Raw genomic sequence first — 576,716 nt, forward strand, 5'->3', positions numbered from 1 at the left:
AAGGTTGTGGATTGACTCCCAGACAGGCAGGCAAGGAACCTAGGTTGCCAGTTGGGCGCGTACGGGAAGGTAACTGATTGATGCTCCTATCTCAAATTGATGTTTCTCTCTCTCCCTTCCCTTATCTCGAAAATTAATAAGTATGTTCTCGGGATTAGGGGGAAAAATGCAAAATTTGACACTTTTTCCATAAGGATTCAGTAGGTATTTAATTATTGGGACCGACTTAAGACTGGAGGAACTGAGTTAAGGGACAATCTAGCAAGGGATAGAAATATAGGCAGAAGGGTCTTTAATTGTTCTTCATGTGTTTAACAGTTTGGAAATTTTTCCTTGATACTAAGCTTTCCTCTTTTTTAGTTATTTTTGGCATGTGTAGTTTCTGACTTCAGTGTGTTGCCCACGCTTACTAAGACTGGCTCTTTCTTGAACCACTGTGAGCTGTTGCTCCTAAATCATCAAAACCTTCTACCCTATGGCGAAACCTTTGGATTGTTCATCCAGTATATGAATAGCAAAATTTCTTCTTTTCTCTTGGTTTTGAGGAACCCAGCTTTCTTCATAAAATCTCTAAACTTGGTCTTCACAACTGACCAGCCAGATCTCTGAACTGGTGCCCCTGAACCTTGAGGAGTTACTTCCAACATCAATGCCATGTCAGAAGGTGGTTTTGTCAGGTTTTCTCAACTTAAAAAAATTAAAATTTTTGATTTGTTCAAATTTTTCTACACATACAGACAGTACGGTAATTATTTTTTCATCAGGTTGCCATGGTATAGCTTTTTCAAGAGCAGATCACTTCTCAGATACCCATCTGAAAAAGGGGTAGGACAGTAACTGGTACCTATGGCTACGCAGGATTCTTGAGTATTAGGCAAGCAAATGCACTTAAAATGCTTAGCATACTGCCCTGCACATAAAGTGCTTAGCAGATGTTAGCAACAATGTACCCAAACCTCAATTCTCGAAAGTCTCCCATCTCGAACAATTAGCTTCTCAACCTGACAGCCCCTTTCATGCTGATAGCTGTATTGTTAGACACAAGTCTCTCAAGTGACAAAGGAGAGAATGTGTGCATATGAGTCAGTTTACCACTGTTAAAATCTCAGGATATTGTGCTGTGAATATTTTTTCTTTTCTTTTTTTTTGCTGCTTATTATTGTTTTCTTTTTTTAAAAAAAAATATTTTTAGGGGAGAGGGTGTTAGAGATCAACCCAAGGACTTGTATGCACGCATATTTGCATAACCAATGGACACAGACACTGGGGCGGTGGGGACTTGTCCTGGGGGGTGGGAGTAGTTGGGGAGGGGGGTCCAATCAGGGAAAAAGGAGACATACTTTAAACAATAAAACAAAAGAAAAAAACAATGTCACAGCTCTGAAAAAAAATTTTCTTGATTTCAGAGAGGAAGGGAGAGAGAGAACCATCAATGAGAGAATCATTGATGGGCTGCCTCCCACAAACCTGGGCATGTGCCCTTGACTGGAATCAAACCCCGGGACCCCTTAGTCTGCAGGCTGACACTCTATCCATTGAACCAAACCAGCTTGGCAATTTTCATTTTTTATTGTGCATTTCCTTTCTTTTTTGTTAAATTTTCATTTATATTTCATGTCCTTTTTTTTTAAAGTGTTTATTTATAGACAGTACATTAGACATGTACTATATATAAGAAAGGTTAAAACAGGATCATTTGGGGGTCTGGAATGTATTAATTCAGTTTATATTGTTGCTAATGGGAAAAAATGATTTAGTTTTCAAATAGCCTTCTGGAATGAATTAAGTTTGTAAAACGAGGTTCCATTGTAATTGCTTGTGATCGTTCCATTCTATAAATGAGCAAATGGACTACAAGTGATATAATAACCCAAGTCACAAAGAGAAGGCAAAGCTGAAATTAGTTCATGCCTATACTGAGGTGTCTCTGTGCCATTCTACAGTGTGGGGGATCAGGAAATGAAGTAACACTCCCCCCCACACACACTCCACTTGCTCCCAGTTGTAGGCTTGGGAAGGGCAGCAAAGGCTCTATGAGACCCAGAGCAATACACAAAGGGCCAGTTCTCCAAAGGGCCAAAGACCAGGGTGTGGTGGTTGCCCACAGCACTCAGAAGTCTGAGCCATCTCATGGGCATGACCACACACACAGTAACATTTCTAAGAACTTGAAGACTCCTCTTCAAATAAAAAGGTGACCTCAGACCTGAGATCTGGAGGTTAAGCAACTTGTGCAAGATCACAGAACTAATAAATGGTGGAGGAAGAATTTGAACTTGGATAGCTGAACTTCCTTCCATCTTTTACTGTGTATGAACATACAAGATTGCTTAACTTACCAAGAACCTAGAACATATGGATTATGTATCACTGATTTATATGAAGGTATATGGGAGGCTTTAAGAGATGGTCTTCAGAATTTACCTTCAAGGGCTTCTTAGAAAAGATGCCTTAAAAAAAAAACAAACCCCTAAGATTAATGGATGAGTCTCTAACACTTCAAAGACTGTACTGTCCAGCTACTGAGGTGAAGAGTCAAACTTAGACTTATTCCCAGGAACAAAGACCAAAAGACTGCCTTTATAGCTCTAAACCTCGTCAATTACTTCGGGTTTAACTCCAGAGAGGACTGGAGGATTAATGCCTATAAAGCTGGAAACAAAGACACATACACTTCCAGGTGTGGACTTTTATTTTCACAAAAAGACAACATTGCCTTCGCACATACAAGTATTTACAAAACCCAACTGATTCACCCATCTAGAACCTGGGTTTTTTCCACTTCTCAACATGGTTGGGAACATGGAAACATTAATACCCACATAATTCCCAGAGTTGGAATTTATCCATCAAACAGTACAGATTACCTAAAAGTGCACTTACCTGCACAACTCATTCTAAGAACCTCAGTGATACAAACCTCATAGCCAAGGTTTCATTAATCTATTTGGTCTCATACCATGCAAACCTGAACAAGTATGTTGCTATACTAAACTGAAACTCGGTTCTCAGGTTCTCCTTTACAATTAAAAAGGTTCTCAACGCTTTAGCAACTATACAGAATATGAAGGTTTATTTCAAAAAGAGTACATTCTTTAAAACCAGGATACACAGATGTACTTCATGTAACAGTACCTTCTGCAAAAAATAGGTTACATAATACTCAGAAATGCAAGGAACAATCGTATTCTCTAAAAATTAGACGCAGACCTTTTCAGCTTATACAGCCTTCAAAATGGAGGCTAAAAATGCTTGGTGACATGTAACTCTATAGCCTGATACCAGAGCCAGGCTGCAAATGAAACTACCACCACTCAGCTGCAAACTACCCTTTCTATTCACACAGTATTAAACAAAATGGTTTTGATTCCAATCTTTTCCAATGTGTCTTGGTGCTACAAGAAAAAAAAGTTGAATGATACACAAAACTATTAAAAGTTACAACAGAACTATTTAAACAACTTCTCAAAAATTGAGAAAAGCAATCATGGTAAATTTTAAAAAAGGAGAATAAAGAAAAGTCTGACAGAACTCTCAAGCAAGTCAGAGGTCCTCTTTGTAAGTAGTCAAATAAAGTTTTCTGGAGATTTCAATAAATTATTTTGAAACCACGGCAGAGAGCTAATTTTCAGAATCGTCGTGGAGGCCCGCCTTTAAATGGCTTAAATCCAGAGCCACTTCCTCTTGGTATGGAATTGCCACTGATTTGCACAATTCTATTAATTGGGGAGGCATTACTGAAAAAGGTATAAAGAAAAAAAAAAAAGTCAGAGAACAAAAGGACAAATAATTACAGTTAATACCTACAAAGTGCTTATAATTTACCAGGCACTATTCTTTGTACTTTACCCAATTAAGTAAGTTCTGTTTTCAATAGTCCTATGAGGTTAAGTACCATTCCTCATCCCACTTTACTGATGAAGAAACTGACATCTGGAGGCTAAGTAACTTGTGCAAGAGCATAGAGCTAATAAATGGCGGAGGGAAAATTTGAATTTGGGTAGTTGAACTTGCCTCATAAAAAGCCATTTAAGGGTATACACATCAGTGGTTCCCAAAGTGTGGTCACCAAATCAGCATCAACATAGGAAGTTGAAACTCTGACATAGAGAACATTATATATATATATATGAAAAAGACCCACCAAAAACCCCTAAATTTTGGGAGATAAAAACCCACAGTGAAATGGGTTTTATTAAGTAGAATAAAACCTGTTTATAGAAAGGTCTGACTGCCAGGCTGAGGAAATCTGGATTAGCTCCTGTGACCTAGAGAAGCTGTTTGTGATTCTAAAGCAAGTAAATGGTATAATAAAACAGTTCCAGCCTGGCAGGCATAGATCAGCGGTTGAGCATCAACCCATGAACCAGGAGGTCATGGGTTCGATTCCCAGTTGGGGCATATGCCCAGATTACCGATTTGATCCCCAGCAGGGGGCATGCAGGAGGCAGCCTATTAATGATTCTCTCTCATTATTAATATTTCTATCTCTCTCTCTCTCTTCCTCTCTATGAAATTAAAAAAGAAAAAACACACACCATATATTTAAAAAAAGTTCCAGTGGTTAAATTTAGAAAGTGTGAATAATGGAGCAGAAAAAAGACTAATTTGGGAATATCAAATAGAAGCTGAAATGAGGAAGAAAGCCTAGCTGTTACAAATGTTTTTTAAAAACGGAACCATACTTAGAAATTTATACTAGGAATGAAGACAGACAAAGATGAGGCCCATGGTTTTCCAGTCTGGGTGAATGAGAGCTTAGTGGCACTGGCAAATTTAAAAAAACTAGAGGCAATAACTGGGACATGAAGGTTTGAAACAGGAGAGGAATGAGTTGGATGTGACCTTGAATTTATGGAGACAGCAGGCCATTTACATGGAGATCACAATATAGAACTCCATTTGAAGACGCCAGCAAAATGGATCAAAAAGGTAGAAAGGAAATTATGATGCATTAGAAAGTGTTTTAAAAACACACACACACAAAAAAAAAGCAGTAGTGAGAAATAGTGCCCAAGACCCAAGATAATAAATAAGGGACTCTATATTTATTAAGAAACGAAGGCATTGGTGACCTTCAAAAACCAAAGACAGAATGAGTGATGAGGCTGTGCAGGCACAAACATAAATAAACATTTACATTTGATGGTAGATGCACCCAATAGAATAGTGGTAACTTGGGTTAGTAAGCCAACCCAATATGTCTTCTAAGACTGGTCAATGGGAAAGAAAGAAGAGCATGCAAGAGAGGAAGAGGCCAAAGACTTGCCTGCTGAAGGGCCCTATGGGTGTTGGTGTGAAAAGAAAATAAAGCTTGCCTCTTAGCCTATGAACAGGCTGTGGGTTAAATGTCCACCAGTTTTGCTAGAGTTACTTGAAAAGGGAGGAAGCAGAACAGACTTTCAGTTTTCTTCTTCCTTTCTAGGAATTTTAGGAATGACATGTAGTGAACAAGATGGTCCCAACTTGAAATTAATGTTATCTATCAGATTCTGACATACATTCAGGTGTGTATCTAGATCAATATGCCAGAATGCCAATCAATTAACTTACTATGAGGAATATAAATGCAAAAATTAACATCAGTTGCCCTTCATAAAATCTCCTGGAGATTTTGGGTTAATATGGGGAAATATTTGGGCAGATTTAGGGGTGTTGCTATCCAATCTCTCAGAAGCTATCATGACCTTTAAGGAAAGGATAAAGATATGGTTGTGTGCTGGCAGAAAATTCTTAACTAATTACCTACTTACCTTGTATGTTGGGTTATCATGTTTGCCCCTGACCGGCCATCACCCATTCGCCTTGCATCATGATAGCCAGGCCCCTGAGAAGGTGGGCCATGCCACTCTTTTCTTGGTCCGCTTGCATCCCGTCCATGGCGTTCAACCACACGTCGTTCTTCAGGGTAGTGCTAAAGAAGACCATATTAAGAGAGAAGTCATGACACCCTCAGCCTCACACCAATTTGCTTGTGCTAGTATGCTTTTATTTATTTACTTATTTTTAATTTTTATTATTGATTTGAGAGAGAGAGAGAGAGAAACATCGGTTTGTTGTTCCACTTATTTATGTATTTACTGGATGCTTCTTGTTATGTGCCTGACCAGGGATCAAACCTGCAACCTTGGTGTATTGGGATGATGTTCTAGCCCAGTGGTCGGCAAACTCATTAGTCAACAGAGCGGCAAACCGCGGCTCGCGAGCCGCAGTTTGCCGACCACTGCTCTAGCCAACTGAGCTACGCGGCCAGGATACTAGTGTGCTTTTAATGTCAGAAGCAAATTAGTAAGATGTCTGGGAAGAGAAAAGAATTAATAATAATACAACAACAAATATAAAGGGTTTCCATCTATTTTGCATTGAGAAGCTACTTAGGGTAGGGTAGGGGGAAATGATGCAGCACTGTAATTTCCATCTCTATGCTTTCTAGCACGCAGGTACTTTGTGAATGCTGAGTATTTTTGGATCTCTATATAATGCCTGGATCTCTATATATGTAAGAAAGCATAGTGAGAGACAAATTAGGGTATATGATCAATATGTGAACAGCACATAAAAATAGGAGTTGTCATCTTATTTTATAGAGTACTAGTTAGTGCTATGGCTCTGACAATGTCTTATATCCCTGACTATGAAAAAACAGAATACTGAACACAAAGAAACAAAAGCCACAGAACCTAGGAACTGAGGAAAGAAGAGTCAAACTTTATGATACTTAGCTTACAGAAAAATAGAGCTATTTTAAAGAAACCCTAAAGGGAACACTGGTCACTGGTCGAACAACTTATTGATGAAAAATAGAATTTTCCAGGGAGGAATAGGATCTCCCCCAGGACATCTTTCCTAAATGAATATCTGAATGCAGAGGGCTATTCTATGATACTGCCTTAGTTTCACTCTAAATACAGCAGGATATCTGATTATATACCCTGTCTTAAGGTTTACAGGTAAACAGCTCAATGAACTGATCTACTGAATATTTCCACTTATTAGAAACAGTAAAGCTTATAATGCCACCAGGCCCAAATTTATGTCATAAATGCTCTAAATAAAACAGAAAGTATAAAGTGGTGTTAGCAAGAATGCCAAGGGATTACATTTTTTTCTAGTAAAAAAAAGCCCTGGCCTGTTTGCTCAGTGGTTAGAGTGTTGGCCTGAGGACTGAAGGGTTGTGGGTTCGATTCCTGATCAAGGGCACATACCTCATTGGGTGCCTGCAGGCCTATACTCCAAGTGTGGCACCATAGTGTCTACGATGAGTGGTTTGCATTTCGGAGCACAACTACCTAGAAGTGCCAAAGTGCCCTCAAGGGCAGCCAGGGAAATACTGTTGTTTGATATCTGGGGCTTGACTTTGTCAAACAGCTCTTTGTTGCACCTACCTTTGCTTTGTCAAATGTAAATCAGATAATAAACATGAGTATCTTCTTAAATTTAAAAAAAAAAAAAAAAAAAAGGCACATACCTCAGTTGCCCAGTAGGGGTTCGTATGGGAGGCAACCAATCAATGTGTCTCTCTCATACAGATGTTTCTCTCCCCACCCTTCACTTCCACTCTCTCTAAAAATTAACAGAAAAAATATCCTCAGGGGAGGATTAATAATAACAACAAAATGAACAAGAATTTCAGGGTTAATATCCAACTTCTTTGAATTCCTGATGTTCAACTACTGAAAATATGAAAAATGATTTTTTACAGGAAACTGGTCTCCCAGTCATTCTAATCAACCAGTCTAGGTCACATCAAAATGGTAAGTCCTCTAAAGTGATTTCTGAAGAGTTGAGCATAAACCTTCATAAACACTTACCTGTGCTCCACTTCCCCGGTCTGTAATGACCCTTTCTCCTTCTCTGCTGCCATAGCTGGAAGCATTACTGCGACTCCCGGGTGGGGCCCCTCTTACACTGTGTCCTGACACTTCTCTCCCAGATCGCTCTGGCCTTTCAACTCTGTTAAACAAAATCCCAAAAGGTATGCGATCAAAATTCTATTATAACCTTCTTTTAACCCAAACGCAGTATGTACCACCATAGAGGCATTAGAAACTACACGGATACCTTGCTTCCCGTTTGTCACTAGACATGCCTCCTTCACTTTTCCAGGTGGAGGTCCTAGAGGGAGTGGGCCCTGCTTCTCGAGGATGTCTCGGGTGAGTGATATCAGGCCTGTCGTGAATGATCACAGTTCTCCTCTCTTCTCGCTCCCCTCGTACTTCACGCCTGTCTGTTTCTCTAAGTTCATTTCTTGGTGGTGGAGGCTCATTTCTTCTGGAATCACTGAAATTTTTGGGATACCTTTCAAAACCTGGATCTTCTCTTCGTGCAGTAGGACGTGTTTTTTTCCCGTCACTTTGACCAACAAAGCGTTCTCGCCTATTGTTTATCCAAAACAAAGAACATAGGTCCTCAGAAGTACTTACTTGGCTTTATTCTTCTAAACTTTATTTACATAACCTACAATAATTACATCTTCTGTAAAATTAACTTAAGGCAAAGCCACCAAAATATTCAATATTATTGATTACTAGGGGCCTGGTACACGGATTCGTGCACGGATGGGGTCCCTCAGCCTGGCCCACGCCCTCTTGCAATCCTGGACCCCTCGGGGGATGTTGGACTGCCAGGTTTCGGCCAGAGGGATGTAGCAGTGCCAAAGTGGCAGGTGGCCGGAGAGGAGCCCCAGCCGGGGCTGGGCACAGCTCCACCACTGCTCATCCCAGACCTGCTGTGCCTGCCGCCACCACCTGGTAGCACTGCCACAGAGGCAGGAGAGGCTCCTGCCACCGCAGCTGTGCTTACCAGCCGAGAGCCTGGCTTCTGGATGAGCTGCGCTCCCGCTGTGGGAGCCCACTGACCACCAGGGGGCAGCTCCTGCATTGAGCGCCTGCCCCCTGGTGGTCAGTAAACATCATAGCGACTGGTCGTTCCAGTTGTTCGGTTGTAACGGTCACTTAGGCTTTTATATAGATAACAACTCATAATCTTTTAAACTGAGGTAAATGTCTGGCATGAAGGTTGGTTTTTTAGCATCAAGGAGGGATTACATCAAACATTTCAGGCACTACCAACCTGAAGGATGTTTCACTGCTCTTAACAACTGAGGCACATCCAAAGCTAACAGTACTCCCACTTAGCTTTAAAGGTTAAGAAGATAAAGCCAACCCTTCCGGTCGTGATGACCTCCCCACGACAATATGCCTTTCGCTAAGGATCTCCTCCATCCCTCTCCAGAAGAGAAGAGGAAACACAAGAAGAAACACCTGGTGCAGAGCCCTAATTCCTACTTCCTGGATATAAAATGCCCAGCCTGCTCTAGAATCACCACTGTCTTTAGCCATGTGGGTTGGTTGCTCCACTGTTCCCTGTCAGCCCACAGGAGAAAAGCAAGGCTGACAGAAGGGTGCTCCTTCAGAAGGAAGCAGCACTGAGAGCACCTCAAATCAAGACGAGTGGGAAACCATGCCAATAAACACATTTTAGATTAAAAAAAAACAAACAAGAAGATAAAGCCAACCTACTTAATCTTGTTATGGTGGCCTATCAAACAAATTTTCAATACTGAATCATATTCCCAGGAACAAAACTGAACATGCGAAAAGAGAACAGAAGAAATTGCTGTGCTGTGTGCTGGGAGCTGGAGAGTTTTGCCAAGATAGTCTGGGCCTACATAAGATTTGGGAGTTATTTGTCTGAGATAAGCCCAGAAAACAGTAACTCAGACCAGAAAAAATGTTCTGTTCACCACTATCCCCCAAAGGAGACTTAAATCCAACAAGTGGTATATGAAAATGAATCTCCTGTCTCTATTTTCCTAAAGCCTTTTTATATTTTCTAAATTAATGAGTGCTAAATACAGTTACTCAGTTTTAATTGCCACCACTAGGGGAAAGAGAAATGAGTGATGAAATAATTGTTTAATATATTTGCAGCTATGGTAGAAGAAATAAATCTAGTGTATTAATTCATATACTAGTAAAGTCATCTAGTATAAGTTGTGATGTTACATTGAAGTTTCATCATGTTATCCAAGATACAAATTTATTCCTTGTTTAAATCTGGGTTATTATGGCAATTTTTAGTTGATTAGTTGTTTTTCCTAGGCTACCTCTTAATTTTCTTCATATTACAATCCTCTTTAGCTGTCCCTTGTAAATTCTGTATTAAAAAACATGAGCAATTTGAATGACTGAGATAAGTTACTGCCATTCACAGGCATTATTTGGACAGTTCACAGAACTCATGAATAAAATGGGGGCATTTTGTGTTTGTGGGTGTGACTGGGATCGAGCCTGCAACCCAGACATGTGCCCTGACTAGGAATCAAAACGGCGATCTTTTAGTGCATAGAACTATACGCAACTGAGCCTGCCTGGTTTAAGGTTTTTAAATTTCTATTTTTGTTCTATTTTATTATTTACTAGATGCCTGATGCATGAAGATTCGTGCAGAATGGGCCTTCCTTACCCTGGCTGCCGGCACATCCTTTGCTCTGGCCCAGAGCCACCTTTCCACCTTCTCACGCTGCCCAGAGGCCCAGAGTTCCTGGGGTGGTGTGAAACACCTGCGTCCCGCCCTCAGCCACTGGGCGCCTGGGTATGCAAATTAACCCGGCATCTTTGTTGGGTTAACTTGCATACTCACACTCCTGATTGGCTGGTGGGCATCGTGAAGGTACGGTCAATTTGCATATTTCCCTTTTATTAGTGTACACTAGAAGCCCAGTGCATGAAAATTCATGCACTGGAGGGGGGGTTCCCTCAGCCTGGCCTGCCCCCTCTCATAGTCCAGTAGCCCTCAGGGGCGGGAGGCGACACGGCAACCAGGGAAAGGCAACACCCCATCACACCTCTGCAGCTGCCACTACCAGCAGTGCAAGCCTCAGCTGGCCCTGGTACCTGAGCCTTGGGTGGCCCTGGGCAGCTGCCATCTGAGGCTTGCCTATGCCTCGGGCCAGCCCTGGGCGGCTGGGGAGCTGAGGGGACTGGGGGACTCCAGAGGCAGGCATGCAGAGAAGCCGAGCCTGCCGCCCTGGCGGGGCTGAGGGGACTGGGTGCCGCCATCTTTGAGGGTGTGATAGTCAATTAGCATATCCCTCCTTATTGGCTGTGGGCACTGCCATCTTCGAGGGTGGGACAGTCGATTAGCATATTCCCTCCTTATTGGCTGTGGGCATCACCATATTTGAGGATGGGATGGTCAATTAGCATACTCCCTCCTTATTGGCTGTGGGTGCCGCCATCTTTGTTGGCGTGCGGGTCAATTAGCCTATTCTCTATTTATTAGATAGGATTTTGCTGCATTTTTATATTTGGAAAGGCAAACACAGAGCAAAACATAAGATAAAGGAAAACAAAGGTATGCAACTGGATTGATGACTTTTCCATGGAGTATGATAACTGCTATGCAAATTATTTTAGTAAATTCAACATTTGAAGGGAAGACTTCTTATATCAGCAAAAGTATCAAACATATTTTCGAAGCCTAGAACTTATTTAAATTAAAAAAATGTTGGTCTAAAATCATTATAAAGAAAGCATGGACATAGGTCTACCAGTTGAACTGTCCATTAGAGCAAATCCTGACTGGACAAGTTAGTTGTGGTTGACCCCTGTGTGGCAGTACAATGTCTTTTCTTTTACTGCAAAAGGACAAAAGCTGCTAGAAAGTTTAGGTTCTAAAAATAAATAGGCTGGTTAGTCTTTGAGGGCTTCTTGAAGTGTAGAAAGTCATCATGTAAACACTACATGTCTAATCATTTTAGAGTGGTGGCTGTTATCTCTTCAGGAGTTGGTGCACAAAGTCAATTTCAATGATTCATGTTTTCCATGGTCGTTTCTGAGTATCTTTCCCACGAGAGAAAGGGAAAGAAGACCTACACCTCGTGTGTGTGGATTTGGGACCTGTTGGCCAACGGGAATGTCACTCCATGGAAATACAGGTTCAGTTTGTTCGCTCTTGTTACTGTGTAGCTTCTAAGCTTGGTTCTTAGATCTGTTTCTTTTTTTAAACTAGTTCCATTTCACAGTTCTAATTTATTCAAACCAATTTTTACAGCCTCCTGGGTAGGTCATTGTGACTCTTGAATTATAATATTTTGAGATGTTTTCACACCAAAATGTATCAAAAAGTGCAGAGTGAAGGCAATTTACAGCAAACAAAACAAAACAAATACATAGTTTATTTCATCTGAAAACCAAAAACCAAACATACGATTTGTTTTGAACACTCAGTTCTGACCTATATACTTTAAGACCTACTGATTTTAAGAGAACCAAACTTACCACTAGCAAGGCTCATATACTAAATACAACTATTTTCAACATAATCTATGTACCTTTCAAAAGATGAAGACTGTACTGATGAACTCTCAGGAAACCTGCCCCTCTCTCGGTGATCAAAGTCATTAAATCTGTTCTGTTGGCGAGAGTAGTCAGATCCATGGCCAAATCGTGCATCAGTATCTAGAGACAATTTTTTATTCTCGCTCCAGTAAGGATCATCTCGCCTTGAAGAGAAATATTTGCTAATTTATATAAATTAGTATTACAATAACCAAACAACACTTACTTGGAGTCATACATACCACAAGCTAGGAACTGTGGATACAGAGGTCTAATAAACTCAAAACACAGAACGTTTTGTTACAAGAACAAGCTAGCAACAAATTATTAAATTATGTAAAGTCATATAGTGTTAGAGGAATTTCACAGGAGAGAAAATAGTTGAAAAAGTGTAATTCTTTTTTTTTTAATGTTTCTTGTTTTGTTAATATATTTTAATTTATTTCAGAGAGGAAGGAAGAGGGAAAGAAAGATGGAAACATCAATGATGAGAGAGAATCATTGATTGGCTGCCTCCTGCATGCCCCCTACTGGAGAAGCCCGCAACCCGGGCATGTGCCCTTGACCAGAATCGAGCCCAGGACCCTTCAGTCTGCAGGCCAACGCTCTATCCACTAAGCCAAACGAGATAGGGTTAGTAGTAAAATTCTAACCAGCAGTATACAAACTTTTCAGCTATACTTAATTTTAGAAAGGTTAGAGGGATTAAGTCCCAAGCATAATTCATTCATTACACCTATTTCTCAATACAATCCATTAAATCTCATAGATTTCATATTAAAATTAAATGATTATATTATAATTTTGAAATCTATTGTGAATCATGAACACAGACACACAACAGAATCTATATTTTAGCCTTTCCAAGTTTATGGCATCCATTTTTGTTACCCTGTAAGAGTTTTGAAAATGGCTCTGAGTACCACCACTGAAACCTACTATAACCATGTATTTCTATCATACTGGACAAACATTTGGCATTAGGAAGGAAAGAGAAAGGAGAGACTTTTCCTACTTGATAATGTGCTATGTCCACTCCATTACTGCAATCATTCCCATCTCTGTGGATCATGACCTCTTTATTCCAGGGATGGCTGCCTATACTTTCTAGTTCTCTAGATTGTTTTAGCTTAAAAGGAGTAAGACAGCAAGTGTAACTGTAAAAGAAAAAAACATCTACCTATGATCTACATCACGTGGGCGTTTCAAAGAATTCCTTTTTTCTTGTTCATAACGAAGCTGCTGCTGTTGCCTTCTCAGTTCCTCTCGTTCTCTAGCAATACGTTCAGCTTCCTTACGACGTTCCTTCAGACAACACAGAAGGAAGGACCAACCAATGCAAAATGAAAACATAAGGTAAGTATATATGCAACCTTGTTTTAATCCTGTCATTAAGAAACCATCATAGACAATCACTAGGCAAAACACTTGGGGCAAATACATAAACAAATATGACTCTAGGAATCAGTAATCTAGGCTATAGTTACTATTCTGCAACATTAAAAATAACAGAGATTGATTGGGTGGTAAAAGCTGGCAAGTAATTGGGAAGGTCAGATTTAGTTTAATCATTTGATTCAAAGAAAAGCACCCATAGGGAATTAGAAATAGAGTTCTTAAAACATATGGACACTAAGGGACTTAAAACCCTGGATGCAATTCTGCAGAGAGAGGCATTATTTCCTTCCAGCCTTGGGAAATCATTCCCACTATAATATGTAAGGAAATAGTTATTTTCTAAGATTGGGATAGTGACAGAGCCTGGATTACAACTACTCTGGACTCATAGTCCTATGCTCAGACTATTAGGCTGCCATGATATTGCAGAGCTTGAGTTATTACCAATTGGCTAGAACAAAGTCACAACTAAAAGTATTTTTAACTAACACCTAATTCATTGTTATCTTTCAGGGGCACTTAATAAATGCTCATTAGCTGAACTCATTCTATACAAGCTTTACCAAAGTAAAGCAATTTTCAGGGCAAAAATCACAGGGTTTGGAAAAGGTCAGTTATTTAAGATGAAAAGATTTTCTGACTGCACCTGTTCAATACGAATGCGTTCCCTTTCCAAGCGTTCGCGTTCCATTCTCTCTCTCTCTAGTTTTTGCCTTTCAATTTCTAGGCGCTCTCTCTCTCTGAGTAAGCGTTCCCGTTCTTCCCGTTCACGAATTATTCTAATGCGTTCTCGCTCTCGACGCTCTCTTTCTGCAATCTCTCTTCGTCTAACAAAAATCAGTATTTAGAAATACTTAAATTATGCTAGCACTGTGTGAAAGAGAATAGTTTTTTAATTTGAAATTTTTATCGAGATTGGCAATTTTAAACTTCAACTTAATCTAAGTAGTTTTAATATAATTGGAAAGAAAACTCAAAATAAGAAAACTTTAAACAGACCCCAACACTGTCACTTATTTATTAAGATTGTCAACTGAGCAGCTGAATTTTATACAGTAGTTGCCTTAGATGATTTCTGCTTAAATAAAAATCCCACTATAATAATAGCCCATTAATCAATTTACATTTTAAAAAGGAAATATTCTACATATATAAATTTACAAAACTACAACTTACATTGTTTCTGACAAAAATTTCTATAGTATACAGACTGTCCTTAAACAAGGTTTACCTTATTTTGATGACTTGGGGGTCATACTCATCAACATGAATTACAGCAAATGTTGTATGTAATAAAATGGAGACCCTTAAGGGCTTTTTTGGAGTATTCATTAGCCCATAATAGATGGCTCCAGGTAAATGCATTTCTGAGTCAGGAGATAGCTCAAATGTTTGCTGAACTGGATTAACTTATTATATCAGACTTTTAATAGTTTTTGTCATTTCCTCACTCTAAGGAACTCAGTGTACTTTGTCTCTCAGTATGTCTTCCTCCAACAGCCTAATAGTTCTCAAGGCCCCATGGAAATCTGAGGGGCATTTTTAATCATTACAATGACCATGGAGCTGCTACCAGCACTTACTGAGTAGGGACCAAGGATTCTATCTTATGATGCATAGGATAGTCCTACACAACAAAAAACTGTCCAATATTCCTAATATCTTTCAAATGACATAATGGACATCTATGTCATCAAAACAAAAAAAATCACCTTAAAAAATCCGAGCCTAGAACTTATTTTTAATAAATGCTAGGTTGGTTTGTTTGCTTTGACATGGTTTAATGTTCACTACAATTTCCAGAAATGCAACTCCCTGTAAAAAAAAAAAGGGGGAGGGAGATTATACTCTCTTGAGAACTTCACCAAGAGTTGTTCACCACTTCAGAAACCACGTCATGATGTCAACACCACTCCTGGTCTTTGACTCACCAACACGACATACCAATATCAGTCTGTATTTGTAGCTGTCACATTCTCATTGAGTCTAAAGAGGGGTACAAACATCTGACTACTTCATTAGGTCTTCTGGAGAGGCATGCCTAAACATTCACATCTGGAATACATGCTTCATTATAAATTACTTTATTTCTCCTTTAAATTCGAGTTAAGGCATCATTATTGATTTTCTGGGAAATTATTTGTATAGGTAGGTACATTATATATCAATTTTATTTCAGAACAGTAAACAGGGTACTGCAACTTTTTTGTTACATATAAAAGGGTTATGAGTCAGATAGTTTGAGAAATGCTGCTCTAGTAGCCACTACTCTTTTTTCTCAACTTGTCATCTAAATAGGAAGCTCAGCATATTGGGACTTCATAAAAAAAGGGAAAAAGGTTCTGAGTAATGCAAGAATTATTTCCTTTTAGTAAAGTGTGTGGCAATAACAGTATTATTTAAGTTGATAAAAATATCTCTGGTAGTTCCTAACACTCTTGTGAATGAATAGGTGAAATCCCATAAGTTATCTCTCAATTAGGTTAATTTTTGAAATTTATATTATAAAACACTTTAACAAGAATATTTTAAGTGATATCCAAAAATTAACATACAAAAAAAGCAAATTGGCACTCATGGTGAACAGCTGAGATACTGCCACCAAAAATAGAAATGTTTTTTGTTCTCAGTTGGTTTGAGAGATAGCGCTTGAACAAAATAAGGTTTACAGGGCAAATCTTCCTTCACTGGGGCTCTAGTCCAAAGTATAATACATTTTTTCTAAAATGTCAACATACTATTTGAATACTATAGCTTATATTGAGACTATGTTATCTCAAAAATCAAATTTTCCTTTAAAAAACGTGTCTTTTATGGCAGCAACTTTGGAGAGGAAAGAGCATTGGACTTGGAGTCAGAAGACTTGGGTCTGAGTCCCGACTCTGCCACTCATTAGCAATGTGGCATTGGAAGAGTCATTTAGCCTCTCTGGGCCTCTTTTTATTTTTCAATTATATAATGGGCATAACTAACCTTATAGGACTGTTGAGACAGAGACAATAGAAGGAAAGGTAACTTTATAAATTGTAAAATGTCATGCAAACTTGAGAAATAATTAGGTTTTACTCTATTTCTTAAAAGTGGCAAATAGCTTTCTGTGGGAATACAATTCTAATAGTATTAAATATGTACTTATAGTTAAAGACAGGTGTAATACAGACTGTTTCTACCTTCGAAGTTCCATTGCTTGTCGCAATCTTTCAAAACGAACTAAATGTTCTCTTAGTCTTTGTTCCTTCATCTTTTCAAAAGGCAAGATGTCTTTCCTTCTGTAGTCTTTGTCCCTTCTTTTATCTAGGCTAGCTCTCTCCTTTTCCTTGCTTCTTCCATGAATCTGTAGAAAAAAAATTATAAAAGGACTAGATGTTAAAATAATTTTGGACTGTATCCCACGTTCAGCTGGTCATTTAAAAACTTTGAGTAATGGCATTCTGTTTTTCTTAGATTTTCTAGCATGGAATTATTACAGAGCTAATTAAAGAGGAAGGTTACAGAGATTCTGAATTATCTTTTTTTTGCAAACAGTAAAATTATATACAACATCCCTTTCAAAGACTTACTTTCTCATATCTTCCTCTTCTTGATGGCCTACAATGATCTCCTTTAGTTTGGTCTAGTATTACCATACGTCCAGGGCTCTTTGAACCTAAGAGAGAATAAAGTATTAGATAAACATTAGATAAATGTCTAAAAATTATTTCATTTAAGAAATATAATGTGAAAATGCTAAATTCTTAGACAACTAGATATTCACAAACCAATACATGAAATTAAAAAACCTACTTATTTTATGGGAACATAAATGCAAAGTTTTTAGAACTAGTTCAATCTGCTAATGCAAATATTTTCAGTGATACCAAAAGATCCCAACTCAACTACAGTTGTCAATCTATGATAATATAAAGTCAGCCCAGATTTAATAGCAAGGAGGCTCAGTGCGACAAACACATTTGTTTTCTAGGAGTAAAAAATAAGACAATTAGTCCTATTAGACCTCCTTTTCTAAAACAGTAACACCTAACAATGAAGTTTAAATATTTATCTAGTTTTAATTTCAAGTTTTCCCTTCCACTGTAAAAGTTAAGTTGTAGAATAAATTAGAAAGAGACTGAGAAGAGAGATACATAGCATACTTATTCGCTTCTTTTCTTCACTTTTTTTAATGAATTCAGAAGTTTGGCCACTTGATCCATTATCATTCTTCTCATCTTTACCTTCCATTTTCTTAGTATCCTTGCTTTCTTTTTTTTCAGATTTCTCAGACAATCTTTTCTCTTCTTTTTTGACAGAGGTTTGTGTCCTGACCACAGCAACCCACACAAGAACACAACAGAATGAGAACTAGTGCATCAGTGTACCAAAAAAGTCAATGTATTTATCAAAAAATAAATCCTTACTTGCTACTTCTATCACTCATGTTTTTTTTGTCCCCAGAATTTCTTGAACTGCTCTTTTCATCATTTTCTTTCTTTAATTCTTTCTTAGATGGATCACCTTTAACCTGAAAGGTTCAAACAGAAAAAAAATCTTTATGTTTTCAAGTTATATTTTTATGATTACAAAAAGTATGTTGATGGTCGAAAATTTGAAAAATATAAAAGCTATAAAAATGAATGCATAAAAATCATTCTTAATTTTACTCCCTACTAGTGTAACACTTTTAAATTGAGAATTACTAGTCCTCAAAGTAACCCTTTATAAAAAGGTAAGCTTACTTTTTCAACAGAAATTAACTGTCCATGCAGCTCGGTGCGATGAAGATGTGCGATACATCTGGACACCTCTGTGCTTGAAGACATAGTTACTATGCCATAGCACTTGGCCCCAGGACTTCGAGCATTTGTAACTACCTTTGCACTCAGAACCTGTAAAATAAGATTATACTTTAGAAAGTTTTACTTCACAACTACAAAAATTCTGAACAGATGAAACTTCAGAACTGAGACTATTCAAGTTAAACGATCTATTTAGGTACATAAATTCATGATAAAGGATAGATTTGCATACATATATGTTTCATATACTTTTGATCACCATCTACCTTGCCTATAAATACTTAGTAAAGATTCAAGGGAACAATTTAAAGCATCAAAAAGCGATTTATAATGAACTCATGTATGTATGTGCATAACCCATGGACATAGATGGTAGAGTGGTGGGGGCTTGGGGGAGGCAGGGGGGTTGCAGAGGGCAATGGGGGGGGGGAGGGATATATGTAATACTTTCAACAATAAAAATTTATTTTTTTTAAAAAAGCAATTTATCTTTTTAGTTTTTCTTTTTATATTTTTCAAATATACAGCCAAAACATAGTCACATCAATTAAGTAATGCAGTGGTCGGCAAACCGCGGCTCGCAAGCCACGTGCGGCTCTTTGGCCCCTTGAGTGTTCTAACGCCACTTCTTCAAAATAGACTCACCCAGGCCGAAAACCAACTTCTGCGCATGGGCCACGAAGTTTCAATCGCACTGCACGTGCGGGCACGTGGTATTTTGTGGAAGAGCCACACTCAAGGGGCTAAAGAGCCGCATTTGGCTCGTGAGCGGCGGTTTGCCGACCACTGAAGTAATGGTACACTTAATGAAAGCAAATAACATTCTCAATTAGATTTGGGCCAAAATTTCCATTACAGGACCCCTTGAATCTCTTAAAGAAAAAAAAAAGATTAAGTGTCACTCAGCCAGTGCAGTGGTTGAGCATTGAACCAGGAGGTCACAGTTCAATTCCTGGTCAGGGTCATGCCAGGGTTGTGGACTTGGTCCCCAGTGAGGGGACATGCAGGAGGCAGCTGATCAATGATTCTCTCTCATCATTGATGTTTCTATCTCTCTCTCCTTCTGCCTTCCTCTCTGAAATCAACAACAACAAAGTATCTAGAAAGTTACTAAGTGAGTTTTAACATTATTCTATCCTATGAGTTATTATAAGAAGCTTTAAAAATAATCAGCCATATATAAAAAAGCAGCTTTAAAAATGCATTCTAAAAATTGTACTTTAAAAAGACACTTTCCATTTATGGACTTTTAAAATGTCTACCAATATAAAATTAACAAATAATCTCAGCTCTATAAAATGCATAGTTAGGAAATATAAGGAAGAGATGGGTGAGCGAGAAGAAAAGTGAGAGAACAATCTAGGGTGAACAAATAGGAACACAGACACAATGCCAGGAAGACGTAAACAGGGGATTTAGGTTTTATGGTGTAGGTGGTTAGAAATTTAGCTTTTAGCTTTAACTCTGGGAAAGGCCAACTTGCCCAACAGCAATTTTATCAAGTGTGTGGTATCTTTATATAGGTTTAGTCCTAATAAATGCCATCATTAAAATAGTGTTTATTATCTCTAACAATAAATTACTGAAAATAAAACAAAAAGTATACCATAGCTGCCCTGGTCAGTGGTTAGAGCGTCATCCCACACACTGAAAGGTCACAGGTTGGATTCTTGGCCACAGTCAGGGCACAAGTCAGAGGCAACCAGTGCAGGAGGCAACCAATCAGTGTGTCTTTTTCACATTGATGTTTCTCTCTCTCTCCCTCCTCCTCTCCCACTCTCTCTAAAAAATCAATGAAAAAAAAAATATCCTCATGCCCTAGCTGGTTTGACTCAGTGGATAGAGCTTTTGGCCTGTAGATTAAAGGGTCTTGGGTTCAATGCCAATCAAGGGCACATGCCGGGTTGCAGGCTTGATCACCAGTAGGGGACGTGCAAGAGGCAGCAAATCAATAATTCTCTCTCATCATTGATGTTTCTATCTCTCTCTCCCTCTCCCTTTCTCTCTGAATTCAATAAATATATATTTAAAAAGAAAAAATATCCGCGGGTGAAGATTAACAAAAACAAAACAATAAATTATTGAAAATAAAACAGAAAGTATATCACAGCTGCCCTGGCCAGTGCCTCAGTTGATTGAGCATCATCCTGTACACCAGGAGGTGGCCAGTTCAATTCCCGGTCAAGAGCACATGCTGTTTACAGCTCCATTCCCGGTAGGGGATGTGCAGGAGGTAGCCATCGATGTTGCACTCTCACATCAATGTTTCTCTCCCACTCTCCCTTCCTTTCTCTCTAAAAATCAACAAATGGCTCTTTAAAAAAAAAAAAGTATACCACAGCTGATCTCAGGACTATAATTCTCAGTGTTCTGTATCTGATTCCTATAAAAACTCTCTAATTAAATTAGAAGACAAACAAAAAAGCCCATCAACTCCTAAAATCAGGAAAATAGATTTGTATAATATTCACTAGAGGCCAGGTGCACAAAAATTTGTGCACTGGGGGGGCGCGGGGGGGTCCCTCAGCCCAGCCTGAACCCTCTTGCAGTGCGGAACCCCTAAGGGGATGTCCAACTGATGACTTAGGCCTGCTCCTCGGTGGATTGGGCCTAAGCTAGCAGTCAGACATCCCTCTGGCAACTCGGGAACTTAAGCGGGGAGCGGGCCTAAGCCATCCGTCGGACATCCTTAGCACTGCCACGGAGGCGGGAGAGGCTCCCCACCACCGCTGCACTGGCCAGCCATGAGCTGGCTTCTGGATGAGCAGTGCTCCCCCTGTGGAAGTTCACTGACCACCAGGGGGCAGCTCCTGCGTTGAGTGTCTGCCTCCTGATGGTCAATGCGCGTCATAGCGACTGGTCATAGTGACCGGTCATTCTGCCATTAGGATCAATTTGCATATTACCCTTTTATTATATAGGATTAATGGCTATTTACCAATATCAATTTAATAAATATTTGAAAGCCTATCATGTGCATACACAGCAGATAAGGCCCCTGTATCAATTAGCTTACACTGGAGTAGGTTAACATATGATGTATTTTAAAATTTAAGTAGAAAGTAATGAGTGTTCTAAGGGTTACAGATCAATTGCAATTCAAATCAACGACTATTAATTAAAAATTCAATTCATTTTTTGACTATTTTTCTCTTCCGTTAGTTTTTCCTTGTCAGAGAAACTTTTCCTAGTGAACCAAATCACAGTAGAGCCTCCCCTTTTGCTCTCTCTGCACCATGTACCCCTCCAGCACAGCACATATCACTTTATCTGAGTATTATTTTTACCAGTTTCACATTTTTCTTCAGCACTGGACTGTTTTGTTTTTTCCAATTCTATATCTCATTGCCTAATATTAGTCTACCTATATTTTCCAGATGACCAGATCTGCCTCAGCAATCCTAGGTCCTAGAAAAATCAGGATGAATGTGATGAATAAAACTCAGTTCTTGGCTTAAGTGGGCTCAAAATATGAGCTCTCAATACAAAGATCCCCAGGGCTCAGAGTGAGATAATATGATGAAACTCACCAATACCATAGAACTCAATAATTATGCCTAATATCAGACCTAAGAGAAATAAGAACTTAGAAGATTTTATATACAGTTTTGACTAAATCCTTGTTTCAAATAAAGATACTAGAAAGAGGAATAAAAAGGTAAAAAGGATGTACCTTTCCATATTTGCCAAAGAGGTTCTTCAAATCAGCAGCTTTGGTATTAGAAGAAAGTCCACTAACCCAGATATTTTTAGTTGAGCTCCCACTGCTCCCACTAGTACTACTTGTACTTCCTAGAATAGATTCAATTATCAGATGGTTAAGTCTCTCAATTAGATTTTTTAAAATAAAATTATTAGGACCACATTCTTTCAAAATTACAAAAACCTCTCATTTAATTTTGACAGTATAACTTACTATATCAAAACCAACCACAACAACAGGCAAAACAACCACAGTGAGGAGACAAGTCTGAATACTGCATTCTTTCTACTACATGAGTTTTAAGTGGACAAAAACATCAACCACATGGTCTTGGACTTTTGCTGTTAAGTGTAATAATTTATACTCTACCACTGCACTACATAAATACAGGCAACCAAGAAACAGTTATCTAGGAATGAAAGACTGCTTAATTACCTATATTTATTATGGGCTTTAGATTCTGAAAAGTTGGGGGTGCAAGAGGGAAATGTCAAAGCAAGAATTTAAACGTTTAATAACAAAGGCTAACCAACCATCTCATTTTCATTATTAATTAGAGAAAGAGTAAGAGAAAGTGGAAATTATATGCAGATGGATAACTCTAGACTTAACCAAAGAAAATCTTCTAAAACAAATTAATTAAAAGAATAAAGACAGAAACCTTAACATTCTTTAGCTAGGTTAATGGTTATATGAATGATTTCTGTATTCTTTCCATACACAAATTACAGTTTCACACATACAAATGCCAGTTCTTAGACTACAGGTATAGTCACCCTTCAGTGCATTTCTTCAAATGTGCTGTTATTGAAGGGGAATTTTCATTCACTTGACTTTATTTGGAAACTAATTCTTACCCACTATAAGAGAAATAGTATATAAACAATTAAAAGTAAGAATTTTAATACCTTCAAGTTAATGTATGTAGAAAGAGTTAAAATTTTCAATATTTTTAAAGACTATGTGCCACAAGTTTTAATTGAAGAATTAGTCAGTGTAGACTTATGAAAAGACAACATATGCCGAAACCGGTTTGGCTCAGTGGATAGAGCGTTGGCCTGCGGACTAAGGGGTCCCAGGTTCGATTCCGGTCAAGGGCATGTACCTTGGTTGCGGGCACATCCCCAGTAGGGGGTGTGCAAGAGGCAGCTGACCGATGTTTCTCTCTCATCGATGTTTCTAACTCTCTATCCCTCTCTCTTCCTCTCTGTAAAAAATCAATAAAATATATTTTTAAAAAAGAAAAGAAAAGACAACATACACCTACCTGACTTGAATATTTTAAATAGGAATGGTTGCTGCATTCCTATTCTTAAGGAACACATTTATCAAAAGGATCTGTTTATCTTTGAAATGTCAACCAGTTTGTGTATCTTTTTTGTAACCAGTAACATCTGGGCCCACATGTTTTTCTAATTACAGATTTAAACATTTTTAATAGGAGAAAGTTAACATTTAACCAAGATTACTCCTCCTGAATTTAAAGGATAACAATAAATTTATTATATTTTACCTATTAACCAAAACTGTAAGGGACATTGGTATTGCAACTAATTGTAAATTAATGAATCAATCATAAAATTCCTAACTATTAAAATATGCCAAGAAAATACATGAAATAAACCATATAGGACATATGCCACTCCTTTTTGGGGGGCACTAAAAGAGGTATTTTAGGATTTTGTATTACCTGAATGATGTTGTTTTAAAAAACAGAAATATTTTTCATGTATACAGCATATATACAAGATGAAACTATAGCTTATGGCCTTGAGATAACCAGAGACTTCCCAATAACAGAAAGCAATCAAATATTGTACCTTTAAGCTTACAAGAATTTAAAATAAAACTATTTTCCTATATAAGATTCCAAATAAGTCAAATTAGGAAGTAAACTATGAAGAATTAAAATATACTACATACTGGCTATGTTACTAGAAGTGTGCCCTGATTTGACAAATGAAAAACATAAAATCAAGGGAGGGTGGGGGTTAGGGGGAGAGACCAACCAAAGGACTTGTATGCATGCATATAAGCATAACCAATGGACACAGACACCAGGGGGGTGAGGGCATGGGGCATGAGTATGTGTGTGGGGGAAGACAATGACACATATGTAATACCTTAATCAATAAAGAAACGGGGGGGGACCTCAAATATTAAAGACTGATTTGTAGGGGTTATAAATGATTGCAACTAGAAATAAAATACTTCTGAAATCATAATGTAAAAACTAGAATATCTATCATATTAATATTCAATACAGTTACTTGAAAACAATGTTAAAAACACATTCCAAAGGGATTTTTAGCATACTCAAATTAGTTTACAAATTAACTAAAAAGTAATGCTTCAATCACACCAAGAGTATGCTGTAGTCTGACTCCACAGTTTACACAAAGGCCATCCAAAATTTTTAGTACGTCAATTTTAAGGACCAACTGTCAAAGGAAACCAGATGCAATTATTCCTTTTTTAATGAAAATATACAATTTACCACTGAGAAAAATAGAAAAAAAATCCATTACCTTTGTCATCTTTGGATGATGTCTTGCTGTCTTTAGATTCCTTTGAAGAGCTAAAGAAGCAAATCACCAGAAAAAAAAAATTGAAAACAAAAAACAAAGAAACAAAAATCGAACAGCTTGATATTGACTGTATTTCAAACTGATACTATTCATACAAATTAACAATTCGAAAGGCCTAGATTAGGTTATTTGAACAAATGAGTCCCTGAGGATTCTTGCACTGATTTTCCCCAAGATGCCTGAAGATCTAGATTTTCTGACAATTCTATTCAGTGGATATATGGCCATCTTCTCCAGATTTCAGGACTGGGACTTGACTTCATTTGTGTTGTTAGGACTGATAGTTGTTCATTAACCATCATCACAAGGATTTTTAAAAATAAAACACAAAAAAATTGTCAATTTGAAAAAACAAAAAACAACAAAAAAAACAAATATATGCTGACAATTCGACAATGCAATCAGTAGAACACACTGCATATTACGAAGATCTTGAAAAAAAATGTTTAAGTAACTTATGACGGTCAAAAATATTATAGGCAGGATCATAAGTACTAATTACGGTCTTGAAGCCACCCCCTTAATGTAGAGTGATCTTATTGAATGCTGGAATTCAGTATCGTAAAGAACTGACATAGAAAAACAAACCTCTTTGCTTGACCAGAGGCCCCAGTAGACGAGGGCCCTTTCTTCAAAGTATCCTTTTCTTTGTCTCCAGATTCTGCTTTCTTAGTACTTTCTCTGGCTTCCTTCTCGACAGGATCACCCTTCACGAAGTCTTCCTTCTTACCATCTTTTCGGTTGGCATTCATCTCATAATCCTTGCTTTCCTTCTCCGGGCTCTGTGCAATGGCGTCCTGCCCATCTTTTGGCTTACTTGCTTCAGAATCTGTAATTTTCACATTTTTACCTGTTTCTAGGAGGTCATCACCATCAAAATCCAGAGTGATGGCATCTTCAGCCTGGATTGTGACCGAGATGTTGTCATCCTCAGCTTCTTTCACAGTCGCATTAGCTTCCATCTCTTCGTGAGCTGTGTGATCAGCCTCAGCTAGGCTCCCTTCTGAAGGAAGAGGTTTAGATACTTCTTGTGTACCATCACCAGAACCTGCTATATCTAAGAGGATTTAACAGGAATAAATATGGCAAAACAAGAAGTTTAAACAATTTCATATTCATAAGCTAGAATAGGACCTAGAAAATATAAAGCCAGTTATTAGCACTGATGGAAGGTTAGGAAAAAAAACACAAGGGTATTAACTAATATAACAATCCTTTACCCAGGATTACTTATTCTTCATGGGGAAAAAATGATCTCTATATATAGATACCAAACAACAAAACTGAGAAAATGGTTTCATCCTGAGGATACCAGCTCTTCATTTCTGGTTTTAAGTTAATGGCATATGGAAGATTTTTTCCCCCTCCAGGAGATAGTGATGAATGTGAAGATTTGTTATTCAATGTTCGAATCGTAGTCCTTGTGACCTTCAGAACTCCCATGGTGACGTCTTGAAAGGTCACAGCCTTAGGATATCAGTCAGTCTTCAAATTATTTCGGGCCCCATCTTTTTCGTTCTTCTTATTTAATTCTTGGGTAGTCCAGAATCATATGGAAAACTGCTACAGAAAGCTCCAAAGATGGCCTGCTCCATTATGTTCAGGAAATTGGTTTTTTCCAGTCTTCATCCTGTCCAGTCAGTCCCATAGGTACCATTTTCAAAGATGTCTTGCATTCCCCCAAAGAGAAAGACTTCAGGCATGAGATTTTCAGTCAGTAACTTTACTTCATCATTGCTTCTAGGCTTTTTATTTTGTCTTGCTTAGAACCCTGTTCCATGTCCTTTCTAGTCCAAAGTAGGATCCCTTGACCTCTGTCCAAGAACTCTTCCATAATCTTGTACTGACCACATGTATTGCTACAATGTCCCTGTAATTGTAATGGGTGAGACAGCTCTCCTAAACTACTAAAACTGTCAGAAGACTGTATGAAAGTTTGTTTAAGCAACAAACAAAAGGTCAGTCTCCTGGTCACCCACCATTTTTAGGAACAGTTGCATGCTATAACTCTCATAAGCACATATGTGTTACTGCAGTGTCAGTCTTATGGATATAATAAACAAACGGCATTGTCCACTACAGTAACTAATATGTACCGTTAAGTTATAACATATTTTAAGTGTGAAAAGAAAATTAAAACCAATTGAAAAATAAAATCAAAATATTAACTTAATTTACTAAATTGATAAATTTGAAAATAAATGTATTTAAAAATAGTATTTTAAATAAGAAATGCTTAATTTTCATATAATTTACTGTTTTTCTAAATATCAGTAATTTTGAAACTCTACTCATCACACATACCTTTCTCATTTTCTTCTTCCTCACCATCCTGAAATTCAAAGAATAATTAAATGTAAAATGAAGTCACTTAAAACTGGATTTCAGTAATAGTATAAAATCAGTCAACTTAAATTGGTATATAATTTAACAATATTAATTAGGGATACCTATCACTAACAGATGTAGAATATTCCAATAAAAATCAAGAGCCCATTTAAGGAAATGGGGCACATGCCTGATATATGATTTTAGATAAGAAAACAGGCAAATCCATCAAAAATTAGATCAATAATGCACTGGATAATTTTTCAGTATTCAAAGCTAGTTTATATAACCCAAATCTTACTCATATTAAGAGCTGCCAATAAAAAGAACAAACTGATTTTTTATGTAACTCAGTTCATTCTTAAGGCACACTGTTCAAAACAGTACAAGAAAATATAACCTCAAGACATACACTTTCATGAGGTTAAATGTATATTAACAGACAAAATAAACAAAAAACACACTCCCCTTTTAGGCATCTCAGAATAGAAGGAGGAAGACTACAAAACTAGTTAGTTTCAAATTATTCATTCCTTCTTATCTGTTAAAAATGAATTCATAGCGCTAGTTGGTTTGGCTCAGAGAAAAGTGTCGGCCTGCAGGTTTGATTCCGGTCAAGGCACGTACCTCGGCTGCAGGCTCGAATTCTGGCCCTGGTCTGGGCGCATTCGGGAGGCAACCAATTGGTAAGTTTCTCTCACATCGATGTTTTCTCTTTGTCTCTCCCCCTTTCTTTCACTCTCTCTAAAAATCAATGGGAAAATATCCTCAGGTGAGGCTTAACAAACAAACAAAAAAAGAATTCATAGTCGTCACATTGACAATGCCCAACCACTTTAATAATTTATAGTTAATAATTAAATAAGTTAATATTTGTGCTATAGGTAATCAAAACAAGGGAACCCTTTTTTTTAAATTAGTGATTTTAAAATATGTGATATTCACCTAATATAAAATTAAGCATGTGTTAGCTTGAAATAGGAATACCACAAAGGAAAAATCTTATTCACACCAAGCAAATACAGCAAAAATCTCTGAAGTAATCACACGAAGATAGAACCTACATTTCCCCAAGTTAAATATCATAACGAATAAGCAAAGTAATATGCATAATAGTTCCAATAATAAAAAAAATTAAGGGAAGTTTAAATTTACAACTTTAAAAAATAAAACCTGCGTAGAAGTAGGTCACTTTCAGTCAAAGCAATGTGAATTTACCACATACAAAGCCTTAGGGTAGTGATTCTCAAACCTGGAGTCTGTACCAGTATCTGTAGGGGCTTATTAAAACATTGCTGAGTACCAACCCCAGAGTGTCTGATTCAGGTCTGGAGTGGGGCTTGAGAATTAGCATCTCTAACAAGTTTTCAGGTGATGCTGATGCCGTTGGTTCAGGGACTACAATTTAAGAATCACTCACATGCTTTAGAGTGACAGCCTAGCAGTAAAAGAAGACTCACAGCAACATTTAACTGTAAACAAAACTTTAAATGGCATATTTATCTTACAACACAATTTCAGATTCATATAAAAGCATGTATTCCTTAAAATAGCAAATATTTTACCATATGCTCAAAATTACATTTGGATAACTACCATATTTCTAAGAAAGCATTTAAATAAATTTTTTACTTTAAGTTAACCCACAAGTGCCCAATGAAGGAATGACCAATTCTTTTACACACTAAAGTAATATGACGAAAACTAAAAACACCAAACCAACTAAGCCACAAGCTTAGAAAGTAAAATAGTCCAAAATAAGTTGATTATTCATAATATTGTAAACCCTATTATTACATTATGTTCTAGTAATCTCAACTGTTGTATTTGAACAAATTGTTGTATTGGAAATAGCTGTAATCATTACATTTCTAATCTGCAACATTTGGAAAGGAAAAAAAATACTTTAACTTGGGTGGAGCAGTAGGCCATATCAGCAAAGGGTAAGTTATGCTAAAATTATTGATACATCTTTTTCTTACAAACTCTCTTTGACTTTAGTAATTTATCTTGGAGGGATAAGTGAACTAGAATACCTTAACTTTTACTTCAAAGCAGAACAAATGAACCTAAGGAAGGCAACTTGCCTTTCCTTTATCTACTTCTGATGCCAACAGCACACCACTTGCAAGTTAATCTTTTAAAGATCAATATTGATAGATTCAAAAAAAAAATGGCCAAATTATTTGCTATTCTGAAAAATAAAATTCAAATACTGTAATGTAAAAAAAAAAAAAGAAAAAACCCTTTCTGCAATGGTTCCCACCAATTGGAAATCTTACTTCTAGCTGCTAAACTAACTAGAAAGGTTTGCCTTATTTGGCTGCCAAAGTTTTAGATATCTATCCTAATTATTCAACATGCTTTCTGAAGTATTTCATAACTTCAGTTTCTCAAAATAATGCTTTGCTACATATGCTTAAGTGTCCCTAGGAGAAGCCTCTCACCCAGCTTCTAGAACATAAAACCGATTACCATGGGGGTGAAGCACAAAAGCAACTAGGGTTAATAAAAAAGATGAGCCACCCATCAGTGCACATTTATTTTAGAGAAGTTATGTGCAGTAAGCATTACACTACTCAAGTTAAACCAAAAGTCAAAAATAAGCGTAAAGCCCTAGCCGGTTTGGCTCAGTGGATAGAATGTTGGCCTGTGAACTGAAGGGTCCCAGATTCAATTCTGGTCAAGGGCATTTGCCCGGGTTGTGGGCTCAATCCCCAGTAGGGGGCGTGCAGAAGGCAGCCAATCAACGATTCTCTTTCATCATTGATGTTTTTCTCTCTCTCCCTCTCCCTTCCTCTCTGAAATCAATAAAAATGTATTTTTTAAAAAGCCTAAAAATCCTTGAAATAAAGGATCAAATCATGAAATACAAGAAAGATAATGGGAAAATTTTCCTGTCTAAATGATATATATGCACAGACTTGATACAAACCCAAAGCTTCTCTATTTCTTTTATCCTAGGACAGTGATGGTGAACCTATGACACGTGTGTCAGCACTGACACACGTAGCCATTTCTGATGACACTCGGCCGCTGAGGCGGCCGCATGCCGAGGATGAAACCTTTGCTGCTCCTGAGGATGAAACATTTGCGAAATAATGTTTTTTCCTCAAAGTGACACACTACCCGAGTTATGCTCAGTTTTTTGGCGAAGTTTGACACACTAAGCTCAAAAGGTTGCCCATCACTGTCCTAGGAGAAGCAATGATTACTAAGAGACAAAAACAAGGCTAAGACTTATTTTTCAGTTAACAAAGTGGTTGCTATTTACCCATTCTGTTACCTTCCCCTAGGTTAATCTTATGACATGTACATTTCGTGTGCTAAGTAAGAAGACTGCTCTGGAAGGCCTTCTTTCCCCTGACTTGTATGTAAACACTGTATTCAGCTTGGCTGATTTAAAATAAACCTTCAAAATAATCCTATCCATCTGGCAATATGCTAAAGATCATAGGAAGTATAAAATACCTGGCACATAATACACACTCAATAAATAGCCATTGAATGAATTTACTGAATAAATATAGTGGAGACATTGCTATTTTTAGGTGGAGGGACTGAACTGATGGCTCCTTTTATACATGTAAAGAATTTAGCCCTAGCTAGTTTGGCTCAATGGATAGAGCGTCAAGTTAGCCTGTGGCTGAAGGGTCCCATGTTCGATTCCGGCCAAGGACACATGCCTGGGTTGCAGGCTCGATCCCCAGTGGGGGGCGTGCAAGAGGCAGCCGATCAATGATTCTGTCTCATCATTGATGTTTCTATCTCTCTCTTCCTCTCCCTTCCTCTCTAAAATCAATAAAATATATATATTTTTAAAAAAGAGTTTAACTGCTGCACTGTGCCAGTACCACATAACTCACAGAACATTTACTAGTGTGGAGTTATTTAGTGAAAAGATTAGGCATCATGAGACCTGGATATTTATCTTGTATCTTGTCTTTACCACTGAAACAGTTTTACTCTGTGGTACTGTCATCTATCTAGATGAATTTCACCTTTAACATAGAGTAAAGCATTAGAAAAAGCTTTGAGGAAATGGAGATAAATCTGCCTTTCAGAGGTATATAGACTTCATATGACAAAAAAGGGGCAAAGGCAAACAAAGAAAGGAATACAGGGTGTCCCCAAAAAATGTATATACACTTTAACAGCCTGGTAGCATAATTTTGAAAAGGAAATGTATTTTAATAAACACTGTCTTTATAATTAATTATTCAAAGTGTGTGTATACAGTTTTTTGGGGACACCCTATATACATGGTGTGATCATAGAAAACAGAAGATTGAGACTAGAGGAAACTTTGAAGAATTAAAGCATTAGCAAATATAAACATTTTTGAGAAAAATTTCCAGAAAATTCTAAAGTAACTGTATCTTAAAGTTAGTAATACAAGCCCTGGCTGGTGTATTTCAGCTGGTTACAGCATCATCCTGTGCACCACAGGATTGCGGGTTTGATTCCAGGTCAGGACACATATCCAGGTTTTAAGTTCAATCCCCTATGTGTATGGAAGGCAACCTATTGATGTTTCTCTCTCCCTCCCCCTCTCACTCTAAAATCAATAAAAACTCATCCTGGGGTGAGGATTAATAGACATATAGATTAGTACCAAATATACACACACACACACACACACACACACACACACACACACACACCCCAAATTCTATCTAGTATGAAAAACTGCTTAGAGGCTAATACCTAAACGATAAAGATTTAAGCTTCAAGTAAAAACCAGAAGATTGGCTTTAAATAAATAAATCTCTATACAAATATATTGCCTAATTACTTATACTTCTTTTGTTGTGGTTTATCCTCACCGGAGGATACTTTTCCACTGATTTTTAAAGGGAGGGGAAGAGACATAGAGAAACATCACTGTGAGAGAGACACATCGATTGGTTGCCTCCCGCACATACCAGGACCAGGGCCAGGGATTGAGCCTGCAACCAAGGTATGTATCCTTGACTGAAATCGAACCAGGGACCTGTCCGCAGGCCAACGCTCTACCCACTGAGAAAACTGGCTAGGGTGTTAAAAGCAAATAATAATCATGACTTTAAAGTTTAGCAATAAGGGGGCTTTTTAGAATATATCTTGTCTTATAGCTTTTACTTTGGATAATTTTAAAATAAGATTAAATTTTTAAAAAAGCAATACCTAAATACTGAAAAGAAAATAAAACAAGTCAACCTAATCATGTATTAGCTGGTGTATAATAATATAGAGCACAACTGTACAAAAAAAAAACAAAAAACAGTAAGCTGTTCATTCTTACAGGGGTACAAACTTAGAAGAGACCTAACTGGAGGGAACAAAAACCTTAAATTATTTTCAATAATCATATTGGTGTTGGTATTATCATCCTAAGATTGTTGTGGTTGTGCTGTGAAATAAATGAAGTCATTAACTGAGAAATATCCCCTTTGAACTCAAAACCTATTTTATCTTAAAAGTAAAACAAATAAAAAACACATTCTCTTGCATTGTACATTGAAAAGGCAATGGATAACCCTCCCCCTGAGACTGCTGTCTTAAAATAGCTTTTACCAGTCAAAGAAAAAAATGGCTGATTTTAGGTCTAGAGCAGGAACTAGAACATTATTATATACCATAAAGCAAGGAGGCAATCAGACTATTAGTGTCATGTTGAAAGAACACAAGAGCCAACTTGTAGAGATATGTATATGCTTTCAACATATGCCTCCCCCACCCCCAGTTACAGATGGGACAATTTGATCATTAATAATAATACAATTAACTGAAATACATTAAATGTATTTAAATGCATGAATTCAAAATGAAACTAAGGGAGAAAAAAGGAAAAATAAAAAACTCAGTCACTGTTGGGAGATGCTAGTGAACCAGCTCATTATTCTGAAAACTAGTAAATGAAAAGAAAAGAATCAAACATATATCCTGGCTTTCCTGTGTAAACTGTACCACTGAGAAACCAAATAGTAGATAAGAAGCTTCTCTTTCTAAAAGCATTCTAGGTATTAAATAAGGAAAAAAAAGACAGAATTAGAACATCACCATTTTAATCAATGGGGTGGGGAACAACAATGACTGGCACCATCACCAGAAAGATACTACCAGACATTATGTGCATCCAAATGGAAGAATACACTACCTACGAAGTAGTTGTGTGTTGGAGGGAGGGGAGAGAGGGAGGGGACACCCTGAATTGGATAGCAAGCCTCTTGATCCTATAACCAAATAACCAATTTACAGGAAATGCAGTAGACAGAGGAATATGTGGAATGACTGTACAAGAATGTAATCAGCCACAGTCAGTTTGGCTCAGTGGATAGAGTGTCAGCCTGAGGACTAATGGGTCCCAAATTTGATTCCAGTCAAGGGCACATGCCCATGTTGCAGAAGGCAGCCGATCAATGATTATCTCTTATCATGATGTTTCTATCTCTCCCTCTCTCTAAAATCAATAAAAATATGTTTTGAAAAATGCAATCAGCAAAATCTACAGGGGTTGGCAAACTACACTAGATGCCTCATTAGTAATATTTTTTATTGAAACAGCTATGTCCATTCATTTATACAGTCTAAGGTGCTCTCACACAACAGAGTTGAAAAGGTGTAACAAACATATGACCTACAATGGCTAAAGTATTTTCTACCCGGCCCTTTAAAAAAAACTTCGACAACTCTTACTCTACAGGATAAACTCAATTTCTTCAACAAATAAAAGTGGGGGGATGGCAGATGGAAGGAAAAACCTAAAGATTAAAAGATCTGAAGTTATTTTTTTCCTTTTTTTAAAAAAATTTCACAGTTCATGTTTTCTTTATTATTTTTTAACAATTCTTTATTGTGGAAAGTATTACATATGTCTCCTTTTTCCCCCCATTGATCCCCTCCAGCATACCCCCACTCCCCCACCCCCACCTCAGGACCTCACTTCCCCATTGTCTGTGTCCATGGACCATGGGCCATACATATTGAATAGTTATTTTAATTAATCACAATGTGTAGATCTTATTTGCATCTGGATTCAAACAAAATCTAATTTTTAAAAAACTACAGACAAGCATTTGGATACTAACTATATTTGATGAAATTAAAATCTTACATTAGGAGCGATAATATAAAAAAATAAAATAGTTCTCTTCTAGAGATACATACTGAAAATTTTCAAGCAAAATATGAAGTGTGGGATTTGTTTCAATAATACAGAAAGGGAAAGTAAATGAAGCTATAGATGAAACAATGCCCATGAGTTGGTAATAGCTGAAGCTGGGTGATGGTTCCACTCTACGTAGTATTCCTTAATGCACACAGCAAGACAATAATCATGAATTCATTAAGCATGTCATGATGGAATCCAGAAACATTTATGTTTCTAGATGTTTTACTATACATTGTTTATAAAAATTTTAAAAAAGTCATTTTACTTCAAGAAAACTCTGAAGAAGTAACTACCCTATCTTTTTTTAAAAAAATATATATTTTATTGATTTTTTTACAGAGAGGAAGGGAGAGGGATAGAGAGTTAGAAACATCGATGAGAAAGAAACATCGATCAGCTGTCTCCTGCACACCCCCTACCGGGGATGTTCCCGCAACCAAGATACATGCCCTTGACCGGAATCGAACCTGGGACCCCTGAGTCCACAGGCCCACGCTCTATCCACTGAGCCAAACCGGTTTCGGCAACTACCCTATCTTTTTATACAGTAAAGGAAAACTTGCCCCCTGATGAGAAATAAACAGGTTTTTTTCATTATCAGGATGGAATGGGAGCAAGGGCATCTCTAGCCCATAAAAATTTGTGAAGTTAGAAAAAGGCACCCTCTATGATATAATAAATACATAAGCTAGTATGTGAATGGGAACCCTTAGACATGATGCCTTCACACAACACACAACCTGCACAACTGTAGGACTGGCCCTTGATGGAAATTTTAAAAGTATACGAAGTATACTTTGGTTGCTAAAGTATAGGAAGAATTCAACTCCACCTTTTTGCAAATTAGTAACCTAGAAAAGGCACTCTCCCCATATCTTCCTCATCTACTCTTTATCACTCAGAAATGAACGTATTTGGAAACAGTGTGGGGGACAAGTCTATACACTTTCACAGGCCTAATACTTCCTTCTTGAATTATCTAAATTATCAGAAACATCCTTCTAGAAATGTGGTTTCTCCCCATTGCAATAAACATAGCCTCACCAGCATTTCAAAGGCAAGAAAACTGCAGGAAAGAAGGCATGACCAGAGGCAATCAGCTAAGCCGTCCATGACCATAAGCCCCACTTCTAGTAGGTATTATAGTAAGAAAAAAAACAGGATTGATCACTATTTTCCCTAAATCCAGTAGAGAGGAACCCCTATCACTATTTGAAAGTATACTATTTAAAGAGGAGATTATCAACAAGGGGTTCTTGAGTACAGATATGACAAAGGATAATTTAAAAAACAAAGGATAATTTAAAAGACAAAGGATAATTTAAAAAACAACAACACTGCAGACAATAACCTATAAATGTCTATTTACAGGTTCTATGAGTCATGCTTTAAAGTGTATACTATGTATATCACTTACAGGTTCTGTGAGTCATGCTTTAAAATGTATACTATGTATATCACATATGCCAAAAACATACTTTAACACACAATAGAAAAGCAGTCATTTTCAACACACACATAGACACCCCAAGTACATGTTTAGATTTTTATTATTTTTATATTAGCCCTATCACAGGAGTTTTAAAATTAACAAAAATGTAACTAAAACTTTAAGAGGGATTAGTACTTTTAAATTATTTATTTTATATCAAAAAATCAAGCAGAGTGTGGACTTCTCACAAGACTGGTAATCAGAGTTATGTTTTCTAGAAAGGATGGACAGTTTTTATGTTTATCCTGAAAATAGTAGAAACCTTATGATAACTTCTAAATATCTTTATAGCAACAGAAATTTCAGCTGTCAGCTTTGAGTATCTTTTATATACCACATAAATAACTTAATATTAAATTTAAGGCAATTTTATGAGTTAGAGAATTACAAAGTCAAAATAAGATTCCTTCCAAGCCCTTCCACCCACAATATCAAATTCATAGGACTAGATGTAAACTTACTTGGGCTGTTAGAAAGGTATCATCTTCACCTTCTTGAGCTTCAATTTCCTAAGTAAAAGGGTATACAATAGCTGCTTTACAAGATATCTAGGTAACACGAGAATGCTTTTATGCTATACCCAATTATCACTGGTCTTATTTCCTCACAATGTCTATGATACTGTGGATGCAAAGTTAATGCTTCACAATTCAGACTACATTTTTTATGCCAAAATAAAAACCATCACACTGATAAAGATTTAGAAAAATCTCTTTCTTGAGGCCTTCATTTATTAGGCGAGGTAGAACATCAGTGTTTTAAGTGTGACTAAGCACTAACAGCATTGACTCACTAATCCACTGATTTACTTAAGACCGTGGTCGGCAAACTGCTGGTCACGAGCCACATGCGGCTCTTTGGCCCCTTGAGTGTGGCTCTTCCACCAAATACCACGGCCTGGGCAAGTCTATTTTGAAGAAGTGGCGTTAGAAGAAGTTTAAGTTTAAAAAATTGGGCTCTCAAAAGAAATTTCAATCGTTGTACTGTTGATATTTGGCTCTGTTGACTAATGAGTTTGCCGACCACTGACTTAAGACATACCACTAGCACCAGCACACTTCAAAGCAAAACAAACGGTCTGTTTCATTCAAGAAAAATATTTTAAAAATTATATGCTTTTAAATTATACTTTTATAAGTAACCTCCCCATCCTTGATAGTACCCAAGGAAATGCAAATTAATATTTTATATCTACTAAAGTAGCAAAAAAAATGATCATCAGGTAATGGTGGCAAGGTCAGAGCAAAATTAGTACACTCATTTACAGTGGGGTAAAAAACAACTTAAATGTCCCAAGTTAAGGGAGTGGCTATTAGACACATAGAAAGCAGTTTAATAAATTATGGTATAAAACACAGATTATAAAGTCCTTATGTGGAAATATTATATAGAATAAATAGCAATTATTTAGAACATTATATAGAATAAATAACTACTAAGTAAAATATATACATGTGTTGAAAATAAGTAAAATTAAAAAGGTCTTTTAAGGCAGGATTCTGGGTGATTTATAAATAACTTTAAAAACATATTTTTTGAAAATTCTGGGATTTCCACATTGAACTAGAAAAAAAATACTTATTATTTAATTCATCTGAGTCATGTTTTAAAAAAACTGGCTAAAGACCTGACTTTCGATGTCCTCTTTCTCTATATCTTCAATTGCTTCTGCCTCTATTAATTCACAAGTTCTCTTGTTTTCTTCTATGGAAAGTAACTCCTTCAAATGCACAGTCTCCTCTTCATTTTCACCAAACTCTTCAGAATCCTTTAGTTCATCATTTCCATCTTGTTCATGTGCCTCTTGATTCTCCAATTCACAGTCCTTTTAATGGTAAGAAAATTTGGTACAACTAGAGGCAAAGTAGTGTAGGCTAGCCACCAAATGTTTTTGGTAATTGATATAGCTACATGTTTTAAATTTTACCATATGTTGACATTATTTCCAAAGTCACAGTTCAGTCATTTTACCTTATACATTAACTATGTCTTTAAAAATAGGGGGTGGGGAGGAGGGAGTCTAATACCAAAGTCATTAAACCACATTCTGAGTTCCCAAATCTCTCATACGGAACTACACATACACTGGATTGCTACTAGAGATGCTCTCAAATTCCAGTTACTTAATATTTACCAACTCACATCCTAGGGCTATTGGAGAAAATATGGCTTCAAAGAAAAGACTTGGCCCTGACCAGTTTGGCTCAGTGGACAGAGTGTTGGCCTGCGGACTGAAGGGTCCCAGGTTCAATTCTGGTCAAGGGCATATACCTTGGTTGCGGGCACATACCCAGTAGGGGGTGTGCAGGAGGCAGCTGATCAATGTTTTTCTCTCATCGATGTTTCTGGCTCTCTATCCCTCTCCCTTCCTCTCTATAAAAAAATCAATAAAATATATATTTTTTAAAAAGAAATTACTTGATTTCTCCAGGTGCCATAGTTTAGTTTAACTTCAAAGACCCTGGAAGTCATATACTATAGCTAATGTTTATTTCTAATTAATAATAAGGAATCTCAATTGTTAAACAAATGTCTGTTCTTGAAAAATATTCAAATGATTAACAATGTATTTTTCTTGAAATCTATCACTATGCCACAATGCTAATTAGGCAGGGGAACACTGGCTGGGATTATCTCTGAGGCTATGTCTATTTGTCTTTCAAAGTTTATAGGTACACGATCCTTCAGTACAAACAAAGAAAAGCCACCATCTGTTTAGTTTCCTCTTTAACTGCAGAAAGAGTTGAAAGCAGTGAACATTCCTTCCTCCTTTCCTATTCTTACAGTAAACCTAGCAGATTTAAGAAAAGGTTTCTGGGTTAAAGAAGAAAATGGCAGGGGCATGACTATTAATCATTCATAACTGAAACTGCAGTGAGGGAACAGAAATTTCTGAGGGGCGCAGGCAAAAAGAAGAAATATGATTGTTTCGGGATGTGGAGTTCTTGGGGAACAGGGAATTTCCAGGACAGGGTTTGACCAACCTCGTCACATGAGTAGAGGAACATTGGGGACTGAAAGCAGAGTAAGCAGTTAAATGACAATATAAAAATAAGTGCAAATAAGTAAAAAGCAAGGTGAGTCACTGAGGGAACGTCATCTATTTTAAAGTGCCAACTTTGATCAGTCTCCTCACTTAAAAATGGAAGCAATGCCTGTATTACTCATATATCTAGGCAACAGGGGATACTGACCCACCACTACTATAAATTCCAAAATGACAAACTCTGGAAGAAAGGAAAGTATATTACCTTAATTTCTACAAAATACATCATATATTATGATACTTCCAAAGTGAAAAGGGAATATAAAAAAGAAACTGAACATATATTTAAATAGGATTGTTTTTGTTTAAAAAAAAAAGGGGGGGGGAAGCTCTTTTGGCCCTAGCTGGTTTGGCTCAGTGGATAGAGCATTGGCCTATAGACTGAAGGGTCCTGGGTTTGATTCCGGTCAAGGGCACAGGCCTGGGTTGTGGGCTCCATCCCCAGTAGGGGGCGTGCAAGAGGCAGCCAATCAAAGATTCTCTCTCATCATTAATGTTTCTATCTTTCCCTCTCCCTTCCTCTCTGAAATCAATAAAGATATATATTTTTTTTAAAAAAAAGCTCTTTTGTTCTGACATTATAACCAGGTTCATTTAATAAAAACACGAAGATATCCTTTGCAGCACATATAGAAACAATACTATTATGCTGAATAGAAGTATGTATCTCCTTGCAACATTTCAAATGACTATAAATTATCTATGAACTGAAGAACTGCAAGTTGGACATTTAAAAATTAAAAGGTTTTTTACTCAGTCTTAATGTTCTTCCAGTTTATAGATACTTTTTGCTTAAGCATATACTCACTAGTGAAGACAACCTGAGAAAATAAGAACAAGGGGACAAACCTAAAGGAAGACATACCACAATGAAAACAATAGAGACACTGAAGAGCTCTTAAGGGCTCAAAGAAAAGCTAATTACAGGCACTCGATCTTCCATTTTAATGGATCCCTGGGCAAATATTGCCTAAAATTATCTAATTTCAAGGTTAACTCCTCAACAAAAGAATTTTTTTTCTTTCTATGACTGCTCTTAAAAGTGCAAGATACAAAGTGTGAGGTGTGTGGTCTGTGTGTAACATGGGAAAGGTAGAGAACTGGATAGGAGATGGCAGGTGAATGGACATAAGCTTTCTTCATGGTGGAGCACACAGACATTCGGAGTAACAATATGGACTAACTCTACACAGCAAACAAAATGTATGGGGATATGAATGTATACCATTTAAGAGGAACTATGCTCAGTAAATAATTCCTGCTAATGCCACACTACTTAGGACCTAATGATCAGTAAGTATCAGATCATGTTTCACTCAACTGAAAACAAAACCTTAACTACAATTAAAAAAACTGGCACAATGCCGATTAAAATTACATACATTATTTTTCTAGCTGGTTTATTTCAAATACATTATTTTTAAACCAAAAGATCTGTCTTATTTATCTTTAAATCACAAAACAAATTTCTTAATTTTATCTTTACAAAGTAGCAACACAACAAATTTTCTATTTTAAGGACTACATTAATCTAGGTTCTGTATATTATATAAAAGCTAAATGCAACAGGCAGATTAAAAATAAATTATTGCCCTGGCAGTATGGGTTGGTTGGAGCACCGACTTGTACACAGAAAGGCCACAGGTTCGATTCCTGATCAGAACATACACCCAGGCTGCAGGTTCAATCCCCAATCCAGGCAAGTGCTGGAGGCAACCAATCGATGTCTCACTCTCACATCGATGTTTCTCTCTCTCAACTCAATAAAAGCGTGTTCTCAGGTGAGGATTAAAAAAGAGAAATAAATTATCACCCTGGCCGGTGTGGCTCATTTGGTTGAGCATCATCCAGTGCACTGAAAGGTCAGTGGTTCAGTTCTGGTCAGGGCACATACCCAGGTTTTGAGTTCAATCCCCAAAGTGCATACAGAAGGCAACCAATCAATGTTTCTCTCTCACATTAGTGTTTCTCTCTCTCTCCCCCACCTCCCTTCCCCTCTCTCTAAAATCAATAAAACATATTTAAAGAAGAAAAAAAAAAGTCCTAGCTGGTTTGGCTCAGTGGATAGAGCATTGGCCTGCGGACTAAAGGGCCCGGGTTCGATTCTGGTCAAGGGCACTTGCTCGGGGTGCAGGCTTGATCCCCAGTAGGGGGCGTGCAGGAGGCAACCGATCAATGATTCTCATCATTGATGTTTCTCCCTCTCCCTTCCTCTCTGAAATCAATAAAAAATAATAATAGCCGAAACTGGTTTGGTTCAGTGGATAGAGCGTCAGCCTACGGACTGAAGGGTCCCGGGTTCGATTCCGGTCAAGGGCATGTACCTTGGTTGCGGGCACATCCCCAGTGGGGGGAGGGGGGGGAATGCAGGAGGCAGCTGATCGATGTTTCTAACTCTCTATCCCTCTCCCTTCCTCTCTATGAAAAATCAGTAAAATATATTTTCAAAAATAAAAATAAAATAATAGCCCTAGCTGGTTTAGCTCAGTGGATAGAGCGTCAGCCTGTGGACTGAAAGGTCCAGGGTTCGATTCCCGTCAAGGGCACATGCCTGGGTTGCAGGCTCGATCCCCAGTGGGGGGCGTGCAGGAGGCAGCCGGTCATTGACTCTCTCTCATCATTGATGTTTCCATCTCTCTCTCCCTCTCCTTTCCTCCCTGAAATCAACAAAAATATATTTAAAATAATAATAAAAAAATAAAGTAAAATAAATTATCAATATCCTTCATTGTAGTACCTCGTCAAGGAACTAACATATCAATTGTCCTATAACTGTTCCTCTGGCCCCTTTGTCTCAGATTTCTACTTAAAAACTCACACAAACATTATTTTTAGCTTTATTCTCATTTAACTAAACATTACTTACTATATTTTTCAACTATGAGAATTAATGAGATTGACAAGATTACATCAGTCTGAATTTAACCTACATACTTCAGTATCGTTCAAGTAAAATGCATGAGTTCATCATGCAACATGCTAACATCTTAACCTGGTAATTAACACTTTACCTTGACAAAAGCATCATCTTCCACAGAAGCATCTCCACTCAACTCATCTGCTTCCTGTTTTTTACCTGCGAAAGAAGGAAAATGGGCTAACAACCAATACTTTATTACTTTAAGAGTAAAAATCATCCAGAGATGTTTACCCCACAGTACTACTCTCTACTCCCAATCATCTAAGCCAATGCCAACTGCTTCTAAACCATCTGCTCAAAGCTACCCAAACAAAAAAGCTTTAACAATGTCAGGCTGTTGCACTAAAATAAACTGCAAATAATTAATCCTACATATGAACCCATCATCTTAACTGACGTGATACATCTGATACATTTTTCTTTACCCCACTCAAACTGTCCAGCTTCAATTCTCCCAGAAGCAGCAGAACCTTTTAATGATACTCTATTTATAAACTCAGATATAACCAGATGTCTGATAGCTAAGCTCAACACTCATATCCCCCAGCAAAGCCTTCCCTACGTCTCTTCTTCAATAAGCTTTCTCTGAAATAAAATTCTCAAACTTAATCTACACCTTACAATCCATGAGTTGATTACATATTAATTTCCTTACACTCTCAAGTACATCTTGCTTCACCACTACAGAAGAAATTCCTTAAGTACAGTGACTGCCCTTAGACTGATTTTGTAGTTCTCAAAGGCCTACATATAAGTAGTGCAGAGCACTTAATGTAATGACCAATTAAACTGATTAGGCAAGTAGACATTACTTCAGAATGAGAACTGCTAGTAGCTTCCAGAGAGACTACAGGCCTTCCAACGCAGCCCTCATCTTCAAAACGTTAAGCTGGTGGTGGAAACTAGAAAATGTTCTCCACACCAAAAAGCAAACAAAAAAAGTTTCCCACAGAGCCAATGCTAAAAAAGTTTGTTTTCGTATTTGTAGGAAGCGGTTATAGGGTTAAGCCTCTGACTGACCTGTGGCAGGGTCACAAATAAGTTCGTTTGGAGGGCAGACCCCTCCCAGCATAATTAAGCCTAATCCTGTAACTGATCCCTAGATCTTTCCTGGGTAGCTAGTGGGCTGTGGGAAGGGCAGCAAGTGCTGCCAAAACAAGTGAAACTTACAAGAACATTGTTAATTGCCTTGTTTGTCCCTGATTATAAATAAAGCCTCAGCTTTGCAGTCTGGATCTGTTCTGTGGCCTCAGCCAGGCACAGAAAGATCCACCCAGCTCCCAGCTTCATGAATCTATTTCTGCGTCTTGTTTTCTTTATTTCTAATATTTCTCAATCCCTGGCCGCCTCCATTTAGAACCAGTTCGTTCATCTCTCTTTCTGCGCAGGACGCGGAAAAGGGAGATCCCCGCCATGTCTGGCCCCCGCCGCATCAGGCCCCTGCACATATTAGTTCACAAAACCTACTTCATAACCCATGATGAAGAAGAAATGCTGTTAAAAACACAGCTGCAGGGACCTCAGCATTAAAATTTTTTTAAAATTCATTTATTTTGAAATGTGAATGAATATTCTTTCCCAAGGTCAACTAGTCAACTTTCCCCTTTGCCTAAAACAGAAACTGCCATGTATCTATTTTCAAGCTTCTGTGACCCCAGGGTAGCCAGTTTAGCTGTGAGGTAACTATTTAAAAAAATTAGGACACTTCCCTTTCCGTAGCCTCCTCACAAGCCCCTGTTTTCCATCTGCTCCCAATTCGAATGAATGATAAAAAGGGAAACAAGGTACAGGTCCTTCCAGGTATATGAACAAGATTAAAAGTGCAGATTTTTCTTTTACCCTCAGAGGTAAAAGAGGGCTTGTCCCTGCCCCTGAGGATTTGTGTGGAAAAACAAAGTGTGGAGCTCAGTGTTCCATTCCTATTTGGAATGCTGTTTGTAGTTTAGGGAAAATATAAATTAGAAATTACTACAAGGGTAATGACTAAAAAAGCCTATTCATCAGAAAGTCTTTATAAGCTATTTAAAAAATTAAATAAAGATGTTCCTTCCCCAAAAACAAAAGAAAGGAGAAAAACAGTATAGGAGAGAAAGAGTGCATTAAAATCCCATCACATTTAGAGAGAGGAAGTTCCAAATAAAAAACCTTAAAGATAAGAGATCAATCAAAGGACTTGTATGCATGCATATAAACATAACCAATGGACGCAAAACTCTGGGGGGTGAGGGCATGTATGGGAGTGGGGTGGGGGGGGGGGGGGCAATGGTAAGATATGTACACATATAATACCTTAATAAAAAATATTGAAAAGAAGAAAAAAAACCTTAAAGATGTTATCTTGTAGGAGAAATGAGCTTTTTAATAATGTAGGAAGAGTGAAGAAAAGTTCTCTGGGGGAAAAATAAATGGAAATTGTACTTCAAAAAAATAGTAATATAGGATCCTTTCTCTACCCACTCAAACCCCAACACACACCACCAAATAATCTATAGAGTAGGGCTTTGGGGGGACTCCTTCAGATCATTTACAAATACCATTTACTCTTTACAATTATAAACTACTTTACAATTTGCAAAGCACTTAAAAAAAGTTCAACTGAGACCTAGCTGGTTTGGCTCAGTGAATAGAGCATCGGCCTGTGGACTGAAGGGTCCCAGGTTCGATTCCGGTCAAGGGCACATGCCTGGGTTGCAAGCTCAATCCCCAGTAGGGGGCGTGCAGGAGGCGGCCAATCGATTATTCTCTCTCATCATTGATGTTTCTCTCTCCCTCTCTAAAATCAATAAAAATATATATTAAAAAAAAAAAGTTCAATTTTGTAAGCACCCTATGCTACATGGGCAGGTATTCACAATTATACAAAAGAGAAAACGGGCCTGAGAGGTTAAGTAGCTTGCCCAAAGCTATTAAGTGGCATTCTCAGCACTGGGAGCCAAAGCTTCTCATTTCCAGTCCTAAATTCCTTCCACTACATCTTACTATGACCTACTTAAAAGACATTATTCTAGTAAGGAGTAGTTAATTAACTCAATTTAAAGATATTGTCTTAGAAATGGCAGCTCTCAGCAAGACAAACTGCATATATGATGCACACTCCACGGTGAATTTCACTTGCTTTAGTTTAAAGGAAAATCAAATTATGCTATAACAAAAACACCAGCAGCAGTCACTACCTCTGCTTAAAGTGGCTTCCTCAGTCTAGGCCAGTGATGGCAAACCTATGACACGCGTGTCAGCACTGACACGCGTAGCCATTTCTGATGACACTCGGCCGCTGAGGCGGCCGCATGCCGAGGATGAAACATTTGCTGCTCCTGAGGATGAAACATTTGCGAAATAATGTTTTTTCCTCAAAGTGACACACTACCCAAGTTATGCTCGGTTTTTTGGCAAAGTTTGACACACCAAGCTCAAAAGGTTGCCCATCACTGGTCTAGGCAATAGGATAAATGCTATATACACATTATTTTATCCTCAAAACTACTCTGAAACTATATCCCAATTTTACAAAAGAGGCAACTAATGCTAAAAAGTTAATCAGATTACAAAACTAGTAAAGGCAGTGCTCCGATTTAAACCTAGCCCTCAAGCCCAGCCGATTTGGCTCAGTCAATAGAGCGTTGGCCTGAGGACTGAAGGATCCCAGGTTCAATTCCAATCAAGGGCACATGCCCCAATTGGGGGTCCATTCCCCAATAGGGATCATGCAGGAGGCAGCCAATCAATGATTCTCTCTCATCATTGATGTTTCTGTCTCCCTCTCCCTTCCTCTCTGAAATCAATAAAAATATAAACCTAGCCCTTAAAACCCACAAAACATTAGATTTTTGAGTAACTACAGTATGCCAGTTGTTAAAATATTATCTTTTAGTGTACACAGAGGTCCGTCCCATAAGCCACATCTATAAAATTTTTAAATGCGAGACTCACTGAGATTACTAACTTGCCCCATGACAAACAGGCAATAAGAGGCGGAGGTACACAAAAGGGTCCAACTTCACCAGCCCTTACTGTTTCAACAGCTGAACCACAGGAATGCACTGGACATCTAATGTGTCATCAGCTTGCAAACATAAAAGTCACGAGGACAAGATTTTCACGCATACAGTGATGAGACTGTGGCTATAACCTGATAGGTACATTGAACCTACTATAAGAGTACATAGTCTTTTAAAAAAATTGCAATTTTACCCTTTAGTTGTGACTGCTTTCATAAATCTATAACTGTGGGCTTGTTTTACACATGTTGAGTTAGAAACTATATTTTAACTACTTCCTTTATGAAAAAGTAGCAATCTTCCCCCCCCCCCCCAAAAAAAAAAAATAACTCATATTTTAAAAAGCTAGGACATTCACCATCCAACTCAGAACCTAGCATGATACTATATAATGAGCATATACTCAAGCATTCTGTATCTCCTGACTGGTAATGGAGTTAAGGCCTAGGTTGGATGCTAGTAGCAAACAAGGTCTGGGTTTCAGTTCAGCCCTCAATAGAACAAAGAGGTGACATGCCAGTCAAACCAGCACAGTGAGCAGACCCTCCTGTCAGTAAAGACTGTACAAAGCACATCTCTAGAGTCCTTTCTCTTACAATGTCACAGATGAGAACTGAAAAGAAAGCCCAAGTCTCCCTTAAGTTCCAACAAGCAACACCATGTTAGGAACATTTGTGTATAGTGAATAACCATTTTTATCCCTATCTCCCATTGAAGTTTACACTATCAAAGCTCCTATGGCAACCTAACCAAATAATCTTTTGTCCTTCAAGGAATCTGTCATGTGCCATAAAAATGTGAACTGGTCGAAAGGACAGTAGCATGACCGGGATGAGGGAGCTAACTGAAAGTTTCACATAGGCTGAAGCCTAACTTTAAGGCTTGAGGAACAAAACTAGAAAACAAAATTGAGCAATCAAGATATGCCAAGAAAAAAAAAAAGAAAAAAAAAGGAAGCAAATGAACTTATCACACCTTATTACAGCAGTAACATATAGCTATTCTAAAATTACATATAATACACTGCAATGTTCTTTGTGTGGTTCTCTACAAACTAAAATAAGATGGCAAAGTAAAAATGTATATACATCAAAAAAGAATGACACTAGGAACATCTCATTTATGAACATAAATTTGTACAGGTCCACAAATCCTTAAGGAAACTGTTTGGACTAGACATGTTTCAGAATAAAGAATTTTCAGGTTTTAAAAGAGTACAATGGTGTGTGTGTGTGTGACATGTTTCAGAATAAAGAATTTTCAGGTTTTAAAAGAGTACAATGGTGTGTGTGTGTGTGACATGTTTCAGAATAAAGAATTTTCAGGTTTTAAAAGAGTACAATGGTGTGTGTGTGTGTATGTATCATTACTTATTTAAACTTCCCAGTGGCTTCTGAAAGTATCTCTCAATCACAGAACTATTTGTGCAATGAAATATATCCATATTCACACCAAATGGGATAAATCAAGACTATAACTAGCCTTACTTTTGCCACCAACCTTAATATAAAACTTAGTTTTCAGAGCTTTTGTATTTCAGAATTATGAAAAAAGGATTCTGGATTATAAATTGGTTTTCTCCTCCAAAGGCAAATTGGTCCTTACAAAGCTTGCCATTTTCCTTTGCAAGTTCAGAAATAACTCCAAAACAAAAAGAAGAAAAACCCACTTAATTAATAAAATTTTGCCAAAAACCTGTGGCTTGAGTAACTTTTCCCCTTTTTTTAAAAAAAAATATATATATTTCATTGATTTCTTTACAGAGAGGAAGGGAGAGAGATAGTTAGAAACATCGATGAGAGAGAAACATCGACCAGCTGCCTCCTGCACGCCAACCAAGGTATGTGCCCCTGACCGGAATCGAACCTGGGACCCTTCAGTCCGCAGGCTGACGCTCTATCCACTGAGCCAAACCGGTTTCGGCGTAACTTTTCCCCTTAAACAGTTACAGAAACTATGAAATATAGAAAATATTTAGTCATAAAATTCCTGTTTGGAGAAGTGGGGAAAGATTTAGAGTTTAAGCCAAACTGAATAACATTTAATGTTTCCAGGAACAACTTCTTCCTAACTGCATGCAGTATCTTAAAATAATCATAGACTGTGCCTTGTGTTAATTGTTTACATATGTGTTTTGGCCTCTTTTATTAAACCAATATTTTACTAATGAAATCATTTTTCTAAAAGGCCTTGTACATCATCTTAAACACAGCATTCACCCAATAGCTCATTTTATTATTATTTTTTAATCTACAGATAATTCACACTCAATATAATAAATCTGAAAAACAACAAAAGTATATTTTTAAAAATTTCTAATTTTGTCATCTAAAGATAACTAAACTAAACACACACATACATAATACATAACATGTGCACATGAGCACCCAGGATATTTTAAAAGGCAGCTAAAATTGTACTTTCTATTCTTATCAATAAAAAGAAAATATTACTGCCGAAACCGGTTTGGCTCAGTGGATAGAGCGTCGGTCTGTGGACTGGAAGGTCCCAGGTTCGATTCCTGTCAAGGGCATGTACATTGGTTGTGGGCACATCCCCCGGTCGGGGGTGTGCAGGAGGCAGCTGGTCGATGTCTCTCTCTCATAGATGTTTCTAGCTCTCTATCCCTCTCCCTTCCTCTCTGTGAAAAATCAATAAAATATATTTTTTAAAAAAAGAAAATATTATTGCTTAACAGCACTATTGCAAGAATCAAATAAATGTGAAAAGTTTTTGAAAACTGTAAAGCATATAAAATAATTTGCAAACTTCCAGGCAGATATGAATGAAAATGATGCTGAATTTCAAGCTCTAGTCTAGAGTCAGTGGTTCTTAACTCTAGCTGCATGAGAATCACGTGGAAAACTTTTAGGAAAAAAACAGAGCAACTAAAATCAAATCTCTGGGGGGCAGGAGCCTGGTATCTGTATTTTTAAAAACTCAAATGATACCATTATTAATTAACAGAAAAGGAGCAGGGGGAAGTACAAATATTACAGACACGCATCTATACTGCATCTTCCTGGCAAAGCTATACAAATGTCACGCCCATAATATTTGGCCTTCCCTCTGCTCTAAAGGATAGCTCACTTTCTCCAATAACAAAATGATTCTAAGGTAGAACAGACTGAGAACCATGACTGAGCATAAATAATTGAAGAAGTTAGAATGAGAAGAACATAAGAGGAAAGTTGTTGCAGATTCTCCAGACTAGAGAAAATTTAAATTCTACCTTTAACAAAACACCATATAGGTGTGAACCAATTTAGTTAAAAAGAAAAAAAAAAAAAAGATCCTTAAACATAAACCTATAGGACATGCACATATACATACACACTAAAATGTTAGCTGTAACAAATTCATAATGGTGAATTATGAGCAACTTTCACTTTTTTGTATTTTTCCATATTATCTAATTTTAAAAAAGAAAAACATTTCACTTTTATAATCTGGAAAACAATACTGTAAAACCATAATGAAAACTACTATTCCAGGGTAGGACTGCCATGTAAGGCTAACTTCTGGAATTGTACAATATTGAGTCTCTCTTACTGTATAATGTGAGAACTATAGTATAGTTGATTAAATAAATCAGTCAAGTCCACCATTAAACCCTAAGCCATTGTTCAACCTCTTCATTAAAGTCATTTCTGATGCCATTAACTAATGATAATGATTTCTTTATACTCTAATTCCTGGACAATTTGTACTTTATTTTACATAAAGTCTTCATGAAGTCCTCTGCTTCTAATTCTGAATGCCTAGAAGTTGACTGACTTGGAAGAAGCACAATGTCTTAAAGTACTAAAAATTTTTACCTAAAAAGAAAAAGAAAAAAAAAACACCCACAAACAAAAATAAGCAAAAAAAATTACCTACCTTAATACACAACATATTTGATATAATAGCTTAATAAGTACAAAAGTGCATTGATGATAAATGTAATTCACCATATACAACTGTACAAGGCAAATGTGGTTTTAATGGCTGAGGTAAAAGGGTCTGATTTGGGGAAATAAAAATGACACACACAATCTCTAAGGCTGAACAATATTCCAACAAATTATGACAAATTATGAAGCTTTCCATTGCAACAAGAACTTGGTGAGGAATAAAAGAATGTAGCAATGATTTACATGTCCTAACAGTATACTTTACATAACAATGTTTAAGGAGAAGCCATTAGTGCTGTTAAGAGGATAGTAAAGACTATTAATCTCGGCATACAGGCTTCCCACAAAGAAATATGCAATTACAATGCACAAAGAGTTTTTAAAGGTTTTTTTATTGATTGATTGAGAGAGAGAGAGAAACATCGATGTGAGAGCAACATCAATCAGCTGCTTCAGCTTGCCTCCTATGGGCCAAGGATTGAACCCGCAACCCCAGCATGTGCCCTGACCGGGAAAACGCAACCCTTCAGTGCACAGAATGATGCCCAACCAACTGAACCACACCAGCCAGGGCCAAGAGTTATTTTGAAAAGCAGTTGTTAAGAAGCTCATCATATGGCCCTCAATCATTCATTACAGATACTAATGTAAATAAAAAGACAATGTCCTTATCTTCACACAAAGCTTCTAGCCTAGTGGGTACCCAAAAAATATCTGACAATTCTGACCCCAAAGCCCTTCTCAATGTCAGTTTTCATTAAATTTCCCTTAACATACAAACTTATTGCAGTTAAAAATAAATAAATAAATAAATAAATAAAAGGCAAGAGTTACAGTACACTATGATAATGTATTATATTAAATGCATTTTATGCGGTTGATTATATTCTTATTTGGCATAAATTTTAGAAAGCTTTACATAGTACACATGTAATTATAATTACATTGCCTGTGGTGTTGTCCACACAAATTAGACATCAGATGTTCAGATAAACCTAAAACCCCAAATTATATTTTTAAATAGGGGGGAAAAATTCAGATTTTATATAGCAATTTGAGTCTTTTTTAAGCCTGCATGTATTGCAAATGAGTGTCAACACCAGTAAGTACTGCATAATATATAATTTTGAATAATATACTGATTAACCACATAAAATAACTTTGGCTAAAGTGTAGAGGTGACTCTGAAGATTGAAAATCCACAAGAATATGATGTGCCACTGTCAGGTGAACCAAAAGAAACTTTAAATCTATAATCTCTAAACAAGCTAATGAGTTAGCTCTACCTGTTTAACCGCTTTCTTAACACACACCCAAATAATATGACAGTAAATCTCACTGGTGAAGCTTTCTTCTAGGTTACTTATTAAAAGTTCATAGCAAAGAGAGTGTAAGACTCCGAAGGGAGACCCAGAGCATTTAAGATCTTACTCCCTGGCTCTGTCGTCAGTTTGGCTCAAATAAACTCTTACTTTAAAAAAATTACAAACTGTTTTGCCAAATTAAATATATGCTAACAGATTTTATAATGTTGGTCACAAATATGAGAACCCACTGCATTATCAACTTCATAAGTTTGTGCTTATAAAACTGCATTTTAAAAATAATCTACAATATACTAAAGAATGCAGATTCTATTTCCTCTAATCTGTCCAAACATAATCATTTAAACACAAAATTTTTAAAAGTAGTGCTTTTTCCAGATCCATGAAGCTTCTCTCTTGCTTTCTTAACACCATTTAACTTTTATCAAAAGATTTCTTTTCCTGACAAAATATTTATGTCTTGATGACGTCTACATGGCTGACTCTAAGTAATTAATCCCTTTCTTTACTCTTTTCCTTTTCTAGTAATCTGTCCTAAAGAATATTTATATTAGTTGAGGGCCTATGAGCTTTCCAGTTCTTTCCTTATACCTGATTTAGCTAAACACAAAGCACTTTTCTTCTGACTCTTAGCTATATATAATCATTAAATTTCAGAACTAAAAGACCCTTACAGATAATTTTAAAAAAAGAAAGAAAACAAACCCAATTGAAGGAAAAAAGTGGTATGACCAAGATAACATGTTCAAGGTAGATATTGCTAAGCGAAATCAGATTTGGCAAAAAGAACTTAATGCAGTAATTCAGCAACGAGACTGAAAACCTAACATCACATTAAAATAATACTTAATTTTTTGAATCCTTGGTTTTAAAAATCCATTAATCATTGATATTTAAAAGTTTCCCTATTCAAATTTGATTTCTAAAAGTTATTTTTAAACTTCTTAAAGCTGAAAATTATCTATAATAATAAAAGCATAATATGCTAATTAGACCGGACGACCTTCCAGATGAAGCAGGGCTGTGAGGGAAGCCTGGGTCCCAGGTGCCTACAGGCGGCCGAAGGGAAGCCCTGGGTCCCAGGTGCCAGAGGGAAGCCAGTGCCAGTAGCTGGGGGAAGGAAGGCCTATTCTTGCACAAATTTTGTGCATCAGGCCTCTAGTCCTACCTAATAAAACAGTAATATGCAAATTGACCGCACCTTTGCCACGCCCACCAGCCAAAGCACGCCCACCAGCCAATCAGGGTGAGTATGCAAATTACCCAACAAAGATGGCGGTTAATTTGCATATGCTGAGGGAGGGAGGAGTTAAGACTGAAGACAACTTAGAAGGAAGAGGGAGGAAAAGCGGAAAGCAAGGTGGCTGCCAGAGGGAAAGCCCGGGCAGGGCGGGGCGGGCGGCAGCAGCGCGCCGGTGCAGGCCTGCTGGCCGCAATGGCAGCAGCAGCGCACACGGCCACAGGGGCCACTTGCAGGATTCTTCCTGCAAATGGGCTACTAGTCTATATAATAAAAGCCTAAGCGACCATTACAGTGGAATGACCAGAATGACTGGTCGCTATATTGCGCACTGACCACCAGGGGGCAGATGCTCAACGCAGGAGCTGACCCCGGTGGTCAGTGCACTCCCACAGGGGGAGCACTGCTCAGTCAGAAGCCAGGCTCACGACTGGCTAGTGCAGCAGCAGTGGTGGGAGCCTCTCCCGCATCCGCGGCCGCACTAAGGAGCAGCGAGCAGGCAGGTGGTAAGGAGCGAGGGGTCCTGGACTATGAGAGGGTGCAGGCCAGGCTGAGGAACATCTCCCTCTTCCCCCCCACCCCAAGTGCACAAATTTCATGCACCGGGCCTCTAGTTTTACTTATAAGCATCTTAATTGTAAATTAACTCAAACTAGGTTCTTAGTTTGGGATTTATATTATACTCTTTGCAATTCATAGGATTTTCACAACAATGATAAATGGAATTCAATGAGACAAAGGCTATTTATTATACATGTCCCAGAATGAATCTCAGGAAGTACTCAGTAGTAGCCTGCCAGAGACAACAATGATTGAATGTTACAACTTTTAACTAAAGACCACAAGACACCTTAACATCACGGAGTTATGGAAAAAATAGGATCCTATAATCCATATAAAAGAAAAAAGTTAACATATTGATTTTAGATCTATACTGAAAATCTTAAAATTTTATGTTGCTGAAATTATTTCTAAGGGTAAGATACTGAAAAAGGGCTACACAGAGAAATTAAAAGTAGTTGAGCTCTAGCCGGTTTGGCTCAGTGAATAGAGCGTCCGCCTGCAGACTGAAGGGTCCCAGGTTCAGTTCCGGTCAAGGGCACATCCCCAGTAGGGAGTTTGCAGGAGGCAGCTGATCAATATTTCTCTCTCATCGATGTTTCTAACTCTCTATCCCTCTCCCTCTCTCTCTGTAAAAAAATCAATAAAATATATTTTTAAAAGTAGTTGAGAATTAATAAATCAAAGGAGGTTGATTTTAGATACTAAAATCAATAATCAGCTCAAACAATTTGGGGCTATGATTAATACATAGCATCTGTCAAACTATCACAATGCACTACATAAATGACAAATCAAAATCACTATAAGAAATTAGTTCCTGATGTACTTATATCCCAATTTTTGTGCTTCCTCATTTTGTAAATAGCCTCTGGCTTCTCAGCAGAGGCTTCTCAGACAAGCTTCTCTGAACGAAGGGAAATGAGCATCTCTCAAGTGCTACATGGAGTCAGAGTTATATTAAAAGGCACAGATCTTCAAGATAAGTTACTCTTTTGAACTCTACTTCCGCCTCTGCCATTCCCATGCCACCCAGAAAATGCTTCTTAGCCCTTTTAAATTTCCTCTGGCACAAATAGGGGACTCTTGCAAACCTATGAAGACCCAAATAGTGAGAGGGCATCAAGATCACCCTGGTCCTAATGCCCACACAGATTACATAAAAATCAAACTTAAATATTTCCTTCTTTTCAAGGTAAATCCATTCAATCATTTTACTCGGTTTACAATCAATCTGGTCTATGGCAGATTGAACCACTTAAAGCAGTAAATAAAGTTAGATTTTTAAGTTCCATGACACACTAAGCATGGAACTTATAGGTAGGTAGGTACCAGGATGCAGACACGCACATCATGTTCACCCTCTGCTACTGTCCTTGTGGGAGGGAGGTAAAAAAGCTGTAATTATGTATTCAAGTAAAAGAGTTCACTTACCAGAATCTTTTTAAAATATCTAAGTCCCATTTATATTGTCAAAATGTTAATTTAAAACCACTTTTATCTATTCACTAAATCACCATATCCTGGAAATATATTCTGGCCTAGTTTAAAAGCTATAAAATCAAAATCTTTAAGATATCCATATAATTTAAAACTTTTTTAAAAGCTAACTAATCGTAGATTTTCCCTACTTTGTTAGTATGATTGGTGAGATCTTTTTGAATTTCACTGAAGATTAGATTGTATAATGTAATGGCATAAACGCAAATTAAGTTTACCAAGTCAAACAAAATACTAAACATAAAGGTTATAGAATTGTAATATGCTAGAGAAAACAGCAAGGAGCCAAGGTGAAAGATTTGGTAGGAATTCCATCAATACTCTGCCAATTGTGGGGCAAGGTAGATATGTATTATACTGTATTTTATTCTTCAGGTCTTCACAGTATAAAGGAAGAAACATTATGAAACTTGACATGGTAATTTTTTCGGAAGCAATAAAGAACTGGTCTCACTTTCAGGACAGTGTCAGCCAAATCTTAAGGGCTACAAGTCACCCAGAGCCTGGCAACAGTAACTTTTCTTCCTTGACCCATGAAGGCAGAGTGCCAGAGGGAAATAGCAAAGAGTAGCACTATATAAACAGGGCAAGTGGCACAAGAGCAGAGGCAAGTTATATAACCAAAATATATTTTAAAATATGTTCATAACTCGTAACAACCTTTGCCTTTGGTTGGTTTCTTGTTTGCAGTATCAGTTGAAACAGTTAATTCAATATTATCTGGATCGCCTCCTTCCTCTTCAATAGCCTACATTAGAAAGAGAAGTTAATATGCTACACAATCTACCTAAACTTATTTTATAAAAACGAAACGGGGAAAAAAAAATCAGCAAACCTCAAGCCTCAAAACATTAGAATTGCCCGTCATTTCATAAACCGGCTGCAAAAACAGCAATTACACTACACGGCTGAGAGGCACTTTCAGGGGGAAATATCATTAGGTATCAAAATCACATGGAGTTTTAAATTCCACCGAGTCGAGATAATTAAATGAGTATCATACTGAACAAAAGTCTAAACATTCTCAATTGCAGAAAAGTTGCTTGCTGCGTTAGTAAATAACTAAATGAAAACTTATTTCTCCTCTACTACAATTTCAACGCTCACTCCAATAAACCAGGAAGATGATCAGGGATGAAAAAGCAGGTTACTGAGCTGATGCAAAAACTGAAATTCCAGCGGAAAACAAACCCTTTCTCTAACCCACCCATCAACTTCCACTATCAATCCCGCCCCCCGCCCCCGGCCCCAAGATGGGGAGGAAACGGTTGGGCTCAATTAAACGGTAACTTCGCAGAAGTCACCAAAGTAACCAGTCCCCTCCGAGGTCAAGAAATGCACGCGCTCACCATCGCTCAGGGCTGGGGACCGAGCGCCTCCCGGGTCTCCACGATCGCCCTTGGGAGGCCGCGCCGGCCGGCCGCAGCCCTCGCAGCCCGGCGAGGACGTCCCGGAGGAGGCAGGGGCGCACTCGGCTGCGGCGGCGAATCCCGGGCGGCTCCCAGGCAGGTCGCAGGCCTTAACCGGCGCGCGAGGGCGGGGGCGCCGCGGGAGGGTCCTCATCCACCCCGCAAGCGCGGGCGCCGCCCGGGGCCTCCCCACGGCGCTGCCCCGCGAGCCCGGACGGCTGCGGACCGCCGGGGATGGTGGCGCAAGGTGGGCTCCAAAGCGCGGCCTAAGCTCCCCTTCCGGGACCTCGCCGGGCCTCACCTGCTTGAGTCGGGAGACGAGCACAGTCTTGACTCCGGTGATGTCTAAGTTCCGCCGCTTCAGCTCGGACTTCAGATCGATGACCCGCAGATCGGTGATCTTCTTCCCTTCAGCCTGACCCGAGGCAGGCGAGGCTGCCACCGCACCGGTAGCGGCAGCCATCTTGGGAGAGCAGCGCGCTGCTGAGGCAGCAAGTGAGCTGCAGGGCGGCGGCAGCAGCACCAGCGCCGACCCAGGCCGCGGCGCCGCGGGATCCGCGAAGGGCTGTGCACAATGAGCCGCCGGCTCCGCCCCGTCCGCCGCCTCAGCGCAACCTGCACCCGCAGCCGGCACCCGGATGACGGGCGCGCATGCGCACTGGCGCGGGGCGCCGAGCAGGCGCTCGCCTGGTTCCGCCTTGCCGGCCGCGGCCACCTGGGCGGTACGTCCCCCTGTGTGTGGGGGGGCGTCAGGCTAGTCCGACCGCACCTACGCCCGCTTCGCCTCGGTTCCCCCGCAGCTGCCTTAGCCATTATCTGGCACCGTCTCCAATCTTGAGCAACAGCAGTGAGTTGGGCACTGCGCGGCATAGATAGTTCGCGCGTTACTCAACACAGACCCAGGGGCGCGCCCAGTCTCTTCCAGGGAAATAGACTTTATCAGTTCTGCTGAATAATGGGAAAAATGTGCCCTGGCCGGTTGCTCAGTGGTCAGAGAGTCCCCCCAGGGGACGAACCCAAGGGTGGCGCATTCGAGTCCTGGTCTAGGGCACGTAGGATCCCAGGGCGCGTGGGGGAGGTAACTAACCAAGCCACCGTGTGTCACTTCACATCGATGCTTCTCTCTCTCTCTCTCTCTCTCTCTCTCTCTCTCCTTCTCTCCTTTCTCTTCTCTCTCCTTTCTCTTCTCTCCCACCCCCTTCCACTCTTTCTAAAAATAAAAAAAAATGTGGCTGGTGTGCACTAATGAACTAGGTTCCCCAGTTCCAAAAGGCTGGAAAGAAACCCTAGGGTGGTTATCTATAATAATAAAAACTTAATATGCAAATAGACCTAAGGGCACAACCACTCTATGACATGCACTGGTACCAGGCCAGCCAACCAGCCAAGGCGGGTATATGAGGTTGGTCGCCCGCCATGGCCCAATGATGGACCTGCAGAGAGAGGCCCAGGCCACTGGCCAGCAGGGTGATCAATGCAGGGGTTGGGGAGGAGCGTGGGGGGGGGAGGGCTGGCAGCCTGTGGCGGGTGGGCAGGGCCTCCCTCTTCCGAGTGGGGGGGATCGATGGCGGGGCTTGGGACTGTGAGAGGGCACAGGCTGGGCTGAGGGACCTCCCCCCTCCCCCCCAGTGCACGAATTGTCATGCACTGGGCCTCTAGTCTACACTAATAAAAGAGAAAGATGCAAATTGACCATACCTTCCCAACGCCCACCAGCCAATCAGGAGTGAGTATGCAAATTAACCCAACAAAGATGGCGGGTTACTTTGCATACACAGCTGCTGAGCGGCCAGGGGCAGGACGCTTGCCATGGCGATGACGCAGGTGTTCCACACCGCCCTAGCCACTCCGGGCCTCTGGGCAGTGTGGGAAGGCAGAAAGGCGGCTCCCGGCCAGAGCAAAGGCGGTGCCAGCAGCCAGGGGAAGGAAGGCATCGGGCCTCTAGTAAGAATATAAAAAGCATAAAAGGGTTATAAGACTATTAAGGGCTGGCTGGTGTGAATTGCCCCACCAGCTGTCTCAGGGGAATAAATGCCTTCACCCCAAGGAGGCATAGTTTATTCTATAGCTGCCCTGCTCACTGAAGAACAGGACAACTTTCCTGTGCACTGGCTCAGTTTGCCATACTCTCTGGCAGACCTGATGGCTCAAAACGAAGTCCATCACTGAATGAGGAAGTTATCATTCATGTGTGCTGTGTTCACTGTTTTGCCCTCCCAAAGTCTGGGATCCCAAGAACAACCACCATCTTCTTACAGGCCACTGGCCTGTGCAAGTGAGTACTTATTTGTAACTTTAGCCAGTATTATTAATCACCAAAGCATAAGCATTTATAGAATGAAACTAGAAATCCCATAAACTGAGTATGACACACAATGAACTATACTGGCACTTTCCTGGTTTTATAAAATTTAAGTTGCTGTGTCTCACTTTAGGATGCTTTTTCTGATTGACTAATTAGATCAAAATAATAGAAACTGGACATTATAACCTAACATTCAGGTAGTTTTTTGAGGTTTATGCTGCACTTTGACATACAACTCACTTAATCCTTCCGGACTCTGTGAGGTCAAGTTCTGTGAGGCTTAGTGAGATTAAATAGCTTGTTCACGTAGCTGGTATGTAGCCAAACTGGTGCTCAAATCCAGGTCTCTTGATTGCAAATCTAGCTCTGTCTCTACTACAACATTATTCACAGTCACAGAATTTTAGAATTCAAAGGATCTTCAGAAATTTTCTGACCCAATCCTCCCTTTTTAAAATTAATTAATTAATTAATTAATTAAGATTTTAATAAATTAATCTAGGGACCCACAACTTGTCACTAAACCTCATACCATTTATCTCATTTCAGTGTCTTTCCCACTGAGCCATTGTCCCACCACCTGTGGAGCTTGTAAAGCAGGGTTATAAAAAGCTAATGTTGCCCTAGCTGGTTTTGCTCAGTGGATAGAGTGTTGAAGCATCCCAGGTTTGATTCCGGTCAAGGGCATATGATTCTCTCTCATCATTGATGTTTCTATTTCTCTTTCTCCCCCTTCCTCTCTGGAATCAATAAAAATATATATTTTTTAAAAAGCTAATGTTATATTTGAAGTGAATGAGTCTTTCTCTAAAAATAATCTACTAATGGAATTACATCAAAATGGAGATCTGTGCCTTCTGATCTGGTGTACTGGAAAAGAACTCATCACCTACCAAAAATGCCAAGAATGTTTACCCTGAATCTCATGAGCAAATAGTTAGACAAATCCAATCGTAGAACATTCTACAAAATAACTGCTCTGGATTCTTAAAAAAAAAAAAAAAAAGTGAAAAAAAAGTGTTAAAGAATAAAAATTCAATCAAGTAATTGAAGATCTGATTGGCTTTATTGAGCGATCACAAATCTGGCAGCATCCCATCTAGCATGTAGTGAGGTGCTCTGAGAAACTGTGCAAATGGAAGGATTTTATAGGCAGAAACAGGGTGAGACTAGAAAGCTATTCGAAGAAGAAAAGAAAGGATTGTTTCCAGAAGGTTGCCTTCCCCAAAGGTGGTTTTATCAAACAGATTACCTCAGCTTCCTTGGAGGGATGAAAAGGGCCCATATGACAGATTACCTCATTGCTACTGAGCAGAAAATCCAGATTTACCAATTAAGATTACATTCCTGGAGAAGGTTGAAACTGCAATTAGGTCAGGTATTAAGTCTAGGTTTGCACTTTAGCATAAGTGACTCCATTTTGGACCTGGGTTTTGCAGACTTAAGTCATTTTTCTTGGACAAATGCCCAGGAGTGTGAATGCTTTGTGAAAAACAAAAGTTTAATATCCCTAATATAAAAAGAGGGATATTAAATACAGAAGGAAAAGTCATGTGGTATGTATATTTTATTTTTTAATAAACTGCCAAACTTTTCCAGTGTGGCTGTACCATTTTATATTCCCAGTAGCAATTTCTAAGCTATCTAGCTTTGCTACATTCTAACCAGCGTTTGGTATTGTCTCTTTTTAAAATTTCAGCTGTCTTAATAGGTATGTTATGGTGTCTCATCAAAAGTTGTGCTTTTTTTGTTTTTTTGTTTTTTGAGAGAGAAAGGGAGAGGGAGGGAGGGAGAGAGAGATGGGGAGAGAGAGAGAGAGAGAGAGAGATGGATGCAAAAGAGAAACATGGGTCTGCTGCTTCCTCTACTGAGGATCGAAACCTGGGTATGTGCCCTGACAGGGAATTGAACCAGCGACCTTTTGGTGCACAGAAGAATGCTCAACCAACTAAGCCATACTGGCCAGCTCAAGGATTTTTTTAAAAAAATGTATTTTTATTGCTTTCAGAGAGGATGGGAGAAGGAGAAAGAGATAAAAACATCAATGATGAGAATCATTGATTGGCTTCCTCCTGCACACCTTCTACTGGGATTGAGGCACAACCTGGGCATGTGCCCTGACCAGGAATCAAACCGGGAACCTTTTGGTCCATGGGTGGAGGCTCAACCACTGAACCACTCCAGCTGGGCAAGGATTTTTTAATCTATGTTTATAGGGTATTAATTTTTAATTTTTAAAAAATGTATTTTTATTGATTTCAGAGAGGAAGGGAGAGAGAGAGATAGAAACATCATGCCCCCTACTGGGGATCAAGCCCGAAACCCAGGCATGTGCCCTTGATCGGAATCGAACCTGGCACCCTTCAGTCTGCAGGCCATCGCTCTATCCACTGAGCCAAATGGGCTAGGGCTAATTTTTCTTTACTTGTAGTATTTTTATCTGATTTTGGTGTCAGAGTAATGCTGCTCCCATAAAAGGATTTGGGAAGTGTTCCTTTCACTTCTGTTTTTGTTAATATATATATATATATATATATATATATATATATATATATATATATATAATATCATTTTTTTCCTTATATGATAGGCAGAGTTCATCATTGAAGCCCTCAAAATCTAGAATATTCGTTGTGGGAAGTTTTTGAGTCAAATCAATTTCTTCACTAGATATATGGCTCCTTAGGTAGCTTATTTCTACTTGAATGAGCTTTGGTAATTTGTTTTTCAAGGAATTTGTCCCTTTCATCTAAGTTATCAAAAATATTGGCATAAGGTTGTTCCAGGTAAAAATAAATTTTTTGTTTTTCTAAGAGACAAATGAACAGTTATAGTGAAGTGCCTTTTTCCCCCATAACATTTTAGGTTGGCATGAAGCTAAAAGTTTGTTCACTTGCATTTCCAAAAGAGTGTTGTCAATATATCCTCATACATTGCTGATTGGAGTATAAACTAACCACTATAGAGATCAATTTGAAAATATGTAACAAAATTACAATGCACAGACCCTTTGGCCCAGAAATTCTACTCATAAGTAATAATATACTAGTATTCTTGTAGGTAATAATATACTTATGGGAAATAGCATATGTACCAAGATATTTATTGCAACATTAACCCCCAAATTCATCAACAGTACAGTAACATAGCAGAATGCTCTGCACATATTAATAAGACTGATGATCAATATATATACTGCTATAGAAAGTTCTATAAGATCTATTTAAAAAATGAAACAGAGCTAGACACCAGAGGATTGTGTGAATGGCATGCTGTTATTTGCAAGGGAAAAATAATATGTGTGATTACATATCTAAATATATAAACACTGGAGGCCCAGTGCATGATATTCATGCATGGGAGGAGGGGTCGTCCCTCAGCCCGGCCTACGCCCTCTCACAATCCAGGACCCCTCAGGGGATGTCCGACTGCCATTTGAGGCCCGATCCCTGCAGAATAGGGCCTAAACCGGCAGTCGGACATCCCTCTCGCAATCTGGGACCTTTGGCTCCTAACCGCTCGCCTGTCTGCCTCCCTGATCGCCCCTAACCACTTTGCCTGCCTGCCTGATCGCCCTAATCGCTTGCCTGCTTGCCTGATCGCCCCTAACTGCCTGATCGCCCCTAACCACTCTGCCTGCCTGCCTGATTGCCCCTAACTGCCTCTGCCTTGGCCCACGCTGCCATGGCTTCATCCAGAAGGTTGTCCAGAAGGATGTCCGGAATGATGTCCGGAAGGTCGTTTGGCTGCCTGGTCTAATTAGCATATTACGCTTTTATTATTATAAATATCTGGAAGAATGCACAAAAACTTAATATTGGTTGTTTCATTGAGATATAATTTAGTCTTAGTCTGTTCAGGCTGCTATAACAAAACACCATATACTAAGTGGTTTATAGACAACAAAACTTACTGCTCACAGTTTTGGAGACTCAGAAGTCCAAGATCAGGGCACCAGCAGATTCAATGTTTTGTGAGAGTGGAAGGAACTGGGCGCTCTCTGGAGCCTCTTTTATAATGGCATCAATCCCATTCTTGAGGGCTCTGCCCTCATGAGCTAATCATTCTCAAAGGCCACGTCTCCAAATGCCTAAGGTTAGGTTTCAACATATGAATTTGGGGGGACATAAACATTCAATCTATGGCAAATTTACATAACGTTTTTAATAAATTTACAAAGTTTGTGCAACCATCCTCACACTCCAGTCTTAGAATATTTCTATCACACCAAAATGATTCCTTGTGCCCATTTAAATTAGCCCTTTTTCCCCACCTCCAACCCTTATTATCTATAATAATTTTGTTTCTATAGATTTGCATTTTCTGGATATTCTATATAATAAAAGCCTAATATGCAAATAGACCAAACAGCAGAACGACCTGTTGCTATGACATGCACTGACCAGCAGGAGGCAGACACTCAACGCAGGAGCTGCCCCCAGCCCACAGGTCCCAGGCCGGCCAAGGCGCATGCTAGCGGGGACCCTCGATTGCCCCACCGGTCGCCCCACAGATTGGCCCTGATTGCTGGCCAGGCCTAGAGACCCTACCCATACACGCATTTCATGCATTGGGCCTCTAATCTATATATATATAAAAGGCTAATATGCTAAGTGTCCCTCCTACTGTCCAAACCATCGCTATGATGTGCACTGACCACCAGGGAGCAGACGCTCAACGCAGGAGCTGCTGAGCTGCAGTGACTTGGCAGTGGCAGTTCTTGGGTAATGCACCCCGAAACCAGAGAGGAGGGAGCCCGATTCCTCACTTCGGCCGTGGGTTGTGTTGTTGCTGGGGCACTGTTGGCCCCGAATCTGGTTTACTGCACACTTGTGTTTGCTCTTCCACACCCTGTACAACAGCAACTTTGCAGAGTGCCCTCTCACACTCTGGGACCCCATGGGGGATGTCAGAGAGCTGGTTTCAGCCCGATCCCCACAGGCCAGGCCGAGGGTCCCCACCTGCCAGATGGACCCCGCTCACTCTGCAGAAGCTGGGGAAGGATGCGGGAGGTTGTTTCCAGGGCGTGTCTGGCCCATCTTGCCCAGTCCCACCCTGCCGGCCACCTTCTAATTAATTTCCTTTCAATGTGCACGAATCCGTGCACCGGGTCACTGGTTTTATATAAATGGAATTATACAATATGTGTTATACATCTGGCTTCTTTGAGGTTTATTAACTTTGTTGCCTGTATCAGTTGTTTCTTTATATTGCTGACAGTATTCCATTATATAGATACACCACATTGTGTTTGTCCCTTCACTAGTTGATAGACATTTGGATTATTTCTTTCTGGCTGTTATAAACAATACAAGTCTTTGTGTGGACATATGTTTTCATTTTCTTGGATAGATTGTATATTTATGTTTAACTTTTTTAGAGAAGTTCTTCATTTTTATACTCAATGCATAATGAATTAACAGGGTGGGTTCAGACTAGCCAGGCCCAGCGACAACACACAGGGAAATGGGTGAGAGAGTGGGGAGGGGGTGGGGAGGTGGTTAATAAATTTGAACTTGGATGGGGTAGAAAAATGATGATCCTTAGGGCTTGGGATGAGGATCAGCAGGAAGAAAGCTGTCTGAGGGGGGCCTGGGTGGGCCCAAAGGGGTGGGCTGCTACCCCTGGGGCTCAAAGTTGAGAGGGAAGAAAAATGAGGCCCTTCCCCTGAGGACAAGGCACTTGGCTCAGTCTCCTCTTGCCCCACCCCATCCTTGGAAGAGATAGGGCACTCATCCCCTCGCTCCTCTCACTGGCCAGAGGCTGTTCCAGGTTGAGCCTCATTTATGCATTCATTGATTGATTCTCCTATGTGCCCTGACTGGGGATCAAACCCACAACCTTGAGGTATTGGACAGCTCTAACCAACTGAGCTACCAGCCAGTGAAGTGGTTTTTTTTTATAGTTTTAGTTTTTATTTCTCTAATGACAAATAATGTTTATCTCCCCATGTGCTTATTCCAGCCATTCATATATCTTCTTTTGTAAAACATCTATTCAAATTTTTGCCCATTTACAAATGTATTGTTTTGGGGTTCCTTTTAAATTTCTATTACTACTTTTCTATTTCTGGAATTTCTAATTGGTATATTTTATATCATCTACTTTTGTTTATTTCTGTCTGTTTTATAATTTCTTGTTATTTTTCGTATATGTTACTTCATTGATCTCATTGAGGATCTTCAACACAATTATATATTTTTTAGTTTTTTATTATAAAAAATTGCACCAGAGAATACTATGCAGCAGTAAAAAAGAAGGATCTCTTACACCTTGAGACAGCATGGAGGGACCTGGAGAGCATTATGCTAAGAGAAATAAGCCAGTCAGAAAAAGACAAGTATTACATGATCTCATTCATATATGGAATTTAATGAACAAAATAAACTGTTGAACAAAATAGATCCAGAGACATAGAAGCATGAACAGACTACCAAATCTCAGAGGGAAGGTGTGGGGGTGGGGAGGAGCGGGATCAACCACAGAACTTGTATGCATACATGAATAATCCAAGGACAAAGACAATAGGGTTGTGGAGGCCTGGGGTGAGGGGCAGAGGCGGGCTATATGGGGTAAATGGGAGGAAAAAGGGGGACATATATAATACATTCAACAATAAAGATTTTAAAAAAAGAAAAAGAAAATTGCACACATAGACAAATGTGGTAAAAAGAGTGTAGTGAACACAGCTTAATATGTCTCCCATGTCTTTTAAGATTGATGCTCTTGCCCTGGCCCAGTGGTCGGCAAACTGCGGTTGGAGAGCCACATGCGGCTCTTTGGCCCCTTGAGTGTGGCTCTTCCACAAAATACCACGTGCAGGAGGTGGCTCCGTTGCCCAATGGATAGCGCATTGGACTTCTAAAATACCATGTGCAGGTGTGCACGTACAGTGCGATTGAAACTTCGTGGCCCATGGGCAGAAGTCGGTTTTCGGCTCTCAAAAAAATTTCAATCGTTGTACTGTTGATATTTGGCTCTATTGACTAATGAGTTTGCCGACCACTGCCCTGGCCGGTTTGGCTCAGTGGATAGAGCGTCGGCCTGCAGACTGAGGGTTCCAGGTTCCATTCCAGTCAAGGGCATGTACCTTGGTGGCGAGCACATCCCCAGTGGGAGGTATGCAGGAGACAGCTGATCGATGTTTCTCTTTCATCAATGTTTCTAACTATCCCTCTCCCTTTCTCTCTGTAAAAAATAAATAAAATATATTTTTTTTAAAAAAGATTGATGCTCTTACCCTAGCTGGTTTGACTCAGTGGATAGAGTGTAGACCTGAGGACTAAAGGGTCCCAGGTTTGATTCCAGTCAAGGGCACATGCTGGTGTTGTGGGCTTGATCCCCAGTAGGGGGTGTGTGGGAGGCAGCCAATCAATGATTCTTTCTCATCATTGATGTTTCTCTCTCTCTCTCTCTCTCTCTCTCTCTCTCTCTCTCTCTCTCTCTCTCTCCCTCTCTCCCTCTCTGAAATAAACAAATAAATAAATATATGCTAGAGGCCCGGTGCACAAAATTCATGCATTGGGGGGGGTCCCCTCAGCCCAGCCTGCACCCTCTCCAATCCAGGACCCCTTGGGGGACATCCCTCTCACAATTCTGGACCACTGGCTCCTAATCGCTCACCTGCCTGCCTGCCTGGTCGCCCCTAACTGCCCCGCCCTGCCGACCTGATCACCCCTCACTGCCTCTGCGTGCCAGCCTGATTGACCCTAACTGCACCCCCCCCCCCCGCCAGCCTGGTTGCCCCTAGCTGCCTCCCGCTGCCAGCCAGGTCACCCCAAACTGCCCCCCCTTGCCAGCCTGGTCACTGCTCACGGCCTGCCTGGTTGCCTCATGCAGCCTGCTGTTCAGTCGTTTGGTCATCCCTCACTAACCCCCCTGCCGGCCTGGTCAACCCACGCAGCCTGCTTGTTCAGTTGTTTGGTCGTCCCTCACTAACCCCCCTGCCAGCCTGGTAGTAGGCAGTCATCTTGTGAGGGCGTGAGGGTTAATTTGCATATTACCTATTTATTATATAGAATATTTTAAAAAAGATTGATGCTCTTAAAAACCTTGTCCTAGGCTACTCAAGACATATCTATTGAAATCCTTTCCACATATAACAAGTTTCTCCTTGTAGATGGCAATGTTGAAATACTAGTGCTTGTGTATATTATGCAACAACTGTTCTCTTTATACTAGTAGTACTATGTTCTAAAATCTTTGTCTTACCTAGCTTTTGGACTTCAGATAAACTATACATAAGAGCAGGAGATGATATGCAGGATATTTTACCTATAGAAGAATACTCTTACAAAACTCTTGTTTCATTTTGGTGAGAAAGCAGAGGGCCTTAAACTTCCTAGACAGTTTTTGTAGGAAGAGATTATGAGAGAGTTTATTATCAGACTCACACTTTGGCTTCTATATCAGCCTCCCTCTCATACTTTTAATTGGGCTTACCTCCTTTTTTAAAAAATATTTTTATTGATTTCAGAGAGGAAGGAAGAGGGAGAGAGAGAGAGAGAGAGAGAGAGAGAGAGAGAGAGAGAGAGAGAGAGACAAGGAGAGAGAGAGAGAGAGAGAGAGAGAGAGAGAGAGAGAGAGAGAGATGGAGAGAGAGAGAGAGAGAGAGAAACATCAATGATCAGAATCATTGATCAACTGCCTCCTGCACGCCCCCTACTGGGAATCGAGCCCACAACCCAGGAATGTACCCTTGCCTAGAATAGAACCCAGGACCCTTCAGTCTATCCACTGAGCCAAACCAGCTAGGGCCTTACCTCATTTCTTAAAGAGTTACAGAAAGATCTCACTATGGTATAGGCCTCATCAGCTTCCTCCCCTTCATGAAACTCACCATGATAATTACTGTAGGAATATTATTAAGAATGCCATTTACTGATACACATTATCTCTTTAATAATAATATTTCTTTTAGATCTCAGTGTAATGAAATTTCTGTGACATAGTTCCTTATTGAGACTTGTGAATCTGATTGCATTTCTCTGTTGGCTTTGGCTGAAAGGAATCTAAAGCTAAATTTGTGGCTAATGTCTAGAAATTGTCCAGGATTCCATGGTATGTATTTCTGTATCATAATTACCTCTAAATGAATTCTGCTATTCTCACTTATTTTCCATTGTTTTTATAAAAGTCTTAATCCACTTAGGTTGTGATCATGTAAGCTATCACAAGTACTGTTAGAGGATAGGTTGGGTATGCTTGCACACATAAGTAAATATAATAAAAGACCGGCTTGGCTCAGTGGATAGAGCACTGGCCTGTGGACTGAGGGGTTGTCGGTTTGATTCCAGTCAAGGGCATATGCCTGGGTTTCGGGCTCGATCCCCAATAGGGGGTGTGCAGGAAGCAGCTGATCAATGATTCTCTCTCATCATTGATGTTTCTATCTCTCTCTCTCCCTCTCCCTTCCTCTTTAAAATCAATAAAAATATATTTTAAAAAACAAGTAAATATAATAAAAGATGCTTCACTTAAAGTGGCACTTGAAGCAAGGAATTGGTGAATACTTCACATTTTAAAGTACAGTCATAGTTTCAGATTTTTAGATTGTATATCTAAGCTCATTTTCTCAATGCTTTGCTTTACATAAACCAAAAGTGAAGCCATGGGAAATAGTCTTTCTTTAACAACAAAAATATTTTTAATATGAAACTTCTTCTGTTTGTATACTCCTTGTTTTAACACTTACTATGACCATATGCAAGTATATTGAAACTTTCTCAGCTATAATTTTCTTATTTACAATGTAAATAAAGCCTACTTCACTTAACAATCAGTTCAAGGAGACAGTACTTCTTAGATGAAAATACATGGTTGATTATTTCTATTAACTTGCTATGAGATATTGGACAAGTTACTTGATCTCTCTAGAGTTCCTTTCCTCTAGTGGAAAATAGGATGACTGAACTACGTTCTTGAGACACTATACAATGTTTAACTGAGTTATTCAATAAGTATTCATACAAAGATGAGTAAAGCAAAGGACTTGTCCTTTAGAAAAATCACTGTAGAGTAAGGAACAGGAGGGTAAGTGTATTAACTAAATAAAATATATGTGCTCCAATAGAGGTTATAAACATAATTTTATTGATACAGAGGAGAGAAATGGGCTTTAATTGCAAACCCAGGGGAAGATTCAGAGGTGAAGAAATTAACTTTCTTTGTTTCTTGTTTTAGGGGAAAAGGCATTTGTCTTTCACTAACTACTGGGCGGAGGGCTGGGGGGCTGGGGGGGTGAGGGGGCAGGGGCAGACTAGAAGGGATCAATGGGGAATTAAAGGAGACATATGTAATACTCTCAATAATAAAGATTTTTAAAAACAGTATGATGTTAGCTGTAGGTGTTTTATAGATGCTTTTTTTTAGATTGAGGAAGGTGGGTGTTTTTTTTCCCCATTCTTAGTTTACTGTGAGTTATCATGAGTGGATGCTGAATTTTGTCAAATGATTTCTTTTCTGAATCTATTGAGATAATCTTATAATTTTTTCTTTTTTAATATAATAATATGGTAAATTACATTGACTACTTGTTTGTTTGTTTTTGTTGCTCCTCATCTGAGGATATTTTTTCCATTGCTTTTCAGAGAGTGGAAGGGAGGGAGGGAGGGTAAAAGAGAGAGAGGGAGAAACTTTGATGTGAGAGAGACACAATGATTGGTTGCCTCCCGCACTGGGGGTGGGGAGTGGGGGTGGGGAGTGAACCGACCACCCAAGTATGTGCCCTTGACCAGGAATTGAATCCGAGAGCCTTAGGTGCTTAGTCCCATGCTCCAATCACTGAGCCACACCAACCAGGGCAACTACTTTTGATTATTAGCTCAACCACGTATTCCTGTGATAAAACACACCTGGTCATGATGTATTATACATCTTTTTTTAATTTCTTTATTGATTAAGGTGTCACATATTTGTCCTCATCCCCCCATTCCCATCCCCCACCCCTCCCCACGGATGCCCCCACCCCCCTGTTGTCCTTAACCATTGGTTAGGCTTGTATGTATACACACAAGTCCTTTGGTTGATCTCTCCCCCCTATCCCCACCCTTCCCTACCCTCCCTCTGAGGCCCGACAGTCCGATCGATGCCTCCTTGTTTCTGGGTCTGTTCTTGTTCATCAGTCTATGTTGTTCATCATTTCCCCTAGATGAGTGAGATCATGTGTTACTAGAAATATACTTATAAGAACCGAATGTGAGACGAGTAATAATAGTTATGCTGACAGGCAAATGAATCAGTCTGTAGTAAGTTTCTTTCTGGACCAACAGTTCTTTTGAGACCCAATTTCAATGTCCACCAGTTCCTTATGTGTACATGTCAGCACTGACTTTTCAGCTCTGGATGGTGGACAAATGGTGGTAATGCAGGTCCGACTCCCTCTGGTTTGGTCTCGGCCGGACTCAGGGGTGCGCGTCCTCACCCGGACCTGAGACCCAGCATCACCCAGGCCCCGGGGCCCGTGGCCTCACCCGGACCCAGGTGTGCGCGGCCTCACCCGGTCCCGGGATCCAGCCTCACCCGGACCCAGGGGCTATACATCTTTATATATCACTATATTTGATTTACTAAAATTTTGCTAAAGGTAGTTGCATCTATGTTCATGAGGAATATTGGTCCATATTTTCTTTCCCCCCCCCAGGGGGCCCTCTACACAGTGGAAGAGATTAAATCCTTTGGTCCATATTTTCTTTTAATTTCTTTGGTTTTGGTTTTACTGAGAGGAAGAGAGGGATAGAAACATCAATGATGAGAATCATTGATTGGCTGCCTCATGCACACCTCCTACTGGGGATGAAACTCGAAACCCAGGCCTTTACCGGGAATCAAACCTGGGACCTCTTGGTTCATAGGTCGATGTTCAATCCCTGAGCCACACAGGGCAAGAGTTCCTTCTTCTTTATAGCCACATAGTATTCCATTGTGTAAATGTACCATGGGTTTTTTATCCACTCATCTGCTGATGGGTACTTGGATTGTTTCCAAATCTTTACTATTATAAATAATGCTACTGTAAGCATAGGAATGCATATATTCTTTCTGATTAGTGTTTCTGAATTCTTAGGATATATCCCAGAAGTGGGATTACTGGGTCAAAAGGCAGTTCCATTTTTAATTTTTTGAGGAGACTCCATACTTTTTTCCACAGTGGCTGTACCAGTCTGCATTCCCACCAACAGTGCACAAAAATAAATTTATCGACTTTTAGAGAGAAAGACACAGAGACAGAGAGAAGCATCGATTTGTTGTTCTAATTATTCATGCATTCATTGGTTGCTTCCTTTATGTGCTCTGATTGGGGATTGAAACAACAACCTTGACCTAATAGAACGATGCTCTAACCAGCTGAACTCACTGGCCAAAGCCAGGAACACAATTTTTAAAATTGACATATAACATTTTATTCGTTTCAGGAGTACTTTTGTCCTAGGTATGTATGTCAAATCTTTTAACATATATATGCTTTTATTGATTTCAGAGAAGAAGGGAGAGGGAGAGAGAGATAGAAACATCAATGATGAGAGAGAATCATTGATTGGCTGCCTCCTGCACAACCCACACTGGGAATCAAGCTCATAACCTGGGCACGTGCCTGGCCGGGAATTGAACCATGACCTCCTGGTTCATAGGCCAATGCTCAAACACTGAGCCACACCAGCCAGGCTCAATAAATATTTTTAAATGATCCTATCTAATAAAAGAGTAATATGCAAATTAACCATCATTCCACTACACCCACAAGCCACGCCCACAAGCCAATCAGGAGCAAATATGCAAATAAACCCAACCAAGATGGCTACGGCCACAGAGAGCAGGAGGGAGGCTTGGGTTTCCCCAGCAATGGAGGAAGCCAAGCTTTCCGCCTGCCCTTGCCAGCCTAGGCCTCCACTCAAGGCTACAAAGTTTCAATGATAGAAGATACATAAATCCAAACAGAAATGGCTGCCGCCATGGAGCAAGCAGAAGGCTTGGCTCCACTCCAGTCTACAAAGTTTCAATTGTAGAAGATAAATAAACCCCAGATACCAGGGCCTCCGCTTGGGTCGCCAGGGGGCGTGGCCGGACTGCAAACCACCACAGGCCCCTCACCCAGGCCGCCCCATGCCCCAAGGGAACCCCCACCCTGATCCAGGACATCCTTCAGGGCAAACCAGCTGGCCCCCACCTGTGCACCAGGCCTCTATCCTATCTAATAAAAGAGTAATATGCAGATTGACCATCACTCCAACACACAAGATGGCTGCCCCCATGTGGTCAAAGATCCTGCCCCCATGTGGACACAAGATGGCCACCACAAGATGGCCATCAGGGGAGGGCAGTTGGGAGGGACCAGGCCTGCAGGGGAGGGCAGTTAGGGGCAAACAGGCTGGCAGGGGAGCAGTTAGGCATCAATCAGGCTGGCAAGGGAATGGTTAGGGGGTGATCAGGCTGGCCGGCAGAAGCTGTTAGGGGCAATCAGGAAGGCAGGCAGGTGAGCAGTTGGGAGCCAGCAGTCCTGGATTGTGAGAGGGATGTCCGACTGGCAGTTGGGCATCGCTAGAGGGGTCCCAGATTGGAGAGGGTGCAGGCTGGGCTGAGAGACACCCCCACCCCCGTGCACAAATTTCATGCACCGGGCCTCTAGTGTAGTATAAAACTAAATGTAAAGTCTGTGTAAAAGGGTTTAGGCAGGTGGAGCCTATAAGTATCCAAATATGAAATATTTAGTGTAGGTTGTCACACCAGCTGCTCTAGTCTGGAAAACTAGTTCAAAGTTTCTTTTCAGAACTTCCTGGCCTTGTTTGTAGCCCAGGACTTCAAAGCCTATTTGTCATATATTCTTTATGTGCTGAAGACAGGTATGTAGAGGTTTGACCATGCCACATATAGACTTCCAGTTGCACGAATCTCTACCTTTTTTATTTATTTTTTTTTAATTTATTGTCTAAAGTTTATTTTTTTAATATATTTTATTGATTTTTTTACAGAGAGGAAGGGAGAGGGATAGAAAGCTAGAAACATCGATGAAAGAGAAACATCGATCAGCTGCCTCCTGCACACCCCCTACTGGGGATGTGCCTGCAACCAAGGTACATGCCCTTGACCGGAATCAAACCTGGGACCTTTCAGTCCGAAGGCCGACGCTCTATCCACTGAGCCAAACCGGTTTTGGCTTCCTTTTTTATTTCTACACTAGAGGCCTGGTGCACGAAATTTGTACATGGGAGGGTCCCCTCAGCTCAGCCTGCACCCTTTCCAATCCGGGACCCTTCAGGGGATGTCCTAAACCGGCAGTCGGACATCCCTCTCACAATCCTGGACCGCTGGCTCCTAATCGCTCACCTGCCTGCCTGCCTGGTTGCCCCTAACTGCCCCACCTGCCAGCCTGATTTCCCCTTACTGCCTCTGTGTGCCAACCTGATCGCCCCCAACTGCCCTCCTCTGCTGGCCTGGTCGCCCCCAACTGCCCCTCCCCCACCAGCCTAGTCTCCCCTCACTGCCCCCCTGCCAGCCTAATCTCCCCCAACTGCCCCCCTGCCAGCCTGGTTGCCCCCAATGCACTCCCCCCCCACTGGCCTGGTCGCCCCTAACTGCCCCCCCTGCTGGCCTGGTTGCCCCTCACGGCACCCCCCACCCCCGCTGGCCTGGTCACCCCATGTAACCTGCTGTTCAGTCGTTTGGTAGTCCCTCACTAACCCCCCTGTCAGCCTGGTCGTAGGCAGCCATCTTTTTTTTTTTTTTTTTTTTTTTCTGAAAACAGAAGAGGGAGGGAGGGCCCAGGGAGGCAGCCATCTTTTGAGGGTGTGATTGTCAATTTGCATATTACCTTTTTATTATATAGGATTTTTTTCTTGGCCTCCCTTGTCTTTGGTCCAAGTTCCTAGACTTTGGGGCATATTCTGTAAGGCCTATGGGCTCCTTCATTGGTGCAGCCCTTTTGGTAGTATTTTTTTTTTTTACTCTGCAACAGCAATCACTAGTTCTCTATCTGATTTCTATCTTTCAGATATTTGGTGGAATAACTCCCTTGTTGATTTCATCTCATTTTCTTATTGTTTTGAGTTCGTACCTTTCTGATTCTTTTATCATTTGTTGGGGTGACTTTGGGATGATAAACACATATGACCAGACTGCTATCTTCTCCCAGATGGGAACATTTACTTGAATACTTTTTAAAGAATATTAAATGTGCATCTTTGAAAAAATAATGCTAGAACTTTAGATGTTCTGAAACACTAACCTAATGTTGAGAGGTTTAAGTAATTTTGATTCAGTAGGTGGCACTCTTTCCTAGTTTAACTCAGTCCTAAATTAGTGTTTGATGGGTTCACAGTAGAAAGATTTTATTTATTCATATAACCCAAATAAATAAGGTTTCAGAGTTTGGTCATCATCAGCTTTGACCTATTTATATTTTTAGTACTTAAAAATTTGCCCTGGTTGGTTAGAGCATCATCCTGATACATCAAGTTGTGGGTTCGATCTCCAGTCAGGGCACATATGAAAAGGAAGTAATTACTGCATCTACAAGTGGCACAACAACTCAATGTTTCCCTCTCTCTCTCTCATTCTCTTTTTCTCTCTCACTTCCTCTGTCTCTCTCTCAAATCAATATATAGAAAATTAAAAAACCAAAATTTGAGCATATTTTAAAATAAATATATTAAATTAAAATCTCTAAATAATCTCTACAAATTTCTGAAACAGTAATACAATAATGACTTATGCTCTCTCAAAAGTTAAAAATAATTAAAGTTTTATCAGAAGCCTGAGTACAAAAAGCATTCATAGTTGAGTTATTAAATATTTTAAAAATATCCTTTTATCTCATGGGCAATTTCATTTCATTCCTTTCTTTCTTCTTCTATATTCTTACATCTAAATATTCCCCAAATATATCAGTATTTTATTTATTAAAATATTTTTATTGATTTCAGAGAGAGGAAGGGAGAAGCGAGAGATAGAAACACCAATGATGAGAGAGAATCATCGATCAGCTGCCTCCTGCATGCCCCCTACTGGGGATTGAGCCCACAACCGGGGCATGTGCCCTTGACTGGAATCGAACCTGGGACCATTCAATCCACAGGCCAACGCTCTATCCATTGAGCCAAACCAGCTAGGGCTCAGTACTTTAAATGTACTTTGAAATCTATAAACTAAACAAAGCACAGTATGTTTGCAACTCTGTAACCCAAAATTATAATCAAGATACATTTTAGGCAATTAGAGAAATACTAATATAATTTAGAGAAACAATTAATGTTTTGGCAAACTTTACATGATTTATAAATAACAAACAAGTACATAGAAATCCCTCTACTTCGTGTTATGAATTTGCAAATAATTTACCAATATGTAAATCACACTTAAAATTGTAATATTCACAAGGTTTGCATATAAATCTTATTAGGTCTGAATCAAACCATGAAATATTAGAGATCTAAGGAACTTTGGAGATTATATAGCCCAACTTTTTAATGATCAGAAACTTGTGAATTTTTTTATTGCTAACAGAATCAAACCCTATAGAAATCATGGATTTTAAAAACACCATTGCAAAAGCATTCCAAAAAGAGTCAAAACAACTTACTGTAAAAGTTCAGGGGTAAGCCTATGACCAACTTTGACCAAGTGTATAAAAATAGTGGTAATTAACAGATTAAACTATTTCTGAGAATATTTTTCAATCAATCCAGACACCTCAGTTGTGACACTAGACTTACATTAACATAATGGATGGTGGCTTTCTCTTTAATTTTTCTCCAGTTTTATTTTAAAAACTAGTGACCTGGTGCACGAAATTCGTGCACATTAAAAGGGGATTAATTAGAGGAAATAAATTAATATTTTATTTGCCCTTTCTCTATAATAGAAGTGTCAGAGATGAAAGAAAATTAGTAAAATGTGTATGAAAACCTTCCTCCTGTCAGAGTCTGGGGCTCATCATGGGACCCAGAGTCAAGTCCCTGCCCACCCACATGCGCCTCAAAATCACGTGAGACCCAGACCCGCTGCCCCCACCCATTGGGCTAGATCCAGACCCGCCAGTTCCACCCTTGTCAAGCTCCACCAGGCAGGGGGTGTAGCCTCAGGTCCCCTGGCCCGGCACCAGGACGGGGAGCGTGGCCTGAGGTCCCCCAGATGGGGCGGGAGGCGTGCCTTGAGGTCCCCTGTCAAGCCCCGCCAGGTGGGGGACACGGCCTGAGATCTCCTGACAAGCCCCGCTGGGTGGGGGGCATGGCCTGAGGTCCCCCGTCCAGCCCTGCCAGGCGGGGGGCACAGCCTCAAGTCCCCCAGCCCAGCACTGGAGGGCGGAATAGCCTCAGGTCCCCCATCAAGCCCCACTGGGTGGGGGGCGTGGCCTGAGTTCCTCTGTGAAGCCCTGCCAGGCAGGGGGGCGCTGCCTCAGGTCCCCTGGCCTGGAGCTGGGGTGCGGCCTGAGGTCCCCTGGCCTGGTGCCAAGGCAGGAGGCGCGGCCTGAGGTCCCCCAGCCTAATGCCAGGGCGGGGGGCATGGCCTGAGGTCCCCTGTGAAGCCCTGCCGGGTGGGGGGTGCAGCCTGAGGTCCCCTGTCAAGCCCCATGGGGGCGGGGGAGGGCATAGCCTCAGGTCCCTGCTGATTGCTCATTAAGGCTCCTTAAGGGAACTTAGCCTCAGCTGTGGGTGCAGCCATCTTTGTGATGGAGTGATGGTCAATTAGCATATTCCCTCTTTATTAGATAGGACTAGAGGCCCAGTGCATGAAGTCATGCATGGGTGGGATCCAGCCAGCCCGCCCCTATCGGGCCTGATCAGGGCCAAGTTGGCTGGGGGGGAGGGGCCATGGGCGATTGGCTGATGGGCCTCGCCCCTGATTGGAGTGGGGGTGCAATCAGGGGCGGGCTGACTGAGAGGAGGGACTTCAGGAAGTTGGCCAGATGGCCCCGCACACTATTGGGATGTGGGGTGATCAGGGGTGGGGCTGGGTGGGGGGAGGAGCTGCAGGCCAATCAGGGTGGTGGGGGCCCATCGGGAGTGGGGCCAGCTGGGGGGAGGGGCTGCAGGAAGTTGGCCAGCCAGCCCTGTTCCTATTGGGGTTGGCCAGCCAGCCCTATTCCTGATCAGGGGCAGGCTGGCTAGGGGGATGGGCCACGGGGGTGGGGGGGTTTGGCCTGCTGTCCCACCCTTGATCGGAGTGGGAGAGGCCAATCAGGCAGTTCGCTGGCCACAGTGGGCATCATAGCGACCAGTTGTTCTGGTCATTATGGCGTTCTAGTCGCTGGCTTTTTATATATATAGATATACTTTCACAAGACCAGATAGTCTCAAACATGCCCAGAATTTGGCCAGATAGTCAGAAATATTTCAGGATATTTCTGAATGCTTGTCTACAAAATTCAAAGCATTCTATGTCTCCTTGTTAGTCCATAATTTGTTACCTTAGTTTTTTCAGAAATCTGAGCTATACTGATAGTATTAGTCCATATGCCCTGACCAGGAATGGAACCATGACTTCTTGGTTCCTGGTTTGATGGGCAACCACTGAACCACACCAGCCGGGCTATTGAAGGATTTTAAACAATTTAGTGTCTCCATCAGTTTCTGCTATATTCTTCTTCTTTAAAAAATGTATATTTTATTGATTTCAGAGAAGAAGGGAGAGGGGGAGAGAGGGAGATAGAGGGAGAGAAATATCAACGATGAGAGAGAATCAATGAGCTGCCTCCTGCAAGTCTCATACTGGGGATTGAGCCTGCAACCCAGGCATGTACCCTGACCAGGAATTAAACCTTGACCTCTCAGTTCATAGGCACAACCGCTGAGCCACACCAGTGAGGCCTCTGCTATATTCTTTTTTTTTTTTTTTTAATATATTTTATTGATTTTTTACAGAGAGGAAGAGAGAGTGATAGAGAGCTAGAAACATCGATGAGAGAGAAACATTGATCAACTGCCTCTTGCACACCCCCTACTGGGGATGTGCCCGCAACCAAGGTACATGCCCTTGACCGGAATCGAACCTGGGACCCTTGAGTCCACAGGCCAACGCTCTATCCACTGAGCCAAACCGGTTTTGGCCTCTGCTATATTCTGATAGTGGTTTAAGGTTGATTTTGTGCGGGGGCCTGATGCGGCGGGGATCTCCCTTTTCCGTGGCCAGCACGGAGAGAGATGAAACTGGTTCTTGATAGAGGCGTCCGGGGATTGAGAAATAAAGAAATAAAGAGACACAGAAGTAGATGCAAGCTGGGTCCCGGGTGGGTCGCTGACCTCTTCTGCTGGAGAGACAGACGACTGCCCTGAGCCACGCAGCACATTTATTTATACTCCCATATACAAGGGGGGTTCACCGGAAAATTTAAGATTAAAGGAGCTTGGGAGGGCCCAGGTCTATTTCATTTCCTCTTTTCCGGTGCTAGACTGGTTCCACATCTCAAAGCCCTCTTCCGGAACCTAGACAAAGGTAAGCCAGGAACTGACAACACCTACGCACTCCTGGGGCGGGGTGCAACTGACATAACTCTGTCAAATATCTTGGGCTTATTCAACAGCAATCTAAAGAATGTCCATGTGTCTTCCCAGGGGGCCCTCTACATCAAGTCTTATACTGGGGATTGAGCCTGAAACCCAAGCATGTACCCTGACCAGGAATTAAACCTTGACCTCTCGGTTCATAGGCACAACCGCTGAGCCACACCAGTGAGGCCTCTGCTATATTCTGATAGTGGTTTAAGGTTGATTTTGGGGTGGTCTGGTGATAGTGTTGGGAGCAGAAGCATAGAAATCAGGAAACTATTGTATGTAACTCAGGTGAAAGGTATCTCCCAGCTGAATAATCTATCGTTGTTCCCCTAAATGCAACCTTGTGGCACCTGTTCTCTCAGTCTCACGCCTTTTCTGCTCTGGGCTTCCTGCCTTTGATTTGTTGCCCATCTAATATCCACCCTGCCATCATGTTAGTGACTGTTCTGATTTTTTTTTTCATTCCCTCTCTTCTAATTACTCTCCAACCAGCCCTGTCAAAAACCAATATCTTAGTCGATGGCCTTACCTCATGCTTCACAGAGAAATCAAGGTCATTGATTTAGCAAGGCCTCAATATTCCCTCTGAAGCTAATAAAGTTAATTCATTTGTACAATCACTTCCAAGTCAGCATCACCTGTTTCAGTGAAAGGACTATTCCTTCTATCCAAGGCTAATTCTTCCATCTGAGCTTTGAATCCCATTCCCTCTGCCTCCATTGAGCACCCCTTTATTTCCACTATCGTTCACCTCTTTCTTTTTCTGCTAGCTCCTTTCCCTTCAGCATAACTTGTTTGACTCCATAGCCTTCTAGATATGTGTCTATCTTTCTTTTTACATTTACTACCAGTTTCATGAAAAAAACAAACAAACTGTTTTTCTAATCTAATTTCACTGTTCATTCCTTTCTAAACCAGATTCCTCAATTGGAATGTTATTGGCATTTTGGACCCGACTATTCTTTCTTGTGGGGGGCTGTTCTGTTCACTGTCGAATGGTTAGCAGCATCTCTGGCCTTTATCCACTAGATGCCAGTAGCATCTTCCCAGTTGTAACAACACAAAATACCTCCAGACATTGTCAAATAACCCCCTGGGTCAAAATCGACCCCAGATAAGAGCCTCTGTTCTAAAATATAGGGCAGTTGCTAAAGCTGCTCTTATTCACAGATCTTATTGCCAAACTAACGGACATTTCATATTCTTGATTACCCACTTTGATACTGAAACGTTTTCTTACTTGTCCTGTTACCTACCTCTCTAGTTTCCTTTTCCCCTTTGCTCTGGCCCATCAGTATCTTTTTGGAACTTTGTTTCATTCTTCAACTCTTAAAATATCAGACATCCCCAGTTGTCTGTCTCTTCTCACTTATACTCTGGGTGAACTCATTCAAAATTTTTGTGTCAGCTATCACATATAAGTTAAGGAGTCCAAATCTCTGCCTTCAGTCCAGACCTCTCTTCTGAGCTCCAGACCCATATATCCAACAGTTTACTGAAATCTCCACTTTGGGTAAATGCTAGACACCTCAAACGCAACTTGCCCAATAAAAAAGTAATCATTTCCTTTCTTTCAACTTCCTCCCTCATATTGCCCTAACCAAAAGTCCCAAACCCAAAAAGTTGGGTTTTGCAAACTATGTTTCTTTCTTGAATGGCACCAACACTCCCTATATCCAGTTAGTTATTCGATTTTCTTATCTCTGGAATCCACCCCTTCTCATTCTCATTTCTGCTTTTGCTCCTCTCCATTCCACCCTCCGTTTTGCTTATACAATGGGATCTCTAATAATCAAATCTGATTTTTAGTCCTCTGATTGGTTTCCTTTAATGGCTTCAGTATAAAATAGGCCAAACTCCTTATCCTAGCAAAAGCAACCTTACTTACTGAATCCTGTCTACTTTTCTTCCCTTGTCTCTTGATAATTTCCCTGCACATATTCAGTAGCTTCCAGTAGAGTTTGCTTCATGCTGTTTCAAGTACAGGATTCCGTACCTTAGCATGTGCTGATATTACTGCCTGGAATGCCCTCTCCTTTTGCTTTATTTAACTGTGTTTGTTAATGTTGCTAAATTTAGTTTAAATATCACCTACTCTTGGCTTGACTACAGTTGTTCCATCTTTGTGTTCTCAGCACACTAGTACACCATCCTATCCCTTCCACATTATAGAGTAAATAATGAATTTGCTTTCTTCGTCTTGTAAAGCACTGCCAGTAAGGCAATGATTATGTATTTAGTACTCACAGTGCCCAACACAACATCTAGCACATTGTAACTATTTGATAAGTGTTTGTTAAACAAATGAATACTAAAGACACTTGAGATATTTGAGATTTTCAATATTTTAGATATTTCAGAGACTTATAGATTGATTAGAGGTAGGGAATGAGGAAGAGGGAGTAGTCAAAGATGACCTTTAGGTTTCTAGTTAGATAACATGGTCCTATTGACTGAGGCAGGAAAGACTGAGATGAATTGGGTGTAAATACAATCCTTCCTCCCTTCCTTCCTTCCTTCCTTCCTTCCTTCCTTCCTTCCTTCCTTCCTTCCTTCCGGACATTATGGGTTAGAGATGCCTGGCGGGATTAAAGTGGAAGTGACATATCCAGTATAGTTAGCCAATAGGTCTGGATTAGTAAGTGGTCCAATAGATATAGAATGTGAGCTACAAATGTAATTTCTAGTAGCCATATATAAGTATATATTTTGTTTATTTACTTTTTTATTTTTGTTAATCCTCACATGAGGCTTTTTTTTTTTCTATTGCTTTTCAGAGATAGTGGAAGGGAAGGAGGAGAGAGAGAAACTTCATGTGAGAGAGACACATGTGGTTGCCTCCTTCACACACCCCGACTAGGGGAGGGAGCAAACCTGAAACTTGTAATAGAACTGTGTGTGTATGTGTGTGGGGAGGGGGGGGAACTAACCACTGAAAACACTGGTCAAGGCTCTACTGGCCATATTTTAAAAAGTAAAAGAAATAGTTGAAATTAATTTTAATAGTATATTTAACATTTAACCTCGAGCTTTCTCAACTGTATTATTAATATTTGGGGCTGGGCAATACTTTGTTGTGTTGTGGAGGGCTATCATGTGCATTGTAAGATGTTTAGCAACATACTTGGCCTCTTTGTTAGTAAATGCCGGTAGCCACACACACCCTGACTCAAATTGTGACAACCAAAATATCTCTAGATATTGCTGAATGTCCTGAGGCAGGGGGATGGGGAAGCAAAATCATCCCTGCTTGAGAACCACTGATTTAACTCAATATAGCCAAGATATTATTTCCACATCTAATCAATATTAAAAATTATTGAGATTTTTGACAATTTTTTGTATTGTATCTTTGAAATTGAGTGTACATTTTTCACTTACAGCATTTTTGTTTTTCTTTTTTTAAAGAATTTTAAATTTATTTTTGAGAGAGAGCAGAAGGGAGTGTGAGAGAAACATCAATTGACTGTATCCTGCGTGTCCCCCACTGGGGATGGAGCCTGCAACCAGGGCATATGCCCTGACCAGAATCGAACTTGTTTCCTTTAGGTGCATGGGACAATGTTCAACCAACTGAGCCACAGTGGCCAGGGCTTCAGTTATAGTATTTTTCATTTTACTAGTTACATTTCAAGCACTCAACAGCTACATGTAGCTAGTGCCTAAATGATTAAGGAGGACTGGTCAAGAGCTTTTGAAAAAAGGTTATGTCTAAAAATATAGAAAATGTAAGTCTGGAAATACATGACTTAGAAAATTATGAGCAGATAACAGTTAAACCATGGCAGTAGATAAGACAGTCCGGGCAGAACTTTGTATTCAGAGGGAGAAAGGAGAATTGAGGAAAAATCCTAGTCCAATGCTCTTCCAGTTTCCCCATATGATCTGATACTCATTTTATTTATTTATTTTTAAAAACATATCTTTATTGATTTCAGAGAGGAAGGGAGAGGGAGAGAGAGATAGAAACATCAATGATGAGACTCATTGATCGGCTGCCTACTGCACGCCCGGTACTGGGGATCAAGCCTGCAACCTGGGCATGTGCCCTTGACTGGAATCGAACCTGGGACCCTTCAGTCTGCAGGCCAAAGGTCTCTCCACTGAGCCAAACTTCATCTTATTATTTTTAAATATTTTCTTTACTGAACAAAAAAGAGAGTATGAAAGGGAATTGAGGAAAATTTGATGACATAGGGAAGGGATTAATGTTTATTGAACACTTCATTGGTAAATAATGTTCAAAACATTATATAAACTGTCTTATTTAATCTCACAAAGAACCTTTTGAGATAAATAATGTTATGTCTACTTATTGGGAAGGACACAGATTTTTTGTTGTTCTAGATATGCTTTTATTTTAAAAACTGAGGTATAATCGACATTTTATTTATTTTAAAGATATTTATAAAAGTCTAATACATCAGACAGCTAGTTGGCATCACTGGGATTTGGAAAGAAGTTTGATTCTGATGCCTACATCCTCCTAATATACATAATGAATCATTTGCTATCTACTGATTTTTAGAAAATAACTATAAAGGCGTGTGTGATTGTACAGCCAGCTCCCAGGATATCTACGACTACTTCTGATCTGATCTGGAAGCAAATTCGTCTTAATAGTGAGGTGCCACGAGCTTTGTCATTAGCGAGTGTAACTTGGGTATCATTTGTTGTGAAAGACACTAAACCCTATTTTTTCATTGTGCCGTAAATATGGTCAATAATTCCGTGGTCAGTTGTAATTTTTAGGTACGAAAAATTAGCTAAGATGTAGTCAGTATTTTGCTTAAATAGTGCACAAGCACCAAGGAAAATGAAATACTGTAAGGAGCTTCCGGACAGCGTTCGGCTTTAGGGACAGACCGGTAAAGCGAGTACAAAGGGGAGGGCCGGGGAAGCAGGGGCGGGACAATGAGAACCAAGACTCTGAGCAAGCGCAGAAACAAACAGATGTTACTAGAGGCGTGAAGGCTACAGCGATCTCACTTTCCGAACTGTCGTAAAGCCGCGGAGTGTCGTGCTCGTGGGGTAGAGGAGGGATTGGTAAGGCGGCGGCGGCGGCGGCGGCAGCAGCAGCGGCGGCGGCAGCAGCAGCAGCACAGCAGCAGTGGCGGCGACGGTGGCGAGGTGTTAGGTCGGTGCAGCACAGAAACGCCCACAGCTTGTGAGAAGGAGTTCCCGTGGGCCCACATTAGGCACTCTGAACCCAAACCGGGCGAGCTGGGCCGAACCAGGCGCTGCCGCTCGTACAGTTTTGGTGGCGGTGACAGACGCTGCTCCTGACCATAGGGGCCTATCAGGCCGAGATCTGAATCGCAGACCACTGGCTCTCGACGTAGCCTCTTCCAGCCTTGTATCTCCCGTCTTCCTTCCTGGGCCGGCGATTCCAGGACCCTGGGAAGAGGGTGGCTAATGACTAAGGTGAGGGGGCCAGGGGGGAGGGGATCGACTGGAGGCCGCGCGTGCGCGCAACGGGGGAGGGGCCGGCCTGGAGGGGAGAAAGAGGAAGGGCTGCGGCCGCGGAAGGCTGGGGTCGGCGACCGGCCGGCGGTGGCTGGCTGGCTGCGTCGTGACTTGGGGTCTGGGTCTCCGTGGATTTGTGTTTGAGCGAAGCGTTCGCCTGCAGACACACCCACACCCCGCACAGCAAGGAAGTGTGGGTGAGGGGGTTTCTCTTTTGACTCTCCCCGGAGTCTTAGGATGGGGGCTGCGGACCGAGGCGTGGGAGTGCGATTTGACAATGGAGTGATGAAGGTAACCCGCACCCGGGGTGTTGGAGGGCGCGGAGCCGGCCCTGGCGGTTGGGGAGTTGCCTTCTTCTGGATCAAGGAAACGTCGTCCGCGGAACCGCAGAAATACAGACGCGTCCGATTTTGTATAGAGGTGGCTTGCTCATGAAAAAAAGAAGCTTGATATTGTTGTTGTCCTTAGATAATTTGTCAGTGGCAGTGCCGTAGTGGAAATAGCTGTTCTCTGCTGCAGAAATGGAGGGTTTTCACAATAGTCGTTAAGTAGGTTACGGTAAATCTTGACGGATACTTTCTAACGCAAGTCTAAGTTTTAACGTTTAAAAAAAATACCAGGAAGTGTAGGGTATTCATTTAATGTGTTCATGTTCGTAAGGTGGAGTGACTTAGTTGTATTTTATGCTTTCCTGTTTCTTGATTTATATGCAGTATGAATTTAGGACCCTGAAGGGGTAAGATGCCAGCTGACATAGACTTTATAGTTCCGATCCTTTATGAACCTGTCAATCCAAACTTTATTCCATTTGGTATTTTTTGTTTAATTTTCTTGTGTTAGGGACCTCTGGAACCAAAAAGAATAGACTGGGGAAAATAGTTTCATTTCCTTTCCCATTTTTGTTTGTCATTGCTTTCAAATAATAGAAGGTAATGTCATTATTACATAGAAGTCCTATAATAATGGTTTTACTTAGCTTTATTAGGGTGAAGATCTATATTTTGATAGTTTGTTACTGTATTTTTTAGAAAAAATTTTCATATAATTATAAACCATGTTGTTTTTCATACTAAACAGTAGTCGTTGGTTGTTTTTGTTGGAAAAAAACAGATAGGATGAGAAAGGAGCCCTTTTACTCTAAAAATAATTAAAAAAAATTTTTTTAAGCCTTGAATTATTTTACTTTAGTCTGTCTCTTGTCATTTAACCTTGGACAAATGACATCTTTCTACTGCTTGTTTTGTTTGTTGCCTAAGATTTAATAGTTTTTAAAAAACTAGTGAGGGTATTTATGAATTGGTCTGATAAGTATTGTATGAAAAACTAGTAGTCTCTTCCTGTTCATCAGAGCTGATCTATCTTATGTGTGTGGATTCTCCTATCACTTTTTTCCTTTTGTTTGGTGTCTTTTGGTCACTTTCATGTTAGCTCTTTCACTAGAGCTGGTTTTTAAATATATAATCAAAATTCCATTTTGGTGAAAAATACATTATAGTGGAGCTTACATCTTGACAGATTTCACTCAGTACTTTATTTCTACGGGTAATTGAAAAATACCTATAAAGGTGTTTAAAATAAGTGAACAGCAATTTTACATGTCTAAAGCAAGGAATAATCAATAAATATTCCTAAATAGTTATTTTTACTTTAAAATGTGGAATAAAAAATCATTGAATTAAACCAGTTGGATTTTTAAATTTATTTTATTTAAAAAATATATTTTATTGATTTTTTTACAGAGAGGGAGAGAGAGGGTTAGAGAGTTAGAAACATCGATGAGAGAGAAACATCTATCAGCTGCCTCCTGCACACCCCCTACTGGAGATGTACCCGCCACCTAGGTACATGCCCTTGACCTGAATTGAACCTGGGACCCTTCAGTCCGCAGGCTGACGCTCTATCCACTGAGCCAAACCCGGTCAGGGCCCAGTTGGATTTTTTTAGATGTTTCTTTTATTATTTTGCCAAAGAAGGGTTTCTGTAACATGCTTCACTTAGAGAATAATTATATGTGCCCATGACATTTCCCCCCTATGAGCCAGGACTTCAATAGGGGGGGAAATGACAGTACTAAAAATGATAGTAATTAAAGTATGTTATAACACAACATTAACATTCTATGCGGGAACATTATCTTATGAAAGAATGCTGGGCTAGACACCGGAGATCTGGATTTAAGATCTAGCTTTGCTTGCTATTCATTAGATCTGTGACTTTATTGATAACCACCCTAGACTTCAGATCTCTCAACTGTTAAAGGACTAGTGTGGGATAGATAACCCTAGTTTTGTCTAGGTCCCAAATTTAATGGTTTTTGGTATTCATTGTTATATTCATTATAATCCAGTCTCCAGAAAGAATGCTATACTGAAACTATGAATTCATTCATGTTACATACTGGTACTGTATATTAGGAAAAAAACCGGTGCTGAAGCCATGTTTATTTTTCTAGGTAATGCTTCTGTCACATTGTAGCTATTTCTCATGATTTAATAGCTCTCATGTGATACTAAAAAATGAAACTTTGTTTTAAATCCTGGTAATGCTTTTGAAATCATCCTGAATAATTTTTCTTTCAGGGAACTGTGATCACAGTTCAGTAAAAGTCCAGTATTAAAATGGCATACACCTCTGTTCTTTCTTTCCTGTATGCCACAGATTCTTGGTAACAGCTGGCGCAGGTTTCTACAGATACTCGATTTAAACCATTACATGAGGAGTGAGCAACTAATGTTTAAAAACAAATACTACTGAGCTTACATTTTAAATAGAGGTACTGCCTTATTACTTAGTCATTTGGTAAGTATTTATTGAATGCCTCATGTTTTTGGTATTGTTCTTGGTCTTCAGTGAAGAAGGCACTTTGCTCTCATGAGGTTGACAATCTATGGGGGAAACATCTAATAAACAGAATAGTTTTAGGTATTGTGAGTGCCGTAAAAAAAATAGGACCATGTAATGGAGAATGAATGGAAGTGGAGCTCTACTATGGGTTGAGTGGTTAGAGAGGGCCTCTTTTTATTTGATTTGTGATCAGTGACTGACTGGAAAGAATCAGCCATAGTGACAATCTGGAGGAAGAGTACTTACTGTAGAGAAAGGGAACAGCAAATGCATTAAATTGGGTTTGATTCTGGAGAATCTACAAGTGAAAACTGGTTTGTCTGTTAGGCTTTTTCATAATTGCTGAAAGACAATTTAAAAAAGAAGGTTGGAAATATTTTATGTGTAGCAACTAAATGTAATGTGTTGACCTTGTTTAAATCCTGACTCAAATCAAAAGTATTTTTAAAACACTTTGAAAGAAACCTGAATGGGAATGAGTACTAGATGATATCAAGGAACTGTTAATTTTGTTAGGGATCATAATGGTATTATGTTTATGTAAGAATATGCCCATATTTTTCAGAAATGGAAACTGAAGAATGAGGAGGACAAATAAGATGTCTGGTATTTGTTTAAAAATATTTCCAAGCTCATCTGGCGTTGCTCAGTGTCAGTTGAGCTTAGATCTATGAACCAGGAGGTCATGGTTCCATTCCCGGTCAGGGCACATGCCTGGTTTGTTGGCTTGATCCCCAGTAGGGGGCATGCAGGAGGCAGCCCATCAATGATTCTCTCTCATCATTGATGTTTCTCTCTCCCTTCCTCTCTGAAATCAATAAAAATATATTTAAAAAAATACTTCCAAGCAGAAAAGGGGAGACAAGGGGAAGAGAAGAGCTAAATGAAGCAAGTGTGGGGTAATCTTGACAATTGTTGGGTTGGAGTGTGATAGGTATGTGGGTATTAATAGTATCCTCTGCTTTTGTGAGTTTTGAAAATGTCCATGTTTAGCAATGTATTTAAAATAATTTATACCAGCATTTATTCAACAAATATGACTGCTATATTTCAGACACTGTCAGTGCTTGAGTTAAAACAAAGAGCCAGGACCTTTAGGCCTGCCTATGAGGAGCTTCTGGTTTGCTGGAGGAAAGAAAAACCCCTCAGTGTGTACTGTGTTAGCATGAAATCATAGATTTTTGTGGAGGTATACAGGATCAGCATATTAGTGTTTATGTGGTTCCTTGAAAAGTCTTTCTCTTTATTTAGAGAATTAAAAATTTAAGAAATTCTATATGGAGCTAGCTATATGCCAGTCTGAGTCACTGTTGTACTCATTTCCCTTATTCGTATGTACTATATAGGACATCAGAATAAATTACTTCCTTTCACCATCTCTTCATATCCCAATTTGCCTTTATTAAATTTTTTTATTTTGAAATAATTTCAAAAGTACAGAAAAATATAAAATAGTACTGAAAACTCTTAAATACCCTATACTCAGATTTACCAATTTTTAACACTTGTCACATTTGCTTTCTAATTCTCTTTTCTGCCCATTTATCTCTAAACTAGAGGTCTGGTGCATGAAAATTAATGCACTGGAAGGGGAGGTCCCTCAGCCCGGCCTGCCCCCTCTCACAGTCCGGGAGCCCTCAGGGGCAGGAGGCGACCCGGCGATCAGGGGAAGGTGATGCCCCATCACACCTCTGCTGCTGCCACTGCTGGCTGCGCAAGCCTTGGCCGGCCCTGGTTACCTGAGCCTTGGGCGGCCCTGGGGGGCTGGGCAGCTGCCATCTGAGGCTTGCCTGCACCTCGGGCTGGCCCTGGGTGGCTGGGGGGCTTAGGAGATTGGGGGGCTCTGGAGGTAGGCCTTGCCACATGTCTGCTGCCCCGGCGGGGCTGAGCGCTGCCATCTTGTGGCTGTGGGCTCCGCCATCTTTGAGGGTGGGGCAGTCAATTAGCATATTCCCTCTTTATTAGATAGGACTAGTGGCCCAGTGCACAAAATTGGTGCACTCGGGCGGGGGGGAGGTTCCCTCAGCCCAGCCTGCGCCCTCTTGCAGTATGGGAGCCCTTGGGGGATGTTTGACTGACGGCTAGCGGGCCTAAGCCGTCAGTCAGACATCCTAGGTGCTGCCGCAGAAGCGGGAGTTGCGCTTGGCTGCTGTGAGCCTGGCTTCTGGCGCACTGACCACCAGGGGGCAGCTCCTGTGTTGAGCATCGGCCCCCTGGTGGTCAGTGCATGTTATAGCCACCAGTCGTTCCACGGTTGGGTCAATTTGCATATTAGCCTTTTATTATATAGGAATAATCACTGTATGTTGCATCCTCTTGCATTATCACAGTACAGTTACTAAATTCAGGAAATTTAACATTGATAATATAAAATCTTTATCTAATCTATAGACCCTTTTCCAGTTTTGTCAATTTGTCCCAATAATAGAATTTGTTTCTTTATAGCATTTTCCCCATAGGATCCAGTGTGGATTGCAAATTGCATTTAGTTGTCATAACTTAGTTGCTTTTAATTTGAAATAGTGCTTTAGCTTTTCTCTTTCATTACATTAACATTTTTGAAGAATATAGGCTATATATTTTATAGAATATTCTTCAATTTGGATTTGTCTGATGTTTCCTCATAATTAGATTCAGCTTAAACATCCTCAGGGGTTTTATATCCTTTTCAGGTATGATACAGAAGCACATGTCATTGGTGTGCTGATGTTAATTTTTATTTGCCTGGTGATGATATCTCGTTTCTTTATAGTATAGTTATATTCTTTCTTCTTGCACTTAATAAACAATCTGTGGGAATAACTTTGAGATAGTTCAGATACCCTGCTTCTAATTAGACCTTCTATATCCTCATGAATTTGCCTCCTGGATTTAGCATATATTAATTATTATTGCCTGTACTTCTCTTTACTTTGATGGTTGCAAAATGGTTATTTTTCTAATCCCTCCATCTTCTCTACCTTATCAGTAGTCATGCTGTTGTAGGAAGAAGCATCCTTTTATCTATTATCAATATGGACATGTGGGTTACAGTCCATTATTGCCTTTATTTTTATTTTTTTATGCTCAAGTTGTCCCAGATCTGTACAGTGGGAACCTCTTTGTTCTGGTTCCTGTGTCTGTTTGACATAATCTCTTAATTTTTCTTTAGTATTTCCTTTCTTTTTGGCACATCAAGATGTTTGAAGCTTATCTTGATCCTTTCTGTCTCAATCCTGGAATCAGCCATTTTCCAAGGAGCCCGGGTGCCATTTTGTGGGGAATCCAACTTGCTTTTGAGTTACCTATTTATTCATAGTAATAATCTATTCTTTCCTGGATCAGGACATCCTATGGGAAAAAATTAACATTACATTTTGATAGTGGGTTTATATTTCTATAAAGATTTTGTTTATGAAGTAGTAATTACATTGGAGTTAGCAGTTTATTATATTTACCCCCCAAAAAACACCCCAACTTTTTTTTTAACTTTTTAATTGAATTTGTTGGGTGACGTTGGTTAATAAAATTATATAGGTTTCAGCCGAAACCGGTTTGGCTCAGTGGATAGAGCGTTGGCCTGCGGACTCAAGGGTCCCAGGTTCGATTCCGGTCAGGGGCATGTACCTTGGTTGCGGGCACATCCCCAGTGGGAGGTGTGCAGGAGGCAGCTGATTGATGTTTCTCTCTCATAGATGTTTCTAACTCTCTATCCCTCTCTCTTCCTCTCTGTAAAAAATCAATAAAATATATTTAAAAAAAATTATATAGGTTTCAGGTATACAATTCTGTAATACATCATCTGTATATTGTATTGTTGTGTTCACCACCCCAAGTCAAGTCTCTTTCAGAAAGCAACTATTTTATTATTCTTTTCAAGTAAGTGATTGATTTGATCTTAATTGTGATAAAATGAAATAGAAGGAATAAAATAAAAGGTTATCTTTACTTTGTGTATGTGTGGAGGTGTGTGTATAGGAGAGGGTTTAAACACTTAACTTAAAAAAAAAGACTTAAGATTTATCAGAGGGAGGGTAGAGGAGGGTGGGGGTAGTGGGGAGAGATCAACCAAAGGACTTGTGTGCATGCATACGAGCCTAACCAATGGTTAAGGACAACAGGGGGGTCGGGGCATCCGTGGGGAGGGGTGTGGGATGGGAATGGGGGGATGAGGACATATATGTGACACCTTAATCAATAAAGAAATTAAAAAAAAAGATTTATATACTTAAAACTGTTTTTAAGTTATAAGACCTTCTGGTCTGAGGGCAATTGTTGCTTTTTAATGAAAATGTTTATTGTAATCCTATATAATAAAAGGCTAATATACAAATTGTCCCCTCCACCGGGATTTTGACCAGGGGGTGGGGCTGGCTGGCCAACTGCTTGTGGCCCCTCCCCCAGCCAGCTCCTCCCCCAGTTGGTCCCTCCAATTGGGGGCTGGGTCGGCCGGCCAACCACCTGCAGCCCTTCACCCCGGCCAGCCCTGCCCCCGATTGGCCCCTACCACCCTGATCCAGGGGCGGGCCAGCTGGCCAACCACCTGTGGCCCCTCCTCCTGGCTGGCCCCACTCCCAATAGGCCCCCATACCCCGATTGGGGGCAGGGCCAGCCCTCCAACCACCTGTGGCCCCTCCCTCAGGCTGGCCTGGTCCGATTGGCCCCAATCGGGGCAGGCCGGCCAGACCCCACCTGTGCACGAATTAGTGCACTGGGTCTCTAGTATAGAATAATCCTATGTAATAAAAGCCTTATATGCTAAGTGTCCGGTTGTCCGTTCAACCAATCAAAGCGTAATATGCTAATGATACGCTAAGGCCACTCAACTGTTTTCTATGATGTGCACTGACCACCAGGGGGCAGACGGTCGACTGGTCACTATGACGTGCACTGACCACCAGGGGGCAGATGCTCAATGCAGGAGGTGCCCCCTGGTGGTCAGTGCGCTCCCACAGGGGGAGCACCGCTCAGCCAGAAGCCAGGCTCACAGCTGGTGAGTGCAGTGGCAGTGGCGGGAGTCTCTCCCGCCTCTGGCAGTGCTAAGGACCCCTCGGTGGATGTCTGACTGCTGGCTTAGACCCACGGGGAGCAGGCCTAAGCCAGCAGTTGGACATCCCCCGAGGGGTCCTGGAATGCAAGAGGGCGCAGGCCAGGCTGAGGCACCCTCCCCTCCTCCCCCAGTGCACTAATGTCATGCACTGGGCCTTTAGTATTTCTATATTAGTGAAATCTCACAAGCACATTATTTCCTGCAGTTATTTTTTTTTTTTTAAATATATTTTATTGACCTTCCACAGAGAGGAAGGGAGAGGGATAGAGAGCCAGAAACATCGATGAGAGAGAAACATCGACCAGCTGCCTCCCGCACACCCCCCACTGGGGATGTGCCCGCAACCAATGTACATGCCCTTGACCGGAATCGAACCCCGGACCCTTCAGTCCGCAGGCCGACGCTCTATCCACTGAGCCAAACCGGCCCCGGCTCCTGCAGTTATTTTTACACTAGAGGCCCAGTGCACGAATTCGTGCACAGGTGGGGTCTGGCCGGCCTGCCCCGATTGGGGCAAGTTGGGCCAGGCCAGCCTGGGGGAGGGGCCACAGGTGATTGGTTGGCTGGCCTTCTCCTGGATCAGGGTGGTGGGGGCCAATTGGGGGCAGGGCTGGCCGGGGTGAGGGGCTGCAGGTGATTGGCCAGGGTATGGGGGCTGATCGGGGGTGGGGCCAGCCAGGAGGAGGAGCCACAGGTGGTTGGCCAGCTGGCCCACCCCTGGATCAGGGTGGTGGGGGCCAATCTGGGGCAGGGCTGGCCAGGGTGAGGGGCTGCAGGTGGTTGGCCAGCCAGCCCCGCCCCCTGGTCAAAATCCCGGTTGAGGGGACAATTTGCATATTAGCCTTTTATTATACAGGATTTTGTCATATTTCACAGACATTCTCTCCTCTATGCATGAGTATGTCCTTGGTTTATTTATCTTTTAAATCTAACATATGTGTTTTTCCAGATAATATTTTGAATGATTTTTATTTTTGAACCAGTTAATCTGCACATGGTTTAAAAAGTTGATTCCAAAAGGCTTATACTGAAAAACAGCAGTCCTACTTCATTATCCCCTAGTTCAGTTATGGCGAACCTATGACATGCGGGTCAGCACTGACACGCATAGCCATTTCTGATGACACGCGGCCGCATGCCAAGGATGAAACATTTGCTGCTCCTGAGGATGAAACATTTGCGACTAGAGTCTTGGAGTTAGTTTTTTCCTCAAAGTGACACACTACCCGAGTTATGCTCAGTTTTTTGGCGAAGTTTGACACACCAAGCTCAAAAGGTTGGCCATCACTGCCCTAGTTCCACTTCCTAAGCAGAAACATTCAGCTCTTAAAAAATTTTTTTCTGGTATTTACTTCCATATTTCTGAGTAGTATGTTTATATGTCTTTGTAGCCACTTTTGATGTTTTTGTTTTTTAAAAATTATTTACTTTTTTTAAAGACAAAAGTAATACATGCAAACATTACCAAGTTGAGAAGGCATAAAGGGTGTACAAGGAAAAATAAGTAGTCTTGCTATCCCTGTCTTTCTACTATCCAGTCCTTTTTCTTGGAGATATATCTTCTTTTACAATTTTATATGTACAGCAGTTTTCAGTGTGTTGTCTGTATTCTTAAGGGGGGTCTTCAAATGTTTCAGAAGGTGTGCTAGGTTGAAACTACTTAATAATACAGTAATACTAAGTTCTTCTTTGCTACTTCACTATGTTGACATTTGCATTGATGGTGCAAATACAGTGGTGGGTAAAACTGCTGGCCTGCAGTGCATATCAGGACAGTGGTAAAATTGTACTAATAATCATTATATTCTTCACCTCCACACATTTACAGGGGGGGAAAAAGGTTTCATTTAAGAATGACCTTTATGAAGCAGTAAAACTTGTTAATTTTATTAATCTTGGTACTTTAATACATGTCTTTTTAATATTTCATGTGACAAAATAGGAAGAATGTTATAAAGTGCTATGGCTGCATACCAAAGTATGATGCTTGTCTCGAAGAAAAATACTTGTGTGATTGACTTGCGAGCTGGGCTAGCAAACTAGTTGCTTTTTCATGAAACACTATTTTTACTTGAAAGAATGATAACTATAGTTATTTAAACGGGTATTTGTACATATTTTCTCAAAAACAAATGAAGTGAGCCTGTCACTTCAGGGAAAACAACTGACAATTTATTGCCAAGATAAAATTCAGGCTTTCAAGCAAAAATTAGAATTTTGGAAAACATATCTGCCACTATGAGCTTGGCAGCTTCTCAGCACCTTTCTGATGATCATGATGGTGATATTAACAAATGAGATTTTTCTTTTTTTGCTATTGTATAATGAAATGTGTCCGTGTTTGGAAAGATGTGTATAACTTGGTGGGCCCACTTTTTTCAAATGACCAATGTATGATATTACAAAGTTATGCTGTGGGTGAAAGGAAGATCTACTTAAGTAAATAGATTTTTAATGAATGGTATGAAAAGTTTCATGGATATAGTTTCCGATTCCACATTTACAGAATTACACTTTGTTAAGATTTGACATAGTGTCAAAGAAGAGTAATATCCACACTTATCTGAAAAGGTTATTAAAAATATTCCTTCCCTTTTCAACTACATGTTCGTATGGAGCTGGGTTTCCTTATTAGATTGAATACAGAAGCAGATATAAGAATCCAGCTTTCTTTTTGTAAGCCAGACAATAAAGAGTAAAAATTTATAGCAGTGCCATGTTCTCAATTTTGGGGGAAAATATATTCATAAATGTTACTTATATTAACATGTTTGGTTTACTGTTGCTGTTTTTAAATAATACATTTTTAAACACTTATCAACTTTTTTTCTAATATTGTATCCATAGCTATAACCCATAAAATAAAAGCTGTTTAGGTTTCTCAATTAATCTCAATTTTAAAGTGTATAAAGAGGTTCACAAGTCAAAAAGCTTGAGACTGTATTATGTTTTGACTGCTTATGGAAAAGGAGTTCACACTTCTCCCTTCGCCCTTTCTCCCAGTATAGTTATATCACAATTTTAGAATATTTTAAGTAGTAATTCAGCATATATTTATTGAATGCCAACTATGTGTTCTAAGTTCTGGGACCACATAGTAGTGATTAAAACAAAGGCGTGGCTCTAGTGAGAAAATAAGTAAATTTTACAAATGATGATTATGAACTAAGCTGGAAAAAGAAGTTACGGGATGTGATAGCTTTTTAATTATATGTAAGGTGGTCAGGAATGGTCTCATGAGCATTTGAGCATAGACCTAAAGGAAGTGAGTGAGAGTCTTGTGGATATCTGGGAGACAAGCATTCTGGGCAGATTGAATAGTAATAGCATATTTTGCCTGCTCAAGGAATAGCCAACAACTAGCTGGAGTGGAGTGGATGAGTAGTCAGTTTAGTGGAGATTGTAAGGAAATTTGAGATAAGGGTATGTGTATAATTTACCATGTTTAAACAAGAGACGACTTTTGCTTTTGATAAATATAACAGTTTTACCAGGAACAAGTTATGTTATTGATATGGAACTGGGCTCTCTTCCTAATTTTTAATGGTAAAATCATATTTAAATATGTACACTTATATATGCGGTGAATAGGTTCACTTTATAAATTCTAAGTTTTATTAAGAAAATCACGCCATACAACATTTTTAGTACAGAACATCTACAGAATGTGATTTATAATCATGGATTAGATTGTATTTTCTATGAAGTCACATTTCTTTAAAGAACTACATATAGTACTGGATAAAACTTGCCATTTTATTTTCATAACCGTTGTCCTGCCTGTCATTCCTCTGATAGGCCTTTATTGTTTATTTTTTAAAATTCTTTATTGTTGAAAGTTTTACATCTGTCTCCTTTTTCTGCCTGCTTCCGCCCCTGCCCCCTAGCACATGCCCCCAAACCCCCTACTGTCTATGTCCATTGGTCATGCTGATATGCCTTTATTCTTTTTTTTGCCTTTATTCTTAATCTCACTTTTAAGCACTAACTTAAAACTTCTGTGAGGTTTCTTCTCCATAATCAATAGTTCTTCTGTTTTCTCATGGTATTTGGTTCTTATCTTGTTGTAGTTATTACATTTTATTAGAACTTGAGCATTCTCCCACTGTGGAGGTTAAGTTCTGAAAATTTCTATGGTAAATAGAAGAAATTGTTTTTTGAATAATGTAGAAATTTTATGTAAAAAATAAGATCATGGGAACTGAAGTCATGACTGAACAGATGAACAGTCATCATCATGCTGATGACATTAGCATACAGGATAATAAATCCTTGACTTCCCCAAACCAATATCCTAAAATTGTTTAATAGCTTTGCTGTTTTTGTTTCTTGCCACAAAGATTTTAACTTTGCTGTCTGAATACACAGATCTACAGAAGATAAAAATATTATCATTTAGTCAGAATAATCTTGGAAGTTTCTAAAGTTGCCCATAAAATATAAAATATAGACATACTATCTCTCAAAGTCCAACACACTGTTGTTCCTTTAGTATTGTAAGAAATCACATTTTATTGTTAAACACCAGATGAAGTAGTAGTCTATGTTTATGGTCCATGTTGTGGGAAAAATAAATGGCTCTAACCATTTGAATCTGACAGCACAGCAAGATGCTCATATCATGAGAGGTACATGGAAAGTGAGACCAACTACAGAACAGTAAAATTTTATCATTTTGTGTTCATTCTGGGCATATAATCATTGAGCAGAATAGCAAGCGTAATCTGTCTGGTTTAACTTTTTTTTAAAAATATATTTTACTGATTTTTTTACAAAGAGGAAGGGAGAGGGATAGAGAGTTAGAAACATCGATGAGAGAGAAACATTGATTCAGCTGCCTGCTGCACACTCTCTACTGGGGATGTGCCCGCAACCAAGGTACATGCCCTTGACCGGAATCGAACCTGGGACCCTTGAGTCCGCAGGCCGACGCTCTATCCACTGAGCCAAACCGGTTTCGGCAGGATGGTGATGTTTTATTTGGATGGCGTGATTAGGGGGAGGGGGTCATAATTTCTCTGTGTATTCCAGATTTTCTATAGTGAACATATTTTAAAAAGCAATTTAATTGAGTTATAATTTATATACAATTGAAGCCACACATTTTACTGTACAGTTAAATGAGTTTGGGCAAAAGCATATATCCATGTAGCTAATACCCCAATCAGGACATGAAAATTGCACACCCTAGAAAGTTCTTTCTTGCTCTTTTGCTGCAAGTTGCCCCATCTCCTGCCCCAGGCAAACACTGATCTGATTTTTAACATTATGGATTAGTTTTGTTTGTTCTAGAACTTCGTATAAATAGAATTATATAGCATCATTCTTTTGTGTACAGCTTCCTCTGGTCTGCAAATGTTTTCCCTCTAGCATTTTAATTTTTATTTAGTATTAAAGTATTGTTGGAAGCTGCCCATTGCCTTCACTAGCAGAAAGGGGTGGACAAGGAGTCCGAAAGGCTGGTCAACCTTGAGGCTCTGGCAAGGGTCAGAGTCATACACCCACTATCAAGTTGAGACAAAAGGAGCTGAAGCAACTTCCACCTTTTAGTCTTCTGTAAATCCTTGCTGATAGGCTATCAGCAGGCTATTACTGGAATTGCCTGCCTAAGGGCTATGGGTGTATCCCAAACCTGAATAAAAGAGATGGCAACACCAGAGCAAAGCAGAGTCCTCCCTTGGGCTTCTTCCTGGCCCCCAATTCCCAAATTAGCTTTTCTTGTCTTGTCTCGTTCATTTGCTTGCCGCCTCCTCCAGACCTGAACCCTGAACCTGAACCTGAACCTGAACCCTGAACCACGCGGGATGTGGGACACTCGAAAAGTATAGTTGGCATACAATAGTATATTATTAGTTTCAGGTGTAAGACATAGTGATTCTAAATTTATATATCTTATGATGTGATCTCTAGCATTTTACTGTGAAAAAAATCTCAAACATATAAAAGTTGAACGAATTGCACAGTGAACACTCATCTCCCTAGCACCTAGATTCTGCAATTAACAATTTGCTATTTTTGCTTGATCACATATCTCTTCATATATTTGTTCCTTTAACTATCCATCAGTCAAGCTTATTGGTGTTTTTGTTTGCATTTTATTTATTTATTTTAAATTATTTATTGTTTAAGGTATTAAATATGTCTCCTTTCCCCCCATTGACCTCTCCCTGGCCACCCCACCCTCCAGCACATGCCATCACCCCCCTAGTGTCTGTGTTTTGGTTATGCTTATATGCATGCATACAAGTCTTTCCGTTGATCTCTTATCCTCCCCCCACCCTCACCTGCCTTCCCACTGAAGTTTGACAGTCTGTTTGATGCTTCTCTGTCTCTATATCTATTTTTGTTCATCAGTTTATGTTGTTCATTATATTACACAAATGAGTGAGGTCATGTGATATTTATCTTTCTCAGACTGACTTATTTTGCTTAGCATAGTGCTCTTTGACTTGATTCTTGGAATCCTCTAGTCTGCTATTGTATCTCTGTATATTATTCTTTATTTCAGTCAGTGTATGCTTAATTTCTAATTGGTCCTTTTTTATATCCTTGAAGGTCTTACTAAGTTCCTCGGAGGTTTCTAGAAGATTCTTGAGTAACCTTATAATCGTGATTTTTGAACTCTATATCCAGTAGCTTGCTTTCCTCCATTTCTTTCATTTGTGACCTGTTTCTTTGTCTCCGCATTTTGGCTGCTTCCCTGTGTTAATAGAGTGGCTTTGTGTGCTAGGTGTCCTATAGGGCCCAGTGGCTCAGCCTCCCTAATTACCTGAGGTGGACACTTTTGGTGCATCCCTTTGTGGGCTATGTGCACAGTTTTGTTGTAGTTAAGCCTTGATTGCTGTTGGTATCACTAGGAGGAATTGACCTCCAGACCAATTGGCTGTGAGGACCAATTGTGTCTGCAATGGGAGAACCTCTGTGCTGGAAACACCCTTATAGGGCAGGACTTGCTTCAGTGGGGTTTTGGTGCTCACTGAGTCTGCCCCCTGAGTGTGTCTCTTATGGATCTGAAGAGTTGTAATCTGGTATGGTCTCACTCTGACCACTGGGTACACTGGCTCTTGGATCTCCAAGGAGGTGCAAAGTCAGCCACTGCCTGAGGCCACCCAGCAGGAGCTACAGAGAGATCTGCAGATTCCTCTTCTTTGTTTGAGGTTTGGAGGTGCCCAGATGAGGCCCAGCTGTGAAGCAATGCAGGCGCTGACGAGCCTTAGGCCTTCTTTTGGAAGCTCTTGGGCTCTTTGACCCAGCTGCAGTTTGTTAGGTTTTAGATTGCAAAGGGCCACGCCATTCATATGCAAAAGCCTCTTGTAAATTGGGTGGGGCAGGGTCTCGGAATCACGGGGTGGAGCAAACAGCAATGGTTGCCTGTCAGCCCCGCCCTGGGGAGGGCCCCGTGCAGGAACAATGATTGCTGTGAGCAACTCTGAGAGAAGCTGCCCTCGTGTTTTGGCCCGATGCCAGACAGTCCAGTTTCTCCCCGTGTGAGTCTGGGTCCCCAGAGTCTTGCCCGGAACTGGAGTTCAGAGCAGTTTGGAGCTTGTATCTCCCTCCCGATTGAAAAAGACCACAGCATACCTAGTTGCCAGCCCGTCTCGTGTGCCTCCGTACCTCCGCTCTTCCGCACCTTCTACCATTTTCGATGCACTTTTCTCTTTCCCTTTTGTTGTCGAACTTCTACTCAGCCAGCCTTCCCATGGTTCTGGATGATATCCATTTTGTCTTTTAGTTGTAGTTTTGATGTGGTTGTGCGAGTCAGCAAGTTCAGGTGTTTACCTATGCCGCCATCTTGGTTCCTCCTCTTGAGTTTATTTTTTGTGTATGGTGTAAGTTGGTGGTCTAGTTTCATATTTTTGCATGTATCTGTCCAATTTTCCCAACACCATTTATTGAAGACACTGTCTTGACTCCGTTGTATGCTTTTGCCTCCTTTGTCAAATATTAATTGAGTATAATGGCTTGGGTTAATTTCTGGGTTCTCTGTTTTGTTACATTAGTCTAATTGTCGGTTCTTGTGCCAGTACCAGGCAGTTTTGAAAACAGTGGCTTTGTAATAAAGCTTGATATCTGGCATTGTGATCCCTCCAACTTCGTTCTTCTTAAGATTGCTGTGGCTATTCGGGGTCTTTTTCATTCCATATGAATTTTTGGAGAGTTTGTTCTAGGTCTGTGAAATATGCCGTTGGTATTTTAATGGGGATTGTATTAAATATATAGATTACTTTGGGTAGTATGGACATTTTAATGATGTTAATTCTATCGATACATGAACACGGTATATTCTTCCATTTATATCTTCCTCTATCTCTTTTTTCAACGTTCTGTAGTTTTCTGAGTGTAGGTCTTTTACCTCCTTAGTTAACCTTTTGCACTCGGATGTTGAGTGTGACTCGACATGGTGAGCATCAGTAGCAGCTCGTATGTCGAATTGTATTGAATGTATCAATAATTTGAAATATAAAAAAATCCAAATAAATAAGTTTGTATGAAAAGAAACTTCAGTTTTTTATTCTACTGCCGCGCTTTGTAAAATCTGGGGTATTTAAAAAATTAAATCCCGAGTAGAATAAAGGAATCGAGAAAAAAGCAAGCTAGTGCAAAGGGTTTATTCCTAGGTATCTTAATTATTTTTGGTGCAGTGGTAAATGGGATATTTTTGTTTGTTTGTTTCTCTTTCTGTGAGTGTTTTTGCATTTTAAAGTAGGTTGCAAACATCAGTGCATTTACCCCTAAACAAATTTAGATTCCACATCATTAAGTAGAGTTGAATATTTGCTGATAGTTCTTTGATTCTTTTTAAAAATATTCAGCCTATCATTCAAATAAAGTTTTTAAAGTAGAATTTACATTATAATGAAATGCACAAATCTTATATCTGCTACGTAAGTTTTGCCAAATGTATACATTTGTGCAGTCCAAATCCTTCTGAAGAAATAGAACATTACCATCAGCTCAGAAAGCTCCCACTGGTACCTCCTATTCAGTATTTTCTCCTATTCTTTGTACAACACAACTACTGTTTCTATTTTCTTTTGCACTTTAGGCTAGGTTTGCCTGTTCTAGAACTTCATATCAATGGAATCATAGATACTTTGTATTGAATTTCTTTTCTTTAGCAGGATGTTTTTGAGATTCATCCATAATGTTGCAGTACTTGTACAAGTAGTTCCTTCTTTGTTGTTGCTGTTTGGTGTCTTGTTATATTTTTGTATCATAATATCTGTTTGTTGGAGATTTGTTTTTCTCATATTTTGATTATTATAAGTAAAGCTCTGAGTGTTCACATACATATCTTTTTGTTTACCCATATTTTCAAACCTAGGAATGGTTTGAAATTCCTAATATGGGATTGCTGGATCATAGCTTATATGTACGTATGACTTTATGAGAAACTGTCAAAGAATTGTGTGTGGAGTTCGGCTACATCCTTATAACATTTGGTGTTTTGGTCTTTTAAGTTTTAGCTTTTTATTGGGTATGTAGTTGTATCTCATTGTGGTTTTAATTTGCATTTCCCCATGACTAAAGATATTGAGTATTTGACATGTACTTATTGGCCATTTATATATGTTTTGAGATCATTTGCCTATAATTTGAGTTCTATGTTTGTATTTATATAGACATATAAATTAAGTACATATATAATTTTGTCTTTATCTTGTTAGCTTACCTCTTTGTTTTCTTAGTGGTACTTCTGAAGAGCAGTTTTTCATTTTGATAAAGACCAGCTCATCACGTTTTTAAAAATGGTTAGTAATTTTTGTTTTACAAAATCTTTGCCCATGGGATGATCACATAAATTTTGTGCTACATTAAAAAAAAATATATTTTTTATTGATTTTTAGAGAGAGAGGAAAGGAGAGGGAGCAAGAGAAATATCAATGTGAGAGTTAAACGTCCATCGGCTGCTTCCTGCATGCCCCTCCACCAGGGATCGAGCCTACAACCTAGGCAAGTGCCATGACCTGGAATAGAACCAGCAACCCTTTGGTGCACAGGATTCCGCCCACCTATGAAGCCACACTGGCCAGGGTTGTGCTACATTTCTTTTAGACGTTTAATAGTTTTAGTTTTTAGGCTTAAGTCTGTGATGTTTTTAATTAATATTTTTGATTTTAGAGAGAGAGGAAGGACAAAGGGGGAGAGGGAGGGGGAAGGGGAGAGGGAGAGGGAGGGAGGGAGGGGGAGAAAGAGAGAGAGAGAGAGAGAGAGAGAGAGAGAGAGAGAGAAAGAAAGGATGTATGAGAGAAATATCGATCAATTGCCTCCCATTTGGGATCGAACTCAAAACCTGGGTATGTGCCCTGACCGGGAACCAAACCAGTGACCTTTTGGTGCACAGGACGGTGCTTAACTAACTGAGTCACATGGACCAGGGCTGTGATCCTTGAGTTAATTTTTGTGTCTGGTGGGAGACAGGTGTTGAGATTTTTCCATATGGCTCACCAGTTGTTCTACCAGCATTTGTTGAAAAGACTATTTCTTCCCATTATTTGGGACTTGTTGAAAATAATTTTATGATATGTGTGCTTCTATTTCTGGACTCTTCAGTCTATTTTTATGCCAATAGTACCTGTTTTGATATGGTTGAGGTTGTTTTTTTAAAAAAATGTATTTTATTGATTTTTTTACAGAGAGGAAGGGAGAGGGATAGCGAGTTAGAAACATTGATGAGAGAGAAACATCGATCATCTGCCTCCTGCACACCCCCTACTGGGGATGTGCCCACAACCAAGGTACATGGCCTTTACTGGAATCGAACCTGGGACCCTTCAGTCGGCAGGCCGACGCTCTATCCACTAAGCCAAACTGGTTAGGGCGATATGGTTGAGTTTTAATCTGTCACCTTGCTGTTTGCTTTCTATTTTCCCATCTGTTCCATCTGTTCTGTTCCTTTTTTGTTTTGTTTTTTTGTTTTCTTCTCTCTTCAGGTTTGCATTTGTTTTTTTTTGGTGGGGAGGGGGTTGCATTACATTTTATTTCTACTGTTGGCTTATTAACTATACTTACATGTTTTACTTTTTATTTTTTGTGCTTATTCTAGGGTTTACACTATGTAGCTTTAACTTTTCACAGTCTGCCTTCATGGAAATAATAAATTAAACCTATTCATGTATAAAAAATGTAAAATAATCTACTTCTGATTGTTCCCCTCCTGTGCTTTGTGTCATTTTTTTGTTATTTAGTTAGTTATTTTTAGATTTTCATTTATATACTAGAAGCCCGATGCATGAAGAATTGTGCTAGAATGGGCTTTCTTTTCCCTGGCTGCCGGCACCACCTTTCCACTCCGGCCCAGCCTTCCCACTTTCCCTATAGGCCCTGAGAGACTGGGGGTGGGGTAGAACGCCCCTGTCACTTGGCGCCTGTGTATGCAAATTAACCACTATTTTTGTTGGATTAATTTGCATACCACTCCTGATTGGCTGGCGGCTTAGTGGAGGTACGGTCAATTTACATGTTTGTCTATTATTAGGTAAGATTTATTTATTTATTTATTTATCTATCTATCTATCTATCTTTTTTTTTCCTGAAAGCCTTTCTTTCAACAGCTTATTTTATTTTATTTATTTATTTTTTTATATATTTTATTGATTTTTCACAGAGAGGAAGGGAGAGGGATAGAGAGCTGGAAACATCGATGAGAGAGAAACATCGACCAGCTGCCTCCTGCACGCCCCCTACCGGGGATGTGCCCGCAACCAATGTACATGCCCTTGACCGAAATCGAACCTGGGACCTTCCAGTCCGCAGACCGACGCTCTATCCACTGAGCCAAACTGGTTTCGGCTTATTTTATTTTTTTAATAATAAATCTTTATTGTTCAGATTATTACAGGTGTTCCTCTTTCCCCCCCCCCCCCCATAGCTCCCGTCCACCTGATTCCCCACCCCACCCCATGCCCTTACCCCCCAAACAACTGTCTTCATCCATAGGTGTAAGATTTTTGTCCAATCTCTTCCTGTACCCCTCATACCCCCTTCCCCCTGAGAATTGTCTGTCCCCTCCCTTTCTATGTCCCTGATTCTATTATATTCACCAGTCCATTCTGTTCTTCAGATTTTTTATTCACTTGATTTTTAGGATCACTTGTTGGTAGGTAGGTATTTGATGTCTTTTTGTTGTTCATAATTCTTAACTTATCTTCTTCCTCTTCTTAAAGAATACCCTTCAGCATTTCATGTAATCCTGGTTTGGTGGTGATGAACTCCTTTAGCTTTTTCTTGTCTGCGAAGCTCTTCGTCTGACCTTCAATTCTCAATGATAGCTTTGCTGGGTAGAGTAATCTTGGTTGTAGGTTTTTGCTGTTCATCACTTTGAATATTTCTTGCCACTCCCTTCTGGCCTGAATAGTTTCTGTTGAGAAATCAGCTGACAGTCGTATGGGTACTCCTTTGTATGTAACTAATTGTTTTTCTCTTGCTGCTTTCAAGATTCTCTCTTTGTCTTTTGCCCTTGGCATTTTAATTATGATGTGTCTTGGTGTGGTCCTCTTTGGATTCCTTTTGTTTGGGGTTCTGTGCACTTCCTGAACTTGTAAGTCTATTTCTCTCACCAGTGGGGGAAGTTTTCTGTCATTATTTCTTCAAATAGGTGTTCAGTATCTTGCGCGCTCTCTTCTTCTGTCAACCCAAAAATTCGGACGTTGGTACACTTAAAGCCGTCCCAGAGGCTCCTTACGCTATAATCACACTTTTGGATTCTTCTTTCTTTCGACCTCTCTGGTTGGGTGTTTTTTGCTTCCTAATATTCCAGATCTTTGGTTTGACTCTTGCGGTATGGTGATCTACAGTTGAGTTTCTGTATATTCTTTATTTCAGACAGTGTATGCTTAATTTCTGACTGGTCCTTTTCCATTTTTTTGGCATTCTCATTAAGGTCCTTGAAGGTCTCACTAAGTTCCTCGGAGGTCTCTTCAAGTTTCTCAGCGGTTTTTAGAAGATTCTTGAGTAACCTTATAAATGTGGTTCTGAATACTGTGTCGTCCAGTAGTTTACTTTCCTCCATCTCCTATTCGTGACATGCTTCGGTGTCTCCACATTTTGGCTGCCTCCCTGTGTTGATGGAGTGGCTTTGTGTGGTCAGTGACCTATAGGGGCAGGTAGCTCAGCTTCCCCAATCACCCTAGGTGGTCACTCTTGGTACACCCCTTTGTGGGCTGAGTGCAAAGTCTTGGTGTAGTTAAAAGCCTTGATTGCTGTTGGTACACTGGGAGGAATTGACCTCCAGGCCAATTGGCTGTGAGGACCCGCTGTGTCTATAATGGAAGCACTGCTGTGCTGGACACATGCTTATGGTATAGGACTTGTTTCAGTGGGCCTTTGATGCTTACTGAGTCTGCCTCCCAAATGTGTCACTTATGGATGTGAGGTGTTGAAATCTGGTGTCTCACACTGACCACTAGGTATACTGGCTTCTAGATCTCCAATGGGGTGCAGTTCAGCTACTGTCTGAGGCCACCCTGCAGGAGCTACAGCGAGAACTGCCATCCTCTCCTCCCTGCTTGGAGCTTGGAGGCTTTGGAGCTGTCTGAACTGGGTTGCAAGTTTACTAGCTTAAACTGCAATAGAGAAGGCCATTCATATGCAAAAGCCGCTGCTAGGAGCTTGGGTGTGTTTGTAGATTGTGCGGGGTGGAGTCTCAGGGCGTCACTAGGCTAGGGCGTGGCAAACAGTGATGACTGGCAGTGAGCTGCCTCCAACCAGTCTCGCGCCCCAGCACAGCCAACAATTGTACCTCCACGCAGCTCTGCTAGCAAGCCACCCTCACTCTCTGACCCGATGGCAGACAGCCCAGTCTCTCCCCAGAAACTGGATTTCAGAGAGATTGGGAGCTTGTCTCTCTTCGGATTGAAGAAAGCAACACCTGCCGCCAGCTGGGTTCTGCCGCCAGCCCACATAGCGTGCGCGCGCTCCCCTGTACCTCAGTTTTCAGCAGTTGTGCCCTGCTTGCTCCCCTCTCTTTTGGTCTAGTTGTAGAGCTTCTGCTCAGCCAGCTTTCCCGTGGTTCTGGGTGATAGATGTTCTGTCTTTTAGTTGTAGTTTTGGAAATGGTTGTGGACGGCAGCAGCCCAGATGTTTACCTACGCCGCCATCTTGGATCTCACCAAGCCTTGTCCCAATTAAAATTCCCTACTCTCCTATGGTCCCCGTCGTGGCCCTGATTTATTTAAACATTTTTTATTGTTGATAGTATTACTGCTTTGTGTTATCATTGTCATACATGTTACTTTTCATGTTACTAATTTGGGAGGGACTTCTTTGTTCAAATTTTAGGTTTATAGCTAGAGAATAATCCTTGTAAGGCTGAGATCTCTGTGAGGGAAGGTGCTAGTAAAACTCAATTTATTCCATTCTATTTTTACACAAGTGACCAGACAAGTGATGATTTATGAAAAAGTCTTTAAATTTTTATAAATTCAGACCAAAAAAAGAAAACTTTGATATTTGGATCTGAAAAAAAAGATGGTTGCCGAAACCGGTTTGGCTCAGTGGATAGAGCGTCGGCCTGTGGACTGAAAGGTCCCAGGTTCGATTCCGGTCAAGGGCATGTACCTTGGTTGCGGGCACATCCCCGGTAGGGGGTGTGCAGGAGGCAGCTGATCGATGTTTCTTCCTCATCGATGTTTCTAACTCTCTATCCCTCTCCCTTCCTCTCTGTAAAAAATCAATAATAAATATAACCATCTTTATATATATATACATATATATATATATATATACATGTATATATATATATATATATATATATATATATATAAAGGTGGTTATATTTATTATATACTCTCTTATAGAATTAGATCAGAATTATAATTTGAAACATTTGTGAGTGAATGTTTATGAATATTTCCCAGATATGGACTTTAGGTAGATTATTTAATGAAAACCATTTTAAAAATTCCTCCCCTATGTCTTTATCTGGATATAAGATAAACTTAATTGTAGTGCTTTATATATATATCAAAGTTTTTATTTTTAAATGATTTTGCTCATCATTCTAAGCTTTTATATTTAGGTCCTAATTTTGTTATTCAGTTTATATGTAATCCCTTTTCAGCTTTGGGTCATTCGAGAATGTGGTGAACATTCTGTATACACCTTCATATGAAAGCATGGCTAAAAATCAGATTTTGGAATGTATATTGTAGGCTAATTTTTAATTATATAACCTGTTTTATATTACTGATTATACATTTCTAGACAAGTTTGGTGGTTGATCTTTATTCTTTTTTAACTTTTAAGTATATTATAGCTTACAGTTCTTCTCTGGCCATTGAAGGGTAATGAAGTTGAAACTTTGCTGCCTGATTTGAGAGGTGCGTGTTTGCTGAATATTAAGGGAAAACTTAGAGCTTTAATTCTTGTAATTTAGATTCCTCTCTCTATTATTAAATTGAAATGAGTTCTGGGGGGATTTTGTAATTCTGTGGAGCTTTGTGTAGCCTTTTATATACTGAAAAGTATCCTAAGAAGTCATCTTATTTCCTTTTTTTGTTCCTAACAATAATTCTAGACAAATAGTTGTTTGAAGTAGATTGGCACCTTTGGAGATTATATGTTTTCTCTCAGAAGATCATGTGTTGTCTTTCAGTCTTTCAGATAACTGATTTTAGACATTTGTAGGTATACTTCATCAGTAAATATGTAGTTCAAAGAACCTCTGCCATGGATAATAGGATAATTAAGTCTCATTTCTTCCCATTTCACTTGTTCCTTTTATTCTTCCTGTAAAACCTTCCCTGGTACACATTCCCCTTCAGAATTAAATTAAGTTCTAGTCCAATTTGTTTCAGTGCTTGCTTCTTCTTTTTCTTCTTTTAAAATATATTTTATTGGCCGAAACCGGTTTGGCTCAGTGGATGGAGCGTCGGCCTGCGGACTCAAGGGTCCCAGGTTCGATTCCGGTCAGGGGCATGTGCCTTGGTTGCGGGCGCATCCCCAGTAGGGGGTGTGCAGGAGGCGGCTGATCGATGTTTCTCTCTCATCGATGTTCCTGACTCTCTGTCCCTCTCCCTTCCTCTCTGTGGAAAATCAATAAAATATATTAAAAAATATATATATTTTATTGATTTTTTTACAGAGAGGAAGGGAGAAGGATAGAGAATTAGAAACATCAATGAGAGAGAAACTTCGATCAGCTGCCTCCTTCACACCCTCTACCGGGGATGTACCCGCAACCAAGGTACATGCCCTTGACCGGAATCGAACCTGGGACCCCTCAGTCCGCAGGCCGACGCTCTATCCACTGAGCCAAACCAGCTAGGGCTCAGTGCATACTTGTATCAGTAACACTTATTTGTATTTTATTTACCTACTGATATATTTTCCTAACTGCTAGACTATAAATTCTTAAGGACAGGTCTGTATCTTATTCATTTTTGTATTTACACTTTTGTAATTACACTTTTTGTAGTTATAATATTTGGGACAGTCTATCACTTTTTTTGTTGTTAATCCACCCCTCATTCCTTCACCCCACAATTACCACACTGTTGTCCATGCCCATGAGTTCTCTCTCTTTTTTTTTTTTTCTCAATCTGTCCATCCCCCAACTGAATATGTTTTAAAATTGACTTTAGAGAGAGAGGAAGTGAGAGAGAAACATTGATTGGTTGCCTCCCACAGGCGCCCCAACTGGGGATCAAACCAGCAACCTGGGTATGTGCCCTGACTGGGGATGGAACCCGCCAGCCTTCAGGACACTACTCCAACCAACCAAGCCCTAACCAAGCCCCAACCAAGCCACACTAGCTTGGACCCCATTGTCTTTTCTTTGGAAGGAAGTCACTAAAAGGAGGTTGAGTCTTTAAGCTCTACCTCCTAGAGGGGTGTATCCACAGAAATTATTTGTATTTCTTCTATAAGGAAGATTTGTTTATTCTCTCCCACTTATTTATTCGTTTATTTATATCAGATGGATATTTATTTTATAATTTGAGGGATTAGATTCCAATACTATTACTTATTTTGTTGCTACAATTGTCTAGCTTTGGCCATTGGGAGCTCTTTCACGTTGGCTCCAGTGTCCCTGTGACATGTCCCTATCCTTTTTTGAAAAAATATATTTCTTTATTAATTTCAGAGAGGAAGGGAGAAGGAGAGAGTGATAGAAACATCAATGATGAGAGAGAATCATTGATGGGCTGCCTCCTGCACACCCCCCACTGGGGATCAAGCCCGCAACCCGGGCATATGCCCTCGCCTGGAATCGAACCTGGGTCCCTTCGGTCCTCAGGCTGACGCTCTATCCACTGAGCAAAGCCAGCTAGGGCCCTATCCTTTTTTTTTTTTTTTTGGCACTGTAAGATGTTCTAGGCTAATCTTGTATTTTCCTTGAAACAGCCATTTCTCCAAGGAGCCCTGGTTCCTTTTACTGGCAAATGGTATTAAAAATCAGAATCGGCATGCTGGGTCCTTTTTACTTGACTCTTCAGTTTCTATGTAAAATGGCTGGAAAGTCTGAACCTGGATATTTGGATGAATGGTGAAGGGTTTTAGCATCTCACATTTGTATCACGATACTTGGTAGTATCTATGTGTGGAGTCATGAGCAGCAGCTTTTTTTTTTTTTTTAATATATTTTATTGATATTTTACAGAGAGGAAGGGAGAGGGATAGAGAGTTAGAAACATCGATGAGAGAGAAACATTTATCAGCTGCCTCCTGCACACCTCCTACTGGGGATGTGCCCGCAACCAAGGTACATGCCCTTGACCGGAATCGAACCTGGGACCTTTCAGTCCGCAGGCCGACGCTCTATCCACTGAGCCAAACTGGTTAGGGTGAGCAGCAGCTTTTTATTTTATTTAAAAAAAAAATTTATTGATTTCAGAGAGGAAAGGAGAAAGAGAGAGATAGAAACAGCAATGATGAGAATCATTGATCAGCTGCCTCCTGCATGGGGATCAAGCCCACAACCTGGGCATGTGCCCTTGACTGGAATAGAACCCAGGACCTTTCAGTCCACAGGCCAACATTCTATCCGCTGAACCAAACCAGCTAGGGCTTTAAAAGATAATATTTTTAAAAAATATATTTTTATTGATTTCATAGAGGAAGCGAGAGAGAGATAGAGATAGAAATATCAATGATGAGAGAGAATCATTGATCGGCTGCCTCTTGCATGCTTCTCACTGGGGATCAAGCCCACAACCCAGGCATGTGCCCTGACCGGAATCGAACTGTGACCTCTTGGTTCATAGGTTGATGCTCATACACTCAACTGCTGAGCCATGCCGGCCAGGCTTTTGTGTTGTTTAAAATCATAGAAGTCACTTAAAAATGATTTATAGACTTCCAGTGCAGGTAAAGGGTACGAGAAGTTAGAGCCTCTTTGGCTGGAGACTGGTTTCAAGTAATGGAAATTACAGCTTTTTAATGTATTTTTGACTTGAAATTTTAGAAAACATTTTAGACAACAAACGAACCTGGATCTAGGAAAGATTTATTGCTGAATTCTCTTGCAAAACTTGATATAAAATATTAACAACAGTGCTACAAGTGGTTTTAGTAGAACATCAGAGTTTGTCCTTGTCACAGCAGATGAAGGAAGAGCCAATGATACTAACAAGGTTTTCAGAACTTAACAATTTCATATCTTTTACAAATTCTATAGCTCAGCCTTTGTCCTACTTTTATTTAGCCTTACGTTTTGGGATTGGGAACCACTAGGGACCAAAGTTTTTAAATAACAAACTGAAACCTTTTTTTCCTGTTTCATTATTTTACTTTTTAAGTTTCTCAAAAAGAAAATAAAGGATAAAAATAAATTAAACATTATAGAGCTCTGTCCGGGTAGCTCAGTTGGTTGGAATGTCATCCTGACCAGGGTTGTGGGTTTGATCCCTGGTCAGGTCACATGCAAGTATTAACCAATAAACGCATAAGAAAATGGAACCCCGAATCCATCTCCTCTCTCTTCCCCTCCTTCCCTCTCTCTCTCCCTTCCTCTCTCTCTCTAAAATCAATTTAGAAAAACATAGATAAGATAGATCTCATCTATGTTTTCCTCTCTATCAGTTTGAAGAAGATCTTGGCATATTAGGAACATCCTATCTAATAAAGAGGGAATATGCTAATGGACCATCACTCCGTCACAAAGATGGCTGCACACACAGCTGAGGCCAAGTTCCCATAAGGAGCCTTAACGAGCAATCAGCAGGGACCTGAGGCTACGCCCTCCCCTGCCCCCGTGGGGCTTGACAGGGGACCTCAGGCCTTGTTCCCCACCCAGCAGGGCTTGACAGGGGATTTCAGGCCGCATGCCCCACCTGGTAGGGCTTGACAGGGGACCTCAAGGTGCGTTTCCCGTCCTGGTGCTGGGCTAGGGGACCTCAGGCTGCTCCCCCCACCCCAACGCCAGGCCGGGGGACCTCAGGCCGCGCCCCCAACCAGGTGGGGCTTGACAGGGGACTTCAGGCCGTGCCCCCCACCCCGTCACCAGGCTGGGGGACCTCAGACTGCATCCCCCCGCCCGGGTAGGGCTTGACAGGGGACCTCGGACCGCACCCCCACCGCCTGGGTAGGGCTTGACGGGGACCTCAGGCCTTGCCCCCTGCCTTGGCGCCAGGCCGGGGGACCTCAGGCCATGCCCCCTGCCTGGCGGGGCTTGACGGGGTACCTCAAGGTGCGCTTCCCGTCCTGGTGCTGGGCTAGGGGACCTCAGGCTGCTTCCCCCGCCCCAGTGCCAGGCCAGGGGACCTTAGGCCTCGCCCCTGACCCTGGCACCCGGCCGGGGACCTCAGGCCGCACCCCCGGCCCCAGCACCGGGCCAGGGGACCTGAGGCTGTGCCCCTCTGCCTGGCTGGGCTTGACAGGGGACCTCAGGCCATGCCCCCCCCACAGCGGGGCTTGATGAGGGAACTCAAGGTGCACCCCTCAGTGCTGGGTTGGGGGAACTCAGGCTGTGCTCCCGCCTAGCGGGGCTTGACGGGGGACCTGAGGCTGTGTCCCCCTGCCAGTGGGGCTTTATGGGGGACCTGAGGCTGCACCCCCCTCCCGGTGCTGGGCCAGGGGACCTGAGGCTGCACCCCTTCCCCCCCCTCCCCCCCCGCCTGGCAGGGCTTGATGGGGGAACCTCAGGCCATGCCCCCCACCCAGCGGGGCTTGACAGGATCTCAGGCCGTGTCCCCCACCTGGCGGGGCTTGACGGAGGACCTCAAGGCATGCGCCCCCCCCCCCCTGGTCTGGGCTGGGGGACCTCAGGCCATGCCTCCTGTCCTGGCGCTGGGCCAGGGGACCTAAGGCTTTGCCCACTGCCCGGCAGGGCTTGACAAGGGTGGGACTGGTCGGGTGTAGATCTAGCCCAATGCAGGGGGGGTGGGGGGCCAGCCGGATCCGGGTCTCATGCGATTTTGAGGTGCATGTGGGTGGGCGGGGACTTGACTCTGGGTCCCGTGGTGAGCCCCAGACTCTGACAGGAGGAAGGTTTTCATATACATTTTACTAATTTTCTTTCATCTCTGACATTTCTATTATAGAGAAAGGGCAAATAGCAATATTAAATTATTTCCTCTAATCCCCTTTTAATGTGCACGAATTTCGTGCACCGGGTCCCTAGTAGATTCATATTTTGCAGTATCTGTATAGTATTTAAAATTTTTTCTTTTACAGTTTTTTAAGAATTTAAATTCAGTTTTCTTGTACTATTGAAATTTTTGTTTTATTTTGTACATTTTCAGTGAAAACATAATATTGTTTTCACAACTGGCATGTTACCATTTTAAGCTGGTAAGCAACTAAAAATTATTAACCATATGTTACATGCCTAAACATGCTATATTCATGTTTTTGTTGTGGTGTTTTTTTTTTTTTTTTCCTGAGAACAGTCTGTTTTCTGGATGTCTCAGAATTACGATTCTGAACATAAGCTTTAATTCTGTGCTATATTACAGTGTTGCCCTTAGAATCTGTTCATGTAAATTATGGTATTTAATCTAGATAAATTGTTGACTTTTTAGTAATTGGGACAAGTGCCTTAGTTCTTTCTCTTAATTGTTAAGTGCTGTCTGTTGTGCCTAGAATCCAGACAACTAAACTTACTAGAATTACATATAAAATAAAATAGTCTCTGAGTATTGAACTGCGTGTGGCCTTTCTGACAATTATTTTGACCTTCAGAGAATCATTTTCCTTTAGGCTGTGTTCCCAAGAGTTGAAGTTGCTGGAAATCTGACTTCCAAATAAACGGAGTATTTATTACTGCCTTACAGAAGGAGAAAATGGGAGTTATTTGAACATGATAAGACCGAAGAATACTTTATGTGAGGAAATTAGAAGTAACTGAATTATGAAAGATACCATATTTTAACATGAATATTTGCTTGGGTGGGAGTATGAGGTTTAAGTCCAAGGATGGTAACAGCAAAAAAAAACCCAGCATTCGTTCCAAAATAACACAATTCTGTAATGTTCTGCAGTTTGTAGTTCTAGCTTACTTGTTGAGGGTTGCCCTGAAAAAATGTTGAAGACTTGAAGGTCATATTTTGGTATTTTGGCTTGTTTGGTCAGTTCTAGGGATGCAGACCTTGATTTAGTAAATCAGCCTGCTTCCCCTCCCTTCTTCCCTCTCATGTTGGGAGACTATGAAATTTATGTCAATCTACTCAATAGCAGATTGTTGTTGGTTTTGGTTTGGCTGCTTTCACAGTCTAAAGTTGCCAGTTTGAGTTCTTTTTTGAGTACAGGGACCCTTTTCTCTAACATCTTATTCAGAGTGGCATATTTGATAAGGGTGAATCCTGATATAAATGGAAAAGTTAGTGATTGGGTAAAGAGAAGGAAGATGTTGGGGTTTATTCTTGATAGCCTGTATTTTCTTTGACGTCAGAGGCAGAGTTAGTCATTTACTTAAAATGAGGGGATGTAAAAAGATGTAGAGGGCTTGAAGAAATAAAAAAAATATTTGGGTCCTGTACTATGAGGAATGGGCAAATAGATATAAGAAAGAATTGCCATGTAGTTATTATTGGCCTAGTTGAGGTTAAAGAAAAAAATCTTTCAATAAATATTTGGCACTGGTCAGATGACTTAAAGAGCATAGCAGTGGCCTAAAAGAAAAGGCAGGTGGTTTGATTGGTATAAAGTTATTTATTGTTTGAAAGAGTACAGAAGAAAGTGATGAGGAATTGAGAGCAGAACTGTTCAGCTAGTGTACCTTGATTGGGTTGCAGGTATGTGGAGATAATGAGCCCCTCATTCCCGAAGGATCAAGGGAGAGTTCTGGGGTAGCTAGAGCAGCCCCAGGGCTATGCCAGCTTAGAGCCACTTTACCCTAAATGCACAACCAAATATAATATTCTATGTGTATCATGATACCAAAATTGTTGGGAAGCACTTATTCATTGAGCTGGTAAGAGTAGTACTGAAGGGTTTTACTGGTTAGTCAAAATATGACAAAAGGTGGGAGAATGGCTTCCAGGACTTTGCCTTCTCAGATTTTCTCCTCTCAGACTTTGTTACTGTTTCCTAGTGTTTTTTTTTTCTTCTTTCTTTCTTATTGTGTTACTTATGGTCAATATCCTCCAATATGCTTTTAGCTATTTATTCTCTATATTCAGAACTTCACTTTGATGAAAGTAGATAATTTATTGACTCTAGTGATTTTATTTTTCTCTAAGTAGATAACGCTAAAATCTATCGTTTAAAACCTGATATTATAGGCATATTTCCATCTGTTTGTCTTAATATTATTTCAAAATCAAAATATCCAAAACTGAAAGTCTGCATTCTCTCTTTTTTTTTAAAATATATATTTTTAAATTTTTATTGATTTCAGAGAGGAAGGGAGAGGGAGAGAGAGAGAAATACCAATGATGAGAGAGAACCTTGAATCGGTTGCCTTCTGCACGCCCCCTACTGGGGATAGAGCCCGAAACCCGGGCATGTGCCCTTGACTGGAATGGAACCTGGGACCCTTCAGTCTGCAGGCTGATGCTCTATCCACTGAGCCAGACCAGCTAGGGCTGCATTCTCTTTTTGATTAACCTTATTTCTGACAAGTGACTTCGTTTATTTTCAGATACCCAATCAAGAGGCCTCAGAATAGTCATTGGCTTTTTTTCTTCATTCCTGTTTTTGTCTTATTTCTTTCTCTTAAATGACTCACAAATTTGCTTATCCTGCCTCATACTTTGCTCCATCCTTCATCCTTAAAACTCCCCTTTGCCTCCACCCCACCCCCCATCACTGCAAAGCTTTCCTCACAGTCAAAGGTTTCTCTGACTGTCCCTCCAGTCTATTCCTGTCAATAGCTGCTCAGTTAAGTCTTTCTAAACTGTGTTAAGCAGAAACATGTAACTCCTCACTTCTTGTTTGACTCCAGCTTATTTTCTTTCACTAAAAAAAAATAAAGACAAAAACCCCATACTCAAAACATGAGTCTTCCATTTCTTTTTTTTTTCCTTTGAAAATATGTTTTTATTGAATTTTTTAGAGAGGGGAAGAGAGAGAGAGAGAGAAACATCACCATTGTTTGGGTGCCTCCTGCATGCCCCCTGCTGGGGATTGAGCCTGAAACCTGTGCATGTGCTCTGATTTGGGAATCCAACAGGCGACCTCCTGGTGCAGTGGTCGGCAAACTCATTAGTCAACAGAGCCAAATATCAACAGTACAATGATTGAAATTTCTTTTGAGAGCCAAATTTTTTAAACTTAAACTTCTTCTAACGCCACTTCTTCAAAACAGACTCGCCCAGGTCGTGGTATTTTGTGGAAGAGCCACACTCAAGGGGCCAAAGAGCTGCATGTGGCTCGCGAGCCGCAGTTTGCCGACCACTGTCCTGGTGCATGGGTCAGTGCTCAACCATTGAACCACACCAGCTAAGCAAGTCTGCCATTTCTTTTTTCTTTTTTTTTTTTTTTACTTTTATTTTTTTTTTAATTTCTTTATTGATTAAGGTGTCACATATTATTTCTTGACGTTTCATCGTTTGAAGTGAAGGGTGTGGTTTTTTTGCCTACCATCACGTGCATCCTTCTTTGTTTGACTTGAATGTTCACCTTCTCTATGAAGCCTTTACCAGAGACACCAATTGCTTTATCCTGTCATTATAATGATTAGCTTCTTGTAGAATAGGATCCTGTATCTTATTTGTCTCTGCTCACAGATCCAGCATACAAATAGTTATTTTGTAATTATTTGAATAACGTGGCATATACCATATCAATCAAAATTTGTCATTTGACTTTGCCCATCATAATTTGATTCCACTCTACTTATTTCAAATAGTATTTCCTGCTTTATATGCTCATTAAAGTGATTCTCTTCAACGAGTCTTGTGTAAGCCACAATATTTTTTATTTTTGTATTTTTGATTTTGATTTCTCCTTTAGCATCATCCAACATATCTGAGTGCTTATTCAGAAGAAAAAGACCAAGTTATTTAAAATTATTGACAAAAATTAGTTCAAAATGTGAATTGTGCTGCTGTAAAGACTTAAGATGGTTTAATTCTACATTAAGCTTGTGCAAATTATTAAATTTTAATAACATAATGGACATGTTAAAGCAGATACCTTTCCCAATTTAAAAATATTAATCATGTTTAAGTTGGCTTCTATCACTTTAAAAAAAAGAGAACTCAATTCATGGAGTTCCAATTTCCAAGGAAACATGGAGACTTCTTGAAGCTCAGTTTTGGAAACTGGATGTTTAAACAACAATCTCTAAGACTAATTTGTAAACTTGAAGCCTTGAAAGTTGGCAGATTAATTGCTTGAAGGAGTATCAACTGTGAAAGATTGTGGAGGTTTGTTTACCTTGCACATTATTTTTTTGCTTATTGACACTTTTTAGTTAACCCAACAATACTTACTATACTTTTTAAAAATCATTAAAAATTTTTCATTTATAGTTGTCATACATTATTAATTTCAGGTGTATCACCCCAGTGATTAGATATTACATAACTTACTAAGTGATCATCTCTATAAATCCCACACTCATTTGATATCATATAAAGTTATTCAGATATTGACTATTCCCAATGCTGTACTTTACATCCCATGACTATTCTATAAAATATTTGTACTACTAAAGTAATTTGGAAAAAAAAAAGAAAAAAAAGATTTACTACTTAATCCTGTCACCTTTTTCACCCATCCCCTAACCTCCCTTCCATCTGTGTCTGTTTCTGTTCTGCTTGTTAGTAACATGTACACTCTCCTATTGTAGTTGAGCATTGATTGCTGTTGGCACATCAATGGGAGGGATTTACCCCCCAGGCTGATCAGCTGTGACATGGACCTCCAGACCTCTGACAACTGTGGAGGATCAGCTGTGCAGGGGCCTATTGCACAGAGCAGGACTTACTTCAAAGGGGCTCTGTTACCTGTTGAATCCACTCCTTGAATGTGTTGCTTGTGTAGTGGTGCTTTGACATGGTCTGAAGCTGTCCACTGGATGCACTGGCTCTGGGGCCTCCCAGGAGGTTTAGGCAAAGTTCAGCCACCGCCTGCTGTTCCACCCAGCCTGAACTATAAAGCAGTCTGCAGTGACTGCTACTTGTGCTGGGCTTGGAGGTGCCCAGGAGAGGCCAAGCTGCAAAGCAAGGCTGACTGCTGCTAGTGGGGGTCCTGGGACCACTTAGCGAGAGGTACAGGGCCTAGCAAAGGTCAGATGCTGCTTGTTTGAGAGATTTTAGGAAAATCTGAAGCAGGAGCTAAGACAGGCCATTCATATGGAAAACCCCCTGGAAATTACTTGGTTGGGCCCCAATGTTGGCTGGGGCGGGGCCTCAGAATCACCAGGGTGGGGCAAACAGTGTAAACCAGGTTGATGGAATCTCAGATATGTTGCCTGCTAGCCGGCTCTGTGGGGGAAGGGCTCATCTTTATTAATTCTGTCTGGGGGAAAGCTGCTCCCCCTAGCTCTCTCCTTGATGTCAAGTAACTTAGTCCTTCCCATATGTCTCTGATGCCTTTCAAGCTGCTGCCCCAGTTCTGGAGCACAGAGCAAGTGAGCCCAAGTAAATTTGTGTGTGGGCCCTTTAAGAGGAATACCTGGGACTCTAGCAGGCCTCCACCTCACTCAGCCACAATCCCTGCTGGTTTTTTACAGCCAGAAGTTAAGGGGACTTCTCTTCTTGGCACAGGAACCCTGGGCTTGTATGGGGCTGGGATCATTCTTTCCTCAGGGGTGATGTCTGCAACAGAGATACACCTCCCTATTTTTATCTGCCACAGGTGGGTGTGGAATCAGCCCAAGGGTCTCCACACCTACCAGGCTCCAAGTAGCTTCTTTAATTCCCTAGTTGTAGGACTTCCATTCAGTCAGATTGCTGAATGATGGTTGTTCTATAGTTTAGTTGTAATTTTGATGTCTAATTACTATACTTTAATGATGAAAGATTTTGTGAAATAGTTTGGTGATAAATTATTACTTTTCAAGCATTAAAATTTTTTCATAAAAGTTCAGAAACAACGTGCCTTGCTCTATAGACTAGAATCAATAACTAAAAACCATAATCAACTTTCACCTTTGACAACTCCATTCAAATTTGATAACAATCAGATGCCATTTTTTAGTTCTGTCCTATCATTAAGCTTTCCAGGATTGGTGGTCATTTCTAGTTACTAAGGAGGAACTTTATCCCTAGTCAAGATTTCCATAAAAATCATAGGCATATATTTGATTTTTTTGTTGTTATTGTTGTTAATTCTCACTGGACGACATTTTCTCCATTGATTTTTTTTTTTTTTTTTTTTTTTTAGAGAAAATGGAAGGCAGGGAGGGAGGGAGGAAAGGAGAGAAGGGAAGGAGAGAGAGAAACAATAATGTGTCTAGAGACACATCATTTGGTTGCCTTCCGCATGGGCCTCAACCGGGGCCAGGAATCAAACCTGCAATTCAAGTACATGCCCTTGACTGGAAATTTAACCCATGACCCTTCAGTGTACGAGCCAGCACTCTAACTACTGAGCCAGGGCCATGAATTTGCTTTTTATTGCAGTCTGCTTTTAACAAAGTTATGTCCTCCTCCAGTGAAAATAAAATATATTATCTTCTAATAATTTATTTCTTTAAAAATCCTTGTAGCCGAAACTGGTTTGGCTCAGTGGATAGAGCGTCAGCCTGCGGACTGAAAGGTCCCAGGTTCGATTCCGGTCAGGGGCATGTACCTTGGTTGCGGGCACATCCCCAGTAGGGGGTGTGCAAGAGGCAGCTGGTCGATGGTTCTCTCTCATCGATGTTTCTAACTCTCTATCCCTCTCTCTTCCTCACTGTAATAAAATCAATAAAATATATATTTTAAAAAAATCCTTGTACTTTGATTTCAGAAGTGGTAAATAATTAGTTTATAAAATACTCAAACCATACAGAAATTCTTAATACAAAGAAAGCTGCTAATCCAGTGCTATAAATCTCCACACATATACTAGTGGCCCGGTGCACGAAATTTGTGCACATTAAAAGGGAATTAATTAGAGGAAATATTTTAATATTGCTATTTGCCCTTTCTCTATTTAAAAAAAATACATTTTATTGATCTTTTTACAGAGAGGAAGGGAGAGGGATAGAGAGTTAGAAACATTAATGAGAGAGAAAGATCGATGAGCTGCCTCCTGCACACTCCCTACTGGGTATGTGCCTGCAACCAAGGTACATGCCCTTGATTGGAATCAAACCTGGGACCCTTGAGTCTGCAGGCCAACGCTCTATCCACTGAGCCAAACCAGTTAGGGCAGCCCTTTCTCTATAATAGAAGTATCAGAAGTAAAATGTATATGAAAATCTTCTGTCAGAGTCTGGGGTGTGCCGCGGGACCTAGAGTCAAGTCCCCAACCACCACCCACACGAGCTTCGAAAACGCAGGAGACCCAGACCCGGCCGGCCCCACCCCTGTCAAGCCCCGCCGGGCGGGGGGTGCAGCCTGAGGTCTCTGTCAAGCCCTGCCGGGACGGGACCGGGTGGTGGGGGGAGTGCGGCCTGAGGTCCCTCGCCCCGGCCAGGCGACATGCAGCCTCAGGTCCCTGCTGTTTGGTTGTGATGTTATGGTGTCCTGGCTAATTTGCATATTCCTCTATTTTTTTATATGTATATTTTAAATTTTTTATTGATTTCAGAGAGGAAGGGAGAGGGGAGAGAGATAGAAACATCAATGATGAGAATCATTGATCGGCTACCTCCTGCACAATTCCTACTGGGAGTTGAGCCTGTAACCTGGGCATATGCCCTTGACTGAAATCGAACCCAGGACCCTTCAGTCCTCAGGCCGATGCTCTATCTACTGAGCCAAACCAGCTAGGGCCTAAGTGTATATTTTTCTGTATTTTCCCCATGAATATATAAACATATTGTTTTAGACTGGCCGGCATGGCTCAGTAGTTGAGCATTGACTTGTGAACCAAGTTACCATTCTATTCCCGGTCAGGGTGCATGCCCAGGATTTGGGCTCAATCCCCAGTGGGAGCGTGCTGGAGGCAGCCAATTGGTTTTCTCTCATCATTGATGTCTCCCTCCCCTCCCCCTTCCCCTCCCCTCCCCCTTCCCCTCCCCTCCCCCTTCCCCTCCCCTTCCCCCTCCCCTCCCCTTCCCCCTCCCCCTCCCCCTCCCCCTCATCAATAAAAATATATTAAAAACAAAACATAAGTTGTTTTATAAAAAAGGATCATTATACCACCTTATTTGCAACCTGCTTACAAAAACAATTATCTAGCCCTGGCCGGTTTTCTCAGTGGGTAGAGTGTTGGCCCATGGACCAAAAGGTCTCGGGTTTGATTCCCCGTCAAGGGCATGTACCTCGGTTGCAGTTTCAATCCCCAGCTGGGCACTAGTGGGAGGCAACCAATCGATGTGTCTCTGAGCACATAAATATTCTCTCTCTCTCTCTTAGCCTTCTCCTTCTACCCCATCCCTTCCACTCTCTCTAAACATCAGTGGCAAAATATCCTCACTCCTTGGGTAAGTTTAAAAACAAACAAACACAAAACAATTATTTGTACTTTATATATCAGTTTGTGCAGAGCCTACCTTATTTTAAAAGGCTGCTTAAAACTTTATGGATATACCCTAATTTTATCTTAGTTGTAAAAATTGAAGCTTGATGAAGAAATGGAATAAAAACACTTGAGTTCCATTTTAGTTATATATATAACTGTACAGTTGTTATTTTTAAATTAAATGTTCACTTTGAAAGTTCCAATGAACAAAATGCTGAGAAACTAAGTGCAATCAATATGAATTTATTTTTAGGTTTATGTATTTTGACTATTAAAAATAAATACAATGTTTTTAAAGACCTAACCATGTCCATGGTGATGTTATTTATGTTTATATTTTTAAAAAGGATGGCTTTCTTCTAGTTTTTAATCAGAGTCAATTTGGAGTCTTTGCTTATTCAGAAATGAGGTGTCTTTTTAAAAAATTCTCATCTGAGGATATGTTTTCACTGATTTTATTTATTTATTTATTTATTTATTTATTTATTTATTTAAAATATATTTTATTGATTTTTTACAGAGAGGAAGAGAGAGGGATAGAGAGTTAGAAACATCGATGAGAGAGAAACATTGATCAGCTGCCTCTTGCACACCCACTACTGGGGATGTGCCCGCAACCAAGGTACATGCCCTTGACTGGAATCGAACCTGGGACCCTTGAGTCCGCAGGCCGATGCTCTATCCACTGAGCCAAACCGGTTTCAGCTGTTTTCACTGATTTTAGAGAGAGGAAGGGAGAGAGAGACAGAGTGACATTGATCGGTTGCCTCTCATATGTGCCCCAACTGGGGATCAAACCCACATGTGCTTTGACTGGGAATTGAATCCACCACCCTTTGTTGTATGGGTCGATGCTCCAATCAACTGAGCTACTCGGCCAGGGCACAAATGAAGTGTCTTTTAATGTATGAGGATTGTACAGTTTTATAGTTTTTGCATGTGGGTCTTTTTTTGTTGATTCTTTTAGATTTTCTTGATAGACTGTATTTTATATGATAGATAATTAGCAATATCTTTACATCTCATATTTCACGTTGCAGTATACATTTCAGAGTCCAGGTTTTCATACCAGAAATATTAGACATTTTTAGGACTGTCTTCCTAACTAGTTGAAACTGACTCCCAGTTACTCTTCAGGCTTGCCAGGATAGATACACCCTTCATTTTGCTACTGGCCCTGATAATAACAAACATGGCCAGAGCAGTACACCGTGTAATAAATTGAACTCCACCCAGTTTGTACTGATTGGAGACCTAAATAGATGTTAGATATGCTTTTCTTTGATGACTAATACTTAGTAGGAACTTTAAAATACTTTAAACAAGATAATAATTAAGTTCATTGAGCAATAAAACCTGTTATTTGAGATATATTTATCTTTTTCTAAAAGTAGACTGTCTAGTATTAGAAATTAAGGAGCTGAAACATTTACCTTCTCAAACTTGAATCCTCCATAGTAGAAGAGAATCTGTAAGAATGATTTGCTTTCACGGGTTTTATGCCAAAGAAACTTAGCCCTTTATTTCTGTACTTTAAGGTTTGGTAGGAGCAGTGAATTTTATGCCCTTCTTTGACTCTAAGGATTTCATTTATTACTAGATATAAGGGAAGATCTTAAACATTATATGTTTTACATATGTAACTGCTCCTCTAGAAAAGACATTAATAATAGCCATTTTGCTAGGTACTCTCATTTATCCCTTTAAGCAATTGTACAAGGTAGATACTATTATTATCCCAATTTTATAGATGAGAAATAGTTATTAGAGACTTTATTTATTTTAATTTTTATTTATTTATTTATTTATTTATTTATTTATTTATTAGAGACTTTAAGTACTCTGCCCAAGGTTATACACAGCTAGTCAGGGGCAGAGTTAAGACTTGAACCCAGATCTTTTTAGTGTACAAATGAATGGCACTTATCTTTTTTTTTTTTTTTAAATATATTTTATTGATTTTTTACAGAGAGGAAGAGAGAGGGATAGAGAGTTAGAAACATCGATGAGAGAGAAACATCGATCAGCTGCCTCTTGCACACCCCCTACTGGGGATGTGCCCGCAACCAAGGTACATGCCCTTGACCGGAATCAAACCTGGGACCCGACTCTCTATCCACTGAGCCAAACCGGTTTCGGCGAATGGCACTTAATCTTTGCTTGACTATTTTTACTCCTTTTTGTCAGTGATCCTACTTGAACATGGAAAATCACCTTCCCTGTTTATGATGCAATATCCTTTGACTGTTTCATTTTCCATAATGTTTTCCCATAGTTCTTAGATTTGCTTTAGCCATTTTTGGTTCATTTCTTCTAGCTTCCTAGAATATTTTGATTATCTTATAAGATTTCTTGGGCTTTAAATCTCCCTCTTGGTTTGGTTAATCAGCTAGTTTTCTACCCTAAGTCATTTGAGGTCAAATTTGTAGGCATGCCGGACAAAAACTCTTATTTGCAGAGTACCAGGTATACCGGTTAATAATGTGGATTTTTTTCAATAGATGGAGTTACACATGTGTTGATACACATGCGATTTGATATGTATGCTGTTTTGTTGTATTGACAGCAAGCTTCAAAACTTCATATGTCAAATTTGCTGAAGGTGTTAACATCATAGATTTTTTTACGCTTAAAAATGTCAAATTTCGTGCCAAAAAAAGAGCATTTGCGGGAAGTTTTAATTTATTACTTTATTTTGAAGAAAAGTGCTGCTGAAAGTTATGGTATAGTTTGGGAAGCTTATGGTGAACATGCCCCATCTCAAGATACTTGTGAACGCTGGTTTAAACACTTCAAAAGTGATGATTTTGTTGTTAAAGACAAAGAACGTCTAGGTCAACCGAAAAAGTTTTAAGACCAACAATTACAAGCATTATTGGATGAAGATGCGTGTCAAACTCAAAAACAACTTGCAGAAAGATTAAACGTTGCTCAGCAAACAATTTCCAATTGTTTACGAGCAATGGGAAAGATTTTAAAGGAAGGAAAATGGATGCCACATCAACTGAAAGAAAGACAAATGGAAAACCAAAAAGTCATAAGTAAAATGTTGCTTCAACGGCACGAAAGAAAGTCTTTTGTTTGCATCGAACTGTGACTGGCGATGAAAAGTGAATTTATTTTGAGAATCCCAAACGCACAAAATCATGGGTTGATCCAGGTCAACCATCAACATTGACTGCAAGGCCAAATGGATTCGGAAAGAAGACAATGCTCTGCATTTGGTGGGATCAGGAAGGTGTGGTGTATTACGAGCGTCTAAAACCAGGGGAAACCGTTAATACTGATCACTACTGAAGCAAATAATCAATTTGAACCACGCTTTGATCATAAAACGACCAGAATGTGACAGAAGACACGGCAAAGTAATTTTGCTTCATGATGATGTACCATCACACACTTTAAAAACCAGTTAAGGACACGTTAGAAGATCTTACCTGGGAAGTATTAACCTACCTGCAGTATTCACTAGACCTTGCTCCTTCAGATTACCACTTGATTTTTGATCCGATCGATGGCACACACACTTTCTGAGCAGCAATTCAAAATGTACAAAGTGGAAAATTGGGTCTCTGAATGGTTTGTCTCAAAACAAGGAAAGTTCTATTGGGACGGTATCCACAAATTATCTGAAAGATGGGGGAAATGTGTAGCTACCGATGGACATTACTTTGAATAAAGCACTTTTGATGTTTCTCTTGAAATTACTGTGTTTTCTTTGATTACAAAATCCGCATTATTACCCGGTACACCTGGTAAGCCTTAGCTGAGGATAGTCAACCCATGTGAAAGTCTCAGAATGTAAACATGGTCCTCTCTATGCTCTTCAGTTCTCCTTTATCTTCTCAGAGAAGATAATGATCCTGGCCAGACCTCTCGTAAGGCAACTTTTAGAGTCTGACAGTTTTAAGCTCTATTGAACTATATACCATTATTCCTTTTAATACTATAAGCAATAATATCCAGAGCAATGTGGAATAGAGGATGTCCCCCAAAATGTGGATATATCATGTCTACTTCCTTTCAAGTCATTGTCTTTTTGGATATCTGTTTAGGTTAAGGAGTAGAATGAACATCTTTGGGTTTAGGTCTCTTAATTTCTTTGCTCTCCATATAAATCATTCTTCATTCAGTTACTTTTATTTATTTATTTCAATATATATTTTTATTTTTGACAATGTTACAGATGTCCCCCATTTCTCATTCCCCTCCCCCATCCCTGCCTCCACCCAGCCCCTACTTTCCACCTCTGTAACATTTTTTTTTTTTAGCATATGTGTTGCTGAAGCAAGCACACCACCTCAGTAACTTAAAGGTAACCATAAGACTGACCTCATGACTCTAGCAAATAATAGGATATTCACCATTATATCAGCATAGAACCCTCCAGTGAGACTCCCTGTCCTTCCTCCTTTCTATGCAAAAGGGTATCAAGATTTTATCTTGGTTCTAAGAAAAGTAAAGGAAATTCTGAGCTATTTAATATAGAAAGAACTATAGTGTTCTGGGGGACTGGATGGCAGAGAATCTTTGAAGGTGAAGAGAACTAGAATATTAGTTTCTTATTTTATAACTGAAAAATTTTCTGGTATTTTGGGGTCACATTAAATTTCTCATTAATCTTTGCATAATTGAGATAATGTTTTTAAGTCTGTACATCTTGTTAAATTTGATATGCAATCGATGTTTCACTCTCACATCAATGTTTTTGTTTTTCTCTCTTTCTCTCCCTGCCTCTCTCTCTCTAAAAATTAATCTTTTCACCCCTATTGTGAGTGGCATGTTTTTTGTTATTCCGTAATATTTTCTAACTAGGTACTGTTTATTTAAAGGAAAATCATTGGTTTTGGAGTATGATCGTGGTAAACGTCTATATAACTGGCATGTCTTACTGTTTCCATTGGTTTTTTTTGTTGATCTCATCTGCAAATAATAACAAAAATATTACCGTCTTTTTTTTTTCTTTTAATATTTGTGATTTTCCAAATATTTTTGTTAATCTTCATCTGAGGATATTTTTCCCATTGATTTAAAAAAAAATATTTAATCAATTTTTTTACAGAGACGAAGGGAGAAGGATAGAGAGTCAGAAACAATGAGAGAGAAACATTGATCAGCTGCCTCCTGCACATCCCCTACTGGGGATGTGCCCGCAACCATGGTACATACCCTTGACTGTAATTGAACCTGGGACCCTTCAGTCCGCAGGCTGACACACTATCCACCAAGCCAAACCGGTTAGGGCTCCCATTGATTTTTAAAAAGAATGAAAGAAAGGAGGGAAGGCGAGAGACAGAGACAGAGACAGAGAAAGAGACAGACATTGATGTGAGAGAGATCCAGATGTGAGAGAGAGACACTGATTGGTTGCCTCCTGCATGCGTCTGGACTGGGGCTGGGGTCAAACCTGTAACCCAGGTATGTGCCCTTGACTGGTAATCGAACCTGTGACCCTTCGGTGCATGGACCGACGCTCTAACCATTGAACACACTGGCCAGGGTGATATCACCTTCTTAATATTTATGTTTATCCTCTTGTTTGAATGACTTGACTAGTCTTCCCATAACAACTTTTATTAATTTTTGCATAATTGATATAATGTTGTTTTTAAGTCTGTACATCTCGTTAAATTTGATATGCAATCGATGTTTCACTCTCATATCAATGTTTTTCTTTTCCTCTTTCTCTCCCTGCCCCCCTCTCTCTAAAAATTAATCTTTTCACCCCTATTGTGAGTGGCATGTTTTTTTAAATTCTGTAATATTTTCTAACTAGGTACTGTTTTAATATTTGTGATTTTCCAGATATTTTTGTTAATCCTCATCCAAGAATATTTTTCCCATTATATGTTGATAAAATTTTTTGGTATTTATTTTAATGAGGATGCCTAAAGTGTTTCACCATTAACCATCAGGTTTTTTTTGGGATAGGATTTTTGGTTGTTTTTTTCACCCTGAATTGTTCAGTACAAATAAAATGTGTATATGAGCAAGAATCAGTCAATGTTTTTCACTTGAAGATTTATTTTTTAACCTTGGACCTTGATGTCTTCAGAGACATGAAAAGTGGTCTCTGTAGATTTTCTATATAACAGCTATGTATCAAGAAGTGGCCTGTAGCCCTGGCTGGTGGGGGCATGCAGGAGGCAGCCAGTTGATGTTTCACACTCATATTTATATTTTTTTCCTCTCTCCCTGTTCCTTCCTCTCTCTCTAAAAATTAATAAATGATGTAAGAAGAAATCAAGTGATTATTGCGGGAAAAGAAGAAGAAGAAGAAGAAGAAGAAGAAGAAGAAAAGTAGACTGTAGATCAGGTTCCAGTTTTATAGAGGAGAAAATCTCTTGGTTTCCTACTGTTCTCTTTTTGATTAGTTTTTCTATTTTAAGAGCTTGATGAATCCCCAAATATAAGATACAAGTCTTCTGTGATTCTACAGCTCCTGCAACAGAAAATTGGGCCATGGTAAATGTTCAAGAAGAAGTCTTAGACATTATTATTACACTAGAGGCCTGGTGCACAAAATTCTAGGCTTGGCCGGTGATCAGGGCCGATGTGGGCCTTTCAGCTGCTGGCCAGGGCCTCCCTTCCCCGGCTGCCAGCTGGGGCCTTCTTTCATTCCATGCTGTCCTCTGGTGGTCAGCACACATCATAGCAAGCGATCGAATTCCCGGTCTCCCAGTTGAACTCCTAAGGGGACACTTTGCATATTAGCCTTCTATATATAGAGACAAGAGGCCCGGTGCACAAAATTAGTGCACTGGAGCGTGTGGTGGTGGGGGAAGCCCTCAGCCCTGCCTGTGCAAAATATTAGTGTACTGGAGCATGCACGGCGGAGGGGGAAGCCCTCAGCCCAGCCTGTGCCCTCTTGCAGTCTGGGTCCCCCCAGGTGATTGGGCCTAAGCCTGCAGTCAGACATCCTTCTCGCAGTCCGGGGCTCTCACAGGGACCCCTCGCTCCTTACCACCAGCCTGCAGCGGAGGCGGGAGAGGCTCCTGCTACTGCCACTGCACTTGCTAGCCGTGAGCCCGGCTTCTGGCTGCTCCTTAGTGCTGCTGTGGAGGGGCTTCTGGCTGAGTGGCGCTCCCCCTGTGGGAGTGCACTGACCACCAGGGGGCAGCTCCTGCATTGAGCGTCTGCCCCCTGGTTGTCAGCACGCATCATAGCGACCAGTTGTTCTGCCGGTTGTTCCACCATTTGGTCGATTTGCATATTAGGGTATTATTATATAGGATCATTTTGTTATAACTATTCTCATTCTTCATATTTTCCTCTTTCCTTTCTTAGTGATTGGCGTCACCATATTTTTAGTTACCTAAGCTAGAAATACAGCAGTCAGTTTTTACTTTTATCAGTTCATTCTTTTAGTGATTAATGCAATTAAAAATACTCATTCTGTGCCTACTGTGTGCCAACTAACTGTTTTAGTTGCTGGAGCAGAGGCAGTGAATAAGGGAAACTGCTTTCTTGGAACTTGCACTCTAATGAGGGAACCTGTACAATATACAATATATAGGCTAATAAGATCATTATAGTTATTGGCAAATTAAGTACTTTAAAAAATCAAGTTGTAATATTGAATGATGGGGGGAAATGGTTGATTTTTTAAATGGAGTGTGTGTTAGTACATGTCCTTTGAGAAACAGATTAAATGTACAAAGATTTTGGGGTGGGGTGGTAAAATATATACAACATATAAAATGTACTATTTTAATCATGTTAAGTTTACAATTCGGCATTAAATAACACACTGTTGTGCAAACCATCTGTGTCCAGAATTTTTTCATTTTTACTAACCTAAACTTAATACCCATTTAATACTAGCTGCCATTTCCCTACTCTCCTAGCCTTTGGCAACCACCATTCTACTTTCTTTGAATTCGACAACTTTAGGTACCTTATATAAGTGGAATCATACAGTATTTGTTCTTTGTCACTGGCTTAGTTCACTTTGTCATCAAGGTTCATTCATGTAGTAGAATGTATCAAAATTTCCTTCCTTTTTTTTTCTCTTTTAAGACTTTTTTTAGAGCATTTTTGGGTTTACAACAAAATTGAGAGGAGGGGCCTTGGTCAGTGTGTTCAATGGTTAGAGCTTTGACCTGTATAATGAAGGGTTGTGGTTTGATTCCCAGTTAAGGACATGTACCTGGGTTGCAGGTTTGATTCCAGGCCACATCTGGCCATGCAGGAGGCAACCAATGCATGGGTCTCTCTCACTTTGATGTTTTTCTCTTTCTCTCCCCCTCCCTCCCTTTCTCTCTAAAAATCAATGGGAAAAAAAATCCTTGGGTGAGGATTAACAAAAAATAAATAAAACAAAATTGAGGGGAAGGTATAGAGATTTCTTATATGCTTTCTGCCCCCACACATGTATACCTTATAATTTTTAACATCAATCACCAGAATAGTACATTATACCTACATTGACCTATCATGGTCACTCAAAGGCTCATAGTTTATCTTAGGGGGTTCACTCTTAGTGTTGCATATTCTATGGGTTTGGACAAATGTATAATGGTACATATCGATCACTATAATATCAAAAAGAGTATTTTCATATTTTCACTGCCCTAGAAGTCTCTGTGCTCTACCTACTCATCATCCCTCCATCCCCTGCACTACAACAGTTGATCTTTTTTTTATCTCCATAGTTTTGCCTTTTTTAGAATATCATATAGTTGGAATAATGCAGTATTGTAGCCTTTACAGATTGGCTTCTTTCACTTAATATGCATTGAAGGTTCCTTCACATCTTTTTGTGGCTTGATAGCTCCTTTCTTTTTAGCACTGAATATTCCACTGTCTGGATGTACCAGTTTATTTAGCTTCTGAAGGACATCTTGCTTCTTTCCAAGTTTTGCCAATTGTTAGTAAAGCTCCTATAAAAACCTGTCTTAAGGTTTTAGTGTGGATTCTTTTTGTTTTAAGGTTGACTATTTCATTTTATGTTTATCACATTTTACCTATTCATCCATTGATGGAGAGTTGGAATGCTTTCAATTTTCTAAAAAAAATATTTTTATTGATTTCAGAGAGGAAGGGAGAGGGAGAGATAGAAACATCAATGATGAGAGAGAATCATTGATCAGCTGCCTCCTGCACGCCCGCTACTGGGGATTGAGCTAGCAACCCGAACACGTGCCCTTGACTGGAATGGAACCTGGGACCCTTCAGTCCACAGGCCGACGTTCAGTCCACTGAGCCAAACCAGCTAGGGCGCTTTCACCTTTTGACTATCCTATCTAATAAAAGAGTAATATGCAAATTGAGCATCACTCCAACACCCAAGATGGCTGCCCCCATGTGGACACAAGATGGCCACCACAAGATGGCCAGCAGGGGAAGGCAGTTGGGAGGGACCAGGCCTGCAAGGGAGGGCAGTTGTGGGCGATCAAGCCTGCAGGGGAGGGCAGTTGGGGGGGACCAGGCCTGCAGGGGAGGGCAGTTAGGGGTGACCAGGCCTGCAGGGGGAGGGCAGTTAGGGGCCAACAGGCTGGCAGGGGAGCAGTTAGGCATCAATCAGGCTGGCAGGGAGTGGTTAGGGGGTGATCAGGCTGGCAGGCAGAAGCAGTTAGGGGCAATCAGGAAGGCAGGCAGGCAAGCAGTTGGGAGCCAGCAGTCCTGGATTGTGGGAGGGATGTCCGAATGCCCTTTTAGGCCCGAACCTACTGGGATCGGGCCTAAAAAGGCAGTCATACATCCCTTGAGGGGTCCCAGATTGGAGAGGGTACAGGCTGGGTTGAGGGACACCCCTCTCCCCCCATGCACGAATTTTGTGCACCGGCCTCTAGTTGTAAATAAGGCTGCTATGAACATATGTGTAAAAATAATCTGTTTGAGTCCCTGCTTTCTCTTAGATATATACCAAGAAATAGAATTGCTGAATCATGTGGTACTTCTGTGTTAATATTTTGAGGAATTGCCATATCCTTTTCCACAGCTGCTGCACCATTTTACATTCCCATCAGCAGTTCACAAGGGTTCCAGTTTCTCAACATCCTTACCAATGCTTACCTTGTTTGTTTTTTTTAATTTTATTTTTATGTTTTTAAAAATATATTTTTATTGATTTTTTACAGAGAGGAAGGGAGAGGGATAAAGAGTTAGAAACATCGATGAGAGAGAAACATCGATCAGCTGCCTCCTGCACACCCCCCACTGGGGATGTGCCCACAACCAAGGCACATGCCCTTGACCGGCATTGAACCTGGGACCCTTCAGTATGCAGGCTGATGCTCTATCCACTGAGCCAAACCGGTTAGGGCTTTAATTTTATTTTTATTGATTTTTAGAGAGAGAGGAAGGGAGAAGGGGAGAGAGAAACATTGATGTGAAAGCAGAACATTGATTGGCTGCCCGCTACATACCCCTTAACAGGGATAGAGCCTGCATCTGGGCCATGTGCCCTGACCAGGAATCCAGCTAGCATCCTTTTGGTAAAGGGATGATGCCCATCTAACTGAGCCACACCAGCTGGGCCATACCACTTATACTTGGCAATAAAGTATTTTTTTTAATGAATTTATGTACATTGTTTTTTTAGACCTAGTGTGCACACTTAATAGAATACAGTATAGTGTAAACATACCTTTTTAAAAAATATATGTTTTATTGATTTTAGAGAGAGAGGGAGGGGGAGGGAAAGAGAGAAACATTGATCAGTTGTGCACCGGGACCAGGGATCGAACCCCACAATCTGGTTTTGTGCCCTGACTGTGAATCGAACCAGCGACCCCTCAGTGCATGGGACAACCCTCAACCAACTGAGTCACATGGGTCAGGGCTAAACATAACTTTTATATGCACTGGGAACCAGAAAATTTGTGTGGCTTGTTTTATTGCGATGCTCTGTTTATTGTGGGGTCTGGAACCAAACCTGCGATATCTCCGAGGTTTGTCTGTATTGTCCTTGGATGCACAATGTGCAAAGATTTTATTAGGGGATGTGTCTGAGAGAAAGTGAGGGGGCTCTACAAAACAGAGTCATCAGACTGTGATGCAGATCTTGCCCGCAGAGAATGAGAGGAAAGAAAGTTTGGGTGAAGTCTAAGGAAGTTTCAAGGTCATTGGAGTCCTAGATCCAAAGTCAGTCATTGAAGGAGTCCTGTGTCTCCAAGTATAGGCCTAACTTAGTATCCTTGCCACCCTCAGTCATCGGCTAGGTGCAGCCTGTGAGAAGTGTGACTTTGAGCAAATGTAATGGATTTCAGAGCATAGCAGATAGGGCTCTTGATCAATTAAGCTCTCTGTATTTGGAAGTCTATAAGCCACATTCCCATGGCTGCCACAGAGCAGTCAGAGAAGATCTCTCCAGAGAGGTAGCATTTAAACCAAGACCTGAATGGTGAGCAGAGGTTAGTTAGCCTTTCAGAAATATTTGAAAACTGCATTCTAGGCACGGGAACACAAGTGCAAAGGCTCTGAGGCAGAGAAGTCTTGCCATGTTCAAGAATGGAATGAAGGCCAGTTTGACTGCAATCTAGTGAATAAAGAGGTGAGGAGTTAAGAGACAGATGAGCATGAGACCGTAAACAGTGTTATAAGCTATGGTAAAGAGTTTGGATTTTATTTTTGAAACATTTGGAGACTACTGGAAAATTTTTAGCAGGATTGTACTCTCTGGTTGTACTAGTCTTAGGGTATACCCAAGTTACTGAATAGCATTGAATTGTTGGTAAAAATAAGAAAATTAGGAACCTGTTCCAGTAGTACAAGTAAAAGATTATGGTAGTTTGGACTGGGATGGTAACTATAGGTATTTCCTACCCAAAGTTTAATACAAACTTAGTATTTCTGTCTTTAATTATCTCTGGATTTTGTGCTTTCCCTGTTCCAGTCACTAGCCTGTTATTGTCTATTCTTATATTTTCTTATCTTATATGGCGATAACCTCTTAACTGGTCTTTGTTCTGCGTACTGTTTTGGCCCACCTCAATTCATTTTCACACAATATTATCAGATGATCCAACTAAAGTGCAACTAGAATGATGCAACTTTCTAGCTTAAGAGTTTTTCAAGGTGTGATCATTGTCTGATATTTCAGAATGTCTTGCCTCTTTGTTTCATCTATCCCCCACCTGTACTGTTATCTTATTGTCTGACTCTTCTTTATCCCACAAATTATGAATTCCTTCTTGAAACCTCCCCCATTCACCATCCCTGATATTTTAGTTAAGTGTCCTTGTAATATCTTTCCTTTGGCGCTTTGTAATATGTACTTGTCTCTTTCCTCAATCTCTGAATTCTCTGAGGATTAGCACTGTGAGGATCTTTTGTGATTTTGCTTTTAGAATGTTAGTATGCTGATCCAATATCTTATGCAGTCCCTGATAATGCACCATAGACCTGTTGGAACTCTTGGTTCAGTAAGTGCAGCTTTTAGTGTTCTGTGATTTTTATCCTGAAGTCCTATTTTCTCTGGTGCTCTGATAACATATCTATACTTTCCTCTTTTAGAACTTATAGTGAATTATCTGTAATTATTTATTTCATTTTGATTTCCTTGATCAACAAGAATTCAAATATATCTTTTGGTAATAGCTAATAGTCTGTCTTCTGAATTTTATTGTCTACTCAGGGTAGGTTGCCCTGACTGTTGGTCTTTTTTCACAGTTTTATTTTACATCTAGCCTCCTAAAAGAAATTGAGTTTAAGTCTTGGCAGTTTCACAATAGTTATTCTAAGTATAACTTCCTCCTTTCTACCAGGTATCAGTCTGCAAATTAATTACTATCTGCTAATAAGTTTTATCAAATTATTTCCTTCCGCCGAAACCGGTTTGGCTCAGTGGATAGAGCGTCGGCCTGCGGACTCAAGGGTCCCAGGTCGATTCCGGTCAAGGGCATGTACCTTGGTTGCGGGCACATCCCCAGTAGGGGGTGTGCAAGAGGCAGCTGATTGATGTTTCTCTCTCATGGATGTTTCTAACTATCTCTCTCTCTTCCTCTCTGTAAAAAATCAATAAAATATGTTTAAAAAAATTATTTCCTTCCTTTTTATTAGAGTATGTGCTCCTATACCTATAGGAGAAAAATAAACTCTCTAACAAATTTAGTTTATTTTGGATACTTTACTAATATAGTTATGAGCCCAGAATGATGCTTTTTTTGGGGAAATATCTTTCTTGCTAATGAAATTTTGACTATTTGGAATATGTAATATATTGCCCATTTGTCTACCTATAAGTAGTGGTGGTTATAAAGCCTTTAGGTAGCAGGAGAGAGTATTCTGTCAGGCACTTAAACTGGCACATAGAAAAATAAATACCAGTAAAAGGTAATTAACATTTTAAAATATGCCCTAAGTAAGATTCCTGTGATACAAATACTATTATTTTCCACTTACTTATATAAAAAAACATAAACAGTGGACATATGTTCAGTTCATTTTCTGGTAATCTCAAACTTTTGTAGAAAAATGCAAAGCTAGCTTACGGATTTCTTTTAAAATCTTTTTCCTTTAGTGTTCTATAAAAGTAATCATCAAATTTTTATTAAGTATTTATATTTATCATTAGTAGTGAAGGTTCAATAATGACTGTTTTTAAACCAGTTTAGAAGTGAGTTTATCTAAGTTGTATTGGTAATCTTAGTGGGATTTTACTCACCTAATGCTAACATAAATTTAATTTATAATGTAATTTGCCAAATCCTAACCCTAACTTTTAGTTCTGAAAGTTAGCATGTTTATTGTGCTTTTTTTCATACAAGGTTTACTAGTGGTTATCCTACACTAATATCAGGAGTAATTAGTATGCTGCCATCATACTAATAGCAAAAAACAATTGACTCAAACTAGTACCAAGAGGGACTAGTATTAGGACTCCAGTATTGAACCCAATGTATAATAGAAACTAGTCATACTATGGCCAAGGAAATACATATATCTAGTATACACTTGCCTCCTTTGTAAATTATATCAGCCAATAAATATTTTAGAAATCAAAGACTAGATTATGATTTTATCAAATAGCCAATAGTTCAGAACGTTCTTTATTGATTCTTTATGTTAGTTTTGCTGCCTTTTTAGTTAAAAAAATGTAGTAATGGTTTTTTTCTTCCTTTTTTTTCTCATGAACATATTTTCTTTTTCTCAATTCAAAATAGAGCATGAAGTTGTACTCCCTTGGTGGGAACATCTCAAGTAATATGGGATGTTAATTTTGCATTTAATGACTGCGTAACATAACTCAGAGAACAGTTACTGTTGTATAGACAAACACACCACACCATACACCACCTCTCTCCCTTACTCCTTCTCCAACCCTCCAAATGAGCAGGGTTGGGAAAAGAAACTCACCAGAAAGCAGAGCAGAGTTAACCATAAAGAGTTCATTATTTTGGCTTTGGGGCACAAACTGATGGAAAAGAAATTGAATTTATAAATTATGCTATGAATCACTTCTTTGTAAATTCACTTATGGATTCCTGTTCTCAGAATTTATCTGTCCTTTTGGCAAGATACTCTCAGAATCTCCATTACCAAGACCCAGAGGGTGACTTAGTAATTAAGGATGAGGAGTCTAAAACAATTTTTTTTCCTTCAGCATATAAAGACTTTTCTCAGAGATCCAACTCAACACAACTCCTGGGAGTGATGGACTTCTGGAAGAATCCCAGTTCTTTCAGAATGACATGACTCTTTTGATGCTGATCAAAAAAAGGGTTCATCGTTATATGATGCCCAGAACACTTGATCTTTGCTCTCTTGATTTTTTGGCAACTGTTTTCTTGAGATATAATGCACATACCATACAATTCTCCCCTTTTCAGGGTACAATTCAGTGGTTTTTACAGTAGTCACAGAGTTGAACAACCATCACCACAATCAATTTTATTTATTTATATATTTTTATTGATTTCAGAGAGGAAGAGAGAGGGAGAAAGGAACATCGATGTTGACCGGCTGCTTCCTTCACACCCCCTACTGGGGATCGAGCCCACAACCCAGGCATGTGCCCTTGACGAGATTCGAACCCGGGACTCTTCAGTCCCCAGGTTGACGTTCTGTCCACTAAGCCAAACTGGCTAGGGCACCACAATCAATTTTAAAACATTTTCAGGGAACCAAGATATTGGTGTAGGTAAACGCAGGTACTTGCTGCTTCCCACAATCACATTAAGATTACAATTAAAATACAGAACAACAGAACCACCTGAAATCTGGCTGAATGGAAGTCATACATTTAGAGAGTTAAAGAAGAAAGCACATTGTTTCTGGTAGAAGGGGTGGAGGCACGGAACAGGCTGGTCTGACACTTCATGTGTGGTGTTTTGTTTGTTTGTTTGTTTGTTTTTTAATTGGGATGGATATCACTGCTGCCAAAGCCTCCTGTGAGAAGCAAGGGATCCCAGTCCCACACCAGACCCCTAGCCCGAGGGTCCCCATAACTTTGGGCTGTTAAAGCCAGTGGGGATTGTGGCTGAGTGGCGAGGCTGCTGGAGTCCCAGGCAGTTCCTCTTAAAGACCTGGTGCACAAACTTACACGATCCCGCTCCCTCTGAGCTCCATTGGGGGAACCAGGGACATACGGGGAGGAACTGGATTATCTGGTATTGGGGCAAGAACTCGGGGGTAGCTTTCTCCCAGATGGGGGTGCTTGCAGGGACCATTGTTCCTGTGCTGGGACCTCCCCAGTCGCAGAGCTGACTGGCAGCCATATCTGAAGTTTCTATCAGCATGGTTCACACTGTTCGCTTCACCCTGGTGATTTCCTGAGACCCTGCCCCATCCAACTTGCATCCCCACCCAAGCTGTTTGCAGTGGTTTCTCCATATATATGGCTTGTCCTGGCTCAGGCTTCAGACTTTCCTAAAATCTCTAAAACAAGCAATTGGCCTCAGCAATACCCATACCTATAAGTAAGAGGTCCAAGATGTGGCATAGCACCAGCCTGCCTTGCTTCACAGCTTCGCCTCTCCTGGGTTCTTCCAAGCCAACACAAATAGAAGCCATATGAAGATCCCTGTAGCTCCTGCTGGGTGGCCCCAGGCAGTGGCTGACTTTGCACCTCCAGGGAGGCCCCAGAGCCAGTGCACCTGGTGAACAGCTTCAGACCATACCAGATTACAACTCTACACATCCACAAGTGACACACTCAAGGGGCAGACTCAGCACCAAACCCCCACTGAAGCAAGTTCTGCTCCATAGGGGTGTCTCTTGCACAGCAGCTCTTCCACTGTAGTCATAGCAGGTCCTCACTAACCAATTGACCTAGTGGTCAATTCCTCCCAGTGACACCAACAGCAATCAAGGCTCAACTACAACAAGCCTGTGCACACAGCCCACACACAGGTGCACCTAGAGTGCCCAGCTCAGGTGACTGGTAAGGCTGAGCCATTGGGCCCTACAGGACACCTACTATACAAGGCCACTCCACCAGTTCCAGGAGACATAACAGCTCTACCTAATACATAGAAACAGATACAGGGAAGCAGCCAAAATACAGAGACAAGGAAACATGTCACAAATGAAAGAACTGAAGAAATCTCCAGAAAAAGAATTTAATGAAATGGAAGCAAGCAAACTACTGGATATAGAGTTCAAAACAATGGTATAAACTTACTCAAGGATCTTAATGAGAGCTTTAAGGGACTTCACTAAGTCTCTTACTTTCAGGGTTCTTAGTGAGAATGTCAAAGACATGAAGAAGGACCAGTCAAAATTAAGCGTACATTAACTGAAATAAAGAATAATTTACGGGGAATCAACAGTAGAGTAGAGGATGCTGATAATCAAATCAGTGATTTGGAATATGAGGAAACACCCAATCAGGAGAGCAAAAAGAAAAAGAATCCCAAAATATGAAGAGAGTGTAAGGAGCCTCTGGGACAACTTCTGGAGTACCAATATTTGCATTATGGGGGTGCCAGAAGGAGGAGAGAGAGAGCAAGAAATGGAAAACCTATTTGAAGAAATAATGATAGAAAAGTTCCCTTACCTGGTGAAAGAAATAGACTTACAAGTCCAGGAAGTCCAGCGAGTTCCAAATAAGAGTAACCTAAAGAGGCTCACACCAAGATACATAATTAAAATGCCAATGATTAAAGACAAAGAGAGAATTTTAAAAGCAGCAAGAGAAAAACAGTTACTTGCCCTGGCTGGTTTGATTCAGTGGATAGAGCATCGGCCTGCGGACTCAAGGGTCCCAGGTTCGATTCCTGTCAAGGGCATGTACCTTGGTTGCAGGCACATCCCCCGTGGGGGGTGTGCAAGAGGCAGCTGATCGATGTTTCTAACTCTATCCCTCTCCCTTCCTCTCTGTAAAAAATCAATAAAATATATTTAAAAAAAAGAAAAGAAAAAGAAAAACAGTTACTTACAAGGGAATGCCCATATGACTATCAGCTGATTTCTCAACAGAAACTATGCAGGCCAGAGGGAGTGGCAAGAAATATTCAAAGTGATGAATAGCCAGGACCTGCAACGAAGATTACTCTACACAGCAAAGCTATTATTTAGAATTGAAGGTCAGATAAAGAAAAAGCTAAAGGAGTTCATCACCACCAAACCTGTATTAGATGAACTGTTGAAGGGTATTCTTAAGAAGAGGAAGGGGAAAAAAAGATAAAAAAATATGAATAATAAAATGCAATAAGTACATATCTATCAACAATTGAATCTAAAAATAAAATTTAATGAATAAGGAAGCCAATTAACAAAAAACCCCCAAACACCTGATAAAATAGAACCAGAGGCATGGAAACATGGAACAGACTGACGAATCCTAGAAGGAAGGGGGTGTTGGGAAGAGATTAACCAAAGATCTTAATAGGCATATATGCAGTACCTATGGATACAGACAATAGGGTGTTGAAGGCCTGGGGTGGGGCAGGAACTGGGTGGAGGGGACTAATGCGGAGGGGGGGGGGACGGGGGGAGGATGGTGTCATCTGTAATACTCTCAAAGATTTAAAAAAACATTTTCAGTGTACCAAAATGAACCTTATGCTCTTTGGCCTTCTACCAAAATGAACCTTATGCTCTTTGGCCTTCATACCTCATTCCTTCGAATATCCCCAGCCCTAGGCAATCAATAATCTATTTTCTGTCTTTATACAGTTGCATATCCTGGACATTCTTATAAAAGGAATCTTAACTTATGCAGTCTTTTGTGACTGTTTTCTTTTACTTAGATTGGTGTTTTTGAAGTTCTGGTCATATTGCAGCATGAATCAGTACTTCATTTCTTTTGATTATCTATAATAATAAAAGTGTAATATGCAAATCAACCTAACGACTAACCATCCAGACGATCTTCTCGACGACCACGCTATGACACGCATTGGCGCCAGGCCAGCCAAAGCAGTGATGCCATCATCCCGCAGAGGGAGGCCCAGGCCACTGGCCAGTGGGGCAATCAATCGGGGGGGGGGGGGGGGGGCTCTGCGATCGCTCCAAAGAGGGAGGCCCAGGCCACACTGTCTGCGGGGCGATCGATGGGGGGCTTTGTGGAACTGGGGAACTGGGGCTGTGTGGCGGGGGATGCAGGCAGGGCCAGGCCAAGGCAGGTGCAGGCGGGGGTTGGGGTGTGGGAGTGGGGGGGAGGGGGAGCAGGGCCGGGAGGCAGCCGGGGCTGTGAGGGCCCCAACAGCTGGGGCTGCAAGGCAGCTGGGGCGGCGAAGGCCTATCCTTACACAAATTTCGTGCATCGTTCCTCTAGTCGAGTAATAATCCATTATATCCATTATTTGATGGATATTTGTATTGTTTACACTTTTTTAGCTGTTATGACTAATGGTACTATGAATATTTGTGTGTACATTTTTTTGTGGATGTATGTTTTCATTTTTCTTGTATGCACACTTAGGAGTGGAATTGCTGGATTAGATGGTAACTCTGTGTTTAATCTTTTGAGGAACTTGCAAACTGATTTCCAAAGTGCCTATACCATTTTACATTCCTACCAGCCATGTATGAAGGTTCCTTGCCAATACTTGTTATCTGTATTTTTTGTTATAGCCATTCTAGTGGGCCCCCTTGAATCTTAAATCACACATATTTGTGCCTTATCATTGCAACTTGTGTTTTCTTGCATTTAATTATGGTGATTCCTGTCTTACTGACTGCCTTTTCAATTTGTGCATTGCTATGCCCATATGTTCACATTAAAAAAAATACATAATTTTGTTGATTTCAGAGAGGAAAGGAAAGGGGAGAGAGATAGAAATATCAACAATGACATAAAAACTCACACTGGGGATCGAGCTCACTACCCGGGCATATGTGCCGACTGGGAATTGAACTGTGACCTCCTGGTTCATAGGTTGATACTCAACCACTGAGGCACACCGAACGGGCTAGTAAAGCTTTCTATTTGCCACATTAACTACCTTTCTAATGAATTTGTTTCATTTTGAGTCAGGATATTTACAGCTTTTACAGTATCACCATTCTTGTATGTACATTGCATTAATGTAGTAGATGTTTTAATTTCAAGTCACTTTGTTCAACAGCTCATCATTTCAATGATTAAATTATTTAGATACACTTAGATTAACTGTAGGAAGTTTGATTTTATGTTCTGCTCTGCTGCTTTAAATGAATAATCTTCAGCAACTCACTGTCTTGGCTTGAGTCTTCCTGTTAGTAAGTAAAACTTTCTCAAATGTAGTTGTACCTACTCTCTATCGGTAAGTTCAGACTGTCATTAGATAATAGACTAGTATGAAGGAAGAAAGACCCATGGGGAAGAAAATCTATATTCATACTGGTTCATTATTTATAGTAATCCATCTAACATAGCAACCACCTAGGTGTTCAGAAATATTTAATATCAGTATCACTTTAAAATGTGATACCAGGAGAAAAGCATTGCTGAGTAGTCAAAGTCTTTTGAATTCTAATTTTTTAAATCCATTTTTACTATATTAGGTTTTGAAAAAGATTGTTTGAGTTTAACAAAATGTGTTACGTTCCTAAAGGTAGGAAGAGATACAGTAAGATCAGTTTTTAGTTAACAGAAGTTTTCAAGTAGGCTTATGTTCTGATTTTTATTTCTAAAAATTGGGTATATGGGTAGAGGTAACAGGATAATGTTTTATAAGAATAGTAAAATGACGTATTACAACTATTTTATATCTTGATGAGGAAAAGGTGATCCTGCCCTGTTACAGGGCTGTTTTCAGTGGAATCTGAGTACTCTTTAATTATATAGTATAATATAACACATTAACAATCTTTTTAATATCTGATTTTGTCTTCTAGGCCTTTCTTATAGTTTCCCATGTCTCAATGGACTCCTGAATATAGCAAGCTCTATACCTTAGAAGTGGATATGAAGAGTGAGATTCCTTCTGATGCACCAAAGACACAGGAGAGTCTGAAAGGGATCCTCTTGCATCCAGAGCCCATTGGGGCAGCCAAAAGTTTTCCTACAGGAGTTGAGATGATTAATAGTAAAGTGGGGAATGAATTCTCTCATTTGTGTGATGATTCTCAAAAACAAGAGAAGGACATGAATGGTAACCAACAAGAGCAAGAAAAAAGTGTTGTGAGGAAAAAACGCAAAAGCCAGCAGGCTGGCCCTTCATACATGCAAAATTGTGTTAAAGAAAACCAGGGAGTATTAGGATTGAGGCAACACCTAGAAGCACCAAGTGATAAAGACAATGATTCCTCTTTTAGTGATTGTCTTTCTTCTCCTTCATCTAGTCTGCATTTTGGAGATTCTGATACTGTGACTTCAGATGAGGATAAAGGACTCTCTGTAAGACATTCCCAGTCAATTTTGAATGCTAAAAGTAGAACTCATAGTGCACGGTCCCAAAAGTGGCCTCCCACTGAGACAGAGTCTGTTTCAGGATTGTTAATGAAAAGACCCTGTTTTCATAGCAGTTCATTAAGGAGACTTCCATGCAGAAAGAGATTTGTAAAAAACAATTCCTCACAGAGGACACAGAAACAAAAAGAGAGGATATTGATGCAGAGGAAAAAACGAGAAGTGTTAGCCCGAAGAAAGTATGCATTGCTCCCCAGTTCTAGTAGTTCCAGTGAAAATGACCTCAGCAGTGAATCCTCTTCAAGCTCATCAACCGAAGGAGATGATTTGTTTGTTTCTACCAGTGAAAACCACCAAAACAATGCAGCTGCCCCCTCAGGTAAAAATGTTTCTTAAATTGAGTAAAACATGGAAGCTATTACATTGTATTTGTGCTTATTTTCTTCTATATTTTAGTGATTTCATTGTATTTAAATGGAGTATGAGGCTCTATTAACTTTTATTTTTAAACCATATAAGTAAATTATCAACTATAGTATTAAACCATGACTCCAATTCTAAGTACAAAGTATGATTTTTTAAAAATTGATTTTAGAGAGAGAGGGAGAGGGGGAGAGAGAGAAGCATCAGTGTGAGAGTGAAACACTGATAAGTTGCTTCCCATATGCACCCTTACCAGAGATTGAACATGAGACCTGAGTAGTATGTGCCCTGACCAGGAACTGAACCCTCGATTTTCAGTGTACAGGTCGACCCTCCAACCAACTGAGGCACACTGGCCAGGGCTAGTATGTTTAACTTTTGTGAATACTTTTTCAGATAGCTGTGTAATGGATTCCTTTCACATTTAACCACAGTAAAAGCAATTCTAGTCACTAAAAAAGACAAGTTATTTTTCTTTTAAGTACTCTATTCTTATTGGTTACTATTAACTTGTGTTCTTTATAACTGAAAAATAATTTCAAGTATTTGAGAGGTAACTTTTATTCTAATATTAGAACACAAACATTAATCCTGACAATGCTCAGTAGAGCATATGACCATTCAGTTAAAATGGAATTTATAGATTAGCTCGCGTGTGCTCTCTCCCTCTCCTCAGTAATGTTATATTTAACTAGAATAAGTTTATGTACAGTCTCTGAAGTATGTTGTAATTTTTACAGTTTGTTGTAATTTAAAAGAAGTTGATGAAAAGATTTTTAGGAGTAAAGTCTGAGCTGAGGGAAAAGGTTAATTTCTTGTGAACGTATAAGAAAATGGGGGGTAGGGAGAGCTTTTTAATGGGCTAAGATTATGGGTTTTGTTTGTTTGTATTTTCAAATTATAAGAGAAAGTTTATTTAGAAAGTTACAGAGCTAGTAGAAGTGAGCCAGCTGGGCTTGTGCAGGCTCAGGAAACAAGTTAAAGAGGCAGAAGAAGGGTCCTTGGAGCTCAGGAGAAAGGCAAAGGTATTGCACCTGGGGGGAAGTAAAGGGAAATTCAACGTGTGCTCACAAGAGGGAGAGCACACCAGGTTATGGTTTTTAATACTGGCACAAAGTTTTCTCAGTCTTTGCCTGATGTCCTGCTTTTTAAAGGTAGAGCCTGTTTTAATACTTTGCAAATATGCCATTACTCCCTCTTTTCTCTTTCATTGGTTCCTTCCTTTTCAAAGACTCCCTTTCCATACCCTGACCAGTAATTTTGTTTTTAATTTTACTCTTAGCCATGTTCAGTTTATTTTTTTTAACCTACTCAAATACTTGTTTTAAAAAGAGTTTATTGAGATCACACTACAGCTGGGAAAGGGTTACAGCAACCATTAAGAAAGAGGGAAATGAGAATGGGAATTGACTTGCTTAATTGTCACATTTCACATTTTTCTCATTTGGGTAGAATGTGAAGAGTGTGGGGAGAGGGAGCAGCAGAGCCCAGTTTCTACTTGAAATCAGTGAGGCAGGATGGTTGGTGATGTGATGTAGAAGTTCCAAGGAGCTGATGTTTGTAGGAGACATGAGAGTAGAGTAAATCTAGGTCAGTATCATTGTCTGTTTCTAGGAAGAAAGTAGTTCATATATTCTCAGGTATTCAAGATAAATGAAAACTCTGTTATTTATTTTTAAATCTTGTTTAATACTTATAGAATGTGGTGTTTTAATTACTTTCTTGGAAGAATTACATTATTTTCAGACATTATCCTTAAATGCTTGTCTCTGGAAATCCAAATCCAAAAGTTGAAACCAAGGACTCCTGATATTTTCTGGTTTCTAAATCAGTGTTTTGTATTAAAAAAATAATTATTTAATAACATTTAAATGGTATAGAATTTTTAAAGTACCAAGAAATGATAAAATGAGAAATAAAACTTCACCTCTTTTTCTTAGGTCCCAGTCTTATTACCCAGAAGTAAAGTTAGTTTCTTTTTGTTAATCCTCACCTGAGGATATTTTTTCATTTATTTTTAGAGAGAGTAGAAGGGGGAGAGAGAGAGAGAGAGAGAGAGAGAGAAACATGGATGTGAGAGAGACACATTTAGTGGCTGCTTTGCACACACCCCGATCAGGGCCGGGGATTGAGCCTGCAACCTAGGTACATTTCTTGGCCAGAATCGAATCCAGGACCTTTCAGGCCGCAGGCTGACGCTCTTTCCACTGAGCCAAACCGGAGAGGGCATGCTAGCAGTTTATCTCCTGAAGTTATGCTTATAAATATCGGTTTTAGAAAAACAGTGATTATTTAAGCAATAGAACAGAGTGTCTTAAGTGAGTTACTTATATAATCTTTAGTTACACAATCTCTGTTCATAAAAAATTATATAAATTGAGTTTTAATGCATTAGCTAGCTTTGTATCATTTATCATTGGAACTTCAAAACATTACATTTGTAGTTGACTTTGCTTAACTATATAAATGGTGTTTAATAATGTTAGGCTATTTTTTATAGGCTTTTAACCCTTTGCACTCGCTTGCTTTTTTCTCGATTCCTTTATTTTACTCGTGATTTAATTTTTTAAATACCCCAGATTTTACAAAGCGCGGCAGTAGAATAAAAAACTGGAGTTTCTTTTCATACAAACTTATTTATTTGGATTTTTTTATATTTCAAATTATTGATACGTTCAAAGAGTAATTTTAATCTTTACATCCGAGTGCAAAAGGTTAAAGAAACTTCATGTACACACATGCAGAAAAATCACTAATAGAGCTGATATATAGATGTAGATTTTTCTCCATTGTAGAATGGTAATGTCCTGTTGGTGAGTTAAAATAAGGGAAGTTTTAAAAAAATTCATAGTGTTTTATTTATAAATATATGATTCCCTTTGTACTCCTACCTTAAGCTGCATCATGTACACGATTATGAAGCAAGAATTGAGAAGGTAATTTGGAAATTGAATCTAGAATATTATTTTAAATAGTCACTTGAGTGCTGCTATTTTGTTTTCTCTGCTTATAAGATATATTTATGCTATTAAAAATATATCCTACCTCAGTATTAGTATGTTTCAGTATGTCTATGTGTATAATCTTTAGAACTTTGAAACTACTTCAAAAATGTGCATATCTCATAATTGTTAAATCTTAATTATCCTATTTAATTGATAATGATTTGCAAATATTTCAAAATATAGATATGATATTATGAAATATTCAAAATTAACACTCTCCAAATCAGAACATCTTTCATTACCTCTGTGATTTATCAGTGCCTGCTTTGTTCTTCTCTTTGGAGTACCAGAGAATATGTTGTAGAACCTTGTCATGCACTTGTACCTCCTCCAGATAATGGCCAGCTTTTGAAGTGGTACAGATGTCTAGTGATGTAGAGATGTATTAGAGATGAAATTCAAGGTTGCCAAGGAATAGTACCTTTGGTGAAGGAATGTAGACTGCATAAATTTCAGTGACAAGAGTGTTGAACCATTTGTTGTCATTGTGGTAAGCAAGAGTCCAATGAGTTGAATAAAAATGAATATAAAATATCAATGGATTGCATACTAGTAGAAAATATGAAAAAGAGAGCTCGTTTACAAAAGCAGCAAGGAGAATAAAGTATATGAATAATCTTAATAGTTTATTTGGCCTCTGAATAAAATTATTTAACTTTATAAAGAGTTACCTTTATAATCAAACCAAACCCTACAGGTTTTCTAGAGATTTATAAAAGATGACTTTCGTAGATGACAAGAAATATTCTTGGATGAGAAAAATAAATGTATATATTTTGTATATTTATATAGCATATATACATATATGTTTATATAAATGAATAAATGCATGAAGGAATGAATGTTAGACATGTCAGGACTTCATTATTGTTGCTTAATGCCACTCTAGTCCAAAACTCAGAATTTTTTCTTTTCCCCTTGATTTTCTAATTGTGTATAATAATTAGGAAAACCTGAGTCTACCAGGTATTAAAGTAGAATTATTCTAGTCTTTTCAACTAATGGGGTTGGGACAATTGTACATTCATATGCAAGAAAGATGAATTTAGACCTTTTACAATCATGTAAGACACAAAAGTTATGGATCATGGCCCTAGCCGGTTTGACTCAGTGGATAGAGCATTGGCCTTCTGACTGAAGGGTTCCAGGTTCAATTCCAGTCAAGGCCACATGCCCAGGTTGCTGGCTCGATCCACAGTAGGGAGCTTGCAGGAGGCAGCCAATCAATGATTCTCTCTCATCACTGATGTTTCTATCTCTCTCTCCCTTTTTCTTCCGCTCTCTCTCTTCCTCTCCCTATCTGAAACCAATAAAAATATTTAAAATAATAAATAAATAAAAGAAACATAGGAGTGACCTTCAGTTGGGTAGAAATTTTTTATTTTATTTTTATTTTTAAATATATTTCTGTATTGGTTTTAGAGAGGAAGGGAGAAGAAGAGAGAGATAGAAACATCAATGATGGGAGAGAATCATTAATTAGCTTCCTCTTGCACGCCCCCTACTGGGGATCGAGCCAGCAACCCGAGCATGTGCCCTTGGCCAGAATTGAACCCAGGACCCTTGAGTCCGCAGGCCGATGCTTTATCCACTGAGCCAAACCGGCCAGGGCAGGGTAGAAATTTTTAAAATATGTCACCAAAAGCATGATTCATAAAAGGAATTGCTAATTCGGACTTCATCAAAATTAAAGACTGCTTTAAAAACACCATTAAGAAATAAAAAGACATGCTACTGATTGGGAGAAAATATTTATAACTAGTATATCTGACAAAAGACTTGTATTTTTGATATATAAAGAACTCTAACAACTCAACAGTAAAACCAAAGTCCAAATTAAACATGGGCAAAAGATTTGAATAGACATCATCAAAGTGGCTATTAAGCACTTGAAAAAATACTCAACATCATTAGTTATAGAAATCAAAACCACAATGAGGTACCACTATATATTCACTAGAACAACTATAATAAAAAAGGTAATAACAGTTATTGATGAGGTTGTGGAGAAACTTGGGCCCTTATTTTCCTGGTGGCAATGTAAAATTGTACAGCCTCCTAGGAAAATAATTTGGCATTTCTTTAAAATGTTAAACATAAATTTACCACAGTATCTAGAAATTATATTTTTCAATAGTTAACCAAGAAAAATGAAAATACATGTATGTACTAAGATTTATAGACAAATGTTTATAGAACCTTTTTTTGTAAAATAGCCAAAAGTGAAAGAAATCCAAGTGTCCATCAACAGAAGAATGGATAAATAAATTGTATATTCATGATAGAATAGTAGTCTGTAATAAAAAAGAATGCACTATTAATACAACAACGTGGATAAATCTCAAAGTAAATAAACTGAGTATACATACAAAAGTGTATATAATGTGTGACTCCATTTCTATAGAACTCTTGAAGATACCAATCCATAATGACAGAAAATAGGTCAGTTATAGGGATATAGGGAGGGATGATGATTGATTGAAACAGCAGGATTTTTTTAGCGTGTTGGAAATATTCTAAAACTGGAATGAGGTGCTTATGCTCTAAAAGTTTACTAAGATCAGTAAAATGTACACTTAAAATGTGTGTAGTTTTTAGCTTTCAATATTCATATTATGAGAAAATTCTTAATACAAACATGATTTGTAGTTTACAAGTTTACACTTTCTTAGTTGACCTTAACATTGACAGGTGATAGTAATGAATGAAGAGAGGAGACTATATATAAAAGCCTAAGCAACAATTAATGACTGAACAACCGGTTGACCAGTCGCTATGACACACACTGACCACCAGGGGGCAGACACTCAATGCAGGAGCTGCCCCCTGGTATTCAGTGCACTCCCACAGCCCCCCACCCCACCCCCCGGCTGGCCAACCTCCCATGGCCCCTTCCCTTGGCCAGCTGGCTCCCCCGATGGCCCCAATTGGGGCCAGCCAGCCAACCTCCCTCAGTCCCTTTCCCTGGCCAGTCAACCTCCCACAGTCCCTCCCCCTGGCTGGCCGGCCCCCCAACCGGCTGGCCAACCTCCTTGGGGACCCTCCCCCGGGCCGGCCCCTCATAGGCCTCGATTGCCAGCCAGGCCGAGGGACCCCCCACCTGTGCACAAATTCATGCTTCTAGTGTTTAAATAAAGACATTCAGTACCTGATTTGTGAAAAATTAGAGCAAGAGAAGTAATGGAGCATAATTTTTTTTACTGTTTTAATAATTTTTAAGTATACAGTTTAGTAGTGTTAAATGTATTCATTTTGTTGTGAAACAGATCTCCAGAACTTTTTCATCTTGCAATCTGAAACTTAATACCCATTAAACAACTTTCCTTTCTCTCTTCCCCCCCAGCTCTGGTAACCCATTCTACTTTCTTTCTCTATGGATCTGTGGAATCATGCAGTTATTTTTGTATTATTTTACTTAGCATAATGTGTTATTTCACTTAGCATAATGTCCTGAAGGTTCATTCATGTTGCAGTATGTAATAGTATTTACTTCCTTTAAAAGAAAATATTTTTAATAGTTTATTGATGTTCAGAAAGCGAGGTAGGGAGAGAGAGAAACATTGATGTGAGAACGTAACATCCATCGGTTGCCTCCTGCATGCCCCCCTACTGCGTATTGAGCCTGCAGCTTGGGCATGTTCCCTGATGGGCATCGAACCGGCAACTTTTCAATGCACAGTATGATGCCCAGGATGGCACCCAACCAACTGAACCATACCTGCCAGGGCATATTTCCTTTCTTTTTAAGGCCAGATGATATTCTATGTCTGTACCACATTTTGTTTATCCATTCATCCACCGATGGACATTTGGTTGCTTTCACCTCTTGGTTATGGGATTTTTTAAATTATGAAATTAATGCCTCAGAAAAGCTGTTTTAAAAATACTGTATTACCCTGACACAAGAATCTAGGTCAAAGGGGATTAATAGATGGCTTCAAAATGTCACCTAAAACATAAGAATTACGGGAGGTATCAAAATTTAATGGGGGAAAAGGAAGGATTTTTTTAAGAAATGGTTTGGTAATGGCAGGGAGGGTCAGGGCCAGTTGTATTTATAATCTTATCTAATACTATAAACAAAAATTAGTTCTAGATGAAATAATTAAGGAAACACCTTGAACCAAATATAGTATATATCCATCCTCCAAATAAGGAAGCACTTTCCAAACAGAATAATTTAGAAAAAAACAAGTACAAAAATGATACATTTCATAGCATATAAAATTCAAAAACTAATATGTGTGTTTCTTAAAAGAATGCTATATCACAGAAAATTACCACCTTGGAGAAAATATATAGCAAATGTATTTTTATTTTAGAGAGTAGAGGATAAATATCATAGAATGTGAATACCTTTTATAAAATCTTAAAATCAGTTCTTTAGATATAACAGTGTTGATATCTCTATATAATATACAAATTCATATGGAGACCACTAAAATTTTGTAGAGAACAAACAAAAGTTATAAAAGAGGAAATAAATGTGAAAACATACAGATCAAGAGAATAGGTACTACTGTTTTTATGTTTAGCTGTTTTTAAAAAACATTTCATTTTGACATAAGATTTTTACTTTTGTAATGAATTTTATAGTCAAAGTCAAAATAAAAGTTTTTGTACATCGATTAGCAAGATGGCAGATGCCCTTTAAATGTTTTTTTTTCGTTTTGTTTCCAGGAAGTATTGATGAAGATGTTGTGGTGATAGAAGCTTCCTCTACTCCCCAAGTCGCTGCCAATGAAGAAATTAATGTTACCTCAACTGATAGTGAAGTGGAGATTGTAACAGTTGGAGAAAGCTATCGGTAAGATTTTAATTGCTAGTTTGTATATTTGAAATTTTAAGTAGAAGTATATAAACATTTATACTGCAGATATTTGCATCTTTTACCATTTTTTTTAGAGACTTAGTTTGAGTATGTATATACCAGATTAGTGCTTTTCTTATTTTAAAATATGTTTTTATTTATTTTTTAGAGAGAGAGGAAGGGAAAGGGATAGAGAGAAAGAAACATTGATGAGAGAGAAACATCATCAATCGGCTACCTCTTGCACGCCCCTGACGGGATTGAGCCCACAACCTGGGCATGTGCCCTAAACAGGAATCGAACTATTTACCTCTTGGTTCCTGGGTCAACGCTCAAACACTGAGCTACACTGGTGGGACAGATTAGTGGTTTTCACACCATGCTACATTAGGCTCACCTGGGAGGTTATAGAATAAAGGTATGTTATTGCCTGGATTGTGTCCAGACTAACTGAACCAGAATATTAGGGGTCAGTATTTTTTAAGCATCCCAAGTATACAGTGAAAGTTAAGAGTCAGTACTCTAGAAAAACAGTAATTTTACTTAGTGTTTTAGAAAATAGAGTTTGTTTTATGATTCAAAGAGTTCATGAACTCCTTTGAAATCTAGATGTTAATAATGAGTATTGGGGATGATACTAAAATTAAAAGTGAAGAAAAATATTAAGGAATATTGATAAAATATTTCTTTTTGATATTAACCTACTTGTTTCAAGATCTCATTGATACCAGTAAAATTTGTGCTGTTCTATTAGGTCAACCTAGTATAAAGTATTTTATGACCCTGGCTGGTGTGGGTCAGTGGTTAGAGTGTCAACCTGCCCACCTTAGGGTCGCAGGTTTCAATTCCCAGTCAAGGGCATGTACCTGTGGTTGCAGGTTTGGTCTCCAGCCCTGGTCAGGGCTCATGCGGGAAGCAACCAATCGATCTCTCCCTCACTTCGATTTTCTCTCCCTCTCTCTGTATCTTTCCCCCTCTCCCTCTGTCTCCCTTTCACCTTCCTTCCTTCTCTCACTCTCCCTGCCTCTCTCCCTCCCTTCTGTTCTATCTAAAATCAATGACAAAATATCCTCAGGTAAAGATTAACAAAAAAAAACACGTTTTTGTCCTTCACTCAGTAATTTTATCTACGCTCTACTAATAAATGAATGAAAAATTCTTATTTATTTTGATAAATAACTGGAAATTACATTGCCCTTTTGAGAATCACTCCCCTCCAAAATTAAAAAAAAAAAATAAACACAAAAAAAAGGAGGAAAACCCTAATACTATATTATACACTGTATTCATCTTGTGCTTTTTAGATGATTACAAATATTGGTAAGAGAAGCAGTGAAGTGTTTCTGTCTTCCATTTGATACACCAAATCTATGGATGAATCTTAATTTTTGTGTTAGAATGATTTTAGAAATACATTTGCTCATTGTATTTTAATTCATTTTATTATTGATTAAAAAAAATTCTTATTTTGAAAGCTTGTTAAAAGCATACTTAGGTCCTAGTCTGTTTGGCTTAGTGGATAGGGCGTCAGCCCGTGGATTGAAGGGTCTCAGGTTTGATTCCAGTCAAGGGCACATACCTTGGTTGCAGGCTCCATCCTGGCCCCGGTCAGGGCCCATGCGGGAGTTAACCAATCGATGTTCTCTTTCATATCAGTGTTTCTCTCTCTCTCTGTCTCTCCCTTTCCCTTCCACTCACTCTAAAATATTAATGGGAAAATATCCTCGGGTAAGGATTAACAACAACAATAACAAAAGCATACTTAGAATGTGCTTTTCCACTAGCCATTTTCCCATTGGAGTGTCACTTCTAATGGTATGGAAGAGACCACTGTATAATATATCCCTGTTTAAGTTCTAAATGATTTCCCAGACTCTGAGAAAAGTTGATACTCCATGGTATGTGTCAGTGTTATCCTGTTGACTGTGCATAGCGCTTATTATGACACTGAGTTTTTATGAACAACAAGGATTGCTAAAATTACAGACCCGTTTTCCCTTGTGGAACTGAAGATCTTTCTTGTCATGGAGATGCTTAATGTTCAAGCAGATGTATTTATCACAGTAATGGTCAGTGATCTTGAAAAAGGCACACACTATGCCCTGGCTGGCATGACTCAATGGTTAGAGTGTGGCCTGTGCACAGAAGGGTCTCAGGTTTGTTTCCCGGTGAAGGGTACATATCTGGCTTGCAAGTTTGATCCCCAGCCCCAGATGGGGCGCATGCGGTTGGCAACCAATTAATTGATGTATCTCTCTCTCTCTCCCACTGTCTAAAAACCAGTGGAAAAAATATCCTTGGGTGAGGATTAACAGTAACAAAAAAAGAGCCACATAGTGCTCATTCATGACCCATATTTATTTTCCTTATCCTATCTAATAAAAGAGTGATATGCAAATTAATCATCACTCTGTTCAACAAGCCACACCCACCAGCCAGTCAGGAGTGAGTATGCAAATTAACCCAACCAAGATGGCTGTGGCCACAGAGTGAGCAGGAGGCTTGGGTTTCCCCGGCAATGGAGGAAGCCAAGCTTTCTGCACACCCTGGCCGGGCCAGGCCTCCACTCAAGGCTACAAAGTTTGGATTATAGAAGATAAATAAATCCCAACAAAAATGGTGGCAGCCATGGAGCTGGAGAGAGCAGGAGGCTTGAGTTGCCCCGGTGGTGGAGGAAGCCAAGCTTCTGCAGCCCTGGCCTGCCTTGGCCTCTGCTCAAGGCTACAAAGTTTCAATTATAGAAGATAAATAAATCTCAGATACCAGGGCCTCCGCTTGGGTTGCCAGGGGGCGTGGCTGGCCTGTAAACCACAACAGGCCCCTCGCCCAGGCCGCCCCATGCCCCAAGGGAACCCCCACCTCGATCCAGGACACCCTTCAGGGCAAACAAGCTGGCCTCTATCCTTCCTATCTAATAAAAGAGTAATATGCAAATTGACCATCACTCCAACACACAAGATGGCTGCCCCCATGTGGACACAAGATGGCTGCCACAAGATGGCCAGCAGGGGAGGGCAGTTGGGAGGAACCAGGCCTGCAAGGGAGGGCAGTTGTGGACGATCAGGCCAGGAGGGGAGGGCAATTGGGAAGGACCAGGCCTGCAAGGGAGGGCAGCTAGGGGCAAACAGGCTGGCAGGGGAGCAGTTAGGCATCAATCAGGCTGGCAGGGGTGTGGTTAGGGGGTGATCAGACTGGCAGGTTAGGGGCAATCAGGAAGGCAGGCAGGCGAGCAGTTGGGAGCCAGCAGTCCTGGATTGTGAGAGGGATGTCCGACTGCCCGTTTAGGCCCGATCCTATCGGGATCGTGCCTAACGGGCAGTCGGACATCGTTCGAGGGGTCCCAGATTGGAGAGGGTGCAGGCTTGGCTGAGGGACACACACACACCTCTGCCCCCACCCCCCCGTGCACGAATTTCGTGCACCGGGCCTCTAGTCATAACTTTGAATTCTGTGACCATTATTTCTTTGGAAAAGTCTTACATGAAGTATTTCCCAACTTTGTAAAGAAAGGCTTATTATTTCTTGGTAACTAAAGTTTTTTGTGTGTTTTTATGTTTACTAATTTAATATTGATATCATTTAAGGTCTCGTTCAACCCTTGGACACTCCAGATCTCATTGGAGTCAAGGTTCAAGTTCTCATACAAGTCGACCACAGGAGCCACGGAACCGCAGTAGGATTTCTACTGTGATACAGCCCTTGAGGCAGAATGCAGCAGAAGTTGTGGACCTTACTGTTGATGAAGATGGTAAGGTGGAGTAGTAACGGTATAGAATTATGAAGAAAATTTGATAAAATGAAATATCTTACTGTGCTATTAAACTACAGAGAAGTTTTCAGATTTTTAAATCTTATTTTTTAATTTACAGTAATAACCTTGGTTATAATATAGTAATTGTGCCTAAAGTTTTTTCTGGTTCTTGTTTTATTGCTTGGTAGTTATTTTCTTAGAAAAAAATGTTGTTTTACAAGTGATAGGGATAGGGAGAGGGAGATAGATGTCATTGAAAAGCTTCAGTTGGCAGAGAGAGAGAGAGAGAGAGAGAGAGAGAGAGAGAGAGAGAGAGAGAGAGGGGGAGGGAGGGAGAGGGAGAGAGAGAGAAACATAGATATGATTGAGAAGCTTCAATTGGCTGCCGCCTATATGCGCTTGCCTGGGAATGTGAACTCGCAACCTAGGTATGTGCCCTGATCAGGAATCAGACCTGCAACCTTTCAGTATATGGGATGACATTCAACCTAGCCACTTTGGACTGACAAGGGCAGAAATGACACTTTTTAATTATGGACAACAGTAAAGCTCTATAACTGAATTCAAATGGTTAATACTGGTTATTTATAATGTCATTTACTTTTAAAAGTATGTGATTCTTTTTTTTTTAAAAATATATTTCATTGATTTTTTTTACAGAGAGGAAGAGAGGGATAGAGAGTTAGAAACATTGATGAGAGAGAAACATCGATCAGCTGCCTCTTGCACACCCCCTACTGGGGATGTGCCCGCAACCAAGGCACATGCCCTTGACCGGAATCGAACCTGGGACCCTTGAGTCCGCAGACCGACGCTCTATCCACTGAGCCAAACCGGTTTCGGCTGTGATTCTTTAATGTAATATAGTATGCGCCTTTTGTGTTGCTTAGTTTTAGTGTTTTGTTTTGGTTTATAACTGCTCCGAGGAAGCAAAGCTAGAGTTGGTAAACAGGGATTAGGGAAAGTGGTAGCATGTTTGAATATATGACTACATATATGAATTTTCCTACATGTTGAGAATTATCTTCAAGTATTATTAGTTGCATCTTACAAGGAAGTGGTCAGTCAAAATTTTCTTAGTGAGGTGGTCAACCATATATAAATTTGTTAATTTTAGGGGTTAGCTATAAATTGGAGAAAAGATACATTAAATAGGTAGAAATAGAGGCCTTGGGCAATCAGTCAGTTCTTAGATGGGCTGTTTGCAGTTTGGATGATCATAGTTTACAGATTACTAGTACTTTGGAATTAAGATGCTTATGAAGAGATAATTTATTTCCATAGCCTGCATTCATTCAACAGTGCCTTGGTTTTTATTTTGAAGCATTATAAATTACCTGTAAGTCAGAGGTTAATATAATAGGGATTAGTTAAAGGTCAATTGGAGTTAGTTAAATATAGGATGACTAGTTTGAAAACTTTCTGTATGTTTAGTATTATGTGACACCTATTATCCAGTAAGTAGGAATAGGTGACAGAGTAGCCTTTTTACCCATTAGAATTAGTCTAACCAGACTACTTCAACTACGTTAATATTATTTAGTGATCAGTAGATGCCCTCTTCTCCCAACTAGTTTCTTTCAGTGGAAAACTTCTCTCTTATTAAAAATAAACCAAAAACTTAACTATATCAATTAGACCAGTGATTCTTAAATGACTGTCATTTTGTGTCCCTGGAGACATTTGTCAATATCTACAGACGTTTTGGGTTCTCACAGTTGGGAGGAGAGTGCTAATGACATGTAATGGGTAGAGGCCAGGGGTGCTGCTAAACATACTGTACAGGACAGCCACCCTCAATCCCCACTCCCACACCCAACAAAGAATTGTCCAGCTCAAAATGTCAGTACTGCCAAGTTTGAGAAACTGTTAAAAAACATTTGCAAATAAACATAGGTTCCTCCCTTCACTTTTTAGTTACAAGCAAATGCATTTGTTGAAGCAACCAGAGTGCAATGTTCCATATAGACCAAGCAGGTACTATTTGTGTTTCAGGAGTCTGCATTCCACACTGCATTATATAAAATAGTTGTCTTCTCATTCTATATCACATTAAGAGAGTCCTCTTTTTAAGATCTAATTGTTATTGTATAGTCATAACAATTAGATTCTCTATTTTTAAACAACCATTTTATAATCAGTTTAAAATATAAATCATTCGTAAATTAAAATCTGCTTGAAATTTTTTTTATATTCTACTACAAAAATTTTAAATTTTTTTAAAAAAGTACTGAATATTTACAAAAAAAGTTTTGAAAAACATACAAAAATACATGTAAGAAGAGATTAAAATATATTAAACATCATAGATAATGTTAATTATGTGATTACTATATGTAAAACATTATATAAGATGTTTATTAAATTATTGGTATATGTAAAGCATCGTACAAAGTACTTTATATGTGTGATCTCAGTTCATCCTAGCAATAGTTCTATGAAGAAAGTTCTATGAAGAATACTTTCCTAATTCTATAGGTGAGAAAATGAAAAGTGGTTATGTAATTTATCCAGGATCATACTGTCAGTGGTGAAATCAGACTTACTTTCCAAGCATCTGATTCTGGAATATATACTGTAAAGGGGAAAGTACTCTTTGTAACACCTTCTGACAGCTTATAATAATTATGTATGAACATAGCAGAGAGATTTTTACTTTCATTATCCTCTTTTTTTATGATAGATCAGAAAACTTATATAGTCATTATTTTAAAAAACTGTTAATCATCTGAATTATTAGAATATGCATTTGTTGGATTTTTAAAAATGCAGTGATCATATGTTAGTAAACGACATTTTAATGTTAACAGTTTAACTTCATGAAAGCTTTTTTTTTTACTATATATTGTACTTCCTACAGAGTTCATATTATTAAAGTTTGCTTTAACATTTATCATAAAAATGTTAGCTTGGATTAAAATATAACCCATTACCTAATTTGTATTGAAATGCTGACTAAACATTTTACATTTTGTAGAACCTACTGTAGTACCAACCACTTCTGCGAGAATGGAATCACAAACCACAAGCGCTTCCACTAATAATTCCAATCCATCTACCTCTGAGCAGGCCTCTGATACTGCTTCAGCTGTCACTAGTAGCCAATCCTCCACAGTGTCAGAGACTTCAGCTACTCTTACAAGCAATAGTATGACTGGTACTTCTATAGGAGGTATGTAAAAATCAGGGGGAGGAGGGACTCTTTTTTTTTTATATATACATTTGTTAGAAAAATAATTATTTTCAGATTTTAGCTGTATTTGCAAGAACATAGTCTTAGAGTCAACATCATATATGAGCTAAGTAGTCTCAATTAGAATTAGACTATGATTTCATATTTGAGTTTGGGTGCTATATGTTGCCAAAGTATCATAGCTCAACTGAAAGAAATTGGGGAGAATTAAATGTCTGACACCAAAAATGTGAGCAACAAAAGAAAAAATAGGTAAGTTAAACTTCATCAAAATTGAAAATTTGTATACATCAAAGGACATCAAGAAAGTGAAAAGACAACTTACAGATGGGAGAAAAAAACTTGAAAATCATACATTTGATAAGGGTTTAATATACAGAATATATAAAGAACTCGCACAACTCACCAATAAAAAGGAAAACAACTCTGTTTAAAATTGGGTGAAGGACAGCCCTAGCTTTTTGGCTTAGTGGATAGAGCATCAGCCTGTGGACTAAAGGGCCCTGGGTTCCATTCTGGTCAATGGCACATGCCCGGTTGGAAGCTCTATCCCCAGTAGAAGGCGTGCAGGAGGTAGCCAATGAATGATTCTCTCTCATCATTGATGTTTCTCTCTCTCCCTTTCTCTCTGAAGCCAAGAAAAATAAATAAATAAATAAATACATAAATAAATACATAAATAAATAGGTGAAGGATTTGTGTAGATATTTTTCCATAGAAGATATACAAATGACCAAAAACTACATGAAAACATCATTAGCTAGTAGAGAAATACAAATCAAAATCACAGTGAATTACTTCACTTTACACCCAATAGGATGTCTATACTTAAAAAAACAAAACAATAAATCATACAATAAGTAGTGTGGAGTAGAATGTGGAGAAATTGGAACCCTTATGAATAATCTGGTGGGAATGTAAAATGGCACAGCCATTGTGAAAACACTTTGGTAGTTCCTCAAAAAGTTAAACATAGCTTCTGGTCAAGATGGTGGAGTAGATAAATGTGGTACTTAATATCCTTCCACAACCACATTAAAATGACATCTAAACTACAGAAAAACACCATTCAGAACTGTCTGAAATCCAGCTGAACAGAAGTCCTATAACTAAGGACATAGAGAGAAAGCCATATCGAGACTGGTAGGAAGGACAGAGACATGGAATGAGCTAGTCCCATACTCACAGGTGATGGTTAAAAATTGGGAGGGATATGTCAGCTGTAGAGGTCCTTCTTAAGAGTGAAGGGCCCTAACCCAGGCCTCTCAGCCCAGGGTTCCAGTCTTGGGAAGAGAAGTCCCCAAACTTGTGGCTGTGAAAACCGGCAGGGATAGTGGCTGAGTATGATGGGAGAGTTGCTGGAGACTGAGGTGTTCCTCTTAAAGGGCATGCACACGGCCTTACTCAGACTCACTAGCTATAACCTCCAGCACTGGGGCAGCAGCTCAAAAGGCATCAGGGACATGGGGAGGAACTGAATTGTCTGGCTTTGGGGCAAGGGTTGGAGGGGCAGCTTTCTCCCAGATAGAAGTGCTGGCCGATTCTGTCATTCCTTTGCTGAGCCCTATCCCCACAGAACCAGATTGTGGATGCTATATCTGAGTCTATCAACCTGACTCACACTATTCGCCCTACACTGGTGATTCCCTGAGATCCCCTCCCACCCAAGAGAATGCCCAACCCAAATTTTGGTTCCACTCAAGCCCTTTTCAGTGACTTTTCCATAAACCTAACCTAACCTGGTGAAGGAAATAGACATACAAGTCCAAGAAGCACAGAGAATTCCAAACGATGAACCCAAAGAGGCCACACCAAGACATATAATTAAAATGGCAAAGATTAAACTCAAAGAGAATTTTAAGAGCAGCAAGAGGAAAGCAGTTTGTTACCTACAAGTGAGATCCCATAAGACTCAGCTGATTTCTCAACACAAACTTTGCAGGCCTGAAGGGATTTGCAAGAAATATTAAAAGTGATGAAAAACAAGGACCTACAACCAAGATTACCAGCAAAGCTATCATTTAGAACAATAAAAGGGTAATATGCTAATTAGACCAGATGTCCTTCTGCAGCAGGTGGGGGACCTAGGCAGAGGCGGCAGAGGCCCTGGCCACGGTGGGGCCTGAGGCCAAGGTCCTTGCACGAATTTCAGCCCTCTAGTTTAGAATAGAAAACTTCCCAGACAAGATAAAGCTAAAGAAGTTCATCCGCATTAAACCAGTGCTATATGAAATGTTAAAAGGATTTCTTTAGGAAGAAGAAGAAAATCAAAGATATGAATAATAAAATGACAATAAATATATATCTTTCAATAATTACTTTAAATGCAAATGGATTAAATGCTCCAACCAAAAGACATGTTGGCTGAATGGATAACAAAATAAGACCCTTACATATGCTGTGTACAGGAGATTTACTTCAGATTGAAAGACACACACAGAGACTAACAGTAAGGGATGGAAAAAGATACTTCATTAAAAAAAAAAAAAGGTAGTCTAGTAATACTTATACTAGACAAAATATATTCTAAAACAAAGGCTATATAATAAGAGATAAGGAAGGACCCAGCAATTCCACTTCTGGGTATTTCTCTGAAGAAATCCAAAACACTAAATCGAAAGACATGTATATCCTTATGTTCATTGCAGCATTTGTTACAATAGTCAAGATACATACGGAAGCAACCTAAGTGTTCATGTATAGATGAATGGGTAAAGAAGAAGGGGTGTGTGTGTGTGTGTGTGTGTGTGTGTGTGTGTGTGTGTGTAAAATGGAATATGACTCAGCTGTAAAAAAAAAAAATCTTGCTATCTGCAACAACATGGATGGACCTAGGATGGGCACAATATCTGAGTGAAATAAGTCAGGAAGACACATTTCATGTGATTTCATGTGCAATCTAAAAAATAAAATAAATGAACAAGCAGAACAGAAACAGACTCATAAATACAGAACATTTTGACAGTTGCCAGATGGGAGAGGCTTGGGGTATGATGAAAGAGATGAAAGGATTAATAAGTACTAATTGGTAGTTACAGAATAGTCATGGGGATGTAAAGGATAGCATAGGGAATATAGTCAGTAATATTGTTGTAACTATGTATGCTGTCAGATGGGTACTATATTTATTTAGGTTATTACTTTGTAAATTATATAAATGTCTAATCAATGTACATCTGAAACTAATATAATGTACAATGACTGTAATTGAAAAATAAAAAGTTACTGTTTTTTTTTAATCTTTATTGTTCAGATTATTACAGATGTTCCTCTTTTTCCCTCCATAACTCCCCTCCACCCGGTTCCCACCCCACCCCATGCCCTCACCCCCCCCACTGTCCATGTCCATAGGTGTAAGATTTTTGTCCAATCTCTTTACGCACCCCCCATACCCCTTTCCACCTGAGAATTGTTAGTCTGCTCCCTTTCTATGCTCCTGATTCTATTACATTCACTAGTTTATTCTGTTCATCAGATTTTAAAAAATATGTATATTTTATTGATTTTTTACAGAGAGGAAGAGAGAGGGATAGAGAGTTAGAAACATCGATGAGAGAGAAACATCGATCAGCTGCCTCTTGCACACCCCCTACTGGGGATGTGCCCGCAACCAAGGTACATGCCCTTGACCGGAATCGAACCTGGGACCCTTGAGTCCGCAGGCCGACGCTCTATCCACTGAGCCAAACCGGTTTCGGCTGTTCATCAGATTTTTTATTCATTTGATTTTTAGATTCACTTGTTGATAGATATTTGTTGTCCATAATTTTTTATCTTTACCTTTTTCTTCTTCTTCCTCTTAAAGAATACCCTTCAGCATTTCATTTAATACTGGTTTGGTGGTGATGAACTCCTTTAGCTTTTTCTTATCTGTGAAGCTCTTTATCTAACCTTCAATTCTAAATGATAGCTTTGCTGGGTAGAGTAATCTTGGTTGTAGGTTCTTGCTATTCATCACTTTGAATATTTCTTGCCACTCCCTTCTGGCCTGCATAGTTTCTGTTGAGAAATCAGCTGACAGTCGTATGGGTACTCCCTTGTAGGTAACTAACTGTTTTTCTCTTGCTGCTTTTAAGATTCTCTCTTTGTCTTTTGCCCTTGGCATTGTAATTATGATCAGCCTTGATGTGGTCCTCTTTGGATTCCTCTTGTTTGGAGTTTTCTGCTCTTCCTGGACTTGTAAGTCTATTTCTTTCACCAGGTAGGGGAAGTTTTCTGTCATTATTTCTTCAAATAGGTTTTCAATATCTTGCTCTCTCTCTTCTTCTGGCACCCCCATAATTCGGATGTTGGTTCGCTTGAAGTTGTCCCAGAGGCTCCTTATACTATCTTCATATTTTTGGATTCTTTTTTCTTTTTGCTTTTCCGGTTGGGTATTATTTGCTTTTTTTGTATTTCAACTCTTTGACTTGATTCTTGGGATCCTCTAGTCTGCTGTTGGATCTCTGTATATTATTCTTTATTTCAGTCAGTGTATGCTTAATTTCTGACTGGTCCTTTTCCATTTTTTTGGCATTCTCACTAAGATCCTTGAAGGTCTCATTAAGTTTCTTGGAGGTTTCTAGAAGATTCTTGAGTAACATTATAACTGTGGTTTTGAACTCTATATCCAGTAGTTTGCTTCTCTCCATTTCTTCCCATCAGAAATGAAGAAATCTGGAATGTTAAGTACTTTCAAGATTAATAATCTTTGAGGCAAAGATTTGAACTCTATTCATTTACTCCTCTCTCCTGATAGCTTTCTGTACCCTTATTATCTGGATTTTATGTAACAGAGTCCCAACTTTATTTCAAGATAGTTTCAAATCTTTCATTTATATATTCATTCATTCAAGACCTTTGTTCACCCAGGATTCACATTTAATCTCCTAAGTGGCAGCATTACAACCTGAATGGCCTTCTCATGATATCACTCTAATGATATTGATGACCACTTTTTGGATAGACTTTATGTTGTATTTCTCTGGACTAGGAGGACCTTGTTTTGGGCCAGATTGTTCCTCTGTTTAAATCTGATAGAAGCACATACAGATATGCAGGCTACTTTAGGGGGCACTCAGTTCTTATGGCTTCAGTTTATTCCATGACTCTATAGAACATCAGTCATCTATTTTCTTCACATCTTGTCCTTTGCATTTAAAAAAAATAATTCTTTACTGTTTAAAGTATTACATATGTCTCCTTTTTCCTCCATTGACCACTCCCTGGGCACTCTCAGCCCCCAGCACATGTCCTCACCCCCCTAGTATCTATGTCCATTGGTAATGTTTATATGCATGCATACAAGTCCTTTGGCTGATCTCTTACCCTTTTATAACTTTGCATTTTATTGCATAGTTCCAACCTTGGAAAACTTAAGCCAGCTTTGCTCTATCCATGTTTTTAAATTGGGCTGACAAAAAGCATAGAACCAAGCAGATTGAATTATGATATATAATCTCAGGCCTTTGGTAGTAAGTTGCCATAGTATGATGTATCTTAATCAGTTACCTTTTCTTCCCCTCAATGGCTATTCCAAAATTCTCTCATTCTCCTTAGAACTTTTATTCCTTCAGGGGAAAGTAAATAAAAAAAAATGGAGGTTATAGCTCTGGCCAGGTAGCTCAGTTGTTTAGAGCGTCATCCGGATACTCCAAAGTTGCAGGTTTGATCTTCATTTAGGGCACATACAAGAAGCAACCAATTAATACATAAATAAAAAGTGGAACAACAAATCCATTTTCTCTCTCCTATATTCAACTTAGTGCTTCAGTTATAATACTGATTGGTTTATATCTTAAATTGACTTTATGATTGATCATGAGATACTTGAAGATCAAAGATCAGGTCTGTCTTTTCCTTCTTTTTTTGTTAATCCTCACCTGAGGATATTTTTTCATTGCTTTTTCAGCAAGAGACTGGAAGGGAGGGAGCGGGAGAGAGAGAAACATGGATGTGAGAGAGACATATCAATTGGTTGTCTCCTGCACACTCCCAGGTTGGGGAGCAAACCCGAAACCCAGGTATCCATGCCCTTGAATAGTAATCAAACCCGCGACCCTTTGGTGTGCAGGCCGAGATTCTAACCACTGAGCAATACCAGCCAGGGCTCTATTGCCTTTTGTAAGTCCTTTACCATATCATTATTTGTGTAAGTCTTGCCAAGTGAATGAATAAATGCATGAGCACATCTCAGTAATTTTCCTAGAATTACAGTGAAAGGATTTTAACCAGCTTGATGTCACTAGTCTATAGTGTTAATTTCCCTGCAGGTTTGTGATTATATCATTTTTTGGTGGATACTCTGGGCTAATTTTAATAAAAAATGTTTTATTTACTTGATCAGGTATTTTTGTATTTCACTTCTAATTTATGGCAGTTTTCTTTGGTCAGTGACTCTCTTTTAAATTTTTATTTCTTGATTTTAGAGAGAAAGAGGAAGGAGGGGGGAGAGAGGGAGAGAAATATCTATTTGTCGTTCCATTTACTTATATATTCATCGACTGTTTCTTGTTTGTGCCCTGACCGGGGATTGAATCTGCAACCTTGGCGTTATCAGGATGGCACTCTACCCAGCTAGGGCTAGACAGTAACTCTTGAACAAGAGGAGAATCAGTTGTCTGTACTTTGCTAACCTGTTTGAGCAACAAAGATGTTTTGAACTGTAGGAAAATAGATAATTTAATTGGAGGCCAAAACTGTACCCTAACAAGTAGAACTATAAGGTCAGTCTTCTTTTTGAGGCCACGCTTTCAATATATTTTTATTTCAGAGAGGAAGGGACAGGGAGAGAGAGAGAGAAACATTAATGATGAGAGAGAATCATTGTCCGGCTGCCTCCTGCACACCCCCCACTGGGGATCAAGCCCACAACCCAGGCATATGCCCTTGACCGGAATCGAACCTGCGACCCTTCAGTCCGCAGGCTGATGCTCTATCCTCTGAGCCAAGCCAGCTAGGGTGAGGCCACACTTTTAATGATCTGACCCCTTAAATATGTGCTCAGTCTTAAATATATTCTAGTCATTATGCTTCCTTTTCTTTCACTCTGAGTTTTGTATTTGAAATATTTGAAGACATAGAAGGTGTACATTCTTTCTGAATAAGGTGTCATATCTGTCACTTCAGTCACAGTTCTTACAATCCATAGATTTGCTCTTGTTACAAACTCATCTCTTGAGTTATACAAAATCCTCAAATAATTGGATTTGTAAAATTAAAGTATCCCAGAATTGTAAGGTACCAGGAAGGTCATTTAGGTCATCCATTGAATGGATTTAGTGTCCCAGAGGTTTTCAATCTTTTTTTTTTTTCCTGAAGTAACACAATAAATGACATTCACTTGTACAACACTTGGACATGGGGGCTGAGATAAAACCCTGAAAATGTTGCAGGAAGTACTGCTCCTGTAATAATGAGTTTATTGCTACAAATATTGCAGCATGTAGACAATAGGTACTTAATGTTTGATTTAGCATAGCTAAGATAGGCTGTTGGTCATAATCAGTTCCTGATATGCTGGTTGTAACTCTGTCCAGGTTATTCAAGAAATTTGAAATCCAAATGAATGAAAGTGATACAGTTATAGAACTGATTTTAAAGTACTATAATTTATGTTTTAAAAGTAAACACCTTGTCCACTTTCATAGTTTTTTGTTACAAATTACTTGTAATATTTAACCTCTCATCTGATGCTAACAAGATAGTACTAATCCAGTAGGCAATTAGAGATTAGTAAAAATTAGTCTTTTTTTTTTTTAATCCAATTTTACAGACTCCTGAATTCTAGTCTCCAGCTTAAGAACCTTTACAAAAGGGTTCAGGAAATTTGCCCACATTGGCCAGACTAGGAGCTTGGAAAGGAAACAGTGCACAGATACTACAGAACAGGGGTTAGATCATAGACCTCCCCCAGAATGGAAACAGTGAAGGCAGGGTAGGACATGGATGGGAGGGCAGACCCAGGAGAATTACAGGGAGCTTTGCAGCAGTCAGACCTATCAACCAGAGCCTAAAGTACCACCACTCAGATTCATTTATGTGAGCTCATAAATTCCCTTACTTGTTTCGGCCAGTTTTTGTTGTATTTTTGTACTATTTGTTAGTAACCAGAAGATTCCTAATTGGTACATTGACCCAGAAGAGATCAGCTATGTACTGTGAGCCAAATGGGAGGAGAATATTCCTGGTATCAGTTACTCTAGAAATAAGGCTAGAACAATGGTACTCCAGAATTCTAAGGGTTCTGAGGAGATGCCTCAGGGGTCATATGGGTGATGCGGTAGAAGAGATACGGCTCGATTCTCCACTTTTCTGATTTATACATTTTAAGTAAAAAATTTTATCTCCATATTTATCTGTTTTATATCGTTTTCACATACTGTGTAGTTTGAGGAGAGGCTGTATGTTAATATGTATGTTATAACTTCTTTTATAGAAGTTATATGTATGTTAAAACTGTGGCACTATCCTTTTTTACAGAGATTTGAACTTACTAAACATTTCTTAATTATTTACTTATTTATACACAGTACCTCTTTATTACACAGTGATATTTGATCATTTGATTTTTCTATGCATTTTTTTTCTGTTACAAGACGACTTGAGGAGAGCTGCATCTAGTGCTGTAACGGAAAATGGCCCTCCTGCAATGCCAAGGTTACCTTCCTGCTGTCCCCAGCACTCGCCATGTGGAGGGTCGTCACAGAATCACCATGCATTAGGACATCCACACACAAGTTGCTTTCAGCAGCATGGCCACCATTTTCAACATCACCACCACCACCATCATACTCCCCACCCAGCTGTCCCAGTTTCTCCCTCCTATAGTGATCCTACATGCCCTGTGGAAAGACCTCCACAAGTACAAGCACCTTGTGGAGCAAATAGTTCTGGTACCAGCTACCATGACCAGGTATGTGGAATTTATGACTTTTTCTTTCTTTTCTAAAAATTTAAAATAGTGGGTGTTTTGTTTGTTTGTTTGTGTGTTTTTTTCAGGAAAAAACCACATGCCTAATAATAAATTTTATATGCTAAATAAGTGGCCTAATTTAGTGGTCTGTAATTTTTTCTTTTACTTAAGTCTCTAGGATTTTTTGATGGTCTAAATCAGGGGTGGGGCACGTCTGGCCCATGGGCCATATAAGGCCCAAGACATAATTTGGTCTGGCCCTGCCAAGTCATTAGGGGTGAGTTTGACCAAATATAGCAGCCTAATTCTGTATGGCCCTCGAATGATGTTAAAAATATACAAAGCGCCCTTGGCAGAAAAGAGGTTCTCCACCCCTGCTCTAAATTATTGCAGTTAATTGAGGGGGCCAGGGATGTAGAAAATCAGAAATGAAACTATTTTTTATTCTAGAATGGTTTTGATTTTTTAGTTAAATACGGGTAAATCTGATCTTTGGGGTTGTATTTTAGACAAAGTGTTGCAACTGCATTGTCAATCTACTTAATGAGAAATTGGGAAATTCTCCCAGTTTTTATTCCTCCACCTCCTATTCTGGAGCTCCCTATAATCTCCATGAATCTTTAGAGATAACCTCTCAGATGCAAACCTGTGACATAGTTTCTCAGGAGCAGATGAGATTTTTAGTTTATGGGGAATTGAAATATCAACAAAAAATTATAATTCAGTAAATTAGTTGCTTATAGTGAATGCTCAGAATGTCAAATAATACTGCATTAGTATTGCTGGTCACATGTAGTTAATGAAGTCAAGTTTTATGTGCTATTTTAACTTTTACTATGATATAAACTTGGGTGGTGTATACTTTAGAAAATAAAACATGTTATTTCAAAGTAAAGTGGTAGCTGACCTATATCTTAGAAAAAAGACTGGGAAAAAAAAGTTAAAAAAAGAAAAAGATGAGGGGTTTAAGCACAAAAAGAAAAGAAAAAAGCACCTCATAGACACAGACAACAGTATGGTGATTACCAGAGGGAAAGGAGGTTGCGGGGAGGTAGAAGAGGGTAAAGGGGAGATAAATGGTGATGGAAGGAGACTTGATTTGGGGTGTTGGACACAATATAGTATACAGATGATGTGTTATAAAATTGTACACCTGAAACCTATATAATTTTATTAACCAATGTCACCCCAATAATTTCAATTTAAAAAATAAAGAAAATTTAGAGCAACTGTTGTTGTTTTTTTGTATCCCTTGACCTTTCCTAAAGTACTTGTTTCATCTTTAAATTTTGATGGTTATCTCTTCTACATCTGACAAATTAAAATGTAATTAAGAAAGAGGGGTGTTCCCTTAAAAAATAAAAGAACTAGGTGCTGTTATCCAGAAGAAATGTTAAAATGTTTCATGGAAAATTTGATTTTAAAGATTATAGGTGATATTTTGGTAACAGTTCTAAGTATTAATATCTACTAATCGTCTAGACCCATGGTCGGCAAACAGTGGCTCGCGAGCCACATGGGGCTCTTTGGCACCTTGAGTGTGGCTCTTCCACAAAATAGCATGGCCTGGGCGAGTCTATTTTGAAGAAGTGGCGTTAGAAGAACTTTAAGTTTAAATAATTTGGCTCTCAAAAGAAATTTCAATCGTTGTACTGTTGATATTTGGCTCTGTTGACTAATGAGTTTGCCGACCACTGGGCTAGACCTGTTTACTTCTTGGGAATGAAGACGCAAAAGGAAAACTTTTCAGTAAACTGAATGAAATGCCCTGCTTAAAAGCAAAATTTCCTTTTACTAGAAATTTGGGCTGAAGAGGGGTTTATAATTATAGTAGGAAAATCGTGAAGAAGTAAATCTACCAACTTCTTCCACATTCATTCAAGAGCTGCCAAAAGGTGGGCCTTTTGTTCATAGAATATTATTGAAGTAATAAAATAATACAGCTGGTTTGAGAGATCAGTTGTGTATGGCACATTTTCTTTAAACCTGACTGACTTAATTATAGATAGAGTCTCTTACACTTCTGTTCAGTGTAAAATAAATATAACCTATACTGTCTCTTAAGTAGATATATTTGGACTACATACAAAACTTGAGGAAAATCAGCAGGATCAGGCATTCAGTGGTGACAGCAGATAGGAAGGAGACTAGAGTGAGGTTTTGGAAATATGAACAGTTGAGACTCATAAGTACTCAACTGTTAGAGACATTTGGAGTATTCTCTAATTAGGCACATGCTCATGAGATAACCTCCAGTTGAGACCTATGTGGCCACAATAGGAAGTGAAGAGTGAGAGACAAACTGATCTGAGGATTTGTGACAGTGTAAGTTTTATGATTGAGTGCCAGATGGTGGATAGGCAGAGAAAGATTGGGGAGTAGTAGGCCTGATAGCAAAGAAGTTGCAGTAGTCACTTGACTCTCTGTAGTCCTTACTACGCCTTTGTGTAAAGCTGCTTTCTCTTTTGAAAGAGTAGTTCAGTTTTATGCATTGATTATAATCCTATATAAAGTAATATTTGCCATTTTTGTACCAATCTTGATTATCCTTCCTTCCCTCTAGAATAGAATTGAATGAACTGTTGGAATTGTGAAAAATTGGTTTTCCCCTTTGTTGGTTTTTTCCCCCTTTCTTTTTATTCTTTACTTGTAACTTTCCCTTCGGTTCCTTCCAGGAGGACCTTCACCCTACTTTACTCACTCTCTGGGAGTGTTCTTAATCAGTGACTGGAGAAAGAAGATAGGAAATTTGCTCACCTTCATAGTATGTTGATACTCCAGTGCATTTGCCAAATTTTAGCCTAAATAGGAAAATAGGGAAAGGATTTGAACCATAAATAAAAACTCATGACCTCACAATATTATTCTTGAACCTTATTTACTCAATTTGAGGGCATACATTCTATTTTCCAACTCAAAAGAAAGAGGCCAGCCATTAATTTAATTAGTTGTAGACACATAACATAGAGGAAGAAAGGACCTACTGTATTCCTTTTCACCTTCCCACAGCTTCTCCTGTACTATCCTCTTCCTTTCCTTTTAGCATCCACAGTTTCTTTTGTTTCTGGTGTCCCCTGAGCCTGGAGCCCACTGAAAGCACAGAGACCACTATTCTTCCTCACTGGCCCTTGGATGGCCTGGGCCTCTCATATTACCCGAGCTTTCTTTATCTCCAGCCCTCAGCTTCCAGTGTTGAATAGTTCCTATATATAATTCCATATATAACACCAAATCTTTACTAATATATTCTTTAATCACATTTTAACAATTACAGCTATTGCAAACACTAAGCAAAAGATTTTGTATTTAAATTAAGAATACAAATAAGCAATTCTATTTCTGTAATCTGCTTTAGATTAGAAGATAAAGCGTTTTACATAGGAGTTTTCAGTGCTTTGAGGGGGGAAACTTAATTACTGATGAGTAGACTCTTGGGTTTATTTTCCAACTTAATATATGGACCTTTCCCTAAGTCATGTTTCTAATAAAAGGAATCTTATGCCCTTTGTTACCTTAGGTAATGTTTGCACTATTTAAGATTCATTTGAATATGTGCTATATACAGTTTAGAAATAGAACAAATTTTTACCTAGAACCTAATGTTTTCAGTAATGTGATTATATGTTGTTCAAAGAAGTCCTAAATTACTACTCAGAATTTTGGGATAAAGGAAAATATGGAAGTATGATTGAAAAGTTTTCTTTTTTTCTAAGATCTAGATAATGGAAGAGAAATAGACCTTAAAGTAATAATTAACTTTGTTCATCGGGTAGCATGATCTTATGCTTGATTTTTAAAAATTGATTATAGATTTTAAGTATATAATTACTACAATTTTTACAATCCAAGATACAGAGTATTTTCTTGGTGTTCAGTAGGTTTCACAATAAAAGTTTTATCATTTTCAAATTCTTAATTCAACGATTCTATTTTCTAGATTACATTAGAAATACTTTTATAACATAACATGAAACAATGTTTTGACAAACTTTAGGAAGATAAAATACGATTCCTCTTTATGCAGCAGGCGTTGCCAGTGGACCTGAGCAGCAATGCTATCAGAAGTCATGGAAGTGCTGGCTTTCACGGAGCATCTGCATTTGACCCCTGCTGCCCTGTTTCTTCTTCCCGAGCTGCAATCTTTGGCCATCAGGCTGCTGCTGCTGTCCCGAGCCAGCCATTATCACTAGATGGTTATGGGTCAAGCATGGTTGCACAGCCCCAGCCCCAGCCCCCTGCACAAGCCTCACTCTCATCATGTCGACACTATATGCCACCTCCTTGTAAGTATAAATTTAACAGGTAGAAACCTTAGGGGCATAGAAATGAAGCTTTTACATTCCTCTATGAGATTACCTTTCAGTCATCTTAATTTATAGATTTTGCCCTGGCCGGTTTGGCTCAGTGGCTAGAGCGTCGGCCTGTGGACTGGAGGGTCCCAGGTTCGATTCCGGTCAAGGGCATGTTCCTTGGTTGTGGGCACATTCCCAGTGGGAGGTGTGCAAGAGGCAGCTGATCGATGTTTCTCTCCCATTGATGTTTCTAACTCTCTATCCCTCTTCCTTCCTCTCTGTAACAAATCAATAAAATATATTTAAAAAAATTTTTTATAGATTTTTAGTATTTCCATGCTCTGAGGAAATATTAAATGGGGTATATTTTTCCCATTTCTTCTTCCCTTCACCCCATATCCTCAAAACAGTCTTCTAAGGCAAAAAGGTCAGATGTTATTTAAAAGGGTCAGGATAATAAAAAGTATATTTTATTTTACATTTTAACATTTTAATGCCTATGAAATTGAAATACATTTAATGGCATACTAGATTCCTGTAAAAGGAAGTTTTAGGGAACTTAGATTTATGTTTTAAGATTAATGGAAAACTTGGAAGTTTAGTAGTTGTTTCTAGACACAGGAAAGTAAATTTTGAATAAAAATTCTGAAGCTTAAAAAAAAAATAATTCTGAAGCTTAACTGAGGCATTAGAATTCCTTGACAAAAGCTTTACCCATTGCAAAAAGGTTTCCATATTCAGTAATGCAGGTAGTTAAAATAGAATCAGACATGACTTTTTAAAAGAAATGGAAATCTATAAGATATCATAAGAAATGAGAAATAATCTAAGGCTATGTAACATATATTTACTACTCTGTTAAATCATAAGCTAATAATCATGGAAACTTAATAAATACTTTGATTTAAAAACTAAAAATTCATGCCAGGAATAAACCAGGCTTTTGTTCTGATTACTTGGAAAGGATCATTTTCAGTTATGTATCTCCTGAGATTTCTTCTTTCATTTCTCTAATTTTTTAAGTTTGTATTCTACAGATATAACTAGAGTCAAACCAGAATTTGTACAGTGAAACCTGGTTTTATTTTTACAATAATGCAACTTAACATTTAAAATGTAAGCTAGGAAACAGGTTTTGAAACAGTTTTTGCAAAGCATTGACAAATGGGCAGATTCTGTATATGAACACTGGTATGAAATTACACAGGCTGATTTGTAATATTTGTTGATATTCATCTTCAACTGATCATCTTTTATTAAATACTCAAAATGTGTGGTTTTCTGCCCATCTCCTTTAAATAATATAGTGAGGCAATTTATAGTGAATTCATTCCTTTTTAATGTCCTAATGAAGAAATAAATGTTTTAGATCAACTTGATTTATTATAAAAATAACATGTACATCCTAAGAAGTTCAAACTGCAGAATGATATAAAATGAGAAGTTAAAAGCCCTTCTCCCCACATCCTACTAATCTTAACACCTTAGAGGTAACAACTGTTTATAGCCTATTATAAAACCTTTTAGAAATTTTATTTGAACATACAAGTATATATATTTAAAATGGGATCATATTAAACATTATTTGCCTCTTGCTTTTGGATTCCTGATGTTTTTTTAAATTTACAGTGCCTTGATTTTTTTTTTCCATATTAGCACATAAAAATCTAGTTCATTGTTGTTAATACCCTTATAATATTCCATTTTCAGTTCCTCTGTTGATGGACATTTAAATTGCTTGTAGTTTTTTAATCTATCTGTAAGATAACTTCCCAAGAGTGAGATTGCTGAGTCAGAGTGACATCTTGAACTTTTAGGATTGAAAAAAAGTTGAATATTAGTACCTTTTTTTTTTTTTAACTGGCAAGAACACATAAAATAGAGAAGGAAGAGAAATAATCTGTGGAAATGCAGAATGGTATTTTTCCACAGTGGTTAGCTATCTGTTTTGTTTAGATATTTAGTGATTATAATGATGGCTTATATTCTCATTACACACCAAAAGATGGTAACTATGTGAGGTGATTGGATGTGTTAACCTGATTGTTATAATTATTTCATAAAGTATACATATGTCAAATCATATTGTACACTTTAAATATATACAGTTGTATTTGTTAACTAGAGGCCTGGTGCACAGATTTGTGCACCATTGGGGTCCCTCGGCCTGGCCTGTGGGATTGGGTCGAAACCAGCTCTCCTGAGGGCTCCCAGATTGCAAGAGGGCACAGGCCAGGCCGAGGGACCCCACCGGTGCACGATCGGGGCTGGGGAGAGATGTGGGAGGTTGGCCAGCCAGAGAGGGACTGTGGGAGGGTCCCAGGGCGTGTCCGGTCCTCTGGCTCAGTCCTGATCATCTGGACCCCAGCAGCAAGCTAACCTACCAGTCGGAGCATCTGCCCCCTGGTGGTCAGTGCACGTCATTGTGAGCAGTTGAGCAGCCTTAGCATATCATTAACATACTACACTTTGATTGGTTGAAAAGCTGACCAGTCAACCAGACACTTAGCATATTAGGCTTTTATTGTATAGGATTATACCTCAATATAGCTGAAAAGTAAAATGATTGTTGAAGAGTTTAACTTAAATTCATTCTGAAGTAAAACTTTAAAATTTTGTAATATTTGTGAATATTATTTTTTTGCATAATGATTATAGAAATAGAAAACTTTGAGATGAAACTGGAAAAATGTTCTGAAACCGAGAAAAGATAGGTAACTATGATAAAACAGTTACTTCTTTTTTTTTATGATCAAGAAGTACTGAGTTTTGTGACTTCCTAAAGCATTAATTTGACAATATAACTTTTAAAAAATATCAGTATAAAAATTTGTGTTACAATCCTGTTGAGCTACTGAAAGTTTCTTTTAAATACATGCTAGCAAGGTTTCATTTGAAAATATAGCTGAATGAGTGAGTGTTCATGGTTACCTGCTGACTGAATCAAAAAAATTAAAAATTGAAGGAAGTTCTTCTGGAATGAAACTAGAGAATGGCCATAGCTTCATACCAGACTACTGCGAAAATCTTCCAAATTCAAACAGATTCATGGAGGAGACAAGCATACTTTTAGACCTCAAACAGATGTATATCTCTTAGAGTAAGAGAGATACAAACTCTTCAGAGGGACCTTTCACCAGTCACTTTGAAACACAAAGATTCAGAATAAAGATATTGTGGAAATTATCTGTATGAAAGGCTGATTTCCATGGCATGTTGTCTCCTTCATTTTCTTAATGTAGCACAGGAAAAATGTCATAGGGCGGGGAAAGAGAAGAGCAGCAATTAAAGAATGTCTTTGCGTCTTGCCTAGAGGACTCCTCTGAGTTCCTTGTCTTTCTTTAGTGCTCTATAACCAGTAAATCCTAAAACAAAACAAGGTTCATGTGTTTAGAAATATATAACTTATACATTTGATTTCACAAAGTAAAAAACTTGTGAATGGCAAAATATAATTAACAAAAGACAATTCAAAATATAATTAACAAAAGACTTATTGTGAGAAAGTTTCCATGTATATAAAGAATATTTACAGATCAACAAGAAAAGGTGAACAGTAGGCTAAGAATATGAATAGATATTTCTGCGAAGAAATATAAGTGGCTAATAAATAGAAGATTTTTCTCAGATTGGCATCTTAAAGATTTAGAGATAGTATAGGGATAATCAGGCACACTCATGTACTGTTAGTGGAAATATTAATTTCGGTAACCTTTTGGGAAGGGCATTTTGTCAACTGGTATCTATATTATTCTCTTAGACTCAGACATGCTTATAGGAATTTATGCTACAATAATTGTCCATGAGTAATGTCTCTGTGTGTGTGTGTGTGTGCGCGCATGTGCGCACACACACACACACATACATTTACATATATGTACATATGAAAGAGTGAGCAACACAGGAGGACTATACACACAGATGTTTATTACAGCATTTGGGTTGCTTTCAATTTTTAAAAAAATATTGGACTTTATTTTTTAGAACAGTTTTAGGCTCACAGAAAAATTGAGACAATAGCTCAGAGAGTTTGTATATACCCCATGTCTAGTTCCCCTATTACTAATATCATACATTATTAAACAATTAATTATTAAAATTAATTAAACAATATTGATACATTATTTTTTGATACATTATTATTAACTACAGTCCATGGTTTACTCGGACTTGTTAGTTTTAGCTAGCTTTTAATTTTTATCAATGGCGATTTCTTTACTAAATCTTGGTACGTTCCTATAATAGAATGCTGTGAGACTGTGAATAAAGTGAAGATATATGTATTGACATGAGAAGATATCTAAGATTATTCCAAGAAAGGATGCAGAGCGAAATTGAACAGACTTGATAAAGTATTCATTAAAATTAAGTATGTGCTAATATGTTTGTAAAATCCAGTAGGGATGTGTAATTGCAGTATATGCTTAACTGCATGGTGCCTGTGTGTTTCTTTACAGATGCTTCTTTAACAAGACCACTTCATCATCAAGCCTCTGCCTGCCCCCACTCTCATGGAAACCCTCCTCCTCAGGCGCAGCCTCCACCTCAAGTGGATTACGTTATTCCTCATCCTGTACATGCTTTCCATTCTCAGATGTCTTCTCATACAACATCTCACCCAGTGGCACCCCCACCCCCAACTCATTTAGCCAGTACAGCTGCACCAATCCCTCAACATCTTCCTCCCTCACACCAGCCGATTTCACACCATATTCCAGCCACTGCACCTCCAGCACAGAGACTGCATCCTCATGAAGTAATGCAAAGGATGGAAGTTCAAAGGAGGAGGATGATGCAGCATCCAACGTAGGTTTTATGCTTTTAAAAAGATAATCACACTTTATTCCGTTCCCTTCTATCTCCACTGGTCTTTAAAACTATAAAACCTGTAGAAGTGATAGGACTGCATTATATCCTCAGTTTAAAAGGAAATTAATTCTTTACTAACTAGAATCTTTCTCTTATCTTGAGTTGTAGGGGTTGACAAAACAATTTTATATCAGGTTATCTAACAAATCAAACCATTTTCAGGAAAGTGTCCAGGTCATTTTCTTTTGCAAATCAATCCCTTCTTTGCCTGTTTCCTCAGTATTCCATAGTAAAGATAAATGTTAGAATTGATGGTCCAGGGAAACAAGACATAATGTTATCACAGATATAATTTGACTTATATATTACCAACCAGAGGGAAGAAGAGTATTAGCATTATCAACTGGTATTGAAAAAATAGTCGTCTTTAGTTTTTATTTACAAATTTAAATGTTAAAATATTGTACCCCACAAACATACAAAAACTATAATTGAACTTTTTGTTTTCTTTTGAAAATTCAGGATCTAATTTTCTAATTCAGTGCAGTAAACTCTGTTGGTCTAATTCTGCCTACCTGTTTTTGTGAATGATGTTTTATAGGAAAACATCTACACCTGTTCATTTATGTATTGTCAATGGCTTTTTTCACACTGCAAAGACTAAGTTGAGTAGTTGAGACAGAGACCAGGTGGCCTAATGAGCCAACAATATGTATTACTTCGCCCTTACAGAATGTGTTTGCAAACTGTTGATCTAATTAATGACTTAGCGCTTGTGTAACTTTTTGCTTTAGTTACATAATTTAAGATTATATATCCAGAACCTCTGGCTGCTATTGCCATTCTAATATAGTAAACTTTTATATAGAAATTTGCCAATTTAACATTCAGGTCATCTAGTATTTAGAAAATTACTTTTTGTAATAATTAAAGATTCAAAATCTGTAATTATGTTAGAAACTAATAGAAAATAAGAATTAGAATAAAAATTACTACCTGGCACTGTTTTTTTAATAAGTATTTAGAACTTTGTGGCCATTTACAATTGTGCATTTGACTGACTTAAGACTAGAAAGAGAAAATATAATAAGCTGGGATGCAGAATAAAGAGTGTGAATGGAGTAGTAACACTTTTTCAGATGTTAATTCAAATGATGCTAACATGTACTTGGCATGTGTTAGACAAAAATGAATAAGGTCAAAATATTTTTCTCTTAAAAGTTTTATCGGTTAAAATGAATGTTGTTATAATATAAAAGTGAAGCAAACAAATAGCTTCTATTTTCTTGCCCTATATGTTTACATAAAATAACCTCTTTGTGCCTGCAGCATTTGCTGGGGTATTTAACTTTTAAAATTATATTTTTATTCCATTTCTACTATTCTATTTAAAATATCTACTGTAAAGAAGGTATAACAGATTATGTTAAAATTGCCGTTTTTTTTGATATTTGAATTGGAGGCATTATAATAAATGGGCAGTAAGAATTTTGTGGGTTAGGGCTTCTTGATTTATTATGAATCATTAATTTTGTGTTATATTTCTGTAATTTATTGTTATAGTTAATTTTATGACTAATCTATATATGTTTGTACTATTAATAGCAGATTGTTTTCTACATTAAGAAATAACCAATTATTCAATTATTTCCAGTGGTCTTTTTGTGTTCTGTGTTTCCAGGCGGGCACATGAACGCCCCCCACCCCATCCACATAGGATGCACCCAAACTATGGTCATGGGCATCATATTCATGTGCCTCAGACTATGTCCTCACATCCTCGACAGGCTCCAGAGAGATCCGCCTGGTCAGTATCTTGTTTATTTTCAAGTTCTGCTCAGCATCTTGTGGTAAAACTGCTGGAAGAGATGCTTTGTAGTGGAATGCCATACAAAAGGATGATGTGGAAAAACTGAATTGCAGCTTAGCTTTGAGGCACTGACTTTGGGTGAGTTAAAGAGACCTGGAGATGAAAGAGTAGGAGCTTGAGTTCTGGATCAGGGAACCATGTTAAACAAGCGTAGAGCTTTTTTGATTGTTATTTTTCAGGGCTGTCTATCATCAAAGTTAACTCCATAAGTGAATCCTACTTTTCACAACATTTTTATCTACCTTTGTGCTCAGATTTGCTTTATCACCCTTACCCCTGCTGTTGACAAGGGAAATCCAGCCTCCTAGGTTTCTGGTCTTTTCCTGGAGAAATGGAAGCAGATTTGCTTTAATTTTCTTTCTGAAACAATTATCTGTAGGCAGTTGATGCCAACAAACAAAAGCCACAGGAGCATCTGTAAAATTCATGTAAACAAAAAAAGTTAACTCTACTTTGCATGCTCCTCAAGTGGAATCAGACTTTTAGTTTGGAAGGAACCTTAGGGACCATTCATTATACAGTTGACCCTTGAACAAGACAGGTGTGGATTCATGCAGTTCAAACCCATGTAGTTCACATGTCAACTGTATTGCTTTCCTTTGTAAGATGTGAAACTATGTCCAAATTGCTTTGGGCCTGATGGTCATAAAATTGAATTTTTGAGTTTTAATTTCTGCAATGAATTTGAAATTATGAGTTAAATCTTTTGGGCTAAATTATCTTTTTCTCATCTTATGTACATTAAAACTTAGATTACTTTCTCCCTCATTTCCATTGATAATAAAACCACTAAGGATGTCTAAAAGTTAAACTCTTCTCATCCTTTGCCAGGGAATTGGGAATTGAAGCTGGAGTGACTGCAACTACTTACACACCTGGAGCATTGCATCCTCACTTGGCCCATTACCATGCACCACCTCGGCTTCATCACTTACAATTAGGAGCACTTCCTTTAATGGTAAAATAGGAAATTTCCAAAGTTCTGATATATTCTCCTAAAAGTATTCTTTCTTTTCTAAGTTAAATATTTTATTGGAAATGTGTTTTAATGTATTAGTTGTTGTGGGTGTCTTACTAGAATTTGAGAATTGTTAGAGAAAATTTGCTATAAAAAGGTATTGGATACATTTAAATCTGTATTTGTATTGTAAAATGAACTCTTCTTAATGTAAAAATGACTATGTTTTTTCTTTTATACAAAGATGACAATCTTGATCCATTGTCATTAAAACGGGATTTATTTTTCATAATAGTAATTTGTTCTGATGTATTTGTACTTTATTCTCTTATCTGTAGGACTATTAATTCTCTGTATCTGATTTGAACAGATTCAGATTTTGTTGATACCAGTTTGAGTTCCAAAGAACAAGTTCAGCAAAAATTTACTGAGTTTGCTATTTATAATACATACTAGAGGCCCAGTGCACAAAATTTGTGCACGGAGGGGGGTTGTCCCTCAGCCCAGCCTGTACCCTCTCCAATATGGGACCCCTCGAGGCAGTCGGACATCCCTCTCACAATCCAGGACTGCTGGCTCCCAATTGCTTGCCTGCGTGCCTTCCTGATTGCCCCTAACCGCTTCTGCCTGCCAGCCTGATCACCCCCTAACCACTCTGCTGCCAGCCTGTTTGCTCCCAACTTCCCTCCTCTGCCGGCCTGGTCACCCCTAACTTCCCTCTCCTGCAGGGTTGATCACCTCCAACTGCCCTCCCTTGCAGGCCTGGTCCTTCTCAACTGCCCTCCCTTGCAGGCCGAGTGCCTCCCAACTGCCCTCTCCTGCTGGCCATCTTGTGGTGGCCATCTTGTGTCCACATGGGGGCAGGATCTTTGACCACATGGGGGCAGCTATATTGTGTGTTGCAGTGATGATCAATCTGCATATTACTCTTTTATTAGATAGGATAGAGGCCTGGTACAGGGGTGGGGGCCAGCTGGTTTGCCCTGAAGGGTGTCCCGGATCAGGTGGGGGTTCCCTTGGGGCATGGGGCGGCCTGAGCGAGGGGCCTGTGGTGGTTTGCAGGCCGGCCACGCCCCCTGGCAACCCAAGGGGAGGCCCTGGTATCTGGAATTTATTTTCCTTCTACAATTGAAACTTTGTAGCCTGGAGCGGAGCCAAGCCTGGGGCTCCCTCCGAGGCCAGCAGCCATTTGTGTTGGGGTTATAATTGAAATTTTGTTGCCTTTAGCAGGTGGGCCCTGCCAGGGTGTCTGGAAAGCTTTGCTTCCCCTGTTGCCGGCGACAACCCTGGCCTGCTCTTTCAAGCTCCATTCTGCCGCCATTTCTATTTGAATTTGTTTACCTTCTATAATTGAAACTTTGTAGCTTGAGTGGAGGCTTAGGCCTGGCAAGGGCAGGCGGAAAGCTTGTTTCCCCTCTGTTACCTAGGAAACCTTGCTCTCTCTGGCTGTAGCCATCTTGGTTTGGGTTAATTTGCATGCTTGCTCTGATTGGATGGTGGGCGTGGCTTGTGGGTGTGTCAGAGGTATGGTCAATTTGAATATTTGTCTATTAGGTAGGACTAGTTATAAAAGTGGTACAGAGAAGGGAGTAGTTTGATTTTGTGCAGGTAAAGACACTGCAGGGAAGGGTTTCCAAGATGCTTTATTATGCATGTGACTTCTGATCAGGCTTTGGAATTGAAAATGGTGCTCTGAGAGTGGCCACAGCATGTAAAAAACTGTCAAATAGCATAAGTACAAGCAACTCCAAGTAAATTGGAATTTCTGGATCTTAAAGGTGAGGGAAACTTAGCAATACAAAATAATGTTGCCCTGCCAAGAAACTTGGACTCAATGAACCATTGGAAAAGGGAACATCTTGATCGTATTTATGTTGTAGAGTGATTAAATCAGCTTGTAATTAGAAAGACCATCTCCTCAGTTGTGTGGAAAATAGATTTCAGGGTGGACGAAACTAGTTAAGACTTATAGCATAAGAGGAAAAGTGATGAATCCCTGAAGAAAGGCAATAGCAGTTGCCATAAACATGATTGGACACATTTGAATAATATTTAGGATGATTTCTAGCTTGGATTATTAGGTGTATAGTGGTGCCATTCACTGAGTTGGAGAATATTAGATGAGGGTTTCAAAAAGGGGTTAGGTATGTTAGGTTTTGGACATATTGAATCTGAAATAACTGTGTGTATCAAGATGGAATGTCCAGTAGGGAGTTAGGTTTATGGTCTGAACTTCCAAACCATAAACATATCTGAGTTAGAAATAACCCGCATTGCGAGAGGGTGCAGGTCAGGCTGAGGCGCTCTCTCCCCGCCACACACACATCCCGCCCCCCAGGCCTCATGCACTGGGCCTCTAGTCTATATATATATAAAAGCCTAAGCAACCATTACGACTGAACGACCGGTCACTATGATGCACACTGTCTACCAGGGGGCAGACACTCAACACAGGAGCTGCCCCCTGGTGGTCAGTGCGCTCCCACAGACAACCTCCCACAGTCCCTCCCCCCTGGCCCCCTGTAAGGCCTTGATTGCCGGCCAGGCTGTGGGACCTCACCTGTGCACGAATTCATGCACCGGACCTCTAGTTATATATAGAGATGGAAGAATGGTGCTCTATTCCAGAATTTCCCTTTCTTAATAAAGTCGACCCCTGTTTTTTATGGCAGATATGTTTTGTAACATTGTTGCCAATGCTAAGTGAATACTGAACCATTATTCCTGGGATAAATACAGGGTTAGTTTACAGCAAGTCTCTGTTCACAAAACCCATCAATACATAACCTTGTTTTAATGTATATTTCTGTTTAAGGACACCTTATTTGATACATATTGTTGATTCATTAACATTGAACTCACAGCCAATGCCTGAATGAAGCTTGTCTACATTTATTTTTTCAATAAGGCACATCACAGTCCTTTTGCACTTAAGAACAACAGCCAGCATTTGAGCATTATGCTTGGGGACATTTTAAACAATGAAACACCAATAGAAAGCACAAAAATGTGAGAAACATGATACTAAATAGGCAACAAAAAGACATTTCCTAATCTACTGTATATATAAAAGCCTAAGCGACCGAACAACCGGTCAACATGATGTGCACTGACCACCAGTGGCAAACACTGAATGCAGGAGCTGTACCCTGGTGGTCACTCATCTGACTGATGGGCGCCAGAGGCTGGGCTCACTGCTGGCAAGCGCAGCTGTTGCGGCACAAGCCTCTCTTGCCTCTGTGGCAGCACTACCAAGCAGTGGTGGCAGATGTAGCGGGGCCTGGATGAGCAGCAGTGGCGCGGCACCCGGCCTGGCTCGGGCTCCTCCTTGGCTGCCTGTCGCTTTGCGCACTACTACATCCCCCAAGGGGTCCTGGATTGCGAGAGGGCGTATGCCAGGCTGAGGGACCCCACCAGTGCACGAATCCGTGCCCTGGGCCTCTAGTAGTATATATAAGAGCTGAAAAAAGGCCTTGTTTCTACCTGTGCTGTGACACATGTCAGGCATCTTACATTTTTTGTGCATGCTTTGTGCATGTCCATGAAAGAGCATGAGAGCACAAGTATATTGATTTTGGAGTTAGAAATAAATTTTATCAAGTAGGCAAATTCGCAAATAAAGGATCTGTGAGTAATGAGGATTGGCTACACTTAACAAAAAATTAGAAAACGCTGTTACAACTTCACTACCAGAAACAAACAAAAAAAGGAGTGGGGCCCTGGCCTGGTGGTTCAGTTGGTTGGAGCGTCATCTTGTGCACCAAAAGGTTACAGGTTTGATCCCCCAGGAAGGCAACTGATTGATGTTTCTCTTTCTCTCTCTCCCTCCCCCTTCCCTTCTCTCAAAAATCAATAAGCATGTCCTTGGGTGAGAACTAATAATAACAACAACAACAACAAAGGGATTGTATACTTTAGAAGACTGGAAATAAAGTTTTGTTTGAAAATTTGCTGCATTTTTGTTCCTTAATACTGTTTAATACAGCTCTCGGAAACTGATAAGATCTTATGAAAATATTACTCTATATGTTTATGAAAATACTACTCTATATGTTTAGGCTATTATCAGTCTTAAGTTTGGGTATTTTCTACTTAGGATTCTTTATGCAAAATAAATCAAATATAAGAAACCTGTTATTTTATGGGACAGCTATTTCTTCTTTTTTATCTAATTACATTTTAAGAGCTATTATATACAAGATTATATTTGAAGAGGAATGTAACCCTGTTACAGAATGTTTAGTTGGAATTATATAGACTTAACTGAAGTTGAATTTTGTGAGTAGCTGAATGGAGAGAATTGAGTGTCTGAATTATTCAATGTTAATAATAGAATTCAAGCCTGTGCTTAATTGGTTTAACTTATCTCTTCTGTTAAAATAGGTTCCTGATATGGCAGGCTACCCTCACATCCGTTACATTTCATCAGGATTGGATGGAACGTCATTTAGAGGTCCTTTCAGGGGCAATTTTGAGGTATGTAATAAAATTAATGAATTTATTTGCTACAGTATCTTTAATGTAGGGAGAAAATATATGTATTATTAGTATTCACAATTGTATAGGATTGCCTCTGTGACTGGGCAATAAGGCAGAAGGCAGTAAAATGTCTGAATTTCTGATATTGCTTCTAGGGGTTGTGGTTTATAAACAGTATTAATCTTAGTTTAAAAATTACCCAAGGAGCTCTAGCCAGTTTTGCTCAATGGATAGAGCGTCAGCCCAAGCCCTGATCAAGGCTGGTGCAGGAGGCAACCAATCGATGTGTTTCTCTCATGTTGATGTTTCTCTCTGTCTTTCCCTCTCTCTTCCTAAAAATCAATGGAAAAATATTCTCCAGTGAGGATTAACAAAACAAAACAAAAATTACCCAAGGATTTAAAGAAGAGTAAATGAAAATAACCTAATATAAAGAAATATAGAAATGTATAAAATCATGAATATTAGATAAGAACCAAACTATGAAATGTTGGAGGTGGGGGGCTTAATGCTTTAGACTAAGTTTAATTTTTATAAAAATACCGTGGGAGGAAAAGAAACTTAAGTAATTTAGTTTATAACTAAATATCTCCTTGTTTGAATTTTCAGAACAAATCATTTAAATATGGTTTAAAGTTTTATTTTGTTTCTTCATGTCAATTTGTAAGTTAGAGGCAGTGGGACTTAGAAATATTGCTTGATTTGTTTCCCTCTTTTACTACAATGATTTCATCCTCGACATCAGGGGTGGGGAACATCTGGCCCTTGGGCTGTATAAGGCCCACAAAATCATTTGGTCTGGCTCTGCCAAGACATTAGGGGTGAGTTAATTAAATATTTGACCAAATATAGCAGGCTAATTTTTTAAAAAATAAATCTTTATTGTTCAGATTATTACAGTTGTTCCTCCTTTTTCCCCCCATAGGTCCCCTGCACCCAGTTCCCACCCCACCCTCTGCTCTTACCCCTCACCCCCACTGTCCTCATCCATAGGTGTATGATTTTTGTCCAGTCTCTTCCTGCACCCCCCACACTCCTTTCCCCCCCGAGAATTGTCAGTCCACTCCCTTTCTATGCCCACAAATATTCTATTATATTCACCAGTTTATTCTGTTCATCAGATTTTTTTATTCACTTGACTTTTAGATTCACTTGTTGATAGATATGTATTTGTTGTTCACAATTTTTATCTTTACCTTTTTCTTCTTCTTCCTCTTACAGAATACCTTTCAGCATTTCATATAATACTGGTTTGGTGGTGATGAACTCCTTTAGCTTTTTCTTATCTGTGAAGCTTTTTATCTGTTCTTCAATTCTGAATGATAGCTTTGCTGGGTAGAGTAATCTTGGTTGTAGGTTCTTGCTCTTCATCACTTTGAATATTTCTTGCCACTCCCTTCTGGCCTACATAGTTTCTGTTGAGAAATCAGCTGAAAATCGTATGGGTACTCCCTTGTAGGTAACTAACTGTTTTTCTCTTGCTGCTTTTAAGATTCTCTCTTTGTCTTTTGCCCTTGGCATTGTAATTATGATGTGTCTTGGTGTGGTCCTCTTTGGATTCTTTTTGTTTGGGGTTCTCTGCGCTTCCTGGACTTGTAAGTCTATTTCTTTCACCGGGTAGGGGAAGTTTTCTGTCATTATTTCTTCAAATAGGTTTTCAATATCTTGCTCTCTCTCTTCTTCTGGCACCCCCATAATTCGGATATTGGTACGCTTGACGTTGTTCCAGAGACTCCTTACACAATCTTCATATTTTTGGATTCTTTTTTCTTTTTGCTTTTCCAGTTGGGTGTTTTTTGCTTTTTTGTATTTCAACTCTTTGACTTGATTCTTGGGATCCTCTAGTCTGCTGTTGGATCTCTGTATATTGTTCTTTATTTCAGTCAGTGTATGCTTAATTTCTAGTTGGTCTTTTTTCATATCCTCGAGGGTCTCACTAAATTTATCGGCGGTTTCTAGAAGATTCTTCAAAAACCTTAAAACCGTGGTTGTGAACTCTGTAGTTTGCTTTCCTCCATTTCTGTCATTTGTGACCTGTTTCTTTGTCTCCGCATTTTGGCTGCTTCCCTGTGTTGATAGAGTGGCTTTGTGTGCTAGGTGTCCTATAGGGCCCAGTGGCTCAGCCTCCCCAATTACCTGAGGTGTACACTTTTGGTGCACCCCTTTGTAGGCTGTGTGCACAGTCTTGTTGTAGTTAAGCCTTGATTGTTGTTGATATCACTGGGAGGAATTGACCTCCAAGGCCAATTGGCTGTGAGAATCAGCTGTGTCTACAATGGGAGAACTTCTGTGCTAGAGACACCCTTTTGGGGCAAGACTTTCTTCAGTGGGGCCTTGGTGCTCACTGAGTCTGCCCCTTGAGTGTGTCCCTTATGGATCTGAGGAGTTGTAATCTGGATGGTCCCACTCTGACCACTGGGTACACTGGCTCTTGGATCTCCCATGAGGTACAAATTTAGCCTCTGCCTGCGGCCACCCAGCAGGAGCTAGAGAGAGATCTGCAGATTCCTCTTCTTGGTTTGCGGTTTGGAGGTGCCCAGATGAGGCCCAGTTGTGAAGCAGTGCAAGCTGCTGTGGGGCCTTGGGCCTTCTTTTGGATGTTCTGGGGCTCTCTGACCCAGCTGCAGTTTGTTAGGTAATTTTAGATTGCAAAGGGCCAGGCCATTCATATGCAAAAGCCTCTGCACACATCTTGGGTGGTGTGGGGTCTCAGGGAATCAGCAGGGCAGAGCAAACAGCAATGGCTGACCTTCAGCCCTTCCCTAAGAGGCCTCCGAGTCTCAGTGTCCCTTGGTAATTGCTGCAAGCACCTCTGTGGAAGGCTCCCTTCATGTTCTGGTCCTATGCCAGACAGTCCAGTTTCTCCCAGTATGAGTCTGGGTCCCCAGAGTCTCACCTGGAACTGGAGTTCAGAGCAGTCAGGAGCTTGTGTCTCCCTCCCAATTGAAAAAAGACAGCTGCGTACTCAGTTGCCAGCCCTTTCTGCGCTAGCGCCTCCGTACCTCTGCACTTTACTTCTGCACCTCCTCTGAGTCTCAGTGTGCTTTTCTCTTTCCTTCTAGTTGTAGAATTTCCACTCAGCCAGCCTTCCTGTGGTTCTGGATGATGTCTGTTTTTTCTTTTAGTTGTAGTTTTGAAGTGGTTGTGCGAGGCAGCAATTTCAGGTGTTTACCTATGCCACCATCTTGGTTTCTCTCATAGCAGGCTAATTTTTAAGTTGGTAATTTTGTATGGCCCAAAAATTGTGTTATAAATATCCAAATGGCCCTTGGCAGTAAAAAGGTTCCCCACCCCTGCTGTACATGCATACTTACTGACTTACATAATACTATGTGGGAATATGTTGCCCTAATCTGTAACAATAACTTTTCCATACCACTTCTTTTTTTTTTTAGTATGTATTTTTATTTATTTCAGAGAGGAAGGGAGAGGGTGAGAGGTATAGAAACATCAATGATGAGAGAGAATCACTGATTGGCTGCTTCCTGCATGCCCCCTACTGGGGATTGAACTCATAACCCAGGCATGTGCCCTGACTAGGTATCAAACCATGACCACCTGGTTCATGTGTCGATGCTCAGTCACTAGGTCACACTGCTCAGGCACTATCTACAGCTTTTTGAACACTATTTGCATTGTATTGCAGGTTTATAAATATGGAACTTTATTTATTTTACAATATTGACAGTGCTGTTTAAGGAATAACTATCCTGGTTTTTAATACTAATTATTCTTCACCTTCAGGAACTGATTCATTTGGAAGAAAGATTAGGAAATGTCAATCGTGGAGCATCCCAGGGAACAATTGAAAGATGTACATATCCACATAAATACAAAAAGGTAAGAATTTACTCTGTGAAACACCTACATTATTATTAAAATGGATAAAATTTAATATGGACCTCCTTTTGGTTTGTGCATTATAACAACTATATTATTTATTATTAAAACAATATATACATATAGTTAAAAATATTCAAAGTATAAAAAAATTTATACTGTGAAGTTTATTGCCCTGCTGACTGTCCCTAGTCTTCCTTTTCAGAAGAAAAATAATAGTTAAGATTTTCTTAGGTAATCTTTCAAATATTTTTATACATTTATAATAATGTGCATATGTATATATTTTTTTTCCACTTTGAAAAATAACACAAAGGGTTTGCTGTGCACACAGTTTGACACATTCTCTTTTCATTCTATATCTTCACTCACAGATCATCCATATTTTTTATTTAATAGCATATACAGAATTCCTTCATATGGCAGTACCATAATTTAACCAGCCACTTATTTTGATGGACATTAAGTTAATGTACATTTCTTATATTCTATCCCCAATTCCTTATATAGTAGTATATCAAGAAGTTGTGAAATGGACATGTTAAATAAGTTTCTTTCAACAAACAACAATGTTCTTTGCTGTACAGAGAGTAATAAATTGTGAAAATTACTATTTGTATTTTTCATCTGTTTTCTAAGTGTATTAATGGGGTGTATTATCATTAAATTTAAGTCCTTTCAACTGTCTAAGCTAAGTACTGTAATTAGCATTAATTAATTTGAATAATCTTTTGAAACATTATTAGTAAAATAAAGTTTATTTAACTATGCTCATGATAGGACAGAGATATTTTATATTGTGTATCATCCTTTTTGTGATTAAAAATAATAGATTTCAAGCTAATGAATTTCTGTTAACTTTGATTTTGCTTTTGATGCTGATTATTTAAGGGTCATAAAGAAACATTTAATTGGTGATAGTCACTTAAGTCATCCACTAATTCATGATAGTTGAACCTGGGAAGTAAGTTGTGGGTGAATGTGTGGTTTTGTTTTATTTTTGTATTTCAAATAAACACAGACTTTACTCAGTTGTTCAATAATGTCATCTCTACTAACAAGGTAACAACTGATTGGTTCTCACAGAGGAAACTGCACTGCAAACAAGATGGGGAAGAAGGGACTGAGGAGGACACAGAGGAAAAATGTACTATCTGTTTGTCTATTTTAGAGGAAGGTGAAGATGTGAGGTAACTAGATGCTAATTATCTAAAATCTGTTGTCAAAACTGTACAAGAGATTATATTTATTTAAAAGTAGACTAGAAACTAAATAAAGATTATTCCTGGCATACCCTGTTACCAATCTCTGACATAGAATTGGCTTCTTATAGTGAGTGAAAGAGTAAAAAGATTAAAGCCTCCATCTTGCCAACAAAGGGATGGGATATATACTGCCTATTTTTGGGCCACACCGTGAGTTGGCCATGGAAATTTTGTGGTCAAACTTGTCTTCTACAAATCTTGGGGAAAGGAGAATTTGAGAGGCTTTTGAGGCTGTGACAGGGGAGATCCAATTTAGCTCCATACAGTTTGTTTTACAGCATCTTTTTTAAAAGTACATTCTTATTGATTTCAGAAAGGAAGGGAGAGGAAGAGGGAAACAGCAGTGATGTGAGAGAATCATTGATTGTCTGCCTCTTGCACGCCCCACACTGGGGATTGAGCTCACAAGCTGGGCATGTGCCCTGACCAGGAATTGAACTGTGACCTCCTGGTTCATAGGTGGACGCTCAACACCGGTTGGGCTATAGCATCTTTTATAAATGAATTTTATCTTAAAATTTCCTCTCAACTTGTAGGACTACTCTCTTCTTGCAACTCTGTGATTTAGAAAATGTTATTATATTAACTCAGTATTAATTTTAGGCATTTTCTTATAATCTCTTAAGTAATTGTTTTGTTTCTAGTTCTTTTTTTCTAATGTAACATAATCCCATATGAAACAGGTTCTATATATATGTAACAGAACCATATGGTAATTTTGTTGCCCTAATTTATAAGGATAACTTTGTCATATTTCTTCTATTGGCCAAGAGAGAAAAATATAAACAGTTTTCTTTCATATAACATATAAGGTTTTTTGAACATTGTTTTTCCAATGAAGATTTAGAAATATGGAAGATAATTGTTTTTACATTGTTGACAATACTGTCAATAATGAGTAATTGCAACACTTCTTTTTAGCTACTATTTTTGCAAACTATTAGGAAGTCTGAAAATGTATGACAACTCTTAACAGTAGATGGGAGTAGAAATGGGTACTTAAGTCAGTAACTTATATCCCACTGTTACACTTAGATTTAATGTTACTCTGGATTTCCTAGAAGGTTTTTTTATTTCTCAATTTCTAATTGATAACTTAGTTTAGTGTACTTAAGTAAACATCTCCGTTTAACCTACTTTTAAAAAAGTAGCATAGTATTAAGTAAATGTAACAATGCAACAGTTATGTTGTAAACAATATAATATTAATCTTTAATCAATCACGTACTTAAGTTTAATGTATAAAGATCCTCTAGATAGAAAATAATATTGATATTAAATTCCTTAATTAGTATGACATGGCTGCTAAATATTTATAATATGAATTCTGATGTTTTTGAGAGAGAATTAAATTATATATATTTAAAGCACTTCAATAAGGTACTGCCAACTCCAGTGTATTGGCAGCTGACATATAGAAACAAAAATAGCATTAATTACCAGTGTAATTGTTCTTAAAATTCTTGAGATATTACATGATTTGGTTTCATTGCTGTGACAATTATCTTGTTCATTTATACATTGTATTACTCAGAGTGTTAATTTAATATAGGTGTAACTCTTATTAGAGAGGTGTTTTATTGTTTTGAATGGAAAAGGAAGATGTCTAATAACTTAAAACATTACAATTACACGTGTCATTTGTTTAAAAGTAAATGCCACATGGAGTAGTCATAAAATTAATTTTGCTTTTTGTTTCTTTTGCCTATAATAGACGCCTTCCCTGTATGCACCTTTTCCACCAAGTGTGTGTTGACCAGTGGTTGATTACCAATAAGAAGTGCCCCATATGCAGAGTGGACATTGAGGCCCAGCTGCCAAGTGAAAGTTGACACCATGTTTCAGAACTCTTGCCCTCCCTCTCATTCCCATCCTCCCGGTACTGCAGTTCAACCAAAGATGGCATGACTTACCTGCGCAGATTTGGAAGCCTTGAACTTAGAGTGCTGGCTCTGCTATATGGTACAACTAATGCTAGACCTACAGTTTATGTATACAGTTGATTTTGATGTATTTATAAAAGCTTTTTTTCTAGATTTGACATTTTCCTGTATCATTTTACTGTATTTTTGCATGGTTCCTTGTATTGCATTTCTTTGCACATATAATGGGCTTGTGACCCTAAACTTGCAGGCAAGATTAGCTGCTTTAGTAAGTAGAATTTTGTGGTCTTTTTGTTTTTTACATAGTATCAGGTCTTAAGAATTATGAATTTTTTTTATCCATTACTAACCTTTAATTTAATCAATCATGTACTTTAGTTTGATGTATAAAGATCCTCTAGAAAATGATAATATTGTGTATTAAGACATTCCTTAATTAGGACAAAAATGGCTGCTGTATATTTACAATAAGGAGTTCTGAGTTAAATACCATCCTTAATACTGGGAACAGAATACAAACCATATTCAATCAGATGCAGGTGGTATTCACATCACCAGTGATCAATAGAAATTGTCTTGGTGTATCCTTTTCCTTTCAACACAATGCAGAGAGTTAATATTGATATTATACATTTAGACTGCTGTTCTGATTATATTTATCTTTTTCCTACTTCGTTTAAAATTTTATTTCCCTGGTTCAGTTTTTGCTGCTGTGAAACAGCTCTGATAAACACTAAATATTAATTTCAATTAGCTGGATTGTACATACTTGCAGATTTAACAAAATTTTGGGGAAATTGAAGAAGACATGTAGAATTCGTTTAGTCTTCTGCTAAGCACGTATAGTAAAGATATCTGCTTACACTGATTTTTTTACACACATTCAGTCAGGATTTAGAATTGCAGTCATTAGCAGGTATCTATGCATTCATACTAAAGGTCCCAGGATCACTTTTAAGGGATTTTTATTAGTTTAAAGATAAATAAAGTTAGCTGAATCTACATGTCTCTTGTTTTATTTCTCTTTAAACTTGAAAACAGTAAATCTGCAGATACTGTGAGGCACAAATTATACTGTCAACCTACTGTTGCTCTGATTTTAGACTCCCACTTCATACATTAACCAAGAGTCGATCACTGATTTAAAATTTTTAATTTCAATAGTTAAGATTTACTGCATAATATAGAATATAAAGTTAAGTTAACATACTAACATTTCTCCTTTGGAGAAAGTTTTAATCCACTTCAAATGCATATTATCAAGATGCTTTCATATACAGGATAGCCTAATTTTATTTGTTTAAATATGCTTAATATGTCCCAGATTGCAAATGCATCAGTCAGTAACATCACTGTCTGTATGTGGAAGACATGTTCCCATGGATCATATGTGAAGATGTCAATAAGCTTGCATTAAGCCACCTGCTTTGTAAGTGGATTGATTAATAAATAACTTATATTTCTATTGTCTTTGTGTTTTATAATTAGTTTTTGTAAAACCGTTTACATTAAACATCTTGGAATTCAAAATAGTGATCTCTCTGAAGTTGACATTTGCATAACTGACAAGTGCAAATTTGCATTTGGTGTTTGTATTCATTTAGTTATGGCTGTTTGTCTTTTTTTGTATTATTAAATGTTACACTGTAGTAATTGTCAATATCAAACATGCTTCAACATAGTATGTGTAGAGATGGAAGATGGACTGTGGTAAAGAAATTTGGATATAAAATAACATTTTTAAAAATACTTGATTAAGCTGCAGATGTCGAAGGGCGGAGGGCAGGGGCGGGGAGGCCAGAGAATGAAAGAGTGGTTCATGTCTGCCATCTTACCGGGGAAAAGAGCGAGTAGCCTGTCTTCAAGGAGCCTGTGGTGGATGTAGGACTTTGCCACTGGAAAACCCAGGGTCTGTGCCAAGGGATAAGATGGGGAGAATTCTACATAAAGGACTCCTCTTGATGTTCCCCAAACACAAAAAGTACAGATAGATTTCTCTATTTTTTAAGATTACATCAGATTTAGATGAACAACTACCTGTTGATCTGTTCAATAATTGCTACTGAATTTTTATTAGATAAAGCCTTATTATTTTTAAATTTATTTAATGCAAGTATTTGTGGCATAAACCTGAATTGTTAATGCAGGAGCTTATAAGGTACTGTAGTTAGTTACAGGAAAATGTGATTAGTAATGAACAAGTAAGGAAGAAAATTTTTAATATTTTAACTTTTTGTGCTTTGTTTTGGTGTTTTACATATTTTGCTGCATCTTATGTCAAAATGAAAATTTCAGTGATAGTTGTCCAAATACTTTAAAATTCTTTTGTCAGCAAATCCTTATTTTTATTGTTGTTAATATGCAAGTGATAAACTGATATTTGAAACATTTTTCTTACTCTGGTGACTTTATTTTAGCTGCAAGCACACTTCATCATTTGAACCATAACACTTTGACATACAGAAAACTAGCTCTGTTTTAAAAATGGTATTTGTAACACTGAAATTAAAATATAAACTCTGTGGACATTTTATTATTAGTGTTTCATAAGTGGGAATAGTTTAATTCCATAGAAAATGCATCCTGATTTTTCATTTAACTTACAAAACCTCTGGAAACATAGTAAATTTTCTTGTTTATTCAAGACTTAGCCAATATGTGTCATGATATTGGATATATCAAGATTGAAATATCCTCTCAGTTATAGATTTCCGTAATTTTCTTCAATTAAGACTTATATGCAAAACAAATATTTCTTGCTAAGGAAGTTAAATGTTACCAATTTTGTGGTTGGGTCTACTAGGGACAGTCTCCTCTCTCCTGTGTATCCTGTCATGGGCCACACAAATGATTTTTGGGATGCTTTAGTGTCAGACAGATTTGGGCTTTGAATTGTGCAGTTTTGAACAACTGAAGCTTTCTGAGCCTAATTTTTCAATTTTTATAAAACATAAGTTAGGTTATTAGAATTAAATGAGATAGTGAGTGTGAAGAGCATATAGTGCATACTTATGAATATAAGTTCACTCGATGCTTGCTTCATCCCACCTCACCACCCAAATACTCTTGCCTTTGGTTACAAATTGTAGCCTAGCAAGGTGCTGAACTGTAGATCAGGGTTTGTGCTCATCTTTCTCTTACATACAAGCAGCTAATTACTAAAAAAGCAGGAACAATCCTCTTCAGCCCTTCTCTGACGAGTTGGAGTTTTTCTTCTACCAGAGGGTCAGAAGAGTCCCAGCACACGTGCTTTCTTCCCTTGCCTTGCAGTCACAGCAGGAGCATCACCCACCAGAACCATCCAGTGCTGTGTGTTAGGCACTGCTAGTGGATCAGAATTGGTGCAGGAGAGGAAACCATTTATTCTCTCTGACCTAAAAGAAAATTTTATGGAGAGACTAACAACTAGAATTTTTCATACTCTCCTAATTGTGTTAGGCAGCCCAGTTGGTGTGGCTTAGTAGTTGAGCATCGGCCTACGGTATGAACTAGGAGGTCACAGTTCAATTCCAGTCAAGGGCACATGCCCAGGGTGTGGGCTTGATTCCCAGTGTGGGGCTTGCAGGAGGCAGCGATCAATGATTTTCATCATTGATGTTTCTGTCTCTTCCTCTCCCTTCCTCTCTGAAATCAATAAAAAATATTTTAAAAATATATTTTTTCAATAATAAATTAACCTTAGCTTCATAGATTTGCCTGTAGACAGATATGCACCATGAACATTCCTCTTTATTAATGAAAACCTTTCAATGTTGTGGTCCATGTTTTTACACCCTTTAAAATATATTTTTGTTGATTTCAGAGAGGAAGGGAGAGACATTTTCACACTTTTTAATGAGCTTTCTGAGGTCTGCAAAAGCTTCTGCTACACCCTTCACTGAATTTTCTTGCGGGCCAGGGGGAGGCGGGGGGAGAGATGTCTTCTTTTTCTTCTAGTTTTCTTTTTTCTTGCCTCTTCTTCAGCTATGTGTTGCTGTTCCATTTCCCACAACTCCTCATTAGTCATTTCCTCAGGAACCACCTTTAAGGAGCTTCTCAAAGTCATCCTCATCCACACGCAGGTTAAAGTTGTTGCCCATCTCACCCTCAGCCTTGCTGACTTTTGCAACCTTTGTGCAGCTACCATACCACTAGGCACTAGGAAATTTTCATCTCCACCTTCATGTATGTGGCCTGTCAGTGACCACATAACTGCATTTAAAACATCACAGTTAATAACTACTATGTGAAGGCCTAGTCTATAGACATCTGGACTTCTGTGGCCAAAATTCTACCAAAGACTATTCCAGTAAACAAAAAGGCTTACTTGGTGCAAAGATTTTGGATCCCCCAAATAAGTGTATCTCTTTCCTGTAACAAACCACCCCAAATCTTAGTGGCTTAAAACACAACATTTGCTGGTAGTTGGACAGGGCAAGGCAGGAGTAGCTCATCTCAGTGTGGTATGACTAGTGTTCCTCACGTGGCTGCATTCAGCTGGGAGCTCCACTGGGGTAGAATGTCCACCATGGCCCCCTTTAGATGTCTGATGCTTCTGTTGTGGTGGCTGGGACAGCTGAAAACTCACAGGGCATTTCTCTCAATGCGACCTCTGAGGGATAGCTTGGTAGATCTGTTTACATGCTGGCTCAGAGCTCTAAGAAAGAAGAAACTGCCAGGCCTGGAACAGGCACAGTATCATTTTATCACCTTCTGTTGGTCAAAGCCAGTAATGAGACTAGCCCAGATTCAAGGGGAGGGGAAATAGTCTACACCTGTTAATAGAAATGGTAACAAAAAATTGTGGCCATCCTTAATCTATCACAGCAAAGTAAAACAAGCCCCATTGTTTTGTTAGAATTCCTACTACAAACTTCCTGAATGTATTTAGTCCTCCACCCCTAAAACAAAGTCTAGAATTGGAGAAGCCATATGTGCAAAATGGCCTCTGTTCTTAAGTAAATCAGAGGAATCCATTTCCTATGCTGATATTTGAGAGAAACTTATGGGATGGAGATGGCTAGGGTTTCTGGTCCTTTGACTACAATATCTTTGTATAATTTAGAAATTCTTCCTGTGGTGTTCTTGATAGATGATTATTGTAATGGTTAATTTTGTGTCACCTTGACTGCACCATGAAGTGCCCAGGCATTTGCTCAAATGTTATTCTGGGTGTGTCTGTGGGAGTGTTTCTAGATGAGATTAACATTCGAATCTGTAGGCTGTGTAAAGCAGATTGCCCTCCCTAATGTGGGTGGGCCCCATCCAATCAGTTGAAGGCCTGAATAGAACAAAAAGATTTGCCTCCCCAACCCCTCACCTGTAAATGAGGGAGAATACCTCCTGCCTGACTGCCGTGGACCTGGGACATAGTTTTTCTCCTGCTTTTGGATTCAAAGTGAGGCTCTTCTTGTGTCTCCAGCCTGCCACCTGTGGACTGGAACTCCACCATAGACTCTCCCTGGTCTCCAGACTGCAGACTGGATTATGGGATTTATCAGCTTCCATAATCAGTCAGCTACCTCTAGAGAACCCTGACTAATGCAATTATCATGCCTCTGGTTATGTTCTTCCAGAAATGATGGGTCACTACTTGAAAAAAAAAATGTTTTAATTGATTTCAGAGAGAGGAAATGAGAGGGAGAGAGAAATAGAAACATCAATGATGAGAGAGAATCATTGATTGGCTGCCTCCTGCATGCTCCCTACTCAGGATCGAGCCTGCAATGCAACCCAGGCATGTGCTCTGACTGAAATCGAACCATGACCTCCTGGTTCATGGATCGACACTCAACCATTGAGCTGGCTGGGCAGAGGTCACTATTTATTGAAGAAGCACATTTCTTTTGTAAACAGTTGCAATCATTCTTTTCCTTTGATAGATCTTCCTATAAGCTCACATAGGGCCCTGTTCTATATTCTAGAGCATACATCTGGTTTCTTGCTATTTGCTAGCTCCTCAGATATTTATTGTAGGACTGCTATCTTGACTTATTTAGGTCTACAAGTGAAAGATCCTTAGAACCCTTGTTTTTGTTTAAACTGAATCTTAAGCCTCTTAGCTGTTCTTATCACCCTTTTCTGGATACTTCTAGTTTATTAGTGTTCTTCAAAGTACAACACCTATTAATGAGCATTATTCCAGAGGTGGTCTGAACATTAATAAGTATGGAATTCCATAATTCCATATTAGATATGAGTTAGGTCTTGGAATGGTCGTATTTTCTAAGGGAGCATGGGTTTCCAAAAGAACAGGTATGGAAATACAAAGGAATAAGAATGGATTGGAAGGATTACAAACTGAAGAGAAATGAGACACCATCATCTATGTGATGGTGGGACTGGCTCTCATGTCCCAAAGGACCTGCACACCTCACAGGCACAGCATAGCCTACAATTGGGGCTGCGATGGAAAAAGTCAATTTGATATGCCAGTTGCGACATTCTTTGCATTCTTTAGCTCCTTAATAACCCACTGCAGCTGATTAGGATATGATACAAAACTTAGAGTGTCTCACAATGTTTATCTGTTGTAATAGAGAACCAGACATGCATGAATAATCGAACAGCATAATGTAAAAACTCTTGAGTCAATGGTTTCTTATCCTCAACAGACCTTTTACCTTTCTACTCACTTTCTAAGCATAAGTGAATTATGGTGGTGTTCTTTCATGTACCTTATCTCTATATTTTAAGCACCATGAGGGTAGAGACGTCGTTTTTTTGCTTTTGTTTTTTGCCCTAAGTAGTATGCACAGTACCTTGCTAATAGAAGGCATTTGGTTGATTAAAAAGCAACAACAAAAACAAGACAGATAATCCACAAGCTTGAGGTCCACATTTTAAGAAATCATTTTGAGTGAAGGCTCATAAAGGCCCTAGAAAGGTGTTTCTTTCCACCTCTCAGGGTCTCCTTATTTCTGGGCAAATGTACAGGCCATAGACTAGGACAGTGGTCGGCAAACTCATTAGTCAACAGAGCCAAATATCAACAGTACAACGATTGAAATTTCTTTTGAGAGCCAAATTTTTTAAACTTAAACTTCTTCTAATGCCACTTCTTTAAAATAGACTCACCCAGACCGTGGTATTTTGTGGAAGAGCCACACTCAAGGGGCCAAAGAGCCGCATGTGGCTCGAGAGCCGCAGTTTGCCAACCACGGGACTAGGACATACCCATGAACACTGCCTAGCCAGCAATACTGGACAAGACAATGTTGAGCTAGTATTGGTCAAGGTGAAAGTAGTAGGTCAAGATGGACACAAGTAAGGCAGAAGAAAAGGCTTTATTTTTGTAAGAAGGAAATTATCATGAAAGTTACTATATTTATAACTGTGTAACTTTTTAAAAAATATATCTTTATTGATTTCAGAGAAGAAGGGAGAGGGAAAGCGAGAGAGAAACATCAATGATGAGAGAGAATAATTGATCGGCTGCCTCCTGCACGTCCCCTAATGGGGATCAAGCCTGCAACCCGGGCATGTGCCCTTGACCGGGGACCCTTCAGTCTGCAGGCTGACACTCTATCCACTGAGCCAAACCAGCTAGGGCAGTTTGTATAACTCTTGACAAAATTTTAACCAAAGCCCTAAAAACTTTTTTCAAAAATTTTTTTATTGATTTCAGAGTGGGAAGGAGAGGAAGAGAGAGAGAGGAACATCAATCATGAGAGAATCAAGCCCCACACTGGGGATTGAGTCCACAACCTGGACGTGTGCCCTGACCGGAAATCAAACCATGACCTCCTGGTTCATGGGTTGTCACTCAACCATTGAGTCACACCGGCAGGCAAAACTTTATTTTTTTAATCCTCACCCAAGGATATGTTTATTGATTCCCTGACTGGGAATGGAACTGCAACCTTTTAGTGCATGGGTATGACACTCTGAATGATGCTCCAACCAAAGGTCTGTCATTTCTCCTAAAATGCCTCTCAAACCTTTTCCCCCATTCTCCAAACTCGTCCAAGTTTCACCTGGGAAACCCTTAGCTTTCCCACCCATTCTAATCCAACCTCCATGCCTCTCAGGGGTCAGATTTCTAAAGCAAAAATTTAACAAAGTCATTATCCTTCTTAAAAACTGTCCTTGATTCCTCATTTTCTGGACTTTCTTTTTTTTTAATCTTTTATTGATTTTTTACAGAGAGGAAGGGAGAGGGATAGAGTTAGAAACACCGATGAGAGAGAAACATCAATCAGCTGCCCCCCGCACATCTCCTACTGGGAATGTGCCCGCAACCAAGGTACATGCCCTCGACTGGAATCGAACCTGGGACCTTTCAGTCCGCAGGCCGATGCTCTATCCACTGAGCCAAACCGGTTTTGGCCATTTTCTGGACTTTCGCAGCTTTATCTTTAATATACTTATCATCCAAATGCCCAAGACTACATACATTGTTTTTTTTCACATGTATATTCTTATTGTTCCCACTTCTTAAATTCCTTTGCCATCGCTGCCTGCTAAAATATAACCTTCCATCAAAGCTCAGCTCAGATGTCTCCTTTCTAGTAAGCCTTCCTTCATCTCCCCCATTTTTAATTAATCTCTCCTTTGTGCTCAGTATTTTATAGGTTCTGCCTCTTAGAATAATTTTGTTTCTATGTATCCCCTTCTTGTTTTGAACTTGAAGGCATGGCTCATACTATATTCTTCTCTCTGTTCCCTGCAGTACTTGGCGTGCAGACATGTTAATTTTAATATATCAAATATAGTTTAGTTTATCTCCTGGCTAGTTGAAAGAAGAGAAGAAATCAAACTGGTAGCAGAAATGGGTGGTGGTGGGAAACAGAAATGGGATAAGGGCAACTGAGGGAGAGAACTTAGTATTACATTAGGAAGATAGCTGGGTTCTGATCAAAATCAGCTGATGAAAATCATCATTTGTCAATTATGTCATTCACAAATTAATGGTATATTAATTACACCGGGCCCTTGATGTCCTCACTGTGATCTGGAACAATGGCTACTGAAGGTCGCCAAGGACAGAAGAGGAAAGTATTATTCAAGGAAATGATGAACATGAGGTAAGCTTTTGGACTTGTCCTATGTGATACACTTGCACGTAACCCAAGTGAATCGGCGTTAAAATGCAACAATAAACAAGCACCTTGTTGTAGGCACTGGAGATGAAATGGTGCAAAACACCAACACCCCTGCCCACCTGGAGCACATGCAGTGCATCTGCTGAAATTAAGCAGCACCTGGGGCTGAGTTTGAGAGGGTCCTAGTGGGACTTCTAGGAGGGCTATGAGGTTTCCAGCCTTGACTTGACCTGGGCAATTTTTGCCTCCTAAAATTTTTAATTCTCCATCAGCAGTGGCTATCTGACTGTGAAGTAGTCTCAATGGGGGAAAGGCCTGCATCAAAAGAATCTCAAGACTGGGAGAAAGAAGTGGGTATCTGAATAAGAAATAGAAAATAAGGAGCGTCTGTCAAACAGCAAGCAAATCTTTGGTGATTCAGAAGGATAATCCTCATAGCCAAGCCTGCAGGCCTGTACCCCCAGCTGAGGGATTTAGGTGTCAGAGCAGAATTCCCATTAGGCACTCTAGGGCCTGGACATTTGTGTAGGAATCTCAGAATCTCTGTCTCTGACTACTTTTCATGGGGTTGGAAGACACTCGGCAACAGCTACCTTGAAGCCCAATAGGCCCTGCCAAAGCAAGACACTTTGTTTCCCACCATACCAGTCCAGTACTGGTGCTCTGTGCTTTTCTTGGGGTGCTCCTGCCTGCAATATTCTTCCTTCACCCCATATTCACTGAAGTTCACATGCATATCTTTTTGAAGCAATACTTGACCAAGAAATGAAAATAAAGTGATTGATCATGTAGAATTTTACATGATCAATTGGTTAATTTTCTATTCAATTTCCTTTGATGACTGTTCCAAACTTTCCCCAGTCTTCACTCTTTCTGCCAAATGTAAATAGAGCGAACAAATGGTAACTGTAGTGGAAAGAGCACAGGCTTTGGAATTAGACCAATTACAAATCCTATCTCTGACACTGCAGCCAAGACATTTAACTTCTCTGAGCCTTAGTTTTTTCAAATTGAGATAATATGTGACAGATGTTAACTGGAATTATTGTGATGATCATTTTGCAATATATACAAATATAGAATCATGTTGTACACCTAAAATTAGTATGTCAATTATACCTCAATAAAAAAATGACAAAAGATTGGGATACTACCTGCTTTATAAGGATTGTTATGAGGCTTCAACAAGAAAGTTTATGTAAATTAGTATATAGGAGGAGTGATCAATGTTGTCTAAGGCAGGAGGGAACAGGACATAAAAACATAGGACTATAATGCATTAAACAAGAGGTTGAATCACAGTTAATTTGTAAGGTTCTAGGTTAGTTGCAGTGAGGGATACAAAAGAAATTACTTCCATTTATAATGAAAATACAATCTGTCTAATATGGATTAAAGTAATTTATTTTGACAATGTCAAGTTAGTTAATAAGAACACTTTACCATTCATTGCATTTTTGTTTACAAAGCCCTGTAAGACGGTGAAGATTACTTTTATAGTTGTAGCTCTTAACACCATATTATAATAAAGCAGAAATGTAATTTTACTCACAACCCCAGTGCACTAAATCTCTATTTTCCTTCCCAAGACTTTTTCTTATAGGATGATGGATACACTAACATCTTGCTATGCTGCTTAGTAGTTGCAGTTGTTCCTGTTTTATGAAAGAGGAAGCAGGTTGAGAAATGTCAGATGCAAAGGCAAGGGAAGGAATTTAATCCAGATCATTTAACTTCATTTAAGGCTTATTGTTGCCCCAATAATAGAGAGGTAAACCATTTTTTTAAAGCGTAGACTAGGTGTGTAGGAATTCTGGCTCAAATGCTTAGATGAAGCCTGTTTTCAGGAGTCATTCCACTACCTTTATTGTGGGCATTGGGCCTTTCTTTACCTCTTCCTTCTCCCCTTTCCAATTCTTCTCACTTTTTTCTTTCCTGTTTTTCTGTCTTGACCTGATCCTCCTAGCCTTCTGCCCAAGGCTGGATCACACCTTCTTTTTCATTTTAAAGCATTCTGCACATCATAGGATCACTTATTCAACGAACATTTATTGAGCACCGACCATAACACATACCAAGCAATGGTAGTAGGTGCCGGCAATACAATGAAGATCTTACATGAATCACAAATCACACCAATGGCATTTACATTTTCTCTTTTTTGCCTCTCCTGGGAATCTTAGCTTTTAGATAAACGCCACAATTCCCACTCCCTTAGCACACGTTTGAGTCTCAACTACGTTATACAATGCAACTCTGAGCCACCCCAAGGGCGCCTGTTCACGACCCAAACCAACCCAACCTGAACTCCAACTCTAAATTTCCGGAAGAGGAATCAAGATCAGAAATGGCATTTTCAGGGTGTTCCCTAGAGCCAACTTCCGCCCACCCAGTACAAACGTAGAGAAACATCCGTAGCTGAGGCCTTATTAAAATTCAGAGAAGACGTCCTACGTCTGATTTCTCAATGAGACATTTAATTTTTTGTTTATCTCGGAGGCCGAGATTTTTGTAAAGGACAGGAAGAAAAACAACCGGTTGTTATGACAATCAAACGTCTGGAAAGTTCAGCCAATCAGCATGCGGGAATGCCTCCCGCTTAGCCAATGGGAAGAGCGCACGGCCGCCCAATGGGGGCGCGAGCGGCGCGGTATTTGAATCCCGGAGCTAGGCGACCTCGAAGATCCCAGCGGTGCGGGCTCGGAGTGCGGACCTAACGGCGCCGCGGACCCCTGTGCCCCCCATTCTCGCCGCGTCCCTCCTCGGGCGGCTGGCACGCCTGCCTGCCCGGTCCCTCATGGCGCTGCTCCGACGCCCGACGGTGAGTGAGCCCGGCCACACCAGCCCCGGCCGCGGGCTTGGGCCGCGCAGGCCCCTTGGCCGCCTCTCGCTTCTCTCTCCAACTCCCAGCTTCTGGGGAATAGGACGTCCCAACCGACCCCCCGCTTTCCTCTTCTTCCGACCCCCCACTCCCCCTTCTTCTAACCCCCAGCTTTCCCCTCCTTCCGGCTGCCCGCTTCCCCTGCGGCCTGTCCTGTGTGGCCGGCCTCTCCGGGCCTGGGCTCCGCGGGCGGGCTCCCCGCCCCTGCGGGTCTCTGAGCTGGGGAGCGGGTGCGAAGTCCAGGCACACCCTGGGAGGTGGCGCCTGTAAAGCGAGCCTCCCGAGCTGGGCCTGGTACCCCGGGAGCGGTCCGAGTGCTCTTTGTTGTTAGCTATCTGAACACCCGCCTCTTGGGACTTCCTTCCTTACCAGCTGGGATCCGTGGTGGGGATGGGGAGGAGGACGGGAAGAAATTCCCGTAGTCAGTAAAATGTTCTGAATGTTTGATCAAGCTTGACCTTATTTATTTCATCTTTGCAAAAATCAAAGTGTTAATGGTGTTTTGGATATTTTTCCTGCGGGCTTGAATTGTACTTGGATCTACTTTTCCTTTGCTGCCGAGTTCCAACTTCCTGGTTGTAAGGCTGGTTTTAAAAAGCTGGGTAAAAATTTAATGACATTACCAGGCTTCCACCTGTAAGCATTAAATTTCAAACACTTTAAAAAGTTGGCTATTAGCCCTAGCTGGTTTGGCTCAGTGGATAGAGCGTCTTGCCTGCGGACTGAAGAGTCCCAGGTTCCATCCAGTCAAGGGCGCAAGCCCGGGTTGCAGGTTCGATCCCCAGGAGGGGGCATACAAGAGCCAGCCAATCAATGATTCTCTCTCATCATTGATGTTTTTCTATCCACTGAGCCAAACCGGTAACCTCATTTTAAAAGGCTGTGTCTCTACAAGATCATGTCTACACAAGCACTTCTTATTTCTAGAGTGGTATTCGAATCAAAGCTAGTTTAGGTTTTAAACAGCCTATTATAACTTAAAAAATCCTCACTGGAGGATGTGTTTTTATTGATTTTAGACAGAGAGGAAGAGAGAGAGAGGGAATCATTGATCGGTTGCCTCCCGTATGTACTCTAACTGGGGATTGAACCTGCAGCCTTTTGATGTACAGGACAATGCTCCAACTGAGCCACCCAGCCAGGGCTTGCTATAACTTTTTAATATTGTGTCTTAATTGCACTTGTTACTTATCTGTGTAAAGGAAGGTTTTCAAATACTGCAGGTAACCTTTTATATATAGGGTTCTCTAACAAGTGAGATGGGTGCTATATGAGAAATAGTCACTGATCTGTTAAGCTCCTAATGGCATTATCCTATCTAATAAAGAGGGAATATGCTAATTGATCCTCACGCCCTTGCAAAGATGGCGGTGCCCACAGCCAATGAGGGAATATGCTAATTGACTACCCTGCCCTCAAAGATGGTGGCGCCCACAGCCAATAAGGAGGGAATATGCTAATTGACTGTCCCGCCATCAAAGATGGCGGTGCCCACAGCCACAAGATGGTGGCATCCGGTCCCCTCAACCCTGCTGGGGCAGTAGGCATGGAGCAAGGCCTGCCTCCAGAGTTCCCCAGTCCCCTCAGTCCCCCAGCTGCCCAGGGCCGGCCCGAGGCACAGGCAAGCCTCAAATGGTGGTTGCCCAGCCACCCAGGGCCGCCCGAGGCGCAGGCAAACCTTGGATGGTGGCTATCCAGATGCCCAGGGCCACCCGAGGCTCAGGTAACCAGGGCCAGCCGAAGCTTGTGCTGCCGGCAGGGGCAGCAGCAGAGGTGTGATGGGGCATTGCTTTCCCCTGATCGCCAGGTCGCCTCCCACCCCTGAAGGCTCCCGGACTATGAGAGGGGGCAGGCTGGGCTGAGGGGACCCCCCCATGCACTGGGCCTCTAGTTATAGATAAGGTAGATGAGTGATCTGCCTAATTTAGAGTGATGTTAACAAACACAAATAGTATTTTTAGATTTCCTGAAACGTACTTTTTTCTCTTGCCAATAGATCTCAGCATATTAACCTTTCTTAAAGCAATTCTGAATTTGGTTATCTGACATTAGCCAAGTGCTTTCAATTGTCCCAACTCTTTTTAAAAAAAATTTTTTTTTTCTCTTTTTAAATTTTTTTAGGTCTCCACTGATTTGGAGAACATTGACAAAGAAGTTAATTCTAAAGCGAAGAGTCATGTGACACTCCGGAGAGCAGTTTTAGAAGAAATTGGAAATAGAGTTACAACCAGAGCCACACAAGTAGCTAAGGTAACAACCTTGAGGACTGTATGGGCACCCCCTGGAGCGACATTGGCTGTTCTGCCCTACTCACGTGTCTTTTCCTTGTAGAAAGCTCCCAACACCAAAGCACCTGTTCAACCCAACAAAACAACAAATGTCAACAAACAGCCGAAACCTGTTGCTTCTGTGAAACCAGTACAGATGAGAATGTTGGCTCCAAAGGTAGGAAGTTCTGAATTTACAAACGTACTTCATGAAGTGGCCTATTTTTGGCTCGGCTGCAGGGTGCCTTTTCCGAGCTGCAACTTTTGAAGAACATTCACAGTGAGAACTCTACTTTGAAATAACATTGTCAGAAATGAGTATATATGCATTTTAGTGATGATACCATAATTCAATTTATGACCTTGAATAATAGCTAATTACATTAATACCCAAATAAATTTAGTGATCTCAGAGTGAAATTTGGTAGTTTTTGTTAAAATAATCCACCGCAAGAATGAACTTGCCCACGAAGACTATGGGAGCTCACAATTCTGTGACTGGTTAGCTCAGCCTGTTTCCCTTCCACCACGTTCAAGTTCATGCATGCTGTCATTCCTAGATTATATACATTCATGTGATTACCATGAGACTGGCTCTGTTGTAGGTGCTGAGAATACAACAATAACTACTTGGCTCTTTCCAGTTCAAAGATATGTATGTATTATTGTACGAAGTTTTTCGAAATAAAACATTGGTTATATGAGAAATATATACATCGAACACTTACTATATGCATCCAGTTATGTTAAGGCTGATAAAGGGGCATCTTGCCTTCACAAAGCTTGTCTAGAAGGGGCATATGTACCTGAAAATTAAATTAGTAATCCTAGGAAACAATCCTAGATGCACTTCTTAGAATAAGTGGCATTTGTAAGGATAGGGAGACGCTGATAGGAAAAAGCACCTTTGGGGTGGGGGTAGGGGGGGGGGTGGAAACAAAGCAGTAGCAAGAATCAAGGCACCACATGTGTTTTGGGTAAGGAGTCTACAAGTCTAACTTGGGTCAGGAGATTGGTGTGAGGAAGCAGAAGATAAAGTTGGGAGAAGGTTACAGTTGTATTTGAAGGCCTTGGAATTTGGATTTTTTTTTCCTGAAGGCAGTGATTTTTAACCTTTTTTATCCCATGGCACACATAAACTAATTACTAAAATTCTGCAGCACACCAAAAAATATACTTTTTTCTGATCTGACAAAAAAAAATATAGGTATGATTTTGATTTACTCACACTGAATGGATATTGTTTTGTTGACTGTTGTCATTTTTTATTTGACTACCAGGGAAAAGAGGTCAGTGTCCCTGACTAGTCAGGAATTGCATGTTTTAAAAATTCCTGTGGCACACTGGTTGAAAATCGCTGCTGTAAGGCAATGAGGAATCTGAAAAGTTTTGAAGAGAAGGGAAGTGATGAAAGCTGGATAGGGTGGGAGAAAGGGCCATAAATTAGGAGGAATTGCAATTGTCTAAGCTGGAGCTGATGAGGGTCTTGAAGCAGCCTATACAGGTGCTCAGAGACAATATCAAATGTGTCAGGATTTACCAGAACTCCTTTCCCAGACACATCCTGTATGTGGAAGGAAGTCTTTGGATATGTTGCTTGGAGTGGAGGAGTGAGACCCTTAAGCACTGAGTAAGAAACCATTTAGGAAAAAATTAATAAAAAATGGGGCAGTCAGGAGAGAGAGATAGCTTAGGGGAAGGTGTCTTGTTTGGCTTTAGATGTGTTGAGGCAACAGAAAGACATCCTCTGGGAAATGTAGTTAGAAATGGACCAGCAACATCTGAAGGAGGGACAGACTTGGGAAGCTTCTACCTGGATGAGATGGTGGCAAGATGTTGCTGTACATAAAACAAAAAAAGCTTCAAATCAAGAACTATAAAGCTCAGAACAAATACTCAAGATCAGCCTTCCTTTAATGAGCCTTTCCCGGGAGGTTGCCAGTGGCCTCCTAAATGCCAGACCCAAAGCAGCTTTTCAGACCTTGAGCTCTTGACTGTTACTAAGCATTTATATGGATGACTGTTTATGTGGTTCCTCCTGCACTACGGGAGTGCCATTTGTCAGTATATTTCAGATGGTTATTCTCTATACCTAGTAAATCTGTTTTTAAAAAATTTATCCTAAGAAAATGATCAGAGACAATAGAGGACTTTTAAATAGTGTTGTAATGAATTTTTCATAATAGAGATATATTCTCTATTAAGAGATCAGTTAAATCCATTCAATGAAATGCTGTGAAAACCATGTTTTAATGGAATACTTAAAGATGTCAAAATGCATGTTACAGCCCTGGCTTGTGTGGCTCAGTTGGTTGGGCGTCCTCCTGTGCACAAAGGGTTGCCAGTTCAACTCCTAGTCAGGGCACATGTCCGTTGTGCACTTGATTTTCAGTGGGGGGCGTGCACAAGGCAGCAAATCGATGTTGCATTCTCACATCGATGTTTCTCTCCTTTACTCTCTCTCTAAAAGTCAACAAACTATTCTTTTTTTAAAAAAATGCATGTTGCATTAGAAAACAGTCAAATTATTACACAATATGATGCAATGTAACCCCAAATTTGCTTTTAAAAATGTTTTCATATGCAAAATATCAATGATACTTTTACTTTTTAGTATTGTATGGGCTTAAGATTGATTTTTATTTTCTTCCTTAAAATTGTCAGACTTTTCACCATAGGTACATATTACTATTTGAATTGAAGAAGGAAAAAAGACCAAAAAAAAAACAACACCCAAAAACAAAAAAAAAACAAAAAAGAAACCCAAAGAACCAAAAATATTATGAACAAAACAAAGGAGGAATTTCCTTCAGAACTCCCCTCTCTGAGTTCCCTTTTCTCCACATCTTGGCTGACTCCTTTTTCTCTAGCTTCCTGACAAAATTGAGGCCACTGTGTTTCAGATAAAGAATTATGGGCCTGTAGCTCAGTTTATCTAAAAATCATTTCTGTGATCGAAACATGCTTCTAGTTTCAGAATACATTGGGGACTGATGAACAAGAATTGTTTCCAATTCAAAGCACTTTTCTCTGAAAAAGAGTACAGAAGTGACCATGACATCTGCAATGTAGGGGAAGCCCCACCTGGCAGGTTAGCCCCTCTGCTCGCCGTCTCTCGTCAGCCCTCTAGCTTTTGCTCTGTCCTCTGCTCCATCTGCAGAGTCACTGTTGCTCCGTACAGGTGTTTAAAATGCCTGTCCCTATAGCTGCTTAAAATGCCAGTGAAGCACAGGGTGTCTAACAGCAGTGAGCCCTTCCATTCCATTCCACAGCATATTACATTCCCTAAAGCTGATCAGGGTAACCGATTTCACCTTTCTGCAGTTGTGTGTGCCTAAGTATTCCCGAGTACACAGTCTCTGCTACAAATTGGGAACTGATCAGAATCAAGTTTTACTTGGAGTCTTTCCTTGTTGTACTTAATTGACATTGATTTATGATGTTTGGCATCATAAATTTAATTAATAAATAAGCTCTGGTCCTAACCGGTTTGGCTCAGTGGATAGAGTGTCGGCCTGTGGACTGAAGGGTCCCAGGTTCGATTCCCGTCAAGGGCATGTACCTTGGTTGCGGGCACATCCCCAGTGGGGGTTGTGCAGGAGGCAGCTAATCGATGTTTCTCTCTCATCGATGTCTCTAACTCTCTATCCTTCTCCCTTCCTTTCTGTAAAAAATCAATAAAATATATTTTTAAAAAAAGGAAAAAAGAAAAAAACTCTGGCCTGGTCGGTGTAGTTCAGTGGTTGAGTGTCAACCTATGAACCTGGAGATCACAGTTTGACTCCTGGTCGGGGCACATGCCCGGGTTGTGGGCTTGATCCTCATTGTTGGGTGTGCAGGAGGCAGCCGATCAGTGATTCTCTCTCATCATTGATGTTTCTATCCCTCCCTCTGAAACCAATAAAAACATTTTTTTTTTTTAAAAAGAAGAAACTCTGTGTTTTACTAAGATTTGTGTAAATACCTATATATTTGCCTATCAGTATTAATCGTTCTCTCAACAGACCCAACTCACTCAATGTCGGTACTTGGAGAACTTCAGTAGCCTTGACTCACACTTCACCCATCTCTTGATCAAACAGAAGTTCAAGTTCAGCAAAATCTCTCATCTTCATTGTTTCTGATAGGACTTCTCAGTTGTCTCTGACAGTTCACATAACTCATTTTTTCACCTAACTTGAAGGTTTTAATTCTTTAGGCTGATTTTGTCATTCAGAGGTTTGTGCCGCATAATTAGCTGATACAGTTTTTTATTTTACATGCAGCAGCCCTGGGCAGAAGGCCCCACAGTTGGTTTATAGGGCTTAGGCTACTACTTGCATGATGAGTGGGATCTTAAGAAGGATTTTAGAATAAGCTGGAGTCCAAAAGGAATGCTTTTAGAAAATGATGCTGGGGGTTTGGGATATAGCTAAACTCAGGTGTACTTCTGAACAGACATGAGTAAACATTTCAGGCTGCTAAGGCAGCACATGACGATAACCTCTGCTTCCTTCAGCCAGCTTCCTGGAACTGACTGCCCTTCCTGGGGAGAGTGGAAATGCTTATCCTTGAAAAAGGTGACCTTACACTAAGCTGCATGTGCTTATTAAAATGTGCATTCGATTCCAGTCACTCTTGCTCAGTTCCTTCAGTGAGTTCAGTTGCTTTAGGACAAATCTGAACTCCTTAGGTAGATACTTGCTCACCTTTCCAGCACATCTTTGCATACCTCACGTGCTATCTCCCGCCATCCCAAATCAGTGTATAGTCCCCACACTTGCCTTCCGCTGGGGCTTTGTACTGGTGTACCTTTCCCTACTCATTTTCCTGAAGGTCTTCCCCTCTCTGGTAACTGTCCCTAGGTTTCTTCCCAGTACCCCAAGTAGCATTTCTTATTTATTCTAGCCCCTTGAAATTCTTTTTAAAAAAAAAATATATTTTATTGATTTTTTACAGAGAGGAAAGGAGAGGGATAGAGAGTTAGAAACATAGATGAGAGAGAAACATCGATTCAGCTGCCTCTTGTACACTCCCTACTGGGGATGTGCCCGCAACCAAGGTACATGCCCTTGACGGGAATCGAACCTGGGACCCTTGAGTCCGCAGGCTGACACTCTACCCACTGAGCCAAACCGGTTAGGGCACCCCTTGAAATTCTTATGTTCTTGAATAAATGTCATGCCTACCAGCATACCTCTTGTTCTCCTGGCCCTGCCTTGGTTTAATAACTTTGATTTAAGAGGGAAGGGCCTGTTTTGAATTGCTATGTATATTTTGTTGTTAATGTTTTATCCTTTTCTAAAATTGGAAACTATAATCATTGAGCTTTAATGTAAATCAAAATTGTTTATTATACAGCATTCTCTTTCTATATTTATTACTTTAATACATATTCTTTACAGCGTAGCAAGAAGTACCTCTCATTCTTTTCAAAAAGTAATGGTTATTTATACTTAATTACTAAACACTTGCTTTAACTTAATATATTTTTTAATGTGTGATTTAAAAAAAATCACCCCATCAACATAAGAAAATAATTAGTGGGTGTATACTTGCTCGGTCTTTGCTTCCTCCTCCTATTTTATTCATAGGCTGGAATGTGCTTTTCTGCTTTTTAGCTGTCAAACATTTCTCAGTTTAGAATAAATTAGTTGGAGAGAAGAAAACATTACACCGGCAGAAGAGGCTACTGCTGAAGTGAACTGTCAGCTCCAGGAATCTCTGAACCCAGGTGTCTAAGCTTCTTTCAATAAATATCCATCAAGCACCTGCTCTATGTTAGGGATGACATAAGTATCTGAGATACCTTAGTGAACAAATCAATTTAAATACATGTAGGGGTATAGAGCTCACATTCCAGGAGCGGTAGACAGAAAATAATACATACCATACATAAGTAAACTCTATAATATATCAGAAAGTTATAGGTTATATGGGAAAAACACTAAGGGAAATGAAACACATGTAATAGGAATAAGAAGCAGATGGCCATTTTAAGTAGGAATCAGGAGAGACCTCAATGAGAAGGTAGCATTTAAACAAAACTTGAAGAAGGTGAGGGAATTACCCATTGAATACAGGAACAAGAGCATTCTGGGAAGTGGGAGCCTGTTTGCAGTGGGGGAGGCTAGTCGGCTGGAGTGAAGCAAACCAAGGGAGAGGAGCAGGAGACGGGTCAGCAGGGAACAGGGAAGATCCGGTCCTGCAGAGCCGGTAAGCCATTGTGAAGACTTAGGGTTTCACTTTGAGTAACTTAGAGAATTTTAAAGAGGAGGATATCTCTAGAGACTTCATCATGAGTTATTCATCTGAAATTTGTTGTTTTGGCTTTAACATATTTTATTGATTGATTGCTTGATTTTAGAGATAGAGTGACAGAAACAGAGGGAAACATCGATTTGTTGTTCCACATATTTATGCATTCATTTTTTGCTCCTTGTATGTGCCCTGCCCGGGGATAGAAACTGCAACCTTGGCATATTGGGATGATGCTCTAACCAACTAATCTACCCGGCCAGGGTTATATGATACTTTTAACCAATTGGCTCTGCATGTATTTGATGAAGGCTGCTCCTAAAGTGGTAATACATGCACTTTAATTTGTCGATGTAGGAGCCTTATCCTGCACCTGAGGATATCTCCATGAAGGAAGAGAACCTCTGTCAAGCTTTCTCTGACGCTTTGCTCTGCAAGATCGAAGATATTGATAATGAAGATTGGGAGAACCCTCAGCTCTGCAGCGACTACGTTAAGGATATCTACCAGTATCTGAGGCAGCTTGAGGTGAGTGGTCCTTTGTGTTTTGGTTGTGTAAATGTTGAATGCATCACACAGCTGGGAAGGAAACGAGGTCAGCTCTTTAAACTTTTAATTCTCCCAACAGGTTCTGCAAACCATAAATCCACATTTCTTAGATGGAAGAGAGATAAACGGACGCATGCGAGCCATCCTGGTGGACTGGCTGGTACAGGTCCATTCCAAGTTTAGGCTGCTGCAGGAGACCCTCTACATGTGCGTCGCCATTATGGATCGATTTTTGCAGGTAAGTGTGGCTGCGGGGACTTTGTACCAGGGCTCACAGAACACTGTGTTTATGGGATGCCAAGGTGTGGTAGCTCTGAAGAAAAGACCAAAAGCCAGTTTATGAGAAGCCAGAGAACTTCAGAGGCTAGGTTGGGAAGCTCTCCAAGTGTGTCAAACCTCTGGTGGTTCTGAGCAGTGGGGGGCATTTTAGTTAGGCCAGCCTGCTGAACGGTGCTTGGGAAATACGGCATTGCCACAGTCACTCCTGAGGGAAGTGTCCCAGCAGATGGTCTACAGTCCATCTGAAGCCTGTGGGGCTTGTGATGCTGGTTTTCCTGGCTGCTTGCAGTTTCCATAGTACGGTATTCTTTGGTGAGCTTCCTCTGGAAAGTGAGGAGTCTGGTTAGAGAACTTTTTAAAAAATATATATTTTATTGATTTTTTTTATAGAGAGGAAGGGAGAGGAAGAGAGAGTTAGAAACATCGATGAGAGAGAAACATCAATCACCTGCCTCCTGCACACCCCCTACTGGGGATGTGCTCGCAACCAAGGTACATGCCTTTGACTGGAATGGAACCTGAGACCCTTGAGTCCGCAGGCTGACTCTATCCACTGAGCCAAATGGGTTAGGGCAAGGTTAGAGAACTTTTAAGTTTCCAACCAGGTGTGGCATGGAATCATGGTAGAAACGGAGGAGGCAGACTTTTTTATAAAAGGGTTGGGGTGTGTGGGGGAGTGTATTAGAATGTGAAATCTCAACTGAGGAATGTAAGAAATTAAGGTGAGAGGCAGAGTGATCATCAAAATACTTATCGATTGGTAACTCAAAAACACCCACCACTTAGAAGAAATTCCAGACATAAACCATTAGTGTGTAATCTACCAAACAGTAGCCTTGCAGATATGATTTATTTATGTAAAGTCAACATTTATGATACAGGTTTAGGTCACGTATAAACAATACAACAATAACTGTGTTTATAATTAATGACCCTAAGATGCTACAAAATCCTAAGAAGCCATAGTGGTTTTCATTATACAAGTGATTTACATTATACAGTCATATTTTTGGTAGTTTCTCAATAATTAGAATTGAAGCAAGAAAAGCAAAGTCCCAGTTTTATTTGTTTTTGTTTTTCTAAGGAAATTAAGGGGGACACTTATACCCTAGATTGAAGTTTTCATTGACTATGAAACAGAAAGATTCTTCAGACTGAATAATGAGTATACTTTTGGTGAGGATTACAGAAACATTTAAGAATCTCCTTCCTGCCCTAACCGGTTTGGCTCAGTGGATAGAGTGTCGGCCTGCAGACTGAAAGGTCCCAGGTTTGATTCCAGTCAGAGGCATGTACCTTGGTTGCGGGCACATCCCAGTAGGCGGTGTGCAGGAGGCAGCTGATCAATATTTCTCTCTCATCGATGCTTCTAACTCTCCCTCTCCCTTCCTCTCTGTAAAAAATCAATAAAATATATTAAAAGAAAAAAGAATCTCCTTCCTTGTCCCTAGGCAGCCATTAAATTCCTGCTTTTTGGCTTGGCCTTATGCTGATTCAGACCATGTTGAGTGCCACGTTGGGATCTCCCTAGACACTCAAGCCAGGACAATGGACTTGGAGCAGTGACTGGGAGCTTCGTTGTCATGCATAATTCTCCACTCAGCAATTGAGTCCTCTTGGACTGGTGTCTGAATCTCTTATCAGGCCATCTGTTTTTACATTGGGGAAAATACATATTTCCTGGGGTTTTTAACTCGATGAGGTGATGGTTAGAATCTTAGCATTGTGCCTGGCATGTCGTGAGTACTGACTGTTAACGTTTAGGCTTCTGATATGCGAGAGTCGGTGTGCACATCTCTAGGACTCGGTTCCCTCTCACTCTCTTCCACCCAGATTTCCAGTCTTCTTGTTAGGTATGACTTGGACACATTCTTCTCCAATTAGGTTCAGCCAGTCTCTCGTAAGAAGCTTCAACTGGTTGGGATTACAGCTTTGCTTTTGGCCTCCAAGTATGAGGAAATGTTTTCTCCAAATATAGAAGACTTCGTTTACATCACAGACAATGCGTATACTAGTTTCCAAATCCGAGAAATGGAAGCTCTAATTTTGAAAGAACTGAAATTTGAGTTGGGTCGGCCTTTACCACTACATTTTTTAAGGCGGGCATCAAAAGCTGGGGAGGTAAGTGCCTCCAATTCTGTAGGAGACTTTATTTTGCCACTTGTTGTCTCAGCCCAGAAACATTGATCCAATTAAAGTGAAACTTATAGGAAACATCTTTTAGATAAGTCCTAATACTTATTGCATCAGCTCTTAAGAGAAATGACCTCACATTCTGTGTTTGTGACATACTGTGGAGCAGAACGGTTCCTGGGAAGGAAAAGTGAGTTTAGTGGATTTGTGTTCTTAGGCCTCCACCCAGAATTTTGCAAGATAATAACTGTGCTCCTTCCTGTCCCTGGCTGTTCTTTTATAGGTTGATGTTGAACAGCACACTTTAGCCAAATATTTGATGGAACTGACTCTTATTGACTACGACATGGTGCATTATCACCCTTCCAGAGTGGCAGCGGCTGCTTCCTGCCTGTCCCAGAAGGTTCTAGGCCAAGGAAAATGGGTGAGTGTTGGATTTAAGAAGAAATTTGTCAAGTCATATTTTAGGACCTCTTGACAGGAAAAGCATTAGCATTTTTACAACTCTATCATTAAGCAATTGTCCAAAGGCATAAAAAAGCTGCTTGGAATGATCCAGATGGAGAGTAGGTGAGGACACCATGGTACACAATGCGTTGCAGAGTTTTAAAGAATGACGAAGGCCCTGGCCAGTTTGTTCAGGTTACAGCGTCAACCCTAGGACTGAAAGGTCTTAGGTTTGATTCCTGGTCAAGGGCACATACCTCGGTTGCAGATTCAATCCCCAGCCCTGGTTGGGGTGTGAATAGGAGGCAACCAATTGATATGTCTCTCTCACATGGATGTTTCTCTCTCTCTCTCTCTCTCTCTCTCTCTCTGTGTCTCTCTCTCTCTCTCTGTCTCTCTCTGCCTCCCTCCCTCCCAACCTTCCCTTCCACATTCTCTAAAAATCAGTGGAAAAAATATCTTCACTCCTTGGGTGAGGATAAAGAAAACAAATAAGCAAGGCCACCAAGAACTAATAGGCTAAGATTTCTTGGATATTTTGTTAAGTGAAACAAGCAAATTGTGAAGCACACAAGACAAAGTAAGGCCAAAGCCCAACTGATTCGCCAGTACAGATAAAATGAGCCACTTTTAGATTCATACGAGGAGCCAAAGATGCTAGCCTTGGGTCCTTGTCTTGCTCGCCAAAGAGAACAACATTGAAACAAAAGGGACTGGGTGACTGCAGGGCAGGGCAGGGGATGCCCGTTTGTGCAGGAGCCTATTCTAGATTGCCACCAAGCAGTTGTATAGTCTGTAGCTGAACCTGAGAGCAGCAGAGCAAGAGCCTCCTCAGAACCCAGGAGGGTATGAGAAATGGTCTCCTAACAGCCTCCCAGGGGAGACAGGGAGGTGAGTGGGAGCTGGCTTAGAGGCAGCTCCTCCCAAGCTGGCCATCCCCTTGTTCTGGGAGGGTCACAAGACAGATAAGCTGTGGCTCAGGCCTCTGCCTGCATGGCCTGTGTGGACACATGCAAGATACCAAGGCATCATGGCAGAGCTGTTTCCTCCATACAAGTGTGTATAGTTAACATTTCATGTAAGCAAGAAGGGAAATAAGAGAGTATATGTATGTGTGTTTATGTATTTGCTAAGTTTTAAAAAAATAAAGGCAGTAGACCAAAAAGGAGTGTAAAAGGATACCCATAGGTTTAGGTGGGAACAGGGGAGAAGGTGGAGGATGGGAGCAGGACTTCTGGCTATAATTTTTATCAACTTGTATACAATATAATGTAACTTTTTAACTTTTGAACAATGCAAATGTTTTATGCAAACCATAAAATGGAATTAAGCAGAAACAATGTCACTATCAAATTGGTAAACAGAACATAGGGAAGAATTAATTCAAATGACTTTTGAACACAGCATTCTGACTAATGCATCCTTAGTGGGATTCGAAGTTAGACAAAACAAAGGACCAAAAAAGGCAACATACTTACAGTTTACTTAGGAAGTTTGTTAATAATCTGTTATTATAATTCTGAAACTATTTATGTATTGTAGGATAAATAAGTAAGCATTTACATTATTAATGATTTAAAATGTTCACTATAAGTAGAAAGAGAAAATATTGTTAGCAATTAAAAACAAAAGGGAAAACTCTATAATATTAAATCTGTTTTGGAAATGTTAGTAAACACAAAATGAAAGAGCTGAGAAACAATGGCCACCCAGTAGCAGTCAACATACCTAGCAGCCACATCTTGAATACAACTAGGGTTCCTTTAAGAAGGCTGATTTCAGGGCTATGGCAGGAGAAGTACAAGATGAGCCTGATAGCAAGCAAAGATCAATGCAGTGGGTTACATCAAAAGGAAATGGGAACTGGCTTAAAAAGGCTTTTACTCCATATTGTCTTTGGAACTCCCATTTGACCCAGTAATCCCACTTCTAGGACTGTATCCCAAGAAACCAGAAACACCAATCAGAAAGGACATATGCACCCCTATGTTCATAGCAGCACAATTTACAACAGCTAAGTTTTGGAAACAGCCTAAGTGCCCATCAGCAGATGAGTGGATTAAAAAACAGTGGTACATCTACACAATGGAATACTACGCTGCAGTAAAAAAGAAGGAACTTTTACCATTTGCAACAGCATGGATGGAACTGGAGAGTATTATGCTAAGTGAAATAAGCCAGTCGGAGAAAGATAAATAGCACATTATCTCACTCATATGTGGGATATAATGATCAATATAGTTTGATGAGCAAGAATAGATCTAGAGACAAATGGTAAGGGAGGGGGAGGTTAGAGAGCAACCAAATGACTTGTATGTATGCATATTAGCATAACCAGTGGACACAGACACTGGGCCAGTGGGGGCTTGCCTGGGGTGGGAATGGCTCGGGGAGGGGGGTCAATTGGGGAAAAAGGAGACATATGTAAAACTTGAGACAAAAAAAAAGACTTTTACTGACTAAATTTGAGCATGACAATAGTGAAAGTAATCTTATATAATAAAGAGGTAATATGCAAATTTACCATCACATCATCACACAAGATGGCCGCCACAAGATGGCCGGCAGGGGAGGGCAGTTGTGGGTGATCAGGCCAGCAGGGAGGGCAGTTGGGGGCAATTGGGCTGGTAGAAGAGCAGTTAGGCGTTGATCAGGCTGGCAAGGGAGTGGTTAGGGGGTGATCAGGCTGGCAGGCAGAAGCAGTTAGGGGCAATCTGGCAGGCAGGCAGGCGAGCAGTTGGGAGCCAGCAGTCCCGGATTGTGAGAGGGATCCCAGATTGGATAAGGTGCAGCTGGGCTCTGGGACACCTCCTGCCCCCCCCCCCCCCCGTGCACGAATTTCGTGCACCGGGCCTCTAGTAGATTATATTGCATTTTTAAAATCCACAAGTCCATAATGATAATAAGGAAAGGAAAATGGAAAGGAAAGGAAAACAGGCCCTAGCCAGATAGCTCAGTTGGTTAGAGCATCACCCCAATACCCCAAGGTTGCAGGTTCAATCCCTAGTCAGGGCACGTACAAGAATCAACCAAGGAATGCATAAGTAAGTGAAACAAATCAATGTTTCTCTCCCTCCCTCCCTCTGCCTCTCTCTCTGACTAGTCAATAAGTAAAAAAATTTAAAAAAAATATATTTTATTGATTTTTTACAGAGAGGAAGGGAGAGGGATAGAGAGTTAGAAACATCGGAGTTAGAAACATCGATCAGCTGCCTCCTGCACACCCCCCACTGGGGATGTGCCTGCAATCAAGGCACATGCCCTTGACCGGAATCGAACCTGGGACCCCTGAGTCCGCAGGCCGACGCTCTATCCACTGAGCCAAACCGGTCAGGGCAAAACAATTTTAAAAATAAAGAAAGAAAGGGAGGAAGAAGATAGAAAGAGAGAGAGAAAGAAAGGGGTGGCTTTTTTTCTAATCAGTCAAAGCCAGCTATTACAATAGAAAGAATGATAGAGTTAGAAATGAACCAAGGTAATTCATCAATTGATGCTTATGTCATTAGGTGAAATAATTTTTGGGCATGAGATCCACATGGTTTCAAAATATCACCTCACAGATACGTAGTAATACTGAAGAAAAACTGTACCTTTACAATGGAGATGTTTTATATATATACACTAGAGTCCCGATGCACGAAATTCGTGCAACAGTAGGCCTTCCTTTCCCTGGCTGCGGGAACTGGCTTTCCTCAGGCACCTGGTGGCCTGGGCTTCCCTCTGCGGGGTGATCATGGGGTGAAGGCCGGCCCCCGACCAATCGCTTCGCACCCGCCTTGGCTGGCCTGGTGCCAGTGGGTGTCATAATGAGGTCCCGGATGGTCATCCAGATGGTCATTCCGCTGTTCGGCCGTTCGGTCGATTTGCATATTACGCTTTTACTATATACATATATATATTTATATATGTAGATATATGTATATATACACACAATTTTTATACAATATAGATGGTGAGGCAAAAGGTTTATAGTTGAGTATGCAAAAACAGTTTATTCTTGTATTAGTATTAATTATTGTATTATTTTCCACACAAACAATACAATTGTGTATATATATATAGGGTATTCCCCAAAAATGCATACATACTTTAACAGCTGATAGCTGCTGAATAAAAATGAAATGTATTTTAATAAACACTGCCTTTATAATTATTCAAAGTCTGTATACATTTTTTTGGCACAGCCTGAATATACTTTTTGCTGCACTATTTAAAGGTGTGTTGCAGCCACCGTGATGAGTTGCAGACACCATGATAAAGTGGCAAAATGTTAACTGATGAATCTACACAAAGGATATAAGATGTTCATTATATTATTATTTTAGTTTTTCTGTAGATTTGAGATTTTTTAAAATAAAAAGCTTAAGGTAAAAAGGCCATTGGAATATGAATGGTACATGGTTCTGGTACCAATGGCTCATTTTAGCCAAATTACATTACTCTCAGACACACTTTCTTGGGCTCTAAACCTACTAACTACAGGGTCTCCCTGTTTTCTGGAATTTGATTTCATAGTACTAATACTTGTGTGTTATTTCAGGATTCGATTCTGCTTAGTTCTTTTTTTCTTTAATCATTTTTAGTAGTAAGATTAAGTTGTGGTTTATTTTTCCAGTTACATTGTACATGTGAAAGAGATGTACTTCAGCTTTTAGTATTTATTACAAAACTGAAGTAAAGTCAGGTTACATATCTTCAGACATGAAGTCTTATTATCAACCAACAACTGTCCTTTGCTTGAATTTTGTCCTCTGGAAGGCTGGGTGAGGAGGCTTCTCTGAGTGCTCTCTGTTCTCCAGGGCTGGGAGTCCTGGGTGGCCTTCGCTCTTCCCCATTCAGTAAATTAGGTTGCTGCCTATGGCCTAGCTGTTGTCATAATTCTGGACCTCTGACTGCCAATATGGCTCTTGAGCTCCCCACCAGCCACTGCCATGCTGGGCCTTGATGGGGGTCATGTGACATGTCCTAGTCCCAGGTCTCTGCCATAATTGTGACAGGCGTTCCTTTGTGGGTTTTGTTTTTCCTCTGCCCCACTTGCCATCCCCTTTCAGTGCGGTGGGAGGGGTAAGCATGAAGCTTTGTTACATGAAGTACCCTACTTAACCTTTGGCACCTTCTTTAAAAAAAAGGGGAGCTTTGACTTGATTTAGCTGAGAGCCGCACAACACCTTGGCTTAGTCCTGCGCAGTCAGTCATTCTCTGTGTACTGGCTGCTTTGCGGGGGACCACGGTAGTGATTAGGGCTGTGATGGAATTTCCAGGAGGGACGATTGTTCTTTTACACAGAAAGGTCAGCATGTGTACGATGGGCTCTTCTAAAGCAGTGGAGGCTTTACCGTGCCCCTCTCCTGTTTGTGTTCCAGAACGTAAAGCAGCAGTATTACACTGGGTACACCGAGAATGAGGTGTTGGAAGTCATGCAGCACATGGCCAAAAACGTAGTGAGAGTGAACGAAAACCTGACCAAGTTCATCGTAAGTACTCCTTGCTAATCTGTGAAAGGTATTCGACTGTGGAGTTTGCCTATGAGAGTATGTGTATCTCTTTGTTTGTGTTTTCGTGTAAATATATTGGCATATGTGTGAGAGTTTGTTTTAGCACAAGCCCTATATTTTCCTAGTACACAGTGGATGGAGCATACCGACAAATGCTGAAAGCAGTTTCTTTAACCAGTTAACTGCCACGCGTCCAAAACGGAAACCATCCCCATTTCTTCCACGTGCGCTGGAATATTTACGAATTTAAGTTACCATAATTTGTATTACAAACCTAGAGATGTCACTAACAAGTCTGATTTTAAAATGGGCGATCAGAGTTGATATGCGAGGTTTGCGGCTACAGAAGCACTTGGTGTGTGGGCCAGGTCCGCCGCTTGCGTCTATAGATGCTTATGGCGTACAAAGGGTTAAAACAGGCCACCATGTCCAGGCCCAGATTAGCCAGCCAGGCAGCTAGCTGTTCAACCCATGTGTCCACGCCTGTCCCAGCGCCCCGGAAGGCTCAGCCAGCAGGGAGGGCTGGTTGGCGTGTGGTCCGGAACAGCAGGGGCCCACCTCAAATGGCCCAGAGGAAGGCTTGGATATCTGAGTGATAATGCTCAGAGCCTTTGTCCAGGATCCTTTGGGACAATGACTGAAAGGCACCTGCATGGCAAGAAGCCCATTCAGGAAGTGTCCCACGTAGCCCACCTGAGAGAAGGAACCGGGGAGTTGGGCACTGTCCTGTGCTTGTATGACACAGAATATCAGCTTAACAGAGTAAGGCACTTGCACCCCACACCCTGGCTTGCTTTCTTACGTGTAGCTTCAGCATGATTAGCACACAGTGGAAGCATAATGTTTAAGTCCTGAGGGTATTGTCTGGGCTCTGCTAAGCACAATCGCCACTCACGTTTATTGCCAGGTATTGCTGCCAGGCCTGGCCATCCTGTTATATCCTGATGGTACTTAGGTACAATAAGCACCACCTCCCACCCCTCTGGTAGCTTATGGGAGAGCGCCTGCGCCTTGGAGCTGGAAGTCATTTGGTACCACCAGCTGGGCCAGCTCCATTACTTGGCATGGAAAGAAGTGGTCAGGCACAGCACAGTCTGGCCTCAGAGCACTTGCTGGCCTCCGTGATTCGGCATCACCCTACCATCTGAGATTGTGGGTCTGGCCCTTCAGTACTTGTAAATTAGATAGGAACAAGTGTAAGGGGGATGGAAGGGGGTCCTGATGTGTCCTTAACCACAGATGACTTCTGCAGGCCATCAAGAATAAGTATGCAAGCAGCAAACTCCTGAAGATCAGCACGATTCCTCAGCTGAACTCAAAAGCCATTAAAGAGCTCGCCCTCCCTCTGATGGGGCGGCCCTAGGCACTGGTCCTCGGGAAGGTGCTTCGTCTGGCACTTTCTCTTGCTCATTTGGAACTCTTGACTTTGTATGTAATTCTTTGGTCTACTCCATGAAACCTCTTCTCAGACCTATTTTCTAACTACATATTGAGAAAAAATAAAGCTATTGATTTTTCTTAAGGTATCCTGTGTGTATTTGTGCATTCTATACTGAAGAAGTCAGTAGACACTTGCTTTGACTAATTTCTCTTTGAGCTATATGCATATAAATTATTGCCTTTATGGCTTTGGGAAAGACCTTCCTGACCTTCCTACCATTTTCTCAAATGGAAAATCTAGAACTTGGCTTTAGTGATTGCCAATGGATTCCTAAGCTTCTTGAATATGAAAAGATTGATTCATTATGAAAATATAAAAGGAGAGGCTAATCATGGCTATTCCCTTCTAGAACCTACTCAATTATTCTCTTAATTCCCATACAGGAACGCCTGGCCCACTGGGACTGTGGCTACCACAAGTAACGATCACAATGGGTCTCAGTCTCACAGGCTCACTGAGACTGGGAATAGCAACCCTGAGGGGCCTGTGACATCCTGTTAAAGTAGAAACTTGGAATGCAGTTTCCTGTTGTGCTGTTTCAACTACGTTATGGGTTTGTTTGTTTTTTCTGTAGGCATGTGATCACATTTAACATTGTTTTCTAAGGGAGAATGCATTCTCAGTTTCCAACCACTGACTTAAAAAACAAAACCCTCCTGAAATAAATGAGTCTCTTATAGCAACAACTTCCCAAACTATTAGTTCTGGACTTTTGAGAAAAAGGAGTTAGTCATACATTTGGGAAACATCACAAATGCATGTGAGATTCTTAAAGGTTCTGAGGTGCTTCAGTAAACTAAACCCATTTCACTCAGCGTTTCGGAACCTGGATGTCGCTACAAGCTGCCTTCTACACGACAGCGAAGCCCACAGGTGCCTGGTTCTGTGACTGGCTCTGACTGCCCCCGTGGAGAACCCGCTCCGGCCAGGACTGCCTTCCCACCCCCTTCCCCTGGGCAGGCCCGCAGTCGAAGCATTTAGATAGAGACACTGGGTGTCTTTATATGTTGAAATCCTAGTGTAAAGTTTTATAAATCCCCTTGTTGAGATAGTGGGACTTGTTCCCTCGCCAGCCTCAGACACTAACAGCTCACAAGTGTGAATGGTCACTAAGTGAGACCACGAGAGGCGGCTTTCCTGGCTCCCGACTTCTCGTCAGGAAAGGACGGGTTTTGTAGGCATCCTCCAAAGACATTTATAGCTTCTTTTTTTTTTTTTTTTTTTTTTTTTTTTTTTCAATTTTTTTATTAAGGTATTATATGTGTACATATCTTACCATTGCCCTCCCCACACCCCCCTCCCATATATGCCCCCACCCCCCAGAGTTTTGCATCCATTGGTTATGCTTATATGCATGCATACAAGTCCTTTGATTGATCTCTTATCTCCCCCACCTCTCCCTAACCTTCCCCTTGTAATTTGACAGTCTGTTTGATGCTTTACTGTCTCTGTATCTATCTTTTTGTTCAAGATTATAATGTTCTTTATTATCCATAAATGAGTGAGATCATGTGGTATTTTTCTTTCATTGACTGACTTATTTCACTTAACATAATGTTCTCCAATTCCTCCCAGGTTGCTGCAAATGATGAGAATTCCTTCTTTTTTATGGCAGCATAGTATTCCATTGTGTAGATGTACCACAGTTTTCTGATCCAGTCATCTGCTGACGGGCACCTAGGCTGTTTCCAAATCTTAGCTATGGTGAATTGTGCTGCTATGAACATAGGGGTGCATATATCCTTTCTAATTGGTGTTTCTAGTTTCTTCGGGTATATTCCCAGGAGTGGGATTACTGGGTCGAATGGGAGTTCCATTTTCAGTTTTTTGAGGAAACTCCATACTGTTCTCCACAGTGGCTGCACCAGTCTGCAATCCCACCAGCAGTGCACGAGGGTTCCTTTTTCTCCGCATCCTCGCCAACACTTGTCGTTTGTTGATTTGTTGATGATAGCCATTCTGACAGGTGTGAGATGGTACCGCATTGTTGTTTTGATTTGCATCTCTCGGATAATTAGTGACGTTGAGCATGTTTTCATGTGTCTCTTGGCCTTCCTTCTGTCTTCTTTTGAAAAGATTCTATTTAGGTCTGTTGCCCATTTTTTTATTGGATCATTTACCTTCCTTTTATTAAGTTGTATAAGCTGCCTGTAGATGTTGGAGATTAAACCTTTATCAGTGATGCCATTTGCAAATATGTTCTCCCATGCAGTGGGCCTTCTTGTTGTTTTGTTGATGGTTTCTTTTGCTGTGAAAAAGCTTTTTATTTTGATGTAGTCCCATTTGTTAATTTTCTCTTTAGCTTCCATTGCCCTAGGGGCAGTGTCAGTGAAGAATTTCTTTTGGCATATGTCTGACATTTTGCTGCCTGTGGATTGCTCTAGTATTTTTATGGTTTCCCGTCTTATGTTTAAGTCCTGTATCCATTTTGAGTTTATTTTTGTGTATGGCGTAAGTTGGTGATCAAGCTTCATTTTTTTGCATGTATCTGTCCAATTTTCCCAACACCATTTATTGAAGAGACTGTCTTTATTCCATTGTATGTTCATGCCTCCTTTGTCAAATATTAATTGAGCATAGTGGTGTGGGTCAATATCTGGATTCTCTATTCTGTTCCATTGATCTATATGTCTGTTCTTGTGCCAGTACCAGGCTGTTTTGAGAACAGTGGCTTTGTAATACAACTTGAAATCTGGTATTGAGATCCCTCCTACTTTATTCTTCTTTCTCAGGATTGCTGTGGCTATTCGGGGTCTTTTTTTATTCCAGATGAATTTTTGGAGAGTTCTTTCAAGGTCTGTGAAATATGCCGTTGGTATTTTAATGGGGAGTGCATTGAATCTATAGATTGCTTTGGGTAGTATGGACATTTTAATGATGTTGATTCTACCAATCCATGAACATGGTATGTTCTTCCATCTGTTTACGTCTTCCTCTATCTCTTTTTTCAGTGTCCTGTAGTTTTCCGTGTATAGGTCTTTTACCTCCTTAGTTAAGTTTATTCCTAGGTATCTTAATTTTTTTGGTGCGATGGTAAATGGGATTGCCTTTTTAGTCTCTCTGTCTGTAAGTTCACTATTGGTGTATAGAAAGGCCATAGATTTCTTGGCGTTAATTTTGTATCCTGCTACATTGCCGAATTCATTTATTAAGTCTATTAGTTTTTTGACGGAGTCTTTCGGATTTTTTATGTACAATATCATGTCGTCTGCAAATAAAGACAGCTTTACTTGTTCTTTTCCAATTTGGATGCCTTTTATTTCTTCTTCTTGTCTAATTGCAATGGCTAATACTTCCAGTACTATGTCAAACAGGAGTGGTGAGAGTGGGCATCCCTGTCTTGTTCCTGTTCTTAGGGGAAATGTTTTTAGTTTTTGTCCATTGAGTATGATGTTTGCTGTGGGTTTATCATATATAGCTTTTATTATGTTGAGGTATGAGCCATCTATTCCCACCTTGTTGAGAGTTTTTATCAAGAAAGGGTGTTGGATTTTGTCAAATGCTTTTTCTGCATCAATTGATATGACTATGTGATTTTTATCTTTCAATTTGTTTATGTGATGTATCACGTTTATTGATTTGCGGATATTGTACCATCCTTGCATTCCTGGGATAAATCCTACTTGGTCATGGTGTATGATCTTTCTGATGTACTGCTGGAGCCGATTTGCTAGAATTTTGTTGAGGATTTTGGCATCTATGTTCATGAGGGATATTGGTCTGTAATTCTCTTTCATTGTGTTGTCTTTATCTGGTTTTGGTATTAGGGTGATGCTGGCTTCATAGAAGGAGCTTGGAAGTGTTCCTTCCACTTGAATTTTTTGGAATAGTCTGAGGAGGATAGGTTTTAGTTCTTCCTTGAATGTTTGATAAAACTCTCCTGTGAAGCCATCAGGCCCCGGGCTTTTGTTTGCCGGAAGCTTTTTGATGACTGCTTCAATTTCGTCCATAGTTATTGGCCTATTGAGCTGTTTAGATTCTTCTTGATTGATTTTTGGAAGGTTATATTTTTCTAGGAATATGTCCATTTCCTCCAGATTGTCCAGTTTGTTGGAATAGAGTTGTTCGTAGTATTTTGTAACAATCCTTTGTATCTCAGAAGGGTCTGTTGTTATTTCACCCCTTTCATTTCTGATTTTGTTTATTTGGGTCCTCTCTCTTTGCTTCTTGGTGAGCCTGGCTAGAGGTCCATCAATCTTGTTTATCCTTTCAAAGAACCAGCTCTTGGTTTTGTTGATCTTATGTATTGTTTCTTTGGTCTCTATGTCATTTATCTCCGCTCTGATCTTTGTTATTTCCTTCCTTCTGGTTACACTGGGCTTTTCTTGCTGCTCTTTTTCTAGCTCTTTGAGTTGTAGGGTTAAGTAATTTATTACCATTGTTTCTTGTTTTTTGCAATAGGCCTGTAGAGCTATGAACTTCCCTCTCAAGACTGCTTTCGCTGTGTCCCATAGATTTTGGATTGTTGTGTTTTCATTGTCATTTGTTGCCATGATGTTTTTTATTTCTTCCTTGATCTCTCTGGTGACCCAGTCCTTGTTTAATAGCATGCTGTTTAGTCTCCATGTGTTTGATTTCTTTGGATTGTATTTATTGTAGTTGATTTCCAGTTTTATGCCACTGTGATCTGAGAAGATGCTTGATATAATTTCTATCTTCTTGAATTTGAAGAGACTTTGCCTGTGACCCAGCATATGGTCTATCTTTGAAAATGACCCATGTGCACTTGAGAAGAATGTATATTCTGTGGCTTTGGGGTGAAATGTTCTGAAGATGTCAATTAATTCCATCTGGTCTAGTGAGTCATTTAGGATTGCTGTTTCTTTGCTGATTTTTTGTTTAGAGGATTTGTCCAGTGGTGATAGTGGGGTATTAAAGTCTCCTACTATGATTGTGTTGCTATTAATCTCTCCCTTGATATCCTCCAGGAGTTTTTTTATGTATTTGGGTGCTCCTATATTGGGAGCGTATATGTTTACCAGAATTATTTCTTCTTGTTGGATTTCTCCCTTTAGTATTATGAAGTGGCCTTCCTTATCTCTTGTTATGGCATTTACTTTGAGGTCTATTTTGTCAGATATAAGTATTGCTACCCCAGCTTTTTTTTCATTTCCATTTGCCTGAAAGATATTTTTCCATCCCTTCACTTTCAATCTGTGTGAGTCTCTTGTTCTGAGGTGGGTCTCTTGTAGACAGCATATATATGGGTCGTGTTTTTTTATCCATTCAGCTACTCGATGTCTTTTGATTGGAGCATTTAGTCCGTTTACATTTAAAGTTATTACTGAAAGGTATTTGTTTGCAGTCATATCTATTTTTGTGTCTGTATTCCTTCTTACCTGTTTATTTCTTCTTTTTACAGTATTCCCTTTAGCAATTCTTGCATTGCTGGTTTGGTGGTGATAAACTCCCTGAGGCTTTTTTTGTCTGCAAAGCTCCTGATTTCCCCTTCAATTTTGATTGATAGTCTTGCTGGATATAGTATTCTTGGATTCAGTCCTTTGCTTTGCAACACTTTGTATACCTCCTTCCATTCACTTCTAGCTTGTTGTGTTTCTGTTGAGTAATCATTTGACAATCTGATGGGTGTTCCTTTGTAGGTAACTCTCTGTCTCTCTCTTGCCGCCTTTAGGATTCTCTCTTTATCATTTATATTTGCCATTGAAATTATGACATGTCTTGGTGTGGGTCTTTTGGGGTTGATCCTGCTTGGGACTCTCTTTACTTGCGTAACTTTTATCTTTCCCATATCCGGGAAGTTTTCTGTCATTATTTCTTCAAATAGATTTTCTAATCCCTGCTGCTCTTCTTGTCCTTCTGGCAGCCCTATTATACGCATGTTACTTCGTTTCATGTTGTCCCGAAGCTCCCTTAGGCTTTCCTCCTGCTTTTTAATTTTTTTCTCCAATTGCTGTTCAGCTTGAGCTTGTTTCTGTACCTGATCTTCTAACTCACTAATTCGGTCCTCTGCTTCTTGTAGTCTACTGTTGAAACTTTCCATGGTGTTTTTGATTGTAGCTATATCACTTTTCATTTCTTCCTGATTCTTGCATAAGTTGTTGATTTTCTCATCCATCCGATGTATAAATTCCATGACCATTACTCTGAACTCCTTTTCGGTCATGTTGCAAGCTTCATTTTCACTAATTTCCTTTCTTGGCGACTCCGCATTTTCTTTCCTCTGTGAGTTATTTCGTTTCCCCATTCTGGCTATTACCAGAAAGCTCAAGCTTCTGTTTGCGTGGACCTGGGCCGTGTGCTGTGGGGACTTCGCTCCACCCTAGTTTCACTGAAGTGCTCTGACACTAGGACGTGTGGCTGTCTTTGGTTGGTGGGAACCAGACTTGCCCAGGATCAGTGTCCCCAGTGTTCTGTGTGGTCTCGTGTGCACATTTAGAATCAGGGGCCCTGTCTGCACCACACTGTTGGTATGTGCCGAGAATGAGATCCTTAGCATGTGCCAGGAGTCAGAGTTTCCCTGTGTCTGCACCAAGACTCGAGTGTCAAAGTCTTTGTTGCCTTGTGCGGTTTCTCGTTGAGAATCAGGGTCCCTGTGTGTGCACGCACCAACAATTGGGGTCGCTGGCTCTTAGTGTGAATGCGCTGTGAGTCAGGGATCCCAGGCAGCTGTGTCTGGCGTGCCAAATTCCCTGAAGTGGAGCTGCGTCCTGTGTGTGCTCTCTCTACTGAGCCAAACCGGCTAGAGCGCACATTTTTAAAAACCTGAAGGTGAGCCGGCTCAGTGCACTCTCCCAAAGTCCCAGAAGGGGGGCGGAGTCCGTCCTGCGCGCCAAATTCCCCAAAGGGAAGCCCCTCTGTGGATGCTCTTAAGAATCTCCGAAGGGGGAGCTGTGACCCGCGAGCCAAATTCCCCCAAATTCCCCGAAGGGGAGCCCTCTGTGCGCACTGACAGATTTCCCCGGGGAGCTGCTTCTGTCCTGTGCGCGAGCGCGCGCCAAGTTCCCTAAGAGGGAGCGTGTCCCTGCGCAAAGCTCGGCAGCTTGGGCCAGGGGCGGGTCTATCAGTTACTATGGCGCTGTCTGTGCTTGCCTGTGAGCAGCTTGGGCAAAGGGCGCGTCTATCAGTTACTATGGCGCTTTCCGCACGCCTGTGGGCGCTCAGCAGCTTGGGGGAGGGGCAGGTCTATCAGTTACTATGCCTGCGAGGAGGGGGATAGGCTCTTTGACTCACGGAAATCTGCCGGGAAGTCTGGATTCTTGTTTGTTTGTCTGAAGCTGTGATAGCAGTTCTCTGTCCCCGGTGGCTGCAGGGTCCTGGTTTGTGTCAGAAGCCAGGATCCGAGTCTCAGGCAGCTCTGTTTCTCAAGATGGCGTGGTCTCTGCGTCCGCACCAGCCGCCGAGAAGTGTCTGCTTTGTGCGCGGGGCTGTGCCGTCTAGGACTGCCCAGTTAGGGAGCCCCTTGGAAGACCTGCAGAATCTAACTGACCCTATCTCATACACACACACACACCACACACATCTACACTCTCCTCTATGGGTTCCTCACTCACACTCTCTCTCTCCCTACCTTCCTGCCGGTCGCCATCTTTTCCATTTATAGCTTCTTTATGACATACTCTGCTTAGTTAAATATGAAATACTCTGACCCAGGAAATTCCTACTTCTAGGATGTCATAAAAAGACCTTTAAGATACTTCCTTATGTGCCACAGCAGGCACCCACACCCAAGTGTTATAAATGTGCAGTCAGCTATAAAGGTAGAAGTTGTAATATAAAAACACTGGAATTAGAAAACGTGATGATGTAACCACAATACGTGAAGAGCACACACCCCGACGCTGGGTTGTTGGGCCCGAGTCAGGGAGCTGTGTGGCCTGTGGGAGCTGGGGTAAGAGTGTCGACCTCAGATGTTGTGCTAAAGTGTGTCAGGCCCGGAGCACAGCGTCTGGAGGCGCTCGAACGTGAGTGGCTATGATTTTAATGAGGTTGCTGGTTTGGGATGGACTCTGGGTATTCAAAGGTATGTTAGATACAGCTCTTGCCTATCAAAGGAGTTACAGATTTATTTTTGAGAGAGATATTAGATGCTTAAAGGTTGACAAATTAGACTGACTGTCAAACTCCTTAATATTTGTTGAAGACAGATTAAAAGCGTGGGCCTTGGGGTCAGATCTAGGCTCAAATGACGGTACCTCTACTTCAGAGCTATGTGATCTTGGGCACAGGAGTGAACTGTGCTGAGCCTGCTCACTTGCAAAGTGGAGATTTTAGACTAGGCCATCCCTTCCTCTCTGAAATCCTAGTGTCAAGTTTTATAAATCCTATACTATAGTGTCAATAGGACCACCTTTCCTCATGTCATCACATTATGGCTTTATTTTCCTCTCTTAAATGGTCACAAAAAAGGAAATGAAATATACTTTAAATGTTAAGTTATTGCCCTGACTGGTTTGGCTCAGTGGATAGAGCGTCGGCCTGCGGACTCAAGGGTCCCAGGTTCGATTCCAGACAAGGGCATATACCTTGGTTGTAGGCAGGGAGTGTGCAGGATGCAGCTGATCTATGTTTCTCTTTCATCGATGTTTCTAACTCTATCCCTCTCCCTTCCTCTCTGTAAAAAATTAATAAAATATATTTTTAAAAAATGTTATGTTATTGTTACTGAATAGGGTTTGCTCCCTGTTCTTGATAAAACACAGAATTCAGTGGTTTACTTTGTACCGAATTCAGATACATTTTGCTCTTTATATGTAACCCCTGATAATTTTCCCCCACAGGACTTGGGGATCCTGAAATGACAAAAAGGTGTGTGCTGGTCAAATCCTACTTTCCCAATAGCTTACGAATGACTGTGGCAAAATAATCCCAGGGTCACCTTGTGCACTGATAAACTTGAGAAACGCCTTTTTGCCCTAGATTTCAGTGAAAATGCTGAAATTGGATAAAGTGGGTCGCTGTTCTTGGGTTCGTCAATTAAGGAGTCTTCTGCTGTGAGTGTAGGGATTTCATGCTGTAATTGTGCCAAAAAAAGCTGCGACCATATGCAATGTATTGGTTGCATCAACAGCACCTGATACACGCCCAAGGACAAGGCCATTAAGAAGTTTGTCAAAACATAGTAGAGGCCACAGCCTTTAGGGACATTTCCGAAGCCAGTGTAGTCCATGCCTCTGTGCTTCCCAAGCTGCATGTGAAACTGCTCTACAGTGTGAGCTGTGCCCTTCACAGCAAGGTGTCAGGAATCCTTCTGAGCCCAGAGGGACCCCCACCCCCACTCCCACCCTGATTTACACCTATCGGTGCTGCCCCACGACCTCCACCAAAGCTCATGTAAGGAGCTAAGTAAGTCCTAAGGACTGAAGAAAAGTTCTCTGGGGGAAAAAAAAAAAAAAAAGGAAATTGTACTTAAAAAAAAAAAAAATAAGAATGACTGGCAACTGGGAGTGGAGGTAGAGAAGTGAGCCTCCCCTATAATCTTTTCCTTATTGTGCACATGCCATTTCCCCCAACTTTTCACCATTACTGCAGTAACATTGAATGCGTTGGCTGGGCTGCCTTAGCAAAGTACAGCAGCCTGGGTGGCTTAGCGACGGGTTTGTGATCTTCCCATCGTGGAGGCTGAAGTCTGAGACCAGGTGCTGGTCTTCTGAGGGAAGATCTGTTCCGGACCCCTCTCCTTGGCCTGTAGCTGGCTGACCACATCGTCTGCCCTCTCTGTGTGCCAATCTGAGTCCAAATTTCCCTTTTATCGGGATGCCAGGTATATTGGATTAAGGTGCTTCCTAATTCTAACTTGATTACCTCTGTAAAGAACCTATTTCCAAATAAGGTCATATGCGAAGGTACTGGGGATTAGGACTTCAAAGTATCTTTTTGGGGGATATGGATACAATTTAACACATAATAAATGTTGAGAAAGAACAAGGGGGTTCACTGATTCCTTTATTTATTAGGAGGTAAGGGGGGGCCACAGAGTGGGGCAGGGGAAAATTAGCTGTAGGGGAAGGGTTGGGAGGGGCTTGCGGGGCGGAGCTAGAAAGCAGTAACACTGATTCTCTAGTTGGAAGGAGTAGTGCACATCTGTAAGTACCTGGTGAGAGTTTTGTAATAAAACCTACCTTATGAATAAGCACAGTGGAATACTACTTAGTACATTCATACATGTTTCTACCATCTCGAGATTTTTTTATATATACAGTATATGAACTGTTTTTATAAATGTACAGCTTGAAAAAAAGAGACCCTTCTAGTAATAGGTACAGCAATAAACACAAAACCAACATGGGCCAGCCACATTCCCACTGAAGACCCAGGGAAGCAAGGCCGACAGCCCAGCCCCCAGCCCCACTCAGCCCCGCAGCCCGATGGTCCCAGCAAGTGTAAACCAGCGCCCCTCTGCTCCCATGGGCTCAGCAGGCCATGCCCGCCCTTGGCATTTGCACCGGAAGTGCCCACTCACGCCTGCAGAGAGGGGTCCTCCCTGAGGGGCGGGGGCAGAGGGAATGTGTGTCAGGTAAGGAAAAGAGGGATGAGAGAAATGTGCTCTTCAACTAAAGGCACTTGTCAGCGGCCGCCCACAGCCATTCCCTGGGCCTGGTGAGCGAGCGGGGTGCGGTTCTGATAGAGCCAACAAGGTCTGAGTGGACCCCGCCTGTCCTCTCGCCCGGTTTAAATAGAATAAATAAATCTTAGTGGGTGGTTGTTTTGCCCTCCTGGGTTCCCATGAATAGGCTATCTTGTAGGATCATTTATGGAGTGACGACCCTCTCCCCGACCCAGCCTTTCAACGTCCTGGGGAAGGTGCCAGAATAACTCCAGGCCTTGGAGAAGCAGTTACTCGTTTTAGATCAGGAGAGCCCCAAATGTCCCCTCCCCGTCTGTGCCTGGAGCGCCTTCGCCCGTGCGCCAGTCTCTGTGCAGCTCAGATCTTGGTCACGTAGTTGTTGGGGAACAGGCCCTGCTTGCCTCGGAGGCGCCCCGTCCACCAGCCAGAAGGATCTGTAGGAAGACAAATGGCAGACGTGAAGGGTAGGCTGTTCTACCCTGGCCAAGTGCCCCCTCCCATGGTGCAGCCCAGGGCAAGCGTGACTTGTCTCCAGCCACATTCTTTTTCCTTCTTTATTTTCTTTAATGTTTTTCTTTTATTTTTTTCCATCACCATTAATCCCTTCTATGTCCTCTTTCACCTCCGCCCATCCCTCTAACCTGTCCCTTACAGCAGACACACAGATGGGCCACTCAGGGCCCTCTTCAGGGATGCTGCCCAGATGTGAGGTTCTGGTGACAGTGTCCAGCTGTCGGTCCTTTAGGACTGACATGAAGCCACGGCTCTTCTTCTTTGGGGCAGCTGGGGCCCATCGGAGCCAGGGCCTAGGCATTCGGTCTCTGCAACAAGCAGTCTAACTCTGGAGTAGCTGTGGGGCTGGGAGAGACTGGCTGTGTCCTGGTCTGATGGCCCCCGTCCTGCTTCCTCCCCCTTCACTTCCAACCCTCACCTCCCACCACCCACCGTAACCCCAGGCCCTTCACTAGTAATAGGTATTTGGTATATATTCTTCCCGACCTTTTTCTGTGATTATAAGTACACTAGTAACCCTGCGCACGAATCCGTGTGCCAGTATTTCTCTGCGGGGCCTGGCTGCTCCGTGCCCGCGGCCCAGAGGCTCTCCGCGGCCCAGAGGTCCATCCACGGCTGGGCGTGGAATGCATTCCGCCAGGCCGCTCACGCTGCCCACTCTCAGTGGCCTCCCCCCGCCGGGACTGGGGGACTCAGGCAGGGCTGAGAGGACTGGGCGCCGCCATCTTGTGGCTATGGGCACCGCCAGCTTTGTGATGGAGTGATGGTTAATTTGCATATTACCCTTTTATTTAATAGGATATTAATTTTAAACAGAAACGGGCCTGTATCTTACTACTCTGCATCTTGCTTTTCTTTTTTTCCCTTTCTTTATTGATTAAGGTATTACATATGTGTCCTTATCCCCCATTGCCTGCCCCTCATGCCCTCACCCCCCTGGTGTCTGTGTCCATTGGTTATGCTTATATGCAAGCGTACAAGTCCTTTGGTTGATCTCTCCCAAATATATGTATATTTTTTTATTGCTTTTAAGAGGAAGGGAGAGGGAGGCTTTTATTTTTTATTTTTTATTTTTTATTTTTTATTAATCCTCACCCGAGGATATTTTTTCATTGATTTTTAGAGAGTAGAAGGGGAGAGAGACAGAGAGAGACACATCGATGGGAGAGAGACACACCGATTGGCTGCCTCTCCCATGTGCCCTGCAACCGAGGTACCTGCCCTTGACCAGAATCAAACCTGAGACCCTTCAGTCCACAGGCTGACGCTCTATCCACTGAGCCAAACCCGCTAGGGGTGCATCTTTCTTTTCAATACTTCAGAGATAACCTTTCCATGTCTGAATCTCATTTTTTAACGAGATGGACAAAATTTATGTAGTCACGCCCGTATTGATGGACATGTGTTGCCAATTTTTCACTATTAATGCAATAAATATCCGTACATATATTTTTATGCCTATGTACAAATGGTTCTATACAAGAGATTCCTGGGTCAAAGAATATGGACCTTTTATTATCCTTTGTAAGAAAAATGTTACTTATTGTAATAGGTAATACCTTCATACATATTTTCAAAAGTACAAAAGGATGAACAGTGGGAGGGTCCACCCAGATCCCTTATTTGAGGGTGAGCAATGTTACCTATTTCTTATACTTTCTTCCAGAGATATTTCATGTACATGAAGACAAGTATTTATAAAAATGACCCCCTTTTCTACACAAATGATAGCATACTATGCATAAGACTTTTTCTGCACTTTTTAAAACCTTAATAATATATGCTAATGATCATATCATATCCGTATATAAAGAGTTTCTATGTTCTCACCTATAGCTGCAAGGACACCTCTGTTCCTGTCATTTCCCTATTTTTCTATCCGTTGTCAGTCTATATCTTGTTGACCTTGAGTTCTTGATATATTTCTGAATTTGTCATTTGAGTTGCAAATATCCTTCCTCCAATTTTTTATTATATTTTACTATATTAACTTTTTATGATATTTTAATATTTAAGTAGTTGAATCAAATGATCTATTATTTTACAGCTTCTTGGTTTTCTATAACATTTCCAAATCCTTTCTCACATTGATGATATTAAAGAAAAATATCCTATACTTACTTATATGACTTTTATGTTTATTTGATACATTTAAATATTTATTTACTTGAGATTTATCTTGGTAGAAGGGGTTAAATATAAATCCATGACATGGAGATTTAAAAATGGTGACCAATATTATTAAATTTCCTCCCAAAAGTCTATTTCAGCAAGAAATAGTAGAAAAAGGTTACCTATTTCTCACTAAACACAGATATTGTAGTCTACACTTTATTTTGCAATGACAAGATCTAGAATATTCTGAAAATTAAAAGTTTTCTGCAGCTCATTTAATGGCAAAACTTGACCTGAATTGACATAAATTTGTGATGTCTCTTCCCACAGAGTATGAATGCTCATGTTATTTCATAGCAGAAACATTGACACTGATCTAGGGTGCTGGCCTGGGACTCTCAAGAGGAGTTACATATACAGACACACCATTATTAGCTCCCTGAAAGCTCCCATCTCGGATTTCTGAAGCTCTAAGGATTTGGTTAAGGGAACGTGCACTGTGTTCCCATTTTAATCTTTGCCGGAGTTGCAGGTGAAATGTTTTGCGTTGCATTTCATTGATGACTTGGGAGGCTCTGCTGCTCATTGCCTCACTAGCCCTTGTCCACTGCTGGACTCGATTGTGGAGGAGCTATTTATATGTGTAAAACGTTTTTCCTAGTCTGTTTTCTATGATCTAACTTCCCCTGGTGCTATTCCCCACACAGAAGGTTTTAACTTAGTCTTTTTATGAGGTTAAATCCTTGATGGTTTCGGGGCTTGATGTCTTCCATAGGAAGGCTTTTTCCACCCAAAGACTAATATAATATTCTAGGTTTCCTTCTAACACTTTTATAATTTAGTTACATATTTTTAGATGTTTAATTCACCTGATTTTTTCTGTGTATGAGGTAGATATCTACTTTTATTTTCAAAATAGAAAGGAATTATCTATCCTTTCTCCTGACTTCAAAGTCACATTATCATACAATAAGTACCTATATACACAGGGTTCTTTTTCTGGTTTCTATTCTCCCCCATTTATCTACATGTCTATTCCTGCACTCACACCACACTTTAAATTACAGTGAAAACTTATGGCATGTTTTGATAACTTCTAAAATTCTACATTTTCTGTACATATGCAGTTGTTTTAAATATAACCAATACATGTTATTTCTAGAAAAATTTGAAAGTATTGAGAAAAGAAAAAGTAATATTCATTTAAAATTCAATACTTTAGGAGACATTTTCTATAACACATATATGATATAGATTCACACACACATATAGCCATATACATTTTATATTTTTACAAAAATGAGACTATAATCCATAGTCAATAATCTAACTTTTTTTCCCCCATGACCATTTTTCTATTTCAATACTGTTTTTGTATCATTATCTTTAATAAAAATAATTTGGCATCAAAGTTCACTGAATGGATACAGCAAAGCTCTCTTTGATCAACTGCTTTATTGGACATTAGGTTATTTCCAGAATTTTTGCTGAACAAAGCTGGTAATAAAAATCCTGTTTGTGTTTACTAGACTTTATTTCAACACTTATTTTCACTTGGACACTTTTGAAGAAAGATACTAAATGGCTTAACTATTAAAACCTGTGGAAAACTAAATGATTAAAAAAGATTAAAAACAAAACAAAATAAAAAAAACACCAAAAAGCCCAGGGACCAATTAGAAGGAGTTTGGTCCAGGGACTAGAATCCTCCTGAGGGAGCCCATGCAGTGAAGGAGCCTGTTAAAGACACGATTCCTGGCCACCTCTTCCTGAAAGCGGAACTTGCCGAGGACCACTGTTCACTCCAGCTGTCCTCGCTCGGCTCCGAAGCCTTGGGTGGCTCTACAGTGTCTTCCCCGAGCCTGACACTCAGGGCCTTCGATGACCAGGCCATCCCAGTGTCATCTCGTCTCCCAGGTCATCTCCTTGGGGATTCTGCACCAAGGTCAGGCATCAGCTATCTTTCCTAAAACAACCTGCTCTTTCTAGCCTCTGCTTCTCTCTGTCTGTCTCCCCAGCCCTCCCCACAAATGCCATTTCCTTCGTGGCGTGTCTTCTATCACCCTAAGCCAGGAGTTATCTTTGTTTTTTTATGCTTCCATAGGCACTCACGTTTGATTTTATGTATATTATGTTCTAACTTACCTTCTCTACCAAACTAATAAAACATTCAGCCACTTTTAAAATGGATGTTACAGGCTGCCTCCCTGGCTTCCATTCCATCACCTTCATTAGGGGGAACCATGTCCCTGCATGTCTAACCCACTCGGGTAAGCCTTTGTCTGGCTTTGGAGATTGGATCAGGGATGAGCACATGACCAATTTGGTCCAATCCCAGTGAAACCGAGCACTGTGTCCAATGGCCAAGAGAAGACCTTGTCTCGGAGACAGAGCAGCTTTCAGATCTGGTTTGGCCTGTTGGCCTGGCACTGAGGCAGCCATTCTGCTCCCAGGAGGAAAACCAGCCTGAGAAGGGAAGGGAGCAGCTGAAAGAAGATCTGAAAGAAGCATTAAAAAATGAATCTGGCCCGGCTGGCGTGGCTCAGTGATTGAGCGCCGGCCTATGAACCAGGAAGTCACGGTTCGATCCCCAGTAGGGGCAAATGCCCAGGTTATTTTATATTCTCTCCTTCTCCTTCCTCTCTGAAATAAAAATTAAAAAATAGAATCTGGAGTCTTGATCAAACTGAGGCTGGGATATGGCTTACCGCTGCAAGTTCCAGTTAGAGGGGCCGACAAGTTCCCTTCAGGTTTAAACTAGTTTTTCTAGCAGTGTGACTGCATGCTCTCTGGGAGGCTGTTCCAGCCAGCCAGCCACGCACTTACTTACCTTCTTTGATAATGTCGATAATGTCATTGGCATTGAAGCTGAGTTCATCTGTGTCCTGAGCGTCGTAGGCATACAGAGCCTTGCACTGTGGCACCTGAGGCTTGGGCTTGGGCTGGGGCTTGGGTCTGCCCCCTGCTGGGTTGGGCCTGCTGGTCGTCTGTCTCCGGACCCTGTGGAGAGAGTGGAGGCAGGTGAGAGCTGGTACCCGAGAGGGGGCAGCAGCCGCTCCGTGTAGTGGTCTAGACCAGCGGTCACCAACCGGTGGTCCATGAAGTCCGAAAGGTTGGCGACCGGTGGTCTAGGCCATGGGGCCAGCACTGGCCTGTTCAAGTTCCAATCCAGCTCCATCCTTAGAAGGATATGTCACTCCCGAAACTTTTTCTGATAATAAAACAGCCTCCCTGACAAGGTCATTGTAAAAGCACATAGATAGCTCTCAATAAACATTAGCTGCTGTTACTGCGTCCCCAGCATATTGTGGAAAAGATATATTCATATATATATGATAATAAAAGTCACGAATCTACTCCCTCCCCAACTTTGGACACAGAATTTTTGCGGGTGCCATAGAAGTCTCTCCTCAGCTGCCATCCCTCCCAGAATGACCCCCCACCCCCTCGCACTTTGTATTAATAATTCTGGTTTCCTTTGTAGTTTTACAACACACGTCTCCCTAAACAACCCACGCAGTGTGCTTGTTTTAACTGTACGAAGGAATCCCATTCTACTACCCCTCGCTCCATTTCTGAGATGTAGCCCGTTGATGTACGGAATTTTAGTTCATTCATTCTCATTGCTCTATACCACTCCACTCCGTGCACACGTCCCAATTCCCTGACCCGCTCACGCGGATGATTCCAGCTTTATCACAGAAATGCTGCTGTTCACCTTAGCACTGCTGACATTTTGGGCCACTTTTCTTTGCTGTGGGCTGTCCTTTGCACTGTAGGGTGTTTAGCAACGTCCCCGGCCTTTCCCCTCTGGATGCCAGTGGCACCTCCTCCCCTTGGTCAAGATCATCAAAAATATCACCAGTACCAGAACCCTAATCCAGCTTTCGGTGTACTCTTCCAACACACCGCTGCCTCCTGTCACCATTCACACACTGTCTCAGGCACATAACTATCGCTTCTTCCTGTTAAGGGAGATCTTTAAACCTATACCTGAAACAACTATTTATTAAGTATGTTCATGAAAGCATTTAGAGAGAAAGGAAAAGGAAATAGAAATATAGACCCTCCCCCCTGCCCCTTTGCTTAAGGACAAACCAAAGGAAAGTTAAGCTTACGATTTCCTCTAAGAGGGTTGGGCTGAACTCAACATAGCAGGGCTGGGGCCGGGTCTGTGAGCACCTGCTCACACCTGGGGGAGGGAGGGGGAAAGGGGGGTCTCTCCTGGGGCCTGAGTTCTGGAAGGAACAAGCACACCTGGTTCGGAGCTGTGCTCTCAGGAGGCCAGAGCCCCAGTGTCCTTGCTGAGGTCCTGTGATGCCAGGTGCTCACTGGGTGCCATGAGTAAGTTGGGTGATGAGGGGGTGGCATAGGGGGAGGGGCACTGGATGTCAGCAGGGTGCTAGGGCTGCTCCCAGCAGGGGTGGGGTTCCATGGGTGCTGCCTGGAGCTCCAGGGAGCAACCCCAAGGTTACACAGGCTTCATTCAGCCTCCTCAGGTCAACCATGTCCCCACCTCCCATCCCAGCAAGCACTTCTATCACTGAGGAAAGGCGCCTGGGAGATCATCAGCATACACCATTTCCTCCCTGGGCCCCTGGAAATGCCGTCCTTGCTGGCTTCCCTTTAATTAAGAGACCTGTGTATTAGGGATGTCAGCATTTGGTTAATAAGAGCCACCAGCCTGCATACCAGCAGTCAGCTGATTTCCCAGCAACAGGGAGTGGGGCGGAGGGCGGGGTGAGTGTCAGAACACCCTGCGAGGGAGGAGAGCTCCAGCCTGGAGTTCCAGGGAGCAGGGCGGGGAGGAATGAACGGGCGCGCGCGCACACACACACACACACACACACACGCACACGCACACGCACACGCACACGCACACACACACACACACTCCCCAGAGGCCCCTAGATAAGGGAAACCTACCATCAGGGCAGGTTGATGAGGCATCTGGAGCCCAGAGTTTGGGACTTAGGTGTGGTCCCCGGACAGAGGGCCTCTCAGTGGAGCTGGATGACCCTGGGAGGTAGGACTATCCTCCTTGCAGTCATCTGGGCAGTCACCCGTCCCTGGCTCCTAGCCCATCCGCCTCCAGCTTTGACTAAGCCCTCAGTTCCTCCTCCTTCATTTCTTCCCTGCCAGCTGCTTCCTTCCTGAGCCCCTCACCCCCTACTAAAAATCCTCCTAACAGCTTCTCTCTGCTCTTGATGTGGTAGGCCAGTGGTCGGCAAACCGCGGCTCGCGAGCCACATGCGGCTCTTTGGCCCCTTGAGTGTTCTAATGCCACTTCTTCAAAATAGACTCGCCCAGGCCGAAAACCGACTTCTGCGCATGGGCCACGAAGTTTCAATCGCACTGTACGGGCGCGCCCGCACGTGGTATTTTGTGGAAGAGCCACACTCAAGGGGCCAAAGAGCCGCATTTGCCAACCACTGTGGTAGGCAGTTAAACAGACGAGCAGAGCAAGGGCGATGGGCCAGGTACAGAAGGTCACCAGGGTGGAAAGCCCCAGGTCAACGGACAATCCATGGTGGGGTGGGACCTCGCCCCCAGGGTCAGGAGGTTTGGACCCGTTGACCCTTCCTCCCTAGAGAGAACACCCAGGTCTCAGTGGTATTTCAGCTCCAGGCCCAGATAAGCAATAAAACCAGATAAGGCTGCTGTCAGGCCCAGCTGCATTGAATAATGACCCCCTGCCCTAGTGCCTGCCAATCAATCAGTGGAGACCACAACCTTGAATGGACACACCTGGAAAGCTACGAGATTCTATTGAGAACTTCCCCTGGGATCTCCCCTAAAACCGAGGTCCTTAAAACCCATAGGATGGAGAACTCAGTGCCTTCTCCCTCCAGGGAGCATGCCTGTGCCTCCCCCCTCTCTCCTCCCCTCCTGGCCCCAGGCACATTACCGTTAGCTTCCTCACACCCAAGCTCCAAGGGCCTTCTTCACCACTATAACTGGTTTCCTAAGCCCACTTCTTCTAGGAATTACGTTTTCCACCTCTGTGACTTACCCAATACACGTTCTCTTACAGTTTGGGTCTGGACTCTGAATTCTTTCCCAGCCAGAACCCAAGTACCGAGGTTGCTGAACCCACGTTTGGTCTGACCCTACTGGTTAGACACCTGGTGCCGTTCCCGTCGCCTACAACATTGGGAAATGGACCAAAAAGGTCCCTGCCAGGTGTGGCCCCTGCGGGCCCCTAGACTCACGTCCTGCCACAGGGCACACCGGTGCCTCCCCACCTTTTGACATGGAAGCCCCTGAGCCCTGGCAGGGGTTAGGAGCCCCTTCCGCATATTCCCAGCTCACGTCACACTTGCTGGTGAAAGACAATGCTCTCTCGCGAAGACCAGGAGCAAAACAGGGCATCAGCTCACACCATGTCTGCCCAGCATGGCACTGGAAGCTCCAGCCAGAGCAATTGGTCAAGAAGAATAAAAGGCACTCAGATTAGAAAAGAAGTGAAAATACCACTATTTGCACATGCGATGATTTGCACGTAGAAAATCCTAAGGAATACACTAAAATAAATAGATAAATAAATTTTAACAAAAGAAGGATGATTCTCTTTATATGAAACGTCCAGGAAAGGCTAATTTATATGGACAAAAAGTAGATTAGTGAGGTTGTCTACGGCTGGGGCTGGTGGTTGGGGGAGTGACGGCTAATGGCAGAAAACTGTTTTTGGGGGATGATGAAAATGTTCTAAAAGTAGATTATGATGACAGTTGCACAACTCTGTGACTATACCAAAAACTGTTGAATTGTACTCTAAAACAGTTGATTTTTTTTTTATCCCAAAAAAAGCTGGTTAAAAAACACACACAATGAGTCAATTGTATGAGCCCCTTGGGGCGCTGCAGTGCTCTGCTGATGCCCAGAGTGAGCTGGGCCAGCTGTAGGCAAGCAGCCGCTGGCATGCCAGGAATCGGGCAGAGTGGAGGAGGGGCTGGAGGGGTGAACACAGCCCCTGCATGGTCTCTGATCCCAGGGCATCAGAGGCCACTTCCTCAGAAAAATCAAAGTAAAACCTCAGGGGTTACTGCGGAATTTGGGTTCCCGGTAGACCCCGGGCAAGTTGTTTGTCCTAGGCCCTGGACAACTGCTACCATCCTGGCAATGTAAACTGGTCCCTCCTCAGCTGGCCGATGGGGCTCCCGCACTCCGCAGTTGGGAGGGGGAGTCGGGTGGCTCTGAGATGGGTGCGGTTGCTGGGGAAGAGGGTGTTCCATGTGGATGTGGAGAACAGCTCTGCTTTCTGCCCTGGGAAAAGAAGGCATCCCTGAGGTCACCATGCTGGGCTCTTTCCTGTTGCAATGTCCTCTGTGCCCAGGAGGGGGCGCCACTGCTGTTGTAAGGCAGCGTCTCCCCAAAGAGAGGGGGATACACGAAGCCCCCCTCCTCACCAGTACTCCGGCAGCACTGTCACATCTGGGCACGTCTCCACTCTTTCCGCAAGTGTCAGCAGATGGTGTGCCATCTGGGAACCCCTGCCTGTAGCTGTGTGAGATGCAGACAAACGTGTGGGACGCTGCCTGCTCCGGGCGAGGCACCGTGCTAGGCATTTTCAGACGTTGCTTCATCTAACCTCACAGCACTCCCGGGTTCCCTGCTGGTCTCACCACCGGTGACTTGACTGACTAGACGGCAGAGGCACAAGGCTCCCACAGCTCTAGCCACACGACCTTTCTGGTCCCTCCGTCTGGCCTTGCTCCCCTGGCTGCCTCCACCCTCTGCCCAGCGCTGCGAATGCCTGCTCAGCCTTCCAAGCTCCTCTCAGGCCCCTGCCACATGCAGGGGACTCACAGGGTGGGACAGGCTTGTGTCTATTAGGACAGGAGGCTCCCCGGGGCGGGGCCTGGCCTGTTGGTGCTCACCAGGCCCAGGCACGCCGTGTGGCCCCAGCCCGCATGTTCTGACGGAGTGACGGGGGCGCAGAAGGGACACTGGCTTAGAGTCGGTGCCCCGGGTGGGCGGCCCGGCTCTGCCACTGGCTGGCACATAAGGTGGGTGCGCCACTTCGCCTCTGCAGGCGCCTTCACCTGTTACTAAAGGGGATCCAGGCCAGGGCCCAGCCCCTTCCTCTAATTCTGACAGAGCCTCACAGAGCGCTCCCAACAACATTCCTACTGTCAGCTGTGGCCGGAACACAGGGCGCCTGGGCCCAGCAGGTGGTCACCGTCTCCGGTCCACTGCACGTCGGACTTGGAAACCACCATAGAAAACAGTCGGCGAGAACAGCCGTTTTCCAGGCTCCTCTCCACGGGCTCAGCCTTAAACAGACCATCTCCTCTGCATCACTAGGGGGCGATCCTGTGTAATCAATAATGAGAAGAGAAGGACTTTGTGAGCTGCCAGCGCTGAGTAATGAAGTCTCAGGGGCCTGGAGCCCTCCACTGGCAGCCAGGAGCCGACTGGCCAACGCAGGGAAGAAGGGACTCAGACTTTCTTCCACAGCAAACGGGGCCTGGTGCCCGGGAGCTGGAACCGGCCCTGGCCAGCCTGCGGGGGCAGGCGGTCACGCTGTCAGGATTTTTGTGGGTCAGTTGTTAAACATTATTAAAGATGAAATCGAACACATTTAAGATTGAATAAGTTATAATAAAGCAAAGGCAATAAATACTCGTAGCAACCCTTCCTAATTATTTTCCTACATCTTCTATGTATGCTCTGAAGTTACTGTCTGCTGCATATGCATGGTGGCAACCCTACGCACCGACAGTGGTGTGCGCCTGGGCTCACTTGCCCCACCTCTGAGACCAACGGTGGTCACGCCGGCAGCCTGACATTGGCCACGGCGAGAGTGGAACGGGCTAGCTCCAGACAGCTAGCTGCTCACCAGCACACCCCTGTCCCCATGTCACCCTCGCGATAACTCACACTCGCTCGTCCAAAAGCGATAGAAAGTGACAAAGCCTAGATTTGTTTAGCAATGGATGTGCAGGGTTTAGATAATTTTGTTATGTCTGGAACTTTATGAGATTTGCATTCCTAATAAACCTGACATGACTGAAAATTGTGTTATTGGGATCATGAGGGTTGGAGCAAGAATTTCAGACAGATAAAATCATTTTTCCCGTTGCCATTTCAATAATGACGGTTCACTTTCTACACATAATAGTTTATAGTTATAAAACTCCACATCACTGAGCAAACCCCGTGTTTCACTGTATGTAACGGGCACAATGCAATTTAGTGCTCCTATCACTCCCTGACCCATGTTTCAGGCCAATTTGTACACACTTACCACTTTATTGTGTCTATTTCCCAGTAAGAAAACAAACACAGGAAGGAGCTGACTGACAGTGACTTGCTTGTACAGCAGGTGTTTTTTCTGAGTCGGGCATTGGACCTCTAATGCAACCACATTATAACCAACATGACAGTCACCTGAGCGCTCAAGCATGTTACATCGGTCTGCTCAGCGAGGACCTGCGCTGCTGGAGAAGCCCTGTGGCAGGGACGGGGAGGCCCGAGGGTGCCTTTGCCCTGAAACATCAGGATGCCAACTGACATTTGAACCCCTGTGCACAGCTGCCCAGCCTCACAAGATGCCAAAGGCCCGCAGGAAACAAAACCCCAAATAACATCAGGGACAACAAAGCTCTCTAAAGCGAGGGTTCATGCGCTCTCTCCTGGGAATGCCGGTTAGTTTCCAGGGGATGTGAGTTCTTACAGTGATTGGAGCAAAGACTGGGGAAGAGTCGAGCGGGACGAGTTTTGGGCTTTATTGACATTGTCCAAATGCAGCAGTGTCTGTTGCAATATTACCTCAGCACCCCCTGTTCTGCTGTTGCTCTGAGCCTACAGAGTGAAATAGCCATTGTGTGTGTGTGTGTGTTTGTGTGTGTGTGATGAAGGAGTCTCCCTGACCGGTCCCTTGTCTTGCTTCCCTAGGCTGTGTATTCCCCATTAAAGCCAGCAATGCTTAAAGCTTAGACCCTCCCAGAGACCCTCTGTGCAGGCCAGAGATTAGAGTTCTTGCGAGAAAAGCCAGTGGCCAGGGGACACCTAGTTTTCAATCCTGGTAGGACATGACTATTTCCCTAAGAGAGCAAAGTACCTGAGTTACAGTCAATTAAATGTTCAAGCTGCATAGTGCTTTACCATTTACAAAGCCCTTATTTCATCTCCAAGAAACCCCAAGGAGAGGGTTTTTAAATTATATTCTTACTAGAGGCCCAGTGCACGAAATCGTGCAAAGATAGGGTCCCTAGTGGCTGCCGGCTGGGGCCTCCCTTCATTCTGTGCTGCCCCCTGGTGGTCAGCACATGTCATAGTGAGTGATCGAACTCCTGGTAGGTCGAACTCCCAAGCGGACACTTTGCACATTAGGCTTTTATATATCTAGATATCTATATAGATGATCCCTCTTATGCAGGTGAGGTCACCAAGGTGTAGAAAGAGCAAGTGATAGACGAGAGGCAGCACAGGAGATTATTGGCAAAATGGTCCATGTGCCCAGCATGTGGCACATGGAAGGCACGTGGCCCCGTCAATATTCAATGAATGAATCCATGAAGAACCAAACCCGTAAGCTGGGACTCATACCGTCCCTGCAGCTGCGAGTCATGCGCTCGCTGCACTCCGCCAGGCCACCTTGTGAACTCTGCAGCCGCCACGCCTCTGAGGCAGCGGGTGCACTAGTTCACGCCAGGGTTAGCTGGGCTTAAGCTTTCAGCTATCACTTCTTTGTTCTGCAGATGTGAAATTTATGTCTTGAAATTCCAGGAAGGAAAATAATGGCATTTTATTTCACTAGCTCTTTAAAATAGGGTCTGTTCCAAAAGGTTGAATCTATAAACATTACTGGAAATGAGGGAATGGATGCCAGGAATTCCTCAGCTTCGTGTCGGCTTGGGCCAGGATATGGCTGCCGCTCCTGTAGCTTACGGGTTGAGAAATATTGCTATTGGACACTTGTTGGAAATTTTAAGCCCCTTGAAAATATGACTCCATTAGGAGAACCTTGTCAAGAGACACACAGGCAGCATTTCAGTTTTTCTATCGATCCCTCCTTTGTGCCGTGGCCAGAAGCCCTACCGCTGAGCACTCCCAGTATTTTCCTGGTTCTCCAACCGCTAGTTGGAGTAATCTCTGGGGTATCTAGATATTTCCTGAAATTGTCCTTGCATGAAATAGATCACGGGATTAAAAAGGCCAACAGAAAAGACATCCCGGTCTGGGTTTTGATACTTCCAGCAATGAAGTGCAGGTAGATTTTGTCATCTCAGTTACGGGGGAAGGTAGAAAGCACCCTTGATTGGCACATCATGTGTTCCTATGAGGTCAGAGCGAAGGCTGATGAATGAGCTGCTTGTATGGTTCTTTCTTCATCTGCCCTCTTTCCCTGAGAATCAGCAAGGAGCTTTTCACCTGAATCGGACTTTTCAGAAGGCATGCTAAAGGACTGCAAGATGATGGCCCCTCTACATCTTGCTTAGTTTCCTTGGATGACGATAACAATGACGATGACAAGAACAATGACTATGTCACACACGTGGCAAGGCAAGGGTAAAGAAACCCGTGGGGGCGGTAAATAATTTAGTAAAAGCTTCATGCATGCTCTCTCCCCCCAAAATAACATGATGGAACATAAAATAAACTGACAAAGACTTTCCTGAATTAACTCGAGGTGCTAATTACACCATTTGATTTTATCCACACTCCATGGTCCAAAAGAAATGATTGCTTATGCTTAATATGTCTGGAAGGAAGAGTGCACTGGGGGCGGGAGAGGGAAAGGAAAGATAAACCCGAGGGTGTGAAAGACTGTGCTAATCTTGTTTTTCTAGATTGGCAAGTTCTAGGTCACTGCTTGGGACTGTGATGCCTAAACGAATTTTCGTGTTTAAGGAAAGGTACAAGCGTGGGATCCCAGAGCTCCCTGCTGGCTGCAACAGCTTCCTGTGGAATAAAGCAATTCATGTTTTCTTGGCAAAGGGGAGCTATTAAGTGCACGGAACCACGAGGCTCCTGAAATGCACATCTAAGGTCTCTGGCCACATTAGAAATTATTTTCAATTTCACTTTTATATGTTTTAGGAAATGAATTCTAAGAAAAAGCTCAGTCCTTTGACCAGACTACAGGGTCTTAAGCAATGTGTACCCAGAGCAGATTTAATGTCCAGTGGAGACTGGCTGAGATGCTCGCAGCTACCGGACTCAGTGCCTAATGACGATCGTGACTTTTACACACAGCTGGGAACATCGTACTGCCCGGCAGGCAGCTGTGAGGGTGCCCTCTCCTTCCAGCCTCACAGCCATTGCCACGGCAACACCACGTACGCCTGATCTTTAGGCCTGAATGTGGAGAAGGGTGTGATCGGCTTAAACAGAGAAGCACGGAGCTGAGGGCTGGAAGGGAGCAGCCTCGGTGAAGACACAACGTTCCTCAATTGCCTGCTCTTGGCTGACAGGTGCTCCCGGCTGGCTGGTGTGCAAGTCTGGAACCTGCAGAGGCAGGCTGGAAAGATGGCTTTGCTTGCCAAAACCAAAGCAAGTGGGAAGCTAGCAGGCAGAGCTAAGGGATGGGGTGCATTTTGTTCACTCTCTTCAATCCCCTGCCTCGTTTGTGACAACCAACTGGGCCCGGGAAGGGTTGCTTGATTGCTTCAGTGATGTCCACCCCTCTGAATAGTGTGGGTCTGGATTACAGAGCAATCCTGTTGCCTCAACAGCACCCTTTCAACTCACCTTTACACAGACCCTTCCCTGGCTTTAACAATCAGACTAGACCGGTGGTTTTCAAAATGTGGTCCCTGGTTCAGCAGCAACGCTGGGAACTTGGAAGAAATGTAAATTCTTAGGTCCCACCCCGACCTACTGAATCCAAACCTCTGGAGGTGGGCCAGTGGGTTCTCCAGGGACTCTGGTGCTCAGTAAAGTCTGAGCGCGACTGCTTTAGACCAAGACAACCAGGTGAGCCAGGGTCACTAGAACAGATGCAACAGAGCTAGTTCCACAAGAGTGGGGGGAGGCGGGGAGAGAGATCTAATGAAGGGGTGGCATCCACTCTACTGATGCAACCAAGGTGCTTCCACCTGTATGCAACCAAGGTGCTTCCATCTGTAGCCCAAATGGGGTAAGACTCACAAGGGAAAAAGAAACAGCAGGAGCAAACGTGGTCAAGCTCCTAAGAGCTTTGTGGTCTTTAGAAAGAAGCTGACAAGGCAGGAAAAACATCCCATAATGGGGCAGGGAGGTGAGTGGTGGCTGCCCACCCAGAGGGAGGAGCTGCTGTTCCGCTCTGTTTTGTACACGTCTCCTGATCCCATTAGAAACTTCATCATCATTCCAGAGGCTTGGAGAGAAAGGAAAATGGAGGGGGGCATGAGAGAGGAGGCAGGGGGCTGAAGGAGGCCCCTCACTGGGTTCAGCAGAGAGAACTATTCCACCACTGAGAATCATGCAGAGTTGGAAGGTTCCTAACAGTCATGACCACCATGAGATAATGGTTGTATCACCATCACCATCACCACCATCACCATCACCATCACCATCACTATCACCATCAATCACCATCACCATCCATCACCATCACCATCAATCACCACCATCACCATCACCACCATCACCACTATCACCATCACCACCACCAATCACCACCATCACCATCACCATCAATCACCACCATCACCATCAACACTATCACCATCACCACCACCACCATCACCACCATCACCATCACCACCACCACCACCACCACCACCACCACCATCACCATCACCATCAATGACCATCACCATTACCATCAATCACTATCACCATCACCACCATCACCATCACCATCACCATCACCATCATCACCATCACCATCACCATCACCATCACATCAAGCTACAGTTGGCTGAGCAGCTTCCCACATGCCTAGTACCAGGCTAGGCATTTTGCGTATAATTTCTAGTCCTCTCAACAACTCTGCAAGCTCGGTGGTATTACATCCGTGTACAGATGAGGAAAATAAAGCTCAGAGAGGGGAAGCAGCAGGTCCAATATTAGGTAAGCAATAGGGGCTGAATAGGATTCTCATCCTTCTCTGGTATTTGACAATACCACTCTACAATATTTCCACCTGGTGATTTCCATCAATCCTGTGCTCCTTACATCCTAGGGCAGTTCATCTTCCGGCTCCTAGAACGTTTTTGGTTTACTGGTTCCGCTATCTACCTCCTGGCAGAGTTCACTCACTTGTCCTGCAATTGGCCTAACCCCCTTTCCACACTGATAACTCTTTGAATATCTACACCAAGCATGTCAAACTCAAAGGCTAACACGGGCCAAATAAAAAAGGCCTGCGGCCTGTAGGCCGCGAGTTTGATATGCTTAATCTACACAGTTCCAGGAATCTTCCCTTCCTCAGGTACAAAGCCTGGCTTTCTTTTTACTACTCTTCATTTTTTTGTTCTAGAAAGGCAGGAAGGCTCTCATTTTAAAGCCCTAAAGAGCTCATTCACAAACAAACTTCTACTTCTCAGAGAATTCTGGGGTGTTATCCTCAACATTCCTGATGACTCTTTGAGCTATCGTATTTATGCAACTGCAGGCACAGACATAAACCAAAACCCCATTGCTCCCCAACCGTGCCAGAGAGCAGGAACGGTTACGGAGTAATTGAATCTCGGGGCCCATAGGGACCCCTGCTCTGATGTTTCTAAGATGCACCCTCTCTGCAGAATGAGTTGTGTGCCATCAAGTTGGTCGTACTTTTAGAAATGCCAACCAAGGGCTGCACGGTGTTGGGTCCTGGAGTCCAATGTGTGGCTGGAAACCTGTGAACCTTGGTGTGACCGATGGAGAGGAGGTGCTGGCCTCACCCACAAAGGGCGGGAATCTTACCCTGCGACACCCTGGTCTGGGACCTTGAGGAAATCCAAGCTCTCCGGCATCTGAGACATGCGGTCTGAGCCCGTGGACTGCTGTCGTGGCAGGGGTGGTCGGGCCATAGAGGTGTACAGGCTTTTCTGATTTGACCGCTGGTTTCCAGGAGCATGTGGGTGTGGCACAAACTGGTTTTTGATGACTCCATTCTGATGGTATCCTAGAAAGAGGACAAAATAAACCTTCAATTTTACGATCCTCTGCCAAAAGTCTCTCCAAATTCCTTCCATTTATTAACCAAGAGCAACTGACTTAACAGCGCCAGGCCTCAGTTTCCCCATCTGAAAAGACGGAGGGCATAACCGCTAACGTAGTGTGAGGAACAGTGCTGATACATTGCAAACTGCCCAGCAAGCGCCTGGGACAGGGCAGACACTCACACATGCTTGTGAAATTTGACAGCAGAATCACCAGACGTTCAGGGTTTCAAAGCCCACAGTCAAGAAAAGGTAAGCTTGAAACTACTCTTGAGGGAGGCAGGCACATTCTTGGGTCTGAGAAAAATTATGAGGTTATGATTCAAGCTGGCTGGCAGGCAACTATTTAAACATTGGAAACCCATTTTTCAAAGGCTCAGTCTTGGGTGTCCTTGCGGGAACCCGTTGGGAGAGGTGGAGAGAGCACCCCACACAGGCAGGGGAAGTGTGGCTGCTGCTGGGATCGATCTGGATAGAGCCAGCTCCCTTAGACACACACCTAGTCAAGATCACATTATGTGGTGAGTAAGGGATGACGGCGATGGGCATTATCAGCCCATGCGAGGGTGGAGAAGCCCTCAGCTCCTCTCCATTGGCAGATCAGGCAACAGCGAAGAAGAACAAGACTCCTCCAGGCACTTTATGAACCCACCATGAAGCCCTTCCCCTGCACTAAGGGAGAGAGGCTTTGGAACGAGCAGGATGATCTCGTTTATAAGAGGGACGCGGGGTTCAGATTTGGCTCTGCCTCTCACAGCTGTGCTGACCTTGAGCAAGATAAATGCGCCTTTAGAGTGTCAATTTCTTCATGAAAGGAACAAGGAGCTTGGTGAGAGCCAACTGCTGCCAAGGTTGCCAAGGATAGGAGAGGGGCACGCAGAGCGGGGTGAGCTCTAGGCCTCGATGCTCACAAGGGGCGGGGGCGGGGGCGGGGGTGGGGCTCTCCATGCTGCTTATAACCCACTCACCTGCCATAAATTCAGAAATTAGGAATAAGCGTTTAGAAATGTTCATAGCAGTTTCATGGGCATTTTTCACATCTGTTAAATCTAATAAGAAATTTTGGTGTATCATGTTGAATGCTTTTAAAATCCCGTTCTTCTAGTAATCTTTATTTTACCTTAAAGAAGTATGGTTTGTGGTGGAATTGAAATTAAGAAAAGAGCAACAACAATCCAGGGCCTTCACTGCACATCATGTGAGAAGCTGAACTAAAGAGATTCGGGCCCAACTGCCTCATTTTATTGATGAAGAAACTGTCACGGAGAGAGGTAGGGTGCCATGCTCAAGGTCAGATCCTTGGCCTGAGGTGACTTGGGCCAACCTAGCTGAGGCCAGCCCTAGTTTCCAGGTGGTCTGGCGGGCCCATTTAGTAACACAACACCACACTGGTCCTCTTAGATTGCTTTGTGCTCGGATTTTCTTCAAGGATCAAGGCAGAGGGGAGGAGAGACAGCTGGGCCAGGCAGGACGGGACTCCAAGAGACGAGAATCAGTTTCTCACGGACAGGCACAGTGTCCATATTTTTCGCACAGGAAACAAAATAAATGCTTTTTACTGCTCATCTCAGACACTGGGCCAATAGATGACCCGTTCAGGCCTAGAACCCCAAACTTATTCACATCAAACATTCTCGGGGCAGTTTTTTTATTAACTGAATTTTGTGAGTGAGGGAAAGACATTTTTGTCAATTTTGAGAGTGCTCTTCAAACACAAAACAGATTACGAAGGGCAAAAAGTCTTACATGTATTTCGGTCTGGATTTCATTGACCTGCATATTATACTTTTACCATAAAAATGAGAAATATGAAACATAAGGTCTAAACATTTTCTTTGTATTAAAAAATTTTTTTCCCTATCAATTTTGTATCTCAGATATTACTTTATTTTTGGGAGCCATCCTCCTAGAGCCTATCTGACGAAGAATAAACATTTTCAACTTGTCATTAAGCTGTAAACTTGTTGCAAAATATTGTCGTGGGTGACGATGGTGAGGTTATACCTGGCAAAACCCTGTTTCTATAAAGGCAGCATCCTGCACCTTAGAGGCTGACAGCATCCTGGCTGCCAGGGACAGGAACCCCTTCTCTCTTACGGAAGGAGGGAGCCTCTCCGAAGGGAGTGACCAGCGCCGGGCAACGCCGTCCAGGCCGTTCACTCGGCACAGCTCAGGCTGAGCAGCTCACACTTCCCTGCATTTCAGGGTCACAAGTAGCGCCGCTGTGTTGGGAGTACGCCTGGCACTGAAATGGCTCAGGGCTGTCTAACTATGTGCATTTATCTGCTCATGGGTTTCTTCCCAACTACGTTTTGCAAGTTATGGGTTCCGGGTAATGGTCCCAGTCCATGGCACTTGCTTGGCTTACCTGGCGGGGGAGGGGCAGCTCTCATTGGGTAGTTGGCATTGTGAGTCTGACTGGAATAACCTCTGCTTTGGGTCATGTTCCTCCTGGTGGGACCTGAAATAAACAAGCAAGACGACGTCACAATCAGTACAACTCATTGGTTTTATGGCTCCTGGTGGCTTCTTGCTGGTGCGAAACTTGAGCGACCCTGGAATGCAGATCTCGGTCGGATCTGCAGGAGGCTGGCCGCAGTGGAGAAGAGATATTGGGGGGAAATACTGTCCTGGTAGCTGCTGGCTGGGCGGGGCTGGAGGATATGTGGATGGAGGAACGGTTTTGAAATGCTAGCTAGAGACCATAACTGTACAAAGAATATTAGTAATCTTACAAAGGTGTTTCAATTTGTGTAGACTTTTCAAGAGACAGGAGGCACATTTTAATGTTTGCACTCATGTCCTGAATATAGCCCAGGAGCTGAACACGCAAGTGCTACACGGCAAGGTCACGGGCGTGAAGCACATTTCGGCACTAACTGCACATCTGCTTATGTTGAGCCTTTCATGCAAGAGTTTGTGTTCCAGTCTTCCAGGGAAACAGAGGCCCTGGAGGGTGGGAGCAGACTTGGACCCTGGACAGAGCCTGAAGAGTCTGAAAGGAGCTGGTGCTAACGGAACATCGCTGCCGGCCAGAATCAGGGCTGGGACGGCAGGGCCCCGGGTGGCCGGCTGGGACACGTGTGCCAGAGAGGAAACCGATAAAGAGGGTCTCGAGGCGGGCAGCTGGAGAGGGTGCGGAGGGAAGTCCCTGCAGGGAGGAGGCAGGCAGCGACGAGGCGCGAGCAGCACAAAGGAGTGATCCTGGGGTCCTGGGCAAAGTCGCCCTTTTAGACAATGTTCCACGCTGAGCCTCCGGAACACTGCGACACATCCTGCGGGCATCGGCAGCCCTCCTTTGCCATGCCCCGTGCCTGGCACCTGAGCCCAGTGGACCCTTCACCTGGGTGCCAGGCCTCTGCTTCCAGTTGGGTTGGGCAGGGAGGCACTGGCAGGAAGCTGCAGTGCCAGGGAAGAGGGAAGTTGGGGTGTCTATTCTGTGGCTTCCTGCCTGCAGCCTTCAGCCCAGCTCTTTCCTCCTCTGTCCCACAGGCTCCGGGTGATGCTAATGTCCTCAGTTCTTTGTCCCGGGTCCCCAACCTGCCCACCTCTCTGTAAAGTATCCTTTTACTCAAAAGGATCTTCATGGGGTGGGGTGGGGTGGGAAGGACAGAGGTTTATGGGGGGAAAAGGAGGACCTATGTAATACTTTCAACAATGAAGATTTTTTTTTTTTAAAGTGTCTTCAATAATCCCCCCTAAATATGTGGTCCTTTTTTCTGTAAGTACGGAGTAATCCACAGACATTCACCAACAACTTCTGATTGGCTGTTTATCTATATTGATCTGTCCTGCATTAGTGAGTCATAGTGTATGCCAGAGCCTGTGTGTTAGATGGATTTCATAAAGGCCTATCTTATATCTGGCATACTCTTCATTGACCATATATATACATGGACTAAATTTTATAGAGATACCTCTGTCTACAAATATGTAGCATATATGATTACGCTATGCTGCGTATTATAAATATAATGTTATAAATATCACTTATAAATAGAAAAGGACTCAAAGGCCAGTGAAGGGGTGAGACCGGGGTGTGTTGGCGCATGCGTGTCGCCTAATGCCGAGCTCTAAATGAAGGTGGGAGGTGCGAGATGTGACGCACAGGGACAGCGAGTCCCCGTGGGGAGTGGTGAATGTGGCCAATTTCTTTAAAATTGACAGAAAGGATACATTTTGCATTGTTGACACGATCCGACTAGAAAGGGCTGGGAAATTTTAAGCCAACAAACTGACTGGTTTTAAACACAGTATTGTGGTGCCAGGAATACCAGACACAACTACTGGACCATTCAGAAAGGTCGAACTGCATTTGCCTTGATGTTGGTTTAGTCTGAGATGTTTGAGTCAGAAGAAAACCAGGCACAGGAGGCAGGAGAGGTGCTGGGTCACTGCCCCGCAGATCTGCGCACCCATCGTGAGCCCTGGGTGAGAAGAAAGACGGTGCGGGGCAGAGGAGGGGCGGGCCGGGCGGGGGAGCGGGAGCCCAGCCCCAGGTCCCCGGGGCCCGCAGACACTTACGGGAGTTCTTGGGCAGCCCGGGTCCGATGCTGACCTGCAGCACTTTGTTGCTGGGCTTGAGGATGGCCAGGTCCCCGAAGCCTTGGTGGAACTGCACCTGCCGGGAGCCCCCGGCACTCCAGGGGCCCCAGTTCTCTTTTTTCAACTTGAGTTCAAGCCTGCGACAAGCATGTTGGTTGGAGTTAAGCCAGAATGAAGCAGAGAGAGAATGCAGCTCACCCACCCCCGCATGGAGTTCGACTGCTGGGCGAACCTGCTGTCAAACAAGGCAGGACCAGGATTTGTAAACCAGCGCTGGGCCTGGGGGATGCGTCTGACAACCACGGTTTGGCACAAGAGTGAGCCCAGCGACCAGAGGCAGAGCATTTGGGGCCCAGCACCGGTGAGAACCAGGTGGTGAGGGAGGCGCCAATGTCACTCTGCGGTGGACTCAGGTGGGACTGCCCGGGGGACAGGAGGAAGGGGACAACTTCCAGGCCACACCTGCCGTGGTGCGTCCTCGTGCCTCTCTCTGATTTCCCTGGTCTGGTGGTGGAGGACGGGGAGCGGCCAGACACACGTTAGCCCATGTCTTCCTGAGCACAGAATGCGGTTATTATTTCCCTAAGTTCTAGTCCTTCACCCTTACCCCACCCCAGGCAGAGAAAAAGACAGCGCTCAGCAACCAAAATCCAAATAGCAGGGAGGTTCCCTCACAACTCCAAAACCCCCAGCCAGTTTTTATTTTTCATATTGCCTATACGCTTACACAATTCCATTCCATATTCTGCTTTTTAAAAACCCTATTTTTCATGTTGTTGGACCAAAAAAATCATAATTTTAAGTAGCTGCCTATTATTCTATTGAGTGGCTTGGCTCTTCATAGTCTCCCTTTCTTGTTATTCCCTTATTGCAAATTCCCAGAAAAATAACTGCCCCTGGTCCGAATAGCCAAATGGCTCCTTGGAAAAGCTGCAAAGAATCCATACAATTACCAGTATCTATTTCAATGCAACCACAGCAGCATCAATCATGGTAAGTTTCCCTCATCATGGAATTAAGGCTTTACTTTGGAATTCTTGTGGGTAGTAAGAGAGATCTCCATGTGATAGATGGAAATCTAAGGAAAAAAAAATCACTCTCACCTGACAAATTAGGATTAGAAGCTTGACAGTATTCCAGGATCTGGTCCACGAGACCATGTTGTTAAAGCAAAGGCAGGTGAGCCAAGACCCAAGGCTCGGGCCATCTGCAGCCCACTAGTCCCCAGGGGCCCCCCATAGGCATTACGCATTGATTTTGGGAACTTAAGCTCCCACTCTGTTCACTTTCTCTTTCTTCCAGTCTTACTCTGCTCTGGCTGCTCTGCTAAATGAAAGTATTCTTTTATTGATAATATAAAAAAAAAAATCTGCTTTTTCCTGCAGATTTTTGTCCAAATGACAAGATACACCCTTTGGTGAAGTCATTATTTCACAGAAATACAAAAGTGACCTTTTCAAAGTCCATGACAGCCCTCGGACTGTGATCTGCAGCCCTGTGATTCCGGGGAGTTGGGGGTGGGGGTGGGGGTGGGGGTGGAGGCAGGGGAAGAAGCTAAGGCAGCCAGGGCGGAAGCCACCAGAGCGGGCAGGCCCTAGGCCCTCCCCACAGCCCTCCCCCCCCTTCAGCCTGGACCTGGGCAGTGAGCTCAGGGCCCCAGGTCCCAACTTACGTGTTGCTAAATTTCAGAGGTAGTTGTTTCTGGGTTTTTTCCTCATAACGCTTTGCTAAGAGGCTTAAGAATTCAGTTTTGAAGACGGATTCAAGCAAACTGTCATACTCTTGCTCGTGAAGAATAAAAATGTCATCTTGCATGGTACTGCAGAGATTAGAAAGAAAAGAAAAGTTGCACTTTTGTTTACCCATCCTTTTCTCACTCAATTTTTAGTTCCGTAAGACAGCACTAGGTTTCTAGCCTGTCTTCCTGTAAGGGATAATCTTTACAAGAAAACACAACAAGAAATTACATAATGGAGTCACTGAAAGCTGCTTCGGGAGGAAGTTTACAGCCCACCCACAGCATCCACAGAAGCACTTCTCCCACGTCACGGCTAAAAGCAGAATTTTAAGAACGATTTAGTCTTAAAAAAAAAATCCATTTAGTCTTTTTAAAAAATCCATTTTCAAACTCCATTTCTATGTTCTTAAGATCATGTAAATCCAGAATGCGACTGAGTAGAATGGGCTGAAAATGAACCGTTCCACAGAAGTCCCAAGTTAGTAGAACTGAGGACATGGTTGCAGCTATTGTAATAAATCCTAATTTGAAGAATTGTAAGCTCAGTTATCAAAAAGGTAGCCGACATCCTGGGCTTCGAATGCACTCATTATTAGGAGCCTTTGGGTCCTCGGTGCTCAGCTAATATCGCGTGCCAGGTGCTGCTGAAGGTGCGCACACCCGCAGGGCAGACATACCAGCCAGGTGTGCGACAGCAGCAAGCATGAGCATCGTGTGCCACCTGGTGCATTTCGTGGCTCAGGGAAAGCACATCTTTGCAGGAAATGCACGTTTGGAAAGGGTACGGCTGGGGGCAAACATGCCTGGAGTGGGGATGGAAAGAAGAGTCTGAGGGAAACCCAGTCCTGGGGAAAATACCTAGCGGCAGCGGGGAATCACTTATACATAGTGCCATCTCCCAGCCCAGCTAGACTTTGTGGAAATTACAACGCACATACCATCGAGGGTTTCCCCCCTGCTGTTAGGTGTCCAGCCCAGTTGAAGGAGGGTACCACCCCAAAGGCTTCATAATGTACAGGTTTACAATGACCTCCAAGCACCACTGTCAACTAGCTAAGTTAACCCTCTTACTTGACATTTTATTGGCCATGGTAAACGTTTTTCTAGGCATTAAAAGCAAAGTAAGTGAACCCTCTTGATGAATTGACCACACACATATTTTAAACCCTTCACATGCAAGAAATGCCAATGACATGGCTTTGTAGGAAGCAGAGCCAAGGGGTGTCACTCAGGAGCTGTGCCCTGCTCTCAGGGCCCCTGGTACCACTGTACAGTGGGATTGTGGTCTGTGACAAAGCCAGAGGGCAGGGCCAGTAAGGAGGACTGGAGTGTGGAGAATCTTTGAGATGAGGGATCCTTCTTCCATGTAGAATCTGATCCATTTAAACTGCAACTCATGAGGTCTCTCTGTTCGGTCCCATGAATACCAGGTCAGGGTGGGCAGTCCGTGGGACCAGGGGTCTTCCTTGGGCAGAGAGAGCCTGGTCGGGCTATCCCAGGCTTGTCAGGAACGTTCTCTTTCTGGACTGAGGCGGGAAGTTCAGGACCCGAACCGATCAGGCCAGAGGCTGTAGCCATAGCCTCTCTCCCGGACACCTCAGCCCCAGCCTCCCTACAAGAAGGAGCTTGGTAATCCACAGGAGAAGAGGTCCAGGGCAGGACCACAACACAGCTGGAATCCAAAGGCACAGAATGGCAGCGTAAACCAACCACAGGGGGGTGGGGCACACGAGCAGCAAGATACCATCACCTGGGGAAGGAGCTGGCCCCTCACAGCCTGTTCATTGAAGACAAGTACCCCAAGGAGTTATCCCTGGATGTGAAGTCAGAATACTTACAGGCATTTTTGGACATTAAATGGCCACCTGGTCATCATCATTTCCTCAGGAGTTTGTTTTCAAACATCCCCCACATCACAGCCAGACTTCCTCACACTCTTGTGAGAGTTGGGAAAGAGGTTTTTCTGTTGTGATGAGGACCCTGACAACCAGTGGTTTCAACAACAGGTACAGCTTTTCCATCTGTCACTCAACAACATGTGTAAAATCAACACTAGGGCCAACATGACAGTTCTACAGTGCCAGGGAGCCAGGCATCTTTCCACTCCTTCCCTTTACAGACATGACTAAGCAGTGGTATAAGTCACTTCTCCTCACACCACCCTGGCCAGTACTGTCACATGGCTACACCTAGCTGCAAGGGAGCCTGGGAAATGTAGTCCTTGGGTAGGCTGCCAGCCATTTATAGGTAGAGGAGAGAATGGATATTACAGGACAGCGGACAATCTCCACTCTACCTTCTTGTTCCCAAACTAGGAATTAGAAACTTTTCTTAAAGTTTGAGAATAATATACCTCAGAGGGTTGAGGCCACAAAGCTACTATCATCTTCCTATTTTTATTTTTTTAAATATATTTTATAGATATTTTATAGAGAGGAAGGGAGAGGGATAGAGAGCTAGAAACATCGATGAGAGAGAAACATCGATCAGCTGCCTCCTGCACACCTCCTACTGGGGATGTGCCCGCAACCAAGGTACATGCCCTTGACCGGAATCGAACCTGGGACCTTTCAGTCCGCAGGCCGACGCTCTATCCACTGAGCCAAACCAGTTAGGGCCATCTTCCTATTTTTAGAAAAATTCTGGAATTGTCTTAATTCAAAACTCCAAAGGACACTTAGATAAAAGCTGCTCAAAACAGCTCTCCAAGTCCCTTGGAATTAATGAAATGAAGTCCGAGCATCCTAGCACAAGAGTGAGAGACTGCTGCGTTAGGAAGGGAGTGCACCCAATGGGGAAAGAGTGAAAACAGGAAGCACCACTTTCTGGCGTGTGGGGTGAGGTATGACACTCCTGTTGAGGTGACTGGACTCAAAGCATTCTTTGACATGTCCAGACGTGTCTGTTTGTCTGGCTGTACTGTAGGCGGGATTGATTATTCAGCGGGGCTAAATGAGCCCAACATAAGTAATCCTGAGGAGTTTAATGTGCTTAGATTTATTACCATAAAGAAAAAAAAAAGCAAGCAGGCCAAAACTTCAAGGTCAATTATCAGCATGAGTCTGGAAACAAGAAGAGATGGTTTGGACACTTTGACTTCAACCACCAAATTCAAAACCCCTCCCTTTCATGACCCCGGCTTGGGAGTCGATGAATCCATCCTTGTCTAGGCCAGAGTTTCAGCCCACTCCTTTCTCCTCAGCCCATGCTCCTAGATCTGGAAACAAAGCTTTTACATTTATTTATTCTTTAAAAGAAAATCAGACTTATCTTTGGATTTCGCCCTTGTCTTATTAATGTTCTCAAGCTGCAATTCCTTGCAGATGTCTGCAGCCCGTCTGAACGCTCCCGCCCCGGTCTGGTCCCTGCTTTGGCTTCCTGCTTGTTTTTATCCCCTCATCTTTGTGGCTTATTGTGGTATTGCTGACAACACTAGAAAATCTTGTTTTACTCCCTGAACCAGTATCTTCTTCAAAAAATGTTAGTTACAAAACACTGAGTAAAGTCTTAAAGGCATTTCCCCCCCTTAAAGCCGAAAAGGCAATTTGCTGAGATGGCCCTGCCTTTATAAAAATTGTTCCTATGGTAAGATATGTACACATATAATACCTTAATAAAAAAATTGGGAAAAAAAATTGTTCCTGATTATGAAATAAACGCTCCTTTCAGCAACCTGGAAAGTCCCGAGGTAAATCCAGAAGGAAACAGACCTTCTCCCGAGCTCCGCCCTCAGGGAAACCAGTGGCACCAGGCTGGGAATCTGAGTTTCTCTGGGAAAGTGCAGGGACAGGCTGTATGAGGCCTCATCAGACCTCCCAGGAGAACGCCACCGGCCACCTGGCTGCAGGTGCAAAGGCTCCTTCCCGTCTTTGAACACCAGGCCTGCCCTGTGCATCCCTCTCCGAACACTTCTAACCTGGGGCACATGTTTACTCAGGTGTCTGCTCCCCCTTCCGGAGTGGGAGGGGCTCCCTGAGGTGGTGACTATGTCTCATTCAACTTCGAATCCAGGGCTGAACCCAAGGTAGGTGGTCAGTTCCAAAAGCCGATGACTTCTAGGTTCCCAAAGCTCAAAGGCCATGACGAGTCACAACAAGATTTCAGTACGTCCTCAGGTCGGCTGAGCAGGTGGGGAAGCGGCTGCTCTGATCACCAGAGGCTTAGGGCAATTGGGCGACGAAACGCCTGGGCAAGAACGTTGTGACCAAAGAAGCTGGCGCCTCTGTCTAAAGCCCCTCTTACAGGTGGCTTTGCCCGTCACATACAAAGACAGGCAGCCACGTAGCACTTTGGTCTTAGGCATGATGAGCTATGGGAATGAGAAGGGCCACTAGAAGCTTCATCAGACAGTCCCCAAATATGAGACTTTATGGTACCAATTTCATTGCCTAAAAACAGGAAAGCAAAGAGCACAGGCTATGACACCTTGTGGCCACCCTTTCAGCAAATTGAGCTTTTCAAATAGGAGTTGGACAGGAAGCAGCTCTGGAAGGGTTCTTCCAAAACTGATGCTTGGCCTGTCAGCAGACTCCGGGCCTCGAAAATCTGACGTCTCAACTAAATGTTGACGTGCCACCTCCCCACACTCTCCCCAGGTCTCCAGGGAAGGCGGAAGCCAGCATCAGTGGTCCCGTCTAACGTCTCTTAGATGAGGATTTTCCTGTTCACATTACCCTAGAGTCCCTTGGACAGCTGTAGTCTTCGTCTCTCCTAGCTACTGGGCCGATCCTATTTTTCTTGTTAAGTTAAAAAATTTCAATTAGCCCTAGCTGGTTTGGCTCAGTGGATAGAGCGTCGGCCTGTGAACTGAAAGGTCCTGGGTTCAATTTCGGTCAAGGGCACATGCCCGGGTTGTGGGCTCGATCCCCAGCGGGGGGACTTGCAGGAGGCAGCCGATCCATGATTCTTTCTCATCATGGATATTTCTATCTCACTCTTCCTTCCTTTCTGAAATCAATAAAAATTTATATATAAAAAAAATTCCAATTCTAATTCAACCAGGTATATTTCAGCATATTCATAAAGGGTAAAGAAAAGACTTCTAAAATATGATGTCTACTGGAGGATTAGGAAAAAACTTTTGACTATGGAAAATTTTAAATATATAGAGTAGAATGAACCTCCGCATGTCAAGTGTAAACAATTACCAATCCACAGTCATATCTGCACTCCCACTCCACACACAAGCCAGGCTATTCTGGAGCAAAGTGTAAACATCATATTACTTTATCCTTAAATATTTCAGCGTGAGTCTCTAAAAGACAAAGCTTCTTTAAATAAAAATAATCACAATACCATTATCACGCCTAAAGAAACGAACAATAAATCCTTCCTCTCAAATATTTAGTCACGTTCACATTTCCCAAACGGTCTCATAATTGTTTCTGAATGGTGGTTTGTTTGAACAGGGAGCTGAGGGCCCGTTTTGCTTTGACAGTGATTATGTTATAACAGACAGAGAGGGGCTGAAAGACCAAATGTGTGGGACACTTTGATGGTCTTAACTAGAAGTCATTAGGTGGTCCTTCCAGCGAGTAGTCACGCAGTCAGCCTCATAAAGTCTTCAAAACACACATACACGTTATAACATGTTTTTTTTCTGAAGTGCAAGACAACTGTTAAAATTTTTCTCTATATTGAAATATTTTGAACACACTATACACACAGGTTTGGTGGTATGGTAACCACAATCAATTTCTACTCTGGGTTTGATTCTATACACACCATCCCCCATCTGTTCATTGTACTCCTAACTTGGTTTAGGTGGCTGGTTAGCCCACTGAATGAAGGAAACAAGGGGACAATATTAATCTTGGTGAATGTGAGGTTCAGTGACGACAGCTGCAGAAATCACAAGCTAAAATGACTCAAGCTCTTTCCTTTCCCTATCGTGTCAGGACAACTTTCAGGCTAAATACCTCATTTTATTACTGCTTCTAGCAAGGGAAGGCCACAAGGAAGCACGTGTCCAGACCATGACTGCTAAAGAGGAAGCAGAAAAAGAAGCTGGTGTTACCAGGAGACACTGTATTCCCAGATGCTGTCAGAAAGACAACAAAAGACAGAAGGAAAACATTTGAGTGTGAATATCCGACACCTTGATAAGCCTCAAGGAATTGATCCAAGATGGTGTCAAAGCGTGTGATACAAATGTAGGCCTGATTATTTACTTACGGTCAAGTCCCCCTCGAATGCTCTGAAGACAGAGCTGGGTGATAATAATGGGAAGAACAGCAATCACTCTCAGCCTAACGAGCACATGCTCCGGAGCCGGCCTCGCTGCAGCTAACCCTGCTTCGCTCCGGGATGGCTGGTCCCCACGCCAGAAAAGGGAGAAGCTTCCGTTGGGTTCCTTCGAACACCAAGGGCAGCTCAGCCTCAGGGCCCAGCGAGCCAGGAAGAGTGTGGCTCAGGTTGTGACCCAGCCAAGGAGCCCAAGGCTCAGGAAGACCTGAAAGCCATTCAGCGGCTGCAGCTCTTCCTTGAGATTCATGGCACCGAGACCCATCTGAGGTGGGGCTTCCCAAAGGCTGCTGAGGGGCTCCTCTGCTTAGAAGGTTCACCACATCCTGAGTCGAAATGCTTTACCCGCTTAACCTCACAGCACCACCCGGTCCTTTATCGGGAACATTGGGAGCAGCTAGAATCAGGAACCACAGGGACACAGGCAAGAATGGACACGGCTTGCAATCTGCTTTGGATTATCTCCCTGGAGCCAAGACCTCCAGCCTGGCCGGTCAGACGCCTGAGCACGCAAACCCCTGCTGTCTCCCGAGAGCAGCAGTTTTGTTCTGTGTGGAATAAGAGTCCAGAGATGTGCCAATTCCAGAAAGACATATTCGCAAGCAACTGGAACATCATTGCTTTTGAGGCAATGGCAGCCCCCAAAGGTCGCCCTGGCAGAGGCACCGGGATCCTCAGAAGGGCTCCCGGATGCGACTCCAGGAGGAAGCTACTGGGCTCCAAGGGGCCCTTCTTCCTCTTTTCTTAGCCTCTGTGGACGCGGAGGGCCTCCTCTTGCCAGCGGGAGCTTGGTCAGGGAGTTCTTAGCATGGGATTTGGGAAGTCTCCCTCTGCCAAACAAAGGCAGAGTGCTGACAGGAGGAGCCAGGGCCCTGCCTGTGAACTTGGAGGTGAGCAGCGTGACTAGCAATGACCCCAGGCTACAGCTCCTGGCGGCCAGTCTGCATCCCTCCCTTGCAAGAACAGGCAGGAAGGGCCTCAAGGAGCCCAAAGAAGCTTCCCTTCCTGGCCAATCAGAGGGCACAGCAAGCTATGCACCAATGCTGATGGCCACCTCTGCCTGGGCCCTGCTGGTGTTCCACGTGGGTGAGGTGGGCTTGGGGACGGGCTCTGGGCCCGTGGCCCCACTTCAGTAAGAGCAATTATACCACTTCACATACGAGGTTTATTTCTCAGGTTTGATGGGAACAAAGGACCTGAGTGTCTCCTGATGAGAGGAGCTAACAGTGCGCGACTTTTTCCTGGGGATGCATACTGTCACGTCAGGATCCCTGGGACCAAGGAAGGCCAGGCCTGCTGAGGGAAGACAAGGAGACTGTTCTCTTCATCACGATGGCGACACCGGGGGACCTGGCAGGCCTTACATCGGCCGTATTTGGAACAGCAATGGCAAATGAGGAGGCACGGGGCACCCCTCGCCACTCACCTGAGGGACACGGACAAGATCCTCTCCATCTCGATTCTCCGCTTCAGCACTTCCTTCACTTGCCCTTTGTCTGGGCCCTGTTTGACCTTTTCTCGGCCAATTAGGTACAAGCACTTCGGAGTAAGAATCAAGTCGCGCTTTATGCCCTGGAAGGAGAGGCGCTTTCAGAAGGGGGTAGGCACGCCAGAGGGACAGCTGTCCAGAGCGTGGGCACCTGCTACCCCATGAGGGGGAGCTGCCTTGGGTAGTGAATGGCAACACTATTAATAATTATTAGGCTGACATATATGACAATAATGGTATCTGACTCTCTCTGACTCTCAAAAATGGCAAACTCATCTGGATCCACCTAAGGTATTGGATAACAGGTATAAAGGGACAGTTGTGGGCAAACCAACACATAAGGTGACTCTGCCAGTTATCTGCTACAGAACATTTCTCAAACAGGGATCCCTCAAGTGTCTGCATATGTATTTTTTGAGTCCATGACATTTTTACTTTTGAAAATGGATAAATTTTGCCCTAATCGGTTTGCCTCAGTGGATAGAGCGTCGGCCTGTGGACTGAAGGGTCCCGGGTTCGATTCCAGTCAAGAGCACATGCCTGGGTTGTGAGCTCGATCCCCAGTAGGGGACGTGCAGGCGGCAGCCAGTCAATGATTCTCTCTCATCGTTGATGTTTCTATCTCTCTCTCCCTTCTACTCTGAAATCAATAAAAATATATAAAAAAGAAAATGGATAAATTTTCATTTCAGTGATAATCTTTAAAAATCGAATATGAGGCCCTGGCTGGGTAGCTCAGTTGGTTAGAGCATCATCCTGATACGCTAAGGTTGATGGTTAATCTCCAGCCAGGGCACAAACAAGAAGCAATCAATGAATGCTTCAATAAGTGGAACAACAAATTAATGGTCTTCCCCCTCCCCTCTAAAGACGCAAAAACATTTTTAAAATCAAATATGAACAGATTTTGGAATATGTGGGCCACTGACCACCTTATACCCAAACACCTCTTACAGACACGCGTACTCAAGCTTATTCTCATGTTGGCCGCTGAAATAACTGGCACCACACTCAGGGTGTAAGAAATGATTTGGTTTCAGCAAAACAACATCATTCTTCTTATTAATACTGTTATTTATTTCATTTTTTTCCTGGCCGAAAACCAAATAAATAAATAAAAAAGCTCTTAATGGATCATGAACTACAGTGGCTTCAGATTTCACTTTTAGGGCCAAGATTTTACTGGGCAAAAAAAAGTGCCTAAGGGACTAGGTTAAAACGTCAGCTGTCCCTCCAGTGGCCCCGAGAACACCTTGCTAGTCCTTCCCTGGGGAAGATGAGTAAGAGACTGCAATACTGCCTGACATTCTGAACCTTTGGGCCCAACGATTCCATTCCTATTAATTTTCTCTAAAAGCATCAGCAGATAGATGCACAAAGATATGCATGCAAGGATGCTCACTGAACCTTTTTTTAATGATAGTAAAAAAAAAAAGAATAGATTAATGAGAAATTGGTTAAAAATGTAGTATCTGCTGAGTGGAATATTATGCAGCTAAACAAAATAATATATACAGTATTGATATGTCTATAATATGGAAAGTTCTCCCTGGCATATTTAAACAAACAAACAAACAAACAAAACAACAAAAAAATTACCCAGAAAAATAAACCAGCATGTAATGTAGATTTCATTTTTATAAAATGAAATATGCAGAAATATGTCTATATAAAAAAGTTCTAAAGGATACACACAAAATGTTAACACTGTTTCTGGATATAGGTAGCTATTTTTCTTTTGGCTTCTCTGTATTTTCTAAATGTTTCTACAACGAGCATGTTCTGTTTTGGTAATAAGAAAAGCAAAATGATGAGTTAGTTTTACAACTAAGGAATCGGCTTGGTGACTCTGGGGCGGGCAGCCAGCGTGTACCTTGAACCTCCTGTCGTACTTGGTCACTGTGTCTGCAAAATCGATCTTCTCCCTCTTGCCCACGAACTGCTGGAGTTCTGGGTGCTCCTCCATCCCGATGTAATCCCCGATGAAGTTCCTGTTGATGCTGTTTCTCCTCCTCTCCTTCTTGTTCAGCAGGAGGTCTGAGGCTGCAAGTCCATGAAGGCAGAGAAGGGAGGAGGGTCAGGCCCCCGGAAAAAGGAGGGAAATACTCACACAGAGAAACTCTGAAGGGATGCAAGATTTTTCACACACAACATATGACATGCAAAGGACAATAAACTTGTAACTTTCATCTAAGCTCAAACTTATTCTTGAGGTTTGTCAAACGCACGAAACAAAATGACGGAAATACCTTCTTCCCTCATTTGGACGTATTTCTTCCGGGCTGCGAACTTCCTCCAGGATTTCTGTATCACTCGAGCATACCCATCATACTTCCTCTCTCTCATTTCCTCCAGAAGAAATAGCTGTGGACATAACGAAGACAAATGGGAGCCAGTTCAGAAGACCTGAGCGTCACTTTCGTTTCGTTATTTCAGGGACACGTGGTTTAGTCCACGCCACACGGGGCAAGCAGCGCCTCACACTCAGGCACAAAGGCGAAGAAATGACGGGTATCAAGCACTGTTCTACCCACTTCAATCTGTAATTTCATTTACTGCCCCTGAACAATCCTGTCCTCTGTTTAACATTAGTTTCCACTTCATAGATAAGAAAATTAATACACAGCAAGACTAACTTGTTCAAAGTCCCCAGCCTAGCAAGGAGAAGGATCAGAATTCAAATCCAGATCCCGCTCAAAGGCCACTATTCCCATTTTCCTCTCAAATAAATATAACTTCAATCACAAACACAAAAAAAAGAAAAAGAAAAAAAAAAGAAAAAAAAGAAATGACTGGTAGGGGATGTTGTTTAACTTTTATCTACACATATATATATTTTTTAACAACAACAAAAAAGGAAAATAGTTGGATCTGAGTGTATCCAGAGGGACCTTAATAATGGTATCTGCTCATAATCTCTGTGAGAGTCAAATGAACGCTTCAGAATTTCTCCACTTATTCCCCACCGTGATCCAAAGAGGATCGAATGAGTTGGGAGGCTGCTGGTTCGTGTTGCAGACAGTCTCTTAACAGACCGTCCTGGCTTTACCAGGAGCCGAGCTTGTGCTGCTGTGGAAGGAGGACTGCCCTGCACTCAGTTCCATGGACGTGGAGGGAGTTCTCCCAGGAGCCCCGGGGCAGAGGACAGTCGCCATGGTGATGAGAGCAGGACGGATGATGTGCTGGCTGGGACCTGGATTCACAGGAGGAACCGAGGCTGTTTTGTTTAAGGGCCCATAAACGACACTGGCAGGTCTTGAGACTCAGGCCACGTTAACAATGAATACTGATTGTTGCACCCCACTCAGTGGAGCTCTGGAATAATGAAGACGATAACAATGAGCTATGATGTACGCGTGCCTGCTGTAGGTCAGGGATCACTCTAGATGCTTTATATGCCTTTTTTTTCTTTTTTTTTTTCATTCAACCCCTCCACAACTGCATGAGCCACCTATTTCTATGATCTCCATTTTACAGATGAGGACCCTGGAACTCAGGCTGGCTCGGGCTGGAAAGTGCACCCAAGGCCCTCCGGCTCTGCCAGGCTCTTCCTCCCTTTGACACAGAAGTCCTTCTCTACAAACCCGCATTTATTCCACTCATAAAACGGTGGGAAACTTTTGCATTCACCTAGGAAGTGGCTCATGTGACTCTCTAGGAAAAATAACAAAATGCACCAATAAAAACCCAAAGTAAAAGAGGATGCACGATCATTGCAAAAGTGTCCCAGAAGTAAACAAGCCTCCTTGGTTTGAAGGCAGCTGGGCTTGATTTGTTGTCTCTGTTTATCTGGGTCTATACGCAGGAGCCACATCTACCCCCTCCTGTCACTCAGCCTCCCCTCCCCACAGCCCCAGCTGTGCAGCAACAACAACAACATCTCAAAGGAAAACTACCAAGGGCGGGGCCGCTTCACCCGCAGCCTACAGGGCCACGTACAGCAGGCGGAGAAGCATCTTCTAAAAACAAAAGGGACGACATGGTTTTGCATGGACAGAACGTTTACAACACGGGCCTGCGGTTGCCTGTTGTAAGAATATCCGTTGGTGTTTCTTATCTTGTGTGTTGGGTTTTTGTGTAAGTCTTGATTTCTTCTTTCCCAGAACTATTCTGGGGGCGCCAGAGAAAATACATTGTGACTCAGAAAGGATGGGGAGGCAACCAATTCCCAACTTCCAATAGACTATTTCAAAGATTAGCTGGGTTTTAGGTTCTTTTCAAAGGCCGTGTGGGTTCGAAGTCAGGGAAGTTGGAGAAAAAGAGAGAGAGAAAACAAAAACAGAAACCCCCAATCGCAGACACATGTAACAAATAAGCAAAACCAAACCCTGTGGTGCCTGATGGCTCATGTGGGTTCTTAAAACAAATGGGCTATTTCGTCGATTCAGCACATTCACTGTACAAGGCAAGGCAAAAAAAAATCACAAAGTGGATTTTTAAAAACCAATATTTTGTACAAGCATTTGCAATGTTAGGGCTAACTGGGCAGATGAGTGGTGGGGAGGAGAGTGGTGGTGATGGAATATGTGTGTGTGTGCGCACGGGCGTGAGCGTGAAAAGATGGGAAAAGAAGAGTCAGGTGGTGATAATAAAGCAATTGGGAGGAAGGCAAGGAAAAGGAAAACCAAAAATAAATCTTGATTTTGGAACGAAAACCCCAAAGCTCCACTGAATCAGAAAAAAAAGAGTATGCAAAATATTGAGGCTGTTTTAATTATATGTGAAACTTTAACAAGTGGAAAAAGTAAAAGCGGGCATGAGCCAACAGTGGGGTTCTGCATTGTACTGATCCATCACCCCGTCCCGTTTTAGAAAGAACAGGAACCGCTCTGTGGGTTGCCTAATGGTGCATGACACAACATTTTCATTTTATATTTGGAAATGAAGTCGCTGTGAAGCTACAAATAACTCAGAGTGGAAAATGCTACCACAAACTTTTCATAAAAGGGCTCTATTGATGTGTGCCATTTATTTATTTAATACCTTTATGGTTCATAAGGCCATTCACTCACAGCTCTTATCATTTGTGGGTGTCAGGCTGGTCCTCGGGGGCAGGCAGAACAGCCGCCGTGGCCCCTCTTCCAAAGGGAAGAAAACGCGCCGCCAGACCAGGACTTGACTGAAGTCAAGTGTTCCCATTATTACCAGCACTGCGAGTCCTCGTGTTCTCAACACGGCAAGTTTCCCTTCGACTGAATGATTAATTTTGCCAAGGTCACCACAGCCCCCGGAAATGCAGTCTTGTGACTGTTATAGGAAGCTCGAGAAATGTTGATGCCCAACCTGGTTAGTTCCAGCAGGTTCTCCAATGTAAAAAGCAATGCTCCATTCCACAGCCCAGAGCTCACCGGGCAGAACGGAGGGCTCTGCTCAACTGAGAATCTCTTATGGATACTCATTGGGCTCCAGTGACCACACCCTCACCAGGAAAGATAAAGAAGTTTGTGAATTGCAAAATTGTTTGAATTCCTTACAGGCAAATATTGATTTTCTATAGACTTGGAGATTTCTCCTCCTACCTATTCGTCTCCTCACCGTCCTGTCAGGCTCCCTCCTGGTCTTCAAGAGGCAGTCTGGGAATTCCTGCTCCGCCTTCTAGGAGGAAGCCTGGGCCTGTTTGCTGTCAACCCCGGTGAGGAGGTGGGTTTAGCTAAGCCTCCGTGGTGGGACAAAGAAGCCCCTTTTAGCTCAGACACTGTTGGACGCGATAAACTACGCGTGGGCACCTGCCATGAGCTGCTTTCTATGTGAGGCCCTGAGGACACAACGGCATACAGAGCAGGCAGGAGCCCTGGCCTCAAGGGGATGCCCATCTAGGGCGGGAGAGGGACACTAAGTAAGAAAAGAAACTGTGACACGATGGTAAGTTTCTGTACGAGTTGAGTGCTCTGAAGGCTATGAGGGAGCAGGGGTGTGGGAATGACCCATGCTTAGACTGGGAGCGGAGGAAAACCTTGGAGGAGACTACGTTAAGGCATGAGCCCAAGGACGAGAAAAGGAAGCCAGCCGTGCTGTGGGAGGGGTCGGCGCGCACTCACAGACTCGGGCGCTTTGATGAACACTTTGCTCCTCCCGAGCTGGAACTGGTCGCTGTCCATGTTGACGGACTGCAGCAGGTGAAGGACACCTTGCTTCTCGTCTCCTCTCCACGAGGGCCAGGTGGCTTTGGTCAGAATGGCATACCTGTGAGGATAATCGGGAGAGGAGGATCAGGCCCGGACTGCACGGCCCCCCAAAGGCACCTGGTGTTGCTGGGTCCAGGCGATCCATTCACCACCGTTTAAGGCTTAGGGATGGATCTCGACAGCTGCAAAGTCCACTGGGTCTGGGATGCGTCCTCCTCCCTCCCTATCTGGCCATTTTCATGATAATACCCTGCTGAAAATCTACTTTTCCTTTCCTTTCTCTCCCTCCCCCCTCTGTTCCCCCCTCCCCTCCCCCCTTCCTTCCTTCCTTCCTTCCTTCCTTCCTTCCTTCCTTCCTTCCTTCCTTCCTTTCCTTCTCTCTCTCTCTCTCTAATATATTTCTTTATTGATTTCAGAGAGGAAGGGAGAGGGAGAGACATAAAAACATCCATGATGAGAGAGAATCATTGATTGGCTGCCTCTTTCACGCCCCCCTCGAAACCCGGGCATGTGCCCTTGGCCAGAATCAAACCCGGGACCCTTCAGTCTGCAGGCCGACGCTCTATCCACTGAGCCATACCAGCTAGGGCTACTTTGCCTTTCTGTCACTGTCTCAAGACAGCATTGCTGAAGGTCACCAATGGTACTCCTCAGGGAAAACCAAATGGTCTTTTATCAATACTGATTTCCCCTGATTTCTTCAGAGCACCTGACAGTTGCTGCAGGGTTTTACAAAATGCCCTCTAAGCAGCTGCTGTTGTTAAGATGTACTGACTTTCATCTTTGGAGGTCTGTGCATCTTGAGTCTCCCGTCTCCTCTCTGCTCTCCCTTTGGCTCACATGTTCCTGGGAGGATGGCCTCTTCTTCGTGCACACGCAGCCATCTCCCTCCTCAGAGCCTCGGCCCTTGCTGTTCCCCCCACCAGCCGCGCTGTGCTCCAAACGCCTCCCATGGCCGCTCCTGCTCGGGGCGACTTCCCTTCAGCGACACTTCCAGAGAGGCCTTTTTGGGTGACCCACGCAAAAGCACCGCCTTGCTCCTTTCTCTCAGATAACCCTTTTTCTTTCAGACCATGCATCATCATTTGCAATTACATTCATGCTTGTGCTTATCTGGCTCAGGTATGCCTCCTCCGTGGGGACCAGAGCTCCATGAGTGGGTGCCCCCGTGTGTGGCTCAGGCTGCACATCGGCACCTCCCAGCGTGCCTGGCCCTCAGCAGTGACACTAACGTGAATGGCTCACAGGGTGCGCTCTGTGGACCAGGTGCTGTTCTTGGTACTTAAATGTATGATCTCATTCTGTTCTTACAGCAACCTGATCAGGTCGGTCTTTCCACTTGGCAGAGCAGGAAACCGGCAAATGGAGACTCGTCAAGGCTACTTAGTAGTAAGTGTCAGAGCTGGGATCTGAACCCCAACCCGTTTTTTTACGCAAGGCACTACATATAAACCACACACTGGTCGCTTGTGTAAGTATTTCTTTTAAAGAGGTATATACCCTTCTACATGTGTCTACGTTAGAAACATTAGACAGCCATACATGGGAGGCTGCCATAATAGAGGAGAGAGAAGCACATTGCAGGATGCCAAATACAGAAGGTACCAAAGACTTGAGGTGGCAAGAAGGAGGATGGAAGGAGAAATCAGGAGCACACAGGTGAGGAGGGGGAGGTGTGGTCTATAGGCAGGCATATCTAGAGTACAGCCAGTGGACGGGCCCCAGGCCTCTAGAAGCCAGTCCTTCCTTTGTCCCGAGAGGCGGCTACAGCATCATACTGATTTGTGGCATCCAAGGGAGAAGGGAATCTTAGTAAGAAGAGTGCCTGCCTTCAGGATCCAGGGCTCCCTAAGAGGACCGACCAGGAGTTATCACACCCTTAGAACCAGCTGATTGGGAATAAGGTGAGTCTAGGGACCCTCGCTGCTCCTCCCAAATATTCACATCTTGCCCGAGAGTGTCATAAATTTCCTGGGAAGCAAATCCTCCTATTCCATAATTAAACACAAAAAGCTTAAAAGTGAGAATGCCTTGTTAAAGCCACGCATGAGCACAAATACATTCCACATGTGGTGTACTGAAGTCAATTAAACAAATGAAGCCACATGTAAATGACTGACAGCAGAGCCTTTCTAGATGCCATGGGGGGACCTGGTAGAAAAGAGGCAAAGTACCCCAACTCTAAATGGCTGAGGGAGAGAAGTCCATGCTGAGGACAGGTGAGAAAGAAAAAACCAGACCTCCAGGACGACAGGTTTCTAAGTGCAATTTTGCCTGGATTGTCAAATAAAAACTATAAACGAAAGTGTCTTTATTGTACAACTGCAAATAGATAGCTCCTTGCAATTCACATACCCTCTCCCCCCCCCCCCCCCGCCCCCATTAAAGTGATGCTATATGTCTCACTTGATTTTTTATAGTAAGGAGCTCGTTTTGCAGAGACTTTCCTTTTTCCCAGCAAGGCCTCCTAACGGTTTGGGTCTGGGTAAGACATGACTATTCCCCGAACCACGGTGCCGGTCCCCTTTGCTTTTATGATGCAGCCTCCCCATTTCCCTTTCTTTCCACCGGAGAGACCAGGGCATGCAATTCCGGTACAATTGTTCTTACTAAGTAAGTACACCCAGCTCACTTGTTTATTCCAGGATACACCATGGGAAGGGGTTGTACATGGCAATGGTGCGTGCACTGCCGAATTGGTGCCTGTGATAATATTGGGAGAGATGAACATAATAGCTTATACTCCTCTTATCAAATATTTTCAGTTTAAGACTCAAATATGCCAACATTTCATTTCAAGGCCTTTGCACCAGTTGTTCTATCCGCCTGGAATTCTCTTCCTGCCTTTAGAGACGGGCAGGCTCCTTGTCATCTCTCAGATGACCAGCCCAATGTTTCCTCCACAGAGGAAATGCGGCCCAGACCCCAGGGACCTCTAGCTGCTGGCACTTGGGGTTAAGAGAGTTTCTGGCTCCCCAAGGATACAAAAATCCTGGCAGCCAGTGGGAGGCTCTCTACACTTCATGCTTTTCTGAGCTTCCTCTTCTTTCTTCTCTCTTGCCCATGACATGGAATGCCGCTGCTCATAAGCATCCTTTTTCCAAACCCACATTCCGAGGGGCTGGGTCAAGGTCATGGGTAGTATGTATGTGGTGCTATAAGGTAAATTTTGCAGATCTTTTACATTTCTATCACGTTTTTCTTTTTTTTTTCTTTTTTTAAAAAATTACTTTATTGATTAAGGTATCACATATTTGTCATCAACCTCCCCCCCCCAATTCCCATCCTAAACCCCCCCACACTCATGCCCCCATCCCCCTGTTGTCCGTGATCACTGGTTAGGCTCATATGCAAGCACACAAGTCCTTTGGTTGATCTATCTCCCTTGTCCCCACCCTCCCCTACCTTCCCTCTGAGGTCTGACAGTCTGATCAATGCTGTTCTTGTTCTTCAGTCTATGTTGTTCATCATTTCCCCTAGATGAGTGAGCTCATGTGATACTAGGAATACACTTATAGGAACCGAAAATGAGACAAGCAATAATGGTTACGCTGAGAGGCAAATGAATCAGTCTATAGTGTATTTCTTTCTGGGCCAACAGTTCTTTTGAGTCCCGATTTCTATGTCCAACATCTATCACATTTTTCTTCCTAAGAATCAGAATCCACATTTGGGCTTATTTATTCCAAAGTATTTTCTGAGGATTTATAAATACTTTCCCAAACTGAGACTCAAAGTGCCTGCCATTTCTCACAGCTTTTTTTTTTTTAAAAAAAAATGTTTTTATTGATTTCTGAGAGGAAGGGAGAGGGAGAGAGAGATAGAAACATCAACGATGAGAGAGAATCATTGATTCGCTGTCTCCTGCACACCCACACTGGGGATCAAGCTCACAACCTGGGCATGTCCCTGACTAGGAATCAAACCATGAACCATGACCTTCTGGTTCCTAAGTTGACGCTCAACCACTGAACCACACCGGCCAGGCTTTTGTTTTGTTTTTTAAATATATTTTTTGTTGTTGATAGTATTACAGCTTTTTGACACTTTCTAAAGGCACGAGAGTTGTATTGAACAAGTGGTAAATAGGAATCTTCCCTCTACTGCTTAAAACAGAGAAGGACTTATTTCAAGAGCACATGGCCCAGTGGTGGGAAAATTAAGGCATTACTAGCCTCCAATTCTCAGTCAAGAGGGCTATATTTGATCAATATAAAGGATCCCCCCCCCCCGCAAGATAATGAACACACACACAAAGCCCCTGTTTCATTGATTTTTTTTGGAGAAATTGTGTAAGAGTTTATTTGAGCCAAACTGACGACATATGCCGGGGAGCAAGATCTCAAATGCTCCCTGTTTCCTCATTTTTAAGCTCTAGGTAGTGTCTAAACCACTGGTCTGTTTAGACCCGTGGGCTTCCTTCCCAGGGAGTATCATGCATGCACATGTGGATAGTTGTGCTGGGTATTAACACATCCTTTCCCTTTAGTTACTTTCTGTTTCTCAGTGGGCAGCCTTTCTGTGGACACCTAGAAAATAACACTATACACAAAGCCTTTTCTCTCAGCACCGGAGAGAGTGACGGACGGTATGAGATGGTTCACAGAGGATCACATGCTGAGACAGTCACTGGCAGACTCTGTTATGACCAGGATCCCAGACTCACACATCTAATGGAAAACTGCACTGTCTCTGCCCATTGACATATATGGCCTTCTTTTTTGAGTGGGAGACTAAGAATGTACTTTTTTTAAAAAAATATATTTTTTATTGATTTTTTTACAGAGAGGAAGGGAGAGGGATAGAGAGTTAGAAACATCGATGAGAGAGAAACATCAATCAGCTGCCTCCTGCACACTCCCTACTGGGTATGTGCCCGCAACCAAGGTACATGCCCTTGACTGGCATCGAACCTGGGACCCTTGAGTCCACAGGCCAACGCTCTATCCACTGAGCCAAACCAGTTAGGGCAAGAATGTACTTTTTATTGAAAAATAAATTTCCTTCCAAATTTTATTATCCTCCTACTCTTCTCAAATCACATGAAGTATGACATCAAAAAAGCCTGCTTTTCACAAGTCAGGGCTGTCCATTTGTCTCTTCTAATGGAAAAGCCCACAGCAGAAGAGCTAAGAAGGGAGGCACCTAGGATAGGATCATCTCAATGTCTACTGTGTGTGAGCTGCAGAGGAACGTGCCATGCATGGATTCACAAAGCTAGCATGGTACCTGAGAGAGGTCGCGATCTTATAATCAAGGAGGTCAGGTCACAGCTCGCTTCAGGAGCTGCTGCAAATAGTAACACAGCCTGCTCAGGGCCCCCAGTCATTCCTGTGAGGACAGCGTGGATTTCCTGCTCGTCGCAGTGCTGAGAGCTCACAGCATTGCTTATGGAAGTCAGGTTCGCTGGCTTGTTTGTTTTTAAATATTTTGGAAGAAAGGAGGTCTTTCAGAATTGATTTCTCAAAAAAAAAATCAAGGTTATATGCTTAAAATATTTGGGAATAAAATTATAAATGTTTTGGAATTATTGTGGCAGGCTTTTCTGAATTAGGGAAAGATGGAGGAAACACTTTTCATTCACTATTTTCTGCATTGAATTGTTTCCTCTTAACTGGAAAAGGGTGTTTTGTAAAAATGCAGTTTGCAAAAATGTAAATGATTATATAAGCTATGGTTCTTAACTGGCTTTGCCCTCCACCCCCACGCTGGGACATTAGGTAATTGTCTGGATATATTTTTGGTTGTCACAACTCAGGGAAAAGGGTACAGGGGGGATGGGGGAGCGGCAGGTGCACTACTAGCATCTAGTGGGTAGAGGCCAAGGAGGTTGCTAAACATCCTACAATGCACAGGATGGCCCTCACAATGAAGACTCCTCCAGCCCAAATGTCCGTAGCTGAGGTTGAGAAACTTCGGCCAAAGCTAGTGTTACCGATCTGGTTAAAAGGTCTTTCATAATCAACATCTCAGCTGTTTGCCAGCAAAGGGATGCTGCTATAACAATGCAAGAGCTCTACAAATTTATTTTCTCAGCTTCCTACATACTCCCTTTCATACAGCTCTGCTTACACAATAGGTGGAGTGGCCCCTTTAATTTATAGAGACGTGAGGGTGAATTTATTCCTAGTCTAATCCACCACCACAATGGTAAAAAGTTTGAGTGTGAGAGGACAGAGTCAATGAGGCTTTAGTGTATGAGATGATCTACCTTTTAGGTAAGCCTCTCCTGGCCTCCCACACCAATGACCTGCACAGATGACTGGTAGGGCAGCCACCCCAACCTCACGGCACAGGAAACAATAGCCCCGGAGGAAAATTACTTTGCTAGATGTGCTGGATTTCAAAGACAACGAAGCTCTACTTCAGCCTGACACCCTTTGTTACATGAAGTTTGAATTAAAAAATGTCTTTCACTCAGCCAGTGTTGCTCAGTGGTTGAGCATCGACCTATGAACCAGGAGGTCACATTCCTGTTCAGGGCACATGCCCGGGTTTCAGGCGGATTCTCCCTCATCATTGATGTTTCTATCTCTCTCTCCCCCTCCCTTCCTCTCTGAAATTAAAAAATATATGTATTTTAAAAACAAAACAGAAAACCCACATTACGCTAACTGAAAGACGCCAGACACAAAGGACACATGTTGTATGACTCTATTTATATGCAATGCCCAGAATAGGCAAATCTACAGGGACAGAAAGCAGTGTCTCCTAATTGGGGGTTGATGACTAGGGAACTGGGACTTCTTTTTGGGGTGATGAAAATGTTCTAAAGTTAATTGGGGTGACGAAGGCACAACTCTGTATAGTAAAAGCCAGTGAATTGTATACTTTTAGTGGGTGAATTGCACGGTATGTGAATTATATCTCAATAAACCTATTTAAAACAAAGTCGCAGTTCATTACCTTTGCAGGAATTTTTTGAAGATGCGCCGATAGGCATAACCGGCTCTTCTCACTCGAATGTTTTCTTTCAGACCCAGGTATTCCACTTGGTGCTTTACCCTATAAAGGAGACAATGGAGGCAGGGCATCACTGAGTAATTCTTTCACCCGCTCTCCTACCCACCAGCCCCACAACCCCCACATCTAAGATGCAGGGAAACATACTACAAAGACTACAGCTTACAGTGTTCAAGTCTGAGCTGACCCTCAGGCTATAGAATATTAATTTAAAAATATTTTGTTATGAAATACAGCAATTACAGAAGAGACATTACATATCTATTTTAAAAGATAGTAAGACAAAAAGCCATATACCTATCACCCAGGTTGTGAACAAAAATATCTGTTTTTCAAAAGACTAAAGGAAAGAACTTGAATTAAATGACACTAGAGCTGCCTTTGTTATCAGCCTTAAGTTTGATAGTGACTCTACAGGTAATGAGATTACCCTTCTAGGTTTTTAAAATATGAGGCAAGATAGGGCATATAAAACTATTAATTTCAAATGTCTAAGTGAAAAATGTTCTAAAAAGTATGTAAATTATACTTTCAGTGCAGTTTTGTAATAGTCAAGTGCTGGCAGTGATTTTTGGGAAACGGGTTGCAGGGTAGGACTAGATGGATGCTCTGACACAGGCCCCGTGCCCGTCTCTGCACCTGGAGTCTGCTTCAGTGGGCCTGGTGTGTCTGGGTGGTGCTCGAGCATGGGAATTGTGACCCCCTCCCACCCCAAACAGCAAAGTGTCCTGGAAGCCGAGGGACAGATCCTGGACACTAGCTTCTTCTTCTTTTTTTTTAAAAAAATATATTTTATTGATTTTTTACAGAGAGGAAGAGAGAGAGATAGAGAGCTAGAAACATCGATGAGAGAGAAACATCGATCAGCTGCCTCCTGCACAACCCCCACTGGGGATGTGCCCACAACCAAGGTACATGCCCTTGACCGGAATCCAACCTGGGACCTTTCAGTCCGCAGGCCGACGCTCTATCCACTGAGCCAAACGGGTTAGGGCCTGGACACTAGCTTCTGAAGGTCCCCTCTGGGGAGATAAATAGGGCCTTTGCTGAATAGTGTGCAGAATGGTTTAATACAGACACTTGGAAATGTGAAAATGAGAACTAAAAAGTAAATTTCCTCTTTCTTTTGAGATGAATGACAGAATTGTGCTGTGGCATGGAGGCAACTCCCCACTCCCCCCATTTAGTACATTTGGGGACCACCGTACTGAGATGAGGGCAACGGGCCCCTCACGATCTGCTGTGCAGGAAGGGCAGCGAGCAGCATGCTCCTTGGGACTTCACGTCGGTTCCCCACACACAGCTGTCTCCCCAGCAAGGCTCTCACGAAACCCACCATTTCCAACAAAGCCTCGCACCCACTATGTGCCACTACGCCCCATGCTCTGCAAGGTGCTGGCGATGGTGCCTGCTGGACACCTCACAGATGACACAGTGGTCAAGGGCCAGGTGCACCCCTGCCACTGTGCAACTCCTCCGTGCCTCAGTTTCCACTTCTGTAAGGTGGGAACAGTGATGCTGGTTCTTGCTTCCTACTGGGTGCATTCCATGAGCACTTAGCCACCTCCTGGCGTGAGCCATAAAAGCTGTTATCATTTTAATGTAGTCACAGCTACCACACGTAAAGCAGGACAGGAGAATCGAGAAAGAAATGAAGTTTTCATAGCGAGTGGGTTCTCAGAAGTGGTGACATGTGCCGGGGCCTGGAAGGCTGAGCTGAATTTATCAGGCAGAGGAGGGAAAGGCAGTGAAAACAAAGGCACAAAGATGGCAAGCCCTGGGTCCTGGAGTGGGGAGAGAGGAGGTGGGAAAATTAAGCTGGAAGAGGGCGGAGCCTTGGTTGCCCTGGGAAGGATGAGGCCACACAGTGAGGGATGTTTCAAATGTTTGTCTCACTTAAACCAGCATCCAGAAATGTCAGCCCCTTCAAGATAACTAACTTTACTACATCCCTTTATACAAAGAATTCATATCCATGTTTGATGGGTGACACATATCTGCGTAAGAAAAGGGGGAGGAGTCTGACTCAGGAAAGTAATTTTCCTTTTTCCCGTGCTCCGAATCGGAAAGTCACCACTGGGCTTCCCTGTACCGAGGAAAACACACAAGAGGCTGCCGGTCAGAGACAGTTGCTCATTTTAAGCACTTTTCATAATTATTGGCGTCATGCCCAGCTGGCCTGGCTCAGTGGTTGGGTGTTGACCCATGCGCCCAGGCTGGTTCGATTCCCAGTCAGGGCATATGCCCAGGTTTGCAGGCTCGATCCCCAGTAGGGGGCGTGCAGGAGGCAGCTAATCCATGTTTCTCTCTCTCCCTCTCCCACCCTCTCTCTGAAATCAATAAAAACATATTAAAAAAATATATTGGCATCACCCCAAGCTTCTGAGGCAGGGAATGCATCGCCCATTGATTCACGTAGAAACATGGATCACTGCATGTTAAACATGGTTTACTTCCATCATCAGGAAATTTCTCAGAGACATTTTTCTTTAACAGGACAAGCCGTCTAGCAAATTTAGTAATTTTTAAAATGTCATCATGTTAAAACATTGTTTCCTTCATTGTAAACTTCCATCACCAGGAAATTTCTCATAGAAATTTTCTCCAACAATACAATCAGCTTAGGAAATTTTGTAATGCTTAAGATTTCATGTAATCAAAGCACCCGACTTCATTTCTGCATATCCTTGGGTGCTGTCGCCTCCCCAGGAAACACCAGCCCGGCTGCCGATGCCCACTTGTCCCTGCGTTGTGCCACTCCTCCCTCAGGGAGGCAGGGCATCCACTTCCTGAATGTCTTTGGCCATTAACACAAGTAGGTCAAGGCCTGAGAACCCTGCGAGGGCAGCAATTCAGAATCCAGGGCAGGCAACTTCGCAAGAGCCAAACAAAAACACATTTTCAACAGGAGAAGAAAAATAAACCACACCCCGTAAACTTGTGGAAGGAGTCATCCTGTGCACCAAGGGCTTCAGCGGACCGTGTCATCCCCGCCAATGAAGCACACTGCCCTTTCCGGGGCCCCCGCACGCCCCCCTCACGGATGAAGTGAAACCATCCGTCACACGCTAAACCTGAACCGGGATCGGGGGACCCCAGGAAGCAGCCCTAGTGAGAATATAAATCAGCACCGGACCAACAAATACTTCCGAGTCCTTAAAACCAGTTTACATGCATATATGTCATGAAGTTCTTTGCGGCAAGTTGAATAAGGGATGTGATTTAAAAAAAACCCCAGCATGAGGAAGTTCTATGAGGATTTACTGAGTAAATATACCACTGTCTTAACTTCTCCATTTTCTGCTATTCCAATGAATCAGTGTGGATTTCACGAGACAGTAGCATCAGGGTTGGGGAACCTCCAGCCAGTAGCTATTGCAAAATCTCTGTATTAGAGGGACTTTCAGCAGAGGATCTTAAAGCTCTATGACTTTTATGTGTGGGGAAAGGGGTGGTGTGCTGGGGAGGTATTGCACTTGCAGGGTGAGCGAGATTATGATTCTGTTTGTTTAAGATTATGTTTGTTGGGAAGGGCTGGAGAAGGAAAGCCGGATGAAATCTGAAGTGGGGATGGGTGGACTAAAGCACCCATTAGTCTTACCTCTAGACTCGCATAATTTATTTCTGAGGTTGCCTATGACACCTCACTTCTACCATGTGTACATGTGCATGAGTGTGGTGTGTATGCGGGTGAACATGACGGGGAGCCTAGGAGTGGCACAGGGACAGGCAGAGGCAGGTGGACAGACCCGGGGAACAGACCTGGGGGCGTTCACCTGTCAGACTAAAGGAGATCCCATTCTGAGCGACCCTTAGTTTAAAGAGGAAGAAACTGAGGACTGAGATTAAGTGTCCCACTTAGGCGGCAGGCCAGCACCAGGGCACAGTTCTTTGAAATCCCAATCCGGTCCTTGGCTCTCGGCCAGCTGTCCTCAAAGTATAATGCCTGCCCCATCACCACCAGCATCACCTGGGAGCTTCTTAAAAATGCACATTCTTGGACTCCATAAAGGAAGCCAGTCAGGAGTCTCCCAGAGCTGAGCAGGGCTGTTGAGGACAGGACACTGTGGGCATCACTCATTCACAGGGTCACCAGGAGTCAGAGCCCACTCAATGGCACGTAACGTACACAAAGGATTAAGTATTGTCTGTCTGCCGTGGGCTAGAAAGGATCGTGCTGGCAGGGTGGGAAATGGACCCACACCCGTCTCTCAGGGGAAGTAATTAGCAGCTGTGACTTTTAATCCTGGTCTTCCTGTTCTCGTTTAACTTTAAGTCACTTGATACCTAAGAGTCTATCTACTTTTTTCCAAGAGAGTAAAGAAAAAAGGTATGTCCTAGTCCAGAGGACAATGGTGGGGTCCTCTGTAGTCCAAGCCACCCACAAGGTCTCTCCCCAGTTCTGCCTCCCATGTTCCTATGGACATGGGGTCAGGCCTCTTGGGAATGTGTGCCTGGGTCCTCCAGCTGGATGCAAAAACTATTCTCTAGTTATTTTCCTACTCAACACCCTGATTCCACCCGCATAGGCCCCGCCCCCAAATGCCAGTTGTGGGCCGGTTAGTGAGTAGCTTTCTCAGAAGTCAGGCAGGACTGGGCTCACCGCATCCTTGTGCTCTACTCGTCTCCTTCGGGCGTGCTCCCTCCCAGGGTCACTCTGCCCATCAACACAGTCGGCGGGGATGACAGGAGCTGGAGGGTGTCCCCAGCATCCTCATGAGCAACAGTAAATGAGGGGTGGCTTTTTAACCAGCTGTTTGGACCTTCACTTTCAACCCCGAGCTAAGCATTCTAGGCCACATCCTGTGGGCGCCAATGAGGAGCTGAGTGTACTAGGAATGTCTACACAGAGCCTCAGACTAATTTTAAAACTATCCTGACTCTGCGGTATGAAGGGTGGTTTTTTTTTTTTTTTCCATCTGCCCCCAGACTAGCCAAGATAAACATTATAAATGGCTAATTCTGAACCGAATGGCACTGCTAACATTTTAGGAAAAGGCAAGGAGGGGAAAAAGATATATATAGTCTTTGTTCTGAAAAGTTAAAGACACAAGGACATGAAACACATCTGACGGTCATTTAAACGGCTCTGCCTTTGGCAGAGGACAAGCGGGAATGTGCCGGGGCCCTGGAAGCTGGCTGGGCCCTCTGCGTCCACTACCTTCACATACCTGCTTTCCTCCCAGTCCTTGGGCTTCTTGGTTTCGTTTGGTTTTATGCAGCGAATGTAGTGAGGTGTACATTTCATCAGGGTGCTCACAAGGTCATTGGCTTGTTTCTAGAGAGGAAGAATAACATCAGTTAGAAACACGGGACTTCCTCTGAAGCAGACCAGCGTTCAAAAGAGACCCGTGAAACCCGAGTGTGGAAATGTATAGCTGGAAATTAATCTTCATGACAATCTGTTCATTAGGCTTAACTCGGGTCCACCACATGTTCTTAAAGCTCTACTGACTTTTACGATGATTTTAACTCTCAAATGGGTTTGAAATTAGAATTTTGAAAGCAACTAGGCCTTTTTAGTACAGTTAATAAAACCAACCAACCAACCAAACAAACAAAAATCTTCACATACAATTTTAAAAATGAGAAACAAGGAAGCATGCCAGTTATTAACAAATTAAGTTAATTTTACAAGTACATTGTCTTCAATTTTTTGGAGGGAGAGATGAAGAGGCAAGTTATTTGCAAGGATTAACCATCAAAACCCCCCATATTTTCTTTTCTGGCAACACAACCAAGAAAGCATCACCTAGTAAGGTGATGGAAATTCATAGTGAACGGTGTGAGATCCACAAAATCCCGAAATTTAGAAACCTTTTATATGCCATTCCACTCCCTTCCTCCTCAGCATGTCCCTTTACAGCCCTGCAGCCTCCGAGCCCTTTCAGTCTGCGCGGTAACTTCCACCTTCACAAAGCTCAGAGAGTCAACATGAAGTCGTCTCTCACCGCCCACGCATTGGGGTACCCAGTGGACCTGGGTTTAAGCAGAAAAAGCCACATAAAGTTGACATTGCTGATGAAGTATTTCAAGTCATAAGTATCATGAATGTAGTTTGAAGACATAGGAGCAGAGCCCACATCAGCATCCACACCACTGCCCAACACCACCCCCAACACCACCGGCTGAGCTCGCCCTGAGGGTCCCAGAACGGGGCAGGCATGCAAATTCCCCCTCCAGGCAAATCAGTGTGAAGAGAGAAAACCTCTGAAGGGAAATAGAGAAAAGGGGTTTCCGAAGCCAGAAAACCATTACAAAGTCAGCAGAAGGGATGTGCCTGCAAGTAGACAACCCTCTCTCAATTAGGGCTTTTCTGTTTTCATGGGTTCGGGAAATCTGAAACCCCTGAGAAAGACTCTTGGGTGTATTCAAAGCAAGATGTTCGCTCCTGAATCAAGCTCTCCGTTTAGATGTGCGGAATATAGCATTCTGTGCGGTGCTGGGAGCCAAGGGCAAAGCTGCAGAGGTTACAGGACCAAAGTCAAGCCCTCTGAGGAAAAGATGGACGGCCTCTGATCTTCTTTGTTGACACAGACAGTACTTGAGAACAGAGCTGATGGTCTTTGCAACACATAAGGTGAAGCTGGGGAGGGACTGCTTATAACAAAGCTTTTTTTTAAGTCCCCAAACTCTTTAATTTTGATTTTTAAAAAAATTTTTACTTAGTTAAAACTTTTTAATTTCCAAAAATAGCTTGGCTGACTCTTTAGTCCTAAGCATGTAATGGCCTCTCTTCTTTTCACCGTAGCGTTAAGAAAACACAGGGGCAAGTGTGACTAAGTTTCTGTGCCACCTGACATAGTTCTCTCTAGCTCAAAATAGCAATGGCTAACAATACTGAATATGCATCATGGGCTGGACCCATGGATTTTCTCATTCATGCCTCACCGTTCTAAGAGGCAGCCTCTATTATTATTATTCCCATTTTTCAGATGAGAAAGCGGGGCCTTAAATAAGGTATTGCTCAAAATGACACAATTAGTAAGCAACAGAGTTGAGGCTTGAACCTGAGTCTGTGAACTACCAAGTCTGATTCTTAACCACAATGCTACCCTGCCTGGAACTTAGTGTGATGTGAAAGGAATTAAGCCAGGATTAATTAGAGCCGTTAGGCTGTGGGATAACCCATTTTATCTAACAGGAATACATCTTATCTTAACCATTAAATTATCCTGAATCTAGCTGTGAGTCAACCTTAGATGCCCCCTGAAGTGGTTAGGGGGAAGCAGGAACTGGATTTACCCTGACTCCAGGCAAGAAGAGTCCATGAATCCATGAACTACCAAAGGCACTTGCCCAATAGAAGCTCCAGTCAAAATCTGCAGACAGGACAGTGAGAAAGGCTTAGGGCAAAAGCTCCTTGTGTACCCTCAGCACAGACGATTAGCAAGCCTGAGTTGGGCTCCTTGCTTTTCGATTTGCAAGCTACAGGACAGATCCCTAAATTTCTCTGGGCCTCAGTTTCCCCATCTATACACTAAGTAGGCTGCACTAGAAGACCTTTGATATCTTAATGGAAAGGTTGGAATAGGTGGTAAAAGTCAACCAGTCCAATCACCGCATGGTGCTTGCATCCGTCACATGACGCCTTTGGAGGCCAAGTGTCAGATGCAGCTGCGGTCCAGTCCACTCTGCAGCTCTGAGCTCGAGTCCATTTCCCTATGGCATCAATCTTTGTCTCTCATTTCAAAGTTGGTCACTTCCAGCCACGATGTAGAATTTCGTGAAGCCTCAGCATCGTGTTATTAAATATAGAATACTCTTACTTATAAACAAGATAATGGGAGTGCTCACCAAACACATATTCTGTTAATTAAATCCTATAGATCAGTTTTAAATTTTAAAGAATTAGAATACAGCAAAATGCCCAACACTGAAACTACCTTAAATTTAATTTTTCTTCCAAGGAACTCAGGATCCCTTTAAATGCTTACATCTCAGAGATATCATGAAGACAATAGTTAACAGCAGCAAAATATGGTGGATATGGAAGGTATAAGAAATAGAGCCATGGCTGTCTCAGAGGGGATGCAGAAAACAGGGAGAATGTGGAGGCAGAGCATCAGACAGTCTTAGGTCCCATAGTCCACCCAGGAGGGTACCACTGGGGGTGAGAATATGCATAGTACTAGTAAGTTTCCCCTAGATAAGCTCGCTGACTTCAGGTTGACCACCCCAGACAATAGCAATCCTTGCAAGCCTTGATATCCTGAACATTGTTGAGTGCAGCCAGAAGGTGGCAATTTTGAGCGTTCAACTAGACAAGAACATGAAGGAAAAGGAGTCAAGTCTTCCAAGAAGAAAAAAAACCCCTTAACCCCACCCTCCTTTTTGTAGGAAATAAGCTCCACTGAGAATCCAGATCGCTTGAAAGTGAGTCACTGCAACCTTGATGATCCGGGCCCCTTGGATCTGAATGTGATAGTCTTGTGACTAGATTTTCCAGCCCAGAGCGAATCCTCCCTTGAAGTGAAGGCGTGAGTCAGAGGCTTCACGAGACATTAATATCTGGGGCCTCTGGGGAATTGCATCTGCTCTCTGCCCTCAATGCTCTGCTCCAGGGAACTCAATCCGGAGATTCCAATTTCTCCAGTTCTTTGAACAGGATTGTCCCTAATCCCAGAGGTCTGTACCCTTGACTGGAATCTTCCCATGGGCGATGGGTTCCTTTGTTTCAGGCAGTGTGCTAAATACCCTACATGGATGATTGAATTTAATGAACACAGTACCCCATGAGATAAGTACTAAGATCTCCAATGTACAGATAAGGCAACAGAGCTCATGTTCTTGCCGGTGTCCATGAGGCTGGGGTCAATCCCAGAAGACATTGTGAGGAGGACATGTAGGACTTGGACACACAAAGACACTGAGGGGAAATGGACAGTCTAGGCAGGACCCAGCATATACATAGAAGTGCCCACAAAATTAAGCAGAGAAGAATAAGCATGGCCTACAAGGAGGGGGCTGGCATAGCAGAATGTAACAGGAAAGAACACACATTTTGCGCTTATTGTTTCAGGCAGTGTGCTAAATGCCCTACATGGATTATTGAATTTAATGAACACAGTACTCCTGGAGATAAGTACTAAGAGCTCCATCTTACAGATAAGGCAACAGAGGCAGTGAGAGTCTAGGTAACTTCCAGCGCTCACACAGCACATAAAAGCCAAAGCTGGGATGTGAACACAGCGATGGAACCCTAGAACCCTGCTGTTCATCACTTGGTGATCCCATCACTTATAAAACTGGGGTGGCCTTCACTGGTATGATTTTTTTATTTTTATAAAAATATATTTTTATTGCTTTCAGAGAGGAAGGAAGAGGGAGAGTGAGAGAGAGAAATATCAATGATTAGAGTCATTGATTGGCTGCCTCCTGCACGCCCTCCACCAGGGACCCAGCCTACAACCCAGGCATGTGCCCTTGATTGGAATCGAACCTGGGACCCTTCAGTCCACAGGCCGACACTCTATCCACTGAGCCAAACTGGCTAGGGCACTGGTATGATTTAAAAAAAAATATTTTTAACTGATGTGAGAATAAACAAGTAATCTTTTCTGTCAAAGAAGGGAGTTTAGGCAGCTGCCATTTTGAAATGGCAAAGGTCAACGCCTCCCTTTTTCCTTTAAATTAGTCAATTGAGTAAGAATGTGAGCCTAAGTTCTGACCAATCAAGAGTGAGGGACAGATGGCATACATCAGGAATAAAGCCCTGAGCAGACCACCTGCTCAGTGTTGTCAGACCCTGTGTGCGTGCACACCCTCCAGCAGGAGTACATATTTGCCTTGCTGCCTGGCTCCCGAGTATGCTTTGTGTTCTACCAGGACCCCTTGTTTTGGGGCTCACCTTATTTCTAACAACTGATATGATTTAAAAAAAAAAAACACAGTTTAGTGACTATTTCTCAGAGAATCACATGATTAAGTGATTAAGTTTGACACAACCTTTAAATTTGTCACACATTGGCTCGGATAACAAGGGGCTCCCAAGAAACACAGTAAGAATTCCCTCTGACCCTGCCCGTGTGGCTCAGTTGGTTGGGTGATGACCTGTGCACCTAAAGCTTATGGATTTGATTCCTGGTTAGGGTACATGCCCGGGGTTATGGGTTCTATCCCCTATAGGGGGGTGTGCAGGAGGCAGCTGATTGATGTTTCACTCTCACACAGATGTTTCTCCCTCTCTTCCTCTCCCTTCTTCTTTCACTAAAAATCAATTAAAAACACACACACAAAAAGAATTCCTTCTGACTTGGAGATACCACAGGGCCAGATGTGCCTGTAATTCTCAGAAAGAAGGGGCCCTCAAGATCCAGGGAGGTGGACGAATTGCCCCTATTAGACCCAGCAGAATTTCAAGTACATAAAGTTCCATAATTGGTAAGTTTTGGGTTCTGGTCTGGAAAATGGTCATCAAAATTCATGATGTGGCTCTGAATCATAAAATTTCTCTGATAGTTTAATGTGAATTCTTCCAGGTTCAGTTTAAGGCCGTTTCCTCTTAGAAAGTAGCTGATTATCATCTGCTGACTGTTAAGCTCTGAGGTACTTAATATCCATTGGGGGTTTCAGTGCAGCCAAGTCAAACTCAGCTTGCATCCTGCGACCTCTGCTCAGGCAGCGACACTACTTCTGGGCATCTGTAGCCAGCCCGTTAATCACACTGACCTCATCCTGGCTCAGGGGTGCCGTTCACGACCCCTAAAAAACCCTGCCTCTTATAGGAATCTATAAACTTCCCCGAATAGAACAAACCTTTATTTTGCTTCCGGCAGTAGTTGGGCGCCCTTTCTTGTCAGCTTGCAGATTTTCCGGAAATAAAGACTTTATAAAAGGTCTGGAAAAGGAGAAGAGAATGGATTAGCAATCAGAGGGGGCTGAAAGCCTGCTTCCGCGGGGAATGGAGAGGAGCATGTGACCTTGGCTACAGAAAGGCCATCTGACTCAAAGCACAAGCCATCAAGATGTGACCCGGGGAAATAAGCAGCAGACAAAAAACAAAAAGAAGAACACAAAAGACAGAAAAAAATTCTAAGATATAAGCATTTTGGAGTTCAAACCTGAAAGATAAATCATAAAACTCTGTCTTTTGAATCCCCCTTCTTACTGGCATCGAGGCGCACCTTGACAGCAGGACATGGCACAGTGTGGGTTTGCTGAGTTAGGATGAGACAGACAGACCAGGGCTCAGGGACTTGTACACATTTTCTGGATGCAATGCAGGTCTGCTTTGCTCTAAAGAATGGGTTCTCAACCTTGGCACTATCAACACCTGGGATTTAGGGTTGGATAATTTTTTGTTGGGGGTCATGGGGGGCTGTCCCACACCTTGCAGTCTATTTCACAACATCAGTGGCCTTTGCTTATTAGATGCCAGCATGTCCTAGACACCTTAGTGCCCCTTCTTTCTGGCACACTGCCTGGTACACAGTAGGTGCTCAATGAATATTCACTGACTCAGTGAATACAGTGATTCACGTAAATGAGCAATGGGACACTCAAATTCAATTCCTTCTAAATGGCTCTTTGGCATCTTGACTTTTCTAGAAATCCTATAATCTATTTTTAAATTGATCAGACACAATTATAGATTTTTGTAGGAAGTGTGTTTAATAAACAATGGACCATGTCTACAGGATAAGAGTGTACATGGAAGCATTGATAGCTCTCAAACTTGGCAGTAATTTTAGTACTTTAGACAAAACAAAACAACAACCCTCTAGAAGCTTGTCTGCACCTGGCTGTTATAAAACCTACCAACAGGGCTCGTGGCTCCCCTGCCCTATTAAGAGATTTTATGTGTTTTCAAATGAAAAGAAATTCAGAATCTCCGAAGTGGGGAGGTCTGAGTGCAAGGAAGTGCAGGCATGTGGAGATGAGGGCCGGGGAGGAGTGGGAGGCTGGGGGAAGGGGAAAAGAGTTAAATGGAGCAGAACACAGTGGGCCAGGGCCCGAAAAGGATACTAGTTTTTGCTTTCATTGTAGTGGGGCCTTCCTTAGAAAAACTTCAGGCTTGCTGCTGTGGAGGAAGGAAGCTAACCTTGATACTATGACAGGTTAAGTAACAGAGACTAACAGGGCTGCTATGACTTGGAGGCAGCTCTAAAACTGTGAATTTGGAAGACTGTGCGATACTGTACGTGCCTGGCATGTGCAGCCCTGATCATGTACATTACCCAGGACTTTGGGACCCTTCACAGAGGAGAGGGGAGGAAAGGACTCAGCAGGGCTGGTCCTGAAAGCTCCAGTAGCTTGCACAGGGGAAGCCTCTACTGCTTCTGACTCTATAGCTCAGACAGGGTCTTGGGTGAAAATGGATCTCTGAGGCAATCCCTCCTGACTTGTCCCTCTCAGAATTCTGGAGCCATTTCCCACGACCTTCAGGGACTCAGGTTAACTTGGGTCTTTTTAAGCCATTAAAAATATGGAGTGACCACAAAAAATTCTTGGGATGATGTTCCAAGAGCAAAGCATCAGAACCAGACTATTCCACTCTTAGGTGGTCAGACATGGCCATCCCAACCCAACCCAGGATGGCCACCTCTCCCTGATAATAGTGTTGAAACTGATGAAGCTAGGGGTCCTGAACGGCATGCAGATTGTACTTGGAATTCAGGGGTGCGAAGTGTTAGGGCTACAAGGGTGGGGCTGAGACTGGATAAAGAAAAGCTATTTTGAGAAACCAAATTCTCCAGTGATAACCCAGATCCACCAGCTCAAAGAAATGAAACGCTGACCACTCCACAAGTTTCATATTGAAAATTTGATCAAACCCACACACATCCCATGTCAGATAAGCGGAAACACACTTACAGCTCACTGCTCTGCATAAGCTCTATGAGATCCATAAAAAGCACATCACGGTTCCTTTCACAAAAGCCATCCATGTCATAGGATACCTGTTCAAGAATGGAAGGAAATCCAATTTTATCCTTTAAGTATTTTATTGAAGAAAAAAAAATAGCCAAGTAGCCATGGCTATTCTTACCAAAATGTGTCTAGTTCCAGATTTCATCATGAACCGTCACACTAAAGCTGTGCATATCTTACTTGTTAGCTTCTTAGTTGGTAATGGCCTGTGGATGCTGATGAATGGTGCTTGGCTGCCTATATAGGTCTCACACACCCTTTCTTCAATGGATTCATAGGCATGTCTAAGTAATAAATGTAATTCTTTCCCCTAAATTTTAGCTAAGACAGAATAAAATAAAAAACTTCTTACGCTCATTAAGCCATTGCAATGGGTCCTGTCATCCAAGGCTTTGCAATTTCTCTTACAAATGGTGTCAGAGTTGGGTCAATTCAGCTAAAAAAACATGCTCAGGGACTCGGGCTAACAAAAGATTAGTTGGGATGAAAGGTGAGACCAATGGATTTCCATAGGACTGGGAAGTCCCTAAATATCGGGACCCTGACTTACTTATCTTTGTATCACTAGCACCCACAGAAAGCTGGTACCCAGCAGGCACCCAATAATCATGTATTTTATGGGAACAAACACCAAATGTGAGCGTTTGTCCTTATTTCTCTTCCCAGTGGACATGGGCAGGTAAGGAATGAAGGCTTGTGAGGGCAGCAAGAAGCAAGACAAAAGTCCATTCCTTCAGCAGTTAATATATGTACCAGGGTGATTTCGTGATTAAAAAGGACACAGTAGCGTATACTGTCTTTTGTATTACCTCCCCAAATACTTCATAGGTCCCATGTTGTTGAATAAATGAATCCATATCCTACATAATAAAATGGTAATATGTAAATTACCATCACTCCGCTACGCCCACGATTGGGCCAGCAGGAGGCGCAGGGGGCGGGACTCAGGGTGGCCGGGGTAGCTGATTGGGCCAGCAGCTGTACCATGGCTGCCGGAGGCTTTCGGAAGGCCTGGGGCACCGGCGGACAGCCGGACAGCTCCCCCGCGATCAAAGGCCAAAGCGGGGGAGCTGGCCGGCTGTCTGCTCCGGCGCAAGGCCTTTCGAAAGCCTCCGCAGCGCCGGAGGCTTTCGGAAGGCCTGGGGCACCGGAGGACAGCCAGCCCGCTGGTGCACCAGGTGCATGATTAAATCATGCACTGGGCCTCTAGTTGAATGAATAAAACACAGTGAGGCAGATGAAACTATATGGACACTGTTTTCAGTTGCCTCATGAGAAAACAGATGTGGCTTAAAACAGGTAGACATTGGAAAGGATAACCTCCCTTCTCCTGTTGACCCGGCTTGCTGGCCATACCTTCCCAGCATAATGGTGAATAATGAAGCCTTGGTTCCAGCTGTTGAAGTGCTCATGATTCCCGATCTGCATCTGGAGTTTCTGCAGCAGCGTCTGGTCCGCCCCCTCACCCACCGCGTGCATCGTGGCGCACACGTCATCCAGGATGCTCATGATCCCAGGAGGGTTCTGATGGGACCAAAAGCCAAAGCCCCAATTCAGTGATTGTTCCCAAATACATACAATGCTTATCGGTCTTTCCTTAAGGAAGGAAACAACAGCTCCCTAGATTCCAGATACCATCTTGAAAGTCATTCTTTCCCTTTGAGCAAGAATACCATTAATAACCCCAAATGGGAGTCATCACTTAGATCTAAGATTGAGGAAAAGCCCATTTTTCAAAAAATGGTTTAACTCCCTGAAATTCTATTCAAAGTCACACACAGATCATTATCTGCATAATCTTATTTGTACTAAGTTGATATAAAAAACCCAAAAGAAAAATTAAAACATTTTCCTTTGACTCTAATTCATTTTTTAAAAAACTTTAAAAAATATATTTCTTTATTGATTTCAGAGAGGAAGGGAGAGGGAGAGAAACATCAATGATGAGAAAGAATCATTGATTGGCTGTCTCCTGCATGCCCCCTAGTGGGGATCAAGCCGCAACCCGGGCATGTGTCCTTGGCCAGAATCGAAATCGGGACCCCTCAGTCCGCAGGCCAACGCTCTATCCACTGAGCCAAACGTCTAGGGCTCTAATTCATCTCTCTCTCTTTTTAAAGAAAATATATTTTTATTGATTTTTTACAGAGAGGAAGGAAGAGGGATAGAGAGTTAGAAACAGCGATGAGAGAGAGACACCGATCAGCTGCCTCCTGCATACCTCCTACAGGGGATGTGCCTGCTACCAAGGTACATGCCCCTGACCGGAATCGAACTTGAGACCTTTCAGTCCGCAGGCCGACGCTCTATCCACTGAGCCAAACCGGTTAGGGCTAATTCATTTCTTAATGTTCACTTTCAGCCTATTACCCTGATAGGCATGGTTTACACAGTTCTACAGTGTACACATTTCATCTTGCTTTACTTTTTTTTCCACACAGCACTATTTTATAAACGATCGTCAAGTTTCATATAGACTTCATAGTTATTATTTTAATGGCTGTGTATGCTCTGATAGGCTGTAGTTCACTTAATGACCGAACTGTCTATGGACTTTCTCAGTTTCCAGCTTTATAAAAAACAAAAATGGTACTGTAGAGATCTCTGTCTATATCCTTTTTGTTTTCTTTTGAATAATTTCTAGGTCTCAAGTCCTAGATGGTATATGAGTGGTCTAGAGGTGGGCCAATTTTATGTCTTTTTATGCACTAAACCATCAACACAAATGATAGAATTAATTCAGTAACAACTCCTGTTTGTAAATTGACATTTTACTCATGTTCACATGTTTGTATTTACAAGAATAAAACTCTATTGCTCTATTTGCTAACATACATATATACACAAAATAAATGTAATTTTTAAAATTCTGTGCTAACCAGAGTTGTCACCTTGCCTATTTTAAAATAACGACACCGAGGAGAAAAAATCACTTAATGCAAATCTGTGAGCAGTGAGGATACACACCAGACCGATACTTACAACTTTGTTCTCTATGAGGTCACACACGATTTTGTTATTAAAGTACTCTATGGGCGTCCATCTTATTCCCTCTTGAACATATTCTTCCTGTAGGACAGAAAGCGGGAACTCACATGATTACCCAGTGAAGACTAGCTGAACTCCACACATGGATATCAAAGGCACATAAACCACCATGAAAAAAAAACTTGAATGCCCTTTGACAACAACTTGGAACTTTAATTTTTTTTTTCCTAAGGAGGTTAGAAAAGCAACATTTTATTGCTTGGTAATATATTTTTTATTGAGTTTGAACCATATGAAATCATTACCATACAATCATTTCTGACATTCAAAAATGGCCATTTAATATGGTTAAACCCACAGGTCTGTTTCACAATAATCTCCGAGTTTAACACCGGACAGCAGTGTGGATTAGCATCGAGGCACTGAAGGGGAAGGCCCCTCACTCGGGTCAGGGGCTCATCTGACTGGATGAACACCAGCACACTCTCCTGGTTCTTCTCCTTCCTCCCAAGCTTGCTTTGTTGGCATCTCTCCAGATCTTTATAGGAGGCAGACTCTCAGGGCTCAATCTTCCAGCCTTCTTGCTTCCTCAACCCTCCTTCTCTAGGTGATTCCAATCAATCCCATGGCTTTCAATAGCACCTATAGGCTTGTGACCTCTCTATTAATTTCTCTAGTGCAGACCTCCCCACTGAGTTCCAGACTCATATGTATTTGATTTTGGAATCTGCACTTGGATGTACAACAGGCCTCTCAAATGTAACTTGTTCAGCGGAGTTCTGACTCTACATTCCCCACCGTCTCCCCTAACCATATCCTTCAGTAAATGGTCTCACCATTGGCCCTGTTATTCAAGCTACAAAGGCAGAAATCATCTTTGATCCTCTTTCCTTCTTGGCTTATTGCTAATTATTCTGAGTAATCATGCTGACTCAGTCTCTAACATGTATACTAACTCTGACCACCTTTCACCGTGTCACCACCCCTACTAATAGCACCATGGTCTAAGCTCCCACCCTGTCTTGCACAGTCTCCTGCATAGTCTCCTAACTGGTTTCTAAACGTCCTTTCCTGTTTTCTTTTCTACTCTGTAAGTCTGTAAAGCTAGAGTGGTGACCTTTTCAAAAACACAGAACACAAATCAGACCATGTCACTTTCTGCTCAAAATGCTGCAATGGTTTCCTATTCTACTTGCTATAAAATCTGAACTTTCTGTCATGCCCTACAAAATTCCTATATGATCTAAACGCTGCCCACTTTTTCCCGTCTCAGCCCACCCCCACGCTTTCCCTAGCTGTTCTGAGGTGGTGGAAGGCTAGACCTCCAGGCCAGAGGTTTATGTGGACGCCTCTGGTCACTGGGGTTCCTAAGCAGAGGCATGAACGCTCCATGACGAAACATCCCCAAAACAGCCTTTCATATGTCGAGTGGGTTGAACATGCCCCCTAAAATCTCAAAATGTGAGGTTTGGAAATTGGATCGTTGTAGATATAATTAGCTAAGGATCTCACAAGTGAATCCATCTTGGATTTAGGGGTGGCCCCTAATCCAACCACCTGTCTTTACAAGGGAAAGGAGAGACACTCGGACACAGACTGGAAAAGGCTGTGTGAAGACCGAGGCAGAGACCGAAGTCACGTTGCCACCAAACCAGGACAGGAGCCACCAGGAGCTGGAGAGTCGCGGAAGGCTTCTCCCCCAGAACCTCTGGAAGGAGTGCAGCTCTGGTGACTCTGTGATACAGGACTCTGCGAGGAGAAATCTCTGTGGTTTTGAGCCACCGGGTTTGTGGTACTTTGTTACAGAGACCCTAGAATCGAGACACAATGCGGAATCCAGAATACAGGGACCCGCGCTGGCGTTTCAGAAGAAACGATAAGCAAGACAGGTTTCCTCAAGCCAGAATGAAGACACCAGCTTTTGCTAAAGACACATTAATTTCTAGGGAGAATTGGGAGTAAAGCAACTCTGAGAAAGCCAAGCCTTTCCTCGGGCACACAGGAGATGCCATAGACAATGGGGTTGGAACGAGGTCTCCATTTGGCACTTGCTCAGTGAGTCAGAGAGCAGTAGAAGCAGCCATTCCCAGGTCCAACTTCACAGCATCCTTTGCTCAAAGGAGGAGGAAAATGTAGCAGATGGGCCCAGTGGCATGCGGTTTGTCTGCCTGACACTGTTAAGGGCATTTCCTAAGACAAGACTCACATCTGAAGCTGTTATCCAAAGAGAAATCTACACCTTTTAAAAGAAAACAAATTAGAAGGAGAACACGATGAAGGAAGAGGAAATGCTTACCTGTTCGGCCTTTAATGTCAGTTCAATAAAAATCTGCTGTAATTTTTCATTAACAAAATTGATACAAAACTGTTCAAAGCCATTTTTCTGAAAAATAAGAAGTTACTTCCATTAATCGTTTCTGCAAAATCATTTTGAAGACATTTCTTGAGTGATTTAGTGAGATGCTTCCATGTGACAAGCCTTAGCAGAAATGTCGGAGGCATCAGGAGAAGGCTGCGTAGTTTATATTTAGGAGAAACTAGTTTGGTGAGGGTGCACCAAGAACTCACAAAGGCAAAAACTGGGCCACAGTGGGGTGTTTTCTTTTTCACTGCCTAGAATTAATCATTTCTTCAAGCCAGAGGAAACGCATCACCCTCCCCAGTCCGCAATGACTTAAACTGGTCCTACCTGGAATATTTCAAAGCCGTAGATGTCCAGAACGCCGATGTTGTATTCTTCATGGTCCTTCTCCATCGCTTTGTTGATGGACTAGGAGAAAGTAAGCAGCATGGCAATTAACCCTTTTTCCTTCACATGCAGTGGGGAAGGGAAGCAATCCCACACAGCAAATAGACTACACACAGCAGATACTAGTGCCTGCTGGAAACAGAGACCAGGACAGGTGACTACAGCTTTAAAAACGTCTCAGTGCCTCATAGATAGAGCAGGCAGACAGCTCTGGTGAGGGAAGGGGGAATGTTGGAGGGTGTGGAGGGATTGAGCAATAAATAAATAAATAAATAAATAAATAAAGATAACTCATGGACATGGACAACAGTGTGGTGATTGCAGGGTGGAGTGGAAGAGGGCATAGAGGGGATAGGTGATGGAAAAAAAAAGAATACTATGAGTTGTTTTAAAAAAAAAAATAGTCTCAGTGCAATGCCAAGTACTTTGGGAAACCACCAGAATCCCAGAAAACTATTATGGTAGGAGAAAAAACAATGTTTGCTTAATGATGAAAACCATTAAATTCCAGCAGAGTTAGTTTTCTTCAGGAAGTCCTGAGAATTGGAAGAAAATGTCATCTTGGATGATGTTATGTAAAACCTATTTCACATAAAGAACCCCACTCAATAACCATTTAATGATCATCTAACACAATATGCCAGGGATGTCAAGAAGACAGTCTCTGTTCCCAGGAGCTTATAGAGAGGGTGAGCCAACTACAGTTACTAATGCCAGTAATTACCATTAAAGTGATGATAATAAAAGCAGCTTACGTATATTTAACATTCACCTGTTCCAGGCTTTGCTAAGTACCTTGTATGTGTCGGGTCCTTTAATTTTCACTGCAGTTCTCATACCAATAGTGGTCACAGTGCAATCCCTGAGGTCACGCTGGGCAAGAGGGAGGGCCTGAGATTGCAGTTAAGTGGGGCGATGCCTAAGTCTATGTTCTTTTTTAATTAAAAAACATCTTTTAAAAAGTCTGTGTTCTTGATCACTGTGAGAAGGGATGTGCAATTCAATGGAACAGACTTCATGACAGGAGGGCAGTGTAGGTTAGAGGGGGTTAGTGAGGACTGCAGGGGAGGGAGGAACATAGGACAAAAATTCCTGGAGGTGGTGAATACCTGGATGAATCTTGAAGTACCAGAGTTGTTTTCCAGGCAAAAAAAGAGGAAAAAAAAGGAAGATAATCATCTTTTGCAAGCTAATGAGTAATAATATACAACACTTAGCCCAGTACCTGGTACACAGTCAGTGCTTGGTAACTGTCAGCTCTAATTAGTATCACTTACATGGAGCATGCACCTCCTTTACCACACACAAAATTGGAAAAAGATGGAAAGGAAATAAGGTGGGAAGCCCAGTGCTGGAAGATACACTGAACAGGGACAGGAGGTGTGGGTTCTAGTCCCGGCTCTGCTTGCTGAATGGCCCTGGGCAATTCTACCAGTACTGGGGCCAAAGATTCCCTTGTCAGTAAAACGAGGGTCTGAACAAGTTAAAAACATGGCTAATGCTTGGCACATGACCTTGACCGTCCCAAGCAATTGTATCCATAAACTAGCCACAAGGAGTATACAGAATAATTACCCTATGCTGCCCTGCCCTGCCCAACCCTAGCCACACCCCATCATACAGACTTCTAGGGTCTAATGACCATGTTGCTGCCCTTGACTTGGGCTTCCTGAGGGTTCTTCCTGCCTTGATCATATAAAAGGCAGAGGAGTAGAATACTGGATCACTGCCCAATTACCTGGGTTTAATTCCTAGATCTATTATCTAAGAGTGGTGTGTGTGGCCTTGGGTAAGTTCCTTAACCTCTCTGGGCCTCAGTTAGCTTATCTGAGTCACAGGGTTGTGGTAAGAATTAAATGAGTTGTTGTTTTTTCTAAAATACTTAGAACAGTATCTGGCACATAGTAAGTGCTATATAAGTGTTTGCTATTATTATTCTCCCACTGAGGCTGTGGTGATTAGCATAGACTGTCACCGGCAGTGCTACACTGCTCAAAGGCTAATTTTCAGGATCTATATGCGGTATACATAAATATGTATATATATGCAAATATTATGCAAACACACATATCAAGGGATGCCTGATATATATATACATCTATATATATATAGATGTATATATATATATATATATATATATATATATATATATATATATATGATTATTCTATCATTAAAAAAAATCTGTGGTAGTTTTAAAATACAGACATCCCTTGATATCCATGGGGAAGTGGTTCCAGGACCCCCGTGAATACCAACATCCATGGATGCTCAAGTCCCTTATACAAAAGGGCATATACATATAGTATTTGCATATAACCTATACACATCCTCTCATAAACTTCAAATCATCTCTATATTACTTAAAATATCTAATACAATGTAAATGCTATGTAAACAGTTGTTATGCTGTATTGCTTAGGGAATAGTAACAAGAAAGTACAGACACAACCATCATAGGCCTAACTACATAGTCAGCAACAACATTTTTTAATTTTCTGAATATATTCTATCCACAGTGGGTTGAGTTCACAGATGTGGAGGGCCGACTGTACAAAAAGTCTCTGATGCGCCTCCTTTCAGAAGGGGGAACCTAATTTCTCTCCCCTTATGTGTGGGCTGTACTTAGTGACTTGCTTCTAAGGTACAGAATATTGCAGAGCGGCAATACTTGAGCCCAAGACGAGGACATTAAAAGCTCTGGGACTTCTGCCTTGCTCTCTCTTCGATCACCCACTCTGGGGGAAACCAGCTGCCATGCTGTGAGAATATTCAGGCAGCTGAAAAGAAAGGACCATGCAGTAAGGACCCGAGGAGTCCTGCGAAGAGTCGTGTACATGTGTCAGCCTGGAATCAGATCCTCCAACTCCAATCAAGCCTGGGGGTGACCATCACTCCCCTCAGCATCTTGACCACAATCTCGTCCCTGAATCAGAACCACCAAGCCAAGTCACTTCCAAATGACAGAATAAAGGTTTATTGTTTGAAGCTACTAAGTTTTGGATTAATTTGTAACCCAGTAATAGATGACAAATACAACATCCCTAAATCTTTAGGCTCAAAGTCAAGACCCCTTCATGATCCTGGGTGTCCTCCTTTCCTGGTCTTCGGTCCTGCCTCTGTAAAATACAGGCTGGGGCAAAAGTTGGTTGATAGTTGTGAGTATGTGAATCACACCTTATTCTTACTTGTTAATTATTGTATTATTTTCCATACGAACAACTATAAACTTACCTTTGCCCCACCCTGTATTTTGTCCATAAGAAGCTGTTACTGTCTTGGTGGAGAATTCTAGAAGTAAAAGCAGGATTCAATGGCCCCAGGATGAGAGGGTGAAAAATGGAGGAGGAAGGTGATGGTTAGAAGGAGTGAGCCACATGAACACGAAACTCTTAGTAGTTTTCCTCTTGACAGCTACAATATGAAGCATCACCAACGTCAACCATGTTTACTTACATCTACTAAGAAATCAAAGACGCGGGCGTGCAGGGCCTTGGCCAGCGCGTCCCTGGTGTAGCAGGCCTGCTCCACGTTGAGCGTCACGTGAATGGACTCCGACTTGCCTCCCCACTTGCTATCCATCTGCCGGCTCGTCAGCTTTTCTTTCAACCGGTCCTGGTTTATCCCCAGGAGATAGGCAGGAAAAGCCAAAACTATAGAAAACAAAATAAACCTTGGTTGTTTTTAAGGATGTTAACAATGCATCTCACAAACAGGGAGGCACTTGTGTGTGTGTGTGTGTGTATGCATATGCGTGCATGGGTGCGCGCGCGTGCACACACACACACACACACACACACACACGACACCATCTTTAGTCCCCAAGAACTTTCAGGCTAGTGAAGACCACTTATGAGCAATCCCACACACATCCATCCACTTTGTTTTCCCCAGTTATTCTATTACATGAGTCAATTCCTATGATGACTGAGACTTCCAATAATACAAATCAGTTAACCAAGAAGGGTGGCATTAAACCAATCCCCCCTACTGATATCACAGCTGAATGCCTAAAATGGACATCTCTTCAAGCTTGCAGAAAGACAGCCGGAAGGAACTAAATCAAGCAACATTTCTTTGGCTCTAAATATTGTTTTCTTCCTCTTTGGCACAGTGTTTTCATAGCATCATTCACAAAGAGCTGGAAGCAGCTGATATCATCAAACTAATAATTACAACCAACCACATATTTTTTGAGTAGTTACCATGTGTGGGGTTGTTAAAGAGAGAGGACAGGACACAAATTATTGAAGAAATTCTGACGACAATCTAGAGGAGGCAAAAGTTGATTGCCAAATAAAAGCTAAATATGTGACACAGATAGATAATAAAGTCCTGGAGGAACTTAGAACAGAAAGGTATTACTACTTGCTTGGGTGATTGAGGAAGATGGGTGGGGTCTAAAAGAATGGACAGGAATGGTATAGATGCAGAGGATGAGAGAGAGGAGGATGGAATGTGTAAAGGTGAGGAGGCAGGAATGTAAGAGACATGGTTGAGGTACAGTGAGTAGACCAACATTGGCTACGGCTGAAGGTTAAGGTAGATGATTAAAAGGTCAGGACCAATTCCAATAGTGGAAGATCATTGAATGGTCTGAGATGGTCGGGCTGGCGTCAAGGGGACCTGGGTGGTAGAAGAAGATTTTTCTGGGCGAGGCGTATGGAATAAAATGCAGGGTGTTGGTGTTATTCACATCATAGTACACCCATCCCACCCTGAGGACATGCAGTGATGTAGTGTGTGGCTTTCGGGTAGAAAAGCTGAGGTTCCCAGGCTCAGCAACCTGTTCCTGGCTGTGGAACTCTGCAAGAGGAGGGCTAGTGATATAAATGGGATTCTTTTTTCTGGTTAAAACATTCTAATGTGAATAAGTGCCATCAACCATCCTTGGGCATGAAAGGATGCTCAGATTTTTCCCAATATTAATGGAAGATTTTTATGGACACAAACCAAAATTCTTAACTGGACTATGAGTCTTCTTTTTCTGCATAAAGCTTTACCAAAATTCTCTGATAAAAGGATTTTGTTAAAGACCTTATCATGATAATGCTCAAAAGTACAAGCCTCCCAATAAAAAATAATGTTTGAATTTCACAGATGGTGTTAGAATGAACAGGCTGACATTTCTCAGTATACACCTTCCAACAAGATTAAGTCAGTGAATGCATTTAGGGAAAGTGTAATGCCAGAACAAGGTGTATATGATCTATGTGAGTGTTCCACAGAAATGCTCCCCTAGCAGACAGCTTCCTTTTAAAAAGGGCATGTGAATAAATCAAGTGCAGTAATTTGCCAATGGCCATTTCCTTTAGTTTAGCTTTTACACTTGATCTCGGCGCAAAGGCCATGAAGCGATGATTTTAATTTAGTTTTTTAAATTTAAATTTATTGGGGTGACATTGGTTAATAACATTAGTTTCAAGTGTACAATTCCGTAATATCTCATTTGTATATTACATTGTGTGCTCATCACTCTAAGTCTAGTCTCTCTCCATCACCATCGATATGATAACCTTTACCTTCTTTATCCTCCTCCCACCCTTTTTTAGTTTAGTTTTGATGTTCACATGTATGTTTAGGAACCTGGATGTGTCTTCCACTAAACAAAAACTTACCTCTGTACAGAGCAAAAACATCAGGTGCCCGTAAATCAGATTAGACACAAGTAGGATTGTTGTGAGAATCAAGAGCCATTTACCAAGAGTCTGACGTATAAGGGGTTCACTAAGGGAAGCTACAATGTTGATTGTCACCACTGTCACCAGGCAGATAGTCAGGTACATGTGTGTTTCACTTGACATACTGGTAGTCAATGTTTTATAGTAAATTCACCAGGACCCCTCACGCTTCATGGCAACGACACAGTGAATAGTTTGATACAACAAATCATTAGCCTCACTTTGTTGGTTTTGTAAATATGAGCTCCTGCCAAGCCCATAACCATGCTAACGTGGGGACACAGTTCAAATATTTGGTGAAAAAGTTTATCCCATTATCTTTATGACCACAGCTAAAGAAATGTCACAACAGAGAAGTAGTCCTTAGTCCTTGAGATCAAACAGACAGACATGATTGTAAAGGAAACATGCCCTACGTACTTCCAAGGCTCACACCTCTTCTGTAGAGGAGGGCACAAGTGGAGGACCGCAGGCACTTGAAAAACAAGGCATGGAATCTGGCCAAGATTCAGAGCCACAAGCTGAGGGAAACAGCTAAGAAGTCTAGAAAGGAAATCCAGTACTGGCCTTGAAAAAAGTCCATGCCATGTTTTTCAAGTATAACCTTTTATGACCTTGCATTTTCTTCAGTGGCTGCCCTGGTGCTGAAATTACAGGGCTGCTCATACTGACTTCCTTCAGGCTGTGAATTTCATGAGGTAGCTGGGAGGGTGGCTGCATTAGGGCTGCATAGGAGCAGCACTGAGGCTTGGGGAAGGAGAGGAGGGAGCGGGCATTGATTCATTTAAAAATGCTGATGTAACTCTGGTATAGTTAATTGGAATGATGTAGAACATAAAAGAATCTGCTTGAAAATAATGTTTCAGCACATTTTGATAATGAAGATAGATTTCTATTAGTGCATTAAAAAGTCATATTTAATTTTTTCTTTTACATGTGAAGTGTAGAGAAGATAGAGAAACTGACAAGATGCAGCAAAACAAAACTCCATTTTACAAGTTTAAAAGAAACAGCAAGGTAAAAAAGTTTTTTAAAAATAAATATTAGCCCAGCCGGTGTGGCTCAGTTGTTGAGGGTCGACCTATGAACCAGGAGGTGATGGTTTGATTCCCAGTCAGGGCACATGCCCGGGTTGTTGGCTCAATCCCCAATAGGGGGCATGCAGGAGGCTGCTGAACAATGATTCTCTCTCATCATTGATGTTTCTATCTTTCTCTCCCTCTCCCTTCCTCTCTGAAACCAATAAAATATAAAAAAACAAACAGTTAACAGTGCCAAGGAGAGGCGTGGTCACTTGTACTCCTTATCGTTGTTTGTCATATTATTTTCCTTCAATAAAATTCTTAGGTTAATTTGGATTTAATATCTTTAGAGCAAGACTTGTTTCCACAACACCATCTTACGCTATTGATAACGACAGGTACACATGTGCCCAAGCTGAGGTTTGTTTGACTTCTCAGCAATGTAAAGGTTTGACTCAGGAAATTCTATAGCTCCATTAGTCTAAGGTAACGTAACAATACAACTTGTTGTTATTAATGGCTATTTTGCTTTAGCTCTGATGGAAATCTTACCATTCACCTTCCCCCACCCCCCTACAATAGCTAGAGCAAGTTTGCTTTCTTCCCTCATCAAAACATGGGCTAGCACTTCCCTCTACAAATTTATTCCACTGATATACTCAAATATCGGAAAGACACCACAAACGAGGTTATTCATTTTAGTAGTGTTCGTTCATTATTGTAAAAGCAGCAGATCCAAAACTGCCCTAACGTCCATCAACAGATGGTTAGTTCACTAAATTAAAATATAGCCAAGCAATGGAATACTATGCAGAAAAGGATGAAGCTCCTCAGTGAGTTGATATAAAATAACCTTCACGATATAATGTTAAGTGAAAAGGCAACTGCAGATTATGTTCTATGTTCCCACTGATGCACAAACTGAGAAAAATGAGTAGGTGTGTGTAGTTGCTTTGGAACACATGTCCCCTGAACGGAATACGAGAGACTGGAAACCTCTGGGGAAGGGAACAAGTTGACTGCATGGGGGGTGGAGAGGGGGTAGGGGGGCCTGGGAAGCTTTAACAGGGCACCCATCTGAACCGTGCTAAGGTCTTACCAACTGAACAGAAAACAAATTATTGGAAGGAGGGCACATTTCTTTGTTGGACTTCCTTGGTTTCCAACACAGCCCTTCCCGATCCCATCACTCCACCTCCACCAATCAGGGCATTCCACAGGCAGCTGCCAATCCTGGGCCTCACGCAGTTGGCTGAGGAGGCTACTTATTGGCTCAGGCACATGGGGAAATGCTAGCTGTGCCAGAGTCGTGACTTTGTTCTCCAGCATAAAGGGGCAGACAAGGACGGTACCATCCACAAAGGGAAGACTTTCACAGAAACCAAAACTGTCAATGTTAAAAGGCCAAGTGTTAATGAGCTTCCTGCACACTCCATGCATTTGTTAAATGTGAAGGGCAATGTCCACAAAGTCTAGAAACATAGTTATTATTATTATTGTTAGGTTGTATTTCTAGACTCTGTGGACACCCTGTCTATTTATTGTTTTCCACCCCGTTCCTTCCCCGGGTAAACACAATTCATCTTGCTCTTTATCAGACAGACATCAGAAGTTAGCAGAGCTTCCCTTTTTATCACAAAAGAAAACAAAAATATAAAAAGAACCTTATTTGGAATGGAAATAGCCTTGCTGCATTGTCAGCAATGAGTGGGATACTATTTATTACTAAGCATCTAAATTTATCATCCTTGAAGAATGCTGAGAAAGGGAGAAATGTCTTCCTGGGTGGTTAAAGGATGGAAAGTCGTCTGATGCCCAAGAGGCTACAGTCAGTCACACGCCCTGGTGACTGTGGGGGCCTGTGCCACGCAAAACCAGTAACGTCTCCGCAGGAAGGACTTGATTCCTTCTCAAAGAGTAAAAATGGCCACTCAGGTCCTCAGGCTCTGATAACTACAGAGGTGACCATTACCAATATCAACACAATAGTCAATGTCCTTTTTTCTTTTTCTTTTCATTTTCAGAAATCCAATCTAATCCAACCCACGGGGCAAACGGAATCTGTGAGCTTTCCATATTTACATATATCCAATCACTTGCTCTTCATGACCTTTAGGTGAATGTAGACCCCAAAGATCAGTGATAGAAAAGGTTTTTATGAGGAGACAAATCTTCTGAGTTATTCGGCTATTACCCTAATCCTTATTAAAGCATCGCTTTACTTTTAAACCTAGAGGTGAGATTCTGCCAGACTTCCCCAAGGTTAATGATAAATTGAAACTAATTCACGAATGGTCTCTGGGTGTGACTCTGGTACAGTTAATGTGGGAGGCGGGAGAAGGGCGGGAGGAGATGGGCAGGTGCGCAGAAGTGGCCTGGACACTCACAGGCCCTTTTTTCTGCCACAGCAGGACGCGCAAGACTTCTCATCTCTTCCCAAAATACCCCAGTTGAGATCTAAGCAAAGGAAAGCGGTGGGTTACTTCTGATGGAGCTAAACAACGGCTTCCCCTTGTTCAACAACTGAGTGCCACGGCTACTCACACTCTTCGCTCTCTACCGCGGCATAGTTGCCGACTTCTTTGAAGCTGATGTTTCCCAGGTGGAGCACGCCTGCCACGATCTGCAGCACCAGCGTCTGCTCCTCCGCGAAGATCCCGATCACGTTCATCGCGTGCTGGAGGCGGGAAGAGAAATTACCCACATGAGCTGGTCACCAACCTTATAAGCACGCAACGCAGGAGCCCAAGCTTGGATTGGATGGTGCAGTGATATCAGGCTCAGCTAGTGACGGCAGCTGGAAGTCCCGGTCAGACACTATCCCTGACCAATGCACTCTCTCGCCTCTCTCTCAAGCCTCAACATCATGCTGGAGAGGCAGTTGTGTCCTTGAATAGAGCATGCAACCCTCCAGGGTAAGGGCCAAGAGAGCTGCAGGAGGAGGCGCGCAGCTGGAGCAGCAGCTGGGCACAGTCAACAAGTCTGTCCGCATCCCTCGGTGTGACCCTGGTGCCATGCCTCTCCCTCTAGGGCACTGGCCCAGCTACTCCAAACGGACACAGAGGCCTTTCCCGTCACGGGGAGGGCTGAGAATAGATTGCATTTGCAAAAGATCTCGGTTAAAAATCTCCAGGAATTCAAATAATAACGGCATCAGGGGAGTCTTACTTCTGAGGTCTATACAATCGAATAAAAGCAGCTGAAAGGCTGGAGTCTTTGATACCCATATTCCAAAGGAAATGTACTCTAGGACCAATGTAGACCCCCCATCTGCATTGCTCCAGCCAGCTCCTTCGGGGCCTCCTGATGTCCCCTCTTGTCCTGGCCCCCGGAAAAACATCCTGCCCTTCAAGAAACACCAGCTTTCTTCAAGCTGCACCTCCAAATGCCCTGCAGGGTCTCCCACTGGGCTCTGGCTCTGGGCTGAGGTTGGGCCAGGCTGGTAGCTGACTCAAAGGGCAGTAGCGATGCATTTCTTTGAGGCTAAATAGGTGACCAGCCCACCTCCAGAAAGGTCTAACTCGACTTGCTAAGTCGTTTCCCGGAGGATGTGACCCTTTGTACTATAACGTACACACCGTGAAGAGCTCTATGCCCTGTACATACAGAGTGAGGAGAAAGTGGGTGGGGAAAAGCCTGAAGGTGTTCTAATAAACCGTCTAACCTGATTGGGGCCCTAAGAGCGCTCTGCTTTGCCTTTCTAAGAAAGCAGCGCAGTTGTGCGAGCTGTCAGTCAACAGGTGTGGTAAGTGTATTATGCACAACAGTCCTTACCTGCTAATCAGAACTCCTGCGGGGGGTAATGATGCATGCACTGTTTTTGTTTGTTTGCTTGTTAATCCTCACTGAGGATATTTTTTTCCATTGATTTTTAGAGAGAGTGGAAGGGACACACACACACACACACACACACACACACACACATCAATGTGAGAGACACATCGATTGGTTGCCTCCAACATGTGCCTCGACTGGGGATCGAAGCTGCAACCCAGTTACATGTCCTTGAGCAGGAACTGAACCCCCACCTTCGGTGTGCGGGACGACGCTCTAACCACTGGCCAGGGCACGTTCACTCTCCTTTTTTATTACCCATCTCAAATCATTAAGCGGTCCTCTGGCAGCTGGGCAGGTGGCTACTGAAGGGTGCTTAAACGTGTTTTACGAAATGGGACTGCTTACAGCAGAAGGAGGTGGAAATTGCATGCTGCTCTTGGCTTTGCTAACCTTCACTGCCCTTTCTACCAGCGGCAACGCCCTGCCTGCGAGCAGATCCCGCCTGGCCCTGCACCAGCACTTACCAGAGTTTCCTGGAACTCCCGCTTGTCATCAATGTCATCCACCTTGTAGGACCCGGAGAGGCTCAGGTAGTAGTAATAGTCCATGCTGGTGATGCCCAGGCTCTGCTTCTGGTCGGCAGAGGCGCCCTCGATGAGCTGGAACAAGAGAAAGTGGGGTGGGTGTGATGTGGCCCTCAAAGTAGTCCCAGGCACCTCATGGTTCCTGCTGCCTCTGCCCTGAACAAGGGCGATGGGACTCTCTAGCCCTGCTTTCTGAAATGACCGGGGGTCCTCACCTCCAAAATATGACGGGGCTTCAGGATTTCTGCTCTACTGGTGATAGCCCAAGGTCATCTCTGCACATGCTGGTCCTTAACTGTCTGATCAGACCTGCAAGACCTGAGCAGCTCCCCTTGTCCAATACGGGGAGCGGACTGCAGTGCTTCTGTGGTGAGATCCCGCAGGAGAGTGGAAACCAAGCCAGGTTATAATCACTCCATTCCTGCTCACCTGGCCTGTGGCTTTCTAGAGCGCAGCTGGCCCCTCCGTGCTTTCACTGCAGGGTGCATATTAAAAAGCCACCGAAGGTCCACACTCTGGCATTCTGAAACCCCTGAAGCAAATGATTGTCCCAGGCTTTTTGTCCCACCTCTGATATCTGCCTGAGGTCTGAGCAAGACCCTCCCAAAGGGCTCCCATCAGTGCGGTGCTGCAAATATTTATCCATCAGCTCTTGGGGAGAAAATGGATTTGTAGTGTCTGCCGGTTTCCATGGTGTAAATACTCCTCCCCTGACTGATGTCAAACTATTAAGAAAATGTCACTGAAGGAAGTGATGCACACAGCCCAGGCAAGCTCCCTGCTGGCTCCAACCCAATGGGACCTAGGAAAACACAGTTCCTCTCCACACTTCTCCATTGCGGTCAAGTTCCTCATGTCAACTCAGCAGCACATCCCCAAAACAGGGAACCTCATCTCCATTGCTGAGAAGTCCTAGGACATCATCTTCCCTTAGTTTTCTTCCTAGTCTCTTCGAAATCTTTTTGTACCGCCCTCTTCCTATCTTTCCCTTTCTTTTGTCTGTGAAAAAAGCGTTCCTTACTCTTCCTGTCTTCTTCCCACCCACATGGCACAGCCCCTCTCACTTGCACCCCTCCCCCTTCCCCCCCCCCCCCCCACCCAGCTCTTTCTATTTACAAACTTGTGCTCTTGGCCTTTAGAAGCATTTCACTGACTCCGTGAACTTCAAGCTGCAGACTCTACTTCTCATCACGACTTAACCACCTGCACTCTGGCCTCTCCCCTCGCCATTCTGATGAAATGACTCCTGACGCTACTTCCAGTGGCAAAGTCCGACAGCCCTTTCTTGGTCCCTAGACCCCTGCCCCATCCTTTATCCGCAAGAGCTCTGAGCATTTGATCCTGAAGCTCACTCCCGAGCTCCCCCTGGCTTCCGTGACACTGCAGGTTCCTGTCTTTCCTCCCCTGACTAACCCCCTGCTCCCCAATGCCTGCTCAATCTGCAGTCCGTCTGCAGGCCCCCAGTCTTGTAGAGACACGGTTTTTCTCTCCATACTCATTCCCACGGGAGTCTTATCTATCCACAGCTTTAACTTCATGTCAGAATCTTTACCTCCATCTTCCCCTAAGCTCACCACTTCCACAGTCCCTAGTCTGCTGGTTTCCAACCTGTGGGCAGAGGATTTCGGTGGGGGTGGGGGGTGGGGTGGGAAGCATGGGGAATGGGGCTGGCATTTATTGAAAGGGGTCCTGGAAACAATTATGAACTTCGCTCTAGTGCTTAGTAAATAATATACTATGTGTGTGCTATACAAAATTATTTTTCAATCATCTGTACATGTTGCTTTGATTAATACAATTAAGAGCATTACTGAAGTCACAAAAGCTTTTGGTCATTTATGTATTCTTTCAACCAACAAACTAACTGGAAGAATTGCTTGCCATCATCTAAGACAAGCATGTCAAACTTAAAGGCTACCACGGGCCAAATAAATGAGGCATGTGGCCTGTGGGCCGTGAGTTTGACATGCTTGGTCTAAGACAGTGGTCGGCAAACTCATTAGTCAACAGAGCCAAATATCAACAGTACAACAATTGAAATTTCTTTTGAGAGCCAAATTTTTTAAACTTAAACTTCTTCTAACGCCACTTCTTCAAAATAGACGCGCCCAGGCCGTGGTATTTTGTGGAAGAGCCACACTCAAGGGGCCAAAGAGCCACATGTGGCTCGCGAGCCACAGTTTGCCGACCACAGTTCTAAGACATCTATGTAATTGATAAGACTGAATTCGAGCTACCAACACAGTTTAACTTCCCTCCAATCCAGTGGTCTTTAAACTGGAGCAAAAAAAACCCAAAAAACAAAACAAAAAAAAAAAACAAAACAAAAAACAGTTGCAGGCCTTTTTTCAAAGAAAATCTAATGTGGATCCCCAATAGATGAAATGTATATAAACTCACACATAATGAAATTGTCTATCGTATCATTATATTTTTAAAATAGTTAAAAACATTTTAAAAACTAGCTGAGTCAGAAGATTGCCAAAGACTGGAACACAATGTAAAAGCATTCTCCACCCGCTCTAGCTCCGTAGTCTCCACGGCTGCTGAGTGTCTAAGTCAAAACCTTTTGACCTGACATTAAAGATCCATAGCCAATCGGGGAAGTAGGGGAGGGTAAAGGGGGGGCAAATGGTGATGGGGAAAATAAAGATCCGTAGCCTATTTCAAGTCCTTCGTCCAACAGTTCACCTTTTGAAGACTCTGCCCTTGCAAGCTCGTTGAGGGCTTGCTCACACCTCTAGTGCTCTGTCCAGGCCACCAGACCTGCCTGCACAGCCTCCCATCCATGTCATCCTGCACCCCCTTCATAGACCTCCCCTTCCCATCCCAGTCAACTCTCCCCACACAAACTTCTATTTGGCAAAGAACCAAGCTTTTGTTTTGAAGTTTTATCAACACTTTCTTGATTATTTAACTTTGTCTTCTCACCCCGACTAGAACTTACTCTCCTGTGAGGTTAGGGACATTCGTTCTGACAATTCTCTGCACGCCGACTTACACATACTATTGTGAAGAATGCTCCTTGGCTTGCAGACTAGATTGTCTAAGCCCGATTACTGAGAGGAAACAAGCAAATCTAAATGTGGAGAAGGGATAAGGAAGTAGGAAAGAAACAATATAAAGGAAAACCTGGTAAAATATGTGAAAACTCCGCTCTCCAGGGTTCCTCATCACCACCCTAGATTTTTCCAGAAGGAAGTTGGAGATCTTTCCACCATCTGGTTCCCCACCTGGACTGAACTGGATTTCAAAGTATTTTCCCTGCAAGAGAGTTAGGGGTTTCCTTCAATGGTTAGTGAACAAAAACATGATGTTCCAAATAGGCGTTAGGTACAGTATATAATTCAAGGAAATTCATTAATGCTAGATACATTCTGAATTATTCCCAGTCCTGGTCTAGATTTCCTGACTTTTTTTTTTTCCTTTAATCAGACAATAGCATGTACTCCTGTCCAATCATACAATTCTGTATTGAGAAAGAGAATCTGCCATTCTAGTCCGACTAAATAAGGACTTGTTACACTCCTTGCCCGTTTTCCCGAGTAGGGGTTTGCTTGCTAAGCCGGAAGCTGTAAAGAATGGGACAGAAAATCCCAAGGTCCCTTTGATCTAAGGAGAGTGAACTCTATCAGCCTCTAAGAAGAAGCAAGTTTTCCCTCTGAAAGGCATCTTGTTGACTTTGAGCGAAAGCAATTCCTTTGACCCCTGGAGAATCTAAAATTCTTATATAAAATAAAAACACTTGATTATAAAGAAGGTCCTCTCCAGCTAGTGTGGGTGTGGAGACTTTTGTTACTGTTGTGGTTAATATTTCCTTTAAAATTACTGCTAAGAGGGAACAAAGGAGAATGAAACCTTGGCATTTAGCTGGAAAAGGTGCCCAGATTGTTAAGTAAATGACTTTCTCCCCCCGCCCCCCTCTTTCATTAGGATTTAGCTTCTCTCCAGTCCTCAGAAACGTCTAGAAGAGTAAACGTAAATGAAGAAAAAGATGAGAATGTGGGTGTTAAGGAATGGTGTGGCCTAAGGTCACACGGGAAAGCATGCCCGGCCTAACTGTATTCACATGTAATATTTTAAAAATGTGTATGCTGATGAATTCCACCCATCTCAGGGCTGAATCCTGCCAGGCCGCAAGTCTGTGACTAGAACTGTAAACTCATTAAGGGCAAGAAAAGCACATGGCATATTTTCCCTCTTGCCCCTAGCACCCAGAACCTGCTGTGTCCCTGTGAAGTCACTTGCCGATTCCAGGTATCCGAAAGGCTACAAAAGGAGGCTACTCTCGAATGGCCTGTCTTCACCTGATGACTCCTCCCACCCCCTCCCCAAAACAAGCACCCAGAAGCATCAGACTCAGAGGGGGAGCACAGACCACTGCTATCCGAATGACAGTGGTTCCTGAGAAAAGCTGGCTGAGCAAGCTCCCCTGTGCTTCCCATTGTGGCCATTCTTCTCATCTGTTCCTTTCAGCTGGCTCTGGAGGGAAGGATGCAGTGCCCATCCATGTAACCTCCATCAGGTGGGGGTGGGAATGAAACCAAACAGGACCTCACATCTAGGAAGGGTAGACATTGTAAATGGCAGACTCTCAAGTTCTCTAGAAGTGGTTCCAAACCTTGGTGGACTGTTAGAAAGACCTGGGGGAACCTTTAAGAAGTGCTAATGTGGTTTCTTCTGTGTATCTTTAGCTATAAGACTGTTCAACTCAACTTGTCTTCGGATGGTTATCCAGGTTGACTGTTCTGTAATTTAGTTGTAATTCTGATGTGGTGCTGGGAGGAGGTGAGTGCAACTCCCTCCTACTTTATGGCCATCTTGGATCCCCTGTTCTTAATTATATAATGTTTTATGTAACGTGCATTTTAAAATGAAAACTGGACCATATTGCAAACATTATTCTTTAACCTTTTTTTAAAATTTAACAATATACTTTTCTTTAACCTTTTTTTAAAATTTAACAATATACTTTTTGGATATCTTTTTTAAAAAGTCATTATTAACAAAGAACTTAGATATTGTGCCCTAAAAGTATTGTTCGGTCACAGACAATGAACATTTTCAATTTTGATAAAGATGGTCAAGTTGCTCTCCAGCAGAAATGTGTCTACTTTCAACCAATAGTGTCTTTTCTCTGGTATCAATCTCCTTAATACTTGCACACCTCAGAGACAGAAAATGATACATGGTTTTAATTTACATTTCTCTCATTATTCCTGGGAACATCTTTTGATGCCCATTAGATGTTACTCTATGTGTAATGTGCCCATCCATACTCTTTCCCATCTTTTTTTCGGAGCCGTAAGACATTATTTTGTAATCAGAAAAATAAAAATTGCTGGATATTTTTGTCTTGTTTTACAAAAATTGACCAATGTATCATCCTTGTCTCAGGATAAAGAATAATTTTTATTGGGAAAAAAATCAAGAGGACTATTGATTTCATTATTTTCTTCTCTCTAAGTGAGCAAAAGAGGGGGGCTGGTAGCAAGAGAGTTAAGTTTGGTCAAATCCATTTTTACAAGGAAGATTGAGATTAAAAGGGAAAAAAAGGTCAAGTGGAAATGTATTCCCATCTTCTTTCCTATTGTATTACCTAGAAACTTCTTCAAGATAACACGACCCAGCCAATGAGAGAGAGAAAAAAAAAAAAAAAGACAGATCAACAAATGAACAAATAGTTTGAATAATATTGAACAGCAAGGAAAATAAGGGCAGTTCTGACAGCTATAAATCACCAGGGAACCAAACAATTACTGCATGAGAGCTTATAAGAATTCTCTTGGAAAATAGAAGCTTCCTTACAAAACAGAAGGGTGAAAAAGAAATCATCTTTCTCCTGAATTCCCACTTATTTATCTTAAAATCGTCCAGCATCCGCCTCAAAGATAGCTTCTTCATTGCTTTCCTGCCAGACATAGTCTGAGCTAAGATGCAAAATCTACATAAATCAAAGCTACTGGGCAAATACTCAGTTTTTTGGAAATGTGGCTTTTTGTCAAGGTGAACATATTTCTTTTCATCCTTTCCAGCCTTCCAATTCTCAGGAGATATTCAGACAGAAAAGCGTTTTCATGGGCATTCATGATAATGCCCTCGGCTGACATTTTCATTACCTTGGGTAAGTGGGCCGGTCAGGAGGCAATCTATCAGGTTAAGTCCAATCATTTTGGGGTGTTGTTAGGCTACGTGAAATACATAAAACACACCAACCTCTGAGTGGGGAGGCAGTCAACTCACTCCGCCTGACATAGAGAAGGAGGGTTCTCTACAAGGTGCTGGATCAAAGTGTGTGTTCCCTTCATTTTCCACAGACGCGGTCTATGAGCAAGAGCAAAGCAAGAAGGCTTTGGGCTCAGCCAGCATGGCTCCGTGGTTGAGCACTGACCTATGAACCAGGAGGACACGGTTCCATTCCCGGTAAGGGCATATGACCACCTTGTGGGCTCGATCCCCAATAGGGGGTGTGCAGAAGACAGCCGATCAATGAGACTCTCTCATCATTGATGGTTCTCTCTCTCTCTCTCTCTCTCTCTCTCTCTCCTTCCTCCTCCTTCTTCTTCTCTGAAATCAATCTAAATAAATAAGTAAGTAAGTAAATAAATAAATGAATGAAAAGGAAAGGCTTTGGGACCTAGCCTACTTATTACTTTGTCTGGGAAAGAAGGCCTTTTTCCTCCAGGGCACAAAGCAAACTCCTCCAGCACCAATTTCTATTTTCCTTAGGAAGGCAACTCAAGTTGAAAACTGTATTAAAAAATTACCTGATTTATATTCCCAGGGTTCAAAAATAACTTCAGCTAAAGGGCAAATTGAAGCCTGACAGCATGCCGCTAGAGAAAATGAAGAAAAGATGCAAAAGGCAGCCTCCTGATGACATGTGAAAGCTCCTGTTGCCTTGGAGACACCGGACTTAAAGCAGGAGTATCCACACCACCAGCCAGGCGGCACTTCCCGAACCAGGGAAGAGACTTACAAATCGGCTGGAATTGTTGTTCCGGACGGTCTTGGCGTTGCCGAAGGCCTCCAGCAGCGGGTTGGACTGCAGGATGATGTCCTTGACGTGCTGTCACAGCAAACAGACCAGGGGTCAGGAAGGCACACACACCCACCGCACCGAGCAATGCCAAACGCTCCCTAAGGACCCGGGTTCTGGATGCAGCAGGGAGCGGCCTCAAGTCCACATGTCCCTGCAGGTTAGGAGGATTTACTTTTTCCTCTCGACAGACTTCAACCTGTTAGTGGGTTTGTGTCTTCCAACTCCCTGGATTCAGGCAGGAGTCCTGGAGCCAGGGTCCCCCCAGTGAATCAGGATCTCCAAACACTCCTGGCTGGGGCTTCCACACCTGCTGTGCTTTACCCTGCACGCCCTGGGGGGCCGGGACTCCCCGCAGGAAGGAGAGGAGAAGGAAGGGGCATCTCCTCGCTGCTCTGCTCTGATTCTTGACTATCCCTATCCCTTCTCTACCCAACTGCTCTCCCTGCCTGTTGCACCCCCATCTCCACCCTCTTCACTGCGAGGGACAGGGACCTTAAGGAAAATGAAACAGTTTCTCCTACTCAAGCAAGGCTGTAGACACAGTTTTGTGCTTCCCAAACTTTCATATGCAGCACTCACTTTCGGATCTTTTAAAATGCAGATGGGGGTCTAGTAGGTCTGAGGCAGGACCTGAGAGCCTGCATGTCTAACCAGTGCCCTGGTGCCCTGGCTCTGCCAACATGGAGCCACGTTTTGAGCAGCAAGGGCAGACGCCGGCTTGTACAGAACAATTCCTGGCCCACCGGAGGGCAAGAATTTGGGTTTCAAACACCCTCGTTCGGTACCAGACTGAAAAGTGTGCAAAACACCTTCCTGGGCAAGATAGCTCAGTAGAAAGGAGTTGATGTTGGAGAGGTCTTTCAACAAGTGAGTCATTCCTTGTACTTCTAATTATTCACATGCTATGGTTAAACATGTTCCAGAAATAACAAGTCTTTGGTTTGTGCTCTGTAGCTACTGACTAATTTCAAGCCAAGAGCTCTGCCTCATTGTCCTCATAGGAAAACAGGAAGAGAAAAGTCAACATTAAATGTCTGCAGTCTGGCCACTAAGTCACGGTCTGGAGAAAACAGGGCTGGATTAAGGCACTAACTACTAACTGACTATGTAACAGCCACAGCGCTCCCTTTGGTGCCCTCCTGAACATTCAGAAGAGGAAGACCTGGAATCACATCGACCAGGGACATGTCATTAGCGATGGCACCAGAGGCAAGTTCTGGGTGGTCCCTCTATGAGGTACGTTTCAAAATTTAGAAATATCACTTCCAATCCAACTACTCTTCTTTAAAAAACTGATGGACTTATATAAACCTTGCTTTCCATTGTAAAACTAAATTTGACATGTGGATCTTCCTAATCCTTTACATCTGTTTGCTAGTCAGACACACCTACACCACTTATCAACACTCAGTTCCTCATAGGGAGAGAACAAAAGAAAGGCTTTTCCTTGTCTCTTGTCTTCTTTAATTACTGGCGTGTTAACTGAGAATCTTTATTCATGTTTCCATCCATTCACCTATCTATCCATCCATTCATCCACTCTCAAGATGTCTAGTAGAATTTTGTGGTAAGCATATTGGGGAAAAGAGAAAAAGCAAATTACAGTAAAGGAACAGCCCAGCCACAAACCAGCATCCTGGATTCCTGTCTCCATATCAGTGTCCTAGGGAGAGGGTGTGGCTACATGAATGGAAAAAGGCACGTGGTCTGCACCACGCCAATCTAGGTTCTGGAGCTGCACTCACTGTCCAAGATGGAAGCCATGAGCCACAGGTGGCTTTGATTTGCAACATGGCTAGTCCCAATTGAGATGTGCTGTAAAGGTCGAATACACACTGGATTCCAACGATTTAGCACCCAAAAGAGTGTAAAATATTTCATCAATATTTTAATATTGAAATGATAATGTTTTGGATATGTTGGGTTAAATAAAATAGATTTTAAAAATTAATTTCATAAGCCTCTTTTTACAAAATATGTCACGTCAAATAACTTTATATAAGTATCATTTTGCATACATTTCAGCACATCTAAAGGACACATTCTCTTAAGCAGGATTAATGAGTCAAAAGGTGCATGCGTGTAGATTTGATAAAGTTTGCTGAAATGCCCTCCAGAAAAGTACATACACTGAGTGGCCAGATTATGATGATCTCTGAACGCATAATAATCTGGCCACTCAGTGTGTGTGTGTGTGTGTGTGTGTGTGTGTGTGTGTGTATGAGGCCCAGTGCATGATTTCGTGCATGGGTGGGGTCCGGCCAGCCTGGCCAGGGGGAGGGGACATGGGCGGTTGGCCAGCCTGCCTGCTGGTCGAACTCCTGGTCGAGGGGACAATTTGTATATTAGCCTTTTATTATATAGGATATACACTGAGTGGCCAGATTATTATGCGTTCAGAGATCATAATAATCTGGCCACTCAGTGTATACTAGTTCATGCTCCTACCAGGACTGTATGAGAGGGACTATGCCCTGCTTTTTTACCAATAGAATGTTTCAAACACTTCAAAATTTTTGCCATTCTGACAGCTATGGAGTCTCTTACATTTCCTCTAGGACAGGGTCTCAAAGTGGGTTACATCACAAACTCACCTGGACTTTGGGGCCTCCTCCAGACACTCTGGAGACATAACTCATGATGTATTTGGCCGCCACTGTCTTTCCAGCACCACTTTCACCACTGAGGAAAGAAAGACAAAAATAAAGTGGGTTACACCCATGAAGTGGATTACAACCTGCTCCCCTCCCCTCTGACCCCCATCCCCAAACAAAAAAGAAAGAAATTCAGTAAAAAATGCACAACACTGACTGAGAAAGACAAATCATGCCAGGATCAGGTCACCTCAATGACTTATATGAGCCATATCAACATGGTGTGTGGACTAGGGTCTTAACAATTATCATCATGTACTTGATAGACAATTAAGCATTCTAAATGCCTAGTAATAGGGGACACACTTAGGAACATTATGGAATATCAGAAGGATGGAATGTTGTACAAAAATTACAACTGACATGAAGAGTGTAAACATAGGAAAAATATGAAGTAATGTTAAGAAATAAATCTGATTCAAATGATATATAAAACAGTTACAAAAATGTAAATGAAAAAGTATGTAAGAAAAAAAGACTAGATCTAACACAAAACATTAGCAGAGGTTTTGGTAAAGAAAAAGATATCGCGGGAGACTTCTTTCAGTTCACTATTTACCAAATATTTAGTAACTAAAGAAAGAAAAAGTAGGCACCCTCAGTGGCTTGAACTGATGCAAGCAACTTTGAAATTGAAGCCCCAAAATTAAATGATGAGGCAATATTAATCATATCCTGAATAACAAAAGACTACCTCCCGTTTTGTGGTCTTACTGTATGGGGAAGCTCTTTTGTTAACATAGTCTGTTTGATAAAATACCAGTTCCCTTCCTTCAAAATTCCCTTGAATTGATGATGACGTCAATTCAAGACATGCTTAAGTCACTCAGATAACTCATCTTCTATTGGTGACCCTTGTGCTACCATGATAGAATGAAAGGAATCCATATCATGTAAAGTGATAAAATTTAGTATAAAATATTCAGACAATATTTTTGTTTGCAATTGGTGATCAAAAACTTTAGGGTACAGAGCAAATGTTCTTTTATGAACACCCAACCTAATGAACTGTTATCAATTGCTTAGTTACTTCAGAAAAGAGGAAACATTTGCTTAGGGTACAAATCTAACCAGGTGACCTCAAAAGGAAACGGAAAAATTTAATATTTCAAAACAAAACAAATAATTAAAGTAGCCATCATAGCAAAACTCAGAACTTTGTTCAATTTCCTTGAACTAATTAGAGAGGTTTTGGGGAAGAATGAGGAAACCATACTCTTTGAGAACCTCAAAGGTCTGAATCCACCTCCTAAGCAAATCATTCACATCCCAGTATTCAGCTCCGGACTTCTGGGCCACATGACTAGAGAAAACAAACTGACATTTCATAAGGAAGATACGGTGGCAAGTAGAAAGCCAGTGAGTCTGGGATGACGTGCCATACCATTTACAAAGAACATGCTTCCTCACAGCACAGATATGGTATGTATAGCAAATATTTCAGCTCCATGAAGAAGTTATCTGTTTAAATGGCCCATATAATCAGATGATTTATATGCTAGATCCAGGGTCAAAACATACATTCTTGCTCATTTTAAGCACAGGTCTTGACAGCAATGAAACTCCATTTTTTAACTTTGTAAATAATGTGAATGTTCAAGAATATTGGAAAGTTCAAGAGTACAATGGTATAACCACCCAATATAATATTACACAGACATTTAAAACAATTAGAAAACTATGTGACAACGTAATGACAATGCAACCAAAGTGGCCATATAAGCAGATGATAATATATCTATAGCATAATTACAACTATGGGCATTCATGGTAATGCCCTCGGCTGATTGGAAATGCAACAAGGAAAAAAATATTTGACTTGGGGGCTGGTATTTGGATGACTGTATCTTTTAATATAATTTCTCTTAATGCTTACATTTTTGAGATGGGCAATTATCCATGTATTTCAGATTTTTAAAAACAAAATTTCCAGAAAAAGTGGAATCACATATCACAATGATAACCAACAAGGATCAATTTCTTTAGATTATTATTCAACTTACTATACCATGATGAGTAAACATATTTTCATTTTAGAATTCCTTATAGCAAACTGTGTATGCGCGTGTGTATATGTGTGCACGCATGTGAAAGACAGAAGGGAAAAAGAACAAATTTTACTAGAATTATGAAATAAAAGTATAGTAATCCCTCCCCTGTGTCTTTGGCTAATGATGTGGTCAGACATGAAATATTTCGTTTCTTTCATTGGAAGCAAAAGAAAAGAATAATAATGGAAAGTAACTTGTTTTATATATTGAAATAAGTATGCCAGGTCCAATAATAGGACATCTACATTCTCAGGAATTCTGATATTTTTTTCAGAAGATTTAAAATAATTAGTTCTGGCTGAACATTGATCGGAACTTTCATTCTTTGGTTTCGATTTACAGACACTTAACACAAAGTTTTATTGATCAGAGGCCGGTAATTTGCCCAGAATATGGTACAAAAATGGAATGTTAGATAATTACTTGAAGCTTACAGTATGTACAAACATGATTATACTGCTTTTCTGGATGGGAAAATATTGTTTCTCCCCTGGACTAAAACCCAAGTTAAAAGAATGTGAAGGTATCAGACAAATTATACACCACACCCAGAACTATTTGCTTTGCAACTCAGAGCAGTTAGAGCAATTTGCTTGGCTTATGGTTATAGGCAGCCTTTCTTAATTTAATTGCCTTCACTTGACTTCTAAAGGGAACAAAAACATACTCTAGAAGTGTATGTATTAAATTAGAACAATGCCCCCCATTTGTCCCTATATCCAGCAGATTGTCACAATCCTCAAAGTACTTAATAAATGCCCACCTTTGGGCCCCCTTCTGACCTGCCGAATCCCAGGCTCTAGGGACAGGGCCTAGCAAGAGGAATTTTAAACAAAATCCCATGATCTTGTATAGCTGGCTGGGAATTAGCCAAGCAAATTTAAAACAAAGTCAAAACAGACTTCATAGGAAATATGAATTCAAATAGGAAACAATGCATTTTCTGTGTGTGTTAGCTATAGAAATGAAAGCATATGCTAAAACTTCAAAGAAATGGAAAGAATGTTCTGGGGAGGGAACCTATTTACAATGGCATATTAATAATTGAATTCAAGGACCATAATTGTTTTTCTTAGTCTGAAGGTTGTTCCTCACTTAAAAATCAATGATGTGTTCAATTCAGTTCAACTTTTTCTAGCAAATGTAAAATATTTCAGTCAAAATTTTTTCAGAGATATCCCATAGAATAAGTCGAGTCAACCATTTTGACTGTTGGAAGATTCAGCAGTCTATTCCCATCTCCCATTCCTGGTCTCAAAATATGTCTCATGGTTCTTAACCACAGCAGCTGTTGTTCCCTTATAATTGATCAAGTTAATGTAATTGAAATGTTGCTTTTCCAACTTTGTATTTGTTTGCATGTTAGAAAGGATAAAAATGTTAAGCAAAAATTGTATGTGCGTTTCTTTTTAAAAAAAATATATCTTTATTAATTTCAGAGAGGAAGGGAGAGGGAGAGAGAGATAGAAACATCAATGAGAGAGAATCATTGATCGGCTGCCTCCTGCACACACCCTATTGGGGATTGAGCCCAAAACCTGGGCATGTGCCCTGACTGGGAATCGAACCATGACCTCCTGGTTCATAGCTTGATGCTCAACCACTGAGCCCCACGGGCTGGGCGTATGCACATTTCTTTACCCAACATGAATCGTCTAATAAGCCCTGACATGAGCCAAGTTCTAGGCTGGAGGTTGGAGATGTGGCTCTTGCCCTGGAGGAGCTCACGGCCTCCTGGGGAAGGCGAGTGCACAAATGCTATGATAATACCTAGGCAATGGGGGCACTGATGCCTGGGGGCATCTATCCCTGTTTGGAGTGTGTGCAGATCAACGAGACAGTGAAGTTCTGAACGTTCCCACTGGGGCCTATTCACTTAGACCCTACTGTGTGTACATAGGGACATTTTAGAATTGAACTGGACTCTTATTTCAAAAGGTAAAACCCAAGGATAAAAGAATACAAGGGTAGTTTTAACAAAATAACCTTTTGTAATTCTAGAGTTATAAAAAGTGAACATGTTAGTGACTGAAAAGTAGTCCAGAAAATGAGAAACAACACCAATTCCAAAGGAGATTGATGGTTGACCACCACAGATTGGTGGTTGCTACAGGCAAGGAAGTAAGGGGTGGGTGAAATGGGTAAAGGAGATAAAAAAGTACAAGTTTCCCTGCCCAGCCAGCGTGGCTCAGTGGTTAAGCGTCAACTATGAACTAAGAGGTCATGGTTTGATTCCCAGTCAGGGTACATGCCCAGGTTACAGGCGCGATCCCCAGTGTGGGGCATGTAGGAGGCAGCCAATAAATGATTCTCTGTCATGATTGGTGTTTCTATCTCTCCCTCTCTGAAATCAATAATAAAAAAAAAAGTATATTTTAAAAGTACAAATTTCCAGTTATAAAATAAATAAGTCATGGGGATGTAATATATAGCATGTGACTACAGTCAATAATACTGTATTGCATATTAGGAAGCTGCTAATAGGATAGATCTTAAAGGTTCTCATCCCAAGAAAAAATGTTTTATAACTATGTGTGGTGATGGATATTAAACTAGACTTATTGTGGTGATCATTTCACAATATATACATTTATCAAATCATGTTGTATACCTGAAACTTATATGTCAGTTAGACCTCAATGAAAAGAAAGGAGCAAACTAACATATTACGGTTGTAGTAATTGTAGCATGTGTCCATCGAGTGTCTAAAGCAGGCCAGGAACTGTTAAGGGCTTGACATACATCAGTCATTTGATCTGAATGAAAGCCTGGAAGGTAGGTGCTATTCTTATCCCCATTCTTTGATAAGAAATGCTAATCAACTTGCCCAGGAACACATAGCTAGTGATGACATTGCTAGGAAAGGATTTGAGACAGACTGACTCAGGAGTTAACACTGCTTCAGACCAGGGTATGTATTTAAAAACCACACATGGGTTAGATAGTCAATTACAACCAGCAATATTTCCCAAAGTAACTCCATGAATAGCACAGTTTGTAGTATAATCAAACTTGTAACCAACCACTCCTGAGTCTTTTCTGATACACACCCCTTTAAGTAAGGCTTCTGCCAAAAACATTTATTATCTCACACACAGTTGGAACTAACAAATAATAGCCTGCCTGCACCGCTGTGATTGCAAGATGCGATCGAGAATGAGAATCACAGCAGAGAAGGTCCCTCATCCCCTTCCTGGCAGCCCTGCTGCATCTGGGAAAGAAAGAAGTCTGAGGTGAAGCATCCCTTTGCCCGAAGAGGAAGGGTGACCTGTCAAGACCTTATAAGGACACTGACAAATAATCCTCAAGGACATGCAAAAGCTAAATGGATAAAATACAAAACCAGAGAGTCACACCAAAGCCACTGAGTAAATGATAAAAATTCAGACTTTAACATAATGAGCAAAGTGTGAACAAGTCAAAGCTGTCATTTCTTCTCAATTAGCATTGTCAAACAGACAAAATGTTCTCTCTAGACTGCCAAGAAAATGGCCCATGGCAATGCTCACCTTGGCCCAGCCCCAGGCAATAGGAGGAATTCACTGTTTCCTATGGAGGCCACGTTTGAGCCCAAGCTCAGCTAGTTATTATGTCTGAAATTCCTTTTAAGGCGACTAGCGGATATTTTACGTCACTCCTGAACAGTTTTTAAAAAGTGTATGTCTATTTCCTTATTCAGCTTTCCTTATATTCCTTTAAGGTATTAATACCCATTTTGCCAGATGAAGTGCCGAGGCGTACAGAGGTCACACACTTTAGACAGAACAGTATAAAGAATCCACCCTGTGACTCAACCCCAGAGATCTTTCCACTACACAACGTGACCGTGGGTGGTAATGGATTAGCAAACAGATAACCTGACACCTGCTGACTCACAGCAGCAGAGAAGTGGAAGGAGGGTAACAATGGGCCAGGTAGCCTGAGCTTGGAGCACGGCTTTGCCCTATTTCAGATGCGAGATGCTTAACATATTTCCTATCTCTCTTAAGACTCAGTTTCTTGGTCTGCAAAAAGGAGGGTAGTAATACCTAGTTTGCCAGGTTGTAAAGACATGTAAGTAAAAGATGCTGAGACATAAAGCAACTATCCAAAAAAGGTTAACTATTATGATTACAGAGAGCATATTAATTAGCTAGTGAGTCAGGGCTCCTGAGTAACACTCTGACGGATGATAAAAGAATTCCAGCCCGGCTGCGGTGGCTCAGTGGTTGAGCGTTGACCTGTGAACCATGAGGTCACGGTTCCATTCCCAGTCAGGGCACATGCCCAGGTTTCAGGCCTTATCTCCACTGTGGGGCATCCAGGAGGCAGCCGATCAGTGATTCTCTCTCATTGATGTTTCTCCCTCTCCCTTCCTCTCTGAAATCAATAAAAATATATTTAAAAAAAAAAAAAAAAGAGCCGAAACCGGTTTGGCTCAGTGGATAGAGCGTCGGTCTGCGGAATGAGGGGTCCCAGGTTCGATTCCGGTCAAGGGCATGTACATTGGTTGCGGGCACATCCCCAGTGGGAGGTGTGCAGGAGGCAGCTGGTCGATGTTTCTCTCTCATCGATGTTTCTAGCTCTCTATCCCTCTCCCTTCCTCTCTGTAAAAAATCAATAAAATATATTTAAAAAAAAAAAGAATTTCAGCAATCACATAGGCCAGAAGGTAATATTTGCTGAGAGCTTGGGGAAAAGGTAGATTGAGTCCCTGCTCTTCAAGCCCCCAGCAAGAGGGTTGTGCTTCAGACAGATTCCACAATCAGGGGTGTGAACTGACAGGACCTCCCAAAGCCAGGCCAGAGAGACAGGGAGCCTCAAAGGCCAATTGGCGCTACTGGGATAAACAAGAAATTGGGTGGCCCAAGAGAACCAGAGGAGAGTTCCAATACAACTAATAAAAGATTCCTGAAGTACATCAAAGGCAGGAAGACAACTTAAAGATCCGTGAGACACTTGTTGCTGCCTAGGTAGAGAAGACACAAGGCAAATATTAGAGCTGCTCTGATTTTTAAAATCTTTTCATTTTGAATCTTCACTACTGTAAATATTAGGGATTCCAAATCCAAAATGTCTTTTGAAGCAGGTAGGTCAGAAATTTTAGGTCCAGTAGTGATGACTAGCTCCTTTTCCTCTTCCAAATTTCTCATATTCAGTGAGTCACCAAACCCTTTTGATGTACCTTCAAAGTATCTTTCGTGTCTTTATTTATTCTTTAAAAAATATTTATTCAGCACGTATTCAGGATACAATCTACAAGACTTTGCAAACTGGTGTTGGACACATTGCAGGCAGAATGCCCTACTCTGCAGAAAAACCTGCTGCAGAATATTTCAAGCAAAAAAAAATTTGAAACTGCACTAAAGGCGATGCTTTCATATTGACAATACGTTTCTTGAAAAAGGCTAGGACAGCAAGAGCCGATGTAGGCCAAAAGTGACAGAAATTCGCTTTGATTTGCAATAAAACTGCCACATAAATGTTCTCCAAGGTCTCATAAGTCTCCATAGGGGTCAGTTGGTCAGGGTGTCAGAAATGCCTCTGGCTAAGATTTTGTCTGGTGATATAGAGATGGTAGAAAATTGAGAAATTTGCTATTTCTCCTTCCCCTTTGCCACACTGGATTGTTTTATTAAATAGATTTGCATAGATGTCTCTGATAGATCCAGCGATATAACATGTAATTCCAAAACACAAATCCAAATTCTGAATTTTGGAGCAAAAAAAAAAAAGTGATGAGCAAAGCAGATACTGTTGCTCATTTACTGAGCTCACAAGTATATCTACCTGTGTCTTCAGGTGCTCATCATTGTCAATGATACTAATGGAGCTACAGCTGTTGCATTTTTCTATTGGCACTGCCTGGAGTCCGCATTCGCTTCCTGTACCTTTATTCCTGCACTAGAGGCCCGGTGCATGAAACTCATGCACGGGGGGGGGGGGTGTGAGGTGTGTCCCTCAGCCCAGCCTGCACCCTCTCCAATCTGGGACCCCTCATGTGATGTCCGACTGCCCGGAAGGATCGGGCCTAAATGGGCAGTCAGACATCCCTCTCACAATCCAGGACTGCTGGCTCCCAACTGCTGGCCTGCCTGCCTTCCTGATTGGCCCTAACTGCTTCTGCCTGCCAGCCTGATAACCCCCTAACCACTCCCCTGCCAGCCTGATTGATGCCTAACTACTCCCCTCCCAGCCTGTTTGACCCTAACTGCCCTCCCCTGCAGGCCTGGTCACCCCTAACTGCTCTCCCCTGCAGGCCTGGTCACCCCCAACTGCTCTCTCCTGCAGGCCTGAGTCCCCCCCAACTGCCCTTCCCTGCAGGCCCAGTCACCCCCAACTTCCCTCCTCTGCCGGCCTAGTCACACCTAACTGACCTCCCCTGCTGGCCTGATCGCCCACAACTGTCCTCCCTTGCAGGCCTGGTCCCTCCCAACTGCCCTCCCCTGCTGACCATCTTGTGGTGGCCACCTTGTGTCCACGTGGGGGCAGCCATCTTTGACGACATGGGGGCAGCCATCTTGTGTGTTGTAGTGATGGTCAATTTGCATATTACTCTTTTATTAGATAGGATAGGCTTATGGAATGTCACACATCAGTTTCCTCTTTGACTTTCCAGCTCAGGTCAGGCCTCCCATAACCTCACTAGATATTGGTCTTCTCTCAAGATCCCATCTCTTTTCTACCAATAGACTTACCTTTCTGAACCAATCTTTTATGGTATCCTGTCCTTGCTCAGAGATCTGCAAACCTATCATTCCAGGAAGTACCTGTCCCCCAAACAATCTTATCTACCCAAGTCAGCCTATCCTGCATTACGGCACAAATGCCATATGGCTGTAATACAGAAACAGAAGTGGAAGCCAAGTGCAGGCCTTTGAGTAACTGACAAGGACCATTAGTCAATGAAAGTATTTTTTAACAACTATACTGATATCCTCTTTCCTCTCCATCACACAGTGTGGGTTCCAGAGGCTATCAAGCCATCCATGCTTTCTCCACCCTAAAAGGAAGACGCAAATCAAGTCCCAATACCCCTCTGACACCTTTGCTGACTGCTCCATTCTAAACTGATCTCCCCTTTTTCTAAATGCAGTAGCACTTACAGCTTACTTCAAGTATTTCAGCTTCAAAATTACCATTAAACAGTTGTGTGTACCCAAGAAACAAAAAAGCATACACCAGTTTCCCATCATCAAAGATTGAAAAAAATGTGCACATGCAAATTAAAGAACAATAATATTAAGAAGATGCTGAAAACGAGGGTTATATGAGGTGCTACTGAAATTCAGAGAATGGAGACCACTGGGCTGAGTTAGATGAGAAATGCTTAGGTGGGGGAAAGAACTCCAGACAGGGAGACCAACCTGGGCAAGAACATGACATCTTTGAGGGCAAAGGGTAGCACAATTTGGTTAGAGTAGAAAAAAATCAAGTTGGATATGTCCCAAGCTAGGAACTTTGGACTCTACTGGGCAATGGAGAGCCACTGCGATATTTTAGCAGAAGTGGGACATAGACTAAATGATATCATAGTTAAGGAGCATTCATCTGGCAACTGTGTTTGGAAGAGAGAGTCAGTGGTAGGATAAATCTTGGGATAACATAAAAGAACCATTGTGAACTTGTTAAATTCGAGATGTTGGTATGTTACATAAATGGGGTTATCACAGTGATAACTGGTGCTTAAGGCAGGAGTTGACTAAGTTTCAATAGAGGCTCTACCATTTCCTAGTTTGAGGCTCTCAGGCTTCTTTTAAACCTCATTTGCTGGATGGAACCTCTAGCAGTAACAATACTGGCAGCCAGAATGGTTGTGAGGATGAAAAGAGATGACCTACATGCAAAGCACCCAGCAGAGGGCAGGCACTCAGAAGTGTATCTTGCCTGGACCAGTTAATGGTAATAAGGATAAGAGGTGACGGGGATATTAGGATTTCAGAAGCCTTGGTCTTGATTCTCAACTAGAATCAATTAGGGAACTTGAGAAATATATTGACGCTCCGGGCTCACCATAAATCAGGTGAAACAGAATCTCTAGATGGATAGCCCAGATATCTCTATAGCCGCTCAGTGAATAAGGCAACACGGGGAATGGAAACATCTATCCTCGGAAAGTTAATTAGTGAACACAAGGCAGTGGGTGAAACCAGCAGCTAAAGCAGCCACTCTCCCTGCTCTGTCTGCCAGTGGACGGTTGGGGATAAACTTGGGAAACATCTAAGGCACATCCTGGGTGTTTATTTCTGGATCTTCACCTAACGGATGGCTGGGGTGGGCAGGAGAAAGTGGAGGCTAATAAAAAGGGGTTGACCGACAGGGAGTCAGGGCAGGAGAAGAACACCAGAAGCGATGGATTTTCCCTAAGTGAATGGACGACCCTGAGGAATAGAGCAACACCCCGAGTTCCTGTCTCCAGATAGAGGCGGGGGCCTGGATCTGATGATAATAGCTAGTATGATCATCCCTGTTCTGAATTCCACCCCCCTCATGATAATCTGGCTCCCCTCTGGACTGTGTTCCTGAGCTGTCCACAGGCAGAATTCTCCTCACAAACTCATGAGTTGGGATCTATCATTTGTGAGTTTGGCTGGCCAAAGCCAGTCTACCTGAAGCTGCTTAACTCTATAACTATTTTGATGAGTCTGTAGACGTGTAAAACTCAGGACCAAGCCCTTGGTGGAGGCCTATGCTTGACAAAACACCCCCGTCTCCTCCCTTGATTTTGTTCTTTTTAAATTCAGTTTGTTACACTGATTTCTAGCCCAGTAATAGTCCACCCTGCCAGCATATCCACCGCTTTAGAAAACATGAGCAAGATCGGGAGGAAACTGATGATATTGCCTCTCTGTCCTGTGTTATCCCATCTAAAGAGTATGCATTTCATCATGTAGACAAGGTCACACCAGGGAAATTGGGAAGTGAAGGTCTGAAAAGAACACCAGAGAGATTAGGTCATTAATTTTTAATTTTCTAATTAAATGATACTAAAAGTTCCTAGTCTTTCCAGCTATGGCAAAAGCCCATAACACAAGGAGCAAGCTTCTCTTCCAGCCCCAGGAGAATGGGTTTTGTTTGCTTCCTGTTCACAAACGCATGCTGGCAAGTCTGCATTTGACTCAGCCCCTGGCTGGACAAGCACCCAGCTCTCCCAGTGTCACTGGCCGCAAACCTGGGCCTCTCTATCCACAGGAGCATTTTCCTGCCTTCCCTTCCCTCTGGCATTATTTGGAAGAAAGCGCTCCAAATCCAGGAGAGACCTCAGAGGTCATCTGGTCAATCAGTTCTCTCACAAATGAAGAGACCTAGGCCCAGACAAGTGCTAAGTTTGCTGCCCAGGATCACAGAGCCACTAGAAAGAACCATGGCCGGCCAGAGGTAGCAAATCTGTTTTCTCAGTGCAGAAACCGCAGCTCTTGGGTAATAAGTAAGTAACACGAAGAGAGGTTGGGCTTTTGCCCTGGGCTACTGGGGGGTAGTCTCTAGAGCCCTGGAATGTCTGGCCTGACTGGAGTCTCTCTGTTTGCCTGGGGGCTTTGTGATACCTAACAATACGATTTAGGATGGAGGCTTTGGAAAACACCATATAACTTCTCACCCTGCCCACCCCTTCCCCACACCTGGAGGAACAGGAGACTAAAGGTCAGCCATGTAGCGACAGAACCCAATAAAAACTCTGGACACCAAAGGCTTGGGTGAACTTCTCTGGTTGGCAATACTGTTGCCATAACTGGAAGGAAATAACACCATTCCTGACTTCATGGGGCGAGGACAACCAGAAGCCTCACATCTGGACCCCTCCCAGGCACTGCCCTATTCGGCTCTACTTTTTTCTGTTTTTGATTTGTACCCTTTTGCTAGAACAAAATGGTAATCCTAAGTTCAGAGCTTTCATGAATTCTGTGAGTCATTCTAGTAAATTATTGGAACTGAGAGGGTGGTAGGGACCCCTGAATTTGCAGCTAGCTGTTCAGAACTGAGGGTGGTCTGCAGAACCCCCTGGTGTCTGAAGTGAGGACGGTCTTGAGCAGGACTGTGCCCTTCACTTGTGAGGTGTGGCCTGACTCTGGGTAGTTAGTGTCAGAAGTCAAAGCAGCTCCCTGTTCTACCAGCTTCTAAATGACAGAAATCCTGGGAGCAGAGCCCTCAGGCCCTGGCCAACTGAACAGTTGGAAAGAAGGCTCCCACCAGTGGGCACGGGTCCTGCTTCAGTGCAGTGTGTCCTGCAGGGACACATTCAGGGGGATCTGAGAGTGGGAGAGACGTGGGCTGGGCAAGGCGGCAGCTTCCAGACTTGTGAAGCTCATGCAACAAGACCATTCTCTTCTTTCTCATCTCACTAGAGGCTCAGGAGGAAGGAGAACAGGCAAGGGAATGAATTAGAAAACTTATGCTGTACCCTCATTCGATCTAGTTACGAAAAACGCCCTCCTCCTCTCTATTGGCCAGCGACCTCCACTTGGGGTCAAACGGAAGCATTTCCTGTTAAGCAACCCAACTCATCATCACTCACGTACTCCTTCCAAAAGGACTTAACCTGCATCTAATTAAGTATTTAGATCTACCTTGCAACTCACCGAGAATCCAGTTGGAGGAATTAGTGTAATGAGATTAGGAGGACGCAGTTAGATATATCTAAAAGGTGTCCATAGGAAAATTGGGTTGGTGTCTTCACCAATGCAATGTCATTAAACACACACACACACACACACACACACACACACACACACAGAGACACACAAAGCATGATGGTATTAGGGGAACTGTGGTAGAATAAAAATAAAAAAGTGAAAGACTCATATGTAAATGAAACACTGTTTCTTGATTTACATAAATCAGCAGGAAAGGTGTGTTTTGCAAAAATTAGTGAAATCTGAATGTGCACTGCTTATTTTTAGATGATACTAAGTTTTTATTAATTATTTAGTTGTGATACTGCTCCTGGGGCTAAGGGGAAAAAAGGTTATTTTCCAGAAATGTACATGAAAATATTTAGAGGTAAAATATCATGAAGTCTATATTTACCTTGAAAACACTTCAGCTTTCTTTGTTTTATAGTTTTGACTTTGGAACCATGTAAATATTTTATACAATTTAAAATTTTAAAATGTTAAACCCCTAAAAATCAAAATGAAATTAAATGGACTTAACTGTAGGGCAAGTTGGAATGTTAATGACACAGAAAAGGTTTATTTTAAGTGGCTCTTAAAACCCAAGGACAAAAAGAACAACAAAGAAATTTTAGAGTTAATTCAGTATTGCTATTAATAACATTGGTACTGTTATTTTAAATCATTAACAAAATCACTGATTTGCTTTATCCCCTTATATATATTTATATATTTATCTATACTAATAAAAGGGTAATATGCAAATTGGTCATGACATCCTCACAGTAACAACCGAACAGCAGGCTGCATGAGGTGACTAGGCTGGCAGGAGGGTTAGCGAGGGACGACCAAACAACTGACCAGCAGGCTGCGTGGGGCGACCAGGCCGGCAGAGGGGGCAGTTAGGGACGACAAGGCTGGCAAAGGGGGGCAGTTAGGGTTGACCAAGCCAGCAGAGGGGGGCAGGGAGGGGCGACCAGGCCGGCGGGGGGGCAGTTGGGGGCAACCAGGCCAGCAGGGGGGGCACTAAGAGGCAACCAGGCCAGCGTGGGGGGCAGTTAGGGGCAACCAGGCCGGTGGGGGGGCGGCAGTTGGGAGTGACCAGGCCGACATGGGGGCAGTTAGGGGTGATCAGGCTGGCAGGCAGAGGCAGTTAGGGGTGATCAGGCTGGCAGGGAGGGGGCAGTTAGGGGCAATCAGGCAGGCAGGCAGGTGAGCAGTTAGGAGCCAGTGATCCCGGATTATCAGACCGAAACCGGACATCTCCCGAGGGGTCCCGGATTGGAGAGGGTCCAGGCTGGGCTGAGGGGAGCCCCCAAGGTGCACAAATTTCATGCACTGGGCCTCTAGTATATTTATATGTAACTATATAGACACATATTTATTTCTTCTTTTGTATATATATTTACATGTATACACACAGTATAAATCAAATAATTGTGATAATGTCATTAGGAACCAAATTTTTCAGCATTAAGAGAAATGAGATAAAAATATAAAAATCCTATAATCTTAAAATGAACTGAAAATTACCAGTATGAACTTATGCTCCATCTCTTTTCCTTAAAAAATTCGCATTCCCTTGTCCTTTGAAAAGAACTAGTAGCAGTGACAACATATGACAGTGAGCACTCAGTGACTGGCTTTACATAGCATTGTAAATGTAGGAAATGTACAAGATGAGTCTGGAACATCTTAAACAAGAAAGCTACCAAAGACCACCAGGGTCATATCAAGAGGACATGGGAGCCAATATAAAGGGTTCTCAAGGTCAAAGTTAGGACCTTTTGAACCTGACAGGAAAACTGCAATGGTTAAATAGATAATATATTTAAAATCCACTGGTTTGGAATGATACTGAAAACCAAAACATACTACCTTGGGAGGTTGCTAGGGCATCAGCTCATTGCTTTGAAAAATTGGTCAAGACAACAAATCAAACTCTTTATCTAGTTCTCCCAAATAGATTGTATTTTAAGTTAACCTAATAAAATAATTCCACCTAATAAATGTGAAAGAAAGAATAGAATTAGAAAATAATGATTTCTTTTGAAAAATAACAATTTTTTAATTATTAATTAAAGAATGACTGTATAATGAGAATTTCTAATGGATGGACCCACTGGTAATCCAACAGGCATTATTCACCAGTAAAAGCCCTGAGTGTAGAGCATCACTGATGAAGCATTTTTTTGCCAAAGAATTGAATCCGAAAAAAGAAAAGAAAAAGAATTGAATCCGAACCTGATCAAGCTTTTAGCTATAGACACCAATTTACAGGAGATAGAGGGGACCGTATACAATCAGCTAACCCCACACTACAGAAAATTCTGCAGGACAAAAGAGCTTTTTCTTTAACAAATAAATGCCAAGAAAACAAAAGCAAAAAAAAAAAAAAAAGAGAGAGACTTAAAAGTCATAGCAATCAAGGGCAATATGTGAGCTTTGTTTGGAACCCAAATAAAAACAAACTGTTAACAAAATTTACAACACAGTCATGGAATAGAACTGATAATATAGGATGATGTTAAAAGAATTATTCATTTTTTTAGGTGTGACATAAATTATCTTTGAGAGGTGCATAATAAATTATTGACAAATAATGATTTGCTACCCAGGATTTGCTTTAATTGACCAAGTGGAAGCAGGATGGAAGGATTAGGTAAAACAGGGCTGGCCGTATGCTAATGGAAGTACAAGCTGGATGAGAGACACACAGGCGCTTATTATAACACTCTTTTTAAATTTTGTATATGTCTGCAAATATCCCTAATAAAAAAATTTTCAGAAGTGCTTCAGATAAAAAAAATTAAAGAACTAAAAAAGGTGAATGCAAATATGACAAAAGGTTAACACCTGTCAAGTTCTAAGCGATGGGAATATGGATGCTTACTTTTTCTCTGTGTTTGCAAATGTTCATAATAGTAAACAAAATTGTAAAGGCACTTAAACCCAGCAAAGACCCAGAGTTAGGTCAGGTTAAAAGGATTTTGACATGGTGCTGCAGACAGATAGGTAATGCTGGCATTTACCACTAATGCCCACAGAAAATGAAAAGCAAATGACAAAGTACACCAAAAAGTTAAAACTTGAACTAAATTACTGGGAAAAGAAAAAAGAGGGGCCTAGAGAAAAGGACTCTAGCTGACAGAACAGTGAAGCTTATGACATAAAGGATCTTCAACTTCGAGTCAAGCCACGGCACGATCCCACGGGAGGGAAGGGGTTCTACAATGGTTAGTCCAGGGCCCCAGTGATGATCAATAAAAGATCCGGCTACACCTTGTGCCCTGAAGCCTTAATGCCATAAGTGACGGGGTATGGCAATTTTAAAAAAGCAGCCCAACCCCACAGAAGCTCACAAGCTTTTATGATTTGGAATTAGAAAATGAACCAAGACAAAGCAGGCAGCGTGACGGTTACTCAGCTACGCCAGCAGCTGTTGCGAAAGCACCGCTTCTCGGGAGAAGCTCTAACTACAGCGCGACCTCGCGTCCTCTGCCCCGAAGGAGGCTCTGTCCGTACCTGATGATGACACACTGGTTCTCTCTGTCAATGATCATGTTTCTGTACATATTATCTGCAAGAGCATAGATGTGGGGTGGGTTTTCGTACTGTGCCTAGAAAAGCAAAACAAAACGAAACCAAACCATGGTCAGATAAAGCAACACATTAGGTTTTTTTTTTTTTTTTTTTCTTGGCCTTGGCTTAGACCACTCTATAGTTCCAATGCTTATAATGGTATCTCACAGGTTACGTAACACAAGATTCCATAAACTTGTCTCGGTCACGAGGAGTTGCACCTAACAAAACAAAGGTGGGATCTGGAGGTACTTTTCTGTAGGTGTTTGAGTGATTCAGCCTTCAGACATGCCCCATGCCTTCAGATGCTCCAACACACGCCCTTCCACCCAACGCGCCTCTGCAGGTGACGCTCCACTTTTCTAAAGGCCCCGGGGCGACAGGCCTACTGAAAACCTGGGCCTGATTTTACTAGAATTCTAAATTCCTACACAATGTTTTTTGTTTTTTTCCTAAGAGGCAAGTTGGAGATGGCTGTGAATGAGGAGAAAACCAAAATTTTCCATAAGAAGAGAACAAGAGGTGTGGTTCTTTAAAGTGATCAACTGGTTTGGTCAGTTTGTTTCCTCTCAGGAGGGGGAAAAATCCTGGCACACTAAGAGATTCCCCTGGGTTTTAGTTTCATGGGGTACCCTAGCTCTGCATAAATAGAAATTCACCAACACAGTCACTGTGTCGGGACAACTGCAGCCCTGCTTTCTTCAGTTTCTTGGCACCCACCTCCACCATTCGCTCAAAAGAAAAATGCTAAAAGGAAAAGTACTTCATGTGGTGTAAAGCTGGAGAAAGAGCACTCTTCAGTTTAAGGCCATCTAACATAAAAAAGTGAAAACTATACCAGACCCAGGGAGAAGGCGTTAGATGGTGTCTTTCCCTTCCCTGGTGCCCATCTCTCAAGTGGGGATCCTAATGCTGATGCTACAAATGCCACGGGGTAACTGAGATGATGGATGGGGATGGAATTTGAAAAAGTAGAATCTTATGCAAAGGCGCAGTATCATTTACCAATCCAGCTTCGGGCCTTATGATACAATGACTTACGAATAGAAAAGGGGGCCTGGCCCACAAATTGCCATTCATTGCAAGCTCTGGTAGATCAGAACTGAGTGATGAGAGGGGATGAAAAGAGGGCGCTTGCTGCCTGCACACATGTTTAGAGCTGGCGTTTCCAGTGTCCACGCTTTCCCTCACATTGTGAGCAGGAGGCTCCCAAGGGGAACTGCCCGGTGAGGGTCGGAGGCTATTCCTGGGACTTGTCGACTGAACAACTCCAAACAGGAACAAGAATACGTCCCTGCCGTCACCTTACAGTCAGAAGGGGATGCATGGATGGACCTCAGGATATTGTCTTAAAATGGCCTTCAAGCCTAGATTGCTTATGCAGGATTATTTTTAATACCTCTTTGAAAACAGGAAAATCGATTATAAGAAAGAAAAGAGGAGAATAGAAGGAAATGGAGTGGAGAGAAAGCTGTGGGCCTGGAGGGAAAGGTGTGGGCAAGTCATTGTCCAATAAGGCTTTAAAGCTGATTAACTAGTTATACTTGACCTTAGCAAGTGAGTTTTTCAAGATGGTTTCCAAACTATGGTCTCACGGAACCTCTCAGCTATCTATGAGAATTATCAGGTAGGTATTTCCTCCACCTGATTCTTCCCTCCCCTGAAGCCCCTGAAAGTCATTAGGATCTGACTTCAGCTCCAACAGTCAACAGATTTGAGTACTTAACCTCTCTGAGCCTCAGTTTCCTCATCTGTGAAACGGGGACAGAGAGCAATACAGAGCCAGCATCCAGGGCTGTTGTATTATTTGTCCCAAGTGTAAGATAACACCTGGCACTCAGTAAATACCGATTTTACAACACTCGGTTACCATTAGCAGTTGGTAACCGAGTGTTGTAAAAAATAAATAGGTATTTTTAAAATTCTAGGGCATTCCTTTAAAGAGAACTCTTCAAAAGACGAATGGTCTGAAAGGGACTCGTAGCAACGCTTGTCAGAGAACTGGAAAGAAACACCACCAATGCACAGCACTGGCACCCCCCCCACCCCCCCTCCCCCCCCCCCCCGGGCCGTCACTGAGAATGCCAGGCCAGCCCGCGCCTGCTGCTCCCGGGCCCGCAGATCAGGGCGCCAGGGCAGGGCCCAGCCTCGGTTGACAGTGTGCCCTTGTGCTGGGCTCCCATAAAGGCAGCATTATCAAAGGTCTTTCGCGTGGCAGCCTCCTTCGGCACTGGCGACCAGCACCATTCATCTGGCAACAATAGCCTGAGCTCTTGCTCTGGGTAAATGGCCTTCCACTTCAACTGATGAATTTGTGGGGGCTTTCTTTTGTTTGTTTCCCAGGGGTCAGGGTTAATGACTGCTCTTGTGCTTCTGCTCAAAGGAAAGAGCGAAGGGGAACAGATGCAGAGGTGGCGAGGCCTGGGGAAGCGATGAACCACGTGATGAAACACACTGACGAGGATTACAGTTTCCATTTTAGTCACACAACTGAATTGGCTATGGAGCTGTGTCTGAACTGGGACCGAAGACACGTTAATAAGTGAAGTAATAAAAGATTCACTTTTCATGTTCCAGTCATAGCCACAGTTTAAGGGTCTGATTCCGACAGAATGACTCCCATTGCCCAATTTATTTTTTACCCATTACTGGTTGTTTAGTCTTAGAATTTTGTGGCCTGTGTGGAAAGAGGGAGATTCCCCCAACCTGTAGGTCTTACATCCATGTAACTAATTTCACATACAATGCTCCAATGTTCAATAGTCCTGTGCTTTCTTGAGCTGCACTTGAAAGAGCAGCACAACATTGAAAATCAAACAACGGCCCTGGCTGGCATGGCTCAATGGATTGAGCGTCAACCCGCGCACAAAGAGGTTTCGGGCTTGCGTGATCCCCAGTGGGGGATGCACAGGAGGCAGCCAATTGATGTTTCTCTCTCCCTCTCCCTTCTTCTCTCTCTAAAATCAATGAAAACATATTTTTAAAAAAACCCAAACATGTCACCCACTTGAGCTTCCCCAATAATAACTCACACTAAGGAAATGCAAATGTATTGCCAACATCAAGAAAAACTACCCATGCATCAAAGAAGCCAAAAACACTACAGTAAAATCCGTGGCATGTTACTTACCGCTCCTTGGTACATTTCAATTTCCTTATCTCCAAAATATGGCATCTGCTTGAAAGGGTTGACTGAGATTAAGACGGAGCCTATATATGTCTGAATTTATATCCAGTTAAGGTCCATTGTTAATCTTCATAGCTACACATTTTTTTTTAAATTAAGTAAACAGATGTTATAAAAAACTCACGATTATTCAAGGAAGAGCTTGTGTACTTGTTTTCTAAAAGATTACAAATAAAGACAAAGGCAATTACCAGCGAGCTCAGATTTTGTTCCTCTCCAGGAAGAGGAATGAACTTAATTACCAAGGTGCTACAAAAAGAAATATTAAATGAATTGGAGCTTATTCCTTTAAGACTGGTGACACACAACTAGAAAAACAAACAAACAAAACAAAACAGAAATGACCAAGGAGTGAAAGAGCAGTTATCATTCCTCTTTTCAAATGATATTATTTTTTCCCTGGGACCTTTCTTACCTATTAGGTATACTAAGAATGTATTCATTTACTCATTTAACAGATAGAGAGATCCAAGATGAACTCTTTAGAAGCTTAGGGAACTGAGTTGTATCTATATTATTCAGAGCAGAATTACAAATCCATACAGATAAGGCTGAGGGGAAGGAGGTGTTATTTCTGCATGGGGAATCCAGGAAGTCCTCTCAGCAGAGAATGTGTTCATACTAAGTCTTAATTCTTTTATACGACACATTCTTACGTGCCAAAACCAATCAAGTGTTATTGTAACGAAAAAACATTTTCATGTATTCATTCAGCAATCAACTAGTTTGAACTGGGTGTCTACAACATGCCAGGCGCTGTTCTAGATGCTGGGGATACAGCAGTGAACAAAATACACACACTGGACTAAAGTCCCTGCCCTCACAGAGGAAAAAACCATAAAAAAAATAAAACACTAAACCACACACATACACAAAATTGTTTCTTTTAATCAATGATTTCCCACTGTTCAGAAATTTTGCAGTTGAAGATATAAAGCTATGCGATTTCCTCCCCCAAAGAGAGACATTTATAAATTTATATGTTAGGATCCAGGTGTCTAATAGAGCAGTGCGGTAACTCTGGTCAGACGGCCTCATTCCCCAAGTCCAGTTCTTCCTGACCTTGGGTAAGTCATATCTGTAAGCTGCAGTTAATGGATGATGGGGTAAAATAGGACCTACTCAATAGGGCTGTTATGAGAATTCGATGTTATAAAATGCTTAGCACCATTTCTGGCATAGTAGATGTAACTTCCTTAATTCATATACTTCAAGATGCATGTTTTGTCACATGTTAACACCTCTGAGATGCAGCTTTGGTACTATTATGGAACACAAATAAGCCAAGTGTTGGATAAATCATAGAATATTTAAAAATTAATATTTATACACAAAGGCAAGAATGCGGAATGACTCGGTTGCAATTTTGCTTCCTTTTTCACTGACCAGAAAGATCTCTGATTTTAAAGGGTTGAACTTGAAATGATAGTACAGAAGATGGGGTAGTTTTAAAAGCACACGCAGATGGAACCAGTGGGGGCAGTCCATGGCACTAAGAGAAAATGAGAAAGAGACAGCGAATCGGAACTGAAAATCGCCAGAGTCACAGAAGGGGCACCAACAAATGTAATTCCAAGTGCCAATGCCAGATGAGGCCACCAATAGATGGATTAATGGCCTGCTTCTTTTTAGACAAAAATTTAGAACAGATAAATTTATTATTAAAATTATTACGCAGGTAAGAAATGTCTATAATGCTGTAGACTAAATGTTAATAATAACACTGATCAAACACATACACGTTTACATGGTACTAATATAAGCTCCTAATCACAACTCTGTTATTACTTTAATCCTATTTTACTATGAAGAAACTGAGGTATAGAGAAACTTTAAAACTTGCTCAAAGTCACAAGCTAGTGAGTAGCAAAGCTATGCTCCAAACCCAGGCAGCCTGGTTCTAGAGCTTACACTCTTTTTTTTTTTTTTTTAATACATTTTTAAAAAATTGATTTCAGAGAGGAAGGGAGAGGAAGGGAGAGATAGAAACATCAATGATGAGAATCATTGATCGGCTTCCCTCTGCACGTCCCCCACATGGGATTGAGCCCGAAACCTGGGCATGTGCCCTGACAGGGAATCGAACCACAACCTCCTGGTTCACAGGTCAACACTCAACCACCAAGCCACGATAGCTGGGGTAGAGTTCACATTCTTAATCAACAAGCTATATATTACTTTCTAGGATTAGCAGGTATTGTTGCTATTATTGTTGTTGATATTATTATTGGTAGAGTTGCCAGATTTAGAAAATAAAATAAAAAATACCCAGGTAAATTTGAAGTTCAGATAAACAATAAATAATTTATGCATATATATCCCAATACATATGCTCCAAGCAATATTTGGGACATACTTCTACTAAAAAGGTACTTGTTGTTTATCTGAAATTCAAGCTTAATCAGGCATCCTGTATTTTACTGGCAACCCTAAATTGGCAGCACAAGGATCTCCTGTAGGACTGAGGGGTGTTCGATTAGAGAGCCTACGGTCTCTCATACATTCTGATTCTTTGAGTACTAAAAACTCTATCTCTGTTGATTTTTTAAAAATATATTTTTATTGATTTCAGAGAGGAAGGGAGAGGGAGAGAGAGATAGAAACAATCAAAGATGAGAATCATTGATTGGCTGCCTCCTGCATGTCCCACACTGGGGATCAAGCCCACAACCCAGGCATGTGCCCTGACTGGGAATTGAACCATGAGCTCCTGGCTCATAAGTTGACGCTCAACCACTGAGCCACGTTGGCTGAGCCATTGATTTTTTTTTTCTGTATCTTTACCACATGGTAGGGACCAAATCAAAACTGAATAAATGAGGCTTGGCCCTCATTCTGATTCTCATAATATAGTAATTCTTACAGTAAACCCAATTTTCAAGAAATAGAGCCCTGCTATGACCATCCTCGTTTCAGAAGAAGGGGATGTCTGGCTACATTTATCTCCAGGTGAAAATGAACTTGGGCAGGTATGACGTTTCCATGGAGAAGGGTGCTCCTTCCCTTAGTTGTGAAGGGAATGCTGTGACTGCCACCTGTCCTGGACAAACTGGTCACTGCATGCGAAGAAGAAAGAGCTACCCAAGGAAGCACCTGCTCAGCAATCCCTTCCCTCCCACCGAGCCCTTGGTTATCAAATACATATGGGTTGGGTTGCATAAGAGCTCCTATAGGAGCCAACATTTTTTACTGTGTATAATCTGCTAAGTAAAGAGATATATTGTAGAGTCTTGACTCAGTCGGCTATATAAATTCTGATTAAGGCCTGGGAAGGAGACACTCAGAGAAAAAAACTTTCAGACAACTCTAGGCCACGCCTGAATCAATGACTGAGGTTTAAAGAGGGAAAATTGTAGCTGTTCCCTAAATTTCCCATAAATAATGGGACTGCCATATTATTTAGGAGGATTCCAGAAATATAAAGCTTAGTTTGAAATGGAAGAATTGAGATAAGAGAATTTAACTTAGATTTAAAGGAAACAGACATATTTTAGGTGAGAGTTTGGCCTCATTGTTTATCTAACTGCCCACCTTTTTTTCCACCTGGCTGGGTCTGCAGACACCTCAGGACTTCCCTGAGCACATGGGCTTCTTACTGAGTTGGGTCCCTTCTCTAGACCTCAAATACTCCCTCCCACTCCCTACTACATAATTCAGGTGTGCCTTTGGAAAAAGCTGTTTCCATCATTGTCTCTACCACATAATCTTTGGCAATGAAGGTGTGGCCCAAGGTTAATTTTGAAAATGTATGGAGCTACAAGGCTATGATACAAAACAAAACCAAAACCAAACAAACAAAAAAACCCTCACCAATCAACCAACCAAATAAAAACTCAGAAATATATAAAATAAATGCCATCTTATTTAATAGACTTTGCAGGATGAAAGGACCCAACAGATCTTGGTTCTCAAATGCTTGTTGGGGATCTTTGAGTTTACAGTGACCTGCAGCAAGAATGACAAAGAGAAAAACAATGCCCTGGATTTTTCATAAAGCTCAATTGATTCAATGTTAAAGACTGTCCTTTATTCTTAGATTATTTCCTTTCTATTTTGGGAGTGTTAAAATATTTTTTCTTTTATGAAATGTGATGGTAGTGAAGCTTCTGTAAGTTTGTTTTTAGTGGTCTTATTAGACCAAGATAAAGTTTAAGAAAAAAATGTCAATAACCAATGAATTCCCCCAAACCACCCACACCAACCTAATGGATTTCCCTGTTTTCATCCCGAAATGGGGGGCAGGGGGAGCTGAGGCCGACTTGCCTGAAGACATATGTGGAGAAGGTCCAGCCGCCAGACCAACCTTCCTCACTGCAGCAGGGTGCCCCCACCCCCAACGTGACTGACTGCCAAGGACCAAACCTCATTCAGAACAACTGCTCTGCCTTCAGCTCCGGTTGGTCTGGCACAAACATCTCAACCCCTAATTCAAGGGCCGAAGATGCCAAACACACTTGAGTGTGGTCTTTGAGTGAAAACAAGTTTGGAGAAGGCTGGACCCCAAATGGGCAGGGAGTGCTTTTGCACAGAACCGCTGTCGTCAGCCAAGTGGCTACGAATGATGCCAGGCACAAGAGCAAGTACTGCAATGTTTTCCTCATAGATTTTCGAGTGGAATTGTAAGGAGTGTGGCAACATTCAGGAAAAATGGATGGTTAATCAAACCTTCCTTGTCTTAGGATAAATAGCTGAAAAATATGTGTGTGTGTGTGTTTATTGGTAAAGTTAGCATTTTCTAAGTAGATATTTTTCTGATGTAGAAAAAGAAATGAGCATTCAGGCTGAATGCATTAATAACTGATTGTTCCAAATGCTGACCTTCAAAACAAGACAATGTGCTAGTATTAAATGTAGAAGAGGTCAAATGAGCAATTTTATAATTTCATGTGAAATCGAATCTCTTCTTGCCTTAACTACTAAGCTTAGGAGAGAGAGGGGGGAAAACACTTTTACTGAAGATGATGCTACTCTAAAATAAAATAATGCTACTCTATCATAATAATATTCCCTTAGCACTGAACTGATAAAGAAGGCTTTTATCACATATCAGAGGAAAAGATTTGCAGCTCCACCCTTGGCATTATTTTCATAAACATCCAACAGGGCCATCAAGCTTTCTCAAAGCTGAGAGCTGCCCTGTGCTATTGATAAAAGCACATTGATGCTGAGTTTCTCATTTATCGAGTGGGCAGATTTCTAAGACACTAAGTCATTAGTGGTCAACTAACTCATTTCCTTGGTAAAGTACACGATTAGTCAGTCATTGATTCAAAGGCATTAATTCAGAAGCAAGTAATCAGCCCCCTCTGTGTGAGTCACTTAAAAATTCTGCTGTCTGAATATAAAATGCAAGTCTTAATAGTCAACAAATTTTCAATGAACACGTAATACGATGCACCATGCCAAGAAATGTGCAGGAAACTAAAACACACAATGCAAGAGGATCCCATTTTTGTTAGAATTAACAAGAAAGCACACATATACGCATGCCTATATGTAGATAAGTTGAAAAATATAAAGCAAGAGGATATATAGGCACTAACCCTATATGGTGGGATTCTAGGTGATTTTAGTGTTCTCCTTTCTGCTGGACTTCATTTTACAAGTCATGTTAAATGAAAATGTATTACTTTAAAGGGCTTTTTTTTTTAACGTTGTTTTTTAAAAGAAGACATACAAGACACAGTCCTTGTCCTCAACGAATCTTTGGTATTTTAGGAATAAATGATCTTGGTGGGGAGAAATGAGTATGGCTGGGTTGCCTGCTGATAATCACTGGCACCACCTTTTTCTTTTCTTATCCAACTTATCAAAACCCATGTTTCTATGTCAATAATGTAAGAAGTTGAGCCTGTATTCTAGGAACATTCCAATAAATAATTTGTTCAACTACATTCTGTAGAAGTTAGCCTTTTATGGGCTTGTCAATAAACCAATCCCCCATTTAAAAATTTTTCAGGATAACACGCATTTGAATTTCCAATAAGCACCTTTACAATGGAATTTTTGGAATATAACTCAGAAATATGGGAGGAGCTTACACACTTGCCTTAGCGTACGATAATACTAATGAACACTTATTGTGTACTTACTACATTCATCATTTCATTTAACCCTGCGAGAGCTCATGCGGGAGATTTTATTGTCATTCCCACTTTACAGGTGAGGAAATCAAGGCACACAGATGACAAAAGGTCCTACAGTCACCAGGCCCAAGCAGAGTTCAAAGTCAGGCAGCCCAGATCTGCTTCCTGCACCCAACTTTTTCTAGTCCACCCCCTGCCAGTTTCCATGGGCCATGGATCTTGCACATAAAAGTGATTTAAATATTTTGATGATGATAAGCCCAGAAAAATGAGCATATTTCATTTTTTTTTTGAGCAAATAAAATGAAATCTCACAGCTGAATACAAAACTGCTCCCATTCAATTCAATTAAAGGCATGTCTGCACAGGTGTCTAGGAGTCAGCAAAGACTGTTCTGTAAAGGGCCACAAAAGAAATTAACTTAGGCTCTGGGGGTCAGATGGTCTGTTGCAACCACTCAACTCTTCCATGGTAGCATGAAAGCAGCCACAGACAAGAATAAAACAACTGAGCCCTGTTGGGTACCAATAAAACGTTGGTTATAAAATGCGCGGTGAGCAGGATCTTGTCTGCAGGCGGCAGCCGCCACCCCTGATCAATACAGCTGACAGATCCAAATATAGCTGTTAACACTTAAAAGCAAGGGTTTAGGGATTTAACTACTCAGATATTTGGTAAAAAACAAAACCAAAAAACCCCAAAAAACTCCTATGGTAAATAAGAAACAGCACAGCATTGGGAAGAAACAAGTGCCTCGAATAATGTATCACTCGATACATACCTGGTGCGCTGAACTCTCCTAATGATGAGACAGGCAGTCCCTGCGCAAGTATTGCTGCACAGGGACGGGTGCTTCTAACCAACAGTCAAATGAGCAGTGTAATAAGCAGAAGCTACTGGTGTGAAAACTACTCTCCCCATGCTTTGGGGGTTAAAGTCTAAAAGGTGTATTCCGAGGGTCGCAAAGACTCCACCTGTAACGGTCCTCCACAACACCGTACCTTCAAAGTCGCCAACAGCAAAGATAAACTTGCCGGCGCTACTAACAGATTTTACACAAATCTTCGCATGTCTGTGACCAACTCTGCAGTAATTCCACTAAGAGAACTTTACCTAGTTGCACCAAACAAAACTCCTGAATCCTGTAAGAACTGAAGTATCATAGTTCAGTTCTCTGTTTATAATGTAGTCAACATGCGTGTGAATTAAATTTCCATTCTGAATTTTTAAAAGTCCCATAAAAAATGGCATCTGGCAGCCCGGCTGGTGTAGCTCAGTGATTGAGCAATGATCTATGAACCAGGAGGTCAGGGTTCAATTCCCGGTCAGGGCACATGCCCAGGTTTCAGGCTCAATCCCCAGCGGGGGGTGAGCAGGAGGCAACCGATCGATGATTCTCTCCGCTTATTGATGTTTCTATCTCTCCCTCTCCCTTCCTCTCTGAAATCAATTTTAAAAATATTTTTAAAACAGGCATCTGGCAAGCTAAAACTGAAACGTAAAGGACAACTCAGGAATGCCAGGCATTTCAATAGCTTAGCCTCACTTCTCAGGTTTCCTTAAGTAAACATAAGAATGCAGAAAAACTGACCAAGTTGCACATTTTTTTTTGCATGGGACAATCTTTTTTAAACTTTTTAAGTTGAGACTTAACTGCTTTGCAATTAGGGAGCGCTATTGACAGAATTCTCTGCAGGTCAGGACTTTCTCTGAACCACCAGGGGTGGGAGACACCATGTGCGTGGCCAGAGGACGTCAAAGATCCAGTGCCATGGATTATAACAGATGGATACTGGTTGCATCTTGATTATGTGAAATGCCAGGAGAATAATCCAGCATCATCTTTGCCTTTCCCACAGCCTGAACCAAGGGACAAAAAGGTAACAACCACATTCTGAAAGGGTGAAAATGACGTGAGCACGGGACTTCAGATGAATCTTCTTTTTCTTCTTCTTCTTCTTTTTTTTTTTTCTTGTTAATCTTCACCCAAGGATATTTTTTCCATTGATTTTGTAAAGAGCGTGGAAGGGAGGCCGAGGGGTAGGTGGGGAGAGAGACACATCAATGTGAGAGAGACACATCCATTGGTTGCCACCCACAGGCACCCTGACCCAGGGCTGGGGATTGAACCTGGAACCCAGATATGTGCCCTTGACCGGGAATTAAATCCTTGACCCTTCAGTGTGGGGGCCAACACTCTAACCACTGAGCCACACAGGCCAGGACCAGATGGATCTTCTTACACCAGGACTAAAGCCACGTTTTACTGTGGACACTGTCACCTCATTTAGAAATGTCCAAAGGAACCAATGAAGGATACAAAAATGTAGTCGTCCATGTATCTCTTCTTCAGATTCTCCACGATGGCGTTCTCTGTGATCTTGGAGAGAAGGACCATGTCGTCCACGCCGCTGTGCTTGACGTTGTGGCTCTGCCAGTGGTACCGGTAGGCACCTTTGCTTCCCTGCAGATGGAAAACACACAACTATTAGGATAGTTTGTTTTCTCCTGGAGTTAAAAAAAAACCTGCCACTCATTTCCCATATATTCCTCATATCAAATGCAACAGAACAGAGTGAACAAAGATTTTGCTATCGATAGACCTGGATTCAAGTTTCAGCTTTGCCACCGACAGACAAGGGAAGTGGGGAGTGAAAGATGAAACAGAGGGCCGGAGACCATGGGATACCAGGACACAGGCTTTATTGGCGATCACCCTGCCGGCTGCCTTCCAGAGGGGAGAGGGGGAGAGAGAGAGAGAGAGAGAGAGAGAGAGAGAGAGAGAGAGAGAGAGAGAGAGAGAGCTTGAGAGTGAGAGAGAGAGAGGAGGGGGGGAGAGAGTGAGAGAGAGAGAGTGAGAGCTTGAGAGTGGAGAGTGAGAGAGAGCGTGCCGGGGTGAGAGTGCCTTTTAAGGGGAGGAAGAGGGGACGGGGCTTAGGGCACTCAGCACACGCTGATTGGTGGTTTCATGTAAGGTACATGACTAGGCACCTAGGGATTTAGGAATTGGGGGCTTAGGGTATATGGCAGGTGCTGATTGGTGGTTCAATGTACAGTCCATATAAGGTGTTCAGGAATGTCCGGCTGCAGGTGGAGTTTACCTCATACTCCGTCCATCATTTGGGGGAAGGGAGGATCTATCAGGGAGAAGTTACCTAAGCTCACTGCACCACTTCTGCTTCTCTCTCCTCATTTGAAAACTGGGAGAAATGAGACCCACTTTATAGAATTGTTATAAGGATTAAATAAAATGACATACGTAAAGCGCCGAGCAGGGTCTAGATAGAGTACAGCACAATAAATGATCGACGGTCTCCTGTACTTCCTTCAACCGTATTATTTCATAATATTTATCAATGAAAATGAGCAGTGAAATAGAAACTTCCGAGACTTGTTCTGCAAATTCTATGACAGAACTCAGAAGTGGGAAGAATGCGTGTCACACACTGGCTAGGTCACATTATCATCATTTTCCCCCTGTAAGCTTACCACTGTCCATGGAACACTGGCTTTCTACATTCAAACATAAGCTACGTTTTGATGACCGGTCACTGCTATATTAATGAGGAAAGGGACAGGAGCTGAAACACGATCCACAACATGCTATGGGCAGAAGGACCTCATCTGGCCCCGTGGCCTCCTTGGACAGAGAAAGCCGTGGCCCTTATCTGCTTATCGGAGTTACAACTCAACACCAGGAGTGGCTTCTGAACACCTATGGCGGGCAGGGGTTCCTTTAACTTGGCATTTGTGCTCCCATCCCCCCTCAGGGTCAGGCCCTGGGTGAGGGGGGATGGGAGCACTGTGATGGCCCTGAGTGAGGGGGGATGGGAGCACCATGATGGTCCTGGGTGAGGGGGGATGGGAGCACCATGATGGTCCTGGGTGAGGGGGGATGGGAGCACTGTGATGGCCGTGAGTGAGGGGGGATGGGAGCACTGTGATGGTCCTGGGCGAGGGGGGATGGGAGCACTGTGATGGCCCTGAGTGAGGGGGCTTGGGAGCACCGTGATGGCCCTGAGTGAGAGGGGATGGGAGCACCGTGATGGCCCTGAGTGAGAGGGGATGGGAGCACCGTGATGGCCCTGAGTGAGAGGGGATGGGAGCACTGTGATGGCCCTGAGTGAGGGGGGATGGGAGCACTGTGATGGCCCTGAGTGAGAGGGGATGGGAGCACTGTGATGGCCCTGAGTGAGGGTGGATGGGAGCACCGTGATGGCCCTGAGTGAGAGGGGATGGGAGCACCGTGATGGCCCTGAGTGAGGGGGGATGGGAGCACTGTGATGGCCCTGAGTGAGAGGGGATGGGAGCACTGTGATGGCCCTGAGTGAGGGTGGATGGGAGCACCGTGATGGTCCTGGGTGAGGGGGGATGGGAGCACCGTGATGGCCCTGAGTGAGGGGGGATGGGAGCACCGTGATGGCCCTGGGTGAGGGGGGATGGGAGCACCGTGGTGGCTGCACTTGGGGAGGTCACCATCCACTGAAGAGCACCTAGATGTGAATGGATATGTTCATGGGTCAGCGACAGTCAATCTGTAAACACAGGTAAAATGGGTGTTCCAGCAGCGGGAGACTCCTTTGTCCTGGGAGAGGCAGAAATAACTTCTTGGAGAAGGTGCCATTGGATGTGGATCTAAAATACTTTTAATTTTCCAGCGGAGTAGAGGAGGAAGGGTATACACACACACACACACACACACACACACACACACACACACACACACACACCCTAATACATAAGAAATAACGGCAGGTAACACAAGACTGGAGGTTGGAGAATTCTCCCTTCCCTTTAAACCCTGCATGCATCCTGCTGGACAAGACTCAGGGCAAACTCAGCTCTTTCTCAGGAGTTCTCTTTTGGGGGGAGTTTGGACAAAGGAGAGAAGGATTCTGAGTAAGGGTTTCTAGAAAGGCCGCCTGACCAGACGTCAAAAGGAGCATGAGGAAAGGTAGTAGGAGGCTCCCCGAGAGAAGGGGGAAGTAAGGAAGGAAACAAGACAGACGCCATTCTACACTTCGCTTTTAAAAATGTGTTCTCTTCAGGAGACATGAGCCCTTGGGTAGAAGCAAATTCTAAGAGGCTCCGGGGAAAGCCGCTTTAAAAATGCAGCCAGTGCCCTGGCCCGGGCTGCAGGCTGGGGCCCTGCCAGGCCTGCCACCCATGCTGCCTTGCACAGGGAAACGGTTTATACGATATATTTGGCTTTCTCAGAACCACATGTAGCATCAGTTCTACACAATTACCTCGACCTCACCGCTCCCCCTTCCTCTTGCGGCCAAGCAGCAGGAGCAAAAGCACTGGCCACGGCATGACTCACTGGGCCTGCCGCATGTCCACGGTGCCCTCCCACCGGATGAAGATTCCCGGTGACGCCCCCTCCTCGCTTATTCTTTCTGGGCGCCCACAATTACTCTGCATGGAAAACTGAAGTTCCAGAGTAACTAACCAGTAGGTGTGTTTTGTGTATTTGCTTTTAACCCCAACAAATATTCATCTACTTCAAAGAGGCAAAAGGTGTTCCTTTCTCTTTGGGTAATGTAAGTCCAGTTGATCGAAACAGAAGAGCTATTTATAAGCTGTTATTCAACTGCGAGAATGTGAATTATCTTTACAACCTTGACCCCTTCCTTTCCTCACACTCCTGATGGGAGGGTGGGGGCAGAACTGGCTGCCCTGCGTGGGGGAGGGGGGGGAGGAAGGGCAGAGAAGGGGCCTCCCATCGGGGTGAGGAGGGTCACCTTCCTCAGGTGGCAAAGGCCCGGTTACCAGGCTGTCACCTCAGCAAGTGCAGCTTCCTGCTCTGCTGTGGGCTGCGTACGGTTGGGAAACTCCTTTTAGTTTTGGTCACTTTTTCAACCAGGAGGGGCTCGGCAGGTGTGGCACTTCCCAGCAGTCCCGGCTGAGCGAGGCCTCGCTGCCCGCAGGGAGGAGGGGAGCTGGCGTGACCAGGAAGGTAATAAATCATGAAAATTATGATGACGCCGATGAAAAGTTACTCTTCCCCCCGACAATGATTACAAATGACAAGGGAGATATTTCCCATTAGATGACGCTTGAGTGCAGACAGACCTCCTCGGGTCCACATGTAATGACTAATGATTCCTTTATTAAAAAGCAATGGGCTCACACACAAGTTCTGGAAACTGGGGTGCGCCCACATCCACACAAGGGCCTGGCTTGTTCCTCACGTCTAGGAGGTGGCACCGAGACGCAGGAGTCCCGCACGCGGGGGAGGAGCCCGGCTCCCGGAGTCGCTGCCTGCTTTAGGGTGGGGGCTGCCTGCTTTAGGGTGGGGACGGGGCAGAGCAAAGGTGAGCCGGCACAGAGGCCAGGCCTGTTCCCTCCTGAAAGCCGACCTTCACTGCCCGGCTGGCACCGGCCTGCGCAGGCTCTCAGGGCCTCAGCGAGCACTCTTCCTCCCAGGCTCACCCAGGAGGAGGAGGAGGAGGAGACCAGGCCCTGGGTAACCACCACGGCCTTCACAGGCCCGGAGAGGGAGGCTGTGTAAACACAGCAGGCCCAGTGCTGGGCAGGGCCTGGGACGGTGATCACACATCTGACCCTCTTCAGGAGGAGCTGACGGCAAAGTATTTCTAGACAGCGGCGTGGAAATCAGCACCGAAACCTTAGTCCCACAGACGGATACGCATGCAGTTACCTAAATACAAATGAGATTCACACCCTCTTTGCTCCAGCAATTGCATTTTTAGGAATTTACCTCCAGATACATCAAGCTCTATGGACGAGGCTGTTCCCGCAGCAGAGTGTGCAATGGGGGTTAGGGGGCGCAGCTCCTGGATTGACTGGACTACGGCCGCCCTCCCCACAGAGGAGCGCTGCGCAGTCCCTGGAAGGAGCCCGCTGTGCACAGGGGAAGATCTTCAGGACCCGCCGACTCATGAAAACAGCAGTCAACGTGTGGATTAAGTACAGAATGACCACATTTGTCTAAAACGTTTAAAAGACACTTTATAATTGTTTACTTGAAAGATGCACAAGGTTCCATTGGGGAAATGGGGTTTGGGGAGAAGGTGACTTTTACTCTACATTTTAAACTTTTCTGCCCAGTTTACATTAAAAAAAACCCCCACACCATATGCATGTCTTAGAAAAATTTAAAAATAAATGAAAACATTGAAAATGATGCCAATACAACAACCAAGCATTTTCTGGGGGGTGGGGGGGGGTGGGGGGTGGGGTGGCTGAGCTGTCCCAAAGCCTGGTTCCGTGCAGGTTCAAGGTTTGAAAGGTGGGCTGGGAGATGTCATGTGGGGTGATTAGCTGGTTCACGAGCTAATAGGGCAGAAAAGCTGGGGCTAGAAGGTTACATTATCAGCATATCACCTTGGGAAGCAGATGAGCCATATTCCTACTGTGGAAAGTGGGCCACGGTCACCCTGGCCTGCCATTGGGCTGAGCTTGTTTATTTTTGACCCCAGTGAGTCATAACAGGAAGGCACACAACGATCTGTTAGACTTTAATCTTTTAATTGACAGTCTGGGAATTCTACCTTTTGCAGTTCTGCTATTTGACTGGAACGAACCCCTTACTTCCATTGCAAATGATGGAGGAGGGATTATCAACCATAAATATTTGTCTCCTGTGTGCCAGGCTCAGCAAACCAGCATCGGGCTGGCAATGTATTTCAACTTCATGGAATTAGATCCATTCCCCACTATTATGGTGATGTAAAGATGTGTGTTAGAAGCAAGTGTGAGTGTGTGTGTGTGTGTGTGTGTGTGAGAGAGAGAGAGAGAGAGAGAGAGAGAGAGAGAGAGAGAGCTGAAGTACAGCAAAGTGTGAGGAAGGAGAGTTTCTGGAAGAGTCGGGGGCAGTCAGTAGCCAACCAACACCCCTTTTCCTCTCAGCCCTTGGGGGTAATTGGAACTGACACTAAACCCAGAAATATGTGCCGATGCTTGACATGGTCTAATCTAATTCACACAGCACCTGCAAGACACAAATATTACAGTCCCTCTGTTACTATTTTACAAAAGGGTGAGGCTGAGGTCTGGGAATAAATGTACCAAGTTGCCTCTGCTTGGAGGGGCTGGGGATGGGAGGTACTTTGTGGGGTGGTGCAGAGTGGGTGTGGGTGTTTGGGAGGCCCAATGAATGCAGAAGATGCGCTCATTTGTTTCATTCATGTAGGTATATGTGACCCAAACAAAAGTTCAATATTTGCACGACATTTCCACACACATGTCTCAGTTAATCCCTGCAACAAAGGGACAGAGCTGAGATGCGTCATCGGGATTTCTGGCTTCCTTTTCTTTGCTCTTTCTGTTCCACCACATCTAACTTCCAATGCCACCCCTCCAGGGGAGAGCTGGTTTTATATGACTACAAGACCAGAGGGAGTGTGGAGGGTACACGTCAGGCTGGCAACACTGTTTTGACTCATTGAGTGGGGAAGGGGAGAAAGGTTTGTAAAAAAAATAACAAGAGTTAAGGTGCCCCAATTTTGTTTTAATTGCATAGATGATGCTATTTATGTAAAAAGATGTCTCTGTATGGAGATATGGTTTGTTTATATCTAAGTGTACTTTCTACATGTTTTTTTCAACTGAGCATATGTTTACAAAAGGTGCACACATATATAGCTGCTTTCATGGGAAAAAAATAGATCAAATAAGATAAGGGATGTGAAAGTACTCAATAAAGTGAAATATATATGACACTGTTTGCCCTGTTGTTTGCTGTGCCATGTCAGCTCAGGCCTCCCATTCTTGTTGCTTATCCCAGCTTCCAGCTTCAGCAAACTCTTCTTTAAATAACAATGGACCCCAAGCAGGGAATGTGGCTCCCTGAAGGAACCTTTTCTATATCAATGAAAAGATATCTAAGATGTTCTAAATGAACAGTTAACATATTCCATCACTACTAAGATACATAGTTTTCTTATTCTAACATTCTGAAATTAGAATGTGTCTTATCATCAACTAGAGGCCAGGTGCACGAATTCATGCACGGATGGAGTCACTTGGCCTGGCCAGTGATCAGGGCTGATGGGGGCTGGCCAGCGGGGGCGAGGGAGGTTGGCTGGAGTGGGTGGGGAAAAGGAACCGTGGGAGGTTGGCTGTGGGAGTGCACTGACCACCAGGAGGCAGCTCCTGTGTTGAGCGTCTGCCCCTTGGTGGTCAGTGCGCGTCATAGTTACCAGCCGGTCATCCGGTCATCCAGTTTTCCGGTTGCTTAGACTTTTATATATATATAGATGCTTAAGTGGCAGTGGTTTTTTTGGTTGTTGTTGTTTTTTTAATTGAAAAAATAAAATAATGACATCTCTCTTACATCCTGTCCTTGTAAGTGTTGTGTGCCATAATTCATCAAGCCTAAGGTTAATTATGGCACACAACACTTACAAGGGACAGGCACTGTTCCATGCACTTTACAAATATTAAGTCAATGTTTAACATCATCGAAGACATAAACTATTAGAAAGATTTCGATTGCTCTGGGAGCATCGTTCCATGTATTCATGCCACTTCAGAAACTGGTGGTTTTGACTGGTGAGGTGATGATAGCTCAGTCCTGGAGGCTTTGCTGTGAAAACTTCTGTAGCTGGTGCCCCCACCCCATCCCAAACAGGAAGAGTGTGGGTATCCTGGCTGACAAGCTGCATATAACAGCTGCCCATCGCCAGACCACAAGTTCGCAGAGCAAGGTGATTTCCTCTTCGCTTTGTAAAGGCACATTCAGACTTGTATCTCTTTCAACCTAACAGTTCCTTCGGTGCTAAGGCCGCCTGGAGCAGGAAGGTGGGCCACCCGCACCGCTGGTGTGGGAGTCCCACCCCAGGAATGATGAATTCTCACCTTCATTTACACTATGCTCCATGTTTCCTAAACCTTCGTCATTTAACTACTTTTAAAACGTTTATAATTTATCTATATCAACTAATTTTATAACTAACTTTTTACAACTCTATCCATAGGACAAATCCCACCAGTCCTGTGCTTCAAATTTTTCTATAAACTGTCCTTTTTAATTTGGCTAAATCCTAAAACAATCGTCCCTATAAAACCCCTAGTTTGGCATTAGTTTTATTTCTTTGAGATGTCTTAAAATAACGAGGAAGACACACGATTTAAAATACACGCCGTGGGGTTGTACATCCTGATCTTACCACCCACTGGGTGCCCGGTCATGCTCTATTCGGCCTGTTCCCACCGACTTCAAGTCCAGCCACACGGAGTTTAAACGACCACTGTTGTATTTCCCAAACCTATGTTTCCCTGCTGTGGACAAGCTCACCTGCTGAGACCAGAGCCCCCATTACACAGTAGGTGGGAGCCTCGGTTTTGTTTTCACGAGCAGAAACTACTCTGTATCATGTTCCGCGTCCCCTGCACGTTCCATCGGGGTCCCAAGACCCGTCCTGTCCTCTCTCCTCGGAAACCTTCCCGCCCCACGTGGGACATGTTAGTGGCCCCCAGGGTGAGGGCCTGCCTCTCGGCCGAGGGGGAACTTCTCTCCTGGGCACCTGTGATTTATTCTTTCTCTCGGGAAGCACTTGCTGCAGCATTATCAGCGCATCGTGTCCTTCTCTCCCTTAGTCTCCAGGAAACCTAGAATCGTAACTCTCTCCCCTGTGGGTGAATACTCTCTTCTCACACAACGGCTACTTCGTGTCACATACCAGCACTGTTCTAACATTTTATACACCGTCATTTATTTAATCCTCACAGCCTTACCGGGCAGGAGACTGAAGCACAGAGAAGTTAAGTAACTTGCCTGGCTCCAACAGCTGGGCTTCAAACCCAGGCTGCGCAGCTCTCGAATCTCTGGCCTTACCCGCTATGCTCACTGCCTCTCATAATAAGGCAAGTGCCATGGAAAACAGCAATAATTCTAAAGCTCACAGGAACTGCCTGATTGCGTGTTTACTGTGCACCATGTATCAGCTTCATTCATCTACACACACCATGAAGCAGGCACCCTCGATGCTGGTTTGGAGGGTACCTGTGCAAAGCGGGCAGCTGGACGCTCACAGAGCAAGCAGCCTGACTCTACCCGGCACTGCACCCGACAGAGAACACTCAGGGCCATGGCATCGGCCATGGGAGCAGGTCTGTTTCCTGCTGTGTGCCCAGCATGCGGGGCAGTGCCAGTCTGGTGAGTGAATTCCAGGTCGCTTGGGCTCATCTCAGAACGAGGGGTGTATCTTCCTGTAGCAGCGACAGTGGGAAACTGGGGGTCCTGGGCCCAGAGTGTTCCCCAAGGAAGAAAGAACTTTTGAAAGCTTTCCTATTGCCCACAGCCCAGGAAATCCAAGGGAAGACAGCTCTTCTTTTAATTGTCCACTGTCGTCCAGGTTAGGGTAACAAGCTAATCTTGACCACAGGGCGAGGATATGTCAAGCTATTAGAATAAAAGGAATCAAATGGTTGGAATCCCTTCATGTTGAAAAATGCACATCCTACATTGGCCTCTATTTATGGTGCAATCAAATCATGAAGAGTCACTCCGATGTCAGTCTGTCCTTCCAGCTGTGGCTGGACCCTCCCTGTCATCAAACCTGTTTCCAAGTAGGAAGGTTGGCGAAGGCAATTCCATTTGCTAATCCAGCAGTTGATTCGAATCCATAGACTTGGGATCAAGCACAAGCCCTACCTCTGTGACCTGGGGCAAGGTCAGTTTCATGGAATTTTATTCTTTACAATTAAGGCAATCTATTCAGTAAACACCTAAATGTGGTTCAGGTTTTGTAATAGATTCATAAACCAAGGAAACAAAACCCTATTAGACTATGTGTCCTAATTTTTTTGTTTTGAAAATTGTAGTCCCCGAAGCAATGATAGCTGTTCAGTAAATTGCTCTAATTGAATTAATAAGTCAAAGTAATGAGGCAGGCTGACTAGTTACAGAAATGTAACAACCAATGCCTCGTGTTCGTATTATTGATTTAAATGGGGATAAAAACAGAGCGGCAACTGAACAATTCCTTGTGACATAAAATGAACTACTTGCTGCTCTGTACCATGGAAGAAAGAAATCCTAATTCTAATGCTGTTCTGAGGAAAAAGAAAAACCTGCAAAGACTTATCAGCAGAATCGATAGCAACCCCACTGGCAGAGAAGAAGGCTCTGTGGGTACATCTTAGGGGAGAACCACCAGAGCAGCCACTAATCCACACCGTGGATCATGGGTCAGGGTCACCTAGGATCCTACAAGCTCAGGAAAGCCTCAGGTGTGAAGATAGAACCCATCCTCTCACTCCCTTTCACCACCTGGCCATTTCTTCTCACAACCACACCTTGGACCTCAGGAATGGAATAAAAACAGGGCTGAACCGAAGGAATTCAGAGGGGGCAGGGAATCGTGTGTGCACTTGATGATTCAATGCGAAGCCCCAGGATAGACAGGAATGCTGGCCTTGGACTCTGACGCCCCTCCCTGATATCAGCTAATCTCTCAGAAGCCACACCCCGACCGCAGAAGGCCAGCATTGGGCCTACGTGTCAAGGGCACGGGTGCCTGTGCAGCGGGGAGGGACATGGACATGAGAATCTACCTTGTTTGTATGTGTCCTTGCTACAGAAATTCCAAGGGGTTCTTATCACCCACCTGCTGTGACCCCACACGCCCACATTCAGTGAGCAAGGTATAGGGATGAGTTTGCAATAAAACCAATTTGGGGCATCAGCAGGGCTTTTGTGTGAGCTTATGCTAAAGGCTCAATTGCAAGTGAATACAGATCTTTAAAAACACAGAAGTTGGAGAGGAAGGTAAAGAGGGGAAGGGATTCTAATTGAATAAAGGTCTTAGTATCCCTACAAGTAAAAAATAAAGACCTTTAAGAAAGTTAAACGTTTCAAGGGTTTTTAGTAAAAGTGGCACTGCAAGGATTCCAATCTCTAAACCTCAGTTTCTTTTCTGCAAAATGGGGATAATAACAGTATCTGGGGCTTCTGAGGGTATCAAATCAGATAATCATGGGGAGTTCCCATTACACTTCCTGGCCCATTGTGAGTGCTAGGTAAAGCTGTTGGTAATCACAAGAAGTGAACTGGGAACACTGCTGGCTGGGAATAGTGCCCTGGTGAGATACCTGAGGTTTCAAGAAAGAAGCAGAGAACCTCATCTCATCTGGCCAATAAGAAGGTAATAGCAGAGACAGGATTCAATAAAGAAATATGGAACTTTTAAAGCTTCAGATGCTCAATTGATGCATGTTCGCACAATATGTGAGACATTTGAGCGCAGGATTCTCTGAGACTAGGGATCCACTACAGCAGAATAGAAGAAAGACCAGTGCTGCAGAAAAGGCAGGTAGGAAGTTAAGAGACTGACTAAAAAAGAAGCCAGAAATGAAAAAGTGCAGTAAGGACCACCTTGAGCAGGGGTCCTCAAACTTTTTAAACAGGGGGCCAGTTCACTGTCCCTCAGACCGTTGGAGGGCCGGACTATAGTTTAAAAAAAAAAACTATGAACAAATTCCTATGCACACTGCACATATATTATTTTGAAGTTAAAAAAACAAAACGGCAAAAACACCCGCATGTGGCCCGCGGGCCGTAGTTTGAGGACGCCTGACCTTGAATAACAGACGGATGCCTTTTAGGCAAAAAAAGTGAAGGTGTTTAAACAAACTACAAAGGAAGGGAGGAAGGGAAGGGGCAAGAATACTTCTATATTTATGTTCTGAATCCTAAAATTTTATAGCTGGAAGGAGCCTTGCCTATTGACAGATCAGGTCATAACTCTTACTTTATGGGTGAGGAACCTGAGGCCCAGAGAGGCGGTCCATGTCCATGGTGCCAGCTACTTGATAGAAGGACCGGGACTGGAACTCGGGTCTTCCAGCTCTGGGCCCAGCACTGTGTGGCTCCCACAGCCAGCCCCTCCTGAGCAAACCTGGAGTGAAGGTTTTTATCACCCACAAAAGTTCTGGGAAGAACAAGCCAATGAGTCTAGGCATTTAAATATTTTAATTTCTCAAATAATAAATATCATTATTTGTGAACCTTGACCCTCTGGTAATCAGACTGTATGAGGACACAGATGTCCATCCAAATATCAAATATTGGAAGAGCTTAATTTCTTCCTTTTCTTAAATATTAAGACATATAAGTAGAAGTTTTAATATTTGCTACCCCGTGGGTTATCTTGCATGCAAAGGTGCACAGACCCCACACTTTGGGGACCACTGTCCTAGAACCCCTGGCCTTGTACCCGAGATACAGGCCTCTGTGTATGGGGTTTGGGGGGTGGGGAATAAGAGTCAGGGCATTGGTTTAACAATCAGAAACAAGTAGGTGCCCTAGCTGGTTTGGCTCAGTGGATAGAGCGTCAGCCTGTGGACTGAAGGGTCCCAGGTTCGATTCCGGTCAAGAGCACCTGCTTGGGTTGCGGGCTCGATCCCGGGCGGGGTAGGGTGGGGGTGGGAGGGGGGGACAGGAGGCAGCCAATCAATGATCTCTCTCATCATTGATGTTTTCTATCTCTCTCTCCCTCTCCCTTCCTCTCTGAAATCAATAAAAATATATTTTAAAAAAAGAAAGAAAGAAACAAGTAGGTAAAGGAGAAAGGCAAACTCCAGAAGATAAGGGGAAATGCCAGCAGAAATTAGAGAACTGTAACCTAACTAGAGATCTCTAGCTGGAGAATCCCATGGTGCCCCTTCCAACAGTAACGTTTTTCTGCCACAGTCACTAAACTGGAAAACAAAACACAAGCTAACCATGTCTGATGTGATTATGGGTCATGGGTGAGTCACACCAGCTTGAAGCTCAGAGCCCCATAGAAAATCCAAGACATTTTTGGTGATTGCTGCCCACTGCTGCTGATTATATTCTGTGAAAGATAATACAGATCCCAAAGGCAACCCGCATCATCAAGAAGTGTGCTCCACAAAGTTTAGGGAACAGGGCATGGGCACTGCTTTTCTTGAGCACTTATTATGTGCCGAACGCTATGTTAGGTGCTTTGTTTCATTGGGTCTCAAAAGAATCGCAGGACCAAGGGGGTACTATGATCCCATGTAACGGATGAAAAAAATGGGCCAAAAAGTCATGGAGTCCAGATCTGTACTTGGGTTTGGTGGTTTCGAAGTCCACAGCAGGTTTCATTGAGGCTGTGGTGGAAGACAGAAGTGGATTCCCCACTCTGTGGCAATATCTCAAGGGAGACAGTCTCGGGTGGTGAGATTTCGAATAGAGCGCACCGGAAGCTGCCTTTAGGTGCCATGTGGCAACTTGGATGGATCGCCGTGGCTACAGAAGAGATTGCGCTGTACACAGAGGGGCATTTTAGGCACATTTACATGGTCTCTTTCAAAGCACTCCTCACAGCCCGTTTCAAAGACGGATCCCTACACCCAGATCTCCGTAATTGCAGGCTTCTCCTTCAAAATTTTTTTTGGGAATAGATGATGATTCCCCTTTGTGGCAAAGGTGCCTCTTAGCACAATAAGGCCATTGAAATGTTTTAAAAATAACCTCACAGAAATTCTCACTTGGACAAAATAGGCAAGATAAACATCAAATGCCAACACAAGTCAAGGTAGGGGTCCGTTGTAGGAACCTGTTACATAGCTTCCAAAGTCAAACCACAGGGCGCTCTCAGCCCTGCAGTCAAGACCAGGTAGTGAACGCTGGTCTTCTTGCAGTAAGGACAGGGATGAGAGTCCAGGGGCTGGAACGGACACACAAATAATCGAAATCACTTTCTGCAAGGAATGGAGACAACCTGCGCCCTGCTCGCTGTGTTGGGTGGAAAGAGCGTCGTGCCCGCCCAGCCCTGGAGAAAACAGCGTGCTCCATTTTGGGCAGGACAGTGAACAGAAATCAGCTGTCAGTATCACCGCTTCCCAAAGAGGGCTGCGCTCCAAAACTGCCAGCAAGACCGCACGTGGATTAGCAAAAACATCTGCATGGTTTCTAGTTGCAAAAATGCTGAAAGGATTTGTACTTCATTCTGCTCCCAAGTGCACAAAAGTCCCTTTCTACCTGAGCCCCGAGACCCAAAACATGAGGAGAGGAGTGCCAGCGGTCCCAATATCCTCCCTGGCTGTGACCCTTCTCTTCCTGGGAGTTGGGCCAAAAGCACAGTACAACTTACTGATCAAATAACCAACACCCGAGACACCTGGGAGTGACCACGGTCACTGGAATCAAAAGCAAAAGGTTTCGCCGCCATGTGTGAGGGCGTTTGGCTGGGTTTAAGGTACAGGCGTAGCTGCTAGCTTTGCACTTAGGAGAAAACTTCATTTCAAAAAAATATATATATTTTTTTAATTTAGTGGAGCAAGGAGAGTACAAAGGTTAGAAAAGAGAGAAATCGCATGAGATCCTGAGAAAGATAAAAGGCAAGTGATTTAAATTAAACAGGCGGGAAACATTAAAGAGGGAAAGGAAATAAAACAACTCTAGCGATCTAAATATACAACAAAGAAACGTTTTTTGATCGTAGGGCCAGCCGTGTGAATAAATAAAATACTGTAAATGCTCTAAAGGGAAAAAAATGTAAAGAAGAAAAAGGTTTCCTTTCAACTTCCATTCTTAATGAAACCCTGGTTCTTTTGTTATAACTACAGTCCCATGCTAAGTGGCTACTAAATTCAGCTTTGAAAAGCCCACAGAACATTGTCCAGTTTAAAAAAAATGTAAGTGACCAATCGTTTCCAATCAGTGGGCAAATTATGTTTGTTGGGTGGCTTTGTTTTGAGTGACTGTGAATAAAGGCAAGGGTGATTTGACTTTATTTTTGTCATTAAAATTTTTCTCCATCAAAAAAAATATATATCCATGGTTGTTTTACAGGCCTTCCAGGCCAATTTATCAGTTTGGAAGAGTGGTTCAAACGTTTTAAAACATACCCAATTGGTGTTTCCCTTGTCTCCAAACCAAAAATCTGCACCTCCTTCTCTTAAAGGTGTTTCTGTAGCGCCTCAGGCTGTGAGTCGGTGCCGTGCTATAGAGCGATCATTATTTAAACTTCCACGAAATGCACTTTGACCGGCCGGCAAGCGCATTGTGAAATTGAAGTGTGCTAGGGCAGAAACAAAACGAGAGTTGGGCACCAGGATGACTACAATGTGCAAGGCCACAGATGGCAATGGGAGGCCTGAAAACAATGTTTAGTTCCTTGCTATTCTGTTCTGCCCCATTGTGTTTTGAATGGACTGAATCACTGCCCAGCTCCGAGGCCAGCCTCTGAAAGGGCCCATTGTAAGGGGTATGCTTTCCAGAGCAGAGTTAAGGTTGCTGTAGTAACCTTCACTATGAATTTCCTGACCAGTGTGATGAAAATCTCAACTGTATTGTGACATTACTATAGTTACAAACAAGACCGCAAAAAGGGGCATGGGCCTACCCATTTAGGGGGTCTTTTCTTATCGGAACATAACCCACTATCGGCTGCCTAAATCATTCTCACAGCCAAAGAAGGGACTGACTTTCCAGGAGGCAGAGCTTGAGAAGTGAACCTGTACTGTGTGTGTGTGTGTGTGTGTGTGTGTGTGTGTGTGTGTGTGTCCTATGGCTTGCGGGTGGTGGGCAAATGGGAGTCTGCAGGCCAAGGAAAGGCCTCACAGCCCGTGAACTGTTGCAGCCACCACGTTTGCAGGGTGAGGAAAGCCACTTTTCTGGAGCTGAGCAGGGAGGCATGACTAGCCATGTCCAAATGCCACAAACAAAGAACAAGCCTGCACTGCACGGGTAGAAGAGAGTTCAAGGTCCAGCAGAGCGCCCCTTCTTCCCACCAGGAAATGAGGCAGCAGGCGATTACCCCATTTACCAGATGGATCACTAAGCTAGAATGAGACCCCCGTCCATTCCACTCTGCTGAGGGCTCATTAGGTACCAAGCAACTCTCTAAGCTCCTTAACTCATTCGATTGTCCTAACAAACCTCTATGATTGGTATTATTATTACTCCCCGCTGTACGGACGAGGAAGCCCAGAGAAGTTACATCACTTCCCTCAGATCCATCACCAGTAAGCAAATGCTTGGGTTCCAGAATCGTTATTGAGCTTTCTTTAGCTTTTCCACATAGGCATTGGGTGTTTGGATCTGGAGCTCAGGAACTTGGGAGCCAGGAACATCCATGTGGGAGTCCTCCATTGGCTACTAACAAGTTGTTGCCATAGGCGTCTGAGTGAGACTATGCAGAATAGGGACCAAATGGGAGGGAAGAAAACTAAGGATGGGAAGCATGTCATTCATTCATTCATTCATTCATTTATTCCAATAGTTATGCCCCTACCAGAGCCAAGCACTGTTCTAGGCCTGGGGGTAACAATTGCAGACCACAAAGACAAGGCCCCAACTTTCATCAAGCTTCCTTTCTCACTGGGGAGGCAGGGGAAAAACAGATGGAACAGATAGGTAGGAAAAATCGAGGCAGCCGAGAGAAGGGCAGGGGGGCCAGGCGGAGAGCACTTAGCAGTGGAGACAGGAAATCGGCAGCCAAAATGGAATCCCCATCCGAGTGCAGCCCAGGTCATGCAGAAAGACTGTCCTCTTTCCAAAGGGAACGGGCCCACCTCCTTCAGTCAGATCCCTGTCCAGTCAGAGAAACAGCACCACCTCTCAGTGGGCATGGCTTCCCGTGTCTCACCACTGCGCTGTTTAGCATCCCATGTGAGTCCTCAAGCAACTCGGTGAGGCAGGCAGGGAGCAGGTATAATTATCTCTGTTTTGTAGCTTGGGCAGGCCGGCAGAATTTCCCCAACAGTTTAGAGGACCCCCAAGGAATGGTGGAGATGGGGGGAGGATTGAAGAGCCAACTTCCGGTTGGGCTCTCCAGCGTTGGGGAATGTCCTCTGTTGACCCGTCTAGCACCATAATGGCTACGCCACTTCTTGCTGGGTTACTATTAAGCTGGGCTGCGAGTCTCTGGGTGCTGGATCTCGCCCACCTAGAAACCAGAGACCGAGCGAGACTGCTTTTAACCTAGAGACAGGGAAGAAACAAGCAGCTCTTTAAAAGCACCATTTCTAAGCACCCTGAAAGGTAGCAATTCCAGCCTGAAAGCCTCCCAGCGAGGCAACGCGCCGCCCTAAAGTAAAGAAAGGGCAAAATTACCCAGGCAGAGAGAAGCCGAGACGTCAGGCTGTGGATGGAGGCCCGAGGCCATGCCAGCTTCCAAGTCAGATGAGGAATTACAGTAATTCAGCCCACAGCGATTTCCCATTTTAACTGATGTTTCCTGTTTTCTATGCTGGGCATCGCGAGGATATTCAGAACCAGACCCGGAGTTCACAGGCTGTCCCCTTCACTGGGGGACATTCTTTTCTGTCCACTCATCGCACTGCGAGTGCAACATTACAACCCCAGGCAGATCTGTTTTCCTACTGACCTCAATCTGCGGCCACCATGACTGCGGCTGAGAGAATTCTTGGCTCTGCGGGGCTGAGGCAGAGAGCAGCCTCGCGGTCCCGGGCCTGCTGCCCTGGAAAGAGTGGGGACCTGCGGGTGGGCTCTCTGCAGGCAGCTTGCACACCCGCCCCGGGGTGCTTTGACTCCGGGGTAAGGCCGAGGGTCAGATGGGGGACAGATGTCTCTCTCCAGGCCTTTCGGCGGATTGCTGACCCATTCCGGGGAGAGGGATAACTGAGGGTTTTGTTCATGTTGCTTGTTTTTGATTGTAGGGTGACCTTTTACTAAACCTTTCATTTGGAAATAATTTCAACATCTCAGAAAAGTTACAAAATATGCAAAGAATTCTTATACTTGTTACCAATTCGTAATACTTTGTCATGTTTCTCTCCCTCCCTCCCTCCCTCCCTCCATCTCTCTTTCTGGTGTTTTATCTAAACCATTTGAAAATAGATTGTATACCTCATGCCCTTTTACTCCTGAATACATCAATGTGTACTTCCTAGGAAGGGAATTTGCTTATATAATCAGAATAAGCAACTTCAGGAAATGTAACATTAATACTTTTTATCCAAGTCTAATTCCAATTTCATCAATTATCCCAATAATGTCTTTCGAGAAGATTTTTTTCCTCGTGCAGGATCACCTACTGCATTTAGTTTTCGTATTTCTTTAGTCTCTTTTCATTTCTAACAACTCTTCAGCTTTCCTTCGTCTTTTATGATGTTGACATTTTTAAAGAAGTCAGGCTATTTATTTCACAAGATTTCCCTCAGTTTGGTTTTGTCTGATATTTCCTTGTAATTAGATTCAGCTTTTGCATTTCTTGGCTACAATTCTAGTCAAGAGGTTTTGTGTCCTTCTCAGGGTATCATCACATCTGGAGGTACATGGTGTTTGTTGTGACACTCATTTTTATCACTTGGTTAAGTATTTTCCCATTTCTCTACTGCATAATTTCTACCTTTTCCCTGTTGTAAGTGCTAAGCAATTTGTGGGGAGATACTTTGGGACTATGTAAATATCTCATTCCTCATCAAACTTTGACAGAATTAAAATGTAAAGTCCAGCCTGGCTGGTGTGACTCAGTGGTTTAGCATCGGCCTATGAACCAGGAGATTAAAGTTCGATTCCCGGTCGGGGCACCTGCCAGGGTTTCAGACTCGAATCCCAGTGGGGACCGTGCAGGAGGCAGTTGATCAATGTTTCTCTCTCATCATTGATGTTTCTACCTCTCCCTCCCTCTCCACTCCTCTCTGAAATAAATAAAAAATATATTCAAAAAGAAAAGAAAGTACACCTGTCAAGAATAAATAAGTAAGTAAGTAAATAAATAAATGAATTTAATATGTAAAGCCCAGGTACTTGGCATCCAGGGAGAATGAGCTACTCTCAGAAGCTGTGTATCAGACATGGGCTGTGGAACATCTCTGTGGGCCTCTCAGAGACCTGGTAGCTGGTTTCCACACCTGCGGGTTCCAGGCAGGCTGAGGTTGCTGGGCGGCTGCGCCCCTCATGTGACACCTACTTCCACCTCCACGGGGTGTGAAATAATGCATTCCTAGAAGCTGAACTGAAAACCAGAAGTATGAGTCAGGGTGCTTGCTAACAGCTCAGTCAGCACCGTGGAAAGAGGTAGACAAGGGGATCAAGGCTGTCCATATGCAAAGCTGTCGTGTGTGGGACATTCATCTCTGGTTCCCTTTGGTCATGTGCTATGAGCCTCGCCCCCACCCCCACCCCGTTCCTCACCTCTTCTTTAGCTCCAGTGCTGCTGAATGAGTGTCTACTTACAAGGTGGACATGCTGTGGGGCCAGAGAGCTGAAGCCAGACGGGGACAAGAGTTTGGGGGGTTAAGAACAATGTGAGTGAAAAGGATGAAGTCAGGTCAAAGAGTTTGCCAACAACTGTTCTGAGCCACAGAGAGGGAAGACCTCTTGTCCAACCTTAGACCTTAGCCATTCTTGTTCCCACAGCAGAGAGTCGTCCAACATTGTCTTTATGCTAAAAATTACTGCGCGGAAATATGACCTCAGAGACTTTCTTATACCAGTACAAGGACCACCAATAAGATGGCCACTTCCACACCCAGGGAGGCGGGGACAAAACTGTGGGAAGACCCCAAACTGTCTCTACAGCACACATCACAGAACTGGAGACCAGTGAGCTGATCTGCAGACCAGGCTCTCGGGCCCCACCAATATTACCCACACGTTACAAGCCCGGAGCCGCCCCTGGAAGGTGTGTGGGGTAGTGATTTCAATAGCTATTGCTGGAAAAATGAAAGTTTTACACCTTTTAGGTAAAAAGCTTACATTGAAGATTCATTTTCCCTCTTCTAGCTAGAGTAATGAGGCAGAAAGTATTGGCAGTGTACTCCAAAATTCCCAGGGATTCATAAACACAAGCAGGAGTTGGCATCAATAATAGTAATTTCGGGGATGGCATTCTTTTAATAACAACTGTGCTCTTGTGGTCTTTTCCTGACCACATCCTATGTTTTCCACGTATTCAGTCATCCCCTGATCCAATCATTTAACCCAGTCAACAAAACCTGTGCAGGGTCTGTGCCAGGCCCTGGCGATAGAATGATTTTTTTTTTAAAGATACAAAGGTTTACAAATTAATCACTTCAGTCTTCAGTTGTAGTCCCAGTGTGAAGAATGAATTCTGTGGACATAAGATACAATTCTTTCATTTATAAAAATGCTGAATGGGCTGGTGACTTCCTGGACAAAGAATGCGATGCTGTTCACAGGAGTTGTGAAATGTTACCCCGGGCTGCCAGGTAAGCTGAGAAGACCTGTGTTCACACAAGCACTGATCTTCACGGACCACTGAATTCTAACCCCCATGCCCCCATTTTAAGAACTCTGTAGTTAATTTCATTTTAGAAAGACCAGCCCAAGCTCTGGTGGGCAATGATCAGCTCTAACCATCATTCCTTCCATTTAAATTAAGTTGGGTACATTTTTTTCCAAAAAAAAAAAAAAAAGTTTTTGCCCCACTTCAAACGTTGCCTTTTAAAAAATCTCGATGCCCAGCTGTGAGACTCAGAAATTTGGTGTGAGGCATATGACTCCATCTCCCCCCAGGTTTTACAGATCCTAACTGGAGCCCCTGAATCTTTCATGGGATGTTAGATCTCGATCAGACTCTGCTGCCACTGAGAAACTGCAAGGGCATCTGAGCAACTGTTTGCTACGGAGCAGTTAGCTGCTCTATAATTTATCACCAGGTACAGTGCTAAGTGTTAAAGGCCTGGGGCTGGGTCCTCCTGACCGCTCCTAGAAGAAAACCTGGGGCAGCTCTCCCCAGCCGGCAGGGCCAACAAAACCAGTCCCTGGCTAACGGCTGCGGGTGGGCTGGGCTTTCCCGTTCCCAAGGCTCTGCCTACGGGCCCACGCGGAAGGCCGCCCCCTCCCCTAAGTCTTCATGGCCGAAGACACCACCAGAAGCACGGGAACAATTTAAGTTTCCACCACGGCTCTCAGCCACCCGCCTCCCACGCACCCCCTGGCTCTCAGACTGAATCACGGGAGGAAGTGAGTCTACCCCTGATGCTGTCACAACTTTTGAAATCTGGAAGTGGGTCACATGATATAAAGGAACCCTGGTTGAAGACCATGAGCAGGAACGCAATCTAGAAACCTGTCCGCCTTCTAGCTAGACGTCTTTCAGGGTTCCAACGTAGAAAGACATTCCAGGAATACGTGCATTTCTGTGTGTTTTAACCTTTTGCACTCGGATGTCGAGTGTGACTCGACACGGTTAGCATTAGAATAAAGGAATCGAGAAAAACGCAAGCGAGTGCAAAGGGTTAAAAATGTAACTAAAAATAACTACTTATAATATGTTAAAAAGAGAGAGAGACAGACAGAGAGACAGAGAGACAGAGGAGAGAGAGAGAGGGAGAGAGAGAGAGAGAGAGAGAGAGAGAGAGAGAGAGAGAGAAAACATTCCAAAAATGACCCTCTTTGATTGGCGGTGTGGGCATGAAGAATTTTGGCAGGCTTTCCTGAAGGGATCGTAGCCTAGCTCTCAGAGAATATCCAAATGATAAAATCACAGTCATAACAAGAGTAATAGAAATAACAAACTCTTTGAGCAGGCTTACTTTATACCCCGCCCCCTTTTAATTTTATGTTAGCAGTGACAGCCTATGAATCCTCAGGATTTGTTTGAAATGTCTCCCTAGTTAATGACCTACATTACTTAATGTGCCCACAGCCCAGGAAATGTGGACTCCGAATCAGAATGTGTATTTATATCTAAGTACTTCAAAATAGATAAATCCCCCATTTATATTATGGGAACTGGCAGTCACCAGAGTTCATCTTCTTTCCTCGGAAATGTCCTCACTGCTAGGAAATGTACCCCAGGGGGGCCGCCATTCTGAGAGCTAGCCTCCCTTTGTGAGGCACTCACCCCCTCACAGCCTGGTCAGCAGGAGCCCCACGTTCAGAGCAAGCATTTAGGACCCCCAGCGGTCTCGGGGCTAAGGCTAGAGTCTGTAAGTTAAGACAGCGAAGATTCTCTTGGACCCTGGGAGGGATAAAGTGAGTCACAGCCCCTCTCAGTACATGAGCTGACTTTACTGTCCCCAAGCCCACGTCTGCCGTGACCTGGCAGAGAGCAAAGGCCCAGGAGTGGGACCTGAAGAACAGAACCCAGTGTCCTCTTCGGCCACTTACTGGCTGGGTGGCCTGGGGGATTTACAGCCACCCTGGTTTCCAGCCTCTCAGCGTTGTTAGTGAAGGACCAATGAGATAAAGAATGAGCCGAGACCGGTTTGGCTCAATGGATAGAGCGTTGGCCTGTGGACTCAAGGGTCCCAGGTTTGATTCCGGTCAAGGGCATGTACCTTGGTTGCGGGCACATCCCCAGTAGGGGGTGTGCAAGAGGCAGCTGATTGATGTTTCTCTCTCATCGATGTTTCTAACTCTCTATCCCTCTCTCTTCCTCTCTGTAAAAAATCAATAAAATATATTAAAGAAAAAAAAAAGAATGAGAAAGCCCTTTGTAACCCTCCTGGTGCCGTATCAATGAGGTGTTTTGATAATGTCAAGAGCGAGTCAGGGATGCTATTAATTTAGAAACTTATGCCCTCACACTAAGTATGATACACTTCACAGAGCTTACCTTCCCCATCCTCAAATCTGTTCCCCCCAAATTGCAAGGAGAATACCTACTCAAAGGTGAACTTGTCCACCACAGGGCAGAGGCACAACCTCTGTTGGAGGTAACGAGAGAGGATGGGATCTGGCTCAAACCCCAGTGAAGTCCCGGGCAGGCTGAGCATCAGGTGCGAGGAAAGGTGACGCAAGACAAGGTCAGAAACAGTACACCTCGGAGCTAACAGAAACCAGCCTGGCAATGAGGAGATCAGTTAGCTACTGCCGGAAGACTTGGGGACATGTCCAGATCACCGAGGCACTTTCCTAAATGTCTGGAGAGAAAGTCAACTCAACCTATAACTTCTTTATCATCAACAGAAATTAATCCATCATCTTGACATGGCAACCTGCTGTGAAAGAATGCTGAGAAGCAAGAGGGCGGGCCGTGTGCTGGGCTGGGAAAGGCCAGGGCTCCAAGTCAGACCCCCGTAGTGATGCCCACAGCAGCCACTGCGGGCCACTGGGTCTCCCTTCCTCATCCAGGAAGAGTGTCACAGCCAAACTCACAGAAACGGTAAGAAAACGGTGCAGGGCCTGGGACCCATCCCGCTCGCCGGGTTTGACTTGCTGTCCTGACATCAATTAGGCGTATTGGCAGCTGATTCTGACTACACCCTGAGTGCCACTCGGGCAGGGAAATGTACGTTCTTTTCCCGGAACCCCCAGGAGTGGCGGCTGAGGTAGCTATAAGGCAGGCACCTCTATCTCTACTTTCTAAATGAGGAAAGGGACAGACAGTCAGGTCCTGGGCCAAGGTCCCTTATAAAGCAGAAGGCAGAGCTGGAGTCTTACTCCACTTCCTCCTCTTCAGGTACAGCCTTTTGCATCTCGTCACAAAACTGGGGTGGCGATGACACTGAGCAATAACTGGGGCTGAACTATGCCTTGGTCGTAGAGTTTTCCTTTAGGCTGAAGCCCACGGAGAACGTTAAGGGGCTGTGAGGACAAAGGGCTGTCTTCTAACTTCAGGGAGGCACAAAGTAAGTCACGACGTGACCTTTGCCTTCTTTGTTTTCTCTATTCACACGCATGTTGTATATTCTCTCCAGAATAACTTCTTTTCAAGAAACTACCCTGGTTTAGGCAGAAATGCCCAGGAATCGGGCTTTGGGTTTAGAGTTCCTTCCCAAGTACAGATAAGGGGGATTGGATTGGGGGGAAGCAATGGATGAAAAATTACTTACTGATGGCAATGAAGCTATAACTTGAGCTATTCACAGACCTCGGCTCAAATCAACGCTTAGAAAAATGGAACGCCATTATTTTTCCTATCACAATCAAAACTAACGGCCTCAGCTGTGTCAAGGGCTTTGCAGTTCTAAGAAGCACTCTCACACGCATGGTTTCATCTGATCTCCACATCGGTGCAAAGTGGATCTTACCATTCTTTTTTTTTTTTTTAAAAATATATTTTATTGATTTTTTACAGAGAGGAAGGGAGAGGGATAGAGAGTTAGAAACATCGATGATAGAGAAACATCGATCAGCTGCCTCCTGCACACCCCCCACTGGGGATGTGCCCGCAACCAAGGTACATGCCCTTGACCGGAATCGAACCTGGGACCTTTCAGTCCGCAGGCCGACGGTCTATCCACTGAGCCAAACCGGTTTCGGCGGATCTTACCATTCTTGATGTACAGATCAGGAAACCGAAGCTTTCAGCGGTGAAGACATTGGCCCATGGTTGCCGTGAGGCCTCTCTGAAGTGAACCCAGCTTTCCTGAATTTAGGGTACCCCTTGTATACAGGACACACACAACATGTCTATGTCTTCCAGCCAAAGCCACAGGGAACACACCGGCAGCTGCGCAAGTTGGGTTCGTTATTCATTGCATGAGGGAGAGCGTGCACCCCAGGAACGGTGGGGCCCCCACAGTACGAGGGTACGGGGACCTATTAGAGGATCTGGCTTTGGTTGGGTGGATTTGGGGAGGTGTCAGGCAGCAGGGGTTTGCTCTAGGTTGGGTAGTCCTATGATGGGTATTTCAATAAGTGTTCTCTCCAGGAGAGCCGATGAGCACAGAGGGAGTGGAGGATGGTAAAGAAGAGGTCACTCCTAGGGGAGGGGATGTTTGCCAGGCATTTGTGGGGGTTGTACGGGAGCCTTGTTTTTGTCTGCTTGTCAACGTACGCAGCGGCCCTGCCTGGTCTCACTGGGCCATGGTTTCAGAGGGCCCTGGTCTGAGGCGGGTGTTGGCTGAGCGTGCTCATGCCTGACAGGAGGCCAGGGCTTGCTTCTTTCTTTCTCCAACAACTGCCTCTGAGCAGCCTTCCTCTCGAACAGAAAGCCAGGAAGATCCTTCAATATAATTTAATTGAAATGAAACCTTTACTTAGTGAAACCAAAAATACGATCAGCTAAACTATCCCAAGAACTCCCTAGCAGATATGATAAGCTCTGAGTCACAACCTTCTTGCAAGGACTTGTCCCTTCCTCCTCCCCATTTCCTCCCGTCTGAAGATCGGCAGGCCTGTGGGCAGACGGGGAGGCTGAACGGAGACAGCACCTGTGAGGTGTTCCCCAAGGTTGTACTTCCTTCCTTGAATAATGCAATCTCTGGCTTTTAGTGGGCACAGGGCTACTCCGAATAAAGACTTCATTCCTGGAGTCCTGTGCAGCTAGGAGTGGCCCGGTGATGTAGGTGGAAGGGGTGTGTGCCTGTTCTTGGACGTCATAAAGGGAGGGAGGGGGTGTGGTCCCACTTACCCAACCCTGGGTCAAAACTGGCAGGTGGCAGCCTGAGTGCTGCGTGGGCCCAGAAGCACCAGGGCCACGCCCTGAGGGTGGCAGAGCAGAAAATGGGAAGCAGCCTGCAACCTGGGCAACTGCAGAGCTCCACACCAGCCTTGCCCTAAGTGCAAGAGAAATAAACACTCACACCACAGTAACAATCACTAAAACGCACTCGTCATTGCAGCTGCATATCCTCAGGTGGAAATTTTTTCCTTTTAAATGGGATAAAATTAAATGTAATCCCTGGAGTTGCTCTATGGCACCAAGCTCACACAAATCTATCCCGACTTGAATCCCTTTGCTTTGCATTTTAGTCCTCCTCTCATCCCAGGAATGCACAGCACAGAGAGGAATCTGTTTACAACACTGTTGCATATTGCTATGCTCACTCACTGTTTTATGAGTGTATTTATGGTTTACCCAATTATAGAGTATACTTCTGATTTTTGCCTCACTCTTTCCCCCCAAGCCAGAGCCTCCTAATAGGGTCATAAAAGATACTGAACAAATGTCTGCTTTAATGAGCCTTTAAAGACTCTGTAATGTAATCACATTGCAACCTCTAGCACCTCTTTTATTCACTTCTCATCCCATGTGAGATATTCATGTTCATGGATGGATGCAAAGATATATCTCAGCTAAACTGCAAATTGCTAAGGGGCTCCACAGGTTGGCAACAACTCAAATGTTAAATTGGTGAGTGCCAAGAGTTTAAATATAAACTTTGTTTGTAAAAGGTCTGAAAGGATTTTTTTCACCGTTGACTCATCCCTTGCATTTGTAAAGCCATTTGCAATTTGCCAAAGTGCTTTCATAATCATCATCTCAGGGTTCTCATAGTCAGGCTGGCTGTTAGCAATTGACAAACAGGAGCTAGAAGTTCTGAGAGGGTGAGTCACTTGCTCATGGTGCCATTTATCTACAAAACCCTGTGAAAACGGCCCTTTGGGCGATATTCCTGGTTTCCGCCTTCCAGCAAGGTTGCAGTAAGCCTTCTGGGGCCTGTTATCTCTGCACCCCAGGCTAACATTTCTGTGGGAAGCCCTCGAGTGAAACTTTTGGCCAGGGTTTTGAGGACAGGAAGTGAGTAGGTACAGGGGGCCCGGGAAGGCCTTCCTGGCACAGGGACGGGAGGTCGAGCAGGCAGGCCTGACCGGATCCTCGGCCTGGTTTTAGTTAGCTGGGAATGTAGGCCGCTGCTCTCTAACTTCTGAGTGAGACCAAGTCCAAGTGGCCATCACCCAGGGGAGCTGCTGGGCTGACCCGGGCGGTGGCCCTTCTCCAGCGTCTCGGGTGGCACCAGAGTACGGGTTCGCCAACCAGGTCAGCCAGCCGCCGCATCAGCACCCCGGGTCCCGGAGGAGGCGGCATAGCAGAGTAGGTCTTTATTGGAAAGACAGCTGGCAGGAGTGGGACCGGCCAGTGTGGGAAAGGGACGAGATTCTGCCTCTCAAACTTGATCTACGTGAATCCAAATGATGATTCTGACGTTTCCTCCTCACCTTCCCCCCATCTCGCCCTGACCTAGCCCTTTGCGTGAGTAAGCAATTTATGATAGGCTCCGATGTGTTTAAAACAGATCCTCTACAGCAAGTTATACCTTATCTATTATTATTTTTTAATTTATGCTTCATTTCCAGAGGAATCAAATAGCAGAAAGAGTCCTACGAGTCCTCGAAGAAGAAAGAAAAAGAAAATTGAAGAGGTGGGGGAGGGGGTGGGGAAGAGAAGGGAATAAAATACAGGATGGGGACAAAAGTAGGTTTACAGTGGTGAGTGTGGGAAACAGAGTTTATTCGTCTATTATTATTTATTGTATTATTTTCCATGCAAACAACTGTAAACCTCCTTTTGCCCCACCCCGTATGTATTATGCACTAGCTCTGGGCCAGGCACTTTCCATACATCAACTGATGTTTAGCCTCACAATAATCCTATAAGCATGGTGTTAGTGGTCCCTTACTATTGAGAAAGTGGAGCTTTGAGAAGTTAAGAGTCTTGTCCAAACACTAACGCCCACCCCTCTGAAAACAACCAGAAAATAAAAACGGGACTTGAATTCAGTTCTTCTGACCTGTCAGGGGATTGATTTCCCCTTGTCCCAAGGTTGTGAAGTGAGATAACGGATGTAAACGCTTCGGAAGGGTAGAGAATACCATGCTGATAATGCCGAGGCCTGGCAATGTACGTTGGTGGTCGGCCAGAAGCACAGCCTCGGGTAGATGGTGGCCTGGAACTGACCGGCATCCAGGGCACACAGCGTTACCTCAGAAATCCACCAACCACGTTATTTACTGGTGGCCACTCCCTTACAAAGACACCCATTTAGAGGAACCTTGGAAGAAGGCTGTGGGCCAAAATTTGTGGGAGTTCCCCCCCCCCCGATTTTTCCTTTTAAAAAAACCTTTATTCCCAAGGCTGCTCCTCACTTTCTTCCATATAATTTCCACTTTATTACTCTCCTTTCCAACACAATACAGCATAATTCAAGGTAATTGGGGAAAGACAAAGAGAAGGCTGTCTAAAAGCTTTATGTTCACACACACAAAATATATAATACACTCATCGTTGTTATATACTTGCACACACACACTTAACATTTTCCCATAGGCTAAGGACAACCCTTGACGCCTTCCTCTCCCTCCATCCAATCCTATTGGTTCTACCTCAGACCTGTTCCTCAACTCCATTCCTCCCTCCTTCTCCTCCAGGCCACTGCCTCACTTAAGGGCCCAGTCTTTCTCACCGGCACTAGCACCCTAACTGATCTTTTTGGTGCTCCCCCATCCCACTGCTTCAGTCCTGTGTACCCTCCCTTCATCCTATATAATAAAAGCCTAATATGCTAAGTGTCTGGTCGTCCGCTCAACCAATCAAAGGGTAATATGCTAATGATATGCTAAGGCCACTCAACAGCTCGCTATGACATGCACTGACCACCAGGGGGCAGAAGCTCCAACCAGTAGGTTAGCTTGCTGCTGGGGTATAGCTGATTGCGACTGAGTGAGATGGGCTGGACATGCCCTGGAGCCCTCCTGCAGTCCCTTCCCAGCTGGACAACCTCCTACAACCCTCCCCGGCCCCGATAGTGCACTTGTGGGGTCCCTCAGCCTGGCCTGTGCCCTCTCGCAATCCGGGACCCCTCAGGGGATGTAGGAGAACCAGTTTCAGCCCGATCCCACAGGCCAGGCCAAGGGACCCCACTGGTGCCCGAATTCGTGCACCAGGCCTCTAGTAATTACATAAGTGAGCTGCTAGTATTGCTGGCCGAGAAGGCAGCTTCCTAACCCTCCCCAACAGCACATCACACAGCTGAGTTGGCCAGCTGGGGTCTGACAGCCAGCTCCCTGCCTCCTTCAGCCCTAAAATAAGAAGGTGCAGCAAAGTAAGTATCTGTTAGGGCTTGGACTCTGCTCCCCTCCCAAAGAAGATATATTGAGGTGCTGGCCCCCATTACCTGTAAACGTGACCTTATTTGGAACTAGGGCCTTTTGTAGTTGGAATCAGGTTAAGATGAGGTCTTCAGGGCGGGCCTTACTCCAACATGTCTGGTGTTCTTACAAGAAAAGGAGAAGAGACAGAGAGACACCGGGAGGAAGCCAGGTGATGGCGGAGGCAGACACTGGAGTGGTGCGTCTACAAACAAGGGGCACCCAGGACTGCTGGCAACAGCAGGAACCAAGAGGCGTTCCCTCCCAGAGCCTTCGAGAGAGCATGGCCCGCCGTACGCCGATTTTGGAGTCGAGCCTCCAGAACTGTGAGAGAGTAAGTTTCTGTTGTTTTCAGCCAAGTTAGGGGTGATTTGTTATGGCAGCCCCAGGCAACTAACACAGGAGCTAAAGAAAGACGAGCTGACCATCAAGAAAGAAGGCTTCAAGGTGGAACGCTCGACAAGTTTGCCCCTGCTAGTTTTATACCTACTCCACAAGAAGCCAGTGGCCTCCAGAATTATGGCTCTAAAGAACAACCATCATGGCCATCCCCCCCTTTTAAAAAACCCTCTATATTCTATAGGACAAAGTCCAAATCCCTAAGATGCCATGTAAGGCCTTCACAGTCTGACCCAACCGACCTTTCCAGCCTAATCACCATCCTCCCCCTGCTCTCCCCTTCCCTCCTTGCATGCTGACCTCCAGCCATCACACTGCCCTGGAGCCCAGCGAGCAATTCTCACTCACAGTGGACAACAGGCATGGCCATGGCAACCCTGAGACTGGGCCTGCGTGTCCACTGTACTGAGCAAGCCCATGACGTCCTTGCTCTGGAGACAAAGTCCAGGCAATGTTGACGCAGGCCGGAGGATCTGTGGCCCTGGACACAGAAATCCCAGGGGTTTCCATATCAGCAGCATAATCTGGTGTATCAGCTGGTGGTATACGCAGTGTTCTGTTTCCTCTCTGAATTCCCTTTGAATCTGCATCAGTCAATAAATCATCGAGTTATTTACAAGGTGCTTAGCCCCGTGCTAGCTGCAGGGACGCACAGAAGAGTATGTGAGGCACGCCAGGTTCACGCATCAACTCCGTTCAGTCTCCTTGGGGAAAGGACTGGCACGCAATGTGCACACGATGAAAAGCCGCAGATTCAACTCCAGGGCTCAATGTAAAAACTGGAAGAGTTCAGAGAAGGGAAGCGACCCGCGTGCGCCGGAACAGTCTGGAAAAAGGCCGGTGGAAGAATGGGAACTTGGGCTGGGCCTGGAGACACCAAAGACTGAGTGGGCCACCAGGAAGAGGAAGGTTTTCCAGGGCCACACAAAGGGAGGTGCAGAAGCAGAAGGAGCAGTCCCACCACTGCTGGGCACCCCGATGTTTAGAGCACCGGTCTTTATCGGTCCAGTGTTTGACTAGTCCAGGGCCCCCCAGACCAGCAACATCAGAAACTTGTTAGAAATGCAAAGTCGTGACTCCACCCAGACCTACCGAAGGAGATGCTCTGGGGGCGGGGATGGGATGGGACCAGCAATCTGTTCTCACACATTCTCCAGGTGAACCTGAAGCAGGCTAACGTGTTTTTTGAGAACCACAGCTCTAGGGAGAAGACATGTTATAAATAAGTTTATAATATCTATTCCTACAGAAGAAACTTTAAAATCACCTCTAATTAGCAATCATTTCATTTAGTTCTAAATACAACTTAATTGGAGGTCCAGCGACACGTGCCAGCACCAGGGCAGAGACACGGTGTGCACACGGGAATATGTATGGTGTGCACATGGACCAGCTCAGCCCTCTGATTGCCAGGAAGTAACTGGTCGTATACATCTGAGAAAGAGCTGGAAAAATTAATCATTTAAGGCAGCAACACAGGTCTGATACACAGTTCTATGGGACAAGAAATTCTATATGCTGAAGATAAAGAAAGCGATTTAACTGTGGTTACCCAGGGCCCAGAAATAACAAGAGGAGTGTAGATCCAACAACTTCCCTAGTCACACCATCATTTTTGTGTGTGTGATTTGGTGGCCAGTTCTCATATTTCCACCCGCCAGAGATAAGATCGGCACACTCTTTGCATTTTAAGTTTCTGTATCTGAGAACCTCCGACTTTTCCTACTTGCACCACTCCTGTGCCAAATGAAGGTTGGGTTTATTTTGATTTGTGTTGGGTCTGCAGCTCCTCATTAAGTAAACCAGGACTCCGCGTCTGGCCAAGGCATTCAAGACGAGCAGAGGAGAAGGAATCAAAGTGAACTGTGGGGAGAGGAGCAGGGGGAAGTTTCCCTGGAAGTCTAAAAGTAGGAACCAAGGATGGTATTTTTGGCTCGGGACTTTCTGTACCACATGAAATTATGAGAATGACTTAATTGTTCCTGTGCATTCGTAACCCGAGAGAGCCCGTAATGGCTGGGTTACACCCAGACGGACTGGAGCAGGAGTTAGACAGGGTGGCCTCCTGCCAGTTAAACCTGCTCTGCAAACAGGAGTGACTGCGTCGTCCATTGAGTTCAGGCGGCGGGTCTGATGCGGGCTGGCTTGGCTTTCTTTTCTCACAATCTCCCCAGAGTGTCCAGGGTGGTGTGTTACTGAGGGCTCCCATTTCAGGGGTAACCAGAGGGGCCGCATCGGCACCAGAGAGCGGGGTTCCAGTCCTTTCTCTAGTTGCTATGTTTAAACTTCTCTCTGTACTCCACGTCCCTCATCTACAGAATGACAAAGGCAGCTCCGTGCCTCCACTGTTTCACAGAACGTGGGGAGAACAAAGCGAGGAGATAGACACAAAGACCATCCTTTGGAAAGTTAAGATGGTCATACTATTGAGCATGATTCTTGGACTCTGTTTTGTTGTCACATCGTATCTCTTGCAACCTCTTTCTGATCTTATGATGGATACCTACTGAGTTTCCTGCCCTGCTTCCCTTTCTGAAGGAGGTGGCAGGCATGAGGGTCAATGCCACCTTGCCCCCTGGCCACAGAAGACCCCTGACCCAAGGCACACCAGTCAGATTCCTGTGCCCAGAAAAATAATAGAGAGGCGGAGAGAGTGAGTTGTCGGTGGTTTAGGCTCATTAATTACACTACCCCTGGTCTCATGGGAAGGAGGGGTTACTCCCCAGGGGGCATTTGGCAAAGTCTAGATTCATTTTGGTTTGTCACACTGAGGAGGGGGTATTATTGGCATCTACTGGGTAGAATCCTGGGATGTTGCTCAACATCCTCCACCGCACAGGGTAACCCCTGACAACACAGAATTACCTGGCCCCAAATGCCCCGTAGAGGTTACAGGACAAATGCCTGCAGGGTCCGGAAGATGACAGAGGAATGACTCAGGCACTGGGGAACCAGTGCTGCCTGGAGGGAGAGGGTCCCAGGAAGAGGAAGGTTAAAAGCAGGGGGAGGGCGGGAGGAAGGGGGAGGGCATGAAGAAGGGAGCAGTCACTGAGGAGCTTCAGCCCATTGCTACCACAGGAAACAAAGACCCAGTGTGGCCAGGTCTGATGTTTCCAGATTAAGTACCAATCGGATTTTCATGTGAGATCTTTTGGTTTTTAAATGCTGCCTCAAATTTTTAAATGTTTGGGCCAAATGAATGCATCTCCAGGTGTCATGAAGCCTAGGAGGTCACTAGTTAGCAACCTGTGGTCTGGAGAGAAGGCCCAATGTCTCCTTACTTGAACTTGCCTTCGCTGCCTTGGATGCTGAGGCATCCCAGGACGCTCCATGGCAGCCCCAAAGTTCTCTCTCTTTTTTAAATTGGACTGAGCTTCATTTTTATTATTTTTATTATCTTTAATTTTTAATTGAATTTGGTGGGGTGACATTGGTTAATAAAATTATATAGGTTTAAAGTGTACAGTTCTCTAACACTCCTCTCACTCTGTCTCTCTGTCTCGTTCTCTCTCTCACCTTCAGGATCTCCATCCAAATAAGAATTTCAATCTGTAGGGGTTGGAAGGGACCTTAGAAGAGGTCTAGTCCTGACCTCCCAAGAAAACTATTTGACAAGTTACCTAACTGTGCCTCAGTTTCCTCATTTGTACAATGTGGGTGATAATTAATAGTTAATGGGCTGTTAGCAAGATTGAGTTCACACATCACGTCACCTCCTTGAATCCGCTGCCTTTGGAAAGAACGCTCCTGTTGCCGCAACTGCTGCTGCTAATACCAGTAACAAAAGCAGCCCACTTAGATCAAGAGTGATGTTAATATTCGGTTGAGGCTTAGCATAAAACTCAACACAGCGTGGAACTTGAACATTAAATCAGTCTTTCCCAGGGCAAATAAGCCACGTCTCATCGGTTACTTAGACACATTTTTGGAACACTTTGCGGACGCCAGAGAGTATTTTGTGTGTTGATGCACGGTGGGCCGACGAGCACCAGGGCGATTTGGCTTATGATAATTCTGAGAAGGGGCACGAACAGCAGGAGAGTTCTGTCAAAGTATCCAAACTACACACACACACACACACACACACACACACACACACACACAGAAGAAAAATGGTATGCAGTACAAGAAATTCTTAGGCCAGAGTGCAACAATCTCTCACCATTTTAAGAATTTAGTGAGTTCAGGTTTATGGGAAATCTAACCTGTCACAAGGGCTGTGGCATTCTTTCCGGCAGCCAAGTCATTCGGGCCTTCATTCTTGCCAAGACTACTTGACCCTCATAAAAATCCTTGACAGTGGAGTGGGTGCCATTTTCCCCTCTGCTTTGAAAAGCTTCCCTGATGGCACCCATTACAAAGAGAACAGGGTCTGCTCTCCAGACTGGAGGCCAAAATGCTAATTAACTTATACCCACGTCTGCCAAAGAAATCTGTGGGCAGCATTCTCTTTCCAGCAGCATTATAGAGAGAAGAGAGAGAAATAAAAGGAAATGGAAATGAATAAAATCCAGAAAAATTCCGACATGAAGACCAAATGATCACATCTGCTTTTTTCACATTTGTCCTTCCTACTTTATTTCTGGTCACTTTTGGCCAATTTTAATTGGTCTTGCAATAACAAAATTCATTTCATCATGTATGGACTGGATACTGGTTTTCTTGCTTCCCCCAGACTTCGCAGAGGATCTGTGGGAGGTCTGGGTTCATTAGCAACTCTTTTTCACCATTTCTAGGAAAGCACGGTGCTATGTAAGGAAGACATACAAAGCAAATAATGCATACTAAAAATTAAAAGTACACTAGGGAAGTAAATCTGAATTCAGTCCAAGTACCGGTAAAAGTTGACATTATTAAGGTATCACTCATAAATGCTGATGACTAACTTCTCACAGCTTTATCAGCAACAGAGAAAAACAAAACAAACAAACAAACAACCTCAGTAGCCCAAGTATTCTAAGCATTGAGCTATATTCTTGCTGGAAGTGGTTCTCTCCCTAGGCAGAGGAGAAAGTACTTCCTTCCATCCATCTATCCATCCATCCACCCATCCACCCAATATATATCTACTGAGTGTCTGTTATGTGTCAGACACTTTGCTAGGAGTTGGGAGGCAGAGACAAACAAGACAGGTACTTTGCCTGCCCTCACAGAGCTTACTGTCCAATGAGACAGGTCAATAGCAATTCCAAGAGTTTGATAAAAGTCACCTAGGGTAAGACATGTACCCCCTCCTCCCCAGAGAAAGCTGGACAGGGGCTGAGAGGCTTTTAATCTGACATGAAGCATGGAAACAGTCAAGATTCTTAGGGGCAAACTCTAAACTAACCATCCCCAGGGAAAGTTAACGAGGAAATAATCTGGGAAGACAGCAGCAGTAGAGACCTCCATAAAGAAGGCTATTGGCACACACAATGACCACTTACGGGTTTCGCATCCCTAAATACCTCAGAATGACTACACAGTCTGTTTTCAGCAGGGCAGGTTTTGGTACCTGCCCCACGCTGGTTGGGAAGCCTGGGTACAGGTGGAGAAGTTCCTATTCACCAAAGCAGGAAACCTTGTACAAGGGGAGACAGAAATAAGGGACAGGCCATGGCCAGGTAGCTCAGTTGGTTCGAGTATCGACCTGATATGCCAAGGTTGTGGGTTCGATCTCTGGTCAGGACACATACAAGAATCAACCAATGAATGCATAAATAAGTGGAACAACAAATCGATATTTCTCTCTCTCTCTCCACCCCCCCCCCCTCCTCAAATCAATATCATTTTTTAAAAAAGAAGTGAGGGACAGATTTGGGAGAACAAACTGCCGGGCTCGCTGGGAATCTATGAGTACTAAAGAGGAGTAATGAGAGAAGTGGCAGTGTGACATCGGGGAGGGCATGGGCTAACTACAACCCTACAAGGTAGGTGCGATTGTTACCACTACCATTCTACAAATGAGGAAACTGAGGAAGAGAGGTTACGAAACTTGTCCCAGGTTAGTAGTGAATATTGACGCACACGCAGCCTGGCTCTAGAACCTTTGTTCCATGTTACATGTGTGTCAGGAGACATGAGACACGCCTTAGTGGGAAGTGGGGGGGGGGGGGCACAGAGGATTTTAAAGCAAGATACCACGTAATTAGAACAGTGGTTTCAGGAATTCATGGGATCACCAAACAGAATGAACTGGAGCGGTGGGGAAGGGATCTGGCATTTAATGAATGCCTCAGGTGTGCTCGATCTCCACAGACATCACCTTCTAATCCTACCTCATTCCCCAACCATCACTTTGAAAAAGGCAGATTCCCATTTTACCAATACTGAAACTAAGCCTAAAAGGGTTCGATAACTTGCCCACCTACTCCTCCCTGTAAGAGGTGGAATCAGAATGCGGACCCAAGTGAGGCTACCACTGCAGCGACTGCCTTTCCCACCAGACTGTCCTAGGAATGCTGGAGCCAAGAAAGCCAGGTACAGATTTTTATAACTGTCAAAGCGAGCGGCGGTGAGAATCAGAGGAAGGGGTAGGTGGGAGATCTGATAACTGACTGGACAATGAAATCAAGGGAAAGGCGGAAGAAAAAGAATGATATCAGGATTTTAAAATTATGAGATTGGAACACTCATAGAAATTATGAAGTAAACAGGGATTAAGATATTTTTGTTTTACTTGAGTTTGGGAGGTAGGGAGTAGTAAAAGAAGCCTACCAGAACAGTGACTAAGAAAACTAACATTTATGAAGCACTTATTATTTGCCTGGCATTGTACTAAGGGTATTACATGCACCAACTAATTAAATTCTAACAAAACTCTAAGATAAACTAACTTAATTATCACAGAACTCTTTTTTTCTTTTTTTTTAATTGAATTTATTGGGTGACATTGGTTAATAAAATTATGTAGGTTTCAGGTGTACAGTTCTATAATACATCATCTATATATTGTATTGTGTGTTCAGCACCCCAAGTCAAGTCTCCTTCCATCACCATTTACACCCTCTATAACCTCTTCTACCTCCCCCCACCTCACAAAAACTCTTTATTCTCCCTATTTTAAAGACGAGGAAAATGAGTAAGTTACCCAAGGTCACACAGTGAGTAGACTGCAGTTCTATTTAACTTCACGTCTTACAGGTACTGGACGTCTCAGAGGAGATAGGAGACAATGGGTGAGAAAGACTTGCACGGCTGGAAAATTCTAGAGAAGCAAAACCAATATGAATTGATAAATGTCCTAACAAAATAAATTAACCTGTGTTTATTCTAATTTCAAAAAAAAATAAACAAATGGATTGCATAATGTGTTTAAAAAGAAACATAAAAGGAACACAATAGCCCTGACGTTTCAAAAATAAACAGGCTCCCTTCTGAGTGCTTCATCTCTGGAAATCGTCAGGAATTCTGTCAGAAACTGGCAGAAAGATCCTGGAGAAGGCAAAGCTGCCTGAGGCAGTTACCTTTGAACTCCTGCCTTTTGCCTTCCCTGGCCACTTCTCCATGCTCCTCTTCTTCCTGGAGGATGTTCCCGAACGCTACAGAGAAGGGTGTCCTCTGTGTCAGCTTTATAACTTAAGAAACTGTCCGAATGGAGCTGTATCTATACCTACACATTGCGGTGACCATTTTGACCTTAAAAGCTATTTCTTAGTTTTGAAAAGTAAAATTAAAAGGAAAAGAAAAAAGAAAGAAACCTACAGCATTTTTAGATATAAAAAGCCCAAACTAAACAATCCAGACTCCTTGAGAGTCTAGTCAAGTGTTTTTCAAGTTCAAAATGCTTATCTAGCAGGGATAAGAAGGAAGCTGAGAGCCGGGGATGGGCTGAAAGGAAATTGTCCTGCTTACCTGGCTATTTTAAAAAACGTAAGTAGCTTGGTCAGAGGGAGAGTGGACTCTAATCAAGTCCTGACCCAGACTGTATCGATTCTAAGAAGCACACTGGAGAGAAAGAAAGCCCGTTGTTTTGCTTTTTGCGTTTTAACATATCTGAAATCAGGATACATCTTACAATTGATGGCATGCCTTGATTTTGTTAACAGCATGTTCTTTCTTAAAGGTACATAAAGACAGTGCTTCTTAAAAATCGATGGCAACCGAAAACGGAAATAAAGTTGATGAAAAATGAACACCAGCTTTTTTAAAAAAAAATAAGCCAACGGAGCCTTAGGTTTGATGGAATATCGTAACTTCGGAACATGACGCAAAAAGAGCAATTTGGACATGACAATTAACGACCAGACTTCAGAGTGAAGGGCGATGTGGAGAATGGCTGTGTGCTTGTTCAATGACTGCATCCATGTTGCCATGAGCTGCAGGCCTCACCATGCGGAAGGGAGGGCACCTCCAGGTGCAGGGAGAGCAGCAGTCTGGGGACCTGGCTGGCCCAGGAGAGCATGGAGGGGGGGGGGGGGGGCGTCACCTTCTATTATCACTAAGGCTTTTGGGGCTCCGGTGTTCTGAGTCTGGAGCAACGAAGGCCCTTCGGTGCACCCACGGTGACTGCTCCAGCCCTGGGAGCCGGGATGGCTGTCTGGAGACAGAGGGGGCCCCAAAGCAGGATGGAAACAGACTCCTAGAGAAACCTCTGCCCCAGCTGCCTATTTGGATGAAGTGGACTTTCCATGTGCCCTCCATCCTAGAGGGCAGGACCCAATTTGGCCACAAGCCACACATAGGAAAGAAGGCTTAGCTGGTAACTAGACTTTCTGAAGTCAAGGAGCATGGCCCAAAGTCAGAGCAGCACGGCTATCTGAACTGTTGAACCCAGACGTAACTCTGCTATGCAGTGTCCTTACTGTGTAAACAGACGCCAGTGCGAGCGTAGGTCGAATCGGTTAAATGCCAAGTTATATAAAAGCGAACAAGGCCCTGGCCGGCCGGCTAGGTTGGTCTTGATACACCAAGGTTGTGGGTTTGCTCTCTCAGGGCACATACAAGAAGCAACCAATAAATGCATAAGTAAGTAGAATAAGAAATCGATGTTTCTCTCTCTTTCAAACTAAAAATATATATATTTTAAAAGAGAGAGAATAATTTGTGTTGTTTTTTTTAACTTAAAAAAAAAAGACCATTAGAAAATCAGGCTATCTCGGAACCTGGGAAGGCTGTGGGGCTGGCGGTCAGGGATGCTGGAGAATGCGGGTTGAGGAAAGATGGGGAAGCAGCACCTCAGAGATGCTGACAATAGAGCTCCCCGAGTCCAAGGTGGACGTTCTGGAAGCCAAGGAGGAGAGAGCTGTGTCCTGCCTGTGTTTATTCCTACCCAAGCACCTCACACGGAAAGCAGCCCAGAGCAGAATCCAAAGGGTCTCAATTGCAAGTTGTGAATTTAAAGTAAGGGTTGGATTTGTTTTTATTTTTAGCATTCTAAGGCTTTTTGGAAAGAAATGACTGGTCTGGAGAACTATTTACCCTTTCTGTGGAGTTTCATGATCTAAACTAATTCAATTTTTCTTTTCTATGGGGAGGAGGGTGGAATCTTCAAATTCCATAACCAGGGGTTTAGTGGAAATGATCACAGTTTGACTGAAGGCCCTGCATTCCTGCAGTGAATGCCAGTCAGCAGGTGTGAGATGAGCTGACGGGCAGATACTCCACACTAAAGGGTTGGAAGAGATGACTGACACATTTCAACTCAGGGTTCTCTCGGGTTTGCTAGTGCCGCCCAATAATACAGCCTCTAAAAAGTGAGCATTGAAGTGTACATGTCCAATCACTTTAACGTTTTTGCATGAAAGCATACGGAGTTATTTTTTAAAGTTAATCTAACATTTCCTCCCTATTTAAAAAAAAATGTTAATTAAATGAATTAAAATTAAACCAGCATTTCCTTCTTAAGCTGACTAGGCTGGGGAAAAGCTGCTGGGAGTAGAAGCAGGTGTCTATTTTCACAGCATCTGTAGTGGCCCTATGTTGGCTTAGGCAAGACTTTAGAGTCTCAATACCTGCTCTTGATTTTCTCACCTGACAAATGGGAGGCATGGATTGATCTCCACACCCCCTTCCAGCTCTGACCTCTGTGACCTATGACCTGGGCTGTCCGGTGAATCACAAAGTGAAGACAGCAAGAATCTTCTCACAGCGCAAAAGGAGCTTTCAAAATAATCAGAAAAGGGAAGTCACACACATTCTTCATGGCCTTTAATTCTTTAGAGACCAAACTCTAATCAGGTTCCTCTTCCATTGAGTACATTTTTTAATTATCAGATGCTTACGTGGGGGTTAGGGGGAAACCCAGAAGGCTATATATTACTCTCAATATACAAATAATTTTCACTTCCTCTGGAAAATTGCACAGTAGGATTAGTTTGGGTGGTCAGCTCGACACCACCTTCCAATTTTAAATCACGTGTTTTTCAATGGCACATCAATGAATGATCGCTGTTGGTTTTTAAAATATTCCTTTGGGTCTAAATCACTCCATCACAATGGATTTACGATATTATCATTCTGTGTTTGTCTATGGATCTTTCTTTTGTGTTAAAATATGCATTGCTACTTGTGTATTTTATAGCTATGCTTTAATTAAAGATGATGCAATGGATACATGAATTCCTCCCTCCCGAAATATAATAGAATGGACACTGGAAAATGACTCAAAAGCATCTAGTTCAGAACCTACCTGCTATTGGCTGAGTGACCAAGATCCCGCCCACCTCCCATGTATGTAAAACTGCAAGTAAGGAAGCCCCTAAGGCTTACAGGACAGTAGGGAGGTGCGAAGTCTAAAGTTGGAGCAATCAGCCACATGCCCCTCTAGGGACTGGAACCTGGGTGGGGTTTCAGTAAAAGAAGCACGTGTCAGCGATACCATCTCCCTTGATGGGGACGGTATTTTCTGACTTGCTTATTTCACTGAGCGCACAGCTCTACGCAGGAGTCTCTGGTCAGGTGCCCACCTTGTGGCAGACAAGACTATGCCTCTCAGCCCCACTGCCAGGCTCCAGCGGCTCACCTTTCCGTGTGCCTACGCCATTTTGCATTTTCAGGAAATCTAGTCCTAAATTTATATGCTGGCATATAGTAAACATTATATAAATACTAGAGGCCCGATGCACGAAGATTCGTGCAAGAATAGGCCTTCCTTCCCCTGGCTGCCAGCACTGCTTTAGCTCTGGCCTGGAGCCGCCTTTCCGCCTTCGCTTAGGCCTGGAGCTGTCTTCCTGCCTTGGCTCCGGCCCAGAGCTGCCTTTCCACCTTCCCACGCTGCCCAGAGGCCCGGAGCGGCTGGGGTGGTGCAGGACACCTGCATTGTCGCCCCACCCCCAGCTGCTCGGCGCCTGTGTATGAAAATTAACCCACCATCTTTGGTGGGTTAATTTGCATACTCACTCCTGATTGGCTGTGGGTGTTGTGAAGGTACGGTCAATTTTGCATCTTTCTCTTTTATTAGTGTAGATTTGCATTTGTTTACTTGAAAAAACAGCAGCACTGTGTGGAGAATGCAGGAGGGCGAGTGCGGAGGCCGAGACCGGACAGGAATGGCCTATGCCACTCTAGGTGGGAAACGGTGGTGGCTGGCTCGGGGCCAGCTGGGGAGTGATGGGCGCGGTCAGATTCCATGTATCCTCACAAGTAGAGATGCAAGATGTGCTCGTGGCTAGGGCGTGGCGGGTGAGGGAAAGAGTGAAGTCAGGGAAAGGCTAGGTTGGGTTGCCATCTTCAGACACATCCTGGGCCAGGCTGAGATGGCCCGTAAGTGTGCAAGCGAGTGTTAGCCACATGGACACGCTCTCCCCTGCCCTGCACTGTGGGAGCCGTCTTAAGGGGGCAGGTGCTGGGCAGGGGTGCGGAGCCTCACCCTGCGGAAAGGAGGCAGAGAAGGCGAAGCCCCCACAGAGGCTCCTACCTCTACAGGAGCTGGTGCTGGTGGTGGGATGGAGGGGATGGGGGCCGGGGCGGGGGGAAGAGGTAGGGGTGGGGGTGGGGATATTGGGGCAGCAGGAGCAGCTGTGCTGGTGACAGTTCCTGATTCCACTGTGCTCGCCCAGCAGCCCCAGGGGACAGACACAGGGAGAGGGAGAGAAAGCGCATCCCTGGGCGTTACCTGGGCGGTTGAAAGAAAGCCTTGTGGAATTTGGCCTTTCTCAGAGACAGGAGTGGGGGCAGAGCAGAGCATTCTCTTGCACTGGGCAAGTGGCTTCTCCTTGGACCTGTGCCTCCTCCCAGGGAGTGTGGACTGGAAGCAACTGGACAGGAGGAAAGAACTCCATCTACTTCCAGACTCAAGCCGGCGAGGCTCTGCAAGCTCTGAAAAGGAGCCGACCTGCAGTGGGTGGGTGACCTCCCAGACACTGAACCGAAGGGATGCTGGGGGCAGAACGGGAGGGGGGCGTGTTAGAAAGTTAATTTTACAACCTCTATGAACCCCCAGGCATGCTGTTGCTGTTTCTGGTCTCTCTCCAATTCCTCTGACATCAAGTAGTAGTATTTTATGAAGACACAACAAGGAGACTTAAAGGACACACACAATTTTAACTGTTCAGAGATGAGCCTGATCAAAACACAGCTGTTTCATCCATGTGGAGAGGAAACCCGGCCGCTGGTGACAACCTCCTCAACATGGCTGTTCCCTAAGGAGAGGCCTTCCCCAACCGGCACGTGTTGACCTGCACAGACCGGGCAATCTGCCCCGGGCTCCGGGTGCAGCACACAGCGCCGAGGGGGTTAAGCAGTCAGGGCAAGTGAAAACCCAAGAAATGAGGAAAGGAGTGGCTGCCGGCATGGTTTGTATCTCCCTTTTTCTCGAGAAAATGAAGGCAGAGACATGGTACCCACTTCAGCTCGGTGAGAGGGCACTCTTGCCCCAGGGTCCAGATGATGAACTAGCTCAGAGAGGAAGCAGCTTTGCACGGGGGCTAACCAGGGCGGCTCAGGATCGGAACCCAGCACTCTGCGGGCACCACGGCTGCTTCAAACCTCACTGTCATCCGCAGAAGGCCAGGAGAGGGGCTCAAGGTGAGACCCCAGCTAAGGGTAACGTAAGTAATGATAAGTATGAGGATATTGACAATGGCAGTAATAACTAACATTGACAGAGTGTTGGGGATTCGTTTCTTTAACCAATATTGACTGAGCTCCTTCAGTGTGCCAGGCCCGGCTAGAGGCCCTAGGAACACGCCTCCCCAGGGAGCTGACATTCTCCTGGAGGAGCCCTCACGCCAGGCCCCAGTTCTTCCTTTTAATCCTCAAGCCGTGCAACGATGTCCCTGCTGTTATACCCTGCGCTCAGTGAGGCAATCAGGGAGGTTAGGTGACTCACCAAAAGTGTCCTGGCTGGAAAGGGGTGTGGAGCCAGGGCCAGATGAGCCTTATGACCGGTCCAGAGCACCAGGCGCCTCCACAGTGACCCCAAATGTGCATTGTTGGAGGAAATGGACTCAAGACTCAGAACATAAACATTTGGGGGTAGCTCCAAACCAAAGGAGGTTTTGACATCTGTTCAAAAAGAACTGCAGGAACACTTTAAAGAGCATTCCAGGACCTCTGCAAATCAGAGCGGGGAGAAGCCCACCCAAACTTTCCCACAGTTCAGCGTTCCGTCCAAGTTCATGGCATCATATGACTGCGAGTGGAAACTGCCAGCTGTCAGCCACTGGGCAGGCCTACTTCCTGTGTAACGACAGCTTTTTGACTCTCTCCTCAGGTCTTCAAAAGAGCAAACCGCAGCCATTCCCACTTCCCAGAACCCTCTGCTGAGCGCAGCGTGAGATCCAATCCCCCACGGACAGGAGGACTGGTGTTTCAAACATGAAGCACTGGAACGCAGATTAATAATTTACCAGCGACTCTAAACAAATATTGTTCATGGGGGAGGGGGGGAACCTCACTTTTAAATGGGAACTCAGTCAGGTTACCTCAGTCCTTTAAAAAAAAAAGCAAACTGCAAAATAACCTTCTTAAGAGTTCAATACTTGTTAATGCTGATGGTTCGTTTTTAAGAATTAATCATTCCCAGCTTCGACAGTCAGCTTCCGCATAAAGTTCACTTTATTCTGCATGCGGATTCCTACACTCTCTGCCCAGATAAATTAATACATATTCCAGAGTCTGGGGCCACGATCAATGAAAAACCACAGTAAATTCCTAAGCAGTAATAGATATTCCACATGGCTGGACATGGTTGAAGGAGAATTTTTTTAAGGTTAAGAATCAAAGTACTGTAATTGAAGACCTTACAAACAGCAGCAATGGCTTCTCAAGGTATCTGATGTTGACTTCAAGGACCATTTAAGGTAAACCTGCCTCTCCCAGTCCTCCTTTGCTCTCCCTCTTACAGCGTTCCCAGCTCTGAGAGTGGTGTATTTTACATTAGGTCAGCGGCATTAATTTAAAATGCCAGTGCGATGTGAAAAATGGCCGGCAAAGTGTAAAGTAAATACTTGAGAAAAGTAAATATTCCCAAAGCCTGTTGGCAGGCCTTAGCCTGAGTCAATCTATAGGTACCTAATGTAAAGGACTGAAAATTGTGATAACACAGTCTTTTGTAGGCATATTTCTAAGCAAACTTAAAAATATCTATCTTTGATTCAACTTTAAGGCGTTTACGAATTAACATCCGAAATTAACGGAACGCCTTCCATTTAATACTATAAATGCATCTGTCCTGTCTTTATGGGAATGATGCAACCTATAGCCGATGGGTCAAGTCTGGCCCTCTGCTTGTTTTTGTGAATAAAGTTTTATTTAGCTGCATGCACATTGTCTATGGCTAATTTCACACTACCGTGGCAGAGTTGAGGAGTTTCAAAGAAACCATATGGTCCACTAAAATATTTACTAGCTGGACCTTTACAGAAGTTTGACAACAAATTGAAGGAAATCCCCAAAGCTATGACAGGAGCCTCGCACAGCCCACTGTTGTGCTCATTATATTGTGGACTCACCATGGGGAGACCGAAATATCTGGAGAGGTGGCAAGCTCTTTTTTTTTTTTTTTTTTTTTTAGAAAGAGAAGAAAGGAGAGGGAGAGGGGATGGGGGGGGGAGGTGGGGAGAGAAAGAGGGAGTGAGAGAAAGGTGAGAAAAAAACACAATCAGTTGCCTCCTGCACTCAGAACCAGTGACCTTTCAGTGCATGGGATGATACTCAACCGGTGTTATGGAATAATGCTCAACCAACTAAACTGTACTGGCTAGGGCGAGGTAAGCCTTTTAAATCACACCTACCTTTCTTTTCAAACCATAATCTACAATTAAAAGGAGCATACCCTTGAACTAAGGGAAGAACCCTATATGGAATTAGAGGTCAGCAACATGTCAGAAAAGGAACATTTTAGAACCCAGTAATTCCATATTGAGAGGGAGGAGGTGAAACAATATATACAAATGACAAGAAAAAGATGGGAAAGACTTCGTCTTCTATGAATTGCAATCAATTTGGTTGTCAACATCAGCCTCAAATTTTTTCTTCATGGAAAATTATGTACACATCTCATTCCTCTACCCCCAAAAACACTGAGCTAAAGGAAATGAGTCCCAAATTGTCAAACCTCATCTCTTACACAAATTGAAATTTACTTAGATTAACAGTCAGTAGTACATCTCTAAAAAGTGAAAAAATAATCCTGCTAGAGCTATGCCTATTGGTCAAATAACCTTGATAAGAGTTATTTTAATCAGACTGCTTTCTCTTGATCTGTAGTTAGTTCTGGCTTCACAACTGTAGTTTCACAGTTTGACTTCACCACTTGCAGACTTATAGTATTATTGAAGAATAGGGGTGATGTTCAAAAGAGATGAAAGGAAATAGACTAATTTTAAAGTAAGGATAAAGTAGGGCTAATTCAAGTACAATGAAACCCAAGAGTTCTCTTAGCCTAGAATCTAGGCCCTAGATAAAAATTGACATATGAGTGCAAATTAATTTAAAAGAAAAAAGTACCCTACAATTTTGCAGTACTATACCACCTTCCCCATTTTGAGCCCTCAAACAGCTCTGTGGTTGGAATTAGACATCATTTCCATTTTGCAGATTAGGATCTGTGTTTTCAGAGAGGCTAAATCACCTGCTCAAAGTCCTGGGTAAAGAATTCAAAGGCATCGAATTGCTGCTATTTCTTTTGTGATACAAAATGTGTCATAGGATTACAATGTCTTAGAATGCAGCCAATTTCACGGAAATGCATTCTCACAGCTCTTAAACATTTACCTTCTCAAAATTAAAAGTAAAGCTAACATTTCCAAATTACAACTCACAGCTGGACAGGACTTAGTGGACACACTGGTCCAGGATACCCATTATTTGATAGTCACTGGGGAGGGGAGGTTCATTCTTATTAGAATATAAATTAGCCTGATAACAACAGCAGTCAAGTTACAGGTATTTCTAGATAGTAGTCTCTGTCCTATAAATCCACAGCAGGACTGTCATTGACCTGTCTAATGCTAAAGCCACATAAACTAAATTTCCGCCATCACTTAAGTCATACCTTTATGTCACCACTGAACAGAAGAGATTTAAGACATTGGCTTTGTTGGTTTTTACTGGTTGCAGCCAATCAGATTGCCAAGACTGGCTCTATACTGTTTTTGTAATTGTGTTTCCCACTATGGAGACAAACCTAACAGTATTCCCTCCTCTCCTGCCCAATACTGTCCTCCCTATAGAAGGAGCTGAGCTAGGCAGAGATATGAATCCCACATTTTTTCCTTTCCATCAAGACTTGGTGGTCTTATTTGATTTGGCCATACACAGTCATCTCGAGAGGTGGTTGTTGCTTAGTAAACACAATCTAAGTACAATCTACGGAGAAATGTCGCATTTCTTTTAATTCTGAAATCATACATTCCAATTCCACATCTTGCTCTTCAAGGTTCCGCTTTAATGCCCCAGTTTCGTCACTCTCCAACCTTCTCACACAGTGTGAGAGGTGCGGCTGCCCCCCACTCCCCCCCACACCCACTGCACCCATTTCCCATTGGTGGCCTTTCCTCTTCCTCTGAACAGATTCCTCACTTCCTTCTAGACCTGCTCTCTCTTCCTGCCTAGATTTCAGCCTCCGAGTCTTCTTCCTTTTTTTTTTTTCTTCCTTCGTATAATGTTTAGAGTTGAAAGCTGAACCACAAGAGTGAGTTCAATAAATACATTTTGCACTTCCACCATGTATCCAGCATATCCTCATAGGAAAGAGCTACTTGTTCATCCTCTGAAACCCCCTGGAAATATGCCCAGGTACTGGGGGAGGGTATAAAAGGTAGAGACTTCCTGACTGAATAGGTCAATTACATTCATCAGTTAACTGTGTGGTGGTGGGTAGAAGAGAAATATAAAGCATCTCTTGTCCTCAAATGTTTGTGAGCTTACAGGCAGTTAGCTTTTAGTTACTTGGAGTTATCCTCCACCTTATTTTCATAACTCCACTCATTTATGCTCTTGATGAATATGTAAACGGGCAAAACTTCTCCAGAAGCCAATGACGGAGTTCCTCTCAAAGTGTCTATGCATATGGCCCGTGAATCAGCAATCCTGCTTCACAGGAACACCAGCAGGAATGTTTAGCAAAAATGATAAGAATCTAAATGTCCTGCAATATTGAGTATCTCTAAGTAGCAGAGGACCAGCAGCAACAAGGGGACAAAGTGGGGGTTGATGGGGACACCCATCGACAGAAGGGCTGTGGTGCTAGGTTGGAAAAACCTAGCACCTTCATTCCATCCATCACATCATGAACAAACAACCTTTTCCAACCTAGCACCACAGCTCTCCTGTGGATGGGTGTCCCCCTCGTGAAGACTGCAGCCTGGTGGCATCTTCCCTATCTGCTTGGCCTTCCAAAACCCACCAGCCAACCAAACAACCTACACAAAACGCAACTGATCATGGGAATTGTTTACTTTTGCAGCTGTTCCCAGGATCTTTTCTACTTGATTTTTCATTCACTTAATTAATTCAACAAACTGAGCTTCTACTCTAGTACACTTCGCACAGCACTAAGTCCTAGAGAAAAAGTGGTGAATGAGGCAGACCCTCTGACTCCCTCGGGCCCATCAGTCTGGCGAGAATATAAGACCAAGTGAAGGCTGGGGCCAGGGAAACCTCCATGTAGGCCCACTGCTAGCTTCTGTTACTTCATGCTGCTCATGCTTATGACGGATCCTATGGTTTAAAATTAGAAGAAGCAATCAATGTCTCAGAGCCCATCAGCATCAACAAAATGCTTTGCTCCTCAAAATATGACCATTTTAGACAATTTCTCCGATGACTATAGGAAAATGCTACCAAATGTCATCTTTTTCCACTATGGTGATGGCAGTTTTAAAGTGGCAGAAACTGCTACAGGCCCAGTGCAGAGTTAGAAAACAGCAATAAAATTGCCACCGACTTCACCCAAATATTCTCAAAAGCTTGTCCAATGATTACACAGAAATCAGTTGGCAGAGTTCAGCAGCTCCTTCTTGTCACACTGCCAGGTCTTTTAGTTCCGTCTGGAGGATCAAAAATAGTGGGGAATCCTAGAGAAACTGGCCAGCTCTTTACCATGGACTTGTAAGTATTATTTATTTAAAATTTAGAGCAGCTTATTACTAATGCAAGAATATAAAGACATTGGAAAAATAGTCCCCAAATAGCTTCCCAAATAAGCACAAATGTAGTGAATTATAAAGGTAGCATTATATTATACTAGCAGCCCGTTTGCATGAAGATTCGTGCAATAGACCTTCATTCACCTGGCTGCCTGCACCAGTTTTCTGCCGGCACCAGGGATCCAGGCCTTGGCTGTGGCCACCGCCTTCTGCCTTCTTTTAGGGTCGGGGCTTGGCCCCGGGTGGTGGCCTTGGGCTCGGCCGCACCCAACATCCCTGCTAAGAATCGCAGGAGCCGACCCCCAGTGGTTTCCTGCGATCTGTGCAGGCTCCCCGCTGGTGCCCAAGGCCGGGAAAGCCTCCACCCGAGGCTTTCCCGGCCTTGGGCTCAGCTGAACCCCAGCGTCCCTGCAACGGTTTCCTGGTGGGCGTGGCTGGTGGGTGTAGCGAAGGTACGGTCAATTTGCATATTACTCTATTATTAGGTAGGATTAGAAAAAGAAAAGGTTAGCCAATAAACAGACCTAGGGTAACTGGTTAGTTGTTTACCCAATTTTACATAGTTATCTGCAGTCACCAAAACATCAATTATAGAGTTAAATGTTTAATAAATAACTAAAACTTTTTCTTTGATTTTTAAAAAATATAAAAATATTTTTTTCAATTACAGCTTATAGTTAATATTATTTTACGATTATTTTCTTATCAAATTGGCACAGATGTCTCCATCATTTTGCTCCATCCACGATAGGTGTCGTCTATGGGTGAAACCTAGAAGGACATTACTAAGCGGACAAAAGCTTATTTGCAAAAAATATATCCCATCAACCCCTCCTTGCTGTTCATATTGCTGAGGAAGTTTCAACAAATTAGTATAAAGATTTAAGTCTTTGATAGCTTTTGTAAGAAAACTGTAATACAGTAAAAAACTGTCAAAAAGAATATGAACATCAAACTATGCAAGAGAAAAACTAGGGCATTCATGTGGGACACGAGCCTACTCAGAATAATCTTTATTCATTCCTTGCATAGCTCATGGTTTTATACTTTCATTATTAGACAGAGTACAATTTTGATGTTAAAATAAAAAACAAACCACGCAAGATTTGGCACAACTTAGTGGGCATATGTACTAGTCTCGGTATGTACTGAAAGGTGGACTATCATCAAAGAGTTTGTTAAAATTACTTGAAACTACATTCAGACACTTCACTGGCAAGCGCGGGCCACTGTAGTCTGAAATGTGATCCACCAAATGCCTTCAGAATACAAGATTTGAGGGATATTGAAAGAAGCAAGTGACGATTCCGTGGCCACATCAGGAGAGCATGTTTTTTGCATCAACAGCTCTGTGCTGAATAGGAATAGTAAGAAAAGCCCACTTGGTTCTGTGTCAAGGGCTGCTTTTCAGTGTCCCATGCACATGCCACATGATGCTCAGGGTGGAAAGTGGAAGGGACCCGGCCGGGCTCACTCCCAGGTCTCTTTGAAGTGCAGCACCTGTTTTTCCTAGCTCCTTTTCCTAGGCTAGGATGGACTTGCACTTAAAATATATATACACTTCCTGCCTCAGAGAATAGCCGCTGCTAAGCAGCCTGTGTATTTATTTATCGATAAACTTTGGCAGACATGATGGGGGGAAAAACTAATAAATTCAAATGACTCCCACTAAGAACTATGAGAAAGAACCTTTATCATTTGAAACTGTGCGTGGCCCTCACTAACATGAGGAATGTTATGAGTGTCACTTGGAGTGCAGTGCTGTTTGCTCACAGGCCTCCGAGGCCTTTGCAGGTGATAACCTCCTGGTTGCGTGGTGTGGGGACCTCTCTGGTCACGCAGAAGGACCAGTCCTGCAGTGACTCCTATTGCTTCTCCTCTCCTCTGCTTCATTCAGCAAATACCAAAAGCAAAAGACAATCTTAAAGCTTTTTCCTGGATTAAAAAAAATTTTGTTCAGTGATTAATTTCTTTTAAATCTAGAACTCAGAATGCCATTGACAAGTATCTTTTATTTTTTAAAATATGTGTTTTTAACAGACTTGATTTTTGGACACCTGTTGGACCATCTGGAAAATTCTGTGGTACATCCAGTAATCCATGCGGCCCTAAGAACCCCCTAGGTTTGTTTGTTTTTTATAAATATATTTTTATTGATTTCAAAAAGGAAGGGAGAGGAAGAGAGATAGTAATATCAAGTATGAGAGAGAATCATTGATTAGCTGCCTCCTGCACACTCCACACTGGGGTTCGAACCGGCAACCCGGGCATGTGCCCTGACCAGGAATTGAACCATGAGCTTCTGGTTCATAGGTTGATATTCAACCACTGAGCCACACCAGTTGGGGAAAACCCCCTTGTTTTAAAGCAAATCTGTTTATATAATACTTCCTTATGGTTATTAAATTATTTACAGTGTACAATACACTTCCAGGAACTTTATTTGATTTGATCCTTACAATAATTCCAGGAGGTGATTTATTATTATGAATATTGCAAACATCTCCACTACATATGTGAAAACTGAGGAAATTGCTCTAAAATTGTAAGAGCCAGCATTCAGAACGGGCTCCATATTACAAATTTTCACTGAATAGTTTTAAAGTACAACCAAATTGAGTTTACTACAAATCCTAATAAAGAGGGAATATGCTAATTGACCCTCATGCTGTCGCAAAGATGGCGGCGCCCACAGCCAATAATGAGGGAATATGCTAATTAACTGCCCCACCCTCAAAGATGGTGGCGCCCACAGCCAATAAGGGGGGAATATGCTAATTGACTGCCCCGCCCTCAAAGATGGTGGCACCCACAGCCAATAAGGGGGGAATATGCTAATTGACTGCCCCGCCCTCAAAGATGGTGGCACCCACAGCCAATAAGGGGGGAATATGCTAATTGACTGCCCTGCCCTCAAAGATGGTGGTGCCCACAGCCACAAGATGGCGGCGCCCAGTCCTCTCAGCCCCGCCAGGGGTGGCAGGCCTTGCTGCGCGCCTGCCTTCAGAGTCCCCCAGTCCCCTCAGCCCCCCAGGGCTGGCCTGAGGTGCAGGCAAGCCTTGGATGGCAGCTGCCCAGCTGCCCAGGGCCGCCCAGGGCCGCCTGAGGCTCAGGTAACCAGGGCCGGCCGAGGCTTGCGCTGCCAGCAGTGATAGCAGCAGAGGTGTGATGGGGCGTTGCCTTCCCCTGATCGCTGGGTTGCCTCCCACCCCTGAGGGCTCCTGGATTGTGAGAGGGGGCAGGCCGGGCTGAGGGTCCCCCTCTCCAGTGCATGAATTTTCATGCACCGGGACTCTAGTATGAGAATAAAACCCATAAAGGCAAGCAACTATGAAGAAATGAACTTTGTAGAGTTGCGTTATCCATATCTACAAATGGTGAGCTTGATTCTGATCTTTCTAAACGTGAATGTCCATCAGATATAATTTTTATCATATAAAGCACATGGTTTAATTCTGCTCTACTATTTCACATTTGGCAGAAAATAGAGCTTTAGCCTGCAGCATCAGACTTAAAAGATCATTGAAACTACCACAGATTAAAATATTTTGCTCAGAAAATTCCTATAGGACCAGGTAAAACCCAAGGTTGGAAACATCCTCAGGTAAGTACAAGACCAATAAATCACTTACACACACTCCCTACATTTCCCCATCCATGATGTGGCTAATGTGGTTAAATTAAGCTAGTATTTCCCTCCTACGCAACTGGGAAATGTCACCCAAGAGTGTAAATTAATCAAACTAAATCCTCTGAAGGAAGTAAGCTTTGTGGTATTTGCAGATTCAGCTACTAGAGGTAACAAAAGTGGCCCCATAGCAACAATTGCATTGAGGCAAAGCCGATGGAATTATGTTTTGAAAACTTAGAAATTTGGTAGCCTCTTCCAATTACATCTGAATTTCTATTTTCTGTAATAGGAAATTTAATATATATTTATAGTACGGCCACGTAAGCTAGGTCAGTGTTAAAACCTTGCTTCTGCTTCAGAGAGAGGTTGAAGTATTTTACTCAGCACACAGTACATTCCCGCCGCCCAGATCTGTGCCAAGCCAATTTTCTTTTTCAACCTGTTGGTTAGGGAGAGAACTATATTATCAGTCCGTGAAGGCAAATTGTCTGCTGAATGATGAAGTGGGAAACAGACAATTGTTTCCTCTGTGGTTTCAGAACGCCTCCCCCTGAGCCTGCTCCATACAACACCGAGCCAGCCCTGCTCCCCAAGTGCCACCCAGGACGGTTGCTGTAGGATCTCAGGAGTGTGGGAGCTGGTAACCACCCAGCCTGCCGACCAGGGAAAGACAATAGGGGAGTTTCAAGCCTCTGCAACCTGTAACCACTTCCCCCTGGCAGGAGGAGCAGGTTTCCACAAACCGCTGTGGCTAGAAATTTAGGATGCTATGAGATAAACTGTGCAAGAGGACCAAAGCCAGGAGGGAAATTGCAAACATTTCATCAGCATTTTTAAATACACACTTAGCCTTGGACAGTGTTGCTAAGTGGTTAGAGTGTCCGCCCATGAACCAAAGGGTCTCGGGTTCAATTCCAAGTCAAAGGCACATACCTGGGTTGCGGTTCTTTCCCTGACCCCAGTAGGGGCAAGTTCAGGAGGCAACTAATCTTTCTCCCTCTCTCTCCCCTCCTCCCTCCGTCCCTTCCACATTAAAAATCAATGGAATTGACAGGACTGCTCCAGCCATGAAGGCAGAAGAGAAACAGTCCAGAGATGGAAGACACTGATGATGCCTTGCCATACTAGCAGTCAGCAGCTGTGCGTCGCTGCAGGTTGCCCAGGACCAAACCAGAGAGGGTCGGACCTGCGTTGCCACCATCTGTCCACCATCCAGAACTGAAATATCATTGCTGACATGTACACATAAGGAACTGTTCGACATTGAAATTGGGACTCAAAAGAACTATTGGCCCAGAATGAAACTCACTACAGACTGATTCATTTGCCTCCCAGCATAACCATTATTGCTTGTCTCATTTTTGGTTCTTATAAGTGTATTTCTTGTATCACATGATCTCACTCATCTAGGGGAAATAATGAACAACATAAACTGATGAACAAAAACAGACCCGGAGACAGGGAAGCATCGATAAGACTGTCAAACCTCAGAGGGAAGGTAGGGGAGGGTGGGGGAAAGGGGGAGAAATCAACCAAAGGACTTGTATGCATGCATATAAGCCTAACCAGTGGTCACGGACAACAGGGGGAGGGGAGAATATGTGGGGAGGCGTTTGGGATGGGAATGGGGGGATGAGGACAAATATGTGATACCTTAATCAATAAAGAAATTTAAAAAAATAAATAAATAAAATAAAACCTCACTGAACAACAACAACAAAAAATCAATGGAAAAAATATCCTTGGGTGAGGATTAACAAAAAAATAAATAAATAAAATACACATGTAGTTAATAAAGACAGCACCCTATAAAGATGTCAATAACACTTATGTTTATCAGTGAAATTAGTCTTTAGTTTTCTTGTGCCATCCTTGTCCAGCATTTTAAATTGAGGTTTACTAACCTCATAGAAAGAAACTCAAAATCTTCTTTTCTCTGCCCTGAAACTACTTATTAGAAAAAAACTTTATCTCTTGAAAGTGTTGCACAAGTCAGCAGTAAAGCCATTTTGACATCTCCATTCACTTGAGTATAAACCCAGTAAAGAAATACATGTGAGTAATGAACCCAAAGATCCTAAAGAAAATATCAGTTCCAGGAATTCCTAGTCGTTTCTATATTAAGAAGTCTCTGTTATTTTCTCCTCCCCTTATCCCTCCCAGTAATGACAAACAGGTATTCTAGTTCATGGACAGATTTTATTTTAATACCTTCATTGTTTTCCTAATGGTTTCTTTCCTAAACTTTTCTTTAAAAAGAAAGTCAACATTCAAAAAAATCTCACATCAACTTCTTTCATAGCAGCAGAATATAGTGCGAAAATATGATGAGAAAAGTAATGTAGTTTCTTGGGAATACAGAATACTTAATTCTTGTACATGAAACTCTTGACTCACTAGTTGTTAAAACCTGATTAAGCATTTTATCTTAATGACAGAAGACAGGATTGCCTAACTACTTTTTACATTTCTGGAGAAACAAAATGATTGAGGAAAGACAGGGAAATGCCAAGAGAGAAGTACCAGGAATGGGACATGATTAATTAATTATTGATAATAGAATATTATTCTCCCAAGCCCTCACCTGGAAATGGAGAGGTATTTAGCCTGTGGATGCTAACAATAGACAGCTGATTCACCCATTACCAGAATCCCCAAGGCTTTCTATGTGTTATTTATGATTTAGACAAGTATTTGAATGAATGAGCTATCTTACAATTTCTTTCGCTTTCACATAAAACTTCCTTTAAAGCCATGACAAGAATCCTGGGGTAGATGGACCAGGTTTTATCCAACGACATTGTTTATTGTCTACAAGTCTCTCCACTGTAGCTAACACACATGGAATTAATACTTCCTAATACATTTGAATATCCCTTTAAGTAGTCTGAAAAAACACTTTTGTATAATTAGTTCTCATCTGATTCCTGGGGTAATTCTTTTTCCCTACCGAGATTCTAAGCAAAAGCCTGACTCCCTCCCACTTCTGAATCTCTCATTCTGCTAAACAAAATTAAAACACTTCTCTCTTTTCACTTTAGCGGTGCTTTCTTTAGGAAGAGGAGGCACATCACTGAACATCTGGCCACTGTTCAGAAGCGCAGGGTGTGTCCTGCCACCAACACACTTAGTCCCGCTTCTGCCCCTTCTGCACCCGTGGGCCATACAGGCGCCACGAGTCTTCAGAATGATGACCCAATGGTTCAAGCCAATCTATTAATAAAGAAACTGAACTAAGAATTCACTAGGTTATTGGGCGGGAAATTGTTTTGTGTGTGCTTTTGTTGTTGTTTATTTTTTAATATATTTTTATTGATTTCAGAGAGGCAGAAATTTTGTTTCATTTTTTTATTCAAGAAAAAAAAAGTTCATTCATTACAAAATGGAGTGAACCAGAATGCCACAATCCCTTCATAGTCAGATCAATGAGATTCTTAATTTTAATTCTTAATTTTAATTCTGTGGGTTGCAACATGATAGTTATTAAATTATAAATACTTGTCTAAATCATAAATAACACAGTTATTAAATTATAAATTATAAAAATATTTTCAAAAAAATGTTACTAAAAATAGGCCATTAGAAGTTGAATCAGAAGTTATAAAATGCAAGTAATAATAAACTTAATAAGACATGTTAAAGAACTGTGTAAGGAAAAACATAATTAATTGTCTTGAAGGTCCTAGAAAGGAGAGCTGATGGGGATGTCGTATAAAAGACTCAGCTATAAAAATGTTCCCCTTCTCAAATGGCTCTACAGAGTCTACCCAACGGCAATCTACGTTCTAAAGAAATTCTGTGTTGGAACTTCGACATTGATTTTAAATTTTTTCTGAAAGAGTAAAGGAATATGAGTTGCCAAGAATTCATTTTAAAAGGAATATAACTAGGGAGGTCTTGCCCAAACAAATACAAAAACATTCTAAAACTAGAATATTACACAGTATAGTATTGATAACTGGTCCAGGAATAGAGAAAAGAATCAATGGATTTGGGAGAGACCAGAAACATATTAGAGATGTGAATTTAGTGTAGGATAAAAGCAGCACTTTAAAACAGAAGATTATTTAATAAAATATTTTTAGGACCATTTGGAAAAAGTCTTGTGGTATAGGTCCCTCGCACCAGAAAAATAAATTTCAGGTGGTATAAGAAGCTAAATTTTAAAAATACATAAAAGTTGTAGAGAAAATAGGTATATGATTACAGTCACGTACCACTTAACAACGGGGATACATTCTGAGAAATGCATCGTTAGGCAATTTTGTCGGTGTGCGAGCATCTCGGAGTACACTTACACAAACCTAGATGGTATGGCTTACTCCCCTAGCTACTCCCCTAGGCTGCATGGGATGGATGGCCTATTGTTCTTGGGCTACAAGCCTGTACAGCATGTAACTGCACAAAATATGAGATTAAATCAAGCTCAAGAGAAATGATGCAATCAAGAAATGCAATGAACAGGAGAGGTATGAGGTTGCTGCTGGCATAACACAGCAAACTGCTTACAGCAATTTTTTTTTTGTAAGGAGAAAGCGTACACTCTAAAACAGGAGTGGGGAATATCTGGCCTACAGGCTGGGCAATATAAGGCCTGAGAAATCATTTGGTCTGGTCCTGCCAGGACATTAGGATTGAGTTAATTAAATGTTTGACCAAATATAGCAGGCTAATTTTTATTTTTAGGTAATCCTCACCCGAGGATTATTTTTCCATTGATTTTTAGAGAGAGTGGAAGGGAGGAGGAGAGACAGAGAGAGAGAAACATCGATGTGAGAGAGACATATTGACTGGTTGCCTCCCCACAGACACCCCGACCAGGGCCAGGGATTGAGCCTGCAACGGAGGTACATGCCCTTGACTGGAATCGAACCTGGGACCCTTCAACCCAAAGACTGACACTCTATCCACTGAGAGAAACCGGCTAGGGCAGCAGGCTAATTTTTAAGTTGATAATTTTGTATGGCTAGCAAATGATGTATAAGTATCCAAATGGCCCTTGGCAGAAAAAAGGTTCTCCACCCCGGCTCTAAAATGACAATTAAAAAGTATAGTACAATAGATACATAAACCAATAACACATATCAATAATTATCATCAAGTATGATGAACTCTACGTAATTGTAGGTACTGTACGTACTTTTAAACAACTGGCAGCACAGTAGGTTTGTTTGCACCAGCTTCGCACAAACATGGGAGTACTGTGTTGGGTTAGGACATTAAGATGGATATGTCACTGAGTGATAGGAACTTTTCAGCTCCATTATAATTTTACTACAGGCCCAGTGCATGAAATTCATACACTCAGGAGGGTCCCTAAGCCCAGCCTGCGCCCTCTCGCAGTCTGGGAGACCTCGGGGGATGTCCAACTGATGGCTTAGGCCCGCTCCACACCAGTCGGACATCCTTAGTGCTGCTGTGGAGGCAGGAGAGGCTCCCACCACCGCTGCTGTGCTCTCCAGCTGTGAGCCGGCTTCTGGCTGAGCGGCGCTCTCCCTGTGGGAGTGCACTGATCACCAGGGGACAGCTCCTGTGTTGAGCGTCTGCCCCCTGGTGGTCAGTGCGCATCATAGCGACTGGTCGTTCTGCCGTTCCGTCGATTTGCATATTAGCCTTTTATTATATCGGATGGGATCACCCTCATATATTTGGTCTGTGTTGATGGAAATGTTATGTGGCTCATGTCAGAACATGATTTGGGGATAAGAAAGACAACCTAGGAGAGATACACAAGAACCACTGCTTATGACACAAGACCTGTGTCATTTTCATTCCCACAGCTCTGTAGTGCAGTGGCTCTCAGCTATCCATTTCCCCCCTGGAATCACTTGGAACCCATACAAAAAAAGAGATTCCTGAGCCTCCTCCCAAACCTGCTGCCCAGGTGGACGGAGACCCGGCCATGCTGTGGAGGCCTCTGGTCCAGGGTACCCCACCAAAGGGGGGAGCGGGCAGGGGGGTTCAGGCTGCAAGCGTTAGCCAGCCTGCTCCAGCCTTGTCATGACTGAAGGCCCCCAGGAACAAGCGTTCCTCTTTTGTAAAGTCCTCTGGGAGCTAGTCTCCTTTTCACACAGAAGTCTGATGTATTAAACAAATACCCTCCGCTATCCGTCTCTCCACGCCTGCCAAAACCCTCAAACTCCGAAGTTCAGTGGTTTGCTGCAGCTCGGCAAAATACCCTGCTCAGCGCGTGTGGTGTTACAGATATTATGACATAGTCAGTGGTCCTTAAATATCCACTAACACAGGCTCTCGGGCCTGCTGCTTTTAGGAACCACCCAGGAACTCTGGTCTCAGCTGGTCTAGGATGGAGTCCAGGGATGGACTTTTTGAAAAAGCTCTCACAGGTGCTTCTAAATTAGATTGAGACCACTGGCTAATGTCCAGGAACAACCCCCGCTCTCTGGAGTCCCACATCTTAACGAGACACAATCCTGATGGTTCTACCACAAGGTAGACCACGATGTATGAGGTAAGAGCGTTTCAAACAAGGTGCCGAGGACATATGGAAGAGGAAGGCTTGTCTGACGGGATGGGGTTTGTTGAGCCTAGATTTAAAATGCTATCTAAGACTTGAGCATGGAGGGAGGGCACCCAGGCAGAGGAGGGGGAAAAAAGGTATCATTAGAAACCTTAGTTTGGTTAGTAATTGATTATTTCATTTTCCTCCTATAACTTCTCATGTGAGTAAACACATATATACATATATACTAGTATAGTATATATATATATATATATATCTGGGATCCCTCTCACAATCTGGGACTGCTGGCTCCCAACCGCTTGCCTGCCTGCCTGCCTGATTGCCCCTAACTGCTTCTGCCTGCCTGCCTGATCACCCCCTAACCACTCTCCTGTCAGCCTGATCGACACCTAACTGCTCCCCTGCCAGCCCGATTGCCCCCAACTGCCCTCCCCTGCTGGCCCAATTGCCCCCAACTGCCCTCCCCTGCCGGTCATCTTGTGGTGGCCAACTTGTGACCACATGGGGGCAGCCATCTTGTGCAAGGGTGTGATGGTCAATTTGCATATTACCTCTTTATTATAAAGGATACACACACACACATACTGTATATACATACATACATATATGCTTCCTTTTTATTTCTACTTGCCATTATAATTTGTTAAGTAATGGAATATTTTGTCTACTGCATGTGACATGGATATATAACCACATGTTCAGCATGCTTCTAGACAAGGCTGTACTTCTGCCAGCTCAGGGGAGGGTAGCAATGGTTGTCTTGCCACACCCCTGGAATGCACTTCAAACAATCCACCATATACAAAAGGGTAAATTGCACTCACTCTATTCAGAAAGTTCAAATGCCATAAGCCTACTTTAAATCACCCAGCCAATTAGAAGGAGGAGGAGAAATTTTGTCAAGAAGTTTTCAAATAGGCAAACTACCCTGCCCAAATTCTATGACTACATTGCTAATTCATTACATTCTGGGATTTCTCTTTGCCATTTGTTTCTCCCCGAACTAGTAGATGTGAAAGTTTGAAGCTGGGCAGGTCAAGCAGAGATGTGTCTGTTTTCTTGAAACATTTCTAACCTTATTCAATTGATTCCAATTTTCATGTATTTCTTTAACAGGCAACGTGCAACTCAAAGTCAATCTGTCAAAAGACTGGAGAGAAATAGTATGGTTTCCCTAAAGTTTAGTGAGCCAGGACTTGAACAAGTTTGTTAGAAAAATGCTAATGTAGCCCTGGATGGGTGGCTCAGATAGTTGGCGCATCATCCCCATACACCAAGGGGTTTCAGGTGGATTCCCGGGTAGGGGACATAAGTAGATTGTGGTTGGGGCATGTACAGGAGGCAACCGATCAATGTTTCACTCTCACATCAATGTTTCTCTCTCTCTCTCTCTCTCTCTCTCTCTCTCTCTCTCTCTCTTCCCCAAATCAATAAAAACATATCCTATTGTGAGGATTTTTTTTTAATGCTAATATAGCATCTGTATTGGGGATAGCTGCCTACAACTTTGGGGTGAGACAGGAGAGCCAGAAGGAGCAGCCTCTAATACAAGCAGTGACAGGGTACTTACGGATCTCAATGATGGATTCAAAGCATCTATAATGTTCTGATTAATACTCAAGGCAGCACCCTAGAATGCAGAATGGAAACTATTCTTCCTTCTTTTAAAGAATGAAATTGGCCCTAGCGTCGGCCCACGAAACTAAGGGCCTTAGATTAGATTCTAGTCAAGGGCATGTACCTGGGTTGCAGGTTCCCTGCTCTGGTTGGGGCGAGTGCGGGAGGCAATCAATTGATGTGGCTCTCTCACATCTATGTTTCTCTCTCTCTTAATCTTCCTCCCCCTCCCTTCCACTCTCTCTAAAAAAATAAATCAATGGAAAAAAATGTCCTCCAGTGAGGATTAACCAAACAACAACAACAAAAAGAATGAAACTGAAGTACAGAGAGCTCAGTAATTTGTTCTACTCAGTTCCAGGAAACATGAGAGAAGGAAGCCTGTCCTGATCACTAGGCCTGCTCCGGCTCCCCACAGGGTGGGAGGGATCCACCAGTGTCTGCGATGGCTCCTGACTCACCTTCACACCCTCGCTGCAGGACACACTAAGTCACAGGCACTAACTTCTATTCACTATGATAGTACTTATAGAAATCGACCAAGTGATTGACTAGAAGGAAAAGAAGGGAGATAAAATTCAAAAGGACAAAGTTTGTCGCATCCATCATTCAACAAACCATAGATGACCCAAAAAGAAACCAGAGGATACAGTCCCTGCTCCCAGGGACCCTATGCATACCTGGGGGAGGAGGAACCTGGTCCATAGCAACCACACAAGTGTTATGGAAGAGCAGCTGAATGAGCAGGAATGAGGAGGATGCACAGGAATGTGGAAAGGCCAAAGGGAAAGATGGCAAATTCTGCACAGAGCATAAAGAAATGTAAATCATTCCGGACCTCAAGGGGCTTACATTCTCTCTGGGCAGTATGACTCATACACAAGCAGATAACAACGCAAGGTCACATATAATTAAGTACCAAATAAATAACTCCAGGACAAGGGCTGCGGATTTAGAGAAGGACTGATCCCAGCGAGCTAAATCAAAAGTTTCCAGGAAATGAGCCTTTTTTTTTGGACCTCAGAGGATCCTGATAAATGGCAAAAAAAAGGAAGGGAAGTCCAGTCATGGAAAATGGCCTGACCAAGGAGTGTATTCGAGCCAGAATGTAAAACATCAACATGAGAATCAGTTCGTTCATTCATTCAATATTTACTGAGAACCTACTTGTGTGCGGGCACTATGCCAGGATCTGACCGTGAGGACAAGGCATTCAGGCTGCCCTCGTGGAGGTCACATATTCCAGAAGGACTACTGGACAGAGGCAGCTGGAACAGGGTTAATTGGGACAGTACCGCATTTTGGGTTTTAGTCTGTTCTTCGGAAAAGCTGAGTTTTTGAGTGACAGTGACAGGTACAAAGCTGTATTCTGGGGAAGATGATTCAGGCAACGCTGTTTCTGTGAATTACTGGGGACGAGTGTGAAGATCACTTAAGAAACTCTTGTGATGGTCCCAGTGAAAAACAATGCAGATTCAAACTGGGGTGACAGCTGTGAAAGGGAAGGGAGACACTGTGAGGACATACTCATGGGGCTTGGGAGCCAACAGGAGTCTGGAGGAAGGAGAATGACAGACAGGACCCTGAAGCCCACAGCCTCGATGGCCGGGGGAATTCTAGAAGGAAAACCAGTTAGGAGGAGAAGGCAATGCACTTTCTCCAGTCCCGGGACTGAAATGTTGTGGAGGTTGGACCCTTTTCAATGCCCTTCTGTATTTCCAGGCTATTGATATGCTCTTGTCTGGACCACTTTCTTCCTTCTCCACCCCGACAAAATCTGCTCTCAAAACCTGCTCTCGGCTACCTGAAGAAGACTCAACAGAGGAGTTCACAGTGAGGTGTTATTAACTGAGAAGCAAGCAGCCTTTTATGAAGAACAATGCAGTAGCTCAGAGGGATCAGTAACAGTAGAAGCTTGGCATCAAGGCAGCCATGGAGGAGACATTCTGGGTCAGAGCTTTCCAAGCACGCTGCAGACAGCCACCAATCCTGTGCCTCTGTTTAAGGACAGCTGACCCCAGAACTGCCTGGGGAAAAACTTTCTCTCAATCCCGCTCCTGGACTTCATTTTTGTTTGGGCAGTATAATTAGAGATGATTGATTGGCTGCATCCCTGAAAGCACAGAATGCTTAGTTGCATCCCTGTCCTTGGAAGATGACATCCAGGAGGAAAACCATCAGACTCTGGGGACATGTTTAGAGTCGTGTCACCTTGCTTGGACCACAGTGTTTCTGTGCACTCGTGCTTTGCAATCAATCACCTGGGGATCACGTTCAAATGCAGATTTAGAACCAATAGGTGTGGGTGGAGCCTGAGTTCTGCAGCTGTAATAACATCTCAGGTGATGCCCATGCTGCTAGCCCATGGACCCACACTTGAATATGGATGTGCCTGGGAACAGAGAGCTTCTCTCCAAAGCAGACCTTAGATTCAGGTGACACTGAACTTAAATCCCTCCGCTGCCACTTTTCAGATGGATGACTTTGAGTAGGTTACCTAACTCATGTATTGTTTCTTCATCTGCAAACCAAGAAAAATGATACCTACCACTAAGAAAGTACAAATGCTGGATAATGCAGAACGGGTGTTTGATCATGGGTTAATTCCAATAGCAGATTCTCTTCTCTTCAACAGGGCGGAAAACTGTTAAATTCACAGAAACATACCTCCCTCCATCACAGGCTAAGGTCTCCAGAGCAAATTACTGAGAATGCAAAGCACAAAACACCTGTAGAAAGTGGAGAGGCTGCCTGGCTGGTGTAGCTCAGTTGGTTGAGCATCATCCCATGCACCAAAGGTCACCAGATTCCCAGTCAAGGCACATACCCAGGTAGATGCACCAAAGGTCACCAGATTCCCAGTCAAGGCACATACCCAGGTAGTGGGTCAGGTCATGTACGGGAGGCAATGAATGGATGTTTCTCTTTCTCTCTCAAATCAATAAAAACATATTTTTAAAAGAAAAGAAAGTTGCCCTGGCCGGTTTGGCTCAGTGGATAGAGCGTCGGCCTATGAACTTAAGGGTCCCAGGTTCGATTCTAGCCAAGGGCACATGCCTGGGGTTGTGGGCTCGATCCCCAGGTAGGGGGCATGCAGGAGGCAGCCTATCAATGATTCTCTTTCATCATTGATGTTTTTATCTCTCTCTCCCTCTCCCTTCCTCTCTAAATCAATAAAAATATATTTTTAAAAAAGAAAAGCAAGTGGAGAAGCCATTGAAAACTCTTTACCATCACATAGCCCTGCTTAATTACAATCATGACCAAAAATAGCATCACCCTGTCTTTCTCTGAGCGATTTATAACATTAAGATCTACTACATGATTTCCCAGCTGTAAACTTCCCAAACTCCAGTTGGCAGGAAAAGGAGGGCAGTGTATCTAGATTTAACAAACATCAGTGTATTCAATCTTCTCCAGCCTCCACATTTCCCCTTCCCAAATGTCAGATCTGCCCCCCACCCCGCATTGAGAATTACTGTCCTAGTGCAAGCTATTTGATCCAAAATGTGTCACTGACTGAACTTACAAAAATGCATTTACTACACGAACCAGAATAGTCTTATACTTGGATTCTTTGTCATAGGTGAAGAAACAAACCTTGCCTACATTTCTACATTTTCTAAAGCAAACCACGGCTCTGTAAATGCATAGTTTTTGTCAGACTACCTATCAACATTCTCTTGCATGCATTAATCTTTTCACCCCGAAAGCTAAAGTATGTGAGCCCAGTGAATGTAACTGCAGAAATACCAGGCTCCAAAAATAATCGGCAGTTTATTGTATAGAGTGTATATAATCTTTTTTTAAAATCCTCTCCCTTTCACTTTCTCCATCCCGTGCCCAGAAAAACTGTTTAGAGAAAGCCACACTGCTCACTAAGGGCTAACCACCCTATTAAAAAAAAAAAAAAAAAAGCATTAAGAGCACACATTAAGAGCCATTCAAAACCAAAAAGAAATGTCCTGACTGTGGAAATAAGTTCTGCTCTCAATGCACATGAAGCGACTGAAACTGGTGAGGGGCAGAATCAACAAAACAATTAAGCTATTAGCAAGTCTCCTTGGAAATAATCTGGCCTGTGGAGAGCAAAACCAGACCTCACTTGGGCAGGTGAGGGGTGCGACTGCTGAAGGAAACACACAGGCGGTAATCCTCCTCTTCAGAACGGAGCAGATACAAACTTGGTCAGGAAATGTTACATTCTGAAGGGCCACAGAGCTGGAAAAGGAAAACCTTCTTATCGATCTTTCTCTTTTCTTATCTATGGGAGTCCACAGGGAAAAAAAAAAGCCCTCAAGTTCACACCTGATTTGGAAGGGTTCCATTCGGTGTGGGGAACTTTCAATGGAAAGGGTCCGGGAATTTTGTTTCCATTTGCCTGGAGAGCTGCACCACCCCTTGAGGGGACAAACTGGGACGCGTTGTGTGGTCTCGGCCAGTGCCTTGGCCTCCCCGGGTCTCCATGGCAGGAGGGTTGGGATAAAGGGAGCGAAAGGGAGCTAGCTACCCAGCGTCCCTCGGCAGTGTCTGCCTTTGCAGGAGCTGAGCTGAGCTTGCTATTATCCGGTTCTATTAAAAGAAAACTCAGAAGGAAGCTCTCCTGGTTTTGTGTGAGGGGGGCTATTTTTATCTTTGGAAAACATTTCCAGTTTACAATTAGTTAACTGTCTGCTTTAATCCGCCCGCTCTCATCAATCACTCATTCACTGGAGGCTGCATTGCTACAACCCAGTCGCATTGGGAGGTTTTCAGCCCTCCCAGGGGAAGTTTGGTTCAATTCAATGAAACCCCACATGGCAGACACTGCACTAGGTGACGGAAACACACACAAAAAACGAGAATAACAAAGTGTCCCCTTAAGGAGTTTACGACCTACTAGGACAGAATAATAAGCACATATTTAATGAATTAACATCACTCAAAAACCTCCCATTGGCAGGAAGACCCCAACTTACCTTGCCTGTCCCAACTTCTCCATTTCTGGTCTGCAAGCCACTCAAAATTCCTCACTGAAATGTTCGAACCGATGCCTATCTTTCTGAGCCCCACGGGTTACCGGGACTTCTCCCCTTCCCTCACATTGAAGGCCATTTGTTTTACACTTTGGAGAACTCAGAATCCCTCACCCATCTGTTACAGAATAGTAAGCAGCTAGGAAAATACCAGGACAAGCAGAATAGGGAAACTAAGACAGATAGTTAAACAGCAGCTGGCAGCCACCTAGTGAATCCATCTTCCCTAAACCAAGGAACTTAAAAAAGTAAATGGTTTGCACTTCTCCGCCCCAGCCAGAGGGTAAATAAATCACCCTACTCAGGGAGACAGATAGAAACCCAATTAAGTGCCATTTGCCAACCACACCCAAGGACAGACAAATTAAGAGAATAAATCTCATTATGGTACATCAGCATAAAGCCGATGAACATTTTATTGATTTGCCCCCAAGATCTCCCCCTAAATGCCCAGCCTTTAAAACTCCTGAAAATGAAGGTCCCAGCTCTCTCTCCCTCCAGGGAACATGCTCACGCTTTCCCCTTCCTCTGCCCCTTCCCGCACAGGCACGTAGCCCCTAACCTCTAAGGGACCCATGAGACTTACAACCAGGGGAGCAGTGGGCAGCAGCAGCTCATCCCTGGCCAACCCCCCGAACCTGTCTCCAAGGCCCCCTTTCTCTGACTTCCCAGTGAGCGAAGACAGTGCAGCCGAGGCTCTCCTGTTGCTTCTTCTATCTCTTTCCTTGTTTCACTCTCCTAAGTGTATTTTTGAGGCAGTCAATAAAATTTTGCTTGCTTTTCTACACGTTGTCTCTTGATTGAAATCTTTCTTTCAAGAAGACAAGAACCGACATCTCATCATCTTCCTGGAGCTGAGCTTGGAAAACTCTCCAAAAAGCTCCAAAAGTGCACATCTGCCCATTTGGTTAGTTGATGGGCTCCAGGACAAATATTTCCCGAGGACGGTTTGAGTTTACCAGCATTTGGATTTCCTGTGCATTTTAAACATCTGAATTCAACCTGTCCTCCCAAACCACCTACAATTAAAAAAAAACAAAAAACACAAACTGATGGTCTGCTTTAAAAAATCCCGTTTCTCTCAATTCCTTCTTCCATCCATTATCTCTGCTTATTTCTTAAATATCCATACTGGGGAGAGCTATCTTTCTCCACAGATTCTAGAAGAGTTGGGGTGCTGGTTTCAACCGTGTAGCCGGCTGCTGAGTGAAAGAGGCACGACGATGGGCAGCCGGATGGACTCTCCTGCCTCCCGGGAAAGAGCAGCCTGGCTCTCAGGTGCCCTTTTAAGTGCCTTTATCCCGCTGTCCTCACCGTTCCATCCCTCCGAAGGGCAGGCTGACTGAGGTGAGGAGTGACACCCACATCAGAGGACTACATCATTCCCACGAGAATCAAAGGCTCCGGTGACATTTGAAGCACAGGGCGCTTTGGCTGATCAACTCCTTGCCTGTTTCACTCCCTGAGCTGAGGAACCAAGCACAGCCGGTTCCTGGAGTGGATTTTCAGAGCGCTTCTTGGTCACAGGTGACAGAGTGCTTCTCTGTGACGGAAGGCAGTTCCGCACGCTACCGTTGTCCCTCAAGATAGAGACCTGGGGGCGAATTAAAGAAGGTACACACACAGCAGAAGGAAAGGCAAGCATTTCCCCCGCCAGGATGCTTCAAAAATAGTTCTATGTACCTAGTATGGCAAGTCACAGTACAGGCAGGTGGGATATAAAATGAACTCAAGAAAGGACTCTACCTGAAAAGTAACTGGTCCGAAGGGAAGATGAAGTGGGCATAAACAATCCTAAAATCTTCCCACATAAAGAGCCAGGGGATTTCAGAATAACTTCCAACTATGAGACTCAAGCAGGTGCAATTGGGTCTGGCCTAAAAGGGCAATTAGAGCGTTGGAATAAGGGACAGGAGGGAATTGAGGGCAGCCAGACATTAGCTGAAGGTGAGAACACCCAAGCCTGTAAGGGACACAACAGATGGTTGAACTTGGCCAGACGATCTAGGTGAGAGAAAAGCAAAAGGGTCGATTGAAGTCCCTGTCCCAAACACCAAGACAACAGATGTTACGATATCAGTGCCAGAGACTCCTGTGGATGAGAATGGACCAAGCTTTAAGAAGTCCACCCAGTGACTAAAGATATCTACATTATTCTGTAAAACAAAGCCTTTACTGTTAAAAGTCAAAGGGAAGCTACTTGCTTTGATTCACCAAGACACACCCCTTTTTCCTGCCCAAGGAGTAGTTACAGCCAAGAGCTGAGTTTTGCTTTATTTAAAAGCCAATGTAATACGGACATAGGATGAAATGATATGATATCTAGGATTTGCTTCTAAATAAACCAAGGGAAAGTGAGAAGAGAGAAAACAAGATTGGAATGATTATATGCCAACAAATTAGACAACCCAGAAGAAATAGATAAGTTTCTGGAAATATACAACCTACCAAGACTGAATCATAAAGAAATAGAAAATATGAACAGACTAATTACTAGTAAGGAGATTGAGTCACTAATCAAAAACCTCCCAATAAAGTCCAGAAACAGATGGCTCCAATGGTGAATTTTCTACCAAATATTTAAAGAAGTAATGCCAATCTTTCTCAGACCCTTCCAAAAAACAGAAGAGGAGGGAACACTTCCAAACTCATTTTACAAGGCCAGCATTACCCTGACACCAAAACCAGACAAGGACACTATAAGAAAATCACAGGCCAACATTCCTGATAAACATAGATGCAAAAATTCTCAACAAAACACTAGCAAACTGAATTCAATAAGACATTGAAAGGATCATAAACCATGATCAAGTGGGATTTATTCCAGGTATGCAAGGATGGCTCAACATCCACAAATCAATCAATGTGATGCACCACATAACAAAATGGAGAAAATAAGATTGGCCATGAGTTTTCAATTGTCAAAGTTGGGGGATGAGTTTTCTTCCCATTTGTCGAACGTTAGTCTTTTTTTTTTTTTTTTTTTTTTTCATTTAGAAAGTGAGGAGAAAGTCAAACTGAAATATCCACAGGTTAATGGATTTTTTGAGACCTGTACACAAATTAATCCTATTCAATTTACATCTTGTTGAGAAGCCCACAGATAGCACAGAATATGGAACTGACACAGTGTTATTTTAAGAACCAACCATCTTACAGTCCAAAAGAGATGACTTTCAATCAAGACAAAAAAAGTATTTTTGTGTGAGAAGAATGTCTTTCTCCACACAAACAGCTCAGTGCTGGCTGAAAAGGCGGAGTTAGGCAACGAGCAGTATTGTCCCCACCTGTTCCAACAGTATTATTCCACCCTTATGTCCAACAGGCCATCTAGCCCAGTCTTGTTTGGCATGATTCACGGCTCTCCCAGTTTGGACTTAATTATAAAATGTTTGTTATTTTCACAAAGCTCTCATTAACAGATAGAAATGAATTTTCTTCTTTTCGTTTGTTTCTGCTTTTACTTTTTTCCCCAACAAAAATAGCAATTTAAAAATCATATTGCGTCAACAATAAAAAATACACATAAAAAATAAAATAAAAGTCATACTGAGTCTCCATTTTGTAATTTTTAAAAAAACCTGCAGTTCCTTCCAATTTCTCATTCTTTGGGAAGACAGCAGTGGACATATCAGGATCCATGGGGGCTTCCGTTATACACAGGGGTTCAGAGGGTCAGCCCAGAAAAACTGGTGCTGCCACAGAATCCATTCCTGCCTCAATGTATTCACCCAATTAAGGCAAACTGAAAGAGAAAGTTGTGGGTGGAGCCCTGTATCTCAGCCCCCAGGTAGTCCTCTCCTGTGTGATTTGCTTTGGCCAATGGGACAACAGCAAGCAGAGGTTTAAAAGATGTGTGTGGCCGAAACCGGTTTGGCTCAGTGGATAGAGCGTCAGCCTGCGGACTCAAGGGTCCCAGGTTCGATTCCGGGCAAGGGCATGTACCTTGGTTGCGGGCACATCCCCAGTAGGGGGTGTGCAAGAGGCAGCTGATCGATGTTTCTCTCTCATCGATGTTTCTAACTCTCTATCCCTCTCTCTTCCTCTCTGTAAAAAATCAATAAAATATATATATTTTTAAAAAGATGTGTGTGCACTGGCATTTGCTTTCTCTTTTGCTATGCTTGGGAACCCTGTGACCACTGCTAAGTAAATAAACCAGGACTAGCCTATCGTGACAAGAGATACAAGGCCCAGTCATCTCTATTGCCCCAACTGAAACTGCGCCAACTATCAGACATGTGAGTGAAGTCATCCTAGATCCTCCATCCCCAGCCAAGCCACCAGTGACCATAGGGATCTGATGAGTCAGTCCAGCCCAGAACTGCCCAGCTATGCACACAATCATAAGAAATAATAAATGTGTATTAGTTAAGTCGCCAAGTTTGGGATGCATTTTTATACCAAAAGCTAACAGACACAACAGGGTAAGAAAAGATGACTAAAAGATGTAAAATGTACTGAACCTCCTGGCGAGTAATCACTAATGACACTTTATGTAACACTCAATGGAACTTAACGATTGGTTTGATTATTCTCAACTCCCAGTACAATAATGTGACATAGATCCAAAATTGAACATATTCCCTAATATTCATCTCAAGACAATGTTTGCTACTTTTGGAAGGATATTGCATGGGCTTTGGAAGTTTATGAACTTCCTAAAATTATATGAAGAATTGTATGTTTATTTTTTTCTTAATTGGAAAAGATATTAAAACTATGGAGACTATCATAAATGTCTATTTTCACACTGCCCAGAATTAATGATACTATTTTATCACAGGTGCTTTGAAATTTTTATATATAAAGCAATTAAAACATTACTGATAACATTAAAGTTAGTCCACCGACTGGTCCTCTTGCTTTCCTCCTTCCCCCTTCAGCAGCTTGAACTGGGCATCTTTCTAGTCCACTGATTTATATTTTGAAAAAAATATATACATAAATATATATGTATACACATATATATCCCCAAACAATATCTACAGTCTTCTTTTGTGTTTTTAAGTTGTTTTTAGTCTTTTATTTACATTTTTTTTCAATTACAGTTTACATTCAATATTATTTTGTATTAGATTCAGGTGTACAGCATAGTGGTTAGACAATCATGTAGTTCACAAAGTGATCCATCCCCCTTATATTTCCAGCACCAAACTGGCACCATACATAGTTATTACAATATTATTAACTATATTCACTATGCTGCACTTTACATCCCCGTGACGTTTTTTTTAACCAAAAAATTTGTACTTCTTAACCTCTTTACCTTTTTCACCCAGTTTCCCGACCACCCTCCCCTAAATTTTTTCTCAAATGATTTTATATTATATGTATCTTTCTATAACTTGCTTCTCACTAACCACTCCCTTTGTGAGATCTACCCATATCGATACTCTATTATCAATAAGTCTTGTCTTTATGCATTTCTCTACTGATGGACATTTAGATTGTTCCTTGTTGTTTGTTTTTGCTATTGCAAATGTTGTCAAGGAACAGGTCAGGTCAATAGCTCCCAGCACGTTTTCAGGACTCTCTGACAATCTGATTGTATCACTTTGCAGAGGTATTTCTGCATTAGCACATTCCCAAGTCTTGGAGGAAGCTGTCTTTACTTACACCCTAAGACAGCTCAATCAATGCTACTACATTCAAATCCAAAATTTCCCATTACAAAGGTCAGCATCTCCTTGGGGACACGAAAAACAACCTTATATTTTTGTTGTTGTTGAAAATTCCTTAGAATCAGACAATGATTCTGTCCAAAACATGGTGACCCATGTTAAATTTTGGTTCTACCCATCACTGTTACCAGGTAATACTATGCTAAGTTGCTGTCAACATCAAATGCTGGTCACACCAATTAAATTACTAAAAGACTAATGATATAATATCCTATTTGTTTTCTGTCATTATATATGGACTAAAGAACTGAATTTCTTGTGGTTATTTCATTTCCCTTATTTCCTATCTTTTAAGTCTAATTGAGATTTAAAAAAAAATCTTTCTAGCATGACTTTTACTTTCATGCTTGTTTCCAGTGTGATGTCATCTAGTCCCAAAACTGATATGCAAAGGTCCAAAACAAAGAAATTAAAAGCTGGCCATAATAGACTATGTTCTTAGGTTTAAATTATTCCACCCTGGTATTAGTAAGTAAAATGAGCTAAAATAGATGATTTTTAAAATCAAGCTTGCCTTCCCGTGGGAGTATAAGAAATGATGAAGTGTTATACAGATACTTGGCCTCAGAAATTTCAACTTTAGAAATAATTAATTGCTTTTGAAAGAGCATAAAGTTAGCAGGCTTGGTTTATTATATACAAGTGATGGCCCAGAGCAATTCTCTTTACCTGGTCGCACTTTGTTTTTTGTTTTTTAACCTATAAAGGCAACAAAAACCATCACTGGTGCAAGAATGAAATGAAATAACTTCTATGAAAACCTTCTGTTATCATTTCCCCACTAGACTATGAGCTGTCATAAGCAGAGGCAGTACTTAAGTCATCTTGGATTCCCAGTGGTGCCATCATATTTGGTAAGAATGCTTACATGTCAAGCATATATGCTAACCTCCTGTGCAACTGCTCTGTCTTCTCCACTTTAGGGATCAAAGCTCTCCAACTGCTGGGGGCTAATTCCAGCAGGTCATAAATGCAAGAAGTTCATCAAAAGGTTGGTGGACCTTGAGGCTTCAGCAGGGCTGAAGATACATAGTATTGCCTGCTGGAATAGCTGAAAGCATTTCCCCAAACCTGAAAATTTGCATATATTATTGCCTGCTACTAGAACAGCTGAAGGCAGTTCCCTCAACCTGACAATGCCTACTGTATACCAAACCTTACCTTTGATATGTATATCTGCTTTGCTTTAGGGCAATCTATGTTAATAAAAAGCTAGGGTCCAGCCCTAACCAGTTTGGCTCAGTGGATAGAGCTTCGGCCTGCAGACTGAAGGGTCCCAGGTTCGATTCTGGTCAAGGGCATGTACCTTGGTTGCGGGTACATCCCCAGTAGGGGGCGTGCAGGAGGCAGCTGATCGATGTTTCTCTCTCATGGATGTTTCTAACTCTCTATTCCTCTCCCTTCCTCTCTGTAAAAAATCAATAAAATATATATTAAAAAAAAAAAAAAAAAAGCTAGGGGTCCAGAGATTTGGAGAACTTGGTTACTGAAGCTAGGTCTCCTCTGGCTCCTCAAAATGCTTTCCAAATTTATATTTCATGTCTAGTCTCTTTATTAATTTACTCACAGCCCTTCTCCAGATTTCTGAACCCTTCTAGGTGGTGAGAAACACCCCGGCATCCACCTCTAACCACTTGCATTCTCTGACAAGACAGACCACTCATATTTGCCAAGCTGGAGCTAGAAGCTTGCGCACCCACGGGTGTCACATTTGCATGCCATAATGTAAGGGCAACATCAACAGTTTCCACCTTTGGGCCAGGACTTGGGAGTGTGTAGTGCACCCCAAGCCTGCCTGTCTTGCTCCAGACTCTACACCAAAGAAGGGCTCCATGTCTGAGGACTGACAGGAGCAGCACATTACAGACCAGAGCAGTTCTAGTGGGAGCAGGAGGAACTCTTCCCGATACACAGCATCACACAATGATGCTGTCCCAACAGGAGAGGTCTCTGTCCAGTTATGAATCAGGTTGGGTAATCGGGCAACATGGGATTATTATACCACCACCAAAATATGATAAAAATATGCTTACCAAGGAAAAGGATTTATAAAATAAGTGGGAAAATACAGAGCACAAATTGTTTATTTGTCCCCTAATTATAAGTACATAAAATGATGTGTTTTGGATAGACTAGAAGGAAACCCAAAGACATGAAGATAAAACCATTAGGGTAGTGTTATTATGGGTGAATTATTCTGATTTACTTCTTATAATCTTTTAAAGTTAATATAATAATGAATCAAAAATAGGTAGCAATCTTCCATCTCCAAGCAGGCATTTTTTTTAATGGTCCCAGAAAGAAAATTACCTAGTCATATTTAGACTCTAAGGAAATAGACTCTAGTCCACCATCTTGGTTTGGGGGCAAAGCCTTTTTTGATTGCCATCAGAAAAACTGGATTCTGGCACCACCTCAGCCAAAACCTAGCTCGGAGACTTCAGAAGTCATCTAAACTCTTCTAGATCTCTGTGAAGTCAAGCAAAAGATTTAGGACAGGATTCTTAAGCTTGCTTCTGGGCTTTCTACAATGGAGTGTGTGTTTTACTTTCTACAATGTAGCATCTGATTATAAAGTTCTGTGAATGAATTTTTAACAAGCACATCAGAACTCAGAACACGCAGGAGAGTGTGGTCCCCCTTCAGAGCAGTTCTTATACTTGATCCTGGAAAGAGCCACCTCCTCTCTGGCCTCCGTTGAGGCAGAATGTAACTTCTGGGAACAGCTCAGAGGAACCTGGTGCTAATTCTGGTGAGTACGATGGGCGATCAGGCTGGACACAAACATTTTAGGTCACAAAGGAAGTGAAAAAAAAAAAAAGAATTAAAAAATAAAAAAGACCATTTTAAAGTGCTTTGAACAATTTTAATGACATTGTTCCCAGGTTGGCAACTCAGAAGGAGGGCTGATGGATGTACAGTATAAGTTCCACAGTTAGCCAAAGCCAATGTCACTATTTAGGGGAGATTCTTAGAGTTCTACTTCTCTCCTCAAGTGTAGCTGTCCTAAAGATATGTAAAAAAAAAAAAAAAAAAAAAAAAAATACTTTGCTAGGATGCCCCAAAACCTTTTGTCTCTGCCAAAATAAATTCTGAAGTTGAAACTCAAAACATAATTTGTTTACCATTATTACAGAATGTGCTTATAAGGCCGAGATGTTTATTTTTAATACCGTTGGCATTTAACCTTTAACCCCTAATTTGCTCTGTAAATATCAAGTCTCAGCAAGATTTTAAAAAAAATTAAAAACTCACCAAGGAGAAGCTCATTTTAATCACATATTAATAAAGGCATAAGTTGCTGCGTCTTTGTAAAAACAAAATAGTAGATGGCTCAAACTTGGAAAATCGCAACTGCACGTAATTTCTACATATCCCATTATGATGTTCATAATACCTTGACTTGTATAGAGGTTTCAAAATACCTCTGCTTTTTGAAGCTGATGAAAAGAGCCTTCATAAGTTCCTACTAAGTAATAAGACTCAACCCCCTCAGGAAATGAAAAGCAAAAGCACTCCATGTTCTCTTTCATTTAGTCTCACATGAGTTCATGACATTAACACTAAGGAGCAAAAAGTCATATCCCAAGTCATATTTACCAAAATGCTCATTACTTATTCCCAAGAATAACTCTTGAAACAGACCTTGAATTCATGAGATTCAACTGGGAAAGGACTAATAGAAAAGGTGCATCATACAATATTGGGGTAGGGGGTAGACTGGTATTGTTACTGGAGGAGGGAATTGATGGGTCAAGAAAGAGAAGTTCAATTTATAGCCACCACTCACAGAGCTATCTCACTGGTGTTTAGATAGCTCTGAATAGTAGCAGCTGGATGCTGATTTCCCCTGTTTCATAGCTAAGAGATTCCATAGGCCCAGGCACTAACTTGTTCTCAATGGAAACTCAGTGGGAAGGTGTGACTTTATCAATAAAAATCTAACACTATTTCTGGGTATGTGGCTAAAGTTTAGACGTTCCCGCGGGTGAGTGACAGGAAGGAAGCGCTGTGGTTCACAGGCCGCCACTTTGAGATTTTCCGAATGGCTGCAAAGAGCTGACCTGCAGGTGCTTGTTTGGCCTCTCAGTGATGATCGGAACACTTACAAAGTGGCCCGTCTCGCATTAAAATCTGGATTTCCAGCTTCTCTAAAAAAAAGATGATTTGGTAATATGGTCGATGTAACTATGGCCTAGGATCAAGTAATGGTGTCTCTTTAGATGGGTATATGTTCCATAGGTACTCTCAGGAGGCCAACCTCACTCCATCAAAAACTATCCTGGCCTCTATTGACAGCTGAGTTTGCAACCACTGACAGAGCTGAAATCCTGGGTAAATGGTGGAGGAAGTGGCTTTCAGCTTCTATAAATGTCTGCTTCCTCTCCTTTTCCATCCCTCTCCCTCCTTGCCTCCATCAAAACTTTTCTGCACTTTATCCCATTTCTTTTGTGTTTTTGTTTTGTTATTGTTGTTGTTGTTAATCCTCACCAGAGGACATTTTTTTCAATTGATTTTTAGAGTGAAAGGGAGGAAAAGAAAGAGGAAGGAAGAGAGAGAGAGACATCAATCTGAGAGATACAGCATTAGTGGTCTCCCACACGTGCCCCAAATTGGGGAGTGGGGGAGAGATCGAACCTGGTATGGTGGGAATTGAACCCAGGACCCTTCGGTGCACAGGCTTGTGCTCTAACCACTTAGCAACACCAGCCAGGGCACTTTATCCCATTTCTGTCTGGTTTTGTTTTGTCGTATTGTGTTGTTTTGGCCAGGAAACTACTTAGCAATCTGATAAACTAATCAGTGGGAATGGACTAGGTTACATTCCCAAAAAACATATTTGAAATGGATTCCAGACTTTCTAAATACATGTCATGCCTTCAAGGCCCAAAGGAACTTACCTACCTTATAGTCAGCTATCCATCAGATTTCTACTTTCGTGAGTCTATTTCTGTGTGTAACATCTGCAGTTTACTCACAAGTAACATGCAAGTAAGGACAAAGAAACATATCTTGAACATATTCTGAGGAGATGGCCAATTCCGATTACTCAAATATTTCAGTCTACCTAAGTCACAGAAGACCTATGAATCATCATTTCTGGGTCGAAAGTATACGGCAGAGTTATAGACATGGGCTCCAGTTCTCAGCAGGCCACACTGGCCATGGCCACGAAAGCAGAGCTTCCTTTGTGGATGATGATAAAGCGAGATTCCAGGAAGGAAACCTTAAATTAAATTTAAAAATTTAATTTTTTTGTTTAGTTGATTTCAGAGAGAGGAAGGGAGAGGGAGAAAGGGATAGAAACATCAATGATGAGTGAGAATCACTGATTGGCTGCCTCCTGCATGCCCCACACTGGGGATGTAAATTGAACCGTGACCTCCTGGTTCATAGGTTGATGCTCAACCACTGAGCCACACCAGCTGGGCTAAATTTAAAATTTTAAACCTTGACTTTAAGTAAAGTCAAAAGAGACTGTCATACCCTTCTAACTAATGTACACAAAATTATAAAGACATCAGATTTTATTTTTCTCCGTTCTTCAAGTCTCCTAAAAATTTCTATTGCCTAAGAGTAGTATTCTTGGTTTTCCAAAGATGGAGAAAAGTGTCCCAAAGTGAGTTTTCAGAGGGAAGATATCAGGTAAATATAAACTATATATTGTGTTCATAAGTCAGAAAAATAGCAGTCTTCCTTATGAGTCACAACTGCGTTTGCGTCTTGGTGGACAGCCTTCCTAATGGAGACCTGCCAGACTTTCTAAAAGACCATGGACGGACGGACACACACACACACACACACACAGAGAGAGAGAGAGAGAGAGAGAGAGAGAGAGAGAGAGAGAGAGAGAAATCCACAGCACAGGTGCTCTCCTTACAGCCCAGCCAAGGGCCTGATGAAGTGTATTCTCCACGCTAACCCTCAGCCACACCCTCGGAAGGCAATGCCTGGCTCTTCCTGTTCAAGCAGCTGGGGGATGCAGCTGGGCAGACCCAGAAAGATGTGAAGCCCCATTTGGCTCGAAGGGTCTTATATAAACATTAAACGTCATAACGGAGGTTTCTTCCTATTTGAGAGGCTGATCTCTGTTCTCAGGCAACCTCACCCACCTAATGAACAAATGTAATGTTTCAAGCCAGCAAAGAAATGATTTGTTGAATGTGTGCCAGATTACTCTAGATCCAGTAGATGAAGCCACGGGCAAATCTCCTATTTCAGGACAGCCAGCTGTTTCAACGTTTCTGTCAGGGAATCGTGGCCTCGGCAACCGTATCTGATGCGCCGATAGTCTCCAGGCGGCCCACAACACGGCCATCTGCGCTGCTGGCAGGGAGGCCATCCATAGGTAAGTCCCACCTGTCCTCCCATAGACACGCTACGCCATTCTGGAAACCACTCTCTTGCTCAACATCCTCCTCTGTATCCACATGACCAATCACCTCCTTCACGCAATGGGGCCGAACTGAGCACCAAGCTCATGAAGTCACCAAAAAGAGGATGCTAGACTCGTTTTTAGCCTGCCCAGCATGAAAAATAAGCTCACTCAGGGGAAGTTAATTTTCTCAGGGTACCACTTACTCAAGCATTTGAATTCAGTAAGATTCTTTAAGCTCTTTACAAAAACACATTGATTTCTTTCTTTCTTCTTTTTTTTTTTTTTTTTTACAAATATTGAGCCATGGAAAAGAATTATAGCAATTCTAAAGTACGAGGACTATCCTATTGCTTAAGTTTAAGTGGCCAATTAGGCAGTGGCCCAGTTAGGTGGCTCCACCCATACACACACTCAGCTTGAGCAAATGGTTCTTTATAGGTGCTCCCAAAACAAGGTGGGGTAGATGGGCTTCTTAAACCCTAGGACTGAAGGAGGAAATTTATTTGCAGATCAAGTGTCTTCTTAGGTAGGGGCAAAGGTGATATCATTTTGGACTAGGTGGAAAAAAAAATCTGTGGTCAAGGCTGTCCTTTTAAAATATTTTGTTGGTTTTTAATTATACTTCTGAACAAACCCAGCCCTGGGTCAAGGGCTCCTTTTCAGTTGTGTACGTCGGTTCCGAGGGGCCTGAGCTGCACGCCCCCCAGGCTGGTCACGCGGGACAGGTAGTTAAATGAGGGCTGGGCTGGTTATCATTCTGACGTCGCTGCACTTTCACAGTCATTAAAAACCAACCCAACCAGCAGAGGACCCGTCCATCCACCTAAGCAGGATTATCTCAGTGTGGAAACTAAGGAAGCCTGGCAGTGGAACTTCATCGTCTTCCTTCGGACGGACCGCCAGTCCCTTCACAACAGAGCCCTGGCTTTTGTGCCTGGGAAAGGAAAGCACACCGCGGCCCCAGGGGTGCGGCTAAGGCTGTGGGGGCGGGGAGTTGGGGCCAAGGAGGAAAAGTCATAATAAGTTAGAGAAAAAGCCGGCCACTTCCAGGTATTCCCCAAGTGCCAACGGAAAGGGAACCAAAAAAACTCGACTTCCTCCCGTGCAAGCCGTTTCACGATACACCCGAAAAGGGCCGGTCACCTCGCCCTGGGGCAGGGGAAGGGGTAGGGGTAGGGGTAGGGGTAGGGGTGGGGGTGTGTATTTCGCTTCTGGAGAGCAAAGACCCTCCGGGCCGGCTCCTCGCACAGTCCAGGCCGGCGTAGCTCGGAGCTGCACCCGGTCACTTTCGCTCTCAGGCGCCTGCCCTCCGCCAGGTGCTCGCCCTACCTGGAGCCCCCGGCGGCCTTTGTGCAGCCCGCGCCCGCCCCGCCAGCGGCTGCGCGGGGGGGAGAGCGAGGCGGCCCGCGCCGGTGCCCGCGGGTGGGAGGGGCGCGCGGGGACCGAGGGGGCGCAGCCGGCCGGCTCCCGCGCCAACGCGCCGGCGATCGGCGGCCCGGCCAGTGGGACCAGAGGGGCACAGGCGACTGCCCCATCTTCCCAGCAGGAGGGAAGGGACCCCCCCCCCCTCCTCCCCTCCAAGCGCCGTGACCCTGAACACACATCTCCCCACACCCTGGCTTCCGACAGCTGGCAGCCATCGCTGCCCGGCCACAAAAAGTTTCGCGACGCCGAAAGCGACTTGAAAGAAAGTTTTCCTTGGCCTCTCGCTCCCTCTCCCCCGTCCCCGGGGGGGAAGGAAAGCCCGTAGGACATCAGAGATCGCGACGTGCCGGCTCCGGCGTCCACCTTCTCCACCCCCGGCCTGGGCAGCGCGCCCAAGGTGGGTGCCCAGCGCCGAGGCTTCCTGCCCCAGCCCGGGGTCAGGCGCCCCGGGACGCTGCGCGGCCAACTCACCATGGTGACTCGCACCGCGGTCGCGCCTCTGCGGGTCGGGCTGCTGGGGAGCCGGGGCTGTTGGGATGAAGTGTCCTGGGCAAACTTCAAAAGTTGGTTCCCTTCGCCAAAACCGGGCTCTCGGCACCCAAGCACTCGCAGGAGCCGATGGGAACCTCAGGGGGACTCCATCCAGGCGGGATCCGCGGCGCTAGGTGAGGGCGACAGGGAGGCTACTTAGCAGGAGGGACGCATGCTGCCCCGGGCAGGGGTCCACTCGGACCGGGCGCTCGCCGTCAGCCTCGCCGAGTCCGGCGCTCTCCGCGCGTCTGCCCGGCTGCCCTGCCTCGCTCCTCTTTCTTCGGCCACTTACTCCGTACTCCTCCGGCCGAGTCTCGGCTCGGGCAGGGCAATCTGTCCATAAATGGAGAATTCAGTTCAGGCCTGACCAATCAGGGCTTGTTTTCACGGCGTCACTCCTTAGGGAAACCGTGGTAGCCAACAAGCTTGGAGCTGCCGGAGCTTCCAAAGACCTCTGGATCCTGTAGTTCTCCGCGCCAGCCTCGCCGCCGCGCTGCACACCCGGCTCGCTCCGGCTGGCCAGACGGAACTGTCAGGAAGAAAACGGTGAAAGAGAAGCGAACCTCTCGGTTTTTTTCTTTCTTTCTTTCTTTCTCTTCTTAACGCGAAAGTTAGAGTAGCTGTAGCCTCCAAGCTGAAGTGGTATGATTTTCCCATAACTTTTTTTTTTTTATAAAGAAGGAAATATGTTATCAGCATAAAAGATCAGAGTTATGGCAGCAACCCAAAGGAAATCCTTTTTCTTTCCAACGTCTGGATTGTGAGGAAAGTAAAAAATACCATTTCCCCCACCCCTCCTTTTACCTGAATTTCCTTGGAAAACAAAGGAAGGCTCCCCCCCACCACCTTCCTGGGCCGCTCCCCCTCCCCGCTCTAGGATTTTGTGAAGTTGCACGTGCAGCGAACAGGACAGGGGAGAGGTAAGTGCGGAGAAAGCACCATTCCACCTTGGTCTACCCATATCTGCTGAGAGCAATTAGCAGGACCATCAGAACTGTGAAAGTACATTATTCCAGAGTGAGGGGTTTCCAGAACTCACGTGGGCAGTAAGGAGAAGATGGGGTGGGGGAAACAGAATCCTGAAATAAAGGTAAGGAATCGATTTTAGTGTTTTAAGGGTTCCTGAAGTAAACTTGATGGGTTACAACAGGATTGTGGGGTCTGTGGTAAGATTTGAAAACTTGAGGGCACAGAACAACTATGAAACATAATGATTTACTTTAAGAACCGAGATGGTGGCCATTCACTTGACGTTGGAATGGATGTTTAAAAATCATTTTGTCTAGAATGGGTAAAAAAAAAAAAAAAAGGCAATATGTCCACACCATGGAATATTAACGAGCCATTAAAAAGAAAGGAACTCTTGACACATGCTACAACATAGGTGAACCTTGAAAATATTATGTTAATTGACAGAAGCCAGGCACAAAAGACTGCATATTATATGATTCCCCTTATATGAAAATAGAGAATGGGGCAAATCTATAGAGACAAAGTGAAGAGTGATTGCCAGGGGCTGGGAGGAGGGAGGGATGGGAGTAACTGCTACAGCATATGCATCTTCTCGGGGCAATGAAAGTATTCTGGAATTAGACAGTGGTGATGGTTGCACAACTTTGTAAATATACTAAAAACCACTGAATTGTACATTTTAAAGGGGTGAATCTATGGTATATAATATCTGTACTTTAAAAGTGGAAAGAAAATCATGTTGACTAAATTCTTACAGTAATTATCCACTCAGTTCGGCAATAGATATAATTGAATGCCTACTGTGCATGTCAGCACAGCCACTGTGAGTATCATGGCCTGTGCCTCCACTGAGCGTATGATTTTAGAATGAGGGAGAGAGAAGACAAATTTTAAACCAATAAATAACTGCAAGAGAAGTACAAATATAATGAGACGTGACAGTACCTCTGTGTGAGGGACTGCCATATTTGTAGCTATAGTTTAGGTTAGAAAATTCACCTGGGAGGGCCTCAGTATAGACTGTAAAGGAAACAGAGAGACTTTGTTGAGCACTCACTATATGCTAGGCATTACTAGGTACAAACAGATACGACTCACCAAATTCTCAGGTAAATCTGGTTCCATGTCTCAGGGGCACATCAGCTTCAGAAAACCATCAGGCATTTTAGGAACTAATGCCCAGGGGTTACTGAGAGGGAAATGTGAGCTTACCAACACAAGAAACACCACTTAGGTTGAAAATAACATGTTGCCTATGCTACCATGACCAGTAGCTGGATTGACATGGGCTTCAAGTAATACAGGCCAAGACCTGGTTGTTTTCCCAAAGGTTAACCCAGGGATACAATGAGACACTTAAAATTACTTAATAATCTAGCAACAACCTACTCAATCTTGGATTTATCTAAAACTACCTTTAAAAAAAAAAGAATAGTTTTTAGAGAGGAAGGGAGAAGAGAGAAACAACTATGTGAGACTGTAACATCAATCAGCTGCCTCCTGCAAGCCCCTACCAGGGATGAAACCCCAAACCCAGGCATGTGCCTTGACCAGAAATGAAACCAGTAACCTCTTCATGCACAGGATGACACTCACCCAACTGATCCACAGTGGCCAGGGCTCTAAAACTACCTGGACACTATTTGTTGGTTGAGATTTTTTTTTTTAATGCTTACTTTTATTTGCCCTAATAATCTCTTTCCATTTTTAAGACGTATTACTAACTCCAGGTAGGACTTTGATGAAGATCTATGCTTGTATTAGTTTTTGATGATTTTATAATAAGATTCCTTTCCAGGTTGAAATATAAATGTATATTAATTTTTATGTCTAAGGAGTACTTAGATTGTGGGATTTAGCGACACATAATCCTGACTTTGAAGTTTGCCTTTCCATCTAACTAGCTGTGAGATCTCAATTTTCTGAACCTCAGTTCCCTTATCTATAAAATAGATGGCTGTGATTATGAAATGAAAGTTGTGTAAAGATGGTTAATAAATGTTGGTTCCTTTTTTCTTTCACCTGTACTATATCTAGGTTAGAGATTCAGACCTGGGTCCCTGGGTGAGATCAGACCAACTGTGGCCCTCTGAAATGCATGCCAAGAGGGGGAGGGGCTGTTTGTGTGTGCCCTTTTCTTCAGGGAGAGTTAATAGCGTTCATCAAGGTCTCAAAGATTCCATAAATGCCAAAACATTAGGACCCACAGCTCTGGATCATATTCGTTATGCCTCTCTGGACCTTGTATCCATCACTGTGTTTTTCTTCAGATATAAGGATTAGAATAAGTCTGATAGTATAAGGGCAGAAGTTCACCTTGGCTTCTCAAAGCAGAACCCACTAATTCAGTCTGGACATAGAATATAGTGTGCAATCATTTGGTAGAGCCTATAATTTCACGGAGAATCCCTTTAAGCCTACCTTATTCCATTCCCATCTTAGGGAGGTACATTGTCAGTTTTGGCGAGGTTGACGGTATGTTCTGGTTTATCTGGGAGAGTCCTGGTTTATGCCTTTATCTCAGTGAAATAATTAACTGTACCCTTCTTGCATCCCCAAAAAGGCCTAGTTTGAGTAATAAATTATGGTCATCCTAGATTTATTTTTTTACCAAATTCATCCCCCGCCCAAATCCTTACTTTAAATTTTTTTTCCAGTTTTCTTGATTTACACTTATTTTTCAGAGGACTCTAATATATGACAAGATATTTATTCTTATTCAAGATCATAGTAGCAATGAAGTGAAATCAGCTTTTAAAATTGTAAAACTCGTTCTAGACACATGATGGAGCTAGTCAGATGAGACTTTATACATCTGTTGGCATGATCAACTGCATTTATCTGGAGCTGAATGAAAAGGAAAATAGAAACAAATCAAGATGGATACAAAACACAATTTCCCATATGAATCTGTCTGGAAAAAAAAATCACTGTTTATACATTTTGGAAAACAAACAGTAAGAGGATTATGTAAAGCAATGAAACTAGTGTCCATGTCAGTGCCATAAAAGAACATCAGAATGCGTTCACAACACCCCAATTAAAGAAAAATTTGTTATTGAGAAAATGAGGCCAGAAATCTTTAACAAGACATTGAGGAAAGATAGATCTGTATCACATCAATGTGAAATGTCCCAGGTAAGCGGCGGGGGAAGGGATAAGAAATCAACCAAAGGACTTGTATGCATGCATATAAGCATAACCATTAGATTCAGACACTGGGGGTGGGGGTGGGGAGGGACATGTGCTGGAGGGTGGAGGTGGCCAGGGAGAGGTCTATGGGGGGAGAAGATACATAGGTAATACTGTTAACAATAAAGAATTTAAATTAAAAAAAAATACAGAAATATCCCAGGTAATCAGTTTCTACTAGAACAGGCATCGTGTATTAGGTTCAGTAGGTACCAGCTACTTAGCTAAGTGCTTACTGTACAATATCTTGCTTAATCTTCCATACAACCCTATTAACTTTATTTGTAGTTGAGAAACTAAGTAGAGAGCTTAAAGTAACTTACCCAAGCTTTCACTCAGCTACCAGGCATCAAATCTATTTGCCTGACTCTGAAGCTCAAACTCTTACCCTCTAAGCAGTGGCCCTCTAGTAGGAATGCATATCAGAAGAAATTTTCCTTCCTGCAGGCCCAGTATGAACAGGAACACACTTAGTTAAAACCAGGAAAGCCTCTCCAAACCAGGGCTCCTGGAAAAATTCTTCCTTTTTTGTGGGACATAAGAATTACATTTGTGTAGAGAGTGTAACTCAACTTGAAACATCTTTGTTTTTCACCTAATATGTTTTTTTTTTTTAATATATGTTTTTTACTGATTTTAGAGAGAGAGGAAGGGAGAGGGAGAGACAAACATTGATGAGAGAAACATTGATCAGCTGCCTCCTGCATGCCCCCTACTGGGGAACGAGCCCTTGTACCCTGACAGGAATCCAACCAGCGACCTCTTGGTGCATGGGATGACACTCAGCCAACTGAGCCACACTGGCCAGGGCCCTAATGTGTCAATGTTGATTTGAAGAAAAGGATATTACAGAGAATTTTTAAGGGTTAGGTAATGTCATATGATGCTCATTAATATAAAAATCTTTTGCTATACTGTAACAATTATTTTACTGAAATAAAGGAATTATTTTACCAAAAGAACAGAAAACATTCAGCTTGTTAAATGCTTGTTTATATACATTTACTAATATATTTTCTCTTATTTAAGCCAGTATTTTCTTCCAGTTTTAATTTGATTTTTTACATCCAGAAGATAAGCTCTGACTATTCTTCAGTTTTAAAAATCTCTCTATATAAAAGCCTAGGCGATTGTTATGAGGAACAACTGGAATGACTGGTTGACCAATCGCTATCACGTGCACTGACCACCGGGGTGCAGACGCTCAAAGCAGGAGCTGCCCCCGGTGGTCAGTGCACCCCCACAGCCAACCTCCTGTGGCCCCTCCCCCTGGCCGGCCCCCATCGGCCCCTGGTGCTAAACCATTCTTAGAGACCTGCTTCTGGGTCGGGGTTTCCTAGGTAGCAGAGCAGCTTCCTCACTGTGATCTATTGAAAGTCAGCCTTCGACACAAGGGTTTATCTTGCTCCCATCCTCTACCTTCCCCGGGGCCCGCCTGCCCACCACAGTGTCAGTGTGGTGGCGAGGGAAGGAGGAGGAGGGAGGCAGGGAACTGCGTGGTGGCATTGGCGTCCATTCCTTCTGCGCCTGGCCCAGCGACTGACCCTTGCCTCCTCTCCTGACCCCGCCTGGGCCTTTGGGCCCCGGGCTGAGACGAGGAACCAGGGGTGGGTGGTGGTGGATGCAGCCCCTTTCTCTGGGGCGCAGAGGGCCAGCTCCCTCCTTGGGTTGGTGGCCAACCTCCCGAGGTCCCTCCCCCATCACCCCACCCCCCGTGCATGAATTAGTGCACCGGGCCTCTAGTGATTAAATAATGCCCAGCTGGTGTGGCTAATGGTTGAGCATCAACCTATGAACCAGGAGGTCATGGTTCAATTCCAGGTCAGGGCACATGCCCAGGTTGTAGGCTTGTTTCCCAGTAGCAGATGTGTGGGAGGCAGCCAATCAATGATTCTCTCTCATCATTGATGTTTCTTCTCTCTTTCTCCCTTCCTCTCTGAAATCAATTAAAAAAATTTTTTGAAAAGTGATTAAATCAAGAGTAATGCTAGTTAGTGTTCTCTGATGTATCCAGGAGTGAAGTTTTCCACAGAAGTGAGCTTTGCGGACATCTGAATCTCCTGGCTCATTTCTGTGTCCACACCCTGGATTTCTTTCTCCTTCTTCTGTCAGTATGCTACCTGATTGGATTTTGTGTGTTCTTGTAAGTCATCCGTAATCTTTACTGGAACAAGGCAAGGCATGCATAAATAAATATTTGCATTAAAAAAAAAAACAACCTAGAAAATAGCAAATAACTGCATGAGCCTTATCTTATTAAAGAACCAAAACTTTTTTAACTTAAAGGAAAATTTTTAGGAAGTAAACTACATGCTTCATTGCCTTTTGAAAATATGCTGAACCTATGCAAGCTTGTGCCTCAAGACTCAAGGTCATCTGTATAAATATTGATTATCTCACTGGGTTGTCCTGAGCTGAGGTCCTGGGGACTATTGAATGGAACATCTGTTTGCCACTATACTTCATGGCCCTGAATAGTTCTGTCTTTTTTTGTGTTTTTGTTTGTTTTGTTTTAATTTATATCCTCCACTGTCAGAGGCTTTTTTCTCTCCTGCTATCTGCTGTTGCAATTTAGTCTCTTAATATCGAGAAACAACAACAACAACAACAAAAAGGCACCTGGGTTGCTTCATGAGAAAAATATTTTAAAAGGATATATGCCCAGAGGCCCAGGGAAAACAACACAAAGGAAGGTAGGATTGTGCAAGCTCTCGTCCTTTTCTGCTTCCTGGCTTCTCCGCATGGATGGATGTTGTCCGTCTCTTCCAGCTTCTCCCACGTACTCAGAGTGGCCCCTCTTCCCAGAATTTCAGTTTACAGAGTGTCTTTAGTTTGTCATGATCCTGACTTAGGCCCCTAAACTACCTTTCAGCAATGCTGCCCACAGCTCACTGGAAACTTGCCTCTGAGTTTCTTGATTCAAGTTTAAGAGAGAAAGGGAGGGAGAGAGAGAAAGAGAGAGAGAATCTGACTCATCCAGCTCAAGCTTTCAAACCACGCCAGGTCACAAGTTGCTAGCAAGCCTATAGAAGGCTCTGCTTGAACAAGGTGTATGTACAGTTGCATTCCAAGCGAATGTTGTCACAGGGTTGGTGTCTTAAAGCTACTGCCCCGTTGAAAAGAGATGGTGAATAGGACCCTGGTGTGTCATCCCAATACACCAAGGTTGTGAGTCAGGGCACACACAGGAATCAATCAATGAGTGCATAAATCAGTGGAACAACAAATTGATGTCTCCCTTTCTCTCCCTTTCTCTCTCTCTCTCTCAAATCAATCAATAATTTGTTTCTTTTTTCAAAGAAAGAGGATGAATAGGGACAGACTCTCTGAGGAAGGACCATGGTCGGCACTCCAAATTGGGGCACTCAGCAGTTTCCAGCTGCATCTGTGTAGTGACTTCCTTTATGCATAATTTCTTGGCGAGACCTTGAGGGCAGTTCCATTCACCGCTTCAACAGCAAAAACGTATGGGCTTTGCAACAATCATTGTCATTTCGACTTTATCATCATACATGTATACATGTATATATTTAAGATCTGACATATGTTTTGCCTTTATTACCATGCACTCATAAATGTGTGTTTATCTATGCCTATACATATTTGTATATACACATAGGTGTGTGTGTGTTTTTAAGATGACATCCTTTTTAAGATACTGTACCAAACACTTGGGGAGATTTAATTTTTTAGTAGACTTCATTTTTTAGAGCAATTTCAGATTCACAGCAAAACTGATGGAAAAGTACAGAGATTTCCCATGTATCTCCTGCCCCCACACGGGCGTAGCTTCCCCCATTATCAACAGAGGGACTTATTTGAATAGAGTGCTTCTTGGTGGTGGTGCCCTGCATGTTGGCAGCATGGTTTTCAGAACATTCCTGTTTCACTCACCACCACAAACATGCGCAGGGCACTGTTGTAGGTTCCCACACCTTCCCATGCATGTCAAAAGCATACACAACACAAGGGCTTCCTACTTTCATGCACATGTTCCAGAAAATACACACCAATGTCAGATATATTAAATTCAAAAACTGATTTGTGTGTTATTTTAAATACGTTTTTGTTGATTTTTAGAGAGAGAGGAAGGGAGAGGAGTAGAGAGATGGAAACATCGATGATAGAGAAATACCAGCAATTGGCTACCTCCTACAAGCCCCCTATGGGGATCGAGCCCACAATCTGGGCTTGTGCCCTAACCAGGAATCGAACCGGCGACCTCTTGGCTCCTGGGTCAATGCTCAACCACTGAGCCACACCAGCCAGGCTTTAAGGAGGAATTTTTATTTTCAGAGAGCTAAAATATACAATTCCTATAAAAATATAGTATAAAAAGTGCCTTTGTCTCTTAGATACAGTCTTAAGTTATAATTCCAGAATTTAGTAGATGTTCTTTAAGTTTGGGCTGCTCCATCCCAGCTGAGCAGAGGTGACCATCCAACATCTAAAAGGCAGCCTTCTGACTTGGCTCAGTCTATGAATTGCGAACCGTTTTCCTTATCTGTAAAGGAGGAGATAATGCTATACCTCCAGCGTTTGTTTCTCACATAGCATTGTGAGGGTTTGTTAAATTAAGTCCTATAATGTGATTAGAATAGTGACTGCTGCAGTTCTCAGAATGAGTTATCCTCCTGAGTTTCACCACCTTCTGCCCACCTAACGACCTCCTTCTTTGTCTCTATTGTTCTAAGTTTATGAGAACTACACTTCCGTTTCCTGGTGTTTGCATTTATATTTTTCCCATATTTCACTAATTTTGATAAAACAACAAGGCTAAATGCAACTTAGTTGGAACATAGTTGAGTAAATGCTGGTAGGTTGACAAAGATTGAATGGAGCTGTGAGCTGAGCTGGCAGGAAGCATGTCCATGAGGTCAATGAAATGTTTACCTGGCTTTTGGCCTGCTGCTGAATCAGAAAGATGGCTCAGGTGCATTAATGTGTCATGTGGTTTCTGCACAAAGTGAATGGACAAAGGTCAAGGGCACTAAGAGATGGCCCCTCCCTTTTACTATGTGAAGTTTCTGGAAATCCCCAAATTCAGCCAAATGGGACAAAGTTGTGATACTTTCCCACAGGAGGGTACTTTGATAAGGCATTGGTGACAAAGGAATTCTATATTTGACCAAGAATGTGATTCTAAAAGCGGCTATGCCATTTATAAGCTTCTTTAACTTAAGTACAATTTCTCTCCAAATGGAATGAAGTGGATATGAATGTGCATTTAAATAAGGGACATTGGTGGATTGAAAAGTGCATTATAGCACATAAAAATACCACCACACAGCTATCACAAGTCCTAGGTATATAAATTTGCCCTAAAATAGTATCCCAGCTCCAATAACTGTTTTTCCAATTACTATTACTTAAATATTTTAAGAGATTTTTTTTCTTAATTTCTATTAAGTTTAAAAACTGGGGATGGGTATGAGAGTGGTAGCTGGGGGGAAGCATGATGCTTAGGAATCTATATATATAAAAGCCTACGCAACTGAATGACCCTTCGACTGTTTGACCGTTCGACTGGTAGCTATCATGCACACTGACCACCAGGGGGCAGACGCTCAATGCACAGGCATGGAAACCTAGAACAGACTGATGAATCTCAGAAGGAAGTGGGGAGGAGGGAGGTTGGGAAGAGATTAACCAAAGATCTTATATGCATACTAGAGGCCCGGTGCATGGATTCCTGCACCGGTGGGGTCCCTCGGCCTGGCATGTGGGGATCAGGCCAAAACCGACAGTCTGACATTCCCCGAGGGTCCCAGATTGTGAGAGGATGCAGGCCAGGCTGAGGGACCCCACTGGTGCATGAATCTGTGCACTGGGCCTCTAGTAATTTATAAAGAAATATAATTGTATTCCTTGATAAATTTTCCTGTACATTTAAGTTATTTAAAACCATTTCCCTAGGCATCTGGCAGGAAAACACACACACACACAAAAAAAACTATCAGAATAAAAAGTGGTTGAATGGATAAATAAAAGCCCAAAGAAAAGTGATTAGATTTTTTTTTTTGAAGTGCATTACCATTGGTTTACAATCACTAAAGAAATATGCACTTATATTTGAAGCTAGCAGGGGTTCCCGGGCATCGCTGCGAGACTGGTTGAACCTCAGGGGAGATGTCAGGTTGACTGATATTGTCTGTGCCTTTGGCAGTTTTCATCTAGTTGTCCTGTTGTTGCTTTTGATGCCAAACGACTTCTTTCTAAATTTCCCTCCTTATCGCTCTGTTGGCAAGACTGTGGGGAAACAGGTTTCTTCCATATCTTTGGTGGGAATATAAATAGGTAAAAGCTCTATGGAAAGGAATTTGACACCTTCTAGCAACATTGCAGCATTGTGCTGTCTCTGGCCCAGCTATTCTGCCACTGGGAATTTGTCCAAAGATGTACACGCACAAGGCGAATTGGCATATGTTTACAAAGCGTCATTGGCGTAGCAAAAGATTGGCAACAACCCAAATGTTTATCATTAGTGAAACTGGTTAAATATATTAGGAGACAACATGAAATCGTTTAATATTAAATTTTAAAGAGCTTTTAAAACAGAATGAGGAATTTCTCTCTGAACTGATGTGGACAGATTTTTGTGATGTTTGATAAGTGAAAATTAAAAGTACAGCCCTGGCCAGTTTGACTCGGTAGGAGCGTCGTCACCTGTACACCAAAAGATTGTGGGTTCAATTCCTGGTTGGGGTGAGTACGGAAGCCAACCAATTGATGTTTGTCTCTCACATCACTGTTTCTCTCTCTCTCTCTCTCTCTCTCTCTCTCTCTCTCTCTCTCTCTCCCTTCCTCTCTCTAAAATCAATAATAATAATAATAAAGTACAGATGTTCTGGCAGCATATATACTAAAACTGGACAATACAAAATAGATTAGCATGACTCCTGTGCAAGGTTGACATGAAAACTTATGAAGGTTCCATATTAAAAAAATAAAAAAAGCAAAGTACATACTAGTATATATATCAAACAGTAGCATGTATGAGAGGCAATAGCATGTAGATCAAGCTATCTGTATAGGAAAATAGGGCCAGGGGAACAATAGATTCGTGTTTATGTTTACATGAAGACATTTTGGAAAAGACACAAAGAAACTCAAACACTAGTAGTGTTTGTGAGATGTGGGATCAGGGGCTGGATATGTTTTATCCAGCTAGATTTTTGAACCATTGTAAACACATTACTCAGAACATTAAGAAATATTGTTTCCGAGCAGAATACATTGTTACATATGGCAGAATAATAAAGGCCAAATAGGGATCATGTAAGCGAAGATTTTGAAAGCACAAGGAGGGCTTTTTGGAGTGGCGGTGTGAGAGCAGTTGGCCTTAAAGATCACGTTAGAGCGGCGCAGGATTAGCATGGACATTAGGGTCTGCAGAAGCAAAGGCCCAGGGGCGTGAGGGCTTATTGAGTTGACTGGAAATGCCTCTCCCCGGACCCTTTCTCAAACCCATTGAGGAAAGAATGAGCTCAGATTCCACTTTTGTGTCTTTGGGACTACAGCAAAGTGAATTTGGTTCCTCAGTCTTTGCTCAATGTAAAATATAATTTTCCATGCATCGGATATACTGTTGATATTCCATCCTTAGATATGTCAGATTTCATCCACGGCTCATCTTTGAGAAAAGTCACCAAGTAAATGTGAAGGTTCCTATTCCAGGAAAGTGGAATCCTAATCCATTTTAGGGAAGGACTTATCAGAAAATTCATACGACTAAACCTGATTTTTTTAATCTTTAAATATATATATATATATATATATATATATATATATATATATATATATTGATTTCAGAGAGGAGGGGAGAGGGAGAGAGAGAGAGAAACATCAATGATGAGTGAGAATCATTGATTGGCTGCCTCCAGCACAGCACACACCCCCCCACTGGGGATCAAGCCTGCAACCTGGGCATGTGCCTTAGACTGGAATTGAACCCAGAACCCTTCAGTCCGCAGGCCAACGCTCTATCTACTGAGCCAAACCAGCTAGGGCTGAGTTTTACCTCTTTAACCTTAGTCAGAAATAGGTCTATTGTGACTAAGGACTCAGGTTTGTGAAATAGTTTATTTAAGTATTGAAGTCATCATAGTATATGCCTTTGTTACATTTCTTATCTTTATGTCTCTAGATTTATATCTTGCAATCCTTTCCACTGAACAGGAGAAGAGCAGCTGAATATTGGGTGATTCCTGATGACAGGATAAAGAAAAGACAATTTGTTTTTTACCAAATCCCTTGAAGTTGCTCAATAATCCTAAAATGACTCATTTTAGCACTTTAAAAAAATCACATTAATCCTATTATCTTGAAAAGAGTACTTCAGGGAAGTGGATCCAATTATGTTAAAATCAACTTCTCTCTTTCTTTCTGACACACACACACACACACACACACACACACACACACTCACCCCTCCTCTATGCAAAGAACAAAAAAAGCCTTGAGGGAAATATAACAAATGTTTACTATGGTAGGGCAACAAATGATTTTTCTTTTCCTTTCATTTTTCCTTTATTTCCCAAGTTCTACTTAATGAGCACGAACTACTTTTATAGTAAAAACAGAAAAGCAAAACAACCAAAGCCGAGTTGGTGAGCCAAGGCCAAGCATGCAGCTCATCTCTCAGTTCATCGTCCAGGAAGCCTTGCGCGGGCTGCTGCCGCGCCCCTGTCTCCGTCTCAGACATGTGGTCATCTGTTTTGAAGCCTTCGCACAGTCAGCTCTGGGAAAGAGAAACCGATGCCCCATAGTCCTTTTACTTTAGTTAGCCCAGATGCACCTGGGCCCTTTGCAGCTCTTGCTGTCACTCCAAGGTCCTCTTCCGGCCAGACTCAGCATTGGTCCCATCCCTCAGTCACCCTCCTCCAAAACAAATGAACAGATCTAAATCTATAAGCAGTCTTAAATAATGTCAACTTTTCTTTGAGAAAGTTAGGCAAGTTCTGCCCTGCCTGTGTCTGTGTGGCTCGGTGGTTTGAGTGTCCACCTGTGAACTAGGAGGTCACAGTTTGATTCCCGTTCAAGGCACATGCCCGGGTTGTGGGTTCAATCCCCAGTGGGGGCATGCAATGATTCTCATCATTGCTGTTTCTATCTCTCTCTCTCTCCCTTCCTCTCTGAAATCAATTTATATATATTGTTCCTCATAAGACATAGTGAAACTTCTCCCACCATACCTGTATACTGGTATGCTTTGCTTTTTTCAAAATCCCTCTCCTAGCAGCTGCTTCATCCCCTTTTTTTGCCCAAATTGCCTCCTGGGAACTCTTGTGCCTGACACTGTTCCCTTCTTCCTCAGCTGGCTCACGCCACCCAGTGAAAAGAAGTCGTTTGTCAACCAAATGTGAACCACCCCATCTTTTTGAGCCATGTCGCCAAGGCCTCTTGTTCAGTTGAATTAAGTTTAATGGCTCCCAGAAGCGAGATAAAACTTACATTCTGTTTAATACCTGAAGCAATACGGGTATTAGTGTGGGGTTTGTGCAAAACATGGCCATAAGAATGAATTCTTTTTAAAAATATATATATTTTATTGATTTTTTACAGAGAGGAAGGGAGAGGGATAGAGAGCTAGAAACATCGATGAGAGAGAAACATTGATCAGCTGCCTCCTGCACACCTCCCATTGGGTATGTGCCCGCAACCCAGGTACATGCCCCTGACCAGAATTGAACCCGGGACCTTTCAGTCTGCAGGCCAACACTCTATCCACTGAGCCAAACCGGTTAGGGCAAGGATGAATTCTTTACTCGGTGCCCGGTAAGATAGAACCACCCTCAGCCAAAGTAGGGCGGTGTGGAGAGTTGCAGGAATGTGAGGCTGTTCAGCGTGTGGGCTCACCTGGACCCCTGAGCCAGGAAGCTTGAAGCCTTCTCTCCCAGGAGGTGGCAGGCTTGGGTGTGGAGTGTCCCTGGCCCCAAGACAAGAGCACAAATGGAGACCCTGTATGTCTCTATATTATAAAGTTATAAATCAGGCTAACAAATACTTAAATAAAATATGTTCTGTCCTCCTACCCTGACAAAAATCCCTTCAGGACAACCTGGAAGTCCAGGTTTAAATGGGGGATTCTTGGATTCCTTGGAGTTTCTTGCCAGAAGGTGGCAGCATGGGAAGAGCCAGCCCATGCTTGTGCCCTCCTGCTCCTCCCCTTTCTCTTCCCCCTTTCAGCAGGGATCCCCTGCAATCCATATGGAACCCTCAGCTCACACATCCAAGTCCTTCCCTGCCCCTCAACACCTACCCTTGGTTGACTCGTTAAGCCTGGGGTGCAACATACCAGCACCAGAGTCACCCTTGGAAGGCATGACCTGGACAAGGCCTGCTCTGGGCCTGGAGCAAGCGTGGGGATGTCTGGGCCGAGAATTCTGGGGTCCCATGCATTGTTCAAAAAAAAGGGATGCCATGTTGTTTGCTTCTAACTCATAATCTTTGAAGGTGCTCCCCCAGATGCTTTAGTCAAGGTCACTGTTTATTAACTGCCAGCACTGCTGGGCGGCAGGGGGAAGGGTGGAGTTCATGACTTCTAAAGGTTCTCATGCCACCTCCGTCTCCCCTCTGAACAGGGTGATGGGGGAGCACAGTGGTCCATGGTCCACCTCTCACCCCTCGGTGCCCTTAGGCCAGATTTGGACATGAAGCAGAGGGTCCCTCTGCTCCTCGCAGCTTCCTGCGCTATCGGCGTGAGGACCGAAGGGGAGATCTTTAAAGGCAGAGCATGTTAGCAGAAAACTTTAGTTTCCCTGATTAGATAACCTTTCCTGATACCTAGGCTGTGAGCAGAGGGGGAGCATGAGGAGGGTCGCTGAAGATGGCTAAGGACTGGAGAAGGGCCACTGTGCGTTCCATCTCTGCACCTGTAGTCAGGTGCAGTCAGGTTGGGAGGCAGGGAGACGACCTGTATCACCCCAAAACCTTCTGACCCTCGTCAGATGGTGTGAGCCCAACCCAAAAGCAGGCCGGGCAGTTCTGCAGCCATAGTTCAGAACTTCAGAACCTCAAGGAACGTGGGTGGGGCTCAGAAGCTGGGCAGATGCCCTGGGTCCATGTGCTCCTGCATCTCTTCTCTCCCCTGCCTCAGGCGGGGGGAAGCCGGTGCCAAGCCTCTCACCGCCCCCTCTCAGCTCCCAGGGTCAGAAAGTCTCTGCCTTGAAGGCTGCTAGTTCCACGTGATCTCAGCCAGGAATGGCGTAAGGACCGGACACGAACATTCCAGAACGGGGTACATGCACACATAGGGCCTTACCTCAGGCCTGCCTTGCAGGAGATGATGTTTTAGGGTAGGGCAGATGGTAAGAAGTCACGGAGAATCCATAACATCTGACCTTTCTGTGAAGCGTATTCCTTTTATCCCCATCAAAAAAATGCACTTAGAAGGAGGCTCACTTGGTTTTGAGCTAAATGTTATTAACTTGATACTTGCTCTGCTATTTGCATTTTCACTTCAAAAGTTAAAGTCACTGGGAAATGCCACTGGAGTTTGGGAAGAGAAATGGCTAACTCCTGAATAGTTTGGGTTGAACAAAATGGAGCCCAGGAGCTAGGCTTGCAATAGGTTGTCATAATATCAGCCTTAGGAAGCCAGGGTTCACTTACCCTGTGGAACCCCTGCTGGGTTTCCATTAGTGAGAGACAGGACACTGCAGGGCTAGGGAAGCGGGGAGGGAGGCACAGGCAGCATTCCATTGACAGTGACAGGAAGTGATGATGAAGAGAGGCCTTGAAGAAGTTATTCTAGGGCCTTTATGCCGGAGTCTAACCTTCAAGATCCGTTGCTTCTGTGTGTGTCCAACACGACTCATGGGAGGAGACCCCGGGGTCACCGGCTGCCCTGAGGGATCAAAGACAAGTGCTGAAGCATCTTTCTGAGACGGCCTCAGACTTGAGTTCTGTGACATCACAGAAAGTCACAAAACACAAGTCGGCCCCTGACTTGGCATGTACAAGAGGATAAGGTGACATCGTGAAGGATTGCCAGATAAATTACAGGACACTTTGGTTTTTATTTGCTCAATCTGGCAACCGTGAGTCCCCAAATTGTCAGTCTTCTCTGATTTCTTAAAAAGTAAAAGCTCCTTAGAATCTAGGACATCCGAGGTCTTAGAGAGATGTCGCATGGGGCTACACAGAAAATGAAAAAGAAAAACTCCCATGGAAAACTAGTGTCTCTTCCTATAGATGTTTCTCACTGGGCGGACTTTGGTGTCTTCCTCCAGGTCATGTATATCTATGTCAGAATCCTGCTGTGACTACGCATCAAAAAAGGAGAGCTCTTAAAACTAACAGGTAATAACACGCCCTCAATGAGCACCTACTATTTGCTAAGCATTGTCTTAGGTGTTTATATGTATCATCTTGTATCATCTTCACTATATCCTTGAAGACAACTATGTTTTATCTTAAATGTAAAGAGGCATCCGAAACTTAGAGATATTAAAAAACTTGTTCCAGGTCACATGCATGGTAAGTGGAAGAGCCAGGACGATGATGGTGGCGGTAATGATGAAGACAGCTAGCATTTATCAAGAATAGATAATGTGTTGCCTTGGCCAGTGTTGCTCAGTTGGTTGGGTGTTGTTCTGGACACCAAAAGGTTGCCAGTTCAATTCCTGGTCAGGGCACAGGCCTGGGTTTCAGGCTCAATTCCCAGTAGGGGGCGTGCAAGAGGCAGCCAATCAATGTTTTACTCTCACATCGATGTTTCTCTCTCCCTCTCCTTTCCTTTCTTTCTAAAAAATAAAAAAATAATAATTGTTTTAAGAATATGTTATGTGCCACTCTATGTGCAGTGTGCTATACTTATTAACTCATTTGGTTATTATCACAGCCGTATTTTCCGATTGGTGCTCTCAGTAACTCCATTTTAAAGAGAAGGAAACGCATTCATTCTTTTTTTAAAAATTTTTTATTTTATTGATTTTTTACAGAGAGGAAGGGAGAGGGAGAGAGAGTTAGAAATATCAATGAGAGAGAAACATCGAACAGCTGCCTCCTGCACACCCCCTACTGGGGATGTGCCTGCAACCAAGGAACATGCCCCTGGCTGGAATCGAACCTGAGACCCTTCAGTCCGCAGGCCAACGCTCTATCCACTGAGCCAAACCAGTCAAGGCAACTCATCCATTCTTGGTTTGCTGACTCAAAGCACTGACTCTCCTGTTAGCCAGTGCTGCTTTAGCTCTTGCCTCTCCTCCTACTGGGTCCTGACATCCCACTTCCACTCCTCCTATGGTGGGTTGCTGAACACAATTGTAGCCCTAGCCACTTCATAAAATTTAACCTTGGACCTGACTTATTGGTTCTTGGAAGGTGATGCAGGGCAAACTCTTAGCTGACAAATGCTGGTCAACCAGAGTCCCTGCTTTAAATCTGGCAAGTTTTATGTTTCCAGGCCTTGAAAAGTAACACTTCTTCTTACTCCCAGGAGCTGACACATAGCCAGAAAAACAGCCTCAGCAAAAACTTTCTCAATCTTACCTCCAGGAAGCACTTGGTTTTTGCTGACCTCAATCTTAGAGAAACTTCCAGCCAGTCAAATAGACACATCTGGCCTCACACCAATATGACAAGTCTGGCTTCTGTCCAATAGTAGCTGGTGCTGATGCCGCAGATACTATTTAGAGCTGGGGTGGGGGATGTCCAGCCCTCGGGCCTTCTAAAGCCCAAGAAATCATTTGGTCTGGCCCTGCCAAGGCATTAGGGGATGAGTTAATTACCGTATTTTTCGGCGTATAAGACGTCTGGGCGTATAAGAATGGAGTGCGGCCGTTTTTGAGCTCCCCACACCGTATGCGGCGACCGCAGATTCTCCAGTCCGGCTCGGAAGTGAATCTGCGGTCGCTGCATACGGTGTGGGGAGCTCAAAAACAGCCGCACTCCATTCTTATACGCCCAGTCGTCTTATACGCCGGAAAATACGGTAAATGTTTTTCCAAATATAACAGGCTAATTTTTAAGTTGATAATTTTGTATCGCCCACGAATGATGTTATAAATATCCAAATGGCCCTTGGTGGTAAAAAGGTTCCCCACTTCTGGTGCTTGCCCCATTGCCTCAGATGCAAGATCAAGGATGAAAAGAAAAATGGAGGAATGAGCACAAAACTTCCACCCTCCTATGCTCTCTTTAGACTATGCAATAGCATTTCCCCCAAAAAAGGGAATAAAATTTCAAACACCCCCTTTTGACTTCTTCTCCTAGAACAGTGGTCGGCAAACTCATTAGTCAACAGAGCCAAATATCAACAGCACAACGATTGAAATTTCTTTTGAGAGCCCAATTTTTTAAACTTAAACTTCTCCTAATGCCACTTCTTCAAAATAGACTCGCCCAGGCCTTTTGTGGTATTTTGTGGAAGAGCCACACTCAAGGGGCCAAAGAGCCGCATGTGGCTCGTGAGCCGCGGTTTGCTGACCACTGTCCTAGAAGGACATTTCTCTCACCTCATTCTTGTAGATGGTTCTGCTTTGCCTGAGCTACCCCACACCCTCTGCCCCACTGCTTCCAGAGCGGGCACATTGGAAGGTAGTGGAGAGGAGCCTGAGCATAATAGTTAATAGTGCGGGCTCCAGACTCAGGCTGCCTGGGATCCATCCCTGCTCTAATATGTCTTTGCATGAAAACTTTGGCACTTAGCCCTTTCTCTGCCTCAACTTCCTCATCTGTAAAATGGGATGATAGTCGCCTTCTGCCGTATAGGGCTGAAGGTTAAGCGAGATAATGCATATCACACGGACAGCAGCTGGTCAATAGGCATTAGCTGTTGTCATCTGGTGGGCTTTAACTTCCTGACAGCAGGGACCCCATTTCTAAATATCTCATTTATCCCTAGTACCCACCACGGAGTCTAGCACATAATAAGCACCCCCAAAATATCTGGTCAGTGTTAGCTGAATACGTGAGCAGGACCTTGAGTGCCAAGAGTCCTTGCTGGGGTCCCTCCACAGGCACCACCCTCCCCGGCCTGGAGGCTGTGTGAAAGGACAGTCCTGCCACAGTGGACACAATGTGACCCAGAGCCAGGTGGGTCGAAGGCTGCTAACCAGCGCGACGCGTGCACAAGCCGTGGCCAGGGGACTGGAGGCTTCACAGACCAGAAGGGAGAGGAGCCATTTTTACTTGGGCTCCTGCGGCAGAATAGTTTTGACATTCGTTTATTCTTCACGAATTCTCCGGAGACTGCGCATAAACAGACGTTGCCAAGTTGGATTTTCTGGCCCCCGTGGTGGAGACTAGACGTGCATAAACCCTCGTGGGCATCCTTTGAGGAGTGAAGCTCCTTTGTGGAGTCCTTTGGCAGGAGCCCTAGACAAGGGATTCTTTTCTTGTTCCAAGTTGTGGCACGTGACTGTGGTTTTGGAGCCGGAAAAGAAGACTCCAATGGAATATTACATAGTAAATTAACGAGTCATTTTAGTGAGTAAACATTCTGCATGGAGTAAGAGTTGTTGCTGTAGCTCCTGCTGGCTTAAGACAGCGAAGGTCTAGAAAGCCAGCGTAACTGGGACCTCCACCCTGGCAGAGGATCAGGTTTGTCCAGACATTTGGACATTATTCTGTTCCCATTGTGTCGTTCTTTTTATTTCAGACGGTGCAGACACTGCCCGGGCTTTGTGCTTCTATCTAGCTCTCGGCCATTGTGATTTCCGTTTACACTTTGAAATCTTTATCAATCGCAGGTGAACCAACTAAAGCAGAAGCCCTTGGTGTAAGCATATGAAGCACCATCACACTGTATTTGACCTCTGAAAGGCTCTGGGGCCAAAAAGGTGAGTTAAGCTCTAGCTGGTTTGGCTCAGTGGATAGAGCATCTGCCTGCGGACTGAAGGGTCCCAGGTTCGATTCCAGTCAAGGACACAAGCCTGGGTTGTGGGCTTGATCCCCAGTTGGGGGCATGCAGGAGGCAACCAATCAATGATTCTCTCTCATCATTGATGTTTTCTATCCCTCTTTCCCTCTCCCTTCCTCTCTGAAATGTGTGTGTGTGTGTGTGTGTGTGTGTGTGTATATATATGAGAGAGAGAGAGAAGTATGTGTCTACCATTTTTTAAAAAAAAGGTGAGTTAATCAGCATAGATTCACTGCCAGAATCTGCTAAAGAGTGTCTCCAAAACTCAGTGCCACTGCAGACGAGCGAATCTCCCCCGATACGCTCACTCTGGTCTTCCTGCAATCCATCCTGACAATCTGTCTCTGCAGTGAGTGGCGGAGGCACAAATGCCGGGCGTCCGGACTTTCCAGATTGCTTTCAACATTCCAAATGCCAGACCAACAGAGTTTTTAAAATTACTTTTGATTTGCCAAATACCACCACATCAGAACATGTAGACTGGAGGATGCCAGTTGAAGACATTTTTGTGTGTGCTTTTTTGCCTTGTTTTTTTCTGTAGGTCGATTGGTGGTTTTACTTGATTGTTCAGTCCAAGAGAGAAGTTGCACTAGAGGGGAAATGGACAGTCTTTTTCCTTTTCACTCTATTTTGGGCACTCTGGGGCATGCTCTAGGTGATGTGGATATGACAGTGAGCAAGATGGTCCTTTGACTGTGGAACATACATCTTAACCGCCCCCCCCCCGCCCCCGCCTCTGTACAATAAGAGTTTTTGTTGTAACTCCTGCTGGCTTAAGACAGCGAAGGTCTAGAAATAAATTTCATTTTTTTATTTTTATTTGTCAATTACCGATGACATTTGGTGTTATTTTGTATTAGTTTTAGGTGTACAGCATAGTGTTTAGACATTTATATAATTTACAAGGTAATCCCCACAATAAGTCTAGTACCCACCTGGCACCATTCATAGTTATTACAATACTAGAGGCCCGGTGCATGAAAATTCATGCACTGGAGGCGGGGTCCCTCAGCCCAGCCTGCTCCCTCTCACAGTCTGGGAGCCCCCAGGGGTGGGAGGTGACCTGGCGATCAGGGGAGGGCGATGCCCCCATCACACCTCTGCTGCTGCCACTGCCGGCAGCGCAAGCATCAGCCGGCCCTAGTAACCTGAGCCTTGGGAGGCCCTGGACAGCTGGGCAGCTGCCATCCAAGGCTTGCCTGCACTCAGGCCCACCCTGGGTGGCTAGGCAGCCACCATCCGAGGCTTGCCTGCGCCTTGGGCTGGCCCTGGGCGGCTGGGGGGCTGAGGGCGGGTGCAGCTGCACTGTGTACCTGCCACCCCCCTGGCTGGGCTGAAAGGACTGTGGACTCTGGCGGGGCTGAGGGGACTGGGTGTCACCATCTTGTGGCTATGGGTGCCGCCATCTTTGTAACGGTGTGATAGTCAATTTGCATATTCCCTCTTTATTAGATAGGATTACTGACTATATTGAAGTGGACAGAGTCATAACCATGGCATTGCCTAGAGCTTGAAACCCTGAGGCAGAAAAGCAGCATTTGAAGTGGCTCCACAGCATGGCCTTTGCATGATTGGGCCTGGCTTTGCAGTTACTTCCTGGACACCTGCAGATACATGATGGGTTCTGTTGGGTGGGGGCAACTTATGTCACCATTTGCATCTGAAAAAGAGTGTTTACTTGAGCAGGGCATATTTTGTTTCACTCACATGAGTAACTATGCAATGATAATCTAGAATGTAAATGTTTGTATGGGGAAAAAGACACATGGGTGGGAGGGGAATGGGATACGTTAGGATTAAGCTTGGCTTCATGTTACCAAAACTCCAAAATGACAGTGCTTTACACAGGATGCAAGTTTATGTCTCTCTTACATAAATAAAACTAGGAGGTAGGCAGTGCCAAATGTAGGTTTATGAAGTCATTAGGAAACGAACCAAGTCTCTCCAGTTCAAAGCTCTCCAATCCCTGGAATGTTGCATGTGCTTGATGGTCCAACTTGGTGGCTAGAGAATTAGCCATCATATTCAAGTTAAGGAAGGAGAGGAAAAGCATGTCCCCTCCATAAAAATCATCTCCTAGAAGTTGCAAACTTTTCATATTATTGGCCAGAACTTAGCCAAATGGCCACATCTAGCTACAAAAGATGCTATGAAATGTAGTCTTTATGCTCAGCTTAAAAATTAGGAGTTCTGGCCCAATTGGCATAGCCCAGTGGTTGAGTGTCGGCCTGTGAACCATGAGGTCACGGTTCGATTCCTGGTCAGGGCACACGCCCGGGTTGCGGACTCGATCCCCAGTGGGGGCGTGCAAGAAGCAGCCAATTAATGATTCTATCTCATCATTGATGTTTCTATCTCTCTCTCCCTCTCCCTTCCTCTCTTAAATCAATGGGAAAAAAAAAATCAGGGGTTCTGGTACAAGGGAAAAAAAGGAGAGAATGGGTATTGGGTGTCTGCTGTTAGCAGTCTCTGCTGTAAACACCGAACATCATTGGCGGTGGACGTCAGAAAAGGCCTTCTGAAGGAGATGCTGTCTGGGCACAGAATAAAGTACGACTAGGGACTGGTCCATATGAAAGGGACACAGGAGAAAAGGAAGGGGAGGGAGCAGCCTGTGTGAAGACATAAGGGAGAGAAGGCATGACATTGGAGGAACTGGAAGAGGCTCCTTGTGGCTGGATGATAGCGTGGTGGCAGGAGAATTCACTCCCCAGACCAGGCTTGGGCCAGTCCTCATTCTCCAGTGACATTCCCAGCACTGGCTCTCTCCCTTGTCCTCTGCTCCATCTGATTCTCCATGCCTAAGGTGAGTGGCCAGACCCTCCAGGGCAGGAAGGGGACGAGCAGATAGAACACCATAGCCATGTGAGGAAGGCCTCTACTTTTTTCTCAGAATAGGAGAATTGTGTTGCTTGTTCAACCAGAATGAAAAACAAAGCATCTTTAAGTGGACTCTTTGGGGAGGCTCCAGGGCGGGGGAGGTGGAGGGAGAGCATCACCAAGTGGTTCCTTGTGTCTAAATTCTTCCATTACTATGGCAACAGTTACAGGTGGGAATCTGTGACCTGGGATATCCAAGTCAACTTGCCTAAGACTCACGCATGCTTTCACCCTCCCCTCGGGCCCCGGATTTTTTCCTCCTCTAGTGTCCCCTGCCTCCATGGATGCACCTCCATACACCCCAGTGTCAAGTGAGAAAACGAAGTTAGCTGAGCATCTCCTCCTCCCTCCCCCATCACATCCAACTCCTCACATGCCTCAGAAGCTCTCACATCTGCCTCCTCCTCTCCATCTCCATCCCCATGATAGTCTAAGTTTCCACCTCCTCTCTGACTTGCAGCAGTGGTTGTCCATCTGCCCTGCACCCGCTCAGACCCCTCTGCTATCTACTCATGCCACAGCCAGTGTCATCATTTCACAGCATACGATGACTGTGGTCCCCCTCACTTGCCACGTACAACCCTGCAGGGCTTTCTCACTGTGGCCTGCACAGTGCTGAGCCATCAGGTCCACACCACCCCTGCTTCATCAGGTGTCATCCCTCCCGGCCTCCCTCCAGTCCAGCACTGCGGTCAGCTGTCAGCTCCACCAACACTGCACTCCCTTCCGCGGAGGGCTTTCCCCATCAGCCATCCTGCTCCTCCCTTCCCCCCCTCTTTCTGTTCTCAGCTCCCTTTGCTTTCGTGGGGAAGTCGTTCCTAAACTCCAGGCTGCTAAGAATCCTCCTCTCACACGCCCCCTGTTTCTTTTCTTTAGTACCCATGCTGCCTTGGGATTGCACATCCACTGGCTGTCTGGTTAGCTTCTCCCTTGCTGGGTCACCTCTGGGGTCCGGGGGCCCCGTGCTCTAGACCAGAAGCATGAGCATAAACTCAGGACAAGGAAAGGGGGACTCAGATCTGTGTCCATATTCCTGGTCAAATATAATGTGATAAAACACCCGATTCCTTTAGTATGGGACTCTAGAACTGGGAAAACTTCCTCTAAGTTTACCTTTTCATGAAATAATTTACTGTCTCCCAATTTGTAGTCACAATGAAAAATGAAAATACTTGGGGAGGCACCAGTGGGAATTTAATATTTTAAAGACAGAGATAAACCTCTAAAACCTAAAGAAGGCCAGCCAGAGTGGCTCAGTGGTTGAATGTTGACCTATAAACCAGGAGGTCATGGTTCGATTCCCAGTCAGGGCACATGCCTGGGTTGCTGGTTCGATCCCCAGTGTGGGGCGTTCAGGAGGAAGCTGATCAATGATTCTCTCTCATCATTGATGTTTTTCTCTCTCCCTCTCCTTTCCTCTCTGAAATCAATAAAAATATATTAAAAATAAAACAAAACCTAAATAAGTCTGCTGCTTTTAAGGAAGACACACAAGAAAGGACTTTGGGCCTGGTTTCCATCTTGGTCCTTCTTGCTAACCGGACATGCAGGCTTCTGTGCTGGGGTCTCTTGGGCCACCGAATGCTGCTATCAGGGTGGGCTCAGATACTGGCCCGCTTTTGGCCGGTCTTGAGCCTTCAGTTAGGGTTTAAGGTCCACAATGTCAAAACGTAGCAAAGGAATTTTTACTCGGTGATCCTTCCAGCCAAAGGCTACAAAGGTTTCAGGTTAATTCTGGAAACATTTCCTCTTTGCATATGTAGAGGGAAAGTGATCTTCTCAGCTGGGATCCAAAAGGGCCACTATTTTAACTTTGCTATTGGTTTATGTGATATAAAGTAATAACCCCACATTTCTCCCCGAGTGGAAAATAGGGTGGTGTTATCTTCATGTCCCTGCCTGTTTTGGGACTCATGGAGAGGCACCTGTGGGGAGAAGGGGCTGCTTGCTTGCTTCTGTGTCCCGTGCTCCCACACTTAGAAACAAACGTCACACCCACTACACTCGCCAGAGGTTACACAGTGTTGGCCTGGAGGCCAAATGAGTCCTTTAGCTAAACATCCGTGCTTAGCTAGATGGGTGTTTGGATTTGTTTTTTACCATATGAAACTGAAATGTATTTGACTGCCTTTTGGCAGACAATGTCTGCTTCTGTTGAAATGCATATTATCTGCCTGATTGAAGGAGAACATTAAGGTGAAGACCCCCACATGGCTGTGCCTTATGGAGGGGCACAGACTACCTGGAGGCTTCTCAAGTGTGGGGCACTGAGTTAATGGATCTTGGATTAAATGAATGCATGGGTGAAAATTAGAGGTCACAGACATAGGGCCCTCAGGTGAGACACCTGAGCTCTGTTCCTTAAAAAAATAATATATATATAATTGATTTCAGAGAGAAAGGGAGAGGGAGAGAGAGATTGAAACATCAATGATGAGAGAGAATCACTGATCGGCTGCCTCCCACATGCCCCACACCAAGGATCGAGCCCACAGTCCGGGCATGCGCCCTGACTGGGAATCAAACTGTGACCTCCTGAGCCATGGCTGGGCCAGAGCTCTGTTTCCATGCACACTGTTTCCACGGGAGACAGAGGAGAGAGGAAAGGCCCTGTGGGGACACAGCAGAGATCTAAGCGAAGGAGAGAGGCCTTTCCAGAAGCCAACCTTGCTGGCACCTTGGTCTTGGACTTCAGCCTCCAGAACTGTGAGAAATAAAGGTCTGTTGTTTAAGCCCCCCAGTCTGTGGCATTTTGTTATGGCAGCCCGAGCAGACTGATACTACCTTTCTCCACCCTGGTGTCTCTGGGTTATTTTATGAAAATGTTTCTCTGGCAAGGAATCCTCATTTGGGGTCGTCTTTCAGTCCAGGCCATGGAGACCTGGCTAGAGCTGCAGAGATGTGTCAGAAAAGAAAGAATGAGCATGGGAGGCACACAGGGAGGTAATTAACACTTTTCATGTATAAACATTTTATGTAGTAAATTTCCTCGAGATCTCAATAAATGTTTTCGTCAATGCCTTGAAGAATCAATGTCAGAGAATTAATGCGGATTGAATGATTTATAAAGGTAAACCTCCACAAATAAACAAGCAAACTCATTTACTCTTGGGCTGCAGAGGAAAGAGAGACCCAGAAGGCCCACTGGGAAGAGAAAACAGAGGAGAGACCCTCTCCTCATGCTGGTAGTGTGAGGTCCCCTGTCCTTAATTCTTCTCGCCTTACAGAGGACAGGGTTGCTCAGGTGGAAGGGGCTGTTAGCTTTGATAGGAAATTCTGTACTACTAGTTTGATGAGAAAGTTTCTATACCCAGAAGTCCATTCTCCAAACAGCCAAAATAATCGTTCTGATTCCTTGCCCCCAAATGCTCCAAACAGCTTCCCATCACACCTAGAATGAAATCCATGTTTCCCGTGGCCAGGGGGCCAACAGGTCTGGGCCCTGACCACCACCCTGGACCACTCTCCTTCAGCCATGCCTGCCTCCCACTCTGCTCCAGCGGCGTTGGTTTCTCTCTGCCCTTTGAAAAGACAGAACTCACACCTGGCCCGGAGCCTTCGCAAATTCTCGTCCCTCTGCCAGGAATGCCCTTCTTCCAGACCTTTGCTGCTTTTGATCCCTCAAATATCTGCGAAATTGACACTTTCTCAGAGAGGTCTCCCCTGACCACCCAGTCTAAACTGGCCACCTGTATAACCTGTCCTTGTTAGCATTTATGTTAGCATAGCTTCACTTGATTCCTTGCTCACTGTGTGTGTTTCTTGCTAGAATATAAGGTCTGTGAGGGCAAGGACCTTGTCTAGAACAGCCTCAGGCATATAGCAGAAGTTCAGTATATACTGTATATAATGAATGAATGAATGAGCAGGGAAGCCTGCCAAGGACAGACAGGGAATTTGGTATGTAAGGGTAAGGATGAGGGTGTATGCTTTTTTCCTCCAAGAATGATTGATACTTCATTCTGTCCATCCATGGTCCCTAAAAACATCAGCATAAAGTGTCCTCCACACACAAGGAGAGAACAAGCTGTCCCAACTGGTCTTGGGACCAGCCCCTCCCTCCCACACTGCCTCTTTCTAGAGGCAAGCGCCAGTGATCCCATTTGGTTCCTAACAGTCAGACTTCCGGGTGTCTCTCAGGAGACAGGGACCCATGTCCTCATCCAGTTGCCCAAATCCTATCTCCCTTAGAGCATCCCCCAGGGCAGCCAGCTGGGCCCGTCACCAAGAGGCCTGGAGCGCCTGCAGCCCTCTGCCCTCTCCACGTGCCTCATCACACATCTCACTTCCTTTATCCTCACAACCTCACCCAGGAGGAGGTGAACGTCAATATCCAGGGACCCCTGAAAGGGAGAGTGGAATTTCATACCTCTAGTCACAAGGGCATTGGTGGGCCTGAAAGGCTGGACACAGTGCCACCACGTGATCTTTCCAGAGCCTTCTCAGTGAGAAATCCAGAATGAACTTCCCTTCCCTTCCTGTTGTCAGGAAATGATCAACACCCAGCCCTCCCTGCTGGGCATCCATCCCAACATCGCTGGGTCCAGGATGAAGTGTAATATATCAGAAGCAGTGGCTCCATGCCCACTGCTGAGCTAAGTGCTTTCCGCAAGTTGTCTCATTTAATTGCCATTCTGCTTGGAGATGGGCATTATCACCTCCCACTTGACACACCAGGAGATTGAGGCCGAGGGCTGGGAACTCAATTTCTCCAACTCACATAGTTGGCAAGTGGTCAGGACTGTAATGTAGGTACTAACACTGTATTTGAAACCAATTTGGCCAATTGAAATCAGTTACCTGTACAACTTAAAAAACACACACAGCTTTATTGAGGCAAAATTGACAGATCATAAAATTCACCCACCATAAGTGTGCAACTCAGTGACTTCGGTAAACTTACGCAATTGTGCACCCATCACCACAGTCCCGTTTTAGAGCACGTCCACTATCCCGAAATGTTTCTTCGCGCCCACTCCTACGCTGCGTCTGAGGCGACTCTGATCTGTTCCTGTCTCTGAAGTGGTCATCCTGCATCACCTTGCATTTTATGAAAAGCTGCATTTGTTTTGTGAAGGCCGGTAGGTCAGTTCTTCACTCTCCGTTCTGCGGTGTGCTTTGGGTGAACACAGGAAGGAAGGCATTGCACCTCCACTTCTCAGGAGGCCTGCAGGGAAAGGTTTTGCGTGTTGGTTGGTTTGTTAACTGGTCCAGGCTTCTGAGGACACACGCCTGAGCGCTGCAGGCTGGAAGTGGAGAATAAGGTGGGGGTGGGGGTGGGGGGGAAGGAGGGGGACAGGAATCATACATGTTGATTGTTCTGTTCTTTTGCCTCTTAAAACATGTAAAATAATGGATCTTAATTTATGGGCTTCCAGTCCAATTAGTTTCAGGAATGGCTCCATCCTATATAATAAAGAGGTAATATGCAAATTGACCCTCACACCCTCGCACAAGATGGCCACCCCATGTGGTCAAAGATGGCTGCCACAAGATGGCTGGCAGGGGAGGGTAGTTGTGGGTGATCAGGCCAGCAGGGGAGGGCAGTTAGGGGTGACCAGGCCTGCAGGGGAGGGCAGTTGGGGGTGATCGGGCTGGCAGGAGAGTGGTTAGGGGGTGATCAGGCTGGCAGGCAGGCAAGTGGTTGGGAGCCAGCAGTCCCAGATTGTGAGAAGGATGTCCGACTGCCGGTTTAGGCCCTATACCATTGGGCCTAAACCGGCAGTCGGACATCCCCTGAGGGTTCCCAGATTGGAGAGGGTACAGGCTGGGCTGAGGGACCCCCCCCCCCCCAGTGCATGAATTTCATGCAGCAGGCCTCTAGTTTAAAATAAAACAGAAAGTAAAACAAAGCCACTTTCATTCCCGTCCCTAAATACCACCCATTAGGGCCTGACAATGTGATATTCCTTTCTGCTCCAGACCCAGGTCTCCCTAAGGACCTGTTCGCCTGTCTCTGGACACGCCCCTCTCCACTCCCTCCCCCCCTCCCCTGCCCCCATCACTTCTGTGATTCCTTTCTCTGGGGCAAGGTCCAAGTTAGCTCCTCATGGTGGAGGGAACCGAACCCCTTCCTTCCCCCTGCATCCCTGTTCCTCTGAATGAAATTCCTCATCCACCCAGAGTGAGAACAAAAGCCCTACTTCGCCACCAGCTGCCTATGCCCACCCTTCTCATCCCTTCTCATACCTGCTCCTCTTCTCACCAGGAGCAGCGACCTGCACAGGTGGAAGGAGGCTCCCAGGGCAGGCGATGGCTCCCTCCCCACAGTCACTCTCAGGGGCCATCTTTTCTTTACCCAGACAGACCTGAAAACAAGCAGTTTTAAGTTTTAAAAAAATATATATTTTAATTGATTTTAGAGAGGAAGGGAGAGGGAAAGAGAGAGAGAGAGAAACATCCATAATGAGAGAGAATCATGGATCTGCTGCCTCCTGCACGCCCCCTACTGGGGATAGAGCCTGCAACCCAGGCATGTGCCCTGACCGAGAATCGAACCCAGGACCCTTCAGTCTGCAGGCCGATGCTCTATCCACTGAGCCAAACTGGCTAGGGCAAGCAGCTTTAAGTTTTATTCACAAGTTTCCCTGGTGCAAGAACTGGGAGGGAGACTGACTTCTAGAAGCCCAACAACAATCCTATATAATAAAAGGCTAATATGCAAATAGACCGAACAGTGAAACAACCGGTTGCTATGATGTGCGCTGACCATCAGGGGGCACGTGCAGAATATGGCAGGCATTGGTAGCAGGCAGCAGAGCAAGGAGCATGGCGCGCACTGGCCGCGGTGGGATGGTGGAGCAGGTGTCCGGGGGCGCCAGACCAAGGTGGGGCACCAGTCGCTGTCACTGGGGTGAGCCTCTGGTGGTTACAGAAAATTCTTTGCTCCCAGGCACCATGGTCCCACTGGGCGCTGGCACCTGCTGTCAGCACCAGCCCCACTCACACCTGCTGCCAGCATTGGAGCTGCCGCTCGCACCTGCTGCCAGCACCCGGCACTGGTCCCGATCACTCGGCGCTGTCAGCGGGTGCAAGCAGTGGCTGCTGGTCCCGATCACCCCTGAGGGCTTCTCCACCTCCCGCTGCTCCTGAGGGGCAATTGGGGCAGCAGCCGCCACCTGCTCCCTGCTAATGGTGCTGGCCCCACCTCATACCCCCTGCTGCTGCTGGCCCCAATTGCTCCACACTGACAGCAGGTGAGAGTGGGGCCGGTGCCATCAGCGCGTGGGACCAGCTGCAGCGGGAGTGGGGCTGCTGGCAGACAGGGGACCAGGGGCCGTGGCGGGAGGGGCCAGGCGGGGGCGTGGAGGATGGGCCGAGGCCTGCCCCTGTGCCCACCACAGCCTTGCAGCCCACAGTTCCTTTCAAGGTGCACGAATTCATGCACTGGGCCCCTAGTAGTAATAATAATAGCTAATATTTATTAAGTAGCTGCTATGTGTCATGCTCTATGTGTTTTATCTATTTTTTCCTCATATAATGCTCAGAATAACTATAAAGTCAGTGATATTATTAGCCTCATTTTACAGAAAACTATTAGTATTATTAGTACAGATATTCTTAGCATGGGTATTATGTAGAATTATTGTCATTATTAAATTGTTACTACTACAAATATTTTATACCTATACTATTAGCACAGAAATTATTAAAGTGTAGAAATTATTAGTAAAGGAAATAGTATCAGTATTATTATTATAAGTGCAGAAATTATTAATACAGAAAATAGTATCAGTACCATTAATATAGTGTATGCATTATTATTGTTGATACAGAAATTATTAGTGTGAAATGATATCCATATTATTATTATGGTATAGAAATTATTAGTGCAGAAAATTGTATCACAATATTATTACTGGTCCCATTTTTCAGAAAACTGAGTCTTAGAGCGGTTAAGCAAAGTTACCCAAGGCTAGAGCTATTAGTGGAGCTAGCTGAGTTCACTGACATTAACCATTAAGCAATACTCATTCTCTGCCCCCACCCTCTGTATCCCTCTGGGCAGGGGAGGAATGTGGGGAGGAGGAGGAGGAGGAACTATGAGAAAATCACAGTGACGGAACGAGAAAGAACTCCAGGTACTTTCTGGTGACTTAGGTCCAACAGGAAAATGGGTAACCAATTAACCTGGGAAATATTCCCACATCCTGTTTTTGAGAGAAAGAAACCATTTTAAAAGTTAGAAATGAGTTGGAACAATGTTGTATTTAAGCTGAGCTCAAGCAACAGGTATTTGTTGAGTGTAGATTTTACTCTGAATTACGTTAGCTTTGCGGTTACTTTATCCTAGCGTTTTGCTGGGTGAATGAGCACAAATCTCGGCCCCACGGGTCAAGGGGCATGGACAGAGCACAGGCTAGGATTTGCTCTGGGAACAGTCCTGGGGCAGAGGACATTCTGGGGGGAGGGACTCCTTCCGTGACGCTGCGGGGAGCCCAGAGCTGGACCCAAAGGACTGGAAGAACCTGGATCTGCAGCGGAAGCAAAGGGCTAAGCGTGCGTCTCCCAGGAGAGACCGCCGGAGTCCCTCCTAAGAAAAGCTTACCAGCCGTTCAGCCAGAGTCTGACCAGGGGCGTGACGGTACTCAGAGCATTAATGGGAATTTCTCCAGCAGTTCTCAAACTCAGCATAAGGGCACCACTTCCGCAGAGCAGAGGAGAGACAGGGCATTGGAACCGGCTTCCCCCTCTCACCCTCCGAGGAATGGATTCACCTCCCTGCGCCCGAGGAGCAAGATGCGCTGCCTGTCTCTCTCCCAGGTCCACACCTCTGCGTGGAATCGCCTGCAGCCCTTGCTTGAGTGGGCACGAGGTGGAAGGGGAGAAGAGAGACAATCCCAGTGATGAGAAAAGGGAGACTGGGACCGAGGGTGAGGGGGCGGCTGGGCAAGGCGAGGAGAGGGCTCCCAGCGCAGGGGCTGGTCCAGATCTGCCCCGGGAGCCAGCTTGGCCGCTCCTCCCGGGTGTGGGTTATGCTGGAGAGGGCAGGGCTCCTGAGTGGAAAGGGGACTGGGATCCATAAGATGAGAGGTAAGGCTGGAGTTTGGGGCAGATGGGGAAGTGTTGTGTTGGTAAAGGAGATTTCAGAACTTTCTGGTGCACTGAGAAACAGTTTCCAGTCATTTGAGAAACAGTTTCCAGTTATTTGTGAGACTGTTTCTTACCTTCAGAATTCATGTTTCTACCCTGGGGGCTGGTTTCCTGACCTATCAAAGGCCTCAAAGAAGCAGTGGTAGAGTTGGTCCCCTCCCTGCACTTCTGTGCTCCCGTCTGCTCTGGGGGGCCCAGGGCGGCTCTGGGCATCAGGTGGGAAGGCAGAGGGGCCTCCTGGACTTCCTGCTGTTGGCATTCAAATTGGTCTCGAAGCGTTGAGAAAGGTCTTCCTTGAGCATTTTGCGGAGAAGAAAATCAATCAAAAATTTAAAAGTGAGAAAAATTCATTAAACACACTTATAACCATGTTACCTTAGGGGAGGCAGGGCGAGGCCAGATTCAGGTCAAGAGAGAGCAACTGGAAAGTGTGTCACAGGGTGTTGTTCACACTCACAGCTCCCTGGGGAGACACAGCAGCCGCCGGGGCCCCGAGGGGAAGCCCCAAGTCAGCCAGGAGGCAGAAAGGGGAACTGTGGGCAAGCACCTTATTGTGGTGTCTGCGGGAAGGAGCAGGGGAGCAGGGTGAGAGGCTTAGAGTTGACTAATTTGAATCATTTCAGAGGCCCCTGGGACACAGGGGCTGTCCCGGCTGTCTGGTACTGCCCTGCGGTGGGTACAGTGCGTCTCCAGGGGCCCGGATGTGAGAGCTGATGAGGCAGGTGGTGGGGTGTGCACTTCATTGGCTGCTCAAGCCAGGGGAACTGACTGGCCTCTGGGCAGGACCCCCACACGTAGTCAGGACGGCATGTAAACAAACTATGTTACACCTGTGAACATAGGGATGAATACCTCATTTTCATATTTTAAGGGACATAAACCTGGGGACATATAAACGTCTCCCCACTTAAGCCAAAATTTGCAGAGTTCGAGCCATTACCTCCTGTCTTATTTGCATGCGAGAGTTCTTAGTTAAGCCGTTGGTAGATGGCTGTCTCCATCTGCAGGAAAGGGCCTGGCAGCCTCTTAGCTTGGAAGCCGCAGCTTCCTTCCCCGGTGTTCCTAGCATCCTGAGAGAAGGTGCAGGTCAAGCTGCCGTGAGGCTCTGGCCGGTAGAATGATGGCTCTCCTGAAGATGCCGCATCCTGACCCCTGTCCTTGGGAATGTTCCCTTCCATGGCAAAAGGGAATTAAGGTGGCAGATGCAACCAAGGTTGCTAATCAGCTGATATTGAGATGGGGTGCCTGAAAAGGGGAAGAGGGAGGCCCGGCTGGCGTGGCTCAGTGGTTGAGCATTGATCTATGAACTAGGAGGTCATGATTGGATTCCCAGTCAGGGCACATGCCCAGGTTGCGGGCTCCTTCCCCAGTGTGGGGCGTGCAGGAGGCAGCCAATCAATGATTCTCTCTTGATGTTTCTATGTCTCTCTCCCTCTCCCTTCCTCTCTGAAATCAGTAAAAATATATATTTTTTTAAAAAAAGACTGACTGCTAACATCTTGCCATCACTTTCCGTTCTGTCTCCGTACCCGCCCACACAGCAAATATGTAGCAGTTACCATGTGCAGGGCACTGTGCACCTATGAAGTCCTTGAGTCTTAAAAGGACCCTTTTAGGTAGATTTCAAAAAGCTGTGGTACTTGGATATTGGAGTTATTCCAAAATGTGTTGGAACAATTCAATTTTAAAAAAATCATTGTGCCAGAAAATACATCTTTTACAATTATTTGAACTTCCGGGAAGGGGGGGGGGGGCGGGAGAGGGGAGGAGGAATTGTAGATGTCCACCTTAAAGTGTACATGGGAGTGCATAGTTTCGAAGAACTCTTTCTGCGGGTAAGTAGCTCGAGTTTGTAAAGGACCATTCTAGGCTCTCGCAGGTGTGTCTTCCCTAGGTGATGTGCCCGGGATCACTGAAGAGGTTGGTGGGGGTGGTGGGCTGGGGACAGATGTGATGAATCAGTTACAGGAGTGCCTGTCATTATCCTGAAAGAATCCTGGGACATAACTTAAAGGAAAATCAAAACGAGAGACTGAATAGAAAGGAGTTCAGCTCAGGGAAGGTCCAGATGGACGGGCACTGAGTAACCAGGCTGTGCTCTCCAGCATCCCAGGCGGTCCCTCCCTCAAACGCCATCCCAACCCGTCATCTCCCCTTTCGTATTTACTTGATGTTCTTAATGATGCCTCCTCCTTAACGTCAGACACTAAGTGTTAAATTTACTCTATGATCTATATAGCAATGTGGGGAGGCCGGGGGGGGGGGGAGAGACTCATTCTGTTTTACCAGGAATGCATTAAGCAAGCAGACACTTCTTTTCCTCTTTTGGGAACCAAATGAACGTCATAGCAGAAGTTTCATGGTGTATGGGATCCAAAATGAGCGGAGATGTAGTTCTAAGGTTGTCTAATAGACTAGTGCAGAGGTGAGGCCAAAAGCAGTGGCAATGGGAAATCTACCATATGTAGAAAAGAGATGCCCTGGATGTAATTTATTCAAACTGATTATTGCCACCAGTCAAATTCAGCTGTAACCCCACCTTTCACCTTTCAGAAAACAGCATTCTCTAACTCACAGGAATAAGTACGTTGGTTCTATGGTGTCTCTTGAATCTATCCTCTCCAAGAGTAAATACAGAAAGCGTAGAAATGTTAGAATTTGCTCTGATCAATAGCTCAACTGAAGTTGCAGAAGTGCTTCTTCAGGGTGGTGCAGTGCTCACTCAGTTCACTTATTTGGCTATTTTTCCTTCCAAATGTCCATGCTAATACTTGGCATGGTAGAAAAAATCCTTAGTGAATGATTTTTCTTGCTTTGGTTCCTTTTCAAACCTGGTGACACAGGGATTAGAGCTTGGGCTTTGAAGCCAGAGGGGCATGCGGTGAAGATGATCATTAGTAACTGGCTGTGAAGCTTGGCTGGTGCAGAGTGTGGTGATGTGCCCTCCTCACAGGACTGCTGGGAGGAATCAAAGGCCATGGTGGCAATACATGGTGGCCAATATTATCCTTTTGATCTGTAATTTGGTTTCTGAATAGACTGACTGCCGGCAAAGACCTTATGCAGAAAACTGATACAAATCTCTTGGCTGTTATTTTTTCATTTGTATAATCATAAACTGATGTTCTGGCTTTAAACCATTATTGGTAGTTTGGTTACTGAAACCATTTCACCCATTTGATTAACTATTTAGATAATAAAGCATTTACAAACACCATCTCATTTAATTCTCATGAGAACTTACGAGTCAACCAAAACAAAGAGTATTATCCTTCTTCCCATTTAGGGAAGTGAAAAGTGAGTTTAAAGGACACTAAATAACTCTCACCTTTGTTCTTCTTTTCCTCTCTCATCCGTCTTCTAAGCACTAAAATCACACATTCTTATCAGGGCCCATTGTAAACGTTCCTCTTCTCTTTTCAGAGGAAAAGAACTCATTCTTCTGAGACCTTCTGTAGCACTTGAAGTGTGAACCATATAATTTAGCACCTTATTATTGTGTCTTTCATTTCTTTCCAATGAAGTGTGTGTGTGTGTGTGTGTGTGTGCGCGCGCGCGCACGCAATATATAAAAAATATATAAATGTAATTTAACTCTGCCTAGCAAGACAAGAAACCTCTCAAGGTTAAGGCTTGTACAGCTTAAATAGATTTTGGGTCTTACTACCCAGCCCCTTCCCCCCTTCACAGTCCCCAGCCCAGAACTGTACTCAGAGCAAGTGCCTGGTGTAAACAGGATTGATTCCCAGAAGGTTTACCTGAAACGATGACCTAGAAAATCCATGGCGGGATAAAAATGGAGACTCGCTCCTTAGGGACTGTCATCTAAGAAGCAGAATAAAATGTTCTTGGGAAATTGAAATGCAAAAAACCAAACATGGACAGGAACACATCACTTCTATGCAGCTTGTAGCGCTGACTCTGGCAATGCGCACCGTGCCCCTGTGACTGTGACCAGGACATGCCTTCAGTCACAGTGTCTCCAGTCTTGCCACTGCGACCCTGTGCAGATGGGCACATCCTTCTGTGGCTTTATGACACTCTGTTCTCCCTCCTGAAGTGATGAGAATTGTCTAAAAAAATAAATAACTCTTAACTGAGGGAAGCTAAATATCAACTGATATTTTTGGAGGCTCTCTTAAATTAGGACAGCTGAGTTTAATGGAAAAATAAACATGTTTCGTTCTGAATATCAGTTGCATATTGCTGCATACTGAATATCAACCTACAGAGAATTTTCCCTTTTATCACTTTTCTCCCTGTTTTTATATGGTTTATTATATAATCAAATAGATACTCCTTGTAAATTCCAAATGGCAAGGCATTATTGGGGTTCTTTTATAACATAAAATTCCAGATTTTTTCCAGTGATTTTCGTGACCAGGATTCCTATCTCCTAGACCAGTGGTCGGCAAACTCATTAGTCAACAGAGCCAAATATCAACAGTGCAACAATTGAAATTTCTTTTGAGAGCCAAATTTTTTAAACTTAAATTTCTTCTAACTCCACTTCTTCAAAATAGACTCGCCCAGGCCGTGGTATTTTGTGGAAGAGCCACACTCAAGGGGCCAAAGAGCCACATGTGGCTCGCGAGCCGCAGTTTGCTGACCATGGTCCTAGACCACGGTTCCTCATACAGTGAAGATGACAAGGCCCTTGAGGATTGTCTAGTTCTGGGGGATCCTGTTCTCCAGGGGAATGCTCCTCAATCTTTGAGGTGCATAGGAATCAACTCGGAATTCTGTTTCATAGATCTGCATGTTAACAGAGAAGTGGTGCTTGTACGCCTGGTCCACACACCGCATTTTGGGTAGCAATGTTCGAGAATTGGGGCTCAGTGGGAAGACAGGTCCCTGAAAGTTTGGCCAAAGATTCTTATGTGGAAGCAAATGTGATCTCCATCACTGGAGGTCAGAGAAGTCTTTAAATTCTAGATGTCCCTGCTTTAAAGGGAAGGCAAGCTGGGGAAGACCTGAGTTTTTGGAGAAAAAAAAATGAGTAGCAGCTATTCCTTCTCCTCCCTCTTCCCCTACTCCTCCTCTTCCTTCTTTTTCATGCCTGATAGAGACCAGGGGATCAATGTGTTAACACTCGTCCCTTCTGCCATTAATATTATCTCTGTGACTAACTAGCTGTGGGGCCATAGGTAAACCACTGGAAATGCTGCAATAACCAATGAACATATACTCCACGCGATCTGTATGGCATCTGGTCTGGTGCACCTCACTGCCTTTAGCCCCAGCAGTCCTTACAAACCGTGTCATTGTGAGGCAGAGCTTCTTTGACCCCCCAGAATGCTTTAGTGTGGGACCACCTTCCTGTCCAAGAACTTGTCATTCATTTTATCATGTGGACACTGATAGATCATGCGATACAAGCTGCCATTGTAGACCTTGGCAATCATTTAGAATGGGAGCTTTAGGTTCCAAGAGGAGGACCCCCAGGACCTCAGAGCTGGAAGGGAGGTAGCTTCTTCTTGGGGTATATGTATTAAGAAATGACGAGTGCCTGGGAGCTCTCCCTGGTGCTGCTTAAGTCTTCTCCCAAGTCTGCTTTCCACAGAACCCTCTCTTGAATTTCTGCTCTTTTGTCTAAAGCATCCATCTAATTCCTTGCTTGTAAATGTGCCCTGCATGGACTTTTCTGCTTGATTATATTTCATATTTATTTCTGGCCAATATTTGGAGCCTTTTGTCTTGCCTTGGAAAAAGTAGTGAGGTCTTTAAGCTCTTTCTTTGGGGACTGATCTAAACCATTAAACTCTATCTATCTATCTATCTATCTATCTATCTATCTATCTATCTATCATCTATCATCTCTCTGTCATCTCTGCTTTAATTTGATGTTCTTGACAAGGAAAGGAAAAGAAAGTTCATTGTGGCCATATATTCATAAACAAAATAAGGCAGAGGCACATAGTAGGTGTTAATGCTCTTTAAAAATTTGTGTAAGACTTACATAAAACAAAATCAACTGTTTAAAAGTGTACAGTTCAGTGGCATCTAGTAAAGTCACACTGTTGTATAACCACCACCTCTACCCAGTTCCAAAAAATAAAACCCACCACATACCTTTTGAAAGCTGAATGAAAGCAAAGATTACTTGGGTGATGCAGAAGAAACTTCTGTCACTTATTGGATTCACTGGGCAATTTATTGACTCTAATAACTGTAAATCTCTGAACTATATGAATACTTTTTATCTTTGTTTTGTATTTGCCTAGGTCAGTGGTCAGCAAACTCATTAGTCAACAGAGCCAAATATCAACAGTACAACGATTGAAATTTCTTTTGAGAGCCGAAAACCGACTTCTGCGCATGGGCCACGAAGTTTCAATTGCACTGTATGCGTGCACCTGCACGTGGTATTTTGTGGAAGAGCCACATTCAAGGGGCCAAAGAACCTCATGTGGCTCGTGAGCCGCAGTTTGCCCACCACTGGCCTAGGTAGCAATGAAAATAATGATAATACCAGTTACTATTCATGGAATATTATTCTACTATATGCCAGACACTTTAAATATATTGTCCTATTTAAGCCTCAGAACAATCTAATGAAATAAGTACTATTATTAACTTTTGACAGAAAAGAACACTGAAGCGCTGAGAATTCAATTAACTTGCCCAAGGCCACACCGATATGGAGTGGCAGAGCTGAGGCTTAATCCAGGACCTGATCTCTTAATCACAGCAAAATATTGCTTCGTGTGGACACGTCCTTGTTATCTGTGACAAGCGTGAATTTTGTTAAACTCTCAGCACACAAAATATTGGCTACATGTACACTCAAGATTGGAAACATGGAAACAAGGAATGAGAAGCTAACAAAACACCAGAAATCTTCCCAGAACTTTTAAAATCATGATTTATAACTATTACCTCCTTTCTCTTGCATAACCGATTTCTCTTCCTTTAGTGGATCACTGCCGGCAAAAAAGAAACCTGCTCTAATGTCCATTTTAAAAACAAATATCAAAACCTCTCTTGCCCTAACCGGTTTGGCCCAGTGGATAGAGCATCGACCTGTGGACTGAAGGGACTGAAGGGTCCCAGGTTCGATTCCAGTCAAGGGCATGTACCTTGGTTGCAGGCACATCCCCAGTAGAGAGTGTGCAGGAGGTTGATCGATGTTTCTCTCTCATTGATGTTTCTGACTCTCTATCCCTCTCCCTTTCTCTCTGTAAAAAAAATCAATAAAATATATTTTTTAAAAAGCCCACAAAAAACCTCTCTTGATTCCACATCCCGCTTTTCTGGCTACCTTCCTATTTTTCTGCTCCCCTTCACTACACTATGCTCACTGCTTCTTCATTCATCTCCCTTCTTTCCCCCAATCTACTCCAATAGAGATTGTGTCCCCACCGCTCCCCTGATACAGCCCTCGTAAAGGTCACAAATGACCTCCATGTTATTAAACCCATCACTTACGTTTTAGGCCTTCACTTGTGAAACTTTCATCAGCCTTTGACTCAGTTGGCCATTGGGTCAGCACTTCTTGAAACTCTTCTTTTGCCTTCTGTCATCATCCTCGCCTGGTTCTCTTTCAACTACACAGTCGCCTCCTTCTCACTCTCCTTCCCTGGTTCTTGGTTCTGATTCTAGGCACCTGGTTCCCCCTCCTCCGCCCAGGGCTTAGTTCTGGGACCCAGGCCATTCCCCATCCGCATGTCTTCCCCCGGTGACCTCATCCAGTCCCATGGTTCCCAGTGCTCCTTCTATAGCGCACACTGTGACATGACATCTGCTCAGACTCCCCCAAAACTTTACACGCATAGTTTTAGCTGCCACCTTGATATTTCTTCTTAAGGTTTAATGGGCATTTCATACTTAACACGTCCAAGACTGAGTTCTTGATTTGAGCCCCTAAACTTGCTCTTTCCACAGAGTTCTCCATCTCATAAATGACATCATAGTTTACCCAGCTGCTCAGATTAAAACAACAATAACAACCACCTTGATTTCTCTTTCCTCCATTCCTAACTAATTCATGACAAATTGGCTTAACTAACTCTACCTTTACATTATATCAGAAATCAGTTGATCTCTATGTATTCCCATCTCCCCTGTAACCATGGTAATCCAAGCCATCATCATCCCTCACTACTACAATAGCCTTACATCTGGTTTGTTTGCTTGTTCGTATGTCCTCCTGTCATTCATTCTGAAAACTGCCACCAGAGCAAATCAGATCAGGTGATCCCCCTGCTTAAAACTGTCCTTAGGTTCTTATCTCAATTAAAACTGAAATGCTTTTCTGCAGCTTTCAAGCTCCTGCATACACTGCCCTCGAAGTTCACCTAGTTCCCTACTCTCCCTTTCCTTCTAAGCTCTACCACACCAGCTTTCTTTCTAGTTCCACATATGCCAAGCCCCTTCTTTCCTGGCTGTTCCTTCTGCCTGTGATTCATTTCTTCTAGATTTTAAAAAATTATATATTTTTATTGATTTCAGAGAGGAAGGGAGAGGGAGAGAGAGATAGAAACAGCTATGATAAGAGAGACTAATGAGTCAGCCTCCTGCATACCCCACACTGAGGATTGAGCCTGAAACCCAGGCATGTGCCCTGACTGGGAATCGAACTGTGACCTCCTGGTTCATAGATCGACACTCAACCACTGAGCCACGCTGGCTGGGCTCTCTTAGATTTTTACATAGCTGACTTTAGATCATTCATGTGTCAAATATCACCTTCCTGGAGAAGTCTATGCTAACTATCCTTTCTGAACTAGTCACCAAGCTCCATACCGGTCACTATCATATGGCTTCTTTTGTTTTCTCCATGATCCTCATCACTATCTAAAAATGCTTTGTTTTCTTGTTTATTATCTCTTAAGATATAAGCTCCGTGAGTGCATAGACCACACTAACAACTGTACCCCTCACGCCTAGAACAGCGCCTGACACAGTCTAAGTGCTCAGGAGATGAGGGAATTGAGGCTCAAAAAATAACTTGCCCCAAACCATCCAGTTAGTAAGGGATGAATCCAAAATTTGAACCCAAGTCTTTTTACTATAAGTCCTGGAGTTCTTTTTTTACATGATAATTCATGTAATATATATTTTATGTAAATGAATCACCTGGCTTTTTATTATTCATAATCCTACCTAATAAAATGGTAATATGTAAATTACCATCACTCCACTACGCCCACGATTGGGCCAGAGGGAGGCGCAGGGGGCGGGACTCGGGGTGGCCGGGTAGCCGATTGGGCCGGCAGGATGCTGAGCTCGCGTTGCCAGTGGTGCGAGCTCAGCGTCTGCGCCATGGCTGTGCTGCGGAACAGGAGGGACCTCTGGGGCAGCGAGCTCACGTCCCGCCGCGGACCATCAAAAGCGGGGGAGCTGGGTGCCTGGTGCACCAGCAGACAGGCACCCAGCTCCCCCGCGATCAAAAGCGAAAGCGTGTAGGGGACCCTACATGTGCATGATTCAATCATGCACTGGGCCTCTAGTTGTGAAATAATAGAAAATATATATTGGTCTCTGCCCTGGGTTCCTGACACAGAGCTCCTAAAACCCTTGTGATTTCTGAAGCGGTAGAACTGTTAGGGGCAGCTTTTGCTTTAATGTATTTGGGTTTTGATCCCTGTTCCTAACACAGGGCTCCTGAAACCCTTGTAATTTCCTGGGCGATAAAGGTGTCTTTTGTTCTAACGAGGTGACTCTGGGTGGGGTCTTGCATGCTGGTCGGTCTCAGGGAAGACCAAACCATGATTGGAAGCTTGGGATTTTCAACCCCAACCCCCATTCTCTTGAGAAGGGGGAGGTTTGAAAATGGAGTTAGTGGTCGCTCATGCTTATGTGATGAAGCCTCCAGAAAAAACCCAAAAGGACGGGGTTCAGAGAGCTTCAGGTTGGTGAACAAGTGGAGGTGCTGGAGGGCGGTGCCCGTGAAGAGGACATGGAGCTCCGTGCACCTTCCCACAGGCCAGGTCTTCCACCTGGGTGCTTATCTGTGTCTCTTAACATACCCTTTTTATAATAAACCAATAAACATAAGTAAACTGTTTTCTTGAGTTCCTTGAGCTGCTGTAGGAAGTTACTCGAACCCCAGGAGGGGGTCATGGAACCTCTGATTTATATGGTGGATTGGCCAGAAGCACAGGGACAACCTGGACTTGTGATTGGAATCTGAAGTGAGGTGGGACCAGTCTCGTGGGGCTGAGTCCTTAACCTGTGGGATCTGACACTATCTCCAGGTAGGTAGTGTCAGAATTGAGTTAAAATGTATAGCACCCAGCTGCTGTCACGGGGCAATTGCTTATTTGGGGAAAAACCTCCACACATTTGGTGACAGGAAGTGTCAGAAGTGAGTGTTCCCCGTGAGTAAAAAAGGAAAGACTCACAGGAAAGAAAAACACAGGTGGAGGGGAAACCAGGTAGTTTTTCCTGATTCAATAATGTTTATAAAAAAACTAACTAACATGAAAATTTCCCCCTTTTCTTGCTCTAAAATGTTATTACAGTTGCATACACACATCACACTTTAAATTAATTGCTATATATCTGGAAAATATTTTTGTAGTAATACACTTTTTGTTGTTGTTGTTGTCAATCTTCACCCGAAGATATTTTTCTGTTGATTTTTTTTTTTTAGAGAGAGCGAAAGAGAATGGGAGAGACAGAGAGAAACATCGATGTGAGATGTTTGCCTTCTGCACTCACCCCGACCTGGGGCCTGGGATTGAGCCTGCAACCGAGGTACATGCCCTTGACCGGAATCAAACTGGGACCCTTCAGTCTGTGGGCCCACGCTCTATCCACTGAGCCAAACTAGCTAGGGCACACTTTCTATTTAAATATATATATATACATATAATTGATTTTAGAGAGGGGGAGAGAGATAGAAGCATTAATGATGAGAGAGAGAGAATCATTGATCGGCTGCCTTCTGCATGCCCCCTTCCCCCCCTACTGGGGATAGAGTCCACAACCAGGCATGTGCCCTTGACTAGAATTGAACCTAGAGTCCTTCAGTCCACAGGCTGATGCTCTATCCACTGAGCCAAACTGATTAGGGCACACTTTCTATTTTTAATGAGCTAAAACTGACAGAAAAAGCCATTTACTGATTTTAAAAAACATATTGAGAGAGAGAGAGATTTGTTGTTAATGCATTCATTGGTTGAGTCTTGCGCCCTGACTGGGGATCGAACCTGCAACCTTGGTTTATCAGGAAGATGCTCTAACCAACTGCACTACTAAGCCAGGGCTATATACTGATTTATTTTTTATTTTTGGTCAGAAATTTATTAAAATATATTTGGAACAATTTATTTTGTAGTCAATCCTTTTACATTCTCTTGAACAAAATTGGTTTTTAAATGAGAGTCTTAAATTCTCTAAAAAAAGGTTTCATAATGCCATTCTCAAATGGAGGAATTGTGGTTTGCTAAGCACACATTTTGAATGTGCCCGAAATAGAAATACAGAAATATGTATGTTCTAGGAGGAAAAGCAATAATACGACTCTTAAATAAATAACCTGAGGATTTTCAAAATAATAGGTACATGTACTTAAAAACTACTCTATGATTTTCCCCCTCATAACTCTAGGTTTTTCTTTTAACTTTTTGCATCTAAGAAAGACATGTACTTAGTTTGTAAAGTCCAGTGTGCTGGTACTGATGTTCCTTGGCCTTTCGCTGTTAGATTTTATCTGTTGTCTTCACCTAGGAGCATGAGGATTCATTCAGCTTTCTAGATGCTTCGGTCTACCTTCTGCCACATACACCTCTTCTCCCCCAATCTTCTCAATATAGTGACATAACACTTTTTGATTAAACTAATAATGTTTACATAATGTCTGTTGTTCACAGCTGAGCCAAGTATGATTGTACAACTGGTTTTTTGTTGTTTTTTTTTTTACTCTTGGCATGAATAATTGCTTCTTTTGGCCATTGCTCCGTTCTTTTTGTGCTTTCCCCTAATTCATCTACAAACTTTCTGAATGAACTATAATTTCCCTCACTGTGGTCAGACACATGGGAAATCTGTTTCTCTCTCTCTCTTTCTCATGGTCTTGGGATAGCCTCCCTGTGGTGCTCCTCTTGTGTCCGTCTCCTCTGGTTGCTCTCCATGAGGCCCGTGGACATTAGTCCTGGCGTTCCTTAGATTAGATTCCTAAGAATGCCTTTTGCTATTACCTTGGAGTGGATCTTTCACTTTCTGGGCCCGTGTTTATTTCTTTTTGGTTTATATTATCCTACTAGAGGCCCGGTGCATGAAAATTCATGCACTGGAGGGGATGTCACCCGGCCTGCCCCCCTCACAGTCCGGGAGCCCTCAGGGGCAGGAGGCAACCAGCGATCAGGGGAAGGCGACGCCCCATCACACCTCTGCTGCTGCCACTGCCGGCAGCGCAAGCCTCGGCCGGCCCTGGTTACCTGAGCCTCAGGCAGCCATGGGTGGCTGAGAAGCCACCATCTGAGGCTTGCCTGTGCCTTGGGTTAGCCCTGGGTGGCTGGGCAGCTGCTATCTGAGGCTTGCCTGCACCTCGGGCCGGCCATGGGCTGCTGGGGGGCTGAAGGGGACTGGAGGACTTGGGCGCCGTGCACCTGCAGCCCCAGCAGGACTGAGGGGACTGGGCGCCGCCATCTTTGAGGGTGGGGCAGTCAATTAGCACATTCCCTCCTTATTGTCTGTGGGTGCCACCATCTTTGTGACAGTGTGAGGGTCAATTAGCATATTCCCTCTTTATTAGATAGGATGGTTTACATTTTGCAGTAAATTCCTCAAAAGGGTACATATAGGGAACATTTTTTTGAATTAGCACATATGAATATGTCCTTATTTTGCCCTCAGACTTAATGGGTAGTTTAACTGGGTGTGGAGTTCTGGGATCGAAATAAGTTTCTCTCAGAATTTTGAATGTACTGATCTTTCTTCCAGTGTTACTATTGAGAAATCTCACATCATTCTGACTCCTACCTCTTTGTATGTGATATATAGGGTATCCCAAAAGTGTATAGACACTTGAACAGCTGATAACTCACTTAATTTTTAAAATGAGCTGTATGTTAGTTAACAAACACTGACTTTATAATAATTCAAAGTGTGTGTACATTTTTTTGGGGGGAGATTTTAGGATCTTCTCTTTATCTTTAGTGTTCTGAAATTTTAAAATGACTTGCCTTGGTAAGGGTCTTTTTTCATTTACTATGCCAGGTACTTGGTGGTTCTGTTCAATCTAGATACGCATGTTTCCTCAGTTAAAATGAGTTCTACTCATTTTTTGGGGTATAATTTCTGCAACTTTAGGGGACTTATTATGGGCCATTTTATTAGTTGTCCTGCCCTTCAATATTGCTCGGAAGAAATGCCTATGTTGAAGATTTTTAAAAAGCTTTATTTATAATTTTCTCTCTTTAAACTTCATAAAAGCTGATAGATTTTGTGAAAATTTTTCTACTAATACCACTATTATTTTCTCCCCTTAGAAAAAAGGTAGACTCTTCTTTGGAAAAATATTACTATTATTATTTTATTGATTTCAGAGAGGAAGGGAGAAGGAGAGGGAGAGGGAGAGGGAGATAGAAACATCAATGATGAGAGAGAATCATTGATTGGCTGCCTCCTGCATGCCCCCTACTGGGGATTGAGCTGCAGCCCAGGCACGTGCCTTTGACCAGAATCAAACCTGGGATCCTTCAGTCCACAGGCAGATGCTCTATCTACAGAGCAAAATCAGCTAGGGCTCTTCCTTGGAAAAATAAATGTCTAATTGATTATGTTAAGGTTTTAAACTTAAAATGAATTAGCAATACTTTTGTATTTGTCACTGACACCTCTCCAAAAAAGATGTTCTGACTTTTAAAGTGTATCTCCATGTATAAAATAAAATAGTTGAATGAATATTAATTGTTTGCTCACTGTTCTGTCTAGATTTGGGGGAAAGTACTCCCTAACTTCTGATGTAAAAGACAGGCGGAGATACTCATCAGGAGTAGGGCCACATCCACTCTTTTTTTAAAATATATTTTATTGACTTTTTACAGAGAGGAAAGGAGAGGGATAGAGAGTTAGAAACATCAATGAGAGAGAAACATCGATTCAGCTGCCTTCTGCACACTCCCTACCGGAGATGTGCCCACAACCAAGGTAAATGCCCTTGACCGGAATTGAACCTGGGACCCTTGAGTCCACAGGCCGATGCTCTATCTACTGAGCCAAACCAGTTAAGGCCACATCCACTCTTGATGCTGAGATCAGGGTAGACGGGTGGAGGAAAGAATCTTAGGGAGAACCCAGGTCAGGGGTAGTGGGGCTAGGGAGGTAGAAGTCTTCCTTACGCTGGCGAGGCTTTGAAATCTTATTTTATGGTTCATGACAATGAACTAAACAACTAACAGCAAGGGCCAAATCATTGTCTGGTGACGGTGGAGATGGTGGTGGTCATTGATTCCTGGCATTGCTGGCTGCCAAAATAAGCTTGCTGTCTCAAAATAGGAGATGTTCATTGTGAGAAGAATGACTTCAACTGGCAGTGGGAGGAAGAAGGATGGGCCAGTGATGTCATTTCTACCTCTCCCAGAGCACCAAATACATAAGCCTTTCCCCTTTTAAGGTCCTGGTGGATACTTATTTGGTTGAATCATATAGGTGGGGCAGGAAGGATTCAGATAAATAAGGCAGCGGCCAACCTGTGACAATCTCACTCATTGTTCTTGGAGAAGAGAGACCTTGTCATTTGTGTTAGGTGCAGCCAAAAATGATCCAGGATATTAGGAGCTGGATACATACATTGACTAGGACATTGATAACTACATGCAAAGGAAAGATGGTTATGGGGTGTGGCTGACACCAGAAGGATACTTAGAATTGTTCCAAGATAAGCAACATCAGTAATAGTGTGAGGAATGAGTCAACCAGATTAATTATGTAATTTTGTTCCATAAGTACTAGTAAGATAGTTGAGCGAATATTAATTTTGGGTTTCAGGAAAAAGTAATAAAATTTATATGATATTAGATAATAAATGACATTAAAATAGTAACTAAAATAGTATTCTAAGCTTTTTACATGAACTGGTGCTTTTGATCTTTATTAGAACCCAATGAGGTAGATGCTACATTAGCCTCATTTTTACAGATAAAACTGAGTCAAAGAGAGGTTAGGTGACTTGCCCAAGCACATACCAATGGTTTCCAGCAACTTTACAGCATGGATCCTTCTAAGGGAAAAAATGTGTTAAATTTATTATTTGTACAGGGGAGAGAAAGCTATTTCCTGAGTATGTAGTAATTATAACCTACGAAATGACAATGTGGGGCTCCAGGTCCTGAGAGAAAATCCTACAACTCATTCACATTGCCTTGGGAAGTCTGTTATATGTGCATGAAAATGGTGAATGTATCCAAATGCTGGAGGGGAAACAAGAGAAATTCTTGCTATCATGTAAGAGCAACTGCATAATATTAATTTATTTTAAGTGCAGGATATGTATTAACTATTAATTAGGACTTACATATATATATCACTCTATATACCTTTGGCTGGCAAGCATGCACTAATAAAGAACTTGCTTTAGTTTCATTATTTAAGGAGATGCTCCAATCCCAAAACAGTTTTAGCTCTGTATATTGCAAAATAAAGATTCTTTTATCAGATTCATTTGGAAGATTACAATAAATCCTCACTCTTTTGTTTGTGTAGACCTGAGATAAAGGTTTAGAAATCAGATAGCATGTTAAAATTAGCTTGCTGTCTCAAAATAATTTTTAAATATGTTTCTATTCTTATTCTTTGATATATGCTATCCTTGGGGAAGGGAAGGGGAAGGGGAAGGAAACAACATTTATTTAGGTCTCACTATGCCACACATTCTACATATTGAAGTTTGTGAATGAACTCAGCCTCTTGTGGTCGCTGGTTAACGCACAGGCTGTGGCATCAGAGGTGCCCAGATTCAAATTCAAGCTCTAGCACTGAACAGCTTTGGGATCTTGAACAAGCCTCAGTTTTACTCAGACATTGTTGCAATAAAGGAATAAAATACTGCAGGTAAAGCATTTAGCACAGGGCCTGACACATAAACATTGGCTATTATGACAACAAGTCAAGGTGAGGTGAGTGAGGCACTTGTCTCAAGTGCAAAATTTAAGGGGGTTCCCCAAAAGCTCAGTCATGAAGGTAATATTTTAATGCAGTATTTTCAAAATCAATGATAAACAAAGAACAGGACTGATAGTTCTGATTTTTCCTTCTCCCAGCTTCAGTGTGGCTTGGCATGGCATTGTACACTGTAGCATGTATGTTGCATGTATTATTGTGCAATGGGTATTGTCATTTATCTTGTTGTTGGACAGAAGTAAAAGATGTCTTTTAATATTCTTACCTGTGAGGGTCACTGTTCAATAATGTACGACTTGGCCGAGAAGCCGAAACAAGAGCATCCGTTGATGTGCGGCTTCATTGTCTAAACTGGTGTCATAACAAGGTAAATAAACACAAATGTTTGCGGAACTGTCTTGAACTGGGCCATTGTGGCATGAAATTTCAGAATAGCTTAAAGACATATATGTATATAGAGTTCATATGAAAAGTAATACAATAATTAATAAGTAATACAAGAATAAACTCTGTGTTTCACATACTCACAACTGTTAACTACATTTGCCCCACCCTTTATAGATCTTATTTTTCTGAAATTTGTTGGAAAGAAATGTTTTCCCAAATCAATGTGCAATGGAATTTTCCATAATGCTCCCCCTGCACTAAACTGGGTTTTGGATGAATCCATTTTATTATAAGGTTAGTCTAGAATTTCTGCCCATAAACTCTTTGGAAAAATCTTGCTTTATTCCAGATTTCACCCTCTGGAGAGTAGTGTTATGTTCTTGTATGCTATTTCAACACAACCCAGGCTGACTGCCTTCTTGTGTTCACCAGCAATTATGTAAGTTAAGACACAAGTAACACTTCCCAAATCAACACTACTAGGAAGAATCTTTTTATTTAAAAATATTTTTATTGATTTCAGAGAGGAAGGGAGAGAAACAGAGAAAGAGATAGAAACATCAATGATGAGAGAGAATCATTGATCGGCTGCCTCCTGCATGCCCCACACTGGGGATGGAGCCCACAACCTGGGCATGTGCCCTGACCTGGAATTCAACTGCGACCTCCTGGTTCATAGGTCAACGCTCAACCACTGAGCCACACTGACTGGGCAGGGAAGAATCTTTTAATGTTTTATGCTTTCCCTCCTGGTTGTGCCTTAATTATAGTTTCTTTTAAACATCTTTGTGAGATAGATAAGACACCAACAAGTTCATAAGCAAAACATAGTATTTGAGAGAATTAGCTAGCACATGAAGGGAAATTATTAGTAAAAACAAATAAGTCAAATACAGTTTACTCAAAACATATGAAAAATCCATTCTTTCTACATAAAAAAAAAGGAAAAAGTGGGCTTTCCTTAATTCTAAGATGTTACTACTATCAACAAAGAAAAGCCATAAAGAATACCATGTATTGTATTAACTGATTGTTAACCCAAGGTTTTAGTTGGTTATGAAGAGAATAATGTCCCAGGTCTGAACCCCACCTTTGCTCAATGTAAGATTTCTCTTATTTGATGAATTTTTTTTTAAGGAAATGGATATCGTGATGATGAAATTAATGGCAGGATTTAGAATGAGTTAATGCAAAATGATATGTTGTGCTCTCCATTTCTTTTTTAAAAATATGTTTTCATTGATTTTTAGAGAGAGAGGAAGTGGGAGAGATAGAAACATCGGCTGCCTCCTGCATGTCCCCTACTGGGAATTGAGCCCACAACCCGGGCATGTGCCCTGACTGGGAATCGAACCAGTAACCTCTTGGTTCCTGGGTCAATGCTCAAGCGCTTAGCCACACCAGCCGGGTAATGCTCTCCATTTCTTCATGACTGCAACAGTACCTGTAGACGTAGAGACCATTTGCCCCTATCTTGAAAATGTCCACTGGCATTAGAAACCTCTCTATGGGTCTTATTTTTCACCTTCCCTACACTGACAAACTTCTCTACAGCGTGACCTACACTTGCTCTTGCATTTATCCAGTTGCCAATCTTTTTTTTTTAAACCCACAGCAGTCTGACAGCTGGAGAATACTTTTCCTGACTGTTGTTAGGACCTGTCACCTTGAACCTTTCCCTCTGGAGCGTCCCTGACATTGTGCTTATTCTTACGCCTCTGGTTCTTCCTCAATGTTCCCTTTGTTGGATCCCTCTTCCTCTTTTTGGACCTTATATCTGACCATTCTTAGTAGGTCAATCCTCTGGCACCGTATCACTAGAGAGGGACACTGTGTGACACCAGGTGACAGGCCTCACAATGGATCTTGACACCCCACGGAGGTGTAAGCCTTGGTTGAGAATTGCTGACTCTAAGGTAAAGTGCTCACTCGTTTCTGGCCTGCAGGGCTCACCACCTTCCTGGCCTGCTTCCCAGCCCTTTTACAAAAACCACTTCTGACCTATGCAAGCCCTTGGCCTTTATCTAATGAGCCTGCTTGCTGGCCTCACAGATGCCCTGTACATCATGTCCCCATGACTAGCAGTGGTGCTGAGACACAGGGAAGACCGGAGCTCAGTTATGCAATCAATAAAGACCTTAAAAAAATCTCCACAGTATCCAGCACCCTATACTGCACAGGGTATTTGTATGTAATGACTGGTTAGTGAATTGTATGACAGCTAACACGTTTATAAAATTGCTCTCTTTGATGAACTATTTTTGGTAACCTTTGCCAGTATAAAATAATTTGTGAGGAATCATAGCTTTTACATTTAAAGTAACACAGAAAAATCTATTTCCTGTAATGAGTCATTATCAAACGATTCTGGAGAAACAGTTCTTTGACATTTATTCTACAGAAATCGGGTAAGAGTTGGAGAAACCAGGGTAGGTTTGAATCATTGTGCACTAAGTTTCATCCCCTCGGATCCAAAACAATCACCTGGAAAGGAAAAGAGAAAAGTCAGAAGTGGGGAGTCACGGGTCTGGTTTAAGGCTACCGACGGTGAAACTGCAGGATTCCTCCTGAGGAATTCCGTTTGAAAGAGCTACAATTTTGTCTTCTTGTTAATGAATTCTTTTTAATGTTAGATTTTACTTATGTTAATTGGTATGGTTTTTGAGAAATAAATTAGTCAACCTACCAGTACATAGAAGGGTGTATATAGGTGACAAGGCCCCCTCACCTCCCAGCCCCTCTCCTTCTCTACCCTTGAGAGTGATGGAGTCTTGTGGCAAGTAATGCAACCAAGTTATGCTCTGAAGGCCAGCGGAGTAGCAGGAAGGAGTTTCCTGTTTAACTGATGTTACTCTGAGAACTAGAAGGATCCACTATTACCCTCCTAGGAATCCAGGAATGGGTGCCCTGAGGTTCTGACTCCAGGAGGCGTGGCAGGGTGGAGCTGGGACCTGGGGAGAGAGTGGAATAGTAAGCAGAGAGAGGACGTGAGGCAGAGGGGTCTCGCAGGTGCCCATCTGAGTTGCACTCCCTTCACACTGGAAGGCATCCTGATTGGGGCCAGGCAAGAAACATATGAGCGTTTCTCCGGACTGGGTGGTGGGCTGTGTTTGAATGGGCACTTTCCAGTAACACCTGCACACTCTTCCAGACATAGTGACAAGTTGCATGTGTTTCAAATATATTGCCATTGGCAAAAAGTTACTGGGGATACTGTTATCACTATGCCATAGGATTCAATTCAATACATGTATATTTACTGAGTGCATACCACGTGACAGGCAGTGGGAAGCTAAGGGGGAAAAGGAAAGAATCATCACTGTGCTAAAGGGATGCATCACAAGTCTCAAGGTCATGAACTCTCCTCAGCACAATGGCAGTGGCACACGTGTCTGTGATTATTTGATTGCCGTGTCTCAGGCTGTAGCCTCTATGAGAGCAGAGAGCAGGTGTCTTTTCCTTCTCCACCACTGTGTCTTAGCTCAGAGTGAGGCAGTTTCTAGCATTTGGCAGGCATCCAATAAATGTTGCCGGCTGAAAGAATGTTAGGGATGCATGAACCTTTTGTAGGGGGGAGTATTATCCGGTTTTATAGGTGTCGAAACAGCCACAGAATACCCAAGACCACACAGAAATAACTGCTGGAACGAGGACTCCAAAAACAGCTCAGTTTAGCTTCACAACCCAGGGTCTTTCTACCACGTCACGCTCCTTCCCCGGGGTGGCGGGGCTCAGGCTGGTGCGGAAGGCAGACAGGAAAACCTCTCCTGCGTGAATACCAGCAACACGGAAGAGGTACGAACGGGAGGCGGCGAGGCAGGCAAAGGTGGGGGTCCCCAACTCTGCTTAAATTAAATCCCGCTCGCCGAGCGGAAGCAACATTACGAGTGGATTGGCTTGTGTATGCTGCTTAGAATGCAGATAGAAAGGAAGGTGCAAAGAGTTAGGACGCCCCGGGAGTTGGGGATGAGGCGGAAGGGAGAAGGAAAGGAGGTGAGAAAGAGGGGTGGTAGCAGGGTCTGTCTGTTGCGGGGAGGCACAATCCTTGCTCCCTGCGGCGGGTATCAAGGTGCTTCACCAAATGACACCTGGCAGGCGCGAGGGTACGTTCACCTGCACAGGCGGGGCGTCGGCGCCGAGCTGTTTCCCAGTCAGTGGCCTAAGAAAATAACTCGCCCCCATGTGCCAGGGTGGGTGGAAATAAATAATGCTTTTTTTTTTTTTTTTTTTTTTTTTTTTGTGGGAAAGAGGTTTCGTACATAAGGATATTAGAGCTCCGAAGAGAATCACAGTGCAACCGCCACGGCTATTATCCTCATCAGGCACCATTTCAACACCTCTCGGTTCAAGTCCGCCAGCCCTGCGCCAGGGTTTATTGTCCTACAAGCGAGATCCCCGCCCGCCCAGTCCGGGCGCGGGGAGGGGAGCGCGGCGGCCACCGGCGGCGAGAGGAGAGGCTATTTTGGGTGTGGGAACGCGGCGCGCGGAGGGCGGCGCCGGGCTGGGCGCGGGCGCGCGGGGAAAGCCTCCAGCTCGGGCTGCCACGGCAACCGCGTCCAGGCAACGCGCCCGGAAGCCGCTCGGGCGGCGCGCGGCGGCTCGCGTCCCCCGGGAGCCGCGAACCCGGCCGGGCCGCGCGCCGGGCCAGGCGGCAGGCGCGCGCTGATTGGACGGCGCTCCCCGCGGCGCGGGCCCGCAGCCGGGCTCCCCGCACAGCCCGCGCCGGCGGCCACCGCACCCAGCCGCGCCCGCGAGGACAAGGGGAGCCGCGGCGCGCCCGCCCCCCCGCGAGGGTGAGTGCCGCGTCCCGGGCCCCCCCCGACTGGGCATCCTGCGGTCCGGGGCGGCCGGTGACCTTGGGGCAGCCCCCGGGGAGATATACTTGGGGGACACGGAGAGACGCGCGTGGCCCAGGCGACCCGCTGCCGGCGAGAGGGTTAACTGCTTGCTGACGCGCAGGAATGAAGTTGGGCACAAAGCGCAACCGACATTGTTGCATTTTTTTTTTTGCGGGGGCTGGGGAGAGGCTGCATGCAAGCAAACCCACAGAAGCCCCGAGGGATTGTTTGGAGGAGCTAGGGTGGTGCACACATTGCCAGGGAGCCGAGTGACCTTGGACGGGTCAACTAACCCCCCACCCGCTTAGTTAAAAGAAGAGGCTTGGGTTCCTCGCAGTTCCACGGTGCTGTTGTGCCATTGCACTGTGAGGCGTCAAAGGGCCCCAAAGTACTGGCTCTGCAGGGACAGGATATACAGGGCTTAACTATGTATATTGTACACGGGTGTCCATTAATTGGTTCTCAAGTGGCCAGGAATGTTATAGTTTTATAGACGATTATGGAGAGAAAGCGGTAGGTGGTCCAGAGAGTGACTTCTCAAGATGCCCAGGTGAAAACCTCTTGGGTGCTCTAAAGTCAGGAAGGAAATCAGGGTTATACTCCTGAGTTCTTTCCTGTAGTTAATCTAATAGGAAACTTTGTATTTGAATAGATAGAATCAAGACCCAATAGTGGCAGGCAGCAGCAAATTAAATGAGTCATTTCTTCAATATGCATGAGGGAGGTTTTGTGTGTGTGTGTGTGTGTGTGTGGTGCACGGGAGTGCCTGGCTGGGATCACGCCTTCATCTTATTGTCTGTGTATGTCAGTTTTAGAAATTATTTCATAGGAGTCACCAGAAATAATGCTAGCATGACTTGAATCCACAGAAGTGCAGCTCTCTCTGAAGCCGAGGCAGCTTGCTCTTAAATAAGAGTTGGGTTTGTGAAAGTAAATATATTCTTTACTGAGAACCATCCCTAGGATTTGCACATGTCTCAGCCTTCAGGACCCTGGCATGGAGTGTGTGTGTGTGTGTGTGTGTGTGTGTGTGTGTGTGTTGCTCCTGAGACCCGGCTGTGACACCTCTTCTATTTTTAGCATTGGCTGGTGCTAACAAGACCCGCAGGCCCCCTTCTGCATTCTCAGCTCATACACTGCGAGGGAAGGGAGGGAATCCCTGGTCCTTCTCACAGCCTCTGGGGTTGACCCTTCTCGCTTTCTGCTCCGAGGCTGTCCTTGGTATTCATTCCAGTCTGGTTTCATCTGTATAAAAAGGTGGGTGGGGAAGACAGCATTCTCCGTGTTAATGAATAAGCTCCTGCAAGCTTGTTTACCTGAGGGTTTAATAATCTTTAATGGCTTACATGTTAGAAATCTGAGAGCATCCAGACAGAAACATTCTTACTCCCCAGGAAATCAGCCACTAAGCCTATAAACCCTTAACCAATCACACCTCACACACCAGGAACCCTCATCAACTTCAGCCACCTCTCTCTAGGCCACTAACCTGTGTGTCTCCAACCCACCTTTCCGTCTCCTTTCTTACATCCTACAGCCATACTCCCGGTTTTCACTTTTCTGAGGCGGATCCCATCTCCTGTCTCCGCCCCCCCATCACCCCTCCTCCCACCCCAGCCCTCTCCCATCTCACCGAAACATGGATTGGCCTTCCCCTGGCTTCTCAGAGCCACCTCCAAACCATGAACCCACCACTGACAAAGTCTTTAGAGAGCATGCTGCCTGCTTGTGCCTCACACCGTCCTTCTCACCTCTCATCAGTGCTTGCCAAACCTGCTGGCTCCTCAGGATCACCTGGAGCATTTTGGAAAAAATGTGGCTCTTTAGACTCTCCCAAACATTCCACATTAGAATCATCAAGGTAGCAAGACGTATGAATTCTTATTTTAAAAACAGCACCCCCCCCCCAAAAAAAAAAAAAAAGGAAGGGGGAGAGAAAACAGCTACCCCGGTGAATCTGATGTACACACAGGTTTGGAATCACTTCACTTGATGCTACAAAAAAAGTAGCAGCCCTGTCAGGGGTGGCTCAGTGGTTGAGCGTTGACCTGTGAACCAGGAGGTTATGGTTCGATTCCCGGTCAGGGCACATGCCTGGGTTGTGGGCTCGATCCCCAGTGGGGGGCGTGCAGGAGGCAGCCAATTGATGATTCTCTCTCATCATTGATGTTTCTATCTCTCTCTCCCTCTCCCTTCCTCTCTGAAATCAATAAAAATTTTTTTTTTTTTTTTAAGTAACCAACAGGCACAAGCAACTGGCTTGGTTCTCTTTTGTACCTTGTCTCTTGCCAGTGACTTGGGGGATTATGTTGAGGCTCTATTAATTCAATGACCTTGAAGTTCCTCAAGGTCCTCAACATCAACTCCCATGGCTTGTTTAGTCTTGGGATTTTTTTCCCACCTTTAAGATCTGGACTTCACCTTGGACTTCAGCCTGGTTATCTGACTTCCTCCGCCCCCCCCTCCCCCCAGCATCTCCCCCTACACACACACACACACACACTGCACCAAGTTTCAGCCATCACTGAGGACTCTGGTCCTTTCATTGCTAGCTGTTCACTCCCTTTATGGCTCCATTTCTCCACTTGGACCTTATATATTGCCAGCCATTTCAGTTCTGTCTGGAATTCCAGAACCTTTGTCTTAACAAGTTGGACTTCTCATATGGCAGTCCTCAATCCAAGATCACCCTCATTATCTGCTTTTTCTTCTCCAGCCTGCCAAGTTATCTAGGAGAAAGTCACAAAGACGGGAAGACTGATTCCATTCAACATTTATGCTGGCTCTACTCTAATTTCACCAAGGTCTAGCTTTTCTGTGGAAAACAAAAAATAAAAATCCTTGGTTAATTAGCTCTGGACTGCATTCTTTTAGAGATTATGCCAGACTTTTCCATTCCTTAAACTTCTAGTCAGTTTCCTTTCAGGAGATAGCCTTTCTTCATCGATAAGATCAAGGACTAGAGGCCCCGTGCATGAAAATTCATGCACTGGAGGGGGTTCCCTCAGCCCAGCCTGCCCCCTCTCACAGCCTGGGAGCCCTGGCGATCAGGGGAAGGTGACACCCCATCACACCTCTGCTGCTGCCACTGCCGCAGCACAAGACTCTGGCGGCCCTGGGCAGCTGGGCAGCTTCCATCTGAGGCTTGTCTATGCCTTGGGCCAGCCCTGGGCGGCTGGGGGGCTGAGGGAACTGGGCACCACCATCTTGTGGCTATGGGCACTGCCATCTTTGAGGGCGAGACAGTCAATTAGCATATTCCCTCCTTATTGGCTGCAGCACCGCCATCTTTGAGGGCGGGGTAGTCAATTAGCATATTTTCTCCTTATTGGCTGCAGACACTGCCATCTTTGAGGGCGGGGTAGTCAATTAGCATATTCCCTCCTTATTGGCTGTAGGTGCTGCCATCTTTGTGACAGTGTGAGGGTCAATTAGCATATTCCCTATTTATTAGATAGGATATCCATGTCCCAGTTGAGTGCCCTCTCCCTCAGTATAAGCTCCCAAAGTACCCTCCTCACTTAAGCCTTTGTCTTTACCCACTTTTGTCCTGCTTTGTTTTCTTTCTCCAGGGAAGAAAATATTTCTCATTCCCTTCCCCAAATTAACCTACATGCACTCCACACTCTCCTGTCTCTGGATTTCTTCCCTTCCTCCTCGCCTCTTTTGGAAACTTGCTCCATTTGTTATTCCCTTTCTTCAGTTTCTTCCGTCCCTCCTTACCCTTCCCAGCCTTCCCCTCACCATATAGTCAAGTAAGTCATCATTCTCATAATAGAAGGCACCGTGCTGGCGTCCCAGCTCTGTCCAGTAGGACTTTCTTCGATGATGCAAATATTTGATATCTGCGCTGTCCAACATGGGAATCCCTAGCCATGTGCAACTGCTGCGCATGTGAAATGTGGCCAGTGACACCGAGGAATTGAATCTCTAATTTTTGTCAATTTTAAATTAATTCAAATCCTATTTAAGTAGTCCTGTGGGCTCCGGTATGAGGCAGCAGTTCTGTGTTGTATGAAGCCCCTGTGTTGACTGCCCATCTCTCCTCTGGCCTCGCCCTCACTTTCTGTGGAAACTGCTTTCTTGCCCGGCTCCTGGGGAGGGGTCCTGGTTGCAGAGCTGAGACCCTTCCCCACCTTGGTTTCTGCCCTGTGTCTGCCCCCGGCAGCCACTGTCCTCCTGAGCCTCTCTCTATTCTTGTCTCTGGTTCTCCAGGTGCGACTCAGGCCTCATTTCTCTCCTTCACCCTCCTGACGTCTGAACGTAGGATTATGTGGGATCCTGGGCGCCTTTTCCTCTTCCAACATTAGTTGTTAACGGACAGTTAGTTATCTGGTGCCATACTGGGCACTGTGCTTCACTTGTATTATGTCCTGTAACCCTCGCTCCAACTCTGTGAAGCAGATAGTCTTATCGTTCCTGCTGTGTAGGTGAGGAAATTGAGGCAGGGAGAAATGAGAACAGCTTAAGGAAGGCACAGTTAGGGAACAGAGTGGCAATATGACCTCAGAGCCCTGCTGTTAACCAGGTTGTACTCAGGCCTCCCAGACGGCTTCAAAGCTACATGTGTGGCTCTGCCCTCCCCAAATTCCATTCAGAATCTGATACCCACAAGCCTATTTGTCTCAAAACAGCTCTTCATCCTAGCTTCCTTAATCCTTTTTCCCAGATACCTTTTGCTCCAGTTCTACAATATTAACTACTTACCTTACTTGCTTTATCCTTCCCGCTCTATCACATTCTCTCTCTCCACACACGTGTTTAGATGTATGCATACCTGCGTATGTTCTTGTAATTTTTCTTGAACCGTTTTCAGAGTTACTTGTAGACACGGTCCTCTTTACCTCCCCACTTATAACACTGAATAACATCCTAAAAAACACACACAAGGACATTTTCTTGCATAACAAGTATCCAAAATTAAGAAATTAACGTGGATTCTGTACTATTGTCTAGTCTACAGATTTATTCAGGTGTCACCAGTAGTCAGAAGAATGTCTTTTATAGCAAAAAGGGGGTAAATATTTTTTTAAAAGTCTCTTCCTGGCCCAGGATCCAATCCGGGATCTTGTCCTGTGTTAGTTGTCGTGCCTCTTTAGTTTCCCGCCATCTAGCACTTTCCTCAGTTGTCCTTTGTCTTTCACGACCTTGACACTTTAGGAGGGTACAGGCTGGTTATTTTGTGGAGTACCCCTCAACTTGGGTTCTTTGGGTGTTTTCTCATGATAGATCCGGGTTATCCATTATTAGGGAGGCGGCCTATAGGGGAGATACTGTGTCCTCAGTACCTCCTTAATGGTTTTTGTGCTATCATTTTTCTCTCTGTAACCTGCTCTCGATCACTTGGGTTATTCTGACTTTTCTCTTCTTCACACTCCCACATCCAGTTGGTCATTGAGTGTTGAGGGTGTTGTGGCCCTTGCACCGTCTCCCTCAAAATGTCCCTTCCTGCCTGGCCAGTGTGGCTCAGTGGTTGAGCATCGACCTGTAAACCAGGAGGTCAGGGTTGGATTCCCAGTCAGGGAACATGCCCGGGTTGTGGGCGTGGTCCCCAGTAGGGGTCATGCCGGAGGCAGCCGATCAATGATTCTCTCTCATCATTGATGTTTCTCTCTCTCTCTCCCTCTCTCTGAAATTAAAAAAAACACACACAACACATAAAAATAATTTTTTAAAATGTCCCTTCCTTTCTGGTTCTACTGTCTCTCTCCTGCTCCAGACTGTTGTGGAGTCCAGGCCTCTGAGTACAGTCCCAGTCCCAGTCCCAGTCTCAGCCTTGTCTTTCACTGCTTACCAACAGGAACCCGTGTACGTGGTAATTTGCACTCGTCAATACTTCCTCTACTTTGTCCTCCCTGCACCCTTTCTCATCTGCTTGCATTTACCTAACGCACCCCTTTAAATATCCAGCTCAAACACCTGCTGCTCAAATGCTTTTCTTGATGGCCAAGTTCAAACTGAGCCTGCCTTCCGTTCAGAGGCAAGGCCTGGTGTGTAGCGCTCACGTGGCCTGTCCCAGCCTCTCCAGCTTGCATTGAGCTGAAGCTCCTGAGTGCGGGGGCTGTGTCTTGTTCAGCACTGTAGAGCTCTGTGAGTATTTGTTGAGTGCACTGAATTACTTGATTAAAATCATTGAGCGCATGCACAGAATGACCATAGAGTGGTCTGCTAGCACCGGGTGCGTGACGGTGGGTGAGACCTATGCCTTCCTCCAAAGGAAGGAGGAGGAGAGGATGGTGATTCAGAAATAGGGCCTTTCAGCCAAACGATGGGTGATTCGAAAAGGTATTCCCACGTTGTAAGTGGAATAAAGGATTTTCCCCTGGTGACACCTTAATTTTGTGTAATTGTGTCAAAACAAAGAAACCACATATTTGATTTTAAAAAAAAGAGAGTAGAGAAATCTAACATAGTATATTTTAAATGGCCCATCTATTTCTTCACGTCTGAAACGAGCAGCTGAATGTGTGAGGAGCCGTGTCTCAGGCTCACGTCCTCCCTTCGGAGCCCCCAGACACCTGTCTCTCTCCTCTCATTGTCTGGCCCACTCTCTGCTCTGCCAGCAGCCACCTTCCTCCCCCATCCTCCTTCACGCTTTCTCCTCTTCTTTATTTCACTCTTTTTGCCTGTTCCTTTCTCTCGATGCCTCTTCTATTTTCCTCCTTCTCCTTATATTGATGACTTTATTATTGTTATTATTTTTACTCTTTAGCTGTGGTTATGTGCCATGGGTGTGTTTTTTCTTTTCTTTTCTTTTAATCCTCGCCCAAGGACATGCTTAGAGAGAGACGGAGGAAGGGAGGGAGGGAGGGAGGGAGGGAGGGAGGGAGAGAGAGAGAGAGAGAGAGAGAGAGAGAGAGAGAGAGAGAGAGAAAGAGAGAGAGGGAAACACAGATGTGAGAAACATTGATTGGTTGCTGACTGGGGATCAACCCCGCAACCCAGGCTTATGCCCTGATGGGAATGGAACTGGCAACCTCTCGGGTGCACGGACGTCACTCAACCAACTGAGCCACTACAGCCAGGGGTTTCTGACATAAAAGCAGGTGAAAGAAGAGAAAACAGTTGCTTTTCATTACTCCGTGGTCATTTGTTGATCCCCCCCTGTCCCCCCGCCCAGGGGTCAATGATTCTTGGTATGTTAAAAATGTAGTTATCGTTGACAATAAAACGGTGTATTTGATTAGCTTGCGGGCACACCAGGAGAGTTACTGGGAATGTGCTGGCTGACAAAATGTGCTGGCCTGAATTTTTCAGTCTGTGTTCAGGCACAATTGGCGTTTGGGATCGGAAATCAGGTTTGAGGGTGGCGAGTGGTGGAGGTTATTGGAACGACAGTTCTCCTCCTGAAGACGTGCCTGTCCTTGCTGGCTGGCCATCAGCTTTTCCCTCTTAAGAATGCTTTTGTGCCGATAACATCTCTGGATAGAGTAGCTCCAGAAGTGAAGGCAAGAGAATCTGCTGCTTAGCTGAGTGAGGCTTAAATAAAAAGCCTGTTTATGTGGGCGAGAATGTGTGGGGGCTGCTGTCGCATTATGGGATTCTTAAAATGGTTTAACCGGGAAGATGTTATTCAGAAACCCCTCGTGGCTTCAGCTTGTTTTTGTTTATTTCAGGTTTCTTTGCTCCCCATTTTTAATTACCTCTCAGAGGACTCAGGAGGCCTCCCCTGCTCTCTCTAAAATAGTTATAAAATTAATGCATTGGACTCAAGCTGTTATTACGAATAAGAGAGTCTCTCATGGACTCCCGGTTTTTCAGCGGAGAAGTCCGGCCCCTCCCACTGGGGATGAGAAAAAGGGCGGAGGCTGGAGGCTGGGACTTTGTTCCAAGCCCAAATCCTGAGCTTTTCAGGTAGAAAGTCATACAGGGAGAACCCCAGAGTCACAATTAGCAGTCTGCCTGCATGAGTATATGAAGTCATGCCTCCCTCCTGGATGATCCTTGGTGCATCTGGGGGTGTTGGTAGTTTAGGAGGTAGTTTGCACCAGCTTTTAATAATATTTCTTCTGTTCTAGCTGTTGCATTTGGCAGATTCCCTTTTCAACATTTGGTCATGTGTCTTCTCTAATGCTGGAAAGAAAAGTTGCCAAATATAGCCGTTGATCATAATAAAACACCCTAACAGTAGTATTAAGACACTTCTCTTTTGGTGCGCGTGCACGCATGTGTGAGCGCCCGTGCAGGGCAACCTGAAGCCGTCTGCCAAGCTCACAGCTGGAGGGGACCTTGAGTCAGCCATCGATATGTCATTTGGGCAGAGCGACTCGGTAATTAAAACAACGGGCCTTACCAAATTAGAAAAACAAGCCAATGAACAAACATTTAGGGGTGTCTGTGAAGAGATGCTGTGCTGGGTTACATAGGGGTTACAGATTCATATGGTATGCAGCCCCTGCTGTCCCCTGCAGCTCAGTTGGGAGGCATAATCCATGAAAACTTCAAGTAACAATAGAAGACTTAAATAGCATTTCAAAATAGCTGTTATTAATAGATGGGAAAAAAACCAATCTGTTTTATTTTGCAGGGGTTCTCTTAAAAACATTAACACTATTCTAAGCTGTAGAATAGATTAAAACAACATCAGTTGCCCTGGCCAGTGTTTCTCAGTGGTTAGAGCATTGGCCTGGGCACCGAAGGGTTGCAGGTTCAATTCCTGGTCAAGGGTACATACCTGGGTTTCAGGTTCAATCCCTGGCCCTGGTCCAGATGCATGTGGGAGGCAACCAATCAATGTATCTCTCTCACATGGATGTCTGTCTGTCTGTCTCTCTCTTTCTCTCTCCCCACCCCCCATCCCTTCCACTCTCTCTAAAAATCTACGGAAAAAATATCCTCTTGTGAGGATTAACAACAACAACAAAAACACACACACCACAAAACAACAACATCAGTGGCCAATGAGTTCTAGGAGTCTGGATGCTTCCAGCCCATTTGTGACCCCATGTGGACCTGACGTGTCTGTTGCAGGTTGACCAGATCCCATCCATCATGCAGCAATCTCTGCACTGGCTGGAAGCAGAGAGAGCGCGCGAGAGCGAGAGTGAGAGAGAGAAACATTGATGTGAGAGAGACACATCACTTCCCACATGCACCCCAACATCTGGGCCGGGGATGGAAACTGCAACTGAGGTACACGCCCTTGACTGGGAATCGAACCCGAGACCCTTTGGTCCGAGGGCCGACATTCTAACCACTGAGCAAAACTGGCCAGGGCTCTGACTTTCTTATCAGTCTAGATACTTTGATTTTGGAATTAGTCCCTGGCCTCAGTGACACAGCCCTCCTCCTCCTCCTCCTTGTACTGAAAACAAATGATTTACCCAAACACCAGCTATTCACACGTCAGAACAATCCCACCAATTTGGCACAGGGTGTGGTGGGGGAGCAGAGTTAAAGAGAGCCACAAACCCAAGGAAGCATCCATTCATGGAGAGAGGGGTCCGGTGGTGGGTCAGATAGGAGAGGAAGGGAAGCTGTGCATACAAAGGTGCAGGGTTGTCTTGACCTTGACCTTGACCTTGACCGCACCATCTATCTCTGCTGGCTCAGGTTCCGGTGCTCCTTACATTGGGGAGGAGGAGGAGGAAGAGGAGAGGACATGACAAGGATGGACTTAAAATTTTGCCAGGTTCTTTTAAATGCATTAAGTTAAAATGTTTGTGCTACCTACACTGTGCTGCCCTGGCACAAAGTTCTGGTTTCCAGGCTCTGATTGTGGTTCTATCTAGTACTGTAGATCTCTGTTCCCATCTTGTTCTTTTTAACAAACCTTAACGTTAAGCTAGCACGTAAATATTTCCTGTGCAGCTTCATAGCCTCTGTAACCATTATTTCAAATAGCCATCCTCCTGAGTGGATGTGCCATGTTTTATTAACTACTCTTTCATTGTTGGACATTTAACCAATAGCCATTTGTGAACATATCATGGTTTATTCACCCACTTGCCTGATGACGGGTGTTCGGTCCTCCCTGGCCCACTTTTTCGCTCTTGGAAACAATGCTGCCTTAAGTATTCTTGTGTTTCTTTGTGAACATGTTTGAGAAATTTGGGGGGAAATTATTGAGTCACGGGGTTTGGGTCCCCTTTAGTTTTTCTAGATATTGAAGATGGCTTTCCAACGTGGTGGTGACGATTCCCATTCCCACCTGGTGTACCCGTTGTTCCGTATATGTTCCTGTCAATTCGTGGTCTTGCCACTCCGCATTTTGGCCAGCCTGATGGGATGAAATGGTATCTTGTGACAAATTAGATTTATTTTATAATTTGCTTACCCTGGCTAGAACAGAGCCACTGTTATTAGGGAAAAAATAGTTCTTACTCTGTCTTCAGTATTCTTTAAAGGTAAATTAAAAAATTCTTTTGAGCCCTAGCCAGTTTGGCTCAGTGGATAGAGTGCCAGCCCATGGATTGAAGGGTTCCGGGTTCAATTCTGGCCAAGAGCACACACCTCGGTTGTAGGTTCCCCAGCCCTGGTCGGGGTGTGTGCAGGAGACAACCAATCGATGTGGATGTCTCTCTCTGTCTCTCCCTCTCCCTTCTACTCTCTCTAAAAATCAATGGGAAAATATCCTGGGGAGAGGATTAACCAAAAAAAAAAAAAAATTCTTTTGAGATGTTTTCTAAGCAAGACAATTATTTAGAAGTCTATTAAATGACTTAAAAGTTAGATTATAAAATAAATAATTAAAAATTTTTAAATAAATTAAAAATATTCCTAGTAAGCTGCACTATATATACACGCTATATAACTTGGTGTCGAATCCCAGCTGACAACAACTGGCACCTGGCTGGTGGCTACTGTGTTCTGTTGGTTAAGAATAAGTCACAGGTCACACCTAACTCAAGGGGAGAGGATCACACAAGGTGTGAAGTCCCAGAACATGGGGGTCATGGGGGCCACTTTATGTAAGAGTCTGTCCCCCACAATGGAAACCATGTTGTGATCATCACATTTCAGTGACATGGGTTTAGATATTCATCTCTGTTAGGACCCTTAGAGATGATCAGATTTCCCTGAGACTGACGTATGCCAGCTCGGTTCCCATTGAGGTGTAATTCCAGTTGTTAATTCACGATGAGAATAGTAGCTGCAGGTAGACTGGGTCTTGAGTTTGCTGATTGCCCCATGTTCCCTTTTTATGCACAGCCACATGGGAAGCTAAATGATGTGCTTGGTGAATGTGGGCTCAGGGCAAGAGTTGTGGGTCCGATTATCTTAGTGGGTAGTGTCTTTGGACTATGAGAGCTTACTCATCTCTTTCCATTAGAGTTGACTGGAGAAGGGGAATCAGCAAGAGTGGCCCAGGATGAGGCTGGAAGAGTGGGTTAGGTCAGAGTGCGTTGAGAGTAAAGCAAGTAGAGATAGTGTTGGAGTGTGGAGGAGAAAAGGCATGGAACTACCTTTCTATTCTCTACTTTGGAACATCTTACCCATTCTCATCAGTGCTTCCCTGACCTGGCTGCTACCCAAGAAAAAGGAGGCCCTCTCTTTTTTCCTCCCATTTAGCTTTTTATGTTTAAAAACACTCTAATTTGAGGTATAATTGACATATAACATTATATTAATTTCAGGTGTACAACATAATGAATTGATAGTTGTATGTATTGCAAAATCACAATAATAAATCTAGTTGACATCTGGCATTATTATGAAAATATTTTCTGGGTGATGAGAACTTTTAAGATTGACTTTCTTAGCAACTTTCAGGAAGCAATACAGTATTGTTAACTATAGTCATCATGCTGCACATTATATCCCCAGGACTTATTTTATAACTGGAAGTCGGTACCTTTTGACCACCTTCACCAATTTTTTGCACCCACCAAACCCCACCTCTGGCAACCACCAACCTGTTCTCTGTATCTATGAGCTTGGGGTTTTTTTGTTTGTTTGTTTTAATTTTTGTTTTCAGATCCCACATGTAAGTGAGATTGTATGGTGAGTGTCTTTCTCTGCCTGACTTATTTCACTTAGCGTAATGCTCTTGAGGTCCATCCATATTGTCACAAGTGGTAGGATTTTTTGTTTTGTTTTGTCAATACTCACCTGAGGATGTTTTTCCATTGCTTTTTCAGAGAGAGTGGAAGGGAAGAAGGGGGAGGGAAGGAAGGAGGGAGGGAAGGAGGAAGGGAGAGAGAGAGAGAGAGAGAGAGAGAGAGAGATCAATTGGTTGCCTCCTGCATGCACCTGAACTGGGCTGGGGATCTACACTCAACCTGCAACCCAGGTATGTGCCCTTGACAGGGAATCAAACCCATGACCCTTTGGTATGTGGACAATACTCTAACCACTGAGCAATGCCAGCCAGGGTGCAAGTGGCAAGATTTCATTCTTTTTTATGGCTGAGTAAAATTTTATTCTGTGTATATAGCACATTTTCTTTAACCATTCATCAGTCAGTGGCCACTTAAGTTGCTACCATATTTTGGATATTGTAAATAACGCTGCACTAAACATGGGTTGCACATATGTTTTCCAATTAGTGTTTTCTTCCCATGTGTTTTTGTTCACATGGTTCCTAAGCCACTACCCCATTGTTTCTTGGTTGGTTTAGACGTCTACCTTTCTCTGTAGGCTGTGAAGCCCTTGAGGCAGGGAATGTGTTGGATAGTGTTGGGTGTGGAGGAGAAAAGGTGTGGAACTACCTCTCTGTTCTCTACTTTGGAAAATCTTACCCATTCTCATCAGCGCCTCCCTGACCTAGCTGCTGCCCAAGAAAAATGATTAGATTATTGGCTACATAATAGATACCAAATAACTATTTCTTAGGTTAGTTATTCTGTGGATTAATACCTCAACTAAAGTATTTTACAGCTTTAAAATGATAAAGATTATATGAACAGCTTCTACACTGTCCTAATTTTAAGTAGTAAATGGCAGAAATTATTTATCTTTTTAAAAATATTTTTATTAATTTTAAAGAGAGAGGAAGGGAGAGAGAGAGAAACATTGATGAGAGAGAGAAGCATCGATCGGCTGCCTCCTGCATGCCCCTTACTGGGGATCGAGCCTGCAACTCCAGCATGTGCCCTGACTGGGAATTGAACCAGCACCTTCTTGGTGTATGGGATGATGCTCAACCAACTGAGACACATGGGCAGGGCAGAAATTATTTATCTTTACTGAAGAACTTCTTTGGCATCATAGCTTATTTAGTATGAATCACTTTTTTTCTTAAATGTAATTTGTTTAAATTTGAAGTTCTGTATCTAGGAAAGTGAAATGTTCACATTGCAAAACTAAAAATAACATACTGGAGAGATGATGCCAAAACAATGGTTTCAATCAGAAATGCTTTCTGAATCCAGCATCTAATGAGAACTCATTACTGAATCAGATCATGGTTAGTAGGCATTCATTGTTTTAAGCCAATTAATAACAGTTTTGAGAAACCTAAGTAATGGAATATTTTTAAAACCCTCCAGTTTTGCTCAGATTTCTAATGTGTTGTGATGATCAAATGTTCCTTATATGCAAGATGTAATATGAATGATTATATCTTACAACAAAGTTTTAATGAATATTATCCTCACTAGAGACCCAGAAATTCATGTGGGGGGTTGTGGGAGGGTCCCTCAGCCCCGCCTGCACCCTCTCCAATCCGGGACCCCTTGGGGGATATCCGACTGCCTCTTGCAATCTGGGACTGCTGGCTTCTAACCGCTCGCCTGCTTGCCTGCCTGCCTGATCGCCCCTAACCACCTCTGCCTGCCTGCCTGATTGCCCCAACCACCTCTGCCTACCTGCCAGATCGCCCCTAACTGCTCCCCTGCTGGCCTGATCGCCCCTAACCACCTCTGCCTCACCCCACACCTGGGACCCAGGATTCCCTCCTCTAGCTGGTCGCAGGCATCTGGGCTTCCCTCCCTCTGGCCAGCCGCAGGCACCCAGGACCCAGGCCGGCTTTGCCCAGGCTGGCCGCAACTGCAGGGGACAGTGGGTGGGCGGCTTGGGGACAGCGGGGCAGGTGACTTGTCCCTCTCCTGGGCCTCAGCCTGGCTGGTCCCCATTCCTCTCTCGTGAGCACATTTGTGCCTGGCTGGTCCCCATTCTTCTCTCCCCAGTGTTGAGTGTCTGAACAGTTACTGCGTGACGGCGTGAGGGTGTGATGATGGTTTGCATATTAGCTCTTTATTATATAGGATTCTCTTAGTGGATAGACAGGTTTCCTCAAATCAGATCCCACTGCTCATAAATTATTAGATTCATGTTAGAAACAAGTGCTTTTATTTTGCTGTATAATTTACTAAATTTGCTGAGATCAAATTTACTAAGGAAGCCTCCTGTAATTTCTAGGGAGAAGTACAAGCTTGAATAAGCCTGGTACAGAAACTGTCTTATTTCTATAAAAGTGATTTCTGAAGCTTGAAATACAGATATGGGATGAGGAAACTTCAGGAAACTACATTTAACAGTCCTTGTTAGTCTGTCTCACCAGGCTTAGTGATATTAATTTCAGGAACATTTGACTTTGCTTGATTCTTTTCTCCTTATTTGGAAACATCTTCTGTTTATTGCACACATAAGTCATAAGGTCTTTAATAATATAACTGATCAGTGTGTCAGCATAATTTATGGTCCACTTAGCAACTTAATAGTATGCTTTAGAGATCATTTAAGCTCTAGATATAAACTGTTAAATAATTTAATGCTTATTTTTTCAACAGATGTGAATTATTAAAAAAGAAAAATGGCCCAGCGGAGCACTGTATTTCCTTCTCTTGTCACCAAGGAAAGGTATAATATATGGAAAATATGCATCTAAGGTATACTTTTTCTTTTTACCAATCCCATAGAGGCTGCTAGTGGGAGTGATGGCCTTTGTAAATGAAACTGTGTGATAGCTGTTTCATTATCCAGGAAGGGTTTTGTTCAAGGGCAAGGGCAGTAGTGTTGTGTAGCCTCTCCAGCTTTCAATTTGTCGGATACTGTGGGCCACTCTGAGACCACGAGAGGTGAAGGCTTCACACTAGCCCTGCAGTACCGATGTACTTTTGGTCAACAGTAAAATATAATTCTGGACACATGGGGGACTGAGGTCTCTGTGAGCCCTTTTAAACCAGAAGTTGCAAATTGGGTGTCCATAGGCCAATATTGGCTTGTGGACATACATTGTTTGATCTACTACATCACCTTAAATACTTTTTAAATTAGTTGTTATCACTTAACAATCAGGTGATTTCTCATACGAGTCTGGATTTTCTGGCTCTTCTTGAATATCAGGTGATTTGGAAAAGTGGACCTGGCATTCCCAGATGGTCACTCAGAGGTGGAGCAGAATTGTGGCTCCTTTTAGTTGAGGACTGCCCTTTCCAATCCTCCAAAGTCTCCCCCCCCACCCCACTCCCTATTGCATCATCCAGTGTGCTTCACTCATTTATGTTACCTGCCTGACCTTTGTAGGCATTTGGGTTTGTAACCACTGCTTTATGAGGAGAAAGGAGATTTTATTAATAAGCATGTCAGGAGATTTTATTAATAAGCTTGATCTTTTTTTTTTAAGATTTTTAAAAATTGATTTTTAGAGAGAGGGGAAATGAAAGGGAAAGAGAGAGAGAAACATCGATCGACTGCCTCCTGCACATCCCCCTAGCAGGGATTGAGCCCACAATCGGGCATGTGTCCTGATCAGGAATTGAACCCGAACCTTTTGGTGCACAGGAATGATGCCCGACCAACTGAGCCACACTGGCCAGGGCAATAAGCTTGATCTTGATAACACAGCTTATACTGGGAAGACAAGTCAGTGTGCCCAGTTCCGACAGCCTCTTGCTTTTAGAGGTCATGGAACCTGCTACCAGCACACTTGACTCTCTGGGTACGATTGTTGAAAGATGCTGCCCAGCTCACGAAGGAAAGTCTTTGGGGCAGAAACCCTGCCCCTAACTTCACTGAGCTTGTAGGGACAGATAATTTGCATTTTCTGCTCTGGGAAGTCTTGAATCTGGCTTTAACCGTGACCTTTTCCCTGATTAACAACCCCAGTAACATGGCTCCTTCCCGCAGACGCGTCAGAACCATGCCCCGACACAGCCAGTCCCTGACCATGGCACCCTACACTGTAAACCTCATGGAGCAGCTGGAAGACAGGATCCTGTGCCACGAGAAAACAACCGCCGCCCTCGTAGAGCACGCCTTCCGAATTAAAGACGACATCGTCAACAGTTTGCAGAAAATGCAAAACAAAGGGGGAGGCGACCGCTTGGCCAGGCTCTTCTTGGAGGAGCACATCAGAAACATAACTGCCATAGTGAAGCAGCTGAACCGGGACATCGAGGTAAGGTGTGTGCCTCAGGCGGGCTGTGTTCCACTCCACAGACTCATTCCACCGCCGGGAGGTGGGCCAGTCCAGTGCCCCCAGCCAGGCAGGAATGCCTTCAGGCCAACGCCGTCTGTTCTGTCCTGTCTGTTCTTACTGATTGCCCAGGAAACAGCTTGAACAAAATCCTCGTTAAATTTATTCCAGTATTTGATAGCAGTTACTGCCAGTGTTATTTTGTTTAATCTAAATTTACTTTGCTGATTATTAAATCACTTTTTTTTTTTTGGCTCTCAATGGAGAGGAGAACTAGTCAAATAGTTTCCCTGTAAAAATTCTTTATATCCCTGAAGACAGCTATTAGGCCAATTACTAGGTCAGCCTTTGCTCTTCTGATTAAATATTTCTAGGTCATGATGATTTTATATAATATAGTTTATTACTCAAACAACCTAGAGATTTGAATTGCTTCTCAGACTCCTCTTTTATTGTTTTATTTTTCTCTGCAATGAGCCCAATAAATAGCCAGTGTTGTCTATTTTTAGAGTTTGTAAATTTACTGCTATTTATTCAACCATAGGATCACATAATTTAGTTCAGAAACCTTAAGATCATTTAGGGCCTGGGTTCCATCACTGAACAATATTAATATCCTTCACATGTAATTTTTAACTATATGAATAAAAAGTATATTGACTAGATTAAGGAAAACCTTTGTTGCAAGTCATAGAGCTGGTGTCTTAATTATACTTAGGAAATTAAACCTCATTTTTTTGGTGTCAGATATGTATGTATGTATGTATGTATGTATGTATGTATTTAACAGCCTTATTGAGGTATAATTTAAAAGCCACAAAGATTCACCCATTATAAATGTACAACTCAATGATTTTTAGTAAATTTATAAAAATCACACCCCAAAATTTATATAAGCCTATTTGCAATCAATTCCTACCTTTAACCTAGCCCCAGGTGAGCACCAATCTGTTTTCTGTCTCTATAAACTTTGTCTTTTCCAGACATTCCATGTAAATGGAATCTTATGAAGTCATCTGCATCTGGCTTCTTTCACTTAGCGTAATCTCTTTGAGATTCAGCCATGTTCTAGAAGAATGTTCTTTTTATGTCTGAGTAGTATCCTATTGTATGGATATACCACATTCTGTTTGTCCCTTCATTATTTGATGGACATTTAGATTGTTTCCAATTTTTTAGCTATTATGAATAAAGCTGCTGTGAACACTTGTGTACAAGTCTTTATATGGGCATATGTTTTCATTTCTCTTGGGTAAATTACTAGAAATGGAATTGCTAGGTCTTATAGTAAGCTTTTGCTTAGCTTTTTAAAACACAGCCAAACAATTTTGCAAAGTGGCTATATCATTTTACAACTCACCAGTAATATATGAGGTTTCCAGTTTTTCCACATCCTCACCAACATTTGGTATTATCTGTCTTTTTTATAGTCATTATAGGGCATGTGTAGTGGTACTTCATGGTAGTTTTAATTTGAGTTTTCCTGATGACTAATGATGTTGAGCACCTTTTCATATACTTACTGATCATTTGTGTGTTTTATTTGGTGAAATGTATACTCAAGTCTGCTGACTATTTTTAAAAAGTTGATTTTTTATTGTGGTAAGATAGTTACCATTGTATCCATTTTCAGTACACAATTCAGTGACATTAGTTACATTCACAGTGTTGTATGCAATCATCACCACTGTCCATTTCCAAAACATTTTGGTCATCCCAAATAGAAATGCTGTACCCATTAAACAATAAATTGCCATTTCACTCTTCCCTCAGCCCCTGGTAACCTCTGAGTTACTTTCCATCTCTGTGAATTTGCCTATTCTAGTACGTCATGTAAATGGAATCATATAGTATTGTCCTTTTGTATCTGGTTAATTTCACTTAGCATGTGTTCAAGTTTCATCCATGTTGTGGCATGTGTTAGAACCCATTTTTAAATTGGATTATTTGTCTTATTATTGAGTTGTAAAAGTTTCATATATAGTCTAGATACAAGTCCCTTATCAGATATGTGATTTGCAAATATTTTCTCCCATTCTGTGGCTTATATTTTCATTTTCTAATGGTGGTTTTTGAAGTGCAAAATTTTTTAATTTTAATAAATTTCAAATTACAGGTGTTTTTTTTATAGTTTACTAGGGGCACTGGAGCGGGGGTCCCTCAGTCTGGCCTGCCCCCTCTCACAGTCCGGGAGCCTCAGGGGCGGGAGGCGACCGGCAATCAGGGGAAGGTGATGCCTCCGTCACACCTCTGCTGCTGCCACTGCCGGCAGCGCAAGCCTTGGCTGGCCCTGGTTACCTAAGCCTTGGGCGGCCCTGGGCAGCTGGGCAGCCAATATCTGAGGCTTGCCTGCACCTCGGGCCGGCCCTGGGTGGCGGAGGTGCTAAGGGGACTGGGGGACTTCGGAGGCAGGCGAGTGGAGTGGCTGGACCCGCCTGGGGGCAGGTCTGGCCGTGCCGCGCGCCTGCCGCCCAGGCGGGCCTGAGGGGACGGGGTGCCGCCATCATGTGGCTGTGGGTGCCACCATCTTTGAGGGCGTGACAGTCATTTAGCATATTCCCTCCTTATTGGCTGTTTGCGCTGCCATCTTTGTGAGGGCATGACTGTCAATGAGCATATTCCCTCTTTATTAGATAGGACTAGAGGCCCAGTGCACAAAATTTTTGTGCATGGGGGGGGGTCCCCTCAGCCCAGCCTTTACCCTCTTTCAATCTGGGACCCCTCAGGGGATGTCTGACTAAACCGGCAGTCGGACATCTCTCTCACAATCCAGGTCCACTGGCTCCTAACTGCTCACCTGCCTGCCTGCCTGATCGCCCCTAACTGCCCCCCCTGCTGGCCTGGTCACCCCCAACTGCCCCTCCCCCCCTGCCGACCTGGTCGCCCCTTACTGCCCCCCCGCTGGCCTGGTTGCTCCCAACTTCCCCCTCCCGCCAGCCTGGTTGCCCCTCACTGCCCCCCTCTGCCGGCCTGGTTGCCCCTCACTGCCCCCCCACCGCCGGCCTGGTCGCCGCTAACTGCCCCCCCCACCCTGCGGCCCTGGTTACCCCATGCAGCCTGCTGCTCGGTTGTTTGGTCGCTCCTCATTAACCCCCCTGCCGGCCTGGTGACCCCACGCAGCCTGTTTGGTTGTCCGTTCGGTTGCGATGGTCGCTTAGGCTTTTATTATTATAGATACTTTTAGTTCTAAGTCTTAAGAACTGCTTAACCCAAGGTCACAAAGATATTCTCTTATTTTCTTCTACAATTTTAGTTTTAGTTCTTTACATTCAGTGACCCAGTTTGAGTTAATTTTTATGTATGAAGTAGGGTAAAGCTCTAAGTTAATTTTTTTGCATATCGGTAGCCCAGCAAAATCTATCACTTTCCCATTTGGCCTTTGTCGAAAGCCAATTGAGCATCTATATATATATAAAGAGCCAGGGGCCGTCACATCCGAAACAACCGAACGGAAGACTGAACAGGTTGAGTGGGGCGACAAGGCCGGCAATGAGGTTAGTGAGGAACAACCAGATGACTGAACAAGCAGGCTGTGTGGGCGACCAGGCCGGCAGGGGGGTTAGTGAGAGACGACCAAACGACTGAACACCAGGCTGCGTGGGGCGACCAGGCCGGCAGTGGGGGCTGTGAGGGGTGATCTAGTCGGCAGGCAGAGGTGGTTAGGGGTTATCAGGCTGGCAGGGGGGCCAGTTAGGGGCGATCAGGCAGGCAGGCAGGTGAGCAGTTAGGAGCCAGCGGTCCTGGATTGTGAGAGGGATATCTGACTGCCGGTTTAGGCCCGATCCCTAGGATCATGCCTAAACCGGCAGTTGGACATCCCCCGAAGGTCTTGGATTGGAGAGGGTGCAGGCTGGGCTGAGGGGACCTCCCCCGTGCATGAATTTCATGCACTGGGCCTCTAGTCCTATATAATAAAAATCTAATATGCTAAGTGTCCGACTGTTCATTCGACTGTTTGACCAGTTGCTATGATGCGCACTGACCACCAGGGGACAGATGCTCCGACTGGTAGGTTAGCTTGCTGCTGGGGTCCGGCCAGTTGGGACTGGGCGAGATGGGCTGGACATGCCCTGGAGCCCTCCTGCAGTCCCTCCCCGGCCCCGATGGTACACCAGTGGGGTCCCTCAGCCTGGCCTGCTCCCTCTTGCAATCTGGGACCCCTTGGGGGATGTTGGAGAGCCCGTTTTGGCCCAATCCCTGCAGGCCAGGCCGAGGGACCCCACAGGTGCACGAATCCATGCACTGGTCCTCTAGTAAAATATAAGGGCTTATTTCTCTATTCCATTTATCTGCATGTTTTCCTATGCCAATACCACATTGCCTTAATTTCTAGCTTTAGAGTACTTTTGAAATCAGGTAGTGTAAGTCCTTCAACTTTGTTCTTCTTGTCAATATTGTTTGGCCATGTTAAGTCCTTTGCATTTTCATATAAATTGTAGGATCAGCTTGTCAGTTTCTATAGAAAAACCTGCTGAGATTTTGAATGTATAGATTCAATTTGGCGAAAGTTGCCATCTAAATAATATTGAGTCTGATCATTTTAAAGACCAACTCTTGGTTTTATTAATTTTTTTCTATTGCTTTTCTGTTTTCTACTCTATTAATTTCAACTCTTATTTCCTTTATTCCTGCTTGCTTTGATTAAGCTTGCTTTTTTTTTCTAGTTTCTTAAGGTAGAAGCTTAGGTAATTGGTTCAAGATATTTTTATCTGATAATGATGTTAAAAGCTATAAAGTGTACTCTAAGCCTTGCTTTAGCTGCTCCCCATGAGTTTTGGTATGCTGTGTTTTGTTTTCATTAATTTAAAAATATTCTAAAACTTTCCTTTTGATTTTGTTCTTGGCTTATGTGTTATTTAGAAATCTGTTGTTTAATTTCCAAATATTTGTGGTTTATTTCTGTTGTGGATCTGTAATTTAATTCCATGTGAACAGAGAATATACTTTGTATATTTTTAATACCTTTAAATTTATTAAGATTCTTGTTCTATCAAATATCAAAATTTCTAACTCTCATTGTTGAATTGTCTATTTCTCCTTTCAATTCTCTCAATATTTTGGGCCTCTGTTGTTAGGTGCCCAAGAGTTGTTCATAGAAAATAATACAATAATTAATAAATAATAATACAAGAATAAACTCTGTGTTTTGCCTACTCACAACTGTAAACCTACTTTTGCCCCTCCCTTACATTTATAGTTGTATATATCTTCCTGATATATTGACTCTTTTATCATTATAAAATGTCTCTCTTTGTCTTAGTAATATTTCTTAAAGTCTATATTGTGAGATATTAATATAGCTATCCAGCTCTTTTATGGCTTCTGTTTGCATAGTTAATTTCCCTTTTTGAAAGTTTTCACTTAGCTTATGCCTAAGTGAGGTCCTAGTCTACCACATGGTTACCAATTTTCACTCTTCTTTGAGATTCTCACGTATCTTTAGTAAGGACCGAGATTCACTCAGAATTGTACCTTAATTGAAGTTCATTGGCTTTTAGGATTCTAAAATTTCTGGTCTCTACTTCTTATGATGTTTAAAGGGCTGTGTGTTATGAAGGGGATCTAGCCGATCTTTGTTGCTTCCGAGACTGGTGGCATCCATTCCAATTTCTTTTGGTCACAGCAGTTTGATTTCCTTGTGGGATGTGTTTTTCTTTCATTGATTACAAACTGGATGGCTATTAGTCAGGATGCCTTATCACCTTTTTAGGCAAAGAGGCTTGGAGTTCCTACCTTAGACTAGAACATTGAGACTCACTTCCTAGACCAGTGATGGCAAACCTATGACACGCGTGTCAGCACTGACACGCGTAGCCATTTCTGATGATACGCGGCCGCATGCTGAGGATGAAACATTTGCTGCTCCTGAGGATGAAACATTTGCGACTAGAGTCTTGGAGTTAGTTTTTTCCTCAAAGTGACACACTACCCGAGTTATGCTCAGTTTTTTGGCGAAGTTTGACACACCAAGCTCAAAAGGTTGCCCATCACTGTCCTAGACCTTGAAACCTGAGCAGAACCATCCAGGGACTGGAAAGGGCTGGAGCATCTTCCCTGCAGCAGCTGTGCCTGCGTGCGGGATACTGGCCAGTGGTTTTTGCTGCCTGGACCCTAGGAAGTGCCTTTGTGTCTTTTTCTCAGTCAGGATCCCCAGCTGCCCTGTTGATTGTGTGTACTTTCCCCCTATATCCTTCCCATAAATTCCATTTCCCCCTCCCCCAAAGTTAGGCAAAGTCAGGTCCAATTGCCTGAAACAAAGAACTCTAATGACATCCGAGGGGGCATAGAACATTTAAGAAACTGGCAGATATAATTTACTTGTTTTTGGAAGGTGTGTGTCTGTATTTACGATGATCTTTCCAGTTTTATATTGGGGTGCTAAAGCAGTTTTATCTCAGAGGCTGAATCACTTGTCAACCCTAATTTGGTCCCTTCACAAAATTGAAGAACCCCAAGTTAAACATTTCACTTTTGAAAGGGGTTAGAGATAGTTTAGGGAGCTGATAGCCCTCCACACCCAAATCTAAAGAGGGAAATATATAAAATCAAAGTGATTAGGGATAAATGATTCTCAGGTTCCCATCCTCAACCAATGCCAAAGAAGAGTGTCATTAAAAAATACAAACACCCTATGTTGCACCTTAGAGAATAGCATGACCTCCCCATTCTCTCCATGCCCAGCATTTCCTGTGAGTACTCAGCTGGGTTCCCTTTGCTGATGTGGATGAGAGATGGGAGCCAATCTATTCCTGCATTACTGCCCTCAGGTCAAAGCAGAGTGTGACTCTACCCTTCTACCCTCAGAAAAGCCTGGACTTGATTTTTTTCTGTCAACCTAAGAGTTGACAGTGTTTTAGCTGCAACTATGGGATCTGGGGAATAATTACTCTTTTGGAAACTATAAACAATAAGGAATTTAATGTAGTAATCCAACAGTCAGAACTATGTACTAATCCAACAGTCAGAACTATTTTATTTTTTTCTAAAATGTTTTTTATTATTGATTTTAGAGAGGAAGGGAGAGGGAGAGATAGAAACATCAATGATGAGAGAGAATCATTGATTGGCTGCCTTCTGCACGCCCCTACTGGAGATCGAGCCCGCAACCTGGGCATGTGCCCTTGACTGGAATCAAACCCGGGACCCTTCAGTCTGCAGGCCAACACTCTATCCACTGAGTCAAACCAGCCAGGGATTTTTTTTAATTTTATTTTTTAATTTCAGAGAGGAAGGGACAGGACGAGAGAGAAACATCAATGACAAGAGAGAATCATTGATTGAGAACTATTTTAAATATATAATTTCTAGCTTCAGCTAAGCCCTCAGTGCTGTTTAATAGTTTCTTCTTGCTAGGAAGCCCTCCCTGCCAGGTCCTCCCTGCTCACTTCCTTTCCCTTAGTGTACTTGCCCCTGTTACCATCGCCCTTACTGAAGAGGATTGACACTGGGTTTTTTTACGAGTCTGTTTCCCTCGATAGATCGTGAGCTCTTTAAAATGGAAGGGACCTTGTCTTACTCACCTTTGCATTGTCCAGCACAATGTAATGCCATGAATGCTTTTATTTTATTTTTTTTTAGCACTTTTTGACATATTTATTTATTTACTTTAATTTAAATTCCTTATTGTTTAAAGTATTACGTAAGTCTCCTTTTTCCCCCATTGGCCTCTCCCCGGCTGCCCCCACCCCCCAGCACATGCTCTACCCCCCAACCCCCCCACCCCCGCCGCGTCCCCTCCCTCTCATCCCCACCACCACCACCACCCCGCCTGTGCCATGAATGCTTATTAAGTGAATACAGGCCCAATTCAGAGTGAGGCCAGTTGCAGATTTGCTGGGAGTAAAAAGGACTAGAAGAGACAGACCCTGAGGTCATCTGTGCAAACCGTGTTCCTTTCAGATGAGGCATCAGAGGCCCAGGCAAATGAAGGGACTTGTCTGAGGTCTCAGGCCAGGAAGTGTCAGCGCTGAGACTAAACCCAGGTTATTAGACCCTAACAATATGCTCCCTCCACTTTTCTGCTTTCCCTTCTGGAGGCTCTTCTAGAACCCCGACCTTCGGTCACCAACTCCCACATGCGACGGGCAGTGCTAGTCAGCCATTCTTTGCTGTCTATATATTTCTACCCCTTCAGGAAGAATTTCTTCATGACACTGGGTAATTCTAGCTTTAGAGCTCACTGAGTTTTCCCTGCCTTATCATTATTTTAATGCGAGGTCATTGCACAGCTTAGATAATTTGAGTCATTAGCAAACATACCTAGAATTCTGAAGTCATCAATCATTTAGGCTTTCGCTAATTTTTTTTTCTTTAAGTTTTTAACACAATTTTTCTTTAATGTGTTTAAGATGATTTTTAAAAGCAATTTACAGTGCAACAAGTTTTAAAATAATTTTAAGTCTGCTTTTTCATCTGAAACACATATTATGTAATGATTACTCTTGCCTTAGCAGACAACACTCTTTCCCATTTGCATATAATTTTTGCAGTGTACAATTCTGCAATTGAAAAGATTATTTCCATTCTAGAGAGGGAAACTGAGCAAAATCTAACTCTGGTAAAATTTTGCACATGTGAACACTTACTTTTATGACTGGTAATAACTATGCATCATTATAAAGTAACAGAAGGAAGTTAGGAAGCTTAGTAGATATGAAAAACTTACTATATGGTTTTATATATATTATAAGCCTGAGTATGTTTACTCAAACATAATCAAAATTAGGATGCTGGATGAAACATCGAAATTGCCATATTGTAGCCAAACTTAAAAAAAAATGAAATTATGGTGTAGATTAAAATTTTAAAAGTACTAAAAGGAAGTCTTTATCAGTAATATAAAATTGGGAGGTGGGTATTATACAAATGTAGTATTTGCATCTTTAAAGTAAAGAGGTATGAAGATGTTCAGATTGTATTTGAATGATGTGAAAAGTGTATATATACATTTTTGTCTGTAGATTCTTTTTTAAAAATATATATTTTATTGACTTTTTACAGAGAGGAAGGGAGAGGGATAGAGAGTTAGAAACATCGATGAGAGAGAAACATCTGATCAGCTGCCTCCTGCACACCCCCTACTGGGGATGTGCCCACAACCAAGGTACATGCCCTTGACCGGAATCAAACCTGGGACCCTTCAGTCCGCAGGCCGACGCTCTATCCACTGAGCCAAACCGGTCAGGGCTGTCTGTAGATTCTTAATGAATTTCTTCTGTAAATTGCTTGTGGTTCTAAAATTATTTTTATTACTGGTTTACACATATTTTTCAGTTAACTCAGTAAAATTTTACGAATTATTTGTTTTATAAAAATGTGTCTATGCAGGTGATTTTGTATAACAAAACTAAAACTGAAACCAGTCTTAACATATAGAGCTTACTCCAAAGCTCCTGATAGAGCTAGTCAAATTAAGTTAATGTGAATACTACATCTTAGTAAATTTACTTAGAAAAGTCTTTCTAATTCTCTACCATATGGCTCTGAAAACAGTATACACAGGAAGAAAAGTAAAATGTTGTCAAACCACTAGTCTGTGTGATCCTCAGAAACTACAACTAAGTCTTCATTTTTCTATTTTTTAGCACCTACCAGTGTCTAGCACATAGTAGGAGCTGAATAAATGTTGCATAATCAGTGTCTCCAGGTTCCTTGGGCCTACCCGAACCCTGTAATTATTGCCCATGTTCTATCAGCAGATCCCGGTGTCAAAGCAGATCACTCTTGTGTACCAGTACACAGAAGGTGCTTGGTGAATGTTGAATGAAAAAATACGTTGTTTAAATACCTTCCCACCCATTGTCTTCACTGGCAGTTTGCCTTGCAATGTGGAGTATGTCATCAATTATTCATTCCTCAGAAACTTTACACAAATTATCATCATTATAAATTTAGAAGAGGTAACATAGTCAACTATGAATTTTGCATGTCTGGATTATCCATACTGTCTTTTACTTAAGCTCTTATCAATCCCTGGAAGCCACATCCTGGTGAGCAGTCCATAGCCCTTTGTTGGTGGTAAGCTTTCCTTTCCATGCCAATTGGATGGTTTGAGGAAGTGGTTGGGACTTCACGTCCCCTCAGAGCTTTGACTGTGTCTCTGGAGAGGTAGGCAGTGGGGTCTGCTACCTGCTGACTGGAATCTGCAGCTGCTCCTGGTTCCCATGCGTCATAAGGTCCCACTGGTTGGCTTTGACCTAGTTGGGTTATGGGAAACCATATCAAGCCTTTATCTAATTGATTAGATTATACACAGTTTGATAGTTTAATAACTTACAAATGGGCGTTCTGAACTCAAGTGATGAATGCTGAGTTGGGCTTTATGAACATGTCAAGGCAGAGGCGTGGACAAGGATGGATAGATGGGAACTTGAACATCTTGCACTGTCGGTGAGGAGAGAGTCTTGGCTCCTGGACTTCATGTATTTTTCCTAAAAAGGGAATTTTGGCCTGCAGCTCAGCGATCATGTCGCATTGGAACAGGTATACCAGCAGAGGGACTTCGGTGATTATCATCTGTGTTGGTAGGGTTTTTCCAGAGAAACAGAGCCAATAGGCTATATATAAACTTTATTTATTATAAGGCATTGGCTCACATGATTATGGAGACTGAGGAGTTCTGCCGTCTGCAAGCGAGAGACCTGGGAAGCTGGTGATGTAGTTTGAAGGCCTGAGAACTGGAAAGCTGATAGTGTAGATTCCAGTCCAGGTCTGAAGGCTTGGGAGCCAGAAGAGCTGAGGGCAGGAGAAAATCTATGTCCTAGCTCAGTCAGGCAGAAATAAAATTCCAGCTTCATCTCAAAGGATTGATTGGACGGTGCCCTTTCACTTTGAGGAAGGCCCTCTACTTTACTCAGCTCACCTATTCAAATGCTAATCTCTTCCAGAAACATCCTCACAGACACACTCAGAACTCCTGTTTACCCAGCTACCTGGGCATGCCATGGCTCAGCCACATTGACATACAATTAACCATCACATTATCCAAGTTCATTTTGTTTTAACTCTATCCATTCGACTTGGTTTGTCATGTGGCGTGGCTCCAGGGCATGAAGACAGCGAATTGAATGGAATTTGAGTATTTGTTCAGTTCTGTTGATAGTTGTTTCAGTGTACATTAACTAATTGGTGTTCTGGGGTCGGCCTTTGTCTCCGTACATTTTCACTAGTCTAAGTTCATTTTTGAGGACCTGATCACCTCCAGCACCAGCTAGCTTTAGTCTCTGAGCCTTTAAAGTAGAAAACCAAGTCCTGGAACATGGAGTTAAGTGAACTGATGAATTACTCAGCTACCCACTGGGAGCCAGGCATTGTTACAGGCCCTGCAGCTACAGTAGGGACCCACACATTCAAGGCTGCTGCTCTTAGGCCTGCTGTACATCCTAGCAGTGTTGACAGGAGTAACCAAGGTGATTTCAGCCTAGGTCAGGGCTCTGGTAATGTGATGGAGAGTGATTGTGCAACAATTTTAAGAAGGGTAGTGAGGATGTAAGGTGATTGAACTGTGACTAGAATGACAGAAGGGGCCAGCCATGGGGGAGGAGACACACGGGGACGAGGACATTCCAGAAAGAGGGGACTGCAGGTTCCAAGGCCATAAACAGGAAGAAGCTTGGCATGTTTGAGGAGCGGAAAGGGAACCAGTGGAACTGTTTGTCATGAGCCAGGAATATGACCAGATCGTTAGCCTCAAAGGCCGTGATGGGAAGTTAGGCAGTTGGAAATACTAGTAGGAAGCCATGATTTATTTTTAAGCAAAGGAATTGAATGCATTCACACTCTTGGTGCTGGGGATATAGTTGTGGGTAAAACAGGTAACATCTCTTGCCGTTGCGTTGCTTACAGACTGATTTATGTTTCAAAAAGATCATCTGGCTACAGCATGAGAGGGGATTGCAGGGGAGCAAGAATGGAGGCAAGGGGGTGGGTTGGGGGCCGTTCAGGGTGAGGGGACTGCAGCTTGGATGGAGGGAGCCACCTTCGAGAGGGAGAGAGGTGGATGGCCTGGATCTGTCTTGGAGAGAGAGCTGACTGGACTTGCCCATGTTGGAGGTAGGAAGACTTGTGTTGAGGACTGGGCAAGTTCTAGGGGCCCATTGAAGGTCCCAGTAAAAAATGCCAGGAAGGCAATTTGGTAGATGGGCTGGGACACCAGGGGGTTTTAAGTCCTAGTGGGATGATTAAGCACCCAAGGGAGACACTGTCGTATGAGGCCCTTCCCTGCGGGCGTTGGGCCGTTCTCCAGGTAACATTGGAGTTAGACTTTCATCTCTAAATCCTGGAGAAGGAGAAACACAGAGCTGTGTCTTTCCTGGTCATTCCCAGGCAACACTCGCCTGGGCCTGGGCCTTTGCATGAGCAGGATGTAGTGCTGAGGGGCTCACAGGAGGTGTTGTTCTGACTGCCGTTGGGAAGGGAGCTTCTTTAAAGACCGGCCGTGTCTCAGAGAAAAGAAATGAAGACTTGGGACTTGGCTTTTTCGAGGTGGCTGGTCTTTTCTCCCTGCCTGTGTGAAATGCTGTTGTATGGGTGTAGGCCACCCACTCACCATCCTGAGTCTTTCTTGCTGCAGCTGAGCTCCCTGAGGGCAGGCCTGGTGCACAGCACGGTAGGCATGCAGGAAACAGATTCTTGAATTGAATTGAAAATGATGGAGAGTTGAAGATACACTGAGGGCTGTAACCTTTTTTAAGTAAACATCATGATGATACATTGTTCCAAAATGACAAATAAGGGAACTTACTGGCTTTACAGAGGGTTGCTTTCTAAGACTTCATCGTAGAATTCCTTTAAATAGTAAACTCTTGAATGCCTTCTATTTACAGTTTTCAGTAATGTGAATATTGTGCTAAGGTCAGATATAATTCTTTTTTGAATTATTCAAGGAAAGCACTTCTAATACAATATGTTATTCATCAGAAAGTTAAATAGGCTTTTCTTATTTCTAAGCATTAAAACACATACAACACACTTTTTTATCTGGTTATAAAAGTAATGTAAGCTCTTTATAGAAAACACAAAAAGGAGGAATTAACCATAATCCCACTCTAGAGATAAGCAAAATGTTAATATGCTAGTATTATTGTCTATACATCTTATAACCGCTGGAACATGCTGTATATTTGTTTTGTATCCTTTCTTTTTGAATATATATATATACATAAAAAGGTAGAACTTTAAAATATGTGTTGTTTCGTGTTGTTTTTTGTGTTTTTTTTTTGCTTCTGTTTTGGAAAGTGCTGTTTCTTTTCTTTGCTTAGTGATTTCTTGATTGAGAAACAACTCAATGAAATGATTGGTTTGCGCCTTTGCCATCTCTACAGTGCCGAATGCAGTGTTTCTCCAGGAATGGTCCATGGACCCTAACTTCATGTCTGGGCCCATTTCCTACTTTGGGTCTCTGGGGGTGGGGCCTGGGATTTGTGTGTTTGACAAGCCACCTAGGGATCCTCCTGAGAACCACTAGCCTGAAGCCTTATGATAAACAAAGGTTGGAAGCATTCCAAACAAAAAAATAAGGATTCCTTTTTATCAGCTATAGTTAATGAGTGTTGCTTCCTAGTAAAAGAGAGTGCACAACAGCGCCTTTTCCTCAGTGGGAGAGCGTCAGAACCAGATTAGTCACATCTGAAGGTTTTTTTTGTAAGAATATGTTGGGATGACTAACGTTTAGTCATTCACAGGTGATTGTAACTGGCTTGCATTCTTCTTAATAGAGCAGGTTCATTCAGAAAAATCTGGAAACTACAGCAAATAGATAGGTCTAGCAGTTCCAAATTCTTTTCAGTGAAATATTTTCTTTATTGTCACTATCACTGTCACTCCATCTAAAGTGGCTCAGCCCAGGTTTCCAATAAGGAAAACACAGGATCCTCACAGTTCTGCTTGTTCCCAGGAAGTTTGAAAACTCTAAAAATGTAGGTACGGTATGTGCCTTTTCCTGCATATATGTTATACTTAAAAGGGAGCACAAACACAGTTTAAACAAGCATAATTATATTGTCTAACAGGGCCTTCCTGATCACTTGCAAATTGGACTGCCAGCGTATGAGAAATCATCACATTTCTAGAAATAAATAGTAACAAGTATATACACGTGAGTGTAGCCTTAAGAAACCCCTAGGCTGGTGTAGGAGGTAATGGGAAGGTGGTGACTTAGTGTGCCTTCCTCACTGTTCTCAGGGCCACCTTCCCCAACAGCTGGGCTAAACAGGTGGGACGGCCTGGGGAAGCCAGCAGAGACCTGGCCTGGGAAAGCCTGGAACTGAGGTCCTGGACTCTGTGGTCTAGGAGTCAGAGAGGTAGGCCAGTCTCTCTGCTTTTTGCACCAGGTGACTGAGCCAGTCTTCTGCACTTCACTGGAGGTGGAGGTGAAGGTGAGGAGGGATGCAGAGGTGGCTGTGTCCCCACTGCCTCCAGGCTGGGAGGGTGCGGAGGGCAGGACACTGAGAGCTTCCTCCTGGCGCCTCACCTGGAGCCGGCTCTGTGCCCTCACCGGCTGGCTACACCTCTCGTTCATAAGTTCCTTCCACCTCACGGAGGACCACCTACTTGATCTCACTCCAATGACTGCAGAACAAAAAGAAACATCACACCTAAGGGAGCCCAGCAGCCAGAGGGAGGAAGCGTAAGCACAGCCCTCAGAACAAGCCCGAATAAAATAGGAAACAGGTGGGCCTTGAATGAGAGCTAATTAGGGCACATTATGGACTGAATGTGTCCCTTCCCCAATTTATATGTTGAAACCCTAACCCCCAATGCGATGGGTTTGGAGGTGGGGCCTTTGGGTGGTAATTAGTTTTAGATGAGGTCATAAGGGTGGGGCTCCGTGATGAGATTAGTGCTCTTATAAGAAGAGGAAGAGAGACCAGAGTTTCAATCTCTACCAGGTGAGGACTCAGCAAACAAGCAGCTGTCTGCAAGTCAGGACGAGGGCCCTCCTTAGAAGGCGACGGTGCTGGCTTCCTGATCTCAGCCCCCCAGCCTTCAGAACTACAAGAAGTAAATGTGTGTTGTTTATAACCACCCATTCTGGTATTTTGCTCAGGCATCTCCAGATGACTAAGGCAAATACATCCGGGTACATAATTAAATTTCTTTGTGAACTCAAACTTTTAAAGTCAGTAGGTGAACTAGAAACAAGGATAGTTACTTCTAAGAATTGAATTAGTTGCCCACGAAACAAAGTAGGAAAAATGGTGAAACATCAGAGCCAAATACCAAGAGAGAGAAACCAGAAGGGAAAAGATACAAGACTTGGAGGACAGATCCAGGATACCCAGCATATGAATAAGGGGAGCTTCCGAAGGAGACAAAGAAACAGATGGAGAAGAAGCAATAGTTACATAGAAGAAAATTTACCAGAATTGAAAAAAATATCTGTGACTACAGATTGAAAAGTTCACTGAATTCCGGGTAGAATTGATTAAAAATAAAATAAAATAAATAAGAGCCACAATTAGGTACATTCTGATAAAACTCTCAAACTCCGAAGATGAAGAAAAAAATCTTACAAGCTTCTAGCTATAAGGAGGTTGAAGCACCAGATTTCCTGTAGCCTTAACATTCCCTGGGAGGAAAGGCCTTTAAGTCAAGAATTCTATACCCTTTCAACTTATCACTCATTCTTTAGGGTGAGAGAAGGATGATTCTTGACATGGCAGGGATTCAGAATCTTTTGTCCGAGTGTCTGATCTGAGGAAAATGCTGGAGAAAGGACTCTAACCCAAACACCGTGAGTCTGCACAGAGACCCTAAGATGGGAAAACGGAAAGGAGACGCACAAAGGTAACTAGCGACACCTACATCATGTCGTGTAAATGGATATTGAGAAATGCCTGGGACTGGGTAACAGAAGTGCTAAAACGTTTTCGAAATAGAAGAGATACTCTACTCTATAGGCAAAATCCTAATTATAGCCCAACTGGAAGTATCGGGTTATTCTAGCAAAGCCTGGTTGGGGTGGGGGAAGGGCAAGAGGGGAAACAAGCAAAAATCCTTCCAAATAAGCCAGCTGGATAGTAGGGTGAAAGAGGCTAAAGGATGGGGGACGTGCAGGTGTGCCGAGTGTCTCATGTTGGAATCGCAGTGTCCAGGGATATTTCCTAGTTAACAAGGGGAGGAAAGGCCATCAATGGTAACCTGATTAAACCAATAAAAGTAAGGAAAAGGAGAAGGCAACAAGAACTCAAAGCAACATAAATTATAAACAAAGTGAGATGAAGGGACGAATGAAAACACAAAGCAGCCTGGGTCATTGAGAGCATAGTCCATGGAGCCAGACTTCTTCTTTCAAATCCCAGATCTGTTACTTTTTTTTTAAAAAAAATGAATATTTATTGTTTTAGTAATAGGGAAGAAAACAAGTTCTTTTTAAAAAATCTCTTTAAAAAATCTTTATTCTTGAAAGTATTACATATATCTCTTTTTTTCTCCCATTGACCCGTTATAGCCTGCCCCCGTCCACCACCCCAGGCCTTCACCACCCTATTGTCTGTGTCCATGGGTTATGCATGTATGCATACAAGGTCTTTGGTTGATTTCTTCCCACCCACCCACCCACCCACTTCCACCTTCCCTCTGAGATTTGACAATCTGTTCTATGCTTCTATGTCTCTGGATCTATTTTACTCATCAGTTTATTTTGTTCAGTATATTCCACGTATGAGCGAGAACATGTGATACTTGTTTTTCTCTGACTGGCTTATTTTGCTTAGCATAATACTCTCCAGGTCCCTCCATGCTGTTTCAAAGGGTAAGAGATCCTTCTTTTTTATTCTGCATAGTATTTCCATAGTGTAAATGTACCACCGCTTTTTTATACTCCTCTACTGATGGGCACTTGGGCTGTTTCCAGATCTTAACTATTGTAAATTGTGCTACTGTTAACATAGGGGTGCATATATTCCTTCGGATTGGTGTTTCAGGTCTCTTAGATATATTCCTAGAAATGGTATCACTGGGTCAAATGGCAGTTCCATATTTACTTTTTAGAGGAAATTCCATACTGTTTTCCATAATGGCTGCACCAGTCTAGATTCCCATCAGCAGTGTACTTAGGGTTCCCTTTTCTCCACATCTTGCCACTTGATTTGTTGATGGTAGCCATTCTCACAGGTGTGAGGTGACACTTCATTGTTGTTTTAATTTGTATCTCTCTGATGATCAGTGACTTTAAGCATTTTTCATATGTCTCTTGGTCATCTGTATGTCCACTTTGGAGAAGTGTCTATTTAGGTCCTTTGCCCATTTTTTAAATTGGATTGTTTGTCTTCCTTTTGTTAAGTTGTATTAGTTTCTTATATTTTTTGGATATTAACCCTTTATCAGATGTATCATTGCCAAATATGTTCTCCCATACAGTGGGCTCCCTTTTCATTTTGTTGATGTTTTCGTTTGCTGTGCAGAAGTGTTTTATTTTCATGTAATCCCATTTATTTATTTTCTCCTTAGATTCCTTTGTCCTAGGAGAGGTATCTGTGATACCTAGAAGAGGTATCATGTGATTTTTGTCTTTCAGTTTGTTTATATTATGTATCACATTTATTGATTTGCAAACATTGTACCAGCCTTGCATCCCTGAAATAAATCCTATTTGGTCTTGGTGTATGATCTATAATAATAAAAGCCTAAGCAACCATCGCAACTGAATGGATGACCAAACAGGCTGCATAGGGTGATCAGGCCGGCAGGGGGGTTAGTGAGGGGCGACCAAACGACTGAGCAGCAGGCTGCGTGGGGTGACCAGGCCCGCAGGGGGGGGCATTTGGGGGTGACCAGGCCAGCAGGGTGGGGGCAGTGAGGGGCAACCAGGCTGGTAGGAGGGCAGTTGGAGGTGACCAGGCCGGCAGGGGGAGCAGTAAGGGGTGAACAGGCTGTCAGGGGGGGCAGTTGGGGGAGACCAGGCTGGCAGAGGGGGCAGTAAGGGGCAACCAAGCCAGCAAGGGGGGGGGGGAGGTAAGGGCGACCAGGCCAGCAGGGGGGGGCAGTTGGGGGTGACTAGGCCGGCAGGGGGGCAGTTAGGGGCAATCAGGCAGGCAGGCAGGTGAGCAGTTAGGAGCCAGTGGTCCTGGATTGTGAGAGGGTGCAGGCTGGGCTGAGGGGACCACCCCCCTCCGTGCATGAATTTCATGCACCGGGCCTCTAGTCTTTTTAATATATTGCTGTATGTGATTTGCTATTATTTTGTTGAGGATTTTTAGCATCTGTGTTCATCAGGGATATGGGTCTGTAATTCTCTTTGTTTGTAGTGTCTTTATCTGGTTTTGGAATTAGGATAATGCTGGCCTCATAAAAAGTGTTCCTTCCTCTTGGATTTTTGGGAATAGTTTGAGGAGGATAGGTGTTCGTTCTTCTTTGAATATTTACTGAAACTCTCCTGTGAAGCCGTCTGGACCAGGGTTTTTGTTTGCTGTGAGTTTTTTATTACTGCTTCAATTTCCTCAATTATTATTGGCCTATTCAGGGTTTTTGATTCTTTCTTATTCAGTTTTGGAAGATTGAATTTTTCTAGGAATATGTCCATTTTATCCACATTGTCCAGCTTGTTGGCATGTAGTTTCTCATTGCATTTTCTTACACTCCTTTGTATTTCTGTGATGTCAGTTGTTACTTCACCACTTTCATTTCTGATTTTAATTATTTGGGTCCTCTCTCTTTGTTTCTTGATGAGTCTGGCTAAAGGTTCATCAATCTTGTTTATTTTTTCAAAGAACTAGCTCTTGGTTTCATTGATCTTTTATATTGTTTTTTAAAAAATCTCTATGTAAGTTAATTTTGCTCTAATCTTCATTATTTCCTTCCTTCTACTTACTCTGGGCTTTTCTTGTTGTTCTCTTTCTAATTCTTTAAGTTGTAGGGTTAAATAGTTTAATATTAATTTTTCTTGTTTTTTGAGGTAGGCCTGTAATGCTATGAACTTCCCTCTCAGGACTGCTTTTGCTTGTCCCAGAGATTTTGGGCTGTTCTGCATTCATTTTCATTTGTTTCTAGGAAGTTTTTTACTTTTTTTTTTTTTTTTTACCTCATTGGTAACCCACTCATTGTTTAATAACATGCTATTTAGCCTCCATGTGTTTGAATGTTTTTGGGTGTTTTTACTGTAGTTGATTTCTAATTTCATTCTATTATGATCTGAGAAGATACTTGATATGATTTCAATCTTCTTAAATTTGTAGAGACTTGTTTTGTATCCTAACATGGTTTATCTTTGAAAATGACCCATGTGCACTTGAGAAGAATGTATATTCTGTAGCTTTGGGGTGAAATATTCTATAAATGTCAATTAAATCTATCTGATCGAGTGTGTCATTTAGAGTCACTGTTTCCTTGTTAATTTTTTTGTCTGGAAGATCTATCCCATGAAGTCAGTGGGGTGTTAAAGTCCCCTACTATGTCTGTATTGCTGTCAATCTCTTCCTTAAAATCCTGCAGAAGTTTTTTTTTTTAATATATATTTAGGTGCTCCTATATTGGGTGCATATCTGTTTACCAAGGTTATATCCTCTTGTTGGATCCATCTCTTTAGTATTATGTAATGACCTTTATTGTCTCTTGTGATGGCTTTCATTTTGAAGTCTATTTTATCAGATATGAGTATTGCCACCCCAGCTTTCTTTTCGCCCAACTCTGTCACTTTTTGACTGTGGCTTTGGGCAAGTTACTTAATAGCACCTGGGAAATGGGGATGATAAAAGTGCCTCCTTCATAGGGTCCGGTGAGGGTTAAGTGAGTTAACATACCCAAAGCACTTAGATCAGTGTCTGGTGAACAGTTAGATCAAGCAAGTGTTTGCCTTATTATTTATAAAGCATAGTAGCAATGTTAATACTTAGTAAGATGAAACTTATTAGTAAAAGCACTAAATAATATAAAAACTGTTATTATATGATGGTTATGGCCATTTTTTGTAAATCTATATGTGCCTGATGGCAGCTAAATATACTAGTATATTAAAAAGTATTAAAAGTGTGAGGACTTGATGAAAATACTTTACAGCAGGATAATTCATCATATCTCTTTTAAGCTGAGAGATCCAATAGACAAAAATAAATAAAATCTAGAAAAAATGAATAATAGAATCAGCAAACTCAATCTAATAGACAATTTTGAACCTTTTGTTCCTCAAATAGTTTTTTTGCATGGAACATTTGGTCCTAGCTGATTTGGCTCAGTGGATAGTGTTGGCCTGCGGACCGAAGGGTCCTGGGTTCAATTCCAGTCAAGGGCACATGCCTGGGTTGCGGGCTCGACCCCCAGTAGGGGGTGTGCAGGAGGCAGCTAATCAATGATTCTCTCTCTCTCCCTCTCCCTTCCTCTCTAAAATCAATAAAACATATTTTTAAAAAATCAATCATGTGCCACAAAACAAGCCATAATACCTTCAAAACATTAAACATATTACAGACCACATTTTAATCATCATCCAATATAATTAGAAATAAATAATAAAAATGGTGAAAACCACTTATCTTTAAAATGAAGAAATACAATTTTAAGTAATCCTTAGATCAAAGAGGAATTCAAAACTGAAATTAAAACAGTGAAAAAGAAAACACATCACACCCAACTTATGGACACAGAAAATATGGTACTGAAAAAAGTCTTCATTATTAAGAAAGAAATAATAAAAATAAAGGAACGGTATATTCATCTTTTTAAATTACCAAAAAAGGAATAAAACAAAAGAAAGAATTAACAGATATTTAAGCTGACATCAAGCAAATAGAAAATGCTTTTAAAAAGTGGTTGAAAGGGAAAGGATCCAAGAAACCAAAAGCTTTCTCTTTGAAAAGGAGCGAGAAGGTGGTGTGGTGAGGGGGAGTGTGAAGAACAGAATATAGTAGAGGAAGGCGGTGGGAGGAAAGATGTGCCAAAGAATGAGGAAATGCTCAAAAGAAACATCTGATGTAACCTTTTGCTCCCACTACTTAGCACGTAGGTTTTCTTGTCTGTCTGTCTGTCTGTCTGTCTGTCTGTCTGTCTGTCTCTGTCAGAGTGCTTCAGCCTTAGCTTCTTTCCTGCCTGTTTGTGGCAGGCAGCATGGCAGTCCTGGTGAGCCACTGGCTACCCGGGCAACTTTGGCGGTATCATTTCAGCTGTCTGTGCCTCACGTCCTGGAGGGGAACATGGGCATCCCGAGTGTCCCCCCTCACAGAGGACCTGTGTGGATTTGGTGCATGTCAGCACTTCTCGGTACATGCTCAGATGATGTTCTCATCGCCTCCATCATTCCTTTGAAGGATCCCCAGATGGATGCTCCACGAGGCCATGCTCTTAGGTCGGGACACTTACCCTTCAAGCAGTTCTGCTTTCATTTCATGTCTTTCCTATGGGACACCATTCGGCCGTTCCAGTAGAAGTATTGTCATCGAATACTCAAAAGAATATTTGCTGTATTTACTGTGTACCAGGCATTGTGCTAAGTGCTTTATGTGTATCTTATGTAATATTCATGGTGGCCTTAAAAGTCTAGTCACCAGCCTGGCCAGTGTGGCTCAATGGTTGAGCCTCGGCTTATGAATCAGGAAGTCATAGTTAGATTCCCAGTCAGGGCACATGCCCAGGTTGTAGGCTCGATCCCCAGTAGGGGGCATGCAAGAGACAGCCAATCAATGATTCTCATCATTGATATTTCTCTCTCTCCCTCTCTCTTCCTCTCTGAAATCAATAAAAATATATATTTTAAAAAAGTATAGTCACCACTCCTGTTAACAGACGAGGGAAAGGAAGCTCAGAGAATTTTACACACTTGCCCAGAATTTGGAGGAACCAGAATTTGGAGCCGTTGTCCGGTGCCCTGTTCCCCTCCTTGCTCCTGATTTATTACTTTTTAATAAATGTAAGGATTGTTCACCTAAAACAGTGACTATCAAAAAACATCATAGAGTGATAGAAATACACACCAAGAGGCCAGGTTCCCGGTCTGGATCTCTATCAAGTCACTTGACACCAGAGTCTCGGTGTTTTTATCGGTAAATTAAGGGACTTGGTGTGGGTGTGATCCCTAAGGTCGCTCTCTTTCTCTCTAAACCCCTGGCTCTCTGTACATACCAGGTGGCTGTTAAAAAGGAGCCTCTTATGAAAAGAGTTCAACATCCTTGCCTAAAATGGTTTTGTGGAATCATGCAAATTCTCCGATGACTCTCCTGTGGTCTTTATGTTGCCAGGTACTCCAGGAGCAGATCCGTGCCCGGGACAACATTAGCTACGGAACTAATTCTGCCTTAAAGACTCTGGAGATGCGTCAGCTATCCGGTTTGGGGGATCTTCGAGGGAGAGTGGCAAGGTAGGTGGTCAAATGTTTGGGACTCCACTCCTCAAAGCTATTTTTCATACACTTCATTTTAGTGGGGAATATATTCATGAAGTCCCAAAGCAAATAGTTTGCATTCTTCTCATACATCACCTCCTTTGCCCATAAAATTTAACAGTGGACATTAGACCTGGATATGAGCATGCCATGACTTCTTGTGTGCCTGCAACTGGAATTGTGTGCGTGGGAGGAAGTGGCGGGAGAGCTCAGCTGACCGGTGCCATCTGGCAGATGAAGATCATTATGTTTATTGAAGCCAATAATATACAAAGTTGGGACTTACATTTTTGCATATCTTATTTATTTGTTTGTTTATTTATAAACTATAATTCTATTTTCTTTAATTTTTATTAGAATTCTAAACAAATACTTCTCCGCCTTTTCTGAAAATGATCTGTGTTTAACATTGAAAAAATATTTGTAATTATTATAACACTAGAGGCCTGGTGCACGAAATTCGTGTGGGGGGGGTGGTGTCCCTCAGCCCAGCCTGCAACCTCTCCAATCTGGGACCCCTCAAGGGACTGCTGGCTCCCAACTGCTCACCTGCCTGCCCCTAACCGCTTCTGCCTGCCAGCCTGATCACCCCCTAACCACTCCCCTGCCAGCCTGATTGATGTCTAACTGCTCCCCTGCCAGCCTATTTGCCCCCAACTTCCCTCCTCTGCCAGCCTGGTCATCCCTAACTGCCCTCCCCTGCAGGCTTGATAGCCCCCAACTGCCCTCCCTTGCAGGCCTGGTCCCTCCCAACTGCCCTGCCCTGCTGGCCTGCTCGCCCACAACTTCCCTCCCTTACAGACCTGGTCCCTCCCAACTGCCCTCCCCTGCTGACCATCTTGTGGTGGCCATCTTGTGTCCACATGGGGGCAGGATCTTTGACCACATGGGGGCAGCCATCTTGTGTTGGAGTGATGGTCAATCTGCATATTACTCTTTTATTAGATAGGATAGAGGCCTGGTGCATGGGTGGGGGCCAGCTGGTTTACCCTGAAGGGTGTCCCGGATCAGGTTAGGGGTTCCCTTGGGGCATGGGGTGGCCTGGGCGAGGAGCCTGTGGTGGTTTGCAGGCCGGCCACGCCCCCCGGCAACCCAAGCGAAGGTCCTGGTATCTGGGATTTATTTATCTTCTACAATTGAAACTTTGTAGCCTGGAGCGGAGCCAAGCCTTCTGCTCACTCCATGGCGGCAGCCATTTCTGTTGGGGCTTATTTATCTTCTATAATTGAAACTTTGTAGCCTTAAGCGGAGGCCGAAGCAGGCCAGGGCTGCAGAAGCTTTGCTTCCTCCATTTGCCGGGGGCAACCCTAGCCTCCTGCTCTCTCCAGCTCCGTGGCTGCCTCCATTTTTGTTAGGATTTATTTAACTTCTATAATTGAAACTTTGTAGCCTTAAGTGGAGGCCTGGGCAGGCCAGGGTGTGCGGAAAGCTTGGCTTCCTCCATCGCTGGGGAAACCCAAGCCTCCCTCCTGCTCTCTCCGTGGCTGCAGCCATCTTGGTTGGGTTAATTTGCATACTCGCTCCTGATTGGCTGGTGGGCGTGGCTGTGGGTGTAGTGGAGTGATGGTTAATTTGAATATTACTCTTTTATTAGATAGGATAACATTTTGCCAACTCTTACACCATTTGGTCAATGTCTAGCATTAAAATTAACTTCTTCAGAATATTTTTTCAATCTTTATTGTTGAAAGTATTACAGATATCTCCTTTTTCTCCCCATTGTCCTCTTATAGCCAGTCCCCTTCCCTCCCCCCTCCCCCCTCCCCCACAGACCTTCACCACACTATGGTCTGTGTCCATGGGTTATGCATATATGCATACAAGTTCTTTGGTTAATCTCTTCCCACCCCCCCACCCCCATTCCCTCAAAGATTCGACAGTCTTCCATGTCTTTTTTTAAATTCATTTTTTTCTTATAATTCACTTATTAGTAAATTATTTTTCAATTACAGTCAACATACAATATTATATTAGTTTCATTTGTACAATATAGTGATTAGACATTTATATACCCCAATAAGTTTAGTACCTACCTGACACTATGCACAGTTATTACAATATTATTGACTGTATTTTTATTTTATTTTCTGAAAGTATTGGTCCATCGTAGGTTGAAAATTTTAAAAAGAGCTCTTTTATCTCAGATAGTTGGAAAGTGTTGTTCTAGCCCTTCACTACTTGCTGGACCGGCAGCCTCATATCACCTGGGACCCTGTTAGAAATGCCAACAGTCCCTAAAGTATTCACGGGCCTCTTCCGCCCTCTGCTGCTGTTAAGAGTCAAGCACAGGAGATGTGGAGCTCACAGGCAATTTGAGTCAGCCTGAGGTAAAGTTGAGAGTGGTCTGCAAAGGGCAGGAGTGGAAAAAGGGGACTCAGGAACCAAGGACTCTTTGGAGCAGAGAGCACTAGTGGTGGGAGGTGTTTTTGCAGACAACACCTGAAGGGCCTTACATGCTGGGCCTGTGGATTTGCATCTGTTGGGTGAACAGTAGTCTAAGAGCAGAGATTGAATGGAGGACTCGTTGACTGCTCTTGTGTGGTTTTCTATCCCCATCTGAGTGAACTCCAATTTCCTTAATATGACCCTGCTGACTACCTCACCTCTCTTTATCTTAGCACTGTACCTTTCAGCTGTGATCAATAATGGCTTGTTATTTCCTGAATGGGCCATGCTTCCTATTTCAGTGCCTTTGCATATGCTGTTCTTATACCCAGCATGCCTTTCCTCCTTTTCTAGCTTCTGGTCAGCCTTTAAAATACTGCTCAAATGTCACCTCCTCCAGGAAGTCTTCCCAGATAGCCCATGCTCCTGAGCTCCCCTAGCATTCTTTGTTCTATTGAGTATTTCTATTGTCTTCACTGTCTTGGAGTGGAGTACCATCTTTTATTTTTGTAGCTCAAGTGTCTGGGAATAGTCCCTGGAAAATAGTAGATCTAGAAAATCACTGTAATAGGATGGAAAACTTGAATTCTTTCTGTGGAGATTGGCTTAAAGGAAACCACAGCTCTGTTATAGCTCTCAGGACAGTGAGAAGTTAGAAGAACTTCAGAGCTGCAGGGCAGAGTAGAGACCTCAGGAGAACTTTGAGAATCTTCTTGGTCACTTTTTTTTGCAGATGAAGATTAAGCGAAGCAATATATGTAAGAGGCCTAGTGCAGTACATGGGATGGCATGTGAAATTATCCTGGTTCTAATTACAAAACAGAGAAGTTATTTTGAAATACTTTCAGAAATTTTACGTTTCCCCCCCCCCCCCTGCAATTTCTTATTAGCTGCTCTACCCAGCTTGTTCCTTCTCTGTAACAAATACTTTTATTCTGCAATAATTAAAAGTGTATTAGGAGCACCACATGTCTTTGCTTTGTTTTTATATTTGTTTCTCCTATAATGTTAATGAGCCTTTAATTGTTGAAATAAACTCATGTGAAGTAAAAATTCTTTGGCAAAATTTTGGCTTTCTTGAATTGGTTATGTTATTGTATTGAAGGAATCTGAATGAACTTTTTAAATGATATTCTTAAATTACTGGGCTGCTATATATAATTTTTAAATATATTTTTATTGATTTCAGAGAGGAAGGGAGAGAGAGAGAAAGTGAGAAAGAGAGAGAGAGACAGAGAGAGAGTGAGGGGATGATGAGAGAATGATTGATCGGCTGCCTCCTGCATGCCCCACTCTGGGAATCGAGCCCAAAACCCAGGCATGTGCCCTGAATGGGAATTGAACCGTGACCTCCTGATTCATAGGTCGACGCTCAACCACTGGGCCACACCAGTTGGGCTGGGCTGCTATATTATTTCAGATTTATTTCATAGTGTTTTGGATCCATTGGTGATGTAATTGATAGGAAACAGACCCTGATACTTCCAATGTAGATCCAGCTGGGAGGGACAAAGGCAAATTTGCCATGGAGGTGAGAGACACTTACCCCCACTAAGCATAGCACACCCTAAAAAAGACTTTCACAGAGGTTCACATTTCTCTCTAAAGCAGGGCTCAGGGTTTTCCTATTCTTACTGGAATATTTGGTCCATGTTTTCCCTGTCTTCTTCATTTTTCCAAGACTCAGTGGCCATATCCACTTTCCTCTATGAAGTCTGTTTGCATGGTGTCAGAGCCTTAGAGAATTATCGGTATACTAAGGCAGATTTGCAAATTTCCGCAAGGGACGCAAGCCCAGGTGCAAAGAAAAAAACAGATAAATTGGATATCATCAGATTAAAGACTTTTGGGGATGATGTGTATTGCTGCTCTGAACATTCACATAGTTTTGGTGTGGTCATATGTTTTCATTTCTCTTGCATATTTATACCTAGGAGTGTAATTGTTGAGTAATGTGGTAGCTCTCTATTTAACCTTTTGAAGAACAGAACAGTCAAGACTGTTTTCCAAAGTGGCCGCACCATTTTACTGCCAGCAGCAGTGTATGAGGGCTCCCATTTCTCTGCATTCAACACTTGTCTGTCTTTTTTATTACAGCCAACCTAGGGGGTGTGAAGTGGCATTATGTGGTTTTGATTTGCATTTCCCTTAATGACTAATGGTGTTGAACACAATTTAATGTGCTTATTGGTGATGTCTCTGCTTTGTAGAACTTGTGCCCATTTTTAAATTGGGTGATTTGTCTCTTTATTATTGTAGGAGTTCTTTGTATATTCCAGATGCAGTTCTCTGATTGGATATTTGAAAAAAGTTTCCCCATTCTGTTTTCATTTCCTTAATTGGGTCAATTTGGTTCTATTTTTAAAAAATTTTATCTCTTTATTGCTATTCTCTATTTAATAAGACATTGTCATTATACTTTACTTTTTAAAGTATGCTTCTTTGACTACATTTATAATGGCTGCCTTGAGCTTTGTCTTTTAAATTTGACATCCGCTCTTTCACAGGCAGCTTCTGTCTGCTCCTTCCCCGCGTATAGCTCACGTTTTCCTGTTTCTTCGCATGTCTCGGGCTTTTTGTTAACAACTGGGCATTTCAGGTGATAGAGTGCTACAATCTGGTATGCTGACACACACCCTTGGGTTTGTTGTTGTTGTTTGTTCAATGACTTGGCTGGACTATTTTAGTGATGTCTATTTCCCCTGCAGTAACTAGCCTCAGATGTCACTCCTCAGAAGGTACAAAGTCACCTTGCAATTACAGTGCTTTCAGCAAGGCTCTCTGTCTCTTTCCCTGATCGTTATTAAGCTGTCTGCCTCTGTAGGAACCACACCCACATCTTAGGCTCTGCTAATTGCTCTACTGTTTTTGAAGGGCCCTAGAACATACATTGCTCTGTGATCTGATTCAATTAAATTATTGCCAGCACTTATTGGTTTAAAGATGTATATGTACTCTAGTTACTAGTACATACGTGTGTGTATACGTACACACACATACATAAGTATATATTAATTATTACACATACATACATATATATTAATTATTATGATATGGAAGATGAGAAAATGTTGTTTTTTTAAAATATATTTTATTGCTTTTTTACAGAGAGGGAGGGAGAGGGATATGGAGTTAGAAACATCGATGAGAGAGAAACATCGATCAGCTGTCTCCTGCACACCCTCTACTGGGGATGTGCCTGCAACCAAGGTACATGATCTTGACCGGAATTGAACCTGGGACCCTTCAGTCCACAGGCCGATGCTCTATCCATTGAGCCAAACCGGTTAGGGCGAGAAAATGTTTTAAATGTCATTGCTTTTGGTTACTATGCCACCATGTCACAAGCAGTAAGAAAAGTTCTGCGTAAGCATGTTGCCTGTCTTACCTGTTGCTAGACTTTGGGACCCTGTTGGCCAAGTGGTAGAGTCATTCTGCCACCTGATGGCCAGAACTAGGAAGTGTAGCCGGGATATAGCTGCCAAAAGACGAAAAGGGAAAAAATTTGGAATCTGTAATATAAAACATCAAGGATGAAATAGGACAACTGATCAGATTCATTGCAAATTCTTGTTTAGCTAAAGTTATTGAGCATGCATGCAGCTATGTTAGAGTGCTGAGGCTGTCTTTTAGGAGTGTTTTTTTGAAAAGACAAGAATGATGTCTTTAATTCAATATCAGCTGAAATAGCAATAGTGCTTTCCCCCATATATATATATATATATATGTGTATATATATATATATATATATATATATATACATATATATACATATATATATGAATATATGTATATAATTTTTATATGTGTAAATACATATTTATGTATATAATTTCAAACTTATAAAAATATGCAAGGTTCACCATTTGTTAACATTTTGTCCCATTTACTCTATTATCCTTTCATATGTAAAATTTATTTCTGAAATATTTGAGAGTAAGGATAACATTGTTTTTGACATTAGAAACACAAGTCGGTTTCACTGTGTATGTTTTCTGATGAGAGGCTTTGGTATCACTCACTGTGTGTCTCTCTACTTCCCCTGCCCACCCTACCCCTTTATTTATAAAAGTACATAAGTAATATATGCTGGCAATAAACAGTCAGACACACTATGAAATATATAAAATGGAAAATGAAGGCTCACCAGCTCCATCTCTGTTTTACTCCTTAGAGATAACTAATGTTAACAATCTGGTGTCTGTCCTCTTAAGACTTTTCTTATACATTGTTGTAAAATAATTATCATTGTAGTAATATAATGATGTGCAGCAAAACAACTACCGAACAGTGTGATTTTAATTTTACAGAAGTACATTTTTAGAGACTCCTTCCATATGGGCTGTGGGCGATACATTTCTTAATCTTCGTATGCCTGAAACTGTCTTATCTTTAGTTTACACTTGTTCTTGGATGATAGGTTATTTTCCCTAAGTAAAATACATTTCTCCGTCATCTTGTGATATCTATTGTCTTCTCATATGTGTTGTGTGCTCTTACAGTCATTTTTTGGCAGATTACCAGTCTTTAGTCTCTGGTAGCTTTTAAGATGTTACCTTTACTATGGGCTATCTGGATCTCACCATGCTCCATTTATTTTTACTTATCCTACTTTGTATTCATTAAATACTTTTAAAATTCATGTCTGTCTTCAGTGTAATGAAATCGCCAGCACTCAGACCTCAAATATTGCATCTCTGTCATTCTCTACATCTCCTCCTCCTCTTTTGTTTTTGTTAAATGTGTTTTTTATCTTAGAGAGAGAGGAAGGGAGACGGAGAGAGAGAAACATCATCGGCAGCCTCCGGCACGCCCCCTACTGGGGACAGAGCCTGCAACCTGCCAGTGCCCTGACGGAATTGAACTGGTGACCTCTCCGTGCATGGAACAATGCTCACCCAGCTGAGCCACACTGACCAGGGCCATTTCCTTCTTTTGAAACTCCTCAACTCCTCCTTGACTTATGTTAGCATTTCTTTATCTGTCCTCCTTGTTTTATAACTATTTTTCATGTTTTGAATCTCTGTCTACCTTTACTGCATTCTGAGTGAGCTCCTTGATACTATCTTCTAATTCACTGACTTTATCTTCAGTCATGTTAAATCTAGAGTTTGACTGGTCTATTAAGATAACTATGTAGTTTATTCCCAGGATTTCTAATTTTTTCTCCTACATACTCATTCTTCTTTCATCTCTGCCTGTGTTTGTTTACTAATTTAGCATCCTCTTGAAGGATGTTAATCTATCTTTGTTATTTTGTAGTCTCTTAAATATATTTATTTTAAACTTATTTGATCCCAGTTGTGTTTTCCATAGCTGGTGGAACCCCACTCAAGTCTCTGGTTCAGTTACCCTGGTCATAAGTGGAGCCAGTTCATGCCCTTCTTGACCTGTGGGAACTAAAATTTCTTCTTACTACTGTTGGTTCTCAGATACAAAGCCCCAGCAAGCCTCTGACACCAGCAAAACATTTACTCTGCTCTATCTTCTGTGCCATCTCTCTGCTTTCCACTTTCTCCCGTTCCTTTTTACCCTTCGGCTTTATACCTTTTTTAATAAAACTCATTGGGTGTCATCTTGATAGATATCCAGGAGGGAGCCAGGATGAGGGCATGTGTGTCGTTCACCACGTTTAACTGAAATACCAGGTAGTAGTTCCTATTTGCAACATTTTTTAAAACTGTATTTCTTTATTCAAAGAAAGAAATAACCTTAAGAGAATAAAAAATAAAATTCTATCACATTCCCCAAAATACATTGATCCATATGGTGCTTAACACATTTTTATTGCTAATTTTTCCTAAGGCTCTTTTTATTTTTTACTTTTTTTATTATTATTTTTACATTTAAACCAGCCTTTATTAAGATGATTAGCTCATGGGTACAGCTGTGATGACAGTCTGCAGGGTAAGGGATCTTTGAAGCAGTGCTAGGTTTTGACATTGATGAGTTTAGCACTTAACATAATTTCTCTTTCATTCTTTGCCAGTAATTTTTTTTTTTTTTTGCGGGGAAAAAAGAAGGCATTCTTACCATTTGCAACAGCATGGATGGAACTGGAGAGCATTATGCTAAGCGAAATAAGACAGTCAGAGAAAGATAAATATCACATGATCTCACTCATTAATGGAATATAATGAACAACATATTTGCCACATTTTAATACAAAGTGGTTAGTAAATTGGTTAAATATTAATAGCTTATTAGGAAGCCTACCAAGCACTGGCATGCTCTCTAATTTTTATTTATGGCTTATAAAGCATAACCCTGTGATATTTTATTTTCTCCAGTTTCTGGAGGGATATAATTTAACTTTCGTTAGTTTATTGCAAATAGACAATGTGATTTAGAAAGTGAGACCCTTTTCGGTGTCTACATCTTTTAGGGAATAGCCCATAAACCTTGTTCAGGCCTCAGTGCAGATGTGCATCTTAAAGAACACATCCTCGGTGCTTTTAGGATGATTGTAGACTGCTGATTCACTGAAAGTGTGACTGGCCATAGGTTGTTCTTCGTGAGTATCTATGACTTGTTCAGCAAGTTCCCAAACAATCTTCTGAGCGTATTTGTCTGAATCAGGGGGATAGTGAACAGATGTCAAATGTCATCCCCATCAATAATAGGAAAATGTAGGTATAGAATGAATCACATTTGGTAGTAGTGGCATAATAGTTTAAAAATCTAGACTGCTATAGTGTATGTACTGGAGAGGTAAAGTTCTCACCACCCTGTATTTGGTATATTTGGTATAGTAGACATTCTACAAATACTTCCTGAGTGAATGAATGGATTGCGGCTGGGGGTTCCAACCACAGCCTCTTCACTTTACTGTATGTTGCCTTGAACCTGACCTGCCTTTCATGACAGTGACCTAAGCCCACTTGTCTCTAGCTCTGGCTTCCTTATACCCCAGCCCTATTTCTGCTTCATGGGGGCCCAGGCAAAGATGGTGGGATAGTGCTAATTCCATAACATTATAACATATTCTTTGTACATGGCTATTGATCAAAACATTTGCGTTGTGGAATTGTTTTATCTGATTATAAAAATTACATGTATGTATTGCAGGAAAGTTGTGCACGTCAGAAAAGAATGAAAAGTAAAATAACCACACACGATCCAGAGATAGTTGGTTAATATTTTGTAAGCTTTCATGTGATATTTTAATGATTATATGCATATAGGTTCACTCAAGCAAACAGAAAACACTCTATTTTAGCAGGAAGGGATTTCATATAGAAAATCACAGCTTGCAAAAGCATTGGAAGCTTTGGGGAAGCAAAGTGCAGGAAACTTACTGGCTTTCAGGAAAATAGGCAGTGTGAGAATCACAGAAAGGGACTCAGCTGGCTACGGCACGGAAGTAAGGGGTTTTCAGGAGTGTGCCTGGAAGTGGCTGCACTCCTCGGCCCCCCCCCCGCCCCCCGCCCTGGCAGTCCCCCAGGCGCCTGCCTGCCCCCTGCTGCAGAGCGGAATAGGGCTTCCCCTTCTCTTCCACCTTCCACATCCTGCATGTGCCTCCACTGGTGGGATCTAAATCAGACCACGCCAGTGAGGGAATCCGGGAAGTGCAGCTGGGGGCTCCTGCCCTGAGGAGGTACAGAGAGCATTCCCAAGGAGCAAAAAGGCCGTGTCGGCTCTGAGTGGCCCACTCGTGTGAGTGCTTCCTCTTGTCACTAGTCTTCCAATATCTTTTTTCTAAGTCTCTCACCATGAGTTATTTCCATAAATGTCTGGCCACCTCTTATTCTAGGCAAAGTGAACCCCCAGATATACTGTTTGAAGTTCTGCCCACTGTGAGGGTTTCCCTTCTGTAACACCCTTAGGACCACTCCTGAGCAGCCTTCTAAGTGTCAGCAGCCTTCTAGAAGGTGCCAGCCTATTGGGCGTGACCATCTGTAAATCAGGCCGGACTTTTCTCCCCTCAGTCCACTTGGGCATCAGAAAACTCCTCAAGAGGCCGCAGGTGTGAGTTGAAGGGAGTTGGTACAGTAGCAGGGCTGGATGCCATGGGCGTGGGGCCTCATGCAGTTTGCGTAGCCTTTGCGATCTGTGCGTGCTTGGTGTCTGTCCGTACCCCTCCCCTCGAGGATGGAGTGCCGCTCAGTGCCCACCTGTATGCGGTCTCCACCAGCGCCCAGTAGCAAGCCAGCAGCTTCTACTCCAGGCAGGACCGAGAGTGTTGGAACAGGGATGGCTTTGCTCTAAAACCCTCGGGATCTATCCTGTGATCCTCCTGTTAGGTCTGTCACCCATGGACAGAGGCTGGTACCCAGCGTATCTGCCACCGATACTTGGAGCACCACTGGAACTGCCAATGGGTTTAAGGCCCCAGGGGCAGAGCCACTTCCCTGGCAGCGTGGACCAGCTGCAGAGCCGTCCCCGGCCCTGGACCCCCTCAAAGCAGACAGCCTTCTAGGTGGTTTGCTAAGAGGTTAAGAGGAGCATTTCAAATGTGGTAGAAATTGCCTCCAAATGCAAGGGCCCTCCCCCCCCCCACACACACACACGAAAAGGCGGAGGTGGTTCTGAAGATGACAGACCACATCCGCACCCTCCGTAGTGTTTTGTAATTGGGCCCTCACTGCAGATACGGTTTTGTAGTCATGATCATGGTAAGCCTTAGGCCCTTTGATGGTTACATCTCGCGTCTTTTTAAGCACACCCCTGTGGTTTAACGTAAAAACCATAGTGAGGGCAGCTCTCTGAATTCATTTGAGCCTCTGTTAAAAAGAGGGGCTCATCGCGCAGTTCCTTTGAGGGGGGTCATGCATGGTAGAGCGTGCAAGGGAGCCCGAGCCCTTGTTTTGAAACTTGAATGAGAATGAGCTTTGTTGTTTGCCTGGATAGATGTGACGCCAGCATCGCCAGACTCTCCGCGGAGCACAAATCAACCTATGAGGGCCTTCAGCACCTGAACAAAGAACAGCAAGCTGCCAAACTTATCTTGGAAACAAAGATCAAGGACGCAGAGGGACAGGTATGACCTGTTTCAGGTAGCCGTTTAAAAGGGGTCGTTGTTCTTAGCTAAGAGTACCATGGTGCGGCCTATCTTTTACAGGGGAAACTAGCTCGGGCACCCGGCATAAGCATTATCTCTTTTCTCTGCTCCTTCCTTCCTTCTGCGTCACTGGAGTGGCGCTTCATGAGTAGGGCAACCAAATCACCGGGATTTTTCGGTACAGTCCTAATTCCAAAGATTCTCTCCCTTTATTCTGAAAACAATTACTACATTCCAAATTATAACTCCAAAACTACCTCTCGCACAGGTAAGTGATCAGCATTTTTTTACATGCCGGTCGTCCCAATTTGGGGTCTGAGAAAAGGTTGCTATATTCACCGGGACTCATCGCATGTGCTGGTGCATCCATAGTCTGTATGTGGGAAGAAATTAGGGCAAAGCTGGAGGATAGGCCGGCTAGTGGAATTTCAGTATTCCACCTTGAAATTTACAAGTTAATTTCAAAGAGCAAAATTCTTGGCATTTAACAGTTTGCTTTTTGGCCATTTACAACTTTCCCTTTGCCATAATGGGGCCTGTCTTTCTGGGACTTCCCCACAGTGTGTGCTCTGCTTGCTTTTCTTAATTTAAAGGGGGACTATGCCAGGGAAGTGGGGCATCTGGTCAACTTATTGGATTAACAAGACTTGTGTCCTAACTACATCCAATAAGTAGGTATATCTGCGTATGTGAAAAGCACAGACATTATAAAACCACGAAAAGAAGAATAAAATGACAAGTCCAATCCTTTTATCACAGAATGAGTGAGGATAAAATGATTATATCAGAAAATAAATGCTAAGGAAATATGCAGCTTTCTGATAGCCAAGCCAAGTGTAATACATATAGAAATCCATAAAAGGAGATATATTTTTTCTTTGTTCTGGATCTGAAACATACTTGTTTCATGAATCTTTAAGGACCATTGCAGAAAATTAAGACATTTCCTATAGCACTCGTTTTATGTTAAATGGTAGTAAAAAGACAAGGGGAATGGGTAGGCATTAGGAGAAAGGAGTGGGAGGGATGCATAGTTATAAATTATGTTTTCTGGTAACTAAACAATACAGAGGTAAATCTGGGACCTTAATGGATTTTGTAAGTGATAAGAATTCCATACTCTGTGACTAGCAGCTACGTTCCTGGTAGAAATTTCAGAATAAAAGTCACTATATTTTGTGCCAGCAGGTGGCAGTAGTGTTCCTGGGCAGAAACTGGGCTTGCTCATCAGAGCTCTGTAGCTCAGTGCTCAGCGCACAGGGAACATTTTGGCAGTGCTGCTGGCCTTGCTTTTTGATGGGGCACGTGAAAGAAAACGGAAGAGGAGAGATGAGGTGAAGTCCTTAATGACTGTATTAAATTAGACTGAATCTTCGTGCCATTTGTCTGGAATATAGCTTACAAAATGGTTTCTGGAATGACCTCTGAAAAGGCTCGATGTGATATTCCACACAAAGTCTCTTTTCCAGATTTCTCAGCTTTTGAACAGAGTGGACTTGTCAATATCCGAGCAAAGCACCAAACTGAAGATGTCCCACAGAGATAGTAACCACCAGCTTCAGCTCTTGGATACTAAGTAAGTAATCAACTTATCAACATTTTATTTCTAATGGTAGGAGTTCTTTATGAACTTATTCAATACTACAGTTTCCCCCTCTTACTTATTTATTGCATAAACAAAGTGACAACCGTACTGGAAGTTGAAAGGAAAAGTATCTGTGCAGCATGCTGTTGCTTCACCTGCCTCATTTTTGTTTTCTTGGTTGGATAATCATCCATCCATTCATAGTTGAGCACTGGCCAAGGTGCTGAGGATCAGTAATGAAGAGAAACAGATGATTCTTGTCCTTGTGTAGCTGATAGTCTAGGGCCGTGGTCAGCAAACTGCGGCTTGCGAGCCACATGCGGCTCTTTGGCCCCTTGAGTGTGGCTCTTCCACAAAATACCACAGCCTGGGCGAGTCTATTTTGAAGAAGTGGCGTTAGAAGAAGTTTAAATTTAAAAATTTGGCTCTCAAAAGAAATTTCAATCGTTGTACTGTTGATATTTGGCTCTGTTGATTAGTGAGTTTGCCGACCACTGGTCTAGGGTGTTGATGAGCATGGATTAAATAATGACCGCAACAAGCACTTGCTATATCATTGCTAATGGTGATAAGTGCTTTGGAAGAAAGGGACACGGTGTGGTAGGATGAATAATGGTCCCCCAAAGGTCACCATGTAACCCTTGTGAATAGGGCACCTTGCATGGCAAAAAGAGACTTTGATATGTGATTAAGATTTTAAAATGGGAAAATTATTTGGGTGAACCCGATGTCACCCTTAGAGTCCCTATGAGAGGGGGCAGGAAGGTCAGAGTCAGAGAGAAGACCATGTGACATGGAAGCCAAGATTGGAGTCATGGGCCTTGACGGTGGAGGAAGGGGCCACACGCAATGGAAGCTGAAAAAGGCAAGAAAATGATTCTCCCCTCAGAGCCCCCAGAAGGAACCACCTCTGCTCACACCTCGACTTTAGTCCAGTGAAACTGATTTCAGACCTCTGGCCCTCAGAACTATCAGAAAATGAACGTGTTGTTTTTAGCCACCAAGTTTGTGGGCACTTGTCACAGCAGCCGCCGGAAGCTAATACAGTGGTGCTATGAGAGTGAGTGACAGAGGCCTGGGTGTGGGGCCTTCCTGAGGAGGCGATGTTTGGAGTAAGAGATGAAGAATGAGCGGAATTCACTGGGTAAAGAGAGAGGTGAGAACATGCAGGATGGAAGAGCCTATCTTGGGAGACATGTGGCGTATAGAAACTGCCAGATGGCCAAGGTGGCTGGAACAGAGAGGCAAGGCTGGAGAGGAGGCGGGCCAGCTGGCCGGGCCTTGTAGACCACGGCCGGGACTTTCCATCACTGAGCAATAAGGAGCCACTGGAAGATTTTAAGCGGATAAAGTGATATGTACATAATTTTTTTCAATGGCCTTGATTGCAGTTGGAAATGGGTCACAAGGGGCCAAAGCAGAGATGGAGACATCAGTTAGGGGCACCGTTTCAGCAGTGTAGGAGGGAGAGGCCTGCCCCAGGGTGATCCTGTGCTATCTAGTCGGTGCCCTATAATTTGTTACACTTCCACATTTTGTTATAGTGACCCTTAGACTGTACTTGCCTGCAGTGAAGCTCATCTTCTGCTCAGTCACAAAACCATACACCTTTTCCCATCGTGAAGCTTCCTGACCTCACATTTTCCTGCCAAAGCAGAGCCAGCATTGACTATATACACGGAGTGGCCAGATTATTATGATCTCTGAACACATAATAATCTGGCCACTCAGTGTGTGTGTGTGTGTGTGTGTGTGTATTAGAGGCCCGGTGCATGAATTCGTGCATGGGTGGGGTCCGGCCAGCCTGGCCAGGGGGAGGGGACATGGGTGGTTGGCCGGCCTGCCTGCTGGTCGAACTCCTGGTCAAGGGGACAATTTGCATATTGGCCTTTTATTATATAGGATATATACTGAGTGGCCAGATTATTATGCGTTTAGAGATCATAATAATCTGGCCATTCAGTGTGTGTATGTGTGTGCGTCCTTGTGTGTGTGTATGTATGTGTGTGTATACATATGTGTATATTTGACAATACATTTTTAAAAGATGGAACTTTGTTAGAGGCTTGTGGAAATTTAAATTAAATGTTCTCTGGATCTTTACATCTCTTTGTCTCCATGTTTAATGCTATTTCAGGATTGTTTCCAAATTAACAGGAATTTACCTGTGAAAACCACATTTTCTTTCCTCTCATTGCCTGTATTTAAATAATTGTTGAGTTATGTCACCATTTCTCATAGATTCTATAAGCTGGCCAAGCACAGAAAGATCTCCCCAGTCCTCTTTCTTTGATCACACAGGAACAAAAGAAATCTGTTAGTATTTTACTAGTCAGCAGACATGAGCATCTTTATTTTCCTTCCTACAACTTGCAGTCTAGAAGTGTACACACAAGGCTGTTCACGGAGGCAAGCAGGCACAGCCTGGGGCCTCTGTGGGGTAGGGGACGTATTGGAGACCCAAAAGGTGAACCCCTGCTGGATGAACTGGGAAAAGTCCACAGAGATCACAAGGAAACTTCCTGTCTATACTTGCCTCTGGGTAGAGGAGTAAAAGCTAGTCGTGAGTATCAGGATCATAACACAAGCTTTATATAGATTTAGAATGGTAGTTCCCATTACCCAGAGGGCTAGAAAACCACAGGAACTATGGTATCATCACATATGTCTCTGTAACCGTCTTAGAATGACCCTGAGATTCCTGGCAGAAGCAAATGCAAATCTTCAGTCTTCAAATCTTCCCACAGACAAAGGAAGTCCCAAGAAACATGAATTTACAGTCAAATATTGTGCAACAACACAAGGGAAAAGCCACACAACTGATTGAGTCAGAAGAAACAACAACGACAACAACAAAAAACAGAATCAGGCTTCTGAATACTGCATGTATAGGAATTATTGGGTAGAATAAGAATTCATGTGTGTATGTATGTATGAGTATTCACACGCATATTTTGAAAGTATGATTAAGGGATACGAGATGATCAAAACTAACCAATCAGAATTTAAACAACCAATTAGAACTTCTACGAAATATAATAATTGCTATAACCTCTGACCACACCTAACCAGGGAGCCTGAACAGTGACCCTAGGCAGCTTTGGAGCCCAGCTTATGGCCCCACATGATGGTTGAGCACAGCCTTGCCCAGGCCCGGAACCCAGCCAACAACCCTGCCCAAAAGCAGAACATGGCCTGCAGCTCTACCTGACCGGGGAGCCCAGACAACAACTCCTCCTGACCCCAGAGCACAGTTTCCAGCTCCACACAACTGCTAGGTACAGCTGGTGGCCACGCCTGACCAGGGAGCCTGGCTAGTGACCTCAGTCAGCTATGAGGCACAGTCGGCAGCCTGCTAAATCGTGGAGCAGAGCCTGAGGCCCTGTCTGATCATGTATCCCAGCCTGTAGCCCTGCCTGAATGTGGAGCTGGGGAACACAGCTTGGGGCCCCACCTGATCAGGTACAGTTGTGGAGCCCAGCCTGCACCTCTGCCCGATCATAGAGTCCAGCCAGCAGCACCACCCTGCCAGGGAACACAGCCTGCAACCCCACCCAACCAGAGGTAATTGCAGAGCTCAGTTAGGACTATGCAGCCCATCAAGTAGCCCTACATGGACAGGGAGCCCAGCTGGTGGTCTCCACTCCTTCAGAGCGTGGACAGCAGTTCTGCCCAACTAGAGACCTAACAGACATACAGAACATTCTATCCAACAGCTGCAGAATACACGTTCTTCTTCTTTTTTCTTTTAAAATATATATTTTATGGATTTTTTACAGAGAGAAAGGGAGAGGGATGGAGAGCCAGAAACATCGATGAGAGAGAAACATCGACCAGCTGCCTCCTGCACACCCCGTACTGGGGATGTGCCTGAAACCAGGGTACATGCCCTTGACTGGAATCGAACCCAGGACCCTTCAGTCTGCAGGCCAAAGCTCTATCCACTGAGCCAAACCGGTCAGGGCATACACGTTCTTCTTAAGTGCACACAACATTCTCTAGGATAGAGCATATATTATTAGGCCACAAAATAAGTCTTAACAAATTAAAGATTGAAATAAAACCAAGTATCTTTTTTTGTTTACCATAATAGTGTAAAATTAGACATCAATAACAGGAGGAACATTGGAAGTTAAACAACCCATTCCTGAAAAACCAATATGTCAAAGAAGATCAAAAGGGAAATTTTAAAATCTTGAAAAAAAAAAATGGAAACACAACACACTAAAATGTATGGGGTGCAGCAAAAGCAGTTCTGTGAGGAAAATTTACAGAGGTAAATGTCTGCATTATGAGAAAGGAAAGATCTCAAATAAACAACCAAACTTTATACTTCAAGGAATTAGAAAAAGAATAACAAACTAATCTCAAAGATAGTAGAAGGGAAGAAACAATAAAGCTTAAACTAGAAATAAATGAAATACAGAATAGAAAAACAATGGGAAAAATAAGCAAAATTAATTGTTGGTTTGTTTGAAAGATAAACCAAATAGATAAAACTTTAGCTAGGCTAACTAAGAAAAAAAGAAAGAGGACTCAAATAAATAAAATTATAAATGAAAGAGGAGGCATTACAGCTGATACCACAGAAATGCAAAGGATCATAAGAAACTACTATGAAATATCATATGCCAACAAACTGGATATCCTAGGGGGGGAAAAATCTATGAATTTCTAGAAGCATACAACCTACCAAGACTGTTATGAAGAAATAGAAAATCTGAACAGACCAGTAATAAGGAAGAAAATTGAATCAGTAATCAAAAACCTCCTTACAAATAAAAGCCTAGAACCAAATGGCTTCATGGGTGAAGTCTGCCAAATATTTAAAGAATGATTAATGGCAATCATTTTCAAGCTCATTCAAAAAATTGAAGAGGAGGGAACACTTCCGAACTCATTTTATGAGGCCAGCATTACCCTGATGCCAAAGCCACATATAAAATATCCCTGATAAACATAAATGCAAAAATTCTCAACAAAATACTAGCAAACCAAATTAAAGAGTACATAAAAAGAATCATATACTATGATTAAATAGGATGTATATCTGGTATGCAAGGATGGTTCAATATACACTAATCAGTCAACATGATATACCACATTATGTTGGATAAAAATCATGATCATCTCAATAGATGCAGAAGAAGCATTTCAACATCTTTTCATAATAAAGACTCTTAACAGATGGTGTATAGAAGGAATGTACTTCAACATAATAAAGGCCATATACCCCAAGCCCACAGCTAACATCATACTCAATGATGAAAACCTAAAAGTGTTTTCTCTAAGATAAAAAACAAGACAAGGGTGCCCACTCTCACCACTTCTATTTATCATGGTACTGGAAGTCCTAGCCAGAGAAATTAGGCAAGAAAAAGAAACAAAAGACATTCAAATCAGAGAAAAAGAGGTAAAATTATCCCTATTTGCAAATGACATGATCTTATATATAGAAAACTCTAAAGACTGCACCAAAAAACTGTTAGAATAAATAAATTCTGTAAAGCTGCTGTGTTCTGTGGTCAGTCTTCCTGGTCAGATAGGTGGAGCTGCTGGCTTGGCTTCCTGCCCAGATAAGGCCAAAGAGCTTTGTTTTTAATGACCAGGAAGTTGTACTTACCACTTCTACATGTGTCCAATTATCCACCTTAGTCATATGACCACACCTAACTGCAAAGAAGGCTGGGAAATGTAGTCTCTGGCTAGGCAGCCATGTAACCAGTTTACATTTGAGGGTTTCTTAATAGGGAAGAAGAGGCAAACAGACTGCATATAATTAGGGGTTTTTATCACAGTGGGTATTTATTTTGTTATCATTTAGATTCTTTTGTCACATGTATTTCTTTGTATTTTCATTACATTTCATAATAAAATAATAATAAAGTAATTAAGGAAAACAGCAAGTATGAAGTGTTATTTTAAGGCAGTGGTCAGCAAACTTACTAGTCAACAGAGCCAAATATCAACAGTACAACGATTGAAATTTCTTTTGAGAGCCAAATTTTTAAAATTTAAACTTCTTCTAACACCACTTATTCAAAATAGATTCGCCCAGGCCATGGTATTTTGTGGAAGAGCCACACTCAAGGGGCCAAAGAGCCGCATGTGGCTTGCGAGCCGTGGTTTGCTGACCACTGTTTTAAGGTATTTGGAAAGGGAGAGGACTAGAGGACTAGAGGATTGGGTTATGTTTTTTATTTCACGTTTCTTTTTTATTTAAATTATCTGTGTGAAGGCAAGAGAAATTTGGAGACTATTAAAGAAAAAGGGAGCCAAGCTCCAGTTCTGGGAGATAAAAGGGAGAATGAGGAGAGCCCAGAGAAATAGGGGTGTTAGGAGGGGTTCCAGGACAGTGTCCTTTGAGCCAGGAGCCCTGGGGACCCTCTGAACTGCAAAGATTAGCACCCGGTGTGGCTTTGTGTGACTCTGACACCTCCGTGCCCACACTGTCAGCTCCTCATGAGTAGGAAGTATTGTCAGGTGCTTTTCTGTTATATCATCTTCCTCAAACCCCTTCCCAAAACAGTGCTAAATGCAAGTCTAAGAAAAGGTAAGCATGTAATTCTGAGTGGGCTCAGTTTAATGCTGACATATTTATGAGAAATTTGATAATCGGAGACTGAGATTGTTTGAATTGTTTTACATCTAACTTGCTGATTCTTTTATTTTAGATTTAAAGGTACAATCGAGGAACTCAGTAACCAGATTTTATCTGCTCGGAATTGGTTGCATCAGGAACAGGAACGGATAGAAAAAGAACTTTTACAGAAAATCGATCAGCTCTCCTTGGTTGTTAAGGAAAACAGTGTAGGTATTGATGTTTAGCAATAACATGGTCATTTGCTCTGGGTCTGCAATGTTTGAGTAATACCTAGTAATTTATCATCGCTTCATTTAGCACCACATTAGGCTGTTCCAATGCTTGCCTTAGAATCCATTTCATGGTTCATATTGGTTCTTTGTCATAAAGAGATGGAGCACTCTGATACGTTTTGGTTAACAAAGGCTACGTAGAAAACTTGAATAGCTTCAGCTAAGATGAATTTAAGTGAAGACCTTAATGAACCAAATTGTCCATCTGCTTTTCTAAATCAAACAATTACAGACTTCAACCTAGCTTGTTTTAATTTCATGCCCGGGTATAACCAGTCTTGACTAGATTTCTCCCTCCAGGCCTCTCTGTCACACTGTAACCGCAATATGAGATGTCATGGTGCAACATGTAAAGAGAATCCACTGTTTTCTTTTCCAGCTTCCTTGTCCTTTTGCCCCACTCTTCCAGAGGACTCAGGTGTGCAGAACTGCTCAAACACCATATTGAGAAAGCCTTGCATAGATAGGATTCAAAATCAGTAAACTCTGAAACCGGTGCTTGGCAGGCAGCTTTTGGGTTTGGTCATTTAGCCTAAGCATCTCCCTCTCCCTTCTCCTTTCTTGAACTGCTTCCTCCTGTCGAACGTTGATGGAGCAGAAGTGACTGGTGCAGTTTGCATCTCTAGCTCTGCTCTCTGAAAGCCCAGCTGTTGAATTGCAGACTCTGCATTGAACAGCATTGTGAGAACTTTGTCATGCCATAGCCCACCCACTTTCAGCTTGGAGTTTGTGGTCCTGGCCTCCAGAGCTCGCTTGCAGACAGATTCCCATAAAAATGAAGCATGGAGGGAAGGGAAGGGAAAGGAAGGGAAGGGAAGGGAAGGGAAGGGAAGGGAAGGGAAGGGAAGGGAAGGGAAGGGAAGAAGGAAAGGGAATATTTACCATATCACATATTTCTTTAGGTGTCCTCCATATTTTTATCAGATCTACTGATTGATTTACTTAGATTTGTGCTAATACATTTGTAGGCTCTGGGTCTTTGGATCACTTATTTTTACATGAGGATTGGTCTAATAACTAACAGTAAACCCCAGGATAATGGGGTTTAATAAGATAGATGTTTATTTCTCTTTCACATAGAAGATGTCTGGGCTAGTGTGGTAGCTTGTCAGTCCTCAGAGTCTCAGGATCCTCCTGGCATAATTGCCAATCCTAGAGAGTGACCCCTGTCCTCATAGTTCAGGAAGGTTGCTGGAGCTCCAGTCATTGTCTGAATTCCAGGAAGAGGGGAAAGAAGGACATGTCTCAGCTGTCTTTTAACTTTTCCTGGAAACTGCCATATACACTTGAACTTGCATCTCATCGGCCACAACTTAATCATATGGCTACCCCAAACTCAGGAGACAGTAGAAAATGTCATCTGTATTCTGGGTGACCTTATACCCAGCTGTAAATTGGCATTCTGTTAAAAAGGAAATCATGGATCTTAGGGTGACCAACGAGCAACCTTTGCGATTCCGTTCCCTGCAGATTGTTGTTAAAAGACATTATAGCTGATGCCAATGCCATACAGACTTTCTTTTTGGAGTAATCTTGTGCAATTCTTATCATGGATCTCAGGGAGCCAGTGAAAGGGACATGGAGAAGAAGCTCAGCCAGATGTCAGCCAGACTTGACAAAATAGAAGAGAGTCAGAAGAAGCATATGGAAGGGCAGAGAACAAAACAAGAAGAAGAGAAGGTGCATGGGCGAATCAGCAAGCTGGAGTTGCAGATGACGGAGGACATGAAGGAAATGAAAGCAGAAGTTGATGCTGGTAGGCTGAAAACAGCTCCTATGGTTTATTTTCTATTTGATCTAGGAACCAATTAATTAGTATTCCCTACAACTGCCCATGACCCTGGCTAATGGCAAGAACAGTGAAATGGCCTTAGGTGATTTTCTAAGAAGCTATGCTGTATTCAACTAAAACATCATTTTAATACCAAGTACACAGAGAGCCACCATGAGGGACTAGCAAACAAAATGAAGATTGCTTAGCTTACAATTGATGAGTACTTCTTTTTAGTGCTGTGTACAGATTCCTTTCTGTTCATAGCCAAGGTCACTAGGTCTCATAAATAAGCACATATCTTTGAGGGGCTTTTGAAGGCTTTATTGTATACTGCTAGTAGGACCATCATGGTAATGAGTTGTTTTCCTCTACTCGGAAGTCAACAGGGCCCATTAATTCACACTTGTTTAGGAGAAAATGTTAGAGCTGATTTCAAGTTCTAAGGGCTGACATAAAAGGAGGAATTAGATTTACACGCTGAGTCAGGAATACAGAACTGGAACCAGTAAGTGGAAGTGACCCGAAGACAGATTTTATTTATTTATTTTATTTAAAAAAATCTCTATTGTTGAGAGCATTACAGATGTCCCTCTTTCCCAGCCCCCCTATTGCCTCCCTCCACTCAGTTCCCGCCCTGTCCCAGGCCTTCACCACTCTATTGTCTGTGTCCTTAGGTAATGCATACATGCATATAAGATCTTTGGTTAATCTCTTCTCATACCCCCACTGCCCTTCCCTTTGAGAATCATCAGTCTGCTCCATTTCCATGCCTCTGATTTTATTTTATTCACCAGTTTATTGTGTTCATTAGATTTCTTATTCGTTTATTTTGATTTTTAGGTTCAATTGTTGATAGATATGTATTTATTGCCTTTTTATTTTTTATTTTTTTAATCTTTTTCTTCTTCTTCTTCCTCTTCTTAAAGAATACCCTTCAGCATTTCATGTAATACTGGTTTGGTGGTGATGAACTCCTTTAGCTTTTTTTTTTTTTTTTTTTTTGGTCTGTGAAGCTCTTTATATGACATTCAATTCTAAATGATGGCTTTGCTGGGTAGAGTAATCTTGGTTGTAGGTCCTTGCTATTTATCATGTTGAATATTTCTTGCCACCCCCTTCTGGCCTGCATAATTTCTGATGAGAAATCACCTGACAGTCGTATTGGCACTCCCTTGTAGGTAACTAACTGCTTTTCTCTTGCTGCTTTTAAGATTCTCTCTTTGTCTTTAGCCCTTGGAATTTTAATTATGATGTTTCTTGGTGTGGTCCTCTTTGGGTTCCTCTTGTTTGGGACTTTGTGCTTGCCTATTTCTTTCATCAGGTAGGGGAAGTTTTCTGTCATTTTTTCAAATAGGTTTTTAGTATCTTTCTCTCTTCTTCTGGCAACTCCATAATGAGAATGTTGGTATGCTTGAAGTTGTCCCAGAGACTCCTTACACTATCTTCATATTTTTTTATTCTTTTTGCTCTTCTGATTGGGTGTTTTTTGCTTCCTCATATTTCAAATACTTGATTTGATTCTCAGGATCTTCTACTCTACTCTTGAATCCCTGTATATTATTCTTTATTTCATCAGTGTATGCTTAATTTCTGACTGGTCCTTTTCCATTATTTTGGCATTCTCACTAAGATCCTTGAAGGTCTCACTAAGTCCCTTGGAGGCCACAAGAAGATTCTTGAGTAACCTATAACCATGGTCTTGAACTCTATATCCAGGAGCTTGCTTTCTTCCATTTCTTTCATTTGTGGCATGTTTCTTTGTCTCTGCATTTTGACTACTTCCCTGTGTTTGTTTCTATGTATTGGGTAGAGCTTCTATGTCTCCTTGAGTTGGTAGAGTGGATTTGTGTTGTAGGTGTCCTATAGGGCCCAGTGGGTTAGCCTCCCCAGTCACCTGAGCTGGGCACTCTAGGTGTGCCCTTTTGTGGCCTGTGTGCACAGTTGTGTTGTAGTTGAGGCTTGATTGCTGTTGGTATCATTGGGAGGAATTGATCTCCAGGCCAAATTGGCTGTGGGGACCAGCTGCAACTACAGGGGGAGAGCTGCTATGCAAGAGACACCCCTATGGAGCAGGGCTTGCTTCACTGGGGCTTTGGTGCTCACTGAGTCTGCCCCTTGAGTGTGTCACTCATGGATGGGTAGAGTTATAATCTAGTATGATCTGACACTGACCAATGGGTATACTGGCTCTTGGGTCTCCAGGAAGGTGCAAGGTCAGCCATTGCCTGGGGCCACCCAGCAGGAACTACAGAGAGATCTGCAGATTCCTCCTATTTGTATCAGGTTTAGAAGTGTTAAGCAAGGCAGGCTGGTGCTAATGCTGGGTCTTGGGCCTCTTATTGATAGGTTTGGGGTTCCCTGACCCAGCTGCAGCTTGTTTGAGAGATTTTAGCAAAGTCTGTAGCCTGAGCAAGGACAGGCCATTCATACCAAAAGCCACTGTCCACAAGTTGAGTGAGGCTGTAAATTGGATGGAGCAGGGTCTCAAGGAATCACTTGAGCGGAGCAAACAGAAATGGCTGCCAGTCAGCCCTGCCACTGGGGAGGCCCCATTATAGGAACACTGACCCTTGCAAGCACCTCCGTCTGGGAGAAAGCCGCCCTGAGTTCCAGCTCTGATGCCAGACAATCCAGTTTCTCCTTGTATGTGTCTGTGTCCCCCAGAGCCTCACCCTGGAGCTCAGAGTAAGCAGTACTTTGTAAGTTCCTTCATGTGGCCAGCCTTTAAGAGGAACAGCTGGGTCTCCAGCAGTCTCCATGCCACAGAGTCCCAATTACCACTGGTTTTTAGAGCCCATAGTTATGGGGACCTCATTTCCCAGCTCTGGGAGCCTGGGCTGTGGGTCTGGTGTGGGGATGGGACCCCTTACTCCTCATGGGTGGTCTCTGCAGAGATGATCTCCCTCCCAATTAAAAACACGTGGGTACTGGTCCAGCCAGTTCCGCGCCTCTGCCCCCCTCCTGACAGTCTCAATGTGCTTTCTTCTTTACTTCTCTAGTGCAGGACTTCCATTCAGCCAGCTTTTAGGTGGTTCTGGATGATGGTTGTTCTGTATTTTAGTTGTGATTTTGATGCGGTTGTGGGAGGTGGCGAATATAGGCAGTTACCTATGCTGCCATCTTGGTTCTCCCTGAAGACAGATTTTAACTCAACCTGAGGCAGAAGTACAGCAGGTCTTGGAATAAGGTCATTTTGTTAAAACGTTCATAAGATACCCTAGGAACTTAACTCCTGTTTATGTCAATTAACCTATGGAAAAGTCAGTTTCATTATTGTCATTTTGTTTAAAGTCACAGAACCTATTGTTAGTGAGGACCAACTATACCCTCAGTTAACGGGTCCTAAAACGACACAGGTAGCTTGGTGAGCTTGAAGGCTCTTTGTCACTGATCTGGTCAGAAAAGAGAAAACAGCCTTGTAATGTGAGAAGGTGGACTAAGTTTTCTCCTAGCTCCTTCCAATTCCATGATTCTATAATTTCCTTCTATGGAATTGTTGTATTTTGGCCACATGGAGATAAAAGTACTTAGATACCCCAAGAAAAAGTTTGTTGTTGCCACCAAAGTATATTGTTTTATTTAAGTAGAAGCCACAATTAAATTTATGAACCGAGGAACTTATAAATATAAAAAAAATAAAGATTCTTTCTTGGTCTTTTGGGCTATTAGAATATGGTATTTGAATGTTTCATCTATGTTTAACTTTGTATCATTTCCTGAGTAAATTTATTATGATTTAATCAACATACCATTGAGGTTTTTAACATTTAGTACCTAGTAAGAAATGCATATGAACCTTTTTAAGATTAAAAATATTTAAATTTTTTCTTACAAAATCAATACATTTCTTAATGGAAAATCATAAAGCACAAAACATTTTAAAAATACTTGTACCTTCTTTTACACAGAGGTCATTTTATAAATATCTTTCTATACATATAGGATATACATTAATGTACTGTCTCATATGAAAGCTCATGCTATGCATGCTGATTTATAACCTACTCTTTTAATTTATAATATATTCATTCCATTCAATAGAACAGAATTTTTAATAAGTAATATTTTTACCTGTCTTTCATGAATTGCTATATAAAGAAAATTTTCTGAGAGAAAATTCTAAATTTAGTAATGAAGACAAGACCTTTAAAACATTTATTTTAAAAACCAATAGGAATACAGAATAATATGAAATGCTCTTTCAATGGGGAAATTTTTCATTTTCTATCTTTTTGTTTTGGACTAATTTAAAATTTAGAAAAACTGTAAGAACAGTTAAAAAAAACCTCTATATACCTTTAATCTGGATTAACCAATCTATATATATATATATATAAAAGGCTAATATGCAAAGTGTCCCCTCGGGTGTTTGATTGCTCACTATGACGTGTGATGACCACCAGGGGGTGGCACGGAATGAAGGAAGGCCCCGGCTGGCAGCCGGATGGCCCCAATTGGCCCTGATCACCAGCCAGGCCTAAGGACCCTACCTGTGCACGAATTTCGTGCACCGGGCCTCTAGTTGTTAATATTTTGGAAATTTGCTTAATCTCTTTCTGGGTGTGTGTGGGGTGTGTGTGTGTGTGTGTGTGTGTGTGTGAATATAATTTTTTTCTAAATTATTTGGGAGTACATTGCAGAAGTTATGATGCTTTGTTATTCCTTTATTATGTTAAGCTATATACCATAAGAACAAAGACATTCTCTTAAATAACTATAGGACAACATAATATTGATGAAATATGTTTTAATATTCAATTTTCAACTTTAACCATTGTTGGCTTTATAGCAAACATTCCCTGGTCTTGGTTCTAATTCAGAATCACAGTTATCATGCTTCTTTATTTACTCTCATTTGATATGGATCAGTTCTTCAGTGATATTGACATCATTAAAGAGCACAGGCCAATATTTTGTGGAATGTCCCACAGTTTGGGTCTGTTTTCTTCCTCTCAATTATATTCAGGTTGTAGGTTTTGGACAGAAATGTCACAGAGGAATGTGTCCTTCCCAGGGTACCTTATCAGGGGGTACGTGATGTGGGTTTCTCCCAGTATCAATGCAGTTAGCTTTGATCACTTGATTAAAGTCTAGCTGCCAGATTTCTCCATTGTAATAATTCCTTTCCCCTTGATAATTAAAAAGTAATTTGGCTTGGCTGGTGTGGCTCAGTAGTTGAGTGTTGACCTATGAACCAGGAGGATATGGTTTGATTCTAGTCAGGTTACATGGTCTTATTGCAGGCTCGATCTCTGGTGTGGGGTGTGCAAGAGGCAGCCAATTAGTGATTCTCTCTCATCATTGATGTTTCTATCTCTCCCGCTCTAAAATCAATAAAAAAAAATATTTTTAAAAAGTAATCTGTAGGGAGATACTGTGAAACTATGTAACTATCCTGTTTCCCATCAAAGTTTTACTCCAGCAGTTTTAGCATCTACTGATAATGTTTGCCCAAATCAACTATGACTATACTAGTATGCTGTAGAATTTGATACAGCATTGTTTTTTAATATTAACTCTTGTGAATTTACCTCTTAAAGGGTTTACAGCCATCTATGAAAGCATAGGATCCCTCAGGCAAGTTCTTGAAGCCAAGATGAAACTGGACAAGGACCAGCTACAGAAACAAATCCAACAGATGCAGAAGCTGGAAGCTCCCATGTGAAGGGAGTTGGGACAAGGACCTCAAAGGTGGTTTTGCCAGTGGGTCTGGGAGCTCAAGACCTCCATAGCCAGGGTGTTGTGGCATTTGGGATTGTTCTATTCATGGCGTGCATGTGCCAAGAAATGTGTTTTCATGGGTCTAAATGTTTACTTTGAATCTTGAAAACACTCTATCTTTAAAAATCTATACTAATAATAGAGGAATATGCAAACTGTCCGGGACTCTGTTACAGTAACGACAGAACAGCAGGCTGCGTGGGGCAACCAGACTGGCAGGGGGGTTAGTGAGGGACAACCAAACGACTGAACAGCAGCCTGCATGGGATGACCAGGCTGGCAGGGGGTAGAGTTGGGGGCGACCAGGTCAGCAGAGGGGGGCAGTAGGAGGTGACCAGGCTGGCAGGAGGGGGGGCAGTAAGGGGCGACCAGGCTGATGGGGGGGCAGTTAGGGGTGACCAGGCTGGCAGGGGGGGCAGTTAGGGGCAATCGGGCCAGAAGGCAGAGGTGGTTAGGGGTGATCAGGCTGGCAGGGGAGGAAGTTAGGGGTGATCAGGCAGGCAGGTGAGCAGTTAGGAGCCAGCAGTCCCAGATTGTGAGAGGGATGTCCCAGATTGGAGAGGGTGCACACTGGGCTGAGGGGACCCCCCCCGACCCCGTGCACAAATTTCATGCACTGGGCCTCTAGTATTAAATATAATTTTTACCACTTCATTCCACTTCTCTAAATTCAATGGGATATCCTTCCCTCCCTCCCTGATTTGGAAAGGCTTTATCCCCTTCATTTTATGAATGAAAAGAATTTTCCTTCAATGCTTGATGCTCTGGCCAAGACCTTGCTATTTTGAAAATGTCATGGTGATTTTTTTAAATTAAAAAACTAATGAATTGTCACAGAAATGTGTTGCTCCTCACCCTAAATTAAGAGAATGTCCTGATAGATTAGAATTTAACCTTGGAGTCTATATTTGGATTTTATTATTGTTGTCTATGCATTTCTTTCTTAAAAATTTATCCTTAATGTTGAAAGTATTACAGATATCCCCTTCCCCAACCCCATTGTAGATCCCCTCCACCCCACACCCTTCCCTGCCTCAAGCCTTCACCACACCTCTTGTAAATCTTTTGTCTTTTGTAGGGGACAGGAACTTAACATTTGGGGGAAAAAAACACCACTTATATAATGAGAACAGTTTAAAAATTGATAACTGCCATATAGATTGCAAATTAAAATGGAAACTAGAGACAATTATGTAGATAATGCAAGACACAATATCTACATTGACCACACAGTTATACCAGGTTTTAATACTGAAAAATGTTTTTCAATTATCCACAGTCTGTATAGTGATAGCCATATATTTAATAATGAAATGGTGGTTAATAGTCTGTTTATTGCACAATTAATTGTTCATTAATTATAATAGGATGTGAGTACTTTTCAGGCTTTATGATCTCCTCTCTAAATGTTTCTAAAATTGGCACAAAGTGCTTCTGTTTATAAACACTTACTGTATTCTGTGCCTTGGTTTCATCATGTCAATGAACTGTACCCCACAAAAGTTTTGCAGACAAAGTAGAAGGCATGATAATATATCAGAATTATGATGTAAAAATGGGATCCTATGTATTTTTTAAATTCTAAATTTTATCACTGTCATGACATTAACCAATCAATATTATTAATGATATAGAAATTCATACTTTTGTATGAACAGAGAATCAAATTGATATTGCATTTATAACACTGTCAAGAAACTTTAAGTTTGAGCAACTTTATAGACGATGGGTATTTCTTTTCAGTCGCCATATTGGCTCAGTTGTTGAATATTGGCTCAGTGCTGTCTGTTCACCTGTGGATGTAAAAATTGGTCATAAGACACACACCGTTCTAAACTGTGAGGGTGCCCAGGAGAAAGGAAACAGGAATACTTTTAAAAATTGTAAAAACCTTTTTTTTTTTTTTTTTTTTTTGCCAAGGACTCAGGAAAATCAAAGTGTTTTCAATTTTTAGGGTAAATTATAAATGAAACATCTATTACTGTTTATTCATATAAAATATGCTGCTAAAGTATATAATATTCTACCCTCAATGGCTTGACAAAAAAATTTTTTTTTAATTCGGACCAGAGAAGTCATATAAGGAATATGTCATCCAACACATATTTCCTTATTTTGTCACGAATTTCTGCCTCTCGGTATAGGCAGACCATTTCCAGGTAACAATGAAAATGTTTAATGCTCTTTTGCAATCAGAAAGGAGATTTCTTTCTGTGGCAGAGTAACCCTGTTTAGTTCAGTTCTCCGAGTCTTAAGCATAAGCCACAGCACAGAGAGTCACGGCCCCTCCTCATCTGTCTCCTCTGGGGTCCTGAAAAGGAAGATCAGCCCAGTGACCCCGGGGGAGAGGGGCACAGGATTCCAGCTGGAGGCAGGGAGAAGGGTGCGGTGAGCGGGTGATGCTTGGCCGTCCGCTGAGTTGCTCAGGTGCTTCTGATGCTGCCGTTACGTGCCCTGAGCTCTGGCAGTGGTTCTTGTCGGTGGCTGGATGTTGCGATCACCTGGGGAGTCCGCAAAACTACTGATGCCTGGGCTGCCCCGGACCCATGACGTCAGAGCCTCTGGGAGGTGGGCGTGGGCATCAGTCTGTATCAAAGGCCCCCAGTGACTTGTGCGCTGGGGAGGTTGTGAGCCTACTCTTATCACCAAAGTTTAAATGAGAATCAGCTTCTGTGTTCTTTCCTTTACCTGAAATTTGCAATAAAAAAAATCCAAATAAATGTGGTGTATGATATTTAAAAGTCTTTCAGTGGGAGGTAAACATTTAATTCCGTCAAAATGCCATAGAAGTGCTCCTTCTAGCCTGGCTGGTGTGGCTCAGTGATTGAGCATTGACCCAGAAACCAAGAGGTCGCGGGTTCTGTTGCTGGTCAGAGCACATTCCCGGGTTGCGGGCTTGATTCCCAGTAAGGGGCGTGCAGGAGGCAGCAGATCTATGATGTTCCTCTCTCATCGATGTTTCTATCTCTCTATCCCTCTCCCGTCCTCTCTCTCTTTTAAAGGAAGTGCTCCCCCTACCTTCCTGTGAATACCATGTTGTGGGTATAAAGCGCTGTAAGTCCTGGCAGACCTGCTGGGAGCTGGAAAGTCACAGGAGCTGCTCCATCTGTGGGTCTTGCAGGCGCGGTGCCTCTGGAATAATGGCAGCCGGCAGGTCCCTGTGCGAGCTGTGTGCTCATGCTGCACCTTGGTGTGCGTGAACTCACTTTGTGATAATAACAGTGAGCTGGGTCCTATTCATTCCCCATTTTACAGATGAGAAAACTGGGTCACCTAAAGGATAAGTAACTCGCCCTGAATCCTGTAGCTAGTAAGTGGGAGCTAGGAGCCAACCAGGCAGCCTGCTTCCCAAGCCTGGGCTCTTACCCAGGACATACTCTACCTCTAAGATGCATCCTTGCTTCCCACATAACTGACATGCCGGGCCACTGACTCTAGCCCCATCTGTATGACCTTACTGTTCCACCATCTGAGTCCCTTTGCTTTTTTTTTTTCTTTAAATCTTTATTGTTGAGAGTATCACAGATGCCCCCTTTTCTCCCCCCATTACCCCCCTCTACCCAGTTCCTGCCCTGCCCCAGGCCTTCACCACCCTATTGTCTGTGTCCATAGGTAATACATATCTATATATAAAAGCCCAGCAACTAGAATGGTGGAACGACCAGAATGACCAGTGGCTGTGATGCGTACTACGGCAGCCAACCAGCCTGATCTGGGCCCTGATCAGGCCCCCCTCTCCCCTGCCAGCCCAGCCCGATGGGCCCCCATCAGGGCAGGCTGGCTGGACCCCACCCATGCATGAATTCATGCACTGGGCCTCTAGTATGCATATAAGTTCTTTGGTTAATCTCTTCCCGCCCCCACCCCCCATCCCCACCCCATTCCCTCCTGATATTCATCAGTCTGTTCCATGTTTCTGTGCCTCTGGTTCTATTTTATTCACCAGTGTAATTTGATCATTAGACTCCTTGTTCATTTACTTTGATTTTTAGATTTAGTTGATAGATATGCACTTACCTGGTTATGATAGGCAGTCTTAACAGTGTTTCCCAACCCTCCCCATCTCCTGGTATTCACCCCACTGTGCACTCCCCTCCCTGGAGTGTGGGCTGAGTTTAATAATAAGCTTTTCATTAACAGAATGACAGGAGTAATGGCTTGTCACTTCTGAGATTATGTATTAAAGGGCTGTGGCTTCCTTCTAGGTCTCTCTCTCTCTCTCTCTCTCTCTCTCTCTCTCTCTCTCTCGTGCTGGGGAGGCAAGCTGCCATGGAAGCAGTGTTATGGAGGGACCATGTGGTGTGGAAAGGAATTGAGACCCTCAGTCTAGTAGCCTGACACGAACTGACACACACAGTCGTATACTCATGTTCATTACAACAGCCAAAGGTGGAAGCCTCTCAATGCCCATTGGTGGAAGCACAGATGAGTAATGTGGCACATGCCTACAGTGGAATACTCTTCGGCCATAAAAACGAAGGAAGCTCTGACACATGCTATAGCATGAACATTATGCTAAGTGAAATAAGCCAATCACCAAAGGACAAATACTGTATGATTCCACTTGCATGAGGTACTGGGAATAATCAAATCCACAGAGACAGAGAGGAGCGTGATAGCTGCCTGGGGCTGGGATAGGGGGCGGATGGGGTAGGGGGAAGATAGGGGGTAGGGCGAGGACAGGAGTTAGTGTTTAACGGGTATGGTTGCAGCTGGGAAGATGAAAGCTTTCTGGTGATGGTTGCACAACAAGGGGAATGTACGTAATGCCACTGAAGTGTACACTTAGAAATGGTTACGATGGTAGATTTTATGTATATCTTACCACACACACAAAAAAAAAAGGAACAAAAGAAAGGGATTCCCGACCACGAAGTCAAGCTTTTGTAGGAGACTGCAGCCTGGCGCTTCACTGTAACTTCACGAGAGAGTCAGAGACACCAACCAGCTCAGGCACGCCCACACCTGATCCACAGAAACTGAGATCATGGATATGCGTGGTTTCAAATCACTGCATTTTGGGTTGGCTTGTTATGTGGAGCAGTAGATAACCAATACACTGGCCCTGGGGAATCTTGACAGAATTCTTTTGTGGAAATGCTTATTTTTTGTTGTGCTACAAATTACATGTTCACACATCTCTCTATATAAAAGCCTAAGCGACCATTATGACCGGACTGGAACAACCAGTCAACCTGTCGCTATGATGCGCACTGACCACCAGGGGGAAGACACACAATGCAGGAGCTTCCCCCTGGTGGTCAGTGGACTCCCACAGCCAATCTCTCGTGGCCCCTCCCCTCAGCCGGCCCCTCCCCCCACCAGGTCGGCCAACCTCCCATGGCCCCTCTTGCTCCCCCAACCAGCCAACCTCCTGCAGCCCCTCTCCCCAGCAGGCCAGCCAACCTCCCAGGGTCCCTCCCCCTGGCTGGCCAGCCCCCTCATAGGCCTTGATCACTGGCCAGGCTGAGGGACCCCACGCATGCACAAATTTGTGCACCGGGCCTCTAGTCCTACATAATAAAAGGGTAATATGGAAATTACCATCACTCTGCTACGCCCACGATTGGGCCAGCGGGAGGCACAGGGGGTGGGACTCGGGGTGGCCGGGGTGGTGATTGCGCCGGCAGGACACTGAGCTCGCGTCACCAGTGGCGGCGTGAGCTCAGCGGCTGCGCCATGGCTGTGCTGCGGCACAGAAGGGGCCTCTGGGGCAGCAAGCTGGGCGTCTGGAGGCCCCGGCTGATGAGGCGGCGTGGGCGGGTGGTGCGACTCCCGGGGGAGGAGTCTGGCAGCTGTTGGGCTGCAGAAGCGCGCGGCGGTGTCCGCAGAGGACAGCGGGTTTCCGCGCAGTCCGGGCCGGCTGAGGGAGGGCTCGTGAGGGAGCCGGAAGGCAGAGGAGGCGGTGGCGGCCCCAGCCTTCCTGGGCGGGAGGCGAAAGCAAGACCCTGGCCTGGGCTCCGGCCGCCGGAGGACCACGGCCCCACCCCGCCTCGCCCTAGGGGCCCAGGGACTTCAGAGCTGCCGGCCACACTGGGTCCCAACCAGCAGACAGACAGCCTACACGTGCATGATTTAATCATGCACTGGGCCTCTAGTCTATATATATAAAAGCCTAAGTGACCATTACTACTGGACAACCGGCTGGTAGCTATGACGTGCACTGATCACCAGAAGGCAGACACTCAATGCAGGAGCTGCCCCCTGATGGTCAGTGCACTCCCACAGCCAACCTCCCATATCTGGCCAACCTCCCGCGGTCCCTCCCCTAGGCTGGCCAGCCCCGATCAGCCCCAGTCGGAACTGGGCAAGATGGCCCTGGTTGGCCCCAATTGCCGGCCAGGCTGAGGGACCGCACCCATGCATGAATTCATGCACCGGGCCTCTAGTCTACATATAGAAAAGGCTAATATGCTAAGTGCCCATCTGACTGGTAGCTATGATGTGCAATGACCACCAGGGGGCAGACGCTCAAAGCAGGAGCTGCCGAGCTGTAGTGACTTGTCGGTTCTTGACACACCCCGAAACTAGAGAGGAGGGAGCCTGATTCCTCGCGGGGTCACATGATTCCACCTTTGGCCATGAGTTATATTATTGCTGGGGCACTGTCAGCCCCAAATCTGGTTTATTGCACACTTGTGTTTGCATTCCACACCCTGTACAACAGCAACATTGCAGAGGGCCCTCTCGCACTCCAGGACCCCTCGGGGGATGTTGGAGAGCCATTTTGGCTGGATCACCACAGGCCAGGCCAAGGGACCCCACCTGCTGGAGGGACCCTGCTCACTCTGAAGATGCCCTTTGAACCACAGCGGCACCCCAGGTGCGGCTGACCGGGGAGGGACTGCGCGAGGTTGGCTCCAAGGTGTGTCCAGCCTCCCTGGCCCAGTCCTGCCCCGCCGGCCACCTTCTAATTAATTTCCTTTCAATGTGCATGAATCCGTGCATCGGGTCAGTAGTATGTGTGTGTGTGTGTGTGTGTGTGTGTGTGTGTGTGTGTGTGTGTTTACATATATAGTCTCATTTAATATACATATTTTTTGAGGAGCAGGAAATTATCTTAAAATGTATACTGAGGGGGTGCTGGATGGTGTGAGGTGTCAGGGGTGCAGGTGAAGGCAAGGTGAGAAGGCAGCAGTGGGGTGAAGAGCTTGAGTAGGGGCAACTGAAAATCTCCCTGGCTTGGCAAGATCCGATGGGTGTGTGCAGATTTCTCTCTCAAGGTTTTCATAAGAGGAGGAGGAAGAATTCTACCTCAAGGAAACCGGGGCTCCTGAGAGTCATAAACGGTGGTGAAGGGGAGGCAGAGAGAAGTCCGGAAGTCAGATTTCACCTACCTGGTTCACCTGCCGTGACTGTCCTGGTGCAGCGCCTGCACAGGGAAGGCTGAGGAAATCTTATGACTGGATCACTAAAGCCAAGCCAAACAAACCCCTTAAGGACCCACTCCAGAGGGATTAAAAAGGAAATAAGAAAGATCCAGGGGCCAAGGACAAGAAAATGACACCAGCATCCAGAGGGGACAGTTACTGTAACACAGGGTCTTGCTACCTTGGCACTGCTGACATTGGGGTCGGGTCATTCTCTGTGGGGACCATCCTGGACACTGTGGGTGCTGAGTAGCATCCCTGGCTCCACCCACTCAATGCCAGGACCACCCCTGAGCCGTAGCAACATACAGTGGCCAGTACTCACAGGTGGCCATTTAAATTTAAATATACATGAACCTGAATTAAGTAAATTTAAAAATTCAGTTCCTCGGGCACATTTCAAGTGCCCAATAGCCCCATGTGTTTGGTGGCTACATATGGGCAAACGTAGAGCTTTTCTGTGATCGCAGGAAGTCCTGTTGGCCAGGAGCAGCAGTGTCCTCACCTTTCCAGCTCTGTCCGCAGCTCTGTGCTTCCATCTGCCGGCCTAGACTGAGCTTTGGGCCTGTAACTTTCCTCAGCCTCATCTCTACAACGTTATGCCAGTTGTTCCCATTCGAGATGATTTCCCAGGTCTTTGTTTATAAGATTTTGTCTCATCTGCCAGCTCTGATCAGAAGAGACTGCTGCGGGGAGCACTAGGTTGAGAAGGCTGGGGAGGCGGGTGCCCGGCGAGGGAGAATGTCAGCCAAGGTTGGGGAGGGGCTGCCTGTGTGGGGTGTGTCTGTCAGGTTCGCACGAGGACATTCAGGGCTGTAGGCTGCCTGGCAAGGGGTGGTTGGCCAGGGGACTCTTGAGTGAATCTGATGTTCCCTGCTGAGAGGAACCTGGCAGGCCTGAGACTAGGGTGGGGTGAAGGGAGACACTCACCTTGGAAAACTGAAATCTCTGTAATTAAGATAAATAATATTTGAATGCAATAATGCAATTTTTAAAAAGCAATAAAATATGATGAACAAAATACCAAACTCTAAATAAGACCAGACCCAAATGCGCTGTGCATAGCCATATTGATACTGAAACAAACAAAAAAACGTGTGCCCATATATACAATTTTTTATGTAATTTCATTAAAATTTTTGACATTTCATTCATCTTATAAATATATATATATACATTTTGTTGTTGTTGTTAATTTGGATTTTGGGAAATATTGCAGTAAAATATTATTTTACTTTGATGACAGGATCTGGGCTGTTCCCCATTTTACATTCATATTTGAGCAATGCCTCACTCACCTCACCCTGATGCTGGCCCTGCTCAATGTCCAGGAATTTGGAGCTAAATTCAGTGCTCAGCTATTGTAGTAACTAGCCTATCCCAGGCGTGTCTGAGTGCTTTGGTCTCTGGTCTGTTTTTAGCCCCAGTTGCCATGCCTTGTTTAATTTTCAAACTTGTGACTTAATGCTTGGAACTGGGCTGGCACACACAGAAAGCAGAGCTCAGACTCCTCTCTGAGACTGGAGGGAGGGCTGCGGGGAGCGGGATGGAGGCAGTGAAGACCTTGGCAAGGTCCCCTCACTTGTCAACACGGACATGTGAGCTGCGTGCTACCTGCCAGCCCTCTGCCATTCACTGTCCCTTGCTGCCCCCACGTGGAAGGAATGGAAACTCCTGGGGAATCTGTTTCCCAGAACTGAGGAATGGAAGGTCCCTTGGAAATCACTGAACCCAACTTTATCATTTTTTTTAGAACAGAAAACGGAGTCCCAGAGAAGTTCAAGGGGCGGGGGTGGGGGGTGGGGTGAGGGGTGCTTTGCAGGAGAGTACCATAGACAAGTTGTAACCATAATAGTGACTTAGCCCCGCCCTAACTGGTTTGGCTCAGTGGATAGAGCCTCGGCCTGAGGACTGAAAGGTCCCAGGTTCAATTCCGGTCAAGGGCATGTACCTTGGTTGCAGGCACATCCCCAGTGGGAGGTGTGCAGAAGGCAGCTGATCAATGTTTCTCTCTCATTGATGTTTCTAACTCTCTATCCCTCTCCCTTCCTCTCTGTAAAAAATCAATATATATATATAGTGACTTAGCCCCAACCCTTGCACTGCCTGGGACGTGGCAGTGAACAAAACAGACCAAAATGTCTGCCTTGTTCTAGCCAGTTTGGCTGAGTGGATAGAGCGTTGGCCTGCGGACGGAAGGGTCCCAGGTTTGATTTTGGTCAAGAGCACATGCCCGGGTTGCAGGCTCGATTTCTAGTAGAGAGTGTGCAAGAGGCAGCCGATCAATGGTTCTCTCTCATCATTGATGTTTTTATCTCTCTCTCCCTCTCCCTTCCTCTCTGAAGTCTCTCTCTCTCTCTCTCTCTCTCTCTCTCTATATATATATATATATATATATATATATATATATATATATATATATATTTAAAAGTCTGCCTTTATGGAGTTTAAATTCTAGCATGACAGAAAAGAAACAAGCAAGTAAATACCATGATGTTAGTTGATGCTCAGGGCTTTCAAGGAAAATAAAGCAGGGACAGAGGGTGGGCATCTCTGTATCAGCCCAGAAGTCCAGGACAGAGCAGTCCCCTGCCCCCACCCCGGCCCCCTGCGGGTGCACCGGCCCCAGGCCCTCCAACCTGGTCAGGAACTCACATGTCTGACAGAGGCCGTGCCGCTGCCCAGAGCCTGCTGGGCAGGACCACATGCTGAGTTTCATAAGGAAGACAGCAGCCCTCTCCCTCTGCCCACTATGTTCTCAGCTTCCTCAAACCGTCCTGTGCATTTTCACCAGTTTTCATCCCCAGAGGAAGGAAAGGGAGGACCTGCCGGTCAGCTTTCCCTCTCCTCCTCACACGCCCCTGGGGTGAGAGACCTGGGCTCCTCTCTGGAGTGGCCTTCCCCTCAGTCACACCCTCCTCATTCCTGGGGTGGCGGAGCCTTGGCCCCTGATGGTAGAAGGGGTGTTCTCAGCACCGGGGAGGCAGGTTTGCTTTGGGACTTGGCCTGGAGTCCATGGCCCTTGCCAGTACTAGGAGTTGAAGGAATTTAGAAAATTTGGTCTCTCAGGACAAAACCTGGCTTTTAAAATGTGTCTTCCTGTGCTTTTAAGTGATCTCTTCTGAGTCTCAAAACTGAATGCGAACTCTTTGCATTCCTGCAGTCACCCTCCGCGTTCCCTCTGGGACAAGTGGGTGCTTCCGCAGAAGGGGCAGGTGGGGGAGGGCAAGGAAATGCAAACAGCACGAGAAATGAGCATATTTCAGTAACACTGTCCCGTTACACATACGCGCATGTACTCCCCTGCAGGGACAGTCACAGTTCCCCAAATATTCCAAATCTAACAGAAGTGAGATGTTCTTCACGAAGGGACTTGCAGATGAACTCAAGTTTCTGGTTTCCTTACGTGGACCCGCGGAGAACAGCTCCTGGTAGGGCAGCTTCCTGCCACATACTAATGAGAAGCTCCAATCCGTCATTCCAGATGGGTGACGGCCTGGGTTAATGAACAGTAAAATGAATTAGTTGTTGTTTAGTTAATGCATTTTAAAAAACGAATCTTTCTAAAGGGCCTGTGCTTGGGGAAAATTCCAAAAGGAAGGGGACTAAAAATATTGGGACCTTCCATGCAAGGTGCTTTTATGCACATTGTCTCATTTACATGTTATTTCTGGACAGTGTGAGAAATAAATTTTATTGAAGACCTCTCTTAAACAAGTGTTCTGAGAGCTAGGCAATGCAGATTTCTCTGGCTTCGTAAGATTCAGCAAGAAGAAATCATTTCAGCTTAACCTCATTTTGGCTTTTTCTAAACTATAGAAACTATGGGACTATCAAGTCCATCCCTAGATGGAGCAATAAGCTAGATTTGTTCGGAAATAATGAAGAAAATCCTACACCCCGTCTCACCCCAACTTTCAACTTTCTTAGATAATGATGACCTGATACCTGTATAGCACTTTGCCATTCACAAATCACTTTTACCTGAAACATTAATACCTCTAGATGTCTGTTTCTCATACTTGAGTGCATGTAAGAATCCTTAGGAGCTTGTTCCAAACGTAGGCTTTTCAGGATCCACCCTCCGGATATTCTGCTTTCGTAGTTCTGGGGTTTTAACCACCACCTCCCCTGCCCCCCAGGTGAATCTGGCTCAGGCAGTCCGTGGACCACATCCTGAAAATCCCTGTTCTGGATGAAGAAACTAAAAACAGGAGAGAAATCCATCCCGGTTGATAGGCCTCCTTCTGGATGCTCAGTCAGACCATGGCCACACTACAGGGTGCTGGAGACTATATATTTGGGAGCCCAGGCTACTTAAGGAGCAAACACCAGGCTGGAGTCAGGATGGGTCTTCTCACTTTCCTGAGCATTGTACCTCAGTGGGAAGAATGAACCTAGGAAGGAATAAGCCAACCAAACAGAAGGGAGGTGTTGGGTATTTCTGGAGAAACCAGACATGGTTTCTGCTCCATGGATGTGTGTGGGGCGCGGCTACAGTGTTTTGGACAGGTTCAAGCCTTGGACTGATGAGAGGGCACAGTCCTCTCGTGGCCACGTGCAAGTCCCAGCTTGGAGGGCAGAGCCCTCCCAGCACAATTATAGCCAACAGCTATAGTTGTAAGCTTGAACCTATGGTCCGAACACGTGGCCCCACATGCCTAAGTGATATAGGCTGCAAGTAAACAAAGCTTGATCAGGTGCATGTAATTGAGTAGGACTGAAACCCATGAGAATGTTGTAAACATCTTGACCACACCCTTACTTTGCCTCGTGGCATCTGGTTATAAAATAAAAACATGGCTTGTAGTTCGTGGCACTGCTGGCTCCTCATCAGGAAAGCAGCGTCCTACCGAGTCCCAGCTTTCCTTCTCTTGTCTGTCTTTTCTAATCCTTCATCGCCCCCACTCGGGTTCACTGAACCTGGCTGAGCTGGCGCGGCACATAAGGCGCCCTGGGGCTGAGTATGCCATGGCCGTGCCGGCTTCCCACAGATGTGGTCTGATATTTGCAGTTGACCATGAACTGAAAGAATTGTAAAGATAAGAGCAGGGTCCAAATGTGTGAGTACTACATTCTTTGTCTCTTTGTCTTGTCAATCATTAGTACCTGAATTCTATTAAGAAAGTGCTATAACAGCACTAGCCAGTTTGGCTCAGTGGATAGAGCATTCGCCTTTCGACTGAAGGGTCCCAGGTTTGATTCCCAGGTTTGATTCCCGTTGAGGACACATGCCTGAGTTGTGGGCTTGATCCCCAGTAGGGGGCATGCAGGAGGCAGCTAATCAATGATTCTCATCATTGATGTTTCTCTCTCTCTCCCTTCCCCTTTCTCTCTGAAATCAATAAAAATATATAATTTTTTAAATGTCCTAGAATTAGATGATAGTGATACTCTGTAAATATGTTAAAACCCACTGAATTATTTTAAAAAGGTGAATTTTATTGGTATGTGCATTATATCTCAAAGCTGTCATTAAAAAAAACAAAACACTTGAGCCTGGCCAGTGTGGCTCAGTGGTTGAGCGTTGACTCATGAACCAAGAGGTTGCAAGTTTGATTCCCAGTTAGGGCACGTGTCAGGGTTGTTGGCTCAATCCCCACTAGGGTGTGCAGGAGGCAGTGATTGATGTTTCTAGCTCTCTATTCCTTTCCCTTCCTCTCTCTCTAAAAATCAATAAAAACATTTTTAAAAATAACACTCGAAAAAATAACAACTTCAATTAAAAAATTAGTAAGAATAAATGCATGCTCCTGCCTTTTCTGTGTGTGTGTGTGTGTGTGTGCGCGCGCGCGTGCGCGCACGCCTTTGAGTTCAAGTACAATTGGGTGGAGGTGGACATCTCCTTTTGCCTGGCCAGCCTCCACCTTTTTCTAGGTGACAGCCTCTGGTTTCTCTGGAGAACTAGCTTCCTTCCAGTGGTCCTTTTGGGAGCATTACTCATGAGACCCCTTCACACAAAGGGTGTGAATGACACTAACTGAGCAATGTCAGACTCTGCTTGGAAATTTGAATGCTAAGCTGAGTGGAAGCTATTAGGAGCGAATCATTCCCAGGATAGCACTCGAAAGTTTCCAGCTGACTGAGATCGCTGGAGCTGGCCCCATTCCTGCGCTAAGTTTTGGGCACAGTCTTCTAATACACTTCTTTTCTGCATAGGTTAGCAAGAATTGGTTAAACAGGAGATGCTTGCAAAGGGAAACCTCAACTGACACAATGACTTAATTGTAGGAGCACTTGCAAAACATCCAGGAATTTTAGCATCAATGTTCCTAACGGCAACTAGCCAATATTAAGCATTTCGGTGGGGCTGGTGAGGAGAACTGTCTCTGCTTTTCTCCTTCAATTCAACCCTCAACGTGACTGTAAGAGGTAGGCACTATGTTGGTTGTATTTTACACACGAGGGAATGAACACAGGGAAATTAGGTAAATTTTCTGAGGTCATGCAGCCAATAAATGCTGGAATCAGGATGCAAATCCAGGTCTACCTGACTTTGGGAGAGAGCTCCTAACCACAGCTCTGTACTGCCTCAAAGGTCCGCATTGTGGATGGCTGCTGGGAGCTAATGGGACCTCAAGCTGTGACCTGAGAAGTTCAAGGTAACTCAGCATGTCTTGTCCTTCCTGGGCTGTGGTCTCAGAGGTAGGGCTTGCACGTTAAGATGCTTGTGGCCGAGTTCCCAACCCTGCACATTGGAATCACTGGGGAGCTTTAAAACCACTGATGCCTGGATCCCACCCTCTGATGTAATGGGTCTGGGCCATGGGATTGTTTTCCACTTTCCCAGGTGATTCTAATAAACAGCCATGGTTGTCAACCTCTGTTTTCTCACATTTTAAAGGGCATGCTATGTATGCACCTGTGGAGCTTCTTAAACTACAGATTCTGATTCAGGAGATTTGGATGGGGCCGCAGAGTCACTTTCTATATATGGCTTTTATTATGTTGAGGTATGATCCTTCTATTCCCACCTTGCTGAGATTTTTTATCAAGAAAGGGTGTTGGATTTTGTCAAATGCTTTTCTGCATCAATTGATATGACTGTGATTTTTATCTCTCAATTTGTTTATGTGATGTATCACGTTTATTGATTTGCGAATATTGTACCATCCTTGCATCCCCAGGATAAATCCTACTTGGTCATGGTGTATGATCTTTCTGATGTACTGCTGGAGCCAAATTGCTAGAATTTTGTTGAGGATTTTGGCATCTATGTTCATGAGGGATATTGGCCTGTAATTCTCTTTCATTGTGTTATCTTTATCTGGTTTTGGTATTAGGGTGATGCTGGCTTCATAGAAGGAGCTTGGAAGTGTTCCTTCCTCTTGAATTTTCTGGAATAGTCTGAGGAGGATAGGTTTTAGTTCTTCCTTGAATGTTTGGTAAAACTCCCCTGTGAAGCCATCTGGCCCAGGGCTTTTGTTTGCTGGAAGCTTTTTGATGACTGCTTCAATTTCTTCCATAGTTATCACCCTATTGAGATTTTTAGTATCTTCCTGAGTTTTGGAAGGTTGTATTTTTCTAGGAATGTGTCCATTTCCTCCAGGTTGTCTAGTTTGTTAGAATAGAGTTGTTCATAGTATTTTTAAATAATCCTTTGTATTTCTGTGGGGTCTGTTGTTATCAGAGTCACTTTCTAACAAAATCCAGGTGAGTCCAAATAGAAAGGACACCCTGAGTGGAAGTCCTAGTACTCAAAGTGGTGACCAGTGGCATCGGCATTGCCTGAAGCTTGTGGGAAACTCTGAGTCCCTGTCCCTACCTAGACCTGGAACCCATAGGGAATGGCGATGGAAGAGCCCAGGTAATTTTTACTCACATTAAAGTGGGAGAAGCCCTTATGGTGAGCCCAGAGCATATTTAAAGAAGAGCAGTTGGGCTGGTGAGGAAATGCAGAACAGAAGCGTCTGGGCAGGCACAGAAGGAATAGAAGATGTTTAGCCAGAAGAAAAGAAAAAACAAAAGAAGGTAAGTCAGTGTGTTGGCCTGCAAGGAGGAAGGGGATTTTGTGTGCACTAGGAGGTCAGGAGGGCTATCTGTCCAGCAGGGGGCTGGTTCCCTGGGGCTGTGAGGAGGACAGTTCTTGTCTCATCAAGGAGGACACGCCCCACTAATCGGGGCAGAAGGGATTTAAGCACTGTAAGGATGCGATGACTTTTAAGCTCCCTGGCCACTCTGAAATTCTGAGTCTATACGGTTGAAGTGGCAAGATCGTCCCATCACCTGGGAACAGTCGTGCCTATGGAGCTGAGGTGAGGCGTGTGGAAACTTGGGCTGGAAGTCAGGATGAGTGGAGGGTCTTGGATTGAGGCTGATAAAAACCAACCTCCCGTGGAAAGGTGCCCACAGAGGGAGACAGGTATCTTACACGAGGATGTGCGGGAGGAGATCTGGAAGTCCCCAGATCTGGCCAGAGAAGAGGGGCTGGGATTCGGGTGGCCTAGTGCCTTTAGACGGAAGCAACTCCAGGAAGGGCAGGGAGCAGTAGCACCGTGGCTTCCTTGGGTGGAAGGACTGGAGGTAAGTTAGTTCGAGCGCCGTGAGTCATCGTGAGGACACGTGCCTGTGGACGAGGAGAAGCTGAGCATCCTCTCCCAGGGAAGGGCTGTGATGGAGAGGTCTGGGCCTCTAGGGGCTCCAGATGTTGGCAGCGTGACTTTCGACATCTACCTTCTCGGGCTTCACCTTCTGCACGTCTCAGTCCCCCACTTTGCCTCTGTGTATCTCTTGTGTCTGCCACTTGGCTCCCAGCCTCTTTGCAGCTTCCACAGTCCCGGGAGGTGGCTGGGACAGAGGCTGGGGAGCCGGCAAGGACACTTGGCCACAGAGAGTTGGGATCCTCTGTGGCCTAATCCCTGGTTCTCCTAGACTAGACAGAGACCCTAGGCAGGCCATGTTCTTTCTACCTGAACAGAGTTTGCTTACACATTAAAACCCAGAAAAAGCCCTAACTGGTTTGGCTCAGTGGATAGAGCGTCGGCCTGCGGACTCAAGGGTCCCAGGTTTGATTCCGGTCAAGGGCATGTACCTTGGTTGTGGGCACATCCCCAGTGGGGAGTGTGCAGGAGGCAGCTGATCGATGTTTCTAACTCTCTATCCCTCTCTCTTCCTCTCTGTAAAAAAAAAATCAATAAAATATATAAAAAGAAAATAAAACCCAGAAAAATTCTTCTCTTCCACAAAGGAGCGTTCTCTTTTCTGTCTGCCTTGAAACATGAAGCCCTGTTTAGCAACCTTGCATTGTCTTTATTTGGTAGAAAGAGAAATTCAGGGAAATACGCACCAAGTTTGCAGGAGCCTGAGTCCTCACGGGAGCTCACGGGGCCTCTCTGGAACTTTTCCTGCTTCCCTCATGGAGTCTTCCCCACGGCGGGTGTGCACGGGCAAGGGCAGTGCATGGAGGGTGTGGGGTCCGAGAGAGCGGGAGGAATGTGCCAGGGACTTGCTGGCCTTCCTTAGGAACAAACTGCTCAAGTCTCAGGCTAGGTTTCACGGGCCTTCCTCGCGGACAGGGAGCTTCAGACTTCCTTCGCCTGCACCCGGGAAAGGCCAGTGGGATGGAAAAGCAGTCAGATGTGCTGGAGCAATGGAGGGGGACTTGCTTGAGGCCTGGCCTTGGTCAGCCTGTATGGGGCAGGGGGAAGGCAGAGGGAAGCAATATGAATAGAATGAGTCCCTATTATGAACTGTGCTGTGTTCTTATGTTTATAATCCCATTTAGTCCTCACAAAACTCTCATCTCCAGATGAGAAACTGGCTCTCAGAGGAGGCATGACTTGCTCTAGGTTACCACGCAGTGAGCTGCAGAGGTGGGGTGCCCAGGGCCCTCTCCCACTCCAGTGGCTGCTGTCGCGGAGGCTCGGGCCACCTGTGGAGGGCACTTCCTGCTCAGGTGCCTTAACTGCTAGGACACATGGAAACACTGACCTTCAGACCAGAAGAAAGGGCTGTTGTTCTCTATAACAAGGCCATCAGCCAGGATCAGGGTCCCCTGGCTTTTAATTACTTTTCAGCTGACTATTATAATCCCAGGAAGCCAGTCTTTGATTTCAGGTACCTTTCTGTTTGTTTTGCCATTGGTTTGACTTAGAGGCCTCACAAAGGACTTTCTCAAAACAAAGCGTTCCGTGGGCTCCCTTTCCTTTAGTGGCTGAGATGAAAGTCCCGTTGTTCCTGCGGCTTGATCGTTTTCCAGGCCGCAGGTGTAGCCCTGCTCCGGGGGTGTGAGCCGCCTGTGTCTTAGAGTGGAAGAAGATGGACGTCTGAGGACTCTCTCAGCCACCTCTGCAAAGGGGAGGAGGGGCTGGTCTTAGTCTCGCTCTTTGGTTCATGCTCTCAACTCTGCTGACAGTTAAAACCTATAGCTCTCCCTCGAGTGGGCTGCATGCAAGAAACCATACCTATGGGGAACTTGAAGAATGCACAATCACTCCATTTTTCTAAATCGGGATGATTGGAATCATCTGTCAGCGGATCTCCTACTGCATCCCGCAATCAGAGCAGTCCTTCTAATCCTAAATCAGATGATGTCAATTCCCCACTCAAAACCCTCCAATGGCTTCCCTGAGTACCTACAATGATCTTCTGGGTCTTTTGCTCCCTTCCCTGCCCTTCTAGCATGTCTTCTTTCCCTTAGTGGTTTCTTGGCTTACCCTTGCTGTTTGATCTGATCGCAGTAGCTTGTGGGCTGTTCCTCCAACAGTGCAAGCCCCTTCCTACCTCAGGGCCTTTGCACTTGCTGCTCCTCCTGATAGCCACATAGGTGCCTCACTTCTTTAAGGTCATTACTCAAAAGCAACCTTGGCGTGAGGTTTCTCTATAGAATGTTTCTCCCTCTAGCACTCCCTCTCCCTTTCTTGCTTCATTATTTTCTATAAAACTTAGCTAACTGATATACCACATATTTTTACTTAATTGTCTATTGCCTGTTGTTTTCCACTAGGATTTAAGCTTCCTGAGGAAGAATGTGTTTTGTTTGCTTGCTTGCAGAGAACAGTGCTAGGCAATAAAAAGTGCTCAGAAACACCTGCTTAATGAGTAGATAAATCAATGGGGTCTCCAAAGCAACACGAATGTATGAAGTGACTGGATTAAAACACTAGAAGGTGGAGAAGTGGAACATGCATGCTCCTCCTAGAGACATTAACTTTAAAACGACAGCAGTGACAGTCACCAGACAGTCGCACCTACGCAAGCCCACCTGTGGGCTGCAGTTCGGGACGGGGTGTGTCAGACCAGCAGATGTCTGTGGCCTGGACTTCCCTAGAATTGCTTTCACTAAATGGTGCTATGCAGAGATGCCCAAGATTTTCCTTGAGGGGTTGTCTAAGAACTACATCTATGACACTGTCACTTTGCCCATTCTAAAGACATTGTTGAGTCATCATTCATTACATTGCCGCAATAGGAGAAACTTCTTTGTCCTGTTGGTATTGGGTCAGGTGTGTGTTTCTCAAACCATTTTATTTATTTTTGAATCAGATAGACCCTAGGATTCATGTTACTGATGTACTTTTCCCAGCTAGAAAATTTAGAATTGAATTTGTAGCCCTTCTAATTAAAGGCATAAGACTTGCTGGCATGCATTTTATATTAGCCGTGTTCCGTTCCTAATTCCATTTTATGTCTTGTCCCTTTGCCTTATCTTTCTGATTCCTAAATATTTATTTCATCATATTTTTAAATTAAATCCCTTTTTAAGGATAAGCATGGATGTAAGGAAATAAGTGAACCAAATACTATCTTGTCCAGACTTCCAGGAATGAAAAACATCCAGAAGAAATAGTGTGTTTCGTGCCCCTCTCCCCCACAATAACACCCTCTAACTCAAAGGTGTCATGCACTGTGATAGTCGCTGGAAATGGTGAGAGAAATAGAAGTGGGATCTAAGAGGGACAGACAGAAGGAAAGGAGAGGGACGAGGCTGAAGAGGAAGGTGGAAATAGATGGTGAGAGAGGAGCAGAGCTTTCCCCAAAGCAGAATGACATTGCTCTTCTTCAAGAATTAGATACCCCCTCTTATTGTGGAAGATCAGACCTCAGGCAATTCAAAGAACATGTTCCAGTGGCCTGGCTAGCCATCGGAGCTATGGTTAGGTGTGTTGAAGGAAATAGAATACCTCTCATTGGGTGGACTGGGAGTGTCTACATAGGCCTTTCTCACGTATAGGTTCTGGTCCCCTCTGGTTTCCTCATGACGCACAGACAAGAATGGGAATCCACCCAGCAGACTGCTGAGTAGGACAGTCACTCATTGTTTGTTCTTATAAGCCCTCCCGTGATTCATTCTCAAGGACTTCAGATTTGTGATAAAGAGAGTCAGCCACATGACTGAGACATAGGGGTTGGGGAAGCACAGCTGGAAAACTGACAGCAGCCCCACCACCAGGGTTCCAGCCCCAGCGGGGTCACGGGATTATGGGAGGAGGAAATCGTTCCTCTGATCTGACTCCATCTGCCCAGGAAATGCCCCATGCTCCCCAGGCTCCAGGATCGGCTAATTCGTTTATCCCAAGCACGGAGTAAATATTTAATCTGCCTGCTTTATCACCATTAATATCTGTATTTATTCTAATAGCTGTATTGATTCTGTGTTCCCTTGTTGCAAGAATGTTCCCCCTGTGCTCCGGAAGGCTTTAGCATGAACATTGCCTGGCAGCTGGAAGCCCTTTGTGACAATCGGCAGCTGCATGACTCATGTCTACGCGTAACTCTTGTCAGTTTAAGAAAAATGGTCTCTTTGCTCTGGTTCTTTCCTGCTTTCATCATACACACACACATCCCTCCCATCTTAACACCGCACCCCCAAAAGGTGGGTGGCCCACCTATCTATTCAAGTTTTTCTTGTCTTTTCTTTGGCCGGGTAGCTAAGTAAACTAATTCAACTTGTTATTCCATCTCCCTATGGAATTCAGTCAAAACCATATGGGTCAAGCGCCTGCTATCATGCTCCATCCTAGGGACTGGGGATGCAGCAATCAACAAAACCAACTCTACCCACTCTCATGAGCTAACTTGACAGTGGGGAAGATGGGCAACAAACAGAATCAATAAGAAAAACATGTGGTTATAAGTGCTATGGAGGTAAATAAACCAGGAAAAGGGCACGGGGTGAGCATATGTGTCGAGGGCTGTAATTTGAAAGTAGGTGCTCAGCCCTGGCTGGATGACTCAATGGTTTGGAGCATTGTCCCGTACACACCAAAAGGTTGTGGGTTCGATTCCAGGTCAGGGTACATACCTAGGTTGAGGGTTCCGTCTCTGGTTGGGACACGTATGGGAGGCAACCGATTGATGTTTCTCTCATATTGATGTTTTTCTCTCTCTCTTTCTCTCTCAAATCAATAAAAACATATCCTCAGGAGAGGGAGAAAAAGATGATCAGAGAAGGTTCTTCTGAGAAGGTGACATTTGAGTAATGAACATGGGGGAGTACAGAGGCCCTGAGGAAGGAGGAACTGGTGTGCCAGGAACAGCCAAGAGACCCATGGCAGGAGCCATGGAGAAGGGGAAGGAGGAGTGGTTGAGAACTGGCAGGGGCAAAGATTAGCTAGGGCCTTGTAAGGAATTTCACTTTGGCTGAGTTGAGAGCCATTGGAAGGTCATGAGCAGTGACATAATCTGGCTTATATTTCCACCTGTTCCACCTGTTCCCTGTAACTCCTGTGTAGAGAACTGCCAGGGACAAGGCCAGAAAGGAGCAGGGAGCACACAGTTAGATGGTGGCATGGCCTCACACCAGTGACGTGGAGGGGTGGGCAAAGCTGTCGGGGGGCCTGCACAGCATCCTCAGATGATCACTGGTCTCAGGTTTCAAACCATTAAGAATATTAAAGATGGAAGTTTTCAACTGGGTGATTCTTAGCTGTTTTAGAACAGAGTTCAATAGATAGATATTTGATTCTGTTTAGGAAGATGAAGTAATATTGGTGAACTGTATTACCCTTTACAGAGATGCTTCTTATGCAGAATGCTTCACTTAGTCTTTTCAACCTGTCCATGAGGTAGACAGCATTATCCATTTTTATTTAAATTATGTTTTAAGAAAAGGAATTCACACAAGATAGACCAAAAATGAAAGCTAGAGGACTCCGTGCTCATCTCATGCCTACCTTACTCTCAGACCGTTTAGGTTTCTCAAGAGCCCAGGGATGAATCATCTAGCACAGTGGTTGGCAAACCGCGGCTCCCGAGCCACATGCAGCTCTTAGGCCCCTTGAATGTGGCTCTTCCACAAAATACCACGGCCTGGGCGAGTCTATTTTGAAGAAGTGGCGTTAGAAGAAGTTTAAGTTTAAAAAATTTGGCTCTCAAAAGAAATGTCAATCGTTGTACTGTTGATATTTGGCTCTGTTTGCCTACCACTGATGTAGCACCTCAAACCTGTAAGTTCTAGGCTCATTCAGACGAGATCACTCAGTACATTCTGTTCCGTGCCCAGTGTTTTCACACTTATTAATCCATGTTGGTGCTCTTTCCCCTTCATGCAGAGACCCTATCCCCAATCCTTTTCATATCTGCATATAATTCCAAGGCATGGCTGTATAATAGTCTAAAAAAGGCATGAAAATCTTGGGAGATAGGCTGAGTTAGTGTCATTTTATAGATGCGGTAACTCTGGTTCAGAGAGGAAGTTAGTGGCCCCATGTTTTGCTTTTGGTGAAAGAGCTACAGCCCAGGTCTTTGGACTCCTGGTTCCTTATAATTTCTGTCATAACCAAGAATGTATTAGGAGGGACAGGGACTGGAAGCAGATTTCACCTGTGTAAAGTGGTGTGGGAAGTGCCCTCAGACCATCCAGGGGCCAGGCAGGAAAGTCTCATCTGGCTTCTGTTAAGTAAACAATGTTTTATCTTAAGCACTTGCTCAAGGTCTAATCCTGGAAAATCTTAACCAGGGAAGCAAATAAGTTGTCAGGTCTGATACCACCCAGTGCAGTGATTGCAGCAGTCACACCCGGAGCCACTCACCTGTTTGCATTTGTGTCATGACTTCAGGCAGGTGCCATGTGCTGGCCCAGGTGGCCTTCCGTCCTCCTTCGCAGAAGCAGTGGGAGTACCTGACAAAGTAGGTCTTTTTTGATGTTTTATGTCTTCAAAATGGATGGATCTTAACCCTTTTTTCCCTAGAGCTTTTATATTTGAGTTTATTCTTTATTTAACTTTAGGACACTATCATAGTTGAATATTGGATCCTAACTTTTTTCTGATTATAAAAATAGTGCATGTCCATAGCACATCCATGCATACACATTGCCTGGGTATAAAACAGAAAATGAAAGTTTTCCATGTAATTCTCCCAGTGCAGTGAAGCACTATTAATGGATTAGGACTGTCTTTGCAAGCTTTGTATGTGTGTGCTTCCTTTTTATAAAGATGAATTATGTCATGCATATTCCCCTACACCTGTCTTCATTGGTTGACAGCTGTCATGGCTATTTTCCCATGATGTCCCGCTCTTTAAAGACTCCAAATGACTCCATTAAAATGCTTTAATGGCTTCATAATCTTTCATAGTCTGGAAGTACCCTACTGCATTCATGGTTATTTTGGTCGTTTTCAATTTTTCGCTCTTAAAAATAGAATCCCAGTAAACACACCTGCACACTTTTGAAATGCCCAATTATTTAACTCATCAATTATGGGAGGCGGGGGCATAAGACTTGTGGGCTAGAAGTCAGGGGAGCCAGGCTTGCTTTCTAGCTCTGCTGTCTTAGATGAGTTCTTGCTCCTCTGTGAGATGTTAGGCCAAGCCCTTCATCTCTGGACCCTTTTTTTCCCAACCATAAAAACAAACACACAACTTTAAAATATACTCATGGGTAGTGGAGCCCTTGCTGTGTATACAGAGGTCACATCTCAGCACTGTGGGGACACAGAGAAAGCAGAACCTGTACCTTGTCCCCTACAGTGACCCACTCTTGGTGACATGTGCACGGGGTAGGTTGGAAGAATGGGATCCTTCCCACCATCCTCCCACCCCAAAGACAGGCAGGGTGTTGATAATAATGGGAAGGATGGTAACTCTGAAACAGCATTGACAAAAGCACAGACAGGTGGGAAGGTGGCAGGAATATTTGGGGACATTGAGGAGCACAGTGGGCTAAGAGGTTCAGGTGAGTTGGTGATAAAATTAGAAAGGCAGATTGGTGGTAGTAGGATCTCGACTGTCAAGGAAAGGAATTTAGATTTGACTTGATTGGAAGGCTGTGCAGTCCTGGAAGATGAGGGTGGGGTTGGGAATTCATATAACCCAATGCCTGTTCTGTGATTTGTGCAATAGGTAAAAGGTATGTGTGTATGTCTGTAAATTTGCATTGAGATAACACTTTACAACATAATTGCTGAAGAGCACATGGAATCTGCCCAGCCCAACCATTTTGGTTTGATAAGGGAACCAACGCCCAGAGGGAATGAAAGCCTTGGCCCAGGGCACACACAGTTGGTGACACTTGCAGGCATGCAACACCCAGGCCATGCCACACCCAGGCCATGCCACACCAGTGACTGAGTGATGCTCTAGCCTTATTGTCAACCTGTTGGCAACCTGTAATATGGCAGCTTGGAAAAGCACTGACCTTGGCATCGAGAGGTCAGGGTTCTAACTCCAACACTACCCCCAGCTGAGGTTTTCAGACCCCCTCAAATCAGTATTTTCTATGGTAACAGGAAGGTGTTGGAGTGGCGCCTATGATTTGTTCTTTCCTCCACCTCTCAGTCTGAATCACATTTCTGTGTACTTTGAAAAGCCTTTCTGTACATATTAGCTCATTTGATCCTTAACCTAATTGTGGGGGCAGATGGAAGATACGTTACAGAACAGAAAATTGGGGTTTGGAGAAGGATTAAGTGACTCCTCTCCCAAAGCTCTTCCAACTGCACCACATCACTGAGAGAAAATCATTTCCCTTGAGCTGTCAGTTTATTTCAGAATTTCTCCAAATGAGATCTACCCACACCTAAGAAGGGGTTAGCAGGGGGTTGCCCATTGAAGGTAGTCAACACTGTGGGTTAAAGAAGGGAGAGGGAAGTAAATGAGAAAAGAACTTTTTGAAGAAAATAAATCACCTCGCTCTCTGCTGTCTTTATAATTTATGTTCTTGTACTCTTTTCCAATCTGTACATCTGATCTTGTTTATATGCCTTTGTTACTATGGTTATGTCCATGAAATTCAGTGGGAAAGTATATTCATAATGTCTTTTCAATTAAAATATGTGACCATTGTATTTTGATGGGCAAAGTAATTCAGTGGGAGGAAAGAGGAATGCAATGAAGAATAAATTGAATGAGTTGTTTGGTATTTTAAGCCAGCTTCTTAATTAACAAAATCTTAGAAAGAACTTAGAACTTTACAACCAGAGCTTTTTTTTTAGAAAAACAAAAAAACACTGAAGACATAATATTATTTAATACCTACAATATTATTTTGTATTAGTTTCAGGTGTACAGCATAGTAGTTAAACAATCATTGCTTTACAAAGTGTTCTCCCTGATATTTCCAGCACCTACCTGGCACCATACATAGTTATTACAATATTAAAGGCTCAGTGCACGAAATTCGTGCACAGTTATGGTTTCTAGCAGCTGTCCGCTGCTGGCCAGGGCCTTCCTTCATTCCGCACTGCCCCCTGGTGGTCAGCACATATCATAGCGAGTGATCAAACTCCCGAGGGGACACTTTGCATATTAGGCTTTTATATATATAGATTATTGAGTGTATTCCCTATGCTGTAATTTACATCCCCATGACTATTTTATACTACCAATTTATACTTCTTAATCATTTCACCTTTTCCCAACCAGGATTTCTGGTGAAAGGAAGATTCAACCTTTGTTGACTAATCTAGAAGCCAGGAATACAGTACTGCCTTGTTACCCGCAGGGCTTTGGAGGCTGGTCTATTACTCTGGTTACACCTTTCCTGATATTTAACAGGGGAACCAATGTGATCCTCCTTCATTTCACTTTATTGATATCTTTGGCACTTTGAGGACACAGAATGAGGATAACTTGAAGTAATCTCTTCTTGCTGTTGGGAGATTCAAATGAAAATACTAAGCAAAACTATTAGACAACATTGGACTGTTCAATAGATGGTAAGGAAATAATAGGTTATAATCTGGAAAGTGTTAAATGGGATCCACATCTCACACTGTTAGCAAAGATAAATTCCAAATAAATTGAAAATTTAAATGTGCAACTGAAGTCATAAAAGAACTAAGAGAAAACATGGGAGAATTCCTTTATATGCTGAGAGTAGGGATAGACATTTCTAAATACAACTCGAATAGAATCCAAAACAATAAGTTAGGCCACGTTATAAACAAAACAAACCCTTCCAATTGGCAGAACAAAACATACCCCATAAGAAAAAAACAGAAAGCAACCTGGAGAAAAATAGGTTGCAACTCTTATCGCAGAGTTAGGGCATAGGGCTAATCTCCCTAGTGTGAAAGGAATTCCTAGAAACCAAGAAAAAAGGATTAAAACTCAAAGAAGTGCAAAGAATATGAACAAACAGTTCACATAAAAGGAAATAAAAATGGTTCTATGGAAGGGTGGAGCTCAACCTTACACATAATAAAAGAAATGTAAATTAACACTATGCTGAGAAACCAGATGGACAAAAATTCCCAGATTTGATAGCACACATCACTGCCAAAGCTATGGGAGAAATAGGCATTTTCATATATGGCTGGTGGAAAAGAAAATTGGTACTAAATGGGCAACATCTATCAAAGTTACAAATGCACACACTCTTTGTTACAGCAATTCAATTTCAGGGGGTTGTTCCTGCAGATATATGTATATGTGTATTCATGTGAAATTATGCACATGCAGAGTTATTCATGGTAGCATTCTTTGCAATAGTAAAAGATTAGACACAACCCAAATGTCCTTCGGTGGAGGAGTAGCCGTGGCACACAGACAGAAAGGAAAACTAGGCAGCTACAGAAGAGGATATTTATTTGGAAAGATCTCCAAGATCTCTTGTTAAGTAAAAGGCAAAGCAAACCAACAAAACTTAACTAACCAACAGACATCAAGGTGGAGAACAGTATACTGTTATCTTATGTAAAAGAGGGGTTAGTAAGAATATAAATTGAGCCCTAACAGGTTTGGCTCAGTGGATAGAGTGTCGGCCTGCAGACTGACGGGTCCCAGGTTCAATTCTGGTCAAGGGCATGTACCTTGGTTTTGGGCACATCTCCAGTAGGGTGCGTGCAGGAGGCAGCTGAATCGATGTTTCTCTCTCATTGGTGTTTCTAACTCTCTATCCCTCTCCCATCCTCTCTGTAAAAAAAAAAATCAATAAAATATATATTTTTAAAAAAGAATATAAATGGATGTGTGGTTGTATATGTATTTGAAAATAACTCTGGAAGGATACACAGGAAACTAATAGAGGTGGTGTTACATCAGAGAATGTGGGAACTGGTGGCAGAGGGAAGGAATGATGGCAGAGGGAAGGGTTTCTCGCTGTGCACCTTGAATTTCTACAATGAAATACGACACAGAGAAAAGCAGAACACGTAATGCTTTGCTCAGTAAGTTATGAAGTGAACACGGTGAGGCCATCATCCATGCAGGTCAAGAAACAGAACACTGCGTCGCCCCACGAGCCCTCTCCTCTCCATCCCCTCCTTTCCCCAAAGGCACCACTGTCCTGATTGTGATCATCACTGCCTGGCTTTATGGTTTTATCACCTCGGTCTACATCTCTACATGCTGGTGTTTGCGCTGTTATTGGATTTGTATGTTATATATACGTTTTGTATTGAGCTTCTTTGCTCATTTGATTTGTTAGATTCATCCATGTTGTGCATAGCTAGAATTTGTTCATTTTTATTGCTGGGTATATTATTCCATTGTGTAAATATGCTATGATTTACTATATATATCCATTCTACTGCTGGTGAACATTTGTGTGTTTATTCCAGTTTGGGGGGGTTTTATTGTGATTTATAGGAAATACATCTAGTCATTCAGATATAATTTCTCATCTGTATTTTGTCTTTGTCCACAGTTCCTGGTTGATAGCTCCCAAAACCCTTTGAATTTCTTGAGTGATAAGAACCATGCAAGTATCTTTTGTTACAATATTTGGTGTCCAGTCCTCAGTAGCTTCAGAGCCATAAAGGCAAAATGAGTGTCTTGTTATTCATCCCAAGCCTCTTTCCACCATAACTGGGTTATGTTAATGAGGTGGCTTTTGGAAAGCACCTAAGGATGGGGACTGATTGCCAGGAAACCCAGCCATGTGATTAAGGGTGGGAACTTCCAGTCCTACCCACTGAACTCCAGGGAAGGGAGAGGGGCTGGAGGTTGAATCTATCACAATGCTTGTGATTTATTCAATCATGCCTGTATAATGAAGCCTCCGTAAACACACACACACACACACACACACACACAAATAAAAACAAAAAAAACCACACACACACAAAAAAAGGGGGGGACGTTTCAGAGATCTTCCAGACTAGAGAGCCAGAACACTTCCATGTGCCACCGTGTCAGTCCCCAAACTCCATGAGGACAGAGTTCCTTTGTTCAGACCTCGCCCTATGCATTTCTTTATCTGGCTGTTGATTAATATACTTTGTAATAAACCAGGAATCTAGTGAGGAAATGGATTTCCTGAGTTGTGTGAGTCAGCAAATGAATAGAACTCAAGGAGGGGGTTGAGAGAATCTCTGATTTACAGCCATTTGGATAAAGCACAGATAACAAGTAGGGCTTGTGGAAGGCAGTCTTGTGGGACCGAGCCCTTAATCTGTGGAACCTGATTCTGTCTCCAGTGGATAGTGTCAGAATTTAGTTGAATTTTTGGACACCCAGCCGGTGTCAGAATTGCTTGGTGATGTGTCAGATCTCTTTCCCCCACATTGATATTGAATGTGCAGAATTTATAGGGGTTATTAAAAATAAGGCTGCTGGGAGCATCTTGGTGAACATGTACTCACATTTCTGTTGGCTATATACGTAGGAGTGGAAGTGCTGAGTTGTAGAGTATGAATATCTTCAACTTCAGTAGATGTTGTCAATTTGTTTTCAAAGCGACTTTAACAATTTATACTCCAACCAGTGTAGTGTAGGTGGGTTCTGTTATGTGACATCCTTACCAACACTTAACATTGTTAGTCTTAAACTTTAGCCATACAGAAGGTCTGTGATAATAGCTCTAGGTGGTTTTAATTTGCATTTTCTGATTATTAGGAAGCTTAGCACATTTTTCAAGTTCATTGGCTGTTTGGATATCCTACTTTATACATGTCTGTCTCTTATCATTTTCTCCCTCTTAGTTTCTTGTCTTTTTTCTCACTTGAAAAGGGAATGTTTTTTGCTATCCTAGCTAATAAAGAGGGAATATGCTAATTGACTGTCATGCCCTCACAAAGATGGTGGCGCCCACAGCAAAAAGGAGGGAATATGCTGATTGACACACCCTCAAAGATGGTGACGCCCACAGCCACAACATGGTGGTGCCCAGTCCCCTCAGCCTCGCTGGGGTGGCAGGCAGGCAGCAAGGCCGGGCCGTCCCCAGGCAGGTCTGGCCACTCCGTGTGCCTGCCTCCGGAGTCCCCCAGTCCACTCAGCACCCCAGCCACCCAGGGCCGGGCCGAGGCACAGGCAAGCCTCGGATGACAGCTGCCCAGCTGATGCCTGAGGCGCAAGCAAGCCCGAGGCTCAGGTAACCAGGGCCGGCCAAGGCTTGCACTGCCGGCAGTGGCAGCAGCAGAGGTGTGATGGGGGCGTCACCTTCCCCTGATTGCCGGGTTGACTCCCGTCCCTGAGGGCTCCTGGACTGTGAGAGGGGGCAGGCTAGGCTGAGGGACCCCCCGCTCCAGTGCATGAATTTTCATGCACCAGGCCTCTAGTATATGTTATAAATATCATCTCCACCTCTGTGGCTAGTCTTTTCACATATTATGCATACTATTCTATAACTTGTCCTTTAAAAATACATCTTAGAGATATTTTTATTAGTGGTATATAAAGGGTTTCTTCCCCTTTTTATATGAATTTACCATAATTCATTTTAATTAACTTTAATTAGACCCTATTGATGGATGTTGAAGTTGTTTTGACTGTTTTGCTATTGTGAACTATGCTTCAGTAAATAATTTTGTCCTAACACATTTTATAGATATTTAAGTACTTCTGTAGGATGAAAAGCAGCATTACAGGTCAGAGAGAAGATGCATTTGTTACTTTGATAATTATTGTCCAACAGCTCTCCATAGAGGCTGCCCCTTACCTAAACACCTGTTTTTGCACAGTCCCATCGATGTGGTTCTGTTACACTTTAATGCCTTCAAATCTAATGAGCAATAAATGGTGCCTCAAAACAGTGTTTTTTTAAAAACAAACAAACCCAGATTTATTGAGGTATGATTGACATAAAGTAATCCACACGTATTTGAAGTGTACAAATTTAATAAGTGTTGGCATATGTGTACATTTGTAAAACCATCACCACAATCAAGATTATGAACATATTCACCATCCGCTGAGTTTTCTTCCCATTCCTTTGTATTCCCGTCCTGCTTTCCCCCTCAACCGTCATCTCCCCTCCCTAAGCAACCAAGGCTCTGTTTTCTGTCACTATAGATTAGCTGGCATTTTCTATTTGTTTATCCACTTACCTGTTGATAGACACTTGGGTTTCCAGTTTGTTTGTTTTTCACACTGTTAGAAAGACTATTATACACATTCATACACAAGTCATTTTATGGGCATGTATTTCCCTTTCTCTTGGGTAAATACCTAGGTGTAAAATGGCTACATTACATTGTAGTTGTATAACTTTTTAAGAAACTGCCAAATTGTTTTTCAAAGTAGTTGTACTATTTTTCATTCCCACTAGCAGAGTATGAAAGTTCCAGTTTCTCCACATTCTTAGCAATACTTGGTATGGCCAATCTTTTTAATTTTGGCCATTTTATTAGATGTGTAGTGGTATCTTGGGTTTTAATTTACATTTCCCTAATGACTAATGATGTTGATGATCTTTTCATGTGCTTTATTTTTGCTACTCATATATCTTTTTTTCATGAAGTGTCTATTGGATTTTTTAATCCACTTTTAAATTGTATTGTTTATTTTCTAATTGCTGAGTTTTGCGACGTTTTTATATTTCCTGAATATAAGTTCTTTTCAAATATAATCTTTGTAAAGATTTCTCTCTGGTCTGTGGCTTGTCTTTTCATTCTCTTAACAGTGTCTTGTAAAAAGCAGGAGTATTTAATTTTTATGAAGTCCAATTTATCTTTTTTTTAAATTTATACATTGTGTTTTCAATGCCATATTTAAGAAGTTATTGTGGCCGAAACCGGTTTGGCTCAGTGGATAGAGCGTCAGCCTGCGGACTGAAAGGTCCCAGGTTCGATTCTGGTCAAGGGCATGTACCTTGGTTGTGGGCACATCCCCAGTGGGGGGTGTGCAGGAGGCAGCTGATCGATGTTTCTCTCTCATCGATGTTTCTGACTCTCTATCCCTCTCTCTTCCTCTCTGTAAAAAATCAATTAAAAAAAAAAAAGAAGTTATTGTGTTAGGCAGGGTCACAAAGATTTTCTTTCATGATTTGCTCTGAACATGATAGCTTTAGATTATTCTTTTAGTTGTATGATTGATTTTTTGAGGTAAGTGTTCAAGTTAATTTGAGGTAGGTGTTCAAGTTTTTGTTTTTTTTCTTTATATGGATCTTTAGTTGTCTCAGGACCATTAATTTAAAAGATGTTCCTTTCTTCAGTGCATTGGCTTGGCACATTGTATTTTTTTAAAAATCAGTTTATATGTATGTTTGTTTTTCTGGACTCTATCCTGTTCCATTGATCTTCTTGTCTATCTTTATGCCATATTATGCTGTTTTGACTAGTTTCATAAGTCTTGAAATAAGATAGTGTTAGCACTTCAACTTTGTTCTTCTTTTTCAAAGTTGTTTTGGTTAATATGAGTCTTTTGCATAGATTTTAGAATCAGTTTGATAATTTCTACAAAAAAGGCAGTTATGATTTAGATTAGGATTGATTGCATTGACTCTACATATCAATTTGGAAAGCTAATGTTAATTGGTGCTTTTACTCTTTTGCTGATAATCTTAGGACCTTGAGGTTCTTTGAGTTCATTTACATTCCACCTGCTTAACTGCAATTGTTGTCAAATAATTCGTTCCATGTGTATTTTAACCCCCACAAGGCATTGCTGCTATGTGTTTTATATTCTTAGACTTATTATTTTGTTTTTGTTATTTCCTTCATATCTGCACTTCTACATGGGATCCGTTTCTACAGCCTGAAGACCACCCTTTAATGTTTCCTTTAGTGTAGTTGGCCAGTAACATTCTTAGTTTTCATCTAAAAATTGTTTTACTTTCATTCTTGAAGGTAATTTCACTAGTTTTAGAATTCTAAGTTGGCAATTTATTCTTTCAGAAGTATGGTGATACCTTTTTATCATCTTCTGGTTTCTATTATTTAGGTTGAAATGTTAGCTCTTAGTCTAATTGTTGTTTGAAAATTGTTGTCCTCTTGCTGTTTCTGGATTTTAGTATTTTCTCCTCACCTTTAGTCCTCTGCATTTTTCCTACCATATGTCTAGGAAAGGTGTCTCTTTATTTATTCTGCTTAGGGTTGACAAGACTTCTCAAATCTGTAGATTAATGTCTTTTATAAGTTTTGGAGGATTTCAGGTAATTTCTTGGTGAAGTTTGCTTCAACCCCATTGTCTCTCTCCTCTCCCTCTGGGACAACAATTAAACATATGAGACCTTTTCACTGTATCCTTTTTTCTCTTATCTCTCATCTGCATTTTTCATCTTCTGTCTCTCTCTGTACTTCAATGCAGACATTTTCTTCAGAATTGGTGGTGTTCTGGAGCCTGCTCACACCACTTATAAGAACCTATTACATTTTGTGTAAAGAAAATTTGTGAGCTGATTGTTAAACTATTGATAAGTTTAAATGGGGTATGATAGGAGTATTTATATGAGGGAAATTGGCAAGCACTATTGGAAGTTATCCTATTAATTTCTACTTGGTGTATAACATTAATACTGTAATCTCTTTATACAAAAAGATTAGAAAACCAGATGTTCTATTTAATGAAAATTTTCTATATTTACTACACATGGATTATTTATTTTTTCAATTATAGTTGATGTACAATATTATATTAGTTTCAGGTGTACAACCCAGTGATTAGACATTATATAACTTACTAAGCGATCCTCCTGATAAATCCAATACCCATCTGACATCATACATAGTTATTAGAATATTATTGACTATATTCCTTATGCTGTACTTTACATCCCCTTGACTATTCTGTAACTACCAATTTGTACCTTTTAATCCCTTCACTTTCACCTTCCCTGCACCCCCCTTCCATTTGGCAACCATCAAATGGATAATTAATTTTTAAGCAATAAACTCATAACTATGGAATCAAATTACACTAAAATTACATGTCATATAACTTATCTTTCTTTGAGCTTGATTATGTGCCATAATCTTGGTGATTAACATCATTATAAAAGCTGTAGTATCTGGAAATGGTGTAGGAAATTGGGTAAATGAATTTTGACCTAATAACATAACTGGATTTTTAAAAACGTATAGAAAAGTTCCTATATCACCTTCCCATTTGTTGTAGCTTGAAAAAAGGAAGAAATAATATGTTTAAGATTGAAAATGGAGTGGGGGGAGGGAATGTGACCTCTAATTTTATTCTAGATAAATGAGACTGTGCCAACTTAAATCAATATTATATTGCTACTGAGTTGATAATGACTCTCATAATAATAAAAAGCTGATTATTGTCATGCTACTGGTATCACTGATGGAAAATTAACTCCAGATGTTGTAATAAACCTCAAACTTGACAATTTCAAGAAGTTGGAAAATAAATCATTGCTTTAAGTATTGGCAACATTTCAAATCAAATGAATATCTTTGGGAGGTAACTTACCCTGATTCAATAAAAACACGCATAGGATTTTTTTCTTCCACTTAATTTTAATTTATTTTTTGCTCTCTAAGGACTCTTTCAATTGTCTGAACTTATTAACAAGTGCCAACCTTATTTAACATTTTTACTGTTTGTTAAAAGTATAAAAATCACTCAAGCCCTGCGGGGGCCTGATGCGGGGGTGGGGGGGCGGGGCAGACATGGCGGGGATCTCCCTTTTCCGCGTCCTGCACAGAAAGAGAGATGAACGAACCTGTTCTAAATGGAGGCAGCCAGGGATTGAGAAATATTAGAAATAAAGAAAACAAGACGCAGAAATAGATTCATGAAGCTGGGAGCTGGGTGGATCTTTCTGTGCCTCGCTGAGGCCACAGAACAGATCCAGACTGTAAAGCTGAGGCTTTATTTATAATCAGGGACAAACAAGGCAATTAACAATGTTCTTGTAAGTTTCACTTGTTTTGGCAGCACTTGCTGCCCCTCCCACAGCCCACTAGCTACTCAGGAAGGATCTAGGGATCAGTTACAGGATCAGGCTTAATTATGCTGGGAGGGGTCTGCCCTCCAAACGAACTTGTTTGTGACCCTGCCACAGGTCAGTCCGAGGCTTAACCCTATAACCGCTTCCTACAAAGCCCGACTGGTGTGGCTCAGTGGTTCAGCATTGAATCATGAACCAGGAGGTCATAGTTTGATTTCTGGTCAAGGCATATTTCTGGTTTGTGGCCTCCATCCCCAGTAGGAGGCATTCAGGAGGCACAGCAGGTAATTGATGTTTCTATCTCTCTCTCCCTCTTCCTTCCTCTCTCTGAAATCAATAAAAACATGTTTTAAAAAATCAAATAAAATCACTCAAAAGTCACCTGCCATTGTATAGTAATATTTTTTTACTGATTAGATGTATGTGTGCACAAATGTGCATATGTACACTAATATGCTTGCATGGGCCTAGTGCTTGCACCTTAAATGTACCTATTCTAAATAGTAGCATACACTTATTTGCATAATTACAAGTCTAAGGTTTTGAAATAGTCAGAGCCTAAAGATGCTTCTAATTCATGTTCAGCCATTCACAGCCTAGGCTATCACATCTCCCCACCCCAGGACATGTGCTTGCAATCTCTATCTTTTTAACACCGTTATGAATTGAAAGTATAATTCTAAGGAACATAGAAAAGCATTTTCTATTTGATTTAACTCATATATCTGGTTTTTATCCCTAGCTGAGTTATATAATGCTAGAAATTAAATGGATTCTCTTGGAAGTCTCCCAGATCCTTTGAACTGAGTGACAAGCCCTTCAAAATCCCTGAGTAGTCTTTCCAACTCCTCCAGTCGGAGAAGAATAGGCAATTTCTACTGTTTGCATTGCTGGGTAATCTTTTGTGTATCCAACAGATTTTCATTTTAAAACAGTATCATTACCGAGCAGAGCACACCCTCACTTTTGTGCTCCTGATACAACACCTGATGTGCATCAATGATGAGGAGACTTCAGACATAATCCAAGGTAAGGGACATTCTACAAAATACCACCAACCTCTCCCAACATAATCAATGTCATTAAATGCAGAGACTGAGGACATGTTTAAGATTGAAGGGGATGAAAGAGCTGTGACAGCTAAATGCAGTGCATGATCTAGAATTTTCTTTTGTAAGGACTTAATTAGGACAACTGGCAAAATGTAAATAAGATCTATAGATTAGATCATAAACATTTGAATCTTGACTTGTCCTCTTTTCGGATTGGTTGTTGGTAGTGGGGGGGGCATTTTACCTGCACACAGACCAAGCCCTTTCTCCTCGCTGAGCCCATCTCCATACTGGACCTCCAGCCACATCAGACCCCACTCTGGGAGGGGCTGGACTGGGCCACAGCCAGGGTTATGTGTTACCCTGTCTACCCCTGGGGCTTGTGTCCTCACACCATGACACAGTAGCCTCTCTGTGTTGCCTGTTGACAATGTAATATTCTGCGTAGGCACCAACTTTTGTCTTTTTTAAAATATATATTTTAGTTGATTTCAGAAAGGAAGAGGAAGAGAGATAGAAACATCAATGACGAGAAAGAATCATTGATCAGCTGTGTCCTGCATGCCCACTACAGGGGTTTGAACCTGTAACCCTGGCATGTACCCGGACCAGGAATCAAATCGTGACCTCTGGTTCATAGGTCAATGCTCAACCACTGAGCCAAACCTGCCGGGCTAGCCACTAACTTTTGTCAGAACAAGATTAGGATTTATGGGGAGGGAGGCTGGCCTCAACACTTTGCCTCTTTCTCTGTATAAAAAATTCTGTGCAAAAACAAAAACAAAACAAAAAAACACACACACCACACTAGCATTGTATCAATGTCAATCTTCAGATTTTAGTAATTGTACCATGGCAATTTAATAAAATGTTCTATATTTAGTAAATATAAATTGAAATGTTTAGTGGTAAAGAGGACTATGTCTGTAATCGACTTTCAAATGGTTCAGAAAGCAAACAAAATATATTTGGGGAATCTCAGTGAAGGATATAAGGGAATTCTTTGTACTAATTTTGCAAATTTTCTGTAAGCATAAAATTGTCAAAATAAGAAGTTAAAAAGAAAAACTGCTTTATGATGTAATCCCGTTGAAGAAATTTAAGAAAGAATTAAAGAACCCAAATTAAAATTAAAATTTTACCATGAGAGGTCCCACAAATGTGGCAACAGATGTAGGGACAGCAGTGACACCCTTTGCCTAACAGCCTTTGATGTAGATCCTAATAAGATAATAATATTACATATTGGGCACCTACTTTTATGTCAAGCAATTTGTCTAGATTATTCAATTTAATTTTTACAAAATACTTCTGCTTTCGGGAATATCTAAGTTGGTGCCAATGATGACTCCTGGGTTTCTCATAAAAGCCATTTACTGAAGAGAGACTTGGAAGAGAGGCTGATTTGGTTGGGAGGAGGGCTGGTTAATCGAAGGGATGTCAAGAGCCTAACTTTAGACATTTTAAGTCCAACTGCATGAGACATCTGAGGACAGAGAAATATAGAGATCTGAATTCCAGCGGAGAGGGGCTGGGAGCTGAAAAAATTTGTTCCTCACTTGGTCACAGAACATTTGGTGTGTGTGTGTTTTAAAACAAGAGGAATGGGAAACCTTGGTAAATGTCAATTGTTCCACATGAAATGGGTTTTCAGGGATTGAGTGCTAGGGCTGAGGTCTGCAGAGTGGCCTTGTGTTCTAACCTCCATCCTTGGCTCTGTACTGAGGCCTAGAATGCCCTTTGGGGATGGCTGAAGGGAGACCACAGGAGCAGAACTTAATACTCAGCAGGTCCCCAGCAGTTGCCATTTTTCTTGATTGTGATGCTGAACTTCTGTGTATTTTTACTCAATTTGGACTAAGTACCATATCTACAAATGAGTAGAGCAGGACCTAAAAGCAGAAGAGCTTAGCTATTACCCCCAGGTGTCATCACAGGAGTCATAGGAGTCTAGATCTCAGTCTACAACAGGCACTAAGGTCACTGACTACTGTTACAAATTGAACAGATGCCAATATGTTGGAAGACTTAACAGAAAGGAATATAAAGGGCTCTCAAATGATTAGATAAGAATTTGTAAAGTGTAAAGCAATAAAAGTTAATGATCTCTGCTCTCTCTCTCTCTCTTTTTTAAAGAGGTGGTTTCTTTTAAAAAAATGTTTTTATTTATTTTCAGAGGAAGGGAGAGTGAGAAAGGATAGAAGCATCATGTGAGAGAAAAACATCGATTGGCTGCCTCCTGCACACCTGTATTGGGGATCGAGCCAGAAATCCGGGCATGTGTCCTGACCAGGAATTGAACCAGTGACTTCTTGGTGTGTGGGACAACACTCAACACCGAGCCACACTGGCCTGACATGATCTCTGCTCTTGTCTTACTCTTCCTGCCTCTAAAATACACTTGATGATTAATACCTATAATTTCCCAGGGCAGATGAGACTAAAAAGCACACCTCCAATCAAAGAAATGAAATAGCAAACTATTTTTACCTAATTTGGACTAATTATCATATATCTACAAATGAGTAGAGCAGGACCTAAAAGCAGAAAGAGCTTACATATTACTCCCACGTGTCATTTTTTATAGCAAACCAAGGTTCACTTTCACTCTGAAAGTCTCATGAGATGATGCATTTACATTATGATTCCAGATCTCATATCCTGGGGATGCTATTCAGAGAGGTCCTTTCTGCCTCCATTCTAAAAAACATGCTAGGCACTATTGTATCCTTGTGTCCTCACCCCCACCCCCCACATTTCCTAGCCCATGCTGCTAGTTAGGGCCATGTGACCAGTTCTAGCCAATGAACTAATTAAGTAATGGTTGAAGCATTTAAGAAATGGTCTGGGGCCCAACAGTTCTTTCTTACCTCCCACAAAAATATCAACCAACTTGATCTGAGGATTATAGGATACTTTGTCTAACAACAGCATAATACACATTCTTTTTAAGTGCACATGGAACATTTACCAATGTAGACCATAATCTGAATTTGTTCTCAATAAATTGATTAAAAATTAAATAATAAAGTATGTTTTCTAACCACCATGAAATTAAATTGGGAGCCAATAGTAGATAACTGGAAAATCTGCAAATACTTTAGAAACTCACTTCTAAATAATCCTTGCACCAAAGAGGAAATAAAAAGTAAAATGAGAAACTTTTGAAGTAAATGAAAATGTAACTAAAGTTATATTAGAGGAAATTTGTAGCACTAAACATTATATTAGAAAAGAAGAAAGTTGACTTGGGGTGGTGAACACACAATACAATATACAGATGATGTATTAGAGAATTGTACCCCTGAAACCTATATAATTTTATTAACCAACGTCATCCCAATAAGTT

The 576,716-nt window shown here is 42.8% G+C and overlaps 5 protein-coding genes and 1 pseudogene across 25 annotated transcripts; 4 read left to right on the plus strand and 2 right to left on the minus strand.

Annotated features, from left to right (window-relative positions):
- Nucleotides 1-2,636: 2,636 nt before the first annotated feature.
- Nucleotides 2,637-56,417, minus strand: SLTM (SAFB like transcription modulator). Of its 10 annotated transcripts, none has more exons than XM_079769347.1 (21): nt 55,975-56,417; nt 54,925-55,012; nt 41,839-41,903; nt 37,409-37,606; nt 36,243-36,290; nt 27,113-27,140; nt 25,397-25,865; nt 24,749-24,798; nt 22,191-22,309; nt 18,458-18,607; nt 18,140-18,243; nt 17,876-18,042; nt 17,303-17,388; nt 16,913-17,076; nt 14,389-14,569; nt 13,525-13,649; nt 12,338-12,526; nt 8,062-8,376; nt 7,812-7,953; nt 5,754-5,914; nt 2,637-3,737 (listed from the first exon to the last, which is right to left on the minus strand). In XM_079769347.1, exons 1-21 carry the CDS (start codon nt 56,134-56,136, stop codon nt 3,629-3,631), a joined length of 3,120 nt encoding a protein of 1,039 aa, XP_079625473.1. In that variant the 5' UTR covers nt 56,137-56,417; the 3' UTR covers nt 2,637-3,628. The 10 variants fall into 10 exon arrangements, with proteins under 10 accessions (XP_079625473.1, XP_079625477.1, XP_079625476.1 ...); XM_079769351.1 differs by having other exon boundaries at nt 2,638-3,737; nt 25,397-25,808; XM_079769350.1 differs by having other exon boundaries at nt 2,638-3,737; nt 25,397-25,811.
- On the plus strand, nt 8,383-12,328 carry LOC307098513 (small ribosomal subunit protein eS27-like; annotated as a pseudogene). Its single transcript has one exon. The product of its transcript is annotated as a small ribosomal subunit protein eS27-like (transcript).
- Nucleotides 56,418-82,424: 26,007 nt separating the features above from the next.
- Nucleotides 82,425-188,133, plus strand: RNF111 (ring finger protein 111). Of its 9 annotated transcripts, none has more exons than XM_079769362.1 (15): nt 82,427-82,886; nt 85,587-85,727; nt 139,954-140,846; nt 148,576-148,702; nt 152,290-152,453; nt 155,434-155,628; nt 164,226-164,542; nt 168,567-168,825; nt 173,292-173,640; nt 175,298-175,450; nt 176,345-176,471; nt 180,855-180,947; nt 184,695-184,790; nt 185,853-185,980; nt 187,770-188,133. In XM_079769362.1, the coding sequence occupies exons 3-15, from the start codon at nt 139,973-139,975 to the stop codon at nt 187,885-187,887; spliced, it is 3,000 nt and encodes a 999-aa protein (XP_079625488.1). In that variant the 5' UTR covers nt 82,427-82,886; nt 85,587-85,727; nt 139,954-139,972; the 3' UTR covers nt 187,888-188,133. The 9 variants fall into 9 exon arrangements, with proteins under 9 accessions (XP_079625490.1, XP_079625488.1, XP_079625486.1 ...); XM_079769361.1 differs by lacking the exon at nt 82,427-82,886 and adding an exon at nt 82,961-83,219; XM_079769364.1 differs by lacking the exon at nt 85,587-85,727 and having other exon boundaries at nt 82,425-82,886; nt 168,570-168,825.
- Nucleotides 188,134-199,587: 11,454 nt separating this feature from the next.
- CCNB2 (cyclin B2) lies at nt 199,588-219,892 on the plus strand. Its single transcript, XM_079769371.1, has 9 exons — nt 199,588-199,782; nt 201,964-202,092; nt 202,174-202,287; nt 208,704-208,874; nt 208,975-209,133; nt 211,059-211,295; nt 211,591-211,731; nt 217,118-217,228; nt 218,502-219,892. Exons 1-9 carry the CDS (start codon nt 199,759-199,761, stop codon nt 218,610-218,612), a joined length of 1,197 nt encoding a protein of 398 aa, XP_079625497.1. The 5' UTR covers nt 199,588-199,758; the 3' UTR covers nt 218,613-219,892.
- Nucleotides 219,893-228,097: 8,205 nt separating this feature from the next.
- Nucleotides 228,098-419,579, minus strand: MYO1E (myosin IE). The gene is made up of 28 exons (XM_079769346.1): nt 419,185-419,579; nt 341,212-341,355; nt 332,749-332,838; nt 329,562-329,656; nt 313,337-313,424; nt 310,680-310,769; nt 306,833-306,964; nt 303,641-303,775; nt 301,884-302,016; nt 296,093-296,289; nt 292,577-292,657; nt 292,184-292,270; nt 289,882-289,968; nt 288,256-288,423; nt 286,843-286,928; nt 284,785-284,866; nt 279,198-279,304; nt 273,970-274,068; nt 266,977-267,121; nt 263,188-263,302; nt 262,812-262,981; nt 260,876-261,021; nt 253,141-253,287; nt 251,448-251,605; nt 249,292-249,384; nt 246,685-246,886; nt 234,674-234,843; nt 228,098-229,649 (listed from the first exon to the last, which is right to left on the minus strand). Exons 1-28 carry the CDS (start codon nt 419,185-419,187, stop codon nt 229,573-229,575), a joined length of 3,327 nt encoding a protein of 1,108 aa, XP_079625472.1. The 5' UTR covers nt 419,188-419,579; the 3' UTR covers nt 228,098-229,572.
- Nucleotides 419,580-451,163: 31,584 nt separating this feature from the next.
- FAM81A (family with sequence similarity 81 member A) lies at nt 451,164-538,769 on the plus strand. 3 transcript variants are annotated; one of them, XM_079767973.1, is made up of 9 exons: nt 451,164-451,186; nt 487,215-487,313; nt 488,554-488,824; nt 511,009-511,127; nt 522,387-522,516; nt 524,007-524,113; nt 530,797-530,932; nt 532,559-532,754; nt 538,313-538,769. In XM_079767973.1, exons 2-9 carry the CDS (start codon nt 487,294-487,296, stop codon nt 538,435-538,437), a joined length of 1,104 nt encoding a protein of 367 aa, XP_079624099.1. In that variant the 5' UTR covers nt 451,164-451,186; nt 487,215-487,293; the 3' UTR covers nt 538,438-538,769. The 3 variants fall into 3 exon arrangements, with proteins under 3 accessions (XP_079624099.1, XP_079624097.1, XP_079624098.1); XM_079767971.1 differs by lacking the exon at nt 451,164-451,186 and adding an exon at nt 472,298-472,497 and having other exon boundaries at nt 487,215-487,284; XM_079767972.1 differs by lacking the exon at nt 451,164-451,186 and adding an exon at nt 472,301-472,497.
- The last annotated feature ends 37,947 nt before the right edge of the window (nt 538,770-576,716 follow it).

Source organism: Cnephaeus nilssonii, assembly GCF_951640355.1.
Source record: "Cnephaeus nilssonii genome assembly, chromosome: 4".
Taxonomy (NCBI): Eukaryota; Metazoa; Chordata; class Mammalia; order Chiroptera; family Vespertilionidae; genus Cnephaeus; species Cnephaeus nilssonii.

Bases quoted from the DNA above. Each gene is read 5' to 3' on its own strand.
- SLTM (XM_079769347.1), bottom strand. From the start codon at position 56,136: ATGGCTGCCGCTACCGGTGCGGTGGCAGCCTCGCCTGCCTCGGGTCAG. The intron at 36,291-37,408 runs GTCTTTAGCCAG...CCTTTTACTTAG, and splicing joins AAGAGGACATCGAAAGTCAG to GAAATTGAAGCTCAAGAAGG. The intron at 17,389-17,875 runs GTATGCTATGTA...ATTCTCTCTTAG, and splicing joins TGAAGAAAAGAAGCGAATAA to GTTCAAAGAGCCCTGGACGT.
- RNF111 (XM_079769362.1), top strand. From the start codon at position 139,973: ATGTCTCAATGGACTCCTGAATATAGCAAGCTCTATACCTTAGAAGTG. The intron at 155,629-164,225 runs GTATGTAAAAAT...TTCTGTTACAAG, and splicing joins GACTGGTACTTCTATAGGAG to ACGACTTGAGGAGAGCTGCA. The intron at 176,472-180,854 runs GTAAAATAGGAA...CTGTTAAAATAG, and splicing joins TAGGAGCACTTCCTTTAATG to GTTCCTGATATGGCAGGCTA.
- CCNB2 (XM_079769371.1), top strand. From the start codon at position 199,759: ATGGCGCTGCTCCGACGCCCGACG. The intron at 199,783-201,963 runs GTGAGTGAGCCC...AAATTTTTTTAG, and splicing joins CGCTGCTCCGACGCCCGACG to GTCTCCACTGATTTGGAGAA. The intron at 211,296-211,590 runs GTAAGTGCCTCC...GTTCTTTTATAG, and splicing joins GGGCATCAAAAGCTGGGGAG to GTTGATGTTGAACAGCACAC.
- MYO1E (XM_079769346.1), bottom strand. The intron at 306,965-310,679 runs GTAAGTCTCTTC...ACTCTCTTGCAG, and splicing joins ACAACAATTCCAGCCGATTT to GGAAAATACTTTGAAATCCA. The intron at 292,271-292,576 runs GTAGGACCAGTT...CTTATTTTTCAG, and splicing joins ACGGCTTTGAAATATTCCAG to AAAAATGGCTTTGAACAGTT.
- FAM81A (XM_079767971.1), top strand. From the start codon at position 487,238: ATGGCCCAGCGGAGCACTGTATTTCCTTCTCTTGTCACCAAGGAAAG. The intron at 522,517-524,006 runs GTATGACCTGTT...TCTCTTTTCCAG, and splicing joins TCAAGGACGCAGAGGGACAG to ATTTCTCAGCTTTTGAACAG. The intron at 524,114-530,796 runs GTAAGTAATCAA...CTTTTATTTTAG, and splicing joins CTTCAGCTCTTGGATACTAA to ATTTAAAGGTACAATCGAGG.